This window comes from Typopeltis vanoorti, chromosome 2 (genome assembly GCF_054136105.1).
Source record: "Typopeltis vanoorti isolate ZY-2024b chromosome 2, IOZ_Tvanoo_1.0, whole genome shotgun sequence".
Taxonomy (NCBI): Eukaryota; Metazoa; Arthropoda; class Arachnida; order Uropygi; family Thelyphonidae; genus Typopeltis; species Typopeltis vanoorti.
In genome coordinates, this window is record NC_143550.1 from 6533381 (window position 1) to 7110096 (window position 576716).

General features: G+C 36.2%; 2 protein-coding genes across 5 annotated transcripts; both read left to right on the forward strand.

The window, feature by feature from the left end:
* Positions 1-32822: 32822 nt before the first annotated feature.
* On the forward strand, positions 32823-452178 carry Ent2 (Equilibrative nucleoside transporter 2). 4 transcript variants are annotated; one of them, XM_090410153.1, is made up of 15 exons: positions 32823-32970; positions 49767-50066; positions 76371-76524; positions 146768-146849; positions 208002-208144; positions 238950-239047; positions 270120-270170; positions 293349-293434; positions 316180-316228; positions 344782-344879; positions 363518-363610; positions 379449-379557; positions 405885-405970; positions 427647-427843; positions 448911-452178. In XM_090410153.1, exons 2-15 carry the CDS (start codon positions 49817-49819, stop codon positions 449035-449037), a joined length of 1623 nt encoding a protein of 540 aa, XP_090266279.1. In that variant the 5' UTR covers positions 32823-32970; positions 49767-49816; the 3' UTR covers positions 449038-452178. The 4 variants fall into 4 exon arrangements, with proteins under 4 accessions (XP_090266279.1, XP_090266288.1, XP_090266304.1 ...); XM_090410162.1 differs by having other exon boundaries at positions 49809-50066; XM_090410178.1 differs by lacking the exon at positions 49767-50066 and having other exon boundaries at positions 32824-32970.
* A 58606-nt stretch (positions 452179-510784) lies between these two features.
* On the forward strand, positions 510785-563063 carry LOC150108800 (myosin regulatory light chain RLC-A-like). The gene is made up of 8 exons (XM_090403312.1): positions 510785-510941; positions 516552-516860; positions 528052-528127; positions 532252-532353; positions 543927-544002; positions 548597-548645; positions 552687-552804; positions 562831-563063. The coding sequence occupies exons 1-7, from the start codon at positions 510939-510941 to the stop codon at positions 552792-552794; spliced, it is 723 nt and encodes a 240-aa protein (XP_090259438.1). The 5' UTR covers positions 510785-510938; the 3' UTR covers positions 552795-552804; positions 562831-563063.
* The last annotated feature ends 13653 nt before the right edge of the window (positions 563064-576716 follow it).

Here is a 576716-nt window from a genome sequence, read left to right on the forward strand (position 1 = left end):
TGAATGATATCTACTAGGCGGATATAGTTGCGATGTTAAATGAACATTTCATAAAGGTATTTCATCCTCGTGAAAATAGCATCCTACAGAACTTGAGGTCAGTGGGGAGGGAGGAGGAACACTGATGGTAAGTGAGTTGGAGGTATACATGAGGAATTCGTAAACTCGATATCAATCAGCATGTAGGACTTGTTGTTATATCAACCTGTGTCTTTGCGATATCTCAGAAGAGGAAGTCACTAGTGATGTGGTGAAAGGACCAGTTGAAAGTAACAAGCTATACGAGGGCGGGGACTGAAAAGTTCTGATAAATACCTAGAACAAATTGTCGCTAAATTGTCGTTCGATGAATTGTCTTTCGATTAACTGTTTTTCGATGAATTTTCCTGTAACCATATAGATTGGCAATAGCTTTAGTTCCTTCGGCTGTTATTCCAATCAACTCAGAAATGAACGCTGAGAGTTAGGACGAATGCCCCTTTTTTTTTAGTCTACTGTTCCCAGACAGTCGCCAACTGCACATTATCGCATTAGGAAAGTCTAATTTATGTCACCAGATAGTATTGTTGTCACCACTTTTATGTTCCCTGAGTATGAGGAGAAGGAGTAATAAAGAGGCCTCATATTTCTCAAAATTTATACCGGCTACAAACACGTGACTCGTTACTTGGCGCTACTCGTCTTGACCATCGGAGTGTCCGTTGACTTTTTTCCAAGCAGTGTATGCGACATACTAAATTTTGAAAAAATATTTCTTTACTAATATGGCATAACACATTAAAATATGCCATATGCCATTTTCTTGAAATTTAAACACCATTAATCAACATCCCCATTTCGTCATAAATGATCTGAGAGCTATACTCAAAGAACGACTTATTTCTGATCCTATTCTGAACATCAAAGTTATTTTAGCCAAAGTGCTTGAGTAATCTTCTTTCTCTGTTTCCTCAATGGAGAATCTCATTTTCTCGATGTGTTCTTGGACTCCAGGGAGCGGGATAATAATAATATCACGGACAGAGGAATTGGGTTGCTTTTAATGACGTTAACTATCTGTTGTCAGGCATTATATCTGTTAACACGGAGTTAACAGATAGTTAATCAGAAATTCAAGTAGTAAAATCTTGCAACTTCTGCATGAGACCGGTTATCTCGCCTCAATGCGGAAAACGCAGAGCCTTTCTCAAACATGGAAAAAGTTAAGAGACGTCAATAGAGAAGACGATTGATATTTGGCCAATTGTTAGCTTAACAATGGTGATGAAAGTCAACATCGAATACTGTTGGAGCTGAAAAACGACGATTCTAGTAGATCCCAGTTTTGGGATGGAATAGAATCCTTATCCTGCTGTGGGCATTGCTGAGAATGGCTACTCTGACTTTAGGTTGTAGGTGAATTTTGCCGTCCGGCACAAAATCATCAATATGCTTATTTTAGCCTAGGATGAACTGAAAGATATTTCATGTGTGAGCTTTAAATTATGGTTTCTGGATTGTTTAATCCTTAGCTCACTGCACTTCTTCATCCTATGACTCTGCAGCCGAAATAGAGCCGAAATTGGCTTCTTGGATTTGTTGCGTCCAACCCTGTCTGTCCAGGAATTTATTTCTCCAATTTGAACATTGCATTATTATTATTATTATTAAAGCTAACACCTTTTATTCCCTTATAGGGAGTAGGCTAGGCCTTTAAACCCTATCTAGCTTTTGGAGACTGAGTAGGCAGTTCAATCTCCACTGGTAACCAATCACAGATAGCTAGCACATGTCTATCACTAATTATAGGCGGCCACCGATGAAGAGACCGGCACAGTTTACGGTATGAAAAAACCCAAGTTTCCGGAAGAAAACAAAGCTCCCAGAACTCGACTAACTCAAGAACCAGTCGAAGAAACGCTTAGAAAAAGTTCCTCCAGTCAGCGACTAGACTTGAACAATAAGTCTATCTTCGTGCGGTCTAGCACAAAGGTTGCAAGTGCCACTTCCACTGAGCTACACAGGCATTATTATTGTTGTTGTTGTTGTTAACAACAGCGTTCACAGTCAAAACGTAACGAGAAACATTAAATAGAATAATGAAATATTGTTTAGCAAATAAGTTCAATTCTGCACTTATCCAAATCTGCCCTTATTCTGCTTAGGAATCGACTAGATATCTTCGCGAAATGTGAGATGCCCCTGAAAGTACAATTTTCTTCAGTTGAGATGGTGTTATATCTGAGAGATTCAACTTTTTCAGATGCTTCATAAATGTTCTTGGTATTGCTCCTAACTCTCCTATGACAATTGGAACTGTTATTGCTTTCTTGCTTCAAAGTCGTTGAATTTCAATCTCCAGATCCCTATATTTTTGATCAGTTTTTCATGCACTTTTTCTTTTACTCTACTATCCCCTAGTATTTTCACATCGATAAACCGAACATGCTGTTGTTCGACTACACTGATATCTGGCGTATTATTTTCAAGATGTCTAAATTTTAAAGTCCCACAATATCTCGACATCTTCATTTGCAAAAACTTTTTCAACTGTGTGTTCCCAAGAGATTTTGCAAGTTGTGAAATCATATTTCCTGTATACACTCCAGTGTACAGCTGTTGCTACCTGATCATGCCTTTGTCTATGGTTTGTATGGGCAATCTTGCTGCAAGAACTAATTAGATGGTCTAATGTCGTGTCTTTATTTCTGCACAGTCGAGATTCGATATCGTTACAGATCTTTTCAATCTTCACCTTTACTGCAATCGTTTGTAGCGCTTGTTCTTCAGCAGCATCAGTATCAGACCTTCTGTCTCATTCTTTCTTACTTTTATTGCCAAGTTAAGCGACTCTCAACTTTCCGTTCAATATCTTTCAAATATTGACCATGGAATGCTTTATTTTTCCAACCTTCTGATCATTTTGCCATTTCTTTCTCTTTGCACTACTTTTTTTGAATCTACTAAAACCATTACTTTTTCTTTGTGAACCTCAATTAATATATTTTCTGTGCTTTCATTGAAGAATCATTAAAAGCTCGTTTTCTTCTTCTATTTTTTGCACGTCCTCCACTTTTCCTGGCTATGTATAACCGATCCGCATCACTGCGTGAGTGCAAGGCATGATTCACTGTCATCAATTTTCGTGTTTACGAATAAGTGCATCGAAATCGACTTGTGTGCAGTCAATTATCGCTGATGTATATCTGATTACACGAATAGCCCATGTATTGATTGCTGTTACAGTGTTGCCTCCTTTCAGCTTGGACTTGAGAAGTTTTCTAACTCTTTTCAGATATTCGCTAGCAATTTTTTTTTCACTTCTGAACTTAAAATGTCCTCAGCCCAAGTATTCCTAGGTATTTATATGATTCTTGCTGGAACAAGTTTTTAATTTCCCTTCCATCTGCAAATGTGTGATTCCTTTGTTGCCTGTTATTTTCCCTCAAACTATGGAGAATGTTGCACTTTTCTCAAGTCCAAATTCGATAAAAAAAATGTCTTCACTGAAGATTCGGACTGTATTGAGCAGTGACTCTATTTCCCTGGACGATTTTCAGGTTATAGCTTGAAATCACCCATGCATAACAAATGAAATATTTTCCCTGCTTGTTTTGATGTTTGATATCCAAAGCTAGTTTTCTTTAGAATTAAAGTTGGAGGAATGAGTGCAAAGATAAACAATAGCGGTGTTAAGGAATCACTTTGCAAAAATCTTCTCTTGATATTCACTGTACCCAGATTATCTCCATTGATTATTAACTGAATTTTACAAGTGGGCATGATAGCTGTTAGGAATGTTTTGATGTTTTTATTCTCTTCAAAATTTTCTAAACATTTTTTAATCCAGCTATGTGGCAAAGAATCGAATGCTTTTTGGTAATCAATCCATGCCAGATAAGTTAGCTTTTTGTCTTTTCGAATTTTTTGAAATAATTTTGTCAATTAACAACTGATCTATTGTTCCTCTGGATTTTCTGCAACACTACTTTTGTTCAATAGGAAGAAGTTGGTGCCGTGATAAATATTGGCTAATCGAATTTGCTAGAAGTCCAGGAAGTATTATTATTATTATTATTATTATTATTATTATTATTATTATTATTATTATTATTATTTCGTGACACTTTCATGGACTCATCAAAGAATGGTATTATACCTTACAACACACACATGACACTCTCCATCTCCACTACTTAATCGAACAAGTATAAATATCGCCCTTTACTGCACAGTACCACCACCACCGCCACCAGTGTTTTTTGTCTGTAAATTGCATGTGTTCTCCTGGCCAATTTACCATTATGCTGGATGAAAACCGCGGGTTTCAAGGAGCAAAATCTCTGCTTCCTGTGTATGAGAAAGCAGGGTTTTATGTCCATGCTGAAAGGAGGCAACACTGTAACAGAAATCAATAGATGGGCTATCCCTGTAATCGACTAACTCACTTTCAGTTGAAAAAGTCCATACAAAGACTTCTCTCATTAAAACGAAAATCAAACTCAAGTCTTTTCCACCTTTCAAATGCAGAAATAATACACCCTACCCTCTCCTCATTTTAAATCCCGACGCATGTGTAACGGGACGAATTATCGATTTGTATATTTGTACTTTAGTTTACCAATAAATATCTTTGGACCCAAATACACTCGAAGGAATAAAAGTGCTAATTACCCCTCTTTATTTGATTCTGCACTTTTAAAATCCCATTTGGTTGGTTTGCAATCATAACTCCTAAATACTTGAATTATTCCACTTTTTTATATTTCAAGGCTGACAGTTTTCACATTTGTATTGATAACTGAATCTGCCTGGTAATAATCATTATTTTAGTTTTCTCTTGATTAATTTTTATCCCTATGTCATACGAGTATCTTGCTTTTTTCTAATTCCAAATAGAGTCTTCTCTCGACTTACGTCGCGGTTCCATTCCATCCGGCAGGACGTTACTCGGTTCGGAGTAAGTCGGACTTAACAGTAATAAGTATACTGTCATTTTAATTTTTAAACCTTATTATAAAACTGTACCGTGCGTTACTGCCACTATAAAACAGGAGGAGAATCACCCAAATCTTTCTCCACAATCACATCTTCATTACCTTCCCTATGTGAAGAACCAGGCTGCGGCTCTTCTGGTGTAACCTTTTTTTTTTTTTTTTTTGATGAATATTGTCAATGTGCTTTGCTTATTCCTCTTCTTATTTTCATCATACATTTGTTTATAGCAAGCAAACGTATCATGTACTTTTCTTTATACTAATAAGTAGCGTTCAACATTGGTGGTCCATGTCATCAACTATTTTGAGAACATCGCTAACTGCAGAGAACATTTCTGCAAGATCCTTCACTGTGAATAGTTTAACTACTTCTCCTCGGTTCTCTTTTTTCTCTTCCTTTTCTCGTTCTTCCTCTTCTGCAATACGTTGTTCCTCCCTCCAGTTCGATCAGTTCTTCGTTGATCAACTTCTCAAAGGCACTTCCTATGAGTGTTGTCATCACTTCACTTCGAGATTCAGGTTATTTGCTAGGCCCACTATTTCTTCACTCAATTTACAATGGTCTTCATTTTTTTCCCAAAACTTCCAAAATCGTGCACAAACATTCATTTTTAATGTCTTTTTCTCTCATACATTGAGAGATCGCTACGTCCCAAACTACAGTAATATTTTTAATCGCATGATAAATATTGAATGTTTTCTAGAATTGCATGAGAGTCTGGTCATTTCCTTCATTTACAGAAATGGCTTGTGAAAAAGTTCTCTGTAGATAATAAGCCTTAAACACTGAAAAAAAAACCAAAAAAAAAAAACCCTGATCCATCGGTTGGATCAGTGAAGTAGAGTTTGGAGGGAGAAACATGACTTTGAACTTGATGAAGATCACCGATATAAGACGGATGACCTGGAACATTATTTAGAATTGATAAAATTTTAAATTCTACATTTTCTTTCACACAATAGCTTTCATTGCACTCTCATAACATTGGCTAGGACATTTATTCAGAAACAAGGATTCATCCATATTAAATATTTGCTGTTGCAAATAATTTTTCTCCGTAATAAATTTATCCAATTTCTCCACAAACTCCTTGTCAGCCTTCTCACCAGAACTTGGAGATTAACATATATTTTCACATTATGCAGAGCAAAACGCTGCTTGAATCTTATGAACTAACCGGAAAAAGCGTTAAATTCGTAGTCGTAATTGGGTCCTGCTTTCTCCTTCAACATGATGATGAGACTTAGTGCCTTAGCGGTTATGGTCATAGAGTGCCAAGAGGTATGCACTTTTGGTTCAGGTCCACTATGCATGATATAAGTAGCTTTTCCAATCACTGATAGGACCTTGTTGTAGCTTGGTCACTATCGCTGAACGTGCATCTTTGTTTCAAGTTCAATTGCTCACCTCTTTTTCTGTGATTTTTCACTAATTGGGCATGTAAGGACCATGTTGCAAAAAATATCGCGAAATATTTAACGATAAATGCACAAATAACATATTTTTCAAACACAAAATCAACAGAGGAACTGTTCAAGCCAAGTGCCTACTGCCGAGGGAAGTTGCCGCTGAATGCGCTGTTGCCATTGCATTGTTGCATGATGCATTGCTGCAAAATAAAACCCTTTTACTTTACGCTCGATTGTCTTGTTCGAAAGTATAGTTGAAAATGTTATTTATTCCATTATGGGATCACGGACGTATCTTCGAAAGGACGTAACTCAAACGGACGTAAATCGAGGGATGACTGTATGTTTGTTGTGCTTTCTGTTTGGTTCTTAATATGACGCCAATATCATCTGCATAAGCCTGCACTGATTCCTTTATTACTTCTTTATTATGTACTGGCGACCAGTAGCACACTCAGAATTTAATTGGGGGAGGGGGGGATGAGGTGAGTAGACGATTTGAGAGTACACACTACGCATCACATACGACCTACGACTGACCATCTGCAATGACCCCTAATTCACAAGTAGTATAGAAATAGAAGACACGATACAACATAAATTGGAAAAAAAATGAATTTTGATTAGAAAAAGATTTTTGGAAAATTTTCTAGTGTTTTTTTTTTCCTTTTTCTTTGGGGACCAGGGCCCCTCTCCCCTTTGGGTGCGCCACTGCTGACGACCATCAGATAATGTCCCAGGGTTAAGTTTAAAAAGTACTGGAGCTAATTACCTCCTGTTTTAATTATTATGTTATTGGAAAGGGCGTTAAATCATTTAGTATTCATTTAATCAATTACTTTTATTTTATTGTTAATCTTGAAAGTTTTTCTAGCTTACTTGGTATTCGAAAGTGTATCATATCATATAACTTTTCTCTATTAATGATTTCTCTATTAACGATAAATACACAAATAACATTTTTCAAACACAAAATCAACAGAGGAACTGTTCAAGTCAAGTGCCTATTGCAGAGGGAGGTTGCCGCTGAATGCGCTATTGTCACTGCATTGTTGGAAATATGCTTGTTGGAAAGAACAAAATGTGATGAATATTTATGTCAAATTCCCAAAATGTGTCCAATAATTCTTTAACTATATGTATTTGATGAATTGTAGACTTGCCTTTCCTGAAACCTGCTTGGTAGACACCAGTTATCTTTTCTATAATTGGGTGTAATTTGGTCTTCAAATTAGAAGCAAATATTATATATGCTGTACATAACAGAGAAATACATCTTTCAGCAAAATCTTCTGTCGTTCCTTTTATATTTATTCAGATCAAACTCTTCTGGATCTTTTGGTATTCGCGCTTTGTATCATAGGGTTAACATATATTCGTATATTCTGTCTCTCCTGGTTTCTTTCCTCCTGCTTTCAGCATCTCTGCAGAAATTTCATCTATTCCTAGGGATCTGTTGTTCTGAATAAATATAGTACATCACTAAGCTCTTGTGTCAATGGTAGCTCTGCAGATTCATCTTCTACAGTAGTATCTGATATGTAATTTTGAGTTGTAGAAGTAATGTTCCTTTTAAGTAGAAATATTCTCACCATCTATTTTTTTTTTAATCTTCATTATTTCTTTGTCCATCTCTGCATATATTTGCTTCAGGTATATATCCTGCTTTTTTTTACGTAATTATGTTACGTGCTTGTCTAAGCTCACCCCCATTCTTCATTTCTTGTTCTCCTATGCATATTATTTCGTTATTGCCCACTGCACTAGTGCATTGTATGTTCATATCATTAGTGAGTAGGATTCACATAAAAACGTATCACTAGGTTTAGCGGATTATTTAGTCTTTTTTTACGGAAGAGAAGAAAAACATTCAGAAAGAATGAATAACTACTTCATAAGGACATAAATAGACATCATAATGCTTTCATTCGTCCATAATTAATTCCCAGATAATGACTTCAAATCTTGAAACATATTGAAGGTTTTCACGAGAACCTGAGGAATGGATTCGGCTCTTCTCAAAAATAACATTACAAATGCCTTCAAAGCTTCTAAAACTAGAAGAGCTCTAGGGATTGCCACTTAGACGTGAGTCATATCTGGCCATTTCTATTCAATTTTATGCATCTTCGTAAGTCTCTTTTCTTTCCACTGGAGTTTTTTTCTGGTACTTCTCATCAAGGTAGATAGTCTTTGCCCTCAAAAAAAGGTAGCAGTTGATCTCTAGTCGGGATTTAGAGATAGACATAGTTGCCTAACGGTGATTGCCCTCAATATTGACTGCGTTAGTTCCTTGACCATATTTAAACCCAATAAATATCATTGCTTTTCCCTCTTCTTTTACTCATTATTATTATTATCGTTGTTCATGTTGTCATTAACTACACATTCACTGATTTTGCCCATGTTAGCCATTCTTCTTACATGTACATGGCATTGTTCATGAATTTGCATTACAGCATTTTTAAATTTCTTCTATAGCTCATGCTTAATGATACTCATCGTCCATTTGCCTTCCATCTGATCTCAGTCGGTATCAGTAAAAGCCTTTGATTAGAAAGACCCCATTTTGAATTCCGTCTGGCATAGGAAGAACGTTTTGGGCTTTTAATGCGAGAGTTTAGACCGTCTGATATGGAAGTGGATGGACATAACATTTTTGTCCATCCACATCTGAGGAAAAGAAGAAACTTGTTAACACTATATTTAAATATTTGCATATTGTACTCTTTAGGAAATACACAAGAGAAATGCACTTTCTTTCAGAAAGCAGTAGACGAATGAATGAATAGGAAGAAAAATTTGTCTAGTGGGTTTGGAATCGAACTGTGAAGGGATACTGTATAGCTGCTACACGTGTTTTTAACAGATTTTGAAGGAAAATGGGGAATTATTGATGCCATTTCTGATGAAGATTGTCCTACGGAAATATTTTTGGAAAACACAAAAAAGTAGAAAATGAACGAATATATAAGAGTGCGGAGTGAATTGGTAAAATATAGTTCATTAATCAGCTTATTTTCTCTTTTTTTTTAAATATCAAACCACATTAGGACAGTTGCAAAACCTATAAAGCATCAATGTCGTGTGCAGGGGCAAGAGAGTAAGAAGAAAGAAGGAATTTACTGACATGTTCTTTATTGGCTCAAGTTTGTAGTCTTTGGGAATGCAGCAGGAGTAAGAGAAATTAGTTCAGTCACTCTGAAGCAGGGCAGTAAACAGATATTGATCACTAGGTGCTTGCGTTCTTATTGTTTTCGAAGAAAATGAAGAAACTGTCATTACCAGTTGAGCAGAATATTGCCAGTGGAAATACCTATTGAAGACATGAGACACATAAGGTAAAAACAGAAACAGGACGTCCATTAGAGAGTGAATAAAGTTAGTCCGTTAAAATCAATGTAACCAATTAATCAAATTGCTGTCTTAGGTGCAGCGAACCAATTAGCAAATGCATTAGCTATATTTAAAGGTGGAGTTGGTTTGGAATTATTTATATATAGTCTCAGAAGTTTTGCACGTTTATAGTATGCCTATAATGTACAGAAGAGAAAATTACAGCTTTTGCTTTGGTTTGGATGGCAAGGAGGATATAATGGCTGATATTTATTTATTTTTTCTTTTCTTCCAGGAAAGGCTACTAGAATAAGCCAATAAAAAAAAGGTGCTCCTGTTTGGCGATCTCAATATTATCAAAGGTAAGAGGCAGTGAACTTAAATCTTTCTTGCAAAACATAAGACAGGAGTGAGTGTTTTGGCAATACTGAAGAGCACCATGTTTTCCATACACCACACCGCTGAAGGTTAGCAAGCAGTTCAGAGTTGCATGGTATTGATTCTGGAAGAAAAAATTGTTTAGTGGGTTTGGAGTAGGACCGTGATGAGGTATTGTACGCTGCTGAATATTAAAGTACATGCAACAATGGTGGGAGAGTCCGAAGAGAGGAACCCTTGAACAATGACGTATAGTTAATAACCAGAAAGGACCACCTACGTAATTGCAGTGGGTAGAAGACAGACCTCTACAAAGGCCAAACGGATGTGCTGTAGAAATGTAAGAATATCAGGAGCGATCAAGATTCTTCATGACGCTCTACACACACCGTTTCATCGCTTCAATCCAAATGAGTGTGATAATAGCTACGAAATTAACCGTTGTTAGAGGGTGGCGAAATCCATCTTGTTGGTCATTGATTGGCGGGCAGTCTTCGCGGTGTTGAAGAATTGGCTATTGAAGCCCTTTTTAATAATTTTTGAGAAAACTGAAATAACTGCTATTGGAGAATGATTTGTTGGCTGACTTTTGTTACTTTATTTATTTATTTGAAAACGGCTGGATATAAACTTGTTTCCTTGCTGTAGGGTAGATGTCAGTCGAGTAGGAAAGACTGAAATGTAGGAACAGGACAGGTGTAAATTCTTAGCACAATAACAGTAGTACTGTCAATTCCGGGTGATGTGGTGATGTCTAAACTGTTCAAGAATCTTCTGATTTCTCTCTGACAAACAATTGGGCAGGCATGTAGTAAGCAGCTCTTTAAATTTGACTTACACTATATATGTTAAGCAGTTGCTAATTTCTAATACTTCGCATTGCTATAGCTTGATCATGGGAACTTCAGAAGAGATGCCAGGTTGAGTTGTTGACATTAACGTTTCAAAGAGAGATGGCCTAAATTATTGGATATTTTAACTGCAGGAAAGCAAACTATGAACATAGGTATTTAAAACAAGTCAGAGTAATAATCAGTATTTAGAGCAGTACTTCTCAAACTTTTTTCAGGCTGTGGCACATTTGACAGTGCAAATTTTTGTCGCGGCATACCTATGTTCTTAATGCTGGGCTCTCATGTAATTAACTGTAAATTTGTAGTATTCTACAACTTGCACAACATTGATTATATTCAAATTCTATTACAAAATATTTTTTATAGTAAGACAAGACTTAATTATTAAATAGACTTAAAGACTTAATATTAAAAAAAAATTGAGAGAGATTTTAAAGTTTATCATGCAAGTGAAATGTGAGCCAGTTTGGAGGCACAGATCTTTATTCGTGGAGGATTATTGGACAAACCCACCATGAATCCATGTTGCACTGACTGAAGTTCTAATCTGAATTTGATCTTAGTTCGAGTAAGGCTAGAAAAACCTGAGTCACTAAAAAAATCCTTCACTGTCTTAACCTTCTTTGCATCGAGCTCCTTTCTACTTGTATCAGAGGATGAAGCTTAACTTTGGTAAGCAGATATTTATCCATTGTAAAAAATCGAAGTAAAATCGGTAATAAAATTAATAAAAATACTTCTTGTTGTTGTTCTTCTCTTCAGATATTAGGCCTATGTCTGTAGATGCGCGTGTGTTCACGGGTCCAGTTTGCCTGCTTGGGGGAGGAAAACCCCGAAATAAACTGGGGAGTATTTGTTATTTCATTTATTTATTTTTAATATATAGTGAAACCTGTGGGATATAACACATATGTCACAGCAATAACTTTTTTATTATGTAAATATTTCGTATTAGGTATCATAAGACATCATCAGCACAACTAACGAACAAGAATTGGAATTGAATTCAGAAAAAAAAAAAGATACGTATAGGGATTCCAATGTAAGCATGCGCACTACCTTTTTTTTTTTTTTAAATTCATAAAGCAAAAATGCAAAATACGTAGAGGGATTCGAATTAAAGAATGCACGCTTATTTTGTTTTTTGAATTCATTTCCTATTTTTATTCGTTAGGCGTACCGGTGTGCCCTATGATGCATAAGACGAAATGTTTACATGAGAAAGTTATTACTATGCCAAGTTAGTGTTTGTTATTGATCTCAATGAGTATATACTTTTTGGCAATATTATATCGTTAGCGGATGAAAAGTATTAATATACACCGAAACTACCCTTGAAGATCTAGTAAATTGGAACACACACACACACATACATATATATACGAGAATGGTCTGATGAAAAGCTCTCGGCCTAACAACGAAAAAACGAATTTATAATTTCAAAATTATTTTTATTTTTCAACATAATCTCCCGGTAAGACTAATACATTTATTGCAGCGATGCTCCAGGGCCATTATCTCGTCCCTGTAGGGGTTCTCAGGGACGAGTATTTTGTATATTTAGGGGTATTAAATACCCCTAAACAGCTTGATTCGAAGGAAAACGCTGACCAGCGAAGAGGAGTTTTGGGAGGAGATAGACGTCAGAGATAATTAGAGCTACAAACATTACTGATTTCACATATTCAGCCAATGGCTTGTTTGTCATTACAGAAACTTTATCTTTATTGTTGTATATTATATGTAAGCAATCCTATCCTCTCCTTCTCATCCGTTCCTTAGGACGGGTTGAGTTCCCCCCCTAATGAGGGGGACTTACGACGAATTATGCAACTGATTTTTTAATCAGTTTTTGTCTTTCCATTCTTTGATTTATCGCTGTTTAGTTAAGGACTGATCTATGATTTTGCTTAATCTTTCTTTGTTCATAATATATAATATCTAGCTTATCTGTTGATATATAATCAATTTCATTTGGTTAGTTCCATTTAAGTATCTCCAGGGCCAATTTTTGAGGTTTCCTTTTGAGAAAATTATTCACTATTTTTAGATTTCTTCTTCTGTAAATTCCACTAATATTTCTTCCCTTTCATTTCTGGTACCAATACCGTTTATTCCCAGAGGCTTCAGATTTTGCTTTCTTTTTTTTTTCTACCTTTGCATTGAATTCTAAATGATAAAACAATGTTTCCCATTTTCTAGAAGATGATGTATGTTGTTATAACCGTTTAGCAACATACAAGTAAATAAACTTGCACTATTTTTGAGGCATATCTTGTATTTAGTCTTATTGTGATTTGGAAAATTCTTCCTGATATAAATTTTACATCGTTTAAGTTATTTTTTATTTTATTGTTAATCAAAAAACCAACACAATGTTTGCTTTCATCTTGTTTTCTACTTATTATTATTATTAGCGAATGTTTATTGTTTAGATCTTGGATCGTATTTCCTTTACATCTATGTTCACTTATTCTAATTATATCCCATTTAATACCTTCCATTCTTTATCTAGGTTTATTAACCTGTCATCACCGATATCTATATTATAAGAAGCTGTGTCTAGAATTCTTGCGGGTCGTTTCTTCTTGTTTAACAACTTATCCATTTCTAAAACTTGGTCAGATTTATTTCCATCCAAAACAGCACTCCTCTGTTGGGTTGGAACAGTTTTCTTCATATTTCTGGACAAAAGCAGTCTTATTAATGATTATATTACTCTGTCCATCAGGGCCTTAGACACCATAGCCTTCCTTTCTTCTCTTCATATTCATGGAGGTTTTTGGTCTAATCTCCCACTTTGACCATACGGATTGGGAGATACATTTTATAGCTTTCTGCTTGCTGTATAGTAGAATAAGAAGAAATGGAAGGAAAGGGGTAAAATAGAGACCCTTAACACCTCGAGTTACTCTAATAGCATAAGGTCTGAAGAATCAGAGAAGTTAAAAAGTAAGATGATGAAATTAAGTAGACGGGGAAGGGATCTAACAATCACATAAGAATGAAGTATGATAAAATCCAACTCAGGTACTTCAGGGTTATCAGTTCCTAGCTCACCAGATGTCAACCCTTGAACTCCAAGTGGTTTCATTATATTTGTAATCCATATAGTATTATTTCTATGTTCTATAATAATTTGTATTTCTGGCTTTAAAATAAATTTTCTCAGTTTTAAAATAAATTTCAAGTTCAGAATACACAGGAAAGTCACATGTCGATGTAAATCGATTTCGATATCATTCGGCATGGTATTTATGTTCAAAACAATTAGAACTGTAATTTCCTCTGGCTGGAAGAAATTTATTGAAATTTGGTATCCCTGTAAATATTTTTGAACATTTACAAATAAAGATTCTATCGGACAGTTTACTCTAGAAGAATAAGGCAAAGCGATATAGATTATGTCTCGAATAGATAAGCCCAAAACATCGCAGTTAAATTGAAACAAATTATAATTTTAGATTCGGATTTTGATAGAAGTACCACCACTCGATGGAATTCATTTAATGACGTAACCATATCGATCATCATGAGAATTCTTTGAAAACAATAGATTTTTTAAACTGTATTTATTTATTTGTCCTCATCATCCCTATCAAGGATTTAGGCCTAGAATGGCTGGTTCTGGCCTTAGAAGTCATCTCTGAATCTCTTACGAGGACGTCCTGGTTTTCTTTTTCCTAATGTTTGCAGTTTAAGGCTTGTTTTAGTGATCTTTCTGTTTTCATTCTTTCAACGTGTTCCATCCATTTTTTTTTTAAATTTTTTCTATTACTGATTCCTGGTTTAATTCTTTCATAATTTTCAAATCTTCTTTTCTTTTGTAATCGAATAGAGTATACTTTGCAGTATTTCTCATAAACTTTATTTTAGCTGTTATTAATCTTTTTGTTTTATTGTCCATATTTCACTTCCATACAATAGGACTGGTAGGGCTAATGTATTGTATACTTTTAGTCTAGTTTAGTTTAAATATAGAGTTAATTACCCCTGTTATTTCTAAATATTTTAAAATCTTTAGGTTTATACCTTTTTCATTTTCATATGTAATCATACATCCTACATAGTTAAATGAATTCACCTGTTCTAAAATCTTGTTGTCTATTACCTTTAGTTCTTGCTGGATCTTGTCCTTTAAAGGCCATCGTTTTTGATTTTTCTGTTGATATTATCATACCATAATCTTTGGCTATCTCATTTAAATTTAAACTATCTTTCAGTAAGTTATCTTTAGAATTTGTAATTATTATTTGGTCGTCGGCAAAAAGGAGAGTATTTAAGTTCACAGTAGGAGAAAGTTTAATACCGTCATGGAAATTTTTATTCCAATTTATTATTACTTCATTTAGATAAAAATTAAAAAGAGCTGATGAAAGGGGATATTCCTGTCGGACTACTTGGTTTATTGCTCTCATATATGATAGCTCATGATTTAATCTTATATGTATTTGATTATTTTCATATATACTTATGATATCTTTTGGAATATTATTTGGTATTTTCTTTCTTTTAATATGTTACATAAAATGTTAAATTTTAAAATGTTAAAAAAATAAAATAAATATTTTTTATTTATTTATTTGTGAGAACAATTTTTGCTTGCTTACTTGATATCGACGCAACTCCTTCAGAGCTGTCTGTAATTTAATGCTTCAAAGAGTTGCATGCAATTTTGCAAAAAAGATCAAGAACGAGGCTACCGTTTTAAATATTTGATTTAGTAATGTTATTTATATTTGCCTTTTGTAAAGATACAGTTATAAGCATTGTTTGTATCAGTTTAGTTCTATAAAGTTTGTCACTAATACTGAAAAATTCAAATTTATTTTATGACGTGGAGCTCAGTGGTTGTGGTGTTTGCATACCACAGCGCTTGACCGCACAAAGGAAGACTCGCTTTCAAATCTAGTCGGCGACTAGAAGAACTTTTTAACCTTTCTTCAAACGGTTCCCGAGTTAGTTGATCTCTGGCACTGTCAAGCGGATTTTTTCTCTCGGAAACTCTGGTTTTGCGTCCCGTAAACTCAAGAAAATCAACCGTAGAACCCACATTATTTCAAATATTAAATATATTGTGCTACGGATGGGTACCCTTGGACCGCCACGAGATGGCCGCACTTGTTGAGCAGTCTCTCTTCACTGCATGCCACTTACTCAGTGATAGCCTTGGGTCATCTATCTCTGATTGGCTACCAGTGGAGATTGAACTGCCCACTCAGTCTCCAAAAGTTAGATAGGGCATAAAAACGGCCTCGCCCACTCCCTATACAGCAGGGGTGTTCAACTCGTCGATCGCGGAGCGATTTTTGGGCGATCTCTTGTGTATTCCTCCTTACAAATTTAATTAAAACTGAAAACATAATATTTTATTTATTTTGTATTATTTTTAATTCGCTTTAAGTGTATTGCTATTGTTTATTTATTTTTCGTTAAAATTGTCAAATCAGTAATTTTCTTATAAGTCCAGGTAAATGAATTAATTTGGATCAGTGGATGTCAAACAGCGAACCGAGTGAATACGATTACAAGCAAAGTGTAAAAACTCGATTGTAGCTTACATATTAAATATTCCCTTTATTGAAATTTAAATTTTATTTAAATTTCAATAAAAATTATAAAGCACACTACATTGATTTTTTACTTATGTTAAGTCCCATGTGAATATTGTTAAAAAATAAACTTTATTTGCCTCGGTATAGTTTGTATTAGATGTTTTTGTAAATAACCCTTTTGAAGCTAACTGTATATACTGCTTTAATAAGAATATATTAGAGTGTTAAAAAAAAGGCAATGTTTTTGTCGCCAAAGATGTACATGGCGGCATTAGAAAGATTGTTATTGAAACTTATATGTATGAGAAAGGCTTGCAGGCTCTAAGTGTAAACATCTCCGAAGTCAGTCAGAAAGAGTTCAAATAACTTTCCGATGGCCGGCAACTTACAATCAAAAGAAGGCGGAGGAGAACAAATGGCGTGCCGAACTTGAAACTTGAGATAAAAGACTCATACCGATTCTTTGGGGATTGCCAAACTTCATGCGAGGTTTCAGAGGAGATCTAATAAAAAGGGACTGAAGCAAGCAGAAGGAGTGACCTCCCACATTATGGTGGGAGGTCACTACCCAGACCGGTTTCAGCCTTTATTGAGGCTTCATTATATCGCCGAAATGAAGCCTATTGGCTCTTTATATTTAAGTAACTTAATGGTTGCACCTTTTTGACAACTCGTATAGCAGAGTATATAAGTTCTTTTCGCTATACCCTTTGGTATTAATTTGGTCTAGCTACTCACTGATGAAGCCTCAATAAAGGCTGAAACCGGTCTGGGTAGTGACCTCCCACCATAATGTAATAACAGTATACATTTCCTAGGAAATGTGTTTTTACATTATGGAAAATACCAAGAATAGCGATCAGAAATTTACCACCTTTGCTGCGAGTTGCCGAGATTGTACTTCGTACTAGGACTACTTGCATTAGCTCACGCTAGTAATCGCCGATACGTTTATAGTTTATTATACTATATTCGGCATGAAACTCTCTGATTCCAATCTTTGAGTTTCTTATTCGGTTTTAAAGCAATGTGGGATTTAATATCCCCTTAATTTAAATAATTGAAAAATTTCTACTTACTTGCTAACAGAACACCATTATATGGACAATATGCATAGTTTCATTGTGCAATTTCTAGTTATGAAATTGCTGACATCGTTGTAATTCAAATTAAATTGGCTCCCATTCGAAATACTTATCTACATTTAGTCTGGTTTCATGTGAATGTGATAGCAATTTCCCCTAAAAATCAAAGTTTTCATTCCATATCTTGCAGGCTAGCAAGAAAATACCTGCATTTAATAGCGAGCAGGCCTTTGAAGTAAAATAAATGGATAATGAATTAACGCCTTTTATTCCCTTATACGGAGTAAGTGAGGCCTTTTAACCCAAACTAGCTTTTGGCGACTGAGTGGGCAGTTCAACCTCCACCGCTCGCCAGTGAGAGACAGCTGGCCCATGATTATCACTAATTATAAGCGTCAGCCAATGAAGAAATGGGCAAACAAGTGCCGTGTTCTCGGGGTCCCTAATCCTGACACTATGTTTTACTATCTGAAAAAAAAACAGTGTAGGTTCTATGGTCGATTTTCTTGAGGTTCTAAAAAAAAATAAAAAAAACCGCATGCCCTTGGCAGAGATCGACAACTCGGGAACCAGTCGAAAAAATGGCTTAGTAAACGTTCCTCTTATCGGCGACTTTTCCATCCGGCGGTCTAGCGCCATGGCGGGCACACACACACCACTTCCACTGAGCTACACAGGTATTGTATTGCCCAATTTCCAGTTATGAAATTTGCTGACATCATTGTAATTGAAATTAAATTAGCTCCCCTTCGAAGGACTTATCTTCATTTTGTCTGGTCTCATATGAAGATGATAGCATTTTTCCAGAAAACACAAATTTTTCATTCGCACAGCATGCTGGCAAGAATATACCTGCATTTAAAGTTGAGCACCTTTTAGTCTAAAGTAAGGTTATCTTTATTATTATTATTATTATTATTATTATTATTATTATTATTATTATTATTATTATTATTATTATTATTATTATATTCTTGATGAATTTCTCATGATTTAAGCAGATGGCTTTCTACAGTAGTAGGCACCTCAGAATAGCTGATAATAATAGACGACATAAATATAAACATTATGAACTTAAATAACACAGCACAATACTCAAAACTTCTCAGCATATAACATAAACCCTTCTATACCAACGTATAGACGAGAAGAGATTGTCGAAAACACAACCACCTCATCCTGTATGAACCACATAAATATACGAGCCTTCCAAACAGCTACACAGCAGCCATCATAACGTGCAAACTGGCAGACCATTATGTCACTGCACTACAGCTGCATAATGATCCAGAAGCCTTTAAACTCACTGAGATTACAAAACAGCATAATAGCATCGTAAACGAAACTACAGTAAATGATGCAGTCGAAAAAATACACTGGATGCAGACAGCATCTTCAGACACTGCTGATGCTGTATATACTGACGTTAAACTTTCATTTCATAAAATATATAACAGGAAATAACAAAAATTAAAATCCCAAACCATACTGAATCATGGATAACAGAAGGCATTAAGAGTTCCCATAACAATACAGTTTTACAAGCTGAATACAAAAGGTCAATGGCAGGTTTCCTGGCATCGATCTTTTGCCAGGAAACCAGGCATCGATCAGGTGCCAGGAAACCTGATACCTGATCGATGAAATAATAGACAATACACATAATACCACCTTCTCAGAAACGATAAAACGCATATTTCTTGTGAGCCCAATCCCTCAAATAGTCGGCAAACAACTTACCAGCACTTTGTGAACTCTGTCCAAAAACTGCGGGAAACATTCTGCCCCTCACACGAAGAAATATTCTTCACTAGGATCTCTGGCAATCCAGTCAATGCGAATTCCCACAGTAACAAAAGAACAATTGTCACCTTCAATTCATCAAATCAACCTTAACAAAGGACCAAGAATAGACGGAACATTGTGCGTGCGTGCGTGCGTATGTGTGTGGGTGTGGAAAAATTCCAAATTATCCCCAAAACACAATATCGTTTTCAAATAAATAAAGGAACGGAACCACTACTGGAAGATTTCAAAGACCTAATAAACGCTGCATTAGATAAATACGAAATAGTTGTTTTCGCATAGGAAAATGGTTTGACACACTAACACACAAAACCTTTTTGAACAAGTTAACACATATCGGAATCAGAGGATGTCTACTTCTATGGTTCAAAGCATACACAGAAAAAAGAAAGCACATCACACGTAAAGCATCAGCGCACAGCAAAAAGAGGTACCGGTAACCTGTGGAGTACCACAAGGAACTGTATTATCTAAAAAGAAAAATCTTCCAATACGCAGCCACACGGCCATAGTATCCAAATATCGCTTACACAAATCAACATCACATCAGTCAAATCACTAACCGGTTAACTGAAAACGGCATATATATATATATAAACTCTGAAAAAAAAAAAACAAAGCTAATGATATTCAAAAACCCCCAAACCCTTCCTATAGAAACTAAATATCTCAATATCTAATATTCATCCTCCTATAAACAAAGCGCTGATCCTAAAACCACAACATCACACAGGTGAAAACAACACGCTATCTCGGACTTCACTTCGATGCTAATCAAAGTTGGAATAGCCATACAAATTATACAAAACACAACAAACTCAGGATAATAGCAAGCAAATTATATCGATTAAATGACATTGCTCCGACACAGATAAATGTATAAATATATAAAGCATTATGCGAAAACATTTTAAGATACGTAATCTGCGCAGGCCACTAACTTAACAGATTACAATCGTTGCAAAATAAAATGGTAAACCTGATATTCTGGGAACAAAGAGAACAGCCCACACTAATATGGGCAGCAAGGACAGAACATAAAATATTTAAAGAGAAACACTTATGTAACCAAAAAGTAACCAGAACAACATATCAGATAACAAGACCGGCCAACAAACTACATAAGATATAACTATAATAATCATTATAATCATTAATCATTTGAGGTGGCACTAGTGAGCAAAGCGCTGTAGACATGTTTAAGAAGAGCTTCTGATTGAGATAAGTTATTCTAGGAATAATTAAGTATATATTACATAATATTGTTTCCTTTAGTGGTTTAACATGTCTGGGTGATTTTTGTGTGTTTTTTGAATATTTCTGAATTTCTGAATACAGTAAACTGATAGATCGATTATCTGTGATCATGGCTCCCATAAAGAGGAACATGAAGATGGCGTCCGGGTCGTCATATTTGTCTGAAAATCTTAATTTAAAAGACTTGATTCAATGTTCCGTTTGGGAAATGTATGCATCGAGGAGAGTGGTTGGAGACTGGTTAAACAACGATTGTGGAGTGAATGTGTGCAAAAAGTGTAAAGAATATGAGGATTTAAAGAATGTTTCAGGTCGCGTGAATGATATTGTCGAAAGTGAGAATCTGGATTGGATAACAGCGATATTCGAGGTATGAACGAGGATATTTGCGAGGTAGTACCTGAGAGTGGCGTTGATAGAGTGAATGAAGTTAAGCATACAGAACGATTAAATGAATCATCGGAAAATAAAAATGGCGACACTGACGCAATGAGTGAAATAGCTTTATTACGCGGAATGATACATAGTGTAAACCAGCAACTGGAACATTGGCAAAAATCTTTAACAAGCGTACCGTCTAATAATTGGCAAAAGTATGATAGAAAAAATAAGGGTATGATAGTAAGTGTAAACAAAATGAAAGAGCGTGTATTGTATGGAGATTCCCTAGTAAGAGGTGTGTTAGTTGAGAGTTTAACAAAATCGTGCCAACCCGGTGCGACCGTAAAGAATGTAAGCGAGTCAATTAGGAGGCAAAAACAGCGAGTGAAGGAACTGATAGTGGTAGTAGTGGGTACAAATGATTTGAAATGAAATAAAAAGGCTATGAGTGAGGACGTGAAGGAATTGCTTGAGGTAGCAAAAGAAAAGAGTGAGAGAGTTAGGATGATGAGTCTGTTTCCACGGCATGACACTGAAGAGTATAGAAGGAGGGCCATAATTGCTAATGGCTTTATGCGTGAATTATGTTTTATGAGTGGTGTGGAATGAGTTCGATGGACGAAAGGATTTATATAACATGGATGGATTACATCTGAATGGATTTGGTGTACGGAGACTTGAAAAGGTGTTGTCGAATGTGGTGGAAGTGAAGTTACAGAACCAGGGAAACTAGAGTTATTGAGGGGGGGGGGGAGTAGATTTGCAGATTTTAGAGAGACAGTAGAGTGTGTGAATGTGTGTCATATGCCCAAGCGAGTAGGAAAGACCACGAATCAGAATGGGACAGTTAGTATAAGGTATCAAAATAGGGATGGGACAAATCGGCTTCTTCAATTCATGTATACAAATGCCAGAAGTATTAGGAACAAGAGGGAAGAATTTTTGGTCTTGGTTGGCACTTCCAGACCACAGGTTATTGGCATTAGTGAAACATGGCTGATAGAAGATGACTCAGCAAATGGGATTGAATGTGATGGGTATGGTGTGTTCAGGAGTGACAGGGAGAATAAAATGGGGGAGGAGTGTTATTGATGAAAGCTGATGAGCTACAGCCAAGAAGAATAGAACTGGAACTGCAGGATAGAGAAAAGAGCACATTTGAGGCTATTTGGTGTGAGATTGAAATTAGCAGAACTAAATATACAGTTGGGTGGTGCTATAGACCAGGTGATGGAATAGATGGTGGAGATAGTATGCATAAGCAAATAGAAGAAATGAGAGGAAGGAGGATAATTATTATGGGAGATTTCAACATGGTAACATTGATTGGAAAGAAGAGAGGACACATGGGAAGAAGGAATTGGATTTTATGCGGTTATTAAGGGATAACTATCTGCAACAGCATGTAATGGAAAATACTAGGGGTCAGAGAGTGCTTGACCTGGTAATTGCATCTGAGATTGAACTGTAACGAATAAGACCACGTTGCCACCAATTGGTGAGAGTGATCATAGGGTCTTGGCTTGGGAGGTGGGTAAAGGTGTGAATTTTACAAGTAAGACGGGGTACATGTGGAATTATCGGGCTGGTAAGTATGACAAGCTTAGGAGATTGATTGGTTCAGTGCCATGGCATGTACAACTGCAAGGGCTAGAAGTTGATAGTGCATGGGAGGCGGTAAAGAAGTGTTTGCATGAAGCAATGGCTGACTGTATACCTAGAGTCCGAATAATAAATCAAGTAGGGGTTAAATGGATGAATAACACCATTTAGCTTGAGCTGCAATAAAAGAAACAACTATGGAGGGAATTTAAGGAGAAAGGTGACCAGCAGGCACATGAACGGTATAAAGCGCAGGCCAGAAGGGTAACGAGTGTGGTAAGAAAAGCAAAATAGGATTATGAAAGAACATTGGCCATGCAGGCAAAAGACAATCCTAAACAGTTTTTCCGATATGTTCCAAGTAAAAGAAAAAATGTATATGGCAGAATGATTTTAAAGAATGCCAATGGTATGGAGGTAACTGAATCAGCTGATATAGTTGAATTACTGAGCGAGCTCTTTGCAAGTATATATCTTCCAGGTGGTGACATTGCAGAAATGAATGAACCAATAGATTATACGTGAATTGTGGTGAATGAAGTGGAGGTTTATTGCAAAACCTCAATGTTAACACGTCTGTGGGATTGGATGGTATACCAGCTCTTGTCGTACGTGAAGCGGCTAATGAATTGTCAATACCCTTGACCATTTTGTTTAATTTGAGTCTCGGGTCAGGGTTAGTCCAGAGGGGGTGGAAAGAGGGGCAATAGTTCCACTGCATGAAGGAGGTTCCAAGACTGCTGTTCTAAATTACTGACCGATTAGCATATCAGGAATCATCAAGGTCTTGGAGAAATTAGTCAAGCGTAGAATACAGGAATTGGGATACTGTATGGAGGACAACATGGTTTTGTGAAGGGTAGGTCATTCCTCAGTAACTTGCTTACGTTTTATAACACAGTGACGGCTGAACTGGATAAGGGTAATAGGTTTACAGTGATTCTACTGGATCTTGCCAAGGCCTTTGACACATGTTACTCTAATCAGTAAACTGGAGCAGATGGGGATGGATAATGGGTTGGTGAGATGGATAGGAGCGTGGTTGATGGAGAGATACCAGAGAGTGGTTTATTCAGGAGTGGACTCTAAAAGACGGCTTGTGACTAGTGATGTGATGCAGGGTTCTGTTCTTGGACCACTACTTTTCAATTTGTTCATTAACGATATAGGAAAGGATCTGAGAGAGAGTGTTCACTTGTTTGCAGATGATGCAAAGTTGGGTAGAGGAATTGTGAGTGCACAGGATGTCAATAGGGCAGTAGATGGCGTTGATGTAGATGATGATGATTATTATTATTATTATTATTATTATTATTACCACGGGCTACTCCAGGAGTCCTTAGACTCATCGAGGGAGGCCCTAAACATCATGTTCACACAACTGTTCAACATTCTCACAGTATCTATCATACCTTGCCTTGAACTCGCTCACTGTCATAGCACCCACAACAGACTCTGGCAGCTTATTCCACTCATTTACCACTCTAAAAGTAAAGAACCCAGCTCTAATACCCTTGCTAACCACGCTCTTGCCCAGCTTCCATGGGTGTCCCCTAGTTCTCCCACCACCAGTCCTGATCTCAAAAATATCCTCTGAATTAATCCTATAGAATGCCTTTAGCAATTTGAATGTCTCAATCATATCTCCCCTCCTCCGCCTATCAACTAGTTTCTGCAACCCACAAATCTTCAACCTGTTCTCATATGGTTCATTCCATAGACCTGCTATTATCTTAGTCACTCGCCTCTGGATCCTCTCCACCTCCTCCCCATCAAGAAGGAACCGAGGTGACCAAATTTGGGCACAGTAGTCGAGATGAGGTCTTATCAGGGCTCGGTACAGAGGTACAATAACTTGTTTTTCTCTGCTCGTCAAGGTATTTTTCAACAACCAAGTGAGTTGATGAGCTGATTTAGCTACTTTCGCAATGTGCCCCCTAAACTTCATCTCCCTATCCACCAACACTCCCAAGTCCCTGGCCTCATCAATCTCTTGGAGTACAGTTCCACCAATGTGGTATACTGCTGCTAATCTTTTCACTCCGAAATGCATAACCTTATATTTTGTCACATTAAATTGACATCCATTCTCCTTAGTCCAGAACTCTATTCTATCTAAGTCATCTTGCAAGACTTTGACATCTTCTGCATTTACTATCGCCCTACCCAACTTTGCATCATCAGCGAACAAATGAACTGTCCCACTTAGACCCTTCCCTATATCGTTAATGAACAGATTAAACAGCAGTGGTCCAAGAACAGAACCCTGTGGCACACCACTAGTCACAGGCCGTTTTTTGGACTCTACTCCTGAATAAACTACTCTTTGATATCTCTCCATCAACCACCCAGCTATCCATCTCACCAACCCTATATCCATTCCCATATGTTGTAGTTTACGGATTAGAATTCCATGTGGTATCCTGTCAAACGCCTTTGCCAGGTCCAGCAGTATCACTGTAAACTCATTTCCCTTATCCTGTTCAGCCGTCACCTTGTTATAAATTGATTGGTAGTAGAGGTTTGGTATAGTAGAGGAGAAGGTGAGTTAAACAGTGGGTGTCGTCCCGCGATAAGTCTTCGGACTCCTTGGAGGTGTCATGAATAATAATAATGTAATCAACCCTTCTTACTGGATGATTTTGTTTATTATTACATGTCAGAAAATTAGCTTTACTTTTAAGAACACTCTAGATTTCAAAGTAGTAACTATTTTGCTTGTATGATAGTTATTATACAAGCGGCGCATAATAATAATAATAATAATAATAATAATAATAATAATAATAATAATAATAATAATAATAATGATAATAATAATAATAATAATCACTTGACGAATTCGTACATCCCTTACTGCTTTCTTCCTTTCAACATGAATTGACTTTTCTTGGCACTTTGTCAGATATGATTCTATCAACTGTGGGCAGACTATACGATGTACCAACAAAGAAACTTTGATATTGATATCTAATTATTATTACCATCATCATTATTAAAATGCATGTTGTAAAATATCTTTATTAAATACATAATATAAAAAAAATATTGAAATATAAATACAAATGACAAAATACAGAAGACATTATGTGTATTTATATAAAATCGCTCCATTATTATTATTATTTATTTATTTGTTATTATTATTATTATTATTATTATTATTATTATTATTATTATTATTATTATTATTATTATTAGCTAAAAAAAAATCAGCTAACGCCATTTTTATTCCCGTATATACGGGAGTAGGCGAGGCAATTTAGCCCTATCTAACTTTTGGAGACTGAGTGGGCAATTCAATCTCCACTGGTACCCAATCAGAGACAGATGGCCCAAGGCTATCACTAATTAAGCGGTACGCAGTGAAGAGAGACGGCTCAAATGTGCCGCCATCTCGTGGTCTCTAACCCTAACACAATATATTTTAATGTCTGAAATAATGTGGGTTCTACGGTCGATTTTCTTGAGTTTACAGGACGAAAAACCCGAGTTTCCGGGAGGAAAAACCTGCTTGCCCGTGCCAGAGATAGACTAACTCGGGAACCGGTCGAAAAAAGGCTTAGAAAAATTTCCTCTAGTCGCCGACTAGACTCGAAACCAAGACTTCCTTCGTGCGGCCTAGTGGGGTGGTGTGCAAACGCCACATCCACTGAGCTACACAGTTTTTTATCATCATCATCATCATCATCATCATCATCATCATCATCAAAAGAGAGCGCTGTGTAGGCATACGAACGGGCGGCTGGTGATATTGCTGCTCCCGTTTTTTTTATAGTTTTAAAGTGGTTCCATCTCCTGTTTTAATTTGAAAGTGTTCCCAAGTAACTCTACTTGTCATGCCCAAGATAGCTATAGAAAATTCACCGAAATCGGCTAAGAAGAAACCAAATTCTGAAGTGTTGAAAAGTGAACAGAGAGGACCGCAGTCAATAACGAGCGAAGAACAAAGGACGTCGCCATATTTATAATCACGACACAGTTGCTCTAGGGAAGAAACGTGAGTCATAAAGTGTATCAAATGCAGGGGGGATTTATCGTCCGACGGAAATCATATAACTTGTACGAAATGCAGTAGGATTCTACACTTAAAATGTGCGGGCTTTTCAGAAACAACCTGGCAACGTAAATCTAACGCAAACTCCAAGGAATGGAAGTGCCTACTCTGCAAGGAGAACAAAGAAACGCACCTAAGGCAGCCACCTACGACCCAGCCGAATATACCAGAGGCAAAATCAGACGACAAACTGAACAGACAAAAAAATGCAGGTGAGTCCTATAATTTAAACTCTTTAAATATACTAATAGAAAACGGTCTGGAGACTATAGAAGCCAGCTTAGTAGCTCTTGTGCAAAAACTCTTTGACGAACAGAACGAACAAATAACAAAAAAATCTAACGAATATGAATATTTGGTCAAACATAATAATTTAACAATGATAGAAGTGTTGCAAACGGTAAAAGACATTGAAATCAGCATTAACCCACTAAATGACAGGCAACACAATTTGATGAAAGAGACATCCAAACTGCGTACGGAACTTCATTCTCCAAAACTACAATACGAACGTTTAAATCAGCAACGACATAAAGAAGATCTTGTCATAAACCTTCTTCCTGAAACTGCACCCACAGAAAACCTCAGAGATGTAGTTTTAAAATTAGTCCATGCAATTGACATCCCCCCTACAGCTTGACGACCTTCAGACCGTAAATCGGATTTCTAGGAAGAGCAAAAAACAAGGCTTGCCACCACCTGCACCAGTCATAGTTTGTCTTACAAGCAAGTCCACAAGAGACAATCTCATAAAAGCCAGCAGTATTGCAAGACAATTGGTGTATTGTAAGACAATACACTAATCTTCCTATCTGAATATTTAACACCATTCAACCAGAATCTGTTGTACCAAGCAAGAAAAGCAAAAACAGAAAAAAAATTACCAATTTTTGTGGATCAGAGATGCCAAGATATTCCTGAGGAAGTCACAAACTTCAAAGCCGATACAAATTAAAAGCTCAGAAGACATAGAAAGGTTGCCACAATGAAAAAAAGTCTCCTAATTAGTTCAAAAAGAAGACAATAAAAATGAACCATCAAGACAGATGCAATAACAGCAGAATATACACTGGCAATTTCACTTTGATCAGACCTTTCAGATCATTCATTTGACCTCCCAAACATCAGCCTACTTCCAACACAGCAATCAAATCAATAAAAAATACATATCTAACCGGTGTCATCCTCAGATAAGCTTATTAAACAGCTTCGAGGATGCAAGCTGAGACATTACATCTCAACCGAGATCAACAGAAAGAAAAAAAATTACTTATTACATTACAGTGCTGTAGTTAAAGCAGTTAAATACATTAAAAGCAAAAATTGTCAAATATATATAACTTACTGTTATACTATAAATGCTGTTAAAAATGTAACCTTATCCAATTGCAAACTATAAAGTACCATCTATAGTAATTATTAACACATTATACAAAAAACGGAAAATTTTTATGAAATTCAATGAAAAAAAAAACTAGAACAACATGTTTTGTAAATGCATAATATGCAATCATAATTTTAATTTAAAAAAATCATTGAATTAAAAAAAATAATATGTATGTAATTTTTTAATTTTGTAATTTCTATAATTCTATAATGTAATTATTATATGTATGCAAGACATAATAAAGTGAAGAAACAAAATTATTATTGTATTGTGAAGCGAAGTTTGATTTCTATTAGTGTATTGTATAGCGAATGGTATGTACATTCATGCTCATGCATATGTAAATACTATGGATAAATATTCAGCTAGTTAAAAATGTATATAAAAAATCAGCAAATGTCTTTTTCTTTCCGTATAGGGAGCAGGCGACGCCGTTTTACCCCTATCTGACGTTTTGGAGACTGAGTGGATAGTTCAATCTCCACTGGTAGCCAATCAGAGATAGCTTGCCCAAGGTTATCACTAATTAATAGGTACATAGTGAAACAGACAGCTAACAAGTGCCGCCGTCTGTTGGTCCCTAACCCTAACAGATTATTTTTAATGTCTGAAAATAGTGTGGATTCGACGGTCGATTTTCTTGAGTTCACGGCAAGAAAAACCGGCTTGCCCGTGGCAGAGATCAATAAACTCGGGAGCCGGTCGAAAAATAGCTTAGAAAATGTTACCAATTTGAACCCGAATCTTTCGTCGTGCGATCAAGTGTGGTAGAGTGCAAACGGTACTTCTACTGAGCTACACAGGCTCAAAAATATATATTTATATTTATAAAAAATTAGTGTAGTCTGCATTTTGTACTGTACAGAAAATATAATAATATGTCTCATTGTTTATGTAAAAATACTGTGTATGATAATAAACCTTGTCATTGTCCTTGCCAAAATATTATTATTATTATTGCTGCACGGACACCTCCATGGACTCAATGTGGAAGGCATAAGCTATCCACATCTTCTGTCATATCTTTGCTTGAACGAATTAGCAGGCAGTTGCTCGCAAATGATTCTGGCAACCGATTTCACTATTCACAACTACTCACAATTCACAAGCCAAAAAAAAAAAAAAAAAAAAAAAAAAAAACGAGTCTTCACACTTCTACTCAGTGGCGCACTTAGGATTTAAACTTGGAGGGGACCGAGTACTCAAGATTTAATCCTGGGGGAGGGGGGAAAGCACTCATGATTTAATCTTGGGGGGGGGACGATTTAAGAATACACACAACGCATTGCATACTGCATACGACCTATGACGTTCACAACGGCCGTGAATCCCGAGAGCCAGAGGGTATTCCCATTATGTGACCGCTAATTCATAAGTAGTTTAGAAATAGAAGACAAGCCACAACATAAATAAAAAACAAAGAATTTTAATTAGGAAAAGATTTTTGGAAAATTTTCTAGTATTTTTTCCTTTTTCTATTGGGGGGAGCCAGGGCCCCTTGGCCCCCACTCCCTGGGTGCGCCAGTGCTTCTACTAATCACAAATTTATTCAACTTCCAGGGATGATCCATTGTTCTGGTCCATCACGCTAAGTGCTGAAACATTTTCCTTGCATCAATCCTATAAAACCCTTTAAGCAACTTAAATGTTTCCATCACTTCCCCTCTTTTTCTGCTATCAACCAATTTCCGAAATTCACACAATCTCAATCTATCCTTTTAAAGAACATTCCAGAGACTACTCACCATCTTGCTTACTCATCTCTGAATCTTCTGCACCGCTTCCTCATCCCCAAGAAACTCAGGAGACCAGACCTGAGCACAGTAATCCAGACGTGGACGTATAAAGGCCTTATAAAGAGGAATAGCAACTTCTTTATCTCTACATGTTAATGTGTTCTTCTATAGTCAAGTAATCTTATGGGCTTCCTTAGCAATATGTTCTCTGTACTTTAACTTTCTGTAAGCCACCACCTTTAAATTCCTATCTTCATCTTTTCCCTGGAGTATGCAGTTCCATAAAATGTACTACACTGCTTGTAATCGATTTATTCCAAAATGCATAATTTTACATTTCTCCACATGACTGATATCCATTATCTTTTGCCAATACTGATAGCCTATTTAAATCATTCTGCAGGCTCTCCACATCGCCGTAATTATTACTCATCATAGCCTACCATATTTTTATCCAGCGATTTATTAATTCTCTTTTTGATCAATTTTTCCACTACTTTTAGCACAACTACTGAGATATTGATGGGTTTATAGTTCATTTCGATCTTTAAACCTCCCTCATGAAAAGGAACTGCAGTAAGTTTATAAATAAGAAGCAGATTTCACTTTTTATGCCATAAGGAATTATTGAGCCTGCACGTGAACATGGATATTGAAGATCTCATCTATAATTACTCTACATTATATTAATTGTACTTATTTCTGATAGACTTACGTTTACATCGAATTGATCTCACCCTAAATTTAACATGGAAAGCTTCCATAGTGCAGTCCAGAGAATGTGGTGCCATTTGGCCTTTGGTCAGAAACTTGGTTCACACTCCTTCTGGAAATATTTAAAAGGTATTTTCAAGTGAAAGTGAATTTGCTAGCCATATATGGGGATGGCAATGTTTTCCTCTGGAAACGCCAGAGTTTTCTTGTTTTGTAGGTTTTTATTCCAAAGAACAGGAAAAGCAGCTATAGAACAAACATTGTGAACCGATATTAATAACTTGTATCGTAATTTCTTCTCTACAGTGGTAGCCAGTATTGCTTTGTTGATAGAAGTTTTTTAAAATTTTTATTTTGAATACACTGGAATTAAAACATAACAATAATAATAATGATAAACACTTTGGTTCAATAATTATAGGTGGCTACTGGTGAAGAAACCAGCAAACAAGTGCTGCCATCTCTTGGTGTCTAACCCTACTCCCTATTAGGGAATAAATAATTCAACTAACACCTTTTATTCACTAATAGGGAGTAGGCGAGGCCTTTATACCCTATCTAGTGTTTGGAGATTTGTTTGCTGATCTCTTCACTATTAACCCCTATAATTATTGGGCCAGCTATCTCTGATTGGCTACGGGTGAAGATTGAACTGTCCCAATAATTATAGGCTGCTACTGGTGAAGAGACCAACAAACAAGTGCTGCCATCTCTTGGTGTATAACCCTAACAGGATATGTTTCTGTCCGAAACAATATGGGTACTACGGTCGATTTTCTTCTACGGGACGAAAAACCCCAGTTTCCGGGAGAAAAAACTTGCCCGTTCCAGAGATCTACTACTCGGGAACTGGTCGAAGATAGGCTTAGAAAAAGTTCCTCCAGTCGGTGACTAGACTCGAACACTGGTCTAATTTCTAGCGGCCAAGTGCAGAGGATGCAAGCGTCACTTCCACTGAGCTACACAGGCCTTTTAGAAGATTTTTATTTTACAAATTATTTTATTATAATTCACCTATATCTCTTATAGTATGTAGCGACTAATCACGTTATATGCTCTTCAAACCAGTTATAACTGCCAGGAGAATGAGTTTAAAAGAATGAATACTTTCGACTGCTAAATGTGGTAATGGTGTTGGAATCTCTCTCTCTCTCTCTCTCTCTCTCTTGGAGTTGAAAGACAACTGGTGCCATGCGAAATTGAAATTGAAAATGCTAATTTTTGGGAGAAAAGCTCTATTTGCCATTGCCAGAAATAGATGAACTTGAAAACCAGTCGAAGGCAGGTTTTAGGAAGAAATCCCTGAAGTTAGGGATTGTGACTTCATCATAGCTAACAACACACTATTATGCAAATAAAAAGAAGCGGTAGTTCTATGTGGTAGATGAACAATAATGGATCACACACGTGTTGGTTTTTAGGCGAAGGCGATCTGCAAATATCACCAGTTCATTGCACCCTTCTATTGGAAAAGACCCGAGTTCGATTCTTTTCATGACGAGAGGAATCTTTATACGAACTTTTCAACCGAAGATGAGCTAGTCGATCTCATACAGAGAGAGAGGAGCAGCGTTTTTTCTCTCTCTGAAATCCCGGCTTTTCATCCAGCATATAGGCAAATTCGGCCAGGAGAGCATTTCAAACAAAACATACTATTGTTGCTCGTGGTGGGCGGTAGATGGCTTTCTGTGTTGATGGCAGTAGTGTGGTTGTGTAGTTGGAGGATTAAATAGAAGAAACAGTACGATGTGCGTAGTGCAGTAGAGAGTATTCCCACGATGAATCCTTAGACCCTTTGTAGGTGTCCCGTAACAATAGTAATAAATAAACAATTCAAAGTTTCACTTGCTTTTCTGAAAAGAAACTGATCGTACCTATTACTTCAAACTGCAATATCCGTTTTTACTTGATAATTTTGCAGAAATATCTTTTATCTAAGGTAACTGTTTGTTACAGATTGTAAAGATTTAGGAAAACGGGGAATTTTTCTATGTTGACGAAGTCGAAAAAAGATGTTCTTTACCTGGTGAGAAAGAACTCTCTCTGAAAAGAGTATTCTAACATTTTTTTTTTTTTTTTACTTATTATTTATTATTCTGACTATTCTATAACTTCATCCTTCTTCCTACTGACGATCGTGCAATATTATCTAACTTGTTTAATGGGTTCTTTATCTTGTATTTTTTTTACTTTACTTTATTTTTATCTTGGATATTTTTTGTAACCACAAGAGTACGCTCATGAATTCGTAAGAAATTACCATGGCAAAACACACAGGAAAAGAACTATAGTAATTGAGAAATTATACGGTCCGTTGTTAAAATTTTTAATTGCTAATGCGGATGAGCTCCGTATGATTTTTTTTTTTTTTATTTAAAAAAAAAAAAAGCTATATATGCTGTGCGCGCGCTTATTTTGGCGTTTAGATTACTTATGGTAAGTTTCAATATGGAAACTTTTACTAAATGTTAATAAAATCACGTGCTCCTTAAGAAGCATGTTTATTCGATTTGCGTTTTAGAGGTTTCGTTGACAGCTTTATCAGAGAAATAAGATAAACTGACTTATTTTTATCGAACTTAAAATAGACTTAAGTGTGATAAGCTGAAAACAAATAAAAGGGGTCAGTGAACTTTTTTCATGATTCATGTAAAACTCACTGCAATTTCTTGTATACAAATGTTTATTTGATAAATAAAAGTATAATATGAATAGAAGGTATGAAAATTTAATTTGTAAATTAATCCACATGGTGTAATTTAGTGTAAGCATTTTTAGAGATTCTTCAGATATTTATTTTATATTATGCTTAACAAATTGATATTTATCCAAAGCAAACAACCTACAGTTTCTTGAACTGTATCTCACGAGATAAATAGAGCATATCTAATTAAAAAAGTTGGTGAAATTTTGATCGAAGTGAAGAAAATTAAATGAAATTTAATACCGGAAAATTGATGGGAATTGATCCTAAATCCACCAATTTGTTATTTAATTGTGGCCTTTGACATTAGAGGCATGTGTGAAAAATTTTGAATTTACATTGACAATTACGTACATAACTAAATATGAAATGAGACATAGCATCAAAATTAAGGACTAGGTTTGGTCAACTAATAAACATACAGTATGTGGGGCTGGATTTCACTGTGTAGAAGTCATGATAAAACATTTTATCAGCATTTTTCACTAGAATAGAACTAGCATTTAAAAACTATTAAGTTGTATATGCTTTTTTGCACAGTATTTCACTATATAAGTTACACACACATATATATATATATTTAAAAAAATATAACACATTTCTCAAAATTCTGAAATTATAATTCTTGGTAACTGAGTATTTCCATAGAGGCCAGGACTCATTCCAGAAGGCTCACTTATTATTCGTAATAAAATTATCATACCTCTCATACCCCTCACAACACATCAAAAGACTTACCTGGAGAGACACATATTACTATTATTCATAAAGTACCTCTCATACCTCTCCATCAACTGATTCACTGATGACCATTTCATGCATCCTATTTAATTCATTCATCACTCTCATAGCAAAAATTGTAAATCATACATCACTGCTAACTATATTTTTACTCAACTTCTAATGATGACCTCTTGCTCTTGTGCCTCCTGCCACATATTGAAAAATTCCTGCTTTGTTAAAAGCATGTGAAATCCTTTTAGTAGCTTATATATTTCTACCATAGCCTCCCTCTTCCAACTACGAACTAAGTTTTGTAACTTGCATATGTTCAATCTGTCCTCATATGAAGCTTTCCGCAGACCTGAAACTATCTTGATCACCTGTCTCTGGAACCTCTCAAACACTTCCACATCCTAAAAATACCCAGGCAACCAAATCTGAGCACAGTAGTCAAGATATGAATATGGCCTCATAAAGCGGGATGTTGACTTCTTTGTATCTACTAGTTAACATTTTTTAATACTCGAGCGTTTCAGTGTCCTCTTTCTCTAATGTTTGCAGTATAGCCTCTAAACTTCAGTTTCCTATCAGCCATGATCCTCAAATTCCTGGCTTCATCGATTTCCAGAACTTAAACTCCATCAGTATGATATACCGATGGAGTCCAAGGACTCATCACAGGATGGCACCCTACTCTACAGTGCTCCCATCTCCACTAACCACCAATCACCATCACTAGTAGTATTTTTTGTTTGTAAATTTCATGTGTTTCTTCTGGTCAGTTTGTTTGTATGCATGATGAAAAACCCAAGTAGCTGGGAGAAAAAAATCCTGCTACCTCCAGATGAGATCAATCAAAGGGCTTGGTGTATTTGTTCTTCCAGTTACAAGTTATTTATTACTGTTATTTTGTGGGACCTCCAAGGAGGCCAAAGACATTGAGGGAGGGCACCTACTCTACAACTCTCCATCTGCCCCACTTCCATCCATCTCCATCATCTACACCAACACCATCTACTGCTCACCTGCCACATATGCAAGATGTGTGTTTCGTCCTGCATACATATACTGTATGCAGGATGAAATACCCAAGTTTCCAGGAGAAAAACCCCTGCTACTTCTGTATGAGATCGGCTAACTCACCTTCAATTGAAAAAAAAAAACCATATAGAGATTCCTCCTGTCGGGATGAGAATCGAACTTGGATCTTTTCCAATCGAAGGGTGCAACATGCCGTTGTTCTTCTAGTTGCATTTAGAACAACTACCATAAGCTACTTAGTCTGAATGATCTCCATGTCTCTTTTATTTACTATTGCCCTCCAACTTAGCATTATCAGCATATAACTGAATGTCAGTCATTAAACTACTTCCAATAACATAAACAGTAATGGACCAAGAACAGTCTTGTGCCACACCACCACTGGCCACCTGCTTAAGCTTTGATTCTACTCTTCCATGCACAACTGTTTTGTTATGTTCGTTTTTCCTGTCCATCTCACCAACCCCATATCCATCCCCATTTGCTGCAGTTTGATAGATTATCATATAATATCCTGTCAAGTGCTTTAGCAAAGTCTAAGAATATCACAGTGTAGTCATTGCCTTTATCCACTATCACTCTTATAGAATTAGTAAATAAATATTTATTTAAAGTACATACTTAAAATTTGTTAATTGATTTCTTTTCTCTATATATTAGCACACTAGCTTTTTATTTAGTCCATCTACAAACTTTATCATCATCATTGTGTTAACAGGGATTCCAGGCCAGGGAATATAAAGAGAAATGTGATGAGTAAATCCATGATTATTTCAGTTATAGGAAAGAATGGGAACTGGGTTAAGGAAGAGAAAATCTGATTATGACAGGAAATTAGCTGAATAGGCCAAAGCAAATTTCAAAGGATTCTTGGCAAATAAAAGTAAGAATGATTATGGAGGCATAAACTTAATGAATGCTAGAGGAAGGGGAAACAGAATCAGAATTAATAGTTAAATTGTTAAGTGATCACTTTGTGACAGTGTATCATCTGTGTAGAGATAATGCATAACTGATGTAATGAAGAGGTACATGAACTGGAGATGCTAGGATATTACATTTCAATGGGAATAAAGCATTTCAGTGGGTGGCCAGTATCCTATCAATTCCTGTGGCTGCATTATATGGAGATAATGCAGTAACTGATGCCGCAGGAAGCATTGTGAGAATGGAGGTAGATCAACTCGTGATTTTTAGGATATTGGATTGGATATTAGCCCATTTGTTACAAGAAAGTTACGAGGGAGGGCACCTACTCTACAACTCTCCATCTTCCCCACTTCCATTCATCTCCATCATCTACACCAACACCACTACTAGTATTCTTGGTTGTAAATTATGTGTGTGTTCTCCTGAAGGCCATTTTGTCTGTATGCAGGATGAAATACCCAAGTATTTCATCCTGCATACAGACTTATATTCCTACTTATACTCAGGAATACTGTATTCCTGACAGTATTCCTGAGTATAAGTATTCTTCTTATGATCTCAGCACTGGTAGGGTCTCAGGAAAGAAGACAGATGGTTCCATTGCACAGAGCTCTTTAAAATCTTCTTCTTATTGTGACATCTTCTATCGAAGGTCAGTGACCATCTTGGCATACAAACTACATTCTTGTGTGAGTAGTTGTACTCTGCTCTTTCTTGTCCGCGTCTTGATGTTCTCAAACCGAGATATTCTTTTTCTTTCTCTAGCTCCTTTGCTTCTACAAACCGTAGGAAGAACTGATAAGTTCTTCCTACGATTTGTAGTAAGAACTTATCAAAACGGTTTGTAGGAAGAACTTATCAAAATGGTTTGTAGAAGCTGATGTTTGCCGTTTCTCATGATGCTACCAAGATATGATGTTTTTCATTTCTTGATTGTTTGTATGAGATCTTTGACTTTGCCAATAGATTTTAAGACATATTCATTGGTTATTATTTCTGTCCATGATATCATTAACATTCATCTATATAGCCACATCTCAAAGGCTTCAATTTTCTTGATGGTTGTTGCCTTCAATGTCCATGTTTCAACTCCATAGAGTAGAATGGACCAGACTAACATTTAAGCATTTGGCATCTGACGTCTATGTTTAGATCTTTATTGCAGAATAATGTTCTCATTTTCATGAAAGACTGCTGTGCAACTTCAACCCTTGTCTTTATATCTTCAGGATCCCACCTTTCATTAAGCCAGAAACCAAGATATTTATACCTTGACACTTGATCGATAGTTTTCCCATTGAGTGTCAGTTTCATTTATGAGGTTGGATGTTTGCTGATTACCATATATTTTGTCTTGTTGATGTTTATATTTATTCCTATTCTTTGGCTTTCTATGTATATTCTATCAGTGAGTTTTTGGAGATCTGTGATGTTATCTGTAATGAGAACGGTGTCATCTGCATATCATAGGTTGTTAACAATCTTGCCATTTATTGCGATTCACTCTGGACATTCTTCCAATGCCTTTTTAAAGATTACCTCTGAGTACATGTTGAACAAGAGTGGTGAGAGCATACATCCTTGTCTCACTCCTCTTTTGATGTTAATATCACTGGTTGTAATGTTGTCTAATTGAATGGTAGCTGATTGATTCCAGTACAGATTTCTTAATAGTCATGTCTTTTTTGTCTATCCCTATATCTTGAAGGACTTCTATTACATTAGTGTGTCTGACCTTGTCGAATGCTTTTTCGAAATCTATGAAACACATAAAGACATTTTTTTTTTAATATGTATTTTTGTATCAATAATTGGGCACAGAAAAGGGCCTCTCTAGTATCAAAACCATTCCAAAAGCTAAACTACATTTTTCTCAGAGTTACTTCACTTTTTCTATAAATGCAATTCTGAATTACTTTCAAAAATATTTTTAATGCTTGGCTCGTTAGCATAATAAGTCGGAAGTCACTACAAGAATTCGCTTTGGATTTCTTTTGGATAGTGATAAATGTAGATTTGAGCCAATCTGATGGAAATTCACCACTTTCATATATTTTTCTAGTAGCAAGGCTTATACGTTGGTTAGACATAACTGGTAATTAGTTTACGGAATTAACAACGCATATAAAGTATATTAATTAAAGGTAACTTTAATGAATAACTTCTATATTTCGGCAAAGTCACATTGCCATCTTCAGGAACATAAAGATATGGTATGTGCATGCAGGCACTAACACAAAGCAAATGAGGAAGAAAGCAAGAAACTAATATTGTTCCTAAAGTCCTAATGGTGCCCTCTTGCGGGCTAATTTTGTCCTAATGGTGCCCTCTTGCGGGTAGTCTTGGCAGTTGGGCTGAAGTTCTCATAATGTAAGTCTCCCAAATTTGGGGTAGTTTCATGCACCCAAATTTGTTGAGGTTAGGAACGTTTTTTAGAGCTGCTGAAGATTCTTTGAATAATCTTTCGTATTTAAACTTGCTGCGATGAATTATTTTTGTTTTCTTCCAACGAATTTTATGGTGGGTATCTAAGGCATGGTCTGCCAGCCCAGAGCAGCTGTACTGGATGTAGTCTTTGTGTTCTGAAATCCTGATATTTGTTGTTCTGCCTGTTTGGCCAAAGTAGGACAATTTGCAGCTGCAAGGGACCTGGTATACACCAGGTAGGTCTAGGGGAAGTGGTTGGTCTTTGGTAGAGCGGATAAGGGATGCCAACTTTTTATATGGTTTGTAACAGGAAGTAAGGTCATATTTTTTGAGGATATTGGTTATTTTCTCAGAGGTGCCCTGGATGTAGGGGATGGTGATAGACTTGATGTAATCTTTATTGTGGAGGGGGTTGTGGTTTACTGGTTTTAGTATTTTTTGGATTTTTTTGGGGTTATAGCCATTGGCTAAGAAAGTGTTGAGGATGTGGTTTAGTTCAGTAGTCAGGGCCTTGTCATCTGAGCAGATTAATTTTGCCCTGTTATATAGTGTTTTTATAACCCCATATTGTTGTGAGGGGGGGGGATTGCTGGTGAATGTATCTGCCAGGATACATTCACCAGTAATCCCACCCCCTCACAACAATATGGGGTTATAAAAACACTATATAACAGGGCAAAATTAATCTGCTCAGATGACAAGGCCCTGACTACTGAACTAAACCGCATCCTCAACACTTTCTTAGCCAATGGCTATAACCCCAAAAAATCCAAAAAATACTAAAACCAGTAAACCACAACCCCCCTCCCCCCCTCCACAATAAAGATTACACCAAGTCTATCACCATCCCCTACATCCAGGGCACCTCTGAGAAAATAACCAATATCCTCAAAAAATATGACCTTACTTCCTGTTACAAACCATATAAAAAGTTGGCATCCCTTATCCGCTCTACCAAAGACCAACCACTTCCCTTAGACCTACCTGGTGTATACCAGGTCTCTTGCAGCTGCAAATTGTTCTACTTTGGCCAAACAGGCAGAACAACAAATATCAGGATTTCAGAACACAAAGACTACATCCAGTACAGCCACTCTGGGCTGGCAGACCATGCCTTAGATACCCACCATAAAATTCGTTGGAAGAAAACAAAAATAATTCATCGCAGCAAGTTTAAATACGAAAGATTATTCAAAGAATCTTCAGCAGCTCTAAAAACATTCCTAACCTCAAATTTGGGTGCATGAAACTACCCCAAATTTGGGAGACTTACATTATGAGAACTTCAGCCCAACTGCCAAGACTACCAAATTAGCCCGCAAGAGGGCACCATTAGGACTTTAGGAACAATATTAGTTTCTTGCTTTCTTCCTCATTTGCTTTGTGTTAGTGCCTGCGTGCACATACCATATCTTTATGTTACTGAAGATGGCAATGTGACTTTGCCAAAATATAGAAGTTATTCATTAAAGTTACCTTTAATTAATATACTTTATATGCTTCATATATTTTATTGAACAGTCTTTCAAGAAATTTGATGTTATCTGGTTCTGTTAATTTTAAAAATTTTGTTTGCACGCCATCTGGTTCTGTTAATTTTAAAAATTTTGTTTGCACGCCATCTGGTCCACATGACTTTTCTTGTTTTACTTGATATTATAACATTCTTTATTTCACATTTCAGAATTGCTGGTTCTTGAGTGTTATCTTTTATATTTATAGGCTTCTGTCTAGTATCATTGAAGAATTCTGTTATATATTTTATCCAAATCTGTGCTTTATTATTTTCTTCTAGAATTTTTTTTCCACTTTCATCTCTTGGAGGCACTACTTGCTTTTTTCTGAATTTTCTGGAAATTTCATTGATTTTCTTATACAGATTGAAATAGTCATGTTTCTTCTGAAGCAGTTCAATCTCAGTACATAAATTTTTCATCCAGTTTTCCTTTGCTTCTTTTATTTTCTTCTTGATGATATTATGTATTTCTGTATATCTGGCTAGGTCTTTGTTTTTGTATGTTCTTCATGTAACAGTAAGAGAAAAAGAATCTCATTTGTCATCCATAATATATGTTGTAATTGTAGGTTAAGTTTTGTCTTACTCTTTTATTTATTTTTGGGTCTTTTAGTTTTTCTACATCAGTTTTATTTTTTTATTTTTTGTGATATATTTTGTGATATAAAGAGATCAATGCAGCTTGGGGGATTTTCAAAAGCTATCTAGTAGATGTAATGTCTAAATGTATTCCAAGGGTGAGAAGGTTAAATAGGGTAGGTGTGAAATGGATGAATAAAGAGATTAAGCATGCAGTACAGAGAAAATGGGCATTATGGAGGCAGCATAAGAGAAGTGGAAATAACCAATTCCATAAGGACTACAAAGACCAGGCAAGGCAGGTGACTTGGTTGGTGAGGGTAGCTAAAGTGAGGTATGAACAGCAGTTAGCTAATGAAGCCAAAAGAATCCTAAGGAGTTCTTTCGATATGTAGCCAGCAGCAAAAGAAAGAGTGATTATGGAAGGATGACATTGATTGGAGAAAATGGTATAAAGACAGCTGTTGCAGAAAGTGTGGTGGAGATACTTAATGAGCAGTTCATAAAGGTCTTTCAATCTTGTGAATGTGACTTCATGGAGAGATTGAGAGCAGTTGATAATGGAGAAAAGAGACTGACTGTAAGTGAGCAAGAGGTGTATGGGGAGTTGAGCAAACTAGATGTAAATAAGACTGTGGGACTTGATAATATATCACCGCATATTTTGAAGGAATGTGCCAGGGAGTTGACACCGGCCTTGACATATTTTTTTAATATGAGTCTTGCACTGGGTCAAGTTCCTAAGGAGGGCAAGATTGTGCCACTTCATGAAGGAGGTGATAGAATTCAAGCATCAAACTATAGGCCTATTTGTGTGTCAAGTGTTTTCTAGTTAAGTTGTTGGAAAAGCTTATGAGAACTTGGATCCAGAATTGGGTTGACAACAATGGTATTATCTTTGATGGACAGCATGGATTTGCAAAAGGGAGGTCATGTTTTTGTAATCTACTTACTTATTACAATAAGGTGACTGCTTCTTTGGACAGAGGAGAGGGATATATAGTAATATACTTAGATTTCGCAAAGGCTTTTGATAGATTACTGCATAAGTTGATAGTCAAACTAGAGCGGATGGGGGTTGGATATTAGATTTGTGCATTGAATTGGAGACTGGCTATCTGATAGGTATCAACAAGTTGTGTATGGGGGGGGGGAATACAGCGATAACCAGGAAAATGAGTTTTTGGACCATTGCTGTTTAACTTGTATATTAATGATATTGGTGAAGATTTAGATGGAGATATTCAGTTGTTTGCAGATGATGCAAAGTACATTTATTTTATTTATTGTGTGAGTACAGAGTAGATTTAATTAAAATTAAAAACAATCTTAAAGAACAGAATATACAAAATATAAGAATAAACTATTATACAAAGTAAGTAATTTATATCGTAAATTGTATCATTGCCTGTATGGACATATATTTGGACATATATGTCCAAATTCATCAGCCACTCAGCTGCCTTTGTTGATCTCACTAGGTCTGATGGTCTGCTAGTAAAGGTTCATAAGCTACAATTGTACATAATGTTAGTCATTGTTTAGACTGATACAAGCATGCTGCAATCTTGCCTCATCTGATTTGAAGATGGTCAAGTGTTTTCTAGGTGTAATGAAGGATATCAAAGCCAGGCGATTGACTAGTTGAATCCTTTATAACTTCTTTGACAAACACAGTTGACATATTGTTCCACCCTTCTTTCCAGACATTGGAAATATTAAATCCCTTATCAGTCAGCTGTTCTGTAGTTTTCAAGGAGGGATGTCATGATCTGAGTCTGTCACATTCTGCCACTTTAGATCATTGTGGATCAGGAGTAGGGGATTGTTCGTAATTTTTGTATATTCTTGTTGGAGGTTTAATGGAATATTACAGCACTAGGAAAGGATTAAAAACAAATTTTAATGCTTCCAATATTTCATCTCAGTCACTAAGACATCTTCAGGGATTACAAGTAACTCTTGTAACAAACACTCAAATACGAGACAATACTAAATGAAACATGTGGATGACTCTAAAGTCCTATCTAGCTGGTGTGCTCTCTATGGGCATTTGTAGGTGGCCTAGGATGTAAAGTGGGATCTCTGATAATTATTGTTTCCCAAATTTTGGGAAGTTATGCAACCGTATTTATTTAAATTGTTGATCAAATACAACACAATATTTGGTTGATCACCGAATATTGTGTTGTATTTGAGTGTGTGTTACAAGAGTTATTTGTAATTTGTAATTTGAAGATGTCTGAAGAAATATTGGAAGCATTAAAATTAGTTTTTAATCCTTTCCTAGTGCTGTAAATATTCCATTAAACCTCTCATCACTTAAGCCTCAACACATGGGTTTTGTATATTCTCTTTGAAGGAGGTGCTTCCTGGGTAGGTGTGGTGGTACAATATTGCTCAAAACTGGTAGTCAGTGAAGTAGGCTCGGTTTGATTGATTTTGTCACAATTCTCATACTGGTGTTTTGTTGGATATCGATTTTAGAGAGTGTGCACATGCGTGCATGCTGTTCACCCACTCAAGAGCACAATATTTGGCAGGGGTGTAGACCAAGCTGATAGTTACAGTCTGGATCACCTCTGTCAGGGCTCCCCACAATGTGCTGGCAAGCTCCTGTATGATGATGTTGCAAGATGCCAGTTTAGCAGCGAGTGTTGCGAGATGCTGATGGAATGTCAGGATCCTATCCAGTGTGATCCCCCAGATGTCTAGTGTTTGGGTTTTATGTTAGCATTTGACTGTTCATCTTAATTTTGAGTTTTTCATGGACCTGTTTATGGCAGAGGTGAAAACAACACACCTCTGTTTTATTAGGTTTGACCATAATCTCAATTTCCTAAAATAGATACTTAGCATAGCTAGATCTCTTGTTAATATATTTTCTGTCACTTTTTTCTGTCTGCAGAGAATTTGAGTGTTTAAAGCATTGCATGATGAGCTGTGTATATGATAAAAGGACCTCCCAGATGAGTCTTTGACAACATGGGGTCTTGGGTAATAATAATCTTGAGTTGCTGTTATCAGGTCATCAGCATATTCAAACTTCCTGGAGATGATGGAGGACTAATCACTAATCTACACACTAAAGAAATGCTGGGCCAGAACAGAGCCTTTGGATAGGCCATCGTTCAATCTTCTGTGGGGCTGGCGTACAGCATCCTTTGGGAAAACCTGGAAAGTGCGAGTAGTGAGGCAGTTGCTAATATATAATTTATATATATATATATATATACTGGGGGGGGCTACACCACCCGTGTTCCGAACTGGTAGGCCGGTTCTCCTTGAATTCCGATGATTCCAATTTTGAAGACTTGACACTCAGGGTAGCCTCTGAGTTTCAAAAAACGTGACATACAAACGTGACCTAAAAAGGCTTATCACTTTATATATTATTATTCGTGACATCTCCAAGGAGTCCGAAGACTCATCGTGGGAGGACACCTACTATACAACTATTTCCACCACTACACCGAAGCTCTACTACCAATCATCTCCATCTACTGCCCACCACAACTAGTATTTTTTGTCTGTAAATTGTGTGTGTTCTGAAGGGCCGATTTGTCTGTATGCGGGATGAAAAATCTGAGTTTCCGGGAGAAAAAAGCCCTGCTACCTCCTTATGAGATCAGCTAACTCGCCTTCGATCGAAAAAGTCCACATAAAGATTCCTCCCGTCATGACGAGAATCGAACTTATGCCTATTCCAATCTAAGGGCGCAATGTACCATCGTTCTTCCAATTGCACTATGGAGGCGTTAATATATATATAGGGTAGATATAAATATATATATGCCGGCCTGGTTGGCCGAGTGGTTAGCATATCAGCTCTCCAGCCAAGAGGCTGCAGGTTCAAATCCCACGTAAGCATGGATTTTGTGATTGGATAGAAAAATAGGCTGTTCATCATTCATCATATATATATATATATATATATATATATATGTTAAAAATTCCAAGCAATTTTAAACCTGCCAAGAAATTATATACTTGGTTTTAATCCTTCACCCAAGGAAGCATAACAATGTTTTGTGTGTGAAATATATTCAAGTCTGAGCTACTTGTATATAGAGGCTAATGACTTCACATCACTTGCCTTGGTATGTATCACATAATGCAAAGCACACACCCTTTTGGACATGTAAAATGCTATGCAGTTTTGCATTATGAAATACATACTAAGGCAAGTGATATGAAGTCATTATCCTCTATATATAGGTATCTTAGACATGAATATATTTTATTATTATTATTACGTGACACCTCCAGGGAGTCCAAGGACTCATCGTGATAGGGCACACTACTCTACTTCGCTACATACATCACATCCTCTCCACTACTGCTTAATTCTCCAACTACAACATTGCTACCATCAACACCATCTATCACCCATCATCACCAACAACAGTATTTTTTGTCTGTAAATTGCATGTGTTCTGAAGACTGATTTGTCTGTACGCGGGATGAAAAACCTGAGTTTCTGGGAGATAAAACCCTGCTACCACCGTATGAGATTGGCTAACTCACCTTCAACTGAAAAACCTCATATAAGGATTCCCCTCATCATGGCAAGAATTGAATCCAGTTCTTTTCCAATCGAAGGGTGCAATGTTCTGCTATTCTTCCAATTTCACGCATAAAATTTTCTTCCTTGGGTAAAGGATTAAAACCAAGTATATAATTTCTTGGTATCTTTTATGTATAGTAGAACCAAGGTAAAAAACTTTCAAATATTTCTTTTTTTGTGTGTGTGTATATATATATATATATATATACAGAAAGAAAGAAATATATGTGAACAGATTTCTTATTATTATCCTTTTCTTATTAACTTTTTGCCCACATATGGTACTGATATGCTATAGGTCTTGCATCCTTTTGTGTGGGTCAGATTTAAAAAAAAATCCTCTGGCTGAGTATGTTTGCGTAATTTTTTTATGCTTAAACATTGAATTTACTATTTTCATATTTTTATGTATTACAGAATATCACAATTTGTACCTGTTTTTCAGTTATGTACTCCTTTTTCAAAGTTAAAATCTGATTTTAACTATTACTGATAATAAGTAATCCGTTAACTTCTTATTATGGCCTCTCTTCTCGCCCTCTTGAAATTTCCTTTTACAATTTTCAGGGATGGCCTCTTGTTCTCACTCCTTCCCCCTTGTTTTCCTGCATGAATGACTTCCTAGTCTCACCCTGTAACTATCTCTCAATCATTTCACCTCTCCTATTTACCAAACTTTGCAGTCCACATCTCCCCAGTCTATCCTCATAACTAACATTGTAGTTTGATCAAACTCTTTCCACAGTTCTTTATAAAATATATTTTTTTCTCTTCCTACTTCATGTGCATAAGCACTCAACAGTTATGTGCTCTCAATGTTTTGAGTCTAATTTCTAATATTTTTTCATTTCAAATTTGTTTTTTTTTATATAGTTTTATATATGTTAATAATTTCTGATGAAGATTTAATTATAAGATTAATCAGATATTTTAATTATATTGGATTTCTGTATAGTTATTCAGTTTCCATAGTACTTTTTTACTTTTTTTTTTGTTTGTTTTCTCTTTCTGTAGTATTTCTTACATTTCCTTAATCAGTTTTCATTATGTCCTTTTTTCTTTATACCTCCCTGATTTTTGGATTTCCAATGGCTGAGACTTGAAATTATTCTTATGTTCATAGGACCTCTGTGAAACTTCAGGTACCTTAAAGTCTATCATACCACTCTTCAAGTTCTCGTTGTCTGCACTTTTATCATTTGTATCTCTGAAATGCATTCTGTGCACTTACCACTCTTAATGAAAACAAAAAAAATGTTTTCTTACCCATTACTTCCTTGCGCATCTTCCAGGAATAGTTCCTTATCTTTTCCCATGTTTTCTTTCATTTCTCTCCAGAAGAGGGTGCTCTGCATTGTTAATTATTAAATCACTTGATGTGAATTCCAGAGATGAGTTAACAAGATAGTGACTAGTCTGCGGGATGCTCCCTGTAAAGATAGAATAAGATTTGTGGTTTGTAAACATTGGTGGAAGGCAGAAAAAAAGGAGATGATAGACTTATAAACTACTAAAGCAGTTTTATAGGATTGATGCAGAAGAAAATTTTCAATATATTGCGCCCTTCAATTGGAATAGGCCTAAGTTCGATTCTCGTCGCGACGGGAGGAATCTTTATCTGGTCGATTTCAATCGAAGGTGAGTTAGCCGATCTCATACGGAGGTAGCAGGGTTTTTTCTCCCGGAAACTCGGGTTTTTCATCCCGCATACATACAAATCGGCCCTTCAGAACACACGCAATTTACAGACAAAAATTACTAGTTGTGGTGGTGTTGGAGTTGGGCGGTAGATGGCGTAGATGGAGATGATTCGTAGTAGAGGTTAGGTGTAGATGTCCTCCCACGATGAGTCTTCGGACTCCTTGGAGGTATCAGGAATAATAATAATAATATATGACAAGAATGGAGGGAACAAGGGGATTATCCCTTGTAATTTTGTGTGCGATTATCTAAGGGTATGAGGATTAGATTTTTTTTTTGTTTGTTTGTTTAGAGAGTGTGAATGAGAAGGAGTTGTCATTGATCTGTATACTGTTCATGATGAGTTAAAGGATAGGTACTGTGTGAATAATGTTTAGTATGTCCTTCTACAGTGAATCTTTGGGCTCCATGGATATGCCTATATAATAATTTATTGTCAAACATAATTTACCTTCCTCCCCAATAGAATAACTTGGTACTAACCAATTACTGTGCTGGAATATTATTGTACCTTAATAGCAACTGAAGTGAGCAGTGCTTGTTTCTTCTGTGAGATTGAATTATTTTCTTTTTTAAGTTTTCTCCTGACAATCATGTTTAACTCTGTTTATTTTTATTTTGAAGAGCCTTACAGTGGAAATTTTTTCTGAACTAGAAATCCTAATCACTTTTATACTTTACTACCCTTCTTTAAAGTGCTTAAATTATTTGATAATAATTATATGGATTGAAATCATGTATGCTTCTTTTTTTTCAGTTTGTTTTCTTGGAATTTCTCAGATTTATCAATTTCAAAATTTGACACCTAGGTAAAATTTGATGTCTGTCATTGTAGCACTTGCCCTATCTAAGGAAAGGTTTTATAAAAGATTATAAAAGCTTTGAATGGCATCTGATGATTACTTGACTTTCCATTTCAAATGTTCAGGTAAAGAAAATATTAGTATAGTTCACCCACCGATTAGAGGTCCCTCGACACTTCTGCGCATGTCAGAAAAGGGAGAATCCATTCTGATAATAGGGTAATCAATCTGTCTTCTGGGATGTGTTTGTTTATTATTACAGGTCGGAAAATTTAGCTTTTCTTTTACGAACATTGTAGTTTTTAAAGTGTAACTATTTTGCTTGTATAACAGTTGGAAAAATGTATGTAGAGTATTAACAAAATTAAAAAAGGTATAGCATAAAACAAAAATTTAACTAAGTTTATTTTTAAGAAAGTTTTCTATAAAATAAAAATAATTATACAGAAAAACAAATTTTTTCAAATGAACTTAGATATTCTAAACTTACAGTTGAGAGAACTGAGACACTTTAATGTCCTAAACCAATTAATTATTTATGACTTGTTGTGACTCTTTTAACAAACCCATGCAAAAAAAAAGGTTGGAAAAAAATATCATTATCAAATCCTTTTAATTTTCATGGTCATCTGAATCGGTGTCCGAATCGCCATCACTTTCACTTAAACTGATCACCAAAGGTTCGCATAATTCTTCGATAATTCCATCTCTGTCCCAATACATATTTTCCAATGAGGTGACATGAAAGCAATATTTTCCCCAGTTTTGAACAATCGCCTGTTCTGAAAGCTTAAAAATGTTTTGACATGTCAATATCTCCAGTTACGTCGCGATGGCGAATGAAACTTTTCACTTCTGCCCAAACATACTCAATAGCATTAATATCACAATGATATGGTGGTAGCCTCAAAACTAGAAATCCATGCTATTTGAGCATCGTGTCGAATTTAAATAGTTTAGTTGTGGGCGAGTTTCTTTTGACCAAATTAAGCAATTCAATTTTTTGCATATCTGGGGAATGAGAAATGTTATTTGCAGAGAGACAATCCATAAGAACTTGCTTCTTATTAGACCAATTTGGAACTTTATTTAATCAAATAGAATGATATGAAGCGTTATCAATTATAACAACAGCATTTTTAGGAAGGTTTGGAATCATTTGTTCTTTTGCCCACTTTTTGAAGATTGTAGAATTCATTTGCCTATGGTAATAATTGGCTTTGTATAGCAAGCTTGAATTTGATGAAAAACCCATTTCTCCACTGCACACAAAATTATTATGCACCACAAGGCATTTCCAGTTTGTAGCACTCCACATTCTTCTTTAGACTGCCAACATTTTCCATAATTTAAATTACTATCAATCCAAATTTCATCTAGATACACAATCGGTTTTTTTCCCTCCCTGAAATGTCTTATTGCTCTCAAATGCTGCGTTCTAGATAAAACAATGTCACTTTGCTCCATGATAAGTTTCCTTTTATTCTGGGACTTTTATAAAACAAAATCCGATTTCATGAAGTATTTTCCTTAAAGTTTCTCTTTTCCAAGGAAAATTAATTTTTTCTTTAAGCACAGGAATCAATTTCGGAACAGTTGGCACTCTTTTCTCAACCACGTAAAATTTGTGAATAGTTCTTCTTATAACGTCTACATCACAATCATTCAAAGCTACGGTTTCAATGGTTTTCTTTACTCTGGAGCTCTTTTTTAGGAGATTTAAATTTTGGCTTACCTTCACCTTTTGATTCCCTACGAATTCTTTTCACAGTCGACCCCGATACGCCCGCAATTGCACTTGCACGTTTTATGAATTGAGAAAGGGGAACAAGGAGACATTCTTTTTTCACAGAATGTCAGCACATTATTCAATATTCTTTTGCAAGAGCTACAGAAACGTTTAACAACAGAACTTGTTGACTGTACTGGATCCATCATACAAATTAATAATAAAAAAAATGCAAAAAAGTGACAACAAAAATGAAGCTAGTACTAGTACAGCGACAGACAAGAAAGCACGTGATTTCGCATGTTGGCTACCAATTTGTACATCCTTCATTTCTTTCTCTCCTTCAGCATGAATCGACTATTCTTGGCAAAATGCCAAGGAGAGATCTACAAACGGTGGGCGAACTGTATGTGTGTGTGTGTTCATTCACTGCATGTGTGTGCACACAAACTCATGATGTGTGTATATATATATATATTATTTTCTTTTATAGTAAATTCTTTATTAAATAGATAATCACATGAGAACTGCATCTGGAGAAAATTATCATGCAGATTAGAAGATGGAAGATATCATAACAATGGCACAGTATAGGAGCCCTTATTATCAAGTGGGTGACACAGAGAGAGGAATAGACAGACAATGTTTGCTAAATTCTGGATCATCAACGTTTAGTCGCAATGGTTATACAGATCCTGTTTATCACAAAGGAGATACATTACCTCTTCATCATGTGCCAGCTCAAATGGATGTGCGATGGAATATGACAGAAAGTGGAAGTATACAGCCTAAAAAAAGAGTTGGGACATTAGGTATGTAAATTATAACTAGAGTTTATAGAAATGCTTTATAATATATTCTCTTAATTAGAACTATCATTTTCTGGAATGTACCCTCAACATAATTAAAAGCTCAGTCATCTTTTTTTTTTCTTTTTCTTCTGCAGCAATATGGTTGACAGTCAGATATCAGAAAGTGGTATACAGTGGGTGTGAATCTGTCAGATTTAAGGTAACCAGTGGTGTACCTCAGGGTTCAGTCCTTGGGCCATTATTGTTCAATCTATACATTAATGACATCAAGCGGGGTCTATCATCAGATGTGCAATTGTTTGCTGATGATGCAGGGCAAAGGGTAATTGTTGAATATCAGTAGGGATGCTACTGATATTCAACAATTACAAAATGATTTGAATAGACTGGAAATCTGGGCAAATGAAAATGGCTATCAGTTTAATGTTAGTAAGTGTAAAGTTATGCACTTTGGCATGATTAGAGTTCCAGCACCATATTATATTAACGGGGTTATGCCACATGAAGCTGAAGAGGCAAGGGATCTTGGTGTATTGGTGGATAAGAATTTAAAGTTCAAAGGTCACATAGCAAAAGTTGCAAATACAACTCAGAGGATAATTGCTATGTTGAAGCGAACCTTGACACGTAAGGATAAGGAAGTAATTTTGCCTCTTTATAAGGCTTTGATAAGACCACTGTTGAATTACTGTGCGCTGATTTGGTCTCCTGTGGAGGGCAAGTTAGTTCATCTCAGTGCCAGTCCCAAATCTGGATAAATGGGGAGAGTTGGCATTAGGAAGGGCATCCGGCCTTTAAAAAAAAAAAAAAAAAAAAAAAAAAAAAAAAAAAAAAAAACATGCCAAAACCAGGTACGGAATGTTGAATAATGGAGAAAGGAGACAATGGCTAGGGTGTCTCCCGTAAGCGATGCACAGTTCTGTTGCCCAAGGACTGTGAGAAATTGGCTTGGGCTACTGAACCAAGGACAGGTTCTGATAAAGAAGCGACTCCAACAGAGAGAGAGAGAGAGTGTGTAAAGTAAGAATCGGGTCGCTGAATGTGGGTACAATGAATGAGAAAAGTAGGGAGATAGTAGACATGATGAGAAGAAGGAAGCGGAAGATCTTGTGTGTGTGTGTGTGTGTGTGTGTGTGTGTGTGTGTGTGTGTGCAGGAGACTAGGTGGAAGGGCAATAAAGCAAAGGAGCTGGTGGAAGGATATATTTTTTTTTACAGTGGGGTGAATGAGAATGGCAGAAACGGAGTTGGAATCATCATCGACAAGGACCTGAAAGGTGGAGTCTGTGAGGTATGCCAGAAGAATGATCGGATTATGAGTGTTAAGCTTGAGATTGGAGGAAGCATGGCTGTGATAGTGTGTGGATACGCTCCACAAGTAGGTTGTGATGAGGAAGAGAAAGAGGCATTCTGGAAAGAACTAGACCAGGTAGTAATGGGAATCCCTGATGGTGAGAGAGTGATCGTTGGAGCAGACCTGAATGGGCATGTAGGAAGGCGACGAAGTGGTGAAGAAAGGGTGCATGGGGGTGGGAGTAGTGGTGAAAGAAATGAAGAAGGTAAAAGAATCATAAAGCATGCTGTGGCCTTCGACTTGGCTATAGCTAACACGTGGTTTAAGAAGAGAGTTGGACACCTGATAACTTATAAGAGCAGGGATAGGATGAGTCAGATTGACTATATTATGTGCAGAAGGAAACATCTGAAGGAGGTGAAAAACTGTAAAGTGATTAACGGAGAAAATGTAGCGGCACAGCACAGGTTGGTTGTGGTAGACTGTGATATAAAAGGGAAAAAGAAGAATAGACGGAAGTGGCAGAAAGATAGGAAAATAAATTGGTGGAAATTGGAAGAGGAAGGTCCAAGGAATGAGTTTAAAGAAAAGGTATTGGAGGGAATGAAGTTTCCAGAGGATGTGGAAGAATGGTGGGATGTAAATAGTCGGAATATTAGAAAAATTGGAGAAGAGGTGCTCGGTATAACATCAGGAAAGGGGCCGCCTGAGGATAAGGAGGCATGGTGGTGGAATGAGGAGGTATAGTTGGAGATCAGGGAAAAGAAAGAGGCAAAGAAAAAATGGGACATGTTTTTCGAAGGCAAGGGCAGTTGAAGAGGTTTATGAAGTACTGGAGAGAAATGGTGGTGAAACTAAGTTGTTGAGAATAGCGAAAGCTAGAAATAAGGCCTCAAAAAACATAACATCAGTTAAGCAGATAAAGGACGTCACAGAAGTAGTACTACAAGAGGAAGACAAAATCAGAGGAAGATGGGAAGAACATTTTCCTAATCTACTAAATGAGGAAAATCCAAGAGAGAGGTGTGAGGATGGAGAGGCAAACGAAGAATCGGTGCAGGACATAAGCAGAGAGGAAGTGTATTGGGCACTGAGAAAAATGAAGAATCTAAAGGCTGTGGGGGCTGATCAGATACCTGGAGAAGCTTAGGCAGCGAGGGCATAGACATGTTATGCGATCTGATGAGGAAAATAGCCTGACAGGAAAAGATACCAGAGGAATGGAGGAAAAGCATTCTCGTCCCAATCTACAAGGGAAAAGGAAATATTCAAGATTGTGGCAACTATAGAGGGATCAAGCTGATGTCACACATGTTGAAGATATGGGAAAGAGTAATTAAAGGAAGGATACGGCTGGAAACAAAAATTGGTGAGGAGCAGTTTGGATTTATGCCAGGAAGAGGGACAATGGATGCAATATTTGCACTAAGGCAATTGATGCAGAAATATAGGGAGATGCAGGCGGAGCTACATATGGTGTTTATAGACCTGTGTTGGAACGTCCTTCTTGACTCTATGGTTCGCCATCTTGTTGTAATGTTGTTCTTAATAAAAACAATTAATTGCTGGTTGATTACTAATCAAAATGTAGGGAAATTTATATTTATACTGCGCCACTCTATATTTAGATTAGTGTATGTAAAATAGTAGGATCAATCTTCAATTAATTTAGCAGTCTCCTTATTCATACAGGCCGAATTTAATATTTTTCACTTAGGGCTCCCGCAAGGCTCGAACTTTTTATGAACGGTGCAATGAAAAAGAATCAGACACACACAATACTGAAGTGAACAAAACAAAACATTTAATACAAGGTTATATGACAAATACATAAATTTAACTCCGAAAATAAGATAATACAATTAACTTAGTTCTTCAGGTCAAAACATTCATATTAAATTAGACTTCAAATCTTCAGATAAAAAATTCACAGTTCTATCAAATAACAAAGATTGTTCACGCTGATCAATACTACAGAATTTCTTGCTAAATAAATTTGCTGGTATCACTCAGTTACACTCTTTACTTAACACTTAGCAAGCACTTATAACATTATTAATCGCGGCAGTTATTGCTTCAAGGGGAATTACTTTCAACTCCTAACTTCGGCTAAATTCAGTGAAACGCCACAGTAAATGTTAGGATATTCGAGACGGAACTATCACTTAAACCTTCACACTGAAATAAAATAAAATAGGACTGTTCTTACCGGAATTAATCCTTAGCACATCAGATTCAATGTGAGCACATTTCAAACTTATATTCACTTATTACTCCGATGGAACACTATTCAAAAGAATTCTTCAAGGAGATAACTGAATTATTATTTATCGCGCTACATAATTCTTGACGGCTTACTATAGGGCAGAATAATTATTCCATGTTTACTACTGTATAACAAATTGAGCTTTGTACAATCTTTCTTTAAAGCGATATAGGAATACGTAGTAATTCTAAAACTTAGTGGATTTATTCAGAATCTTCTAATAATCTTCTGGTCTTTTAGTTATCTCATTACGGCACTAAATTCCTATTATTGCCACCATTGACTTTACTCTCAGCTGTCTATAAGTTTTCTCCTCGTCTCCGTACACTTCTGAATGCTACTCCCTTGAATTCCCTGCCCCTCAGTGTTCTTCTTTACTTTTACCTCTCGCTTATATGCCTTCCTTCTTCCCGCCTAAAACTTGTTCACTCCGTCCAACTCATTAATTTCTCTTCTCCCAATTATTGAAGCTCATGCCCTACGCTCGCGCGTTCTATTTTATTTCTATCTCCATGGCAGCGATAAAAACAGAACGTAAACATAAGCATTAGCGTTACATAAGGTTATACCTTTACACTGAGTAATGAAAAATAATAATAAAATATTATAGTTACTTAATTTCTCTTTCATTTCATTTACAAATAATAATAATAAAATATATGTTACAGTTTATATAAGGCACATAAAGGTTACATACATAGAATTCCTCATAATATTATTGAAGGAATAAAGTAATAAGATAAATGTTATTTACTACAGAGTCCTTTCAATAGTATAATATACATTAAAATTATATAATTAAATAATAGCTAATAAAATTCAAGGATAATACATGAATAATAAATCTTAAGCAAGGGACTAACAAATAATATTTAAACAAGTCTTGCTTAGTATGTATATGGTAGATTATGTTAAATGTGAATGAAGAATAAAAACATACAAAACAATTTCATTCACAGTTTAACACCTGGAAAAGCATACGACAGAGTGGCCAGACAGGAGGTATGGAGGTGTATGAGGAGGAAGGGGTGTCGGAAAAGTACGTGAGGTTGGCGAAGGAGATGTATGAGGGAGCGAAAACTTCAGGTCTAGTGTTGGCATGACAGAGGGGTTCCCCATTGTTGTACGGCTCCATCAGGGATCAGCTCTGAGCCCCTACCTCTTTGATCTGGTCATGGGTGTACTAGTGGAGGACGTCAAGAAGGAGGCGCCATGGAGCATGATGTTTGCCTCATGTTCTGTGCAAATCATCCCGAGAGAAACTTGAAAAGACCCTGGAAGAGTGGAGAAAGGTATTGGAGGAGAGAGGCATGAAAATTAACTGGGTAAAGACCGAATATATATCAACAGGGAGTGATGAGGATGTGATCATACGACTCCAGGGTGAAAGGTTAACTTCAGGGAAGAAATTCAAGTACCTCGGGTCGGTCGTCGAGGGGAATGGTGACCTGGATGAGGAAATACAGCACCGAATAACATGCGGCTGGATGAACTGGAGAAAGATGAGTGGGATCCTGTGCAACAAGAGAGGGAGTTGTAAGATGAAAGGAAAGCTGTATAAGATGGTGGTGAAGCTGGCGATGCTCCATGCAGCAGAGACGTGGCATATAACAAAGGCACAGGAGAGGAAGATGGAGGTGGCAGAGATGTGGATGTTGAGATGGATGAGTGGTGTGACAAAGAAGGACAGGATAAGGAATGACTACATCAGAGGGATGATCAAGGTGGGACCGATTGGTAAGAAGGTACAAGAAAGCAGGCTGAGGTGGTTTGGTCATGTAGAGAGAAGGAGTGAGGAGTATGTTGGTAAACGAGTGGACATTATGGAGGTGCAGGGAAGGAGGAAACGAGGCAGGCCCAAACTCAGATGGAGGGATAAGGTGGCAGAGGATCTTAGGGAGAAAGGATGGAGTCAGGAAGATGCCCTCGACTGGAGAATCTGGAAGAAGAAGATTAAAGATGGGAATGCCGACCCTGTTTAACATGGGATAAGGCATAACGAAAGAAGATTTGGTCTCCTAGGTTCCAAGGGGATAAAAAAGTTGTGGAAAGGGTGCAAAGAAGAGTTACAAAGATTATATCAGATTATGGGATTTAGATTATGAGGACAGATTGCGAGTATGTGGATTGCAGACTCTGGTTAACAGGAGAAAGAGGGGTGATATGATAGAGGTCTATAAACTTTTGAATGGGTGTTGTAGCATTTCAGATGATGAAATATTTCGTTATATGGAAGGCGGGGAGAGAACACAGGGGCATCCACTGAAGTTAAGGTTGTTCTCAGTCAAGAAAGGGGTAAGAGCTAGGTGTTTCTCCCAGAGAGCAGTGAGTGAGTGAGTGGAATAATTTGCCCTTAGGGGTTTTGAATATTCATTTACACTAGATGAACTAGTTCATCTAGTGTAAATGAATTTAAAGGAAGGTATGATAGCTGTGTTGGGTAATTTACAGCCTACCTTGATGAGTCCTTGACTCTACTCCCTGGAGGTCTCAGATAATAATAATAATGTTTTTTGTTAGGCTTTTAATTTGATCACCATTTACATTTCTGACTAAGCTGTTTCTTTCTATCATTTCATCCAGATTGTTTTCCTCTGAGTTGACACCATTCACTTGGAATTAATTGAGTTTAACATTATTTGTAATATTAGAGAGACATTTATAAGAGGCTTTCAGTTAGAGGTAAGCTAGTTGCTGTTATGCAGAAGAAGTAGCATTTTTTCCTCTAGGAACCTCTGGTCTTTTTATCTTGCATAATATGCAGACTGTCCAGTGAACACTTGCAATTTGCAGAATTGCAATACACTTGCTTCTTAGCTACAGTTCAATTAGCCAGTCTTCTCTGGGCTTTCCTCTCTTATTTTTGCTTCAAGTACGATTAATCTTCTACTAAAATAAAATAAAGATGCCAAAAATTATATTCTTGGTTTAAGCCTTTATCCAAGTATAAGCAAACAAAGTTTGCACATGAAGTATCTCCATGACTGAGCTACTTGTGTATAGAGGCCAGCGACTTCACATCAATTGCCTTAGTATCCCATAATGCAAAGCACACATCCTTTTGGGTGTAATGCTATGCATTATGGGAAGGGCTACTACCTTGACAAGTTTCGACCTTTATTGAAGTCTCATCAGTGGTGAGACCTCACTGATATGATGTGTAGTCAGCCTCTATATACAAGTAGCTCAGCCATGAAGATACTTCATCAGCAAACTTTGTTTGCTTAAAAGATTAAATTAAAGATTAATTTATAGTATAATCAAGTGAAAAAAATTTCAACTTCTGTTCAAATATCTATCACAGAGTAAAGTGTTCTGCTAGTCTATAGTTCTATAGAATAAGTCTATAGTTATAGTATGGAATAAGTCTATAGTTTTAGTTCTATAGAGACCAGCAGAATTTCTTAAAGATGGTCTTGTGTCTCACAAGCCCCCATATGATAGACCACCACTCAGGTGATCACTCCATGGTCACTCTCACCATGTGGAGGAAGATTTAACATCTCATTTATAAAAATATCCTCTGAAGAGATGATCAAATTTAAGACCCTTGATCCTTACATGCTCTCCATTATGTAGTAGTATTTCAAAAACTCAAGAAATTCATTCTCTTAGGCTGCTATGCTATGCATTTCATTGTTTTTCACATTACCAGGAATATTGCAACATCTAGCTAAATATTTCATCCTATCTGCCTCACACCACACTGGCTCAAACTACTACCATCGTTTGCCCATTGCATCTCCTTCAATTCTCTGCCATCATCAAAAGCACTCTTTTCTTCCCTTTCTGCCTCGTCTATCTTCGCCAAAACATCACACCACCCCATTTCTGTTGTCGTCAGGATGTTATTCCCATCTAATCCCATCTCACCTATTCTGACAATTTTTGGCTGAATAAGCCCTATCAATGCAACAGTTTTGTTCTCCTTATTTTGGATACTTCTGGTATCTGCAAACACATAATAGCTCATTTCTGGTTCTATAACTAGTCGCACTGGGGAATATACTGACAAGAATAGAAATGGAGATATATAGTATGTTCTAGGAGGATAGGAAGGAATACTGTCAATGATCAGAGAAGTGCATCTGCCAAAGATAGAGATTGAAAATGGCAGTATATGTAATGGCTTTGAGTTATATGAGATAACTTGGATTCATTCTCTTTGTCCCTAGTCCAATTTTTGTTACCATAAATCATATATAATGATCATCCTTTTCTTATTTGCTAGGCTACTTTGCCTATGCATTTCATTGTTTTTCACATTAACAGGAATATAGCAACATCTAGCTAAATATTTCATCCTATCTATCTGCCTCACACCACACTGCTCAAACAGATAGTATATATAATAGGACATTATAGGCCTGAGATGAGCCTCTGTAACTCAGTCAGTATAGACGAAGCTCTTTGGTCGGAAAGACCTGGCTTCAATTCCTGTCAGTGACGTGAGGAACCTTTATCTGGTCTCTTTCGACTAAAGGTGAGTTAACCTGTCTCATACAGAGGTGGAGGGTTTTCCCCTCCCGGTAACTTAGCTTTTTCATCCCTCAAAATAGGCAAACAGGTCCCATGAACACACACATGGCTGCAGTCATAAAATATACTGTGTCAAAGAAGGCAACAGGAAACCACCTTGCTCATAATCATCTCCCTAGAATGGTAGCATAGCTACTCCCACCAGCCATATGGGTGAGGGAATAGGATAGGCTTGAGCTAGCCAGTTGTTTTTGAGAAGTACATTATACTCGTCAAGAAAATTTGTGAATGATGTAAAGTATCTTCATGACTAGCCTACTTGCATGTAGAGGCTGTTAACTTCACATCACTTGCCTTAATATCCCATAATGCAAAAATATTAATGGAAGGATCGCATTACCCAGACTGGTTTTGACCTTTATTGAGTTCTCATCAGTGGAAGTCAGACCCAGGAAGATACTAAGGTTAAATCAGTGTAGAAGTCATATATTTTCCATATACAAGTAGTAAAATGTAGAACCTATAGAACAAGTAACACATTTCAACTATTTAGGCACAATTTTTAGTGAAGTAGGTTAGACATGGAAATATATAGCAGAATTAGAAAAGCTGATTTGGTGGGGAGTCAGTTGATAGCTGACATTATGGAACAATTGGGAAATTAGTTAAAACACTAAACCAGCTACATTATAAGACAGTTTTAGCTGGGTTAGAAATAAAACACTTGATGATCCTGAAACAACATGATGAAAAATACTTGATAAAAGACTAAAAGTCCTTAGATATGAGAATCCTGAGAAAAATTAGGAAGTGAACAAGGGGCATCAATGTTAGAATCATATTAAAAATGAAGATATTAGGAAAGAAGCTGACGTTATTAGCATTCAGGAATGGTGAATAGAGCTGATCGTAGCTGGTATGGTAACTCAAACAGAATGGAAAAGATAAGGTTAGCAAAACAGGTGTTTGAAAACAAATTAAGTAATACATAATAAAGATACAAAAGATCCATTATCTTTTTTACAACCAAATAAATTATACACATAACAAAACTTGGTTAAACACCTGTTTCCGCTAGGTATTGTTATAGGTATCAGTTAGAAGTAATTTATAAGATCAGAATATAAGATCTGACAGCATTGGATTCCTGACAGATAACATTTATTTGGAGGAAAATTTGATAGGAAGTTAGTAATAACAAACTTTTCATGTAATACTATCATAGTATCCTATACTCAATGAGGATATATGTGAGTTATGTGATGATAATGGGTTTCAATGATGTGGAATCCCAAGATGAGTGACCAGGTCAATATCAGGACTCTGGAATGTTGTTTATGGATAGAGGGGGGGGGGGAGGAAATTAGAAATGTATTCACTGGATAGTTGTAGAAAATGTTAGTAATAGAGACATTTAAGTTGATGTGATTTACAGGATTAGTTCAGATGTCATTACACACATAGCGTAGAGAATAAGAAGCAGGGAAGGAAGTATGAGAGGCTTTTTCTGAGAGTTGTATAAAGATGTGAAGATGGGCTGAGGGGACTGGATTGCTGGAATGTGTTATGAATGTTAATAGTGCCATGAATTTTAGATTTAATATGATAGACGTGTTGCTTGCTAAGCAAGACTGGTGTATAAATAAACATAACATACCCAAAGAAAAGAGCTGCCAGATTACTACAAGAGAGAAATTCATTAATAAAAACTATTACATCTGCTACCATCAAAGAATTCAATCAGGGTCTGAGTTCATGTCTTTTAAGTAGTGTAAGCCAGAGTAACTCCTATGCCAAAGATTGTATTCTTATAAACTCGATAGTGGAGTTAATATGTGCAGAAAGTGTAAGGAGAATGAGGATCTCGAGCGCGTTTCGGGTGGCAAGAGTGATATCATTAACGATAGTCAGAATGTAGAAAATGGCAGTGTGATAGAGAATTGTGTGGTAGTGCCAGATAAGTGTGAGAGTCGTTGAAAGTGTAAATGAAAGTAGAAATACAGAACAAATGGATGATTTGATTGATAATGAAAATGGTGAGATAAATGCGAGTAGCGAAATTGCGTGTTTGAATGGAGCAATACACAGAGCAAAAAGGCAACTGGAGCGTATGGAAAAATGTGTGCTGAACGTACCGACTAATAACCGGCGAAAGTCTGTGACAACAAATAATAGAATGTTCGTAAACGTCAATAAAATAAAGGAGCGAGTGCTGTATGGGGATTCGCTATTAAGAGGTGTGATAGTTGAGAGTTTGACGAAGGCGTACCAGCCGGGTGCGAACATAAAGGACGTCATCGAATCTATTCAAGTGCAAAAACAGAGGGTGAAAGAGATGATAATCGTGGCAGGAACAAATGATTTGAAAGAGGACAAAATGGAAATGATAGAGGATGTGAGGGAATTACTTGAGGTAGCAAAAGAGAAACGTAAGAGAGTTAGGATGGTGAGTATTTTACCGCGGTATGACAGTGAAGTGTTTAGAAGGAGGGCCATAATTATCAATGACTTTATGCGTGGGTTATGCATGGAGAGTGGTGTGGAATTTGTGGATGTGTGGAATGAGTTCGAAGGGTGAAAGGACTTATATAAGATGGATGGGTTACATTTGAATGGAGTTGGTGTACGGAGACTTGAAAAAGTGTTGATGAATGATGTGGAAGTGGATATACAGACTCAGGGAAACTAGATTTATTAAGAGGAGGGGGGGAGTAGATATGCAGACTTTAGGGAGGCAGTTGAGTATATGAATGAGTATATTATGTCCGAGCGAGTACGAAGGACAACAAATCAGAATGGGATAGTTAGTATAAGGCATCAAAGTAGGGATGGGACAAATGGGCTTCTGCAATTCATGTACACTAATGCCAGGAGTATTAGGAACAAGAAGGAAGAGTTTTTGGCCTTGGTTGGCACTTCCAGGCTACAGGTTGTTGGTATTAGTGAAACATGGCTGACAGAAGATGATAAAGCTAGTGGGATTGAATGCGACGGGTATAGCGTGTTCAGGAGTTACAGGGTGAATAAAAAGGGGGGAGGAGTGTTATTGATGATAGCTGATGAGTTGCAGCCAAGGAGTATAGAAGTTGAACTGCAGGATAGAAAAAAGAGCACATTTGAGGCTGTTTGGTGTGAGATAGAATCTAGCAGAACAAAATATACAATTGGGTGCTGCTATAGACCAGGTGATGGAATAGATGGTGGGGATAGTATGCATAGGCAAATAGAAGAAATGAGTGGAAGGAGGGTAATTATTATGGGTGATTTCAATTATGGTAATATTGACTGGAAAGGGGAGAGGGCACATGGGAGGAAGGAATTGGATTTTATGCGGTTATTAAGGGACAACTATCTGCGGCAGCATGTAGTGGAAAATACCAGGTGGCAGAGAGTGCTTGACCTAGTAATTGCAACTGAGAATGTGGCTGTAACGAACATGACCATGTTGCCACCAATTGGTGAGAGTGACCATAAGGTCATGACTTGGGAGGTGGCTAAAGGAGTGGAATTTACAATTAAGACAGGGTACATGTGGAATTACCGGGCTGGTAAGTATGACAAGCTTAGGTGTGTGCATGGCTCAGTGCCATGGCATGTAAAACTGCAAGGGCTGGATGTTGATAGTGCATGGGTTGTGGTTAAGAAGTGTTTGCAGGAGGCAATGGGTGACTGTATACCAAGAGTCCGAATAATAAATCAAGTAGGGGTTAAATGGATGAATAACACTATTAAGCTTGAGCTGCAAAAAAAGAAACAATTGTGGAGGGAATTTAAGGAGAAAGGTGACCAGCAGGCACAGGAACAGTATAAAGCTCAGGCCAGGATAGTAACAAGGGTGGTAAGAAAAGCAAAAGCGGATTACGAAAGAAAATTGGCCATGCAGGCTAAAGAGAATCCCAAACAGTTTTTTCAATATGTTGCAAGTAAAAGGAAAAATGTTCATGGTAGAATGATCTTAAAAAATGCTGAGGGTGGGGAGGTAACCGAATCAGTCGATTTAGTGGAATTACTGAGCGGGCACTTTGCAAGAGAGTATATCTTCCAGGTGGTGACATTGCAGGAATGGAAGAACCAACAGCTTATACTGGAATTGTGATGAATGAAGTAGAGATAACTAGTCTAGTAAAGAACCTCAATGTCAATACATCTGTGGGATTGGATGGTATACCAGCTCGTGTCGTACATGAAGCGGCTAAAGAATTATCAGTGCCCTTGACCATTTTGTTTAATTTGAGCCTTGGGTCTGGGTCAGTCCCAAGGGGGTGGAAAGAGGGGAAAATAGTTCTGCTGCATAAAGGTGGTTCCAAGGCTGCTGTTGAAAATTGCCGGCCAATCATCATAACAGGAATCATTATCAAGGTCTTGGAGAAAATAGTCAAGAGGAAAATGCAAGATTGGTTAGAAGAAAATGGGATACTGTATCGGGGACAGCATGGTTTTGTGAAGGGTAGGTCATGCCTCAGTAACTTGCTCACGTATTATAACACAGTGACGGCTGAACTGGATAAGGTTAATGGGTTTACAGTGATTCTACTGGACCTTGCTAAGGCCTTTGACAGGATACCACATGGAATTCTAATCAGCAAATTGCAGCATATGGGTATGGATATAGGGTTGGTGAGATGGATAGGAGGGTGGTTGACAGAGAGATATCAGAGAGTGGTTTATTCAGGTGTAGAGTCCACAAGACGGCCTTTGACTAGTGGTTTGCCACAAGGATCTGTTCTTGGACCACTGCTGTTTAATTTGTTCATTAATGATATAGGAAAGGATCTGAGAGGAACAGTTCATTTGTTTGCAGATGATGCAAAGTTGGGTAGGGCAAAAGTGAATGCAGATGATGTCAAAATTTTGCAAGATGCTTTGGATAGATTGGAGGTCTGGGCTAAGGAGAATGGATGTCAATTTAATGTGGCAAAATGTAAGGTGCATTTTGGGGTGAAAAGATTAGCAGCAGTTTACTACATTGGTGGAACTGTACTCCAGGAAATTGATGAGGCACGAGATTTAGGAGTGTTGGTGGATAAGGAGTTGAAGTTTAGGGGACACATTGCAAAAGTGGCCAAATCAGCTCATCAAATCACTTGGTTGCTGAAGAATACATTGACAAACAGGTTATTGTTCCTCTGTATCGAGCCTTGATAAGACCCCATCTCGACTACTGTGCCCAGATTTGGTCACCTAGGTTTCTTCTTGATGGGAAGGAGGTGGAGAGGATCCAGAGGCGAGTGACCAAGATGATAGCAGGTCTGTGGAATGAACCTTATGAGAACAGGTTGAGGATTTGTGGGTTGCAAAAATTGGTTGATAGGCGGAGGAGGGGAGATATGATTGAGACATTCAAATTACTGAAGGGTTTCTATAAAATTAATTCAGAAGATATTTCTGAGAACAGGGCTGGTTGTGGGAGGACTAGGGGGCATCCATGGAAACTGGGCGAAAGTGTGGTTAGTAAAGGTGTTAGAGCCGGGTTCTTTACTTTTAGAGTGGTGAATGAGTGGAATGCACTCCCAGAGTCTGTGGTGGATGCTGTGACAGTGAATGATTTTAAGGCGAGGTATGATAGATACTGTATGAATGTCGAATAGTTGTGATGAATATGATTTGGGACATCCCTCGATGAGTCTAATGACTCCCTGGAGTTGCCCGTAATAATAATAATATGTACAATAATAAGACATAATACAGTCATAAAAGAGACACTCAAGAATCAAGAATAGGCTACAACTGAATGTCTAGGTTGATTATCCAGTCAACTGCACTTGGTTAGTATGGATGAAGTCTGACAGGTTTCCACTGTATGCATGTTGGACACATTCTGCTGTAATATGATTAATTGTCTGGTGGGGTGATCCACAGTCGCACCTGGGTGAGGCAATCATGCCCTATTTGTAAAGGTGGTCTGCACATCTGCCATGGTTGGTGTGGATTCGGTTAAGGGCAGACCAATTTTTCCGAGGTAGGTCAAAACCCGAAGGTCTCTGTGTTGGGTCCACTAATTCATGGAAGATCCCTGTTGAAGTGTTACACCAGGACCCTCCCCACTTCTCCTTCATGTTGAAACTTGTCTCTGCAAGATTTTTTTGCTGTTAAGATTGGAGGATGCCTTGACTTTAGCCTGTTTATTTCTAGGGGTGGGATGTCTTCATGGATTGGAAGATTTTGGATTTCCATGATTTTGCTGTATTCATGTAGAAGAAAGTTGAATCTGCGGATGTGTGGAAGCAGGATGTTGCTTAGCACTGGGAGCCAGTAGATTGAGGTTGATTTTACAATTCCAGAAATAAGGTGCATAGTGGTGTTAAGCTGGGCATCAACCAAATACACATGGGTGCTGTTCAGCCATACGGGTGAGCAGTATTCAGCTGTAGAGTAAATGAGGCCAAGAGCAGTGCAGCGAAGCATTGTTGCTTAAGCACCCCAAGTTGTTCCACATAGTTTTTGCAGTATATTGTTTCTTGTTTTTAGCTTGGATGCCGTGTTAATGAGATGTGGTTTAAAATATAGTGTTCGATCTAGAGTGATGCCCAGATATTTCGGGAATCATTGTAGCATAGCAGTTTGTGGTTGAAGTAGACCACGAGTTCTTTGTTAGCCTGGTTATTGTTCAGGTGGAAGCATGAAACTTCTATTTTGCTAGGATTTGGGCGTAATCTCCATTTGCTGAAGTATTCATCTAGGGCTGCAAGGTCATTTGTTAGTGTATCTTCCACTGTTGTAAAATTGGTGTGTCTGGTGGCTAGAGCAATGTCATCAGCGTAGCAAAACTTCTTGGAGGCTGTATTAGGCAAATCTGCGATGTATAAGTTAAAAACAAAGGGAGCCAGAACTGACCCTTGTGGTAGTCCATTATCCAGTGTTCTTTGTTTACTTTTGTTCAACTAATCTGGAAACTCTGCTTTAGTACTGAATGTCAAGCTTTGTTAAGCCACTTAGGCCTCCTGTAAGTACAGAAAGGCTCACTCACACACCAGCCAACAAAAATCATCTACCACCACTACATTCACAAACATGGAATTCTACAGCAGGATTCAAAGGATAACCTGTAGGTTGAAGGAATCAGCTTGGCTAACTAGGCCAGCAGTTAGTAAAACTAGTTAGTAAAGTAGGTGAGAATAGAGATGATGAAATATAAAACCTAAGGATTGGAGAGAGAAAAAGGAGGGGGACAGGGGAGTACTGTTAATTAGAACAGAGAAATTATGCTTGTTCCAGGTGGAAATGAAAGTTGCAGTATAATGATTTTTCATGACTGAATGTTTTTTTTTTTTTTTTATTTCCAGCTCGGAAAAAAGTAACATGTACTATATTATCACTGGGATAAGGGTTATATAATCTGGATTCTCTTCTCAAGAAACCAAACATGGAAATTTATGAAGCCACTTCAGTGGTCACAACCTGTTGGTTGGAGAGTGAATATACTATCTCATCTTAAGACAAAAAATATATTGTTTTTATAGACCTAAAATACAGAGGAGAGTGGTCATGAAATGTTTAGACAAATTGGTTGGGCAGTAAAAATAGAGGATTATAATGGCAGATTATATTTACTGGAATGTAATATTGGTTAGTATTATGTAGAAGCAATTTGAATTTTTGAAATTCCTGTAGGATAATCACCTTATGCAGTATATTTGTGCAATTATAGTCTTTTTTTTTCTTTCTGTTGATATTTTAACTTTGCATAAACAAAAGTTTACATGCAAGCTGCTTTTATATAGAACACATTTAACTATTCACTTTTGGAGATACTGAGAACTGTATAAGTATTGAAATAGTATGTTGCCATATTATTACTATATACAATGTGTGGGGGCGTCCCTTTGAAAGTTGCTATATCTGAAACGTACTGCAGTTACTTCAACAGCATCTTTCACATAAAGATTTGGTATAGGATTTGTTGATATCCTCAGATTTGATGTAATTAGAAATGACATATTATTATTATTATTGTTATTACGTAACACCTCCAGGGAGTCCAAAGACTCATCGAGGGAGGGCACCTACTCTACAACTCTCTGACTCCACCAACCGCAACTACCTTTATCATCTACACCAATATCTACTGCCGACCACCACCACTAGTATTTTCACGGACAATCATAAACATCCTTGCCGACGGTGGGATTCGAACCCGCAGCCTTTTGGCTGGAGAGTGGATACGCTAACAACTTGGCCAACCAGGCCATATTGACAGTTTCACTTTAGTCATCAAGGAGTGTTAGCATTGGAAATCAGCAATTAGAGGAAGGTGTTAATCAAAAAAAGATATATAGTGCTATAAGGTGGATTATTATGGAAAATTCTGCTGTCAACTTATATTAATATCATGCGATGATTAGCTTTGAAGGAAAGAGATTAATTTTGGCAAGATTGGTTAAAGCAGTTAACAAAGATACTGTAAACTGTATACTAAGAGGTAAATTAATAAATAAGTTAGAATTAAATGAATGAATAGTAAAATTAGAAAATATATCTATGACCATATGTATGCGTAGCAAGATGCAGATTAGAAAACTAATAAACATTAGAGAATTAGCCAGAGAAAAGCCAAAGAAGATTTTCTGCTGTTTTAAACCAGGAAAAATTATTTAGTCATTCACATAGGCAAAATGGATATTATATCCAACGTTATTTCAAAGCTGAATGTTGTAGAAACTATGAAAGTTTTGTAAATTGACCTGCGAGCTTACAAGAATACAATCCTCGGTATCAGAGTTGCCTTAACTTGCACTAGAAAGACATGAGTGCTGCCTGAGCATCCATATATTTGCCTTTTGTTAGTGCATTTTTTTAAAGTTTCACTGGCCTGGCAGCTGTTTCAAACTGGTTGGTTCTTTTTAGAGACCAGGCAGAAACCCTAAGAGAGCAAACTCTTATTCAGTACTAAGGAAATCAAATATATTTTTCGTAAGGGAACTCTCGGTTGGTGTGTAAAAATAATTACTAAAGAAAGAGCCATATGGCTTCATTTCAGTGATATAAAATTACACAGGCAAAGTGGATATTAGATCCAACATTATTTCAAAACTAAATACTTATAGAAATGATGAAAGTTTCGTAAATTGACCTGAGAGCCTACAAGAATACAATCCTCGCCATTCGAGTTGCCTTAGCTTTCACTACTTAAGAGATATGAGTGCTGCCCAAGCATCCATATATTTGCTGAAATGAAGCCATATGGCTCTTTCTTTCTTTTAGTAATTATTTTTACTTATGTACCGATCAAGAGTTCTTACAGAAAATACATTTCCCTGACATTTGATTTCCTTAGTACTGAATGAGAGTTTTTGCTCTCTTAAGGTTTCTGCCTGATCTCTGAAGAGAACCAACTGTTTGAACCAACACTCTGCCTATGTAATTTTACATTGCTGAAATGAAGCCATATTGCTCTTTCTTTAGTAATTATTTAGTTATTCATTTTGCTAACAGTGGTGCTGGATAAAAAGCCCAGAAAGGAGATTAATATCAGAGGATGTGAAGTGATTGAAGCCACAGTTCTATCTTGAAGGTATGTACTGTGCATTACACATTACCTTCTATCACAGACTCAAAACCAATCAGTTTCTCAAAGATGTTCTCAGGTTTTTTAACATTTATCATTAAATTCCTGATATGTACCCTCAAGGTGTATACAGGATACTATGATAGTACAATATGAAAAGATTACATTACTAACTCGTGGATAGGCTTATATGTTCGTCACACATGTTGAATTGCATTTAAATGGTATTGATGCAAACACAGATTGATAAAAAAAAACTATTTATTAACTTAAAAGCTAATATTTCGGTGGTATTATATCCAGCATCTTCAGAGCACACAAACAAAGTTTGTTACAAATGCGAGACAACCACAATTCGGTGTAACAGTGGGGCTAGTATTTACTATTATTATTATTATTACCACCACCCCAAGACCTCATGGAGTCAGAGACTCATCTGGGAGGTCCTTTTATCACACACACACAGCTCATCATACCATGTTTTAAACACATTCAAACTCTTTGCAGACACCACATTCTCAGGCAAGGCATTCCAATCATTCACAACTCTGCATGAAAAAAACCTGCCTCTCACTCCTCTACTCACACACTCTTTATAGTTTCCAGGGATGACCTCTGGTTCTCCCCTGATCTCTCACTATTCTCTGTAGTGGGAGATCAGGGGAGAATCTATAAGAACTATCCTATAACAACCCTTTACCAACTTGTAGTTTTCTATCATATCTCCCCTCTTTCTCCTGTCCACCAGACTCTGCAAATTACATCTTCTCAATCTTTCTTCATACTTGATATTCCAGAGGTAGTATAAATAATTGTATAAGTTTATATACGTATAAGTATAATTGCATAGTATAAGTAATTGCAGCGTGTAACATAAGACTAAAGTCCTAATGTTTCACCTTCTAAGTTATATATATATAAAAAAAAAAAACAGTAGTCCAAAGTTTTGAAAAAAATATAATAGTCCAAATAGTAGTCCTTGAAACTTTTGAAAAATAGTAGTCCAAAGTTTGAAAAAAATAAAATTAAAATAAATATTAATTTGGTCTTAGGATGACTATCTCCCAAATCTTTGGTAGATTTATACAGCCATTCTTGTTAAGGTTTGGAGTATGTTTTAAGGCTTCTGTTGATTCCAGGAACAACCTCTCTGACTTGTAGAAGCTTCTGTGCAGTACTTTTGTTTTTTTCCAATTGATCCTGTGTGCTGGGGTATCCAAAGCGTGGTCTGCCAGACCCGACTTGCCATAACGAAAGTGCCTGTCAAGGCTTCACATCAGATCTTATATTTTGGACTTTTAAGGCACTTCTAACTGCATCAATCCACCAGGATTATGGTGACCTCCTCTGAGGCCTTTTCTTGACAATTTTGCATCAGACACCTACTTTGCTAATCTTTCCTCTTCCATTCTGTTTAAGTGACCATACTATCAGAAATATCAGCACTGCTCACATATTCCTGACTCAGCCCTATCATACCTGTGGTCTCTATTCTTTGATTGACTGTTTTACTTCTAGCTGCTTTTCATATCCTTAAATTAAAGTTTGAACATTTTCTCATATACAGCTAGCTCAGTGTGTTTACTAGTTTCTATCTTATTCCATATAAATTTATTTAGTTGACTCTGGAAAACATTAGCTTTGTTTATTCTGATGTCTATTTCCATCTTTAATATGTGATATTTGCTAAAAATTTTGTTATCAGGAGCCTGGAGAAATTATTTATTGATAAGAGATCTAACGTGGAGAACCAGGGAAACTAGTCATGATGGGAAAAATGGTGATTATCTATGCTTAATAGCAACTAAGTTATGCATCTGTTAATGATGAAAATATGCCTAATCATAGAGTTGATTATGATGAAGGGATAATTGTGTTCTTCTGGTTTGGACTTATGTACAAGAATCTCTGCATGCTCTACTGATCTGGGACGTGGCTAAATATATGGATGTTTCATTCAGAAAAAGTCACATGCTGAACTATAAAGCAGGAAATTATGACCAACTCATGAATATACTGAAATGGCAACAATGGATCTATACTTGGAAAAAACAGTATGGATTTACTAAGATAAATCCATGAACTTTTGACAGGATACAGCATGGAAGGCTGTTGCACAATTTGAAGAATATAGAATTGAAAAACGATGGCAACTGACTGATATCAGTTAGTGATGTATAGCTGTGTTTGCAAGATTTAAGGTGACCACTGGTGTAACACAAGGATCAGTTCTTCATTCATTGTTATTCAGTCTTTACATTAATGATATTGAAAAGGATTTGACAAGTGACAAAGGATAACATCAGCTGTTTACTGATGATGTAAAGATTTGCAAAGTGATCAGGATTGTGAATCCTGAATTCCTGAACATGCATTTGAATGATTTGAATAGGCTGAAATTGTAGTCATGTGAAAATGGCTCTCAACTCAAGGTTAGTAAATGTTAAGTTATGCACTTTGGTGTAATAAGATATCCAGTGCTGTGTTATTATATTGGTGGGATTTTTTTTTCAATTAAGCATAGAAAATGATCACTAACCTGATCAATTTCTATGCCACAAGAAATTGATCAGGTTAGTGATCTTGGAATTTTTATTAGATAGCAAGTTGAAATTCAAGGTCCACATTGTGAAGATTGCAAATACAACTTACAGATCTCGTCATGCGCCCCCCACAATATTTGCCAATAGTGTTATTGGCAAACATCAAAATCAGGAATTAGACAGTGAGACATTTGTGCCTATGGTATACCACAGAAGGTTCTACTACTAGGTTCCACTTTCTTTTACTAAGGAGGATGTAGAAGTTTTCAAGTCATTAGAGAAGATAGCTGACCTAAAAAATAAAACTATTAGTCCTTTTTGGAGATTTATACAGAAGAGTAGGAAGTTGATACCAAACCTAAAGAAATATGTTGAGAAAATTTGGAGAGAAAAGAGTAAATTCAACTAATAATAATGGTAAGTTCTTGCTGGAGTTTGGTTTAGGGAACAGACTAGTCATTACTGATACCATGTTCCACCATTATGATGTGCATAAATTCACTCCGAGAGAAGGTACAAGAAATAAAAAGTTTAACTATTTTATTGTTGATGCATTATCTTCATGCTAGTTTAGGACATAAGAGTATTCAGGGAATTTGAAATAAGAAGTGATCACCATTTAGTTTTAAGCAGGATAAAAATAAATATCCTATTTAAAAGAAAAATATAGAAAGTTTTAAAAAGAAAAGTATTTGTTGAGAACTATAGACTCAAATATATAAAATTATTCTAGAAAACATTGAAAGACCGAAATTGAAGATTGAACATTCTTAGAGAATTGTTGGCAGACTGTGAAGAAAAACATTGAGTCAGAGAGGTATTACATGGTGAAGTTGTCTGCAAAGATAGAAAATCCAAATTTCATGATGGGTGCAGGACATTAGAGAAGATGGGAATTTTTTATATTCTTTCTTCTTGCAAAGGAAGAAAGAATATTGAGAGTTACCTACAAGGAAGTCATCACGTGCTCCTGAGATAATACAGAAAAAATATGTAAAAAAAGTGAAGCAATTTATATATCTATAAATATATGTATATATCTACCCTATATATATAAAATGATAAGCCTTTTTATGTCACGTTTTTTTGAAACGAAACTCAGGGACTATCCTGAGTGTCGAGTCATCAGAATTCAAGAAAAACCTGGTCTACCAGTCCAGAACTGGGGGGGGGGCACTATAGGCGCCACAGGGCGGGGGAAGAATTCCCTTTCGAGTCTTCAAAATTCAACTCATCAGAATTCAAGGAGAACCAGCCTACCAGTCCAGAACTCGGTGGTGTTGGTCACTGTAGGTGCCAGGGGGGGGGGGCGTATCCCCTCCTAGTATAAATATACATAAAAAAGTCACTGAAAGACTTTGGTAAGAATATAAAAGATAAATATCAGAAAGGTGGCAATATATTCTGAATGCTATTGAAAGTTTAGAAATGGAGGAAAGTGTACTGCAAAGGAACCAGAGATGACAATAGTAATCATATTGGAGGCTTAATGGATTGTATACAGCACTCAGAAAGGATTAAAACTGAATTTAATACTTCCTATATATTTTGTCTCAGTAAATGAGACATCTTCAGGGATTACAAAAAAACTAATGTAACATCAAAAACAAATAACACACAATACTAAGTCCAACCACGTGGGATCTCTGGTGATAAGCATTTCCCAAATCTTAGGAAGCTTAATGCAACCATATTTGTTGAGATTTCGTTGGTTCCTGAGAGCTGCTGCTGATTCTTAGAATAGTCTTAGAATTAGAATCTGACATTCTAAGAATGTCAAAACAGCTGGCCAGCTCTCTGACCCTCCTCACTGGACTTTCCATATATCCTATATAAAAAACTCTACCCATTTTAAAACCCTCATAGAAAATCTAACCTTAAATAACACAGACATATTAGTAAGCTTTGACATCTCCTCGTTGTTTACCAATATTCCCTTAATTGATATGTTAACACTCTTAAAAAACTTTTTTCCTTCTGACATCCTAGATCTCTTTTCCTTCGCCATCAATTCTGGTTATTTTTCTTGGAAGAACAAAATCTACAAGCAGATAGAGGGAACTGCCATGGGTTCCCCCCCTCTCACCACCTCTTGCCAATTTTTATATGGCAGAATTTGAAAAATGAGCCATAGACTCAGCCCCTCTTAAACCTTCTATCTGGCTAAGATATGTAGACGATGTGTTCTCTATTTGGCCTCATGGCCCAGATGCATTAGACTCTTTCCTCAGTCTCCTCAACAGCCTACATCCAAGAATCCAGTTTACAATGGAAAAGGAAAAGAACGATTGTTTACCCTTCCTAGAAACCTTAGTTACATGCCTTCCCAATGGTACACTTTCCTTCACTGTATATAGAAAACTCTCACACACACACACACAGGCAGATACATTCACAAACTCTCCCACCACCACCCCTCTCAGCAATATGGCATTATTAAAACTCTTACCAAGAGAGCCCACAATATTTGTTTCAGTGGAACTGCCCTTACAACTGAGCTTGACCACATACATAACACTTTCCTCTCTAGTGGCTACAGTGATCACAGTATTAAAAAAATAATCAGGTCCTCCCCCTCTCCTCGGTATTCTCTTCAGAAAGGGTTTAGAAATGCCATCACCATACCCTACATCCGTGGCACATCAGAAAAAAAGCCAAGATTTTAAAAAAGTACAACCTACACACAGCATTTAAGCCCCACTGCAAACTTGCTACCCTTATCCACTCTACAAAAGATCAGCTCCCTTCTCTCTCAGTGCCTGGAGTCTATAAAGTACCCTGTTCATGTAAACTGACATACTTTGACAGACAGGCAGATCAACCACTATCTGCCTGGAGGAACATAAGTCATACATCTGCAAACACAACTATGGTCAGTCAGGCTTGGCTGGCCATGTCTTGGATACAATCCACAGGATCTCATGGAAAAAACCACCATGCTTCACCACAGCAAATTCAAAAAAGAGAGACTATTCTTAGAATCAGCAGCAGCTCTCAGGAACCAACCAAATCTCAACAAATATAGTTGCATTAAGCTTCCTAAGATTTGGGAAATGCTTATCACCAGAGTTCCCACTTTATATTCCGGGCCACCTACAACCGCCCTTAGAGGGCGCTCCACCTAGATAGGACTTTAGTGTCACCCACATGGTTGGGCTTAGTATTGTGTGTTATTTGTTTTTGATGTTACATTAGTTTTTTTGCAATCCCTGAAGATGTCTCATTTACTGAGACGAAATATATAGGAAGTATTAAATTCTGTTTTAATCCTTTCTGAGTGCTGTATACAATCCATTAAGCCTCCAATATGATGTCCTCACAGCACTTAAGCCTCTACACACGGATGACAATAGTAACATGAAAATTGAAGATAATCCATATGTTTGGGATAAATAATTTGAAAGATTGTTGAATGAAACAAGAAATGACAGAATAGTGTTAAAAATTATTGAAGAGGAATGCAGTAAGGAATATATATCACTACTTTGAGGTAGAAAAAAACATCGAAATCTGTAATGTGGAAAGGTATCTGAAGTAGATAATATTCAACTAGAAATGTTCACATATGGTGGTGTGAAAATTTTACATTGTTTGCACTTTGTATTTCAGAAAGTATTATCTCAGCAGATTGAATTCTGAATTATTGGAATAAAGCTCTCATAGTATCCATCTATATAAAGACAAATAAAAATGAATGTGATTAATTCAGCAATTTTCCTACAGATTATTATAATAAGAATTGCATAATCATATTCTTGAGAAGAGACTAATAAAAATTATGTTAGAGAAATGTGAAGGAGAATAAGTTTGGTTCATGCCAAATAGAAATTGTCAGGATTAGATTTTCACTTAAAGACAAATTGAGAAATCATGGGAATATAAGAAGGATCTGTATTTAAGTTTTGTAGATCCAGAAAGGACATGTGAACATATGGCAAGAGAAAAGCTGTTCATTTTATTATAATTATATAGTACCAATGGGATATTCTATTGAGCAATACAGTCACTGTATTTGAGTTGTAAATCAGCCGTAAGAATCAAGCCAGTGGTACAGAAAGATGGTTTGATGTAAAATGAGTGCACACTATAGTCACTGTTATTTATCATCTTTTTGGTCATGTTTGATCTTATTGAATAAGATCAAGCATGCAAAGGAGAACCGGCTGCTTTGTAAATTTGTAACTGCTGTAACAAATTTGGTATGAAAATCAACAATAAAAAAGACAGACTATGGAAGCTGGTTTGGTTGGACATCTCTTATTCATAGGAATGAGAGAAAAATTAATCAAAATGCTGAAGTAGCTATGCAAGTACTAATCGCTTTTAACTTATGGAACTGGATATTAAATAAAATATATTTATTTATAAAATATTTATATATATATATATAAAATTTATTTATAAATATATTTATTCACAAATTTATATACTGTAAAACCCCTTTTTTACACTTTTCAGGGGACTGATGGAAAAAAGTGTAAATAGCAGGAAATGTAAAAAATATTTAAAAAAAAGGCTAAAAGATGACTTACTGCTAGTATGTGACTCTACATACTAGATTACAAAATTTAATAACTGAAAATAAATGAATTTACAATTACTTACATTTATCTATTTAAAAAAATCTTTAATTGTTGATTGTTTTTGTCATAGCACCAGATTGCTTTGCATTGAGTTCAATGCTTGACCTGTTTTTTACTATCGTGTTCAAAGTGGACATGGAGAGTCCAAGATCTTTTGCTAAATGCACGTGTTCCAGCATGCCAATCTGCATGTCGCAGAATTGCCATCTTTTCTTCTACCGAAATACATTTTCTGTCTTTTTTCTCCATGTTACTAACATGGATAATCCACCACTACAATTTGAAAGCAACTTTCACATGCTAAATTACGTAGCAGAAATTCTGCAATATCAATTCATATTGTGATTGAAAAATCACTGTATCGCTCATCACTACATTACTGCTGCAAGCATGCAAGTCACTGTGATGGCAGAAATGAAACTACAGGTGAAAGCACATGTGATCTTGTCTTCGAGCAATATGCCCAGCCCATTGCCACTTCAGATGTTTCACTCTTCCTATGATGTCAAAGACTTTGGTTTGATTTCTTATCCATGTATTCCTTTTGTGATCCAATCTTGTGATACCAAGCATACTTCTTTCCATACTAAATTGTGTTGTCTAAATTGAATGCCTTTTCATTCGGTGTCAATGTTTCACAGCCATATATAATTTATTTATAAATATATTTATTCATAAAATACTTGATCAGACTGGAGATCATAGATATGAGAGGTCTGTAAATAAATTACTATAGTTGATGGATGTCATCAATGGCAGAATCATATTAAAAGTGAAGATATTATTATTAGAAGGATGTTATTAGCATTCAGGAATGTGTGTGAGCAGAACTAATCTCCGGTGCTGTGGTTGCTTAAGCTGAATAAAGAGGTAAGTTAAGCAAAACATGATTTTGATGCCAGGATGGCAGGACAAAAACACCGAAAAAGACCAAGATATGCATGAATTGCAATTTGAAGTGTCAGAATACATACCTGACAATATTGAAGTCCTGACAGTTAAGATCATTGTGGAACAAAAAATTGTCAGAAGTTGCTAACAATGTAAACTTTCATGTAGCATTATAAGTTTATAGTACTGTACCCTGTATTCCCCTTGAGTGTACATACAAAGAATTTGATGATTATGATGATATAGTCATTTACAGTGGCATTTCAATATACTACAAAGTAATAAATCTGCTTTGTCTGAGGGGAATGTAATGAAATTTGATATTTTGTATCTAATTAAATTTATTGAGGCATGATGAATCATGTGACTCAGCAAATTTAAAATTTTGAAAAACAATTTAAAATGAATGCTGAGTTATGTGTTACAGATGATAACTGTAAAGTTCATGCGGTTACCCTCGGTTCAAATGCTGTAATAACGAGTGACTTCTCTATACATCTGGATCACTGTGCTATGCCTCTTTTTTTTATGATTGTGTCAGATCATTTCCATACTTTTTACAGGCTTTAATGGAGGAATTTACTGTTTAAGTTAACTAGATATAATTCCAGTTTGCATGTTTAAGGATGAGGTAAGGTTGACCACTGATTCTACAGTGATTAATATATATATATATATATATATGTATATATTTTTTTTTTAACAATATATTCATTTGTATAATAATTGAATGATTTTTTTTAGATTTAAGAAATCCCATGGAACAAGAAACACTACTTGATCCTGGACCTGTTAAGTTAGCTCCGTGTTGGGAATCAAGAAATGTTCCAAATGATGAGTTAAATTTCAAGAATACATTATTGAAAGATGATTGTGAAGAAAAGCCACCTACAGACAGGTAATGTGTTAGCTGAAGAAACAAGTAATCTTGGCATATCAAAATATATTGGCATAAATTAGAATTTTTATTCATTTCTTTAAATGCCATCTAATTTGTCTTTAATAAATTATCAGTGTATAATGATCTGCAATCACTTATCTAATAAATATTATTCAACAGTGGATTTTTGAAAACTATAATTATGATGAACAGTCACAATTCAGTGAACAAAGATGTTTAATAGATATAGAGCAGTGCTTAAGAAATATGATAAGATCTTTTCACTGGAGGTGGTACTACAGATTTTCATGTCCCCCCCCTACCCCAATATATCAGTGCTCGTTTGTTTTTGCTAGTGGTTAAAGAGAGTAGAAGGATCCATTTCTTGAAGAGTTGAAGATTATAGTCCATCCCAAAAACAGTGTAGGAAGGCTGTTCCAGTGAACAGAGATACATTGGAATGAAAGAGGAGAGAATGATACTGATGTATGTTTGATCAGCTGCTGTTTGTATTTTACATGTGTGGAGGAACTATGGTGGTCAGCTTCGTTGAGTAGGACAAATGATACTATAGAACATGCATGTATCTAATTAGAGTAAATCTGTAAGAGAGAGAAGATGGAAGGAGGGAAAGGATCAGTTATTCAACAGACATTTTTCTTCTTGATAACATCAAGCATTTTTATGGAAACTTTTTAATGCACCATTTCAGATGTGAAAGCAATTTTCTGAAATTGGGCATATTTGTAATTTATATATTGTTAGGAGTTATACAGTTGAGAAGTAGCAAACAGATGTGAACATATTTTTGAGGCTGATTAGGAGATGGACTTAATGTTCTTGTTTCAAGAAAGGTTACAAGTACGAGTCAGCCCAAGAAAAGAAATCAATCAATCTTCTGGAGATCTGTGTATTATAAAAGGTAGGAAGAAGTGAAGTGAGATCTTTCTTGGAGAAATAAGATGGAACTGTGTTTCTGTTGCATTGAAATTCATTAGGTTATCCTCACTCAACTGGAAAATGGTAAGATGATCAGTATCTGATGGCTTTCTGGCAAAATATTAGAGGAAGAATGCAGTAAATTGTTCTTTGTATAGTGGGAGGTAGTTTGCTGTGGTTGTCTAGTTATGATAGATGTAATCCCTCTAGCTCAGTTATTAATAGTGGTTAATGGCATTGCCCTTTAGTTGGAAAGACCTGGTATTGAATGTCATCTAAGAGATGAAGAATCTTTATGAATCTTAAGAAATGAAAGACCTTTTCTACTAAAGGTGAGTTAGCCAGTCTCTTCTTTCACTGTTAAGCTTAGTTGCTTGTAGTACTGCTAATGTCAAAGATCATCCTGCCATCTTTGATTCAGTTTTAATGTGATTTATCTGCAAAGATAGAAAAATCAGAACTCCATGGTGGACTCAGGAAGTTAAAGAAGCATACTGAAAGTTTCTAGCAAATAAGTCAGCTTGTGCTCTTAGAGAATACAGAGACAAATAACATGAACACCACAGCAAAAATAAATTTATTATGTAAATAGTTCGTCTTATGTATCATGCAACTTCATATAAACTATAAACAATAATAAGGAATTGAATAAAGAAACAGTAGAGTGCATGTGTAATAATCTTGCTTTGCCTTCAATTATTTCTTTAAGTGTTTTAAATATTGACTGCCTTAATTGTTGGCTATATTCTACTATGTCTTTTTTTTGCTCATACTCTATAGTCCAGGGGTGGGCAAACTGCGGCTCCCAAATCTACTCTGTGCGGCTCCTGAGACAATATTGGTTTTCATTGCCATTTTTTCTAAACTTTTATATTAATAATCTATAGTAGTATAGTATGTACCAATATTAGAATATTTTATTTCATAAATACTTTAAAGATAAGTAAAAAAACAGATATTTTGAAACTTTACATTTTTAGCTTTTAAATGGTACCGGCCAAAAGGGTTGTTAATGTGGATTTTATTATCGTATTTGGTTGGTAAAACTGTTTTGACATTTTATGACCTGGTCGCTCCTGGCAAAATTAGTTCCAAAAGTGACTACTATGATCGCTGCATTACCCACCGCCTCTGTTGCCTGGACTCTGCATCATCACTCTTCATGCAATACGTACAATTTACATGCTTGTGGTGGTAGCGGAACATAACTAGTGAATTTTAGTGTAGATAAGTACTTTTCTGATTAATAAATAATTAAGATTGATTTTAGTGAAAGTTATAAAGCTCTTGTTTAAAATGACTGAGCAACAGAAGAGTATAAAACGGAAATACGAACAACTGAAACAATATGAAGGATTGTTTCTGTAAACTTAGAAACACATTATAATGATTTTGAGAATAGGTTTGAGAAACTAAAAAAGTTAAAGGCATGTTTTGAATTTCTGTGTAGCTCAGTGGATGTGGCGTTTGCACACCATGGCGCTTGGCCGCATGAAGGAAGACTTGATTTCGAGTCTGATTGGCGACTAGAGGAAATTTTTCTAAGCCTTTTTTCGACCGGTTCCCGAGTTAGTCGATCTCTGGCACGGACAAGCGGATTTTTTCTCCCAGAAACTCTGATTTTTCGTCCCGTAAACTCAAGAAAATCAACCGTAGAACCCACGTTATTTCAGACATTAAATACGAGTGTTAGGGTTAGGGACCACGAGATGGCGGCACTTGTTGAGCTGTCACTCTTCACTGCTTGCCGATTAATTAGTGATAGCCTTGGGCCAGCTATCTCTGATTAGGTACCAGTGGAGATTGAACTGCCCACTCAGTCTTGAAAAGTTAGATAGGGCTAAAAAAAACGGCCTCACGTACTCTATATATATACGGAAATAAAAAGGCGTTAGCTGATTTTTTTTTTTCCTTTTGTGATTGATGTCATCAATGATGGATGTCCTGTTGTTGCACCTTTTACTGTGGATGTTGCTTCAATAGAGACAGAGCTTATTGAGCTGCAGGAAGATGTGGGTTTGAAGCTAGTACATAAATGCTCATCTGTAACTGACTTTTGGAAACAAATCCCAGAAGCAAACTATCCCAATCTTCAAAAAATTGGCTTCTGACTGCTCTCTGTTTTTGGTACAACTTACTGCTGTGAATCCCTCTTCTCTGTAATGAAATTTGTCAAGTCAAAACATCATGCTATCCTCACTAACAGCCACCTCATCGAGCTTCTTGATACGGCTGGTAGGATGTCAAAGCTGTTCTAAGAAGCTCGGTGAGGTGACTGTTAGTGAGGATAGCACGATGTTTTGACTTGACAAATTTCATTGAAGAATCAATCAAAACCATCAGTGAGTAGAGATTGAACATATTCTTCTTTGGTGAGTAGGACTACTATATAGTTGTATTTTTTATTATTTATAAATACAATTTTAAAATAATATTTTCTGTGGCTCTTGAACATTCAAAAATGTATTATATGCGGCTCTTATTACCGAAGAAGTTGCCCACTCATGCTATAGTCTAACAAATTTGTTTTTCGACTGCGACAGTTAGACTGTTATATTTTCTGTTACGTATTCCTTAACCCTGCTTCATCTTTGTGTTCTTTATTTAAAACTTCGTGAATTGTCATGAATGGTCCACTCCTACCATTTATTTATTTCTACTAGATCCTATTTTCTCACACTGTATTCTAACAAATTTGTTTTACAACTGTGCCAGTTAGACTATGTATTGAGTGGGAGATTATAAGATTTTAAACTAAAGACAAAGCAGATATTGCTAGCATTCCACCCGCTTAGGTTAATCTTTACCTTTAATTATTTCTTTTAAGATTATTTTATTAATTACTAATAAAATAAAACTTGACGTTTCGACCCCTATATCGAGGTCATCATCAGAAGAATACAACTGTATAAGGAACCAAGCTACATGCTCATGCCCTGTATACCAGTAAACTAAATCTACGTAGTTAATAAATCCTTTTTCCTAGCCAAACCTCTAGTGATAAAAAAAAAATAAAAAAAAAATAAATAAAATAAAATAAATTAAAAAAAGAAAAAAATATATATATAAATAAATAAATAAATACAACTACAATAAACTGCTAAAGTCCTCGTGTATTAATATTCTTTTAGATAGTTCTGATTGTTATAAAATGATTTCTTTCAGTTGCTTGTTGAATGTTACAAACCCTTCACCAGGTTGTCTTCTTGTAGTGGGATTTTTCTAAGGCTAGTTTAGGTTGTTATACAGGTTGTAGATGGATCCTCCACATTCTTGAAATGTGGAGGATCCATCATTTTTGTTGAGATTTGGGTTGTGGTTGAGCATTTCACATGACTCTTGAAATTTTCTCTCAAACCAGGTTTTGGTGCAGTGTAGGGACTTGGTATTTTTCCAGTCAATTTTGTGATATGTTTGGAGTGCGTGGTCAGAAAGGCCGGTTTTACCAAAATGGAGGTATTTAATGTGTCATTTGTGTTCGTTTTGTCTGATTGGGATAGTTCGCCCTGTTTCCCCTATGTATGGTATGTTACGTGTGCATTGTGTTTTGTATACCCCTGGGTGTGGAAGAGGATCCTTAGAAGAACTGAGTAGGTGTCTTAACTTATTTGGGGGTTTAAAGGTGGTTTTAATGTTGTATTTGCGAAGTGTTCTGTCTATTTTTTCAGAAATGCCTCTAACATAAGGAATGGCAATAGCATTCTTGAAATCTTTTTTGTTCTTACTGGTATCTTTATGGAGGATCTTGTGAATAGTTTTTTTTCTGTATCCGTTTTTGATAAATGTTTGAAAAATAATCTGTTCAACACGTGTGTTTTTGTGTCCCTAAATTTACGAATATGAGTTTACCTTTAATTAGTCGTGGCTTGAATATTTATCACTTAAACTGTATCTTATGCAGGTTTGAAATTTTCAGGATAATGCATTGACAGAATCAGTTCACAAAACATTTAATTAAATCAAAATGGAATATTTACAGTCTGATCTCCACATTAACACACACACACACACACACACACACACACACACACACGCACACAAATTCCATTGCAAGTCTTTGTCAGTTTGAATTCATCCTGATTCAGACTTAGTTCTATGTTTCTTCCCTTAAAGTTAAATCACAATTTAGAATATTCTGCTAGTTAAATATGCACAAACTGACAATAAAGCATACCTTGAGTAAGCTTAATTCAATATCAGTTTACATTATCTTCTTGTATCCATAAACAGACACATTTGATATACATTCTTGTTTGAATTATCGCATGCATAAGTACTTACAATTCTTGTTCAGCACTGTCTTCTACATGAATCTTTAGCTTACACAAAAATGCTCCTTTTTGTTGTTCTTCCCTTCTGCTGTCTTGTTCTTGATTTCCTGCTAAATTTCTTCTTCGTCCAAGTCATCGATTATTCTATGCTCTTTAGGATCCTTAACATGGTGGCAACATGCAGCTCTTTCTTAGCTAGATGTCCTGACGATTGACACAATATTTTTCATGGTAGAAGACACCCAGGTAGAAGATGATTGAGAACCCTCTGACCTACTATGCTTCTCTTTGGATTACCAACAACAGACATCACGTGGTGTCAGACCCAGGTAAGAGAAGGTGGAAATCCTAAGACAAAGTCCTTCTCAATGTTTCACCTTATAAAGGCCTGGACCTCCAATGTATGCATGCACACATCTCTTGAAATTTCCATATATGGTTGTGGATCGAAATCTGAACATTACATCACACTTCTCATGCCTTTCGAAATTGCCATATATGGACATGCATTTACATATTTACATAACAACATCATATTTCATGGGCCACATTAGTTTAACAATCGCGATTAAGTTATTACATACAAAAGGATTCATAGTAATAATGGAAGCAATGACATTTCTTTATGTGTAATTTCTTAAAGCAAAACTTCTAAAAATGAACATGATAAACATGATTGGAATCCCACTTTGTAAACAGTCACATGTTCATGAATTAAAACTATCGAACTGAAAATAATTAAAATTAATGTGGCCTATAAAAAATATATATGAGATTATAAATTTATTTAATGCAATTGAGGATAACAATTTCCCATACTCTGGGAATAACGAGGCAGTCATTATGATTGAGGTTAGGCTCGTAAAGTAGGGCTTCAGCACTTTCTTTGTATAAACATTCCTGTTTATATATGGTTCTGTGCAGCAGCTTGATGTTTTCCCATTGAATCCTGTGGTTAATGTTTTCACTTCTACGTTGTGCCAGGCCATGAGGTTTGATTAGCCAGATGTCGTCTTGATGTTCAGAGATTTATTTATAGATCTTTCTGTTTTGCCCATAGAATGGTAAGTTGCATGAACATAATACTTAGTATATGCCAGGCAGGGGTACGCCGGCAATATGTGCAATGTGTGAGACGCACACAGCCTCCAAAGGTTTCTGACTGATAACTTTTTGTGGCTGGATGGATCTCAGTCCCCTGGATTATAATCCCTTCATCTCTAAGCAGTTGGGTTTATTTAATAAGAGATTATCCAGCACTTGGCTTGCCCAAATTAGGGCGGTGTGGGAGCGCTTGTACCAATGAGCAGAGCTGCTTTCGGGTGCTTGTGTTTCCACCTGTCATTTTCATCATAATTAGATGACTCTTGAATGATTTGATTGGGGTGAATAGCTGCTTTGGTGAAATATGCAGAGGCAATGACATGGAGAAATGTGGGAATATCTTGGATGTTAGCATCTCGATGACGGAGAGCATTCCTTACAAACCAGGAGCATCAAATATCATGCAGAGACATTTGGATTTCCATGGAATAACTGTGTTGAAAAGTTCAACTTCTCCATAGCGAGATGCTTCCTTCTTGTGAAAAGAAGCACTGCTTTTCTTAGCATTAACGGCTGTCCTCCATTTGCTGAACCATTTTTCCAGATTTGTTGCTGCGATTTGTAAGCACTGCGTAGCTAAGTGTGGTCTGAGAGGTCTGCTCAGAATTGCCATGTCGTCCACATCGCAAGCTATGATGGTTGAAGCTGTGCTTCGGACGTCTGCTACAAGGATGTTAAAAAGCAGTGGCGAAAGTAGCGAGCCTTGAGGAACATTTGCAGTGATTCTTTTCAGGAAGGATCTTAGTCTGTGCAGCTTTACTTGGAATTTCTGGTTTTTTAGGAAGGAATCTCTTTGGAGGGGGGGGGGGGTAAAGTTTTGCACACAGGCGCCGGACACTACTGGCGCGCCCCTGATGCCAGCTAGCATCATTGGTGAGAGTTTTTCTTTTGAAAATGGTAGCAAGTTATGAATTTGTGTGATGGGTTTATAGGTAATAATGAGTTGATATTTTTTCATAATTTTTGCCACATGTTCGGAGAATGACTTTAATATATGGTATAGGAGTCCTGTGGGGTTCTTCTTGTCTGGGTTGCTATATAGGAGAGTGGTTAATTATTTTTTGAGTTATTCTTGGATTATATCCATTTAGTAAGACTGTTTCTTTGACAATTTCGAGTTCTTTTTTTAGAGATTCTTCAGAAGAACAAATCTTGTGCTCTTGATATTGGGGATTTTATGATGCCTTATTTTTGAAATAGCCAGGGTGATTTATGATGCATAATCATCAGAACTGAATATCCCACAATCAGAATTAAAAGCCCCAAAATCCATAAAATAAAATAATAACATACTTATCACCAAAGCTGACAAAGGTAATACTACTGTAGTCTTAAATGTTTAAATGAAATTACTTCTTGATTGCGATACATACTCCCAGCTTAATAATGATCCCAGCAAAGTCAACTAAAAAAACTCAAGAAGTTATTGGATAAAATGACATCTTAGACCAAGAAACCATCAAAAGACTCAGAGAATACCATGCAAGACCCTCCTAGAATATATGGCTCACCAAAATTACATAAAAGCAACAGTCTACTTAGGCTTATTTTAAATTTTTTAGGAAGTCCTACATATCAAATATTAAGATTTTTATCTAACCTTCTCTGTTCCTTCAATTGGTCACTCAGCTTCTTCAGTAAAAAAATTCCATAGAATACAATAATAAAAGACATTAAACTGGCAGATACAGACATGTTGATAAACTTTGACATTGTCTCTATCTTTACAAATATATCTCACAAAGAGACAGTAGAATTTCTAGCCCAAAAATTTCCATTGGACATAATTGGGCGCTCGTGAGTCAAGCGCAGTGACATGTATAAGAAGAGCTCCTGATTGGGATAAGTTTTCTAGGAATAATTAAATTGTTTGAGTAAGAGATGCTGTAAACATTGTGCGCTACCGGTTTTATTAGTGTGGGGGATTTTTTTTTGCCAAAACTTAATTACGAAATCGTTATTATTAGACTTAAGTAACATGCAAAAAATGGCGGCAGCATTGTCATTTCATGACTTTAATTTAGATTTCAGTCTTTTCGTTAAATGTGAGGTCTGTTATATGTAACTGGTGATGCTACCTGACATATACCAAGTACTATGTTCATGCAACATTTCTTACTATGGGTAGGGTTCATATATTTTTGAAAAAAAAAAAAGACGGGACACTTTCTGTTTGAATAAACCAACAACATTTTTTTGCTTTTCTTACTTACGAACATCAGCAAAGGGAAAAGAATTTAATTAATTATAGCAATCTTAAAATTGAACTTTAAACAATACTAAATCATTGATCTTTGCCTGTGATATACTTCTCAGATGACTGTATTTTCTCAAGTAAAGAACGATTATGTTTTACCAAGTTATGAAATTCCACACAGTCCTCATTGAAAAACACTTACATTTACTTACATCTGCTGACAAGGCAACAACTTTCTTTTCAATGTTCCACTTTGTCACTAGTTGCCACCATACATATTCTGTAAGTTGGTCTGCAGTTTCACATGGTAAATCTAAAATCTCTAGAACCATAGTTTTGATGGCCTCTTCTGGTATGAAGTATCGAACTAGAACTGGAACTATTTTCAAAGCACCGTGGTTAGAACTGTCTATCATTATTGACACATAATTAGCTTTCCCAAGTTCGTTTCTGAAAACACCATTGCATAAGGTACTAATACACTCACACTTATAGCTTGAGTCTTCTTTTGACCGCAAGTGAACTTTTTGTCATATAGTTTCCGAATTATTTTCGACGTGCAGTCCATCGAACTGAAACTCTGGTTGTGCATGCATACATGATATGCAAATATAGCTTCATCAGTTGCAAGATTTCTTTTCATTTCACCCATTGTTTTTTTAGAAAAATAGTCTGACACTTTACTACTTACATTTGCATTTTCTGCTAATTTGTGTCTCTTTGTAGCGATCTGCTGTATGATGTCTGACCGACCGCCATGTTGTATGCTGAATATTGCATTACATTGTGTACATTTCACTTTCTCGTCGACTTTGCCATCACAGTTACATGGTATAATAAAAGGGTATTCAGTCCTTAGCTTTTCTATGAGAACACAGTTTCTCTTCGGCATTTTAAAGGCATATAAAATAATAAAACTAATTACGTTTCATAACAGATCTGTGTCATATCAAATAAGCCGTGCTTAGTTATTACAACATCCGCTAGTTGCACTATTCTCGCAACATGTCAGTATTGTCAATTGATAAGACAATTTTATGATCAATAACTAATATCCATTTCTTGGCAATTATATGTTTTATGTTTAAGAATGGGAATGTTAAACACAAATTCATAAATTACGGGACAATTCTGTGTCCCGAAGAGTTTTATCAGGACGCCAGGACACAAACTCGTAATAAGGGACAATCCCATAAAATACAGAACGTATACGAACCCTAACTATGGGCAAACAGGAATCTTTGCAGATTCCTGTTTGCCCATAGTATGGAATACTTTATATTTGCCTGTATACTATACTATATGTTTGTCCATAGTAAGGTATCTGCAAAGAAACAGCAAACAAGATCTGTAAATAAACTTATCTCTGAACATCAAGACCACATTTGGCTTATAAAACCTCATGGCCTGGCACAACATGGAATTGATATATAAACATGAACATTTATACAAAGAAAATGCTGAAGCCTTACTTCGTCGACCTAACCTCAGTTGCACTCTGACTACCTCACTATGCCAAAAGTGTGAGAAATTGTTATCCTTAATTTAATTGTGTTAAATACATTTTTAATTCCTATATTTTATTTTTTAACTAATTTTAATTATTTTCAGCGTAATAGTTTTAATGTAGGAGCCTGTGTAGCTCAGTGGATGTGGCGTTTACATACCACGCGCTTGGCCGCACGAAGGAAGACTTGGTTTCGAGTCTAGTCGATGACTAGAGGAAATTTTTCTAAGCCTTTTTTCGACTGGTTCCCGAGTTAGTCGATCTCTGGCACGGGCAAGCGGGTTTTTCCTCCCGGAAACTCGGGTTTTTCGTCCCGTAAACTCAAGAAAATCGACCGTAGAACCCACATTATTTCAAACATTAAATATATTGTGTTAGGGTTAGGGACCACGAGATGGCGGCACATTTGAGTCGTCTGTCTTCACTGTGTACCGCTTAATTAGTGATAGCCTTGGGCCATCTATCTCTGATTGGTACCAGTGGAGATTGAACTGCCCACTCAGTCTCCAAAATGTTAGATAGGGCTAAATGGCCTCGCCTACTCCCGTATACGGGAATAAAAAGGCGTTAGCTGATTTTTTTTTTTTTTTTTTTTTAGTTTTAATGTATGAACACTCAACCATATACATAGAGGGATTCCAATTTAATGCATTGATTCTACTGTTTCTTTATTCAATTCCTTATTGTTGTTTGCTGTTTGTACTGATGATAAGATACATAAGATGAAATATTTATGTAATAAATTTATTTTTACTATGGTATATGTGTTATCTGTAGTTAAGTTTTTGCATTGTAAAACTGTTACACATAATGGGAAGTTCTTTTTGGATTATTATTTCTAGCAGAGTGCCTGTAGTGAAGTTCACGGATGAATTATTTAACCAGTTTTCAAAATAGTTCTTCCATATTAAGTCTTCATTTCTGTGTTCAGGTATCGTGCTGTTTTTACTTTTTTTTTTCTTATCACTCCTTGTCTCAGTATCTCCCATAATGCAAAGTACATCTCCTTGCGGACATATATACTGCTATGCATTAAGGGAAGGGCTACTACCCAGACCGGTTTTGACCTTTATTGAGTTCTCATCAGTGGGAGGCAGACCCATCCATGGAGATACTAAGGCAGAAGCAATAGGAGAGGTCATATTTACCTATACGAGTTGCCAACAGGTGTACCACCTTATTATTGAATTACTCTGGATTTAGAGAAAGATGTTGGAAGTTTAATTTGCACTTGGTTAGACTATAATAAATTTAGTTTAATCCTCTATCCAAGTGTAAGCAAACAAAGTTTGCGCCTGAAAATATCTTCAGGACTAAGGTAAGGTGGTGCAACACCAGCCAAGGTAGTGGCCCTTCCCTTAATGAATAGCAGTATACATGTCTGCAAGGAGATGTGCTTTGCATTATGGGAGATACTGAGACAAGGAGTGATGAGAGCTTGGTCCACCTTTGCTCAGAGTTGCTTGGTATTGCACCACTTTACCACAGTCCTGAAGATATTTCATTGGCAGATTTATTTAGAAGTATAACATCGTCCGCATAAAGCAAAGAGCTGACATTAACATCTCCAATTTGATATCATGTTTAATACCACTTTCCTTCATAATGTGATCCATATAGATAATGAATAATAGAGGGGATAATGTACATCCTTGTTTCATACCAGATTTAACATTAAACCATCTTCCTGTACTTCAATTCTAACTGCTGACTTACAACTCAAATAAAGACTAAGTATTGCTTGATATAATGCCCTATTGACACCATATAACTGTAGCGTATTGAATAGCTTCTCTCTTGGCACATTGTCATATGCCCTTTTCAGATCAACAAAACTTAAATACAGATCTTTGTTATATTCCCATGATTTCTCAACTATTTGTCGTATAGTGAAGATCTGATCCTGACAGCCTCTATTTGGCCTGCATTCAACTTGTGCTTCACCAAGCTTTCCTTCCACAATTCTTCTTCTTAACCGTTTCTCAAGTATACTTACATAAATCAATTAAAAGGACCTCCCAGGTGAGTCTTTGACTCCCTATGTCCAGGCTTTCTGAACTATGCAGTGCAGCCACTGTAAGACTTTTATACCTTTGATAGCTTTTTCTACTTCAAGTATGGATATGTATTCCTGACTAATGCCTGTTGAGTGTTTTTTACCACTGTGCTATCACTGCTTGTTTCATTTAGCAATTTTTTGAAGTAATTACTCCATACTTCAAGGATATCTTTTTCTCCCGTTTTCATGTCACCTTTATCATCTCTAACTCCTTTTACAGCACTCCTTCCTCCATTTTCGGGTTTCGGCAGAGATTTTTTTTTTTTTAAGTGCCTCCGTAGCGCAATTGGAAGAACGACGGTACATTACGCCATTCGATTGGAAAAAGCCTATGGTCGATTCTCGTCATGACAGGAGGAATCTTTATATGGATTTTTTCAATCGAAGGTGAGTTAGCCGATCTCATATGGAGGTAGCAGGGTTTTTTATCCTGGAAACTCGGGTTTTTCATCCCGCATACAGACAAATCGGTCCTTCAGAACACACGCAATTTACAGACAAAAAATACTAGCTGTGGTGGTGAGCAGTAGATGCCGCTGATGTAGATGATTGGTAGTAGAAGATCGGTGTAGTGGTGGAGACGGAGAGTTGTACAACAGGTGTCCTCCTCCCACGATGCGTCTTCAGACTCCTTGGAGGTGTCACAAATAATAATAATAATTTCTAAGCTTCTTCAAAAACCTCCAGAATATTTGTCACCTTCTTGATATTTATTTTCTATGTTTTTGCCGAAGTTCTTCCATGACTTTTGTTTAGCTAGTTTTACAAAGTGTTTAGCTTTCTTACATTTGTCTCTGTATTCTCTAAGAGCACAAGCCGGCTTATTTGCCAGGAACTTTTGATATGCTTTCTTCTTTTCCTTCACTGCCTCTTTAACTTCCTGTGTCCACCATGGAGTTCTGATTTTTCTATCCTTGCAGAAAACCTCACCACATGCCTCTCTGGCTGAATCAATCAGGGTTTTCTTCAAGGCCTTGCCACTGAATCTCCAAGGTTTGGTTCCTGTTCTCAAACTCTTTCATTTTTTCTTCAATAATCTTTGTGTATTTTAGTCTACAGTTCCCATCGGAGAGCTGCTCAACTTTTATTCGCTTTAAAACTTTCTTACATGTTATTCTTTTCAATATGAAATTCAATTTTATCGTACTCAAGACTAAATTGTGATCACTTCCAATTTCAAATCCTCTGTACACTCTGGTATCCTGCACTAGGGAGAAAACATCACTATCAACGATAGCATAGTCAATGATAGGTATTATTTCTGGGAAAAACTCCCATGTTACTCCTCTTAAAAACTATTATTTTTACTGTTTTTGTTTAGGAGTGCCTCTTTTTTAATGTCATTGGCTTTTTACTCAAGAATTCTTAGGGAATTGCAGATGTATTTTGGAGAGACAAATATATGTATCTATTATAATTGAAGAAAATTCGCACCTACGTTTTCTTAGACGTTGTTGCCTGTCCTCTTTCTGCGGTGTGCATACTTTTGCTGTTATGGTGTTGAAAGGGGCATGGGAGGGGTTAGGCAATGTGGGAGAATTCATTTGAAAACCCCCATTTTTTTTTATATAATATATACATATATTATTTTTGAGGGTGAGCGGAGCACTTTTTTAGTAGGGTGGGGAAAAAGGGGGCTGAAAATAGAAAGTGTTTTTTAGGGGAAGGATTTATGGGAAAAGGGGGCTGCGGAGAGGGTTGATAGGGTGCAAGACGTTTCGACCGTGTGGGTCATCGCCTGAACTCATAGAGGAAGTGGATGCTATGTTGTGTCGGCTTGGTGTTACTGCCTTTGAAGTGTTTGTGTTATCGCCTATTGGTCAGAGTTGTGACCTCATTTTTATGTTGTGTAGCTTCCAACACTCAGAGATTATGTATCTCCGAGTCACATAAAATGTCATGAGAACTCAATCAACGTCCACCTACCCTACATAATCTCCGAGTGTTGGAAGCTCCACAACATAAAAATTAGGTCACAACTCCGACCAATAGGCAATAACACATAAACTTCAAAGGCAGTAACACCAAGCCGACACGACATAGCATCCACTTCCTCCATGAGTTCAGACAACAACCTACATGTTCAAAATGGCTCGCACCCTGTCAACTCTCTCCCCAGTCCCCTTTTCCCATAAATTCTTCCCCTTCCCCTAAAAAACAGTTTCTATTTTCAGCCCCCTTTTTCACCTTTTTTCCCCACCTACTAAAAAAGCACTCTGCCCGCCCTCAAAAATATATGTATATATTAATAAAAATAGAGCCAAAAGGCTTCACATCGGCGATGTAAAAATAACTCTTACTGTAGAGTATTCAAGCTATTATCACTGCAATCTTGGTATTATTTGGTCTACCTACTCACTGATGAGACCTCAATAAATGTTGAAACCGGTCTGGGTAGACCTATCTCCCTTAATGTAAAACAACATACATCTCCTAGGGGATGAGTTTTACATTAGTGCAAATACTAAGAATAGTGATCCTAGCTTTATCCACCTTTACTACGAGTTGCCCGGTATTGTACTACCCAGGTGTTTGCTCATGCTTGGACTCGCCGAACTTTTGTAGTTTGCTATATTCGGCATGAAACTCTTTGATTTCTATCTTAGAGTTTTCTTATTCAGCTTTGAAATAATGTGGGATAAAATATCCCCTTAATTTAAATATGTACTGTATATATCATATAAAAAAACCCAGGGTTCTTCAAATTAATTCTCCCACATTGCTAACCCCACCCCACCGCCCACGCTCCTTTCAACACCATAATAGCAGAAGTATGGACACCGCAGAAAGAAGACAGGCAATAACATCCAAGAAAAGGTATGTGCTAATTTTCTTCTATTATGCTACATATATTTGTCTCTAAAATACATCTGCAATGCCCTAAGAATTCTTGAGTAAAAAGCCAATGACATTATAAAAGGGGCAATCCTAAACAAAAACAGGCAAAATAGCCATAAAAATTATAGTCAGTGAGAGTTTTCTTATTCTTTGCCTCTTCTCTCCATGTGAATTTGTGCATATTTTTATGTTGGAACATGGTGTTAGTAATAACCAGCCCATGTCCTGTGCAGAAATCCAACAGGTATTTGCCATTATTATTAGCTTTGTTCTTTTCTCCAAATTTTCCCAAAATATTTTTGTATGTCTAACAATCATTTCCTATTCTGCTATTTAGATCCCCAACAAGGACCAACTTTTCCTTTTTCATTGTGTCAGTTGCTTTCTCTAAAGCCTCAAAAAATTCCTCCACTTCTACCTTAGTAGAACCTGTGGGACCATAGACACAAATAAGTCTCATTGTCCATTTCCCCATTCTCATATTTGGCCACATCACTCTACTTGAGACTTCCTGCCATTTAAGAAGATTAGCCTCATATTTAGTGTTGAATACCATGGCTACTCCTTTTCCTTGATTGTCATTGCCTGAATATAACATTTTGTATTTATTGCTTAGAAAGATCTCACCAGTTTTTGTCTTTTTTGTTTCAGTCACCGCTATTATGTCGGGCTGGTACTTATCTAATTCCTCAGCTAGCTCTATTTCTTTGCCATTCAAGCTTCTTATGTTGACAGTACCGATCTTCAATTCTGGTGATATTGAGTTGGGGTGTGTTTTAGGATTTGTTCCAGTAACTGACTTTTCGCTGTTTGCCCTGGTTCCCTGGTGAAAACAACGGGGCCTTGTTTAACCGGGCGACGCTCCAGCCGGCATGAAATTCTATCATGCTGTACCATCAGTTAATATTGTGGTTTAAGCCAATAAAAATACAATTTGGTTGGCTAAATCCCAAATTGCCAGCCCATCCTCGTTTGTTCAGTATCCAGGTAGATACCTAACAGGGTGCACCACAAGAAGGTGAGGATTGGACGTTTGGTCAGAAGCCCTGGTCGGTCCTCTGCATTCCTTTAAAGGCTATGTGGGGGAGGGGAGAACCCATGGATGTACATTCTATCTATTTATATAAGGCATTCCTCCGAGTGAAGTAATGCATCTCTCTCAGATCTCCTCATGTCTGAGGACTCGTGACCTTCCTGATGATGCTTTGCCATTTCTTTCTCCCCTGTGCTTCTCTTATTGCTTGTTCTAATTTAAGTCCAGTGATTCTTGATATTTGTTCACTTCACCTGTTGGGGGTGTATTCTTTTTCTTTTCCCACACGGTTTACCCTGCATGATTATTTTTTCCAGGCAGTTGCCTCCCCTTCTACATGTGTCCAAAATATTGTACTCTTCTCTTGTCAATTATGTTTATCAGTCTTCTGTGGATATTCAGTTCTTCTAGGATACTTTTGTTTGTTTATTTTTCTGTCCAAGACACTCTTAACAATCTTCTCCAACACCAGAGCTCGAATGCCTCAATTCTTCTTCTGTTATTTTTTGTCATTGTCCAAGACTCAGAAGCATAGAGGAAGATCGAAAAAACTAAGGTTTCTACAAGCTTAATTTTGGTCTTTTTGGAGATGTTCCTATTTTTCCAGATCTTAGTTAAACCAATCATCGCTTTCTTAGCTAGTGCTATTCTTCTTCTGATCTCTTTTTTACATCCATCTTTTTTTGTTATTATCGCTCCAAGGTAGTTGAAATTGTTGACGATTTCAATTCATTGTTTAAAACCATTATTTTGGCTTTGTCTTGATTTATTCGTAAACCATGGCTTAAGCTTTCCCATTCTAATTGATTTAGGATGGATTTTAATTTCTGTTCATTTGTTGCTATTACCACAGCAACAAATGTTGCTGTGGTAATAGCAACATTTGTTGCTATTATCTGCATTGTTGAATAGCTGGGACCTTGTAAAGCTTGGTGCAATACTCTTTCCATCTTCTGGCTGTGTCATTTAAGATCTTGCCATTTTCCTGTGCAAATTTTCTTTGCCATTATCATCTGTGTATCATAGGTTAGTGATTGTTTAGCCACCTAATTTAATGCCTCCATTCCACTTTTCTAGAGATCTTTTCATTATAGTTTCGCTGTAAAGGTTAAATAGTAATGGTGAGAGTATGCATCCTTGTCTTGATCCTTTTTCAAGTTGGAATGCAGGGGAATCTGAGTTTTCAATTCTTACTGTTGCTTGATTTCCTTGATATAAGTTCTTTATGAGGGTTACTGGATGGTTTGGTATTCCTGATTCTTGCATGATATCCCATAAAATATCCCAGCTCATACAGGCAGAGGCCTTGGAGTAATCTATAAAGCATAGATAAAGTTTAAGTTGGAATTCCCTTGCTTTTGCAATTATATGTCTGATGTTAGATATATGATCTCTAGTTCCTCAACCTTTTCTGAATCCTGCTTGTTCTTCTGATATCTAATGGTCTATAAAACTTTGTAATCTTTCCTTAATAATATTATTATTATATTACTAGGGTCCACTCCCTGGTGCCTATGGCACCCCCCCCCCCCCGAGTTCCATACTGGTAAGCCGGTTCTCCTTGAATTCTGATGACTAACTCGAATTTTGAAGACTCGACACTCAGGTTATCCCTTGAGTTTCAAAACGTTTCAAATAACTTGACAAAAAACATGACACAAAAATGTTACAGAAAAAGGCTTATCATTTTATATTATAGGGTAGATTATTATTTGTCACCTCCAGGGAGTCCAAAGACTCATTGGGGGTGGGCATCTAATCTACAGCTCTGCGTCCACCACTCACAATCCATCAATTGACCGCAACTACACCAACGCCATCTACCGCTGACTGCCACCACTAGTATTTCCACAGACAATCACAAACATCCATGCCCACGGCAAAATTCGAACCCGCAGCCTCTTGACTGGAGAGCGGACATGCTAACCACTCGGCCAGCCAGGCTGGGCATAATGTGTAGTAAAATCTTGCTGGCATGTGAGATAAGGGCAATGGTGTGGTAGTTTTCATGTTTGTTGTGATTGCCTTTTTTGTAGATTGGAATAATGGCGGAACTAGTCTAGTTCCACCATTCGAGATTTTGTTGCATCTACAATAGTTTTTCTACTCATTCGTTTTTAATTCACAGTCTGTATTTTCCAATGATTCCATTTAAGTGATCATGTGCATTGAATCCCACCTTAGCATTGAAGTCTCCTAGAATTATTCGAATATCCTTTCTTGGTATTGTATCCATAGTTTCATTTAGGTCTTTGTAGAATTTCTCACTTACTTCATCTTCTGCATTTGATGTAGGTGCATAAACTTGTATCAGCGTTGTTGGAATTAGATTGATGTTTAATCTTACTGTTATGATTCTGTCACTGACTGGGTTATATCCTTTTACTGCTCTACTTATGTTTTTTTTAACAATGATGGCAACTCCCTTTTCACTGTTATGGTCTGGACCAGAGAAAAACTCCTAGTTTCCCTTATGTATTGTAAAATGACCATGTTCTTTCCAGTGAGTTTCAACCAACCCTAAGATTAGTAACTTATTGTCTTCCATTTCATTCTGTATTACGTCTAGTTTCTCAGGTTGCAGGAGTCATTCTCTGATGTTCCATGTTCCTATCTTGAAGGTCTTTCTGAGAGTTATTTTATGATGTGATTGGTGATTTTGTGGGCTGGGATTGTCATCAGTCTTGTTGATGGCATTATTCCTCAGCCTAGTCAAATTTGGTGTTTTTTGCACATTCCCATATAGATGGCAAAATTAAAGCGCTCAATAATGTTGTGTGTGCGTGTGTTGGCGAGGGGGGGGGGTACATTTTGCACTAAATTTAAAGTGTTTAATAAAGTGCAGAAATTGAAACATTTTTAAATAAGGAAGAGACATCAAAGCTTATCAAGACATCATTATTCTTTGAAACTAAATATTGGATTAAAGATTTAAAATGAGTGCAATTTTTTATGTAGGATGAAGTGTGGCAAGTAAATGGATTTAATAATTTAGATAAATGTTTGGCTAATTTACCACTCGCATTAGGTAGTCAGTGTTCATGTATCATTGGGCAGAGAGGGTAATTAGGTTTATGAATTTTAAGCAATCTCTAAAGAGGGGATAATAAAAGATTTGTTTTGGTAGCAAAACAAATCTTTTTCATGTTCATGTATCACTGGGCAGAGAGGGTAATTAGGTTTATGAATTTTAGGCAATCTCTAAAGAGGGGAAATAAAAGATTTGTTTTTTCACATGTTCAGGAGGCCAAGATGTGACATTTTTCAGAAGCCTTTTTAATGTTTCTTTCTGACAATTGGTGGGATTATAATCACATGGTTTATAAGTAAAGTGATCTCTGAGCTGCACATTCATTTTGTGATTATGATCGTTGCTGTTGAGGACAATAGTAACATTACCTTGTAATGATTATGTTGTTATTTGTAAAATATTTATGAAGAGCAAAGAGTTTGCTGTTGGAGAGATTTCTTTTAGATAGCGATGTTTATGAAAGGATGTTAACTATGTTAAGTCTGATATATTGTTGGCAATATTCGGAGGCCAGTTGTTGTATGCAACACTGTATATACCACATGGTTTCTAAAGTGGAAACTTGATGAGATGTTACTACAAGGTTGTGACCAAGACTATGGATGCTAATGGCTGTTTCATTGGGTCTCTTTGAGAAAAGGTTAATGACTGTTTGAGAGGCTGACACTGCAGCAGGCCTTCCTATAGCTAACATCCTTTCGTAAGCATTACTGTCAAAAATAAATCTCTCCAACAGCTAGCACTGTGCTCTATGTAAATTCTACAAAGACAACAACATAAATCATTTCTTTACATTATGATCCTGCAAACTTCCAGATTACAATAGTAAAATGATTACTCAAAGGTGACTTCTTGGCTTCCCAACATTACTAAACTTAAACCTTTTAGTTCTAGTCCCCTTCATTTCCCTGAATATATAGTTTATCTATAAACAAAGCTATTAATCCTCTCAGAACCATAGTAGGTCCTTTTCTGGTTTGAGTTTTAGATATGTCTTGACTCCTCTCTCTCTTATTCTCACGATATTCCTTCCGCGTTATCTTCTCATGGATCTCATGTTCATTGAGATTTCACACCCATTCTATTTGTTCTTCAAACTCTATGGACACATTCAGATACTGCATCATTTAAGTATCTTTTCAAAGCTTCCCATGCACTTTTGATATCCTTCCCTTCAACATCTGATACCATGGAACCAAAATAGTATTCTTGTGAGTTTGTTATAGTTTCCAGATTTGTACTTCAACATATAACCTGTCCTGATTGGAATATCTATATAATTAGCTACTTCCCAGGTCATAGGCATGATCACTGTTACGAGCTTGTGGCACAACAGTCATATCCTAAAGTGAGACACCTTCTGATTCTGTGATCAAATCTAACACTCCTTGTCCTCAACTTGCTTCTCTTTCACATGGTGCTCAAGAAAGTTGTTGTTGCTCAAGAAAATTGTCAATAAAAAGTTGTGAATAAATTCTTTTTCATTCTTATTATAAGTTTTCTCTCCTACCCAATCAGTATCCTCATGTAGTACCCATCAAGGTAATTTGGTGATACATTTCTTCCCCAGTGAATTAACCACCATATCTGTAGCAACATCACCATAAATTTCATTGATGCCAATAATCTTTAGCCAAAACATATTCACCATGATAGTGAACTCTATCTGTTTTTTCATGATGCTTCTGGCATTTGTGTATAGATATACCAAGTTATCTGATGACTTTTTTTAATACTTTTAGCTGCTGTCTACTTGGCGTGGTTGGGCAGCTTTCTCTTTTCCTTCCCCCAGACACACTGAAAATGCACGAATCCATTGCAAAAATGCATAGTCCATCTCTTAACACGTTCATTGCCAAGCTGAAAATTGGAATTTCGTGTGGTGGCCAAAATTTTTTTACTTGATAGCGACGCCCACGCGATAACACGTGATCGGCCGCAAGGTGAGAACTTGCATCACGCGATATTGCGTGATTGGCAATGAACGTGTTAAGCAGATTCTTAACCATGCTTATTGTCATTTGTATCAGTATTATGTCTGCATACCATGTCTGAATTCACACTCACATCCTCAGTATTCCCCCAAGATGATCTAGTTCACCTGACTCTGCATTAGGTCTCATCCCAATAAATAATTTCTCTAGGCTCCTGATGCCAAATTCAAGTGCTGGTCATCCCTCTTATACAAATATTTTCAACTGTCAAACTCATTCGACACATCCAAAAACTCGCACCAATTTTTTCTACATACCTGCTCGTTGAAGAATTTGTAATGATATCCTGCCTTCTTAAAGCATTACTGTCGTATCTTGGTAATAAATTAACTATTTTTATTTTTTCACTTTTTTCTCTTGTTTTTTCCATCAAATATTTCATATCTTCTCTCATACTGTATTTATCACTTCTTAAATCATTAGTTCTGACAAACACTACCATCTCTATTACTTTTTTCTGTTTCTTTATATTCTTTTTCACGTCCTTCATTTTAGCTCCTGGGAAGCTTGATGTAGTGACTTTGAAAGTTTATTTTTCACTTGGTTAGAATATAATAAATTTAGTTTAATCCTTTATCCAAGTGTGAGCAAACAAAGTTTGCGCCTGAAAGTATCTTCAGGACTGGGGTAAGGTGGTACAACACCAGGACGACGCCTTGCAAAGGTGGAGCAAGCTACCCACACTCCTATCTCAGTATCTCTCATAATGCAAAACACATCTCCTTGCGGATATGTCTAATGTTATGCATTAAGGGAAGGGCCACTACCCAGACTAGTTTCGACCTTTATTGAGGTCTCTTCAGTGGGAGCCAGGCCCAAGTGGAGATACCGGCCAGAAGCATTAGCAGGTCATCTCTACCTATAGGAGTTGCCAATTGGTGTGCCACCTTTTTAATAAATTACTCTGGATTTAGAGAAAGATGTTGAAAGTTTATTTTTCACTTGGTTGTTGATTGACCAATTGGTCAAAGGTGGCACACCAATTGGCAACTCCTATAGGTAGAGATGACCTGCTAATGCTTCTGGCTGGTATCTCCACTTGGGCCTGGCTCCCACTGAAGAGACCTCAATAAAGGTCAAAACTAGTCTGGGTAATGGCCCTTCCCTTAATGCATAACATTAGACATATCTGCAAGGAGATGTGTTTTGCATTATGAGAGATACTGAGATAGGAGTGTGGGTAGCTTGCTCCACCTTTGCAAGGAGTCGTCCTGGTGTTGTACCACCTTACCCCAGTCCTGAAGATACTTTCAGGCGCAAACTTTGTTTGCTCACACTTGGATAAAGGATTAAACTAAATTTATTATGATGTAGTGACTGTCATCAAGTACAGATGTGCACACATCAATTACCATACCATATGGTTTCTTTTCTTATTATATTTTAATTGACTTTACCTTGTTATTATTATTATTATTCATTGGTAGCTTTTCCATTTTTAAAATTTTTTTTGTTTTTCTTATTTTTCATTTCCTATCTTACTTTTTATAAGCATTTTTAGGCTTTCTCTAACTCCCTGGTCAAGTTTCAAATAATTCATTTTAATCTGGAAATTTTATATGTTAATTTTCTTTATGTTACAACATAAAGGTTTTTGTGTGTGGGTTCCATGCTATCGTTATCCTCAGCTTTCGATACTGCTCTGTTTGTTTTTTTTTGTTCTAAATACAAGAAAATCAGTAAAAATCCCAGTAATGTTGTACAGATGCACTAACTAATCTTAAGAAATAATCATATTGCAAATATGTCAGTGGAGCATCAAATTACACATCTGCACATATATTTTGTATTTTGCATTTTGGGTTTATTCATTACTCTATTACTTTTATTATATTTACGGCTATTTTGCCTGCTTCTGTTTAGGTGTGCCCCTGTTTAAATGTCATTGGCTTTTTACTCACAGATTCTTAGGGCATTTAGATGTATATTTACCAATAAATATATGTAGCATAAAGGAAGAGAAATTTGCACATACCTTTTTCTGGGTGCTGTAGCTTCTCTTCTTTCAGCGATGTCCAAACTACCGTGTGTGTGTGGGGGGGGGGGTATATGTATATATTTACATATATACATATGTAAATATATGTAGCATAAAGGAAGAGAAATTTGCACATACCTTTTTCTGGGTGCTGTAGCATATTACATTACATATTACATATTACATATTACAATGTCCAAACTACCGTGTGTGTGTGTGGGGGGGGGGTATTAGGCAATGTGGGAGAATTAAAATAGAAATGAGAAAAAAAAAACAGGTTTTTTTGAATAATATATATATATACATATATATTATAAGGGATGGGCAGAGCATTTTTTTTATATTTATATAGGGTGGGAAAGGGTGAAAGAGGGTTGAAAACAGCAATCCCTTATAATATATATGTATATATATATGATTGTGTGTATATATATGATCTGATGATTGATAGAAACCTGAAGTTTAGGGGACATATTGCAAAGGTGGTGAAGGTAACACAGAGGATTGCTGCTATTATGAGAAGGACACTGACCTGCAGAGATAAGAGGGTTATCATTCCGTTGTATAAGTCTCTGATCAGACCACACTTGGACTATTGTTCTCAGATTTGGTCCCCAGGATTTGAAGGGGATAAATTAACTGTGGAAAGGATACAAAGACGGATGACAAAGATGGTTTCAGGACTGTACAAGGATAGTTATGAGGATTGGCTGAGAGAATGTGGACTGCAGAGTTTGGCGGATAGAAGAAGGAGAGGTAATATGATTGAGACTTTTAAACTGTTGAGAGGTGGTTACAGGGTTGACACTGGGGAGTTCTTTCGCTTGGTTGATCAGCGGGAAGGAGTGATGACAAGAGGCCATCCCTGGAAGTTACGAAAGGAAACTGTGAGCAAGAGGGTAAGGAGTGGTTTCTTTGTGTGGAGGGTGGTTGAGCCATGGAATGCATTGCCTGATGGAGTGGTGGGAGCGAGAACGGTCAGTGACTTTAAAGAGTGGTATGATAAACTTTGTGTTTCTCAGGGGGGGACCTCCCCTCGATGAGTCTTGACAGACTTTATGTCTTAGGAAGGACCTCCCTCGATGAGTCTTTTGACTCCTTGGAGGCCTGAATAATAATAATAATAATAATAATAATAATAATAATAATATATATATTATTCAAAAAACTGGGTTTTTTAACCCCCCACACACACACAGTAGTTTGGACATTGCTGAAAGAAGAGAAGCCACAGCACCCAGAAAAAGGTATGTGCAAATTTCTCTTCCTTTATGCTACATATATTTATTGGTAAATATACATCTACAATGCCCTAAGAATCTGTGAGTAAAAAGCCAATGACATTTAAACAGGGGCACTCCTAAACAGAAGCAGGCAAAATAGCCGTAAATATAATAGTTTGTTAAGAGGAGTAACATGGGAGTTTCCCAGAAATAATATCCATTATTACTTTTATATTTTCGGATATTTATTTATTGCTCTTTTCATCTTTTATTTACTAGGTTTTATTGATTACTTCATATCTAGAGTCTTATCTAGTACTTCTTAAATTATTTATGTTTAATTTTAATGATAATTTATATTACTTTGTTAGTCTACTTTTCATATGCTACCAGGGTAGTCATGATATCACCTTCATTAATGATTGAAATCGATGCCTTCTTTTCAGTGATATTGTTTCAGTTATACTTCATGTCATAATCACAAATCAACTGTGACCAAATATAATAGGTTAAAGTAGGATACCCCATAGAATAAAAAGCTTACTTATATATTTTTATGTTAAATTATTTCTGATATTTACATCAGATGAGGATTTCCCATAGAGAGAGAGAGAGACAGTCATTCTGACTGAATTTGCATGGTGTAATAGGGCTAATGAACTTTCTGTGAAAATATGTTTGTATTTAAAACTGCTTATATTGAGAAAATCAGCATCGTTCCAGGTTAATAGTGTGTTTGGTCTCAATACTGTGTTGGGCAAGACTTGACTGATGAGGTGTAAAATATTTGATGTAGCATTGATGTTCACTAGTTTTTTTTCTTCTTCTTTTTTTTCTCGCAGAATTACTTGTTTTCCAAAGTATATTAGATTACACTCACAAGGAGTTTGGTAAACTCTGCCTAGAGACAGGTGAAAGTTTGTCATGTGCAGTTGGCAAAAGATTAGAAATTTTGTTGATTGCAAGTATGTTGGTATTAGGTGTAACTTCAAGCCTCTGCTGATAAGTTTGGAAAGGTCAAAAATGTACGAGATTGGAATTTTCATTCTATTGCATTATCCTTGGGTGTAGAATTGGAAGAGTATTATCTGCTGAATGCTACTACGGTTGTAGCCAGTGGTGAGCTATGGAAATTTTAAGAAAGTGCTTGTATCGTCGAGCAAAAAAAAAAAGCCGTATTTCACACGAAAACTTTTATTGATACAGTTTGTGTACAAATTCCAATCATAAAGTATGAGAGGACAATCAACCTCTAAAGGCTATCATTTTTAAACAAATATTTCATGGTCTAAACATGAAATATTTGCACACAGTCAACTGTGTTAATTTATCTTACATAAGAAAAACATTTTTTGACTATCAAAATATAATAAGAATGAAATAGTTTATAATCTTTCATAAAACATTTGACTGGCTACTGGTTTTACCATACAGTTGGCTACCAGAAGGGAGAAGTAGTAAAGATAGCGCATGCACTTATTTTATTTTCAAACTTGGGCGCATTCGTTATAGAGGAATTGATAATTCTGAATAATCTATACACTGCCGAATAGACTAATTTTTGTTAGGTTACCGTATGAGTTTGTCGCTTAATATGTTTCAAAAAAATTTTTTTTTTTTGAAAAAATAAAAAAGTAAACAAGAAGAATAAGAGGCTTGCAAATTTGAGAAAAATTTAACAAAGGGTTCGTGCGAGCCTCTTATAGCTCACCACTGGTTGTAGCTATTTGATTCCATTAATGCTTTGATTGTGAAGCTTCAATTTGTTCTTCTCAGCTTGTTATGAGACTGAAGGAGAAGAACAAATGTTATGTGCTCTGTTAATTAAGGATTAGACTCTGATTTTATGGGAGTCATTATTTGCAAAACTTTAAATTTATCTGCCAGTGAAGTTAGGTTTCTGATATACTGATTGATAAGGTTTCAGAGGCTGTCTTGGCTATGAAATATGTCTGAGAAGGGTAAACTCCCAGAACTTTCCTTTTCCATATTGAACTGAATATGCAGATATAGATACTTGATTTAATATAGGATGGTGGTTAGTTCATTTTCAGAATGAGCCCAGATGTCAAATATATCATCTACAAACAGACCCAGGAGGAGGGTCAAGGATAAATGGCAAAAACAAAGTAAAGTATCCCCTAAATGGTTTAAATATTAATTAGCTAGCAGGGATATGGGACTTCCCATGGCTGTATGCCCAATCTGTTTGTAGATCTTATTTTTCCAGCTAAAACATTCTGATTATATTAGAAATTCAAATATCTTCACAACATCTGAAGGGAAATTTTCTTACAGACAAATAGTATTTGCTTTGATATCTTCTCTGTTAGCAAATAGAGAGGATGAACTATATTATTGATATATAGATTAAACAACATTGGTCTCAGAAAATAACTCTGTAGTATCCTACTTGTCACATCTTCTTTTTGAGACATTGCAGTTCCAGACACCACTCACTGGTTCCTTGGTAACTACATGATAGTCACTTGGTAACCATTCCTGTAACCAGGTGACTGTCCATCACTGTCTTTCTCTATTTCAACAGTAGCTTGTTGTGTGGTATTCTAATGAATGGTTTTGCAAAATCGAGAAAAACTGTCACCTTAAATGCATATCTTCCCTATTTGTGAGAAAATTCTAACGAGATAGACCTCTAGATGGTAGATGTCTTTTATTGCCTGACGAAACACCACCACCACCACCCTTTTTTTGGAGACTAAAGATATTAATCGAATCGAGTGGCCAGCACTCTCCCAAAATCTCAACCCTAGAACAGGTTTGGGATGCAGTAAGATGTATTGCTTCTCTAAATTCTCTTCCAGAAAACAAACAAGGCCTTATCCTCGTTCTGAAGGAGGAGGAGTGGGTTGGTTTGCCTCAATAACTTCTAGATCACTTAGTGCTAAGCATGATATGGCATTATGAGAGCTGCATTGTAGTTTGGGGTGGACATATTCCATACTGAAATGTCTCTCTGCATAGTTTTCTGTAATCACTGTACATTAACTCTTTAACTGCTTCCTTAGGAAATTTGTAACTTTTGCCAAAAATGTATTGCAATTTAATTTGTATGAAATTTATAACACATTTTTTGTGTAATGTAATTTATTAGTATGCTGGCAATAAATTTCTGTCCACATTTATTTGGCTGTAGTCATGAAAATTTTTTCATATACATGTAAAAATATAGTTCATTGTTAGCTTTTGGACACCAGTGTAGATCCAACCCACTGAAGTTAAAAAAAAAAAAAAAAAAAAAGCTTTGTCTTGGCCTAAAAAATTGTCAGAAACTGAAACCTTAACATGTTAAACTATTCTGGATATATAGGGTTGCAAAAATTCATAAATCCAATTCCTTCCTTTTACTTCTATAGCTGATAGCATAGACAGTGCACCTACAATCGACAAAATCACTTTCTCACAGTCAACTTTACCTTTTTTAAATATTCTATTTGCTTTAAAACTTTAATTTTAAAAAAAAATCTTAACCTAAATAATTCAGGCATCATTGATTATCTTTGATATGACTTCATTATTTATCTACGTACCACTGACAGAAACCACTGACCTTATTTCCTGCAAGACCTATTTTAATTCATTCACCATACACTGTCTTTCTTCCCACTCTGGTACATTTCTATAAGGAATTTCTAGAAATTTAAACATTTAACAATTTAATACAGACCACTGGTTTGTACACACAAACCAGTGGTCTGTATATGCTGATGTGTTTGCTATTTGTCATGGCCCAGACACATGTAGATAAATTTTTAATGCATTTCAACTGCCAACATCCAAAAATCCATTTGACTATAGAAAAAGAAACAATCTTCCTTTCCTAGCCACACCAGTTGCATGACTACCGAATGGTTCATTATCCTTTTCTCTTTATAGGAAGCCCACACATACACGAAGGTGCTTACACAACAGTCACCATCCATCTATCCCAACAGAAATCATCCTCACAAACATTCAGAGCCTCACACAGAACCAGAGCTTTTTGTTTAAATGAAACAGCTCTAGGCACAGAACTTGATTGTCTTCGAGACACTTTTTTAGCCTGCAACCTCTATAATGCCTTTCTGCACCTTACAAAATTACAACAAAACTATTCCTATCTCTCATATCCAGGCTGCATCTGATAAGATAGCTAAAATTCTTCATAAATATGATCTTTGCTACTTGCAAACCACACATCCTACTAGCAGTCACGATCATCCCTTCTCTCAAAGATCAGCATCATCGTCTTTCGTGTCCTTTAGTCTCTAAGGTTGCCTATGCCTACAGCTTGCATTACCTTGGACAGACTGTCAGATAACATTTGCCTTGAAGAACATGGGAACTGTATTCATGATCATCTGTATGTCAAGTAAGCACTGAAAAACCAGGTTCTGAATACTTCTTTACACAGGATTAAATGGAAGAAGATAACTGAACTGCTTAGAAGTGCTGTTGTGTCCTGTATAATCTAAATATAAGTGGGACATAACATTAAATTATTCAGGAACAACTGACCTTGATTGTAGGTAGAGAATGTTGTGTTTTGACAATGAACCCTGTGATATATAAATAACAGAAAGATAGAAGCGAAGAATTAATTAATATGAATAATATGTGAGACTTTACCTGTTTTGTAGGAAGTCTAATAGAGAAATTTATTTAAGGTATTAATTTATTTAAAGTATCCTATTTTATGTAGTATAAGAAAGCAAAGTGTATAAGCTAAGGTCCAAGGGTCACACTTTAGCCGTCCAGAATAACGTATGGCTGGACGGAAAGTGAAGTTATATGAAAAGGAAGCTAGAACGCTTTCTAGGAAAACACGCCACGCGCATGCGGAAGAGTCCTCGTAGCGCGATAAACAACATGGAAAAATGTGCTAATCACCGAGATTGAAGCTGGCAATATACCCCCCCCCCCAAGGCTTTTTGGTTCCTGTTTCCTGACCTCGTGAACGTTGGCTCTCGGTCTCCTCCAGCGGAGAAGATTCTAGGCTGGCCATGGAAGTTATGAGTCGTCTGCTGTAGCATGCGAGCTAGAGCTAGCTATTTCCTCAGATCAGGATAGCTATGCTATATCATGCAACGGTAATCCAGATGAGTGCCTGCGATACTGGTGAAAGTCCTGAGCAGCATATAGCCTTTCCAATTCGGAGAATCTGGCCATGCAGCTATCGTATGTAAACCGGAGAATCGTAGACCTTAGAGGAGCCTTGATGTCCAGACAAGGCTGAAAAAAGAACTGAAAGTCATTCCAGGTACGGTAATGTAGATTGTCATATTCTGATTTCCAGTTGAAGATTTGTGTGTGAATTCATTAGGATATTTTGTTTAATGGACATATTGTAAAGAACTTTAGGAACTATCCCTATTTTGGCATTGACCTGTCACTGTTTGAGAAATGTCTCCCTAGAAGGGATTTGTATAAGAGATGATTGTGATATGTTGTGAAATATAACTAGTGACCATGTGAGTGATAAAAGATAGGCTACATAAGCTAGAAGTTTGTTAAATTATATATAGAAGTGGTCCAAGTAATTTGTTCTTGCATTGTAATGTTAATATTGAATTTGAGATCTTGCTAGCAACGCGATATAGTTAACCATGCATTTATATTTTCTCATGTATAATTTCTTGATTTAATAAATATGTTTCATAGCATTTGCCTGAGTCCAGCTTGTTATATGAATTCAGATAGCCACTCATAAAATATTGTAAAGAACCTAGCGGGAGGGACCCACGAGTATAGTTTGATATGTAGAGCCACGTCTGCATGCAAAGATAAAGAGAACAGGAATTAGTTTATTTATTGTTGGAAGTTTATTACTGTATATCACTCTGAGAGAGCCACCTTGGATAAGAGTCCTGTCTATCCTCAGTATTGGCTGGTGCATTTAAAAATAAATTTGTCAATATTTATCAGGTGAACTCTCTCAGAGGATATGTTTAATGGCAGCGTCCCATACTTGGACAAAGCCCTAATCATAAGTTAAATTACATGTGACTAAACTTAAGAGCGGCCTAAATTTAGCTTGCTTAAAGAAAGGGAAATTTGTATGAGTGAGTAGGGTATACATAACTAACAAGAGTAGATAAAGATATAAAGGTAATATAGTTAAAGTATATACAACACATATAGAGGATAGGTACATAACAGTGCTATATATCTGTCTAGCTTTTTTAGAATCAATTTTTGATATGAAACACTGCACTGACCTCGGTAAGTATTGTCTATTAATTTGTGTAAGATCTAGAAGGCATTCATTCTATGATAAGATAAGATTTTAGTTGACTTTTCTGAATAAACATGGTGGTAGCTGCTTCACACTTCCACTAAGTAGGGTAGTGGTGCCTCAACAAGTATGAAAGTAATCTACTACTTAGAGGTATAGTTGGCATTTCGTTTAACTAAGGAAGTATGCTTTTATGGTGGAAATAATGGGCATATATTCAGGGTATGCAGTTCACACCCACGGAATAGCATTATCATCGAGATATTTTTGCATTTATTCCTGTTAAAGACTGACCTAATTGTTTTCTGGCTTTGCGTGGTTTTTAAAAATAAACACAATATATTAATGCTTCATGAAGAGGATACTTTTTGATTTTTGATGTGTTAACATTGCATCACATTCATTGCATCACAAGAGCCCTTTGAACAGATGCACAGATGGCACAGTGGGTGTCAATTCTTAGCATTCCAGTAATTTTAAACCACCCAGAAGGTGAAGCAGAGTGTGCGCTGAGCAAATAGCATCCAGAAATCAGTGGTTGTGATTGATTATTGTGTCAACCAATCCAGTTGAACGTTGTCATTTGTCATGAGTTGCTGTTTTTATTTTCTGAGTTTCATCTGTTTTGTGTGCATGAAGCATGAACTGACGTGTTTAGGACACTGATATAGACAAGTTTTTAATATGTAATTTTCTATAAATAATCTATATCTTTATAACTTTATTGTCCATATTTAAATTGGGAAACAGTATTGACAATCTACTGAATGTCCTGTTTTCTGCCAGAGCTCTTTCATGGATTGTACGATTATAGTCGAAGCAGGTGGGAACTTCTGTATAAATAAGTCGAATGAGTTATTTCAGTCTTTCTCTGGTTCAGTCCAGAAAAAAAATAATTTCCCAAGTGATCAGTTTTTCCAATTTCTGAGCATATTATATGGCTGTATTTAAAAATCATTAAAATTCAAATTATGTATACCTCACTCTAGTATTTGCCAGTGATAATCTAATCTAATCTCACTACAACTGTAAACCCTTTGTGCTTCTCACTTAAATGGTGCATGTGAAGCATAGCTGTTGTTCATTTGACTTTTATGCTTTCCATATTTAAAATTATATTCATTGATAAATTAAAGCATTCAAAGGTATCCTACAATTAATTGCATTAGACTAATTAAGATGAGTGCTGACGTGCTATGCACTCTTAAAACATTTCATACATCAATAAAATGTAATTATACAGTCAAATTGACATGAATTTTGTAGAGCTGGTTGCATAAGCCACACGGCAGCACACCTAACCTAAATGGGTATGCAATGCCACTGGTGGAAATACATAACATCGCCACATCCCTGTTCATGGAAATAAGCCATATCATTGAAAGGTGGGATTGATTTTGGCTGGGAGGGACTATATATTGCATACCACTAGCTCATTATTGGCCCAAATGGTTTAGTTCATCTCCTATAGCAGTGCGCAAAGAAATCTCATCTAGGTCCCTCCATCATGGACTGGTTGGTAGCATCTTTCACAGTTTCTCTCCATGGGAGTTCTTATATGTGGTGATTCATCTCCGAGTAGGATGCTGTTCTTATGTCTTTTAATTGCTGGATACATATTCTTCTTTGGTGTATTCATGGTCTTCTCTGCTTTAATTTTTCTCCAGTTTTCAAGAGCAGTCATGATGTATGTTATATCCCAACCATTTGAGTTTTCTCATCTGAATATCGTTGAGAATTTTTTTTTGTTCTATATCCTGGTTTTTCTGAAACTTCTCTTTGTTCGTTTCTCTATCTAGCTCATTTTTTTTTTTATTTCCCCCTGCACCACATATGTAAAGCTTCTAGTTTGTCTCCATCATGTATAGTCAGTGTTCAAATTTCTGAAGCATGAATGCTGTGCTCCATACCTAAAAGTTTAGTATTCTCTTCTTTAAGGATTTTTTTCATACTTGTTATAGTTATATGGCATGAGAGAGGAGGACATGGAAGAATTACTGGAAGTAGCAAAAGAAAAGAGTGAAAGAGTTAAGATAGTGAGTCTATTGCTGCAGAATGACAGTAGAGCTGAGGAGAAGGGCCATAATAGCTAATGACTTGATGCGTAGGTTAGGCAGGAGGAGTGGTGCGGAGTTTATGGAATGAGTTTGTTGGGCGAAAGGACTTATACAAGAAGGATGGGTTGCATCTGAATGGATTTGGTGTTCAGAGACCGGAAAAGGTGTTCAATGAAGTGAAAGTGGATGTGCAGAATCAGGGAAACTAGAGCTTTTTTGGGTGGGGGCTGTTGAGTGGATATGCACATATCAGTGGGGGAGGCAGTTGAGTGCAAGAATGTGTATAATATGCCTAATCAGTACCACTGGTAACAAAACAGAGTGGGATAGTTAATATAAAGTGTCAGGATAGGGGTGTGCCTAAGGGGATTTTTCACTTTATGAACACTAATGTCAGAAGCATTCAGAACGGACAGGAGGAATTTTTGGCATTGGTTAGTTCATTCTGGCCAAAGGTGATTGGCATTAGTGAGACATGGCTAACAGAAGATGACATAGTTAGTTGGTTAGAATGTGAAGGATATAGTGTGTTCAGAGAGGATACAGAGAAAAGAATGGGAGGAGGAGTGTTATTGACGATAGCTGATGAATTGCAACCAAAGAGAGCAGAAGTTCAACTGCAGGACAGTGAAAATAGCACATTTGAGGCTATCTGGTGTGAGATAGAGACCAGCAGAACAAAATATACAGTTGGATGCTGCAATAGACCAGGGGATGGAAAAGATTATGGAGATAGTATACATCAGCAAATAGACTCAATGGTGGAGGACAGGTAATTATTATGGGGGATTTCAATATGGAAACATAGATTAGAAGGAGAAGAGGACACTTGGGAGGAGGGAAATGGAATTTATGCAGTTACTAAGGTATAATTACCTGAGACAGCATGTGATGGAATATACTAGGGGTTCGAGAATATTCAACCTAATAATTGCATCTGAGAATTTGTCTATAATGAATATGACCACATTGTCACCAATTGGTGAGTGATCATATGGGGGAAGCATGGTTTTGTGAAAAGTATGTCATGGCTCAGTAACTTGCTCATGTTTTATAATACAGTAACCACTAAGTTGTTAGCAAATCAGCAAACTGCAATACATGGGGACGATGGATATAGGGTTCGTGAGATGGATAGGAGGATGATTGATGGAGAGATATCAGAGAGTAGTTTATTTAGGAATAAAGTCCAAAAGAAGGCCTGTGACTAGTGGTGTGCTGTGCTGCAGAGTTTTATTCTAGGACTGCTACTGTTTAATTTGTATATTAATAATATAGGAAAGAATCTGAGAGGAACTGTTCAGTTATTTGCCGATAATGCAATGTTGGGTAGAGGAAAAGTTAATACAGATGATGTCAAAATTTTGCAGGATGATTTGGATAGATTGGCAGATATGGCAAAGGAGAATATGACAAAGTGTAAGGTTGTGCATTTTGGGTTGAAAAGATTACCAGCTGTATACCACATTGGTGGAACTGTACTCCAGGAAATTAACGAAGTCTGACTTGGAAGTGTTAGTGGAGAGGGAGTTAAAGTTTAGGGGGCACATACCAAAAGTGGCTCAATTATCAGATGAGCAGAGACAAACAGGTTATTGTTCCTCTTTATCAAGCCTTGATAAAACCCCATCCTGACTACAGTGTGCAGATCTGGGTGCCAGGGTTTTCTCTTGGTGACGAGGAGAGAGTGTGGAGACGATCCAGAGGCAAGTGACCAAGATGGTAGCAGGTCTGTGGAATGAACCTTACAAGAATAGGTTGAAAATTTGTGGGTTACAGAAACTGGTTGATAGGTAGAGAAGGGGTGATATGATAGAGACATACAAATTACTGAACATTTTTTACGAGATTAATTCAGTGGAAATTTTTCAGTCATACTTCAGTGGGAAAACTAGGGCCATCCATAGAAACTTTCTGAGAGCCTAGTTAGCAAGGGTGTTAGAACTAGGTTTTTTGCTTGGAGAGTAGCGAATGAGCAGAATAAGTTGCCAGAGTCTGTTGTGGGTGCCATGACTATGAATGGGTTCAAAGCTGTATGATGGATACTGTGCAAATGTTGGATAGTTCTTGACATGATGTTTAGACTCCCTCGATGAGTCTAAGGACTTCTTGGAGTAACTCATAATAATAATAATAGTATATATGTATTTAGTCATGAGTATTGTCATCGGTTATTTGTGATTTTATTTCTTCTAAGCACTTGGAATTTTCTGTTTGGATGTTTCTCGAGGCATCCCTGGAAGTTACGAAAGGAAACTGTGAGCAAGAGGGTGAGGAGTGGTTTCCTTGCATGGAGGGTGGTTGAACCATGGAATGCATTGCCTGATGGAGTGGTGAGAGCGAGAACGGTCAATGAGTTTAAGGAGTGGTATGATAGACTTTGTGTTTCTTAGGAAGGACTTCCCACGATGAGACTTTTGACTCCATGGAGGCCTGAATAATAATAATAATTGATGGTATTTATCATTACTCCATATTCATTCACTATTGTATTTAAGCTATCATTATATGCAAGTCATTTTCACCTTTGAGATAGCCTTTTCATCTTATCATATAAACAAATCTTAATCGAGTTTATTCTTTGGCATTTGCTCCTTTTCTCCTCTTTCTCAGAGTAATTTCCATCATATCTTCTATAAAGGCCAATACCTCTATTGATGTTTATACACTCTGTAGTTCCAATGCCTAATGACACATATCCCCCCCCTCTCAATTTCCTTGCAGAAATTTTAATGAGATCTATTATAATTATAATTCTGTGTTCTGATATATATCGTCAAAATTAAACAACACTTCCTTACCTTAGGTATACAATTTAATATTGCTTCCTCTAGATGACCCTTAACTATCTCCTGTTCCTGACTGTCATCCTTACCCTGAAGTGTTTTATGCCATGAAACATATTTTAACTTCTTTCTAAGTTTGTCATAATCACGTGCCTTGTAGTTCCCCATATGCCCCTTCATGACAGAATATTCCTCATGTTGTACAATCTCCCAAACCAAGACTACATGATCACTTTCACCAATCGGAGGCAATGTGGTCACCTTGGTTATGGATAGCTCTTACTCCTGTGACCAGGTCTAATACTCTCACATCACTCAACCCCTCCATCACGTTCTGCCTCAAGTAATTATCTCTTACTAGGTTATAAATTCCATTTCCTTCCTGCCATATGATCTTTCTACCTTCCAGTCTATATCTCCATAGTTGAACTACTCCATAACAATAATCACTTGACTAGTTTGGCAGTGCATGTCTTCCAGATCATCTGTGTAACTCTTAACCTATACCAACAACCAACTGTATATTTTGTCTTATTGGTGTTAATCTCACACCAGATTGCTTCAAATGATAGTCACCCTCCTGTCTGTCTCCTATTCATTTTAGTTGCAATTCATCTGCTCTGTCTTCCCTGAAAGTACTGAACCCTTCACATTCAATTCCTGTAACTACATCATTTGCTGTTATCCAAGTCTCACTAATACCTATAACTTTTGATAAGGTTGCACTAAACCAGCATTTCCCAAACTTTTTCCTACGACGGAATACTTCAGAAATCCTGAAATTTTCACGGAACACCTTGGTTATGTTCTAATGTATTAATTAACTGTTAATTTGAATGATTTTTATTAATTAATAATTGATTATTAATTAATTAATTAAACATCAGTTAAACATTGAAAATCATTAAATTAATTTGTGCTGATTTTCATTGACATATCCCATTCTGATCACCAAAAATTTATAATATTATTATAAGTACTTACGAGTGAATGCAGACTTTTTCTCCTATGTGCTGGTAGTTTTCCCCTCCTTTTGTACATCCTGGAGATCGCTTTTGTTGACTCACTATCTTTTGCATCACAAACACTTTCAATAAGAGATTTCTTAATACCAGAATTAAACAAAGTCCCTTGTCTCTTATTCATATTAAAGTTTAAATCTTCAGGCCTATTTTAAAAAAAAATCGTGGCAGTACGGTTTTCGAAATTTTCACCCTACAATATGAACTTGCAAAGAAAGTATTTCGTATTACTAGATTTGAGAACCAGATACAGACTACCTTGGTCTTCAATTTTAGTGGAAAAATTTTCTTTATACTTCCTTGCTGATTGGTCACTAACATTTGCAACACAGATGGTATTTCTTTCAGCTTTGAGAACACAGGATACGCCTCCCATTGTTGTAATCGGCTTGCAGGCAATTTTTATGATCAGTCATAAACAGCAGTATTCTCTTTCCCGATTGTTGAAAGATTTCGATGTGTGAAAATTAATGATAATTCATGAATATTTCCATGTTCATGGCACTTGGTCACTGACATCTGCTACTCAGATGTCATTTCCTTCAGTTTTGAGAACAAAGGATACACCGCCTATTGTTATAATCCACTTGCAGGCAATTTTTATGACCAGTCATAAACATTTTGACAAATGCCAAAAACTCCTCCCTCGTGTTTCTGGCATTAGTATATAGAAACTGCCTCATCTCTTTAGGCCCCACCCATCTTTACTTTCTGAATTGACTATCCTATGCAATATTTTTGCTTGAGAGACTAGATTCTTCACTTGGTCATTCTCACACTCACTGACTTCATGGATGCCTTCACACAAACTCACTTGCTTCCACCCTAATTGCTTAAGTTTCCGTGAATTTGCACTTCAGCATGCTCAGTGAACAATGTTCTCTCCAGATATCTAACACCAAAACCATTTAGATGCAGTCCATCAGCATCATACAAATCCTTCTTTTCATCAAACATAGACCACAGATCTACAAATTCTTCATCATTCCTTTTGCACAGTTTACGTATAGAATCATTGAAAAGCTAAGCGATTCTCTAACTGATGCAACCATTATACTTGGTGACCTAAATGCAAAAAGCCCAACGTGGGGCTCCCCCAATTTAGACCATAAAGGTCAACAATTGGAAGACCTCTTTACAGATTTGGAACTCACAACAATTAACAATGGACAGAGCACCTATCTTTCTAAAACTACGGGAACTGAATCTGCTATTGACATCACAGCCATTAATTATAGTATTGCATCAAGTGCACAATGGAAAATTCTGGGAAATGCCATCAGTGACCACAGACCCATAATAACAACACTAAACTTCAAGATTGAACAAGAACAGCAAACCAAAAGGACGTGGAACTTCAGAAAAGCTGACTGGACAAGGTTTACTCAAACCTTGGAGAGCCTCTGTCAAGATGAACCTGTCTCTGGAAACCTCGACAGAAAATTACAAATCCTTACTTCACACATCAGCAAAACTGCCAAAGCAACAATACCAAGAGGCCAGCGGAAAAACACCTGGATACCATACTGGAAAGATCACAATATTGATTCAATGATTACAGAAAGAGACAATATCAATGAACAATTCAGAATTAATAAAACTGATGATTACAGAAAGAAATTAATGGACATAACACACAAAATAGAGCAGGAAATTTGGAAGTGCAAACAAGAGAAATGGGCGGAACTTTGCAGTAACCTGGATCCAAGAAAAGACAGCCAACACTGGAATATTATTAGAATCCTAGACAATATCAAAAAAGAGAACCAACAGAAAACAAACTTCATCATAAATGCTGGCAAACAAGCTATTACAGATCAAGAAATTGCAAACACACTGGCAAAAACCTATTCAAACAACTCCAAACTTCAGTATAACAGAGAGGACAAGCCCCTCAATAAACTCACAAGTCAAATGCTAAAACAAGCAAGAACATACCAAACTAATGACATCTTCTCCGAAGAATTTACACTAAGTGAACTAAATTCATCAATCGAGAAAACTGCACCTAATAAATCCCCTGGTAATGATCTTATCTTTGGTCATATGGTCAAACACCTTGGCAAAAATGCCAAAGAACAACTTCTGGACATTCTCAATACCTCTTGGCGAACGGGCAAACTTCCAAAAGAATGGAAAAAATCAGTTATTGTACCCATCCTGAAACCTGACAAAAATGCTGCAGAATGTCAAAGTTACAGACCTATCGCATTAACTAGCATACTTTGTAAAATTACTGAAAGAATCATACACTCCAGGCTTATGCACTGGCTGACAAAAAATAAGAAAATCAACTACTACCAAACTGCTTATAGAACTCGTCATTCGACAACAGATCAATTATTCCATTTCTGCCAAACAATAATAGACTCATTTCAGGAAAAACCAACAAAAAAGACAACTGCCATATTCCTTGATATGACTGCTGCTTTTGATCGTGTTTGGATCAAAAAATTAATACAAACAATACATGATATTGGAATTAGAGGAAACGCTTTAATCTGGATTGCTGATTTCATCAGAGGAAGAAAGATCAAAGTCAGAATCAATACAGCAATATCAAAAGAGCGGAGAACCTGGGCTGGTGTTCCCCAGGGCTCAGTACTCAGTCCCTTACTATTCCTTCTATATGTCAATAATATTCATCCCTACCTTACAGAAGACACAAAAGTAACTTGCTATGCAGATGATATAGCCATCTGGCACACTAGTGCTAAAATCAAAGAATCAGAGGAAATTCTAAACAAATCCATGAGAGGATTAGAAAAATGGTCAAACGAACTCAAACTTAAAATCAACCCAGACAAAACAAAACTAAGTACATTTAGTACAGACAGGAAAAATAGACATTCCTACAATCCCAAAGTCATGATCAATAACAAGCTAATTGAAAAAGTCACAAATCCAAAATACCTTGGTATTACGCTTGATCAGGAATTACGTTTTGCACAACACATCTCTAACACTTCCAACAGAGCTCTAAAAAAATTAAATATACTGAAAAGGCTTTGTGGAACAAATTGGGGTGCAAAGCCAAAAATCCTCAAAACTACTTACACTACACTAATAAGGCCAATAATGGAATATGCAGCACCTATCTGGTCACCTTCGGCTTCATCGGTAAAGAAAAACCTAGACAAAATACAAGCAAAAGCATCCAAGATTATCATTGGTGCAGTCTCATCCACTAACAACATCAGAGCCCAACAGGAATGTGGGCTTGACCTGCTGGAGGACAGACGAAAATTTGCCACCATAAAATTCATAAATAATATCAGAAGCTACCAAAGTGATCATGTCTCCCTAAAAACCTATGAACATTGGAACCAAATTTGCAGACTTCACAGATCATCGACTTTACAATATGATGACACTATCAGGAAAGAAATAGGTCTTGATCAGCTAAATGTCCACATAAACAAAGAACCTCTATTTTCCAGTCCTTTACCTTCAAATACCTTCATAAATCTAAACCTTACCAAACTCTGTACAAAAAAAGAACCAAAAGAAATGCTTAAAGAAAAAGGCCTAAATACCATCAACCTTCTTTCATCCTCCAAACAGGTTATTTGTTATACCGATGGATCATCAGACACCAATATGATTAATGGAGGCGCTGGTGTTCTCCTTCTACTCCCGAAAGGTGAAAAACTTTCAATAAAAGTTGGATCTGGGAGAATCGCTTCCAATTTTACCAGCGAACTCTACGCAATAATTAAAGCACTAGAAGCCTACTTAAATCTATCATCATCTCAACAATTTGAAGGAATTATAATTTACAGTGACTCAAGATCAGCTATGGAGGCAATCAAAAATGGCAATACCAAGCTCACACAAGACATCCATAAACTCTTAAATCATCTAAAGTGTTTAGGTAAAAGTTGCATTCTACAATGGATTCCTGCTCATGTAGGCATTGATCACAACGAAGCAGCTGATAAATTAGCAAAAGAGGCCAGAGAACTCAACCAAGAAACTCATATGATAACTCTTGCTGATGCCAATGCACTAGCAAAAGCTAAACTAATTCCATTGAAATCAGTGATACAACATCAAATTCCCGAGATCAATGCTGACAGAAGGACCTCCACTACGATAGCAAGACTACGAACAGGACATTATAGAGGAATGAAGATCAATACAGATGATACGAGAACATATAGAAACTGCAACAACTGCCCCAATACGGAACTGACACCCACTCACATCTTTACCTGTCCAGCAATTACAGCAGCCTTGCAAGAAATAGATCCTAATCCTGAACAACAGCTCTATACAAACAAAATCACAGACATAGCCAAAGCAGTACAAAGAGCGCACGGAAACATCTAAGACTCTTCAAAGGACAAGACAACAACAACAACAACGTATAGAATCATTTTGGCTATCAATGTCCTCCTCCTAAATTAGCCTCCATATTGTGGTAGGAGACTTAGTCTTCACCTTCTCACTCTTCAGTTTTGACTCTTCTAACAACTCCTTTACATCCTGATATTACTGGTAATAGGTCAAAGCAGAATATATTCTCCATGATGATGATGATGATGAGAAATTGTAGATAAATTGTAAGTTGTAAGATTACATTTAAAAATAAATGCTGGCCTGGTTGGTTGAATGGTTAACATATCCACTCTCCAACCAATAGGCCGCAGGTTAGAATCCCACCATGGACATGAATCTTTGTGATTGTCTTTAGGTGGGAGATGATTTCATTGCCTGGTGTGAGACCATTAACCCCACTTATTGGAGCCCTAAACTAGCAGAGATAGTCATAGGAATGGAGTAGCATTTGTACTGAAAAATAAGATTGCCCAATCCTTACTGGGATTTTGGCCCATAAGTGACAGAGCAATTGCATTAAAAATTGCAGTCCAACCTTTTAACATTTTTATCATCCATATATATGTACCTACTTTTGATTACCCAGATGAAGATGTAGAACACTTGTATGAAGATATTCAAAATGCACTTAACAATGCCAAATCAGATGACATAACTATTATTATGGTAGATATAAATGATAAAGTAGGCTCAGAAAACATTCTATCCTGCATGGGAAACCAAGGCCTAGAGAAATCCAAGAGAAGAAAAATTAATAATTCTGTGAAGAAAGCGATCTTTTAATAACAAATACTTTGTTTAGCCAACCTCCTAGAGGACTTTATGCATGGTTAAAGCCCTGGAGACAAATATAGGAACCAGATTGGGTATATAATGATGAAAAAAGATTCCAGAATATCTCACAAGCCAAATCATACCTGTGGACTGATATTGGATCAGACCACAACCATTAAAGTCATTAAAGGTCATTAAAGTAGCAATAAAATTAAAGAAAACAACGAAACCTATAAACATAGAAAAATAATTTGCACCCTTAAAAATCAAGAAATACAAGATAAATTTTTTAAGGAACTGGCTCAATCTACTGCTGTTCATGTTCCTGATTCCATCAAGTATCCTTACCCTAAAGATGAGATTGAGGATCGATAGCAGAAAGTAGTAAGAAGGGGATAGAATTTCTGGAATTCTTGAGGGACAAATGTCTTCGACAGCATGTAATAGAGGGAACAAGAGGTTCAAGAGTTGTGGATTTGGTCATAGCATCAGAAGAGCTGATAATAAGTGAGATGACATCTCTCCAACCAGTTGGAGCGAGTGACCATGTGGTTTTGACTTGGAAGATGAAAAAACATGCAGGTGTATCAAAGAAAAGGGAACATGTGTGGAATTATAAGGCGGGTGATTATAATAGTCTTAGGTATCAACTAGGGGCAGTTCCATGGAGGGCAGAATTGGAAAGCCAGGATATCATTAGTGCTTAGGAAATTGTGAAAGAATATTTGTTAGCAGCGATGGTAAGCTATATTCCACGGGTGAAGAAGCGGACACAACAAACAATATCAAACAGGAACTGCAGTTGAAAACGAGATTATGGAATCGATATAAGGAGAGGGGTGGAGGACAGATACACGAAGAATATAAGACGCAGGCCAGGAGAGTGACCAGAATGGTGAGGAAGGCAAAACTGGAATATGAGAAGAGATTGGTATGTGGCCAGTAGGTGGAGATACGATTGTGGAAGAATGACATTGCGGGATAAAAATGGGAATAGGGTGATTGATGCAGAGGACATAGTGGAGTTGTTCAATGAGCACTTTATTGGAGTATTTCATCCTGGAGGAGGTTTTAATACTAAAGGGATAGGGCAGGCTTAGAGGTGCAAGAGGAGAGTGTGTTCCAAATACTGAGTACTCTGGATACCAGTAAAGCTGTTGGACTGGATGGTATTTCACCATGAGTTTTGAGAGAATGTGCTAAAGAACTGACAGCTCCGTTGACCTGGCTTTTCAATAAAAGTCTGGCTGCGCGAAAGGTACCCAGGGAATGGAAGGAAGGCAAGAAAGTGCTGCTGCATAAGGGTGGTAGCAGACTTGAAGTGTCTAATTATAGGCCTGTTTGTGTGTCATCAGTAGTTGTTAAGGTCTTGGAGAAATTAGTGAGGGACTATATACAGCATTGGGCAGATGAGGGAAATATTATCAGTGGGAATCAACATGGATTTGTTAAGGGGTGCTCTTGCTTTAGTAATATGATTGCCTTTTATAATAAAGTGCCAAGAGCAGTTGATGAGGGAAAGGCATATACTGCCATTTTTTTGGATTTTGCAAAGGCGTTTTACAGGATGCCACATGATAAGCTGATATTTAAGTTGCAGCACATGGGTTTAAATGTCCAGTTAGTCAAATGGATTCAGGATTGGCTAACTGATAGGTATCAGAGAGTTGTGTATGATGGGGCAATATCAAGGAAGCAGAAGGTTACAAGTGGGGTTCCACAGGGCTCAGTACTGGAACCTGTATTGTTTAACCTTTATATCAATGACATTGTCAATGGATTGCAAGGGGACACTCAGTTGTTTGCGGATGATGTGAAGCTGGAAAGGGTTATCAGTAATAGTGCAGATATAGCAGCCCTGCAAGAGGATTTGAATAAACTAGACAGATAGGCAAATGAATGGGGGTGTCGGTTCAATGCAGAAAAATGTAAAGTCTTGAAGTTTGGGATCCATCGATGGGAGGAGGATGCATACTCGATTGGAGGAGCTGTACTGGGAAAAATACTGGGAGGAGGTAGGGGAGACAAGAGATCTGGGGGTGATGATTGACAGAAAACTGAAATTCAGGGAGCATATTGCAAAGGTGGTGAGGGTAACTCAGAGGATTGCTGCAATACTGAGAAAGACGCTGACCTGCAGAGATAAAAGAGTTATCATTCCGTTGTATAAGACTCTGATCAGACCACACTTAGACTGTTGTTCTCAGTTTGGTCCCCAGGATTTGAAGGGGATAAATTGACTGTGGAAAGAGTACAGAGGCGGATAACAAAGATGGTTTCAGGACTGTACAATATGAGTTATGAGGATCGACTGAGGGAATGTGAGAGAGGCAGTTACAGGGTAGACATTGGAGACTTCTTTCACTTGGTTGAACGGCTGGAAGGAGCGATGACAAGGGACCATCCCTGGAAGCTACGGAAGGAGGCTGTGCGCAAGAGGGTGGGGAGTGGTTTCTTTGCGTGGAGGGTGGTTGAACCTTGGAATGCATTGCCTGAGAGAGTGGTTGGAGTGGGAATGGTCAGTGAGTTCAAGGAGTGGTATGATAAACTTTGTGTTTCTTAAAAATGACCTCCCGCAAAAAGTCTTTTGACTCCATGGAGGCCTGGATAATAATAATAATAAAAAGGGCAGTAAAACAATTTCCAAATTTGAGAAAGAGATGAGTAAACCCTGGATGAATGACAAGATACTGAAAATGACGGAGGAAAGAAACAAACACAAAAATCATCCTGAATACAAGATCTTAAACAAGATCATAAAAGAATGCAGTATTGCAAAAGAACTATGGCTCAACAACAAATGTAAGGAAATTGAGCTTTTGGACAAAAAACACAAAACTGGAGACCTTCATGAAAAGTTAGTGAGCTAACTAGCAAATCTTGGATAAGAGCAGGCTCTCATTGTATTGAAGATGCCATTGGAAACATCCTAATGGAGAAAGACAAAATAAGGGATAGATGGGTAGAGTATTCAAGGGAACTCTACAATCATGATAGAATAGATAAGCTTTTGCAAGAAAAATTGGAGGGGCTTACTATTCTCTTACTTGAGAAGTAACAAATGCCATTAGTAAACTGAATCCAGGAAAAGCCAAGAATAGATGGAATTATGGCAGAATGCCTAAAGGCTTTAAATGATATGGCCATATGATCACTGACTGACATATGTAACATAATATATGAAACTGGACACCTGCCAAAAGATTTTAAGCACTTGACATTCCTACCAGTACCAAAAAATTCTAAGACAATCAAATGTAAAGAGTACAGAACAATCAATCTGATCAGTCAGACAGCACAAGTTATGTTATATATCGTCCTAGAGAGATATAACCAGAAAATGTTATTGGAAATTAAAGAGACACAATCTGGTTTTCAGGAATAAAAGCCCTAGAGAAGGACTCTTCGACATTAGAACTATTATAGAAAGATATCTGGAGAAGCAGAAAGATGTCTAGTTATGTTTTATTGACTATACAAAGGCATTTCACAATATAGAACATGAACAGTTGATAGAATGCATCAAAAAATTAAATTAGTAATAGATTGCAAAGATACCAGATTACTGATAAATCTGTGTTGGGAGCAAACTGCCTCAGAAAAATTGAAGAAGAAAATTCGGAGGAATTCCCAGTAAAGAACTTGACTTTAATAAATTTAGTTTAATCCTTTATCCAAGTGTGAGCAAACAAAGTTTACGCCTGAAAATATCTTCAGGACTGGGGTGAGGTAGTACAACACCGAGCAACTCATAGCAAAGGTGGACCAAGCTAACATCACTCCTATCTCAGTATCTCCCATAATGCAAAACACATCTCCTTGCGAATATGTATAATGTTATGCATTATGGGAAGGGTCACTACCTAGACTAGTTTTGACCTTTATTGAGGTCTCTTCAGTGGGAGCCAGGCCCAGAAGTGGAGATACCAGGCAGAAGCAATGGCGAGGTCATCTTTACCTATAGAAGTTGCCAAAAGGTGTGCCACCTTTTTTGCCAAATGAACTATTTTATAAAAAAGATATTTTATTAACTGCTTATATTTTGCTGAATTTCAAATCAGCATCATCCAAGCACAACACAGTATGTATACACAACAGTGAGTAAGTGAAACAATACAATTGTAACAGACAAAAGCTCTGAAGTCTTATTTTGGCACCCTCTAATGTTGTAAAAAAAAAAAAAAAAAATACAACTGTGTGGGAGTTACTTTTGAGATAAAAAGATAAGCAAAATATAAGCAGATAATGAAATATATTTTTTATAAAATAGTTCATTTGGTGTTGTTAATATCATTAAAAATAAGTCAAATTTTTTACTGGGAGTTCCATCGAATTTTCTTCTTCAATATTTTATTCGGTAATGAATGATTTGAAAGGAGATAAATTTGATATGAGAGAGGACTTAAAGGAATTATTAGAGGTAGTGAAAGAAAAGAATGATAGAGTTAGGATAATGAGTCTGTTGCCGCGGTACGACAGAGAGGAGTTTAGAAGGAGCGCCATAATTGCGAATGACTTTATGCGCAGGTTATGCAGACAGTGTGGTGTGGAGTTTGTGGACATTTGAAGTGAGTTTGATGGGCGAAAGGATTTGTACAAGATGGATGGCTTACATTTGAATGGATTTGGTGTGTGAAGACTGGAAAAAGTGTTGCTGAGTGAAGTGAGAGTGGATGTGCAAAATCAGGGAAACTAGAACTATTAAGGAGGAGAGGAAGTGAGGCAGTTGAGTGTAAGAATGTATACAATGAGCCCAAGCCAGTACTAAAGACAGGAAATCAGAATGGGATGGTTAGGGGTGGGACAAATGGACCACTGCATTTCATGTATACTAATGCCAGGAGTATTAGGGACAAATAGGAAGAATTTTTGGCCATGGTTGGCTCTTCCTGGCCACAGGTTATTGGCATTAGTGAAACATGGCTGACAGAAGATGATATAGTTAGGGGGATAGCATGTGTAGGGTAGAGTGCCTTCAGGAGGGACAGAGAGAATAAAATGGGGGAGGGGGGAGGTTTATTGATGATAGCTGATGAACTGCAGCTAAGAAGAATAGAAGTTGTATTGCAGGATAGTGAAAAGAGTTCATTTGAGGCTATTTGGTGTGAGATTGAGACTAACGGAACAAAATACACAGTTGGGTGCTGCTAGAGCAGGTGATGGAATAGATGGTGGAGATAGTATGCATAGACAAATTGATGAAATGAGTTGAAGGAGGGTAATTATTATGAGGGATTTCAACTATGGTAACATTGATTGGAAGGAGGAGAGGACACATGTGAGGAAGGAACTGGATTTTATGCAGTTACTAAGGGATAACTATCTGAGACAGCATGTAATGGAAAATACTAAGGGTTCGAGAGTGCTTGACCTAGTAATAGCATCTGAGAATTTGACTGTAATGAATATGACCATGTTGCCACCTATTGGTGAGAGTGATCACAGAGTCTTGACCTAGGAGATAGCTAAATGTGTGAAATTTTCGATTAAGACAGGGTACATGTGGAATTACCATGCTGGCAAGTATGACAAGCTTAGATGATTGCTTGGTTCAGTGCCATGGCATGTAAAACTGCAAGGGCTGGATGTTGATAGAGCATGGGAAGAGGTCAAGGAGTATTTGCAGGAGGATATGGCTGACTGTATACCTAGAGAGTCCAAATAGTAAATCAAGTAGGAGTTAAATGGATGAATAACACCATTAAACTTGAGTTGCAAAAAAAAAAAACAACTGTGGAAGGAATTTAAGGAGAAAGGTGACCTGCAGGCACATGACCAGTATAAAGCGCAGGCCAGAAGGGTAACAAGTGTGGAAAGAAAAACAAAAGCGGATTATGAAAGGAAATTAGCCATGCAAGCTAAAGAGAATCCCAAACAGTTCTTTCAATATGCTGCGAGTAAAAGAAAAACTGTACACATTAGAATGATTTTAAGGAATGACGATGGCAGGGAGGTCACTGAATCAGTCGATATAGTGGAATTACTGAGTGAGACTTTGCAAGCGTATATCATCCAGGTGGTGACATTGAAGGAATGAAGGAACCATTAGTTTATATGGGAATTGTGGTGAATAGTCTATTACAGAACCTTAATGTGAATACATCTGTGGGATCGGATACCAGCACAGGTCTTACGTGAAGTGGCTAAAGAATTGTCAGTGCCCTTGACCTTGTTTAATCTGAGTCTCGGGTCTGGTTTAGTCCCGAAGGGGTGGAAAGGGGGAAAATAGTTCCACTGCATAAAGGAGGATCCAAGACTACTGTTGCAAATTACTGACCGATCAGCATATCAGGAGTCATTATCAAGTTCTTGGAGAAAGTAGTCAAGGGAAAAATACAGGAATGGATTGATGAAAATGAGATACTGTATGATGGACAGCATGGTTTTGTGAAGGATCATGCCTCAGTAACTTGCTCAGGTTTTATAACACAGTGACGGCTGAACTGGATAAGGGTAAAGGGTTTACAGTGATACTGCTGGACCTTGCCAATGCCTTTGACAGGATACCACATGTTACTCTAATCAGTAAACTGGAGCAGATGGGGATGGATATAGGGTTGGTGAGATGGATAGGAGGGTGGTTGATGGAGAGAAACCAGAGAGTAGTTAACTCAGGAGTAGAGTCCAAAAGACGGCCTGTGACTAGTGGTGTGCTGCAGGGTTCTGTTCTTGGACCACTGCTGTTAAATTTATTCATTAATGATATAGGGAAGGAACTGAGAGGAACAGTTCATTTGTTCGCTGATGATGCAAAGTTGGGTAGGGCAATAGTGAATGCAGAAGATGTCAAAATTTTGGAGGATGATTTGGATAGATTGGAGATCTGGACTAAGAAGAATGGTTGTCAATTTAATGTGACAAAATGTAAGGTTATGCATTTTGGGGTGAAAAGATTACTAGCAGTATATCACATTGGTGGAACTGTACTCCAGGAGATTGATGAGGCTGGAGATTTGGAGTGTTGGTGGATAGGGAAGTGAAGTTTAGGGGGCACATTGCAAAAGTGGCTAAATCAACTCATCAAATCACTTAGATGCTGAAGAATACTTTGACGAGCAGAGATAAGCAAGTTATTGTTCCTCTGTATCGAGCCTTGATAAGATCCCATCTCGACTACTGTGCCCAGATCTGGTCACCTAGGTTTCTTCTTGATGGGGAGGAGATTGAGAGGATCCAGAGGCGAGTGACCAAGATGATATCAGGTCTAGGGAATGAACCTTATGAAAACAGGTTGAAGTTTTGTGGATTGCAGAAATTGGTTGATAGGTGGAAAAGGGGAGTATGATTGAGATATTCAAATTGCTGAAGGGTTTCTATAGGATTAATTCAGAGGATATTTTTGAGAACAGGACTGGTGGTGGGAGGACTAGGGGACATCCATGGAAGCTGGGCAAGAATGTGGTTAGTAAGGGTGTTAGAGCTGGGTTTTTTACTTTTAGAGTGGTGAATGAATGGAATAAGCTGCCAGAGTCTGTTGTGGGTGCTATGACAGTGAATGTCGAATAGTTGTGATGGTCATGATGTTTAGGGCCTCCCTCGATGAGTCTAAGACAGTCCTGACTTGCCATAATAATAATGGTAGTGAATGTATTTTTTATGTTCTTCCAGCTGGATATCTTCCTGTCTGCCCATAGTAGGCCAAGTCACAGGGAACTTCATACACTGCAGCGTGTGCTAGAGGGTGAAGCTTATCCTTAGGCAAGCAGATCAGAGTTACTAGTTTAACATGAGGTTTTAATGTGGTGCGAAGGCCATTTTTCATCAGTACTTTGGCTATCTTTTCTGATGTACCTCTGACATAAGGAATAGAAGTGGTAATGTTGTGTTCCCATGTATTAGGGGAGAGAGAGTAAATCCCTTACTTGTACATATCCACGTACCTGTGCTTGCATGGAGCCAAGTTGCAAGGATAATGTTTGGCTTTCATGTGGCTGCCCCTTCCAAAGAAATCATATGTGCTCTTGCTGACCTGAATGAATTCCTGTAAACACTGAACGTTTCGAAATGTAAACAAGAAGTTTACGTATCCGTACTAACCTTCAAGGCATCCCTGGTATGTTTCTTCACTTCCTGTGTGTTTTTTTGTGAGGTGGCACCCTGGCATTACTGACAACTGATAGTATTGTCTACAGTTGATGCACTTGTTTACCAGTGTCACAAATTGGTAGTAGGTGATTGCCTCACTATACAAGGCAGTATAGGCCACCTGTGATGAGAAGAATTTACATATCATTCTGATATAGTAGGCTATCCCACTACCTATGTCAACTTGGTATATGTTAAAAACAAGTATGATCTGTGTTAACAGATGATCCATCTAATAAATGATCAGTTTAAGTGAATCTCCTTAGAGATTCACTTAAACTGATTAGATATTTATGCAAACTGATTAGAAATTTAGATATGAAATTATAACAGTTTAACTGAAAACATAACAGTTGTTAAAATGACTCTTATATGTAGTGTTTTAGTAACTGTTATGCTCAACCATACAGACAGCTTGAGGGTTGAGGGAATAACATTGCTCCTAACTGACTGTGGGTTTAAATTTCCCAATATCATGAATATCTGTGAAAATGTTTAAGTTGCAGATGATTATGGAAGCATGAAGTGGCTTAAAAAACATATTTTCTTTACAATAAGATTCTTATTTCTTCATCTGCAGTTTTTTGTGGTAAAAGAATTTCATCCCCTGATGAGAATGTCATACCTTGCTTAGTGGAGTGCTGAAGTAGCTTGAAAAAGTTCTGTGTTTGGTTTATCTGTCAGCCTATTTTCTAAATTATCTATCCTGTAGCCAGTGTAGGTTTACAACTTCTGCAGATAGGATTTTTTAAATTTTTTTATGTTGGGCCCATATACGAGAGGTTGGCTGGTCAACCTATAGTACCGTACATGAGTAGTGGGATGGGAAAGGAGAAACTTGTTCACATTTGATTTAAAAGCTTGTATATTGTATTCCCTGGGAAATACATTGGGGAAAGACTTCCACAGTACAGCAGTAGCAGGGATGAAGGAGGAGGAAAAGAAACTTGTTCTGTGTGTTTCGAGTTGTACTGTGCAAGGATATTGGGTGGCAGCTGTATGTGTTCCAGTGGTCTTAGTACAGAGTGGGAGAATTATTGATGCTGTTATCATGGAAATATGAACATTTATCATGGAAATATTTATAGAATATACAAATTGTAGAGACTAAATGTCTGTGTGAAAGTGGAGGGAGTGAGTTGGTAAGAGATCATTTATCAATCTAATTGCTCTCCTCTGTATTGAGTCAAGCATTTTGAGGGAGCCTTTAGGAGCCTCACTCCAAATGTGAGAACAGTATTCGATTGTTGGGCAGATTTGTGATTTGTATAAGGTTAACAGCTGTTTTGAGGTGAAGTAACATCTTGAGCGAAAGAGAAATCCTAGTTTTTTGGAAGCTGAACATTCAATGGTTGTGATGTGTTTATGCCAGGAGAGACCTGATGTCAAGGTAATTCTGAGAAGAGAAATTTCATCTTGTCTGGGAATTTGAGTGTTATCAAAAATAATACTAGGGGAAGTGGTTCTTTTTTGTGGGAAATAAGACTGAGATGGGTTTTACTAGCATTGAAGTTGACGAGGTTATCTGAGCCCCATTGGAGGATGGCTTGGAGGTCCAAATTAAGGGAAGTTGTGGTTGATGTTCTGTGGGTTGAAGTGAGTTGTGTAGGGTAAGGTTTATCAAATGAAAGGGAGGAGTGCAGTGTGCTGTCATCTGCAAAACTGTGTATTGGGTTGGAGGTCAACTGAAGTAGGTCATTGATATACAGAAGAAGAGGGTTGGTGAGAGAACTGAACCTCATGGAACCCCAGCATTAGTTGGATGGTGAGAGGATAGGGAGCCGTCTACCAGACAGAAAGCTAGCAATCCCTCTGCAGAAGTCCTGAGACAGTCCAAATGATGAAAGTTTGTTTAGTAAGCCTTTGTGCCAGACCCGGTCAAAGGCTTTAGAGATATCAAGTGCAACTACTTGGGATTTGCCAGATATTTCTATTTGTCCAGAGATGGATGATATATGAGAGGACGTCACCTGTTGATTGGCATCGATGGAATCCATACTGGTGATCGCTTAATAGCTGGGTACCTTCGAGGTACAGTAGGAGTTGAGAATTGATGGTTTTCTCCATCACTTTAGATAGGGCAGTAGTTAGATGGCATCGATTTGTCACCTTTTTTAGGAATGGGTTGAATATAGGCCAAAGCCTGGAGTCTATTGTGAAAGTTTTTTTCACCTATGGGGTTGAAATTATACTCCCAATTATCAACATTAAGCCCATCAACTCCCTGTTAGAAAGCCTTGATTCTGCCAGATTAGACAATTGGTGGCTTATTGTATGTGCATAATATAAGGATAAGTAACTTTTTCATATTTTATTTGAGAATATTAGGTTAACTTATTGTAGTTTTTGTTTTAAACAGGTGTGGGATTGATTGAGCTAGTTAGTTTGTCAGCAAAGATACTTTTTTTTTGTTTAAATACGATATTGTCGGCATGGCACCAATGCGTGGATGAACAATGCCGACAAAGACCACATTGTCAAGCGATTTGAATTTGCAGGATTTTATTCAGTGCAGTATGTGTGAAATGTATTCGTGAAGAAAATTTAATGATATGTGGAAGGAAATTGAAGCTAGAGAGAGAGAGAGAGAGGGAAAGTGTGTATTGAGTGTTTCAGAAGTAAACGTCTCTTAGGCGACAAGAATGCAGCAAATATTAATAGCGGACTGTACTGATGGTAGGATGGAAAACAATGCTATTTATGTCAAACATGCAGCTGCAGAAATAGAGGAAAACAAAATGAACATCAATAAAAAAATTACATGCTTGAACGTTATCCTTCATAGGACAAAGTACGAAATCGAAAAATTGCAGTAGCAGCAAGAGAATTAGCAGGGCTGAAAAAAGAATGAAGCAGGTGGTCCGAAGGAATAATAAAGACTGACCAAACAAACAAACAAAAAACAAGTTAAGGAGAAAATTATCTATTGAGACTCAATGATCATTGCAGTACTTAATGAAAGAGTGACTAAATCATGTTCTCTGGGTGTAGAAATTCACAATATTAGCCTCTCGTGAATGTCTTGACTCTCCCACCTATAGAATTGCTAAATTTCTGTCACGTTTATTAACTCCCCACACTGGACAATCCAGATCATTCATCAAAAATTCAACACATTTTCTTGAGAAAATCAAGGATATTCAATATCCAAGAGTCAGATTTGTTAGTCAGCTTTGACATTGTTTCCCTCTTTACCAACATTCCATTATCTGACACGTTAATTTATTGTTTGATGATTATCCTCCTGATATTGCATTTTTTAATTTGTTATACAGTCAGGATATTTCAGCTGGAAAAACAAGATCTGTAGACAAGTTGAAGGTACTGCCATGGGTACCTTCTCTGTCTCCATCTTTGGCAAACTATTTTTTGAACCATCTAGAACAGTGGTCTCCAAACTTTTTGCCGTGAGGGCCACATTGGGTACTTTAGCACTGTAGCAGGCTGTAGTAAAAAAAAAAAATTCTAGAACTAGATATATCTGGGGTGAAAAGATTAGCAGCAGTATACCACATTGGTGGAACTGTACTCCAAGAGATTGATGAGGCCAGGGACTTGGGAGTGTTGGTGGATAAGGGATGAAGTTTAGGGGGCACACTGCAAAAGTAGCTAAATCAGCTCATCAACTCACTTGGTTGTTGAAAAATACCTTGACGAGCAGAGACAAGCAAGTTATTGTACCTCTGTACCGAGCCTTGATAAGACCTCATCTCGATTACTGTGCCCAGATTTGGTCACCTCGGTTCCTTCTTGATGGGGAGGAGGTGGAGAGGATCCAGAGGCGAGTGACTAGGATGATAACAGGTCTATGGAATGAACCATATGAGAACAGGTTGAAGATTTGTGGTTGCAGAAACTAGTTGATAGGCAGAGGAGGGGAGATATGATTGAGACATTCAAATTGCTAAAGGGATTCTATAGGATTAATTCAGAGGATATTTTTGAGATCAGGACTGGTGGTGGGAGAACTAGGGGACACCTATGGAAGCTGGGCAAGAGTGTGGTTATCAGGGGTGTTAGAGCTGGGTTCTTTACTTTTAGAGTGGTAAATGAGTGGAATAAGCTGCCAGAGTCTGTTGTGGGTGCTATGACGGTGAACAAGTTCAAGACAAGGTATGATAGATACTGTGAGAATGTAATCGCATAGTTGTGTGGACATGATGTTTAAGTCCTCCCTTAATGAGTCTAAGGACTCCTGGAGTCACCCGAAATAATAATAATAATAATATGAGTTTTATTGAAAGCAGATAAAAACTGATTACAGAGTATGTGAGATTAAATTATCGTATATTAATGACAACGAACACTATCATCAAATTCTCATATTTTTATCACAAATTAAACCATTAATGTGAATGATGTAACTGTGTTTGTGTTTTTAAAATCTTATTAAACTCAGGTTCAAATTTTGAAGTGCTAATTACAAGTAGCGATTTCAAATGTTCATCAGATAAATTTGACCTGTATTTTAACTTGATATATTTCATTCGGGGAAAAGTTTGTTCGCAAAGATATGTTGTCCCAAAAATAGAGATAAAATTACAAGCAAATTTCCATTAATTCCAATTCCATTAATGTTTTGCTTGTAAAATTCAAATTTTTTTCCTTCGTTAGTCCATTTTAACCGACCTTTTACAGTCAGAAAGACCGTAACTTGGATTACGGTTACTTTTTGCTATTCAGGAATATATTTTGAACACAATTTTAATTAATGCATTTGAAATCTATCAACACCCGGTGTTTATTTTTTGCGGATTCTTATTGAAAAATTAGTCCAATTGGCAGGCCAGATAAAATCATATTGCAGACTGCATCTGACCTGCAGGCTGTAGTTTGGAGACCCCTGATCTAGAAGATACCTTTTTCTCATCCATTCATCCCCAACCCTCTCATTGGTTTTATTATGGTGATGATGATGTCTTTGCTATTTGGCATCATTCTGAAAATGAACTTACCACTTTCCTACAACAGATTAATAGCCTTCTCCCATGCATTCAGTTCACCATGGAAAAAGAAAAGGCTGGTAGTTTACCATTCTTGGACATCCTCTGGTAATTTATCAACCAGTGTTTATCAAAAACCTACCTTTACTGGCAGATACATTCATCAAAAGTCTGCTCATCACACCTCTCAAAAATTGGTGTTATCAAGTCTTTAATTAATTGAACACATTAGGTGTGCTGCTCTCCCTCAAGTTTACAACAAGAACTTCTCACTAGCAAAACATTAATGGAATTTAATGGTTAAAAAACCCTGACCAAATCCAGCAGATAATTGACTCCTATGTTCCAACACCTCAGGATTCTTCAGCAGACCGCAGGGTTTCAATCCTGTATATTTCTGGCATCTCGGAACCGAAATTGGTAGAATTTTGAAGAAGTATCATCTCATTCCCACATATTTTCAGATCAACAATATTTCTCATCTGTTCCCATGTACAAAAGACAAACTGGCGCCTCTATCATTAGCTGGTATTTACCAGATAACGTGCAAATGTAATCTAACATACTTTGAACCAACAGGCCATTCTGTAGAAAAAAGAATTAATGAACATCAATATTATATCAAATACATGAAACCTCAAAAGTCTGGTCTGGCACAGCATAGTATTGACATTAAACACAGTATCCAGTGGGATAAAGCTCATCTTCTCCATAGATACAGGTTTAAATATGAATGCCTTTTCAAAGAAAGTTGCAAACCCCTTTTACATCAGCCAAATCTGAATCAGAACGATTCTCTCTCAAAAGTTTGGGAGATCCTTATCTTATGTAACCATCAAAAATAGTTTTTTTTTAAAATTATATTTTTAATAATATTATTTATTAATTCTAATTTCTAGCATGTGGCAACAATTTTTAATTGGTAAACCACCGACTGCTGTATGTACATATGGTTCCTTTGATTGCTTGTTTCTACACACTGATGATATACTATTATTTTCAATACGAACTATCTGTACTTTCATTTCATTAAAATCAATTACTGTGGTTATCGTGTAATTTAATTTATCACATTATTTATAGAGAGAGCTTTGTTTACTGAGTATGCTGAAGCACAAATTCAGAAGTAATTAAGGTGGAATTAAGTCAGTGTCTGTGAAGGCACCTACTAAGTGAGTGAATATGAGAATGACCAAGTGAGGAATCCAGTCTCTCAAGCAAAAATTTTGAATATGGTAGTCAATTCAGAAGTAAAAGTGGGTGAGGACCTAAAGGTATGTGCAATATCTATATACTGATGCCAGAAATAACAAGAGGGAGTTTTTAGCATTGGTTAGTGCAGTTTCGGCAAATGTTATATGCATTAATGAGATTTGTCTAGCAGCAGATGATATAGTTATGGGAATAGAATGTGAAGGGTTCAGTATTTTCAGGGAAGATATAGCAAATGGGGGAGGGGTACTGGTGATGATAGCAGATGATTGCAGCCAAAAAAAAAAAAAAAGGAGATAGGTGGAAAAACTTGCATTGCCAACAATTTGGGAGGGTGGCTGTTCATTTGAAACAGTCTGGTATGAGATTAAGGCCAGTAAGACAAAATATACAGTCAGTTGTTGCTATAGGCTCTGGAGCTCCACAGACGATCTAGAAGACATGCATTGGCAAATTAGTACAATGAGTAAAGGTCAAGTAATTATTATGGGATATTTCAACTATGGAGATAGACTGGAAGGAAGAAAGATCACATGGCAGGAAGGAAATGGAATTTATACACCTGCTTCGAGATAAGTACTTGAAGCAGAATGCAATGGGGGTTGAGCGGTGTGAGTATTAGACTTGGTCATAGGAGCAGAAGAGCTATCAATAACCAAGGTGACCACATTGCCTCCATTTGGTGATAGTGACCATGTAGTCTTGGTTTGGGAGATTGTACAATATGTGGAATATTCTGTCAGGAAAGGGCATATGTGGAACTACAAGGCATGTTAGAAAGAAGCTAAAATATGTGCCATGGCATAAAACACTTCAGGGTAAGGATGTTAGTCAGGAATGAGAGATAGTTAAGGGTCTTCTAGAGGAAGCAATATTAAATTGTATACCTAAGGTAAGGGCTAATGTATTGTATACTTTTAGTCTGGTTTGGTTTAAATATAGTGTATTACACCTGTTATTTTTAAATATTTTGCAATTTTTAGGTTTATATCTTTTTCATTTTCATGTGTAATCATACATCCTAGGTGGTTAAATGAATTCACCTGTTCTAAAATCTTGTTATCTATTAATATTTTAGTTCTTACTGATTCTTGTCCTTTAAATACATTAGCCTTACCAGCCCTATTGTATGGAAGTGAAATCTGGATAATAAAACAAAAAGACAAACAAAGATTAATAACAGCTGAAATGAAGTTTATGAGAAAAACTGCAAAGTATACTCTATCTGATCACAAAAAAAATAAAGAAATTATGAAAGAATTAAATGGAATCAGTAATAGAAAAATTTAAAAAAAAAACACAAATGGATGGAACCCATTGAAAGAATGGAAACAGAAAGATTACCAACACAAGCCTTAAATTACGAACCATATGGAAAAAGAAAGGACATCCTCTAAAGAAATTCAAAGATGACTTCTAAGGCCGGAACAGGCCACTCTAGGCCTAAATCATTGATAGGCATGATGATGACCTAAGTTAAGGAGGGTTAATCTGACAGGAGTTAGATGGATGAGTAATATCATTAAGCACAGGCTGTAGAAGAAGAAAATGCCATGGAAGATATATAAAGAGAAAGATGACCAGCAAACTCATGAACACTACAATGCAAAGGCAAGAAAAGTGAACAACTTGACAAAGATGGAAAAATCAGATTGAGAAGAATCTAACCAAGCAGGCCAAAGGAAATTCCAAAGAGTTCTTCCATTGTGTGGCAATTAAAGGAAGAATGACTATGTAAGATTAATTTTAATGAATGATGGTGGTCAGGAGGGACAGAAACTGATAAAATAGTTGAGTTACTGAGTGACCACTTTGCAAGGATATATCATCCTAGTGAAGTTACTGCTTTAACATATGTGACAGACACTAATGTGGGAACAGAAGTGGATGAATTGGAGGTTCTTAGGTTTTTCAGAAGCTCAATGTAAATACAGCTGTGGGATTAGATGGAATATCAGCTAGTGTTTCCATTGCGATAGGCAGATATCCTTTGCAAAAATGCGCAACGGAACTGGCAATGCCTCTGACTACACTCTTTAAGTCTCAGCTATGGTAGAGTTCCAAGGGAGTGGAAAGAGGGCAAAATAATTCCCTTGCATAAGAGAGATTCTAAGACTGCAGTAACAGATTATAGACTATTTAATACCAGACCTGAGATACTAATTAGTATCTCAGGTCTGGTGGTAAAAGTACTGGACAAATTGATCAAAAAGAGAATTCAAGAATTGGTGGATAAAACTATGATGCTGTATGAAGGGCAGCATTGCTTTGCGAAGAGTCGATCATGCCTTGGTAATTTACTAACTTTTTGTAATAGAGTCACAGCTGAGTTCAATAAAGGAAATAGCTACACAATGATTTTGCTGGATTTTGCAAAGGCATTTGACAGAATTCCACATGGAAATCTCTTATGCAAATTAGAACAAACGGGGATGGATATGACACTGGTTAAGTAGATAAGAGGATGACCACTGAACAGATATCAAAAAGTAGTATATGGAGGGGCAGAATCGAGGTCAAAACAGGTGATTAGTGGCATGCTGTGAGGACCATTGTTGTTTAATTTGTATTTAAATGATATAGGAAATAATCTGAAAGGAAATATTCAGTTGTTTGCCATGATGCCATTAACATTTTAACAGCTTAACAAATGTTATACAAAATAAAAATATAATAATAATAATAAACACTGCTTGATATTTATATTCCATTTCTCACCATAATTCTGCCCAGAAAAGATATATCATAAGCCACATGTAACATATTAAGTGATAGTGACAAAGAACAGAAATGGCTCCAGAGAGAAAGATCTGTGTAAAAAAAGGGTTAAACTCTTAATAACATCCTACAGAAACTAACTCTGCCAACAATCAAGAAAACAAAAACTGCAGATGTGTGGTCATTCCACTGCATGTCAAAAATATCACAGGTAAAATATTTGCGGTGCTGAAATAGCACAACCTTAAAGTTCTATTCACATGCATTAGGCTTAGATGCTGGTTTAAACTCATAATTAAATTTAATGGAATAAATACAACACAGAGAAATAAATAAGTTTAATTATTCCTATATTTTATTATTATTATTATTATTATTATTATTATTATTATTCAGGCCTCCATGGAGTCAAAAGACTCATTGTGGGAGGTCCTTTCAAGTCTTTCAAGATTCATCGAGGGAGGCCCCTCCTAGGAAACACAAAGTCTCTCATACCACTCCTTAAATGCATTGACCGTTCTTGCTCTCACCACTCCATCAGGCAATGCATTCCATGGTTCAGCCACCCTCCATGCAAATAAACCACTCCTCACCCTCTTTCTCACAGTTTCCTTTCGTAACTTTAAGGGATGGCCCCTTGTCATGACTCCTTCCTGCTGTTCAACCAAGCGAAAGAACTCCCCAGCATCAACCCTGTAACCTCCTCTCAACAGTTTTAAAGTCTCAATCATATCACCCCCTCCTTCTTCTATCCACCAAACTCTACAGTTCACACTCCCTCAGCCGATCCTCATAACTAACATTGTACAGTCCTGACACCATCATTTTTATCTGCCTTTGTACCCTTTCCACAGTTAATTTATCCCCTTCAAATCCTGGGGAGCAGATCTGAGAACAATAGTCTAAGTGTAGTCTGATCAGAGTCTTATACAATGGAATGATAACCGTTTTATCTCTGCAGGTCAGTGTCCTTCTCATGATTGCAGCAATCCTCTGCATTACCTTCACTACCTTTGCAATATGCCCCCTAAATTTCAGGTTTCTCTCAATCATCAAATCCAGATCTCTTGTCTCTCCTCCTTCCTCCAGTTTAACTCCTCCCATAGAGTATGCAGCGTCCCATTGATGTCTCCCAAACCTCAAGACCTTACATTTTGGTGCATTAAAACGACACCCCGATTCATTTGCCCATCTATCTAGCTTATTCAAATCCTCTTGCAGGGTTATCACATCTGCACTATTACTAATAACCCTTCCCAGCTTCGCATCATCCGCAAACAACCGAATATCGAACAGCCAATCCTGAATCCAGACCCATGTGCTGCAACTTGAATATCAGCTTATCATGTGGCACCCTGTCAAATGCCTTTGCTAAGTCTAAGAAAATGGCAGTATATGCCTTTCCCTCATCTAATGCACTTGTAACTTTATCATAAAAGGCTAGCATATTGCTAAAACAAGAGCCCCCCCTTCACAAATCCATGTTGACTCTCACTGATAACATTACCCTCATCTGCCCAATGCTGTATATGGTCCCTGACTACTTTCTCCAAGATCTTACTAACTACTGATGACACACAAACTTGCCTATAATTAGACACTTCCAGTCTGCTACTGCCCTTATGCAATGGCACTATCTTACCTTCCTTACATTCCATGGGCACCTTTCCCGCAGCCAGACTTTCATTGAAAAGCCAGGTCAAGGGCACTGTCAGTTCCTTAGCACATTCTCTCAAAACTCATGGTGAAATACCTTGCAGTCCCACAGCTTTACTAACATCCAGAGTACTCAGTATGTGGAACACACTCTCCTCCTGCACCTCTAAATCTCGAACCTGCTCTAACCCTCCAGTATTCATATTGACTCCTCCAGGATGAAATACTCCAATAAAGTGTTCATTGAACAATTCCACTATGTCCTCTGCATCAGTCACTCTATTCCCATTTTTATCCCACAATGCCATTCTTCCACAGTCATTTCTCCTCCTACTGGCCACATAGCTAAAAAATTCCCTAGGATTTTCCTTGGATCTAAGGGCCAATCTTTTCTCATATTCCGGTTTCACCTTCCTTACCATACTAGTCACTCTTCTGGCCTGTCTTATATTCTTCATGCATCTTCTCTTCACCTGTCTCCTTATATCTCTTCCATAGCCTTCCTCCATGAAACTTCCCCAAGTTGACGTGTAAGACTATTATAATCACCTGCTTTATAATTCCACATACGTTCCTGTCTCTTTGATACTCTTGCATGTCAATTCATTTTCCAAGTCAAAACCATATGGTCACTCTTTCCAACTGGTGGGAGAGATGTCATCTCAATTATTATCAGCTCTTCTGATGCTATAACCAAATCCAAAACTCTTGAACCTCTTGTTCCCTCTGTTACATGTTGCCTAAGACATTTGTCCTTCAAGAATTCTAGAAATTCCATTCCCTTATTGCTACAATCATCTTCCTTTCCCCAATCTATACTGATGTAGTTAAAATCTCCCATAACAATCATTATTCTTGCACTTGCCATGCTCAACTGTCTCAACATCTCCTGGTCCCCAAGCTCTGTGCTCCTTGGCCTCTAGCAACACCCCACTAAATATCCTGTTTTTCCCACCTCACACCATATGCTTTCAAAATCATTAGTGTCACAGCCTTCGAAAGCCTCCAATCTTAGAGGACATAGGTCGTCACTTATCATAAGAAGTACTCCACCATCATGCTTTCCCTTCCTATCCTGCCGAAAAATGCTGTACCCATCAATTTCTATTTCTGTTATTATATCCTCTTCTGTCCACCACGTCTTTGTGATCCCAATAATCTTTGGCCAGGCTGATGCTGTCAGTACCACCAATTCCTCTCCCTTATTCCGAATACTCCTGGCATTGGTATAAAGCATCAAAATGCCATTGTTTCTATACCCAGCATTATCCCCCCTAGACTCCACTGGGCTCAGCATTACCTGATGTCATCCCCCTTCTCCCAAGTACCCATTCCCACACGAGGCCACCCCCTGCTACCTCCTACACTGGGATACACTGACTCGTTCAGAACAGCAATCTCTCCAGACACCTACATCCTTCCTCATTCAAATGCAGGCGGTCTCTCGCATACATTCCTCTCTGCTCTCAAACGCACTCCAAGCATCCACATATTCATATCCTCTCTTCTGACACATTCTCATTATTATGCCATTCAATATCACTGCTCTTCTGCTCAGCTCGACATTATCATACCTAGGCAACATACACACTATCTTTCCTCTCTGTGTCTTCTTTTGTACAGCCTCAAGCAAGTATCTCATATCTCTCGCTGTCCTATTTACACCACCACTCATTTGTTCCCACCATCACAATCATCTCACCTACCCTTTCATCTCTCTTAATTGCCATAGCCACACTTTCTATCGTTCCTCCTGGTAAACACTCCTCACGCATCCTATCTTGAACACCACAGATCATAGAGTCCCCATACATTACACCTCTTACCACCATATTCCTCGATTGCTCACATGCATTCCTCACTCTCTCTCTCTTGTAACATTTCTCTCTGTGTTCCCCTACTTACCTGCCTTCACTCTATCTCTAGTCCCTGTTCTCCCTTGCATTCCTCTCATTCCTTCTCTCCTGCTGTTTCCATTCTTTCCTCTTCTATCATTCCTATATCTGGCACTCATTCCCTCTCTTCCACTTATCCTATTCTCACTCTTCTATCATTCCCTCTCTTCTACTGTTCCCATTCTCTCCTCTTCTATCACTCCCATAACTCTCTCTCATTCCCTCTCTTATACTGTTCCTATTCTCTCTTCTTCTGCCATTCCCATAACTTTCTCTCAATCCCTCTCCTCTACTATTGTTCCTCTTCTCTCATTCCCATAACTCTCTCTCACTCCTCTGATTTGCCTTGCATTTGTCTCTTCCATTCGCTTAATTTCATCTTTCACACTTCTCATCTCATTCTCAGACATTCCACCTACTCTTTCAGCTCATCTATCTCTCTCTGTAAGTCAGCCATTCTTGTTTGCCATTCATCCTCCCAATTGAGACTATCTCCTAAAACTTCAGAATCATTCAACCTTTTCATACTCCCCATTCTTATTATTTTATTCATACTTCTCTCGCCCTCTATCCATGTTTGCCAATGCCATGTTTGCCTTGGGTTTTGAACTCATTGTTGCTTAGAGTGGAAGTCATATATCTTCAGCCATTCAAGCCAACAGCAAACATAGAGAGACAGAGAAAGGTGGACTTCCCATCAAGTCTTCTGATGCATTAGCACACTGTATTTAAGGTATTTTTAATATGCATTATACTCTATTATAAAACAGTACTATGATTTCTTGTGAAGTATAATATTCTTTCCAAGTCAGCAAAAATTTTGTCTGTAGCTATCTACAATATTGTAATAATATGGTGATATACCATTTTTCTTTTTATATATAGAAAATATCACTTTTTCATTGAGATAGCTGCTACAGATGAAACTACAATAGAGATCAAAACATTCTGGATAATGATTCACTATAATGTATAGCATTATATATGCCCAAGAAGGGAATGTGCATTTTGGGATATGAAGAGCAACTTATGCTTAATTAAAATAAAAATGAAAACAGTGTAATTTCTTGTTAAGTTATATATTACAAATTATACTAATCTTAGTGATTAGTTTCATGTTGATTTTCTTTAAGTGTTTGATATTTTAAGGATTCCTGTGTAGTTGTCACTTCTAAATTATGTTGGACATATAGGAAGGTCCTTTTTTTTTGTACTGAGATATATACATTTATTCCAGTATTTTTAAACATAAAGTTGAAAGTATTGATTATTTATCTTATAAGTAGAAATGGTGGTTAAGCATTTTGAGGTTTTTCTGTTTATGAAAAAACTTATAATGGCTGCATCATTTCCCTAAAATATGTGATGTATCTCCTTCCAAGTATTTTGAGTATTGATAATTACATTGATGGAGAGTGATGTTCACCCTTGTGATAAATCATTTTGATGTCATGATGTACACCTCTTTCTATTATGTGAATAATTAACATTCTGTTTTTAATCATTTGGTATATTTTATAGTTTTTAACATTTTAGTGGCCTGTGTTTGATTACTTTTTTTTTTTTCAGCATATGTCTCATTCCATTTTCAAAGTTCATTATTTTAAAATGTATTAAAGTATGTCTTTAACTGGATTTTTTTTACTTAATTTAGCAGTTAATTAGCATTTCTCAATTTCTTAATTAGCAATTTACTTTTTTCAAATAGAGTAGTGATTAGTTATGTATAGCATAAAAGATGCATTTTGTAAATTAATTGAAATTAATTTATTTTCTTTCCAAATTTCAGTAAATATATATTATGATATGCTTTTCATATCTTTTAGTCAAATTGAAATGGGGGGATATGTGTGTATTTATATGTAAATATATATATATATATATATATTTTTTTTTTTTTTTCCCTTGTCTGAATTATCCTATGTAAAGAAAAATCATTCAAAGTATTTAGCATACAGTATTTCTGTTTAAACTCCATAGCTTTGGCACTGTGCTTAGTCAGGTTATTGATCCATCCCAGCATCCTCCGCTCTGATCTGTCAGCCATTCTACTTATCCACAGTCTACATTCAGGTTTCCTCTCTCTCTCTCTATCTTCCTCTCTCTCTCTCTCTCTCTCTTCCCCTCCTGTCTCTCAAAAGTTATTTCTGTTGAATAGTTTTCTAATTTATAATTTTTCATGTCAGATGAATAACTTTTTCAACTGTATTTGTTGCAGTAGTATTGGGAAATAATGTCAAATGAATGATTAAAGTGAAGGTCATCCATTAGGTTATGCTTTCTCTTGTTGAAATTTATTTTGAATCTGTGCCAAGGATGGAAGAAGCAACAGTGAATTACAGTATATGGATAAATTGGATAAACTGAACACGAAGTAAGTTATATGACTTCAAGGCAATCATGTGCAGAGCTGAAGAAAGTAAAATAATTTGTTAAAATGTTATAGTAGTATGTAAGAATCAAAAATTCAGAGGAAATGTGTAGAAGAATCACACAGTATGTCCTAATACTGTTTAGCTGTTGTGAAAATAATATGCTATAACATAATACTACAGAAGAAAGTGAGAAATGCATCTTGCTTTTTACCTTTAATGCTGTAGTTTTCATTAATCTCTGTCCATCATGGCACAAAATACTGACCGTATTCCATTGGCTTCCATGGAGGAACTTACAGTAGAAGGATCTCCCCAACCTCCACATAGAGTTTCTATTCCACAAACTTTGCTGGCTAATGAACAAAAATTGCAAAATCAAGGAGTATTGTCTGATGTTCTGGAATCTCCTCAAGAAACAAGACCACAGCTGGATAGTATACCAGATAGGTAGGCAGCAGGTGTCATTTTTATTTTGAGTAATTCATTTCTTTAATGGAATATGCAGATTATCAGAAGTATTGCACACCAGCTCAGTAGAATTATCATAACAAAGGTAAAGGTTATTTTTTTTTTCCTAGTGAATAGTGACTAATAGTTATAGTGATTACAGTTCTTAGTAAGTTTTTATACATTAATTGAATTTTTTTTTTAGATGGAAATAAATAATTCTGAATGTATATATTGATGTAATTTTAACAGTTTTCCTGTATTATTTTTGGTATAAGTGCCTATGTGGTAGGAGTGCTTCTCTACAGAATACAGTGCACCAAAAAGTGGACAAAATAATGAGTTATATATTGCTTAGTGAAAAAATCAGATAAATTTCTTAGGTTATGTAGTATTTACATAATAATAACTCAGTTTGTTATTCATTAAATTGCAGGATTTTTTTTTTTTTACTCCAGATTTATAATCTGTAATGGAGCAATTGAAATTAATAGTGATTAAGAACTGTTTATTTATATATTGCTCTGTTTGTAATACAAGAATATGTATAGAAAGGCTTATGTGCTATTGATTATTCATAATGGAGCTTCAACACCAAAAGAGAGAAAAAAAATTCATTTATTAAACTTACTAATAATTGGCAGGTTTTCTATTATGGACCAAGCAGATAACAACAGAAAAATGGGTCTTCTCCTTAAGACTCTACTAATTTATTGGATTATAGATTGGGATCCCAAAAGAAAAAAAAGTGTATAAATTCTTTAAAAAAAAAGTTACATATTGGCCCAAAGAGATTACAAAAAAGCTTAAACCATATCATGTCGAACCACACCAGATATACGGGATCCCTAAAATTCATAAACCTAATCCCTCCTCTCTCTCCCCCTTCTTTGTCCAATAGTAGTAGTAGACAGCATAAATAATCTCATCTACAAACTGGCTCAACATCTATCCAAATCATTCCCCTCTTACAGGAAACTTTTGTCTATCAAACAGTCTTTACACTTTAAAACACTAATAAAAAATTTAGGTTCGTGCGGTTAACCTAGTGGCTATGCGCTTTGCAACCATATGCCTGGGGAAGGAGTGTCCTAGGTTCGATTCCCATCGGTGACGTGAGGAGCTGAAGGATCTTCCTCAGCCATAGCCAAGTTAGCCAGTCTTGGGTGTGGACAGCAGGGTTTTTTCCCTAGTTTATTCTGGGGTTTTTCATCCTGCAAAGCAGGATGAAAAACTTAACACTACAGGCCATAGGATACACCGGGCACTTAACACTACAGGCCATAGGATACACCGGGGCATAAGGCTGACCACCTTATCCTGTAAACAGAGTGAGGTCCGATGATCAATGGACCCTCGACACCGCAAGGTAAAAGAGGGTATAAGGAAGATGATGATGATGATGATGAATAAAAAATTTAACCTTGACAGGTTTTGACATGGTTATTTTAATATTACTTGATTAATTAATTACCTTTGACAGAGATCTGATTAAGCCACCCCCCCCACCCCCCAACATAATCGAACTATTTTCAGATTCACCACGTATTCAGATTATTTCTTATGAGGAAAAAAAGATATACAAACAGCTAGATGGGACTGCAGTGGGTTCCCCCCCCCCTCCCACTCCATCAGCTAACTTTCATATAGAACATTTTGAAAGCCAAGCATCAGCACAGTCACACTTAAACCAATAGTTTGGCTGTGCTATGCTGATAATGTGTTTGCTGTTTAGCCCCATGGTCCAGGCACATTGGATCCATTTTTAGTGCATCTTAAATAGCCAACATCCTAAAATAAACTCCACCCATGAAAAGGAAAGTAACAATTGTCTCCCCTTTCTAGATACACTAGTGACATGACTTCCTAATGGCTCATTATTGTTTTCTATTTACAGAAAACCCATTCATGCAGGAAGGTACTTACATAAGCAATCACACTACCACCCTTCCCAATAGTACGGCATCCTAAAAACAATTACTCACTGAACCATGGCTATTTGCTCAAATGACACAAGGACCTTTGCAACAGTTTTTTAGCCAATGGCTACAGTCTATATAAAATAGATAAGATACTGCATGCATCCCAATCCCTCCTGCAACCAACACACAGAATCACAGCAAAATCATTCTTATCCCATATATTAAGGCTACATAGAGAAAAAATAGTTGAAGTTCTCTGCAAATATGATCCCCATGCCACTTTCCGAACCTTTCATTCAACTAGCTACCTTCATCCATTCTTCTCAAGATCAATTTCATCCTCATACACATCCTGGATTGTATAAAGTTCCTGTGCCTGTAGTTTAGCATACATTGGAAAAACTGGTAGATCAGTTAACGTCCATCTTGAAGAACACAAAAATTACATTTGTGATCATCTGTGTGGCAAGTCAGGATTGGTTGGCCATGCTCTGGATACTCCTTCACATAGGATTAAATGGAGGTAAACATCGATACTACATAGAAATCATTAAAGGTCTGAGACATTGTTTTTTGAATCAGCATCGGCTATGAAGCACTCTTTCAAATTCAACAAGTATAGTTGCATTAATTTGCCAGAGATCTGAGAAACCATCATGATGAGACCTGATAGCCTTCCCCAAATTAACTTATGGTTATCCAGCCCTTAGAGGGCACCATGTAAGGAATATTAATTTCAGGTACAATTGGAATTGTTTTCCATATTTATTTAGTTCAGTACTGTGTTCTTGTCACAGTTATATTGTGCTGTGAAGATGCTGGGTAGAAAACCAATGAAATTTTAGTAAGTTTAATAAATGTATTTTTTATAATAAGCTTATAGTTTATTATCCAAGTTATTTATGTGAAAGGTGTAAAGGTTGCTAACTCTCTGAACCTAGGCCATAAAACAAGCCTACTAGAGAGGTGTTTATGTCCCAAAGGCCAGAATTTTTCTGACCTCAACCACATTACCGAGATAGCTGGAAAAGTGGCCAGAGGAAGGGATACTCACTATAGCTTGTATTAATTGTATCTCTATGTGGCAAATGCTGAATTATTGCTTACTCGATGCATCTACCCTGTCTTCCTGGATTTTATTTTCTAAAAATAGACTGACTCTTAGTTATTGTTCTTGTGTTTACCATGTGAAAGTGAAAGTAATGTACTAGATTATTTAGTATTGTTTCAATACTGTTGTCATGCTGTGAAGCAAAATTCTAACCATTTAACTGAGACAGAAAGAAAGTAAAAAAACCAGACAACACTGATGCAGAATTTGAAAAAGACAGACTTGATGACTTTGAGGCAAACATAGTAATTTTGAGATTTCTGATAGCAAGTTACCTGTTCTGCTAATGTTCTTGATATTGTCACTTGACCATAAGGACAAAGACTTGCCAAAGTGTACTAAAACAGTTTACCAGAGTTAATCATGTGAAGCATTCCCATGTATTGGATCTGGCAGTGAGAGCTGCTGTGACACTTATTAGAGTTGAATTCTAGCAGTAATTCATTGAACTATAGCATCAGTGATGGTACACTATGAGAAACTTAATAAGTAAATTTAATTGTTTTTTATTATTGTCCAAAAATTTTGTGAAAACAATTTTGATTTCACAAAATGCTATAACATTTTGTGAAATCAATTAGTAAGATTTTTTAAGATTTCAAATTAAAATAAATTGTTTTTCATGGGTGAAAATTGTCAAGGAGCCAAGGATCATAGTGTTAAAAGATACTTAAAGGTATTGAACATTTCAATTTTACCTTAATTTGATTGGAGATTATTAATATTGTTAGATTTGATGGAGTAGAAGTGTCATTTTCCTTCTATTTAATGTTTTCTCTTTTATTTGTAATTTACATGCAACATAACAGTTTGCTAAGTATAACAATTCACTGTTTACCTAATAGAAATGAACACCATGTACAGTACCTGTAATGTATTGGATTGCCATGAGATTTCAGAACAATCTGCTGGGATGGGATGACATTCAAATTCTTTTGAAACTTAACACAATCTGTTCTGATACTCTAGGAACTTCTCATGCTCCAGATGCACATAATAAATTTGTAAAGTCTGTCAGATGTGATGGTAGCAGTTCCCCATCATAGAAATCTCGTTTCATCACATTCTGATGATTCTGAGACAAGGAAAGAGAGATTAACCATCAAGGTAAATCAAGGACTATCATATTCCTTTAAATATTCTTGGATGACATGTAGCTTGTGATATGGTGTGTTATCCTGTTGCAACATCGTCATATGCGGCGGTTGACCATCACCATGAGTGAGTGAGCAGTTTGCAGCGATGTTCATGTAGAAAGTACCACTCGACTCCTACTTTTCTGATTAGCTTATAAAGTTTTTTTTTTTGTTTACTTGGTTATAAGTTAAATTAAACGCACCAAGAAATTATGTTCTTGTCTATTCTTTTATCCAAGTGCATGCAAAAACAAGGTTTGTCCGTGATGTATCTTCACAACTTAGGCTACATATAGAGGCTAAATGACTCCTGTACTCAGACTGGTTTTGACATTTACTGAGATCTCATCTGTGGGAGCTAGATCCAGAAAAGATACTAATATTGAAGTAATGCAGAAGTCATGTATTTCTCTTATGCAAGCAGCAAAAATGTGTATCACCTTAAATTTGTAAACTTCTGTCAGATGTGATGGTAGCAGTTCCCCATCACAGAAATCTCGTTTCATCACATTCTGATGATTCTAAAATGATTCTAAGATGATTCTGATGAAAATAATCTGAATCAGAAATAGTTATAGAAAGTATTTTTCATATGGTTATAAGTTAAATTAATAAGTCATTCTTGGCAAGTTTAATTTAACCTATAACCAAGTGAAAAAAAAAAAAACTTTCTACAACTGTCTCACATTCAGGATATTTTAATAGTAAGGTGATACATGTTTTTGCTAATATTATATGGGAAATATATGACTTCTACATTACTTCAATCTTAGTGTCTTTTCTGGGGTCTGGCTCCCACTGATGAGATCTCAGTAAATGTCGAAACCAATCTGGGCAGTGGCCATAATGAATAGCATTATGCACTTCCATAAGAATGTGTGCTTTGCATTATGGAATACTAAGACAGTTAGTGGGAAATCATTTAGTCTCTATATACAAGTAGCCTAGTCATGAAGATACTTCATGTGCAAACTTTGTTGGTATACTTGGATAAAGGAATAAACAAGAAAATAATTTTTTGGCAAGTTTAATTTATTTTACTTTTCTGATATCAATAGAACTCAAATGCCAGGAAACATGTCCTAGACTTTAACTGCACTGGCTTGCATTGTCATGACCAAGAGGCACGCATCATGATGTGCTGCTTTTTTTCCAGAAGTCTAATGTTCAGTAGTGGTGTTACTTTACTGCCATAGCTGCTTGGTTTTAATGAATAGACATGGTTATCTTCACTGGTCATGCCTGTATATAACAAATATGCTTATGTGGCTGTGTACACACAAATGGTTACTTTTTAAAAGTGAATTTTCTACTTTGTTTGATACAGTTACATCCCCCTATCTATTAATGTAACCTTTATTATGTGTTGCAGATTGAATTTAGTATTCTTAATTCTGATGTTGCACGGAATTGGTACACTGATGCCATGGAATATGTTCATCACAGCAAATTCAGTAAGTAAATTAATTATGATGGAATTATTTTCCTTGTGTAGACAATATAAAGGTAATTATTATCTTTAACATTATTTCCGCTTAAGAAATTCAAAAAAGTGTTCAATAACTGATGGATTGTTTACTCTACAGTGCATTGGTTACTGATTTTATACCCTCATTTACCTTTTTAAAATGACCCAGTTCATTATGATATTTTTAATCTTGTTTCTATGTATATTAAAAAATGCCAGATCAATTTCAATCTTGAATTTCTCTTTCAACAAAGGTGTTTTTTTTTTTTCTGTAAATCTGTTTTTCATCATAGGTTCTTAACTCTACCTGGACAATTCTGAAGTTATTCCTCAGTCTTTGAGGATGGTCTCTTGATTTAGTCACAATTAGTTTAGTGCATTTTTTCTCTCCAGAATACTTTCTTTACTTCTCATGAAATACCTAAACCATTTTATATGATAGCTTTGATTTTGCATATGAATAAAATGGTTTAGGCATTTTTTTTCACATTCACATTAAAAAAAAAGTCTGAATTTCTCATCTTTAGAAAAAGCGAACGACAATTATAGTTATGTTATGATAGGTTTCACAGTATAAAAGAACACGGTTAAGCAAATAACTATTTATTAACTTAAGGCTAATATTTCGCTGGTCTTATATCCAGCATCTTCAGAGCACACAACACAAAGTTTGTTACAAAGGCAAGACAACCACAATCCGGTGTAACAGTGGGGACAGTATAAGTGATTGCAGCGTGCAACACAAGACTAAAGTCCTAATATGGCGCCATCTAGGTTAAAAAAAAAAAAATAAAAAATTCCAAGTTTTGAAATAGTAGACCAAATGATAAAAAATAAAAGTAATAAATATTAATTTGGTCTTAGGATGACTGTCTCCCAAATCTTTGGTAGATTTATACAGCCATACTTGTTAAGGTTTGGGGTATGTTTCAAGGCTTCTGTTGATTCCAGGAACAACCTCTCTGACTTGTAGAAGCTTCTGTGCATTACTTTTGTTTCTTTCCAATTGATCCTGTGTGCAGGGGTATCCAGAGCATGGTCTGCCAGACCCGACTTACCATAGCGAAAGTGTCGGATATATTTTTTGTGTTCACTGAGGCGGATGTCCACATTTCTTCCTGTCTGTCCGTAGTAGGCTTGATGGCAAGAACAGGGCACTTCATAGACACCAGGATGTGATAAAGGAGTGCATTTGTCCTTGGGTGAACGGATGAGAGTTGCTAATTTTTTATAAGGTTTAAATACTGTGCGTAATTGGTGTTTGTTAAGCACCCTAGATATCTTTTCGGATGTGCCTTTAATGTATGGGATGGTGATTGTTTTGTTGTAGTCTTCTGTGGTAGATAGAGGGGATTTATGGGTAGCATTTAGTATGTTATCTATTTTACGGGGATTATAACCATTGTTTAAGAAGGTTTGACGTAGATGAGAAAGTTCAGCAGTGAGAGCACTGTCATTGGAACAGATTGCTCTAGCTCTATGGGTTAGTGTTTTTAAGATACCATATTGTTGAGAAGGGTGATGGTGTGATTGTTTGTGTAAGTATCTCCCTGTATGTGTGGGTTTTCTGTAAGCAGAAAATGATAAGGTACCTTCTGGAAGACGTGTGATCATTGTGTCCAAGAAAGGCAGGCAGTCATTGGCTTCTAGTTCCATTGTAAAGTGGATTTTAGGATGCTGGCTATTTAGGTGTGCTAAAAATGTATTCAATGTGTCTGGGTTAACAAACACCAATTACGCACAGTATTTAAACCTTATAAAAAATTAGCAACTCTCATCCGTTCACCCAAGGACAAATGCACTCCTTTATCACATCCTGGTGTCTATGAAGTGCCCTGTTCTTGCCATCAAGCCTACTACGGACAGACAGGAAGAAATGTGGACATCCGCCTCAGTGAACACAAAAAATATATCCGACACTTTCGCTATGGTAAGTCGGGTCTGGCAGACCATGCTCTGGATACCCCTGCACACAGGATCAATTGGAAAGAAACAAAAGTAATGCACAGAAGCTTCTACAAGTCAGAGAGGTTGTTCCTGGAATCAACAGAAGCCTTGAAACATACCCCAAACCTTAACAAGTATGGCTGTATAAATCTACCAAAGATTTGGGAGACAGTCATCCTAAGACCAAATTAATATTTATTACTTTTATTTTTTATCATTTGGTCTACTATTTCAAAACTTGGAATTTTTTTTTTTTTTTTTTAACCTAGATGGCACCATATTAGGACTTTAGTCTTGTGTTGCACGCTGCAATCACTTATACTGTCCCCACTGTTACACCGGATTGTGGTTGTCTTGCCTTTGTAACAAACTTTGTGTTGTGTGCTCTGAAGATGCTGGATATAAGACCAGCGAAATATTAGCCTTAAGTTAATAAATAGTTATTTGCTTAACCGTGTTCTTTTATACCGTGAAACCTATCATAACATGTCTGATGAACACATAAGCCTATCCACACATAATTATAGTTATTTTTCTTAGTATATGAAGAAACATTTAAACAAATATCGCAATTCAGATATCTTGTGATGATGAATCTTGAATTCAAGGCAGAATAAAAGCAAATTGGAAGTGATCATATTTAAGATATACTCATTAATTCTCATTTTGCAATCTCTTGTTGTTTCATTCTTCTAGTCACATATTTTTCTCAGCATTTTGTTCTCAAAGCATTGATGTATCAACTCATGTTTTGGAATGTCTTCCATTCACTCCAAGAGGGTACTTTATTTATTATAGTTTTACAGATTTGCAGATCATTTTTCTGTGTGACAGCAGTCTGGATCATTTCAAGTGTTTTAAAATAAAATATGATCACTTCCAGTTTGCTTTTATTTCTGCCTTGACATCATCATTCATTATCATGTGTTGCCAAGATACATGAATTGGGATATTTGTTTAAATGTTTCTTCATCTACTAAGAAGAATAACTGTATCATTGTTTGCTTTTTCTGAAGATGAGGAATTCAGACTTTGTTTTGTTTGTGTATTAATGGCTGTTTATATTTCCTTATTCTCTGAAGATGCCTGTAATCTTATTGATGTTATATGTATAAATCCAAGAATAACACACATTTCCAATATCTCTCTCTCTCTCTCTTTGGTCTTTTAGAATGTTATATTAAATAGCAATCTTTTAGTCCATTCTTTCAGTTCCAGAAGTTATTCTTGTGTCTCCTATTATCATATACCTTTAAAGTTAATTTAAAATGTCAACCAAATATATATAGTGTTTTGAGTTATGATAAAAAAGAAAGCTGAGTATCAGATTTGGTGGTCCTGGTTCTTACTGTTTACAGAAAATTGGCAAGGATTACGTTTGGCCCTTCAGGTGTAGGAGGATCTACCAAGGCAACACTTTAAGTTATGGTATCTTAGGTGATAGATGATTTTTTTCTTTTAAGAAAAATCAGAATATTTATGTTAGAAATTTAATTACATAAAATTTATGCATATGTATCAAGGAAATTTTTTCGCTTAAAAATTGATACAGAATTTTTGAATTGTGTGTGTCTGTTTTAACCCTACCAGGAGGTAATTTATTCCTACATTCTCCATTGCATATATTACATGTAGCTTCCAAGTACTGATTAACATTTACATTTCCAATTTTCCAAAATATAAATATTTATATTTATATTTTAACATCTATATGTACATATTCTGACCTTTACATCCATATTTATATTTTTATATGGCATAGAGAGAGTGAATGTTGAAAGTGGCAGTGTTAGATCCTGAATGGACGAATTTTAAGAAATTATTCATTCAGAGTCTAACATAAGAATTTGGCTAACTCAGATAATACCTGGTTAACAGCACACAGTTCTGATTTTATGCTCTATAGGAAGTTGTGTAATAACATGTAAATCGCACTAGAAAAATCTTGTAGTTGAAAACTAAACTGAAGGATTATCGGATTAATGAATTTGTAATAAGGAAATAATAGTATAATCTTGTCCCATTAAGCTGTCCTAAACTTAATAAGTCGCCAAAGAAGTTAAGAGTACGAGTGCAAAGGTCGAGTTACATACGCACGTATCAGCCGTAATGCTGCAAGCTACAACGTACAAGGAAGATGACGCAAACTGGATTCCCTAGAATACAGCACCTAACGGCAGCTAGGACTTTGAGGATCATCTTGAGGGCATGAAAACTAAGGGCCGTGTGGAAAAGAAGGGACGAAATATAAGGCAATGCGCGCGATAATGCGAGGCTTTTTTCTGGTTGTTTCTGACTTCACCTCGAGGATTCCTGACTAGCAGACGGAGTAGGGACAAACGAGAGGGTCCCATAATGCCGGATAGCGGACAGGCATTCTGAGTAAGCCGAACAAGATTCCATGACGAGCAGCATGCGAATCATTGGCCTACGCAGAAATTGTGCCAGTCGCCAGATGGCCCACTCAAGTAGGAGCAGAGACAGCACTGTATCGGGGCAGTGAGAAGTTCGAGTCCGGAAGAATGTATAATGGACGGTGTAGTCATAAGCCTATTGCAGAAGCAACCGATAGAAGGAGGACCCGAACAATGCGTGACCGTTAACAGACCTTTGGAAAACAATTGGGTAATGTAAAGACCTTTACTATATGTTTGAATGAGACAGAATTTAATGTTAGGTTATATTAAGTGGACAATTCATAGTGGACTATAATAAGGATTTGTATTTTGAGATAGAGTAATTCTGCTGAACAAAGGAATGTCAGGAGTGAAATTTTAGCTGCATGTGACTGAGATTTTATGTGAATTTGTAATTTTGTAGATGATCTATACCAGAATAGTAACGGGTTGTAAAATGTTTTTAAATGTAGCATGCAATAGGAGTTTGATTTAGAATAACATAGTTAGCTAGTTTTAATGTTTTATAGTTTGTGTGTGATTAACAATTTGATCTGTGAGTGTTTTGTTAAATTAACATTGAGTAACTAACTTAGCAAGAGATTTTGAAAAGCTTAGTATCCTATTCCAATTATAGTTGTAAAGTGTAATTTGTTCCAATAAACATGTTTTGTTGTATATGCCTGACTCATGCCTGATTTCGAGAATTCAAATTACCACTTGTAAAAATTTAAAACCATAGCTGGAGGGAACTGCATGAAACTGTTTGAGTAATAGATTATTGGCCACGATTGCAATTAGTACCAGTATCTATTTAGTGTATATTAGAATGAATGCCAATTAACCTAGGAATATTCCCTGAATTTTGAATAAGCTCATATTATAGGACTCTGGCTGGCGCAGCAATAAAAAATAAATTTGCCAGTGTCCGAAAAGAAAGCATTCCTAGGTGGAGTTGAGTAAGGCACTCTTAAGGAAGTATATTAGTATATTATATCAGTGAAGAAAGTAAGGAAAAAAAAATATTATAACAATGGCACAGATAAGACAATATTTTAACAATAACGAAGGATAAAGAAGATATAACAGCAGTGAATGTGTGTATGAAGATGGAGTATATTGTAATGTGGGTGGAGAAGTGAAGACTGAGCAGGTATATGTGGTAAGCAGTGATAAAGGTGATTTGGCAGGTATAGTGGGGAAATCACAACCAACATGTGGCTTGGATAGGACTGGCTATAGACCTAAAAATGAACTGTTGTATTTGTTTACAAATGCCAGAAGTATCAGAAATAAAGGGATTGAAACGGTTTCAGTGATTGAGCTTATTCGCTCCCAAATCATTGGAATAATGAAACATGGTTGAATGAAGATGATATCGTAACAGGAATAGAAATGGAAGGGTACAGTATTTTTCGTGAGGATAGAAAGGGCAGGAAGGGAGGGGAGGGGAGGGCTGCTGATGATAGTAGGGGAATTAAGTCCACATAAGGTAGACATGAAAAGGATAAATAGTGGCAATGGTTATGAGGCAGTGTGGTGTAACTTGGAAGTTGAGAGGAAGACATTTAGTTGGACGTTGCTATAGGCCTGGGAATGTGAAAGGTGGTGATGAAGAAATGTATAAACAACTTGGATTAGTGAACAAAAGAACGATAGGATCATGTTAATGAAATTGGGTCTTGGAGAAGAGCTGGTGGTCGTATTATGTGTATATGCCCCGCAAGTTGGCTGTACAGCAGAGGAAAAAGATGAGTTCTGGAACGTGTTCTGGACTACATTTTGACTAGAAGAAAACATCTTAAGGTTATGACAAATTGTAAAGTAATTCCAACAGATCAAGTGGCACAGCAACACTGACTGCTGTGTGCAGACTTTAAAATAAGGTCATAGATAAGAACCTCTGGAAGCCATGGGACGAAGACAATTAAGTGGTTTCGCTTCAAAGAAGAGAGTGTGAGGAATTGTTTTAGGGAGAAGGTGTCAGAGAGGATTTCAGATGGACTGGAAAGTGTACAAGATTGGTGGAAACATAATTCAAAAGTAATCCTGAGCTGTGCAATCGAGGTGCTTGGTGAGACATCTGGAAAGATTAGAGAGCAGAAAGAGGGTTGGTGATGGAATAATAATATACAAGTGGCAGTGACAGCTAAGAGGAAGGCAAAGCAGAAGTGGGATGAGTCAAGAGTGGAAGAGGACAGAGAGGTGTACAAAGAGAGAAAGCAAGAAGCCAAGAGAGTTGTGGCACAGGCGAAGGCCATGGCATATCAAGACCTGTATGATCAATTAGAAACAAAGGAAGGACAGAGAAAAATTTACCAACTAGCGAAATGTAGGAATAAAGCAGCAAAGGACATCTTACATGTGAGGCATATCAAAAACACTGAAGGAAGAGTATTATGGAGGGATGTGGACATAAGAAACAGATGGAGAATATACTTTGAGCGATTTTAAATGAGGAAAATGCAAAGACTCACAGAGAAGATGGACAACCTTCTGAGGGGATGGTGCAGAACATCAGTAGAGTGGAAGTGACGGAGGCCATGGAGAGAATGAGGAATGGAAAATCAGTAGGCCTCGACAGGATTCTAGTGGAGGCATGGAAGGCACTGGGGAAAGAGGGAATTGACCTGCTGTGGGACCTGTTCATGAAAGTTTGCCAACAGGAAAATATACCCGAGGAATGGAGGGAGAGTACTCTTGTCCCCATCTACAAGGGTAAAGGGGATGCACAAGACTGTAAAAATTACAGAGGAATAAAGTTGATGTCCCACACAATGAAAATCCTAGAAAGGGTTCTTGATGGAAGATTGAAGAAGGAGGTGGAGATTGCAAAGGAACAATTTGGCTTCATGCCTGGTAGATCAACAACAGATGCTATCTTTGGGTTATTACGGCAGATGATGGAAAAGTTTTGAGAGAAACAACAGGAGCTACATCTGGCATTTATTGATCTGGAGAAAGCATACGATAGAGTGCCAAGGCAAGAAGTCTGGAGGTGTCTGAGGGAGAAGAAGGTTCCAGAGAAATATGTCAGGTTAGTGCGGGAGATGTACAGAAATGCGAAGACAAGTGTTCGGACCTGTCTGGGACAAATAGAAAGTTTTCAAGTAACAGTTGGCTTGCATCAAGTGTTAGCATTAAGTCCGTTTCTGTGTAATATTGTGATGGAGGTGGTGACAGAGGAGGTGAGAGAAGATGCACCTTGGACAATGTTGTATGCAGATGACATCTTGCTGTGTGCAGATTCAAGAGAAGAAGCGGGAACTAAACTGGAAAGATGGAGAAAAGTACTGGAAGAGAGAGGTATGAGACTGAGCAGAATATATGTGTTGCATATTGGGCGGTGGCCAGGAGACAGATCTGGAGCTGGAAGGAAATGTCATCAGGAAGGTGAGGGACTTTAGATACTTAGGTTCAACAGTGGAAGAAGATGGAGGAGCTGAGAAGGAAGTGGGATGCAGGATACAAGCGGGTTGGAGGAACTGGAGGGCGGATGCTGGAGTGTTATGTGATAAGAGGGTGCCGATCAATCTGAAAGGCAAAATCTATAGGACAGTAGTGAGACCAGCTGTGACGTATGCTATAGAAACTGTGGCCCTGAGGAAAAATAACATCAGCAGGATGGAAGTAGCAGAGATGAGAATGCTTAGGTGGATGTGCAGTGTGACCAGAAAGGATCGTCTGAGAAATGACTATGTGAGGGGAACAGTGAAAGTTACGAACTTAGGCAACGAAGATTCAGGAATCAAGGTTGAGATGGTTTGGTCATGTGATGAGGAGGGAGGACAAATATGCGGGAAGAAGGGTCATGCAGATGGATGTGCTAGGAAGGAGGAAGCGTGGGCGGCCAAAGAAGAAGAGATGGAGGGAGCTGGTAGAAGAGGACTTGAGGATGAAGAACTTGGATGTGATGAGAGCCCAAGACAGGAGGATGTGGAGGAGACTCATCAACAGTGACCCCACTTAAGTGGGAGAAGCTGCAGAAGAAGAAGAAGAATTAGTGAACAAAGGAAGGGTAATAACATACAAATTGAACATACAAATGTTCAATTTGTATGTTAATGATATTGGGTTGGGTTTAACTAGTGATATCCAGCTGTTTGCAGATGATGCAAAACTGGGGAGAGCAATGCACAGTCAGTTTGATGTTAATGCCTTACAAGAGGACTTGAATAGATTGTATGAATGGGCAGGTAAGTGGAACTGTCAGTTCCGTGTTGCCAAGTGTAAGGTTTTAAGATTTGGTAAGTAACAATGGGATGCAAAGTATACACTTGGTTGGGGAACTTTAACAGAAGTAGAGGAGATGAGAGAACTATGAGTGAAGGTGGACAAGGACCTGAAATTCAGGGGCCACATTGCACAAGTTGTGAAGACATCACATCGAATAATGGAAATGATGCAGAGAACCCTGACATGCAGAAATAGAGAGGTTATGATTCCATTGTATAAGGCCTTGATCAGGCCTCATGGATTATTGTGCACAGATTTGGTCACCAGGTTTTAATGGTGACGAGGATATGTTGGAAAGGGTACAGAGAAGATTCACAAAGGTAGTCAATGCTCTTTGGAATGTGGAGTACGAGGACAGATTGAGAGAATGTAAGTTGCAGAGCCTCATGAATAGGAGGAAGAGGGGGGATATGATTGAGACATATAAGCTGGTCAGGGGTTGTTATCAGGTAGACTTGGAAGAGATTTTTCATAGAATGGGAGAGGGGAGTAGAATAGAACAAGAGGTCATTGCTGGAAACTGTGTAAGGAGGGTGTGAGCAAAGGAGTGAGAAACAGGTTCTTTGCATGGAGGGTGGTTGGTGAGTAGAATGCATTGCCTGAGTGTGTTGTGGATGTGGACACATTGAATTAGTTTAAGACACAGTTGGATGAGCATTGTATGCAATAGTGAGTACCTCCCACGATGAGTCTCTGACTCCGTGAAGGTCAAATGTCGATAATAATGATAATAATATATACATATATTTACACTATATAATTCATACAATATCAATAATTTGTTGCTTTACAACGACTGGTAGTTGATCTTATTGGCAAATTTAATTAGTTCTGAATAATACTTTTCGATAAGTCTCTGTTTTGACACTGGCCACTTGTCTCCAGAAGTAATGATGTGTTGCATTAGGGGCATCTGGATGGAGCCCAGTAGCTGACAGTGTATGTGTGATCAACCTTTACTATATTCACCACTATAACTAACATACTTGCTCTAACAGACTAAATGCTGAATGAAAGAAACTTACTATGGCAAACTATTCACTCTAACAAACTGTTCTGTGGTCCTTATTGGGTTTGCTAAAATGAAACGTTGTATTTTTGTGTGTGTGTGTGTGTGTGTGTGTGTGTGTGTGTGTGTGTGTGTGTGTGTGTGTGTGTGTGTGTGTGTGTGTTATTATTATTACATATCCAGAGAGTCAAGGTCTCATTGAGAGAAGGCATACATCTTTCACACCAGCTATCATACCTTCTCTTAAACTCATTCACACTAGATACACTCACTACTCCAACAGGCAAACTGTTCCACTCACTCAAAGTATGAGAAAAAATCCAGCTCTTTCCCCTTTCTTAACTGCACACAAACTTAACTTCCACAGATGCCACCCTTGTCCTCTCCTCACCTTCCATATAATGAAAAATTTTATCATATGAAACCTATAACATCCTCTCAAAAATGAATAGACCTCTATTGAGTCATCCCTCTTTCTTCTGTCTACCAGGATCTAAAGTCCACATACTCTCAATCTATTCTCATAATCTACATTCTATAATCCAAATATCATTTTTTAAATTCTTCTTTGCAGCCTAATCACAGCTTCTTTATCCCTTAGAAACTCAGTAAACCAAATCTGCACACAGTAGTCAGGTGCACTCATATCAGTTCCTTGTAAAGAGAAAAAATGACTTAAATATCCTTATATGTCAGTGTTGGCTTCAACATTGCAGTTATTCTCTGAGTTGTATTTGCAGTTTTTGTTGTTATATGTATCCATTGAACTTCAACTTTCTAGCCACCATAATTTCAAGATCTAGAATATGAAAGGATTGTTGGAAGAAATAAGTGTGAAAAGTGAGAAAATGAAAATTGTAGATATATTACCTAGATATGATAGAAATGAATTAAGAAGTAGAGCTGTGATGTCCAATGATTCAATGCATAAACCATGTAGAAGGAATGGATGAAAGTTTTTGATGTGTGCAGTGAGTTTGAGGGAAGAATGGATTTATATAAGAAGGATGGCCTGCACTTGAATGAATTTGGTATCAAGAGTCCTGAAAAAACCATTAATTGGTGTGAAACTTAACACACAGAGAGTGAGTCCAGGAAACTAAATTATGACTGGAAGAATGGTGAGAATCTTGGTGGTATTATTATGGAAATGATTATGAGGAGAGAATGATTTTGTGTTCACTTGGTTTTGGAGTTTAACAAGAATGCACAATTTGCATAAGTAAAGCATTAGATAAGAACAGAAGGAGGTTATTCAGGAGAGTATAAGATAACAGTATAGCAGGAACGGTTGTCACAATGTGTTGCTGAGGTATGACAATGAGTTGAAACTGAGAATAGTCTAACCAAGTGAAAAATAAACTTTCAAGATAAGAACAGAGATCATTCAAGTCCAACTGTTAATTGGTATGAAACTTAACACACAGAGAGTCAAGGAAACTAAATTATGACTGGAGGAATGGTGAGAATCTTTGTATGAGAGCAACAAGATTATGTAGCTTTATTAATAATGGGAATGGGCATTATGATGGAAATGATTATGAGGAGAGAACAATTTTGTGTTCACTTGGTTTGGACTTTAACAAGAATGCACAATTTTCATATCATTTGATAAGAACAGAGATTGTTCAAGTCCAACTGCATCGCACAAACTACAAAGAAGAGTATACAAAAAATCAAAAAGTTTAAACAAAGGAATAGTTTGTTTTCTTGGGGGTATACACTGAGACATCAGATTATAGGCATTAATGAGACTTGGCTTTCAAAGGCAGACATTGCTAACTGGTGTCAAGTGTTAAGGGTATAGTATTTTTAGAAAGAATAAGAGAGGAGCAGGTGTGTTGCTAATGATATTGGATGATTTGATTCCAGTTAGAATTGAGACATGATGGCCATTACTAGTAACAGTTTTTCATGTGACAGTGAGTTTGAAGCCATCTGGCGTGAGGTGGAGTCTAACAAGATCAAATACACAGTGAGGTGTTGTTACAGACCTAGTGGACTGGTTACTAGTTCTCAAGAAATACCTTACCAGATAAGGATGATGGATGCAAAATGAGTAATCATAATGGGGGACTTGAATTAGCTGAATATTGATTGGGTAGCAGTCAAATATCATGAGAAGAATGAAGCTGAATTTATTGAACTCTTGTGAGACACCTTCCTCAAATAGCATGTGACAGAAGGAACTCGATGTAGAAAAGTGTTAGATCTGATTATAATGTCACAGGGAGGGGTGGGGTTTCAATTAAAGTAACTATTTTGCCTCTGGGTGGTGACGGTAATCTCTTGTTACTGACTTGGGAAGTGGCTAAGTTTAAGTTTATGAATGTTCCATTCAGAAAGGGTTACATGCTTAACAACAAAGTAGCAAATTATGACCAAATGAGGATTATGCTGAGTTCTACACCATGGTATTGGTGGTTGGATGGGAAGGATGTCGACAGTGCATGGGAAGAGTTTAAAACATATTTAAATGATGCAATATCAGAATGTGTCTCTAGAGTTTGAAGAATAAACAGGGTAGGAAAGAAATGGATGTGCAGTGTTATTAAGCAAGCATTTTACACAAATTGTGGACTCGACAACTGTGATGTAAATAATTATTTTAATTTCCCGATGTATCGACCTTCATATTAAGGTCATCATCTGGAGTATACACATGTATATACAGAGACAAGTTAAATTACATTTCGCATAGTATACTGAAGAGACAATGATTTGATTGATGGTTATTCTACTGGCCTGACCTCTAGTGAAAATAAAATAAAATTAAAATGAAATAAATTAACTACATCAAAACTATGTTCTATTTAAGACAACATCAGAAACATTCTTTCATACAAATAGTTTTGTTACAGTGAAAATGATGTCCTAATTATATTAGATTTAGGATCCTCAATTACCTGTGGTTCTATTTAGAATTAACTCTTAGGGAGAAAGATTAAGTGGGTAGAATATGTGCCTTCCTTATGTTTGGGATTTTTAGACCATCATTATTGTTAAGATTAGGGTGATTGATAAGGATCTCACAGGCCTCCTTAAATTTACGTTCATACCATGTTTTGGTGTGATGTGAACAACATGAGGACACCTACTATACAACTGTCTCCACCAACTATACCGAACCTCTATTATCACTCATCTCCATCAACAGCATTTACCGCTCATCACCACCACAATTAGTATTTTTTGTCTGTACATTGCGTGTTCTGAAGGGCCGATTTTTCTGTATGGGATGAAAAACCCAAGTTTCTGGGAGGAAAAACCCTGCTATGAAGGTCAAAACATCGGGAAATTAAAATAATTATTTATAACACGGTTGTAGAGTGCATAATTTGTTTAAAATGAATGCTGATCACTGTGTAACACTAAAGGAAAGGTTATGTATGAAGGCCAGAAGAGTTATAACTGTTGTATGGAAAGCAAAGTCTGAGTATGAAAAGAAACTGACTCTGCAAACTAAAGACAACCCAAAGAATTTTATTATTATGCTGCAAGTACAAGAAAGAAAGAATGAATATGAAAGAATAACTCTACTGAATGCAGATGGTATGCAGGTTGCAGAAGATTGTTCAACTAATAAATGCCCATTTTGATAAAAGCTATCAACTTGACATATGCAACATTGAGCTCATTGCTACCTCTTCACTGAATGAAGAAGCTCAGTTGTATACAAGGAGGAGGCAGTAATAAAGCTGTTGCACAAAGTGAATAAGAATTTGGTAACAGGGAATGATGGGATATCAGCATGGATGCTAAAAGAATATTCAGCTGAACTGGCTTATTCTTTTGACCAGGCTATATAGTTTAAGCCTCAGAACAGGGAAGATTTCACAGTAGTGGGAAAGAATGTATGGTAATCTCATTGCACAAAAGTGGTGCAAAGACTAATGTATCCAACTTGGAAACCTATCAATATTTCTGCAGTACTGGTGAAGATTTTGGAAAAGCTGGTTAGAGCTCACATACAAAAATAGGTTGACAGAGAATGTATACTTTGCAATGAACAGTTTAATGGGTTTACTAAGGGGATCCTGTTTGAGCAACTTGCATTCTATAATAAAGTTACCATTTAGATCAGGGGAATGGATATACCATGAGACTTTTGGACTTTGCTAAGACTTTTGACAGAATATAGCGTGGAAGACTGTGGAATATGGAATTGGATAATGAGATATTAGCATAGATAAGTATGGTATGGTATGAGAAAATAGCAAAAATAAGTAAGATAGAAAGGGCTTCCTGAAAGTAGCAAAAGAAAAGAGGGAGAGAGTTAAGATGGGTGAGTGTGTTGCTACAGTATGATAGAGTTAAGCTTACGAGGAGGGCCATAATAGCAAACAAGTCAATGCATAGGTTATGCAGGAGGGATGATGTGGAATTTGTGGATATGTGGAGTAAGTTTGAAAAATGAAAAGACTTAAACAAGGATGGTTTGCATCTGTATGGATTTAGTGTTTAGAGTCTGAAAAAAGTATTGTTGAATGAATGAAGTGAAAGTGAATGTGCATAATCAGGGAAACTAGAGCTTTGGAGGGGGGGGGAAAACTGTTTTGTGAGTACACAGATACCAGTGAAGTATCCCTAAGTTAGTACCACTAGTAACGAACAAGAATAGGATTGTTATGTACAGTATAAGGACAGCAGTGGGCTTCAGCGATTATGGCACTCTACACTAATGCCAGGAGCAAGGGGAGAGTAGTTTTTGGCATCCTAGCCAAAGGTCATTGGCATTAATGAGACATGGCTGACAGAAGGTGATTTACTAAATGGAATAGAATGTGAAGGTATGATAGAAAAGAATGGGGGAGGAGTATTATTGTTGATAGCCAACGAATTGCAACCAAAGAGAGGAGTTCAACTGCAGGCCAGTGAAAATAGCACATTTGAGGCCATCTGGTGTGAGATAGTGGCCATCAGGACAAAATATACAATTAGCTATTTCTCTAGACTATGGGGATGTAAAGGATGATGGGAATAGTATGCATCAGCAAATAAGCTCAATGAGTGAAGGGTGGATAATTTGAGTGATTATTATGGGAGACTTTCACTATAGGAACCTAGATAGGAAGGAGGAGAGAACACATGGGAAGAAGGAAATGGAATTTATGCAGTTACTTGTCTTGTCAGGTGTTCTTTCCCTCCAGGAGATTGACTACCACGTGCCTCCTCCATGTCCTGTGCTGCATCTCTCTGCTGCATTCCTCATAAGAGAGAGGTCCATTCTTCTATAATTTTCATCCACTCCGGTCTTTGTCTTCCTCTTCTCTTTCCCTCAACAGTTCCTTCAAGAAGTGTCCTTTGTAGGCAGTTGTGTCTAAGAATATGTCCAAAATAACTGACTTTTCTCTTTTTAATCTTTTATCAGGCTTCTGTTTTCACCGACCATTTCTAGTACCTCTTCATTTATCTTTTTGTCTTTCCATGATATCCTCAGAGTGCTTCACAGCATCCACATTTCAAATGCTTCCAGTTTTTCTCACTCAGATTGGAAAGTGTCCATGTCTCTACTCCATATAGTAATGTGGACCATATATAACATTTGGAGTTTCTTAGTTGTTTTTTCAAATTTAGTTCTCTAGATGTCAGTAGGTTTGTCATATTATTGAAGGTTGACTTTGCAATCTCAATTATTTTTCTAATTTCATGTTCTGTCCTTCCATTCTCTGTGATCAAGTGTCTGGGGTGTATACATATATATACAGGTATCCCTCGATTAACGCGGATATTTAATCTCTCTATGTTACCACGTATATCAAAATCGCGTTAATCAAATCTAATAACTAATGGTAAAAATTACAATTTGTCCATGATCTATTACTGTATTAATAATTCGTTTTATAAGGTACTCTTTTAGGAAAGATAAAAAATGAATGCAAAGTAAATGTTTAATAAATACTTGTATCTACATTATTTACTGCAATTTTTTTATCAAAAGAAGTTATCAAGAGTCGTTTGAACAGTTTTAGTTTTTTTCTTATTTGCATAAATTCTACAATAACAAGCAAAATGACTCTCCAGACCTCTGCAAACAAGCAATAAAACATAAAGAAAAAAACACTGTAAATATAATACATGACAGTACAAATTAAGTGGATATTGAATCCAACATTATTTCATAGCCGAATATAGAAACTACAAGAGTTTCTTGCCGAATACATAGAAACTAAAAGTTTCAGCGGATGCAAGCATAAGCAACCTTATGGGCAACTCGTAGTAAAGGTGGAGTAAGATTCAGATCACTTTCCTTAGTATTTTCCATAATGTAAAGCACATCTCCTAGAGGACATGTATGATAAATAAGCCTTTGGCTCTCTATTTCAGTATGGTTTCTTTATTTTCAGTTACAATCTAGAAATTATTGAACAAAGAATAAAAAAAGAAATAAAAAAAAACAAAAAAACTAAACCATACTGTACTGACATCGGAGGTCGTGGTATCTCTGAGATACAATTTACTGTCAAATATCACAAACCTTTACATAACATGTAACAAACCAAACTGACAGCAAAAAAACAGTGCAGAATATCACTCGTAACATATGCACAGCTGCTCATGATCTCCAAGCTATACACTGAATTGTGTAAGAATATTACAATTATATTACAAGCTCCGTAGGGTTAAAGATGCGTTAATCAAAACTCTTGCCGCATATATCAAGGGATTGCTGCAATTAATTTCGTCGCATTAAGCAAAACTGCGTTAAGCAAGGGATACCTGTATATGTTTACACTTGTTCTAGTTTATTTCCTTTTATATTGATGTATTTTTGGTATTTACTTTTCTCTTAAAATTGTCGTGATTTTTGTCTTTTTAAAGTTGAAACCGAGGCCATACTGTTTGCTGTACTTCAGGGTTTCATCCATAAGAATCTTGAAGTCATATTTGTTTTCATCTAGAATGACCATGTCATCTGCATATCTTAGGTTATTAATATTTCTGCCTCCTACACTGATTCCTTTGAGGTTACTAATTTTATTAAATATTTCTTCTGTTTATGGGTTAAAGAGAATTAGAGACAAGACAGTCTTGTCTCCCACCTTTCTGAACTGAGGAATTCTTCCGAGGTCTTTCCATTTATTCTCAATGCCTATTTTTGAAAAAATTTCAATTAATTCCTCATGTTGTGAACATTGTCGAATGCCTTTTTGAAATCTATGAAACATAGATACATATCTTCTTGTTTTTCTAAATATCTTTCTATGATGGTTCTGATGTTGAAAATATCTTCTCTTGTACCTGCATTTTCCTTAAAGCCACTTTGCATATCATTTATTTCTATATTTATTTTTCTTTTATTTCTTTCAAAAATAACATATAAGAGAACTTTGATACTTGACTGATGAGGCGAATAGTCCTGAACTCTTCTCATCTTGTAGCTTTTGGTTTTTGGGGGATTGGAACATAAATTGAATGGATAATATCTTTGGGTAGAAATCCACTCTCATATATCTTATGGAATAATTTTGTTAGGAATTTCAGTCCTCCTTCATCTAGAGCCCTCAACCATTCTGCCAAAGTATTATCTATTCCTGTGGTTTTAGTTTTCTGTTGGCATTTTCAGCTTCACAAAGTACAATGGATGGTCCTTCTAAATCTCTCTCTGTTCGAGAATATTATTTCCTTGTATATGGTCTCTTGAATCTCTAATGACACTTTTGCGTGATTTATTTTATTTGTCCTGTTTGTCATTTCTCTGATCTTTGCATTTCTCTGGTTCTGTGCTTTCTTTGGTTTTCTATGTCTCTACATTTATTCCTTATCCATTCCTCCTTGGCTTTCCTGCATTCTTTTGTATTTCTTTATTCATGCTTTTATGTTCGGATTTGTTTTTTAACTATTTTTTTCATCAACTTTAAGGATTTTTCATTTATCCAAGGTTTATTCTTTTTCCTTTTTAATTGTGGAAGCATATTTTTAGCTGCTTTGTTAATGCTCTTTTTGAATGGTTGCCAGTTCATGTTAATTTCATCAATTGTTCTATTTTCTGTGTGAGTTGTGGTGTCAGACTTGTTAAGGGACTTTGTAAATCTATATCTATATAAAGCAAAGTCTGTTTTCGATGTTTACTTATAACTCGAGAATGAATTGGCCAATTTTGATGATTTCTTCACCAATAGATCGAGGATATTCCAAAGATGGTGATGTGCATTTTCGTCCATGTACACCTCTAGATTATGGAGCAGTGATTAATTGTTTTTTATCTCCCTCCACAGCCTGTACTGCAGTTTAACAATATCTGGCCTTTATTTTGTGGCCAGATATTGTTAAATTCTATTCTTAGATATTGTGATATTAAGTTCTTTTGTTATTACCATTATTATGTTTATTAGTAGTTGTTATAATTATTAGTAGGTGTTTTATTTATTTATTTTATTTTTTATTTTTTGCAACATGCCACGATGAAGAGCAAGTTCTCTATGTCACTCTACTCCTGCAGCAGGGCATATGAGACTAAATAGACAGAGTGTTATTATTGAAGTTTCCTGGAATAATAAACAACAGTCTGCTTGATCTAACAATTGTAATATAAGATATTCCACTGATCCAATAGTTGTGATTGGTACTATGACTGTAGTATGTCAGCACTATAAAGCACTTAAATACAGACATGAATCTCCTGCAATGTGTTGTTTGAATGGAAAGGTAAAACTAAATGAAATTGTGTTTTACCTTTACAGCTTCTCCTGAACCATTATGAGACTTGAGTCAATTATTAAGTCAATAAGTGACAAAAGTATTAAAGATTTTGGTCTTCCAATACAGAACAATCCTTTGCCTGTAGATATGGGAGACCTCATACATAATCTGGGAAACCTCGTACAATTTCAATGAAACTTAGGGATTTATTAAGTCAGCATGAACAATCACTAACTTCAGATCAAGCTGAAGTTTTTCACAATGTTTTAACAAGCTGTGAAAATCAATCAGAGAAACTGTTTTACTTGTATGCTCCAAAGAGTACTGGGAAAACATTATGAAATTTGTTATTAGCTAAGTTGAGAAACTAAGGTAAAATAGCTCTGGCTGTGGCATCCTCAGGTGTACCAGCTACTCTATTGCAAGGTGGTTGAACTGCTCATTCTACTTTCAAAGTACTACTTACAAATTACATTTCATACCACTTATATTCTGCCAGGCAGCGTCGGTGATTAAGCTACTCTAAACTTGTGCTACTGCATTTCATCATTATTGTGAGTATTTTTCATTGAAATTAATCATTAAACAGAAATCTTAACAATGGGTACTAAGGAGCGGGTTACTTCTATATGTACTTCTGTAGTTGGATTGCCAGCTTTCTGTCTGGATGCACACTGTGTGTGTGATGGTGGGTGGTTCCTTATCCTCTCACCATTCAACTAATGTTGGGGTTCCACAAGCTATATATCAATGACTTACTTCAGTTGACCTCCACCCCAATACACGTTTTTGCAGATGATAGCATTGCACTCCTCCCTTTCATTTGATAAACCTTACTCTACACAACTCACCTCAACCTACAGAACATCAACAACCACTGCCCTCATTTCTGATCTCCGAGCCGTCCTCCAGTAGGGTTCAGATAACCTCATCCAATGCTAATACAACCCAGTTCTGTCCTATTTCTCACAAAAAAGAACCATTTTTTCCCAGTATTCTTTTTGACGATACCTAAATTTCCAGACAATTTGAGATTTCGCTTCTTGAAATTACTCTGCCATCAAACCTCTCCTGGCATAAACACATCACAACCATTGCATCCTCAGATTCAAAAAAACTAGGATTTCTCTTTTGATCAAGACATTACTTCACCCCTGAACAGCTGTTAACATTATACAAATCACAAATCTGCCCAACTATTGAATTCTGCTCTCACATATGGAGATGGTGCTCCTAAATGCTCCTTCAAAATGCTTGACTCAATACAGAGGAAAGCAGTTAGACTTATTAGTGACCCATCTCTTACCAACTCCCCCCCCCCTCCCACACACACCCACCTTTCGCACAGATGTTTTGTTTTTGCAATATGTACAGGAAAACCTAGTTTAATGTGATTAATTAATCTATCAATTAATGCATGCTAAGTGAAATCACGTTAAGTGAACGCAATAAACAATAGGAATAATTATAATTCATCCATCAGTTAGTGTAAATTTGAAAAAAAAAATTACAGTATAAGCTATATTAGAGGATAAAATCATCAAAGTTAATAAAAATCAATTGCTTAAAATTTTATTTAATGTCTAATTAAATAAAATTTTAACATTGAGCTACTTATTTTAAAAAAAAATTAAGTAAAGATATTAAAATCATGCTTGACTTTTTCATCTTGTCACGCAATTTGCGATAGCTGGCGATCACTTTATCAAGATTTCGGCCATACTTCGCAGTTTCGTTCCATATTAGGATCAGCATCAAACAAAATTTCCTTAGCATACCCAATGTGATTGAAAACTAGCTCAAGTTCTTTTGCAATTAGCTTCTTAGTCATAACATTCTTCTTGTTCGCACTCCTTATCTTCTTCTTCATATGCATACTGTTCTTCTAGTTCAGTGTTTCTCAAACTTCAGATATCTGCATACCACTTTTTAAATTTTCATTATTACCAAGGACCCCCTTATCAAATGATAAATAAATAAAGTATTTTTAAATTGTACATATTTGGTCTGATGTATTAAAATAAAGAACTTTTATTGTTAAAAGACCAGAAGATAAATGATAAAATATACAAAAAGCCAACAAGTTTCACTAGCCACTGTCTAGCATTTTCAAGGCTGAACTGGTGTGAAAACAAATGCATTAAGTTACATGTAAAACATACACTTTAGTAACTGTTAGGCCGTTACATTTGATCATTCGTGTTTGATGGCATGCATGTGTTCGAATGCTTCAGTCAGAATCCGGTACATGACCACGTGTTGTGTAGTTTTTTGAATATTGTAGTTCTGTTGAACTGAGAGAGATGATGAGATTTTTCCATATGTCTTTAAGAATAATACCTTGATTTCTATTTAAATTATTGCCTGTGCGTAGTACCACAGCTGCTTCTTTTAAAGTTCTGTGTCTGTAGTCATTCTCGATGTAAGGCACAGAACTGTTTTTCCAATCTATAACGCGATTTGATGTTGAGAAATGATGAGCTAAACCAGATGTGATGATTCTATTATGATTGACATTCCCCACATGTTCCTTCTGTCTTATTTTAAAACTTCTAGAAGTCTGACCAATGTAAGAAAGGCCACACGTGCATGGAATTTCATATACTCCAGGACATTTGAAGAAAGGTACCTCATCTTTGGGTGATCTTAAGATTTGTCTGATCATGGTAGTTGGTTTAAAAACCACTCTGATGTTATGAGCTTTTAACATTCTCGCCAATTTTGTGGAAACTGAATTAATATATGGAATGACAGCTGTGGACACATATTGGGGCACCGTAACACGTTGTTGGTGGTTGTCTTTAAATAGCAATTTGTTTAAAATGTTAGAAGGGTATCCATTCAGAGATAGTGTTAGCTATTAGTGACAGTTCTCTCTGTACATCTGCTTCTTTTGAAATAGACCTTAAGGCTCTATTATGGAGCATGTGAATGATGCTGTGTTTTTGTGATCGATGATGGTTGGACGAATAATGTAGATATCTACCTGTATCTGTGGGTTTCTTGTAAATGGAGAGTTGGAAATTGTTATCTTCTTTCTTCACGAGGATGTCAAGAAAAGAAAGTTCTTTGTTCTTCTCTAGTTCTATAGTGAATTTGATCTTATTGTGTAGTGAGTTGATTTTGTTCAGAAACACGAGAAGGTTTTCCATTGTATCCTTCCAGATGATGAACACGTCATTGACATATCTCCACCAAATTGATGGTTTTGGTAAAATGGTGGAAAGAATACCCTTTTCAAGTTTTTCCATAAAAAGGTCTGCACATGGTGGTGACAGGGGGCTACCCATGGCTAGACCTTCTGATTGTTTGTATACAGTGTTGTTAAATTTGAAAAAATAATTCAAAAAATTCCAGTCGCACCACAGTCTCCCTAACAACAAAGTGATTTTTAGCTTTTCAGATTACAAGCTTTCTAATCATGAATCAGAAATCCTAAAAAGGGTTTCAATTTTGCCATCTCCCCTAATTTTATTCCTAAAATGGATTTCATATGTGGGGTAGAAAAGTCTTTTTCCTCTTCCAGAGGCTACAGCAAATGCTATTAGGTTCAATAGTATGATTATTCTTGCATCAGCTAAACCACCAATACCTAATATTACTCCTTATGATAAGAAAGCTATCTGCAATTTACGTAACAACAAAGACATTATAATAACAAAAGCCAATAAAGGAAATGCAACGGTCATTCTCAACTCGAAAGATTACTTTGATAAGATTAACTTGTTACTAGCAGACAGTTCTACTTACCAAGTCTTAGATAAAAATCCCATCATGAGTAATCATCTGGAGACTACTGCTCTTATCCGCAATATAACCGGTTGGTCAGATGAACATAAAAAGCAACTTAAATCCTTACATCCTATTACTCCACTCCTTTATGGGGCTCCCAAGATTCACAAAGAAAATGTACCTCTTCGTCCAATAGTTGATGGAAGATCCTCACCTACGTACTTACTAGCAAAGCATCTGGCAAAATTAATGAAAGGAACAATTAGACACACAGAGACCTATATTAAAAACTCTCAGCATTTTTTAGAAAAAATCTAGTATTAAAATATCAGAAATGGACATTATGGCTAGTCTTGATGTAGTGTCCTTATTCACTAATGTACCGATCGTAGAGGTAGTCAACATTGAAAGATCTTTCTTGAGGGAAAAGATCTTTTCCCCTCAAGACATCACACAGTTGTTTCATCATTGCCTGAAATCAAATTTCTTCAAATTTAACAACACTGTATACAAACAATCAGAAGGTCTAGGGTAGCCCCCTGTCACCACCATGTGCAGACCTTTTTATGGAAAAACTTGAAAAGGATATTCTTTCCACCATTTTACCAAAACCATCAATTTGGTGGAGATATGTCGATGACGTGTTCATCATCCGGAAGGATACAATGGAAAACCTTCTCGTGTTTCTGAACAAAATCAACTCACTACACAATAAGATCAAAGTCACTATAGAACTAGAGAAGAACAGAGAACTTTCTTTTCTTGACATCCTCGTGAAGAAAGAAGATAACAATTTCCAACTCTCCATTTACAAGAAACCCACAGATACAGGTAGATATCATTATTCGTCCAACCATCATCGATCACAAAAACACAGCATCATTCACATGCTCCGTAATAGAGCCTTAAGGTCTATTTCAAAAGAAGCAGATGTACAGAGAGAACTGTCACTAATAGCTAACACTCTATCTCTGAATGGATACCCTTCTAACATTTTAAACAAATTGCTATTTAAAGACAACCACCAACAACGTGTTACGGTGCCCCAATATGTGTCCACAGCTGTCATTCCATATATTAATCCAGTTTCCACAAAATTGGCGAGAATGTTAAAAGCTCATAACATCAGAGTGGTTTTTAAACCAACTACCATGATCAGACAAATCTTAAGATCACCCAAAGATGAGGTACCTTTCTTCAAATGTCCTGGAGTATATGAAATTCCATGCATGTGTGGCCTTTCTTACATTGGTCAGACTTCTAGAAGTTTTAAAATAAGACAGAAGGAACATGTGGGGAATGTCAATCATAATAGAATCATCACATCTGGTTTAGCTCATCATTTCTCAACATCAAATCATGTTATAGATTGGAAAAACAGTTCTGTGCCTTACATCGAGAATGACTACAGACACAGAACTTTAAAAGAAGCAGCTGTGGTACTACGCACAGGCAATAATTTAAGTAGAAATCAAGGTATTATTCTTAAAGACATATGGAAAAATCTCATCATCTCTCTCAGTTCAACAGAACTACAATATTCAAAAAACTACACAACACGTGGTCATGTACCGGATTCTGACTGAAGCATTCGAACACGTGCATGCCATCAAACACGAATGATCAAATGTAACGGCCTAACAGTTACTAAAGTGTATGTTTTACATGTAACTTAATGCATTTGTTTTCACACCAGTTCAGCCTTGAAAATGCTAGACAGTGGCTAGTGAAACTTGTTGGCTTTTTGTATATTTTATCATTTATCTTCTGGTCTTTTAACAATAAAAGTTCTTTATTTAAATAAAGTATATTTCATTGTAAATGTCTATTTTCTTTGAAATGTTCATGTAAACAAAAAATATGATTTATTTTTAATGGAACAAAATTTGGAATAGGTTCCTCTTCATATCCCATCCATGAAAATCCACATTTCAAGTAATTCATATCACACTTACAAAGATTTTGTAAGTGTGATATGAATTACTTGAAATGTGGATTTTCATGGATGGGATATGAAGAGGAACCTATTGTTTGCTGATGATGCAAAGTTGTGTAGTGCAATAAAAAATCAAGCTGATGTTGAAAGTTTGCAGGAGGATTTAAATAAGCTGGTAAAATGGGCAAAAGAAAATGGATGTCAGTTCAATGTGGAAAAGTGTAAAGTCATGCATTTTGGGATTAAAAGATTACCAGCTGTGTACTACATCGATGGAAAGGTACTCCAAGAGATTGATGAGGCTAGGGACTTAGGGGTATTGGTAGATAGGGAGATGAAGTTCAGAGGACACATTGCTAAGGTGTCCAAGATTGCACATAGGATTACTTGGTTGTTGAGGAACACACTGACATCCAGAGATAAAGAGGTTATTATTCCCCTTTATAAAGCATTGATACTTCCACATTTGGATTACTGTGTTCAGGTCTGGTCACCTGGATTCCTTGGAGATGAGGAGGCTGTGGAGAGGGTTCAGAGAAGAGTGACCAAGTTGGTGAGTGATATAAAAAATGCTCCCTACATTGATGGATTGAGAGCTTGTGGATTGCAGAGATTGGTTGATAGGCGAAGAAGAGGGGATATGATAGAAACATTCAAATTACTAAAAGGTTTTTATAGGATTGATGCAGGGGAAATGTTTCAGCTGTGTGAAAGTGATGGAAGAACAAGAGGTCATCTCTGGAAATTAAAGAAGAGTGTGGTTAACAAAGGTGTCAGAACAAGGTTTTTTGCCTGGAGGGTGGTGAATGAGTGGAATTCATTGCCTGACTTAGTTGTGAGCTCTTCGTCTGTAAATGAATTCAAGAAGAGATATGACAGATATTGTTTTGCTAGTTTGGGTCTCCCACGATGAGTCTGCTGACTCCATGGAGATACCCGTAATAATAATAATAATAAGCAATTTTTCATCTTTTTCCTAGTCGGTTCTCTAGAGATGTCTGATGACACACCCTTATCAATTTCATTTGATCCTTATGCAATATCAACGTTTTCTTGTTGCTTACAGCTACTTGTATTTGTTATATTGTTCTCTTTTGTGGGTTTTATAAATCCAGTCTTTAACCAATGATCAATCATCATCAAATTCCTGACATGTACCCTCAAGGGGTGTACAGGATATGATAGTACTACATGAAAGATGTACATCATTACTCACTTCCTATCTACAATTTTCCTCCAAATCAGTCTGTTACTTGTCATGACTCCAACATTATCAGATTTTATATTTCTATCGTCTAAGGCACTTTGTACCGTATCAATCCACCTATATCTTGGTCTTACTCTGGGTCATTTTCCTGCCAGCCTGGCAGAGAACACTTGTTTTGCTAATCTTTCCTCGCCCATTCTGTTTAAGTGACCATACCCTGAGATTAGCTCTGCTAACACATTCCTGGATGCTGACAATGTTAGGTTCTTTCCTAATATCCTCGTTTTTAATATGATATTGCCATTGATGCCATCTGTTCACCCCTCTAATCTTTCTCAGGACTCTCATATCTGCAGTCTTTGGTCAAGTGTTTTATTTCTGACCTAACTCTCAGATCCATGAGTTAAAACTGGTTTGAACACTGTCTTGTATACAGCTAATTTAGTGTTCCGACTAATTTCTCTCTTATTCCATATGAATTTATTCAATTGACTTCCTACCATACCATACCAGCTTTGTTGATTCTGTTGTCTATTTTCATATTTAATTTACTCTCTTCACTAAAAATCTTGTCTAAGTAGCTGAAATGTTTTACTTGTTCCACAGGTTCTCCATTCACAACGCAGTTGACATTTTCAACGATTCTACCTATTTTCATTGTCTTTGTCTTTTTAATGCTGACCTTCATACCATATCTATTACAACAGTTATTCAATTTAGTCAGGGAATCTTGCAAACTTGTAGCGGATTTATTTAGAAGTATAACATCGTCTGCACAAAACAAAAAGCTGACATTAACATAACCAATGATCCATACTTAAGAATTTGAAAGCTAAAAAGAAATTACCGTATTTAGTAGAATATAACTCGCACTTATTTCCTAAAATTAAAGCTAAAAAATCGTGATGTGAGATATATGCATGGATTTTCAGAAAGTAAAGTTTTCAGAAAAAAACTGAAAATGGTGTGACTTTCCAAGAAGCTCATATTCGCTATCACTACTTTTGGCATGGAGAACAGTTTCATTGTATGCATCATCAAAGTCATTTACCCAAATAGTTTCATCTTCTTTCCCATTATTTCAAGCAAATATTACCGGTAATTTACAGGACTTGAGGTATGTAGAGCAGCTATGAAGATGTGCATATGATTGGTGCGATATTAACAAAAGATCGCGCAACCCAAAGATTAATTAGCATTTCAACAGTTGAGTTGAAATGCTACTGAATTCCATAATATCTGAAACACATTCACTATATATTTCTTAGTTTTAACATGCTCATGATGGGGTGGTGTCAAGCAAAACCATATGTTGTACTGCCATGTTTGCTTGAGTCTATACAGCAGTTTCTGTCGGAGGGGAGATGTGATTCATTAGTTACTGTTTATATTCACAGTTGTCTCTAATTGCACTATTTGTTTAGAAATATAATGATTCCATGCGTTAATGATGCATAGCCGAAAATTGCCATGTATCCCCTGAAGACCTTTTGCGTACCCTCTGGGGTACTCGTACCACACTTTGAGAAACACTGTTCTAGTTGAAGGAGATCATTCTTGCTTAACTGTTCTGAATGGGAATCGAGCAAGTTTCTCACATCTTTATTATCCAGTTCATAAATTTCAAATTCTTTTCCAATTGTGCTGATTTCTTCAAAAATGTTAGATCTTGGATTTTGCACACATAAACTAACATAGGCTTGAGTTCAAAGTTGCCTTCTGCATTGCCTTCTAATAAAAGCGTAGGAAAGTTTTTTTGGCATACGCTTCAAAACTGTTCGTTTCGCCAACGTTGAATATTTGTCAGTCATATTTCAAATTCTTTTCCAATTGTGCTGATTTCTTCAATAATGTTAGATCTTGGATTTTGCACACGATAAACTAACATAGGCTTGAGTTCAAAGTTGCCTTCTGCATTGCCTCCTAATAAAAGCATAAGACGACTGTTAGATACTTTGTATCCTGGTTGAGATGCTTCAATTTTAGCTAGGAAAGTTTTTGCTGGCATACTCTTCCAAAAGAAACCAATTTCATCGACATTGAATGTTTGTTAGTCGTCATAATTGGGAAACTTGGCTGCAGAATTTTTATTAGCACTGGCAGATTCCCCATTCTTACGTTATGCATTTCAGCTTGATTTTTAAAACAGTCAAACCATCCTAAAATCGTAGTAAAGCATTCACATTCCTCTTGAAATTTTGTCTCTTTCAATGAGGTAAAAATATTGAGAACCTTTGCCTGAATACTCCTTGTACTAAGAGGTATTTTTTTGGTTATAATCTTCAATCCAGAGTGACAGAAGACTCTCCATCTCGATCATTAAATGGCTTCTATTTTGGGTGATCGTTATGCTTAAAGTAGTGGTAGCAACTTTTCCTTGTTCTTTGTATTCTTTGCACTTATTTAATATAGTCTAAACTGTAGACTCACTGTATCTCAGGTCTTGCACAATCATTGTGTTACTAGCGCCACTTTCCTGTGGCTCTAGTAATACACTTTTCTGCTTTCTTCAGATCGGCGACAAAATATTTCGTATAATGTAAAAAAAGTTGCATTAACTGATTAATCACTCGCTTAAAGTGGGAAATAGGATCATTTCATTCAATCGTGCTAACTGATTATCGCATATATCGAATTTGCATTAAGTGAGGTTTTCCTGTATATTCTGCAAATATTTCCATGTGAAATGCTCGTCTGAAATAATGGCAATAATTCCCCCACTTAGTACTAAACATAAAAAAAAAAAAAAGTGACTGTGAATGATACACCTATCTGCTATATATCAAAAGAAGTAATTTGTCAAAATTATTACAAAAGATTTCTTTGATTGTTCGGGATGAATGTACAATGTCCCATAAAACATCTGTTGAAGCTATCAACAAAACACTGTTGTATTTTCTGGTGATTTTTGACAAACACTGTCCATCATATCCTGCAGAACTAGAGCAGACAAAGTTAATGCTTGCCTTAGAAATCGTCACTATGGCATGATATACAGGGTGTTCGGGATAAATTTGACATATTTATAATTAATTATATTTTTCCGTAAGTTACATGTATTAACACACACTTCTCTTCATTTAAAAGTTTGGACCCTTCTTCATTCATATACAAGATGTCAGAAAGGATGGATAGCTGGAACCCACCTGAATCATGGAAGAGAATAACTTGTATCATGATGATTCGTGCCCGCCATCAAAATAAGGATATTACGACTGCTGCCCAATGCTCCCTGAATACAGTAAAAACAATCAGGAATGAACTAGAGACTTGCAATGGTGACTACGAGGATGTAGCAAGAAGAAAGATCCCTAGCAGACGATCTGATTGCGTTCGTACAGCAGAATTCCTCGCAAATCTGCAGGAACAGGTGTTGAAGAACCCTGGCATTGGAATTCGGGCTTTGTTCGTGGAGTTGCTAACTGTAGTCAAGCCCTGGATAACAAGGGTAGCCAATGGTAGGCCGTATGTATGGCAGCAGGATTCGGCCCCTTGCCACACCTGTGGGAAAAGTCAAAAATGGTTGTCTGAAAATTTCTACGACTTCACCAGTCCAAATGTTTGGCCTCCAAACTCCCCAGACCTTAACCCCATGGATTATTTTGTATGGGGCGCAGTTGAAAAAGACACCAATCGCACTTCCAGTAATACAAAAGCCCAGTTAATGGATAAAATTAAAACAGTTTTTGCGGCCCTTCCCAGGGAGACTGTAGCATCAGCTTGTTCGAGGTTCCGAAGCAGAATTGAAGCTGTGATCGATGCTAATGGTGGTTATTTTGAGTAAATCTTGTTGATAGTATTGTAATTAACTCTGCCTGTAATGCTTTTTTGTCAATTCATTAAATTTAATAGATACAAAGAAGATTTTCTTTTTCCTTACGAAACTGTCAAATTTATCCCGAACACCCTGTATAGAGAAGTTTTCTCTCAAAACCAATATGCGATTTCACCTCCATGGAGACTCTAATGCACATTCCTTCTCCTCAGAAATGTTAAAAATTGGCAATGGTGAAATACAGCAAAGAGTCAGAAAATTTATATTAACACTCCTAAATATTGAAAAAATTGGTCCAACTGCATATGAACTGTTGTGCACTGTCTATCCATCTATTGAGAACATAACAGAAAAGTCACCTTCTTGCTTCAGGTAGAGAGCTATCCTCACACCTCGAAATGACGGTATGTCAATAATGAATGAGTTGGTTATTAATAGGGTTAATGGATTTGTTAGTGTTTACAAATCAGTAGATTGTCCAGTAGATGTAGATGATGCAGTTCATTTTCTCATGGAATTTTTAAATTCGTTTAATCCACCTGGATTGCCTGGTAATGAAATTACATTAAAAATACATGTTTCTGTTATGTTGCTCAGAAATCTCTACACCTTCCCCCAAATCTTTGCAATGGAACTAGGCTTCAAGTAAAATCATTGAAACTGAATATGATGGAAGCTTTGATATTTAGAAGTCCTGGTATTGCAGAAATTGACTTCATTCCTTGGATACCCCTAATTCCTTCAGACTATCCATCTGTATGCAAATGGTTACACTTTCCAATAAGAGTTTGCTTTGCAATGATGATTAATAAAGCCCAAGGAACAGACCCTTAGTTATGCAGGTATAGATTTTAGAGGTGAATGTTTCAGGCATGGGCAGTTATATGTAGTATGTTTTTGAGTTAGCAGTCCTGAGAATTTAATTATTTTTATTCAGGATGATGCACCTGCTAATGTTGATTATAAAGAAGTGTTATAATGCTCACAATTCTACACCATGACAAAAGCACCAGCACCAAATACTGGTGTGAAAGTAAATACCCTGAAGTGAACCTCTGGCAGTATAAGTTCACCTCAGCGGAGTGGGAGTGCTCATCTAGTTCTTTTATAAAGTAGTCTTTAATGTCTCGATTGTTAAGTAAGTCTGATAAATATTTCTCTTATGAATGGTTGGATTTGGTATTTTTGAGTTTTATTTTGATTTTTGCAATCACTGGATTATGGTCAGATCCTATGTCTGCTCCAGGATATGTTTTTGTTTGTGTAATTGCATTTCGGAATATCATGCTTATTATTATATAGTCAATTTGATTTTTATAGATGTCTTCAGGGATTTTCCATGTATATAGTCTTTTTTCACCTCTTTCATTTCTAATTCTAAGCCCTTGATTACCCATGCAGAATGAGATTTTTTCTGAACCCACTTTTGCATTTAGGTCACCCATCATTATTATAATAATATCATCTGACCTAGCACTAGAGATTGCAGTTTGCGTGTCTTCATAATACTGTTCTAACTTTTCGTCTGGCTGATCTTAAGTTGGTTCATATGCTTGAATAATATATGTTAAAATGGCTGTGCAGTTATTTTGGCTGTTATGATGCTGTCGTTTATGGGCCAATATCCTTGGAGAGATTTTGCGATTCTATTACTTAGTAATTAAGTACCCCATACATGCCCTCAGGGCTGTATGAGGTATTTAATTACCTTAACACTTTAATTAACAGAACTTAATTACCTGAGGTTGCATGTGATGGATTCTAATAAGGGTTTGAGAGTGCCAGATCTAGTAGTTACATCAGATTTTGTCTATAATGAATATGACCACATTGCTACTAATTGGTGAGAGTGATCATATGGCCTTGACCTGGGAGGTGGCTAAGTGTGTGGAATTTTCAATTAAAGGGGGGCTATATGTGGAATTACAAGGATAGTGCTGTTTGATTGGTACATTTTCTGTCCCGTATGAGAAACTTGGGATATTGCTCAGATCAGTGCCATTGCATGTGTAACTGTAAGGGCTGAATGTTGATAGTGCATGGTAAGTGGTAAAGGAGTGATTGAGGAAAGTAATAGCAGACTGTGTACCTAGAGTCAGAAGAATAAATAAAGTGGGAATTAAATGGATGAATGCCAGTATAAGCTAGAGAAGAAGAATTTGTGGATGGAATCAAGGAAAAAGATGACCATTAGGCACATGAGCAGCGCAAAGCACAGGCCAGAAGGCTAATTGTGTGGTAAAAAAAAAAAAGACAAAAGCAGAGTATGAAAGAAATTAGCAGTCTAGGCTAAAGATAATCCAAAAGGTTCTTTCAGCATGTTGCAAGTAAAAGGAAGAATGTTTATGGCAGAATGATTTTAATGAATACCGATGATAAGGAGGTAACCGAGTCAGGTGACATAGTTGAATTGCTAAGTGAACACTTTGTAAGAATATATCATCCAGGTGGCGATACTGCATTAATAAGAGAGGCAAAGGCTTACATGGAAACTGAAGTATATGAACTGGAGGTGCATATCATATTATAAAATCTTTTTTATGAATACAGCTTTGGGATTAGATGGTATACGAGGCTGAGTTTTACAAGAAGGTGCTAAGGAATTGGCGTTGCCTTTGACCATGTTGTTTAATCTAAGTATTCCCAAGGAGATGGAAAGAGGGGGAAATAGTTCCATTGCATAAAGCGGGCTCCAAGATTGATGTAACAAATTACCAACCAGTCGTAGGAGTCATAGTCAAGGTACTGTAGAAGTTGGTGAAGTGGATAAGAGGGTAGTTGGAGATACCAGAGTGTAGCTTATTCAGGAGTAGTCCAGTAGAAGGCCTGTGACTAGTTGCATGACGCAGGGCTCTGTTCTTGGGCTGCTGCTGTTTGATTGGTACATTAATGATATAGGAAAGGATCTGAGAGGAACTATTCAGTTATTTGTTGATGATGCAAAACTGGGTAGAGCAATAATTAATAAAGATAATGTTAAAATTTTGCAGGATGATTTGGATAGAATGGTAGTCTGTCAAAGGAGAATGGATGTCGGTTTAATGTGGCAAAGTGTAAGGTTATACATTTTGGGGTGAAAAGATTGCTAGCTGTGTACCACATTGATGGAACTCCAGGAAATTGATGAAGCCATGGATTTAGGGATGTTAGTGGATAGGTAGTTAAAGTTTAGAGGACATATTGCAAAAGTGGCTAAAACAGCTCATCAGATTACTTGGTTACTAAAGAATGCTTTGACGAACAGAAACAAGCAGGTTATTATGCCTCTTTATGGAGCCTTGGCAAGACTCCATCTTGACTACTGTGCACAAATCTGGTCATCTGGGTTTCTTGAGGATGAGGAGGAGAGGATCCAGAGGTGAGTGACCTAGATGATAGCAGTTCTATGGAATGAATCTTATGAGGACAGGTTGAAGATTTGTGGGTTACAGAAATTGGTTTGGCAGGTGGAAAAGGGATGATGTGATAAAGACATACAAATTACTGAAGGGATTTAAAACATTAATACAGAGAAAATTTTTCAGAACTGGTCTAGTGGTGGGAGAACTAGAGATAGGCTTGCCAGACATCCTGTATATATGGGACTGTCCCGTATTTTACGTTGAATTTTTCTGTCTCGTATTGTACTTGTAGGGACAGCCTAATGTCCCGTATTTTAATGAAAAGATAAAATTATAAATATTATGTTAAACAATTATAATATAATTTTCAATATTCTATTTGAATAATCCAACTTAAATTGATTTTTAATCGATAAAAACTGACAATTCAAGTAAATTAATTGTGTTTACAGTTTATGGTGATGACGGTCTCTTTCATTGGTCACTTTTTATTTAGTATGAGTCTTTTATTTATAATTCTGTACAGATATATTGTATTTGCTTATTTTTAAACAGTTTTTATTTGGACATTGTGTTGGTGCAGTATCGGTACAGTACTAGATGTTATTTCAATAATTATTAAAAAATAATATCTCGCCTTTTTCGAATGTGCGATGTTTGGTTAATACGTAAATTATATAATTAAAGGTAAATTAATTTTTGTTTCTTTCCTTAAGCCCTTAACAATGCCAAAACGAAGTGTGTTTTTTAACGATGGTTATTCGAAAGAATGGAATTTTATTGCAAAAGCAAAACATAACGACGAAGTTGAATGCAAAATCTGTAGAAGAACATTTAGTATTGCACATGGGAGATGATCGGATATTACACAACACATTAATACTCAGAAACACAAATTGAGCATTTGAAGTTCCAGTTCCAAAAGTATTGATACTTATTTTGTAAAACCAAATACCAGCAATGAAAGAAAAGTTATTCCTGCCAAAATAACTATAGCATTTCATGACATAAAGTATCATCATTCTTTTAATTCTAATGATTGCAACAGCAAACATATTCCTATAATATTTTTGGACTCCCAAATCGCCACAAAATTTTCGAGTGCTAAAACAAAATCAACTTCAATTTAAAAAAAAAAAAATTGTATTAGCTCCATCGGCAAGGAAGGCAACTGGAAGAAACCACCTTGCGTCACTATCTCCCTAGTAATCACCTGCAACCCTCTCGAGAGAGGAAGCCACAGGATCAGATCAGATTAGCTCCATACAGTGTAGAAAAAAATTAAAAGTGATTTAGAAGAAGTATGATATTATTGTATCATTCTACTGAGTGATGCAACTAATCTCAAAGCTGAAACATTTTTCCCTTAATATTTCAATATTTTACTGCAGATGATGGTTTACAAATAGAATTATTGCGTCTTACGTCTTTACAAAACGAAACATCAGATACAATATCAAATTTCTGTCTCGAAACTTTAAAACATCATTCAATAGATGTCGTAAAATATATTGCATTTTGTGGAGACAATGCAAATACGAATTTCAGAGGACTACTTCGTCAAGAGACAAATAATGTATTTGCAAAACTCAAATACTCCTGTAATGAAAATTTGGAAGCAATTGCAAGTCCAGCGCATATATTGCATAATTGCATGCAAACTGCAGCTGATGTTTTATCAGTTGACCTTGAGGTAGTTGTAAAACTCTGTAGATATTTTAGTATCTATACAATTCGGAGAAAACAACTTAAAGAGTTCTGTGAATTTGTTAACTCAGAATATCAGTCTCTGTTATCTTATTCTAAAACTTGCTAGCACTGATTAGGAAATGCAATAGAAAGAATTATACATTGATTTGAGGCACTTAAATTGTTCTTTAATTCAGAAGAAAAACTCAAAATTTTTGTAGACTTCTTTAATAATCCATTAAGTAAAGTGTATTTACACTTATTATATAGCATGCAATGTATTTTTAATACAACATTTTGATAATTGAAGGAAGAAAAATAAGTGTTATAGAAGTACTCAGTGTCTTATAAGAAACTTTAGAATTAACCAAAGTAAGAGCTGTTGAAAAATTTATTCCAACCAATTTGAAGACAGTTCTTACTGAAATTGAAATTTCAAAAACAATGAAAGATAATTTTTTAAATGAAGTAGAAAATTTATATGGCACATGTTACAATTATTTGCAAACATGGATAACCCTGCTTGAGCACTTTAATACGTTTATGTGGATGGCTTTAAAAGAAATTCCTTATTGAAAACAAATTGAGAGTACCTGTACATATTTAAAAACTAAGAACATTGACATCAATGACAACGAATTATTTGATCAAGTAATACTTCTGAGAAAAATTTTTGAAGAAGAAAACAAAAATGGGAAATGGTACAAGAAATCTTGCCATGAAAAATGGATGACTATATTAAAACAAATTAAATTTAAAGGACAGTATTCTGAGTTGCTCAAATTTTGTGAATACTTGTTCAGCATTCCTGCTCACAATGCTCATGTTGAAAGACTTTTTTTTGCTAATGTCAATTCAATGGACAGATGAGAGAAGTAAGATGGACTTGATAACAGTGGAAGCAATTTTAGTGTTTAGTTAACATCAGTATCTCTTGTGAAGATTTCTATAAACTTCTAATAGACAATCCAGTTTTGTTACAGAATGCTCAAAGTAGTGCTAAATATAAGGTCTGAACTGCACCTAATTATTATAATGTTCCTACATTATATCATTTAATAAAATAGTTTTAAGATTTGGAGCTGGTTTTTTTTAACACCCATGTCCTGTATTTGGTTTTCCAAAATCTGGCAACCCTAACTAGAGGCCATATTTGGAAATTGACCAAGAATATAGTTAGCAGGGCTGTCAGATCCTGTTATTCATGTTAATATCTTAAATTCCAATCACATATTCTCCAATTTATGCAACACATTTCCCTTATAATATAAGGGAAATGTTTTACTTGTAGAGTGATGAATGAGTCTGTTGTAGGTGCCAAGACTGTTAATGAGATAAAAGTAAAGTATGATAGATTCTGCACAAATGTTGAATAGTGCTTGGCATCTATTGATGACTCTAAGGACTCCATGGAGTTATCACCAATAATAATAATAACAACAGGATGGTTGTTATTATTATATTATATTTCCATTTGTGTGTCCATTTCCCTTATATTATAAGGGAAATGTGTTGCATAAATTGGAGAATATGTGATTGGAATTTAAGATATTAACATGAATAACAGGATGTTTGACTGACACATATCAATAAGTGTTATAATGAAGGATGCTGAGTCTGCAAGATTTAAGGTAACCTTTGGTGTTCCACAAGGATCAGTTCTTGGGTCATTGTTATTCGATCTATACATAAATGACATTGGGAAGGATTTGACAGGCAACATACAGCTATTTGCTATGATGCAAAGATTGGCAGAGTAATCAGGAATGTAGCTTATATGCAGTACTTGCAGAATGATTTGAATAGGCTGGAATTGTACACATGTGAAAATGGCTATCAGTTCAGTGTTAGTAAATGAAAAGTCATACACTTTGATGTTATCCATTGTCATATATATTGGTAGGATTATGCTATAAGAAATTGGTCAGATAAGGAATCCTCAAGATTTAGTAGATAGAAGTTGAAACTCAAGGGCTATATATCAATGAATGCAAATACAACTCAGGATAATTGCAATGCTGAAACGAACCTCGACATTTAAAGATGAGCAAGTTATTTTGCCTCTTTACAATTCTTTGATAAAACCTCACTTGGACTATTCTGTGTAGGTCTGGTTTCCTGGTTTCTGTGGTGATTCTGATCTTGTGCAGCGAGTGCAGTGGGGTTTGTTAAAAATGATATCAGGATTGTGGTATACTGATTATGAAGACAGATTGAGAATTTGTAGATGGCAGGCTTTAGCAACATGAGAAAGAGGGGTGATATGATTGAGACATAAACTTGAATAGGTCACACAGGATACCAATAGATGGAATTTTTCATTTTGTGGAGGGTGGTGAAAGGATGAGTGAATCCTTGGAAGTTAAGAATGAATGACATCAAGAAGAGGGTTAGAGCTAGATTTTTCTCTCATCCAGTGGTGCATGATTGGAATGGATTGCCATTGGAGATGGTGAGTGCAGTTTAACAGAGAACTGCTTTTTTTAACATGTTCAGGAGGTCAAGATGTGACATTTTTCTGAAGCCTTTTTAACGTTTCTTTTTGACAATTGGTGGGATGTAATAGCAGACTGTGTACCTAGAGTCAGAAGAATAAATAAAGTGGGAGTTAAATGGATGAATGCCAGTTTAAGCTGGAGAAGAAGAATTTGTGGGTGGAATTCAAGTAGAAAGATGATCATTAGGCACATGAGCAACGCAAAGCACAGGCCAGAAGGCTAATTGTGTGGTAAAAAAAAAAAAAGACAAAAGCAGAGTATGAAAGAAATTAGCAGTCTAGGCCAGAGATAATCCAAAAGGTTCTTTCAGTATGTTGCAAGTAAAAGGAAGAATGTTTATGTAATCACGTTGTTTATAAGTAAAGTGATCTCTGAGCTGCACATTCATTTTGTGATTATATCACTGCTGTTGAGGACAATAGTGCATTACCTTGTCAGCTCTTATAATTATTGTTATTTGTACAATATTTATGAAAAGCGAAGAGCTTGCTATTGGAGAGATTTCTTTTAGGTAGTGATGTTTGTGAAAGGATGTTAACTGTGTTGAGTCTGGTATTGTTGACAGTATGTGAAGGCCAGTTGTGTATGCAACACTGTATACCACATGATTTCTAAAGTAGAAACTTGATGAGGTGTTACTACAAAGTTATGACCAAGGCTAAGGAGCTAATGGCTGTTTCAGTGGGTGTTGACTGCTTGAGAGGCTGACACTGCAGCAGGCCTTCCTGTAGCTAACATCCTTTTGTGAGTATCACTGTCAAAAATAAATCTCTCCAACAGCTAGCACTATGCTCTACTTAAATTCTGCAAAGACAACAACATAATCATTTCTTTACGTTATGATCCTACGAACTTACTGATTAAAATAGTAAAATTGATTACTCAAAAGTGACTTCTTGGCTTCCCGACATTACTAAACTTTAGCCCTTTAGTTCTAGTCCTCCTCATCTTCCTCAATATATGGTTTACCTATAATCCACAAAGCTAATAATCCTCTCAGAACCATAGTAGGTGCTTTTTTCTGGTTTGAGTTTTAGATGTGTCTTGACTCCTATCACTCTTATTCTCACGATATTCTTTCCACACCATTATCTCATGGATCTCATGTTTATTGAGATTGCACATCCATTTCACACCCATTCTATTTGTTCTTCAAACCCTATGGACACATTCAGATGCTGCATCATTTAAACATCTTTTCAATGCTCCCATGCACTTCTTATATCCTTCCTATTTAACAACTGATACCATAGAACTTTAATAGTATTCTCCAGAGTTTGTCATAATTTCTAGATTTATCTTTCAACATATAACCTGTCCTGCTTGAAATATCTATATAATTGGATGCTTTCCAGATCAGTAAAGCATTATCACTGTCATCATATCCTTAACTGAGATATGCTCTAATATTACAAGCAAATCTCTCTCTCTCTCTCTCTCTCTTTGTCCTTGAGTTACTTCTTTGATGTGCTGCTTGAGAAAGATGTGACACAACAGCTCAATAAATTCTCCTTCATTCTTGTCATGTGTTTTCTCTGCTACATAATATTTGGATAATTTAAGTCAGCCATAATGTACTCATCAGAATAATTTAGCAATTAATTTCTTCATTCCCAGTAAATGAATTGCCAGTTCTGTAGCAATGCCATTACCATATATTTCATACTGTTAGCCTCTGCCCCAGATAGTCTCAAAACTTAGAGTTAAACGGGACATTATTACCATTATTGCTTTTGTTTATTTCTAACCTAACTTACTCAAGTCATCTGTTATCATTAATAGTACTCTCACTGCCCTCATATTTCTTTTGTTATTCCTAAAAATACTATATCCTTTCACTAATATAGGTTTTTCTAATAGATTCAATAATATAGCTTTCACTAATGCTAATAATTTTAGGTTATGACATATTCACCAAAGCAACAAACTCAATCACTTGTTTCTAATGCTCCTGGCTTTTGTGTATAGACATAAGTTACCTCCTTGCTTTTTCTTATACTTCTTTCTTTTATAAATTCATTATAAATATTATAAATCCTGAATCTGTGCATCCTTAGAATACTATACGCACGTTTAAGGATGCACAGATTCGGAATTTATAAAACCTCCTTAAAACTCTTGATGCTGTCCAGAGGAGAGCAATTTGGCCATAGATGACCCTTCCTTGACAGGCTCACTTCAAGCTCTATCTCACAGATGAAATGTTTCAGCTTTGTGTCTCTTCTACAGGTACTTCCATAGTCACTGCTCCAGTGAATTGGCAAACATCATTCCTCCACTTCTTTTAGGCCTGTTAAAAGCAGCTGCTGTCCAACATCCCTTTATAGTACAACTACAAACTCATTCAACTTGCTTCTCTTCTTCTTCATTTATTCCATCTGCCTCTGTCATTTGGAATAGTCTTTCTCATGATGTGTTTCCCAGCAATTTCAACCTACAGTTCTTTAAGAATAATGTCAGTAGGCTACTTCTTTGTTAATCATTATCTGTGCCTCACACACAGCACAAGTAAAATCAAGTATTTTAGGTTCTTGTATGGGATAAATATAAAAACAAAACAAAACTTAAATCTTCTTGGACCAGTTGGGCAAATTTCACTTTTCCCTCTTCCACCCACTCAAAATCTCCTAACCCAGAGTGTACGCCATTCATTCGGGAGATTCAAAATTCTGTCTATATTTGTATCACTATTACGTCTGTACATCTTAGCTTGAAAACTTACATATACATCTTCAGCATTCCTCCCAAAATGATCTAGTTTCCCTGACTCTGCATTTCTCATTCCATAAATCATTTCTTTCAGAATCTGATGCCAAATCCATTCAAGTGCAAGCCATTCCTCTTATACAAATCTTTTCTACCATCAAACTCGCTCTGCACATCCATTTCTTCAACTTAGCCTATGTATTGCAACATTATTTGCTATTATTTGTCATCCTTTGGAACTCATTACTCATCTCAGTAATAAACTAACCATTTTACTTGCTGACTTTCTTTTTCACTTCTTTCATAATGTATTTGTCACTACTTAAAAGTATTAGTTCTGACCAGTAGTACCATCTATTTTAGTTCTCGAGAAGCTCAATGAAGTGATTTGTTTGTTAAGCATGTATTTAACTATTAAATCACTGTACCATATGACATGTTTCTTATATTTTAATTGCTTATTATCATCATCATTAAGAGTCAGGAAAACTGAATTTTGATGGGAGGAATTGTAAGAATCTGTGTATAAGAGTGACAATGTTAGGTAACTGTACTAATGACAGGAATGGACATTGTCATGGAAATTATCATGAGGAGAGAACAATTTCGATTTTGTGTTCATCCAGTTTGGACTAATCAAATGTGTGCAAAGATGTTTGCATATATAAGACACCAGAGAAGAACAGAGATCTACTTGTTCAACTGTGTCATGCAGACTACAAACAAGACTACAAAAGAACATGCAGGTTACTTATGATGTCTGTACACAAATGTTAGGAGTATCAGAATAAAAGCAGTAAAGTTTGTAGCTTTGGTCAATATATTGGAATCTCTTATTGTGGGCATTAGTAAGACCTGGCTATCAGAATCAGACAAACAAACTAGTATTGAGAGTAAATGATACAGTATTTTTAGGAAGGACAGACAGAATAGAATAGGAGGGAGCATGCTTCTAATGATATCAGATTATTTGAATCCAGTTAGAGTCGAGACCTATAACTGCAATACCAGTAACAGTTTTTTATGTTGCAGTGAGTTTGAAGCCATCTGGTGTGAGGAAGAATCTAACAAGATCAAATACATAGTTGGGTGTTGTTACAGACCTGATGGATCGGTTGCTGATGATGAAGAATTGCATCACCAAATAAAGACAATGGGTGCAAAAAGAAAAATCATAATGGGGTACTTTAATTATCTAAACATTGATTGGGTAGCAGTAAAATCTCATGAGAAGAATGAAACTGAATTTATTGAGCTGTTGTGAGACATCTTCCTCACAACAGCATGTGACAGAAAGAACTAGAGGTCAAAGAGTGTAAGATTTGATTATAGTGTCAGTTTTTTGCCTCTGGTTGGTGACAGTGAATATGTGGTACTCACATAATCCTGAATAAATTAAAGATGCCAAGAAATTTTATTTTTGGTTTCATCCTTTATTCAAGTATAAGCAAACAAAGTTTGTGCATGAAGTAACTTCATAATAGGGCAACTCATAGAGGCTAATGTCTTCACTGCAATTGCCTTAGTATTCCATAATGCAAAGCATATATCCTTACAGAAATGTATAATGCTATGCATCATGGAAAGGGCCACTATCGAGACCAGTTTTGACCTTTATTGAGGTCTCATCAGTGGAAGCCAGATCCAGACGTGATACCAAAGTTGTAGTAACACAGAAATCATATTTTCATATACAAGTAGCCAAAAGGTGCCACACCTTATTATTAAAATACTCTGGATTAGAGATAGATGTTGCCCTGTCATGAAGTTACTTCATGTGCAAACAACTTTGTTTGCTTATACTTGGATAAAGGATAAAATCAAGAATATAATTTCTTGACATCTTTAATTTATAATATAACAAGTGTAAAACTTTCAACATCCTAATCCAGAGTATTTTAATAATAAGGTGTGACACCTTTTGGCTGCTTGTATATGGAAATATGACTTTTGCATTACTTCAACCTTGGTATTACTTCTGGTTCTGGCTCCCACTGATGACATCTTGGATTTTGGCAAGATAAGTACTTTGGTTTTCTTTTCTTTGTTTTTCACTTTGATTTTATTTGATTGGTGCTAGTTGTGGTTCTTCCCCCCCCCCCCCAACTCTCACTGTTTTTTTTGGGGGGGAAATACTTTTGGCGGTATCACGGTCGCCATTTTATAGTAGCTCAAATAGAACATTTGCTGGTGGTGTAGAATTATTTCTGTATCACAGGATTATTTAATTGTCAGTCTTACGACTGAAAGGTTTTTAATGCAGAAGTTTTAGTCTTTTACCCCACCTGAGATAATGGTATACCAATTCCTTCAAGGGTGCAAACTCTAGGAATTGAAATTCCAAGATCTGAAGAAGCAAGATGGGTGATTAAGGTTTTAAAAGAAATAGTTGGTGCTAGTAAGATTTATTCTTTCACCCCATACAGCAGAGGAAAATATTAAGATGTGGAAACAAGGGATAAACTATTACAGAGTTTTACTTTTGAAGGCAGCATAGTAATTCCTGTAATGGTTGGAAGACAGGTTAAAACAGTAAAAATCGAAAGATTTCCAATGGAATATATAGAGAACAGTAATGAAATTATTATACAGACGTTCTTGAAATGGGGTAAAATTGGTAACATACAAAAGGGTTTATCAGGTGAAGATCCAAACTGGTTTTCTGGTGAGGTCATCTTCACAGTGGATATGAAGACACCTGCACCAAATTTTGTCAACATTGGTACAACCTGAGTTATGGTAAACTATTCTGGAGTTTACCATAATTCCTTTCGTGTTTATCCATTATAAAGGGTTAAAAATATCTTTGTAAACAAAGTCTTTTATGTTTACACTGATAGCGGGAGTGATTCAACCAACACACATATTGAAGGCAGCATAATAATTCCTATAATGGTGGGAAGACAGGTTAAAACAGTAAAAATCGAAAGATTTCCAATGGAATATATAGAGAACAGTAATGAAATTATTATACAGACGTTCTTGAAATAGGGTAAAATTGGTATCATACAAAAGGGTTTATCAGGTGAAGATCCAAAGGGTTCTTACAACTTTTAGAAGTAGATGACGTCAACAACTCAAACTACTTATGATCAGTGGTCTCTTGTTCTTAATAGATACAAATAAAGCAGTTTACAATAATTTCTCTGAGGGCGCACTAAAAATTCACTGCGGACGCCATGACGCTCACAGGTGCTGCATTGCCGACTCCTGATCTAGAGATAGAACTTTACTGCGAGGCCTGGGATTTTATTCTTCCCCGTTCTAGTTATACTGTTTAATTCTTTTCTCTTGTCAGGACACATACCAAGTGAATTTGTAGCAAACCATACTGTCCCCATTCCAAAACCTAATAGAGATCACACCTTAATCAGCAGCTGGAGATCTATTTCTCTATCTAATAGAGGAATAGATCTCCAGCTTCAAGATATTTTTACTCATTATCAATAACAGACTCAAAGTAGGAATGAGATAAATAATTAAAAGCACACGGGTCTTTCCTGGCTGAAAAGCAGAATTTAATCTGTTTCTGCTACATGATTTGCTCCACTTAATTAATACGAAAAGCAGTCTATGGCAGTTCTATCAGTAGACCTTACTCAATCACTTGATAATGGCAAGCATACCTTTCTATTCCACACCCTCCAACAAATTGGTGTGGATAAAAAACTGCAATCTGTTATCAAAAGAGCCTATGCCAATTCAACTATCCATATCCTTGCAATGGGTCCTTGTCATCAAAATTCCAAAAGGAGTCAAGCAAGGTTGCCCTCTTAATCCATTGCTCTTTGCATTGGTTCTTGAACCTTTCTTACAGAAAATCGACAATACATATCCTCTGTGAGGAATAACAGTTGTTTCAACTATGAAGGAAAATAAGGTATTAGCATATGGCGATGATGTATTGTGCACTTTGAAGGATAATGATTCCATATCTTTTTTTTGATATTTTGGAAAAATTCAGCAAGATCGGTAGATTAACTTCTAATGCAAATTAAGACAAAAATTTTTGGAAAGTGGGATCTTGAAGGCATTCCTTTTAGATTAACTCTTAAGAGAGAACCCCACATCATACTTTGGAATTCCCTTCTCCATTTACCCAATATTACTATTTCAAGAACTTATATACAAGAACATTGAAACCTTAGAAGACTGGAAAATAGGGCCACTTTCCTTTTCTTCTAAAGCTATATAAAACAATAATCCTTCCTGCTCAGTTGTACATAATAAATATTATGGACATCACAGAAGCTGAAGAAAAGCAATCATATAATAAGCCTGTGCAATTTTTTTGGCCCAGCTGATACACCATGATACTTTTGGAATTTGACTTTTGACAGAATAGATTAGAACACAGCATGGAAGACTGTTGCATAAATTGGAGAATATGGGATTGAATTATAAACTATTGGCATGGATAAGAGAATGGCTGACTGACGGATATCAAAATGTTGTATATAGGAGGTATGAATCTGCCTCAAGGATCAGTCCTTGGTCCATTGTTGTTCATTCTGTACATTAATGATATTGGGAAGGATTTGACTTGCAGCATACAGCTATTTGCTGATGATGCAACGATATGTAGGGTAATCAGGAGTGCTACTGATATACAGAATGATTTGAATAGGTTGGAATTGTAGGCATGTGAAAATGGTTGTTGAGTTCAATGTTAATAAATGTAAGGTCTATAATAATATATTATAGACCTTACATTAATAATATGACACCGGATATCTAATCACACTTTATTATATGACACCGGATTAGATATCCGGTGTCATATTATATTGATGGGATTATGATAAAAGAAAGTGGTCAGGCTAGGGATCTTGCTATTTTAGTATACAGGAAGTTTAACTTCAAGGGTCATATAGCAAAAAACTCTAAATACAACTCAGAGAATAATTGAAATGCTGAAACAAACTTTGATATGTAAAGATAAGGAAGTCATTTTGTCTCTTAACAAGGCCTTGATAACACCTCACTTGGACTATTGTGTGCCAGTCTGGTTTCCTGGTTCCCGTGGTGATTCTTATACAGTGGCGACAGTGCAAGGAGAATGTTAAAAATGATATCAGGATTGTGGGATATTGATTATGAAGACAGATTGAGAATTTGTTGGCTGCAGACACCATGAAACAGGAGAAAGAGGGGTGATGTAATTGAGATTTACAAACTTCTGAAAGGGTTTTACAGAATTTCATTTTATGGAGGTAGGGAAAAAATGTGAGGACATCCTTGGAAGTTAAGAATGAATGCTGTCAAGAAGGGGGCGAGAGCTAGATTTTTCTCTTATAGAGTGGTGCGTGATTGGAATGGATTGCCATTGGATGTTGTGTGTGTGTGCACACGCACGCGCAAATATTATTATTTGACACCTCCAGGGTGTCCAAAGACTCATCGAGGGAGGGCACCTGCTCTACAGCTCTGTCTCCACCACTCAATCCTCCAACTGACCACTACTACACCAATGCCATCTACTGCTGAGCATCACAACCACCACTAGTAGTGTGAAGGAATTCAAGAACAGTTATGATAGCTGGTGCAAATAGTATGGCCTCACTTGATGAGTTCCTGACTCTCTTGGAGGTCTCTCTTAATAATAATAATAATTATTATTATTATTAATCATTGATAACTTATGACTTACCTTACTTTCATTCCTGCTATATTTCTCCTCACTTCTCTTTTCCTGTATTAGTTTGTGTAAACGTGTTTTTTTTTTTTCCTTTCTCCAATTCCCTGGTCGATTTTCGAATTGTTCCTTTTAATCTTGAAATTTCATATGTTAATTTTTCTTTATGTATGTCAGCAATGTAAAGGTTCTCTTTACTGGGTTCCACATTATCATTATGCTTAGCTTTCAATGCTACTCTCTTGTTCTGTCAGATGTTTGGTGCCATTTTTTAAAAAGCTATCTTAATTTAACAGTATACCTTAAAAGATATTAGATAATGTACTTAATATGATAAAAACCACAATAATATAATAAAAATACACTAACTAACCTAAAAAATACTCAGTAAATCACCTGTTTTATAGCAGCTTCAAAGTATCCACGTCCACACACAGAGCCTCAAACCAGACCAATACACACACACACACACACACACACACACACACATACAGGCAACAAGAGGGTTGTGTTCTTGAGAATCACCACATTAATTGAAAATGTGTAAAATGGGAGGCTTATAACATCGGATAATAGAGGTTGCATTTCTAAATGAGTGAAATTCAAATCTTTTAAAATTAACTTATGACTTGCAGTGCTTTCATTCCTGTTATATATCCTCAAATTCTCTTTTCCTGTCTTAGTTTTTGTAAACATTTTTCTACTTTCTTCAACTCCCTGGTTGATTTTCAGATTGGTTCTCTTGAAATTTCATATGTTCATTTTTGCAAATGCATCTATTTTTCATACGTATGAAGGCATAACAGTAGTAAATAAAATATTCAGTACATATAAAACAAATAACTATTAAAGTAAAACTTTATTTTCAAGATTAATACATCGTGCACCTCTCCCAAAAAATATTAACTGAAAATCTGTGATCTTCTCTACTCTTTTTTATTCTATCTCCCCCTCCAAACAACAGGCAATCTTGCCTTTACATATTCCTTCAGTGATCATCGGTTTTCTGAGTGATACATCATGAGAAATCTTATTTGTAGTCCATGAAAGCATTGCCTCCCAAAAGCAACATACAGTGGTCTGTGGCAGCTTAACGACCCAAACTATCACATGAATAAAATATATCAAAAATATACACTTCGTATCCTTATGAAGTGTATATTTTCTATAATATTTCTATATTATTATTTCTATATATATATATATATATATAGAAATAGTATTATAAAGATAGCATTTCTATAATATCCAAAGGTATTGACTTCAATGGGCACTTCACGTTCATGTAATTATTGGTATATATACATGTCAAGGCCGGTACAATGGTTAAACTTAGGTGCTATCTTCTCTTTGATGAATATATAAGTACGACTGGCACATACACCTCCAAAACAGGCGAGTTTCATCTAGGTTAAAAACTTGCTTCTGTGTGTAACCTCTTTCCGCTAACTTTGCTTTGAAGAGATCATGAAATTCTTCAGAGCCATCATGATTTGCAGCTTTGCCAATAAACCAATAAGGCAGTAAGGACACAAAATGAACACTGAGCACGGTGGATGGAGATAGGAAACACATTCAGAAACTTCCACGAATTTGGATTGGAAACAGCAATAGTCCTTATGTACTGAAATGAAACTGCATGTACAGCAATCCCTCGATTAACGCGCCCCCGATTGGTGTGTTTTCGCGTAGTGCGTAATTTTTTTCAATACCAAATTCGATTAGTCTGCCTATATAAAAATAAATTAAAATTATTTTTAAAAAAATTAAAATTTATTTTTAACATTTATTAAAAATAAATGTTACAGATTTTAAAAATTTTGATCCATACATTTTTTATGGCTAACTATTTTAAAAAATCACTCACCAGGATGAAATAATTTAGTTACCGATTTGAAACATTTTGCAAAGTTATTTTTTAATGGCATACTACGCTATTTCCATGTACACTATGTTCCAAATTTACCGCCAAAATTTATGTCATCTGCTTTACATAGCATTTTGCTGATCGTATCTCGTGCAATTTTTATTTTAAATTATTTTCCTAACCTTTAATCATGAGTAAAAGAATTAGTGAACAGAAAAGTGGAGTGTGAAAATGATTCAAAAAGTTATCTGATTGGAAGAAAAACTTGAAATAATAAAGAAAAATGAACAAGGCAAGTCCAGAGCAAAAATAGAACAAGAACACAAAAATGGGTGAATCAACTGCTGAATACAAAGAGAAAGGTATGGTTGCTTCAAGTTCATCATGCATGCACTCGAAATCAAGGTATCATAATGATTGAATTAGAGAGACTTCTTTTTACATGGATTGAAGATTGTAACCAAAAACGGATCCCGCTAAACACTGGCCTTATTAAATCAAAAGCATTGTCTCTTTGTAATCTGGAAAGAAAGGGCTATCAATGATGGAAAAGAAGAAGAATTCTACGTTAGTGCTGGGTGATTTGAGCATTTCAAAAAGAGAAATAGCCTACATAATGTTCTAATCATAGGCAAAGCTGCAAGTGCAGATAAGGAGATATCCAGAGATTTTGAAGAAAATTGTGTAAGAAGGGGGACTATTGTGATCAACAAATATTTAATGTCGATGAAACCAGCCATTTTTTGGAAGCAAATGCCTTCCAGGACTTTCCCATAGGTTATTATATTAGCCAAATCAGAGAAATTTCAGCCTGGTTATAAAGTCGCAAAGTCGAATGAAATTACTGCTAGCAATATGAGAGCCATTTGGAAGCACATTCTTACACATTGTGCAAATTATTTTAGAGGCTTTTCAAACAAATCTAAGTTAATTAAATCTTATTTTGATAAGTTGAGTGATTCCGACCTGCTAAATTTAGATACACAGTGGGAAGATCCTGAAGAATATGAAGAAAATTTAATCACTGACGAGCCCAAAAAGGTTTCAAAGAAACAATTTGAAAATAGTTTTCGTACAATCGAAGTTTTTAAGCAGCAATGCTTTGAGAATGACCCTGGTGAAGAGAGAACAGTAAAATTTGCAGAAGAGGCAATAGGGCCATACCTCAGTTGTATGAAAAAAAGAAACAGAAAGCCCACCAAACTACGTTAGCTCAATTCTTTGTTAAGAAGCAGAATAATAAATTTATATTCTGAATATGTTTTACACATTTTCCGAATTCATACATACGAATTATACATTTTCCCATAGGTTATTATATTCGATTAGTGTTCCTGTTTTAAAGAATGCATTAGGCGCATTAATCGAGGAATTGCAGTATACAAAATTGCGAATAACAAGAGTGCGTATAATGAGAGTTAATCTCTCTCTCTGTGCGTTATCAAATATATATCAAAAAGACACTTGGAATGGGGAATTTGATGGAAAGGAGATCAGTGCTCCTTGGGGTCTGTTTAGGAACTGTCTGACAGAAGCAATGTCTGAATGCATTCTCAAGGTGTTCAAATAAGGTAGGTGTAAAATGGATGAAGATGTGAAGCATGAAGTTTCGAAGAAGGCATTATGGAGGCAGAACATGATAAGCAGTAATAGTCTATTGCATAAGGAGTACAAAGAGAATGCAAGAAAGGTACCTTCCTTGGTAAGGGTAGCAAAAGTGTAGCATGAATAGTAGCTAGTTAATTAGGTCAAAAGAAATCCTAGGGAGTTTTTTTCGATATGTGGCCAGCAGAAGAAAGAGTGATTATGGAAGGATTATACTGGCTGGAGAAGATGGTGGAATGATAACCAGCAAGGAGGATATAGTAGAGATGTTAAATGAGCAATTCATAAAGGCATTTCATCCTCATGAAAGTAACATTGTGCAAAACTTGAGAGCAGTGGGAAGGGAGGAGCCACTGATGGTGTGAATGAGGAATTAGGAAACTTAATGCCTGTAGACTGTGTTGTGACTTGATAGTATATCGCCACTTATGTTGAGTGAATGTTCTAGAGATTTAATATCAACATTGACATACCTTCTTAATGTATGTCAGTGATTAGTCTTAAATTGGCACAAGTTCCAAGAGGATGGAAAGAGAACAAAACTGTTCCTCTTCATAAAGGGGGTGATAAGACTTAGGCTTTGAATTACAGCCAGTCTGTCTGGAGTTGTGTTCAAGGTGTTGGAGAAACTAGTGAGAACCAGGAATATGAATTGGGCTGGAAACAGCATTCTGTCTTTAATGGACAACATGGGTTTGCTAAAGGAAGATCGTGTTTTTGCAATCTACTTACTTATTATTAACAAGGTGTCCGAGGGAATGCATACACAGTGGTATATTTAGATTTTTCTGCTACCTTTGATGCATTGCCACATGACAAGCTGGTAATTAAATAGGAATAGATGGAGTCAGATAGTGGATTAGTGCACTGGATTAGAGATTGGCTAGACTCCTCTATACACAACTTGCTAATATCTGATAGATATTAGCAAGTTGTGTATGGAGGAGTTGATATCCCAGAAGAGGAAAGTTTCTGGTGGCGTGTACCAGAGATCTTGGTTTGGGATCATTGCTATTTAACTGGTATATAAGTAATATCAGGAAGAGCTTTAAATGGTGATATAAAGTTGTTTGAAGAAAAGTTGGAAAGAACTGTGTGGTAAATTGCCCTATATTGTAGCCTTGTAAGTGGACTTGAATAGACTGAGTGAATGGGCAAATTAGCAGGACTACCAGTTCAATGTATCAGAGTGTAAGGTTTTTAAAATTTGGAAATCACAGATGGGATGCAGAGTATAAGATTAATGGGGATAACTTGGAGATGATGGATCTGGGGTGTTGGCAAATAAGGACATGAAGTTTTGGGGACTGGCATGTAGAAATAAGAATGTTATGATTCCATTGTTTGAGTCTTTGATCAGACTGCATATGGATTACTGTGCACAGATCAGGTCATCTGGTTTTCAAAAGGATGAAGATGTGGGAAAGGATCCAGAGATGATTGACTAAGGTGGTCTTTGGATTGTTAAGTATGAAGACAGATTGAAGGAATGCAATTTGCAGAGTCTAGTGGGAAGAAGGAAGGGGGGGGGGGGCATGATAGAGACATTTGAAGTTCATAAAGAGTTGTTACCAGATTAATGTATATCATATTATTCACAGGTCTGCGTGGTTAGCCTAGTGGCTGTGGGCTTCGCATCCATATGCCTGGGGAAGGAGTGTCCTAGGTTTGATTCCCATCGGTTACGTGAGGAGCTGAAGGATCTTCCTCAGCCATAGCCAAGTTAGCCGGCCTTGGGCATGGACAGTAGGGTTTTTTCCCCAGTTTATCCTGGGACTTTTCATCCCGCAAAGCAGGCAAACTGGCATTGAGAACTACAGGACATAGGACACACCAGACATAGGGCTGACCACCTTATTATGTGAGCAGTTAAGGTATGAAGATTAATAAACCCTCAACACCACAAGATAAAAGAGAGTAAAAGGAAAATGAGATGAGATATTATTCACAGAATGGGAAGCTGTATAAGAAGGGGGTGAGAAGTAGGTTTTTTGTGTGGAGAGAGTGGTGGATGATTGAAATGCATTGCCTGAAAGTGTGGTGAGTATGAGAATAGTGAATGCATTCAGGTGAGCTGTGCATGTCATAGTAGACCTCCTGTGATGAGTCATTTGACTCTATGGCGGTCTGGTGAGAATGATGATGATAATAAAAATGTGTGATGTGTGTGTGTTCTCAACAGATACAGGGTACTACAATGGCACTACAAGAAAAGTTTATATTATTAATAACTTCCTATCAAATTTCCCTTCAGTTTAATCTGGTATCTGTCATACTTGGATATTGTCAGACCTAGATCATAGTCTTCCCGTGGTTTTTTTTTTTCCCCATCCATCCTGGCATTTAAGACGTGTTTTGCTAACCTATTTCTATTTTGTTTAAGTGACTGTCATAGTATCCTTCTTAATATCTTCGTTTTTATTATACTTCGACCATTGATTTGTTGAGGAACCCATGATAACAAAAATAATAAAAATTCCTGATGTGTGTGTCCTCAACAGATACAGGGTACTACAATGGCACTACAAGAAAAATTTATATTATTAATAACTTCCTGTCAAGTTTCCCTCCAGTTTAATCTGGTATCTGTCATACTTGGATATTGTCAGACCTAGATCGTAGTCTTCCCGTTGTTTTTTTTTCCCATCCATCCTGGCATTTAAGACGTGATTTGCTAACCTATTTCTATTTTGTTTAAGTGACTGTCATAGTCCTTAATATCTTCATTTTTATTATGCTTCCACCATTGATTTGTTGAGGAATCCATGATAACAAAAAGTGAAGTGATATTAGCAATGAAACAGCTTCCAAAAGGAAAGCTCCTGGAGTTGATGGATCATCAATGGAATTATTGAGAGCAACTGGAAATGAAGTAGTGAATATGTTAACTGTAATTTCGAAAGAAAATATGCTGGCCTTGGGATTGGAAAACATCAATATTCTTCCCAACTCAGGAAGAAAAAAAATCAAATCCCAGAGGCTATGCAAATGACAGAACCATTGCAAGTAAAGTTATGCAAAAAAAAAAAAAAATGGAACCATATGTGAATAGAGAAATGCCAGATGAACAGGCAGACTTTAGGAGAGATAGAGGAACTAGACCAAATGAAAAACATGAGATGGATTATGGAAAGAACAAGATAATTTCAGAAAGTATTCATCTGTTTTATTGATTATAAGAAAGCTTTTGATTGTGTGGATCACAACAGACTGTAGAATGTGATGAGATCAATGGGAATACCTGAGCATCTAATTCTCTTGATTAGAGAGCTGTATTACAAGCAAGAAGCTTCAGTAAAAACAGTCTTCTTTGGAGAAACAGGTAGTGTTTGAGATCACCCTATCTTTTTAATATTTATAGTTGAATATATTATGAAAATGGCCAACATAGACAAAGGCCCAGAAGGAATTAAGATTAATGGAAGAAAAATAAATCATATGCATATCTTAAGCAATTTAAGATATGCATATGATACAACCCTCTTAGCAAGACCTAAGGAAGATCTGGAGTGGTTGGTTAAGAGGGGAAAAAAAAAAAAAAAAAACTAGAGTTAATTTAAACATCAGAAAATAAAAGTGGTGATTCTGGCAATTTGGATGAATTTAAGATTGCGAGAGATCAAATAAAGGTAGTTGAAAGTTATGATTTTCTGGGGGTCCAGAATAAGAAATGATGATCAGTGGGAAGATGAAATTAAAAGGAGGATAGTCATGAGGGAATAAAGCTATGTTAAACCTGACAAAAATTATGAAAGATTATTGTTATTATTATTATTATTATTATTATTATGGGTATCTCCATGGAGTCAGTAGACTCATCGCAGGAGACCCAGACTATCAAAACAATATCTATCATATCTCTTCTTGAATTCATTTACTGATGAAGAACTCACAACTGAGTCAGGCAATGCATTCCATTCATTCACCATCCTTCAAGCAAAAAATCTAGTTCTCACACCCTTGTTAACTGCACTTTTCCTTAATTTCCAGGGATGACCTCTTGTTCTTCCATCACTATCACACAGCTGAAATATTTCCCCTGCATCAATCTTATAAAAACCTTTTAGTAATTTAAATGTTTCTATCATATCCCCTCTTCTTCGCCTATCAACCAACCTCTGCAATGTCAGTAAGGTTATAAAAGTTAAAATATTCAAAGCAATAGTATTTTTAGTAGTGATGTATGGATATGACAAGTGGATTATTAGGAAGAAAGACGGAAAGTGAATTGAGTCATTTGAATTATGGATGTGGGGGAGACTATTAAGAATCCTATGGACTGCAAGAATGACTAATAATAAAGATTCAGAGAGTATGAAGACAGAATGCTCCTTGTGGAGGCAGTGGTCACTAAACAGAAGTTAATGTACAACATATTAAGCAAGCAGATGGATTATTGGAAAAGGCAGTTATGTTGGGAAAGATTGAGGGCATGAAAATGAGAGGAAGACTGCAAAAAAGTTGGATGGAGAATAAAGGAATTTACCTACTTGAACGTACAATTGTTGAAAGAAAAGACGAGATGGAGAGAGCCCTTTTCACAAGATCACAAGAGTCACAAATGACTGGTTGGCGCATAACAACAACCATTGATGCCATGTATTCACTATCTTAATATTTCCCAGAACTCTTGTATCTGTGGTTTTGGTCAGCTACGTTATTTCTGATTCAGCTCTCAACCAGACCAGCTTTGCTTATTCTGTTATCGATTTCTATATTTAATTTACTATCTTCACTGAAAATTTCCTTAAATAGCTGAAATGTTTTACTTGTTCAGTAGGTTCACCCATTTTCAGGAGCTGATGTTCCTTTCTATTTGCGTAGTCTTTGTCTTTTTATTGCTAATTTTCATGCCAAATTCGTTACAGCAGTTATTTAGTTTAGTTAAAGAATCCTGTGGACTTTCTCTGAATTTATTAAAGATATATAATATCATCTCCATAAAATAATGAACTAAGATTAACATTTCCAATTTTGATGTGAGCTTTAATGCCACTTTGCTTCATAATGTGACCAAAAATGTGATGAATAACAGTGGTAATTGTGCACTCTCTCTCTCTTTTACACTGATTGTACATCAAACCATTTTCATGTACTGTTATCGTTGCATAGACTTCTGTGGAATGAAGACATTAGAATTGTTTTGCTGAGAGAAGAAAAGAAAACACAAATCAGGACTGGCAGCACATATAACTGAAACCAGACATCAAGTATTATGGCAACAAACTGAAATGCTCTACAGAGATTGCATATTTTTCTCAAGGGCATTCAAGGAATCAGCTGAAATGATTGATCAAACATCCTCAACTGTACAACAAAAAACAATGGATAATTTTACATTATGTCTGGTCTTCTCTAATTCAACACAGCACTCATGCGGTTACCAGTAGTTCACAGCAGACCACGAACCAGCAAACAACTTCATAGTAAATGCGTACTATCCATTGCTATTCCTGTTTTCAAATATTTTGTTATTTGTTATGTATATTAGTTGTGAAGATGTATTAGATATGTTTTTTTAATTTATTCACTTATTTCTGCTGATTATGTGAAACAAGAATTTTTATGAAACTAGTTGAGTAGTCAATAAATTAATCTATTTCATCTCTTTCTTTCATGTGGAAGAATACCAATAAAACATTTGATATTCTTCCACAGGAAAGAAACAGATAGAATAGATTAATTACTTCAATTCTAAACTGCTAATTTGTAACTTAAATATAGACTGCATTAATGGATATAATGTCTCATATCATATAATTGCAATGCTTTAAACAGCTCTGTTCTTGGCATCTTGTCATAAGCCTTATCCAGATCTACAAAACTTAAATGCTGATCTCTGTTATACAGTGAACTCTGTACTATCCAAATCTCAGTTAACCGAGTACCTTATATAACTGAATTACAAATTTCAGATTAGCCTAGTTCTGTGCATTGCCAATGGAGAGAACAATGTCCATCTCAGGAATCGGTTGTAATTCAACAGATTCCTGATAATTGTAGGGCCAATCTGATAATTGTAAGGTGTAAGGGCCAATCTGATAATTGCAGCTCTTTGCTTCTTTTAAACTTGATTTGTTTTTAATTTCCATCTGTATATTAGAAATATTCATATTAAACTATATTGCAATAAATTTAAAGAAGGCTGATGTGAATTTTTTTTTTTTTTTTTAATTTTGTTTATGCTTTTAATATTAAATGCTGTTCTGTTTTTAGTATGGTAAAGTTTTGGTTAGAAAATAAAATTTGCTCATGTTTCATTTTCAGAGATGCTACTTTGTAAATTATGCTATCCTAAAAAGCCTTTAAAAACAATCAGTGACACGTCTTATTTACATCTGCTGAAAATGTGTTTATGCCAACTGTAAAAGACAGTATGTTTATTTAATGTCAGAAAATAAGTTATGTGTGATGCCTTCTGTTCTCTTTTATTTTTAAGATATTGATATGATTTTAAACCTGTCATGACCAGGGCCATACTTATGCAGGCACACAAGGCTCTAGCAGGGACCCCCCAAAAAATTATGGCTAATTTAAGGGCCCCTAACAATGAGATTTAAAATTGAAGAATTAAAAGTTAAATAATTAACCCTTAATTAGTTTCACCTGTTTAGTTACTTAATTAGTTGCATGGGGCCTATTTGACCCCAAAATTAAAGTTATGGTATTTCTTTAATTTCTCAATATTTCACATGAAATGTTTTTATTTATTATAAGGTTGATTATGGTGAGTAAAATGAAATAAACAAATAATTAATATTGCTTTATTTTTATATTAATTATTAACATATCATTTTTATTCAGTCTTAATTTTCCATACAATTATTACATCTTATTGAAGAATCATTGCAACAAAAGCTCAGAAATTTTTTCACACTTTGATTTTATTTTATGATCCTTCAGTCTTTGACATATTACACAGCATTGTCAATAAATGTAATCATTGCATCATTAGAACAAGAAAATAGGCATAAATGTACAACATAAAAAAATATATCTCTCAAAAAATATATAAGTAATCACATGGGGTCAGAATGTCAGAAATCATTCCTTACTCCACAACTGATTGAGCTAACAGCTGGCATTCAAATCTGTCATTTGTTTTGTCAGAAATCGATCTTGAATGAAGGCTGGAGTCAAATAGACCCCATGTGACTAATTCAAAGTTAAAAAAAAATATGATCGTTTTCAGTTAAATTTCCTATATTCACTATAACATATATATAGCTTAGAAAAAAGGATGTTGTTGCTTCAAGTCAGTATCTAAATAGATCATATGCCCCTTTTTTTAAAAAAAAAAAATAAGAATGCAGATACTATTAATTTTCATGTATTTTTTTGAACTGTTTGTGGTCATGCTGCACACAGGTAGTGTTCATTTTCTGTTCTTAAAAGGATGAAAAATTATTTATGAAACTCTTTGCATCAGGATAAAATGTCAAATTAATCAGTATTATTTATTGAAAATGATGTTGTGAATAATTTGAATTATGATGCATTTGCAAAAGAGAATTCCAGGAAAAAACTTTTGTAGAGTCTTTACTTAGCATAAGTTTCTTTAATAAATGTAATAAATTTTTTTGTGTATATTGATTATTTTTCTTTGCTTTTATTCTTTTTTTAAGGGAGGCCCTGGTGCACTCTTGCATCCCCCCCCCACCCTGCACCTCAGGAAAAGTGTAATTACAGCCCTGCTCATGACAGTAAAAAAAACTGACAATGCAATGACATTGTGTATAACCTAGAGAACATGTATAAGAGAAATTATGGACTTTACAACCATGTTTACAACACGGTTGTAAAGTCCATAATTTCTAAAATGAATGCTGATCACCGTGTAACACTAAAAGAAAGGAAAAATGAATATATAAGAGGAGTAATATGTATCCATGTATAAACATCTACGGCATCATTAATCAATATAATTTTTGAAAGAAAACTTTTTGCACCAAACAAATTTAATTTCACTTTTTATTTATTTATTTTTTGGTGACTTTTCGATCTACATATTATCTGTCTACTTTTCAAATGTATCCCTTTCACTTTCAAGTATTATCAATACAACTGTGTTAGTATTAAATGAGACAATGCACACCATACTGCTTTTATTGACGGACATGGCAGGAAGAGTGTTATTTAATATCTGGTCACCATTGATGTTAATTATCATATGGCTTTCTTGTGAAATCACATCATTAGTTTGTGTTGCTGATAGCACAGCACCCACTACTTGAAAACGTGCATGTTGCATGTATGCTCAAATCATTTCCCTGTATCATAGCTTTTGCATTCGTGAAAATATATTTGTAATATACAATTAGATTACTTTTTAAATCAAATTTGAAAAAATAATTTCAGAGAATTTTATTACTGTTTAAAATAAAAAAAAATAAAAAATTTTATCCCATTGCAGTATTTTACATTAAAGTAAGATATAAATCTGTTCAGTGTTAGTATGTGGTATTTTTAATACAGTTACAATTTTTAAGCTGCAATGGTCCTAAACATCCTAAAAATAATACAGCTGAGATTATTACTCAAATTGAGTAATAATCTCAGTTGTATTTTCTTATTGATAATAGATAAAGGGAGGGACAAACAATTTATTGACTTACTGTTAGGGTTTCATAACGAAGTTAGTGCTACTGAAAGCAAGCAAGAAATTTGCATTTCTTTACAACATAGTTCTAATTTTAAAGGGAAGTGGCAACGTGATGGTATGATCCTGTTTATCTTGGTTTGGCCTCAGACCTCTGTTTGTACTGCCACAAATGTGAACTCCAAGAAGTATCTGAAAATTTTCGACAGTGCAATGCTTCCTACTTTATGGCATTTCAACAGAACTGACTATTGTCTCTTTCAGGAAGACAATGCACTGTGTCATTAGTCTGCTGTGTAACTTCGTAGTTTGTTGACATGAACGTTACAAATTTGACTGGCCTCCACAGATCCCTGATCTTAACCCTACTGAATATCTGTGTGATGAACTGAACAGCATCAGATGAAGTCAAAAGATGTCCACAGTCCAGGACCTCATTTCCCATTGATTGCTATCATACACTTGTGAAAAAAGTAATGTTGATAAATTCTGCCCCTTAGGATTTCTGCAGTCATCACAGCAAAAGGAGGTCCTACATCTTATTATTGTGGATGCTATGGCTGTTTGTTCTTCATACCATAGTGTGAGGAACAAACACTATGGTCCATTGACTTCTTTTCAAGCAATGTGTGTGCGTGTGCATGTTGTTTTTAGACAGAGCAAAATTTTCTGAGAATGAATTTTTTTTTTCTCTGAACCAGAATGATTTACCAGGGGTGGGGGGGGGATCACTTTTCTGGATTAGAACATCAAAACCAGTTTTTTCAGCAGGATAGAAATATATTTACAAAAAAGTTATCCGTCTGTGGATGAAAAAAGGATTCATTCTTTGGATATTTATTTCAACCCCTGTCCATACGTTGTACTTAGTTTAAATGTAAATTTAAGGAATTCTGTGAAATTTTGATTAACCATCCTAATCTTGAATAATCTAAAAATCCCAAGAACAAAGGTGTCACCAATTAGCCCACATAACTTCTGTTTCAATAGCTGTCTGGCAAACCCTCACTTTGGGACTCTAGGCAATAATTATAGCAACTGTTATCTCATATATTGGCCACCAACAATACTGCTTTTAATTTATCTGTTAGTAATCTCTATCTGAATAGATAACAGGACTCTAGTTTTGATGTAGTTTTTTTCACTATAGGTCAAGCCTTTACTCAATGTGGTGCGAGATATATGCAGGGATTTTCGGGATCTAAAGTTTTTCAGGAAAAAACTAAATTGATGTTTATAATTAAATCCTCAGTATTCATTAGCATTTATACTTGCTCATTTATTTATAAAATGAATGCATTTAAATTTTAATTATCAACGTTATTAGATGATTGGCTGCTCACCTTCATCAACAGATATATTTGAATCTTTTGCGACAATTCCTCTATAATTAAATTAATTATTTCTGGCAAAATCATGTCCCAATCTCTCAAAATCCAGTTGCAGAAAAGTTCTAATGATGGTCTCTTAATCAGTCCCCCCCCCCCCAAGATCAAGTAAAAGTCGGTGCTCTCTCACTCACACATTTCCTCTACTGGTTGCTTCCATCTCTATGCATATGATTGATGTGTGGTATTAACAAAAGATTGCACGACTCAATGACAAAGGCAAGCCTATGATTGTTGAGTTGAAATGCTGATTCTCTTCAACCGAATTCCATAATATCTGTAATGTTAGCTATCTATTATTCACTATCTATTTCTTAAATTCACTATCTATTTCTTTTAACTTATGGATCTGAGAGCTGGGTCAGAAGTAAAACGCTTGACCAAAGACCAGAGACCGCAGATATGAGAGTCCTGAGAAAGATTAGAGGCGTGAACAGATGGCATCAATGGCAATATCATATTAAAAATGAGGATATTAGGAAAGAACTTGACATTGTCAGCATCCAGGAATGCGTTAGCAGAGCTAATCTCAAGTGGTATGGTCACTTAAATAGAATGGGAGAGGAAAGATTAGCAAAACAAGTGTTCTCTGCCAGGTTGGCAGGAAAACGACCCAGAGGAAGACCAAGATATAGGTGGATTGATACAGTACAAAGTGCCTCAGACAATAGAAATATAAGATCTGATAATGAAGTTTTAAACTTTTTTCGTGTGAACTATATATGAAACATTTAAATCTCTTTCTCCGTAAATAAAATCAGGTATGCAAGATATACACTAGGAATACAGTAGTTTTAACAGTTGACCAAATGTATTACTTTTTCATACTGTGCATATTGTAATCTAGCTTGTCTCTGTGTATATTTATGTGTACTCCAAATAATGACCTTATTATGAAGGTCTGAAGGCTTGAAATGTGGAAAGGCAGCAGGACTAGATGATATTCGACCAGAAATGCTGAAGTATGGTGGTATAAAAGTCTTACAGTGGCTGGACTGCATGGTTCAGAAAGCCTGGACAGAGGGACGAATTCCCGATGATTGGAGTAGCGCTCTAATAGTATCCATATATAAAAAGGGAAATAAAACTAAATGTGAGAATTCAGAGGTATTTCCCTTCTGGCAAGATCTATGCAAGTATACTTGAGAAACGGTTGAGAAGAATTGTGGAAGAAAAGCTTGGTGAAGAACAAGCTGGATTCAGGCCAAATAGAGGCTGTCAGGATCAGATCTTCACTTTGCGACAAATAGTCGAGAAAGCATGGGAATATAATAAAGATCTGTATTTAAGTCTTGTCGATTTGGAAAAGGCATATGACAAGGTGCCAAGAGAGAAGCTATTCAATACGCTGCAGTTATATGGTGTCAATGGGGCATTATATCAAGCAATATTTAGTCTTTATTTGAGTTGTAAATCAGCAGTTAGAATTGAAGGAAGTACAGGAAGATGGTTTAATGTTAAATCTGGTGTGAGACAAGGATGTACATTATCCCCTCTGTTATTCATTATCTATATGGATCACATTATGAAGGAAAGTGGTATTAAACATGATATCAAAATTGGAGATGTTAATGTCAGCTCTTTGCTTTATGCAGATGATGTTATACTTCTAAATAAATCCACTACAAGTCTGCAAGATTCTCTGACTAATTTGAATAACTGTTGTAATAGATATGGTATGAAAGTCAGCATTAAAAAGACAAAGACAATGAAAATAGGTAGAATTGTTGAAAATGTTGAAAATGGGGAACATGTGGAACAAGTAAAACATTTCAGCTACTTAGGCACGATTTTTACTGAAGATGGTAAATTAAATATGGAAATAGACAGCAGAATCAACAAAGCTGGTATGGTAGGCAGTCAATTGAATAAAATCATATGGAATAAGAGAGAAATTAGTCATAACGCTAACTGGTTTGAACACAAGACAGTGTTCAAACCAGTTTTAACTTATGGATCTGAGAGCTGGGTCAGAAGTAAAACACTTGACCAAAGGTTAGAAACTGCAGATATGAGAGTCCTGAGAAAGATTAGAGGCATGAACAGATGGCATCAATGGCAATATCATATTAAAAATGACGATATTAGGAAAGAACTTGACATTGTCAGCATCCAGGGATGCGTTAGCAGAGCTAATCTCAGGTGGTCACTCAGGTTAATCTCAGGTGGCGAGGAAAGATTAGCAAAACAAGTGTTCTCTGCCAGGTTGACAGGAAAAGGACACAGAGGAAGACCAAGATATAGGTGGATTGATATGGTACAAAGTGCCTTAGACGATATAAATATAAGATCTGATAATGTTGGAGTTTTGACAAGTAACATATTGATATGGAGGAAAATTATAGATAGGAAGTTAATAATGATGTAAATTTTTCATGTAGTGCTATCATATCCTGTACACCCCTTGAGGGTACATGTCAGGAATTTGATGATGATGACTATGAAGGTCAGTAATAATTATGTTCAAATATAATATATCATATATATATATATATATATATATAATATACACCAAAATAATTACATTCAGTAATTATTTTGGTATATATTAAATTGAAGTTATTACTCTAACACAGTTGTTTCCATATTTTTATAATGAGTGTTTATCACGATGCAGCTATGAAACTATTAAAAACATTTTGGTTGCTTGAAGGTCATCATTCAAACTAAAAGTAGTAGCTATCCTTTGATATAAAAAATGTTTGGTATTGTTGTTTTAGATAATTTGTTATAGTGGATCAATGTCAGGATTGAAAAAAAAAAATTTTTTTTTGTGCTTGAATTTGCTTTAATTTTACAGTTGGAAAGAAACATTGCTTTGCATATTAATCCTTATAGATAACAATCCTTTATTTCATGCTGCTTAATTAAATGACATAAATGACAATAATTATAACTGCTTTTATTTACAATGAGATTTCATTTTCAGTATTTTGTAGATTACAAGTTAAAAGTTAATGACACTGATAGTACAACTCAGCTGTATCGCAAAAATTTTTTGTCATATTTGGGTGTTGCATCCCAAGTTCCAAACGTCATGTGTAATGCCTTTAACCTCTTTTTCCAATTTGGGTGAGTTTTATCTTATATTTATATTCTTATTAATACTGCATCATATTTCATAATATTTGCTTTGCATCTATTACTGGCCATCACTGTTGGGTTAAAACTGACTAAACATCAGCAATAGAGTGGCAGGACTCATAACAGTAGGCTGATATACACTATTTAGAATGTAAAAGATTTATAGTATTTATTCTTAATGATTACCTTTAGGTCTCTGTTGTCTTAATTTTGTGAAATGTATGTGCGTGTTTGTATATCCTTTCATATTCCTACTCTTAAAGTGGGCAGATAGGTGGAATATGATTGCCCAGCTTTCATGGTTTATACTGACTTGTATCAGTGGTGGTTTTGAAAGGATCATAAATCAAAATGTGATGTTCTGTAGCCCCCTTCTACCAAAATAAAGACAATAGTCCATTCAGGATGACAGCTGGTATGAACTTCATGAGTAATTCCTGCTGTGTACTGAAATAAACCTTATCCTACAAAAATTTGCCTAAAACGGTATTTCATGTTTTTTTTTTCTAGCAAACAATAAATAAAATCTTAGAAGTAAACAAGACTATTAGTGCTGGAAGGGGAGAGAATCAACAGAAGACCATGTACTGTGACCACTGTTAGACCACAGAAGCGTTATATGTATCTCAAGATTCCCCCCCCCCCCCTTTCCCATCTTGTATAAGTTCGAGAATCGATAAGCACAAGCCAAATTGTTCCTTTCACACTTGTACTTTATTTATATTTTGTTTCTCTTTGTTAATGCAGGCCATAACACTTAATTGCATATTAACATTTTTCAAAGTAAAATGTATGATGATCGTGACAGACATTACCAGATCATGGGTCAAGAGTTGCCATGGTACCAAAGATGCACTTGTTGGCACTATGAATGTATCTTCCAATTAGGAAGCTGACTTGTTTACATCAGCTATGCCAGTTATTGTCCCCTCCTTTTAAAATTACTAATACATACTAATGTTCATTATTTGGACCCTCCCATCTTTGTAATTGGATATGACATAATAAAATTGACTGACTGCTGAGGGTTTCTATGTTATTTTTGATTTTAATACAGACTGTACATGTTCAGTTTACTCTGAGGATTTCAAGCAAGTGACATTAATATAAGCTGACTTAACATTTCCTAATTTAAATATTCATTTTGGATTTTCATTGTTATAATTTCATATTCTTCCATTATTATTTGCATTTGTACTTCATGTAGTTGTTTTGTGTGCTTTAGGGTTCCTGGCAATCCTTTGATTCTGTTGTCATTGTACAATTACCTACATTTTGTTCTATTTCCTGCCATTTCTTCTATTCTTGTTCCCACCATTTCTTTTGTTTCATTGGAATGTGGTGGAGGGGGTGAGAATTGATCTCCCCCTCTAAATTCATAGCGAACCTTGTGCTATAACAGATTATTTTTATGCTTCCTAGAAATTTACTGTTATTTAGCAGAATTTCTCCTGTTTCAGTCTGCCTCAGTAATTCCAATTATTTTGATGGCATTTCTGTAGTTTTTCTGCTAGTTGTGAACTTTTACATTGATAATGCATATTTTGAATTCTGTTGATGTTGAATTTGAATATGTTCCAGTAGCTGAGTTTCATGTTCATGATTTTGTTTAACCACTCTACCGGCCAAGACTTCTATAGACGTCAAGGTTATCATGGATGCGAAGTGTATATTAAAATTGTAATACCATTGATATTACATTGAAATATATGATGGATACGAAGCATATGACGATGCGTATTTGATCCATAATTGCCGGTAAGGTGGTTAAACCAACGTGAAATGAAATTTTTTTTAGCTTACTCCAGAAGAGTGGACATTAGGGTAGAAGCACTGAATTGGTTCTCAGCATTCTTTAAAGATTATGTGGAGATCGCCTAGTTGTTTAGTTTTGCTTTTAATTTACATATGATTTAATTTAATTTACTTTCCTTTGAAGAAGAAAGGTAAGAAGGATATTAATAAAAAAAATTTCCAAGCTCTCAATCAAAAATAACCAAATTCACAAACAGAACTGTAAAACTATGATGGGAGAAAAATAAAAGGATTTCTTTTTTTTTTTTTTTTTTTTTTTTTAGTGCTTTTTTTTCAATGTATTGACTTATAAATATATGGATTTCACACACAAATAATAATAAGAAAAAAAAACTGTCAAAGAATTACAATAGTGGAAATGAGGTATATGTGCACAGCATCTGGGCATACGTTAATATAATGAAGAAATAGAATAGGGCTACAGTTGACTCTCACTATGGCAAACACCATTATTAAAAACTCGTTTATAGTAAACTAATGAAAACCTGATCACATTCCCATAGGCATAATACTACTCTAAAGAAAATTTACTTTAGCTAACTCTCTACTATAACAAATAATTCCTGAAGTCTCTACAAGTTTGCTATGGTGAGAGTTGTTTGTGGAAGTAAAATCAGTAATAACAGAGAAAGACATTACTGACCAACCTAAATTGAACATTTAAAGAGAATGAACAGGAAAGAAACAGAGGATGAAAAAAAAAAATTTTAAAAAGTGTGTAGATGAATGAAAGACAGAAACATTCGCCTGACTCCATTCCATAAAATCCTTAAATGCATTCCATTTAGTGTTTCTTATCACTATTTCTCCCTTTAATTTTAATTCCTCTATCAAGGTTAAATAATCATTATCACACAGCAAAATAAACTTCCCAAGTAGTTATATTTTTGTTTATTCTTTTATCCAAGTGTATGTATATTTCATGACTAGGCCGCTTGTATATAGGCCTAATGACTTCAATGTCTTAGTATCCTATAATGCAAAGCACATCCTTATGGACATGTATAATGCTATGCATTATAGGAAGGGCAACTGCCGACCAGTTTTGATCTTTATTGAGGTCTCATCAGTGGAGCCAAGAAGAGATAACAAGATCAAATTAATGCAGAAGTCATGTATATTCCATATACAAGTAGTGAAAAGATGTATCACCTTATTATTTAAAATACTCTGAATCAGAGATAGTTCTAGAAAGTTTTTCACTTGGTTATAAGTTTTGACCTTTATTGAGGTATATTGAAATGCAGAGATACCTCTCCAGAAACTCTGAGTGATCTACAAGATCAATCTAAATCTCATTGAGTGACCCTAAATGATCCAAACTCATCACTCCTGACAGGAAACTCAGTGGTGGCTCCAGCCAGTGACAGGCAAAAACCAGCCACCAAGCAGAACCACTCTACTTCCTGGGAAGCAAGCTACCATTAGTGGGAGCCAGACCCAAAAAGGATAAGGTTAAAGTGATGCAAAAATAATGTATATCCTATATACTAGTAGTGGCTACTAAAGGGCTGTCAATGTGCAATATATAGCCTCTCACAGTCAAGTCATCCCCACCTTCCAGCGGCATTACCTGTTTCTACAAACAGGGTTCCGACAAGCATTGTCCCACAAAATCATATCTTCTCTAGTTGGAGGAAATGCCAACTTAACCTCTAGGTTGTAGATGTCTTTCATCACCTGGTGAAATACCACCACCTTCACCTTGCTTATTAGACACCTGAAGTGGCTGTAGCCATGTTTGATCACTAGAACAAGAGTTCTGGTTTTTGTCTCCCCCCACACACTCTTTTCACATGCAGTGAGAGTGATATCCTCAAAGACTCCAATTTCACTGTAGGGGGCCCAGACCCTCCACCATTTGAGGATACAGCAGTAAAACGGTTCTGCAGGCCAGCTGGCGGTTAGTACATGGGACCAAACCAGATAGTAACGAACCTGGAGGCCTCCCGATCAGCTAGCAAAAAAGTCTCGCAACCATATATTTTACCAGTTTGTTACTGGAGGAAGACCAAATACTGTGGCTGCAAGGGAACTGTTGAGGCCATGTACGGACAGGAGACCAACTCCCCTCTGTGTGGGCAGTATGTTTGTGAGTCTGTCACCTCTTACAGCTTTCCCCACTTCCCTTTTATCTCTGCCTCACCAAACACAAAAAACTACAACCAAAAGAAATGCATTTTTACTGCAGATCTCAAAAATTCTTCCACACAAAATATTAAAAAAAAAAAAAAAAAAAAAGAAAAATCCAACCAAAAAAAATCATAAAAGACAACAAATCCAAACAACCCACCAACACTCTTACCAAGAAAAAAAAAAAGTTACCACATCCACCTAACCAACATTCGGGGAGTAAACAGCAATATAAACGACTTGCACCACCAGCTACAGTCCCCTAAACCAGAACTACTATTTCTTTCAGAATCCCAAATAACAACCTCAACAGCCACTATACACATCAACTGCCCAAACTACGCATTACACAGCTCTTTCCACCACAAGGGTGACACATGCATTTGTGAGAACCGACATACCAAGCCAGAAACTGCAAATCCTTGAATCTCCACTGTTTGATCTGCTTTGGCTCAAAATTTCTCTACCAAATCAACCTGCCCTTTTCATATGCTCCCTCTATTGCTCTCCAAACTCTGTTGACCACTCTGACCTCTTCAACTTTCTTTCTATAAAGCTCAACTTTCTGCAATCTAAGTACCTCAATAGTGAGATCATTCTTACTTCAGTGTTCACAACTCATTGGTTCCCCTTCTCCAGTTTCGCCAATCAAGCAGACAGAAATGCTGAGGTGTTTGCCATCATCAATGATGTTTCTTAGATCATCAATCTTTCTGCCAGAATACCAGACAATCCCTCCAATTTGCCAATTTGACCTCTTCCTAACAAACCCCACTTCCAGGTATACTATGGTTATTGGTTCTCCTCTTGGAAGCTCAGATCATAACTTCATACAAGTCTCTTTTGCTGCAGAACAACCTACACCCACCATTCACAGTCTCATGTCCTTTGGCACTACAAGGGTGCCAACTAGGAGGACCTCTGTGACTTCTATTTCTCCTTCACAGGGTGCGACTGCTGCTTCAGTTCTTCTGATCCAAACATCTGCTCAGACCGAATAACAGAAATCATCCTCACAGGAATGAAAGCTTTCATCCCCTATTCCAGTCCAAATTCTCAGCCACCATCTCAGCCTTGGTTCTCAAAAAAGTATGACAATGCTGTAGAAGAAAAAATCTCTTCTTACCACAACCCCAGCTGCCCTCTCTGCCTGTACTGCAGCCCACAAACAGCTGTAAAAGAATCATCACCAAGTCTAATCAGACTTCAAAAGGACCAAATGGTGCAAACTTGTCTCCTGCCCAAATGGCAGTCGCTCCTTCTGGTCCATTGCCAAGGCCATTGGATGCAACTTCTGACCACCCAGGTTTTCACCACTCTCGCATCCAGATGGTAGTGTAGTCACCTTATCAAAAGACAAGCTAATTTACTTGCGTAACTGTTCTCTTCCGATTCCTGCATTGATCACCTGTGCAAAGTTCCCTCCACTCCATAAAGAATGATTCCCTTCAAGTCTCCCATAGTTTTCTGACAAAAAGAAATCCGAAGAATCCTTAACAATCTGAACACAAACAAAGCATCTGGTCCTCATGGTATCCCTCCTGTTGTGTTAAAAAATTGTGCTTCTCTTCAATCTGCCCTATTCAACTAGCATTCACCCGACAACATAGAAACAGGCCTATATCCAGCCCATCCTAAAGAAAGGGAATAAAAGTCAATCAGCAAACTGTCATCCAATTGCTCTCACTTTTTTCCTCTCAGAAATTATGGAGAAGGTCATAATCAACCACCTCTTGAACTATCTAAAGACATACCAACTAATTAGTGACCAGCAGTATGGATTCCGCTACTCAGGATATACAGCTGATCTTGCTTTCACCACCAAGCTATGGACTCATGCTGTGGAGAAATTTGGAGAAACTCACATTGTTGCCTCAATATTTCAAAGACATTTGATCAGTTTTGGTACAGGGGCCTACTTAGCAAACTGGCATCCTATATTCTGCCTTCCACACTCTGTAACTGGATGGCCAATTTTCTCACTGATCACTCACTCACTACATGCCATGGTGGACAGTTTCCTCTTCTCAGATTTACCCACCAATGCAGGAGTAGCTCAACGTTCTGTTTTTTCAATCACTTACTTCCTCTTGTATATAAATGACCTGCTCTCACCGACTTCCAATCCTAACCATAGCTTTGCTAATGATGGTATACTCCATTCCTCCCTTTCATTTGACAAGCATGTTAGCATTCAAGCATTAGAATCAAGATCTACCATGACCAAGGACCTGAACTCAGATCTCCTAGCTATATGCCAGTGGGGCAAGAACCGAGTTTAAACGTGGCCATACCAGCCTTGAAGATGATCCACGTGAGGGACATCTAAAAAGTGTAACAACACCAGAAATCATTGATCTCAAGTGCACGATATAGTATTGGATGACTGGTGAGTCAAAGTGCATGAAATTGCTGAGACTATAGGCATTTCAAAAGAATGTGTAGGATATATTTTGCATGAAGAATTGCAAATGAAAAAGCTTTGCACAAGATGGGTACTGCACTTGCTCACAGCAGATCATAAATGCTCTTGCATGAAAATCCCTGGACAATTCTTGGAGCGTTTTAACAAGAATAAAACTGATTCTGTGCATCGATTTATTACTATGGATGAGACTTGAATTCACCATTACACACCTGAATCCAAACAACAGTCAAAACGGTGGACAGAAGCCGGTGATTCAGCGCCAAAGAAGACAAAGTCGGTTCCATCAGCAGGAAAGGTCATGGCATTGGTGTTTTGGGATGCTAAAGGCATTTTGTTTATTAATTATCTTGAAAAGGTAATTCATTGGTCAAGTAACCGGGGGACATTATTCCGATCTTTTAACCAGACTAGAAGAAAAAATTCATGAGAAAAGACCTGGTTTGCAGAAGAAAAAAATCATCTTTCATCAGGACAATGCACCTGCCCACAAAGGTTTTTTGGCGATGGGAAAATTAAGGGATCTACACTGAATTGTTCGAACATCCACCTTATTCCCCAGATTTGGCTCCCTCTGACGTCTATCTCTTCCCAAAACTAAAAATCTTCCTTGCTGGTCAGCATTTTTCTTCGAATCAAGAGATGATTGCAGATCTTACTGAGAACTACTACTGGGACAGAATAATGGTGCTGGAGCATCGCTGGAATAAATGTATTAGTCTTAAGGGAGATTATGTTGAAAAATAAAAAGAATTTTGAAATTTTAAATTCGTTTTTTCATTGTTAAGCCAAGAACTTTTCAGACCACCCTTGTAGCTTTTGCAGCTGCCAAAATCTTGGTGTAATTTTTCGCACAAGAACTACTATACAGCTTCCAACTCTATACAAAGCCCAAGTCTACCCTTTCATGGAGTTATTGCTCCCATGTTTGGGGTGGTGCACCAAAATCCTCTCTAAGATTGCTCGATTCTATCCAGAAGAGGACAGTCTGGCTAGTTAATGATTCCTCTCTCATAGACGCTGAGTTTCTGCTTTGTGCCTCTCCTACAGATAATTTCATGCACATTGAGTGCTCTGCTAAATTGTCACTGTTATTCTCCACTCTCCTCCAAAATCATTAAAACAAGAGCCATCACTGCTAACCGTTCAGTTAGCAGTGATGGCTAGGAATAAAACAAAATGAAGAAATAGAAATAGAATGGCTTAATATAAAAACAATAGTATGTAAACTGTTGACTATTACTTGCTTGCTATTTATAAGCCACAGTTATTAGTTATTTTTTTATATATTCCTTTCTTATTCTCACTATTCCTCCTTACTATTGTGTACTTAGTTTATCTACCTTTCGCACTACAAGTTTTATGCCTATGGATACTAGAAAATTTATTTGATAAGACTGCGGCACCAGTATCTTTTAATTGACATAAAACTCAGTAATACGGCTAGTTGATTTCTCTCTCTCTTTCTCCAACACAAATTTCTTTAGTAAAACTTTGTGGTCTATTTGCACTTAACTATACGCTTCGGCTATCTTACTTGGTTTCCTGCTCTTAAGTTCGCATTTATTTAGGAACAGTGCATTGTAAAATAAACAATCAGGCAGCACTCTATTGACATATAATTAAAACACATTTATTGACAATAGAAACAAAGTACATTAAATAAGCGATAGGGAGGTTACTCTCTCTTTACCTATCCTTATATACTTTTGATATAAAGAAACAAACTTTCCCTTTTCAATATTAAATGACTAGACAATGTAATTACTCTGTTACTTCTCTGCTAAAAAAATCAAATTGCCGAGACTAATTTACTCATAAAGAGATTAGCTAGCTATAGCAAGTTATCTTACAATTTATATCCCAGTTAACAACAAATCAGAAGACTCTTATAGATATTTCTTATTACTATTTCTTATCAGTCCATCTATGGCATATCTCCTAGATTACAAAAAGAATGTACTTAAAAGGATGTAACACACTTACAGAGGCTCATTATCACGACACCTTCCAAAAGTCCTGCATCAAAGTCACTATGGTTTTTCTTTCATCTCAAGCCTTAGGATTCCGTCCGGACAGTCTTGTTTCAGGGGGCGTTTCGTCAGAATATCAGCCGGTCTTGGATTGCAGTCTTCCTGGTACTCTCAAAAGATCAGGCAAGAAGTTTCAGCTTACAGGCTTAAAGATCACTCTGCGGCTTTTAGCTTCAGTTGACTTCCTGAAGCACTAGGACATCCGATCGGCACTTGGCATCAGCTGTTCTCCTAATTTTTTCTTCTGGCGTGGGTCTGCCATAAAGTCTAGTCCTCTGGGTCCGACTGCCTCTGGCTCTCTTCAGTAACAGTGCTTCGCCTCTCCTCTAAGTAACTGGGGCTTGCCTCCCTTCTTGATAACTGCGCCTCGCCTCTGCTATCTCGGCAACTGGACCTCGGCTCATCTGTCAGCAACTGGACCTCGCTTCTCCTCTCAGCAACTGGACCTGATCTCCTCTCACAATGTTCGGCTCAGTCCCCTTTTATTTTTGCCTTCTCAGGACCTTGCACCAAGGGTTGTAAACCATGAAGAAATCCGCAGTTCTCCTTGATCTTTTTGTTAAGGCCGGGCCGTTCTTTCTTCTCCTTTTCTTGTCGGGTGCGGAAACTTCTCTGAAACTAGCAGATTTCTTTGATACTAACTTTGAAGGTGTTCATGCGCAGAGCTCGCAAACAACTCTCACACACTTAATCGTAAACAATTTTCTTGTGCTCTTATACATAGCTACTATACAAAACTTCTGATGACAAAGCATTGCCTTTGTTTTTGACATTCTAGAAACTTTAGTTAAAACAGTAAATACAATCAATTTCCATAGGGTTATTTACATTAATATTTAACATAAAATACATAGAGACAAACAAAGTTATTTTTGTAACAGTTCTCATGAGACTTGACCTCTGTAAAAATCGATGTAAAGCGTTTTGGTATTTCTAAGCTACATCAAATTTTCCTTTCATGAAATAATTTTAATCCATGAACGTAGGTAAAAAAAAATTTTTTTTAATCTGTCTCTGGGTCGGACAATATTCAGATTTGTCTTTTAATTTTGAGCAGGGATGGCTGTCAGCTTGACCTGTGGGCTCTTCTTGGCACAATTGATGTTGTGATTCTTGTCTGTCATTACCCCTTGGGCATTTTACCCCCTTATGATACCCTGCTCTCCTTCTAATTCTCCTGTTGCCTGGGCAGTGATTTCTGTTACTTTTCTTTAATATGTTTACTTCTATCACATTCTTTGCATTTTTATTTGTAGCCTCTAATTCCTCTTTCTCATTTGCCATCACCTTGACACTGAAGATGTGTAAGGTTCTTTTACCTGTTCAGAATCTCTAACAGTTGGGGAATCAGACAAAGAATTTTCCCTGTCTTTCTTATCAAAATTTCTATTTTTCCTTGCTCCTCCCTTTTCTAACTGGAAAATGTCATTTCCTGTGTTGCTCTCATCAACATTTTCACCAGCGCAACGTCTTTGACTACCTCTCTGCCTGGCAACTTGGTTAAATCCCAAAATGGAAATCTCGCATTTAGGGAAATCACAAAAGAACTTATGTTTCTCTAAAAAATCAGTTCTGAGTATTACCTTTGCCATAGTTTGAGAGGATTCTGGGAGAATCAACGACTCTGGTGAAATATTTAACTTAAAATCCGGCAGCCACATGTTCACCTTCACTTTCTCCGAGACATAAATGGTGGGGTTTGTTATTCCCTTCAATATGACAGGTGTTCTTAGCTTAGTGATACCATCGTATATTTGGGATCACAACTTCCTGAACAGAGATCCGGTTATCACTGAAACTTGGGAACCAGTGTCTAGCAAAACTCTGCAGTTTAGCCCTCTTATTTTTCCCCTTATTAATGTCATGGAATTTTCATGCTGATTTCTAATGTTTCTTGGCCGCTGCTAAGTCCTCCGTGTGGGATGATGGTGAGTCATTACCACATTAGATTCCCAATGCATCCTTCTATTTGAGTCTCTTCTACTGCTATAGCAATTTTTGGCAGTGTGCTCAAATTTATTGCATCTATAACACTGAGGTACCTTCCTCCTGTTTTCCCTTTCGGTACACTCTTGTTGAGATCCCAGCTGTTCCTTGGAGGTTTTCTTGAACTCCCCTCATTGGTTTAGAATGAGTCAAGTTTACCATCAAGGGCTGCTGTAGTCTTTCTACCTCTTTTTTGATATAAGAGTGTATTTCTTCCATGTTAATAGACTCTGGAACTGTCAATCTGTTGTGGTCTATTTTATTTACTTCTGTGGCCTGATTTTCCTCTTTTTCTTCCTTCAGTTTACTTTTTTCTTTAGAATTCCCTGGATTTTTCTCTTTCTTAACCTCAGTTTTTGGATCTGACACCTCTAAATTTAGGATGAAGATCGCCTAGCCTTTCTTCTTTTTCTTTTATGGCCTGATAGCATTCTTCCAAGGTGTTTATTTTCCTTTTGTACGCTGTCTCTTTATATTCTTCTCTTACTCCTAACCTGAATTGGTTGAAGACAGCCCAATCAAAGTGGCTCTTTTCATCACTGGACACGCTCAGGCTGTTAGCTAAAGTGAGCAGCCTACTGTACAAATCAGTTATAGATTCCTTTTTTCTTGTCTACACTTTTGCAGCCTCCACAGGTTCGGACCCATGCTTTTAATTTTGGAAAACTGAGATATCAGGGTATCCTTGAATTTATTGTATTTCCCCAAGAAAATCTCTTGCCCTCTTAAATAGAGAAATTATGGATATAAAAAATGCTCTGAAATCTGTTTTAACGGTTGAAACTTTCAATACTGTAATGCGCATATCTCCGAGTTCTTAGTTAAAGGTCTTTAATGATTCTCATGACAAGCTAAAATGCAAATTTGAATCACTGGTCAGCATACCTAGATCCAGTAATAATACTATTGATATAGATAAAGTAGTTATAAAAGTTTCCGGACGTCCACTAACAGACTGTGAACGTTTCGTTTTATCAAAAGAATCTGATTTCGCTGTTACGCCGAATAAGGTGCCACTTATGGATTTTTTTCATAACATAGACAGGGGTATTTGATCCTTATTCCAAAAAACAGCCAACAGATTATGTTTTGATTGTGCACAAATTCTTTTTCATGCCAAGCCTCCTCATCCTAATCTTTCTTACTCTGAATTTAAAGCATTGAAATCACTGAAGAATAACAATAATTTAATTATTACGAAAGCTGATAGGAGGAAGGCTGTAGTGATTCAAGATAGGAAGGAATACGAGAGAAAAATGTCTCTTCTACTTTGCGACTATTCAACTTATAGGCCTCTTACATCGGATCTTACCTGGAGTCAATTGAAGAGACTTAATTCTCTTATAGATAATGTATCTACATGGAATGAAGATCAAAAGAAAAAACTTAAAACCTTCTTCGGTCGTCCACCTAGATTGTATGGTCTTCCAAAAGTTCATAAACCAGGCATTCCGTTAAGACCAGTTGTAGATTGTATAGGTTGCCCCACTTACAAAATCTCAAAATTTTTATCAAATTTACTCTCCTCTTCAACTAGAAGAACTGATACTTATATAAAAAATACTTTGGATTTCAAAAATAAAATTTCAGATCTTCCTTTGGACATTTCTGATATCGTGATCAGTTTAGATGTTGTTTCTTTATTTACAAATGTGCCTCTTTCGGAAAGCATTGAATTACTACAACAGGAATTTCCTTCAGACATTGTAAACGTATTTGATTTTGTAATAAATTCTGGTTATTTTTCCTTTAAAAATAAGTTGTATCAACAAATTGAAGGAACAGCAATAGGTAATCTTCTTTCTCCTGCTATCTCCAATTTCTTTATGGAACATTTTGAACAACATATCTTTGACAACATTTCTCCCAGACCTACTCATTGGTTCAGATATGTCGACATTTTTGCTGTATGGAATGGCTCTTTGGATGAACTTCAACAATTTCTCACTAAGTTAAACACATTTCATCCTAGGATCAAGTTTACCCTAGAAGTAGAATCAAATAAGCAGTTAGCCTTTTTAGATCTTCTAATTCTTTGCCAACCAGATGGCAACCTACATTTCTCAGTTTATAGAAAGAAAACTCATACAGGCCATTATATCCAGTGGAATCTCATCACCATCCCAGTCAAAAAGCAGGAACTATTAAAACACTGGTTCAACGGATCCACTCCTTTTGTTCTTCAGACGATCTTTTACAGAAAGAACTACAATATATAACTTTTTCCTATCTATCTAATGATTATAAGAATTGCTTCATTAAAATAACTTTGAGTAGTTTTAATATGTCTTCCTTTTCAAACACAGAAGAAATAACGCACATTACTATCCCTTATGTATAAGCCATCAGTGAACTTATAGCAAAAGTTTTAAAACCACTGAATATTTTTGTTGCATTTCAACCGTTTAGAAAAATTTCCACCTTTCTCACTTCTCCTAAGGACAAGCTTCCGCATCTTAATCATCCTGGTGTCTACCAGATTCTGTGCTCTTGTGGATTATCTTATTTCGGATAAACGGGAAGATCTTCCTCTATTCAGCTAGAAGAACACTAATCTTATATTGAATACTTTAAACCTGAAAAGGCTGGACTTGCAGAAAATGCCATCTTCACTAGACGCAGAGTTTATTGGAGAAAGACAAGAGTTCTTCACAAAAGTCAGTTTCTCATGGAACGCCTTTATAAAGAAACATGTGAAACTCTACTTCATTCTCCTAACTTAAACAGATCCTACGGCTTACATCTATCCCCTTTATGGGAGATAGTACTTTACAAATCAGCTAATCTTTCCTAACTTTTTATTGTATTGAATTTTTTTAATTTTTTTTTTAGGAAAGTTATTGATTTTTTTAGTTATCTTACAACAGCAACTTAGGTGGCGCTTTTTGGAATTGTCAGTTATTGTTTAATTTGAGCTTAATGTACTGAAGATGCCTGTGACACACAGGCGAAAATTATACTATTAAATAATCTTTGTATGTGAGTTCTTTCCGTTATTAATTTTGTATCGATAGTTTTAATCTTGTCGGGCTGTGCCATATGTAAGACTTCTGCTATCTAATAAGTCTCGTTTATTCTTGTTAATCCCTAGCCTTCTTTACTTTCTTTGTTTGCTAAGCCCTCCTGTCTTAACGTTTCATTCCCCCCTTCCTTTCTTATCCCTGCCCATTGCTCCTGCTGCTCACTAAGCCACCTGTTTTTCAACTATCACTGGCTAAACGATTGCAGTACACATTCTCTCAGACTCTTCTACTAGACAAATTTATTTTTTATTACTGACTGCGTCAGCCTGCAAGAAATAATAGGGTCTAAGAATAATAAGAGTATGAACAAAGTATGAACAATCCTCTTAACTATGCAGCAAGTTATGGCTATTCTAAATTAACACATGCACACAGGTACGAATTTTATTTGAGATTGTGCATTGGCAAATGATCAGATCCATTGTTGCTAAAAAAAAAAAAAAAAACATTTTATGTTAACTAGACAGTTTAGATTACAACACAGTGGGGAATAACTAACTCTCCCAACATAGCTATCTTCAGCAAAACTACAAAATCATTGAAATATATACATTTCATGTATATTCAACATTTACTCTTTACTTAACATTACAAGACACATACCTTACTATTAGTACAGAATAGCTACCATCAGGAATTTTCCTTACACCAGTATAACATATACATTTAATCTACCCTGTTATTGCCAGACACTCCTTGGAGATCTCCTGGAACATTCCAGAGCAGTGATTCTTAACCTTTTCGAAGTGACGAAACACCTTTGATTATAAGAAAAATTTGTGTTCCCCAAATTTTTCTTATAATCATTTCTTATAAAAAATTGTCATAAAACTAACAATAAAAATATGCATGGACTTGCCTTTTATAAAAATGGAACTGATTTTAATGCAATACTTGAGCTTGTCGGCTTTTACAGATTTCAGCAATCCTATCCTATCCCAATGGCTTTAACAGGCTTTTAAGGCCCACAACCTTCCAAGCATGCTTGGATTTCGTAACCGAAATACGAAGATAGAATGGTCACTCCTATGCCTCAAGGTATTCTTGGCTGTATCCCTGTGTGTTCACAGGGCCGGTTTGCCTGCTTGCGGGATGAAAAACACCAGATAAACTGGCGGGAAAAACCCTACTGCCCGCGCCCAAGACCGGCTAACTTGGCTATGGCTGAGGAAGATCCTTCAGCTTCTCACGTCTCCGACGGGAATCGAACCTAGGACACTCCTTCCCCAGGCATATGGTTGCGAAGCGCAAAGCCACTAGGCTAACCGCACGGACAGATTTCAGCAATATCAGGTCTATATTAGTAAGTCTTCCACGCTTTTTAGTTTTTATGTTGATTAATATTGAGAAACCGAGCTCTCACAAATATGTTGTTGAAAACTGTAACAAAATTTTCAGTGTCCTCGTGGAGAGAGCTGGGTATTCGGCTTGGACAAAAATCCAAAATTCCTCAAGAGTTATTTCTGAGAGATCCATTGACAAGGAAACTAATTGTTCTTCTTGTAACGAAAATTCACAACTCGATGTATTTACTGTGACAAATGGATTTCGTGTCTAGTCATAATTGTGTGTATTTAAGGAAGGAAAGTAACTTGAAATCTTTTCTTCCAATATTGTTAAATGTTCTATTATAACAGAAATAATCTCAACATTTTTTCTTATGGAGCGAAGGAAACATATCTAATGTATTGAAATTGTTATAATTCTTGACCACTGAGATTAATGAATAACTCTTATTTAGAAGTATTGGTCAAGTGTTAATAAACTATTTAATCACCAACTAGTTTTGCCTGCTATTGCTTTCAGCTTCTTCAGGGTGCAATAAGGTAGGCAAAGTAAATTACAAGCTAGACGTTAACTGACAATTCTAATTCAATAACAAAATAGTACTGAGCATGAAATAGTACACGTGTCGCAGATACATGATTTACTTGTTGAGAAACATTTTGTAGTTGGCACTGAAGTTATTTCATATGTGTTTAGTGATCTGATTAAGGTCTTCCATATATCAGGTTGGATTAAGCCTTGGTTCCTGTTGAGGTTTTTTGTGGAATGAGTGACTGTAGCTGCTTCTTTGAAGATTCTGGAATGGTAGTTTTCTTCTATATAAGGCATATAACTTTTATTCCATTCAATAATGTGGTTGGTTGTAGAGAAGGTGGGAAGAAAGGCCAGATACATCTTGTCTGTTGTTTCTTACATAACCGATGTGTTCCCTTTGTCTCATTTTCTTCTAGACGTCTGACCAATGTAACTAAGGTCACAGGAACAAGGGATGTTATAAACTCCTGCATACTTGTAGAAAGGATTGAATCTTTTGGTGATCTTAGAAATTTCTGAATAGTTTCAACTGGCTTGAAGGTCACTCTAATATTGTGTGGTTTTAGGAAGAGAGCCAATTTTTTGGCTCTCCTCTTAAATAGCCATTTAAGAGTAGATCTTTGGATATTGTAGTCAATTCTTCTTGTAGATCATTTTGGTCCGTAGTAAACTGTATAGCTCTTTTCTTTAGCATATAAATAATGCTGAGTTTTTGGGAGATGTGGGGTGATGAGCTGAAGTGTAGATAACTTCTACATTTGTAAGTTTTCTATAAACAGATAAGTTGACACTGTTATTTTCTTGTTTCTTTATTATGATGTCCAGGAATGGTAGTTGTTTTTCCTTTTCAAGATCTAGTGTGAATTTGATAGTATGGTGGAACAAATTGATTTTGTTTAGATAATCCAATAGCTCTTCCTTTTTTGTGGTTCCATATGTTAATAATGTCATCTATATATCTAAACTATGCTGTAGGTTTTGGGTTAATCTGAGGTAAGAATTTAGTTTCAAGAATTTAGTTTCGCTCCAGCCTATCCCGACACTTCTCACATACGTCAACATTTTCCTTCTTCTCATTTTGCCAGACCGACCACAGATCCTTCACATTTTTCGGTGCATACATATAGCAGTTTCCGCAACGCATCCATTGCGAAAAATCTAACGCTGAGCCAGCCTTTCGTGTAGTAGTAGAAGTCCTGCGCGCCGCTGACGTACGTTTCTTGTTGGACGCCATCTTTACACGTTGATATAGTGAAACAAACGGCAGTGAAAACACAATATATACAACACAGTTCTAAACAATAATACCACTGAAGGACACTTGTTTCTAACCGATGCACAATTGCAGCACAATTTGTGACAAAAAGCCACACTATATTTAACTTTAAAAACACGTTTTCTAGACTAGCTAAACTCGACCGCCACATTTACCAGGGACAATAGAAAGAGTGGCTTTAGCAATAAAGAGAGGGCATGAAACAGACAAGATGATAGTTATGGTGGGTACGAATGACCTGAGAGGTAGTATAAATCGGGTAGGAAAAGATTTAAGAACATTATTAGATATTGTGAAGAGGAAAAGTGTCAATGGGAGAATAGTGTGTGTGCTGCCTCGTTTTGACAATTACGAGTTAAGTAGACGAGCAATGATAATGAATGATATGATTGCAAGAATGTGCAGAAAAAGAGGTCTGGAGTTTGTTGATGTTTGGAGTGTGTTTGAAGGAAAAAGGCAGTTGTATGCTAGAGATGGACTGCATCTTAACATGGAAGGACATAAGCGATTGAAGAAGTTATTGTTTTCTGAACAGGTTGAAGTTATTGGGCAGGGAAACTAATATTGAAAAGGTTGAGTGTAAGAGAGAGAAACTTTAGCACTGATTGTGTATTTATTGATCCTTATAGGCAGAATAAATTGCAGAAGAGAGGGGATAAAAATCGACATAGGACTACGGTGGTTAGTGACTTATATATCAGTTCTAAAGCCGGTACAAGATCTAGAGGGAATCTGCAATTTTTGTATACCAATGCTAGAAGCATTCGAAATAAGAGAGAAGAATTTTTGGCATTAGTCAGTGAAATCTCACCAAAAGTTGTAGGCATTAGTGAAACTTGGCTGTCAGCAGAAGATGTGGTCACTGGAATTGAATGTGATGGGTACAGTATTTTCAGGGAGGATAGAGAAGATAGAACAGGAGGAGGAGTACTGTTGATGATAGCTGATGTGTTGCAGCCAAAGAAAGTAGTATATCATGATGATAGACATGTGAATGAGAGTTCATTTGAGGCAGTCTGGTGCGAAATAGTGACCAACGCAACCAAATATACAGTTGGATGCTGCTATAGGCCAGGGAGTACGGGGGGAGATATTGAATTCATGCATCAGCAACTTAGTGCAATGAGTGAAGGCTTAGTGATTATTATGGGGGATTTTAATTATGGTGATATCAATTGGAAGGAGGAAATATCACGTAGCAAAAAGGAAATGGAGTTCATACATCTTCTACGAGATAATTACTTGAAACAGCACGTAACTGAAGGGACACGTGGTGTGAGAGTGTTGGACCTGGTTATTGGTTCAGAGGTTATATGCATAAGTAAGGTGTTCTCGTTACCTCCAGTTGGTGAAAGCGATCATGTGGTATTGACTTGGGAGGTTGCAAAATCTGTGGATTTTGCTATTAAGAAGGGGTATGTACGGAACTACAGGTTAGGCAATTATAACAAGCTTCGGAGTGAGCTTGCAGCCATCCCATGGCAGAACATATTGCAAGGGAAAGATGTTAGCAGTGCTTGGGATAAAATCAGCGGGTATCTGAGGAAAGCAATATCAGATTGTGTCCCCATGGTCAGGAGGTCAAACAAGGCAGGCATTAGATGGATGAGCAGTAGTATCAAGCTTGAACTGCAAAAAAAGAAAATGTTATGGAGAATTTACAAGGAGAAGGGCGATCAGGACACCCATGAGCAGTACAAGGCTCAAGCTAGGAAGGTTACCAGCATAGTAAGAAAAGCTAAATCAGATTATGAGAAGACCTTAGCCAAAGAGATCAAGGGTAATCCCAAAGAGTTCTTCCGCTATGTGGCAAGTAAGAGGAAGAATGACTTCGGAAGGATAACCTTAGTGGGTGCCGATGGTATTGAAGTGACAAAATCAGATGTAATAGTCGAGTTACTGAGTGATCACTTCTCAAAAGTCTATCATCCAAGTGAGGCTATCTCTATACCTATAGCAATACCTAATGTGAGAATTGAAGCGAAAGAATCAGAGGTATTAAATATATTGCAAAACTTAAATGCAAACACTGCGGTAGGCTTAGATGGAATATCAGCTCGGGTGTTGCGTGAATGTGCAAATGAATTGTCAACCCCTCTTACCTGGATATTTAATTTAAGTTTGAACTCTGGTATGGTCCCTAGGGAGTGGAAGTTAGGCAAAGTGGTTCCTTTGCATAAGGGTGGCTCTAAAACTGCGGTATTGAATTACAGACCAATCACCATCTCAGGAGTAGTGGTAAAAGTATTGGAAAAGTTGGTTAAAGACAAAATTCAAGAATGGGTGGATCAGGATATGATACTCTATAGAGGCCAACATGGTTTTGTTAAAGGTAGATCCTGCCTTAGCAATCTATTAACTATTCATAATAGAATAACATCTGAGTTGGACAAAGGAACTGGCTACACAGTGGTACTTCTGGATTTTGCTAAGGCTTTTGACAGGATACCCCATAGAACACTGTTACGCAAATTGGAGCAGATGGGAATGGATATTAAATTGGTGATATGGATAGGAGAATGGCTCAGGGAGAGATACCATAAGGTGGTGTATGGGGGAGCCGAGTCCAGAATGAGGCAGGTGACCAGTGGTGTGCCTCAGGGCTCTGTGCTTGGGCCAATGTTGTTTAATTTGTATATAAATGATATAGGAAATGGCTTAAAGGGAGATATTCAGTTGTTTGCTGATGATGCAAAGTTGTGTAGTGCAATAAAAAATCAAGCTGATGTTGAAAGTTTGCAGGAGGATTTAAATAAGCTGGTAAAATGGGCAAAAGAAAATGGATGTCAGTTCAATGTGGAAAAGTGTAAAGTCATGCATTTTGGGATTAAAAGATTACCAGCTGTGTACTACATCGATGGAAAGGTACTCCAAGAGATTGATGAGGCTAGGGACTTAGGGGTATTGGTAGATAGGGAGATGAAGTTCAGAGGACATATTGCTAAGGTGTCCAAGATTGCACATAGGATTACTTGGTTGTTGAGGAACACACTGACATCCAGAGATAAAGAAGTTATTATTCCCCTTTATAAAGCATTGATACTTCCACATTTGGATTACTGTGCTCAGGTCTGGTCACCTGGATTCCTTGGAGATGAGGAGGCTGTGGAGAGGGTTCAGAGAAGAGTGACCAAGTTGGTGAGTGATATAAAAAATGCTCCCTACATTGATAGATTGAGAGCTTGTGGATTGCAGAGATTGGTTGATAGGCGAAGAAGAGGGGATATGATAGAAACATTCAAATTACTAAAAGGTTTTTATAGGATTGATGCAGGGGAAATGTTTCAGCTGTGTGATAGTGATGGAAGAACAAGAGGCCATCTCTGGAAATTAAAGAAGAGTGTGGTTAACAAAGGTGTCAGAACAAGGTTTTTTGCCTGGAGGGTGGTGAATGAGTGGAATTCATTGCCTGACTTAGTTGTGAGCTCTTTGTCTGTAAATGAATTCAAGAAGAGATATGACAGATATTGTTTTGCTAGTTTGGGTCTCCCGCGATGAGTCTACTGACTCCATGGAGATAACCGTAATAATAATAAGATCTTCCATAAATAAGTCAGCACAAGAGGTGAGAGGGGACTACCCATGGCTAATCCGGTTAATTGTTTGTAAATTGTTTTCTTCCATACGAAATAGTTAGAAGATAAACGGTGACTAAACAACGAAGTGATGTCTTGTGGGAACAAATTATCTAAGATGTTGATGACTTCAATTACTGGAATGTTGGTAAACAGAGAAGTAGCAAATATATCATCTTCAGAGATAGGGACATTTTTTAATTTTTCAATAAAATGTTGAGAGTTTTTAATTTAAGTATCTGAGTTATGGATGTGTTGTAAAATTTTGGCTAGACGTTTAGACAGTAAATAAGTTGGAGAGTTCATTCCATCTACTATGGAGCGTAATGGTGAGCCATCCTTGTGCACTTTTGGAATGCCATACAGTCTTGGAGTTAGAGGATGCATAGATTTTAACTTTTTAATTAAATCTGTAGGCCAGTTTGTCGTCTGACGTAATAATTTTATGATAAAGTTACAAGAGCATTAGATGAGGGGAAAGGCATATATTGCCATTTTCCTAGACTTAGCAAAGGCATTTGACAGGGTGCCTCATGATAAGCTGATATTCAAGTTGCAGCACATGGGTCTGGATTCAGAATTGGCTGTCCGATAGGTATCAGAGTTGTGTATGGTGGAGCAATATCAAAGAGGCAGAAGGTTACAAGTGGGGTTCCACAGGGCTCAGTACTGGGACCTATATTGTTTAGCCTTTATATCAATGACATTGTCCGTGGATTGCAAGGGGATATTCGGTTGTTTGCGGATGATGCGAAGCTGGGAAGGGTTATTAGTAATAGTGCAGATGTGGTAGCACTGCAAGAGGATTTGAATAAGCTAGATAGGTGGGCAAATGAATGGGGGCGTCAGTTTAATGCTGCAAAATGTTATAAGGTTTGGGACACATCGATGGGATGCTGCATACTCTCTGGGAGGAGTTAAACTGGAGGGGTAGGGGAGACAAGAGATCGATGATTGATAGAAACCTGAAAATATTGCAAAGGTAGTGAAGGTAACACAGAGTATTGCTGCAATAATGAGAAGGACACTGACCTGCAGAGATAAAATGGTTATCACTCTGTTGTATAAGACTCTGATCAGACCACACTTAGACTGTTGTTCTCAGATCTGGTCCCCAGGATTTGAAGGGGATAAATTAACTGTGGAAAGGGTACAAAGGCAGATAACAAAGATAGTGTCAGGACTGTACAATGTTAGTTATGAGGATGGCCTGAGAGAGTGTGGACTGCAGAGTTTGGTGGATAGAAGAAGGAGAGGTGATATGATTGAGACTTTTAAACTGTTGAGAGGTGGTTACATGGTTGACACTGGGGAGTTCTTTCGCTTGGGGCCATCCCTGGAAGTTATGAAAGGAAACTGTGAGAAAGAGGGTGAGGAGTGGTTTCTTTGCATTGCCTGATAGAGCGGTGAGAGCGAGAACAGTCAATGCATTTAAGGAGTGGTATGATAGACTTTGTGTTTCCTAGGAGGGACCTCCCTCGATGAGTCTTGATAGACTCGTGTTTCTTAGCAAGGACCTCCCACGATGAGTCTTTTGACTCCAAGGAGGCCTGAATAATAATAATAATAATAATAATAAAAATATTGGCCAAATATGCCATTTTAGCAGACCAAATATCATTTTGAAGAACATTTTAGAAAAGCATCCGTACCTTCATTTTGAAGAGGCCAATAATTCATTCTTAAGTTCTAAAATTCGGAATAGCACTTTACCCCTAGATAACCATCTTATTTCAGTTTGCAAAAGCAAAGATTTGTACTTGGCTTCCATAGATATGCAAAGTTTTTTTTAAAAGGCATGCTTTTAAAGGTCTTGACTTGATTGTCATATACCATATTTACAACTTGGTCCACTACAGGTTTTAATATTGCTGGTAATGTTTTTGAAACTAGGGATTCCCTGTAAACATATAATATAATATTTGATTATATTATAATATATAATCTTTGATATAATATTTGGATTTAGTTTCTTTACAAGGGTAACATATCCTTTAATAGACCCTACCAGCCTATTCAGTTGTTAGGATCAGAGTAGCCAATTACACTCAGAACTGTGTCATGTGACATCTTTCACCGGTGGAACGCTTGTAGCCAGTTCGCGGAACACAAGTGTTCCGGGGAACACCGGTTAAGAACCACTGTTCTAGAGGGATCACTGACAAAGTGGCTCCGACGGTGGGTGCCAAGTCTCCAGTTACGTCTTCTCTTCCACTTAGCCGATAAGGGAACCTGAACACCAGTGGTTGCATTGGCAGTAGTCATCATAATCCTTCTTCTTTCTTCAGCCCCCTCCTTCCTTTTTTTTTTTTTTCTTTTCAGTCCCCTTTTATACACTCCCTGTTCTTTGTTCTGAATCTTCAAATGTCCATAATTAGCCATCAGCACGGTGATGTCACTCTGACTTTCTCACTGAAGGTCCTTGCCTTAGGTCATCAGTTTCCAACCGGTGGTACGTGTACCCCCAGGGGGTACATGCTGGGCCGTTTAGGAGTACACTAAAAATAATCAGTAATGGCAATAAAACAAGTAAAGTAAACAAAATGCAAAACGTTAGTTATGGAACAATATATGTTAAGTTTGAATCACTGCTATTTTAAAAGCAAAGAGTACAATTTATAGAAATGAATTTAAAAGGGGTGCACAAGTGGAAACAACCTTAGGTGGTCAATTTGTTCGCAAGTTGATACAAACTTTTCTGATACTATTCTTATAGTTTACTTACATTGTTAATATCACTTAATTTTAATTACAATATTTTAACAGGAATTATTTAGCACAAATTTCAATACAGTAAATTTCTTATCAGACAAAAGGAATCTTACATTATTTATTTATTTTTTACATTATTTAGGTCTAAAACACCAGTAAAATCGAGATCACTAAATTATTTTAATTTATCGCACAAAATTTTACAATGGATCTGTCACTGAGTGCAATGATCCTTTGGGTCGCTTGCACTTTCTGCGTTTAGAGTAGTCTGGAAGATCACCTGAGTTTTTGGAGATTTCCCTTCACTTATATAGTGAAACCAGTCTGGGTAGCTCTTCCGATAATGCATGTACGTAAGGATATGTGCATTGCATTATGGGATACCAAGATTAAATTTATATGAAGTCATTAGCCTCTATATACAAGTAGCCCAGTTGTGAAGTGAATTCACACAGAAACTTTTGATAAAAGATGTGTCACACCTTATTATTAAAATACTCTGGATTAGAGATAGATGTTGAAGGTAGATGTTGCCCTGTCATGAAGTTACTTCAAGTGCAAACTTTGTTTTCTTAACTTGGATAAAGGATGAAACCAAGAATAAAATTTCTTGGCACTTTTAATTTATAGTACAGTATAACTAAGTGAAAAAACTTTCAACATGGGTTAACAGTATTATTATTATTATGTGATACCTCCACAGAGTCCAAAGACTCCTCATCAACTCTCTGTCTTCACTACTCAATCTGCCAGCTACAGCGAACCTCATCATCTACATCAACATGACATCTACTGCCCACAACCATCACCACTAGGATATTCACAGGCAAACAGCCATGTCCACAGCAGGATTCGAACCTGCAACCTTTTGCCTGGAGAGTGGATACGTAGCCACTCAGCCAACCAGGCTGGCTAATTCAGTAAATTTCCTTCCCCATGGTCTGGGACCAGTACACCAGGTAAGCTGGTATAGTCCAGGGTAGCCCTGGCATTCCACTCCCAAGCAAAATCATTGTTTTCCAAAGAGTGGGCATTCACGTGTGGCTCCATGGTGGGTGGGGAGCTCGGGCACTGAATTTAATTCCCATTGAGTATGAGTTCATATATCTGCATTATTAAATTATTATTATTAATTTTTTGTGTGTATGGTTTCTATTGACTGTTTACTATATATCACAGGTGTAGAAGGCAGCAGGATTATATGCCAGCTGGTCAGATGCTTTCTAAATGCATTGCCATCAGTTTGGTCCCATATGCTATTTAGCAGTCAGTCTATGGAAGTGCTTTACTATTTCCTCAAAGATGGAAGATGCTGTGGATCTCTACATTATGTTTGAATTGCCCTTAAAAGTTATCACTCACACTTCATGTTTGAAGATTGGGAGGCAGAATCAGTATCAAGGTGATAGCTTCATGAGATGCAGTGTTACTGGTGCATTATATATCCATTACCCTAAACTGGAGAGAAAAGGACAGAGTTTGGAACATAATCATGCGATGTCTCCTGTCAAGAAGAAAGTTCAGTTCACAACTTTTAGTGGCAGAAGTGATGGTTACACTTCTCTGTTAGTCACAATCCGGAATATTATCATTAAAGGGATAGAGTGGGGGGTGATGCTTAAGGGTCAAAGCTGTATAACTGAGAGGAGACCTCCACATAGCCTTAAAGGAATGTGGAGAACGGACCAGAGCTTCTGACCTAATGTCCAATCCTCACTTTCTCGTAGTGCACCCTGTTAGGTATCTACCTGGATACTGAACAAACGAGGATGGGCTGACAATTTGGGATTTAGCCGACCAAATTGTATTTTTATTGGCTTAAACCACAATATTAATTGATGGTACAACATGATAGAATTTCATGCCGGCTGGAGCGTCGCCCAGTTAAACAAGGCCCCGTTGTTTTCACCAGGGAACCAGGGCAAACAGCGAAAAGTCAGTTACTGGAACAAATCCTAAAACACACCCCAACTCAATATCACCAGAATTGAAGATCGGTACTGTCAACATAAGAAGCTTGAATGGCAAAGAAATGGAGCTAGCTGAGGAATTAGATAAGTACCAGCACGACATAATAGTGGTGACTGAAACAAAAAAGACAAAAACTGGTGAGATCTTTCTAAGCAATAAATACAAAATGTTATATTCAGGCAATGACAATCAAGGAAAAGGAGTAGCCATAGTATTCAACACTAAATATGAGGCTAATCTTCTTAAATGGCAGGAAGTCTCAAGTAGAGTGATGTGGCCAAATATGAGAATGGGGAACTGGACAATGAGACATTTGTGTCTATGGTCCCACAGACAGTTCTCCTAAGGTAGCAGTGGAGGAATTTTTTGAGGCTTTAGAGAAAGCAACTGACATAAGGAAAAACGAAAAGTTGGTCCTTGTTGGGGATCTAAATATGTCTGACAATCATACAAAAATATTTTGGGAAAATTTGGAGAAAAGAGCAAAGCTAATAATAATCGCAAATACCTGTTGGATTTCTGCTCAGGACATGAACCGGTTATTACTAACACAAAGTTCAAACATAAAAATGTGCACAAATTCACATGGAGAGAAGAGGCAAGGAATAAGAAAAGTCTCATTGACTATATTATTGTTGATAGTGATGTTTTCTCTCTGGTGCAGGACACTAGAGTGTACAGAGGATTACAAATTGGAAATTATCACCATTTAGTCTTAAGCAGGATAAAATTGAATTTCATATTGAAAAGAAGAACATGTAAGAAAGTTTTAAAACGAATAAAAGTTGAGCAGCTCTCAGATGTGAACTGTAGACTAAAATATACAAACATTATTCAAGAAAAAAAGAAAGAGTTTGAGATCAGGAATCAAACCTTCGAGATTCGGTTGCAAGCTCTGAAGAAAACATTGACTGATTCTGCCAGAGAGGCATGTGGTGAGGTTCTCTGCAAGGATAGAAAAATCAGAACTCCTTGGTGGACACAGGAAGTTAAAGAGGCAGTGAAGGAAAAAAAGAAAGCATATCAAAAGTTCCTGGCAAATAAGTCGGCTTGTGCTTTTAGAGAATACAGAGACAAATGTAAGAAAGCTAAACACTGTGTAAAACTAGCTAAACATAAGTCATGGGAAGACTTTGGGTAAGAACATAAAAAATAAATATCAAGAAGGTGGCAATATATTCTGGAGGTTGTTGAAGAAGCTCATAATTGGAGGAAAGAGTTCTGTAAAAGGAATTAGAGATGATAAAGGTGATATGAAAACTGGAGAAAAAGATATCCTTGAACTTTAGAGTAATTACTTCGAAAAATTGCTAAATGAAACTAGCAGTGATGAGATCACAGTGATAAAAAAACACTGACCAGGCATGCAATCAGGTATACATATCCATGCTTTAAGTAGAAAAAAACCATCAAAAGTCTGAAATGTGGAAAGGCAGTCGGAGTAGATGATATTAGACCAGAAATGCTCAAGTATGGAGGTATAAAAGTTTACAGTGGCTACGCTGCATAGTTCAGAGGGTCTGGACAGAAGGACAAATTACAGATGATTGAAGTAGAGCTCTCATAGTACCCATATATAAAAAAGGGAAATAAAACTGATTGTGAGAATTACAGAGGTATTTCTCTATCAGTGTTCCTGGTAAGATTTATGCCAGTATACTTGAGAAACGGTTGAGAGGGATTGTGGAAGAGAAGCTTGGTGAGGAACAAGCTGGATTCAGGCCAAATAGAGGCTGACAGAATCAGATCTTCACTTTACGACAAATAGTCAAGAAGTCATGGGATGGGAATATAACAAAGATCTGTATTTAAGTTTTGTCGATTCTGGAAAAGGCATATAACAAGGTGCCAAGAGAGAAGCTATTCAATACGCTACTGATGGATTCTGATTATATAGAGATTGGAGTAATTATTATTTGTTTCAGAATCCAACATGATCTTCCATCACATAGGCTAGACTTGTAAATATTATTTAATGTAATTCACTTGTTTATAATTTAATATTCATATAACTACCTTTAACCTTATTTAATATTTAATTATTTAATCAAAGATATATGTATTAATAATGAAAAGACTGTATTAAATATTATTAAGCTATTTTATTTATTACTATGTTAATATTATAAGAATTTGTATTTGATATTTTAACTGCGCATTAATTGAAATGTAAATATTCTTTATTTATTCCTATTTGTAGAAGTTGAACGTTATGCAATAGCTCAATTTTATTATTTTTTGTTTTGTTGTCATGGAGACGCATGTAAGTAAGCAAGTGCGAGTTTTGGAACACCATGTGAGGAGAAGGTTTATTGAAAAGAGTTTTAGAAAAGAAATCACGAGATTAATTTAGGCAGGAAGAATGCTGAAAATATACAGAGAGAGAGATAGATTAAGAGAGAGAAAATACAGAGAGGACTGGCATTAGGTTGGAATCGGAGCATTTGGCATTCGGGAATCACAGTGCGATAATAGCGAGTCAGCAAGTCACTCAAGCAGCTAATAAAGTGTACTAGTCAAGAAGCGGTTAGCTAATAAATTGTAGAATAACAATTATAGCTACGGAAGACAGCTGAGTGACTACTAAATAGACTAGCGATATTTGAGTTGAGATTCAATTTCAGGGCCGACCTTTCAAGGACATACATAACCTTGAAGCAAAGCACAGAGTTATTAGCGAATAGTAGAGGCTGTAAAATTGAGGTTTACTGTTAGCTGTGCTTAGAAATATATTGCCTAAAGAATTAAATGAATGCAGGAAGAATGAACAACTGTGCATATAAAACCTCAAGTTAAGGAATTATTGTGTGTTGCCTTATTTCATAAGTGATCAGTAGTACTTATGCAACAACGTTTGTTTATGTGTATTGTGACCGATGATTAATTCAGTTATTGCTTAGAAGAATTATTTTAATGAGTGCTGTATACTGTTTAAGTGTTTACAGTTATAAAAAGTGTTTACGAATAAGTAGGTGAAAAAAAAAGATTATTGGCAAGATTATTCCAACCGTTAATATTCCTATACAGAGAAGTGTGAGAGTTTCATCCTAGAATTTCCTTATGCTAACAGTAACTATTGCGGAAATTAGCAAAAGTGTAAATTTATAAGTGTTTGCTTGTGAAGAGGTATTACTGCAATTTTTATTGTATTTAAAACTTAAAGAACTATGAGATATTGATGTGAATGATCATTAAAGAACATTATTAAGTAGTTAAAAGGAACTGTGAGAAGACTGTATTACAGATAACAGCTGCACCATTCATAAAATATTCGAACCAAAGCAGGTAAATTAAGTAAGATAAATATTCTTGGCCAGTATATATATTAACAACATATAAGGGAAAGGTGGTTAAGAGTTGGTTTATCTTCAATTCTTGAACTAATTCAGATATAGAGTGGCACAGTCTATAAATATAAATTTTCTCCATATTTGAATTAGAAATCAACTTACAACTTATCAATTAGTTAAGAACATTGTAATAGTAACCATGTCGGATCCAAAGTATAGATTGAGAAGGAGTAGGATCCAACACTACAGTTATATGGCGTCAATGGAGCATTATATCAAGCAATACTTTGAGTTGTAAGTCAGCAGTTAGAATTGAAGGAAGTACAGGAAGATGGTTTAATGTTAAATCTGGTGTGAGACAAGGATGTACATTATCCTCTCTGTTATTCATTATCTATATGGATCACGTTATGAAGGAAAGTGGTATTAAACATGATATCAGAATTGGAGATGTTAACATCATCTCTTTGCTTTATGCAGACAATGTTATACTGCTAAATAAATCTGCTACAAGTCTGCAAGATTCCCTGGGTAAATTGAATAACTGTTGTAATAGATATGGTAAGAAGGGCAGCAATAAAAATACAAAGAAAATGAAAATAGGCAGAATTGTTAAAAATGTAAAATAGCGTTGTGAATGGAGAACTTGTGTAACAAGTAAAACGTTTCAGCTACTTAGGGATGATTTTTAGTGAAGATGTTAAATTAAATATGGAAATAGACACAGAATCAACAGAGCTGGTATGATAGGAAGTCAATTGAATAAATTCATATGGAATAAGAGAGAAATTCATTGAAACACTAAATTTGCTGTATACAAGACAGTGTTCAAACCAGTTTTAACTTATGGATCTGAGAGCTGGGTCAGAAGTAAAACACTTGACCAAAGACTAGAAACAGCAGATATGAGAGTTCTTAGAAAGATTAGAGGCATGAACAGATTGCATCAATTGCAATATCATATTAAAAATGAGGATATTAGGAAAGAACTTGTCATTGTCAGCATCCAGGAATGTATTAGCAGAGCTAATCTCAGGTGGTATGGTCACTTGAACAGAATGGGAGAGGAAAGATTAGCAAAACAAGCATTCTCTGCCAGGTTGGCAGGAAAATGACACAGAGGAAGACCAAGATATAGGTGGATTGATATGGTACAAAGTGCCTTAGACGATAGAAATATAAGATCTGATAATGTTGGAATCTTGACAAGTGACAGACTGATTTGGAGGAAAATTGTAGATATGAAGTTAGTAATGATGTAAATTTTTCATGTAGTACTGTCATATCCTGTACACCCCTTGAGGATACATGGCAAGAATTTGATGATGATGATGATGAGTGATACAGTGATTGAAATCTGTGTGGACAATAAAAGGTGATATCTTAGTAATTTGGAGTTGTGGTCCTAAAGTATCCTACCCAATTCCATACTTGATTGCATTGGACTGTCACCTATTTGGGTCACTCTTTATGTTATCATTATACCAGTGCTTGAATAGTTGATTAGGCTACATATACATCATTTTTCATTATTATAATATTTTAGCTAGGTATATGAAAGCTTTTACACTGGATTACATTTATTAAAAACAAGGAGAGAGAGAAAGCTGTGTTCATGATTGGATGAAATATATGAGCTTAAAGTTTTAAAAAAAAAACTATTTTACTTATTAAGACCACTGATTTGTAACTTAGTCTGATTTTTGGTAAATGTTATAGTGGTCCTCTCTCCACCTTTTTAAGGGTAGAACCTTTCATTAATCCTATTTTCAACTTTTTATATATATAAAGTCATACCCCGACTTATGCGAATCCCGAGTTATGCGGTTTCTTATATGTACGTATTCCCGTCCCGATTCACCCCCCTCACAACTAGTCGTATCTATCCTGCGCCGGTTGCATTCACCACTGCCACACATGCTCTGAGCATGCACTGACGTGTTTCACGTGGTTTTCATTCATACACGATTTTTATAGTCTTCAAACCTTGCGATTGTTTAATGTTATGTTCTTGATAAAAATTTTATCACATAAAAAATAATAATGTTGTCCAAAGGAAGCAAGTTCGATTCTTCTACAGCTAGCAAGAAAAGAAAAACATTGACTTTGGAAACAAAACTCAACATTATTAAGGATTTTGAAGGTAGAATGAAAATTCATGAGCTAGCAAAGAAGTTCGATCTACAGGAATCCACAGTAAGAACAATCATAAAAGAAAGGTTTACAGATTTTGGAGGACATAGATTTACTGAGGAAAGAATTGTAGCACAAGGTAAGGAATAAAAAAATCATTAACTTGCTATGAAGAAATTTTGCGTGACAAGAAAAAGACATTATGCTGTCAGACGAATCTATTAGATTTTATGAAACCATTGACATCGAAATAACTTTCTTTATTTTATGTACGAAAAACTACAATTATGATTATATTTCTTAAAAAACATAGGTGTTTTTGTAAACCTTTGGTCCCAATTAACTAATATTTTGTATGTTTGTATATATAAATTACATGCCAAAATTATACCCCAAGTTACGCGAATTCGACTTACGCGCCTTTTGTTGGTCCTACCTACCGCATAACTTCTGGGTATGACTATATATATATTAAGAATAGACCCTTTCATTAATCCTATTCACCTTTGTTTTACACACACTCACACAGTAATTTTTATTGTATTCATTTTAAATAATGTTATCACTCATTTCTATGTTATGCATTTTTCTGTGCTTTAGTTCTGGAAGCTTAACTGTTCGCATTGTTGGTAGCATTTTGATTGAAGTAATTATGTTTATACTGACTGTAGTACTGGCCATGTTGGATTCCTCCAGTTGTAAGTATATAGCATTCTACATATTTTGCATTAATTATAAAAAGTCACATTCATTATAAATTATAAAAATTATAAACGAATCACAGTAGTGAAGAAAAAGCTAAGCTATTTTAGTGATGAAGCAGACTCTTTGTAAAGATTAGGCTAAAAAGTTAAATTTAATAGTATTTTAATTGAATGCTACAAATGAAGTATTTTAATTAAGCCATAAAAGTAATAGTTTCAAGAGGAGTAACATAGGAATTTTCCCCGAAATAATACCTATATTTTAATTGAAGGATATTAATTAACATACCTGTGTAAAAGTCTTGAAGGTTTAAAGATGGTGAAAATTTGACAAAAGAATATATTAGAGCTGAGATGGTATGTGAGCACAAGACAGTGACCAATTACAAAAAAGTTCACACTGAAAAGATGAATTACTAAATTTTGAATTTTAAAGAACTGAGAATAAGAATGAAAAAACCTGTTATATATGCTACCTTACCATGTATATAACAGGTTTTTTTTACTGAGACCCATTTTGTCCTTTATTGATGTCTCATCGGTGGAAGTCAGACCCATCTTTTCACTACTTATATATCGGGAATATGACTTCTATAAACCTTGGTATCTCTTCTGGGTCTGTCTCCCAGACTAGTTCTGACCTCAATAAAGGTCAAACCAGTCTGCATAGTGGCCCTTCTCATTATGCATAACATTATATACACCAGAAAGGAGCTGTGCTTTGCATTGTGGGATACTAAACAGTTAATGTGAAGTCATTAGCCTCTATATACAAGTAGCATAATCCTGAAGATACTTCATGTGTAAACTTTGTTTGCTTACACTTGGATAAAGAATTAAACAAGAATATAATTTCATCGCATCCTTAATTTAAGGCGTAACTAAAGTTTATGACATGTAATTTATTACACCACCCAATAATATCACAGTTATAAATTGGATATTTATTTGTCTTTAGCAAATCTATTGGTATTCGTGCCTATTCTTTTCGTTAAATGTGCCATTCATAGCTAAGTGGTTCATATCTGATTAACGTATGTTGAATTTTAAACTTACCAACTGATTATAGAAATTCTCTCAATTATCAGTTCGTTATATATCCTGAAAGCAACAAATCTTATCCCTTCTACATAACTCTGATATTTTACAAAGTACATATAATGATTTGCTGCATGTCTGCCAGATGGCAAACTGGAAGTATGAAACTATGTCGCATCCTGTCCCATTGTTGAGTACACTGTAATATAATTTGTACGCAATGAAGGATAGGATGTCATTGTTGTTTTGTGTTAATGAAATCGTCACTCACAAAGTTAAACTGTTAGGAGAATAGCGAATGTTTTCTGGTATTTCTGTTAACTATGTAGATGGACAGTTTATGTTAAGTCATCCTTCCATTTATTCTTGCATGCAGTCTTGATACAGTGCCTTGTTGCACATGCTTATCATGCAATTATTAATAAATTAGGGAGTCAGCATCACCTTCATTTGAGGATACATCAGTAAAGTAGTTTGTGCAGGCCAGCTAGTTAATTCATATGACTGAAAGTGATGGTAGTTTTTCTGAAGGCTTTTCGGTCAAGTGACAAATAATCCTACTCTTCTGGTGTGTGCAGAGAGTCAGAGTATAGCAGCATGCAGTAGTGCTGAGACAACACTTGGATTGGAGTCTGAAGACTCTAGAACTCCCTGTATGGAGTCATGTGCACAGGATCCTCACCCCAGCTGTATTTCCCTGCTCTTTAAGTTTCCTGTACCAGCTCTGCCATGAAAGATAACCATACGAATGTAACTATATGCATCACTGTGGTTCTAAAAAAAAATCTGCCATAAAAATCACAAAAGCATGAAAAATTCAGCAAAAAAAAAATAACAAAAATATATCCCCCAAAATCCAAAATAATATTAAAATTTCAACTAATCAGAGCACTTCCACATCCATTTCACCAGTTTCCTGAGCAGTACACATATGTTTCTCCACTTAAGAGATCAAAACTTGACCTTTTATTCCTATCTGAGCTCCAATTGACATACCCATGACTACAGTCTTCCTCAACTATTCCTCAACAATTACATCTTTCATGATGTATTCTGCACAAAAGAGAATGAATGCTTTTCTGAAATCAGGCATTTCTTGCCAAAGGCAGTCCAGAGTTGTCATCAGAATTTAACAACCACTAAAGATTATGTAAAAAATATGTATATAATTTTAAAAAGAATAGAAGAATTTTTAAGAAGGGTAGATCATGCCTCAGTAACTTGCTCAAGTTTTATAACAAGGTGACGGCTGAACTGGATAAGGGTAATGGGTTAACAGTGATACTGCTGGACCTGGTAAAGGTGTTTGAAAGGATACCACATGGAATTCTAATCCGTAAACTACAACATATGGGAATGGATATAGGGTTGGTGAGATGGATGGGTGGGTGGTTGATGGAGTGATATCAAAGAGTAGTTTATTCAGGAGTAGAGTCCAAAAGACGGCCTGTGACTAGTGGTGTGCTACAGGGTTCTGTTCTTGGACCACTGCTGTTTAATTTGTTCATTAACGATATAGGGAAGGATCTAAGAGGAACAGTTCGTTTGTTCGCTGATGATGCAAAGTTGGGTAGGGCAATAGTGAATGCAAAAGATGTCAAAATCTTGCAGGAAGACTTGGATAGATTGGAGTTCTGGGCTAAGGAGAATGGATGTCAATTTAATGTGACACAAAATGTAAGGTTATGCATTTTGGGGTGAAAAGATTAGCAGCAGTATACCACATTGGTGGAACTGTACTCCAGGAGATTGATGAGGCCAGGGACTTGGGAGTATTGGTGGATAGGGAGATGAAGTTTACAAGCAAGTTATTGTACCTCTGTACCAAGCCATGATAAGACCTCATCTCGATTTGGTCACCTAGGTTCCTTCTTGATGGGGAGGAGGTGGAGAGGATTTAGAGGCGAGTGACTAAGATGATAGCGGGTCTATGGAATGAACCATATGAGAACAGGTTGAAGATTTGTGGGTTGCAGAAATTAGTTGATAGGCGGAAAAGGGAAGATATGATTGAGACATTCAAATTGCTAAAGGGTTTCTATAGGATTAATTCAGAGGATATTTTTAAGATCAGGACTGGTGGTGGGAGAACTAGGGGACAGCTATGGAAGCTGGGCAAGAGTGTGGTTAGCAGGGGTGTTAGAGCTGGGTTTTTTACTTTTAGAGTGGTAAATGAGTGGAATAAGCTGCCAGAGTCTGTTGTGGGTGCTATGTCACATAAAAGCGGTTATTCCTTCTTTCGATGTTATTTGAAATTATTAGAGCTGTTGTTATTGTTACATCATCTCTTACTCTATTATTATTAATCCCTATATCAGTTCCAGAATTTTATAATTCTGTTACTCATTCACCAAAGTGCTGCCTTAGAGGAAATTAGCCAAAGCCAATCCCAAAGAGTTCTTTGCTATGTGGTAAATAAACAGAATGATGACTATTGAAGGATAATTTTAATGAATGCTGGTTACAGAAGCTGAAGAAGTGATTACAAACTTTGAAGGTCAGTTTGTAAGGGGGGGGGGGCATTCTCCAGATGGAGACTGATATGTGAATAGAAGTAGTTAAACGGGGATGTTTAGAATTTTTTGAAATCTCTATGTAAATATGGTAGCAGGATTGGAACTGGAATTAGATGTATCAACCTCATAGTTAGAGAAAGCATAAAAGAAAATTACAGTGCATCCTACCAAGCTATTTAATTTATATCAGAATTGGCAAAGGGAGTAGAAGAAAGGCAAGATAGTTCTGTTACATAAAGGAAGCTTCAAAACAGAGTTTTAGAAAAGTATACACCATTCAATATCTCATGGGTTATGGTATTGAAAACGTTCAGGAATGGATGGATAGGAATATAGTACTATAATTGGTATAGTATGACTTTGTGAAGAATAGGTCTTAGTAATTCACTTATATTCTAATTAAGTCATGTGCACAAGTCCCTCACCTCAGCTGCATTCTCCTGCTCTTTTGCTGTGTTACACATGTGATTCTATAGTTGTATCCTCGTTTAATGACATTTACACAGGTCGTTTAATAACTAATTTGATGACTCCATCATCAAGTACAAATTTTATTAAATCACTATACCATATTACATTTTTCTTACATTTTAATTGACTTATCATTTAATAATAATAATTATAACATGCTAATTTACAAATTTCTGCACTTCCATGCTTCTCTTCCCTGTTATTGTTCTCTTCATTTTTCTATAAATGTGTCTCTGCTTTCTCTAATTTCCTGGTTGATTTTCTAGTAATTCCTTTTAGTCTGGAAATTTCATGTTACATTTTCTTCATTTATGTCATTAATATAAAAGTTCTCATTCCTGGACTCCGTTACTGTTATCCTTATCTTTCGATGTTGCTATATTCTTCTCCCAGGTTTTCATTGCCATTTATAAAAACTATCTTAATTTAACAATCTCTTAAAATATAGTAGCAGATGTACTAAAGGCAGTAAAATTAATAAAAACTTTAGTAGTATTGTGAAAATATGCTAAAGGAAAAAAAAAAAAGACTCCTTACAGATCATCAGATTACTCACATCCACCACTCCAAAATGTACACAAAAAATAATCCAGCTAAATCCAGAAAAATATGACTACAGATATGTTCAAGTTACTTTTAGCTTCATTATACTGACATTTTTTTAATTTGAAATAAGATTTCAGATCTATGAGCTGCTCCCAAAATATAAACTGAAATAGGTATTAATATTCAAAGAAATAGAGTTACATAAATTTAGGTTTAGCCCTAAATAATTTTCAGTGTTATTTTGACAACACATATGATTTCTTTTCTCCAGTCTTTCTTTGATTAAACATATCCTATATGTTATATATATATATAGAACGAGAGAGAGAGAAAGGTGGGAGAGGACAAAGACAGCTTCAGATTACACACATTTGCCACTCCAAAATGTACATCAAAAATAGTCCAGCTAAACCCAGGGAAATAGGACTCTAAAGATATATTCAAATTACTTTTAGATTATACTGACACATACACACACATGATTTGGGGTAGTTCTCATATGAGTTTACCAAAAAATTATTGACAGAAGAGAGCAATTAGGTTGATTTAAATACTCCGAGCTCTGATCAGAATTTGTTGATATTTTATAATTGTTACTTAATAATTTTACCCATTATTATTATTATTAAGAGAGACTTCCAGGGAGTCATGAACTCATAGAGGGAGGCATCATACTACATACACCAGCTATCATTAGTTGTTCTTGAATTTATTCACACTATTTGCACACACAGCATCCACTGACAATCTATTCCAGTCACACACCACTTTGTGAGAGAAAAATCTAGATCTTATCCCCTTCTTGGCTGCATTAATTCTCAGCTTCCAAGGATGCCTTCTTATCATTTCACCAACCCTGTATAAAATGAAAAATTCCATCAATTGAAATCCTATATAACCCTTTCAGAAGTTTGTTTCAATCATATCATCTCCTCTTTCTGCTGTTTGCTAGTGTCTGCAGTCTAATTCTCAATCTCTCTTCATAATCAGTATTCAACAATCCTCATATCATTTTTAACACCCTCCTTTGCATTCTCTCCACTGTATCAGAATCAGAGCTGAAAACAGGAGACCAGACCTGTGCACAGTAGTCCAAGTGAGGTCTTGTCAAGACCTCCTAAAGAGGCAAAATGGCAACCTTATCTTTACATGTAAAAGTTTCTTTCAGGATTGCAATTATCTATTGAGTTGTATTTGAAATCTTTTCTACATGGCCCCTGAACTTCAACTTCCCATTCTATAACACTCCAAGAACATCAGTCTGATCAGTTTCTTCCAGCATAATCCCACCAATGTAATATGATATTGGTATCTAATCACACCGAAGTGCATGACCTTACATTTATTAACATTGAACTGATATCCATTTTCCCATGCCCATAATTCCAGACTATTCAAATCATTCTGCAAGTACTGCATATCAGCTCCATTCAATTACCCTACCTGTCTTTGCATCATCAGCAAATAGCTGTATGTCGCATGTCAAATCCTTCCCAATGTCATTAATGTACAGATTCAATAACAGTGGACTAAGGACTGATCCTTGTGGTACACTACTGGTTAGCTTAAATCTTGCAGACTCACATCCCCCACATACCACTTTTTGACATCTGTCCATAGCCATCCTCTTATTCATGCTGTATTCTATTCTATCAGAAGCCTTAGCAAAATCCAAAAGTATCATGGTGTATCCATTTCCCTCGTCTAGCTTAATGGTAACATTATTATAGAATGTGAGCAAGTTGCTAAAATATGACCTTGCCTTAGTAAACCCATGCTGTTCATTGCAAAGTAGCTATTCTCTGTCAACCCATTTCTGAATGCAAGACGTAACCAACTTTTACAAAATCTTCACCACCACCACTCTTGTGATACTGATTGGTGGATAGTTAAATACATCAGTCTTTGCACCACCTTTGTGCAATAGGATTACCATGCATTCTTTCCACTCCTGTGGAATCTTCTCTGTTCTGAGACTCAAATTATATAGCTCGGTGAAAGAAATAGCCAGTTCATCCAAACACTCTTTTAGCATCTGTGTTGATATCCCATCATTCCATGTTACAGAATTCCTATTCACTTTGTGCAGCAACTCTAGTTCTGTCTCCTCTTTGTATACATCTGAGCTTTTTCATCCAGTGAACAGGTAGCAATGAGCTGAATGTTGCATACACCAAGTTGATAGTTTTTAGCAAAATTGGCACTCATTAGTTGAACAACCTCTTCTGTATCTGTCACCCTCACACCATTTGCATTTTCCCATGCCCACATGGGAAAGTTAATTCACATCAATAGAATTCTTTAGGGGTTATCTTTAGCTTTCAGAACCAGTATCTTTTCATACTCAGACTTTGCTTTCTATACAACAGTTGTGACTCTTCTGGCCTGCTGCTTATAATTTTCATAACAGACATAATCCTCATCCACACAGTATTCCTTCCACATCATCCTTTTCTTATATTCTTTATTGCTTGATAAGATTACACATCAATTTTACTGCTACCTTATTTATTCTTCAAACTCTTGGGGCACATTCTGATATTGTGCCATTTAAGTTTTTTTTTTTAAATGATTCCCATGCACTGTTGATATTCTTCCCATCAATCAACCGATTCCATTCCACTGAACTTAGTATACTGGAAATTTATTTTGCGCTTGGTTAGACTATAATAAATTTAGTTTAATCCTTTATCCAAGTGTAAGCAAACAAAGTTTACACCTGAAATTATCTTCAGGACTGAGGTAAGGTGGTACATCCCTTGGCAACTTGCAGCAAAGGTGGGCCAAGCTCTCATCACTCCTTGTTTCAGTATCTCCCATAATGCAAAGCACATCTCCTTGCAGACATGTATACTGCTATGCATTAAGGGAAGGGCCAATACCCAGACCGGTTTCGACTTTTATTGAGGTCTCGTCAGTGGGAGGCAGACCCAGAGTGGTGATGCAATGGAGAGGTCATATTTACCTATATGAGTTGCCAACCGGTGTACCACCTTATTATTAAATTACTCTGGATTTAGAGAAAGATGTTGGAAGTTTATTTTACACTTGGTTAGACTATAATAAATTTAGTTTAATCCTTTATCCAAGTGTAAGCAAACAAAGTTTGCGCCTGAAATTATCTTCAGGACTGAGGTAAGGTGGTACATCCCTTGGCAACTTGCAGCAAAGGTTGATCGAGCTCTCATCACTCCTTGTCTCAGTATCTCCCATAATGCAAAGCACATGGTGATACTAACGTAGTTAGTATCACCACTCTGGGTCTGCCTCCCACTGATGAGACCTCAATAAAGGTTGAAACCAGTCTGGGTAGTGGCCCTTCCTTTAATGCATTGCAGTATACATGTTTGCAAAGACAAGGAGTGATGAGAGCTTCCTCCACCTTTGCTGTGAGTTGCCAAGGGATGCACCACCTTACCTCAGTCCTGAAGATAATTTCAGGCACAAACTTTGTTTGCTTACACTTGGATAAAGGATTAAACTAAATTTATTATCGTCTAATCAAGTGCAAAATAAACTTCCAATATCTTTCTCTAAATCCAGAGTAATTTAATAATGAGGTGGTACACCAGTTGGCAATTCGTATAGGTAAATATGACCTCTCCATTGCTTCTGCCTTAGTATCATCACGACTGTAGGTTTGCCTCCCACTGACGAGACCTCAATAAAGGTCAAAACCGGTCTGGGTAGTGGCCCTTCCCTTAATGCATAACAGTATACATGTCCACAAGGAGATGTGCTTTGCATTATGGGAGATACTGAGACAAGGAATGATGAGCGCTTGGTCCACCTTTGCTGCGAGTTGTCAAGGGATGTACCACCTTACCTCAGTCCTGAAGATAATTTCAGGCGCAAACTTTGTTTGCTGACACTTGGATAAAGGATTAAACTAAATTTATTATAAACTTAGTATACTCCTTAGTTGGTCATAATTTCCTATTTGTATTTCAGCACGTAACGTTTTCTGAACGGAACATTCATAAACTTAGCCACTTCCCAAGTACCACATGATCGCTGTCACCAACTGGATGCAAAATAGTTAATCTTTAACTGAAATATCCTCTGACACTCTAATCAAATCTTACACTCTTTGACTTCGAGTTCTGTCTGTCACATGCTGCTTGAGGAAGTTGTCTCACAACAGCTCATTAAATTCATTTTCATTCTTCTCATGAGATTTTACTGCTACCCAATCAATGTTTGGATAATTAAAGTCCCCCATTATGATTATTCTATTTGTGCTCATCGTCTTTATTTGGTGATGCAATTCTTCATCACTAGCAACTGATCCATCAGGTCTGTAACAATACTCAACTATGTATTTGATCTTGTTAGATTCTTCCTCACACCAGATGGCTTCAGACTCACTGCCACATAAAAAACTGTTACTGGTATTGCAGTCATAGGTCTCGACTCTAACTTGATTAAAAATAATCTGATATCATTAGAAGCATGCTCCCTCCTCTCCTATCTTGTCTGTCCTTCCTAAAAATACTGTATCATTTACTCTCGATACTAGTTTGTTTGTCTGATTCTGATAGCCAGGTCTTATTAATGCCCTCAATAAGAGTTTCCAATATATTGACCAAAGCTACAAACTTTACTGCTTTTATTCTGATACTCCTAACATTCATGGACAGACATAATAAGCTACCTGCATGTTCTTTTGTATACTCTTGTTTGTAGTGTGCATGACACAGTTGAACCACTTGTAGATTTCTCTTCTTCTCTAGTGTTTTATATATATGCAGACATCTTTGCACACATTTGATGAGTCCATACTGGATGAACACAAAATCGAAATCATTCTCTCCTCACGATTATTTCAATGATAATATCCATTCCCATCATTAACACAATTATATTGTCACTCTTATACAGAGATTCTCACCATTCCTCCCATTATAATATAGTTTCCCTGACTCTGTGTTAGGTCTCATACCAATTATTGATTTTTTAAGACTCCTGATACCAAATGTATCCAAGTGTAGGCTGTTCCTCTTATACAAATCCAATTCATTTTTTTCCTCAAACTCACTTCACACATCCAAAAACTCACATCCATTCCTTCTACAGAGCCTGTGCATCAAATCATTTACCATCACAGCCCTTCTTCTTAATTCGTTTTTATCATATAAACAACCATTTCATATTCTCTCAGTCATACTGAACTAATTGCTGGTTAAGTCATAAGTATCAGCTACAATTGCAATCGCGTTTACTTTTCTGTTTTTGAATTGCATGTGCCATTTTTTTAATTTTGCTCCAGAAAAACTTGAAGTTATAATCCACTCATCAACAGCATGTTTTATGATAACGTTACCACACCAAATAATATCTTTCTTTTTACAATCAACGTTACCTGAATTTCATTACGTTACTTAATTCTGTGCTTTCTTGTTTCTTATTTTGCTGCTTCATTTTCTTATTCTCCTCATATTCGTGCAAATGCCTCTTGACTTTCTGTAATTCCCATGTTGTCTCTCTAATAATTTGCTTTAACTTCTCTAATTTGGAAGTTAATTCATTTTCAATATCTTCAATATCCTCCTTAGCTGGACAAGCCTTCTTGCTCTCGACTTCACTGCTTTTCTTAGTGTTACATTTCTTGTGTGTTTTTGGCACCATTTTAAATTATATTTAATATGTAATATCTTAACAAAAATATATTATAAAACACTAAATACACTAAAAACATGAAAATGTACACTAATATACTATAAAACTAATTTTCTGTGGGAGAAACACAATAAAACAGATAAAAATTTCCAATCCATCCTTGCCATCCAAATGGATTCCATAGAAGGTGAAGATAATTTTAAAAAAATGTATAAAAATAAATGATTGGCTTTATAATGTGGCTATTCCAGATAGACTTCCTTCCATTTGTCACAATGCCCATGCTTTCCTGAACCTTCTTTCTTTTCTCCCCCTGTGAGTACAATACCATGTTCAGCTTCTAAAAAAAAACAAAAAAGTTTTGTCAGTCTCACACATATTAAGTATGCTTTAAGCTCACTCCTGTCCAAGAACATTCTACTGCAGTGAAATAACTGAACCCAGCAACATAAACGGGAAGTTTGTACTCAAAAGTAAGCATAAGATGCCAGTAAAGGTTCCAGTAATTGGGAGAATGCTGATTACCGTAAACCACATCATGGAATCTTTACGTTTAAGTCAAAGCATCTTTAGTCATTCATAACTTACTCTACCACTAAAACATTAAATTGTAAAAGGATATTTATTGACTAGCTTATATTTCACTGGATTTCAAATCGGCATCATCGGGGCTCAACAGTATGTTAGAGTTTATGCGACAGTGAGTGAAACAGTTCAAATTATAATGGATAAAAGATCTAAAGTCCTAATTTGGCATCCTATAATGCTGTATAAAAGAAGATATTGCAGTTGTGTAGAAGATGATCCTAAGATAGATCAACTTCATGGACTGGAAGACCATGCTTTGAACACTTCTTTTCATAAGATTAGATGGAAGAAAACCATGGTAATGAAGTATTTTCCTAACCTTAATAAGTATGTCTGCATTAGTCCCAAATTTTTTGTAGACTAATGCAGCCATACTTATTAAGGTTAGGAAAATACTTCATAGGCCATGGTTTTCTTCCATCTAATCCTATGAAAAGAAGTGTTCAAAGCATGGTCTTCCAGTCCTAACTTGTCATAATAATGATTGTAGTGAATGTGTTTTCTTATGTTCTCCAAGGCAGATGTTAATGGATTTTCCTGTCTTTCTATAGTAGGCCAAGTCACAGGACACTTCATACATTCCAGGATGTGTGGATCAGGGTTAGTTTGACATATGGTTTGAAGGTGGTGTGAAGGTTATATATTCTTAATGCTTTGGATATTTTTGGTGTTGAATTACTGTTAAAATACGTTATAATGCCCAACACTTATGCTTGTCAGCATCTTAAGTCAAATGTGAGTGTGAGTCTGCAAGATTTAAGGTAACCATTGGTGTACCACAAAGATGATCAGTGCTTGGTCCACTGTTAGTCAGTCTATACATTAATGATATTGGGAAGGATTTGGCAAGCGACATACATCTATTTGCTGATGATGATGCAAAGATAGGTAGGGTAATCAGGAATGCTGCTGATATGCAGTACTTGCAGAATGATTTGAATAGGCTGGAATTGTGGGCATGGGAAAATGGATGTCAGTTCAATGTCAGTAAATGTAAAGTCATGCACTTCGGCGTGATTAGATATCCAGTGTCATATTATATTGGTGGGATTATGCTTGAAGAAACTGATGAGGCTAGGGATCTTGGAGTGTTAGTAGATAGGAAGTTGAAGTTCAGGGGTTATGTAGCAAAGATTACAAATACAACTCAAAAGATAATTGCAATGTTGAAACGAACGTTCACATGTTATTATTATTCATGACACCTCCAAGGAGTCCGAAGATTCATCGCAGGAGGACACCTACTATATAACTGTCTCCAGTTGTATAGTAGGTGTCCACTATACCGAAGTGTGGTGGATACTACAAAGTTTAGTGTAGTGGAGACACTACACCGAACCTCTACATGTAAAGATAAGGATGTTATTTTGCCTCTTTACAAGGCCTTGATAAGACTTGACTTGCACTATTGTGCTCAGGTCTGGTTTCCTGGTTTTCATTGTGATTCTGATATATTGGAGAGAGAGAGAGAGAGAGTACAAAGGAGAGTGTTAAAAATGATATCAGGATTATGGAATACCGATTATGAAGACAGATTGAGAATTTGTAGACTGCAGACACTAGCAAACAGGAGAAAGAGGGATGATATGATTGAGACTTACAAACTTCTGAAAGGTTATACAGGATTTCAGTTGATGAAATTTTTCAATTTATGGATGGTTGGGAAAGGATAAGAGGGCATCTTTGGAAGCTGAGAATGAATGCTGCTAAGAACGGCTGAGGGCCTAGATTTTTCTCTCATAGGGTGGTGCATGATTGGAATAAATTGCCATTGGATGTTGTGAGTGCAAGCAATGTGAATGAATTCAAGGATAAGTATGATATCTGGTGTGTGTAATATGTGGCCTCGCTTGATGAGTCCCTGACTCTCTGGAGGTCTCTCTTAATAATAAATGACTAAAATATCCAAGCATTGTTGATAGCATGTTGGGTATGCTTGGAGTCTGGACACTCCCTGTGTGAGAGTTGTATCCACAAGTCCTTCACTTATGCTGCATGCTAACCTCTATAAATTTTAAAAATATTCCAACATGAAAGATGGCATAATGAAGTGTTTATGCCTACCAGAATTCCAGAGTAATCCTCATCGTTTTCCCAGTACCTTGTAGCTTATCTTAACCAGTTCTCCTTCCAAATATATGGCCAGCCTTGCTGGCCGAGTGGTTAGCGTATCCGCTCCCCAGCCAAAAGGCTGCGGGTTCGAATCCCACCGTGGGCATGGATGTTTGTGATTGTCTGTGGAAATTCTAGTAGTGGTGGTCAGTGATAGCTGCCATTGGTTACTTGCGGTCAGTTGGTGGATTGTGAGTGGTGGAGACAGAGTTGGTAGATGCCCTCCTTCGATGAGTCTTTTGACTCCTGGGAGATGACAAATAATAATAATAATAATATACTGCTTAAGTTAGCTAGTTTAGCAATGACCATAATCTTGTCTTTTTCTTTTTCTACTGGTCATCACTCTCCCAGTCAGTGGGATAACTTTCGGGATTTCTTTGCCTCTTTTCCATGGTCTGGTTATTGCTTCTTTTCTCCGATTGTAATTGCTCTGATCTAACAACTGAAATTATTCTTATTGGGATGAATGCCTTTATTCCCCATTCCACTCAAAATCATCAATTCTTATCTGAACCTTCTTTCTTTTATAAATAAAGGAAAGAAAGAGTTTTTTCCCCTCTCTTTGTTATCTGTATATTAGTATACTGATGTATGATATGTATAAAAATTTATTTTATTTTGTCAATTTATATTTTTGTATATATTTTATTTATTATTTTTTTTCCATCAGAGGTCAAGCTAGGGTAAATGATTAACAAAGCATTTAGATTTGTCTTACTTTTGTGTAGTGTCATGTAGATTATGTTCTGTGCATATGTATGTTTTCCTGATGATAGCCTCGATAGAGATCAAAACATCAAGTATTATTTTCTTAACCACCTTACGGCCTTATGGATCAAATACACATCCTCATACGCTTCGTATCCATCATATATTTCAATGTAATATCAATGGTATTACAATTTTAATATGCACTTTGCATCCATGATAACCTTGACGTCTATAGACATCTTGGCTGGTAGCGTGGTTAATTGTAAATAAAGCATTTGCTTAAACATGTGTGTTTGTCTCCGTAAATTTTTCACTATGAACTTATCTGAACTTTGGTTTTCCAACAAATGTGCAGAGCATCCAAGCTAAAATGCAGAATATGATCATTGACTTAAGTTAAACTCTACAGGCTGTAATAACTACAAAAATTTCATCTGTAAATGTAAAGCATACTTTATAATTGTCCAAATGCATTAAGCTAACATACTATTCCAGTGGTAGTTGAGTTTCTAGTCTCTTGCCAAGGCCGTTTGGCAAAACTTCTTCCTTACCGTGTTTCCATCTCTCTCTCCCTCTCTCATCTTGATGGAATGAACAATGGCAGTATGTCTTAATGATAATAAAGATCTCTTGGCATCAGTCTCACCTTTCAATTTTTGTTCAGACAGCCAAGGCAAATCTCCCCTACAGTTCTACAAATCACCCTCATTATGTCTCCTTCTGTGATCTTTTATCAGGATATAAGGAAACTACTCAAAAGCCTTAATATGTCCTCTGGCCAAGATAATATCCCTCCTCCAGTTGTACTAAGAGCTTGTGTCCAGAAGTAATACTGATTCTGTATTGCCATTACAAACTGTCCTAAGTAATACCGATTCTGTATTGCCATTAAAAACACTGTCCTACTTACCTTACTTCCAACAGCCTGTTCCTAAAAAGGAAAATATGAGTCAGCCACCAAATTGTTGGTGGCTGACTCATATTTTTACTTTACTCTGACCTCATTACTTTCAAAAGTGATGGAGAAGGTCATAAATATGAGCTTCTTTATTACCTAGATATCTTTTGTTAAATTAATGATCAACAAAATGAATTCTGCTATTCTTGTTTTACAGATAGCTGATTTTCTAACTAGTCTTATCCACCTACTGAGCACAGTCCATGGAAAAATGAAGAATCTTGTGGTAGCGTGGCTAATTAAATAAAATGAGAGGACCTATCTGTCATAAAATGCAATGAATAACCAGAGAAGTCCTCTCATTTTATTTTTCTGTCACAGACAAAGTCCTAGGCTCTGTGCATTTACCTATATTTTTTCTCTTATACATCAGTAATCTTCTCTCACTAACATTCAATCCTTTTTATGTCTGTGTTAACAAATACACTCCATTCCTTTTTGTCATTCGCTAAACCTTATATAGATGACAAAAGCTTCAAGATCTATGGTCAGTGTCTTAAATTAGCACCAATCTTGTAGTCATTCTTAAAGTGGGATGAAGATAATTCAGTAAATTTTAATGGTATAAAAAACACAATCTTGCTTTATTTCCCAGAAGAAAGAATATTCCCCACTCTTACTCACTTTTGATAATGTTCTGCTCACCAACCAAGAACAGTATTCTCTTTTTTGGCTGAGTTTTGCATCTAGCCTATCCTGCTTAAACACGTCAAATCCATTACAACTTCATTCCTCCAAAAAGCTTGGTATTCTTTTTGTTCTAAATGTTACTTCTGCTCAACTCTTGACATTTTATAAATCTTAAATCTGTCCAACCTTGGAATATTATTCTCACATCTGGGAGTGGTGTATGAAAATCTTCTTCAGAATGCTAGATTGAATCCAGATGAGAGCTATTCACTTAATAGATGACTGTTTTCTCACTGACTCCCACTTTTTTTTCTTTTTTTTTTATTTGACCCACACACAAAAGGGCACAAGACCTCTAGCAGATTAGTGCCATGTGTGGGCAAGATGATCATAAAGAAGGAATCTGTTCACATTTTGTTTGAATAGCTGAAGATTGTATTATTTGGGGAAGATAGAGCAGAAAGGCTGTTCCAAAGAACAGAAGTAAATTGAATGAAAGACGAGGCAGTGAAGTTGGTTCATTGAGTTTCAAAATGGACTGTAAAATGGTGTTGGTTAGCAGTGGCTCTTGCTTTAATGATTTTTGGAGGAAAGTGGAGGTATAATAGTGACCAATTCAGTAGAGAATTGGTCCATGAAAGTATCTGTAGAATAGGCACAAGACAGAAATTTAATGTCTGTGAGAGAGAAAGGAATGATTAATTAACTGGATGGTCCTCCTCTGGATAGAATCAAATATGGAAGCAATATTACATGGTTGGGTGAATTTGTATGGAGTTAGCAGCTGCAAAAGTATGAAATACTGTCTTGTGCAAAGGCACAAGTTTTTTGGTGGCTGCAGAAGCTATAGTTAAATTGTGTTTGTGCCAGGAAAAGTCAGTCCAAGAAGGATAATCTGGTCATGTTTGGATATCTGGGTATTATTGAAGGTGAGGGAGGAGATATGCCTGCTCTTTCTTGCAAGAGATCAGACAGGACTGAGTTTTGGTAGCATTAAAGTCTGCTAAGTTTTCCTTGCCCCTATTAGGATATAGCTAGGAGATCAGAGTTCAGATAATTGCTTGGTAGATCTTGAGGATTCTAATACTTGTGCATTACACAGTTTGTTAAATGAAAATGATTAATGGAGTGTATCATCATTGGTAAAGCTATGGTTATGATTAGAAGTCTATGAGAGCAGGTCATTTATATACATGAGGAAGTGAATGCTTGAAAGAACAGAACGTTGGGGTATTCTTTTAAAAGCATATACTCCTGCATTGGTGGGTAAATCTGAGAAGAGGAAACTGTCCACTATGACACATAGTGAGCGACCAGTGAGAAAATTGACAATCCAGTTGTAGAGTGGAGAAGGCAGACCATAGGATGGCAGTTTGCTAAGTAGGCTCCATGCCAAACCTGATCAAATGCGTTTGAAATGTTCAGGGCAACCATGTGAGTTTCTCTGAATTTTTCCATGCCTTGAGTCCAGAGATGGGTGATGAAAGCTAGAAAATTCTCTGTAGATCACAAGAGGTGGAATCCATACTGCTGGTCACTAATTAGTTGGTATGTCTCTTGATAGTTCAAGAGTTGGTTGTTGTTGATGACCTTCTCCATAATTTTTGAGAGAACAGAAATGAGAGCATTTGGATAGTAGTTCATTGGTAGACATTTATCACCATTCTTTGGGATGGGTTAGATGTGGACCTTTTTCCATGTTGTAAGGTAGATGCTAACTTGCTTTGTTATAGGTGATTACCTGTAGTTTTTGTGGTTCATCCACTGAAGTGGCCACTCCCATTCCTCAACTTCTCTATAAACACAAGAAGCTGCTGGTCAACATCCATACCATTCTGCTCCAAATTCTTTGAACCAACTTCACATTCATTTCATATACCTCTGGAGAGGGAGTGGAGGATTTAGGTTGAAAGCATGTACTCGCACATAAATGCTTATTATATTTGCACAGATTCATCCAGTCTATGGATGAGTGTGTGTGTGTGTGAGAGAGAGAGAGGAAAGTTTGAAATGACAGATATATCGATGATAACATATATATCATTATGTTCCTTTATTATATTTCTTTGGGTTTTCTTTTAGATGGATATAAGTGATTTGAGGTTGGATATCCTGAGATGGTCCTGTAGTCTTAACATGATCTATCCAACCTAATTCCAATGCATTATAGGTGGTATAATTGCTGACTGATATACCATTATACAGTGTTGTATTGAAAAACCTGTACCATTCCTACTTTTTCATTATTTTGCTTTTTAAAAATGATTCCTAGCATGTTGTTATAATACTAATATACTTTTTTCTCTTAGGTGAGGAAAAAAAAAAAAATTGCGTGAAACTATTTTCAGTGAATTCAAGTTGGGGCTTATAAATTTCACACTAAATAAATAAATAAATAAAATGAAATAAATCAGGATTTATTAACATTTCAACTTAATATATATTCTGTACTTAAAATATCATATGTAATTGTGTGGTTATTCTGCTTACTCATAAATGCTCATTGTCCTGTGATTTAGTTCATGCTTTCTGGAAAATTATTTCGCTGCACAGAGATGTTGGCATGCATTGTACTAAAAAGTATATACTTTTTTATTTGTACTTTCAGTATATTAAGCATTACACTTAATTGCACTAATTTTTAAGTATAATTGTAGTTATGCTCTGACACATGAAGTAATTTCCCAAGTATCTCACAATGCATATCAAACTTTCTTTCATATGTGTATATTGCTACACAGTATGCAGAATTACTATCCTCACATGTTTCAACCTTTAATGAGGTCTCATCAGTGGTAGCTAGATCCATGGAGACACTGAACAGAAGTCATATTTTTCATATACAAGTAGGAAAATGGTGTATTATTATGTTGTTAAAATACTCTAGATCAGTGATATTTAAAGCCTGGTTGCTGGACTCTCACGGCGCATCTGGGCATCCCCTCGGTGGTGGATGACGGGGATGGTCGATGGCACTACTTTGTAGGCCTCCCGACTAGGTCCATGGGACCGTTTAACCATCGCTGCAATCCTCTATTCATATTGGAGGTTGGATGGTTCAGGCAGCCCCTTCCATAAAAAATGCTGCTATGTAAAGTATCATATCTAAACAGAAAAGAAATAAAGCCCCGGTAGTCTCAATATGCCCGGAACGGTGGTGTCAGGTATCGTCAGTCCGTGACTGCTATAAAGAAACTCAATGCAGAAATTGCTTGAATATTGCTACTTGGAATGTAAGAGGATTGAATAAATGTCGGAAATTGGCTAATGTGATGAGAGAGATGGAGAGATTGAATGTTAGTATACTAGGAATGAGTGAAGCCTTTTGGAAAGGATCATCAGATTTTTAAGTCAAAACTTCTAAATGGCAAGATATTATTATTATTATGTGTCACCTCCAGGGAGTCGAAAGACTCATCGAGGGAGAGTGTGCCAACAGCATCGAACAATTGAACCCCTTCCAATTACTAACCATGCTCAAACTTGCTTAGCTTTTTGCATGAGCCATTAGTGGCAGAGGTTCTACCAATTGACCAACCCACATCAGGTGGTGAAATATCAAAGAGAGGTGTAGCATTCATTGTAGAGAAGAAAACTAATAAAAACATTATCCATGTCATTAAAAAATCAGATAGAGTAATGGCAATTCTGTGAAGTCTAAACCTAGAGATATGCTGATCATTCAAATATATGCTCCTACAGAACAGAATGAGGAAGCAGAAATAGATAATGTGTATGATGAAACAGAATAGAATGGTGTATATGGAGGCAAGAAAGATCGAGTTATTTATGCTATGGGTGACTGGAATGCAAAAGTTGGATCAGAGAGAGAACATCTACACACACGGGTCCATTTGGACTTAGAATTTGGAATGAGAGAGGACAACAACTGATTGATTTCTGTAACAAGCACTGTCTCATCATAACTAACACTTATTTTGAGCAAAAACCAACAGCAAGATACACATGGGAAAGTCCGGATGGAAGATACAAAAATCAATTAGACTAGATTATGGTCAGTAAATATTACTTCAATGGAATACCGAACTCAAAGGTGATAAGTGCTGACTGTAGATCTGATCATAGATTGGTCTTAATGAAGATGAAAATTTGCCTGAAAACAATAAAAATTAAAAGAAGTCAACCCCTAAAATGGGATCTGCAAATGGTACAGAATCCAATAGTAATATCAAAGTTTAATGAAAATGTTTCAGAACTGCTGTTTGCACAGTTGCAAAACGAAAATGAAATCTCTCAGTGGAATAGACTACAAGTAGCTATCATAACATCTGCTAAAAATCACATCGATAAACAAGAAGAAAGAAAGAAAAAACCATGAATAACACAAGAAGTAATCAACTTTATCGATGAAAGAAGAAATGGAAAAGAGGAGCAAATGAAGACGAAAAATTAAGATATAAAATATTGGATAAAAGAATCAAACAGTTATGCAGAAGATTGAAAGAAAACTGGATAAATAGGCACCAAGATAGAAGAATTACAAAATAGGAACAAAACCAGAGAAGCATTCCTGAAAATGAAAGAACTTAATGGAAAAGTAAAATGTACACAGTCTAATAACATCAAAGACAAAGATGGAAATATAATCATTGATAAGCAAAAGATAAATGGAAAATAGGTGGAGTACTTATCAGATCTATATGATGATGATAATGGTAACATGTTAGAGGATTCATGACACCTTAAGTTAAACGTAACAACAGATACCATTCTACCGACAAGAAAGGAGATAGAACATGTAATTAAGAATCTTCCTAATAATAAATCCTCTGGGTATGATAATGTCCCGGCTGAGCTGCTGAAAGCTTTGACTGGCAATAATAACAACTATTTAGTGGAATCCATTCAGGACATTTATAAAACAATAGAATTACCTGAAGTTTTTACAACATCTATCTGCATACCAATTCCAGAGAAAAATAATGCACAAAATTGCAAGGATTACAGAACTGTGAGCCTGATATCATGCATCTAAAATTATTTTAACCATTGTCAAATTGTTAACAAACAAATGGAAAGAGCCTTAATCGGTGAATTGAGTGAACTACAGAAAGGCTTCAGAAGAGGAATGGGAACCATTAATACTTCCTGGAACTAAAAATACTAATAAAAAGATCACTTGAAAGAAATAGTAACATTTACAAATGCTTCGTAGACTTTCAGAAGGCTTTTGACTGGGTAAAACATAATAAAATGTTCAATATATTAGATTAATTAGACATAGAAGATCATGTACTTAAGATTATAAAAATGATTTACACCAAACAGAAAATGCAGCTGTTTAACTCTGAGGCTTCTGTAGTGAAAATAAAAAGAGGAATTAGACAAGGTTGTATCCTTTTACCAAATCTATTTAATATCTGTAGTGAGACAGTGATGAAAAAGATTGAAAAACAAAAAATAGGAATTAATTTTAGACAAATTATGAATTCTACAACTGTGTTTATAAATAACTATTTTTATTTCCTGACATTTCGACCTTCATATTAAGGTCATCATCTGGAGTATATACATATATACAGAGACAAACTGAATTACATTTCACACAGTATGCTAAATAAACAATGATTTGATCAACTGTTATTCTACTGCATGACCTCTAGTGAAATTAGAATATCAAAAAAATATATATATAAAAAAAAATAATAAATAAAATAATTACAAATAAAAATAAATTAATTAATTACTTAATTAAAAACTACATCAAAGCTATATTCTATTTAAGACAACATCAGAGAAACATTCTTTCATATAGATAGTTTTGTTACAGTGAAAATGATGTCCTAATTTAACATGACAATTGTTATATTAGATTTAGGATCCTGGATTAACTATGGTTCTATTTAAAATTAACTCTTAGGGAGAAAGGTTAAGTTGGTAGAATATGTGCCTTCCATATGTTTGGGATTTTTAGACCATCATTATTGTTAAGATTAGTGTGATTGATAAGAATCTCACTGGCCTCCTTAAATTTGCATTCATACCATGTTTTGGTAAATAACAGATACTTTTCCAGTCAATTCTATGTAAAGTGTTCAGAGCATGATCAGAAAGACTAGCTTGACCATAGTTATTATATTTAATGTGTCGTTTATGTTCCTTTTTTCTGATAGGAATTGTGCTTCCTGTTTCCCCTATATAGAGCAAATTACGTATGTAATGAATACGGTATGTCCCAGGGTGGGCCAGTGGAGGGAGTGGATCCTTGGATGTGTTGAGTAAGCTCTTTAATTTTGCAGTAGGTTTAAAGGTGGCTTTAAGGTTGTATTTTTGTAGTATTCTGTTTATTTTGTCTGATATCCCTTTAATATATGGGATGGTTACAGTATTATTATAGTCTTGTTTACTTTTGTTTTTAAGTGAGGTCTTGTACAGAATTTTGTTGATAGTATTTTGGCTGTAACCATTTTTAGGAAGGTATTGTTGATAACTTTTAATTCATCTTTAAGTGCTTGTTCATTGGAGCAAATCTTCAAAGCCCTGTTTTTAAGTTATTAATTACCCCTAGCTTTTGTCTTGGGTGGTAGTAGGAGTTTTTGTTCTATATATTGGCCAGCATGTATCGGTTTCCAGTAAACAGTGAAGGAAAGACTGCCAGAAGGAACATGTGTTCCTTCTGGCAGTTATCAGGTGTTATCAGAGTCCTGCTTGTGGATACATACCATGCTGCATGAAGCTGAGTTTAGATTGGTGGAAGAGACACAAATTTGACATCACCAATCCATTATTCACTCTATAAATGTAGCTATAGGGATGGTTAATGGAATTTTATGGCTTGTATTGGTTCAATATGGCTAAATTCAGTAATATTGTTGGCATTTAAATTAATTTCTTTAATTTAAGAATCGGTAATGAAGTTGATCATTGACATCAACTATATGGAGAATAACAACACTAAAGTATAGTGATATTACACTGAAGAAGCAGGTTTTAGACATAAAATTTTACTTTGGATTATTGGTTCAAGTTACTTTGACAATGTTCAGCGATTGCTCAGTTATCTGGTCATACTGGGGAATCATTTTGCTGAGGCTATGATTAAATGAATTTATAGGTTTTGAGATGAGGAAGTCAGTTTGATATTCTGGCTAGTTTGGGTCTATTGACAAAATCTTCTCATATAGAAGATTTTGTTTCCACTACACATCTCAGAATTTTTTATATACTAAGAACTAATATTATGTACTGATACTGCCTTTGCATTTCTTACTTCAAATCAAGATGAGATTTATTACCAACAATATGGATTAGATGTGGGTTCTCAATATCAAGACGTGTCTGCAATCAGACTAGGTGTAGAGTGAAGCCAGAACTTCACTTTACACCTATAGCTTTTGTACTAAAAATTGTAGGACATTAGTTTTCTTCTTCTTCTTTTCAGCCATTTTCTGTCCACCGCTGGACAAAGGCCTCCTCCAGTTCTTTCCACCTTTCTCTGTTCTTGGCAATGGTTGACCAATTTACCCCAAAAAATTTGACAATTCATCACTCCACCTTCTTTTAGGATGTCTTGGCCTCATTTTCAGTTCATTAGTATGGTGGTCCATCGCTCATCTTCTCTTCTAGATAGATGTCCGGCCCATTTCCATGTTAGTCGCTTGTGGTGAAAAATGATCAGTGATGCGAGTCTGGCTTCTTATCTTTTAATGTGATGCTTAGCATCAACCTCTCCATTTTTCTTTGAGTTGTTAGTTTATTTGCCAGTGCTTTCGTAAACGACCAAGTTTCACAACCATATGTGATGACTGGAAGTATACACTGGTTAAATGTCTTTCTTTTTAAACAGAGTGGGACATCATTGTTTTGAAAAATACTTTTCAATTTTCTGAATGCACTCCAGGCAAGTTGAACTCTCCTATTTATTTCCTTTTGGAGTCTGCAGTTTGGATCAATGAGATGACCTAAGTATGTATATAAAGAGACTCTTTCCAAGAAATTGTTTTCTATTATTATGTTTTTTGGTATTACAAAATGATTAAACATGATTTTAGTTTTTTTCTCTGTTTATTTTTAAACCAACTTTTCTGCTTTCATGATATAGGTCTTCTATTATTATATTAAGGTCTTCTGGAGTGTTTGCAAAAATTATATCATCTGCATATCTTAGCTCAGTGCTTCCCAAACTTCTGGATGTCAAGGCCCCCTTTGGAAAAAATAAAATATTTCACCCCCCCTCAAAAAAAAATCATAATATAGACTATATTATTATAATATTTATTGTATTTATATTCAGTACAAAACATATGCAGCGAATATTGCAAAAATCAAATGCAAATATTACATTTTTAGCATCTTACATACGCATTTGACATGGCACATCATCTCATATTTTATATAGATAGATATATTGTTATTGTACATTTGCAGTACAAGCACATGAAACGTAAACGATTAGTAATAAAGAAAGAATTAAAAACAAAAGAAGTTTAATAACAATTTAATGTGATGGATGTGTTTCAATACTGCTATACAAAAATCAATATCAGGTGAAATATTTGAAACTGCAATTCTTAGATTTCTGCTTTGAAATGAAACTTATATGAATAAGGATATATTTACAAATATTCATTACACATCGAAATAAGCAAGAAGCAAAATTTGTGAACCTGCACCAATGTGTGATTTTTTTTTTCCATTAAAATATAAAAAAGAACAAAAAAGAAATAATAAAAATTAAATACGTTTCTTTTAAGATAAAAAAAATCTACTTAGTCTTATTCATTTTCAATTTGTTTTCATTATTTCACGGCCCCCCCTCAACAAAACCTACGGCCCACAGATTGGGAAGTGTGCTGTCTTAGGTGTGTTAAGTTTCTGTTATTAATTTTTATACCAAGGTTTGTCCAGTTTATATTATTAAATATTTCTTGAAGGACTGCTGTAAAGATTTTGGGTGATAGAGAGTCTCCTTGTCGGACACCTTTTTCAATTGATATTTTATTGCTATTTTGTGAAGTTGGATTGTTGCTGTTGCAGTGTGGTATATTTTCTGGATGAGGTACATATATTCTCCAGGAACTCCCTGATTCTGGAGTGCTTTGATTATTGCATTCATTTTGATGGAATCGAATGCTTTTTTTTTTTCATAATCAGTAAAGGCTAAACAGAGAGGCAATTGGATTTCTTCTGCCTTTTCTATTATTTGTTTTACTGCATGAATATGATCAATTGTATTAAAGCCTTTACAGAATCCTGCTTGTTCTACTGGTTGATTTGAGTCTAGAAGAGGGGTTAACGTGCTTGTTATTACTTTTGTGAGAATTTTGTACAGATTGGAGAGAATACTAATTTGTCTATAGTTCTTTACTTCTTCTTTGTTCCCTTTTTTAAATAACAGTATCAGAATAGTATTTTTCCAGTTTTCTGGTATCTTCCTCTCTTCTAGGCATAGATTTAGCAAGTTTGTGAGATGGTGAAGGATATTATTTCCTCCCCATTTAATTAATTCTGTGTGAATTAGGTCTTCACGAGGACATTTTTCATTTGTTTTGATGCTTGTTTTATTTCATCTGAAGTGAATGGGGGATGAATTTTATATGCGATGGAGAAGAGTTATTTATATTTGATTTATCTCTTGAAGGATCACTATAGAATTCTTTATAAAATTCTTCTAGCCTGCTTAGGATTTGTTCTTGGTTTTCCTTATTATAGTTCCATTCTTGTCTTTTATTGCAGTTATTTAACTTTTGCCAACTGATAAATATTTTCTTAGTATTTTCATATTTTTATTGTTTTCAATTGTTTCTTTTATTTTTTTATAACACTAAAATGCCTTTCTTTTTAAAGAAAGACATTTTAGTGTTATAAAAAATCTTATTTCTTTTATAAATCTTTTATAAAAAATCTTATAAAAGATCTTATTTCATTTCTTATCTTTTCCCTTATTGTTTTGCATATTCTATTTTAGAAATTAAGTTTTTGTCTTATTTCATATGTCGTCTTTTTTATTAATAGTTGTAAGGTTCCCTCTGAAAGTTTATGGTCTTTCTGCTGTTTGTTGCTTTTGAATTCGTTGGCTGCTGAGATTATTACTTCCGTTAGGTTTCTGCTTATTTTATTTATGTCTTCTTCTTCAAATATATTTATTAAGTCTAGTTTTTGATTGAGATTTTCTTTGTAATCCTTCTTGTATGCAATAGGTTTTAAGTCAAAACTTCTTGATTTTTTGTTGTTTAGCCATTTTATTCTTTCCAATTTGGGGTTTATTTTAATTTTGGTTCTCACCAGTCAGTGGTCACTTCCTGTTTTTCCTTGATTTAGTACTGACGTATCTTGAACTATTTCTTTATTGTTACACACTATATAATCTATTTCATTTTTTATTTCCTCGTTTGGACTTCTCCATTTCTATTTTCTTTTGATGGCTTTCTTAAAAAATGTATTAATAATGTAAAGCTTGTTACTGATAGAGAATTCTGTATGAGCCATTCCTGAGTTTCTGCTTGTACCATATACATATGGTCCTATTGTGTCTATTAGGTGAATGGGATGACCTACGTTAAAATCGCCCATTACTATAGTAAAGTTTTGATTGCTATTTCTTTTTTTGTCTAGAGTGTGCTGCAGTGAGTCATAAAATGCTTCTATCTCTTCATCAGTGTGGGATGAGGTGGGAGCATATATTTGGATGATCCTGATTTTAAGTTTGGAGTTTAAGTGTGATTTCTATTATTCTTTCATCTATATAATTAAATTCTTCTATAAGGTGTGCAATTGTTTTCTTAATTAGAAATCCAACTCTGTATTGCCCTTTAGTTTTCCCATAATAGTATAAGTAGTCTCCTTTTAGTTTTATTAAATGTTCATCTTGCCTGCGAACTTCACTTAAACCTATGATGTCCCATTTAATATGTTTTAGTTCTTGCTGTAAGATGGTAAGGTCTTCCTCTTCTTTAAATGTTCGACAATTAAATGTTCCTATATAGAGTAAAAGAGGATTATATTGATTACTGCTATGTTTATGAATTCTTTGGGCTATTCCAATATTGCTTATTATTTGGGAAAGCTTCCCCACTGCATCATGCTCTGGTCTTCATAAATGGTTTCAAACAAAGTAGTCATATAGTTGGGGAAATTTAGTCATATCCAGTGTTTGCCCATTCTGGCCATAGGTTTTTACGGCCTTTCTTTTTTCTTCTTGGCATTGTAGTGGAGGGGTTGTGGCCTAATCTCCCACGCTGGCCACAGTCTGCTATTAGTCTACTACAATCTTATTCAGACACATCAAATCCTTTTATTTCTTGATTTCTTGAATGAAACTTATTATGCCATTCAAGAAATATCTTGCTCTCTATAAAATCCACTGTTCCTATGGAAAGGAACTTAAACAAGTCAGACTGGAAGAATTTGCAAAATTCAGGAAGGTGACACTGTAACATTCTGCACACAAACGAAGGGTTTATTCAGGCCTTACTGCTCACATCTTTGCAGAATATCATAAAATAGATTAGAATGTTTGGGTTTTATTATATATTATATACAGCTAGATCATGCACCAACTAATTATGTGCACTAAGTACCAGTTTCTTTTTCGAGGCACTACATTAAGAATCATCATCAAATACTTGATATATACCGTATACATGTCTATGATCAATGCAAATTCTTTGGTTCAACATGATAGGTAGTTCTCTACATAGGACTTAGTGACTATATCTGTTGATGGTATGATTTGTTGTAGGTGAATAATGAAAGATTTCCATATCACTGAGATGTTCCTTTTTTTTATTTCAAAATTTCAGTTTGTCTGACCTGTGTATGGTAGATCACAATAACTCGGAATTCTATAAACACTCAGATGTTTGTAGAGGTGGGGCCTATCTTTTGGAGACTGATGGAAGCTGTGGACAGTTTGGATAGATTTATAAGATACCATGGTATTGTGATTCTTGAGTATGTGACTTCTGCATTAGTTCAACCTTAGTGTTTTTCTGGGTCTCCCTCACACTGATCAGAGCTCAATAAAGATCAGAAGAGATGGATAGTGACCTTCTATTAATGCAGCACTATACATATCCTAAGGGAAATGTGCTTTGCATTATGGGCTAAGGAGGCAAAAGGCAACAGCCTCTATGTACAAGTTGCCTAGTCATGAAGATATTTCACAAAGGATTAAACAAGAGAGTAATATCTTGGATATTACTCTCTTGTAATATCCAAGATATTACAGGAGAATTTAATAATGACTAATAAAACCAAAACATTACTAAATTGTAATCATAAAGTTTAATTTCAATTAAACTTTAAGATTACATAAAGTGCCTTATCTTGAAAAGAGCCTACTATCTCATGTTTTCAATTTTTGTATGCTTACATAGCAAGCTAAACAGTAACTAAGGTTTATGTTCTACACAGCATTTGAAAACTGCTCATCCATTCTTGCAGTACATCACACCTTTCCTGCAACCACATTTAGACAGCTGACGACAATTTGTTATGAGATTTAGGAGTAATTTTTTTTTATTCTAAATCTCATCCACAATAAGTTGCACATGATTTTTAAATTAGTATTAGTATCGTGAGTTGGCTATAAGGGTTAGATAATCGGGAAACGCTAGAGACAAACATTTAACTTTTGCAAGCCACTTCTGATAGCCAGTAAGCAGAGTGGTGGTTTCACACTGGGCAACAACGTTTATCTAATGCCTACAGTGGGATTTGAACCCATATTTTCTTTGTTGGTTGGACAACAAGCATGCTGTTCAGTCATGCTGGGGAAAAAAAATGTTACAAACATTAAACAAAAATAAAAAAACTATGAATCTAGAATGGCAAGCAGTATCAAGTAGAGTGATGTGGACAAACATCAGAATTAGGAACTGGACAATGAGACATGTTTGTGCCCATGGACCCACAGAAGGTTCTACTGAGGTAGAAGTGGAGGAATTTTTTGAGGCTTTAGAGAGAAAGCAACTGACAAAATGAAAAATAAAAAGTTGGTTTTTGTTGAGGATCTAAATAGCAGAGTAGGAAATGATTGTCAGACATACAAAAATATTTTGGGAAATTTGGAGAAAAGAGCAGAGCTAATAAAAATGGCAAATACCTGTTGGATTTCTGCTCAGGACATGAACCGGTTATTACTAACACAAAATTCAAACATAAAAATGTGCACAAATTCACATGGAGAGAAGAGGCAAGGAATAAGAAAAGTCTCATTGACTATGTTATTGTTGATAGTGATGTTTCCTCACTGGTGCAGGACACTAGAGTATACAGAGGATATGAAATTGGAAGTGATCACCTTTTAGTCTTGAGCAGGATAAAATTGAATTTCATATTGAGAAGAACAATATGTAAGAAAGTTTTAAAGCAAATTAAAGTTGAGCAGCTCTCAGATGTGAACTGTAGACTAAAATACACAAAGATTATTCAAGAAACAATGAAAGAGTATGAGAACAGGAACCAAACCGTGGAGATCCAGTGGCAGATCCTGAAGAAAAAATTGATTGATTCAGCCAGAGAGGCATGTGGTGAGGTCTGCAAGCATAGAAACATCAGAACTCCTTGGTGGGCACAGAAAGATAAATAGGCAGTGAAGGAAAAGAAGAAAGCATATCAAAAAGTCAGCTTGTGCTCTTAGAGAATATAGAGACAAATGTAAGAAAGCTAAATACTGTGTAAAACTAGCTTAGCAAAAGTCATGGGAAGACTGGTACAAATATAGAAAGTAAATATCAGGAATGTGGCAAAAGATTCTGGAGACTGTTAAAGAAGCTCAGAAATGGAGGAAACAGTGATGTAAAAGGAATTAGCCATAATGATCCTTGAAGTATGGAGTAATTACTTTGAAAAATTGCTAAATGAAACTAGCAGTGATGACAGCACAGTGATAAAAAAAAAAAAACACTGACCAGGCATGCAATCAGGAATACATATCCATACTTGAAGTAGAAAAAGCCATCAAAGGTCTGAAATGTGGAAAGGCAGCTGGAGTAGATGATATTCAACCAGAAATGCTCAAGTATTTAGGTATAAAAGTCCCTGTAAAGTCTTACAGTGGCTGCACTGTAAGACTTTACAGGGACAAATTCCAGATGATTGGAGTAGAGCTCTCATAGTACCCATATATAAAAAGGGAAATAAAACTGAATGTGAGAATTACAGAGGTGTTTCCCTTCTGAGTGTTCCTGGTAAGATTTATGCAAGTATACTTGAGAAGGATTGTGGAAGGGAAGCTTGGTGAAGAACAAGCTGGAATTCATGCCAAATAGAGGCTGTCAGGATTAGATCTTCCCTTTACGACAAATAGTTAAAAAATCAAGGGGGAATATAACAAAGAGCTATATTTAAGTTCTGTAGATCTGGAAAAGACATATGTCAAGGTGCCAAGAGAAAAGCTATTCAAAATGCTACAGTTGTATGATGTCAATGAAGCATTATATCAAGCAGTACTTTCTCTTTATTTGAGTTGTATGTCAACAGTTAAAACTGAAGGAAGTACAGGAAGAAGATGGTTTTATGTTAAATCTGGTCATACAAGGATGTACATTATCCCATCTGTTATTTATTATCATGGATCCATATAATATAATAATATCCATATAATATTATTATATTATATGGATCACATTATGAAGGAAAGTGCTATCAAACCTGATATGAAAATTGGAGATGTTAATCTCGGCTCTTTACTTTGTGTGGATGTGGATGATGTTATACTTCTATATAAATTTGGTACAAGTCTGCAAAATTCCCTGACTAAATCGAATAACTGTTGTAAGATTTGGTATGAAGGTCAGCAATAACAAGATGAAGAATGAAAATTGGCAAAAGCATTGACAATATCAACTGCATTGTGAATGTTCCTATAGAACAAGTAAAATATTTCAGCTACTTAGGCACAATTTTTAGTGAAAATGGTAAATTAAATATGGAAAATAGACAACAGAATCAATGAAGCTGGTATGGTAGGAATTCAACTGAATAAATTTATATGGAATAAGAGAGAAATTAGTCAAAACATTAAGTTAGCTGTGTACAAGATGGTGTTCAAACCAATTTTAACTTATGGATCTGAGAACTGGGTTAGAAATAAAACACTTTACCAAAGGCTAGAGACCACAAATATGAGAGTCCTGAGAAAGATTAGAGGCATGAACAGATGGCATCAATATCGGTATCATATTAAAAACAATATTAGGCCATTAGGAAAGAACTTGACATTGTTAGCATCCAGGAAAGTGTTAGCAGGGCTAATCTCAGGTGGTACTGTCACTTAAACAGAATGGGAGAGGAAAGATTAGCAAAACAAGTGTTCTCTATCAGGTTGGCAAGAAAAAAACCCAGAGGAAGACCAAGATGTATGTGAATTAATACAGTAAAAAGTGCCAGATCTGATAATGTTGAAGTCTTTACATTTAACATATTGATTTGGAGGACATTGTAGATAGGAGTTATTAATGATGTAAGTTTTTCATGTAGTATTATCATATCCTGTATACCTCTTGAGGGTACATATCAGGAATTTGATGATGATGATAAAAAAAAATCTATAACTGTTTTCTGTGAATTTATGATTTATTTAAATAAATATTTACTTATTTAAATAAAACTGTTCCATACTGCAATATTTCCAGTGGTGTTTTATGCCATAGTCAAACATAATGGGTGTGAAGGATGGCCCATACTTTTTTTTTTCTTCTATAATTATGGCAAGGTAATTGTGTTCTATTTTTGTTTTTTCATTTTTTGTTTAAGTATTATAAAATAAAATTGAAAGTGCATATTTAGTTTATTATTATTATTTTAAAGAAACAAATATAACTAGTAACTTTTGTAAAAATATATATATCATAGATATTTCTGTTTAAAAAAAATTATTCTGATATTTTTCTATTTTGTATATAAACAGGGCCTGGTGCATTTTTTTATATCACAATGGCTACAGTTGTTGTGTTAAATAGTAAGTAAACTTTGCAAACCAGAAAAGTACTAACTGGTTCCCAGTTTTCTTTCTTTCTTTCATTATGCCTTGTTATCATTTATAATATCTAAGAGATGCATAATTTATAGGTTTTTTTTTTTTTTTCTTTAAAGGATTCAGTTGTGCAATTTTTAAATAATTATGAAATTTCTTATTGAAAAGTTGAAGAAATCAAGTTGTGAAGTTTTGTAAAATTGATAAATTCACATTTATTTTCACACTTCATAAATATCACTGTTTATGCTATTTCAGAATAGTGAATAAGCACAGACTTGTTGATTAGATAATTTACAACTTAATCGCTTAATTTCTGATTCTCCTTAACATGATGATTTGCAATATATTCATCTGCTAAAGTTTTTAAGTAATAGTTTGCATTTTCATTATGTAATCTTGAATATGACAACATTGAGAATTTATCAATTAGGAAGGTAATCACTTTCCACCTGATTGATGAGAGTGATTATGCAGTCTTGACCTTAGAGGTGATGGCTGAGCATTTGTTGTTGTCAGAATAGATGGAGTATATGTGGAACCATAAAGTTGGCATCTATGACAATCTCAGAAGACTGCTTGGAGTGCCATCGCTTAAGAACTACAAGGGATGGATATTAGTAATGAGAAATGGTCAAGAGATATTAAGCAAAGCAGTATCAGATTGTATACCTAGGGTTATTAGGATAAATTAGATGGGATCAGTAGCATCAATAAGCAAGAGCTGCAAAGGGAGAAAATATGGGAAGTACGTAAAGAGAACAGTGATCGGCGGTCTCATAACAAATATAAAGTACAAGCATGAAGGATGACGAGCGTTATGAGAAAGCACAATTAGATTACAAGAAAAAATTAGATAAGCAAGCCAAGGGAAATTCCAAAGAAATCTTTTTCTGTGTGGTGAACAAAAGGAACAATGATTATAGAAGGATAACTTTAATGGACACCAATAGTAAGGAGATAACAGAAGCCTAAAAACATAGTTGAATTATTGAGTGATCACTTTGCATGTGCTTATCATCCAGGTGGAGATAATACAGTGACCATTGTTAACATAGATAGAAATGTAAATGCAGCCATGAGGATAAATAAGTTCTCACTCCATAGTTATGAGAAAGTGCAAGAAAAATGGCAGTGTACCATTACTAGACTGTTTTAGTCTTAGCAGGTAATGTACCATGGTAGTGGAAAGAGAGGAAAAAATAATTTCATTATGCAAAGCAGGCTTGAAGATGGAAGTTTCAAATTATAGAGTAGCTAATCTCAGGAATGGTGGGTGGTGGGGTTTAATGTATTGAAAAAGTTGGTTAAGGGGCAGAATTCAGGAATGGTGGATAGAAATATAATGTTGTATGGAGGACTGCATGACTTTGTGAAAGGGAGATCTTGTCTTAGTAATTTGCTTGCTTTGTACAATAAAGTGACAGTTAAATTAGATAAAGGAAATGGCCACTCTGTGATATTGCTGCATGGAATCCTTACACAATCCTGTTGTGTAAGCTGGAGCAAACTGGGGTTGGTTGGATGTGAATCTGGTGTCACTGGATACGAGGGTGGCTGATTGAACGACATCAAAGAGAAGACAGATGACTCGCATTGTGTTAGAGCTCTGCTGCTATTTGATTTGTACATCATATTGGAAATAATTTTAGGAAAGTATTCATTGTTGTTTGCTGATGCGGAGATCCTGCAGAATGATTTAAATACTGTTAGTCTGGGCAAAAAATAATGCCTACCAGTTCATTTTGTCAATATAAAGTTATGCTCTTTAGGATATAAAAACTATATGTTGATTATTATTATTATTATTCAGGCCTCCATGGAGTCAAAAGACTCATCGTGGGAGGTCGTTCCTAAGACCATAAAGTCTGTCAAGACTCATGGAGGGGAGGTTCCCCCCCCTAAGAAACACAAAGTCTATCATACCACTCCTTAAACTCAGTGACCGTTCTCGCCCTCACCACTCTATCAGGTAATGCATTCCACGGCTCAACCACCCTCCATGCAAAGAAACCACTCCTCACTCTCTTGCTCACAGTTTCCTTTCATAACTTCCAGGGATGGCCTCTTGTCATCACTCCTTCCCGCTGTTCAACCAAGTGAAAGAACTCCCCAATGTCGACCCTGTAACCACCTCTCAACAGTTTAAAAGTCTCAATCATATCACCTCTCCTTCTTCTATCCTCCAAACTCTGCAGTCCACATTCCCTCAGCTGATTCTCATAACTATCCTTGTACAGTCCTGAGACCATCTTTGTCATCCATCTTTGTATCTTTTCCACAGTTAATTTATCCCCTTCAAATCCTGGGGACCAAATCTGAGAACAATAATCCAAGAGTGGTCTGATCAGAGACTTATACAATGGAATAATAACCCTCTTATCTCTGCAGGTCAGCATCCTTCTCATAATTGCAGCAATCCTCTGTGTTACCTTCACCACCTTTGCAATATGTCCCCTAAACTTCAGGTTTCTATCAATCATCAACCCCAGATCTCTTGTCTCCCCAACTTCCTCCAGTATAACTCCTCCCATAGAGTATGCAGCATCCCATCGATGTTTCCCAAACCTCAAGACCTTACATTTTGCTGCATTAAACTGACACCCCCATTCATTTTCCCATCTATCTAGCTTATTCAAATCCTCCTGCAGGGCTACCACATCTGCACTATTACTAATAATCCTCCCCAGCTTCGCATCATCTGCAAACAACTGAATATCCCCTTGCAATCCACTGGCAATGTCATTGATATAAAGGTTTAAACAATATAGGTCCTAGTACTGAGCCCTGTGGGACCCCACTTGTAACCTTCTGTCCCCCTTGAAACTGCTCCACCATACACAACTCTCTGATACCTATCAGACAGCCAATCCTGAATCCAGTTGACCAATCTGACATCCAGACCCATGTGTTGCAACTTAAATATCAGCTTATCATGTGGCACCCTGTCAAATGCCTTTGCTAAGTCTAAGAAAATTGCAGTATATGCCTTTCCCCCATCTAATGTTCTTGTAACTTTATTATAAAAGGCTAGCATATTGCTAAAACAAGAGCGCCCTTTCACAAATCCATGTTGACTCTCACAGATAACATTACCCTCATCTGCCCAGTGCTGTATACGGTCCCTCACTACTTTCTCCAAGATCTTAACAACTACTGATGACACACAGACTGGTCTATAATTAGACACTTCCAGTCTGTTACCACCCTTATGCAATGGCACTATCTTACCTTCCTTCCATTCCCTGGGCACCTTTGCTGAAGCCAGACTTTCATTGAAAAGCCAGGTTAAAGGCACTGTTAGTTAGTTCCCTAGCACATTCTCTCAAAACTCGTGGTGAAATACCATCCAGTCCAAAAGTTTTATTGACATCCAGAGTTCTCAGTATCTGAAACACACTCTCCTCCTGTACCTCTAAACCTTGAACCTGCCCTATCCCTCTAGCATTAAAACTGACTCCTCCAGGATGAAATACTCCAATAAAGTGGTCATTGAACAATTCCACTATGTCCTCTGCATCAGTCACTCTATTCCCATTTTTATCCCACAATATCATTCTTCCACAGTCATTTCTCCTCCTACTGGCCACATTGCTAAAAAATTCCCTAGGATTTTCTTTGGATCTTAGGGCCAATCTCCTCTCATATTCCAGTTTTGCTTTCCTTACCACACTAGTCACTCTTCTGACCTGTGTCTTATATTCTTCACGCATCCTCTCTTCACCTGTCTCCTTATATTTCTTCCATAGCCTCTTTTTCACATGTAATTCCTGTTTAATATTGTTTGTCATCCACTTTACTCCACATTGTGTCCCCTTCTTCACTCGTTTTATACAACTTACCATTGCTGCTAACAAATATTCTTTCACAATTTCCTACGCACTAACGATATCCCGGCCTTCCAATTCCTCCCTCCATGAAACTTCTCGAACTTGACGTCTAAGACTATTATAATCACCTGCATTATAATTCCACATAAGTTCCCGTCTCTTTGATACTCCTGCATGTCTATTCATTTTCCAAGTCAAAACCATATGGTCACTCTGTCCAACTGGTGGGAGAGATGTCATCTCAGTTATTATCAACTCTTCTGATGCTATAACCAAATCTAAAACTCTTAAACCTCTTGTTCCCTCTGTTATATGTTACCTAAGACATTTGTCCCTCAAGAATTCTAGAAATTCCATTCCACTATTGCTACATGCATCTTCTCTCTCCAATTTATACTACTGTAGTTAAAATCTCCCATAGCAATCATTCTTCTTGCACTTGGCAAACTTAGCTGTCTAAACATCTCCTGGTCCCCATTCTCCGTGCTCCTGGGTCTGTAGCAACACCCCACTAAATATCCTGTCTTGCCTACCTCTACCTCACACCATATGCTCTCAAAATCATTTGTCTCACTTCCTTCCAAAGCCTCCACTCTTAGAGGACATAGGTCATCACTTATCATAAGCAGTACCCCACCACCACGCTTTCCCCTCCTATCCTGACGAAAAATGCTATACCCAGCGATTTCTATTCCTGTTATTATATCCCCTTCTGTCAACCACGTCTCAGTGATCCCAATAATTTTTGGCCAGGCTGATGCTATCTGCACCACCAATTCCTCTCCCTTATTCTGGATACTCCTGGCATTAGTATAAAGCATATAAATGCCATTGTTTCTATATCCAGCATTATCCCTTCTAGACTCCACTGGGCTCAGCATTACCTGACATCGTCTCCCTTCTCCCAAGTATCTATTCCCACAAGAGGCCACCCCTGCTATCATCCTCCCTGGGACACACTGACTCTTTCAGAACAGCAATCTCTCCAGATGCCTACGTCCTTCCTCATTCAAATGTAAATGGTCTCTCGCATACAATTCCTCTCTTTCCTCAAACGCACTCCAAGCATCCACATATACCAGTCCTCTCTTGTCACACATTCTTGCTATTATGCCATTCAATATCACCACTCTTCTGCTCAGCTCATCATTATCATACCTAGGCAACACACACACTATTTTTCCTCTCTCTGTCTTCTTCCGTATAGTCTCAAGCAAAAACCTCATATCTCTCGCTTCCCGACTTACATTACCACTCAAGTCATTCGTTCCTACCATCACAATCATCTCATCCACCCTTTCACCTCTCTTAATTGCCATAGCCACCCTTTCTATTGTTCCTCCTGGCAAACACTCCTCACGCATCCTATCTTGAACACCACGGATTATTGAGTCGCCATACATTATACCTCTTACCATTCCCTCTCTCCTATTGTTTCCATTCTCTCCTCTTCTTTCATTCCCATAGGTCTTTCTCATTCCCTCTCCTCTACTGCTATTCTCTCTTCTAGCATTCCCATACCTCTCTCTCCTACTGTTTCCATTCTCTCCTCTTCTAGCACTCCCATACATCTCTCTCATTCCCTCTCTCCTACTGTTTCCATTTTCTCCACTTCTAGAACTTCCATATCCCTCTCTCATTCTGTCACTCCTACTGTTTCCCTCCTCTCGTCTTCTAGCATTCCCATACCTCTCTCTCATTCCATCTCTCCTACCATTTCCATTCTCTCCTCTTCTAGCACTTTCATATCTCTCTCTCATTCCATCTCTCCTACTGTTTCCATCCTCTCGTCTGCTAGCATTCCCATACCTCTCTCTCATTCCCTCTCTTCTACTGTTTCCATTCTCTCCTCTTCTAGCACCCTTATACCTCTCACTCATACTCCCTAAATTCTCTCTCTCTCCTACTCTGATTCTCCTTGCATTTATCTCTTCCATTCTCCTAATCTTATCTTTCATACTTCTGCTCTCATTCACAAGACATTCCACCTCCTCTTTCAACTCATCTATCTCCCTCTGCAGGTCAGTCACTCTCCCAAACAAAGCCATCTCCTAAACTTTCACAGTCACTCACATCTTCCACACTATCAACTATTATTTTCTCATTCATATATATCTTTTTTTCATTCTCTCCTATTACACTACTTGTCTTCCTACATTCATTCCCCGTTCCTGGATCAACAAAGTCAGATATCGATATTTCTAATGCACTTATTTCCTCCAACTGCCTGCATTTTGCGCATATACGCTCTTCGCTCTCTTTCACAAGCCACATATCTAATTCCCGAGACACATACATGCCGCAATTACTGCATGCCACAAAGTCCCTTATGATATTGCTAATAATTGAGTTCTTAAATGGTGGAGGACTTGGCGATACGCCACTTGCGACTGCTGCTGAATCCGTCATTATTCCTTACTGCCGAGTAGCGTAATCATTAATTATTCAATTAATAAATTCGATTAAATAAATAGAAAAAAAAGTACAAACAATTACAAGCAAAACAAAATATTTAAGTACACTAAATAAAATGAAATATAACTAAATACAGTAATGAAAACTTAGCTTCGTTTTGTCTTCCACCGTTATGCATTCGATTCCGAAGGTAACCAAAATATATTATATCGCGACAGCAACTAACTTCCAAAAAACAATCACTGAAGTACGCTCGTATTCAGAGAAACGATTTAGCACTCAAAAACGTAGAAAAACGGGAAAAAAAACGGACTAATCACCAATTAAAAATCACTTTCTTCTACACAGCTCAAATTCACCACCACATGCTATTGTGTAGATAGAACTGCCCTTCAAGAAATTGACGATATTAAGGATTTAGAGGTAATGGTGGAATAAAGGTTTTTTCATGTAACTTTCATTCATGAAACATGTAATCATTAGTACCATGGGTGCACTAAGGCTTTTGTTTTTTTTATTTTTAATCATTTTTATATATTATTTATTTATTTTATTATTATTATTATTGTTTTGTATTTCTGTTTGTTTTTATGGTCTGGAAATTGTTTTCTAGAGACCAAACATGGAACTTTTTCAAGCCATTTCATACCTTTAATAAGCAGAGTGGTGGTCTCAATAGGTGATGAAATTTGTCTCCCACTTACAGACAATCCCAAATATCCATGCTCTTAGCAGTGAAGCTGCAGCCTGTTGGAGAGTAGATACACCAGCCACTCAGCCAACCATGCTAGCAATTGAAGATGAGCGGACATATTATAAAATTGGGCAAAATAGCTCCAAGGATCACATGTACATTAAGACACACACACACACACACACACACACACACACACACACACACACACACACACACACACACAGGGATAAGGAAGTTATTATCTCTCTTTATATCCTGCTACAGAGTTTATAAAAATATAAACTCTGTAGCAGACTACAAATTAAGAGGCAGTCCTGAAAAAGATACCATATTGAAAATTCCTGGCAAGTAAGTGATTCTCTGAATGAAAACTGAGAAAATGTAAGAAAGTCATGTTAGGTGTAAAAGTCACTATATAAAAGTCTTGGGAAGACCTCACTAAGAATCATCATCATCTTCCTTATACCCTCTTTTACCTTGCGGTGTCGAGGGTTCATTGATCATCGGACCTCACTCCGTTTACAGGATAAGGTGGTCAGCTTTATGCCCTGGTGTATCCTATGGCCTGTAGTGTTGAGTTCTCAAGGCCAGTTTGCCTGCTTTGCAGGATGAAAAACCCCAGAATAAACTGGAAGGAAAACCCTGCTGTCCACACTCAAGACTGGCTAACTTGGCTATGCCTGAGGAAGATCCTTCAGCTCCTCACGTCTTAAATATTATGGTATTTTTGAATTAATTTTAAATATTATGGTATTTTTGCATTAATTTTATCTCCACCTAAAGACAGCCACAAATATCCTTACCGAGATTCAAACCCGAAGCCTGTTGGTTAAAGAACGGATATACTTCCCACCTAGCCAACCAGGTCACTCTCACTAAGAATAATGAAGATAATTCTAGTAGGCAGGAACAACTTAACTAGCACTAAATTCAGTATGAGAGAGGTTATGAAAAGATTGTTGGAAGAATCAAGAGTGAAAAATGATAGGTATATTACATAGAGATATAAGAGAAATAAATTAAGATGGCAAACAATTCAGTGCATTAGCTATGTAGAAGAAATGGATATGAGATTTTGTATGCATGCATGGAGTGAAATTGAGGGAAGAATGGATTTGTATAAGAGGGACTGTTTACACTTGAATGTATTTAGTATGAGGAGTCTTGAGAAATTAATTGGTATGAGACTTAACAAAGAGAGACAGGGAAACAATTATGATGGGAGAAATGGTGAGTATCTGGATGTAAGAGTAACAATGTTATGTAGCTATGTTAATGATGGGAGTGGGCATTGTAATGGAAATCATTATGAGGAGAGAACAATTTTATGTTCACTTGGTTTGGACTTAACAAGAATGTGCAAGGATGTTTGTATAAGTAACAATACAAAATTAATAATGGAAAAAACTCATGTACAAAGATTATTTAATAGTATAATTTTCGCCTGTGTGTCACAGGCATCTTCAGTACATATTCAGTTCAAATTAAACAATAACTGACAATTCCAAAAAGCACCACCTAAGTAGCTGGTGTAAGATAACTAAAAAGGTCAATAAATTTTCTAAAAAAAAATCAATACAATAAAAAGTTAGGAAAGATTAGCTGATTTGTAAAGTACTATCTCCCATAAAGGGGATAGACGTAAGCCGTCGGATATGTTTAAGTTAGGAGAATGAAGTAGAGTTTCACATGTTTCTTTATAAAGGCATTCCATGAGGAACTGACTTTTGTGAAGAACTCTTGTCTTTCTCCAATGAACTCTATGTCTAGTGAAGATGGCATGTTCTGCAAGTCCAGACTTTTCAGGTTTAAAGTATTCAATATAAGAATGGTGTTCTTCTATTGTTTTTTGTTGATACAACTTATTTTTAAAGGAAAAATAACCAGAATTTATTACGAAATCAAATACGTTTACAATGTCTGAAGGAAATTCCTGTTGTAGTAATTCAATGCTTTCAGAAAGAGGCATATTTGTAAATAAAGAAACAACATCTAAACCAATCATGATATCAGAAACGTCCAAATGAAGATCTGAAATTTTATTTTTGAAATCCAAAGTATTTTTTATATAAGTATCAGTTCTTCTAGTTGAAGAGGAGAGTAAATTTGATAAAAATTTTGAGATTTTGTAAGTGGGGCAACCTATACAATCTACGACTGGTCTTAACGGAATGCCTGGTTTATGAACTTTTGGAAGACATATAATCTAGGTGGATGACCAAAGAAGGTTTTAAGTTTTTTCTTTTGATCTTCATTCCATGTAGATACATTATCTATAAGAGAATTAAGTCTCTTCAATTGACTCCGGGTAGAATCTGATGTAAGAGGCCTATAAGTTGAACAGTTGCGAAGTACAAGAGACATTTTTTTCTCATATTGCTTCCTATCTTCATCGGGCCCACTCCTTTTGTTCTTTAGATGATCTTTTACAGAAAGAACTACAATATATAACTTCTTCCTTTCTATCTAATAATTATAAGAATTGCTTCATTAAAAGAACTTTGAGTAGTGTTAATATGTCTTCCTCTTCAAACACAGAAGAAATAATGCTCATTCCTATCCCTTATGTACAAGGCATCAGTGAACGTATAGCAAAAGTTTTAAAACCACTGAATATTTTTGTTGCCTTTTGACCATTTAGAAAAATATCCACCTTTCTCGTTGAAAATTTATTTATCACTAGGTTAGACTATAATAGATTTAGTTTAATCCTTTATCCCAGTGAGAGCAAACAAAGTTTGCACCTGAAAATATCTTCAGGACTAAATATAGTGTTGTACTATCTTATCCAGTAAGTAGTGCAACACCAAGGCAACTCGTGGCAAAGGTGGAGCAAGCTACCAGGCACTTCTAACCCAGTATCTCCCATAATGCAAAACACATTTCCTATGTGGATATGTATACTGTTATGCATTAAAGGGATTGGCCATCTACCCAGACTAGTTTCGACCTTTATTGAGGTCTCTTCAGTGGGAGCCAGGCCCAGAGCTGGAGATACCAGGCAGAAGCAGTAGCAAGTCATCTGTGCCTATGGGAGTTGCCAAAAGGTTTATCACCTTTTTTAAAAATTACTCTGGATTTAGAGAAAGATGTTGAAAATTTATTTATCACTAGGTTAGACTATAATAGATTTAGTTTAATCCTTTATCCCAGTGAGAGCAAACAAAGTTTGCACCTGAAAATATCTTCAGGACTAAATATAGTGTTGTACTATCTTATCCAGTAAGTAGTGCAACACCAAGGCAACTCGTGGCAAAGGTGGAGCAAGCTACCAGGCACTTCTAACCCAGTATCTCCCATAATGCAAAACACATTTCCTATGTGGATATGTATACTGTTATGCATTAAAGGGATTGGCCATCTACCCAGACTAGTTTCGACCTTTATTGAGGTCTCTTCAGTGGGAGCCAGGCCCAGAGCTGGAGATACCAGGCAGAAGCAGTAGCAAGTCATCTGTGCCTATGGGAGTTGCCAAAAGGTTTATCACCTTTTTTAAAAATTACTCTGGATTTAGAGAAAGATGTTGAAAATTTATTTATCACTAGGTTAGACTATAATAGATTTAGTTTAATCCTTTATCCCAGTGAGAGCAAACAAAGTTTGCACCTGAAAATATCTTCAGGACTAAATATAGTGTTGTACTATCTTATCCAGTAAGTAGTGCAACACCAAGGCAACTCGTGGCAAAGGTGGAGCAAGCTACCAGGCACTTCTAACCCAGTATCTCCCATAATGCAAAACACATTTCCTATGTGGATATGTATACTGTTATGCATTAAAGGGATTGGCCATCTACCCAGACTAGTTTCGACCTTTATTGAGGTCTCTTCAGTGGGAGCCAGGCCCAGAGCTGGAGATACCAGGCAGAAGCAGTAGCAAGTCATCTGTGCCTATGGGAGTTGCCAAAAGGTTTATCACCTTTTTTAAAAATTACTCTGGATTTAGAGAAAGATGTTGAAAATTTATTTATCACTAGGTTAGACTATAATAGATTTAGTTTAATCCTTTATCCCAGTGAGAGCAAACAAAGTTTGCACCTGAAAATATCTTCAGGACTAAATATAGTGTTGTACTATCTTATCCAGTAAGTAGTGCAACTTAAAGTCCAGTAAGTAGTAGGGCCAGGCTCCCACTGAAGAGACCTCAATAAAGGTCGAAACTAGTCTGGGTAGATGGCCAATCCCTTTAATGCATAACAGTATACATATCCACATAGGAAATGTGTTTTGCATTATGGGAGATACTGGGTTAGAAGTGCCTGGTAGCTTGCTCCACCTTTGCCACGAGTTGCCTTGGTGTTGCACTACTTACTGGATAAGATAGTACAACACTATATTTAGTCCTGAAGATATTTTCAGGTGCAAACTTTGTTTGCTCTCACTGGGATAAAGGATTAAACTAAATCTATTATATCCACCTTTCTCACTTCTCCTAAGGACAAGCTTCCACATCTTAATCATCTTGGTGTCTACCAGATTCTGTGCTCTTGTGGATTATCTTATTTCGGACAAACGGGAAGATCTGCCTCTATTTGGCTAGAAGAACACCAATCTTATATTGAATACTTTAAACCTGAAAAGTCTGGATTTGCAGAACATGCCATCTTCACTAGACATAGAGTTCATTTGAGAAAGAAGAGTTCTTCACAAAAGTCAGTTCCTCATGGAATGCCTTTATAAAGAAACATGTGAAACTCTACTTCATTCTCCTAAATTAAACAGATCCGACGGCTTATGTCTATCCCCTTTATGGGAGATAGTACTTTACAAATCAGCTAATCTTTCCTTTTTTTTTTCTCTTTTTTTTTTTATGAAATTTATTGACCTTTTCAGTTATCTTACACCAGCTACTTAGGTGGCACTTTTTAGAATTGTCAGTTATTGTTTAATTTGAACTTAATATGTACTGAAGATGCCTGTGACACACAGGCGAAAATTATACTATTAAATAATCTTTGTATGTGAGTTTTTTCCGTTATTAATTTTGTATCGATATGTCTACTCACGTTATACCTCTTTTAAAACTTATTGCTAGACTTCACAGAGAGTCTATTTCCAAACAGTCTGCTTGATACGGTAAAGTATTGGTAAAGAAGGCCAAATACATTAACAGATTAATATTCCTTAAACGATGTAAGATGGCCCAGGTTATTCCAACCTGTTGTAAAATAAAAGAAGTTTTTAGGTCCCCAAAAGCTCATCGGATCTACTTAAAAGCTAGTAAGTCTCTTTTAAATAATCAGCTACAGGAATCTAAAAAATCTCTTGCCCTCTTAAATGGAGAAATTATGGACATAAAAAACGCTCTGGAATCTGTTTTAACGGTTGAAACATTTAATACTATAATGCGCATATCTTCGAGTTCTTACCTAAAGGTCTATAATGATTCTCCTGACAAGCCAAAACGCAAATTTGAATCACTGGTCAGCCTACCTAGATCCAGTAATAATACTATTGATATATATTGATATAGATAAAGTAGTTTATCTATATATTGATATAGATAAATGTTTCCGGACGTCCACTAACAGACTGTGAATGTTTTGTTTTATCAAAAGGACATTATTTCGCCGTTACGCCGAACGAGGTGCCACTTATGGATTTTTTTCATAACATAGACAGGGGTATTCAATCCTTATTCCAAAAAACAGCCAACAGATTACGTTTTGAATGTGCAAAAATTCTTTTCAACTTATCAACTTGGCAAAAGAATTTTTGAAAAATTCTTTTACCAAGCCTCCTCTTCCTAATCTTTCTTACTCTGAGTTTAAAGCATTGAAATCATGAAGAATAACAATAATTTAATTATTACGAAAGCTGATAAGGGGAAGGCTGTAGTGATTCAAGATAGGAAGGAATATGAGAGAAAAATGTCTCTTTTACTTTGCGACTGTTCAACTAATAGGCCTCTTACATCAGATCCTACCCGGAGTCAATTGAAGAGACTTAATTCTCTTATAGATAATGTATCTACATGGAATGAAGATCAAAAGAAAAAACTTAAAACTTTCTTCGATTGTCCACCTAGATTGTATGGTCTTCCAAAAGTTCATAAACCAGGCATTCCGTTAAGACCAGTCGTAGATTGTATAGGTTGCCCCACTCACAAAATCTCAAAATTTTTATCAAATTTACTCTCCTCTTCAACTAGAAGAACTGATACTTATATAAAAAATACTTTGGATTTCAAAAATAAAATTTCAGATCTTCATTTGGACGTTTCTCATATCATGATCAGTTTAGATGTTTCTTTATTTACAAATGTGCCTCTTTCTGAAAGCATTGAATTACTACAACAGGAATTTCCTTCAGACTTTGTAAACGTATTTGATTTTGTAATGCATTATGGTTATTTTTCCTTTAAAAATGAGTTGTATCAACAAATTTAAGGAACAGCAATGGGCAATCCTCTTTATCCTGCTATCTCCAATTTCTTTATGTAACATTTTGAACAACGTATCTTTGACAACATTTCTCCCAGACCTACTCATTGGTTCAGATATGTCGACATTTTTGCTGTATGGAATGGCTCTTTGGATGAACTTCAACAATTTCTCACTAAGTTAAATGCACTTCATCCTAGGATCAAGTTTACCCTAGAAGTAGAATCAAATAAGCAGTTAGCCTTTTTAGATCTTCTAATTCTTTGCCAACCAGATGGCAACCTACATTTCTCAGTTTATAGAAAGAAGACTCAAACAGGCCATTATATCCATGCAGAATCTCATCACCATCCCAGTCAAAAGGCAGGAACTATTAAAACACTGGTTCATCAGGCCCAATCCTTTTGTTCTTCAGACGATCTTTTACAGAAAGAACTACAATATATAACTTCTTCCTTTCTATCTAATGGTTATAAGAATTGCTTCATTAAAAGAACTTTGAGTAATTTTGATATGTCTTCCTCTTCAAACACGGAAGAAATAACGTCTATTCCTATCCCTTATGTACAAGGCATCAGTGAACGTATAGCAAAAGTTTTAAAGCCACTGAATAATTTTGTTGCCTTTCGACCGTTTAGAAAAATCTCCGCCTTTCTCACTTCTCCTAAGGACAAGCTTCCACATCTTAATCATCTAGGTGTCTACCAGATTCCGTGCTCTTGTGGATTATCTTATTTTGGACAAATGGGAAGATCTACCTCTATTTGGCTAGAAGAACACCAATCTTATATTGAATACTTTAAACTTGAAAAGTCTGGACTTGCAGAACATGCCATCTTCACTAGACATAGAGTTCATTGGAGAAAGACAAGAGTTCTTCACAAAAGTCAGTTCCTCATGGAATGCATTTATAAAGAAACATGTGAAACTCTATTTCATTCTCTTAAATTAAACAGATCCGACGGCTTACGTCTATCCCCTTTATGGGAGATAATACTTTACAAATCAGCTAATCTTTCCTTCTTTTTTTTTTTTTTTAGGAAATTTATTGACCTTTTCAGTTATCTTACACCAGCTACTTAGGTGGCGCTTTTTGGAATTGTCAGTTATTGTTTAATTTGAGCTTAATATGTACTGAAGATGCCTGTGACACACAGGCGAAAATTATACTATTAAATAATCTTTGTACGTAAGTTTTTTTCCGTTATTAATTTTGTATCGATATGTCTACTCACGGTATACCTCTTTTAAAACTTTGTATAAGTAAAGCACTAGATAAGAACAGAGATCTTCAAGTTGTCCAACTGTGTTGCACAGATTGCAGAGCAGGGTATATAAAAAACATGCTGGTTAGCTCAATATGTCTGTACACAAATGCTAGAAGTATAAGAGACAAAGAGGCAGAGTTTGTTGCTTGGTGAATATGTTGGGACTTCAGATTGTAGGTATTAGTGTGACCTAGTTATGAGAGCCACACATACTAACTAGTATCGGATGTAAAAGGTACAGTATTTTTTGGAAATAATAGAAGTGTGTGTGTGTGGGGGGGGTGCTGTTAATGATATGGAATGATTTGAATCCAGTTAGAGCTGAGACATATAGCTACAATATTAGTATCAGTTTTTCATGTGGTAGTAAGTTTGAAGCCATCTGGTTTAAGATCGAATCTAACAAGATCAAATACATAGTGGATCAGTTGTTAGTGATGAAGAAATGCATTACAAATAAAGATAATGGGTGCAAAACGATTAATCATAATGGGGTACTTTAATTATCTAAACGTTGATTGTGTAGTGGTGAAATCTCATGAGAAGAATGAAACTTTTGAATTTATCTCAACAGCTCAATGTTCTATACTTAATTGAGCTGTTGAGAGACAACTTTCTCAAGCAGCATATAACGGAAACAACTCCAGGTAATAGGGTGTTAGATCCAGTCGTGAGCTATAAGGGGCTCGCGTGAGCCCTTTGTTAAATTTTTCTCAAATTTGTGAGCCCCTTGTTCTTGTTTAATAATCTTGTAGAACTAGAAAATACCGCCATGGAATGTATACATGCTACTATAATTGCTACTTTAAATTCATATGGATTTTCTGATAACTATATAAAAAATCATTTCATTGCACTTTGTTCTGATGGAACTAGTGTAATGTTAGGAAACAAATCAGGTGTTGCAATCAAACTTCTACAAAAATTTCCCAACGTTGTGATTTGGCATTGCGCTCATCGTTCACACTTTGCATTAGACGATTCGATAAAAAACATTAAAGAAATAAATGATTTTGAAATATTTATGGATAAATTATATGCTTTTTATCATCAATCACCAAAAAATCAACGAGAATTGAATACGATTGCAAAAGACCTTGGTATCGAAATTTTAAAGATCGGCCTTGTATTTGGCCCACGATGGACAGGTTGCAGTTTACAAACGGCTCTTGCTTTGTGGAGAAATTTCCCAGCTTTATGTAAGCATTTTGCATCGAACAATAAATATAAAGGCTTTTTAAACCGACTTCTCAATTTGGAATTTTTAAAAGATATCTAACATTAATGATTGATATCCTACAGAAATTATCATATCAGTAGCTCTACAAAGTCGCAATATAAGCATTATAAGGGCTAAGTTAGATCTCTCTCTTTTTTTTTTTTTTTTTTTTTTTTTTTCAGCTCGACGATGTGAGCCCTTTGTTAAAATTTCCATAACTCACCACTGATTAGATCTGATTATAATGTTGGGGGGGGGAGTTTCAGTTTAATACGTAATGATTCAGCCTCCAGTTATTGTCAGTAATGAAACAGTACTCATTCTGGAAATGGAAAAGTTTATGAATTTTCTGTTCCGAAAAAGATTACATGGTGAACTACAAAGCAGGAAATTATAACCACCTGAGGAGTATGCTGGGTTCTGCATTGTGGTATAAGTTGTTCAATGGGAAGGATTTTTATTGAAAATGCATGAAAAATGTTTAAATTATATAATGCAGTATTGTTCCAAGAGATTGAAGAATAAATAAAGAAATGGATGTGTAATCTTATTAAATGAGATTCGTGAGAAAAAGATGATGTGGATGGAATACTGTGCATAAGGATGATGTCAGTTATTAATATAAAATATGTAATTGATATGAAAATTATAAAAAGCAGACCAGAAGAGTTATTACAGCTGTTGTATGGAAAGTTAAGTCTGAGTGTTAAAAGAAACTGGCTCTGCAATCTAAAGACAATCCAAATTTTATCGTTATGCAGCAAGTAAAAGAATGAAAGAATTCTCTGCTGAATGAAATTGATGTACATATGACAGATGCAGAAGAGGTTTTTCAAATAATGGGTGCCTGTCTTGGTAAAAATTATCAAGCTGAAATTTGTAAAATTGAGCCCATTGCTACCTCTTTATTGGATGAAGAAGGTCAGGTGTATGTGGAGGAAGAAGTATTAGAACTACTGCACAAAATAAATAAGAAATTGGCAATACAGGATGGGTTGACAGCACAGATGCTAAAAGAGTGTTCAGCTGTACTAGTTATTCCTTTGACCAGGCTATATAATTTGAGTCTCATAACCTGGAAGATTCCCCAGTAGTGGGAAAGAATGTGTAGTAATGTCATTGAACAAAAGGGGGTGCAAAGACTAATGCATCCAAATGGCAACCTATCATTATCTCCTGCAGTGGTGGTGAAGATTTTGGAAAAGTTGGTTATGGTTCACATACATAAATGGTTTAACAGAGAATCTATACTTTGCAATGAACTGCATGGGTTCAGTAAAGCAAGATCATGTTTAAGATCATCACATTCTGTAATAAAGTTACCATTTAGTTAGATAAGGGAAATAGATGCACCATAATACTTTTGGACTTGGTGTATCACAAGGATCAGGTCTTAGTCCATTGTTATTCATTCTATACATAAATGATATTGGGAAGGATTTGATAGGCAGCATACTGCTGTTCGTTTGATGCAAAGAGTAATCAAGAGCGCAGCAGATGTGCAGTACTTTCAGAATGATTTGAATTGACTGGAATTGTGTGGCATGCAGAAATGGCTATTAGTTCCTTGTTAGTAAATGTAAGGTCAAGCACTTTGGTATGATGAGATATCCAGTGTCATAATATATTGATGAGATTATGTTAGAAAAAACGGATCAGGCTAGGGATCTTGGAGTTTTAGTAGATTGAAGTTCAAGAGTCATATAGCAAAGATTGCAAATATAACTCAGAAGATAAGTGCAATGCTGAAACAAACACTTATGTGTAAATATAAGGAAGTCATTTTGCCTCTTTACAAGGCTTTGACAGGACCTCACTTGCATTATTGTGCACAGTTCTGGTCTCCTGGTTTCCATAATGATTCTGATACAGTGGGCCAGCCTGGTTGGCCGAGTTTAGCGTATCTCCTCTCCAGCCAAGAGGCTGTGGGTTTGAATCCTGCCAAGGACATGGATGCCCTTGGCAGGATTATGATTGTCCTACTAACCAATTACCATATGTACTGCTGTTGACCTGAGCCTGTGGCGTTTGCACACCACAGCACTTGACTGCACGAAGGAAGACTTGGTTTCAAATCTAGTTGGCGACTAGAGGAAATTTTTCTAAGCCTTTTTTCAACTGGTCCCCAAATTAGTTGATCTCTGGCATGGGTAAGCAGGTTTTTTCTCCTGGAAACTCTGGTTTTTCATTACAGTATTTCAGACATTAAATATTGTGTCAGGGACCACGACATGGTGGCACTTGTTGAACCATCTCTTCACTGTGTGCTGCGTAATTTGTGATAGCCTTGGGCCAGCTATCTCTGATTGAGTACCAGTGGAGATTGAACTGCCCACTTAGTCTCCAAAAGTTAGATAGGACTAAAAAATGGCTTCGGCTACTTCCTATACAGGAATAAAAGGTGTCGTACATATGATTTTTTTTTTTTTTTTAATTTAAACTGCTGTGATCTCTGTCCTGGCACAGTATGGCCCTTGATGTCTTTGTGCTATAAAAATCAAATCATATGATACAGTAGAGAGAGTGCAAAGGAGACTGTTAAAAATTATATCAGGATTGTGGAATGCTGATGAAACAAGTTAAGAATATGTAGTCTGCAGATACCAGCAAACAGAAGAAAGCGGTGATATGATTGAGACTTACAAACTTCTGAAAGAGTTATACAGAATAACAGTGGTTGGAATTTTTCATTTTATTGATGGTGAGGAGAGAATGAGCGGGCATCCTTGGAAATTGAGAATGAATGCCATCATGAAGGGTTTGAGAGATAGATTTTTCTATCATGGAATGGATTGCCATCAGATGTGTCCCTGCAGGTCTCTCTTAATACTACTAATAAAAGCAAATATCACAAAAATGGCAAAATGTATTAGAAGCTATAAGAAAAATTCAGACCTTTAGTAAATATTATAAAAGGAATCAGAAATAATAAGTGACAAAAACTAGAAATAAAAATATTTGGATATCCATCATAATTTGTTTGAAGGACTGTTAAATAACAGTTTACCACTCTTCTATCACTGGCAGTGATAGAAGAATAGTAAAAAAAAAATTGATGTGTCCCTGCAGGTCTCTCTTAATACTACTAATAAAAGCAAATATCACAAAAATGGCAAAATGTATTAGAAGCTATAAGAAAAATTCAGACCTTTAGTAAATATTATAAAAGGAATCAGAAATAATAAGTGACAAAAACTAGAAATAAAAATATTTGGATATCCATCATAATTTGTTTGAAGGACTGTTAAATAACAGTTTACCACTCTTCTATCACTGGCAGTGATAGAAGAATAGTAAAAAAAAAATTGATGTGTCCCTGCAGGTCTCTCTTAATACTACTAATAAAAGCAAATATCACAAAAATGGCAAAATGTATTAGAAGCTATAAGAAAAATTCAGACCTTTAGTAAATATTATAAAAGGAATCAGAAATAATAAGTGACAAAAACTAGAAATAAAAATATTTGGATATCCATCATAATTTGTTTGAAGGACTGTTAAATAACAGTTTACCACTCTTCTATCACTGGCAGTGATAGAAGAATAGTAAAAAAAAAATTGATGAGGAATACATATGAATACTTGAGATAGAAATAGTTATTGAAAACTTGAAATGTTGAAAGCAACAGGGGTGGATGATATTTGACTAGAATTCCCAAAGATGGAGTCATAAAGTTTACATAGTGGTCCCACAACATAGTCCTGAACATCTGGTTGAATGGTTAAATTCTGGATGATGCATCCATCTTCAAGGCCCACTTTTCCTAATTGGGTTGTGGGTACAGCAGCTGCAGGAGGGACATTCAATGGTCATGATCTTCCTCCACCAAGCTCGGGTGTTTTGGTGGTACTCCCAGATGTGTCTACTCAAGGTTTTGGATATAATCTATCCAGCGAGTCCTTGGCCTACCACGTGGCCTCCCACCCTTTAGCTTGGCAAAGAGGGCTTGCTTGTGGGAGCCTCTCGTGGCATTCTGACCAGGTGCCTGTACCATCGTAACTGTGATCTCTTAACACGGAGAAGCAGTGGTTGAATATAGAGTGTTTCCCGAATTGCAGAGCTTCTGACTCTGTTGAGTCTTGTCAGCCCCGTAACCCATCGAAGGAACCTCATTTCAGCCGCTTGGATTCGTGTCCACATCTTTCGGTCATTACCCAGCTCTCATGACCATAGGTGATGATGGGTACATAAACCATATTGAAGACAGCCAGCTTTGACTTCTGGTTTAACTCCCGCTTCAATACTACCAAATGGCCAAGCTCCTGCAATATTGTGCTTGCTGAGCCGATTTGAACATCTAGCTCTGCGTCCCACTTTCCATCACTCGTGAATATGGCCCCGAGGTATTTAAACTTCTCCACCTGCCTCAGTGGGACTCCACTCATGTGTAGAGTGCACTGGGATGGTTGTCTTGAGACTACAAATGTTTCTGTTTTGGCCACACTGATCTTCATCCTGGCTTCTGCACTGACAGCTACAAATTCATCCATGGTCTGCTGGAGGTCATTTGTGGAAGATCTAAGCAGAACTAGCTGCAAAAAGCAGACATCCAATGCTATATCTTCCAATTCTGACACTCACAGCTTCGGCTATGCCTATCAATTCAGTCCATAAATATTATGAAAAAGAGGGGTGACAGAACACACCCTTGGCTAAAGAAGACCGTGAAAGGTTCAGACGTTGTGCTGTTTATCCTGACACGAAACCCTGAGCATTCATACAGGGACTTGATGGCAACTAATAGTTGGCTGTCCACTCCATACTCCTGTACTTCTTGCCAAAGCTTATCCCGAAGAACCTTCTCCAAGAATATGCCTTCTCCAAGTCCACAAAATGTGTAGACATTCTTGGCATATTCCCAAGATTTCTCAAAGACTTGTCTTAAAGTGAAGATTTGGTCAGTTGTGCTTCTACCAGGACGAAAGCCACGTTGTTCTTCTTAGGACTTTGACCCAACTATGCTCCTGCACCTTCTTTCCAAGCACCTAGCATATACTTTTCTCTCCTGTGGAAGTATCAGTTCTTCAACTAAAAGAACTGATACTTATATAAAAAATACTTTGGATTTCAAAAATAAAATTTCAGATCTTCATTTGGACGTTTCTGATATCATGATCAGTTTAGATGTTGTTTCTTTATTTACAAATGTGCCTCTTTCTGAAAGCATTGAATTACTACAACAGGAATTTCCTGCAGACATTGTAAACGTATTTGATTTTTATAGCCCTGCCCGATTTTAGCGATTTTATTGCTAAATAAACCTTTTCTGCTGTGAGACTAGTCATTGCTCTGATCTGCACCTCTTGGATGTCCACAGCTGCCAGGCCATCTAGGTTAAGAAGGCTCTCAAAGTATTCCATCTATCTGTGGGGGATATCCTTCTCAGTTGTTAAAAGTGCATCATCAGAGGCCTTAATTGCCCTTGCTGTGCTGATTTCCTTTCTCGAAGGCAGTGGATGGTCTCCCAGAATACCTTGTTCGCATTTGCATAAGATGAGTCTAATCTTTCTCCAAAGGATTCCCAAGCCTTTTGCTTTGCTGTCTTTACTGCCCTAGCAGCAGCTTTTTGCACCTCAATGTACTGGAAATACATCTCAGGTGACCTGACCCTAAACCATGTAGGCCTCCTATTTTGCCTGGACAGCTTTTTGGACCTCTGGGTTCCACCAAGGTGTCCTTTTCTCACTGCCCATCGCCATGCCGGGCCGCTTTCTTCCACAGCATGAGAGTGCAGAGGCAGTGACACCTGTTCTGAACAGCTCACACTTCTCAACATCTGCAGTATGTCTGGGAATCTTTTTGATCCTATTGGAGATGTTATCTGTAAATTTCATCCTCACAGCCACATTTTTCAATGCCTCCCATTTCATGCGGTATAGCTGCTTAGGTTTACCAGCATTGATGGTAGCAATTAGTTACTGTAGCTGTAGAGTGCAGACAACAAGGTAGTGGTCTGTTGACAGTTCTGCCCCTCTCCTCACACGAACGTCCAGCACTGAGGAAAATAGGTCTGTTGAGACTATAAAGAAGTCAATCAGAGACCTTTGTCCAAGTGTATCCCTGTACCAGGTATACTTATGTACTTCTCGGTGCTGGAAGAAGATATTCATTATGGACACGCTGTTAGTACAGCAGAAGTCCAATAATTTCAACCCATTCGTGTTAAGATCAGGGTCTCCATTCCTCCCAACCACACCCCTCCATGTCTGGCCATCTGTTCCAGTATGTGCATTGAAGTCACCCATTAGCAGGACTGATTCAATGTCAAAAGCAGCATCCACTTCCTCTAAGAAGGCAGAGTATTCTGACTGCAGATTAGGTGCATAGGCTTGCATCACAGCCAAATTGTGGTTTTTCATCTGGAGCCTTAATACATATCCGCCCCCAATGGGATCCACTCATCAACACAGTCTGACAGCCGGGGGCTTGTGAGTATCTCCACACCCGCCTGAGCAGACATTGTCGGGCTCACACCAGAGTAGTAGAGCTTCCACCCCATTATCCAGGTCGACAGTTTCAGAGCCTCTCCTCTGGGTCGAAGAAAGCCTGACTAAATCTAGTTGGTAGTGATTGGCTTCATTGAGCAGTTCCTTTTCCTTCCCTGTCAGAGGAAAGATGTTCCATTTGCCTAAAGCCATAGTATGGTGCCATTGTCATTGCCATTTCCATCCTTTTGCAGAACCGTTTCTTTGCGCTGCCCCTAAACACCTTCCCAACCAGGTAGCAGGCCCATTGGTAAAGTTTCCTCTAGCAGAGTGCTGAGGAATGGTGTCTAAGGGAGTTGGAACATATTTTTCGAACGGGTCCCTCTGCCTAAAACCCGAACGTGTCCCTTGGTAATCTGCATGACAGACGATGCAGTATGACCATTGTATGATGACCTAACCATGTTACAGTGTTTAGTAATGTCCTATTAGCACCACCGCCTCAGTTCAGGGCTGCTCAGGTTCCCCTCATTGCAGCCAGCTTACATATCTGCAAGCCATTCTGCTATCCGCCACCTCCAGACCTACCCAGTAGCTGAGGCTCGCCCTGGGATTCTGGATGACTTATTATTATTATTATACAGGCACCTCCATGGATTCTGACAACTCATCGCAAGAGACTTAATCTGTCCACACAATCATGATTTCATTTAATCTTGATTTCATTTTTAATTTTTCTCATTCCCAGTAATAGTCATTTTTACAACGTAGAATTAAAGAGATTCCAGTGTTTTGTGCAGTTTGGATAATTTTCCCACTGTTTCTTTACTGTGTTTTATATTGTATGTTCAGTTAATTACTGCTCCATAAGTTCTTCAAAACTGTTGTGAAAAGCACTTTTATTTATTCTACTGTTTTTCTTTCAGTGGCTAATGGAGTTTATCAAAACAGTGTTTTTGGAGTTGCAGCAAAACTTCCAATGAAGTATTCAAACTCAGTTGTTTTAGGATCAGTGAGTGAGATTTTCCTTTGTTAATTTTTCTTTCTTTTTCTTTTTTTTTTAAATATTTCTATGCTTATTAAAATGGATTCTCACACTGATCACAATATTTTCTTTATTGAAATGTTTAATTGCACAGGCCTGCAGATCAAAACTTTCAAACGGGGTTTGTATTCAAACAGCTTGCTTGGTATCTAAGCTTGTATACTGATTTAAAAAGGAAATTTTCTTTTTTCATTTAATCATGTAAAAAATGTTTACAAGTTGGCAACATATGTTTATGGTGTTTATTTTATAAAATTATAAATAAAATGAAGTGAAAACAGAAGAAAATGAAGTATTATTATATAACAGTAAATGTTTATGCAGAATTCGTTTTTTTTTTTCAAATAAAATCTTGTTTCTGTGTCTTTAAATCGACATTTTGTAATCTTTATCTTACATTTCATTATGCTCTTAGACGGTGCACATTTTAAGAACATATCCAAGGAAGTATTCTAAATTTTAAAAAAATTAAAATTTCTTTCATTGAACTTCCATGCTTATTTCAATGTAATTTTTTAAATTTCAACATTTCTGATTATTAATAATGAACCTCCATGGCATCACCATACTCATTGCAGAATGTCTCACTCCACTATGCATTGAGAACTGGGGTCATTTCTCAATCCGTGATTTACACTTCTATAACCATTGCATTAAATACTGATCTGCTCACCACTCTCTCTCATGGGCTGATTTTCACTTTTAGCCTATCATGGCACAAACACATCACATCCATAGTCTCATCATTCTTCAAAAAACTTGTTGCTATATTCTGTTTTGTTGAAGACACTACTTCTCACCTGTTCAACTCCTAACACTTAAATCCCAAATCTGCCTGATCTTATAGAATAATGTTCTCACATTTAGGATGGTGGAACAAAAATCTCCCATAAGAATGCTTGATGCTATTCAGAAAAGGACAGTCTGCTTTCTTTCCTCACACACTTCCTCCAGCCACTTTCCTTTATATGCTTCTAGTTTTAAGAGAAACTTGTGCCATGGTTCTAAATATATACACGAAAACACAAGTTAAAAGTATTGTTTATTAAATATATTGCCATATATTTCAGTCTGAAATTAACAGACTATTGTCAGTAGCTTAAAAACAGTTTTTACAAGGTAGAATGCAAACTATCGATTTATTCAAAATAGAATGAACTGTGTGATGTTAAATTGCCATTAGCATTATTCTTTCGCTGAAGAAAAGGTTAATCATAAAAGTATAAAATAAATTGCATACATATGTATATATAATTTACAATTATGATTTTTTTATGATTATATTTATAATTATAATTATGTGCTGGTTTGGTTGGCCCGAGGGGTTAGCATATCTGCTCTCCAGCCAAAAGGCTGCTGGTTCAAATCCTGCTGTGGGCATGGATGTTTGTGATTGTCTGTGGAAATACTAGTGGTGGTGGGCGGTAGATGGCATTGGTGTAGTTGCAGTTAGTTGTTGGTGGAATGGCTGTAGAGTAGACAATTATAGAGTAAGTGCCCTCCCTCGACAAGTCTTTGGACTCCCTGGAGGTGTCATATAATAATATTATACTAAACAGATCATCAGATTGATGTAGTATCTAGGTGGTTTCTTAAGACCTTATGTATCGTATTTATAAAATATCATTATTGGTCTTAATTAGTAAAAAAAAAAAAAAACTTTAATGATGCGTTTCAAATCAAACTTTCCCATATTTTTGATATGGATAGGCAGTCATTCTGATTCAAGTTAGGGCAGTGAAGTAAGGCCTCAGCACACTCTCCTTAAATAGGCATTTAATTTGTATTGGCATGTATGTAGAAGGCGTGTTTCAGATCAAAGAATGTTGTGGTCTGCCTTTATTCCGTGTTGTGCTAATCCTGACTTATTGGATTTTTTTGCGAAAAATATATGATCGATGTTCTTGTATTCTTTTTTCTATTGAACGTCCAGTTTTTTCAAAGTAGGAAAGATGGCAGTCACATGGAACTTGGTATACACCTGGAAGAGACATAGATGAGCATTTATCTTTAGAAGGGGGGGGGTAAATACATTGAGAGTTTATTAATAGGAATATAAGTCGATATGGCAGGTTCCAATCCCATATATCTCTGGCATTTCAGAACCGATTTCGAGAACTCTGAAGAGTAGCAACTTATATTCCTATTAATAAACTCAACAAGAAGGATTGCTATAGAAATATTAGTTTAATCTCTCATGCAAGCAAGATTTTATAAAGGATCATTCCAAATAAGATTGAGTCCAAAGTTAAGGCAGAGATGCCTGAGGAACAAGCAGGTTTTAGGAAAGAGAAAGATACCAGAGATCAGATCCTTTCCCTTAGACATTGAAAAGTATAAAGAATTTTGAAAACATCATTGAAAAGTATAAAGAATTTAGACTCCCTGTGGTAATGTGTTACATAGACTACTCCAAAGCTTTTGACTGTATTCAGCACATGAAGCTGTTGGAGGTTTCCTCAACACATTATCAGGTTAATAACTAACTTGCACAGTGAGCAAGAAGCCACGGTAGGAACAGGTGTTGGATTAACTTATTGCCTTCAGGTCAGCAAGGATGCCTACTTTCTTCACATTTGTTTAATATCTGTGTTGAGGACATCATACATGAAATATCGGATGAGCTTAACAGAGGAATTAGGATAGGTGGCAAGTTGACAGTAATCTGAGGTACTCTGATGATACAGTACTCCTTTGTAATGACAAGAACTGGGATGAATCCTTGGTAAAGTTAATGAGATCAGTAAGAATAGAGGACCTCAACTCAATCCTAGTAAGACAAAGATTATGGTTCTCAGAGGAAATGTAGATAAGGAACCTCCTGAGAAACATGTACCTTAATGCAGAAGGAATTGAGGAAATCAGCAAGTTCAAATACTTGGGATCTAGCAATTCTTCACATTAATTATTAATGTGAAGAATTGCTATTCAAAAGACATTGGAAGGAGACTAGGAATGGCTAAAACACTTTTCTAAAATCTGAAAGGATGGATCTATACACACACAAAGTGGAGAATTCTAGGTCAGCTCTTTATTCCAACAGCAAGTTATGAATGTGAGACTTGGAACCCAAAGAAGTCTGATAGGAAAAGGGTAGTTGCTTTTGAGATATGGTGTTACAGAAGACTGTTGAGGATATCATATACTGAAAAACAGTCAAATAGATTAGTGCTAGAAAAGATCAACAGTTTAAGATATTGACAGAAGAAAGCTGAAATACTTTGGACACATTGAAAAGGATGACTTCTCAAAACAGTAATAGAAAGGTAAAGTTTCTGGAAAAGAAGAGGAAGAGGTAGACCTTCAATGAGATGGATGGTGTGTCTTGAGTAACTGATGTTCAGAGAGTTGAAGCCTCCAGAAAAGCTTATGACAGGACCACTGGTGAGGACTGGTGTGAAATGTTACAATGGAAAGGAGTGACCATACAGCATCTAATGATGTCCAGTGAGTAGATGGATCGATAAACAGGGTGATTATAATTTGAGTTCACATTTAGAAAGGTTTTAACTGGGTAACTACTCAGCCAGTAGAACAGTTTAATATTTAGGATGTGCAACAGTTGAATTTTATTTTACGCTAAAACCAATGCTAGTTTTAAAAGTTGCCACTAGGGCAGTACCAAAGTGGGTGATTCAAAGCATTACAAAACATAGGATACACATGGCATACTATGTGGTTACTTAACATGTTCAATGTGCTGAAATCTCAAATTCGCATGATCAAAATCGCATGAAACTGCAGGAAAGATGTTGTCTATTGTGTCCACAATAGACAACATCTTTCAGATGTCTTCACAGCCAAACGTCCCAGGGCTTCAGATTCGGTGAATGCGCTGGCCACGATGTATGAAAAATGGGTGATGAAGATTCTGTCCTTGGTAAAATGCATCTGTCTATTGCTGGCCATTAACAGTGCATGTAACGAGACCAGCAGGACTGAGCTGCTTGTAAAAGAAATTCAGATAATAAATTCTGCTGTAAAACCACACCAAACAGTGATCTTTAGGGAATGAAGCAGAATCTGTCACATGACATGCAGGTTTGCAGTTTGTCAAAATTCTGTAGCTGTGCATATTCACAGCACCATCCAGATGGAATTGAGTTTCATCAGTCCAGAAAATGTTCTATGGTCAATCGTTGTCCAATTCACTCCAAGCAAGAAACTGCAGGACAAATGTTTCTCATGCACCCCAGTCAGGATTACCTGGAAATCTTGTAAGGATAATAGCATAGAATTTGCCTCACAACTTTGTGAAGTGTGCTTATGGGTTTGTCTAAAGACTGTGCAATATCCACCTACTTTTATAGAAACTTCTTTCAAAGCATGCGTCATTGGAACATTTTTCATTTGCATAAATGGTACAGTCACAGCATTTTACTGTATACCAAGAGTATCATACGTAATTTACTTGTATTGCAGTGCCATGTATCACACTAGTGACAACTTTTAGAACTACGAGGGTGATCTGAAAAGTTCTCTGCCTAACAATGAAAAAAAAAAGGATTCATTTCAAAATTATTTTTATGCTTCAAAATAATTTCCTTTAAGACTAATACATTTATTCCAGCAATGCTCCAGCAGAAATTTTCCACAACAGGGACATTTTCCTGTCCCTGTCATGGTTCTCAGTAATATCTGCAAAATATCCCTCTACAGCTGCAATCACCTCTTGATTCAAAGAAAAATGCTGACCAGCAAGGAAGAGCTTCAGTTTTGGGAAGAGATAGAAGTCAGAGGGAACCAAATCTGGGGAATAGGGTGGATGTTCCAACAATTCATAGTGTAGATCCCTTAATTTTCTCATTGCCAAAACACATTTGTGGTCAGGTGCATTGTCCTTATGAAAGATGATTTTTTTCTTCTGCAACCCAGGTCTTTTCTCACAAGTTTTTTCATCTAGTATGGTTAAAAGATCAGAATAATATCTTTTCGAGATAATTAATAAACAAAATGCCTTCAGCATCCTAAAACACCGATGCCATGACCCTTCCTGCTGATGGAACCGAATTGGCTTTGGCGCTGAACAGCTGGCTTCTGTCCACTTCTTTGACTGCTGTTTGGATTCTGGTGTGTATGGTGAATCCAAGTCTCATCCATAGTAATAAATCAATGCACAAAATCAATTTTATTCTTGTTAAAATGCTCCAAGCACTGTTCAGAGATTTTCATGCGAGTGCGTTTTTGATCTGCTGTGAGCAAGCGCGGTGCCCATCTTGCCCAAAGCTTTTTCATTTGCAATTCTTCATGCAAAATATATCCTATATTTTGAAATGCCTATAGTCTCAGCAATTTCACGCAATTTGACTCTCCGGTCATCCAATACCATATCGTGCACATGATCAATGATTTCTGGTGTTGTTACACTTTTTGGATGTCCTTCACGTGGATCATCTTCAAGGCTGGTACAACCATGTTTAAACTCGGCAGTTCATTTCTTAATTGTCAAAAACGAAGGAGAAGTCAACTCCACTAAGTTTCTTGCCCTGTTCTTCATAGTATTCATAGAGTAACTCTAGTCCTTTGAAATATTTTTCGAGGGACCCGTACAGTTCACACACAGTTCCTATATCAATGTTTACACTTTGTAATTTCTTGCTTGTGGCATTCATTCTTGCAAGAATATCACCCAATAGGCAGATCATGATCTCAACCTCCAGTGACTGAAGTTGCCGTAGAATCCCACTTGCTTCACATCGTATAACTTTCTTCTGAGTGGTATCATTTTCATTTTCGGACAAAGTGGAAATTATTTCCTTCCATCCCTCACGAAGACTCCGACAGGCATCATCACGAGCTGACCAACGAGTAGGCAAAGGACGTTTGATTACTTTTGCAGAAGTTTCCAGGTGCTTTCTTAGAACACTCCACCGATGTGTTGAAGATGTGAAAAATACGTACAGTTGCTGAAGGACATCAAAAAATGTGGAAGAGTACCAACAGAACAGGATTCGGCAGTGTAAGTACCAATTGGAGACAAAGAATGTCCAGTGCAAGGTGTGAATTCTGCCAGTGGATTTATTTCAAGAATTCTTGCTTGCAGTCCTGTGTACTTGCCTGACATGCTACTAGCATTATCATATGCCTGCCCTCTGCAATTTGCTACATCAATTCGAAGCTCGTTTAGTGAAGTCAAAACTGCCTCTTGTAACTCTTCAGATTTGTGACTTACATTAGGAATGAAACGCTCCACAGGAGTTCCATGTTCTTTCACATATCGTACCATGAAGGACAGCTGATCAACATGAGACAAGTCTGGTGTTGAGTCAACACTTATGGAATAGTACTTAGCTATTTTAAGTTCTTCCACAATAAATTTGATTACTTTCTGGCCCATTATTTTAATAAATTCCTCATACATGGCAAAAGAAAGATAGGAAACGAAACCTTTTCCTTTTTTCCCGCTTTTGATAACGTGCTCAGCAAGAAAGGGATAAAATTCACTAATTAATTCTAGACACATCATTACATTTACATTATGCACAGAACCGAAAATGTCATCCTTTCCTTTCAAAACAAGTCCTCTACTGGCCAGTGTTTTTACAACTGCAACTACTCATTTTAACACTGCCTTCCAGTACTTAATTTCTTTTTCCAGTTGCTGAGTTATGTGTAAGTCAATTCTCCCTGCAAGATTTGCTCTTTGTTTCAGAGCTATCATATGACTAATTTCTTTCTCATGATGACTCACTCATGTTTCTGCATTTTTTCAGTCATTAAATCCAATGGCAAAATGACTATTGTCAGCTCCCCCTCCACCAAAAAAGGCGACAAGGACAGAAGATCTTTCCGGTACTAGGAGAGTAAACAAGACAATCTCTTATTATTTTTTTGCCATTAATCAGATTCCTCTCAATGAGTTTCTTAGAAACATGTCTTACTCTGTCGGGATAAGCTCTTTGTGATTTTGAAAGATCACTGTCTAAATTTTGTGGAAACCTGTTAACTGCGATATACTTTCGTGTTACATCATTTAGAATCCACTCAGCTGGTTCATTACTCACTATCACCTGTGCTGCCAAATTGTTGGGATTTGTTGTAAGCACATCATTTGAAACAGATTCAATTTCCGTCTTCTCAACCACTTGTTCTTTTTCCAAATCACAATTACTATTAGCAGATACTAACATAAAAAATCTGTCCAGTTTTCTTGTTTTTGATACTGCTTCATTAATTTTCGCTTCCTTTTCTTTTCTCCTCTTCTTATGTTCACTACCACTAAGTCGCTTTCTACCGTCACTCATGTTTTAAAATTTAAATAGTAATTTAAAACACACAGGAAGTATTGGAATGATTTACACAATTTATAACTTTTTAAAAGCAAAACAATAAAACAGTATTACCTCCACTCTGATGACAACATATGACAAGGGCACTGAAAATTCTAAAAATAATTTCAGATTTAGCATGTCTTAACTGTCACAAAGATATCAGCATACTGAACTAAAGAGTTGAAGGAAGGGCAACAATTAACAATCCTAATTTGAATTCGAAATAATAAAGAAGGAAAAGTTGTTACAGTTTGTAAGAATAATACCGACACAAAATTAATTAGCATCAATCTCTCCCGACCACTATCCCTATTGCCATTGTGTCAAGTTACCGACAACAATACAGTAGCTTTCCGTGCATGTGTCTCGGTCTGTATAGTTATGCAGAATCTGATTACATGCCAATATACTTCCAGACTAAAGTTAAAATGAGGAAAAGAAAAATATTTCTCTATTTGTGAGTAGATGCGGCATATAAGGAACATGTTATAATTACAAAAATGAGAGCCTGGAAATTTCTGCCACACCTCAAAATTTGCCACTCTAGGCCTGAGCCTATACCTAAACTTGACTTGTTTGTCTGTTTGCTTACTTGGGAAATGGAGTAAAACCAGGTTTAAAATAGCTTGGTATCTTTAACTTTTATTATACCCAAGGTAAAATACTTTCTACAATTATATTATTGTTTTATCCATTATCCAAGTGTAAGTAAACAAAGTTTACATGTGAATTATCTTCCCAACATGACTACTTGTATATAAAGGCTAATGATTTCACATTAAAATAATATATATTTTGAATACTTTATTATCTCTCAAATTAATTACATACATATACTATAGAATTTAGGTAATAATACTACAAATTCTTACATGTAGTTCAGTTTCTAGTAGCAAGGCTTATACGTTGGTCAGACATAACTGGTAATTAGTTTACGGAATTAACAATGCATATAAAGTATATTAATTAAAGGTAACTTTAATGAATAACTTCTATATTTCGGCAACGTCACATTGCCATCTTCAGGAACATAAAGATATGGTATATGCACGCAGGCACTAACACAAAGCAAATGAGAAAGAAAGCAAGAAACTAATATTGTTCCAAAAGTCCTAATGGTGCCCTCTGGCAGGCTAATTTGGTAGTCTTGGCAGTTGGGCTGAAGTTCTCATAATGTAAGTCTCCCAAATTTGGGGTAGTTTCATGCACCCAAATTTGTTGAGGTTAGGAACGTTTTTTAGCGCTGCTGAAGATTCTTTGAATAATCTTTCGTATTTAAACTTGCTGCGATGAATTATTTTTGTTTTCTTACAACGAATTTTATGGTGGGTATCTAAGGCATGGTCTGCCAGCCCAGAGCGGCTGTACTGGTGAAACCGGATGTAGTCTTGGTGTTCTGAAATCCTGATATTTGTTGTTCTGCCTGTTTGGCCAAAGTAGGACAATTTGCAGCTGCAAGGGACCTGGTATACACCAGGTAGGTCTAGGGGAAGTGGTTGGTCTTTGGTAGAGCGGATAAGGGATGCCAACTTTTTATATGGTCTGTAACAGGAAGTAAGGTCATATTTTTTGAGGATATTGGTTATTTTCTCAGAGGTGCCCTGGATGTAGGGGATGGTGATAGACTTGGTGTAATCTTTATTGTGGGGGGGTTCTGGTTTTAGTATTTTTTTGGATTTTTTTTGGGGTTATAGCCATTGGCTAAGAAAGTGTTGAGGATGTGGTTTAGTTCAGTAGTTAGGGCCTTGTCATCTGAGCAGATTAATTTTGCCCTGTTATATAGTGTTTTTATAACATGAACAGAGAAAACCAGAGATCCATCAAGCTGGCGGGTGATTAAAGTGTCTAGGAAGGGGAGGGTGTTGTTTTCCTCTTTTTCTAAGGTGAACTGGACTCTGGGGTGTTGGTTGTTTAAGTGTGTTAGGAAGGAATGGAGTGTGTCTGAGCCATGTGGCCAAATAGCAAAAACATCATCCACATAACGAAGCCAAATAGTGGGTTTTTGTGGGGCGGAGTTTAAGGCTTTCTCTTCAAATGTCTCCATAAAGAAATTGGCCAAGGGTGGGGAAAGTGGTGAACCCATGGCTGTCCCCTCTATCTGTTTGTAGAACTTTCCTTGCCAAACGAAATAGCCTGAGTTCATTGTGAACTGAAATAGGGCTGAGATATCGGGAGGAAACTTGGCTTGGATGAGCTCTACGGTTTCTTTGAGTGGGACATTAGTGAATAGGGAGGAGACATCAAAACTGACCATTATGTCAGTGTGTTGGAGTGTGAGGTTTTCTATACTGGCTTTAAAGTGGGCTGAGTTTTTTTATGTGTGATGGTGTGTTGCCAGTGTAGTGTGTGAGCATTTTGGCTAAATGTTTGGCTAATTTATATGTGGGGGAATCAATGCCATCCACTATGGGACGCAATGGCACATTTTGTTTATGTATTTTTGGGAGTCCATATAATCGGGGGGGTCTAGAGTTATAAGGTTTTAGTTTGTTGGTCACTTCCACAGGTCAAGAAGTGACCTTCTTAAGGAGTCTGTGGAGAGTTCTAATCTGAGAGCTGGTCGGATTATATTCAATGGGGAGGTAAGTCGTATGGTCTAGTACTAAAGCAGTTAGCTTACCTTTGTAGTCTTTTTGATTGAGCACCACAGTGGCGTTTCCCTTATCCGCCTTGGTGATTACTATTTTTTTGTTGTTTTTCAATTCTTGTAGGGCTGCATATTCGTTTTTGGATAAGTTGGTTTTTGGAGGTTTGGCTTTAGTGAGAACACTGACTACATCCAGTCTAACATTGTTGGCGATATGGTTAGGCAGTTTGCAAATCCCACGTTCTATCTGGATCATGATTTCTTCGGCAGGTATTCTTTTTGGAGCTAGGGCGAAGTTTCTTGCTTTCTTCCTCATTTGCCTTGTGTTAGTGCCTGCGTGCACATACCACAGAAGAAAACAAAAATAATTCATCGCAGCAAGTTTAAATACGAAAGATTATTCAAAGAATCTTCAGCAGCTCTAAAAAAACGTTCCTAACCCCAACAAATTTGGGTGCATGAAACTACCCCAAATTTGGGAGACTTACATTATGAGAACTTCAGCCCAACTGCCAAGACTACCAAATTATCCCGCCAGAGGGCACCATTTGGACTTTAGGAACAATATTAGTTTCTTGCTTTCTTCCTCATTTGCTTTGTGTTAGTGCCTGCATGCACATACCATATCTTTATGTTCCTGAAGATGGTAATGTGACGTTGCCGAAATACAGAAGTTATTCATTAAAGTTACCTTTAATTAATATACTTTATATGCATTGTTAATTCCGTAAACTAATTACCAGTAGTTCAGTTTGGATTCTGATTAATATACTTTTCACAGTGTGCATTTCATATGGTAGAATAGTTTGTGTATTTTTATTAGTAACAACAATCGCGGTAACAGTTAACAATTATAGTTCTTGTTACACAGGGTAAATTATATGTTTACCTGTTTCAGTTTCTGTGTACATACAGGACTCCAGAAATCTACTTGCCATAGACGAGTGATATATTAATGATGAAAAAAACTGAATGTAAGAATTCTAAAAGAATTACCTACTGCATTGTCCAAGAAAGATTTGGGCAAGTATACTTGAGAAAAATTATGAGAAAAAGCTTACCTTTGATAAGATAGATACCAAGGAAACACTGTTCAAAATACTAAAATTGTGTGGTGTAAGTGAAATCTAACCTTACAGCAATTCATAGTTAACGTTTGTTGCAATTCTGCGTTTAGAATTTGTGGATAGACAGAAAAATAGATGGTATGTTTTAAAATCAGATGTAAGGGAAGAAATATATGTTAGCTCTGATTTATCCATGATGTTATTTATAATATATGTAGACTTCATATTAACTCTTGCTATTTCATTACTCTTGATATTTCACTTGATTACTTCACTTTCAACTGAAAATAAATTCCTAACTCACTGTCAGTTGAAAAGTATTTATGTATATCAGTTTTATTTTATTACATTTGAACTACTCATCTTTGGTTCTGAATTGAAATTTTTATTTGTGTTTAGTAGAAATTTTTTCATATTGAATGCATCGATCCAAATTTGAAGAGACACCTGACAGATGCCAATTTGCTTATCTTTTTCTTTAAGTATCTTTGTCCAAGTTTGTCTTTGACCTCCTCACATCTTGCCTAAGATTTTGATAAAATCCATTCTCATTAATATAATTCATTAATACCATATTACTAATATGCTCACATCAGAGCAATTGGAACTCTCTTGCCTCCACCGTAATCTTCTGGTGGGCAAGAAGGGAAATTCCACTGCAGTTTCGTGTTTGTGTGTTGGCAGATATGCCACATATAGTGACAGATTCTTCAATTCTAACCAAATCTGTGGAGGGAGGGGTCAGGGCGAGTGTGTTTGTTTTAGTAGTATATTACAAAAGAATAATTAAGAAGAATACTATACTTTTTTGATATATTTGAATTACTAAATGGTGTAAATATGTAAACCATTAATGAACCATGAGAGAATAGTAATTATAAGGGAGATAAAGAACAGGTGTGAATAGAAGTACAGGCAGCCCTCGGTTTACTTACTACCGTTCGGTTTACACCGATTCACAATAACGCCCGGTGCCTGCGCGTGTTTTCTTACTGTAGTGTTTTCTGACTGAGAAATGACTCTATCAAGCACTCTACTCTGTTTGAGTGTTTACTGAGCTACTATGGCATATATGTATCAAACCTAGTTTTACTATTGAATCTACCTAATTGTTCTATTTAATTTTTTTTTACATACATACGTATTTAAATTGATAATGTTATCAGACATGGTATGTAATTACATACCATGTGTGATAAAAGAAGTTCAGAAAAGTTAGCGGAACTTGGTGTTAAGAAGGCACGGAAATCAATGACACTTGATTTCCATGCTGTAGAAGTATGAACTTAACCTCCATCGACTGTTACTATAATTATGAAAAATGCAGATAGAATAAAACAGTCTGCGCAACAATGTATGGCAGTACTAAATGCAAAACATGTAAGTTATAGTAGGGGTAAACTTCATGAGAAAATGGAAAAATTATTATCATTATGGGTGGATGACTGGAATAAGAAAAACATTCCTCTAATGAAGGCTGTTATAACTGAGAAAGCAAAAACAATTTTTGAGGATCATAAAAAGACAGATGGAGGCGAAGAAACATTTTTAGGAAGCAAAGGTTTGGTTCATGAGATTTAAGTCTTGATGTAAGTGCCATAGTATCAAATTATGTGGTGAGGCAGCAAGTGCAGATGTGGCAGCAGCTGCTTTTTCTAAAGAATTTCAAGACTGTGTAGAACAAGGAAGTTATCCTCCTGATCTCATTTTTAATGTTGACGAGACTGGGCTCTACTGGAAAAAATTGCCATCATGCACCTTCATTTCCTGTGAAGAACGTTCCACTCTAGGTTTTAAAGCTACAAAAGATAGACACGCTTTTGTTGGGTGCAAATATCTCGTGGACTTGGAAGCTTAAACCAATGTTGGTGTACCATTCACAGACACCACGCTCCTTCAAGGGTCTAAAAGCCATGCTGCCAGTCTATTGGAAATGGAACAAGAAAGCTTGGGTTACACAAGATGTTTTTATAGATTGGTACACAAATTATTTTTGTCCTACTGTGCTTTGCTTCTGTAAAGAAAACGATTTGCCAGCCAAGGCATTGCTTCTCTTGGATAATGCCCCTGGACATCCACAACACCTTGCTGAAATAAGAACACCATTAGATTTCAAGGTTGTTTACATGCCCCCAAACACAATATTGCTTTTGCAAATGATGGATCAGGGAATTATATCAATCTTCAAAGCCTGTTACCTCCGTATAACATTTATGGAAATGGTAAGAGTCTTGGACTCTTCAGGAAAAACAATTAAAGACTATTGCCAGTCATTCGATATTTTGAAGGGCATTAACAACATCAAGGCAGCTTGGAGCAAAGTGTTTAAAAGGAGCATGGCGAAAACTTCTTCCACATTTATGCACGACTTCGAACAAGAGGATAATGTTATTGAAGATGTTGCCAAGCTTGCGCGAGAGGTGGGATTGGAAATATTACAGCTGAAGATGTGACAGAAGTCTTAGAGAGCCATGATAAACTGCTTTCCAATGAAGACTTAAAAGAATTAGCTGAACAATTAAGTCAACATCCAAAGGAGGAGAAAGAAAATGAAGAAGGTTCTCTGAGAGATATAAAAACGGCCGATTAACAGCGTATCCTTGCAAGCATAGAGACATTGACTGATGAACTCTGCGAAATGGATCATGATTGGGAACGGAGTGCGAACGTAAAAAAGTGTGTAATTGCATCTATTCGACCTTACACTGAACTCCTTAAAGGAAGAAAAAGGAAATCTAGGCAATTAACACTGGATACTTTTTTTTTTTGCAGTGATTCGAAACTAGGAACTTCAACATAGAAATATGTAATATCTTTCGAAGTTTCAAATTTTTTGTATATAATTTTTTGTTTTCGTTATTAATAATTTTATTTTAACAAAGCTTTAAATATTATGTTACACATACTTCATGTGCATATTTTTTTTACTGTGCGGAACATAAATTTATACCTCCCATTAAAATTTCATTCGTTTTATGCCTATTCGGTTTATGCCCGTTCCGTTTACTTCAGGAACGGAAGTGAGGTGTCAACCGATGGATTCCTGTACTTTCAGTACTGCAAACCAATTATTAATAATTTACATTTGCAATATTATGTGTGTCCTTTAAGTTGCTAGGTGGAGCAAATAATGTGATCTATTACTATAGACATGCATATGTGCATTTTTAATGGCCATAATTAAAATAAATAAACTTCTTTTTTTTTTAGTAGTGGGAATCAGTAAATAACTACAGGGAGGGACTAATCCAATAAACTAAAAATGTTGATCAGGTGATTCATTTAGACAGAGCAGGAATACATATGACTTGATGGAGCAGCAAATCATTTTGTACAATCTGTCATGCTTATTGTGGGTACTTATTTTTTTAAGACTTTTATTCATTAATCAGTATACACTTTCTTCATAGTAATATATACATAAATAATTTCCAGTCAACCTCGAAATTATCCACCTGTTTGTGAATCCTACTTTCATTACATAACTTTTTAATTTGTTTGTCAATATCCCTTCTATCTATCAATAATAAATATCTTACATATTGAGTATTTTCTTGGAAATCAATGGACACAGTCCACTGTAAAATAATGTTCATTATTTATAATTTAGGGTTTTGTTGTTATTTATTCTAATTATTTTCTGCTGTATCTATGTCATGCCTTTTGTATTATTTCTTTCTCTTTTGTCTTTATCCTTCCTATGTCTGCTTTACTTCTACTCTGCTAAATCTTTCTGATAAGTGCTCTTTACCTTGTTCTAATTTAAGCCGATTAATTTAGTCCCCGCTTGTAATCCTTTATACTTCCTACAAGTGTTAGCGCTGTTAGTGAAAGGCCTCTGAAATAGGAAATTCACAGTTAACTATCTCCCACACTATGTAATTCAAGGAAAATTTATATTGTTTTTCGACTGCACCACCCTGAATTAATTTATAGCAAGAGAAGATTTAGTTATAACATTTATAGAAAATATCAGTTTCTAAAATAATTCCTTAAATAGTCGGTCGTGGCAATTCCTCTAACTTTAACACAAAGGTTCGGTTGTTTTTATGAGACATTGCATTGGTCAAAGATCAGGCGATAATTTTAAGCAAACAAAACATGTTTATTTTACCTTAGGCAACTTTACAATATGATACACAATTAAACAATTTCTCTCTAATGCCTAATTTTAAACTCAAATCATAACCTTACAATTTAGACCAGCTATTCACAATGCTTGATTAACTTGCTCTACAAAATCTAGGCAATTACTGGCTGTTACAATCCATATCTTTGGCTAACATTCTTCTCAATATATATACTAACTAATTTTCAGCCTCAATTATTTCTTATAGCGACTTATACAACTATTTCAACAAAGTTACGTTCAGCAGATTTACAATTCTTAATCACTACCACAGTGTTAATACAATACAATCTACCCACAAATTCATACAAACATATAGAGTCCTACCAGCTTTGAAGAATTGTGGCGGTCCTGTTGACTGCTGTCCTATGTACTATCCTTCGCTGAACAGCTTTTCTTCGGTCATCCTGGTGTAGTCCTCTTCCGGGAATTGTGGCATAGCTCACCGTCGGTTCTGAATCTACCAAAGATTCTGTGTATCTGGTCATATGTGACACTTTCCGTTACTGAAAATACATCTCCGTAGAATGACCTGCCTCTCCTGGTTTTCCCCATGCCTCGTGGTCACGATCCAATGAAATACGGAAGTCCGAGCGGGGACAACGAACTGCAGCAAGACGAAAAATTCCCCCTCCCCTCACAAGGTTCTCAAGATCTCTTTTATACGATTCCGAGGTTCCTTGGTTTAAGGTCAGAGACCCTCGAATCTTCTGTAAATAACTGATGTCACTGTTGTCTTGACCTTCAGTTTTGGTGACAAAATCTCCACATCTGAATGACCTTCAATACTTTCGTTCACTTTCAAGTAGCCAACATAATCTTGTCTAATCCTCTTAACTTGGGACAGAAATACTTTTACATTCTGTCACCCTGACAACTTCACTTCAGAACTTAGTATTAGATCAACTTAATGTATAATTCTAACCATTACAATATTGTACAATTTATGGACAATTTTATTTCATTCTTTAGTCAGTTACCTTTACAAGTTTACAATCAGTATTTCACCATTAATATACAGTAATGTACAATCTTGTTTCTTTAACATGTTTTGTGACCTCTGTAAAATCGATGTCAGAAATTTTTAATAAAATTTCACCTCATCGAATCTTACACCACCTCTTAAAATTCATAAAATGATTTTATTCAGGAATAGATGAATTTTTACTTACTTACTATGTCTATTCTTTTTGAAGACTGGAATGAAAATTTTCCTAATAATGTGAAAAACATTCTATCCCAAACAGGCACTATGCTGCAGAAGCAAGAAAAACAAGTTGTTTTGTATCACTAAATAGAGTCCTATTCTGTAATTAGAGGCTACCATAATGAAAAACACATCCACTCCCACATATCCCATGCTATATGCATGAGGACAAAACAGTTTTATTAAAGCACCAAAAATATCTAACTAAACACATTTGTCTTGAAATCCTCTTTCAGATTTTCAGTTGTAGAAAACACATGTAACAATTGTCTATAATGGAGTCATTGGGTATAGAAAGCAAACAATTTATGTGAAGCAAATAAAGATGTATGTGTGTGTGTGTAAAAACTTCCTAGAACAAAATTCACTGGTCTGCATTCTTGAACTTCCATTCTCTCTCTATTTTTTATTTATCTCCATAACCCAGATACTGAACACGTTCTCTGTATCACCTGTAAATCACCCATCAGTCTCCTCAGTGAGCATGCACACTTCAACTAAATGGCAATCGAGAAGTTAGGAAGTAACAAAAAGAGATCATTGTTGGTGAAAAGAGAATGTCTTTACAATGAATGACAGATATCACAATATTTAACAATTGTGAATTACAATAAAGAACATTGAAATTATTACAACTATCAGATCTAGAAAGTACAATTCATCTGAAAATACTTTACAATTCATTTTAACATTAATATCAATATCGGCCACATCACAAGTGCTGATTATTTTTAGTCACAAAACCAAAAGTAATAAAATACGTGCAGAGAAACAGCTGCAAAAAGATTCATACTTATAAATTATGACTGTTTTTAATAAAACGTTGTGCTCATTGCTATCTCTTCACTGAATGAAGAAACTGGATATATTTATTAGGGCTATTAGACAAATTGAATAAGAATTGAGCAATAGGGACTTCAGGGATATCAGCACAGATGGTAAAAGTCTTCAGCTGGACTAGTGGTTCCTCTAACAGGCCATGAAATTTGAGTCTCAGAGCAGGAAATACTCCACAGTAGTGGAAAGAATGTATGGTAATCACATTTTGCAAAGATGAGTGCAAAGACTGATGTATCAAACATCAACCTGTCATTATCTCAGGAGTGGTGGTTGAAGATTTTGGAAAAGTTGGTCAGGGTCCGCATTCAGAAATGGGTTGACCGAAAATCTCAACTTCGCAATGAACAGTACGGATTTATTAAGGGAAGATTATGTTTTAACAACTTGCTCACATTGTATAAAATGTTACCACTGGATTAGACAAGGGGAATGGATATACCATGATACATTTGAATTTGCTAAGACTTTTGACAGAATGTAGCATGGAATACTGTTGCATAAATTGGAGATTATGGAATTAAATTATAAAATACTTTGTGTATATAACAGGATAGCTGATTGAAAGATATCAAAAAAGTGGCATATGGTAGATATGTGTATCTGTAAGATTTAAGGGAACTTGTGATGTACCACAAGGATAAGTCCTTGGTCCATTATTATTCACTTTATACATTTTGTTGTCGTTATGTTCCTTCGAGTCGTTTTCGACTCCTGGTGATCCTATAAACATACATTCCCCATTCAGATCAGTTCCTGACCATGTCTTTCAGAATTTCCAAGTGCACTCCAGTTGCTTCTTTAACTTCATCCACCCCACCTAATTCTTGGTCTTCCTCTTCTCCTGTTTCCATCAACTTTAGCAAGCATCATCATCTTCTCCAGACTGTCATTTGCTCGCATAATATGTCCGAAGTATGACAATTTTTGCTTGATGATCATAGCTTTGAGGGAACAAACTGACTTTATTCTGTCTATCACTTATTTATTGATTTGCTTTGCAGTCCCTAGTAAACATAAGTAAGCTTAGTAAGCATCTTCAAACCCATAATTCAAATGCATCTTATCTTTTCTTTCGCTCTTTCTCAGGGTCCAACTTTCACATCCATACAGTACCACAGGGAATATCATTGCTTTCACGATTCTGATTTTTGTTGTAAGGCTAATATCTTTATCTTTAAAGATCTTGCTTAAATTTCTCATTGCTTTCTTTCGAGTAATAATTTTCTAACTTCTTCAGTGCAATAACCATCTTTATCAAATCGGGATCCTATAGGAGCACAAAATTTTCAACTGCTTCCATTTTCTCCCTATCTACTTCAAAATCATTAAGTTCATATATTGTCATAACTTTTGTCTCTTTGAGGTTAAGTTCAAGACCTAGCACTTTCTTCTTTAACTTTCATAATAAGTTCCTCCAAATCTTCTTTGCATTCTGCTATCAAGGTGGTATCATCTGCATACCTCAAATTATTAATATTTTTTCCACCAATTTTAATTCCAACTGAAGACTCCTCCAGCCCTGCCATTCTTAAAATGTATTTGCTGTACAAGTTAAACAGGTACAGAGATAAAATACATCCTTGTCGCACCCCTTTACCTATTGTGAAATACTCAGTTTCTCCAAAATCTGTTTGGACAGTTGCTTCTTGTTCATAATACAGATTCCTCAGAAGGATAATGAAATGCTCTGGTACTCCCATTGTTCTTAACACATTCCACAGTTTCACATAATCTACAGACTCAAAAGCCTTGCTATAGTCAAGGAAACAAAGGTAGACATTCTTTTGATATTCCTGTGTTCTTTCTATTATCCATTTCACACTGGTGATTTGATCTCTTGTTCCTCTGCCTTTTCGAAATCCTGCCTGTTGATCTGGCATTTCTCTCTTCATGAATGGTTGCAGTCTTTTCTGAACGATATTAAGTAAGATTTTACTTGCATGAGAAATCAGTGCTATAGTTCTGTAATTTTCACACTCTCTTGCATTGCCTTTCTTCAATAAAGGTATATAAACTGATTTTTTTCATTCCTTAGGCCATGTAGTTGTGATCCAAATTCGCTGACATAGAGCTGTTAAAATTTCAACTGCCTCTTCTCCGAGGGCTTTGAGCAGCTCAATGGGTATTCCATCTCCTCCTGGTGCTTTCTTACTAGATAGCTTTTGCATTGCTCACCTCACTTCACTCTCCAGTACTTGCTCCTGTGTATAATCCTGCTCTTCAGATTTCTCAGTAATTTTGGAGTCCTTTCTGTAAAGGGCTTCTGTATACGTGTTCCATCTTTCTTTGATGTCTACAGCTTCTGTAAGATATCTTTTGTGTTTACTTTTCAATATTGTCACCTTGGCACTAAACTTCCTTGTTAGTTCTCTGATCGTTTTGAAAAGATCTCTTGTTTTGGTCTTCTATTTGACAGCATCTTCTGATAGCCGTTTGGGCTTCTTCTTACAAACTGTTGGAATGTTATTCTTTGCTTCTGTTTTAATTATATCTTTAATCTTTACCTATAGTTCATCTGGTTCTCTTTCACACAAATTTATGTTATTAGATTATGTTATAAACAACTTTTACTTTAAAATTATTAATAGAAAAGAGAAGAGAATTTCAAAAAGAAACACGTGGCGTTTATTAATTATGAAAAAGCTTTTGACAAAATTAGTCGACAAAAATTGTTTAAAATATTAACCAATTTAAACATACCAAACCAACTTTTACAATCTATTCAAGAAATATATACAGGAAATAAAATAGCAGTTAAATTAGAACACACCTCAGAATGGAAAGATATATCTAGAGGAGTACGACAAAGATGTACCCTCATACCTCTGCTTTTCAGTATATATATAAATGAAATATTAACAATCTGGAAACAGCATAACCCATTTGGTATACAAATGACCCCGCAAATGAAGATAGATACACTACTATTTGCAGATGATCAAATAGTATTAGCTACATCAGAAGATGACTTACAAAGATCATTAAAATCATTAAATGATATCTCAAAGCAATATAATATGACAATATCCAAAGAAAAAACAAAAATAATGGCATTCAAAGGAGAAAACCCAATAAGAAGTAAAATAGTGATAGATAATAAAATACTAGAACAAGTAAACACTTTCAGATACTTGGGATGTGATCTATCATACGAAGAAGAAAAAGACATAGACACTAAAATATCAAACTTTGTCAAAGTAAATGGCATAATAAACAGTATATTTAAGCCATCCCTGGTACAAAAACGCACTAGAATCAGACTATATAACGTCTTGTCAAAACCAACTCTACTATACGGAAGCGAAACATGGACCATGAAAAGGAAAGATGAAAAACGAATTCAAACAGCATAAATGAAGTTCCTCAGAAAAACAGCTGGATATACCAAGTGGGACCACAAAACAAATGAAGAAATCTTACAATCCCTAAAAATCAAACCAATTAATTACTACATAAGACAGTATAAACAAAAATGGCTAGAACATTTAAATCGAATGGACAACAGAAGACTACCAAAAATATTATACAGATACAAAATAAGTGGAAAAAGAAGAATCGGAAGACCAAGAAATAGATGGCATGAGACCGGAACAGGCCACATGGCCTATATTCCATGTTAGGAAGAAGAAGATTATGTTATAAGAAATAGAAGAAACTTGATTAGGCTAGGGATCGTGGTGTTTTAATAGATTGAAGTTGAAGTTCAAAGACCATATAGCAAAGATTACAGAAACAACTCAGAATAATTGCAATGTTAAAACAAACCTTGATGTGTAAAGATAAGGAAGTCATTTTGCTTCTTTACAAGACCTTGCTTGGGTGCACAGGTTTAGTCTATTGGTTTCCACCTTGATTCTGATACATTGGAGAGAGAGTGCAATGGAGTTTGTTAAAAATGATATCAGAATTGTGGAATACTGGATAAAACAGACTAAGAAATATATAGTCTGCAGATATTAGCTAACAGGAGAAAGAGGGGTGATATGATTGAGATTTACAAACTTCTGAAATGGTTATTTTCAGAAGTTTGTAAATTTTTCATTTTATCGAGGATGAGGAAAGGACAAGAGGACGTCCTTGGGAGTTGAGAATGAATGCCATCAAGCAGTGAGAGTGATAGCTACAGTTTTCTCTTATAGAGTTGTACCTGATTGGAAGGGATGAATACTGAATGTTGTATGTGTAAGTAGTGAATGACTTCAAGAACAGGTATGACTGCTGGTATAGATAATACACTGTTTGGAATGAAGTTAATGGACACCATAGTCTGAGGAACAAACAGCCATGGCTTACACCTTAATAAGATGTAAGACCTCCTTTCTCTGAGATGACTGCAGCAGTTCTTTGGAGCATATTTTCCACATGTGCATGATGGTGATCAATGGGAATTTTGGACTGTTCTTCCTGTAGGTATGTAATGAGGCCCTGGACTGTTGTGGGGCAGACATCCCTTGACCTCACCTGATGGTTCCATTCATCCCACAGATGTTCATTCGGGTTGAGATTAGGGCTCTGTCAATTGTGGTGATGTTCATACACCATGCAATTACAGCAGTAGCTTTATGACACAGTCTTGCTGAAAGAGACAATAGTCATTTCTGTAGAAACACTACAAAGTAGGAACCATTGCATTGACCAAAAGGTTCAAATACCTCTCGGAGTTCAATGTTTGTCACACCAACAAACAGAGATCCAAATCTAAATCAGGAAAAACAAGACCATAACATCACACCGCCACCTCCAAATTTGATAGTTGGGTTTTTGCACTCCGGTAAGAGATGTTTACTGAGCATCCACCACCCCCACATCCATCCATCTGCTCGGTAAAGGGTGTAGCGTGATACATCACTCCATAACACTGTTTCCACATTCCACTGTACATTCTCTTTACACCACTGAAGATGACGCTGCATATTGGTTTGAGAAATATGAAGCTTGAATATTGCAATCCTATCATTGTAACCCATGTTGTGAGTCTTGGTTCGGAATGTTTTTGTACAGATTTATGCTGCTGCCCAGCCTAGTCAATGTCTGAAACTCTGCACTCAGTGTGTCAGCCAGTTTTTACATATTATCCTTCGTAGCACCCTACAGTCATGTTCAGTGAGTGCTGTGACTTGTTCATTACAGGTAGCACTTGCAGTTCACTCTCTGCTCTTCCATATCAGTATGGTTGTTGACCTTGGATGGCCCACTTTGTCAACACTTGGCCAAATTCATATCACAACACGTCTTTCAAACTCCGTCAGTTCCCTTCACTCAGACATTTCACCCAGACAGAGTTTCACTGACTTGGGAGCATCATATTCCTTCAATTTATAATACTGGCTATAAGCACATGACTTGTTACTTGGCATAATGCACCTTACCCATGTGGTGTCCATTGATTTCTTTCCAAACAGTGTATGTGACCTCCTTTCGATAAGTCCCTGACTCCCTTAAGGGTTTCTCTTAATAATAATAATTTCTGATTGAAAATGATAGTTTTGGTATTGCTGTAAACTATAAATAATAAATTAATCTATTGAAATTGATCCTTGCATTGTGAACTATTAGAAGTTTACAAAATAATCATTTTATAAAATGAAAGCAATTTTCCATTAATTTACAGAATATTAGTGGAACAGTAGCTTCTTTAATAAGCATCCTAGCAATAGCAGGTAAGTTCCCTTGAATTTGATGCTAAAAGTTTCTCAAATTAGTATTATTTAACTTAAATTTCAGTAGTAATATATTGGATGAGTTATATTTTTAAACTGAAGCTTGTAGAAACTGCAAATTTATTATTGTAATTTTGTTATCTATAATTATATGAAAGTCGAATGTCAAATTCAAACCATTTGGCAGATCACATTCCTTGTTCTTGATGTTATTTTCATTGCAAATATCATCTTCATTTTTTCTTGCCTTTTAAGCGTTCAGATACATCATATTTAAGTATCTTACATATCAGTAGAGTTATCTTGTAAAGTGACCTTTTGAAAATAGGATAATTTTCCACCAAATACTTGGCGGAAAATTGCCAAGTACCCCTGAAGACCTTTCGCGTACCACACTTTGAGAAACAGTGGACTAAGCCGATTATAATGTTTTTCCTTTTCTTTTGCAGCACTGCAGTTCCAGTCATACAAATATAACAAATTATCCTATTTTCAAGAGGTCACTTTACAAGATAACTCTACTGATATGTAAGATACTTAAATATGATGTATCTGAACGCTTAAAAGGCAAGAACAATTAGAGACAACTGGGATAAAAACAGCACTAACTAATTTCAACTCAACTGTTGAAATTTGGTTCGCACGATCTTTTGTTAATACCGCACCAATCATATGCACTTCTTCATAGCTGCTCTTCGTATCTCAAGTCTTGTAAATTACTGGTAATTTTTGCTTGAAATAATGGGAAAGAAGATGAAGCTATTTGGGTAGATGACTTTAACGATGCACACAAGGAAACTGTTCTCGATGCCTAGAGTAGCGATTGCAAGCAGGAGCTTCTTGGTTAAGTTACGCCATTTGCAGTTTTTTTTTCTGAAAACTTTAGTTTCCGAAACTCGATTTTTTAGCTTTAATTTTGGGAAAAAAGTGAGAGTTATATTCGAGTACATATGGTAATTTTTTTAGCTTTCAAATTCTTAAGTATGAATCATTGGTTAAAGATTGGATTTTATAAAACCCACAGAAGAGAGCAATGTAGTAAATGCAAGTAGCTGTAAGCAACAAGAAAACGTTGATATTGCATCTGGATCAAATGAAATTGATAAGGGTGTGTTGTCTGACATCTCTAGAGAACCAACTAGGAAGAAGATGAAAAATCTTCGTTAAGTATCATATGAATTACTTGAAATGTGGGTTTTCATGGATGGGAAATGAAGAGGAACCTATTCCAAATTTTGTTCTATTAAAAATAAATCATATTTTTTGTTTACATGAATTTATAAATTCAAATAAAATAGACATTTACAATGAAATATACTTTATTTTATTATTTGATGAGGGGGTACTTGGTAATAATGAAAATTTAAGAAGTGGTACACGGATATCTGAAGTTTGAGAAACACTGGCTGAGTCTCTAGCATGCTGGCTGTGACTTCATTACAATAGAAGAATTGGCCATTTAATCAGTAGCCCTAGTGAGTTCTCTCCATTTTTGTGCAGTTTCTTTCTTGTTATCTTGCTTTAACTGTTGTATAAATCCCATACATTTATATACATACTTTGGGAAAATTCAAAGAAAAGGGCAAAAACTAATAATAATGATTAAAAAAAAAGTGGTAAAAAAATACATAAAATTAGCAAAAATTAAAAAAGGGAAATTTTAAAAAAAATTCATAGCCCACTCCTAATATACTGTAGGATTGCAACAACTTTCTGTAGATTAGTCTCATGTTAAAAAAAAAAAAAACACTTAGTAAACATGAACTAGCATCATTTTTAATACAATGTGCATTTATATATACAAACATACATACATTTGTTATGAAAGTTTGTGCAAAAAATAGAAATAGTCATGATAATATCATCAAACTAATACAGAACATGGAAATGTATGCTCTGAGTAAGATAACAATGTGCATCTCACTAAAAGAAAAATGTATGATAGTTTTAAAAAAAAGGTTCCTGATGATATTACCAAGCACAGAAGCATAAAATAAAATAACTATCTCTGTAACTTAAACAGCAGAATATTGAATATTCGCTAAGTCTAGCATTAATATTATACTACAGTTACCTCTGCTTATAGTAGATGCTACTATAACACACTACTGAAAAGTCTTGCTGTTCACTATAACAAATTGTTCTTGTGAATTTGATATAATGAGAGTCAACTGTACTTAAGAGACATGCATTCATCTTTTTATTAGTACATTTATTAAATTCCTTCTACAGACTTTCACGAACATCTTCTGCATAAAGACCAGATTTTTGCTATTAGAACTGAACGTTCATCTACCACTTAGACATTCACAAAAATCCTTGCACTCAACAGCAGACATGGATGGATATTTGTGAATGATAAATGAATTTCATTTGAAGTAGCTTGACAAAGTTTCATGTTTAGTCACTATAGCTGGTTTTCTAGATTATCTAACTCTTAACCCATCCATTTATGGCACAAATGTATAAATTTATGGCCATTTGTGGGTAGGATTTAAAAATGATAATAATAAAATGACATTTAATAATAATAAACAAAAAGAGCACCTTTTCAAATTTTTGCATTTCATTCATTGTAGATAAGAATCTGTTCATACTTTAACCATAGCTTCTCTTTAGTTTAAAATTATCATGGTGAGAACTTTGCTTACGTACAATACTTGTTCTCTTATAACTATATTCCAATATGTAATCATTAAGTATTGACTTTTTATTAGAATTATCTACTCTGCTCATCAAAAATTTGAGTGCATTTTTGCAGTTCAAGTATCCCTTGCTTAACACAGATTTGATTATTGCGGCAATCCCTTGATATACGTGGCAATAGTTTTGATTAACGCGCCTTTAAATTTACCACACAAAATCATGCTCACGCCACGAGGCTGCTAGCCTTGTGGTCATCCAAATTCTCTTAATGATTTGTGTGGGAATGTGAAAGTTTTATTTTTCCCACCAAATACAATATCATTGTTACAACCTATGGACATGGAAGTCATTACAACTTTCAAAGCCTATTTTCTTAAAAAGACATTCTCAAAGGCAGTTGAAACAACAATGGATGAAAATCATGAAAATCATGCCACGAGGCTGAGTGCCAGCCAGTTACTTCGCTGCTAGCATTAAGAGTGGGTGCATTACAAACTCCAGTTGTTCTGTTGTACATATTTACAAATTACGTTCTTCATAAATTTTACAGCCCATTGATCATGTCGAAGAATAAGAGCAATCCCACAACCAGGTCATTAAGTGAAAAAAAAAGAAGAGGAAGGTACCTTAGATACCAAACTTGATATAATTAAAAGATTTAAACATGGTGAAAGTAAAAGTAAGATCGGATGCGAATTTGGTTTTAACGAGTCTACAACACGGACTATTTTATCCAAAGCTGATGAGCATTGTGAGCAAGGTAAAATGGCATCTACATCTGCAAGTATGCAATGCACACGTATCTGGAGTGCTATAATGGTTGAAATGGAAGATCTGTTGATTATTTGGCTGGAAGACTGCAATCAAAAGAGAATTCCAATTAGTGCCTATAATATCACGGCCAAAGCTCTAAGCCTGTTTTCAAGAAACTAAAAAAATCTTTCAAAAAACTTAAAGAGACTATATATAAAGAAGACAATTCAAAATTTGCAGATAGCAAAGGCCGGCTTGAAAATTTTTAGGGCTGGAATAAAGAATGTGAAAATAGCAGGTGAAGCTGCAGGTGTTGATGAAGATGCTGCATCCACATTTCCTGCTGAGCTGCAGAAAATTATCGAAGAAAATGATTTCGATTACCACCAAATTTTCAATGTAGATGAAACTGGACTCTATTGGGAAAAAAATGCCATCTAGAACTTTTATATCAAAAAAAAGAAGCAGCGCAGCCTGGCTATAAAGTATCAAAAGATCGCTTATCTGTTATGCTTGGAGGGAATGCTAATGGAGATTTTAAATTGAAGCCACTGCTTGTCTATCGAACTCAGAACCCAAGGGCTTTAAAAGGATGTAACAGGAACTCTTTACCTGTAATTTGGCGGGTGAATCAGAAGACTTGGGTTAACCAAAGTCTATTCGAAGATTGGTTTAAGTCTTATTTTTGCCCGGCAATTGAAACTTATTGCAAGAGAGATAGCTTTCAAAGCTCTTTTGCTTTTAGACAACGCACCTGGTCATCCAAATTCTCTTAATGATCTGTGTGAGAATGTGAAAGTTTTATTTTTCCCACCAAGTACAACATCATTGCTACAACCCATGGACATAGGCGTCGTTGCAACTTTCGAAAATTGCAAGTTGCAACTTGCAATTTTCTTAAAAAGACATTCTCAAAGGCAGTAGAAACAACAACAGGAGAAAACGCGATTATGCTCCACGAATTTTGGAAAAAATTTAGCATTAAACATGCAATTCAGAACATTTATGACTTGTGGAAGCAAGTGTCTTCTAGTTGCGTGAAAGCTGTTTGGAAAAACCTTCTGCCAGAATGCCCTAATGACTTAGGTTGTTTTCAAAATCCTGTGAACAACGTGGTCAAAGAATCATTGCAATTGGTGAAGACCTCGGTTTTGATGGTGTTGATGCAGAAGATGTTATTGGATTCAAATTCAAAAGATTTCAGTGACAGTGATCTTCTTGAAATTGAAAAACGCACATATGAAGACAACGAACAAATGGAATGTGAAGATAAGGTTCCAAAGCAAATAACAGTCAAAGAACTGGGTGGAATATTTCACAGTTTAGAATTGCTTAAGCAGCAAGTAAATGATATGGATCCAGATGTTAAACGAAGAATGCTTGTTTGCCAAGGTCTGGAGAGTCATTTTGCTTGTTATTGTAGAATTTATGGCGATAAGAAAAAAACTAAAACTGTTCAAACGAATCTTTATAACTTCTTTTTTTCTTTTTTTTTTTTTGATTAAAAAAAAATTACAGTAACTAATGTAGGTACAAGTATTTATTAAACATTTACTTTGCATTCATTTTTTATCTTTCCTAAAAGAGTACCATATAAAACGAACTATTAGTACAGTAATCGATCAGGGACGAATTGTACTTTTTGCCATTGATTATTAGATTTGATTAACGCAATTTCGATATATGTGATGACATCGAGGGATTAATTAGCCACGTTAATCGAGGGATACCTGTACAGCTTTCTAGTGACTTTTTATACTTGCACTGCTGAAATTTATTCTTGAATGTAGTCCTTGTTGATTTTTCAGTGCAATTCTGTTGTTGTATAGTTAATGGGATAACTTTTTAAACTAATTATTTGCATTCCCGTAATATGCCTAACTTCCAGTTTTCTGTCATCTACACCATTTTTATAATATTTATTTTACTCTTTTTTTCAGAAGCATGTCTTAGTGCAGCATTCATGACAAATGTTCTCTGTTTGGAAAGACCTGGATTTGAATTCCATTTAAGTCACAAATATCCTTTATAAGAGTTTTTGTAATTGTAAGTGAGAAAACAGTCCCTTTTATTTAAGATTATGGTATTGTTATTGAAGGTGAGTTGGCCGGTGTACTAAGAGATCACGGGAAAATCATCTATGACCTCTTAAAAGACTAGAAAAGACTCCTCCCCTCCCCCTCGCTCTGGGTGCCTTGTCTCTCTCAATAATGATATGCTGGAAGCCGCTATTGCAAGAAATGCAATGCAACTGTTGAAGATTTAGCAAAAGATCTTAATTCATCATCATCGACCATCCATAGCCATTTGCAAGAACTTGGAATAGTGTCTGAGCTTGTCAAGTTGGTTTCATGAACTTGTCGTTAAACTTGTGCTCCCGAGTTTTATCGCAATTGCAAGTATCTCTTGTGTGCAAAACAACCAGTAAACGGAATACAGAGGGTACCAAGGAGCCAGCTACTTCTACACAACTCGTAAGTACCCATAGTACTTCATATTATTTATTATTCAATCAAAAAAACAGCTACGTGAAAGCGCCCAATATGCCAACCATGCGAAATAAAGATGGTGCCAGCAACGAAAGATTACTTCGAGTCCCATCAGCATAGTGCAGCCGATAGCCAACAAACTGAAAAACAATATGAAGTGCTGCAATTACGAAACCGAAATTACCGAAAGGAAAAAAAGGATATCGTGCGACTTCTGCCGCAACTGGCTACATACTTCCTGCGTGAAAGTAGAGGCTTCAGTGCTCAAGTTACTTATCGAACTGAACCAGCCTTTTTTCTGTTCGATATGCCTCCCCTCCGTTAAACAGCTGCTAAACATAGGCAAACGAGCCGAAGATCTCGAACAACACCTCAGTAACATGATCAATACTTTCTCGTCCAAAATCTGAAAGTTGGAAACAAAGCTCGAGATATTCGATGATCAGCGGCCGATCACAAGTGCATCTGTACCTGCTAACGAACTCCGTGATTTAATCGTATCAATGGTACACTCGTCGCTTGAGGCCGAAAACAGGAGACTCGATGCCGTTATTTTGAACTTCCCGGAGGTAAACGGTAAATCTCTAAATGAAGAAGTTAGCAAACTAGCAGACGAATGCAACTTCGATCCTGGAAACATCATCAAATGTTATTGATTTGGTCCCGTAAACAGAAGAAAGGACGGAACGAACTACCCACGTCTCGTCAAAGTGATCTGTGATACACCGACAAACACTTCCAAATTAATACCGCCGATAAAATAGCAAGCTATAGGACAGTAGCCCCCAATCGCGTGTACGTGCTCGACCTGACTTAACCTTTCAACAAAGGGAACAAAGACGCTAACTGATCAAACAGCTAGAAGAAAAACGCCAGAATGGAGACAACAACTGGACCATAGACCCTAAACAAACCAAACTAGTGCAAAAACCACGTGATGCCACTAGCAGCCACCAAGGAGACCAGTATGCAGGTACTGCATAGGACACATGCAAGACCCCAGCGGTCAAAGCCATTCCCCACAGACCCTTGCATATCCACTACACCAACATCCATGGGCTCAACTCCAACCTTAATAGTGTTCACTATCATCTGCAGTCAACCAAACCCCACCTACTCTTCTTAACAGAAACACAAATTTCACCTTCCCCCCCTGCACCATCCATCTCAACCATCCAAACTATTCACTATTTAATTCCTTTCGACCCAAGGGTGGTGTGTGTGCATATATCTGCTCTGACATACCCTGCCAGAGAGCACCTAACCTTGAATCGCCCAACTTTGACCTTCTTTGGCTAAAAATATCTCTCCCCCACTCAGTCATATTCAGCTGCTGTCTCTATCGCTCTCCCAATGCCACCAACCACTCCGAGCTCTTTAACTTCCTCTCCTCCAAAGTTGATTTCCTCCAGTCCCACTATCCTAATAGTAAAATCATCCTCCTAGGTGATTTTGATGTCATAACACCAACTGGCTTTCCTCTTCCAGTTGTACAGATCTTGCAGGCAGAGATGCCGAAATCTTTGCCATCACCAATGACCTTACACAAATTGTTCACAAGCCGACCAGATAACCCAAATCACTCCCTAAATACCCTAGACCTCTTCCTTACAAACAATCCTTCCAAATATACAGTGAATGCACTGAGCCCCCTGGGTAATTCTGACCACAACCTAGTGCTCATCTCCTGCCCAATGCAACAACGCTCGCACAGTCACACCTGCACAAGGGTAGTCTGGCATTACAACAGTGCTAAACGGGACAGCCTCCGAGATTACTATACTTCATTCCCATGGTTGGACTACTGTTTGCAGTCTTCCAATCCTAACATATGCACCAAACACATCACCAAAATAATCCTCACTGGCATGATAACATACATTCCCCACACCACTCTGAACTGCCGTCCCCTATCCAAACACTGGTTCTCCAAAAAATGTGCCAACGCTGTGCAAACGAAAAATCAGGCATACCACAACTGGTTCAAATTAAGAACACCAACCTCCTTCAGTACCTATACTGAAGCTCGAAACACATGCAAAAAAAGTATCAATGATTCCTAAACAGAATTTGAACGGGCAAAAAGCAGGAAGCTTGCAGCCTGTCCTAGCGGCAGCCTTGCCTTTTGGTCTCTCGCCAAAGCAATTGGTTGCAACTTTTGACCTACACTACCCCCCCCCCTCGCTATCATACCCCAAATGGCTCAATTACAACATCACCCACAAAAAAAAGCTAATCTCCTGGCTTCACACTTTGCCTCCAATGCACGCATAACCTACAATGGCAAATGTCCCCCAGTCATTCCAACTGCCCAACACACAATGCCCCCCTGTATCCTTTTGCCAGAAAGAGATCATAAGCCTGTTGTCAAAATTAGACACAAAAAATGCCCCTGGCCCTGATGGCATTCCTCCAATTGTCCTGAAAGTCTTGCAGCAGAACTGACTCCTATCCTATGCCATCTATACACACTCTCCTACTCCACCGGTATATATCCCAAAGCTTGGAAATTGGTCTATATTCAACCCATTCCCAAAAGGGTGACAAATCGCTGCCATCTAACTACCACCCTATCTCACTCACCTTAATCCTATCTAAAGTGAGATGGAGAAAACCATTAATTCTCAACTCCTACTCTACCTTGAAGGCACCCAGCTATTAAACGACCACCAGTATGGATTCCATCGATGCCGATCAAAAGGTGACCTGCTGTCATATATCACCCATCTCTGGACATATGCCATGGAAAAATTTGGCAAATCCCAAGTAGTCGCACTTGATATCTCTAAAGCCTTTGACCGGGTCTGGCATAAAGGCTTATTAAGCAAACTCCCATCATTTGGACTGTCTCAGGACTTCTGCAGATGATTGCCAACTTCCTGTCTGGACGCACACTATGTGTGATGGTAGATGGCTCCCTATCCTCCCACTATCCAACAAATGCCGGGGGTCCCACAAGGTTCAGTTCTCTCACCGACCCTCTTCCTTCTTTACATCAATGACCTACTTCAGTTGACCTCCAACTCAGTACACAGTTTTGCAGATGACAGCACATTACACTCCTCCCTTACATTTGATAAACCTCACCCTCTACAACTCACTTCAACCCACAGAACATCAACCACAACTTCCCTTAAATCAGACCTCCAAAACATCCTCTGATGGGGTTCAGATAACCTCGTCAACTTCAATGCTAGTAAAACCCAGTTCTGTCTTATTTCACGCAAAAAAAGAACCTTTTTCTCCTAGTATTATTTTCGATAACACTCAAATTTCCAGACAAGATGAAATCTCTCTTCTCAGAATTACTATGTCATCAGGCCTCTCCTGGCATAAACACATCACAACCATTGCATCCTCAACTTCCAAAAACTAGGCTTTCTATTTCACTCAAGATGCTACTTAATTTCAAAACAACTGTTAATCCTATACAATATCGCAAATCTGCCCAGCTATCGAATACTGTTCTCACATTTGCAGTGGGGTTCCTAAAAGCTTCCTCAAAATGCTCGACTCAATACAGAGGAGAGCAATTAGACTGATAATTGATCCATCTCTTACTAACTCACTCCCCCACTCTCAAATAGACGCTTAGTCTCTGCCATTTGTATATTCTACAAATATTTTCATGGAAAATGCTCATCTGAAACAACATCAATAATTCCCCCACTCTCTACTAAACCCATTGGAACACGTGCAGCCACCTCCCAACACCCCTTCACAGTACACCTCGAAACCCACAGAACAAGTTTCTTTTCCTCCTCCTTCATACCTGCTACTGCTGTACTGTGGAACAATCATCCCACTGATGTATTTCCCAAGGAATACCATATACAGGCTTTTAAATCTAATGTTAGCAAGTTCCTCCTCTCCCATCCCGCTACCCATATATGGTACTAAAGTACTATAGGTTGAACAGCCAACCTTTCGTATATGGGCCCAACATAAAAAAAAAAAGAAAAAAAAACTGACGAACAACGATCAAAGAGAGCTTGTCGACATCTGCACTGCTCTTCATTCTTCAAGAGATTCAGTCTCCATTTTTGAGTCATGTAGTCACCGGTGATGAATAGTGGATACTTTATAAGCACTAAAGACAGTAGATTCATTCAGAGGAACAGGCTAAACCTTTTATACTCGCACCAAACCAAAACCTTCACCATCAGAAGGTTTTGTTAAGCTTTTGGTAGGACAGGGCTGGTATTATACACTTTGACCTCTTGCCACAAAACCAAACAATTACAGCTAAAGTATACTGTGAACAACTCGATTGAATGAAAAAAACTGAAAGAAAAGAGGTGTTCTCTGGTCATTCGAAAGGATATTGTTTTTCACCATGATAACACATTCCCTCATAGTGCAAGTATCACCTGTACCAGGATAGAGGAACTCGGTATTCTCCATATTCTCCTAATCTTACACCTTCAGATTGCCACTTATTTAAAAGTTAGCAAAATTTTATTAATGAAAAACAATACGATACATTAGAGGCACTGAAATTGAGCATTTGCGACTTCTTTACTCAAGACCTCCTGAATTCTATAGAAATGCCATTATGAAGCTTTCACGATGTTGGAAGAGCATTATTGATTCAAATGGAGACTATCATCATCATCAAATTCCTGCCATGTACCCTCAAGGGATGTACAGGATATGACAGTACTACATGAAAAAATTACATCATTACTAACTTCCTATCTCCAATTTTCCTCCAAATCAGTCTGTTACTTGTCAAGACTCCAACATTATCAGATCTTATATTTCTATCGTCTAAGGCACTTTGTACCGTATCAATCCACCTAAATCTTGATCTTCCTCTGGGTCATTTTCCTGCCAATCTGGCAGAGAACACTTGTTTTGCTAATCTTTCCTCTCCCATTCTATTTAAGTGACCATACCACCTGAGATTAGCTCTGCTAACGCATTCCTGGATGCTGACAATGTCAAGTTCTTTCCTAATATCCTCATTTTTAATATGATATTGCCATTGATGCCATCTGTTCACGCCTCTAATCTTTCTCAGGACTCTCATATCTGCGGTGTCTAGTCTTTGATCAAGTGTTTTATTTCTGACCCAACTCTCAGATCCATAAGTTAAAACTGGTTTGAACACTGTCTTGTATACAGCTAATTTAGTGTTCCGACTAATTTCTCTCTTATTCCATATGAATTTATTCAATTGACTTCCCACGATACCAGCTTTGCTGATTCTGTTGTCTATTTCTATATTTAATTTACCATCTTCAGTAAAAATCGTGCCTAAGTAGCTGAAATGTTTTACTTGTTCCACAGGTTCTCCATTCACAACACAGTTGACATTTTCAATGATTCTGCCTATTTTCATTGTTTTTGTCTTTTTATTGCTGACCTTCATACCATATCTATTACAACAGTTATTCAATTTAGTCAGAGAATCTTGAAGACTTGTAGCGGATTTATTTAGAAGTATAACATCATCCGCATAAAGCAAAGAGCTGACATTAACATCTCCAATTTTGATATCAGGTTTAATACCACTTTCCTTCATAATGTGATCCATATAGATAATGAATAACAGAGGGGATAATGTACATCCTTGTCTCACACCAGATTTAACATTAAACCATCTTCCTGTACTTCCTTCAATTCTAACTGCTGACTTACAACTCAAATAAAGACTAAGTATTGCTTGATATAATGCCCCATTGACACCATATAACTGCAGTGTATTGAATAGCTTCTCTCTTGGCACCTTGTCATATGCCTTTTCCAAATCGACAAAACTTAAATACAGATCTTTGTTATATTCCCATGCTTTCTCGACTATTTGTCGTAAAGTGAAGATCTGGTCCTGACAGCCTCTATTTGGCCTGAATCCAGCTTGTTCTTCACCAAGCTTTTCTTCCACAATTCTTCTCAACCGTTTCTCAAGTATACTTGCATAGATCTTGCCAGGAACACTCAGTAGGGAAATACCTCTGTAATTCTCACATTCAGTTTTATTTCCATTTTTATATATGGGTTCTATGAGAGCTCTACTCCAATCATCGGGAATTCGTCCCTCTGTCCAGGCTTTCTGAACTATGCAGTGCACCCACTGTAAGACTTTTATACCACCATACTTCAGCATTTCTGGTCGAATATCATCTACTCCTGCTGCCTTTCCACATTTCAAGCCTATGATGGCTTTTTCTACTTCAAATATGGATATGTATTCCTGACTGCATGCCTGGTCAGTGTTTTTTATCACTGTGCTGTCATCACTGCTTGTTTCATTTAGCAGTTTTTCAAAGTAATTACTCCATACTTCAAGGATATCTTTTTCTCCTGTTTTCATGTCACCTTTATCATCTCTAACTCCTTTTACAGCACTCTTTCCTCCATTCTTAAGCTTCTTCAACAACCTCCAGAATATTTTGCCACCTTCTTGATATTTATTTTCTATATTCTTGCCAAAGTCCTCCCATGACTTTTGTTTAGCTAGTTTTACACAGTGTTTAGCTTTCTTACATTTGTCTCTGTATTCTGTAAGAGTAAAAGCTGACTTATTTGCCAGGAACTTTTGATATGCTTTCTTCTTTTTCTTCACTGCCTCTTTAACTTCCTGTGTCCACCAAGGAGTTCTGATTTTTTTATCCTTGCACCCAACCTCACCACATGCCTCTCTGGCAGAATCAATCAATGTTTTCTTCAGAGTTTGCCACTGAATCTCCAAGGTTTGATTCCTGTTCTCAAACTCTTTCATTTTCTTTTCAATAATCTTTCTGTATTTTAGTCTACAGTTCACATCTGAGAGCTGCTCAACTTTTATTCGCTTTAAAACTTTCTTGCATGTTATTCTTTTCAATATGAAATTCAATTTTATCCTGCTCAAGACTAAATAGTGATCACTTCCAATTTCAAATCCTCTGTACACTCTGGTGTCCTGCACCAGGGAGAAAACATCACTATCAACAATAGCATAGTCAATGAGACTTTTCTTATTCCTAGCCTCTTCTCTCCATGTGAATTTGTGCACATTTTTATGTTGGAACATGGTGTTAGTAATAACCAGTCCATGTCCTGAGCAGAAATGCAACAGATATTTGCCATTATTATTAGTTTTACTCTTTTCTCCAAATTTTCCCAAAATATTTTTGTATGTCTCACAATCATTTCCTGCTCTGCTATTTAGATCCCCAACAAGGACCAACTTTTCCTTTTTCATTGTGTCAGTTACTTTTTCTAAAGTGTTAAAAAATTCCTCCACTTCTACCATAGTAGAACCTTCTGTGGGACCATAGGCACAAATAAGTCTCATTGTCCAGTTCCCCATTCTCATATTTGCCCACATTACTCTACTTGAGACTGACTGCCATTCAAGAAGATTAGCCTCGTATTTTGTGTTGAATACTATGGCTACTCCTTCTTTTCCATGATTGTCATTGCCTGAATATAACATTTTGTATTTATTGCTCAGAAAGATCTCACCAGTTTTGGTCTTTTTTGTTTCAGTCACCCCTATTATGTCGATCTGGTACTTATCTAATTCTTCAGCTAGCTCCATTTCTTTGCCATTCAGGCTTCTTACGTTGATAGTACCGATCTTTAACTCTGGTGATGTTGAGTTGGGGTTTGTTTTCAGATTTGTTCCAGTAGCTGACTTTTCGCTGTTCGCCCTGGTTCCCTGGCAAAAACAACGGGGGCCTTGTTTAACCGGGCGACACCTCAGCCGGCATGAAATTTTGTCATGTTGTACCATCATTTTTTATTTTGGTTTAACCAATAAGAATACAATTTGGTCGGCTAAATCCCAAATTGCCAGCCCATCCTCGTTCGTTCAGTATTAAAGTAGATACCCAACAGGGTGCACCACGAGAAGGTGAGGATTGGACATTAGGTCAGAAGGCCTGGTCGGTTCTCCGCATTCCTTTAAAGGCTATGTGGAGGTCTCCTCTCAGTTATACAGCTTTGACCCTTAAACACCCCCACACCAATGGAGACTATATACTTCATTAAATTAGCAAGTGATTTATCTTTTATATCCTTTCAAAACTTAATGCTAAAAACGACATTACTTTTGGGATGACCTGATAGATTATACGGACAGAGAGAGTATGTGGACTGCAGACACTGTTTTTTTTAACTTATTATCTAGAACAAAACGAAAGGGTGCCTTGTAGAAAAATCTTATCTTCAAAAATGAGGGGCACTCTAATGAACAAGTAAGATCTGTTAACATTCACCTTGGAGAACATGAATACATTCGCTACCATCATTATGGCAAGTTGGAACTAGCAGACCATGCATTGGACACATCTTCATACAGGGTTGGATGAAAGAAAACCAGTATGCTATATAGAAATTGTTACAGATAAGAATGAGAGAGAGAGAGATTTTTAATCACAGTGGCTATGAAGCACTCTCCTAACTTCTACAAATATAGCTGCATTATTGCTTGATTGTGGGTGTCTTGCATTTGTAACAAACTTTGTTTGTGTGCTCGGAAGATGCTAGATATAATACCAGCAAAATATTAGCTTTTAAATTAATAAATAGTTATTTTCTTATCAATCTGTGTTCGCATCAATACCGTTTAAATCCAATTCAACATGTGTGACAAACACATAAGCCTATCCACTCGTTTAAATAGCTGCATTAATCTGCCAAAAGTTTTGGAGGCAGTTTTCTTAAGATCAACTTCAACAAACTATAATATTAGATTGTACCAAATTAGGACTAGAATTTGTTATAATTTCAACTGTTTCACTTGTTGCTGTGTGTAGTAGTTATGCTCTGAGGATACTAGTTTGAAATATAGTGAAACATAAGCTGGTTAATAAATATCTTTTTATGATTTATTGTTTTTGTGTTGTAATACTGTAAAAAAAGAAATGAATGATGTCAATATCTAAGCCTGTTTACAAGACCTCTGGAATTATTATTATTGTTAACACTAGATCTCCATGGAGCCATCTTTAAACCTCCTGCAAAATTAAAAAGTTTACTCAACTCATCCAAAGACCCACTCCCTGTGCTGGCCCACCCTGGAGTATACCATACATATATAGAGGAAACAGGATGCACAATTCCTATCAGACAAAAGGAACATAAACGACACATTAAATATATAATAACTGTGGTGAAGCTGGCCTTTCTGATCATGCCCTAAACACTTTACATAGAATTGACTGGAAAAGCACCAGTTGTTTACATCACACCAAAACATGGTATGAACGCAAATTTAAGGAAGCCTGTGAGATTCTTATCAACTATCCCGGTCTGAACAATAATGATGGTCTAAAAATCCCAAGCATATGAAAGGCACATAATCCTATCCACGGAACCTTTCTCTCTAAGAGTTAACTATAAACAGGACTGTAGATAATCCTGAATCTAAAATAGCAATTGTAATGTTAAAAAATAGGACATCATTGTTACTGAGAGAACACTATAAGAAAGAATATTTTTCTCATGTTATCTTACTTAGAATTTAGCTTTGATGTAGTTTCTAAATAATTAATTAATTAGTTTTGTTTTTTTTTCCCACTATAGGTCATGCCAGTAGAATAACCGGTGATTAAATCATTTCTTTAGCTTACTGTGTGTAATGTAACTGAGCTTGTCCTTGTATATTTGTATATACTCCAGATGATGATCTTAATATGAAGATCGAAACGTCGGGAAATTAAAAGAATTATACGGTTGTAAAGTCCATAATTTCTAAAATGAATGCTGATCACCGTGCAACACTGAAAGAAAGAAGTATGCTGATCACCTTTTTCTTTATATTCCCTCCACAGTGTTTTTTAGCTTTATATCTCTTTATATCTCAACTTTCTTGAACAAGACTGAACGTGGAATTCTCTGTCAAGAAAGGGTTTATGTTGAACTATAAATCCAATAATGATGACATACTTAGGAGGCACATGGGTGCCGTGCCATAGCTTGAGATGCTACAAGCAAAGAATGTCAGTAGTGCATGGGAAGTGGTTGTTTGAGGGAAGCAGTATCTGATTGCATACCCAGGGTTAGGAGGATAAACCAAGTAGTGGATAAGTAGAGATATAAAGCTAAAAAACACTGTGGAGGGAATATTAAGAAAAAGGTGATCAGCGTACTCATGAGCAGTGTAAAATGCAATCAAGAAGGGTGACTAGTTTCGTAAGAAAGGCCAAATCAGATTATGAGAGAAGATTAGCTAAGTAGGTCGAAGTAAACTCAAGAGTTTTTCATTATGCAGTATGGTGCATTATTTTTCATTACACAGTATAACCTTAGTTATGGATATATCTTCTGATACTTTCCCTAATTGGAGGTAGTTTATCAGAAGATATATCCATAACCAAGGTTATGGATATATCTTCCCCCCCTCCCTATTCTATAGCAGCACCCAACAATGTCTGGTGTGTTGGTCCAGGGAATATAAAGAAAAAGGTGATCACCATACTCATGAGCAGTATAAAATGCAATCAAGAAAGGTGACTAGTTTCGTAAGAAAGGCCAAATCAGATTATGAGAGATTATCTAAGCAGGTCAAAGTAAATCAAGAGTTTTTTCATTATGCAGTATAACCTTGGTTATGGATATATCTTCTGATACTTTCCCTAATTGGAGGTGGTGTATCAGAAGATATATCCATAACCAAGGTTATGAATATATTCCCCCCCCCTCCCTATTCTATAGCAGCACCCAACAATGTCTGGTGTGTTGGTCCAGTTGGCCTCTATTTCATCCCTCAAATGAACCATCTTCCCCAGTCTTAAAATCCTCTTTAACTTCTAATTTTGTTGGTGTAATTCTTCAGCCATCAGCAATATCTCACTTCCTGTCCTATTTCTAGTATCCTTCCTGAAAATACAGTACCTCATTCTATCCCTGTAACTATATCATTTTCTGTTGATCAGATCTCACTTATGCCTGTAATTTGTGTACATTCATTTCATCGTACCCTCAATTACTCTTGTGCAGTGTCATTACCAACCCATTCAAATTGAAAACCTGTGAATTCATATTCAGCATTGCATAATCGTTTCTATATACAAACACACTCATTTATCATAGGGGTGGCCAGCAGAAATGAATATTCTGGGTGCACATTCATGGAATATCAATATCACTAATATTATATTTTTGCATTTATTCCTATTAAAGACTCTCTTTTAATTGTTTCCTGGCTTTGTGTGATTCCTAAAATTAAACACACTATACTAATACTTCATCATGAAGAGGACACTTTTCAGCACACAAGCAGGTGCATCACAGTCACATTCTTAGTGTTCCAGTGGTTTTAAACCACCCAGAAGGTGAGGTAGGGCAAGTGCTGAGACAATAGCACCTAGAAATAAGTGGCTGTTGATTGGTTATTGTGTCAACCAATCCAAATGAATGTTGTCATTTGTCATGAGTTGCTGTTTTTTTTTTTCTGAGTTTCATCTGTTTAGCATGCCTGAAGTGTGAACTGACGTGGTAGAGACATTTAAACATTTTTAAAAAGATTAATTGATGCTGTATGCTATTTGGCTAAGCAAGAGCTTCACTCGAGCAGTCGTGATGAGAGTCTGAAGATTCAGCTAATCGAAGAAATCATATAGAATTTTTCAATGCACTCCATAATTATGATTTCTTTTAGACAGTCATTTAAAGGATTCGACTGTACTTCAAGACCCTTCTTCCACACATTTCAGAATGATATCATTAGCACTATATCTGATGTGATTAAAGATGTTAGTTGCACCTCTTTCACTAGAATTTTATTTCTAAAATTACCAATTGTTAAGTGTCTGGATGATATCGAATATCTCAAATGCAATTCAAACTGATTTCAAGTTATATATATTCATTTTGCTTTTCATAAATTGAGCGCTTTCTGTATCCAATGACTGTATTATGAACAGCTATTACACATATTTTCTGGAACTGAAAATTTGAAAGCTGATGTTAGGACAAATGTCTTTAGTTAGCTGCTATGTTTACTGATACAATAAATCTGTTCTGTTTGCATGCGTGCAGCATAGTCTACGAGAGTGGAGTGTTTTCCATTAAGTATATTGTTCAAGTTCTCTAATATCACTGATTGTTCCTAAATATAGTACACAGATGTTAAATGTCTATTTAGTGATAAACAAAGCTACTTTGTTTTTCTTTCTTGTGCAGTATAGCATTTGTTGAGGTTGGAAAGTGTTTTAACGGTATAGGGACATTTTTATTCTGGGCTTCGGAAACAACAGATGTAGTAAAAATTTATCTATTCCTGAATTAAAATGAATTCTTCTGTGTGTTATACAAAATACTAGCATGTGTGAGATATCTGTTATTGATAAGACAGAAGAGCTGTTGACACTAAATAAAAAAATAATAAAAAATATAAAAATAAATTAATAAAACTAATGAATATAGGATTGCCGAAAGTATGGATAATTCCAATAATGATTGGATTTAGGTATCCTGTTATTGCTTAAAATGTATACTGAGTCTCAGTAAACAAAAAAAAATTCTTAGGAAATGAAGCAATATATACATAAACCAGAGAAATACTCATAACGTGCACAACAGATTTTATGAGATGATTTGTTGCTCCATCAAACCACATGTATTCCTGCCATGCCTAAATGAATCACCTGATCAACATTATTAGTTCATTGGACTAGCCTCTCCCTATAGTTTTTAACTGAACTACTAGATGTATATTGTGGGTTTTTATTATTGGTTAGTTATTTACACTTTGCAAACAAATCTCTCCCTCTCGTAAGTCTTTTTTTTTTTTTTTTAAATTATACCATCATTCTTTCTTCTTTCTCTCTCTCTCTTCCATCTGCGGATGATGATAAGACCGAATGAACTCTTTTCACTTCTTTCTGTTCCTAGAGAGTGAACAACTCTGTCCAGTTTGGTGTCTCTTGTTGTGATTTGTTTTCAGGTCCTCTTTTATTTTGTCTATCCATCTAATTCTGGGCCGCCCTTTGGATCTTTTACTTTTCATCATTGCATACAGGGCTTTAGTTGGTCACCTTTCTGTTTCCATTCTGCTCACATGGCCAAACCATCGCAGTCTTCTTTCTTGGATATTTTGTCTATTATTGTTATTTCTCGTTTAAGTCATTTCCTTATGTCTTCGTTTCTTAGTCTATCCAACAAAGATCCTCCAGGTAATCTTCTTACCCAACCCATTTCAGTAGTTAATAATTTTTTCTCTTCGGCTTTTTTTGAGCTTCCAGCATTCGTTTCCATGGAGAAGTACTGGGAAGACCATTGTCTCATAGATTCTTACTTTCATTACTTGTTTGATGCCACTTGACTTCCATATTTTATTTAGTCACCCAAAAGTTTGGGACACTTGGCTGATTCGTCTTTATATTTTTTTGTAATTTCGGCATTGTACTCAATTACTCCTCTGAGGTAGGCGAAGTTTTCTACCTGTCCTAGATTCTTACTATCACTTTTCAGATTGGTGTTTCTTTTTCCTATTTGAATAATTTTTGTTTTGTCTATATTTAGGTTTAATCCAAATTTTATACATTCTTCCTGTATTTTATCTGAAATTCATTGTAGATCTTCTTCCATGCATGCAAGTAATGCAATGTCATCTACACATTTTAAATTTGTTATATTTTTTCCATATATTTTTATTCCGGAGTCTTTTTTTAAGGCCTTACTGGTTGCTTCTTCCAGTGTAAGACTGAACAGGTTTGGTGACAGATTGCATTCATGTCTTACTCCATTCTCTTGTGGAACCAGTTGGTTAAGGTATCATCCACTCGTACTACACTTTGAGATTTCTCGTATAGATTCTTTATTATTCTTATATTTTGGTTGAGGATTCCAAATTTTTTCATGGTTTCCATAGTTCTCTTCTATGGGTTGAATCAAATGCCTGGCAAAAGTCTATGAAATTTATATAGCAACTTTGGTTGTAATCTAGCATCTTTTCGATTAGCTGTCTTAAGATGAATAATGGTCAGTTGCGCTTCGTCCTGGTCTGAAACCTGCTTATTCTTCTCTTAATGCTAGTTCAAAAAGGCTTTTGTTTTTGGAGTACTTTAGTAAAGACCTTACTCGGAATACTGAGGAGGCTAATGCCTCTGTAATTATTGTCTCCTTTTTTGTATATATAGGATTTATAACTGATTAGGTCCAATCAGTAGATATTGCTTCATTTTTGTAGATTCTTTCAAATAATGTTTTTAATGGTTCCAAAAGTTATTCCTTTCCTGCTTTTAAGAATTCTACATGCATTTGATCAATACCAGTTGCTTTCCTAGTTTAAGTTTATCTATGCTGTGGGCTATTATTTCTTTGGTAAAGATATTTGTTTCCTCTTCCATTTCAGTGGCTGGAATAATATCATGAGAGCTGTTTTTATTATGTAAATCTGTAAATTATTCTTCCCATCTGGCCATCCTTTTTGTTTTACTTTCACTTAGTTGTTCCTCTTTGTTTTTGATCGTTATCATTTTTGTTGTCTGTGTCTTACTAATTTGATCTGTTTGTTTATATAATCCATGTAGGTTATTTTCTTTTAATAGCTTCTCTGCCATTTTGTATATTTTCTTCTAACCAGCTATTTTTGTCTCAGATTTTAGGAAAGACTAAAATGACTCTCATCTGTAAAGAATACATTTGCCAATTTACCAGCAAAGGTTGGTCGATTGGTAGAGCCTCTGCTACTAATGGCTCATGCAAAAAGTTAAGCAAGCTTGAGCGCAGTTAGTAGTTGGAAGGGCCCAATCATTCAATGCTGTTGGCACACTCTCCCTCAGTGAGTCTTTGGACTCCCTGGAGGTGTCAAATAATAATAATAATAATCCATGGGGGTTATTTTCTTTTAATAGCTTCTCTGCCATTTTGCATTTTTTTCTTCTAACCAGCTATTTTTGTCTCAGATTTTAGGAAAGACTAAAATGACTCTCATCTGTAAAGAGTACATTTGCCAATTGGTATCTTGTGCAATGTTTATCATCATCATCATCAAATTCCTGCCATGTACCCTCAAGGGGTGTACAGGATATGACAGTACTACATGAAAAAATTACATCATTACTAACTTCCTATCTACAATTTTCCTCCAAATCAGTCTGTTACTTGTCAAGACTCCAACATTATCAGATCTTATATTTCTATCATCTAAGGCACTTTGTACCGTATCAATCCATCTATATCTTGGTCTTCCTCTGGGTCGTTTTCCTGCCAACCTGGCAGAGAACACTTGTTTTGCTAATCTTTCCTCTCCCATTCTATTTAAGTGACCATACCATCTGAGATTAGCTCTGCTAACGCATTCCTGGATGCTGACAATGTCAAGTTCTTTCCTAATATCCTCATTTTTAATATGATATTGCCATTGATGCCATCTGTTCACGCCTCTAATCTTTCTCAGGACTCTCATATCTGCGGTCTCTAGTCTTTGGTCAAGTGTTTTACTTCTAACCCAGCTCTCAGATCCATAAGTTAAAATTGGTTTGAACACAGTCTTGTATACAGCTAATTTAGTGTTCCGACTAATTTCTTTCTTATTCCATATGAATTTATTCAATTGACTTCCCACCATACCAGCTTTGCTGATTCTGTTGTCTATTTCTATATTTAGTTTACCATCTTCAGTAAAAATTGTGCCTAAGTAGCTGAAATGTTTTACTTGTTCCACAGGTTCTCCATTCACAACACAGTTGACATTTTCAATGATTCTGCCTATTTTCATTGTCTTTGTCTTTTTATTGCTGACCTTCATACCATATCTATTACAACAGCTATTCAATTTAGTCAGAGAATCTTGCAGACTTGTAGCGGATTTATTTAGAAGTATAACATCATCCGCATAAAGCAAAGAGCTGACATTAACATCTCCAATTTTGATATCAGGTTTAATACCACATTCCTTCATAATGTGATCCATATAGATAATGAATAACAGAGGGGATAATGTACATCCTTGTCTCACACCAGAATTAACATTAAACCATCTTCCTGTACTTCCTTCAATTCTAACTGCTGACTCACAACTCAAATAAAGACTAAGTATTGCTTGATATAATGCCCCATTGACACCATATAACTGCAGCGTATTGAATAGCTTCTCTCTTGGCACCTTGTCATATGCCTTTTCCAAATCGACAAAACTTAAATACAGATCTTTGTTATATTCCCATGCTTTCTCGACTATTTGTCGTAAAGTGAAGATCTGATCCTGACAGCCTCTATTTGGCCTGAATCCAGCTTGTTCTTCACCAAGCTTTTCTTCCACAATTCTTCTCAACCGTTTCTCAAGTATACTTGCATAGATCTTGCCAGGAACACTCAGTAGGGAAATACCTCTGTAATTCTCACATTCAGTTTTATTTCCCTTTTTATATATAGGTACTATGAGAGCTCTACTCCAATCATCGGGAATTCGTCCCTCTGTCCAGGCTTTCTGAACTATGCAGTGCAGCCACTGTAAGACTCTTATACCACCATACTTCAGCATTTCTGGTCGAATATCATCTACTCCTGCTGCCTTTCCACATTTCAAGCCTTTGATGGCTTTTTCTACTTCAAGTATGGATATGTATTCCTGACTGCATACCTGGTCAGTGTTTTTTATCACTGTGCTGTCATCACTGCTTGTTTCATTTAGCAGTTTTTCAAAGTAATTACTCCATACTTCAAGGATATCTTTTTCTCCTGTTTTCATTTCACCTTTATCATCTCTAATTCCTTTTACAGCACTCTTTCCTCCATTCCTAAGCTTCTTCAACAACCTCCAGAATATTTTGCCACCTTCTTGATATTTATTTTCTATATTCTTGCCAAAGTCCTCCCATGACTTTTGTTTAGCTAGTTTTACACACTGTTTAGCTTTCTTACATTTGTCTCTGTATTCTGTAAGAGTAAAAGCTGACTTATTTGCCAGGAACTTTTGATATGCTTTCTTCTTTTCCTTCACTACCTCTTTAACTTCCTGTGTCCACCAGGGAGTTCTGATTTTTTTATCCTTGCACACAACCTCACCACATGCCTCTCTGGCAGAATCAATCAATGTTTCCTTCAGAGTTTGCCACTGAATCTCCAAGGTTTGATTCCTGTTCTCAAACTCTTTCATTTTCTTTTCAATAATATTTCTGTATTTTAGTCTACAGTTCACATCTGAGAGCTGCTCAACTTTTATTCGCTTTAAAACTTTCTTACATGTTATTCTTTTCAATATGAAATTCAATTTAATCCTGCTCAAGACTAAATAGTGATCACTTCCAATTTCAAATCCTCTGTACACTCTGGTGTCCTGCACCAGGGAGAAAACATCACTATCAACAATAACATAGTCAATGAGACTTTTCTTATTCCTAGCCTCTTCTCTCCATGTGAATTTGTGCACATTTTTATGTTGGAACATGGTGTTAGTAATAACCAGTCCATGTCCTGAGCAGAAATCCAACAGATATTTGCCATTATTATTAGCTTTGCTCTTTTCTCCAAATTTTCCCAAAATATTTTTGTATGTCTCACAATCATTTCCTACTCTACTATTTAGATCCCCAACAAGGACCAACTTTTCATTTTTCATTGTGTCAGTTGCTTTTTCTAAAGCCTCAAAAAATTCCTCCACTTCTACCTTAGTAGAACCTTCTGTGGGACCATAGGCACAAATAAGTCTCATTGTCCAGTTCCCCATTCTCATATTTGCCCACATTACTCTACTTGAGACTGACTGCCATTCAAGAAGATTAGCCTCGTATTTTGTGTTGAATACTATGGCTACTCCTTCTTTTCCTTGATTGTCATTGCCTGAATATAACATTTTGTATTTATTGCTCAGAAAGATCTCACCAGTTTTGATCTTTTTTGTTTCAGTCACCCCTATTATGTCGATCTGGTACTTATCTAATTCCTCAGCTAGCTCCATTTCTTTGCCATTCAGGCTTCTTACGTTGATAGTACCGATCTTTAACTCTGGTGATGTTGAGTTGGGGTTTGTTTTCAGATTTGTTCCAGTAGCTGACTTTTCGCTGTTCGCCCTGGTTCCCTGGCGAAAACAACGGGGGCCTTGTTTAACCGGGCGACGCCCCAGCCGGCATGAAATTTTGTCATGTTGTACCATCATTTTTTATTTTGGTTTAACCAATAAGAATACAATTTGGTCGGCTAAATCCCAAATTGCCAGCCCATCCTCGTTCGTTCAGTATCAAAGTAGATACCCAACAGGGTGCACCACGAGAAGGTGAGGATTGGACATTAGGTCAGAAGCCCTGGTCGGTTCTCCGCATTCCTCTAAAGGCTATGTGGAGGTCTCCTCTCAGTTATACAGCTTTGACCCTTAAGCACCCCCTGCAATGTTTATGGATAATGAAAATATACTCTGTGATGAGCTATGGATAAAGGGATGCAGACGGGTCTTTGCACATATACACCTGCTTGTTGCAGATGTCTTCCCAGAGTTTGTTGAGATATTGTGTTTGATTGGCGCTGACCTGCCATGGTGCGTCTGTTACGTTTTGCTGTTATAACTAAAATTCTATCTTCATCATGGTAGAGTGAGGATGACCTCCCAGCAAACATCTTGGACAAATTCCATTGGTTTGAAACACTTTCAGTGGCTGGATACAATGCTATGTGATATCGTAAATTCTCTGACAATATCAGTAATTCTGCAGTCATCTTCAAGCTTTCCAATAATTCTTCCCCATGTGAAATCATATAGATGATGTCCTTGAGGACATTTTAAGACATCCAAGTTTTTAACTTTATTCCTTCACGAAAAGAGCTTCTTTCAGACACAATTTGCTTAGTGCAGTCTTTTATCCTGTTGAGTGCTGCTGCATGATCCATTTGCACACGATTCAAAAATTTGAATGTGTAACCGCTTTCTACTTTAAATCACCAGTTATACAAATTGCCAGAAGCTGATTTGTTTGAATTTGCAGTTGTAATCTTCAATATTGTGTTCGTTCTTATGTTTTGGACACCAGTGTATAATCACAGATAACATTAACAAGAAAAGCAAATCTAATTGGAGATAAGGAGACTATAAGGGCAAATAGCAGGAGGTTATTAAGGGGAGTGAAGGATAACAGTATAGTTGGAAAGGATGTCAGTGTGTTGCCAAAGTATGACAATGATGGGTTGAGACGGAAAACCATGAATGCAGCCTGGCAGAGCTGTGTAAGGAGAAGGGAGTGCAGTTTGTGGATGTATGGCAAGTGTTTGAGGGAAGAATGGAATCATGCAGACATGACGATTGCATTTGAATGGCTTTGCAGTGAGTGAACTAGAGAAACTTGCTAGATGGAAGTGCAATGTGTGATGCAAGCAAGAGATTAGAAGTAAGAGGTGAAGTGGAAGATTAGGAGTGTGGTACAGAAGAAACTGAAGTGCTTGGCAATGGAAACAGTAGTAGTGTGAGAGATGAAGAGGGAATGGAAGAAGGAAATGGGGTTGGCCATGGGGGATAAAGAGATATGGCATAGGGAGAGTGGGTGTTGGGAATAGTAATGAATGTATATATGGGGATGATCAGTATAGAAATGGAATAGACTTGATGTGAGTGGCATAGTTGAATCTGAGCAGATATATGTGGTAAGTGGCAATAAATGTGACTGGGCAAGAGCAGATGTGGTGGGAAAATCACAACCAACAAGTGGCTTGGGTAGACTGGTTGTAGACTTAAAAGTGAACTGCGCTGTTTATTTACAAATGCCAGGAGTATCAGAAATAAGGGAGATAAAATTGTTTTACTGATTGAGTGTATATGTCCCCATAATCATTGGAATAAGTGAAACAGTTGAATGAAGATGATATCCTAACAGAATAGAAATGGAAGGGTATGGTGTTTTTTACAAGGATAATAAAAACACTAAGGGAGGAGGAGGAGGAGTGCTTCTGATAAGCAGGTGGATCGTGGTAGACGTGAAAGAAGGAAATAGTGGCAGTGGCTTTAAGGCAGTGAGGTGGAGGTCGATTGGAAGAGATATCTAGTGGGATGTTGCTATAGACCAGGAAATGTGGAGAGTGGTGATGAAGAAATATATATAAGTAACTTAGGATAGTGAACAAGGGGAAGGGCGATTATTATGGATGACTTTAATTATGACAGCATAGATTGGAATGAAGAGATAGCATTTGGGAATAAGGAAAATGAATTTCTCAAGTTCTTGAGAGATATATCTTGGAAGATATATATATATACAGGGTGTTCGGGATAAATTTGACAGTTTCGTAAGGAAAAAGAAAATCTTTGTATCTATTAAATTTAATGAATTGACAAAAAAACATTACAGGCAGAGTTAATTACAATACTATCAACAAGATTTACTCAAAATAACCACCATTAGCATCGATCACAGCTTCAATTCTGCTTCGGAACCTCGAACAAGCTGATGCTACAGTCTCCCTGGGAAGGGCCGCAAAAACTGTTTTAATTTTATCCATTAACTGGGCTTTTGTATTACTGGAAGTGCGATTGGTGTCTTTTTCAACTGCGCCCCATACAAAATAATCCATGGGGTTAAGGTCTGGGGAGTTTGGAGGCCAAACATTTGGACTGGTGAAGTCGTAGAAATTTTCAGACAACCATTTTTGACTTTTCCCAGAGGTGTGGCAAGGGGCCGAATCCTGCTGCCATACATACGGCCTACCATTGGCTACCCTTGTTATCCAGGGCTTGACTACAGTTAGCAACTCCACGAACAAAGCCCGAATTCCAATGCCAGGGTTCTTCAACACCTGTTCCTGCAGATTTGCGAGGAATTCTGCTGTACGAACGCAATCAGATCGTCTGCTAGGGATCTTTCTTCTTGCTACATCCTCGTAGTCACCATTGCAAGTCTCTAGTTCATTCCTGATTGTTTTTACTGTATTCAGGGAGCATTGGGCAGCAGTCGTAATATCCTTATTTTGATGGCGGGCACGAATCATCATGATACAAGTTATTCTCTTCCATGATTCAGGTGGGTTCCAGCTATCCATCCTTTCTGACATCTTGTATATGAATGAAGAAGGGTCCAAACTTTTAAATGAAGAGAAGTGTGTGTTAATACATGTAACTTACGGAAAAATATAATTAATTATAAATATGTCAAATTTATCCCGAACACCCTGTATATATATATAAGTCCGCGCAGTTAGCCTAGTGGCTTTGCGCTTCGCAACCATATGCCTAGGGAAGGAGTGTCCTAGGTTCAATTCCCGTCTACGACGTGAGGAGCTTAAGGATCTTCCTCAGCCATAGCCAAGTTAGCCGGTCTTGGGCGTGGGCAGCAGGGTTTTTTCCGCCAGTTTATCTGGGGTTTTTCATCGCGCAAGCAGGCAAACCGGCCCCGTGAACACACAGGTTACAGTCATAAATACTTACGGCAAGGAAGGCAATGGGAAACCACCTTGCTCATAATCATCTCTCCCTAGAATGGTAGCATATAGCTACCCTCCCACAGCCGTATGGCAGATGGGAACCAGAAGAAGAAGATATACAGTATATATATAAAAAACGTTTATTAACAATGGTTTCTCTCCAAAGAAAATTGACAAATTTCTTTCCCCCAGGCACTCAACTACTTCTGAAGATCCCTCTTCCCCAAGAGCCTTCATCTCCTTGCCTTACATCAGCTCTCTTTCACCAAAACTAGCCAATATTCTAAAAACAATCCCTTATTGTTTTTCAGCCAGTAGTTTCGCTTACTGGCTGAAAAACAATAAGGGATTTTTATCCCCTTAACTTATATCAACCTCGCCAGAAAAAAAATAGCTGTTTGGCTTTTCATCTTATGTATAAGCTATATTAGAGGATAAAATCATCAAAGTTAATAAAAATCAATTGCATAATTTTTTATTTAATGTCTAAACATTTGATTGAGCTACTTTTTTTTTACAAAAAAAAAATAAGTAAAGATGTTTGAATAATGCTCTACTTTTTCATCTTGTCATGCAATTTACAATAGCTGGCGATTGCTTTGTCAAGAATTTAGCGAACTTCGAAGCTTCATTCCATGTCAGGATCAGCCTCAAACAAAATTTCCTTTGTATGCTCAAAGTGATTGAAAACTAGCTCAAGGTCTATTGCAGTTAGCTTCTTAGTCGTAACATTCTTTTCTTGTTCACACACTCCTTATCTTCTTCTTCTTCATATGTAACATTTACATTGCTGCTCTCATTGTCGTTTTGTCTGGAATTTTTAAGAATTGCAAGTAGGATTAATTATCAGCTGGGTTATTAAAGCCAATGAAATCATTTGCATAGTGAAGTAGGACCTTCTGCCACACGGTTCCTTTATTACTGCAGCTTTCTTTATCAGTCTTTCACTTTTTCATATGAGGGGTTGAATATAATAAAGCTTTATAGGTATCTAAATTAAAACAAAATGAAGGAAAAGTGATTGAGCAAGAGAACAGAGATTGCACATGCACTTGCGATGATAGCTTTGAATCAACTGCCGAGTGTTGCTGCTGCCACTGCCCACTGGCTGCTACATTGAAAAATGGGCCGCTCGCTGCAGATTAGCAACAAAAAATTTCACATAACATAAAAAATCACGTTAACTGATTGATCACTCACTTAAAGCAGGATGAAGAATGATATCATTTCACTCACTCGCACTAACTGATTATCGCACATATCGAATTTGCGTTAAGTGAGGTTTACCTGTATATGCTAATACTTATAGAATATGCAGAAATAGTAGTGAATATAGAATTATTTCCTTATGTTGATTCTATAGGTAAATTAAATATCTTGATTTTTCAGCTTCTCCAAACTTGAGGACTGCTGCCATATATTATTTCATCACTGCCCTTTTTGTACTTCTTGCCTGTTTTGACACTTATTTTGCCTTGCCTTTAATAGTAAGTTTTGTTTCATTTTTTATTTTTTTCAAAATTAAATATTTTGGTTAATGAAAAATGACATGACCAAATGATTTACATTTTTGTATTTGTTCTTTAAGTAGAATTCAGAGTTAAAGTAATATAATTTTGCATATTCTTTTATATAAGCAAAAGTATAGAGTCTATTATAGCAATTGGAAGATTCCCATGTTACTCCTCTAAGTAAATATTACTTTTATGGCTATTTAGTCTGTTTTTGTTTAGGAGTGCTCCTTTTGTAATGTCATCAGCTTTTTACTCAAATCTTAGGGCATTACTAATGTTTTATATAGACAGATGTATGAAGAATACATAGGAGGTAGAATTTGGACATACCTTTGTAGGATGTAGCTGGCTGTCTTCTTATTCCGTTGCATCCCAGTGTATGATGATATGTATTCATCTGCTGTTAAAGGAAGGGGGGTTGGAAATGTGGGGGAATTATTGGTGAGGCATGAGGTATGTGAACTTTTTGAAAAATCCGTTTTTTTTTTATTATTATTAAAGGTGGGCAGAGAATACTTTGGACAGGGGTGAAAAATAGAAATTTTTGGGAAGGTGAAGGATATGATGGGATAAGATTAGGGGTGGGAGTAACAGAGTGTGAGCCATTTTGACAGTTCATCGTCTTTGGAGCTCGTGGGGGAAAGTGGAGACTTTAATGATCTCTATGATACTGTTTTGGAATTTCTTAATTCACATGATGAGAACGTGTAATGTTGTAAAAGGGAAAAAGGCTGACATCGCATATTTATTTATTATTATTTGACACTTCCAGGGAGTCCAAAAACTCATCGAGGGAGAGTGTGCCAACAGCATCGAATGATTGTCTCTTCCAACTACTAACCGTGCTCAAACTGGCTTAACTTTTTACGTGAGCCATTAGTAGCAGAGGCTCTACTAATCGACCAACTTTTCTTTCTGATATTTTCACCAAATTAAATGAGGTTAACATCAAATTGCTGGGAAGCAACATCAATCTTATTAAAGCAAAGGGAATTATAAATGCTTTTATCAGCAAAGCAGAGCATTGCAAGACGAGATTTTCTGCAGTTCCCAAGTCTACAAATAATAGATGATGATTTAATATTAGATAAGATTTGGATTGCTATTGTTCCCATCTTCTGATACTGAAAGAAGACTTGATGATCAGATTCAGAGACTTTGATGAGCTTAAAATACCCAATTGGGTCATAAATCCATTTCTTTCTGATGCCACTTTTGTTTATCCAAATTTATGTGAAGAATTTGACTTAAAAATGATTTTGAAGCTCAAGTGCAATTTCAACAGTGTAGGTATGAAAGATTCTGGCCAAACATGCAGTGCAAGTATCCTCAGCTTTGGGAAGAAATAAAATTACTGCTGATTGCTTTTCCTTCTTCATACTTGTTCGAGGAATCATTCAGCATCATGTTGCAATTGTTAGCTAAACAGCGAAATAAATTGCAAATAAGTGAAAGAGGAGACTTGAGACTTCATTTGTCAAACATTGAATCTGATATTGAAAAATTATCAGGATCTCATCAGACTCAGGGTAGCCATTAATGATTGGCTTATTAAATACAGTGAGTTTACATCTTTTTTTTAGTAAAAATTAATTTGCATCCAAGTCATTAATTTTTAATTAACCATCGGTTCAAATTTGTTGATGGTAATTTAGGTTTGCTTAATAGTATGTTATAATTATCTTATTGAGTCATTAACCTAGTGTAAAATTGAACAGGGGGGTGGCAGGCCATACAAATACTTGAAAGGGGGATGCTAGGCAAAAAAAGGTTAAGAACCACTGAGGTAAATGAAAATTTAAATAAAAAAAAATGATGCTTAATGTTACTTTATAGCCAGATTATACTGATACTGTCTTAATTCAGAATATGATTTCTCTACATATGAGGTGTGGAAGCTCCTGAAAACAATGCTACAGAACTTGAGGTTCAGAATTTAAAAAAAAAACAAAAAACGTTTTCCTGAGTATTATTGGAATTATCACGGATTGCGACAAAACATCAACAACAAGGCTCTCCTGGAGAAGTACAAACCGATTTGCTTCTTCCTGCAGAAAACGTACCTGAAGCCAAGTGATGATCTGGCTCTCTGTAATGTTACCAACATTCATAAAGACAGGACAAGGGATGAACCTGTCCAGAAATGAGTAGCCATCACTGTTGGCAACCATACCCCTTCCAGCAAATCCAACCATGAACACCAACGTAGAAGCAGGTACTGTTCGACTCTCACTCGGAAATATAATATGCTGCATGTACCTTCCTCCTGCCACAAATATTTCTTAAAATGACCTTTGATGATGTCATATTGCAGTTTCCATCTCCCTTACATTTAATGGATGATTTAAATGGACACCACACTGTGGGATACTGCCTGCACAAACATCAGAGTAAGAGTTGTTGAGCATACTCAACAATGACAATCTCTCCCTCTTAAACACAGTAAGCAATACCTTCTTCATTATGCCTGCCTGAACATTAACTGCCATCAACTTAACTGTGTTCATCCTCCCTTTCTCACTGTAATATGATATGTAATATCATATTATCCTAATGTAATATTTCCCACTTTAAATGGGAAACTAATGACAACATATTTGATCACTTTTCTGTATAATTGCAACTGTGTACCAACATCTCAGATATCCCAGTGGAAAATTGAGCAAGCTGACTGGTCCACCTTTTCATCATTAGCAGAATTTGATTTTTCAATAATTCAACATAACAGAGTGTGTTATACAAGCTTCCACAACTGCAATTCCTAAAACACCAGCTGCAAGAGTGCAAGAGTGAACATCGAGTTGGTTTCCACATTTTCCTAAGCCATGGTGGAATTGCAATTTCATAACAGCAGCACCAACAGTGTGCTTGGGCTCAGGCACATTGCTTTCCAGTGTCCGAGCACTATACGAGATCCGACACAAAAAAAATGAGACTGACCCTATAACTTGGGAATGGAGAGTGGGAGGAGAGAGACAAACAGATGGTTATAGAGCATGTTCTAACCTGTCACCATGAGACAAATCTCAACTCCATCGCTTTACTCAGTACAAGTGGATGCATGTTTAGATATAGACATTTTCTTATCCTCGGTCCGAAAATGTTGGAGTGCAAGAGCGAACAGCGAGTTAACATCAAGTTTCTTGTGAAACTGAAGAAATCCGCAACAGACACTTTTCAGTTATTATTGACTGAGCTTACGGTGAAGAGTGCATGTCTCGTGCATGCATTTTTGAATGGCACAAACGAGTTTCGGAAGGCAGAGAAATCGTGAAAGATGTTGATCGCCCAGGCCGGCCACACACAGCAGTTACCGATGACAACATTAAAAAAAGTTGCTGTTGCTGTTTAACTTGTATATTAATGACATTAGAAAAGGTCTAAAAATGGACACATGCAGTTGTTTGCAGATGTTGCAGCTTTAAAAAAGGAGTAGACCGAGTAAGTGGGATACAAGTTCAGTGTTGTAAAGTGTAATATTTAAATTTGGGATGCAGAGTTGGTTGGTGTGATATCTTAGATACATGAGATGCAGGAGATAAGGACCTAAAATTAAGAGGACACCTTGCTAAAATTGTGAGTTGCAGGGGGGGGGGGATTATGGCAGTGATTTATTGACGGGTGTGTAGAAGTAAGGAGATTATGGTTACATTGTACAAGGTTATAATCAATCCACATGTGGATTAGTCTACACAAATTTGGTCACTTAGTTTTCAAAGGGATGCTGTAATATTGGAAAGGGTCTAAATGTTGTGATTGACTAAGATGGTCTCTGGAATGTTGAGTATGAAGAAAAATTGAGGAAATTAAGTTTATAGAGTTTAGTGGATAGGAGAATGGGGGATATGATTGAGACATATAAGTTGGTAAGAGGTTATTACAAGTTGAATCTGGAAGAAATTTTCCATAGAGAAAAACTTGGAAGCTATTTAAGTGTAGGAGGGGGAGGTTTTTTCATGGTGAATAGTAGGTGATTGGAATGTGTTACTTGAAAAGTGTGACGAATGCACTGATAGTGGATGTATTTAACGTGGTCTGATGAGATGCGTGTGACATGAGAGTGAGACCTTCCATGATTAGCTGTTTGACTCTGTGGATGTCTAATTTACAATAATAATTTAAAATACTGGTGATTAACATTATAACACAATGAAATTTCAACCTCTTTTGTAGCCACTTCCCTTTAACGCACCCACAAAATACCGGCTATGACGTCTATAGATGTCCAGCAAAATCTGGATGCAATTCTGTAACACCTATTGAATAACATGGATGAGAAGTGCAATTTGGTCTCACTATTTCATCCGCCACAACCGGTCGAGAGGTTGAACTGAAAATTGTGCCTGAATAGCTGAAACGTTTATTTGTTCTACAGATTTTTCATTCAGAATGCAGTTGAAGTTTTCTATGTGCTATCTATTTTCATATTTTTGGTGGACAGCATGGAAATCTTTTTATCACTGATTTTCATACTATATTTGTTACAGCAGTTATTCAATTTAGTTAAGAAATCCTGTAAACTTGTACTGGATTAATTATATAAGAGTATGACATCATCTGCATAAATTAAATAAGTGATATTAACATTTCCAGTTTTGATATCAGGTTTCGTGCCACTTTCCTTCATAGTGTGCATCCTTGTCTTAGACCTGATTTAATATCAAACTATTTTCCTGTCCATCTTCAGTTTTAAATGCTGACTTACAACTTAAATATAGATTATGCTCAGTATAGTGTGCCATATGCACTTATAATAATTGTAGTGTTTTGAACTGCTTTTCTCTTGGATCCTTGTCAAATGCCTTTTTCAGATCTCCAAAATTTAAATGCAGATCCTTATATTTCTATGATTTCTCAACTATTTGTTTTAAAACAAAAATCTGCTCCTGACAATCTCTACTTGACCTGAACCCAGCATGTACTTCTCCAAGTTTCTCTTTGACAATTATTCTTAGCCTCTTAAGTATGCTTGCATAAATTGTATATGAAACACTCTGTAATTCCCTGTGAGGCACCTGGTCATCATGGAAGGGGACCTCCCTGTGATGGTACTGGCCCTTTTCAGTCTTCCTCTTTTTTTTTTTCTTTGCTCTACTTCTGAATCTTTTTTATACCCTTCCTTCCAGGCGACCATCCCTGGGATCCATTGTCATGCGCAACCTGTGGGCATCCAGAAAGAGGGATCTTATTAGTCTTGCACTACTTTGGCTTCTGCTTTAGCAGGACAGGGATGTCCTGGATGGCCCAGCCAGGATCATTTGGCTAGTGCACTACTTACAAAAGGTCAATGGTGTTGCAGTAAGTCTCCCACACCATTGTCCCAGGTTGGGACCTGAGGCTTGCTGTGGTGCTGCTATAGTGTCCTGGGTAGCTGCTATAGTGTCCAGACAGAAAACCCTTGAGCATGAATTCTTCATCCTCAAATATTGTGTAGGTCCTAATACTAATACCATAGATCAGCGATTTTCAACCAGTGTGGCGTGAGAGGTCTTCAGGTGGACCGCGAGATTTATGAAAACAAATTAATTGAAAAAAAAAGTCGTAATTTGAGCATTTATTTATTAATGTCTGGTCTTCCCTCTTCTTGTGTGTGTAAATCAATCAAAATGATGCTTATTTGCCAGATCATCAAAAAAAATTAAAAGAATATATTTTTAGTTTGCTGCAGAATTTTAATAATTAGTCTAGGTGTGCCGTATTATGGAAAAGGTTGAAAATCACTGCCATAGATCATCATTTGATTAATAAAATGCTATATCTGGTCAAGTCTTCTCTACAACAGTGAAACATGTACTCTAAATAAAGAAGCAGAGAAAAAATTAGAAGCTTTCGAAATGTGGATTATCAGAAGAATGTTGAAATATCATGGACAGAGAAAATGAAGATGTTTTAAAGAAAGCAAAAATGAAAAGAACATTAATGAAAATAATTAAAGAATGAAAACTTAAATATTTTGGACATCTAACTAGACAAGAAGGCATTCAGAACTTAATATTAGAAGGGAAACTGGATGGGAAAAGAGGAGAGGTAGACCCAGGAGAATGTGGTTTGAAGACATTGAGGATTGGACTGGCCTGAATTACCATAAATGTTACAGAGCAGCAAAAGAAAGAAAAAGTTCTGTACATTGTTGCCAACCTCCTTCTAGCGAATGACACTTGAAGAGGAAGCTTCCAACATCTGTAAAAGCAGGGCATCTCAACTGCTAAACTTTACATACCTGATCCACTAAGATGCTTTAAATGTCAGAAATGTGGACATGCCTGAACTGTTTGTCTCGACTCTATTACCTATGCTCATTGTGGTAATAAAGAGCAAAATAACAAATCTTGCTCTGCAAAGAAAGCTAAATGTGTCAACTGTTAGGGAGATCATCTTATGCGTGTCAGAAGTGGAAATAGATGAAAAAGAAATACAAAAGGTTAAAACAAAATATATCATATCAAGATGCAAAAGGGAAGTTAACCACCACCTCACCTGTCCTGCGATCCTCTGATGCTAAGATGATGCCAATTAATAAAATATCAACAGCATCTCAAACTTGTATGTCTATTCCACCATCTGATAATTTCATCATACCTCAGCTTTTTGATCATGAGTGCATCTCTGTTCAGTGCATCAGTCTCATGATTTAAGGTCTTTGTCTAGAAACAGCACCAAAAATGGTTCCATTCAATTAAAACCCACTTGCCAAAAAAATTATGGCAAGGATATCACTTAAAGATATACCACCAGACACTTCCACAGAAGAAATGGATACTTTGGTATCCACTGAAAGTAAATTAAACTTACCAACTGATCCTGACATCCGATGATATGTTGAATATTTTTCCAGAGGAAGAGATAAACACCTGGCTATCCATTCTTCTCAAAATCAATTAATAAATATATATACCTGACAAAGGTAAGCCCTTAACCTCTTGGAAATCAGACAAGTCTGTGAAGCCAAAACAATAAGAACATTTTTTTTATTAAAACAATTAGAACATTTGCTGCAGAAATGCAACCCTTTCTGTTTCTGTCTGCAGGAAATATATTTAAAACCCAGTGAGGATCCTACCTTAAGGAATTTCACTGTTGTACCAAGGACAGAAATGGAGATAATCCTGCTCATAGTGGAGTAGCTATCTTAGTGGGCAGTCATGCTCCTTTCCATCATGTCCAACTTAATATTGCTCTGGAATCAGTAGCTGTTTTCCTATCCATAGGATTTCTTATTACAGTACATTTAATTTATTTACCACCAGGTGCTGAGTTAAATGATATAGATCTTGATAATCTCATCTTGCAACAGCCTGAACCCCTACTTCTTCTGGATGACTTTAATAGGCATGACACTCCCATTTATAGTGCCAACACAAATGGACAAGGGCATACATTGAATGAATCCTTGACAATAATGACAAATCACTTTCTTTCATGTGCTTACTAGCTCATATTCTGCAGTTGACTGCAAGATCAACTGCAGAATATAAGCAGTCTTACAGTAGTGATTGCACTATTATACGGAAGTGATTTGTACTATGCCTTCACAGGAACTATGTTCTCCTATACATATGCCCATCTGGAAAATTGACTAGGCTGACTAAAATATTTTTTTTCATCTTGTAAAATTTAATGCAGAAACTGCAAAGTATGCAACAGACTGTATTATCCAGGCAGCAACAGCTTCAATTCCAAAAACATCATCTCAATATCCACTCTCCAAAAAAGATCAAGACAGATCATTTGATATATACCACATGGAACTCTAATCAGTAAACTGGAGCAGATGGGGATGGTATAGGGTTGGTGAGATAGATAGGAGTGTGGTTGATGGAGAGATACCAGAGAGTGGTTTATTCAGGAGTTGAGTACAAAAGATGGCTTGTGACTAGCGGTGTGCTGCAGGGTTCTGTTCTTGGACCACTACTTTTTAATTTGTTCATTAACGATATAGGAAAGGATCTGAGAGGAAGTGTTCACTTCTTTGCTGATGATGCAAAGTTGGGTAGAGCAATTGTGAGTGCACAGGATGTCAAAATTTTGCAAGATGATTTGGATAGTTTGGAGGACTGGGCTAAGGAAAATGGATGTCAATTTAATGTGGCAAAGTGTAAGGTTATGCATTTTGGGGTAAAAAGATTAGCAGCAGTATATCACATTGGTGGAACCATACTCCAGGAGATTGATGAGGCCAGGGATTTGGGAGTGTTGGTGGATAGGGAGTTGAAGTTTAGGGGACACATCGCAAAAGTGGCTAAATCAGCTCAACAAATCACTTGGCTTCTGAAAAATACTTTAACAAGCAGAGACAAACAAGTTATTGTTCCTCTGTATTGAGCCTTGATAAGCCCCATCTAGACTACTGTGCCCAGATATGGGCGCCAGGATTTCTTCTTGATGGAGAGGAGGTGGAGAGGATCCAGAGACGAGTGACCCAGATGATAGCAGGTCTGTGGAATGAACCTTATGAGAACAGGTTGAAGATTTGTGGGTTGCAAAAATTGATTGATAGGCAGAAAAGGGGTGATATGATTGAGACATTCAAATTACTGAAGGGTTTCTATAAGATTAATCCAGGAGATATTTTTGAGAATAGGACTGGTGGTGGGAGAACTAGGGGCCGTACATGGAAGCTGGGCAAGAATGTGGTTAGCAGGGGTGTTAGAGCTAGGTTTTTTGCTTGGAGAGTGGTGAATGAGTGGAATAAGTTGCCACAGTCTGTTGTGGGTGTTATGACCGTGAATGAGTTCAAGGCGAGGTATGATAGATACTGTGTGAATGTCGATTAGTTGTTCTTGACATGATGTTAGGGCCTCCCTCGATGAGTCTGTCGACTCCTTGGAGTTGCCCGAAATAATAATAAAATAATATTTTGAAGATACTCCACCACATCATACTCAATTGCTTTTAAATGTGCTCGTGCAAAAGCACATTGCATGAAACATCAGAGTCAAAAACAATCTTGAATCCAATTTACATCACCGATTAATCAAACAACCAGCGCTAAAATTGTATGGAATAAAATCCAGAAAATGAAAGGCAGATACAGAACACATAATTTGTCTACCTTAGAGCATAACAGATGTGCTGTGGCTGATCTTAAAGCTGTTACTGTACACTTTGAGAGAAAGTTATTTCAGAATCTCAGCAACAGTTTCATATTGTCCTGAATTTTTAATAATGAAAGAACAACTAGAGAAACAACTGATAAATTTTTCTATTAATGGGTTTGAGTCGTACAATCGACCATTTGTTGAGGAGGAACTAAAAACATCTCTTTGATTGTCTCATCTCAGCACAGTACAGTATGTCATTATGACATCCATTATGAAATGATAAAACATCTTCATCATCTTCTATGGATCTCCATGGTTTAATATACAACAGAATACTTACAGAGGAGCCATTCCCGGATTCTTGGCATAAGTCAGTTGTCATTGCTATTTTAAAACCAAGGATCATTCAGGAAAAGATCCAGCACAAGCAAACAGTTCGCAACATATTTCTATGGCCAGCTGTCTTTGTAAGATATTAGAGTAAATGGTTAATGCCAGACTTCTCTGATATTTAGAAAGCAATGATTTTCTTTCCAATGCACAGTATAGCTTTCATAGATATCATTCAACTTTGCACCATTTAATCCATTTAGAAACTTGTATAAGCGATGCATTTCTGAAATAAGGACATCTGGTTTCAGTGTTCTTTGATATGGCATAAGACCTCTATAACCTGTGTCTCAGAGGACACCTTCCTGTATTTAAGAAAAATTTTCTTTCTAGCTGAGAGAATACTGTATCTCAGTCATATCATCAAGAACAGGGTGTTCCCCAAAGCTCTATCTTAAATGTGACACTTTTTGCTATCAAAATTAATTGAGTCACTGAACAGCTTCCTCTCACTATAGGCAGTGCTCTATATGTTGATGACTTCACAATTTACTGTCACTTTTGCAACATGAGCGTAATTGAAAGACTTCAGCAAGCAATTGATCATGGACTCATAAAATGGATTCAGGTTTTCAGCAGGAAAAAAGTGTCTGTATACACTTCTGTTAAAAACCCACTTTTCATCCAGATCCTGAATTAAGAATGCAATGAACTGATATTCCAGTAGCAGAAGCCAAGTTGTTGGGATTCAACTTTGGCAAAAGTTTTCATTACTTGCACATATTCATCAACTAAGAAAAAAGTTCAAGTGCATTGAATCTCCTTTGCACTCTGTTCTCCACTGAATGGGGGAGATTGGAATGATCATTGTTCCATCTTTGTTGTGCACTTGTATGTTCAAAGCTAGATTATGGGTCTGAAGTCTATGGTTCTGCAAGGCAGAATAGCCTGCGATGATGGTTGAATCCCATCCATCATCAGGGTATACCGATAGCTATGCCTTTTGCACATTGCCTACTCAATTTTTATGTCAAAATAAAGGAACTGGATCTATCACTTAAACAAAAACAGTTATCTCTTGACTATACTCTAAAAATAGTTTTTTCCAGAGCATCCTACCTGTACTGATGTCTTTTCTCTACATTATGAGGCTGAGTATCACACATCAGAGTGCCACACGTCCTTTTGGTATGTCTGTTGATAACATTGTTAAAGTAAGTTCATTTCACAATAAACTTACCTTCCTCCCTCACTTAAGGCAGCTGTGAGATGAGTACTGTAAAGCAATGAACATCCTTTGCATCCTATCTTACACCCTTTGGGGTACTCACAGATGTTCTCTGCTTTGTTGGTTTATGACACTGATATGATCAAAACTTGATTATGGGTCCTAAGTCTATGCTTGCTTCTACCTGGTAGAGCAGTGTTTCTCAAACTTCAGATATCCGCGTACCCCTTCTTAAATTTTCATTATTACCAAGTACCCCTTATCAAAATAATAATAAATAAATAAATAAAGTATATTTTGGTGTAAATGTCTATTTTATTTGAATTTATATGTTCATGCAAACAAAAAATATCATTTATTTTTAAAAGAACAAAATTTGGAATAGGTTCCTCTTCATTTCCCGTCCATGAAAATCCACATTTCAAGTAATTCATATCACACTTACGAAGATTTTAATCTTTCCTAGTTGGTTCTCTAAAGATGTCAGATGACACCCTTATCAGTTTCATTTGATCCAGATACAATAACAACGTTTTCTTGTTGCTTACAGCTACTTATATTTGCTATATTGCTCTCTTTTGTGCGTTTTATAAATCCAGTCTTTAACCAATGATCCATACTTCAGAATTTGAAAGCTAAAAAAATTCCCGTGTTTACTCGAATATAACACTTTTTTTCCAAAAATTAAAGCTAAAATTTCGTGGTGAGAGATATGTGCGGGGATTTTTGGAAACTAAAGTTTTAAAACAGAAAATGGTGTGACTTACCAAGAAGCTCCTATTTGCTATCGCTACTTTTGGCATCGCGAACAGTTTCCTTGTGCGCATCATCAAAGTCATCTACCCAAATAGCTTCATCCTCTTTCCCATTATTTCAAGCAAAAATTACCAGTAATTTACAATACTTGAGATACGTAATGAACAATCCTTCACAAATGACTAATGAGATAAAAGCAGAGCGCAAAATAGACAGCAGTGGTAGTTCAAGCACTATGAAGAAGTGCATATGATTGGTGCAGTATTAACAAAAGATCGTACAAACCAAAGACAAGCCAACAGTTGAGTTGAAATGCTAATTCTCTTCAACTGAATTCCATAATATCTGAAACACATTCACTATATATTTCTTAGTTTTAACACATTCACGGCAGGGTGGTGTCAAGCAAAACCATATGTTGCACTGGCAACATATGGTTTTGCTTGAGTCTATACAGCACTTTCTGTGAGGGAAGATGTGATTCATTAGTTAGTCCTGTTTTTATCCCATTTGACTCTAATTGCACTATTTATTAACAGAATGCAAATGTCTCTGTACCTTATTCAGTGATACAATAAAACTACTTGTTTTTCTTGCATCTTCAGTATAGTGACGCTGTTGTGGAGGGCATGTTGTTTACCGTAGGGAGCAATTTACTATCCCCAGGACGTGAGCGTCATGACGATAGTAACTCTCAGTTTGAGTAGGAGAATTCATACATAATATATAATTTATTGAGAAATATATATGTTTAAAATAATTCTTTTTTTTAATTAATAATGATTCCATGCATTGATGATGCATAGCTGAAAATTGCACGTACCCCTGAGGGTGCACGTACCACACTTTGAGAAACACTGAGGTAGAGTGTCCTGCAATGGATAGACTTTACTTGGCAGAAGTATAGATATATCTGCACAAATTTCACTAGTGAAATAACTTTGCTGCTGAGCTGTATGCAATAGAACTTGCATTAAAACACATCAGACTAGATCACTACCAATGATGCATAATATATTCAGACTCACAGAAACATCCTGGGATCTCTTGAATTCAACACCTTCTCTCTCAGTTAGACATCATTCAACTTTACACCATTTTGTCCATTTAGAAACTTGTATAAGAGATGCATTTCTGAAGCAAGAACCTCTGTTTTCAGTTTTCTTTGACATGGGAAGAGCTTATGACACAGTCTGGAGATATAGCATATTAAAAGAACTCTATAACAGGAAGATGTCTCAGAGGACATCTTCCTGTATTTATTAAAACATTCTGTCATGTTGAGCTTTCCAACTCAGAGTGGGAAATAAGCTATCTCAGCCATGTCATCAAGAAGCCTTGATGATATGGCTTAAGACGGAGCCTTGGGGAACACTGTGTTCCCAAGGCTCTGTCTTAAGTGGGACCCTTTTTGCTATCAAAGTTAACTCAATTACTAATTGAAAGACAACTTCAGCAAGCAATTGATCATGTTTCTCTGTGGGCTCTTAGTTATGGGTTCAGGTTTTCAGCAGAAAAAAGTCTGCACACACTTCTGTCGAAAACTCACTCTTCACCTACATCCTGAATTAAGAATGAGATGAACTGTTATTCTGTAACAAGAGAAGCCAAGTTCTTGGGACTCATATTTGAGAAAGCTTACATTCCTTGCACGCATTCGTCAACTAAGAGAAAATTGCAAGAGAGCATTGAATCTCCTTCGCACTCTGTCCTCTACTGAATGGGGTGCAGATCAATCCTCATTGCTTTGTGTTTATTGTGCACTTATATGTTCAAAGTTGGATTATGGATCTCAAGTTTATGGTTCAGCAAGGCAGAATAACTTGCAATAGTTGGATCCCATCCATCATCAGAGTATACAGATAGCTACTGGTACCTTTGACACATTACCCACTCAAAGTCTTTATGTTGAAGCAAATGAAGCAGCTCTATCACTTAGACAGAAACAATTGTCTCTTAATTATGCCCTTAAGATAAAGTCTCTTCCAGATCATCCTGCATTTACTCTCTTTTCTCTGCATTGAGAAGTTCAGTATTACACATATCAGACTGCCATATGTCCTTTTAGTATGCATTTAACTATGCAATATACATTTAGTATACTTTTTAGTATACATTTTACTATGCAAGCTGTTGGCATGATTGTTGTCAACATTGCTTACACCAAACATAACAGCATCCCTCCATGGCAGGTTTGCACTCCATCCTACAACCTCTCACTTTTGTCAACTGCAGAAGTTTCATACTGTAGATGTAGATTTCGTACAAGAAGTGTATTAGCAGATTACCTATATCTAGGAACTAATGATAATAAATCTAGGGATAACCATTTGAATCAAGATGAAGAGAAATAATATGAAAAGAGAACTATGGTGATGGCAGCATGTTGCACATGGCATTCCCATTCTTATTAGTGTAATAAAGATCTTGATGAAGATGCAGATGAAATTTTTTATAAAATCAGAAATAAGAAGTGTTTCTTGTAAGAACCTTATTTCTCCTAAACAAATTCGCCATTCATAGTTTTGGGAGATACATCATTTCATGATAACAATCAAGAAGGAAAGTATCTTTGAAGTGATGGGGGGGGGATTATATATTTTTTTTTTTTATTTATTTCTATATGTTATTAACATCATTTTCTTCTGTTATTGCCAACTGAAATTATTGCAGTGTTTATTGAACTATGAATGTGTGTCGGTTATGTTTCAGTAACATACTCTACTGTCACCAGAAAACCTTTATTAGCTTTTGTGAACTGAGTATCCACTTCCATGGTAGCTTCATATCTCCCCCCCCCCTCATACACACACACTTTCACAAACTGCCACAGCACATGTTATTGTGGTTATAGCCTTTCGGCTGTTTAGGGACAGCTATATATACACCACCATCTAGGGAAATTGCTATGAGCACGGCAGTTGCCTTCCTTGCCGTACTGTATCTTATGGCTGTATTCTGTGTGTTCACAAGGGCCAGTTTGCCTGCTTGCGGGATGAAAACCCCCAAATAAACTGGTGGAAAAGAACCTGTCCATGCCCAAGACTGGCTAACTTAGCTATGGCTGAGGAAGATCCATAAGCTCCTCACCGTTGTTGATGGGAATCGAACCTAGGACACTCCTTCCCCAGGCATATGGTTGCGAAGCGCATAGCCACTAGGCTAACCGCGTGGACCCACAGCACATAGGGACAATTCCATTATATTGGCCCTATGTGCTGTGGGTCCATGATCATGATCTTGTAAACTGAGTTAAGAGAGTATTGTGAACATATTAGTTTGTATGTTCTTAATACTCTGATTCACTCATAGCATCAAATTCACTCATCTGATTCACTAATCTACTCACATATTATGATATGTGAGTAGATTAGAAACTAAAATAAATTTCACTAAAAAGGAAGTTGAATAAGCCAGCCAGCCAGCCACGTTGTTTGAACATATAATATAATTGAATATAATAAACGTATAAATGTTACCTTATGCTGAAAGAAAGAAAAAAGTAACCTGCAGAACATCAGTATTTTGTTCAGAATATATCAAAGGCAATTGGTTTTGATTTGAATAAAGTTTTTTTAGAAATACACCACTAAAAGACAATAAAAAAATTTAGATTCACTCAGGCTTTGTTGTAATGAGCATGGAAATACTGAGAACAGAACAGTTGAAAGTTTTTGAAAGTTTATTTTTCACTTGGTTAGACTATAATAAATTTAGTTTAATCCTTTATCCAAATGTCATCTTTACCTGACCTTGCTATTGCTTCTGCCTGGTATCTCCACGTCTGGGCCTGGCTCCCACTGAAGAGACCTCAATAAAGGTCGAAACTAGTCTGGGTAGTGGCCCTTCCCTTAATGCATAACATTATACATATCCGCAAGGAGATGTGTTTTGCATTATGGGGGATACTGGGATAGGAGTGATGTTAGCCTGGTCCACCTTTGCTACGAGTTTTCCAGTGTTGTACTACCTGACCCCAGTCCTGAAGATACTTTCAGTTGCTCACACTTGGATAAAGGATTAAACTAAATTAAACTAAATGCCATAATGATTTTAATTTATGCATATTCCCATACAATTGCTCACTTTTATTACATGCACACTATACGAATATACTGTATAAATTTTAGTAATGATGGAAACATTCTTAATTGCTAAGGTAGTTCTTGGAATTCTGAATTCTTGGAATATACAAAAATGAAAGGAGTGACTTAGCTATTATGACACCCAGCATCAGATTACAGTGCAGTTTAAACCTAATCTTGTCCTTGGGGACCATCCACTCATTACCTGCCTTTCCAGTGTTTAGCCTTGGCCCTCCTTCCTTGCTTTACCTAAACACTACCACTCTGGTAAAATTGGTTAAAAATGAACCTTTCCATCAGAAACGGGTCTACTAAAAAAAAAAAGTGTCTCTTGGTTTTCAAACAAATTCGAAATTATTCATGAGTTGGAATATGGTGTGAATAATGTTGAAATGTGTAAAAAGTTTCCTTTTCCTCTTCAACAGCATCGACATTGTGGAAGAATGAAGATGCTTACGTATCAGCACCGGAAAACAACATAACCAAAACCAAAAAAAAAAAAAAAAAAAAATTAGAAAGCTGAGCTTACAAACCATTTTCATTCTTCATCAATGTCTGATCTGAAGGCTCAAGCAGAAAAATTTGCTGAACAATAATTTGAATTTGACAATTGTGTATGTTACAACAGCTGTCTAGATCAATTTAAAAATCATCATAACATTGTTATGTTGGTTTTAAAAAAGACTAATTGAAATTATATTTATTATTAATTAGCATTGTTTTTAAATACAGAGGATGATCGGCTAACGAACATAATCCGTTCAAAGACTATGTTCGCTACCCGAATTGTTTGTTAACCAATCATCAATTTACCATAGATTTTTATGGGAATTTGATTAATTCGTTCTGGAGACCCAAAAAAATAAATAAAAAATTATATAATTTTGTACTATGTTTATTTATAATAACAATAATACATACATACACAGTTTTGCATTTTCATCAGTCATGTTTTTTTTTCTGTTTATGGGGCGTTAAAGAATCTGTCCAATGTCAATTGCTTTTCTCTCTTCTTCAGGATTTTTCGGAAGTGATTAATAGCATTGTCGTTGTAGAGATCCCCAAGCCTATTGACCTCAACCTGGTTTGGGTGCCATTCTAAGACCGTTTTTCTGACATCCTACCACTTCTTCAAAAGATCTTTAATAGCAGATGTTGGCATTGGTCCTCTTTCGTCTTCCTCTTTTTCAGAAGAAAACACATCTCGCTGAGTTTCTTGGTGTTCTTCATTCAAGAGTTCTTGGAGTTCTGTCGTCAGATCATTTTCATGTTCCATTATGAACTCTTCAATGTCATCTTCATTCACCTCCAATTCCAGATCTCTAGCAGTTGTCACAATTTCATCCATAATTTCAGGGACATCATCTCCGTCTCCCTGAATACAGGATGGACACAGCTTTCGCCAAGCAGAATTCAACTGTCATTGAGTGACTTCTGGCCATGCCTTTCGAATGAGCCGGATAGCTTCAAGAATATCAAATTTTTCTTTCCAAAATGTTTTTAATGTTGTCGTTGAGGAGAACTGGCATGGTTCAAAACACCAGACGAGTGTACTTTGTGGTCATTGTGGGTTTCAAGAAACCCACAATGACCTCCTGATCGATTGGCTGAATCAACGAAGTGGTATTTGGAGGCAGAAACTGAACTGTGAGCCAGGGAAAGTCTTCCAGCAAATTATCTTCAAGGTCTTTTGGGTGTCCTGGTGCATTGTCCAATAGCAACAGTGCTTTCAATGGCAATTCATTGGTCTGAAGGTAATCCTTGATGCTTGGGACACAAACTTTAAACAGCCATTCTTTGAAAAGAGCCCGCGTGACCCATGCCCTTTCATTCGATCTCCACATCACTGGCAATCTTTCCTTAATTATGGAATTTTTGTTGAATGTTCTAGGGTTCTCAGAGTGATAGACAAGAAGTGGTTTAAACTTAATATCACCACTAGTGTTAGCTCCCAAAAGTAACGTCAGTCAGTCTTTCATGGGTTTATGCCCAGGAATATTTTTCTCATCTTTCGTGATGTAGGTACGGTTCGGCATGCGCTTCCAAAATAAGCCAGTTTCATAACAATTGAAAATTTGTTGTTGACAATATCCTTCTTTTTTTAATGAATTCTTGAAATTTGAGACAGAACTTCTCAACTTCTTTATCTGCACTAGTAGACTCATTACCACATGTTTAATGCCAGATCTCCTTCTAAACTTTGCAAACCATCCAGTGGTAGCCTTGAATTCTATCTCCTCATGTGACGAATGTGGAGTTTGTTTCTTCAGTTCTTCAAAAATTTCTCTAGCCTTCTGTTGAATGATAGTCATACTGGTTACATCTCTTTTCATTTCCCTTTCTTTTATCCAAATTAAAAGCAATCTCTCCATTTTTTCATGGATGGCACATCTTTGTTTATTAGATGTGATTTTTGTTGCTCCTTTAGTTGCTTGAGTCTTCTTGATTATATCTTTCTTAGCTAAGATTGTGCCTACTGTAGACCTGCTCAAGCCATACTGCCTAGCAACATCAGACATCTTCTGCCCACTCTCTACCTTGGTACTTTCCGTTACTGGAAAACAGGACAATTTCTTCTCATATTAGGTGGAAGGATTTCCCTCTTGTAAACTCACATTTGTCATCAAACAAAATAGCAGAATGGACCAGAACGTGCACACACATGCTTGCACGCACGCACGCACACACACACACACACACACAGTTGGTTGTGGATCGCCATGCAGGCAAGATTAAATCACCCTATCAGAGCATTAATTAGGTTTTTTGAAGAAGCCAAATTACTTGGCTCTGATAGGCCATTGATCCCATCATGCGAGCGAAAATGGTATTATGATCATCTATGCTGCTGAGTGGTTCCAAAAGTTACATGGGGAGGGGAAGCTTTATTAATATAATAATTGCAAAGATAATACATTCCATTCTAATTTAGCATAATGTAGTATTGCAAAAATCACAGATTTTGTATTTACAGCATGCATGCTTTCAGTGAATGTTTGCAGGAAGAGAAATTTCTGTTAACCTGCTGGAATTTTATCCAAATATGAATGCCATGGCTTAAAATTGTTAAAATTAGTTCATAACTCTTTTAGTTAGTTATAAAGATTTGTTGTATGTGATATTAAGACACTTGAAGTGAATAGTGTAACACGTTCTATGCATTTTTATCAGCGTTTTTACAGGTATCATGAAAAACAAGCTTTGAAGATTGCTGCTAATGCAAAAGGCTCAGGCAAACCACCATTCTGGAAAATTTTTAAAAGAGTAAGTCTTAGAACTTGAATATGTGTTCTAACAAAAAGTTAAATAGTTACTTAGTTTAATTAAATAAAGCATAGCAGATGATATAGATATAGAATACATTCAAATTAAAATTACTGGCACTAAAATTTGAGATTAGAGAGATTTTTATTTTTAAAAAAAATATATTTGAAACAAATATATATTTGAATTGTATACATAAAAACAACAACAAAAAAAAAAAATCTAAATCAGAGCAACTTACCTGAGAGCAATGATGGAACATCAGTGTAGTTATGTTTCTGCATATATACTTAAAATAACATTTTAAAAATGTCAAAGATTTATTAAAGCGAAATAAAACTTGAGATTAACTATTATACTACACATAGAGAAGTTCATTACAGAAAAGAATTTCAGAATTTCACAGTAGATCTAAGGATTTAAAGAGGTAATCCTGGAAAAGAAGAAATTGTTCATAACGTCAAGGAAAGTTAGTCTGTAGATGCCTTAAGAGACTACAGATAAGATGGTGACAAGAAGAGAAATTTAGTTACTTTTCAGTTACTACCAGAAGGTTCTGGTAGTAACTGAAAAGCATAGAAATGGAGGAAAGGGTAAAAGGAATGAAATTATAGTCACATAAAAACTGGATAGCTACTCTTTGAAAGACTTAATTTAGATAAGCAGTGACAGAACAGCGGTAGAAAATATCATAATTTTAATATGTTATTCTTCAACATATAAATTTTAAAATATTTTATTGGTTGTTATGTTCCATCGAGTCATTTTCAACTCCTGGTGATTCTATGAACATACATTCTCCATTCAGATCTGTCCCTGGCCATATCTTTCAGAATTTCCAAGTGCATTCCAGTTGTTTCTTTAACACGTTTGCTGCCACGCTTCTCGGACATAGTTTGTTCCCGCATGTCAAGCGCTTTCGCGTCTTCAAGGTCACTATGAGTAATCTCATAGCCGGCTTATCAGACAGAATTTTGTTTCATACGTCAACTACGAGTAATCTCATATCACCCCCACCCATATATTACATGCGCTAACGAATGTGCTTATTGCATCTAGTCTCTAAAAAACCTTCAGTTTCGCCATGACCAGTAAAAGAAAACTTACTGATAAAGAATTAGAAGTTTACGCTAATATGAGCGATGATGAATTTAATGAATTCATCATTGCAAATGGATAAGAGGGAAGTTCTTTCCATTTCAAATATGCACAAATTTTAAATGGTTGAAGCAAAAAATCGGAATGGTAAAATTCAATTAAAACCAAATATCGTTAGGAACTATAATTTGGGTATGTCAGGCATCGATCTTTCTGATCAAATGCTTTCTTACTATTCCCCCTTACGAAAGAAATTGGCAATACGCATTCTTGATATATACATTCAAAATGCAGATAAATTTTATAATATAATTACCAGAAACGCAATGACTGCATTAAAATTTAGAGATCAATTTATCTCAGTTTTTGTTGGAATGGATAAGCTTACAGCATCACAGATTATCAGCAGGATTCGGGATCTTCATTATTTGGAAATTTTACCACATCAGTTTTAAATTGATTTACAAATTATGTGTTATACTACGGATTAGCTCGCGCTTGGCATAGGAAGTTGGTAATCGACATACTCATATTCATAGTTGGCTTCTGAGGCACATACATAATATACTATATTTTAGTTGAAATTATTTCTCTTCTATCAAGCCCCCAGATGTGCTCTCCACTTTATTCAGAATCCAAGGGTCCAAATTAAGGTAATTATACTAAGGGTTGACTTGTGTTTGGCATAGGAGGTCGGTAAATCGACATACGAGTATACTCGTAGTTGGCAGCGAACGTGTTAACTCCATTCATCCGTCTAATTCTTGGTCTTCCTCTTCTCCTGCTTCCATCAACTTTAGCAAGCATCATCATCTTTTCCAGACTGTCATTTGCTTGCATAATATGTCCTAAGTATGACAATTTTTGCTTCATGATCATAGCTTTGAGGGAGCACTCTGAGTTTATTTTGTCTATCGCTGATTTATTGGTTTGCTTTGCAGTGCATGGTATTCTTACTAAGCCTCTCCAAACCCATATTTCAAATGCATCTATCTTCCTTCTTTCACTCTTTCTCAGGGTCCAACTTTCACATCCATACAGTACCACAGGGAATACCATTGCTTTCACGATTCTGATTTTTGTTGCGATTCTAATATCTTTATCTTTAAAGACCTTGCTTAAATTTCTCATTGCTTTCTTTCCAAGTAATAATCTTCTAACTTCTTCAGTACAATAACCATCTTGATCAATTCGGGATCCTAGGAGCCCAAATTGTTAACTGCTTACATTTTCTTCCCATCCACTTCAAAATCATTAAGTTCACAAGTTGCCATAACTTTTGTCTTTTTGAGGTTAAGTTTATGACCATATTTAGCACTTTCTTCTTTAACTTTCATAATAAGTTCTTCCAACTCTTCTTTGCATTCTGCTAGCAAGGTGGTATCATCTACATACCTCAAATTATTAATATTTCTTCCACCAATTTTAATTCCAACTGAAGACTCCTCCAGCCCTGCCATTCTTAAAATGTATTCGCTGTACAAGTTAAACAGGTACGGAGATAAAATACATCCTTGTCACACCCCTTTACCTATTGTAAAATACTCAGTTTCTCCAAGATCTGTTCAGACAGTAGCTTCTTGTTCATAATACAGATTCCTCAGAAGGATAATGAAATGCTCTGGTACTCCCATTGTTCTTAACACATTCCACAGTTTCACGTGATCTACAGCAGGCATGGCCAACTTCATTCTATACGAGGGCCAATATATGATGAGCGTCACGGGCCGCACACTTTTAGACAGAACTTATGTACAATTTTAGTACGTACTTGTCCAACATATTCTTGGAATTTAGCAGCATGGTGCTGTATGTAGTGGCGTTCGAGGTTATATTCCTTGTGCACAGACAATACTTGCAAACACACAAGGCACTGTGGTTTGTTGTCGCTATTCCTTATAAACAGAAATTCATTTTGCCATTTCTCCTGAAATGACCTCTTTTCTCCAAAGATCTTACGTTTCTTACTCATGGTATACAAAGGCTGGAGTAACTGACCAGGGGACACAAACTGCAATAATAACACTGTTAACTGTGAAATTGAGTCTCTGAAACTGATCACTGTAACCAGAGCAGAGCAAAGGACTTTCAATGATGCTTTACTATGGAGCGCATAGAAATCTACCAGTCTCACTACTACAACTTGCACAGAGAAGCAGTACATTTTATAAATTGAGTAATCTTTTTAAAGCAATTTTGATTCCTTGTTTAGAATAAAAAATTGTTTCCGTCATCAGAAATAATGAATATAATCATCATCATCATCATCATCAAATTCCTGCCATGTACCCTCAAGGGGTGTACAGGATATGATAGTACTACATGAAAAAAATTACATTATTATTAATTTCCTATCTACAATTTTCTTCCAAATCAGTCTGTTACTTGTCAAGACTCCAACATTATCAGATCTTATATTTCTATCGTCTAAAGCACTTTGTACCGTATCAATCCACTTATATCTTGGTCTTCCTCTGGGTCGTTTTGCTGCCAACCTGCCAGAGAACACTTGTTTTCAGAAAATCTGCGGTCATGATAATACATATAATTTAATATAGTTTTTATCCTGCCACAGGCCGCATGCAGCTCATGGGCCTGCTGTTGGCCACCTATGATCTACAGAATCAAAAGCCTTCCTATAGTCAAAGAAACAAAGGTAGACATTCTTTTGATATTCCTGTGCTCTATCTATTATCCATCTCACATTGGTGATTTGATCTCTTGTTCCTCTGCCTTTTCGAAATCCTGTCTGTTCATCTGGCATTTCTCTCTTCATGAATGGTTCCAGTCTCTTCTGAATGATCTTAAGTAAGACTTTACTTGCATGAGAAATCAGTGCTATGGTTCTGTAATCTTCACACTCTCTTGCATTGCCTTTTTTCAATAAAGGTATATAAACTGATTTTTTCCATTCCCTAGGCTATTTAGTTGTGATCCAAATTCGCTGACATAGAGCTGTTAAAATTTCAACTGCCTCTTCTCCGAGGGCTTTGAGCAGCTCAATGGGTATTCCATCTCCTCCTGGTGCCTTTTTACTGGATAGCTGTTGCAGTGCCCACCTCACTTCACTCTCCAGTGGTTCTTGCTCCTGTGTGTAATCCTGCTCTTCAAATTTCTCAGTAATTTTGGAGTCCTTTCTGTAAAGGGCTTCTGTATACTCGTTCCATCTTTCTTTGATGTCTGCAGCTTCTGTAAGATATCCTTTGTGTTTACTTTTCAATATTGTCACCTTGGCATTAAACTTCCCTGTTAGTTCTCTGATCTTTTTGAAAAGATCTCTTGTTTTGGTCTGCTATTTGTTGGCATTCCTAGTTAAAGTATTTTTCCATATCTCTTCTGGCTTGTCATTGAAACTCTGCATTCTAATGCTGCACTTCCTGCAAATTTCCTGTGGCCTTCATTTTCCTCCTTTCCTGAGCTGTTTTGATGGCATCTTCTGACAGCCATTTGGACTTCTTCTTACAAACTGTTGGAATATTCTTCTTTGCTTCTGTTTTAATTATATCTTTAATCTTTTCCTATAATTCATCTGGTTCTCTTTCACACAAATCGAGTGTGTTGAATCTGTTCTGTATGCTAATATTGTATTTAGCTGGTATGTTTCCAAGATCATATCTGATCAACATTTATGTGTTTTTCATCATCATCATCAAATTCCTGCCATGTACCCTCAAGGGGTGTACAGGATATGATAGTACTACATGAAAAAAATTACATCATTATTAATTTCCTATCTACAATTTTCCTCCAAGTCAGTCTGTTACTTGTCAAGACTCCAACATTATCAGATCTTATATTTCTATCGTCAAAGGCATTTTGTACCGTATCCATCCACCTATATGCATTCTGTTTAAGTGACCATACCACCTGAGATTAGCTCTGCTAACACATTCCTGGATGCTGACAATGTCAAGTTCTTTCCTAATATCCTCATTTTTAATATGATATTGCCATTGATGCCATATGTTCATGCCTGTAATCTTTCTCAGAACTCTCATATCTGTGGTCTCTAGTCTTTGATCAAGTGTTTTACTTCTGACCCAGCTCTCAGATCCATAAGTTAAAACTGGTTTGAACACTGTCTTGTATACAGCTAATTTAGTGTTCCGACTAATTTCTCTCTTATTCCATATGAATTTATTCAATTGACTTCCCACCATACCAGCTTTGCTGATTCTGTTGTCTATTTCTGTATTTAATTTACCATCTTCAGTAAAAATCGTGCCTAAATAGCTGAAATGTTTTACTTGTTCCACAGGTTCTTCATTTACAACACAGTTGACATTTTCAATGATTCTGCCTATTTTCATTGTTTTTGTCTTTTTATTGCTGACCTTCATACCATATCTATTACAACAGTTATTCAATTTAGTCAGAGAATCTTGCAGACTTGTAGTGGATTTATTTAGAAGTATAACATCATCTGCATAAAGCAAAGAGCTGACATTAACATCTCCAATTTTGATATCATGTTTAATACCACTTTCCTTCATAATGTGATCCATATAGATAATGAATAACAGAGGGGATAATGTACATCCTTGTCTCACACCAGATTTAACATTAAACCATCTTCCTGTACTTCCTTCAATTCTAACTGCTGATTTACAACTCAAATAAAGACTAAATATTGCTTGATATAATGCCCCATTGACACCATATAACTGCAGCGTATTGAATAGCTTCTCTCTTGGCACCTTGTCATATGCCTTTTCCAAATCGACAAGACTTAAATACAGATCTTTATTATATTCCCATGCTTTCTCGACTATTTGTCGCAAAGTGAAGATCTGATCCTGACAGCCTCTATTTGGCCTCAATCCAGCTTGTTCTTCACCAAGCTTTTCTTCCACAATTCTTCTCAACCGTTTCTCAAGTATATTTGCATATATCTTACCAGGAACACTCAATAGGGATATACCTCTGTAATTCTCTCATGCCATTTTATTTCCCTTTTTATATATGGGTACTACGAGAGCTCTACTCCAATCATCGGGAATTCGTCCCTCTGTCCATGCTTTCTGAACTATGCAGTGTAGCCACTATGAGACTCTTATACCACCATACTTCAGCATTTCTGGTCGAATATCATCTAATCCTGCTGCCTTTCCACATTTCAAGCCTTTGATGGCTTTTTCTACTTCAAGTATGGATATGTATTCCTGACTGCATGCCTGGTCAGTGTTTTTTACCACTATGCCGTCATCACTGCTTGTTTCATTTAGCAGTTTTTCAAAGTAATTACTCCATACTTCAAGGATATCTTTTTCTCCTGTTTTCATGTCACCTTTATCATCTCTAACTCCTTTTACAGCACTCTTTCCTCCATTCCTAAGCTTCTTCAACAACCTCCAGAATATTTTGCCACCTTCTTGATATTTATTTTCTATATTCTTACCAAAGTCCTCCCATGACTTTTGTTTAGCTAGTTTTACACGGTGTTTAGCATTCTTGCATTTGTCTCTATATTCTCTAAGAGCACAAGCTGACTTATTTGACAGGAACTTTTGATATGCTTTCTTCTTTTCCTTCACTGCCTCTTGTGTCCACCAGGGAGTTCTGATTTTTTTATCCTTACAGACAACCTCACCACATGCCTCTCTGTCAGAATCAATCAATGTTTTCTTCAGAGTTTGCCACTGAATCTCCAAGGTTTGATTCCTGTTCTCAAACTCTTTCATTTTTTCTTCAATAATCTTTGTGTATTTTAGTCTACAGTTCACATCTGAGAGCTGCTCAACTTTTATTCGCTTTAAAACTTTCTTACATGTTATTCTTTTCAATATGAAATTCAATTTTATCCTGCTCAAGACTAAATAGTGATCACTTCCAATTTCAAATCCTCTGTACACTCTGGTGTCCTGCACCAGGGAGAAAACATCACTATCAACAATAACATAGTCAATGAGACTTTTCTTATTCCTAGCCTCTTCTCTCCATGTGAATTTGTGCACATTTTTATTTTGGAACATGGTGTTAGTAATAACCAGTCCATGTCCTGAGCAGAAATCCAACAGATATTTGCCATTATTATTAGCTTTGCTCTTTTCTCCAAATTTTCCCAAAATATTTTTGTATGTCTCACAATCATTTCCTACTCTGCTATTTAGATCCCCAACAAGGACCAACTTTTCCTTTTTCATTGTGTCAGTTGCTTTTTCTAGAGCGTCAAAAAATTCCTCCACTTCTACCTTAGTAGAACCTTCTGTGGGACCATAGGCACAAATAAGTCTCATTGTCCAGTTCCCCATTCCATATTTGCCTACATTACTCTACTTGAGACTGACTGCCATTCAAGAAGATTAGCCTCGTATTTTGTGTTGAATACTATGGCTACTCCTTCTTTTCCTTGATTGTCATTGCCTGAATATAACATTTTGTATTTATTGCTCAGAAATATCTCACCAGTTTTGGTCTTTTTTGTTTCAGTCACCCCTATTATGTCGATCTGGTACTTATCTAATTCCTTAGCTAGCTCCATTTCTTTGCCATTCAGGCTTCTTATATTGATAGTACCGATCTTTAACTCTGGTGATGTTGAGTTGGGGTTTGTTTTCAGATTTGTTCCAGTAGCTGACTTTTCGCTGTTCGCCCTGGTTCCCTGGCGAAAACAACGGGGGCCTTGTTTAACCGGGCGACGCCCCAGCCAGCATGAAATTTTGTCATGTCGTACCATCGTTTTTAATTTTGGTTTAACCAATAAGAATACAATTTGGTCGGCTAAATCCCAAATTGCCAGCCCATCCTCGTTCGTTCAGTATCCAAGTAGATACCCAACAGGGTGCACCACGAGAAGGTGAGGATTGGACATTAGGTCAGAAGCCCTGGTCGGTTCTCCGCATTCCTTTTAAGGCTATGTGGAAGTCTCCTCTCAGTTATACAGCTTTGACCCTTAAGCACCCCAGTTTGTGAAATAAATCATTAATATAGTTGGTTCCTGTTTTAACAGTGACAAAATATTATTTGATATGATGAGAAACTGTAATAATAATGGTATAGTATACATTGTATTAAGAAACAAGATGCAATGGTCTTGTGTGCTTTACAGCTCATTCAGAAATCTAAGTCCATTGAAAAAGTCAAAAGTGATCCTGCTTCAAATAAAAAGGGATAAGTGAAAAAAGAAATTACTGACAATTTGCAAAAGTGGTGGATTAAATAAGTTTATTAATAATAACATTTTTGCAGAAAATTAATCAAAGCTCCTAGTATTTAATTTTAAAAATATATACTAGAGTTTGGTTCTCCAGATCTACCACTTCTATCAGAAGGTGCTCCATCTTCTGCTTTCATTATTATCACATGTGACTGCCTTTCTTCTCTATCAAACACTTTAAGCGTAAAGATTTCTCCTGTTTCTCTATTAATCTGAAATTTATCTCCATCACCTCTTGACTCAATAGAATAATAAACCTTATTATATGTGTTTTTCAGTTTCCGTAATTTCACATGTATCGTGGCCACTAATAACTCATGGTGTGTTCCACAGTCTACCTGGAAAAGTCTTGACAGACTGAATTGCACTTCTCCATCTTCTTTGTCCAAGTATAGTCAATTTGATTTCTGTATTGTCCATCAGGTGATATCCATGTGTACAATCTTCTGTTGTGCTGTTTAAACCAGGTGTTAGCAACAAACAAAGAATTCTCTGCACAAAACTCTACTAATCTCTTCCCTGCAGTGTTATGAATACCTAAACCAAAACGACCTGTTATTCCTTGTTCCTCAGTCTCTCCCAATTTTGCATTCCAATCTCTGATAAGTAGCCATAAATCTCGCTTTGGTGTTGCATCTATCACTTCTTGTAACTTGCCATAAAATTCTTCAATGTCTTCTTCTGGTGCTGTGTAGTGGGTGCATAAACCTGAATGATGGTCATATTCATTGGATGTCTACTCACTCTGAGAGAAATGATTCTGTCTCTCACTGGATGATAACCTAATATATACCTAGCCATCTTTTTCCTTAGTAACAAAGACTTTCCATTTTTACGACTTATCTCATGTCCTGAGTAATACACCATATAGTCCACTGACTGAAAATGGCCCATCCCTGTCCATCGAAGTTCACTTATTCCCAATATAGCCAGCTTCTTGCACTCCATTTCCAGCTTACCTTGGTTCATACATTCCCAAGTTCCAATCGTGTGACTTATTGTGAAACAGGGAGCCTCCCTTTTCCAACCAGCAACATCCGTGACCAAGTTCCTTTCCGGGTTTGACCTGGACACATCATAAAAACTAGTTCTGTTTGTGGAAGCCCTCTGTTCTTCCCCGGTTGCATATTGGATGCCTTCAGGCCCGGGGTCTTACCATCCAGCACCATATCGTACTTTCTCATTTTTGGCATGTCCATAGAATGTTCTTGGCAAGGTACAGAAGTGGTTTGCCATTACTTTCCTCTGGAATATTTTTCGACTTTCCAGTCTAGATCCGCACTGTTCTGTGAAAACGGGGACACCTCTGGAAGGATGTGACTCTTCGCCACACAGTACGGTCTTGGTAAAGAAGAGGCTAAGTCTCTGTATTAGATATGTATTGTGCATATCTTTACCCTGGAATAATTCCCAGTAAAGAAATTATCCCTTACCCCCATTTTATTGGTTATTCTACATATATTTCTTTAAATCATTAGTTAATCAAATTTGTATTTATGTTTGTCTCCACAATTATACTACATTACACTGATTTTATATCCTGGTGCATCAGTCCATATATTCACTTTCAAATCATCAAACTCTTGGAACTTTTCTTTTTTTCTTTCTTTTTTTTTCTTTTTTTTTTAAGTAAAGGAAGACTTAAATGCCCTCAACCACACTCACAAACATTTGTGTACACTGATGATTATCAGAAGTTGGAGAGAGAGAGAAAGAGAGAAAAAAAATTAATGAAGGCAACAAAATTTAGCAATAATGTTTTACATTAGAGACGACCTCATGTTGGAAGCTTAATGAATTTTTTACAATACTTAGAAAGGATTAAAACAGAATTTAATACTTCCTTTATTTCGTCTGTCACTTAGACATCTTCAGGGATTACAAAAAACTAATGTAACATAAATACAAATAACAAACAATACTAAGCCCAACCACGTGGGTGACGCTAAAGTCCTAACTAGGTGGAGCACCCTCTAAGGGCGGTTGTAGGTAGCCTGGGATGTAGGGTGGGACCTCTGGTGATAAGTGTTTCCCAAATCTTAGGAAGCTTAATGCAGCCGTATTTATTAAGATTTATTTGATTTCTGAGAGCTGCTGCTGATTCTAAGAATAGTCTCTCTTTTTTGAATTTGCTGTGGTGGAGCATGGTGGTTTTTTCCGAGATCCTATGGGTTGTATCCAAGACAATGTCAGCAAGGCCTGACTGACCATAGTCATGGTTGCAGATGTATGACTTGTGTTCCTCCAGGCAGATGGTTGCTGATCTGCCTGTCTGTCCAAAGTATGCCAGCTTACAGGACCAGGGTACTTTATAAACTCGGCACTGAGAGAGGAGGGACTGATCTTTTGTAGAACGGTAAGGGTAGCAAGTTTGCTGTGGGGCTTAAATGCTGTGTGTAGGTTATACTTTTTTAAAATCTTGGCTATTTTTTCGGATGTGCCAGGGATGTAGATCCATTAAGCCTCCAACATGATGTCCTCACAGCACTTAAGCCTCTACACATGGATTAGAGAAGACCAAAAATAAACAATTCCAGAATGGACAATCTCTGGCACGGGATGTCAGATCTGTCACATATCCAAGTACTCCTCTCACAGAAGAATTCAGCTAATATTCTAATAGTTAGGTTAAAGAGTGGTGTTTCGTTATTGGTGATAAGGAAGATTAATTAAAAATAGAGGCATGTAGTAGTTTAAGGATGAAAGATTTGCAGACTCTCTCTCTCTCTGTGAGTGCAACCCAGTCTCCTATCCATTGTTTGACCTCTGAATACTATTTACTCTGGCTTCCTTAAGTGTGACCCAGCAGAGTAAATGGCAACAGAATTATTTGCTAGCTGGGTTTGGATGCCTCATGGTGTTGCCATCAGATTTGGTCCTGTGTACTGTTTAGCAGCCAGCTTCGACCAAGACCATTTTCCCCACAATCTATTTAGCATAACCTTGATGGTGTCACCAGCACTGTAGCTAATGAGAGGGGTGAGACAAACTAGAGACCTCATTCTGGAGAACAAACATGACAATTGCCACTGCAAGTCTCCAGTATGCAAGATAGTGGTTTCACTGAGCCTTCAATGAAAGTCATATACTACTTAGGAAAATGTGCATTTTAAGTCATAGTTACTTGAGTGCATTTGTCGAAAGGCCACCATGGAGAATGTGGGACTAACTTCACTGGTTAAAGCTGTCACTTTTGTTGCCTCAAAATAAGTGTTGTATCTAATATTCTTCAGCAGACTGCTTCATGTAAAAGTATATTTCACTATGAATAATTAATAAATTATTCACAATCTTAGGTAAAGTGTTCATATTTCACTACTCATAAATTTATGATTATGGTAATATGCACTACATAACAGAAATAGTTAACAACCTTGGTGAAGATGCATTTCAAATAACCAGACTCGATAGAATTTTTCACAATAAAAACAAGTGTTTTCTGTGGAAGACTGTCCAACTATGTTGCTTGCAACAGATGAGAATACAACTTATGGATAAGGAGTGAGTAGGGGGACCAACTTTTGAACATGAAAATAAGGGAGATTCGGTCACAACAAATTTTAGCAAAATTTTTGGGACATGAATCCTACATTAATTGATAGGATGGTTTATATTTAAAATATATATATAGCAATTTAAATTATAGTACATCAAAATGTTTAATATAATTTTAAACATTTATACATTTTTACTTAGATTAAACTTATTTATATTTATCAACAGATGCTGAAGCAGCTTTGATTTTATTGTCTTCTTGTGTAAACTGCAAAAACTCTTTACAATCATAATCAAAATTGATCACTACCATTAGTTCTAATTTAATTAATTCTAAGCTACTTTGATTTCTCTGATCTGTCTATTTATTGTTCATCATTGAGAACATTCTCTCAGTGTGGCATTTAAGCCTGGAATACTTAACAGAAAGCCTAAAATTTTACCAAGATTTGGAACATTGATTTTCTTGTTATTTAATTCAGTAAATAAATTCACAACATTCACTGCACTACAAAATTCTTCATACAGATTGTCTTCATTTACAATATCAGTATGAAATTGTTGAACAATGGCATGCAAATGCCTGAAAGAAAGTTCACTGTCCAAATTTAGGGGCATAAGACAATGGATGGGATTTGCATCAGATAAATCAAAATTCTTGGAAATGTACTTGTACAATGAACAGTAAAAAGTAACAAAATTATCTTTATTTTTTTTTTTTTTTTTGTAGGGTTGGGTTCATATAGTTTAAAATCTTTTCAGTAGCATTACCAAAAAAATTGTTCTTTATCCTCTGTTGAATTTTACTACCTAAACATTGCATTATACTGCAGCATTCAATGATACTAAGATCTTAAATTTCAAGGGATTTGGCAGCTTGAACAAGTATACCACCAATGTTGGAAAAAAAATTAAGGTATACTTCAACAACACACTCCTTTTCTGGATCCTCATCACTGAATTGTTTTTTCAAGATTTTTGGACAGTCGTTGACACTTTTAAAATAACTCTTAATGGATAACCAGTTCTTTATTAACCTATCTACAGCTGATGTGAAAAAAAGCCACTGAGTAGGAACATGATGAAGAATTTCAGACTATTCTGCTTCAAGAAAATCAAAGAATGATTTTAATTCTTCTCTTCTTTTTGCAGATACTGCAAAGTGTCCATAAATTTTTAAAACTATCATTTCAATATCAATATCCAATCCATCAGAGGCATGTTTCATTGCATTATACAAAATATGATTGCAGCTTCATTATAGAATTATGTTTCACGTAATTCACATGTGCATTATCTGCACAATATGAAGTAACATTTTTTTCATCTAAATTGTGCTCATCAAGTGAAGACTTTATCATGCTATGAATGGAGTTAGCTGTCTTATCAACTTGCTCAATGAAGTTTAGAAGTTTGCTTTTTATGCCACTTAGAGGGTCAAAATATCTCACAACTAGTGGAAACGTCTTTCTATTTTTATGGTTCGAGGCATCAGTTGCGATTGAAAAAAAGTTGCTGGTTTTTGAAGGATCTTTTAAAACGTCGCTAAAGTCCTGCACACTTCTTGGAACCGGAACATTTTTCACAATTGTTTCTGCCTTTGTTCGACCACATGAAATCTTCTTGGCCAAATTCGAGTTTTGTCATAGAAAATGTCCCTTGATAGCTCGTGCAGTCCATGCTTCTATAACTGATGTTGTGTTTTACAATGTGAAAAACTAACTCTTCCTCTGCTTCTTCCTTTAATGCTATGGCCTTTGCGGACGAACTTATTCTCGTAGCCTCTACTAAGAAGCTGGGATCGCTTCTTTGAGGAAAGCTCCTCCCAAGCCCCAGCAAAGACTGTTTCTCCTTTCCTACTATCTCCTACCTTGCTTTTATCACAGGTTGGTGCTTAGTAGGACATATATCTCGGTACTGTCCCAAATGGACAGGGCCATCCGTTCAGCTGTGAGATCATGGCTCCGACTGCCGCCTGACACTCCTACTGCATATTGCAAGTCTGGACTTGATGTAAGGGTAGTACTGCCCATAACCAGTACAAAGATTAATAATAATAATAACCAGTGGTGTACCACAAGGATCGGTGCTTGGTCCACTATTATTCAGTCTATACATTAATGATATTGGGAAGGATTTGATAATCGACATACAGCTATTTGCTGATGTTGCAAAAATAGGTAGGTTAATCTGGAATGCTGCTATGCAGTACTTGCAGAATGATTTGAATAGGCTGGAATTGTGGGCATGAGAAAATTGATGCCAGTTCAATGTCAGTAAATGTAAAGTCATTCACTTCGGCGTGATTAAGTATCCAGTGTCCTATTATATTGGTGGGATTATACTTGAAGAAACTAATGAGGTTAGAGATCTTGGAGTGTTAGTAGATAGGAAGTTGAAGTTCAGGGGCCATGTATCAAAGATTGCAAATATAACTCAAAAGATAATTGCAATGCTGAAACGAATGTTCACATACAAAGATAAGGATGTCATTTTGCCTCTTTACAAGGCTTTGATAAGACCTCACTTGGACTATTGTGCACTGGTCTGGTTTCCGTTGTGATTCTGATATATTGGAGAGAGTGAAAAGGAGAGTGTTAAAAATTATATCAGGGTTATGGAATACTTATTATGAAGATAGATTGAGAATTTGTAGCCTGCAGACACTAGCATGATGTGAGAAACCTTTATCTGGTCTCTTTCGACTAAAGATGAGTTAGTCGTCTCATACGGAGGTAGGGAGTTTTTCCACCCAGAAACTCTGGTTTTTCGTCCCCCAGATCAGGAAAAACCAGTCCTGTGAACACACATGATTACAGTCATGAATATGTCCCAGCCACATGCCAGTCCCAAGCCCAGATAAAATTGGGAAGTTTGGGGAAAGCAATGGTGAACTACCCTGTAAAAATCTCACCAGGATTACTTTGTGGGCAGTCACGTATGATTGGAAACGACTGAAAGGGAAAATCAGTCAGTCAGACACTAGCAAACAGGAGAATGAATGGTGATATGATTGAGACTTACCAACTTTTGAAAGGTTCGTACAGGATTTCAGTTGATGGAATTTTTCAATTTATGGAGGGTGGGGAAAGGACGAGAGGGCATCCTTGGAAGCTGAGAATGAATGCTGCTAAGGTGGTGATTGCTAGATTTTTCTCTCATAGGGTGGTGTGTGACTGGAATGGATTACCATTGGATGTTGTGAGTGCAAGCAGTGTGAATGAATTCAAGAATAAACATGATAGCTGGTGCGTGTAGTATGTGGCTTCCCTCGATGAGCCCTAACTCCCTGGAGATCTCTCTTAAAGTCAAGAAATCTTATTAAATTACCTATAAAATTTTTTTGAATGCTTTGACAGATTTGTTTATTATTATTAATTGTGTGTGTGTGTGATTACTGAACCTCTTATGACAATAATAATTTTCATTCTCAAAGTTTAGTTTTTTGATAATAAAAAAAGTTTATCATCATTACTATTGCACATACATTGCTAGTGTTTGCCTTCTTAGCCTAGTTTCCCTTTTCAGTCATTTCCGACTGTAGGTAACTTTGTAGGCATTGCCCACAAAGTATTCCTGGTGAGATTTTTACAGGGTAGTTCATCATTGCTCCCCCCCCCCCAATTTTGATCCCAAAAGAGATCAGATAAAGGTTTCTCACATTACTGACGGGAATTGAACCCACGTCTTTCTAACCAAAGGACTTAGTCTATACTGACTGAGCTATGGAGGCTCCCCTTCTTTACCTGAAGAAAGAAATTTGTTCAGATGTGGTATTAAATGAGTTCTTACATTCAAAGACTGTTTCCATTTTTATACAGTTTAATATAATGGGATTGTGATCTCTAGCAAAAAACTTATTTTTTAAGCACTTGCATCTGGTAGAACAAGGGCTTACACAGAGGGAGTAACTTTAAAGTGAATTTGTCTCCAGACATATTTTGGACTTAGTAGTTTATCTTGATCCACTTTAATCATACCTCAAGTACTTATTAATATATTTGTATATAATTAATAAATACATAGCTTTAATATATATAATCAATAGAATATCAAATGTTTTTTTTTTCTCTCTCTCTCACTCTGTAGGTATGGCCACAGTGTTTTAATGTGTTCTTTGTATTCTTTGTAACTCTTACAATATTCCCCGCAGTTCAAGCAAACATTCAGCCAGTTGATCCCAATTTTATAATCCCACGTAAGTGTCTTGTTTTATTTCATCAATGTGTGTAGTAAAAATTGAGTTAATTAAAAAATTCATTTAATCCATTTCCGTTCTAATGAACAGAGATTCATGAAATGAATGAGGGTGAGATGTTGGTTTTTGTAAGTTTGAAAATGATATATAGATATTGACTGACATCTGCTCCTGTTTTTTACATGCTTTTAAAGGACAATAGAGAAATATTGGTGGCTAGTTCAGTGGAACAGTGTCTCTGAAAACATGCATAAAAAAGACATAGGGACAGATTTTCTGTGAAAAATAAATGATCAGAATGAAACTGAGAGACGAAGTCATCTGTTAACTTGCCTCTTCTGAAGTATCCCATGAATGATTCTTATTTGAGGTTTTTGGTGCACAATGCCAAACGTGAAGCAGCTTATTAGTTTTTTTTTTTTTTTTTTTTTTAAATAACGAAACCTGTGGTGCATAATTAAAAGAAATACACGTATTAACCACAGTGAAAATTATTTAATTGTAAATATTTCATCCTAAGTATCTTAGAACGTCATCAGTACAGTAGTTTAAAACAATAATAGGAATAACATACCGTTAGGGTGCATGATTACAATAGAGTCTCATGAAGTAAAAATAAAATAAATAAATAAATAAATATAAAAAAAATATGCTTTTATTTATTTATTTAATATTTATTTCTGTAACATTACGCACGTTTCATGAGATTCTATTGTAATCATGCGCCCTAACGGTATGTTATTCCTATTATTGTTTTAAACTACTGTACTGATGATGTCCTAAGATACTTAGGATGAAATATTTACAATTAAATAATTTTCACTGTGGTTAATATGTGTATTTCTTTTAATTTTAATTAACTGACATCTGCTCCTGTTTTTTACATGCTTTTAAAGGACAATAGAGAAATATTGGTGGCTAGTTCAGTGGAACAGTGTCTCTGAAAACATGCATAAAAAAGACATAGGGACAGATTTTCTGTGAAAAATAAATGATCAGAATGAAACTGAGAGACGAAATCATCTGTTAACTTGCCTCTTCTGAAGTATCCCATGAATGATTCTTATTTGAGGTTTTTGGTGCACAATGCCAAACGTGAAGCAGCTTATTAGTTTTTTTTTTTTTTTTTTTTTTTTTAAATAACGAAACCTGTGGTGCATAATTAAAAGAAATACACGTATTAACCACAGTGAAAATTATTTAATTGTAAATATTTCATCCTAAGTATCTTAGAACGTCATCAGTACAGTAGTTTAAAACAATAATAGGAATAACATACCGTTAGGGTGCATGATTACAATAGAGTCTCATGAAACGTGCGTAACGTGTTACAGAAGTAAAAATAAAATAAATAAATAAATAAATATAAAAAAAATATGCTTTTATTTATTTATTTAATATTTATTTCTGTAACATTACGCACGTTTCATGAGATTCTATTGTAATCATGCGCCCTAACGGTATGTTATTCCTATTATTGTTTTAAACTACTGTACTAATGATGTCCTAAGATACTTAGGATGAAATATTTACAATTAAATAATTTTCACTGTGGTTAATATGTGTATTTCTTTTAATTATTTAGTATTAGTAGTTGTACAGATAAGCAGCTTATTGAATGGAAAAGCACACAAGCTTGTTTTTTTTTTTTTTTTTTTTTTCCAAGGTTTGTGTGGCTGTTGTTAGGATGTGTTTGCCAGACAAGGCTACAGGTGTAAGTCATCATATTAAGAGAAATCTAATCTTGACTGGAGATCTAAGATTTAATAAAGGTAAGGGTCAAGTGAAATGAGATCTCTCATGCAAGAAATATACAAGACTGTGTTTCAGTAGGATTGAAGTTCATTAGGTTGTCCTTACTTTACTGGAGAATAGCATGCAGATCTTGGTGTTTGATATGAAAGATAATTTAATTTAACAAAATTTAATTTTGTGTTGGTTGTAAGCTGCTAGTATTTTGCCAACTACTTTGATTTTTTTATTTTATTTATTTTATTTTTTGAGCACTGTTTACACACACCTATACTTACTGCACTCTGAATGATTAATCAGAACACAGAATCACTGAATATACTTTACACATTTGCAATGGGCAGGGATAAGTGCTTCCATTGAAACCAAATATGTGTGTGTGTACAGGAGGAACAGTTTAGTTCAGGATATATTAGAAACAAATGATTAAGGGAAATTCTATATTTGATTGGTATTTTTATGCCAACTGTCATCCGCAAAACTGTGAATAAGATTTGAAGTCAGAGAGAGAGAGAGAGGGGTCATTGATGTAAAGGCAGAAGAACATGGGTGAGAGTACAGAATCCTGGGATCCCCAGAATCGATAAAGAAATCTGATGAGAGGATGCCATTGACCATGACATGAAACAATCAACCAATGAAAAAGCTGGCAATCCAATCACAAAGTGCAGATGGAAGACCATAAGACAGTACCTTATTAAAGAGGCCTCAGTGCCAGACACAATCAAATGCCTTTGAAATACCAATAGCGGCCATGTGGATTTCTCCAAATCTTTACATGACCTGTGTCCAAAGGTAGGTGAGATCAGCTATAGAATGAAAATGGCTGAGTCCTTATTGTTTTTAAATTTTCAACAAGAACCAGCTTTTTCTTTTTCTTTCTCCACTACTCTTTCTATTGACTCAAAAGAAGTTTCTCTATTTCTTCCTTTCTAAAAATGTCAGTGGAGCAATTGTTTCATTGTGTCAGAAGAATGATCAGTTCTCTGAATTCCATTTATTTATTCGTATGGGGTTTCTCCCCTTCCTCTGCCATCCCTTAGGACAGGCTGAGCCCTCTAATGAGTTAAGTACGTATTTTATGAGTGTAGATCAGTGGTAACGTGTGTCTGTTCACTGGCTGGTTTGCCTGTTCTGAGGGATGACCTCATATGTAGGTAGAGGGTGATAAAACCCCTCTACCTCCATATGAGACCAGCTAACTCACCTTTAATCGAAAGAGAGACCAGATAAATGTTCCTCACATCATGGATGGGAATCGAACCCAGGTCTTTTCGACCAAAGGGAGGCTCTTCTGAATTCCAAGAAGTGGGAATTCTCCTCCCAGTTACTAGTTTTGACTCTTAAGTTATCCATGAAGTACTTGATGACTCTGAAAATATTTTTGCATTGAATCCTGTGTATATTTTTTTCATAACTATCTTGCTAACATATTATAAATGCTGATTTTACAGCATATCTATCCTGTAGACATGCTGTTAAAACAGCATGTCTACATGTCTATAGTGGTTTGCTTCACTGTGATTTTTTTGTTGTTGTTTTTGTTTTAGGATTTGCACTTTGCGAAGATTAGTTTATAATCAGTTTCTTGAGAAGTATTAAGAATGCTGTTGCAATTTTATGATGAACAGATAGGAAATTATTTTGTTGTAGGTCTAGGTGTTAATTTAGGGTAGTTCTGATGGTGGTTTTAAGTATTATGGCTTTAGAAGAAAAGGAAAGTGGCCCAATTTTCTAGTCTTCTAAGGCTTCAATGTTTTTGCGTAGGACTAGAGAATTTTTTTTTTTTTTTCCCCACTTGGGAAATAAGCAGGGCAAGAGGGCAAATGTAAAACTGCATTTTCTACTCTTTCCAATCTGTAACAGATATCACAGATTGGATAGCAATAGTGTACCTTAATTTGATGGCATTTACTGAAAATGCGATTCTCCAAGCAAGATACCTCCTCTTAGGGTATCCTTGGAACTTCAGTAAGATATTAAACAGAGAGTTGTTGTTAGTATCCAACTGTGTGAAGATTCAGGCAGAATATGTTAAAGATTTCCTTATACTAGGTTTTGCTGTTATTAATAGAAAGAACATCAATAAAAAAGGAAATTATACTTAAGAAATCATATTCTTGTTTAATCCTTTATCCAAACATAAGTAAAAAAGCTTGTACATGAACTATCTTCAATCTCCAGCTGCTATGATGTAGTGGGCACAATATAAGTATGGCTGCAATTTCAGGAAGAATCTTCATCTAACTGTTCCAGTGGATGGAGCATACATATTTATAAACTTTATTGCACATCCACAGTATTTTGATCGATTGTTTAGATTCATCCTTCTGCATCCCATCCCTTTTGGATATTACAGAAAAACCCAAGGAGGAAGGAGCAAGTATAACAACCCTTGCTCCAGCCCTGATAGATATTCCAAAGCTCCGATAAGACAGAAGCAGTTATCTGTTAAAGAGAAAGATACAATTACAGAAAAAATAATAGAATTCATTGATGTAAAGTTCTCTGAGGATGATTACCATCTACGTAAGGTTTTTGTATCTTTATCTCTGCAGAAGTTTCTTGAAGAAACAACCACCTGATATTATAGGGTACCATAAGTTTACACACAGCTTATTATTTAAATGGACTGTAGAATCCTCATGCATTTAATAAGCCAATGCAGAAGGAAGATGATATGATTAGAGAAGTGTAACTAGTAAGTCTTCAGATTTTGGATGAATCTGAAGAAGTCTTAAGATTCATCCTACTTCTTGTAAATTATTTTCCAGCTTTTTGCAATTGCTTATCATTATTTCAATTTCATAGCTATTATTTTCTTTTCAAGTAGATGGTAATCGTCCTCAGAGAACTTTGCATCAATGAATTCTGTTATTTTTTCTGTAACTTTCTCTTTATCAGCATGAAATACTCCTTATAGTCCATAAATTCTTCTGGACCTATGGAGCCTTCATTTGACGATCTGTAACCTTCTCCGTCTTTACATTTTTTATTTCTTCTCCTTTTAGTTTTTTTTTTTTTTTTTTTTTTGTTAGTTTGTCTTTTAATTTCATCTGTTTATCCTCAGTTTTTTGATTAATCATTTTTCCTTTTCAGTGATCATGTCTGGATACTAAGTTTTTTCAGATGTTTTATTTGTATTTCTATTTCCTCTTCTCTAACTTCTCATGTGAGTGTTTTGTTTGCTTGCATTTAGTCTTCTATCTGCTCAGCTGGTCTAAATTCATTATTATTAATTTTAACTAATGATGTCCATCTGTATTTGACAGGGAAAATGGCTCCTACTATTCCAGAATTTTTGAGCTAATTTCTGGTTGATACTGTTGTGCACTTTTTATGATTTTACCAAATACAGTCTGACTGAAAGTGCCCTCTTTACCAGACTGAACTGGAAGCTCCAAGAACTCTTCTTTATTCCCCTCCAGTGCATATGCTGCCCTAACAACTTTACCAGTGCCCCCATTCTTTTGGAAAAAGTTCTAAGGGGACAATGTAATGTGATGTTCAGAACCTTTGCATTCTTCGCAACGCTTTGGATGTTGATTGGTGATATGTCCTATCTCTACACAGCTAAAACATTTAGCATGTAAGGTGTTGCCACCCAAGTGATTGTATGAACTGCAATGCAAGCACTGTCTCTGCACCCTTTCGATAGTTCACCATAACTCAAATTGCACAGATATTAATGAAATTTGTTACGAGCATCTTCAATTGCATTTTGAAGGCGATCTCACCAGAAAGCCAGTTTGGATCTTTGCTTGAAATACTTTTTTTTTATGTTACTGATTTTACCAATTTCAAAAAAATGTCTGGATAAGGATTTCATTGCTGCTCTATAAATTCCATTTATAGAGCGGCGAATCTCTCAATTTTTACTGTTCTAAGCAGGCTTCCTAATATTACAGGAATTATTGTGCCACTTTGAAATATCAACCACTGTAATAGTTCATCTCTAGTTTCTACATCTTTATCTACAACTAAATATTTCCTACTGCCAGACACAAAGGAGTAAATTTTACTAGCCCCTGCTATCTCTTAAAAACCTTACTTGCTTGTCTAGCTTCTTTGCATCTTAGAATTTCAAGCCAGTCCTAGAGTTTGCACCATTGGAGGAATTGGTACAAAAAATTCTACATTTAATTATAAAGAAAACCTTTCAGCTGTAAGACTGAAAGTAAAATAAATAATTCTATCACACCAGCAAATGTTGTAGCCAAGCTACTAAATAATATGCCCCTGATGCTGTCAAAGGAAATCCCATAGTACAGATATTAGCTGCACTACCAGCAATCATATTAATCATCATCAAATTCCTGATATGTACTCTCAAGGAATGTACAGAATATGATAGTACTTCATAAAAAATTTACATCTTTACTAACTTCCTATCTACACTTTTCCTACAAATCAATCTCTTACCTGTCAAGACTCCAACATTATCAGATGTTATATTTCTATCTTCTAAGACACTTTTCACTATATCAATTCACCTATATCTTGGTCTTCCTCTAGATCTTGTTCTTGCCAACCTGGCAGAGAATACTTGTTTTGCTAATCTTTCCTCTCTGACCATACCACCTGAGATTAGCTCTGCTGACACATTCCTGGATGCTAACAATGTCGAGTTTTTCCTAATATCCTTATTTTTAATATGATATTGCCATTCATGCCATCTGTTCATGCCCCTAATCATTCTCAGGACTCTCATATCTGCAGTCTTTGGTCAAGTGTTTTACTTTTGACCCAGCTCTCATATTCGTAAGTTAAAACTCGTTTGAACACTATTTCCCTATCTAATTTACCATCATCACTAAAAATCGTACATAAGTAGCTGAAATGTTTTACTTGTTCTATAGGGTCTCCATTCACAATGCAGTTGATATTTTCAATACTTCTGCCTATTTTCATTGTCTTTGTCTATTGCTGACCTTCATACCATATCTAGTACAACAGTTATTCAATTTAGTCAGGGAATCTTGCAGACTTGTAGCAGATTTATTTAGAAGTATAACATCATCTAATGCTTACTTAAATAATCCTGTGTTAATGGGAAGGGGAGAGTTGTCACCACCAGCACAAACAAAATAAATAAATAAATAAAAACTCAAGGGCGAGGGGGGTGACTCTTTCCTCCTTTCCTCTCAAACTGTAGTTTCCACTATCTACTAAAAACAGCTGAATTCAGGTCAAGGAGTGGTGTTTGACACGACGAAAACTTAACCATCGAAACCGAATGAACTCTAACCAACCTAAAGATACATGCCGGCTCGACCGTCGCCTGGTCAAACAAGGGTCGCACCTACTATTAGGTAACCAAGATAGTGAAGGCAAAAAATATGCTATTGGAACAAAACATAACAAGCATAGGAACATGGAATGTAAGAACTCTTCACCAGGAAGGAGCATTGGAAATTCTGCTGCATGAATTAGACAACTACCGATGGGAAGTGATTGGACTCTGCGAAACCAGATGGACTGGAAAAGGAGAATTCCACCATGGACAGTACAAAATCTTAACTTCAGGCAGAGAGGACAACAAACACCAAGAAGGAGTAGCACTTAGATTAAAACCAAAGGCTCAAAACTCTCTATTGTCCTACAATCCTATCTCACCTAGGATAATTAAAGCAAGATTTAAAACATCAATCGGATCACTAACTATTATTCAAGTATACTTACCAACTTTGACATCATCAGAAGAAGACATTGAGGAGTTCTATATAGATTTGCAAAAAGCAGTACAGCAGACATCAAGTCAAGTCAAGATCTCCTAATTGTAATGGGGGACTTAAACTCAAAAGTAGACAAAGAGTGGGATACCTGGCCCAGAGTAATTGGAAAGTTCGGGTATGGAGAAAGCAATGAACGTAGTGAAAGACTGCTAAACTTCTGCTCAAATAATAGACTAACAATAACCAACACTCTCTTTAAACATCCAAAAACCCCAAAGAAAATGGACATGGATATCACCAGACAGACAAACCAAGAATATGATAGACTATATTATTGTAAACCAAAGATGGAAATCAAGTATCTTAAACTGCAGATCCTTCTCTGCAGATTGTGGATCAGACCATAAGCTAGTATTAGCAAACCTAAGAATAAAGTTAAAATATGGAAGCACTTTTAGAGTCAAAAGGAGACTGAATGTAAAAAAACTACAAGACAACAATATTCTAAGAAAATATCAACTAGAACTAGATAAAAACTTGAAGGAACTACCAAAACAGAATATAAACTTCGAAGAACATTGGTGCAAATTAAAGGAAATAATATTAAATTCGGCAGTAAAAACAATGGATTACACAGAAAGAGAAAGTAAAAAGGATTGGATCTCGAATGAAGTAAAATGGTTAAGCGATCAAAGGAAAAGCATGAAACTAAAACAGAATTATAACAGAAATGAATATAATAAATTAACCAGAGAAATTAGAAAACTAGTTAAAAGAGACAAGAATAGCTGGCTAGAAGAAAAATGCAAAATGGCAGAAAAGCTATCAAAAGAAAATAACCTTCATGGATTATATAAACAAATAGACCAAATTAGTAAAACACAGACAACAAAAATTATAATGATCAAAAATAAAGAGGGACAACTAATTGAAAAAAAAACAAAAAGAATGGCCAGATGGGAAGAATACTTCAAAGATTTATATAATAAAAACAGCTCCCAGGATATTACGATTTTAGCCACTGAAATGGAAGAGGAAACAAATATCTTTACCAAAGAAATAATAGCACACAGCATAGAAAAACTCAAAACTAGGAAAGCACCTGCATTGATCAAATACATGCAGAATTTTTAAAAGCAGGAAAGGAACAACTTTTGGAACCATTAAAAACATTATTTGAAAGGATCTACAAAAACGAAGCAGTGCCTACTGATTGGACCAAATCAGTCATAACTCCTATATATAAAAAAGGAGATAAAACAGAATACAATAATTACAGAGGTATTAGCCTCCTCAGTATTCCACGTAAGGTTTTTACGAAAGTATTCCAAAAACAAATTAAACCATATATGGAACTGGCACTAGGAGAAGAACAAGCTGGTTTCAGACCAGGGTGAAGCACATTTCATTTATTTCCTTAAGACAGCTAATAGAAAAGACACTAGAGTACAACCAAAGTTACTACATAAATTTTGTAGACTTTTGTCAGGCATTTGATTCAATCCATAGAAGAAAACTATGGAAGAATTTGGAATTCCCAACAAAACCATAAGAATAATAAAGAATCTATATGAAAAATCTGAAAGTGCAGTATGAATGGAGAACACCTTAACCAACTGTTTCCACACAGAGAGCAGAGTAAGACAGGGATGCAATCTGTCACCAGACCTGTTCAGTCTTACACTGGAAGAAGCAACCAGTAAGGCCTTAAACAATGAAGACTCTGGAATCAAAATATATGGGAAAAATTTAATATTTGCAGATGGCATTGCATTACTTGCAAGCACAGAAGAAAATCTACAGCGAATTTCTGATAAAATAAAGGGGGAGTATATAAAATCTGGATTCAACATAAATATAGACAAAACAAAAATTATGCAAATAGGAAAAAGAAGTACCAATCTGAAAATTGAAATTGATAGTAAGAATCTAGAGCAGGTAGAAAACTTCACCTACTTTAGAGGAGTTATTGAGTATAATTGTTAAATTATAAAAGATGTAAGCAGACAAATCAGTCAAGCATCCCAAACTTTTGGACGACTTAATAAAATAAGGAAGTCAAGAGACATCAAACAAGTAACAAAACTAAGAATCTATGAAACAGTTGTCCTCCCAATACTCCTCTATGGAAGTGAATGCTGGAATCTCAAAAAGGCTGAAGAGAAAAAATTATTAGTTACTGAAATGGGTTGGCTAAGAAGATTACGTGGAGTATCTCTGCTGGATCGACTAAGAAACGAAGAGATAAGGAAACGACTAAAACAAGAAATAACAATAATAGACAAAACCCAAGAAAGAAGACTACGATGGTTTGGCCATGAGAACAGAAAGACTACCATCTAAAGTCCTGAATACAATGATGGAAGGTAAAAGATCCAAAGGACGGCGCAGAATTAGATGGATAGACAAATTAAAGAGGACCTGAAAACCAAATTACAACAAGCGACACCAAACTGGACGGAATTGTTCGGACTCTCCCGGGACAGACAGAAGTGGAAAGAGTTCATTCAGCCTCATCATCATCCACATAGATGATGGAAGAGAGAAGAAGAAGGATCAGAGATAGCTGTAGAGAAATATTTTTAACTTGGTTACCAAACAAATTATACTTGACAAACAGTTATATTCTTGATTAATCCTTTATCCTTACTTAATCCTTATATTTGGATGTGTTATTCAACATGGTTTTATGAAATATTTTTCAAGATGTTGAAATCTAAATATCATTTCTGTATTTCGAATGAAAATGTGGCAGCAGAACAACAATGCATGATGAATTTCAATCTTTTGATTTCAAGAAAATATTGTCATTTATCAGATTTATCACAATATGTGTTTTAAAAAAGAGAACGTAAAACACTGCAAATAAAAATATGTAGTTTTTAAATTTATGCAGACAAATATAATTTTATTGAAACAGTTACTATCTTATTTGCACAAATAAAAAACTTAAAAGTCTCTTTCAAAAAAAAAAAAATTAGTTAATAACATGTCAAATACATTTTATGTTAGAAACTATTGTGGTAAATATGAAAGGTTGGATACCACTGTTTAAAAAAAAAAAAAAAAACTAGTGCATTCATGTGCTCCCTTAATTGCTTTCTAAATTCTGATAACTGTTTTTGAAAATTTAACTTTGAAACTTGATTTCTCTGAAGTTTAAATACCCAAACAGGATTATCTTAATCCTTTCCTTTAGTGTTACATGGTGATCAGCATTCATTTTACACAAATTATAGAGTCTACAACCATTTTATAAATAATTATTTTAATTTCCTGACATTTCGACCTTCATATTAAGGTCATCATCTGGAGTATACACACACACACACACACACACACTAACAGAGACAAACTAAATTACATTTCACATAGCATGCTGTAATAAATTTAGTTTAATCCTTTATTCAAGTGTAAGCAAACAAAGTTTGCACCTGAAAATATCTTCAGGACTGAGGTAAGGTGGTACATCCCTTGACAACTCGTAGCAAAGGTGGTCCAAGCTCTCATCACTCCTTGTCTCAGTATCTCCCATAATGCAAAGCACATCTCCTTGTGGACATGTATACTGCTATGCATTAAGGGAAGGGCCACTACCCAGACCGGTTTCGACCTTTATTCAGGTCTCGTCAGTGGGAGGCAGACCCAGAGTGGTTTGCTTCCCACTGACTGAGTCACCACTCTGGGTCTGCCTCGCACTGACAAGACCTCCCACTGACGAGACCTCAATAAAGGTCAAAACCAGTCTGGGTAGTGGCCCTTCTCTTAATGCATAGCAGTATACATGTCTGCATAGGAGATGTGCTTTGCATTATGGGAGATACTGAGATAAGGAGTGATGAGAGCTTGGTCCACCTTTCCTGCGAGTTGCCAAGGGATGTACCACCTTACCTCAGTCCTGAAGATATTTTCAGGTGCAAACTTTGTTTGCTTACACTTGGATAAAGAATTAAACTAAATTTATTATAGTCTAACCAAGTGCAAAATAAACTACCAACATAGCATGCTGAAGAGATAGGGATTTCATCAACGGTTATTCTACTGGCCTGACCTATAGTGAAAACTTTAAAAAAAATTTTTTAATTATAATAAATTATTATTATTATTCAGGGCTCCATGGAGTCAAAAGACTCATCGTGGGAGGTCCTTCATAAGAAACACGAAGTCTATCAAGACTCATCGAGGGGAGGTCCCCCCCCCCCCCAAGAAACACAAAGTCTATTATACCACTCTTTAAACTCATTGACTATTCTCACTCTCACCACTCCATCAGGCAATGCATTCCATGGTTCAACCACCCACGCAAAGAAACCACTCCCCACCCTCTTGCTCACAGTTTCCTTTCATAACTTCCAGGGATGGCCTTTTGTCATCACTCCTTCCCGCTGTTCAACCAAGCGAAAGAACTCCCCAGCGTCAACCCTGTAACCACCTCTCAACAGTTTAAAAGTCTCAATCAATATCACCTCTCCTTCTTCTATCCACTGAACTCTGCAGTCAACATTCCCTCAGCCGATCCTCATAATTATCATTGTACAGTTCTGAAACCATCTTCTTATCTGCCTTTGTACCCTTTCCACAGTTAATTTATCCCCTTCAAATCCTGGGGACCAAATCTGAGAACAATAGTCCAAGCGTGGTCTGATCAGGGTCTTATACAACGGAATGATAACTGTTTTATCTCTGCAGGTCAGCGTCCATCTCATAATTGCAGCAATCCTCTGTGTTATCTTCACCACCTTTGCAATATTTCCCCTAAATTTAAGGTTTCTATCAATCATCAACCCTAGATCTCGTCTCCCCTACTTCCTACAGTATAACTCCTCCCATAGCGTATGCAGTGTCCCATCGATGTTTCCCCAAACTTCAAGACCTTACATTTTGCTGCATTAAACCGACACCGCCACTCATTTGCCCATCTATCTAGCTTATTCAAATCCTCTTGCAGGGCTGCTACATCTGCACTATTACTAATAATCCTTCCCAGCTTTGCATCATCTACAAATAACTTAATATCCCCTTGCAATCCACTGACAATGTCATTGATATAAAGGTTAAACAATATAGGTCCTAGTACTGAGCCCTGTGGTATGAACGTAAATTTAAGGAGACCTGTGAGATTCTTATCAATCACCCTAATCTTAAGAATAATGATTGTCTAAAAATCCCAAGCATATAGAAAGGATATATTCTATCCCCACTTGACCTTTCTCCCTAAGAGTTAATTATAAATAGGACCATAGGTAATCCAGGATCCTAAATCTAATATAACAATTGTCATGTTAAATTAGGACGTCATTTTTACTGCAACAAAACTATCTGTATGAAAGAATGTTTCTCTGATGTTGTCTTAAATAGAATATAGCTGTGATGTAGTTAATTTATTTTATTTCATTTATTTATTGCAATTTTTTAAAAAAAAATTTTATTTTTATTTTCACTAGAGGTCAGGCCAGTAGAATAGCCGTTGATCAAATCATTGTCTCTGTATATATATGTGTGTGTATATGTAACCTTAATATGAAGGTTGAAACATCAGGAAATTAAAATAATTATTTATAACACGGTTTTAGAGTCCATAATTTGTGTAAAGTGAAGTATTATCTTACTTGGATAATTCAGTGTTTTCTAACCTACCTACTCTTCCATCTAAAAGAATAAGGTATTTGTAAAAATCTAACACAAATTGTCCAGCTACCCCACCACAGTAAAATATAATCCTCACCATCATTGTAACATTCTTTATCTTTTCTTAATCAGAACTCCTTTTAAATATTTCAAAGCTTCTCTTGGTTATCCAGATCATAACTCTGATTTTCCTTTGCTACATAATCTCTTTCACTTAACCGGTCTTTAGTCTGTTGTTGGTGTGTGTGTGTGGTTTCTCTTTTGTATAGTGTAATTACTGTTTCTGCTCTGCTAATTAGAACATCTGGCTCTAATTGAAATAAAATAATCCATGCTCAAACAGAGGTGTTCAACTCCTCCCAACTACTACTATCCAAACTTTGTTTCTACAACAAATGTGCAAAGGAAGTCATTGAAAATAGCATGATGTATCACAAGTGATTTGGACTTTCATTCTCACACTCTACCTTCAGATTGTAAAGCAGAGTTGAGTGTGCGATCTAAATATGATGACTGAAAGGGCAAAATGGAAAAAAAAAAAAAAAGCTCCTTCAAACGAAATCAAACCTTTGGCTCACTTGCTAAAGCTACTGGGTGCAATGTTTGTATTTCTTTTCATTTGTCTCTCATCCAGATGGCAACATCCAAAGGGTTCCAGTGATGTAGTCTGCTAATGCAGTATGGATAAGTCTATACCTCTCTCTGACTTCAAATCTTATTCACAGTTTTGCTGATGACGGTGCTCTTCATTCCTCTTCCTCATTTGAGAAACCTTGTAGTATTCAAATGATAGAAGTCTCAAGATCTTCCATAATGGATAGCTTAAATACTGATCTGCTCAACATCCTCAGTGGGGTGAAGACAACTTAGTAAACTTCAATGCCATAAAAACAGGCCTGCCTTATTACCCACAAGATAGATCCTGCTTCACTTCCATTTACTTTTAATTATGTTCCAGTTTCCTTTCAATATATGCTTTTTGGGTGACTGTCACATTCATTTTATCCTGGGATAAACATATTACATACATACCTCCTCAGCCTCTGAAGAGCTAGGTGTTCTTTTTCATTCAAAAAAATTACTTCTCTTTTGCTCATCTCTTAACACTTTATAAGTCTCATTTAGACCTACTTGGAATATTGTTCCTGCATTTGGTGGGGCACACCCAAAACCTCCCTAAGAATTCCTGATGATATACAGAAGAGGGCCATCTTCTTGATAGGTGACCCTTCTCTCACAGACTCCCTTCAATTACTTTCCCTGCACTGTGCCTTTTCTATGGCACTTTCATGGGCATTGCTCCTCTGAATTGGCCACTGCAATTTCTCAACTTTCTTATCTAAGAACTAGAGTAGCTACTGGCCAACATCCATACTGAACAAACTTCTCATCGTCCTTCACCTCTATGCTTTGAAACAATCTACCCTGTACTGTTCTTCCTACTGAGTAATGGGTGGGGACTTGTGTTACAGGTCCAGTGACCTTTCATGTGTGCAATGATTATTAAAAAAAAAGAAAGAGTGAGCAGAAAATTGTCAGATCCTCCACTTTCCCTCTGTATTTGAATTGTAAGTCAGCAGTTACAATTGAAGGAGATACAGGAAGGTGTTTTGATGTTAAATCAGGTGCTAGACAAGGGTACAATTATTAATGGGTAATTCCTCAAAGATATGCAGTATGAGTTGACACAATTCCAGAAATCACTGAATCATTAATCAGCTTACAAAAGAAAAAAAAAAAAAAAAAAAACCTATCACTATATCATAATTGTATTCTGGATTTAAGATAGTTTTAAAAAATTCCTGCACTAGATGATTAGTGCTTATATTTTAACTCCACACATGAGGTTATAAAACCTATAACTGCCATTAGGCAAGTAGTTAAGAGAAAGAAGAAAAAAAAACAGTATAGAGAAGGTAATAATAAATTTAATTTAATCCTTTATCCAAGTGTGAGTAAACAAAGTTTCCACCTGAAAATATCTTCAGGCCTGGAGTAAGGTAGAGGTTCAACTAGTTAAAGTTCTTGCACAACAATAAGCCTCTTAGTTCAGGTTGGTGTGGGTGTCTGTAACTTACACTATAGTTGGTTGCACTTGCTCAAAACAAAAACACTGAATGTATAAGTTAAAACATGTTTTAAATATTTTATTTTTGCTTACTGATGTCACACAATGGAAGGAGAGAACTCTTAGAGAACAAGTCATTGTTATCAAGAACCAAGTAAGCTTTCATCAAATGAAATGGCAAAGAAGAATGGGAATCAGTGGCAGCAGGTGAAAATTTTAAGTGGACGTGCTGCATATGCAAAATAAGAAAAATAATTCATTTTTTCCTAATCAGTAATCAATTTATTAATAAGTAAATTTACATATTAAAAAATTTGCTTTATTAAAAATATTATTATTATTATTATTATGGGCGACTCCAGGGAGTCCTTAGACTCATCAAGGGAGGCCTACACACAACTATATGACATTCTTACAGTATCTATCATACCTTGCCTTGAACTCACCGTCATAGCACCCACAACAGACTCTGGCAGCTTATTCCACTCGTTTACCACTTTAAAAGTAAAGAACCCAGCTCTAACATCCCTGCTAACCACACTCTTGCCCAGCTTCCATAGGTGTCCTCTAGTTCTCCCACCACCAGTCCTGATCTCAAAATATCCTCTGAATTAATCCTATAGAAACCCTTTAGCAATTTGAATGTCTCAATCATATCTCCCCTTTTCCGCCTATCAACTAATTTCTGCAACCCACAAATCTTCAACCTGTTCTCATATGGTTCATTCCTTAGACCCACTATCATCTTAGTCACTCGCCTCTGGATCCTCTCCACCTCCTCCCCATCAAGAAGGAACCTAGGTGACCAAATCTGGACACAGTAGTCGAGATGAAGTCTTATTAAGGCTCGGTACAGAGGTACAATAACTTGCCTGTCTTTGCTCGTCAAGGTATTTTTCAACAACTAAGTGAATTGATGAGCTGATTTTGCTACTTTTGCAATGTGCCTCCTAAACTTCATCTCCCTATCCACCAAAACTCCCAAGTCACTGGCCTCATCAATCTCCTGGAGTACAGTTCCACCAATGTGGTATACTGCTGCTAATCTTTTCACCCCAAAATGCATAACCTTACATTTTGTCACATTAAGTTGACATCCATTCTCCTTAGCCCAGAACTCCAATCGAGTCAAGTCGTCCTGCAAGATTTTGACATCTGCATTCACTATTACTCTACTCAACTTTGCATCATCAGCGAACAAATGAACTGTTCCTCTTAGATCCTTCCCTATATCGTTAATGAACAAATTAAACAGCAGTGGTCCAAGAACAGAACCCTCCAGCACACCACTAGTCACAGGCCGTCTTTTGGACTCTACTTCTGAATAAACTACTCTTTGATATCTCTCCATCAACCACCCACCTATCCATCTCACCAATCCTATATCCATTCCCATATGTCGAAGTTTACGGATTAGAATTCCATGTGGTATCCTGTCAAAGGCCTTAGCCAGGTCCAGCTGTATCACTGTAAACCAATTACCCTTATCCAGTTCAGCCATCACCGTGTTATAAAACTTGAGCAAGTTACTGAGGCATGATCTACCTTTCACAAAGCCATGCTGTTCCCCGTACAGTATCTCATTTTCATCAATCCATTCCTGTATTTTTCCCTTGACTACTTTCTCCAAGACCTTGACAACGATTCCTGATATGCTGATTGGTCGGTAATTTGTAACCATAGTCTTGATCCTCCTTTATGCAGTGAAACTATTTTCCCCTCTTTCCACATCTTCGGGACTAAACCAAACCCGAGAATCAGATTAAACAACATGATCAAGGGCACTGGTGATTTTTTAGCCACTTCACGCAAGACCCGTGCCGGTATGCCATCCGATCCCACAGATGTATTCACATTAAGGTTCTGTAATAAGCTATTCACCTCCACTTTATTCATCACAATTCCTGTATAAACTAATGGATCCTTCATTTTTTCAATGTCACCACCTGGGTGATATACTTTTGCAAAGTGCTCGCTCAGTAACTCCACTATATCGACTGATTCAGTGACCTCCTTACCATCGTCATTCCTTAAAATCATTTTGCCGTGTACAGTTTTTTTCTTGTTTGCAGCATATTGAAAGAACTGTTTGGGATTCTCTTTAGCTTGCATAGCTAGTTTCCTTTCATAATCCTCTTTTGCTTTTTTTACCACACTCGTTACCCTTCTGGCCTGCACTTTATATCGTTTGTGTGCCTGCAGGTCACCTCTTTCTCTAAATTCTCTCCACAGTTGTTTCTTTTTTTGCAGCTCAAGCTTAATGGTGTTATTCATTCATCCATTTAACCCCTACTTGCTTTGCTATTTGGACCCTAGGTATACAGTCAGCCATAACCTCCTGTAAATGCTCCTTGTCCAGCCCTTGCAGTTGTACATGCCTTGGCACTGATCCAAGCAATCTCCTAGGCTTGTCATACTTGCCAGCATGGGAAGTGGTCAAGGAGCATTTACAGGAGGCTATGGCTGACTGTATACCTAGGGTCCGAACAGTAAAATAAGTAGGGGTTAATTGGATGAATTTAACCCCTACATGGTCATATTCATTACAGTCAAATTGTGAGATGCTATTACCAGGTCAAGCACTCTCACACCCCTAGTATTTTCAATTACTTGCTCTCTCAGATAGTTATCCCATAATAATTGAATAAAATCAATGTTATCATAGTTGAAATCCCCCATAATAATTACCCTCCTTCCACTCATTTCATCAATTTGTTTATGCATACTATCTCAACCATCTATTCCATTACCTGGTCTATAGCAGCACTCAACTGTATATTTTATTCTGCCAGTCTCAATCTCACACCAAATAGCCTCAAATGAGCTCTGTTCACTATCCTGCGATACAACTTCAATTCTCCTTGGCTGCAGTTCATCAGCTATCATCAATAACACCCTTCCCTCCCCATTTTATTCTCTCTGTCCCTCCTAAATACACTATAACCTACACATTCTATCCCACTAACTATATCATTTTCCTTCAGCCATGTTTCACTAATGCCAATAACCTGTGGCCAGGAAGAGCAAATCAAGGACAAAAATTCTTCCTTTTTGTTCCTAATACTCCTAGCATTAGTATACATGAAATGCAGTGATCCCTTTGTCCCACCCCTATCTTGATGCGATATTTTAACTATCCCATTCCAAGTTTTTGTCCTTAGTATTGGCTCGAGTACATTATATACATTCTTTCACTCCGCTGTCTCACTGATGTCCACATATTCACTCACCCCCCCCCCCTCCTTGGTAGTTTTAGTTTCCCTGGTTCTGCACATCCATTTTCACTTAATTCAGAAACAATTTTTCCAGTCTCTGCACACCAAATCCATTCAAATGCAGGCCATCCATCTTGTATAAATCCTTTCACCCATCAAACTCATTCCACACCACACCGTCTGCATAACCTGCGCATAAAGTCATTTGCGATTATGGCCCTCCTCCTAAACTCCTCTCTGTCATACCACGGCAACAGACTCACCATTCTAACTCTGTCACTCTTTTCTTTCGCTACTTTTAACAATACTTCTAAGTCCTCTCTCATAAAAAATTTATCTCCTTTCAATTCATTCGTGCCCGCCACAACTATAAATTCTTTCACTCTCTGTTTTTGAGCTCTAATACTCTCACTTACATCCTTAAATTTCGCACCCAGTAAGTACGATTTAGTTAAACTCCCATCTATCACTCCTCTTAATAACCAGTCACCATACAACACTCTTTCCTTCATTTCAGAAACTCTCCCACTCTAATGCTTATTTTTCCTTTCAAACACTTGTTTATTTACGTTAGCCGAATCACTCTGAGAGAGTTTTGCAGGTGCTCTAATTGCCACTGCGCATTTTGTATCACTGCATGCAACCTAGCGATCTCACTTCCTACAAATAATTCCTCATTTTTTTATCATTTAAACCATTTTCTTTCTCTGTATAGTTGCTTTCACTCTTTCTTTGATCACCACTCTCATTGCCATCTTGTACATCGTAATTCCCTATCAATCCACTATTTTCACTCACATTCTGGCTTTCTTCAGCCATAACTGTCTCACAACCTGACACATACTTCAACTCCTCACTTTGCTTACACTTTCTGCACATTCTCCCATCACTATCACTTTCAATTCAAACTCCAGTCTCATTCGGGAATGCATACATCCATACATACATCCATACACACACACATCACATTGGACAAACTCTCTGACATTACAGTTTTTGAACAAAGCCGTCGTATTTTTGGACGCCATTATCTTACGTCGCATTGGTGCCATGTGCTAATCTTTGAAATGTATCGTTGAAATACTAAATTAAATAAAACGGAATTCACATCAAAATCACACAGACACAACAAGCTATCAAAATTAGACAATATTACATTATGATTTAAACCTATATTCTAATTTTCACTCAAAATTATACTTAGCTTTCGGGAGCTCTATGAAAACACTACAGACCGTGTAGCTCTCCAATCAAATCTTCTATTTTTGCCTTGACAAAATTTATCAATAACCTTTTCATTGAAATTTGTAATTTGCGAAATCATGTTTTTTTCAATTGAAAATTCAGCCTTGTATCTATAATAAATAAATAAATATATGTTATTTTAACAGAATACAATGAGATTTATCAACAATATTGCACTCTCACCAGAAACATACACCAATAATAAGTTTCGTATCTTACAGAAATAATGTGTACAAGCATACAATTTATGTGTAGTGACACTGCTTAACGAGCAGTGTTGGATTCACTTGTTATGTGCAGTGATAAGTGCAAACGAATGTCGGCGAGTCTAGCCGCAACCGAACATAATAATTCTGACACTGCATCAGATCGCAGTACATTTGTTTCATAATCTAAAGCGTTAGTTAAACAATTCCAATTATTAACTATTCGATCAGTGTCGAAACATAATCTGTAACCTTTAACATGTATTGCATTTATTTAATGTTGTAAGCATTGTTATTATTTATAAACACAAACAAAATTTAATTTTTCATTTTTTCTTTGGGGGGTGCTGCAGTGTCGCAATGTTTATCTACAAGCCACCACTGATGGGAATATCACAATCTGTTACTGTAACATATTTGTGTGTGTGTTTTCATGATATGAAAAATTTCTTTATTTATGCTGTACATTTATTAATATTTGTTACCTAAAGAAATTGCTGTGTACATTCATATAGAAGATATACTGCCAACACGTTCATCTTTGGTGGCTTGGCAAACTGAATTTCATGAGATGAGGTGGTAGAAAGGATTCAGAGTTGAGTAATGACAATAGTGTCTAGTCTGTGGAATGCTTTGCATGACAAGTTTTGTGGGTTACCAAATTTAGTTGATAGGTAGAAAAAAGCACAGATATAATAGAAAGATAAAGTTACTAAAGGGACTTTGTAGAGTTAATGAACAGTAAAGAAATTGTAAAGAAATTTTTCAGTAGATGACACGATGGTCTTGATTTTGTATATTTGATGTATACAGGCACCTGTAAACAATAATTGAAGTTACTTTTTTGTACACCAAGAGAGCAACTGACCTTGCATGAATTGCCTTGCAATGTAGTTATGAGGAAGTAATGCTTTTTAAATATATATATATATATATATATATATATATATATATATATATATAGATGTACAAAAGCTTGGAATGTAATACACCCGATATTACAGCGGTTGAAAAAAGTGAAAACAAGGGTGTTACGTTTATCGAAATATCAGTACCAGGAAATAGTCGGATTGACAACAAAGAAAATGAAAAAATTACAAAATATCGCGATTTGCAAATCGAAGTTGAACGAATCTGGCAAACGAAAACGAAAGTTGTTCCCATAATAATAGGTGCTTTAGGCGCCATCCCTAAAACATTGAAAAAACATCTAGAAGCGCTCGAGTTAGATGGATTAAAAATTGGGCAGCTGCAAAAGGCTGCTTTGTTTGGCACAGCTTTCATTTTCAGAAAGTATTTCCACAACTCATAGGCCCTTGGGTAGGGCTCGAATTAGTGGAATATAACCAGCCTTTTCTTAAGACTGAAGAAGCAAATCAAGCTTTGATGAATATTATATATTTATGCTGCCCACTTCTGCAAAAGGTTATGTTGTGCCAGGTGGAGACAAAATATTGCATGCTTTTGTAAAGGTACCATAATAGGCTGCAATGAGTATATGCTATTACATACCATGACTACATTGTCTGCATACTCTTAATCATCACATAATCAAACATATAATTTCTCCTCTAATATAATATGCTATTCAGGCCGATAATGATAGAGGGCGCTAGTGGGTCAGGCGCTACGAACGTGCTTTGAAGAGCTCCTGATTCAGATAAGTTTTACTAGGAATAATTAAGTATATATGCGTAATTGTTTAAGTAAGAGCGGCTGTAAACGTTGTACGCTACCGATAGTATTAGTGTGGTTTTTTTTTTCTTGCTTAAACTAAATACGAAAACGTTAATATTAGACCTAGTAACCTGCAGAGGAAAAAAAATGGCGGCTGCATTGTCATTCCATGATTTTAATTTGGATTTCAGTAGGTTCGTTAAGTGTGAGGTCTGTTATATGTATTCCTTCGATTACATAAATGATTTGTGGATGTTTAGTGCGGATGGAAGAAGGGTGTGTGCGAAATGTGACCTGAACGAGGAATTGATGAATGCGAATATGAAGTTGATGACAGAAAGTGCTAGTACCGATTGTGTCGTGAGTGCACGTTTAAAAGAGAATGGCGAGAAAGACAGGCGAAAAAATGTTAAAAAATCAGGAAAAAAGAAAAAGAGCGATTTGACAACCGTAACGGATGTTAAAAGGGACGAAAGTGAGGCGGAAAGAAACGAAATTGAGAGAACGAATGAAAGTAGAAATGGCGTGGTGCAGAAACCGCAAGTAAAAAAAATCGAAAGAATGAATGATAGCGAAAAAAGAATGACTGATGGCGAAAGTTGGACGCATGTTGGAACGAAAGTACTAAACCAAAGAAAGATGAATGACAGTAAAAGTGAAAAGAATGATAGCGAAAGTTGGACGCATGTTAGTCCGAAAGTACGGAAACAAAGAAAGATATGTGAGAGTGAAAGTGAGAAGAAAGACAGTGAAAGTTGGACGTATGTTGGACCGAAAGTACGGAAACAAAGAAGGATGAATGAGAGGGAAAGTGAGAAGAGAGGGTCGAGAGTTAGAAAGTTAGAAAGATTTAATGATAGAGTGAATGTGTCGCGAGGTTCAGAAGGTGAATTGGATTGGATGAAGCAAGAAATGAAATGGATGCGGAATGAAATTAAGAGAATGCAGGTCAAAACTATTAAAATAAATCATGATGGCATGAAAGAGTTAACAAAAGATGAGCGAGTGGCGTTGTATGGCGACTCCATTATTAAAGGTGTGCTAGAGGATAAAATGCACAAGGTATGTTTTCCAGGCGGTAAAATGAGTAGAGTGATTGAGGCATTGAACATGAGGCGGGAACGAGCAAAAGAGTTAATTGTATTAATTGGAACAAATGATTTGAGAGAGAACAAAGAGCATGTCAAAATGAATGTCAGGAGACTGCTTGGAAAGATAAAGGAGAATAGTGTGACAGGAAGGGTGGTCAGTGTGTTGCCTAGGTATGATTGTGGTGAAATGAGGCGGAGAGCAAGGATTATGAATGATATTCTGGCTGAAATGTGTGAGGAGATGGGAGTACAGTTTGTTAATGTGTGGAATGAGTTTGAGGGACGAAGTGAGCTGTATGGGAGCGATGGACTGCATTTGAGTGGTTATGGTGTGAGTCGCTTGGAGAGACTGCTGCTGGAAGGTAGAGAAGTGAATAGAGAGAATGAATCAGATCAAGAGGGGAGTGATGTGGAAGAGCAGGAGAGTAAGACAGGAGAGATTGAAGGAGTGGAAATGAATGTGGAAGTGAGTGGTATGAGTATAGATAATGAGAGAATGGGTGTGCAAGAGGAGCAGGGAAACGGGGAGGCTCAGGGTGGACAGGGATACACAGCGTGAGAAAGGTGGATGCTCCAAGAGGAGGTGAGAGAATGTGTAGGCAGGAAAGTAATGGGATGATCAAGGATCAAAAGGAAACAGATGGAATTGCAAAGGGTTCTAAAATGAAGAAGCAGAAAGGGAAATGGCCCCAGTCCAGCATGGAGAGATCACATCGAGTGAGTGGTATCAGTGGAACTAGCTGTAGATCCAGAAATGAGTTGTTGTGTTTGTATACCAATGCTAGAAGTATAAGAAACAAGGCGGATGAAATGGTTGCACTAATTGCGTCTGTGCACCCAGAGATTGTCGGAATAAGTGAGACATGGTTAGATGAGGATGACATCCTGACAGGAATAGAGATGGAAAGGTATGATGTGTTTCGTGAGGATAGAAGGGGTAAAAAGGGAGGGGGAGTGCTATTGATGATAGAGAAAGAGTTATGTCCATACAAGGTAGAGATGCAAGGGGGAAATGGGGCCAGTGGTTTTGAGGCAGTATGGTGTGAGATAGAGGTGAATAGAATCAAATACTTGGTGGGATGTTGTTATAGACCTGGTAATGTGGATGGTGGTGATAGTGAAATGTATAGTCAAATAAGCCAAGCAAATAAGAAAAGGGTGATCATTATGGGTGATTTTAATTATGGCAATATAGACTGGAATGAAGAGATAGCAACTGGAAGTAAAGAAAATGAGTTTCTTGAGTTTTTGAGGGATAACTACCTCAGACAGTATGTAACAGAGGGCACAAGAGGATTAAGGGTCTTGGATTTGGTCATCTCATCGGAGGATGTAATTATCAATGAGGTATCAAATCATCCACCAATTGGTGAAAGTGACCATGAGGTGATTACTTGGGTGGTTGCCAGCAGTGCAAGGACCCCTGTGAAAAAAGGGTATATGTGGAACTACAAGGGGGGTGATTATGAAGAGCTCAGGAGACAGCTTGCAGGTGTAGCATGGAATGAGGAGTTAGCTGGAAAAGAGATCAATGCAGCTTGGGGGATTTTCAAAAAATATTTAGTGGATGCAATGTCTAAATGTATACCACGGGTGAGAAGGTTAAATAAGTTAGGTGTGAGATGGATGAATAAAGAGATTAAGCATGCAATACAGAGAAAAAGGGCATTGTGGAGGCAGCATAAGAGAAGTGGAAGTAACCAATTTCATGAGTTCTACAAAGACCAGGCAAGGAGAGTGACTTGGTTGGTGAGAGTAGCTAAAGAGAGGTATGAACAGCAGTTAGCTAATGAAGCTAAAAAGAATCCTAGGGAGTTCTTTCGATATGTAGCCAGCAAAAGAAAGAATGATTATGGAAGGATGACATTGATTGGAGGAAATGGTATAAAGACAGCTGTTGCAGAATGTGTGGTGGAGATACTTAATGAGCAGTTCATAAAGATCTTTCAATCTTGTGAATGTGACTTCATGGAGAGATTAAGAGCAGTTGATGATGGGGAGGAGAGACTGACTGTAAGTGAGCAAGAGGTGTTTGGGGAGTTGAGTAAACTAGATGTAAATAAGGCTGTGGGACTTGATAATATATCACCACGTATTCTGAAGGAATGTGCCAGAGAGTTGACACCTGCCTTGACATATTTTTTTAATACGAGTCTTGCACTTGGTCAAGTCCCTAAAGAGTGGAAGGAGGGCAAGATTGTGCCACTTCATAAAGGAGGTGATCGAACTCAAGCATCAAACTATAGGCCTATCTGTGTGTCGGGTGTTGTGGTTAAGTTGTTGGAGAAGCTTGTGAGAGCTAGAATCCAGAGTTGGGTTGACAACAATGGTATAATCTTTGATGGACAGCATGGATTTGCTAAAGGGAGGTCGTGTTTTAGTAATCTACTTACTTATTACAATAAAGTGACTGCTTCCTTGGACAGAGGAGAAGGATACACAGTAATATACTTGGATTTCGCAAAAGCTTTTGATAGAGTGCCTCATGATAAGTTGACAGTCAAACTAGAGCAGATGGGGTTGGATATTAGATTAGTGCATTGGATTGGAGACTGGCTATCTGATAGGTATCAACAAGTTGTGTATGGGGGTGCAATATCCAGGAAAAGGAAAGTCACTAGTGGAGTGCCTCAGGGATCTGTTTTAGGGCCATTACTATTTAACTTGTATATTAATGATATTGGCGAAGATTTGGATGGAGATATTCAGTTGTTTGCAGATGATGCAAAGTTGGGAAGAACCATAAAGAGTAGTGAAGATGTTGTGGCCTTGCAAGAAGACTTGAATAAATTGAGTGATTGGGCAAGCAAATGGGGGTGTGAGTTCAATGTTGCAAAATGTAAGGTTTTAAAATTTGGAAAACAAAGATGGGATGCAGAATTTATGCTTGGTAAGAATATATTGTTGGAAGTAGAGGAAATAAGAGATCTGGGAGTGATAGTGGATAAGGATCTAAAATTTAGGGGTCACATCGCCAAAATTGTGAAGACAACACAAAGACTTCTGGGAATGATGAGGAGGACACTGACGTGTAGAAGTAGGGAGATTCTTGTTCCATTGTATAAGGCTTTGATTAGGCCACACATGGACTATTGTGCCCAGATTTGGTCACCTGGTTTTCAGAAGGATGAGGAGATGTTGGAAAGGGTCCAAAGGCGACTGACTAAGGTAGTTTCTGACCTCTGGAATGTCGAGTATGAGGAAAGATTGAAAAGATGTAATTTGCAGAGACTAGTGGAGAGAAGGAAGAGGGGAGATATGATAGAGACCTACAAGTTGGTAAGGGGTTGCTATAGGATCAATGGTGGAGAAGTTCTACAGCGAATAGTGGGAGATCAGGGGAGAACCAGAGGTCATCCCTGGAAACTGTATAAAGAGGGTGTGAGTAGGGGAGTGAGAGGCAGGTTTTTTTCGTGCAGAGTTGTGAATGATTGGAATGCCTTGCCTGAGAGTGTGGTGTCTGCAAGGAGTTTGAATGTGTTTAAGACCCGGTATGATGAGATGTGTGTGAGATAAAAGGACCTCCTAGATGAGTCTTTGACTCCATGAGGTCTTGTTTAATAATAATAATAATAATAATAATAATAATAAATAAAACTTTCACTTACATTTAATAGGTTTCATACAAAATTCATAATTTTAAATTTCATAATTATTGCAGTTTCCTTTGCTATAACCAAAATATATTACTTTGTTTGATTGATCAAAAACTGAATTATGAGAATATGGCTATAACTTGTTTTCATCCAAAACATTGTTTCTCCTAATAGCAAAGTATTTTACTCCTGTCACTTGTTTCCTAACTTTCAACTTTTTTGCCATGGTGGGAAACATATTTCCAAACTGGATAACCAGAGTAAGTCAGAGATCTTTTTGTCATTTGCATAATATCTATGTATATTTGCTATATACAATATTGTTCAAGTATACACTTTATTCTTAGTGTGGTTTTTTTGCATGTGATAATAAACAAATCAATTAAAGATATTAAATGAAACATTAATACAGAGCAATGCATGATCTATATTTAAGTTGTAAGTCAGCAGTTAGAATTGAAGGAAATATCAAGAAGATTGTATAGTGTAAAATCAGGGGTAAGACAAGAATGCACATTATTTATCTCCATTCATATTCATCATCTATATAGATTCCATTATGAAAGAAAGTGGCATTAGGCCTGATATCGGAATTGGAGATGTCAAACTTATCTCTTTGCTTTATGCAGATGATGTACTCCTAAACACATCTAGTGCAAGTTTCCAGGATTCTCTAACTAAATTGAATAACAGCTCTAACAAATTTGGCATGAAAATCAGCAATAAAAAGACCAAAACTATAAAAATAGGCAGAAATTGAACACATCAACTGCATTCTGAATGGATCCTATAGAACAAATAAAATATTTCAGCTATTTCGGCACAGATTTTAGTGATGGCAAGTTAAATCTACAAAGCTGGTATGACGGGTAGCCAGCTGAATAAATTTATACGAATAAGAGAGAAATTAGCCAAAATATCAAACTAACAGTATACGAGGGTTGTTTGGTAAAAAAAAAATAAATTAAATCCTTTTTTTTTGGAAAAAAATTCACCTTTATTTCTCAACATAGTCTCCATCAAGGTCTACACATTTGGTCCACCGAGTTTCCAATTTTTTCATCCCCATCTAAAAAGTAGGATTTGTCAAATTGGGCAAAATAGTCATTGACAGCCTTGATATGACATCCTTGTTTGAAGAAAATTTTTTTCCCACCCAACCAAATTTTTAAGTTTGGGAACAAGAAGAAATCAGACAGGGCCAAGTCCGGATAATACGGTGGATATGGAACCAATTCGAACCTCGGTTCTTGCAATTTTGTCATTGCAACAGTGAAACGGTGCATTGTCTTGATGAAAGAGCACTTTTTCATGCACCAATCTTGGCCGTTTTTTCTTCAGTTCTTCTTTTAAATGGTCCAACAATAATGCATAATAGACTCCTGTTATTGTCTTACCATTTTCCAAATAGTCTATCATGATAATTCCTTGAGAATCCCAAAAAACAGTGGCCATCTTCTTCCCAGCTGAGAAAATGGTCTTCGCTTTTTTCAGTGCTCTTTCACCGGGCATTGTCCACTATTTTGATTGCTGCTTGGACTCAGATGTGTAGTGGTGGTGGATCCAAGTTTCATATACAGTCATGAATTGACTCAAAAAATCCTGCGAATTGCGATTAAACATCGCCATACGGCATGTTGAAACATCGATCAAAAACGAGTTTTTGACCAACAGTCAACAATCGCGGCACCCATCATGCACACAGCTTTTTCTTGTGCAATTTTTCGTGCAGGATATTATACACCCATTCAGTTGAGATGCCAAGAATCTCAGCAATCTCACGCACTTTCACTCAGCGGTCTTCCATATCGATATCATGGATTTTGTCAGTCATTTCCTTCATAGTGACCTTAGTTGGTCTGGAGTGTGCTTCATCTTCGCTGGACTTACAACCGCATTTAAATTCATTTATTCAAAAATAAATAGTCTTTAATGCTGGTACAGAGTCCCCATGAACTGCATCTAACTCAGCTTTGATTTGCACGGCTGTCCACTTCTTCAAATAAAATGTTTTATCACTGCACAAAACTCGTTTTTCTCCATGTTTATGAAAAATGCAAACATAGTCATTCTAAATGTTTGCCAAACAAGAACTGCGCATTGCACATGGCTAAAATTTTGCCAGGGGTCATGAGAAAGATGATACGTGCCAACACTGGTATGAATGAATGAATTGTGTCACCATTTATTGGAAATTTACCAAACTTTTCAAACAACCCTCGTACAATACAGTGTTATAAAATAAAGATGTGAAGAAATTATATTCTTGGTTTAATCCTTTATCCAGGTGTAAGCAAACAATGCTTGCATGTGAAGTAGCTTCACGCAATTCGTATACCTTAGTATCCCATGATGCAAAACACATATCCTTATAGACATGTATAATGCTATGAATTATGGGAAGAATCACTACCCAGACCAGTTTACTATAATGCATGTCCGTATGGATATGTGCTTTGCATTATGAGATACTAAGGCACGTGATGTGAAGTCATTAGCCTCTATATATGAGTTGCCCAGTTGTGAAGTTACTTCATGCGCAAACTTTGTTTGCTTACACTTGGATAAAGGATGAAACTTTATCTGCAGAGCTGACTCTGCAGATAAAGAAGCAGCAGAGAAATTGAAACCCCAATTTTTGAAATTCATTGAAGAGAGGGGTTATGTTCCGCAACAAGTTTTCAATGCGGATGAGACAGGCCTATTTTATATGCGAATGTGACAACGAACCTACATAACAAAGACACAAAAGTTGCCCCAGGTTTTAAAGCTTTTTAAGGATAGACTCACTTTGCTTTTTTGTGGAAATGTATCAGGCGACTTCAAGTGCAAGCCTCTGCTCATTTATCGATCTAAAACGCCTCGTGCATTTTGAGCAATTGCCCGTTGTGTGGAAGTGGAATAGAAAAGCTTGGGTAACAAAAGCCCTCTTTAATAACTGATTTGAAAATTCATTCGTTAAAGAAGTCAGACATTACTTAGAACAGCAAAACCTGTGCTTTAAAGTTCTCCTAATTCTTGATAATGCTCCAGGACACGATGCTGAAGCCCTCACAACTTGCATCCAAATGTAGAGGTTTTATTCCTCCCACCTAACACGACTTCCTTAATCCAATCAAGGGATCATAAAAACATTCGAAGCCTGTTATGTCAGGCATGTTTACACCTCTGACAATAAAGCACTAGACGAAGGAAAGCATGACACGCTAATGGCATTTTGGAAGCGATTCAACATAAGCCACTGCATAGAAATGATTAAACTCGCATGGGAACAAGTGAATTCATCAACATCGAATGCTTGCTGGCATCAGCTCTGGCCAGAAGTTGTCAACAATTTTAAAGGATTTCCATCGATTGAAAATGAAGCCAAAGAAATCGTACAAATTGCAAAAGCAATTGGCGGCGAAGGATTTTCAGATATAGAAGAAAGAGAAGTCAAAGAATTAATCGAGAATGACGAATGAAGAATTTGATGATCTTGTAACACCAGCCCACAGTGAAAACAGCGATAGTGAAGAAGAAGATAAAGCACCTTTAACTTACACGGAGTTAAATGAATTGTTAAAAAAGCCAGAGAAACTGTCTGATTTTGCAATGGAGATTGACCCAAATGAAGAAAGAAGAGGACACTTTATGAAAGGCATTGAAAAACTGCGCTCCTTACCGCGAAACTTCTAAAGAGTTGCATCAGTCATTGTCCCAAGCAAAAATTATTAGCTTTTTAAAAAAATAATTGTATCATGTACCTACTTATTAAGCAGTAATAAAAATCCTTTCAATTAACATTTGTTTCATTTTTCCCTTTTAATTACAACAATATTTAGGTTAGTTTAAATTATACATACATACTTTCTTGATTTGAACTATACCTAACACATTTTTTTCCATAGAAAGTTAACTTTGCGGAACATGATTTTGCCGTGCACGCAATGTATTAATGACGTAACCCCCACGTTCGGCAAGGGTTTACTGTATTATTTTGATAAGGTACTTGGTAATAATGAAAATTAAAGAAGGAGTACACAGATACATGAAGTTTCAGAAACCCTCATCTATCCAAATATTTAGTCTGAAACATAGGATTTAAGAAACGTTCGTTTTCTTAAACTCTGCTTCAAATTTGGATAGACGAAACAGCGTGATATGCAATTACATTTTTTTCAGTGTCATTTCAGTTTTGAATGTGGAACATTGAGTGTATTGTGTATTCTGTGTTTAAGTGACTTTGGACAATTTTTGACTTTGTTTTTAATCATGTACTTATTTTTGATTTTTGATGGACAAATAAAATTTTAAAGATAATAGTTTACAAAAATTATAAACATATTAATCAGAGGCACATTTTGCTAAAATGCCAAAATCGCTCGTGGCAGCATACTTTACATCTTACATTGCCCTCAATAATTATAGTTTACCTTTAATTATCAAATTTTCAAATTATTGTATAAATTAATTATTTATAGTAAAATCCGTAGAAGGCAACTGTTTTAAATCGATTTTTTAAGTAAGATTTAATTGTTTTAAACCTATTAAAATTAATAAATTAACTCAAAATTAATAAGTAATAGAAAAAAAATAATATATCAATATGAAATTTATTACCATTTAGATCAGAAATTTGAAAGAGAAAAAGTTATCGGGAGCTACTTTTCTCAAAAGGAAAAGAGAAAAGGAAGAACAAGTAAAGAAAGCAACAAGCAATATAAGGAGATTTGGAATTTGTGTGAGCAAGGTGTTCTCACCTTGCTCACACAAATGGAGTCAGGAGCAGGTTTTTTGCGTGGAAAGTGGTGAGTGATTGGAATGCATTGCCCGAGAGTGTGGTGAGCGCAGAGAACAGTAAATATATTTAAGGCATGGTATGATAAGCTGTGTGTATAATAGTGGACCTCCCACAATGAGTCTGATTCTATGAAGGTTTTTATAATAATTATTATAATTATAAATCATTCACATATCCACAAAATTTTCTTACATGCCAGTTCGCTGTCCCTGTATTAACGTGTATTATATTATTAGCTTGCTAAATGAATTTTGCTGCTTCGTATTTATGACGGTACTTGTCCAATTGAATAATCGATATATTAGTAAAACGAGTTCCTCCTGCTAAATCAAAAGAGACTTTTTTTTTTCCACGCAATGAACATAATAGACGTTTTCATGTATCGCATTATAATAGGATTTTGAGTAACAGAGAAACCATTAAAAGATCTTGGTTAATTTACTCAAGTTCAAAAAATGTAGTATTTTGTTTCTGCTGCAAATTAATTTCTAATATTCGAACTATGAACTTAATTTCGGAAGGAAATAACGATGGGTGAATAGTCCGTTTTTTCCCCCCGTTTTTCTACATTTTTGAGTGCTGAATTGTTTCTCTGAATACGAGTGTACTTCAGTGGTTGTTTTTCGGAAGTTAGTTGCTGTCGCGATATAATATATGTTGGTACCGTCAGAATCGAACGCGTAACGGTGGAAGACAAAACGAAGCGAAGTTACTGTATTTAGTCATATTTCATTTTATTTAATTATATTAGTACTTAAATGTTCTGATGTTTGTACTTTTTTCCCCTCTTATTTATTAATTGAATAATTATTAAGGATTACGCTACTCGGCAGTAAGGAATGATGGTGGATTCAGCAGCAGTCGCAAGTGGCGTAACGCCAAGTCCTCCGCCATTTAAGAACTCAATTATTAGCAATATCATAAGGGACTTTGTGGCATGCAGTACTTGCGGCATGTATGCTTCTAGGGAATTACATATGTGGCTTGTTAAAGAGAGTGGAGAGCGTATGTGCGCAAAATACAGGCAGTTGGAGGAAATAAGTACATTAGATATATCGATATCCGACTTTGTTGCTCCAGGAACGGAGAATGAATGTAGGAAGACAAGTAGTATGATAGGAGAGAATGAGAAAATAATGGTTGATAGTGTGGAAGTTTAGGAGATGGTTTTGTTTGGGAGAGTGAATTTAGATTAAGAGTGACTGACCTGCAGAGGGAGATAGATGAGTTGAAAGAGGAGGTGGAATGTCTAGTGAATGAGAGCAGAAGTATGAAAGATAAGATTAGGAGAATGGAAGAGATGAATGAAAGGCGAATCAGAGTAGGAGAGAGAGAGAATTTAAGGAGTATGAGTGAGAGGTATGGGGGTGCTAGAAGAGGAGAGATTGGAAACAGTAGAAGAGAGGGAATGAGAGAGAGGTATGGGAATGCTAGCAGACGAGAGGATGGAAACAGTAGGAGAGACGGAATGAGAGAGAGATATGGAAGTGCTAGAAGAGGAGAGAATGGAAACGGTAGGAGAGATGGAATGAGAGAGAGGTATGGGAATGCTAGAAGATGAGCGGATGGAAACAGTAGTAGGAGAGACAGAATGAGAGAGGGATATGGAAGTGCTAGAAGTGGAGAAAATGGAAACAGTAGGAGAGAGGGAATGAGAGAGATGTATGGGAGTGCTAGAAGAGGAGAGAATGGAAACAGTAGAAGAGAGAGGTATGGGAATGAAAGAAGAGGAGAGAATGGAAACAATAGGAGCGATGGAATGGTAAGAGGTATAATGTATGGTGACTCAATGATCCGTGGTGTTCAAGATAGGATGCGTGAGGAGTGTTTGCCAGGAGGAACAATAGAAAGGGTGGCTATGGCAATTAAGAGAAGTGAAAGGGTGGATGAGATGATTGTGATGGTAGGAATGAATGACTTGAGTGGTAATGTAAGTCGGGCAGCGAGAGATATGAGATTTTTGCTTGAGACTGTACGGAAGAAGACAGAGAGAGGAAAAATAGTGTGCGTGTTGCCTAGGTATGATAATGATGAGCTGAGCAGAAGAGCGGTGATATTGAATGGCATAATAGCGAGAATGTGTGACAAGACAGGACTGGTATATGTGGATGCTTGGAGTGCGTTTGAGGAAAGAGAGGAGTTGTTTGCGAGAGACCGTTTACATTTGAATGAGGAAGGACGTAGGCATCTGGAGAGATTGCTGTTCTGAACGAGTCAGTGTGTCCCAGGGAGGATGATAGCAGGGGTGGCCTCTTGAGGGAATGGATACTTGGGAGAAGGGAGACAATGTCAGGTAAGACTGAGCCCAGTGGAGTCTAGAAGTGATAATGCTGGGTATAGAAACAATGGCATTTATATGGTGTATACTAATGCCAAGAGTATCCGGAATAAGGGAGAGGAATTGGTGGCGCAGATAGCATCAGCCTGGCCAAAAATTATTGCGATCACTGAGACGTGGTTGGCAGAAGGGGATATAAAAACAGGAATAGAAATCGCTGGGTATAGCAATTTTCGCCAGGATAGGAGGGGAAAGCGTGGTGGTGGGGTGCTGCTTATGATAAGTGATGACCTATGTCCTCTAAGAGTGGAGAATTTGGAAGGAAGTGAGACAAATGATTTTGAGAGCGTATGGTGTGAGGTAGAGGTAGGCAAGACAGGATATTTAGTGGGGTGTTGCTACAGACCCAGGAGCACAGAGGATGGGGACCAGGAGATGTTTAGACAGCTAAGTTTGGCAAGTGCAAGAAGAATGATTGTTATGGGAGATTTTAACTTCAGTAGTATAAATTGGAGAGAGGAAGATGCATGTAACAATAGGGGAATGGAATTTCTAGAATTCTTGAGGGACAAATGTCTTAGGCAACATGTAACAGAGGGAACAAGAGGTTCAAAAATTTTGGATTTGGTTATAGCATCAGAAGAGTTGATAATAACTGAGTTGACGTCTCTCCCACCAGTTGGAGAGAGTGACCATATGGTTTTGACTTGGAAAATGAATAGACATGCAGGAGTATCAAAGAGACGGGAACTTATGTGGAATTATAAGGCAGGTGATTATAATAGTCTTAGACGTCAACTTCGGGAAGTTTCATGGAGGGAGGAATTGGAAGGCCGGGATATCACCAGTGCGTGGGAAATTGTGAAAGAATATTTGTTATCAGCAATGGTAAGTTGTATACCACGAGTGAAGAAGAGGGCGCAATTTGGAGTAAAGTGGATGACAAACAATATTAAACAGGAATTGCATGCGAAAAAGAGGCTATGGAAGAGATATAAGGAGACAGGTGAAGAGATGCATGAGGAATATAAGACACAGGCCAGAAGAGTGACTCGTGTGGTAAGGAAAGCGAAACTGGAATATGAGAGGAGATTGGCCCTAAGATCCAAAGAAAATCCTAGGGAATTTTTTAGCTATGTGGCCAGTAGGAGGAGAAATGACTGTGGAAGAATGATATTGTGGGATAAAAATGGTAATAGAGTGACTGATGCAGAGGACATAGTGGAATTGTTCAATGAACACTTTATTGGAGTATTTCATCCTAGAGGAGTCAGTTTTAATGCTAGAGGGATAGGACTGGTACGAGGTCTGGAGGTACAGGAGGAGAGTGTGTTTCAGATACTGAGTACTCTGGATGTCAGTAAAGCTGTGGGACTGGATGGTATTTCGCCACGAGTTTTGAGAGAATGTGCTAGTGAATTGACAATACCTTTAACGTGGCTTTTCAATGAAAGTCTGGCTTTGGCAAAGGTGCCCAGGGAATGGAAGGAAGGTAAGATAGTGCCATTGCATAAGGGTGGTAACAGACTGGAAGTGTCTAATTATAGGCCAGTCTGTGTATCATCAGTAGTTGTTAAGATCTTGGAGAAAGTAGTGAGGGACCGTGTACAGCATTGGGCAGATGAGGGTAATGTTATCTGTGAGAATCAACATGGATTTGTGAAAGGACGCTCTTGTTTTAGCAATATGCTAGCCTTTTATAATAAAGTTACAAGAGCATTAGATGAGGGAAAGGCATATACTGCAATTTTCTTAGACTTGGCGAAGGCATTTGACAGGGTGCCACATGATAAGCTGATATTTAAGTTGCAGCACATGGGTCTGGATGTCAGATTGGTCAACTGGATTCAGGATTGGCTGTCTGATAGGTATCAGAGAGTTGTGTATGGTGGAGCAGTTTCCAGGAGGGAGAGGGTTACAAGTGGGGTCCCACAGGGCTCAGTACTAGGACCTATATTGTTTAACCTTTATATCAATGACATAGCCAGTGGATTGCAGGGGAATATTCAGTTGTTTGCGGATGATGCGAAGCTTGGAAGGATTATTAGTAATAGTGCAGATGTGGTAGCCCTGCAAGAGGATTTAAATAAGCTAGATAGATGGGCAAATGAATGGGGGTGTCAGTTTAATGCAGCAAAATGTAAGGTCTTGAGGTTTGGGAAACATCGATGGGATGCTGCATACTCTATGGGAGGAGTTATACTGGAGGAAGTAGGGGAGACAAGAGATCTGGGGTTGATGATTGATAGAAACCTGAAGTTTAGGGGACATATTGCAAAGGTGGTGAAGGTAACACAGAGGATTGCTGCTATTATGAGAAGGACACTGACCTGCAGAGATAAGAGGGTTATCATTCCGTTGTATAAGTCTCTGATCAGACCACACTTGGACTATTGTTCTCAGATTTGGTCCCCAGGATTTGAAGGGGATAAATTAACTGTGAAAAGGATACAAAGACGGATGACAAAGATGGTTTCAGGACTGTACAAGGATAGTTATGAGGATCGGCTGAGAGAATGTGGACTGCAGAGTTTGGTGGATAGAAGAAGGAGAGGTGATATGATTGAGACTTTTAAACTGTTGAGAGGTGGTTACAGGGTTGGCACTGGGGAGTTCTTTCGCTTGGTTGATCAGCGGGAAGGAGTGATGACAAGAGGCCATCCCTGGAAGTTACGAAAGGAAACTGTGAGCAAGAGGGTAAGGAGTGGTTTCTTTGTGTGGAGGGTGGTTGAGCCGTGGAATGCATTGCCTGATGGAGTGGTGGGAGCGAGAACGGTCAGTGGGTTTAAGGAGTGGTATGATAAACTTTGTGTTTCTCAGGGGGGGACCTCCCCTCGATGAGTCTTGACAGACTTTATGTCTTAGAAAGGACCTCCCTCGATGAGTCTTTTGACACCTTGGAGGCCTGAATAATAATAATAATAATAACATATGTCCCAAGTTCTTCAGTACCACAAAAAATCTCAAGAACATTTTAATAATTTTGAAAAATGGATTGATTTGGAAAAGAATTTAAAAAATGAAACTACAATTGATCAACATCAGCTAAAATTACTCAAAAAAGAACAAGAGCATTGGATGCAGGTTTTAAAACATATATTATTGGTTATTAAATTTCTTGCAAAAGAAAACATAGCTTTCAGAGGAAGTTCAGATACTCTATATACAAATAATAATGGAAAATGTTTGAAACTGATTGAATTATTCGCCGAATTTGACAGCGTATTACAAAAACATGTAGAATGCATAAAAAACAATGAAATTCACGTTCATTATTTAGGGAAATGTATACAAAACAAAATCATTAATATATTGAGTAATGAAATTTTAAAAAAAAATTGTATCTAAAATAATCAATGCTAAGTATTTTTCAATAATTGTTGATTGCACCACTGATATTTCGTGGCAGGAGCAAATGTCCTTATTTGTAAGATATGTTTCTATAAAAGAAAAAAGATGAAGAAACCCAAGATATTATGCAAAGAGAGGAAAGATTTCTAGATTTTATTAAAATTAATAATATAACAGGAAGTGGTATGGCTGAAGTAATTTTAAAATTATTAGAAGAAAAAAACATATATTCAAAATATCCGTTCAGGGATATGACAACGGATCAAATATGAAGGGGAAGAATACAAGCATTTTTGAAGAACAAAAATCATACAGCATTTTTTTATTCTGTGTTGTACATATCCCTTGAACTTGGTATTGAGCGATGCAGCAAAAGCTGCAATGTAGATATGGTTTTAGTTTTTGACATTATTCAGTCAATCTATAATTTCTTTTCTTCATCAAGTCATCCATGGGAAGTTCTTCTAAACCACAGCGAAAATTTTACTTTAAAACCTTTATGCACGAAGAAATGGGAAAGTCGCGTTAAAGCTTTAATTTTCCTCACAGAAGATGACAGCTTAATTAGGCAACAAGGCATTAAAACAAAATTGGAAGCTAGTTCATTAGCAAAAAAGATCAATTCTTTCAAGTTTATATTTGGTATGACATTCTAAGCGAAGTCAATGCATCTAGCAAACAATTGCAAAATATCTCTTGCAATATTATGGAAGCCTTGAAATCCTTAGATGTCACGAAAAAATTCTTGAAGTCATACAGAAGCGAAAATAATTTTTTGAAAGTTAAGCACCAAGCCCATGACTTTGCTCTAAACATTGGGTTGAATGCTGATTTCCGAACTAACGACAGCACATGAACTCGACATGTAAAAACTCAATTCGATTATGAATGTCCTGACGAATCAATTACTAATTTTGAGCGACAGTTTCAAATTAATTTTTTAATGTAATTCTTGATTCAGCAATAACACCAATTACTGAGAGATTTGAACAGCTAAATAATCATCATCATCATCAAATTCCTGCCATGTACCCTCAAGGGGTGTACAGGATATGATAGTACTACATGAAAAAAATTACATCATTATTAATTTCCTATCTACAATTTTCCTCCAAATCAGTCTGTTACTTGTCAAGACTCCAACCTTATCAGATCTTATATTTCTATCGTCTAAGGCACTTTGTACCGTATCAATCCACCTATATCTTGGTCTTCCTCTGGGTCGTTTTGCTGCCAACCTGGCAGAGAACATTTGTTTTGCTAATCTTTCCTCGCCCATTCTGTTTAAGTGACCATACCACCTCAGATTAGCTCTGCTAATGCATTCCTGGATGCTGACAATGTCAAGTTCTTTCCTAATATCCTCGTTTTTAATATGATATTGCCATTGATGCCATCTGTTTACGCCTATAATTTTTCTCAGGACTCTCATATCTGTGGTCTCTAGTTTTTGGTCAAGTGTTTTACTTCTGACCCAGCTCTCAGATCCATAAGTTAAAACTGGTTTGAACACTCTCTTGTATACAGCTAATTTAGTGTTCCGACTAATTTCTCTCTTATTCCATATGAATTTATTCAATTGACTTCCCACCATACCAGCTTTGCTGATTCTGTTGTCTATTTCTATATTTAATTTACCATCTTCAGTAAAAATTGTGCCTAAATAGCTGAAATGTTTTACTTGTTCCACAGGTTCTCCATTCACAACACAGTTGACATTTTCAATGATTCTGCCTATTTTCATTGTCTTTGTCTTTTTATTGCTGACCTTCATACTATATCTATTACAACAGCTATTCAATTTAGTCAGAGAATCTTGCAGACTTGTAACGGATTTATTTAGAAGTATAACATCATCTGCATAAAGCAAAGAGCTAACATTAACATCTCCAATTTTGCTATCATGTTTAATACCACTTTCCTTCATAATATGATCCATATAGATAATGAATAACAGAGGGGATAATGTACATCCTTGTCTCACACCAGATTTAACATTAAACCATCTTCCTGTACTTCCTTCAATTCTAACTGCTGACTTACAACTCAAATAAAGACTACGTATTGCTTGATATAATGCCCCATTGACCCCATATAACTGCAGTGTATTGAATAGCTTCTCTCTTGGCACCTTGTCATATGCCTTTTCCAGATCGACAAAACTTAAATACAGATCTTTGTATATTCCCATGCTTTCTCGACTATTTGTCGTAAAGTGAAGATCTGATCCTGACAGCCTCTATTTGGCCTGAATCCAGCTTGTTCTTCACCAAGCTTTTCTTCCACAATTCTTCTCAACCGTTTCTCAAGTATACTTGCATAGATCTTGCCAGGAACACTCAGTAGGGAAATACCTCTGTAATTCTCACATGCAGTTTTATTTCCCTTTTTATATATGGGTACTATGAGAGCTCTACTCCAATCATCGGGAATTCGTCCCTCTGTCGAGGCTTTCTGAACTATGCAGTGCAGCCACTGTAAGACTCTTATACCACCATACTTCATCATTTCTGGTCGAATATCATCTACTCCTGATGCCTTTCCACATTTCAAGCCTTTGATGGCTTTTTCTACTTCAAGTATGGATATGTATTCCTGACTGCATGCCTGGTCAGTGTTTTTTACCACTGTGCTGTCATCACTGCTTGTTTCATTTAGCAGTTTTTCAAAGTAATTACTCCATACTTTAAGGATATCTTTTTCTCCCGTTTTCATGTCACCTTTATCATCTCTAATTCCTTTTACAGCACTCTTTCCTCCATTCTTAAGCTTCTTCAACAACCTCCAGAATATTTTGCCACCTTCTTGATATTTATTTTCTATATTCTTGCCAAAGTCCTCCCATGACTTTTGTTTAGCTAGTTTTACACAGTGTTTAGCATTCTTGCATTTGTCTCTATATTCTCTAAGAGCACAAGCTGACTTATTTGACAGGAACTTTTGGTATGCTTTCTTCTTTTCCTTCACTGCCTCTTTAACTTCCTGTGTCCACCAGGGAGTTCTGATTTTTTTATCCTTACAGACAACCTCACCACATGCCTCTCTGGCAGAATAAATAAATATGAATAAATTTTTGTGTTTCTCTTTAACATTGGTAACTTAAAATTCGATAATAATACAGTAAAAAAAGCTTGTTTCGACTTAGAAACTGTTCTGTTTGATGATGATCAAAAAGATATTTCAGCAATAGATTTATTAGATGAATTAAAGATATTCTCTCGGAGGATATCAAATAGTTATTCTCTCAAAGAAGTATTAAATTATATTTGTGCAAATAACTGCATAAGTCTTTTTCCTAATGTGTACACATCACTATGAATTCTTTTAACAATCCAAACACATTTGCAATTGCAGAGCGCAGTTTTTCTAAATTAAGACTTATTACAAATTATTTGAGGTCCATATTGTCCCAAGAGAGATTAGATGGCTTAGCCACTTTATCTATTGAAAGTGATATAGCTGAGACATTAGATCTAGAAGAAATAGTAAAGTCTTTTGCCAAAATTAAGGCTAGAAAGGTTTCTTTTTTTAAATAATTTTATCTGTTAATTCTTAATTTAGATTTTTTCATATTTGTTTTGTCATAGATTTTTGATATTTGTATTTGTCATGTGATTTATGTAATATTTATAAATTGTGTTAAAATTATGTACTCATTATATAATAAACAAAAATATTTTATTTATTTATTCACTATATATAATTTTTATATATACATATACAATTTCAGTCGAAGGGTGGAAAAAAAAAAATCTTGCCCACGCAAAAATTTGCTCAGGCCGGCGCTAGGAATGATGTCATGTCTTTGCAACTTATTATGCACAGATTTAGTTCCCTTATTTTCATGGTGATGAGGATATATTGGAAAAGATCAAGAGAAGATTGACTAAGGTCATAACTGGTCTTTGTAATGTGAGATATGAGGACAGATTGAAGAAATGCAGTTTGCAAAGCCTTGTAAATAGGAGGAAGAGAAGGGATATGGTTGAGACATTTAAGTTGATAAAAGGTTGTTACCAGGTTAATGTGGAAGAAATTTTTTTTGTAAAAAGAGAAAGGAGGGTAGAACAAGAGGACATCCCTTGAAGCTGTATAGCCTTCTCTCTGTGTACAGGGATGCAAACGCACCCTAGACTAATAAAAACATAAATAAATAGCTGCCAAATGGAAAATTTCCAAAGTTTTCCTAGGAATGATATCTGTGATATGTTTCACACACAATTTGAAAAAAAAAATTTCATTGAAATTGGTGAATTTGAATGTAGTAGTAAGGCTTCAAAGGCACCTGAGCGCTAACCATGTACAGGGGTGCATATGCACCCTGATATTCTCCGTACAAAAACCGGTTTTTGTAAGCAGCTGCGTTGGCATTTTTCCATAGTTTGTTTTGTATTTACATTCCTGTTGCCTGAAATATATATTTTTTGCTTTGCTATCATATTTGCTTTGGAACTATATGATTCTTGTATGAGCATGTATATTTTTCTTTGTTTTTAGTCATTTTTTGTTCAGCTTACTAGTGTACACTGAAGCTTAATTTCATTATCTCTAAAATGATTTGATGCAGTTTCAGTTCAGTCTTTGCTTGCGTTTCAAAGAAGTAAGATATGTTTTTTATTGAATTAGTGGTAAGTGTTTGGTATATTCTAGTGGGTTTTTTTTTTTATTGTAAAGATGATGCTAATTATAACATATGATAACATATGTTCAGAGAGTGATTTTATTTATTTTCTTTCGTTTTTAGCTTATCATTTTACAGTTTTCATATTTGATATTGTCTTGCGAATTACGACCTATTATCAGCTGTGTTGTTTATTGCTGTTTTTCTTCATTACTGCTTATTTTACTACTACTTATTACTACTTAGTTTGTTTTGTGATATGTTTATTTTTTTGTTGTAGTTTTTATAGAATTTTTTTTTTCTGTGGATATTTTTGATAATTATGACAAGAAGAAAAAGATGTCATACCAGTTCTGAGTTGAGAGATCTTTTAGAGGAATTGTCGTCAGTGGCTTCATCAGATATGCCAAGCGATGATAATGATGATTCAGATGTGGAATTAGACAACGATATTTTTGTTGGCTATTTCTCAGCTTTTGACGATGTTGCTGAAGAATATATTATTATTATTATTATTATTCCATGCCTCCATGGAGTTAAAACACTCATCGTGGGAGGTCGTTTTTAGGAAATACAAAGTCTATCATACCACTCCTTGAACCCATTAACCGTTCCCACTCCAACAACTCTCTCAGGCAATGCATGCCAAGGTTCAACCATCCTCCACACGAAGAAACCACTCCTCACCATGTTGCGCACAGCCTCCTTTCATAACTTCCAGGGATTGCCCCTTGTCATCACTACTTCCCGTCGTTCCACCAAGTGAAAGAACTCTCCAATGTCTACCCTGTAACTGCCTCTCAACAGTTTAAAAGTCTCGATCATATCACCTCTCCTTCTATCCACCAAACTCTGCAGTCCATATTCCCTCAGTCGATCCTCATAATTATCATTGTACAGTCCTGAAACAATCTTTGTTAAATGCCTTTGTACCCTTTCCACAGTCAATTTCTCCCCTTCAAATCCTGGGGACCAAATCTGAGAACAATAGTCTAAGTTGGTCTGATTAGGGCCTTATACAACGGAATGATAACTCTTTTATCTCTGCAGGTCAGCGTCCTCAGTATTGCAGCAATCCTCTGAGTTACCCTCACCACCTTTGCAATATGCTCCCTGAATTTCAGTTTTCTATCAATCATCACCCCAGATCTCTTGTCTCCCCACCTCCTCCAGTACAGCCCCTCCAATCGAGTATGCATCCTCCCATCGATGGATCCCAAACCTCATGACTTTCCATTTTGCTGCATTGAACCGAGAACCTTATTTATTTGCCCATCTGTCTAGTTTATTCAAATCCTCTTGCAGGGCTGCCACATCTGTACTATTACTGATAACCCTTCCCAACTTCACATCATCTGCAAACAACTGAATGTCCCCTTGCAATCCATTGACAATATCATTGATATAAAGATCGAACAATATAGATCCCAGTACTGAGCCCTGTGGAACCCCACTTGTAACCTTCTCCTTCCTTGATATTGCCCTATCATACACAACTCTCTGATACCTATCAATCAGCCAGCCAATCCTGAATCCATTTAACTAACCCAACATTTAAACCCATGTGCTGCAACTTAATTTTCAGCTTATCATGTGGCATCCTGTCAAACGGCTTTGCAAAATCCAAAAAAATGGCAGTATATGCCTTTTTCTCATCAACTGCTTTTGTCACTTTATTATAAAAGACAATCATATTACTAAAGCAAGAGCACCCCTTAACAAATCCATGTTGATTCTAACAGATAACATTACCCTCATCTACCCAATGCTGTATATAGTCCCTCACTAATTTCTCCAAGACCTTAACAACTACCGATGACACACAAACAGGCCTATAATTAGACACTTCCAGTCTGTTACCACCCTTATGCAGCGGCACTATCTTCCATTCCCTCGGTACCTTTCCTTCAGCCAGACTTTTATTGATAAGCCAGGTCAACAGAGCTGTCAGTTCTTTAGCACATTCTCTCAAAACCCATGGTGAAATACCATCCAGTCCAACAGCTTTATTGGTATCCAGAGTACTCAGTATTTGGAACACACTCTCCTCTTGCACCTCTAAACCCTGATCCTGCCCTATCCTTCTAATATTAAAACCTCCTCCAGGATGAAATGCTCCAATAAAGTGCTCATTGAACAACTCCACTATGTCCTCTGCATCAGTCACTCTATTCCCATTTTTATCCTGCAGTGTCATTCTTCCACAATCGTTTCTCCGCCTACTGGCCACATAGCTAAAAAATTCCATAGGATTTTCTTTGGATCTTAGTGCCAATCTTTCTCATATTCCAGTTTTGCCTTCCTCACCATTCTGGCCACTCTCCTCGCCTGCATCTTATATTCTTCTCGTATCTCTCCTTCACCCCTCTCCCTGTATATCTTCCATAATCTCTTTTTCAACTGCAGTTCCTGTTTGATATTGTTTGTCATCCACTTTACACCAAATTGTGTCCGCTTCTTCACCTGTGGAATACAGCTTACTATTGCTGCTAACAAATATTCTTTCACAATTTCCCAAGCACTAATGATATCCTGGCCTTCCAATTCTGCCCTCCATGGAACTGCCCCTAGTTGATACCTAAGACTACTATAATCACCCGCCTTATAATTCCACATACGTTCCCTTTTCTCTGATAGACCTGCATGTCTGTTCATCTTCCAAGTCAAAACCACATGGTCACTCTCTCCAACTGGTGGGAGCGATGTCATCTCACTTATTATCAGCTCTTCCGATGCTATGACCAAATCCAAAACCCTTGAACCTCTTGTCCCCTCCATCACATGCTGCCGAAGACATTTGTCCCTCAAGAATTCCAGAAATTCTATCCCCTTCTTACTACTTGCATTTTCCTCTTTCCAGCTTATACTGCTGTAGTTAAAATCTCCAATAACAATCATTCTTCTTGCACTTGCCAAGCTCAACTGCCTAAACATCTCCTGGTCCCCACCCTCTGTGCTCCCTGGTTTTTAGCAACACCCCAATAAATATCCTGTCTTGGCCACTTCTACCTCACACCATATGCTTTCAAAACCATTTGTGTCACTGCCTTCCAAAGCCTCTACTCTAAGAGGACATAAATCATCACTTATCATAAGCAGTACTTCACCAGCATGTTTTCCTTTCCTTTCCTATCCTGCCGAAAAATGCTGTACCCTGCCACTTCAATTCCAGTGATTATATCATCCTCCGTCAACAACATTTCAGAGATCCCAATAATCTTTGGCCAGGTTGATGCTATTAGAAGCAAATGCAGAATCTATAGCTACTGTGGACACTTTAGCTGCTGGTTCTTCTGCTGAGAATATCCTGGAAAATGTTGTTGTGTATCCGAATAGATGCTTAAAAATAAACAGAAGATGGATCAATGTTCCTCCTGATGTACATAAAGTTCCTGATTTTCAGGTATTTCGAGAAAGAGAGAAGGAATTGCCAAAGCAATACTAACTTAAAATCTATGCTTTGCAATGGACTGTTTGAAACAAATAATTCCTGAAACAATTATAAATGTGATTGTGTGTGAAACTAATAGAAAAGCCAGAGATCATTATGATGCATCCAGAAATCGACAGCAATACAAATGACCTTGTATTTGGTATGATGCTGATGAAATCTATACGATGATTAACATTCTAATATATGATGGAATGCGGAAGAATTGGGATGAATGGCTGGACGAGCTTTGGAAGAAAGATGAATGATGAAGAAATTATTCACACCGATTCTGACGATCCATCTTAAATTTACTTTTTTTTATATCTGTCTTCTTAAAAATCAATAAAATTTCACAAATACTTATAGCCAAATTTTTTTCTTTCCATTTTGCACTGAAAATGCATGGGGTGTAATTACAGCAACTGATGAAGCGACTGGCACATGAGTGCTGCCATCTCTTAGTACCTAACCCTAACAAGGATATGTTCTTATCTGAAATAGCGTAGGTTCCACAGTCAATTTTCTTGAGTTTACTGGATGAGAAACCTGAGTTTCCAAGAGAAAAAAACCCACTTGCCCATGCTAGAGATCAACTAACTCAGTAACTGGTCAAAGAAAGCATTAGAAAAGTTCCTTCAGTCAGCGACTAGCCTTAAACTTAAGTCTATGTTTGTTGGCTTAGCACAGAGGATGCAAACACTGCTTTCACTGAGCTACACAGTTTTATTTTCATAAGGACCCCTGTGAAAAAAGGGTATATGTGGAACTACAAGGGGGGTGATTATGAAGAGCTCAGGAGACAGCTTGCAGGTGTAGCATGGAATGAGGAGTTAGCTGGAAAAGAGATCAATGCAGCTTGGGGGATTTTCAAAAAATATTTAGTGGATGCAATGTCTAAATGTATACCACGGGTGAGAAGGTTAAATAAGTTAGGTGTGAGATGGATGAATAAAGAGATTAAGCATGCAATACAGAGAAAAAGGGCATTGTGGAGGCAGCATAAGAGAAGTGGAAGTAACCAATTTCATGAGTTCTACAAAGACCAGGCAAGGAGAGTGACTTGGTTGGTGAGAGTAGCTAAAGAGAGGTATGAACAGCAGTTAGCTAATGAAGCTAAAAAGAATCCTAGGGAGTTCTTTCGATATGTAGCCAGCAAAAGAAAGAATGATTATGGAAGGATGACATTGATTGGAGGAAATGGTATAAAGACAGCTGTTGCAGAATGTGTGGTGGGGATACTTAATGAGCAGTTCATAAAGATCTTTCAATCTTGTGAATGTGACTTCATGGAGAGATTAAGAGCAGTTGATGATGGGGAGGAGAGACTGACTGTAAGTGAGCAAGAGGTGTTTGGGGAGTTGAGTAAACTAGATGTAAATAAGGCTGTGGGACTTGATAATATATCACCGCGTATTCTGAAGGAATGTGCCAGAGAGTTGACACCTGCCTTGACATATTTTTTTAATACGAGTCTTGCACTTGGTCAAGTCCCTAAAGAGTGGAAGGAGGGCAAGATTGTGCCACTTCATAAAGGAGGTGATCGAACTCAAGCATCAAACTATAGGCCTATCTGTGTGTCAGGCGTTGTGGTTAAGTTGTTGGAGAAGCTTGTGAGAACTAGGATCCAGAGTTGGGTTGACAACAATGGTATAATCTTTGATGGACAGCATGGATTTGCTAAAGGGAGGTCGTGTTTTAGTAATCTACTTACTTATTACAATAAAGTGACTGCTTCCTTGGACAGAGGAGAAGGATACACAGTAATATACTTGGATTTTGCAAAAGCTTTTGATAGAGTGCCTCATGATAAGTTGACAGTCAAACTAGAGCAGATGGGGTTGGATATTAGATTAGTGCATTGGATTGGAGACTGGCTATCTGATAGGTATCAACAAGTTGTGTATGGGGGTGCAATATCCAGGAAAAGGAAAGTCACTAGTGGAGTGCCTCAGGGATCTGTTTTAGGGCCATTACTATTTAACTTGTATATTAATGATATTGGCGAAGATTTGGATGGAGATATTCAGTTGTTTGCAGATGATGCAAAGTTGGGACGAACCATAAAGAGTAGTGAAGATGTTGTGGCCTTGCAAGAAGACTTGAATAAATTGAGTGATTGGGCAAGCAAATGGGGATGTGAGTTCAATGTTGCAAAATGTAAGGTTTTAAAATTTGGAAAACAAAGATGGGATGCAGAATTTATGCTTGGTGAAAATATATTGTTGGAAGTAGAGGAAATAAGAGATCTGGGAGTGATAGTGGATAAGGATCTAAAATTTAGGGGTCACATCGCCAAAATTGTGAAGACAACACAAAGACTTCTGGGAATGATGAGGAGGACACTGACATGTAGAAGTAGGGAGATTCTTGTTCCATTGTATAAGGCTTTGATTAGGCCACACATGGACTATTGTGCCCAGATTTGGTCACCTGGTTTTCAGAAGGATGAAGAGATGTTGGAAAGGGTCCAAAGGCGACTGACTAAGGTAGTTTCTGACCTCTGGAATGTCGAGTATGAGGAAAGATTGAAAAGATGTAATTTGCAGAGACTAGTGGAGAGAAGGAAGAGGGGAGATATGATAGAGACCTACAAGTTGGTAAGGGGTTGCTATAGGATCAATGGTGGAGAAGTTCTACAGCGAATAGTGGGAGATCAGGGGAGAACCAGAGGTCATCCCTGGAAACTGTATAAAGAGGGTGTGAGTAAGGGAGTGAGAGGCAGGTTTTTTTCGTGCAGAGTTGTGAATGATTGGAATGCCTTGCCTGAGAGTGTGGTGTCTGCAAGGAGTTTGAATGTGTTTAAGACCCGGTATGATGAGATGTGTGTGAGATAAAAGGACCTCCTAGATGAGTCTTTGACTCCATGAGGTCTTGTTTAATAATAATAATAATAAATAATAGAATAGAATTCTTTGCTATATGATGAAATTATTTAAAATACTTGATTGTGATCAGTATTATGCTACACAAAGAAGTCATTTTGGGCACACTTGAATGTTTCATCATGAAAAGCATAACTTTTAACATTACTTTTGACAGTAAGTATGAAGATATAATTCATTGATATCTACAAAAATAATAATGGGCTGTAGGAATGAATATCTCTAGCTAGCTATGAAAGTGGTGAATATACTGAAAACACCTCATTCCACAATTAAATTGTGTGCATTAATAGACAGTAATTAATTGTGATTATTAATTTAAGGTATACTTTCCATTCTTTATCCTACATCATAATTCTCAGATTTAATAATTACTTTGTTTCACAGGTATATTAAATATTTGAATAATTTCACAGTAAATGAAGTAATTCTACAGGGGCTTCTCATTAAAACAAAGTGTAACTCTTATTCATAAATCATAATAACTATGTATGAGATAGCAGAATCACTTAATAACTTCACATATTGATATTTAATTAATAACAAGAATCAACTTCAGAACTCTTAAGCTTATCACATATATTTCAGCCTGGACCTAGATTTCTATGGATACCTGTAGTATCAAGAGCATTAATGATTCCCTATTTCATGTTCTGTAACTATAAACCAGCTGAGAGAAAACTGATGGTTCTTATTAACAATGACTGGGCATACTTTGCAATGGCTATTGTTCTGGGACTTAGTAGTGGATATTTAAGCAGTCTTGCTATGATGTATGCTCCAAGGTAAGTTTCATTTTATAATAAATAGTTATATTTTTCTTCCATTACATTATGGTTACTATTTGAAGTTATGCAACCGTTGGTCGTCTTAGCAGCATATGCCTTCAAAAATTTCCTCAAAGTTAAGCATGTATGATTCAGTAACGACTAGTTCAGTACTGTGATTAAACGTTTGCTGTGGTCAATTATGATGTAATGTATGTAATATGATACGGTGTAGCCCTTTTGTATTTGGCATATACAGTTGACTCTCAGTATAGCAATCTCATAGGTACTGCAGAAATAGTTTACTATGGTGGATTTCTTTAAGCAAATATCCATGGGATTGGAACTTTATCAGTTGTTTGTTATAGTAATGTTTGCTGTTACTACAGCAAAAGAGTTGACTGTAGCATGAAACTGATCTCAGGATTGAAAGTGAAATGCATCTTGAAACAAACTCTAAATGGTGGTACAGAATTAAATCAAATCAGTGGAAGTCAAAAGAATGTGAATGCTGTTAGTTTTATGAATATTATCATTCCTTTTTAAAGAAAAATTCCTGTTTTACAACTCTTCCTGCTGTAAAATAGGACAGCCAGTTTTGATAAATAAAGATGCTTCTTATCTAATCTACATCCTTACTACTTGTGAAAAATCGAAATAGCTAAACGTTTGTGTTCTGTTTTTTTTCTCTTTTGGCATCCTCTTCATGTTATTTTAACTGTGAACTTCTATTCCCGACCCCATATACATACACTCTGATTTTGAATCGCTGTCTGCTTAATGCTTTCATTTAACATTTGGGAATTTATATATATATATATATATATATTTTTTTTTTAAATATACTCTTTAAATGTTCATTATCATCAAATTCCTGCCATGTACCCTCAAGACGTGTACAGGATATGATAGTACTACATGAAAAATTTACATCATTTCTAACTTCCTATCTACAGTTTTCCTCCAAATCAGTCTGTTACTTGTCAAGACTCCAACATTATCAGATCTTATATTTCTATCGTCTAAGGCACTTTTACCATATCAATCCACCTATATCTTGGTCTTCCTCTGGGTCGTTTTCTTGCCAACCTGGCAGAGAATACTTGTTTTGCTAATCTTTCCTTGCCCATTCTGTTTAAGTGACCATACCAGCTGAGTTTAGCTCTGCTAACACAGTGCTGGATGCTGACAATGTCAAGTTCTTTCCTAATATCCTCGTTTTTAATATGATATTGTCATTGATGCCATGCCTCTAATCTTTCTCAGGACTCTCATATCTGCAGTCTCTAGTCTTTGGTCAAGTGTTTTACTTCTGACCCAGCTCTCAGATCCATAAGTTAAAACTGGTTTGAACACTGTCTTGTATACAGCTAATTTACTGTTCCGACTAATTTCTCTCTTATTCCATATGAATTTATTCAATTAACTTCCTACCATACTAGCTTTGTTGATTCTGTTGTCTATTTCCATATTTAATTTACCATTTTCAATAAAAATCATGCCTAAGTAGCTGAAATGTTTTACTTGTTCCTCAGGTTCTCCTTTCACAACGCAGTTCACATTTTCAACGATTCTGCCTATTTTCATTGTCTTTGTCTTTTTATTGCTGACCTTCATACCATATCTAGTACAACAGTTATTCAGTTTAGTCAGGGAATCTTGCAGACTTGTAGCAGATTTATTTAGAAATATAACATCGTCCGCATAAAGCAAAGAGCTGACATTAACATCTCCAATTTTGATATCATGTTTAATACCACTTTCCTTCATAATGTGATCCATATAGATAATGAATAACAGAGGGGATAATGTACATCCTTGTCTCACACCGATTTAACATTAAACCATCTTCCTGTACTTCCTTCAATTCTTACCGCTGACTTATAACTCAGATAAAGACTAAGTATTGCTTGGTATTATGCCCCATTGACACCATGTAACTGTTGCGTATTAAATAGCTTCTCTCTTGGCACCTTGTCATATGCCTTTTCCAGATGGACAAAACTTAAATACAGATCTTTGTTATATTCCCATGATTTCTCAACTATTTGTCATAGAGTGAAGATCTGATCCTGACAGCCTCTATTTGAAAACAGCGGGGGCCTTGTTTAACCGGTCGGCGCCCCAGCCCTCTTGAAATTTTATCATGTTACCATCATTTTGTATTTTGGTTTAAGCCAATAAGAACACAATTTGGTCAACTAAATCCCAAATTGCCAGCCCATCCTCATTTGTTCAGTATCTAGGTAGATACCCAACAGGGTGTATCACAAGAAGGTGAGGATTGGACATTAGGTCAGAAGCTGTGGTCTGTTCTCTGCATTCCTTTAAAGGCTATGTGGAGGTCTCCTCTCAGTTATTCAGCTTTGACCCTTAAGTACCCCTGACCCTTAGGTTAAATTTAGCTCTTGCTACCATTTCATTTTTATAATTATTATGTGGGCTTCTCCAGGGAGTTTAAGGACTCATCTAGTAAGGGTCATTTCAGTGTTAGATAATGCCTATCATGTCTTAAAAACATTCACTAAAGCTGCATTCATAACATCCACTAGACCATTGCATTGAGAGAAGAACCTGTGCCTTGCTTCCTAACCATCTTGAACACTTTCCTGGAATGACCCAAGCTCTCCTTCCACCTGCCATGAAATTTAAAATTTCACTTTGTATCTTCTCTTCTGTAAGATTCCCTTACCAACATATATGTTTCTATCAATCTTTGTAGACCACATCCCTCAACCTCTTTTCATATGCACAATTCCATAGGCCATATATCATCTTGGTTACCATCTTCTGGATCTTTACAATTTTTTTCTCATTTCTTTTGAATCTAGGTGACATATCTGAGCTCAGTACAGTAGTCAAAATATGATCTTATAAAACCCTTTGTACACTGGAAGAATAACTTCCTTTTATCCTATAATTGGACATTCTCTTCAACATTGCAGCAGTGTGATGAGTTAATTACTTGAGCAATGTGGTTCTAAACTTTAACTCTCCATCTACCATCATTTCCAGATCTGTAGCTTCGTTGACCACATGTATTCAAAGTACCATTAATATATGCAATATGCATCATCTCATGTCATCTTCTCTTTTGTGCTATCCACAATGACCTGTCATCACCAAGTAACTTGGCATCTTAGAAACCTGATACTGCTAATGACAGGGTGTCCTATCTTCGTTGTACTCTGTAGTCTATGAATTGTCTATTCTTCTGGCCTGTTTTGTGGGATGGAAAATTTGAGTTTTTGGGAGAAAAGACCCTGCTACCTCCATGTGAGACCAACAACTTTTTTCATTTGATGGTCAGTCACTTAAATCACATCTAAGATACAAAAATACCTTTTCAAATAAAAGGTTCTTCAGGTCCTAAATGAGATCTGAATCCAGGTATTTCCAACAATAGGGCTTTGTTTATTAACAACTGAGCTAGAAGCTCTTATTCAAAGAATGTATTGTTTCCTATCTTTCTGCCTGTTTTCATAGTTGCCAACAAAATGAAAATCAACAAATAAAAATTGCCAATTTTCAGACTAAATTTGTTATTGCAGTTATTAATTTTAATTCACTTTAGGAATATGACATCGTCTGCATAAAGAACTGAGTTTAATATATGTCATTTTGATATCAGGTTTCAGGCACTGATATCGCACTTTCTGGTGCATTAAATTGGTGTGGTCTGGATTAATCATTGTTTTGAAAATTGCACTATGCAATTTCCAAAACTTTTTATGCACCATTAAAAGCAGAAAAGACTACTTTTGAATGAATGTCTTTACATGTTAACAAAATATATTTACTTATATTTACAAATTTAGGGACACAAAACACACGTGTTGAAATGATTATTTTACTAATTATTAATAAAATAACACTTGATGTTTCAATCCCTGTATTGATGTCATCATCAGAAAGATACATGTGTATAGGGAACCAAGCTACATGCTCTTGCACTCTATACTGGTAAATTAAATTTACCTGTTAATTAATCTTTTTCTTAGTCTGACCTCTAGCGATAATTAAATAAAATAAAATAAAATAAAAATTGAAAAAATAAATAATAGATAAAAAATTAAATAAATAATAAATATCGTCGACAAAAATCCATCACAAACAGTGCAGAAGATTGTTGCAGTACTGAACATATCCCATACAAGCGTTGAAAACCATTTGCACAAGCTGGGATATGTTTCAAAACTCATTGTTTGGGTGCTGCATGAATTGACTGAGGCCAATATGACTGCTCGCATATTCATCTGTGATTCATCGCCAAGAAAACAACCCATTTTTGAAGCGGATGATTATGGCAGATGAAAAATGGGTCATGTATGATAACGTGGTACATAAAAGATCATGGGGACACGAGCAAACCGCCGCAATCAACCTCGAAAGCAGGATCGCACCCAAAGAAGATCGTGCTCTCTGTGTGGTGGGATTATAAAGGTGTTGTCTACTACGAGGTGTTACTGTCAGGCAGAATGATTGATTCAACTGTCTATTGCTCACAGTTAACGCAACTGGTCTGTGCAGTTAGCACGAAACGTCCTGAATTGGCAAATCGGAAAGGAGTTGTCTTTCACCACGACAATGCCAGACACCACACATTGTTAACAGCCCGGAGTAAATTGTTACTTCTTGGCTGGGATGCTTTACCGCATCCTCCATATTCACCGGACCTGGCACCTTCCGATTACCACTTATTCTGATCATTGCAGAATTCTCTGAACGGGAAAACTTTCGCCAGTGAGGAGGCTGTCAAAAGACACCTGGATCAGTTTTTTGCAGTAAACCGCAGGAGTTTTAATAACGTGGCATAATGAAGTTGGTGGACAGATGGCAAGAGGTCATTGATAAAGAGGGTCAATATATAACTGACTAGTATGTATTATATATATTAAATAAAATGTTTCATTACACGCTGAAAAACCGAACGAACTTATTTGCCAACCCAATAGAGTGGATGATTTTTTTTTGTTGAAACGATTATACTGTCAAGTTTGTATGCTTTGCTAAGGGTGGTGCTTTTAGATGTAGTGAATCAATGCCAGAATCAGCATGGTTAGGATTAACTGCAAAATAATAGTATCTTAAAATACAAACCAAAAAGTATTATGTTGTTTAAGCAGCCTGTATAGCCACTTCCATAGTAATGTTTTTAATATATTTATAGTATTGGCACAGAATTGAAATTCACTCTCTACGCTAATTCAGGAAGAACTGTATTGTCAGTGGTTGACATGCTGGTCTTTCAAGTCACTTTAAGAAAAATGTTGCATGGACTTATGTCTATAGGTCTAAGTGATCAAGGAGTTCCTTCTTATCTAATTCATTAGAAAACAGCTGGAACTCCATTCTGCTGGATTTGTTCCAGTTAAAAGTTGAGAACATAATTATAATCATTGTTACATTTAACCTGTCTAATATTATATCATTGTTATCCTCAAGTGTGAAGTACAGTGAACTAGCAATGGAGGAGGAGAGAAAATAGCTAAAGCTTTGATTAAATTAATATGCATTTAGCCTGTAACTAGTTAAAAAAAAAAAAAAAAAAAAAAACAGTAATGCCTTTTATTCCCAAAGGGAGTAGGCATGGCCACATAGTTTTACAGACATTACCTGCTGAAAGTTTTATCTTTTTGGCAACTAGTAGGCAGCCAATCTCAATTCTTAACCAGTCACCAACAGCTGACCCAAGATCATCATTGACTTTAATTGGCATCCCTGGAGGAAAGCACGGCAGACAGTTGCCACCATCTCATGTTCCGTAACACTATATATTATTGTCTGATATAGAGTGAGAACAGCCACATAAATGAAAGACATTTCATTTATGTGGCTGTTCCTTATTTCTGAGGAATTATATCTTTGATAGTTGACCTTAAATTTCAAGACGCAATCCATCCTTTCTCTAACTTTCTTCCATATGAAAGTTCCATACAAGGAAACTTTTTTCCTTGTATGGAACAAAAGATAAATTACTTCTACTGACATTCCTTGTTGTTTAACTCATTTTGCACATGTGGCTTGTCTTATTTTTGTTAATCATGAGAATCTTGAACCAGAACAACCTACATTACAAAGCAGTCCATCACTTCCACATACAATAACTGGTTGAAAGAAGACTTACTTTCTACATAAGAGCAGATTTCATGTGGTTGGTAGCTTGGTTGGAATTATGGCCAAGATTGAGGTCATGCAGTTCTTCATCCTCATTCTGTTTTACAAATGACCCAGTTTCTTGCATGTAGGATGCAATAAACAAGTCTTTCGTGTTAAATCCTGTGAGAACCCAGCCCCTTCCCATCCAAGCTGCAAGACAGATGTTTCAACATTTTCATGGCTGCATTCCAGAGTAAAAAAAAAATTACTGAAATTTTTCGGTGTTTTACCTATTCTTTTTGTGACAATATGGTATTCTATTGTGGCTATTAATGATTTATAATAGAGCACGTTGCGGCCACTGCCAGTGAAGTTTTTATTGTATGAATATTAGTAATACAGTATATAATTATAAAGAATAAATATACCTAATATTTTACTACATGCAATAATGAATATATATACAAAGATAATGAAATAAAAATAAATGAAAAGTTGTCTGAAAGACAATCTATAAACCAAGGAGTAAGACAGGGATGCCCTCTATCTCCAACACTTTTCGATATTTACATTAATGAAATATTAATACAATGGAACACCTTAAACAATCAAGGTATAGAAATTTCCCAGAATAACAAAATAAATACACTATTATTTGCAGATGATCAGGTAATAATATCAGATAAGGAAGACAATTTACAAAGAGCAATATATAATTTAAATGTTATACTTAGAACAGTTTGGAATGAAAATTTCCATAGATAAAACTAAAACAATGGCATTTTGTGGATAAACTCCAGTTAGAAGCAATATAGTTATTAATAATAAAATAATAGAACAGATAAATACTTTCAGTTATCTTGGATGTGAAATATCATATGAAGGAGAAAAAGACAAAATTAAAAACTTCAAAATTTTTACAGATTATAGGCCTGAACACACTTGAAAATATACAATACTTTAGCAGTGCCCACATTATTATATGGCAGTGAAATTTGGGCAATAAACAAACAAGATAAACAAAGAATAAAAACAAATGAAATGAGAACTGCAAAATACACATTATTAGATCAAAAAAGGAATGAAGACATTTTAAAAGAACTAAAAACAAAATCAATAGAAGAAAAACTAAACAATTATAAACAAAAAAATGATTGAACATGTAAACCGAATGGCCAACACCCGAGATCCTAAAAAAATACTAAAATATAAGCCAATTCAGTGGCGCACCCAGGATTTAATCTTGGGGAGGCCGAGTTGAATGGATAAAAATATTTTTAATGCAATGAATTTGAATTAAAATTATTTTTATCCGTTCAACTAAAATTCATTATGTGATTATAAAAATTTATTTAAAGAATAAAATCCAGCTTTCTTTTCTTTTTACAAAGCTCTTGAATTATTTCAGTCGTGGTTACATTAATCTCTCTGTGTATATACAGCAAAGCCAGTCCGTTCAATCATGATTGTGTCATGGTAGATCTTAGATAGGTTTTTAAAAGACGTAAGTTAGAAAATGACATTTCACTGACGGATGTTGTTACCGGAAGCATTGCAAATATTTTTAATAAGTTATATCGTTTTGTCACACTTTGAAACTGCATCAACGGCATTTTTGCATGGAGCTATTGCAAACGGTTTTTCAAATTATACCACAACTTGAATTCTGCATTCAAAATTGCTGGATTTGCATAAGGCAAATCACTGGCATAAAATTCACACAATGACGAAAATCTTCCATCGCACTTGCTGTTGGAGCATCTTTTCCATTTGGTTGAAGAGAAAAAATTTTTTTTAAAATGTTGCAGTGCTGAGAGAAACGATCCTGAAGTTGAGTTAATATTTGATCAATAAATGGAATGAAAATAGTTCTCCTGAAATACTCTTCTACAGAATCTGTTGGAACATTAGACCTTAATGTTTGTTTTGAAGTAGTTCTTGGCTTTTTAATGTCAATATTAAAATTATTGGCCTTTATACATGCTTCATCGTAAATATCTTTAAACGAAGACTTGTGTTTCACGAATGGTATTTAATTGAGCCACAACATCAACAAAATCTAGGGCAATTAAGAGGTCACTGTCAGATTTTTGCATTATTTTAGACAATGGTAAGGTGTACGCAAATATTTTTTGCAAGCTAAATAAAAATATTTTAAAACCAAATTCACATAATGAATTATTCAAAAGTTTTGCGTTAAAGGACGAGTCTCTATCTTCTCAAGAAATGATTGTTTCAAGACTATGAATCAATGCATCATATAATTCCACCATGGTCATGATGGCTTCATGGCGTTCCAGCCACTAGTCAGGCAAACTTGGCGTAGTTTCTGTCTCTTAGTATCCGGTGTATATTTATCAATGTTGTCAACAAGGACATCCTGTCTCTTAGGGGTATTGAAGAAATTGTGTACCTTTTCAATTATGCCAATGCAATTTCTTATTTCAATCACAGATACAGCATTTCCAATTGCCAAATTCAAACTATGTGATGCACAATGAACATATAAAGCTTGTGGATATATAGCTGATATGTGAGATTGGACACCATTAAACTTTCCGCTCATTGATGCGACACCATCGTAACCTTGCCCACGTAAATATGACAAATCGATGCCATAATTATTTAAGCTTTCTAATATTTTGTCGGATACGTTTTTTCCTGTAGTGCTTGTTACAGGAACAAATTGTAAAAATTGTTCACAAACTTTGGTGTCATTTTCTTCGTCTATATACCTGGCACACAAGGAAAGATGTTCAGTGGTAGAAATGTCACAAGGTTCATCAGCAAGAATTGAAAAACATTTTGCCGAATTAATTTTTTCTACCAAACAGTTCAAAATTATTTCATTATATGCATTTATAATTTGATTTATGTGTTCCAGCTAATGTAGGTAGCGTTTTTGGCAGAATGTTTAAAATGTTCAGCCAAGTTTTTGTTGCTCACATCGATTCTCATTTTTAACAAAGCTCGAAAATTGCCTTCATTGGCGATTGGCTCTGTTCAAATGAAAATTCTCCATAATCATGATGTCCTCTCAAGGGTATATTTTGCCGACCACATAAAATTAGTTTTAATAATCGGCTCTAATCGTTTCTGATTAACTGCAGCTTGTGATGCACTATCTACATCAATTTGTCGATTGATTAGAATACATTTTCCATCACGAATATTGTTTAGCCTTTCATAAGTCATAACAGCCGTTATATGATATTTTGTTTTTTGATGATTATTAAATTTTTCAATGGCTTTCTTCTAATTATTATAACCTTGCGGAACTAACTGCCCAGGTACTTTGGATTTAGGTTTTCCAACATTAGCAGGTGCAAAAAACACAATATTTACAGTACGCACTATTTTCAACTTTAGAGTATACAAGTCATGTAAATTTTTCAAACTATGCATATTGAAAACTTCAGTTGTGAATTGCAGCGCAGGTTGCAGGAAAATTAAAATTTGGTTCTGGTTTCCACAACTTTTTCACAATATCTAAATTATCGGCAGAATTAAATGCTTTTGTGTGAGTATGGCAAAATATATAGAGAGAGACAAAGTATAGGGGCGCCGAAATTTTCTTTGCCTAGGGGCATCAGATACTCTTGGACTGACCCTGCTTAGTCCACATTGTATTTAGTAAAGCAATGAACTCAACCCCTTTGTTTCTGATGCTCCTGGCATTTGTGTATTGACATAAATATTACAAGACAGGATGTGCTGTGCTGCTATATTTACCAATTTTCGGATTGATGCACCAAAAAAGAAGAAGATAAATATTACCACCTAGCCCAGTGGTGGCGAACCTTTTTATGTGCGCGTGCCAAAAATTTACAAATCAAGTTGCTGACGTACCACCATGTGCCAAACATTTACCAATCGATTTGCTGACGTACCAGGCAGTTTTTAATAGGGGAAAAATTAATAGAAAATAAATCTAACTTAATTTATTTATTTAGTTAGCTATAAATGTATAATATATATATATATAAATTTATAATGTTATTCAGTGTAAAATTGATTATTATATTATTAAATTGATTTTCATTATGTTGGTTTTTTAAAAAAAAAAAAAAAAAAAAACAGTAGTGAGAAAAATCACCATCAAAGTTAGCTGAGCAAGGGAAGCAGCAGAAGGATGTCAACTTGTCAGCGAAACGCTTACCATAATTACTCGAAAATAACTCTCCCTCACGTATAACTGGCACCCTGATTTTACTTTATGAAAAAAAGACATTAAAAAGTGTTGCATATGCCTCGCACACGAAAAATGTTTAAACATGTTCACGTCGAGGCAATAATAATTCACTCCCTGCAGTTAACAACACGCCCTCCCCAACAGCCATTATACTGCAGATGCAAGAAAAACAAGTAATGTTATTGTATCTCTGATTAAGGTACGGAGGCATTTGTAGTCTGTGTAAAAGCCTTCTTACTTTTATATATTGCAATCAGTAATATATTTCTCAACACATAGTGCAATTAGAGACTGGAATAAAAACAGTACTAACTAATGAATCACATGCAGGGACGAATGCTGGTCTTGAAATTCACGCTTGCTCTTGTTATCATTCCGGGAGTGAGAGGTGTGATTGAAGTCTAATTAGCAGAATAATGAATTACTGACCATTTAAAACTATATATTTAGAAATTTATGTACATTTAATCATACAAATGTAACATTTATTTTACAAATGATATTCTATCTTTTTCAACTTAGCTACTTGAATACAAATTCTACCCTACAGTTCTGCTTTATGAACTGGTTAATAACATCTTCAAAAAAAGTTGTTTGTAATTTAATTTTCTCAAGCAATACGCACATTTGTAAAGGCGGGCTGAAGCTCACTGGCTAGCTACTTTCACTGCATATGGCCTGTGTCTAAGCAACAGAGTGAAACAATGTGAAATGGCTATGCGAACACATGAAATCACAGTGCTGCTGTGAGGACCTGTAAGCTTCTACAACCAAGCAAGCCGAGGTAGCTTTGAGTAGATGAGCAAGCATCGGCCTTCAATACACGACGCAAAGCTTAATTATTGCTGCGCAAGCTTAAGACATCTTCCGTCTACAAAAATAAAAGCCTAAATGGAATGCTTATAAATGCATGCATTTATTAACAAATATATATTAATTCTTTCTCAATTAATGAGCTTGCACAGCAAGCATGGAGAATTCACCACTGATCGCATGTCTCCTCTCATATGTTGCATTGGAAACGCAGTATCTAACTAAAAACTCTTGTTCAATTACATTATGTAAGTGTTTGTTTGATTGCATTTGAAATTCTCGATGTCGTTATGACAGATCACAAAGGCTAACTTCAAATAAAATTCTACCACGAATTGAAATATGCCATATAATGCATGTATGATTCTCTGTGCCAGCTCAAACGCAAACAATAAAATTCAACCAAAGGTTGAAGCTTTGTATGAGTTGAGCCCACCGATAAACGACACCCCATCATTTATGTTCTAAAAATATATAGTGAATGTTGTTGTTATAACATTTTCACATGTTATGGAATTCAGTTGAAGAGAATTAGCATTTCAACTCAACAATTTTAGGGGTTGCCTTTGTCTTTGGGTCACGTGACCTTTTTTTAATACCTCACAATCATATGCACATCTTCATGCCGCTCTCTGGTGTAAAACAAAATTTAACTTGTACGTATTGTAACAATTTTTTTAAAAAAAGGTTGAATAATTTATAAGCGTATAAAAGGAAATCACCTGTAAATCGTTGACGTGCCACCTCTGGCAGGCATGCCATAGGTTTGTCATCTATGACCTAGCCTATTCTTATAATTAGATATGCAATATATTTGGCCTTGTAGAACTTCCTCTTTTCTCTCCCCAGATATACTCAAAAGGTCCAAACCCAAAGTGTATATTTCCACCCCTTTGCCAGATGCATAACCATGTTTTGCAGCCATTCATATGTTTATCACATTTGCATACCGTAGCTGAATTTTCACGCACATTTTTTATCCATTCCTGACTAGTTTCATTAACTTTGCATTGCGCCTCATCCAAATAAGCAATTTTCCTATTCTCTCTTATACAAGTCTTTTCTGCTATCACGCTTTGCACACATCTAAAAGCTCGCATCCATTTCTTCTACTAGACAGCATGTGCTATCAGTGATCCCCCACCCCTTAATGTATCTGGGTAGCAAACCTACAATTTTTACTCTCTCACATATCTTTCTCACTTCTTCCAACAGACCTTTCATACCCTCTCTAATGCTTAAATCACTACTTAAATTATTAGTTCCTACAAGAAATACCATCTCTTTTACTTTTGTTTTTTGTTTTTCAATTGCGTTTGTCATATCTTTAATTTTCACCCACTGGGAAACTAGAAGTAGTGACTCCTTTGGCAAGTGTAAATTTTATTATTGAATCGCCATACCATATCACCTTTTTTTCTTAGATTTTCATTGACTTACCTTGTTATTATGATTATCAAGTTCAGTGTAAGTTTTGTTAAATATTTTTCCACTTTTTATAATTCTCTGCTCAGTGTCCTAATAATTTCCTTTAATTGGGATATTTCCAATGTCAGATTATTCTTAGATATATTATTACTATTATTACGGGCAACTCCAGGGAGTCATTAGACTCATCGAGGGAGGCCCCAAATCATATTCATCACAACTATTCGACATTCATACAGTATCTATCATACCTCGCCTTAAACTCATTCACTGTCACAGCATCCACCATAGACTCAGGGAGCGCATTCCACTCATTCACTACTCTAAAAGTAAAGAACCCAGCTCTAACACCTTTACTAACCACACTTTTGCCCAGTTTCCATGGATGTCCCTTAGTCCTCCCACAACCAGCCCTGTTCTCAAAAATATCTTCTGAATTAATTTTATAGAAACCCTTCAGTAATTTGAATGTCTCAATCATATCTCCCCTCCTCCGCCTATCAACCAATTTTTGCAACCCACAAATCCTCAACCTGTTCTCATACGGTTCATTCTACAGACCTGCTATCATCTTGGTCACTCGCCTCTGGATCCTCTCCACCTCCTCCCCATCAAGAAGAAACCTAGGTGACTAATCTGAGTACAGTAGTCGAGATGTTATCAAGGCTCGATACAGAAGAACAATAACCTGCTTGTCTCTGCTTGTCAACGTATTCTTCAGCAACCAAGTGATTTGATGAGCTGATTTGGCCACTTTTGCAATGTGTCCCCTAAATTTCAATTCCTTATCCACCAACACTCCTAAATCTCGTGCCTCATCGATTTCCTGGAGCACGGTTCCACCAATACAGTAAACTGCCGCCAATCTTTTCACCCCTCATATATTATCATCATGATGATATAATATCATCATATTAAGTGCCTCTAATAAGAAATTTTTATAGGTAGATTCATACATTAATTTGAAGCTGTACAGCTTTTGCTGATCAAGCTAATTTGTTACTGTATTAACTACAAATTTTCATATGATTGCTTAGCATCCATATATAATATTAGCATTATATAACATTATATTATGCATAAAATAGGAATAGATAAAAATATTATGAGAATTTTGTTCAGAATATACAAAACTCAAGAAGTCAAGGTCAGATTTGAAGGAGAGGATACTGAATGGATCCCCATAAGAAAGGATGTGAGACAAGGGTGTGGGATATCCCCACTCCTTTTTAATGTCTATAGTGAATGGATGATGAGGGAGGCCTTGGAAGATCTGAAAGATGGAATAAAGATAAACGGACACCTGATAAATAATATAAGATATGCAGATGACATTGTACTTATGAGCGTAAAAGAGAAAGGCTTGCAAAGAATTTTGAACAGACTGAACAGGGTTGGAAATGAGATATATAAAATGAAAATAAACATTCAGAAGACAAAAGTGATGAAGATTTCAAGGAAAGGAAATGATAGGATGGAAATCACTTTAAACAGACAAAGAATAGAAAATGTAAAAAGATTTGAATACCTTGGGAGTTATATAACAGAAGACTATAGATCTAATTATGAAATTAAGAACAGAATTAAAAAAAAAGCAAAAGTAGCATTTATCCAAATATACCACATATTAGGAAACAGAAATCTGAACAAACAGTTGAAAGTAAGAATCCTCAAGACAATGATCTGGAGTGTGGGAACGTATGGATGTGAGTCCTGGACAATCAATAAGGAGATGAGTGACCGATTGAATTCATTTGAAATGTGGTGCTTGAGAAAAATAGATCGTATCAGTTGGACTGAAAGATTGAGCAATGAAGAGGTACTTAAAAGATTCAAAATGAAAATAGACTATATGGTTAGTATCCAAAGGAGAAAAATAGCGTTTGCAGGACATTTGATGAGGGGTTCTTCTAGAGAGCTTCCCAGAATAGTATTTCACGGGATGGTGGAGGGAAAGAGAGGAAGACTCCAACTGCAATGGAAAGACAACATCAAAGATTGGACAGGCAAGAATCTTACAGAAGCAGGAGATAGAGAGGCATGGAAGCGGACTGTTCATCAGCTGCAACCCTCTTAAAGAGGAGGCCACAGGATTAGATTAGATCTTCTTCTCCCATAGTCCTAAATGAACCGTTGGGTCATTCATGGCTGGTAGGTGATACTCTTTGCTAACCTCCTTCAGTGTTCTCGGTCTCTTGTTCTTGATGTCAGTTGAGAAAGGGAGGAATTTGTCCATTTTTTGATGTCATCAGTCCATTTTAATCGAGGTTGGCCCCTAACCCTTGATCCCAGAACGATTCCTTCGAGGGTTTGCTTTGGAATGCCATTAGCTCTCTCCACATGTCCGAACCATTTCATCTGTCTTCTTCTGATGACTGTCAGATAACATTATAATATTAACATCCATATTATAATAATAATAAAAAAATAAAATAATAGTAATTTAAACTTTTGGATAAAGTGATTGAGGTTTAACTTGATTACTTTTAGAATCTGCCCATATGCATTTCATGATAAATGCTTTTTATATGACTCCTACCCACAAAAGTTTTTATAAACCTATAGCACATTAGTACCATATGGGTGGGCTTATGGATTTTTTCCCTATTTTTCTTAATTTTATATATATATATATATATATATATATATATATATTTTTTTTTTTTTTTTTTTTCTCATAGTCTGGATACCCTGATCTAGAGACCAAAACACATCATGCCTCCAATAAATCTTCAAAGTAATATTATAATTCTGTATATTTCTGAAGTTTCAGTAAATCTTGTTAAAAATATATATATACAGCAATACCACGCATAGTCTGGATTCACTATAGTCTGATTTTAAATCCTAAAAAATTAGTACACAAAATTATTTTTTTTATACATAAATGTTTGGTTTTTTCCCTTTATACAGTCAAGTATCTTTTTGTGCGGTTTTAAAGTTATGCGATACGATATTTCGATTTTTTCCGGGGTTCCCTGTTGTATATGTATGTACCTAGACTCGGCAAGAATGTAAACGCGGCATTATATTCAACGTCTTAATGTGTAAGCTATGTATAGTACGAGTAAGCAGTGGACGTTTGTGAACTTTAATGTTGAATTAACTTCTGTGTCTATCAGTTTTCGATACGCAAATCTACACTAAAGTTGATTTGTGATAATTAAATTTTAATCCGATTTAAAAAGAACTACATAATGAGGGCAAAAAGAAAACGTGAAAGTGATTCTGTCACCAAGAAACGTAAATGGCTCGCTTTAGAACAAAAGCTCGATATAATCAAGCTTCACGAAGAAGGTGCATCCTTTGCTAAAATAGGCCGTGAAAAAGGAATGGACGAGTCATCAGTTTGAAACTTATAAAAAATATAAAAAAAATCAATACAAATCGCAAGGTATGACTACAGCTTCTTATTTATCAAAAATAGTGACTAAAACCAGAAGCACTCGAATGGTAAATATGGAGTGGCTATTATCTATATGGATCGAAGACAACTCAAAAGCGAGTTCCGCTTAGTCAAATGGAAATTCAAGCCAAAGCATTAAGTCTTTACAATGACTTGATGACTATTGATGATATAGAAAACGAAGGTGAGGGAACTAGTGAAAATTTTGCGGCAAGTCGTGGGTGGTTTTTTTCGTTTTAAGCAATGAACTGATATTCACAATGTTCGTATTGTTGGCGAATTTGCCAGTGCAGATAAAGAGGCTGCTTTAAGATATCCGAAGGAATTGAGTGAAATTATACAAAGAGGCTACAAAGATTAACAAATATTTAACGTTTTGATGAAATGGGATTATTCTGGAAAAAGTTGCTGTCACGCACTTTTATAGCACCCAATGAAAAGTCATGCTCTGAATATAAAATTTTAAAAGACCGTCTCACACTGTTATTAGGTGGAAATGCAGCAGGGGATTTCAAATTAAAACTGATGCTTGTGTACCGTGCAGAAAATCCTAGAGCTCTTAAAAATGTATTAAAAAATAATCTCCCAGTGTTGTGGCATTCAAATAAGAAAGCATGGGTCACAAGAGTTTTATTTGAAGATTGGTTCACCAACTATTTTTGCCCTACAACAGAATGTTATAGGGCAAAGGTTTGTGATTTAAATGAAAATGTACCAATAACTTTTCTTCTACCAAATATGATGTCGGTGATCCAACCAATGGATCACGGTGTCATTGCAACATTTAAGGTCTATTATTTGCGGCGCACTTTTTCGCAGGCCATAAAAGCTACAACAGGAAAAAATGCGCCTACTTTAACGGAATTTTGGAATAGCTACATCAGAAACATTATCGAAAATATACGAGCATGGCATGAATTAATGGCAAGCAATATGAGAGCAGTATGGAAACATATCATACGACATTGCGCAAATGATTTCATTGGTTTTGAAACTCATTTTGCTGAAGTCACTAATAACATAGTGGAAATTGGACAGCAACTTGGTTTCAAAGAGTTAGATTCCGCCAATGTAATTGAGTACATTGAATCGAACACTAATGAACTGGATAATGAAACACTTATCAATATGGATGGACAATGAGCTTATGAAGAGCGGGAGGATAACTTAGACAACGACCACTGTGTTGAAGTGCCTGCACAAGAATTAACAGCTGAACAACTATCAAAAATTATTGAAATGGTTTAAACCTTCTCAGAGCATATTATGGAAGTTGATCCCAATAATGAACGTAGCCTTTCAATTCGCCGAACAATAAACAATGCAATTGGTTGCTACAAAAAAATGTATCAAGAGAAAAAACTAGAGAAGAAAGATGTGCAGACATCGATATTGCAATTTTTAGAGAATAAAAAATTAATTACGAAAAATATGTATTTTTTGTCTAATTATTTTTGATAAAGACATTTGAATTTATTAATCTTATTTTATTTATTGATAAACAATAAATAAAATAAATTAGTTCCTTGATTAGTCCGGTTTCAAACAGTCCGGGATATCGGTGGAACCGATTACCTGGACTATGCAAGGTATTGCTGCATATATTAATGTACTTAACCAACAAGCTGTGAATGAAAGGTTATATGCAAACCTATAGTACATTTTTTGCCATGGGCTGGCAAAGAATTTTTTTATCGGATATATATATATATATACACACACACACACACACACACACACACACACACACACACACACACAGTGAAACCACTCTTCATTGTTTCCTGTTACTTTAATTTTCCCACATATTTCATCTTCCTTTTTTTGGTCCTGGAACTAGCCCTATATAAATATTTTTTTTCTCAGCTCCATTGATCCTCGAATTCTCGTTTTATTGCATTGATTGTTTACAAATCATAGTCCTGGCACAACATTTTCCCACATGGATGTTTTTTTGTTTTTTTTTGTAAATTTGAAACGATGCACTCTACTCTCCATCCTTTTCTTTAGACTAAGTGAAGACAGTACTTGTTGAGCATAATGCTCAATCATGGACGATTACGAGCACATCACTTTTGAGCTTTCATTCATTGCAAGTGGTCTGTGCCTTCTCATCTGCTTCATAGTTTCATCTAAGAATTATAAACACGATAACACAAGAATATTTTTATGTGTGCCAAATATTTCAGTCTGAAACTAATAGAACTATCCTCACTGGCTTGATAGGAACAGTTTTTACAAGGTGGAATACAAACAATAGATCATTCAAAAGTAGAACGAGCCACATGATGTTACATTGCTAAGCATTAAAGAGAGGTGAATTTCATCAGAGTGATGAATAAATTATAGGTATTAATTCACAATTTCATATAACAATCTTAATTTATAAATTCAATTAAAGATAACATTAGACTAATGTAAGAATTAAAGGTCTCAATTAAAAAAAAAAAAAATTTAGTGTGTTATCCGGATTAAACTTTCCCATATTTTTGACAAGGATACACAATCATTTCAATTAAAGTTAGGGCATTGAAGTAAGGCCTAAGCACTCTCTTTGAATAGGTGTTCAAATTTATAGCAACATCTGTGTAGAAGGCGAGTCTTGGACCAGAGAATGTTGTGGCTTGTCTCTGTTCCGTGCTGCGCTAATCCAGACTTATCGGTCTGGATTATCTCTGGTCCAAGACTCGCCTTCTACACAGATGTCACTATAAATTCGAATGTCTATTCAAAGAGAGTGCTGAGGCCGTACTTCACCGCCCTAACTTGAATCGAAATGATTGTATATCCTTGTCAAAAATACAGGAAAGTTTAATCCAGGTAGCACACTAAAAAAAATATTTTTTTTTAAATTGAGACCTTTAATTCTTACATTAGTCTGATGTTATCTTTAATTGAATTTATAAATTTAGATTTCTATATGAAATTGTTAATTAATACCTATAATTTATTCATCACTCTGATGAAATTTACCTCTCTTTAATGCTTAGCAATGTAACATCACACGGCTTGTTCTACTTTTGAATGATCAGTTGTTTGTATTCCACCTTGTAAAAACTGTTCCTATCAAGCCACTGAGGATAGTCTGTTAGGTATTCTTCTTGTGTTAGCGTGTTTATAATTCTTAATTTAATGTCACAAGTGTCTCTTAAGAATATAGTTTCATCTGTTACCCACGTTTAACCATTTACATTAATTCATTCCTGTTTATATTACAGTATTTTATTATCCTTGGACCATATCACAATCTAAAAAATTAAGCGTGTAAACTCTTCACTAGCAGTTGAAAATAAAGAGTGGGTTACAGAAGAATCCTGGAGAGAAACGTATTGACATTGTCAAACATCTTGGGTTGGCTCCAAGCATGCTGAACTACATTTGCAAAGAAGGAAAAAATCTGAAAGCAGCTAGAAAATGTGGTAGACCCAGTAAGAAGAGGAAAACAGATAAGGAGTCGACATTCACCAAGTTGGAACGTGTATTCTTCACATAGTATTTGCAGGCACAGGCATCGAATATTTCAGTTGATGGAACCATTTTTTGTGAAAAGGTGAAGATGATTTGCAGCACAGCCAAACATAGAAAATTTCACTGTATCTAATGGCTGCATTTCCATGCTGCAGTGGACAGCATGGAGATGCATAAAAACATGGCTGGAAAGAATGCCATCTTTGTTAGTGCTACAAACCACGTGATATTTACAATGCAGGTGAAACCATGATTCCTGATAGAACCTTGGCTATCAAAAAAGAGTCTTGCCATGGCATGAAAGACTGACTTACTGTTTTACTTTGTGTTACAGTGATGGAAGCGACAATGACAAACAAGTGCCTGTTGTTATCAGAAAATCTCCAAAATTGCGATGTTTCAAGAATATAAAAAAAAAAAAAATTACCCACCAAATGCCACACAAACAATAAAGCGTGGATAACTGCAGACATTTTTCTTCATTTCCCCATTCATTTGATGCAAGTATGGGAGTGCAAAACAGGAATCCTCCTCTTTGTGGACAGTTCTGCAGCACATCAAAAGATACATGTTTCTAAGAAATGTAAAAGTCATGCGGTACCCAGCCCCTTGATTACAAGTGTGCTCCAGCCCCTTGATTTCGGGATAATAAAGAGTTATAAGCAGCTTTATAGGAAACATCTCATGCAAGCAGCTGTTTGCTTAATGGATGCAGATAAAGATACAAATAAGAAGATTAACGTGTTGGAAGCAATGCACTACACTGTGGCAGCCTGACAAGTAATCCAGCAGACAATCAAACTTTTCAGAAAGCAGGTTACATTTAGGGACAATCTTCAGGCATATCGATAATGACAACAATTTCAGTGGCATGAACAAAGATCAATTCAAGGACTACGTCTTTGTGGACTGCCATTTGGCAACCAGTGGTGTAGGAAAAGTGCAGGAACTGTGCGAGATCCTTGTGGCATCTGGAGGTGTGGAAGGGGAAGAAGATAAGAAGATGGTGAACCCAAAGTTGTGCTGAATTTCGGGTTTGCCAAGACACATGAAGTGCTGATGAAAGTGTTCTAGGCCTTAAAAGATCGCACTTTGAATTGAGGTGTAAAGTTTGCACAAAAAGTTTCATCAGAGATTTTTTTTTTTTCAACAAGAAGTAGTTTTAAATATACTGTAATGTATCATACACAGCATTTCACTGAACATTGATCATTAAATAGTTCTTATCTATAATTTTTAATGGCTTCCTTATACTTTTGTTTTCCTGTATATGTTTCGTTTTTGTTCTTCATTCCCCTAAAAAAACCAATGAATCAAGGTTGCACTGTATATGTGTAAATATGTGTATATATATATATATATATTTTTTTTTTTTTTTTTTTTTTTACATGATCTTGGAAGCCTTCTGTAGAGACCAAACATGGAAAAATTTTTCCAGCCACTTTAGGCCTTCAATAAGCAGGGCAGTGGTCTCACACCAGGTGATGAAACCCCCTCTCCTACCTGCATATTGGAACCTGAGATCCCCAAAGTACAAAATCTATAATAGGTTTAAAATTGTTTGTGGATGAGATTCTTATGTTAAAAATTACTTGTGTAAAAAATGCTACTTAACAATTAAATGTCTTATATCTTTTATGTTATTTTTTGTGTTGTTTATTTGCTTTTTTTTTTACTAGGTGTGTTGAACCAGAACATGCTGCTACAGCAGGAATGATGGCAGCTTTTTTTCTCATCTTTGGTATTTTTTTGGGAATTAATTTTTCAATTTTTGTGTCATGGCTGGTTGAAACTTCTATTTTCTAAGTCTATGTGATATAATCTTGTAGAAAAAACTGCATTTATATTTGTTAATACATCTGCCTCTAATTTTTGTAAAACCAGTGTTTTGTATTTAATTGACTTGCAAAGGTTTTTTCTAAAAAAAAAAAATAGTAATAATTTTAACTTTTTTCACAGTATCTGACCTGTTTGATATCTGAAGATAAATTTAAGAAACTCTTTGTATTCTTTATACATGAACAATTATAGTGTTTAAAAAAAACAGTAGATGCTTTTATACTTGTGTGTTTTACACTTTTTTTCTTTAAAAGCAATTTATAAGAATTGTTATATTAATGCACTTGAAGAGAAATCAGCTGCTGTACTTATTTTCTGTATGAGCTCTACCATAATGGTTTTAGAAAGAATTGTATTTATATTTCCTTTTTTTAAAAAAAAACAAACAAACAAACATAGACATCATAATCAGGAATTTTGTATTCATTCATTCATTCTTTATAACGAGTTTTGAGTATACCTGTGAGTGCATTCTCCAGCAGATGCATAGGAATGTAGTCATAAATAAGAGCCGTCCTTTCAAAAATATTCACGTACTGCAAGCTGAATTTCTTCAGGTGGATGTTGGAATCTCACTTTTCACTGCAATCAAAATAACAATGTAGATACCATGATTCATTAAAAACAAATGAGAAATATGTGATATGTTGAATTAAATAAGGAATCAAAGCATACAGTGAAGTGATGGAGATAAGAGTTAAAAATTAAAATCACTGCCTAATAGCTTTGATAATTATGCATTGCAAGATGGCATTTATGTAAAATAGAGTACAATAAGTCAGATAATATAACATTGTTGATTTAGTGTTACAGAGTTTACCCTTTTTCTTTATTTTTGTGTGTATATCTGTGATTGTGTTTAGAGCAGAAACATATCCACTAAAATTTACAAATTATTTGATATTAACACATTTCATTAACATAATATTTTCTTTGTAGTTTTAATGTTTTTGTGATATCTCAGGAAATAGTACTTGTGCATTGTAAGTTATTATACATCACTTCCAAAGATAAGCAGAGTTCCTTTAAAAGTGATCAGACTATTTATATTATTCTAGTGTAAAACTGTTGTATTCAGATTCTTATCATTGTTAGTAAGGTTCCTTTAAAATCAGATCTACGGTATTTCATGTCATGTCATTGTTTAGTTATGCATTGTAAACCTATTTATTAAAATTCAAAATATGGATTATTACATACAATCATATTCTGTAATTGTGTTATTTAATATCTGCCATTATTATTCATAGGATTTTTATTATATGTTGATAAACTGTTACTTCTTTCTCTTATTTAAATTAAATAACTAATTCAGATCATTTTTAAGAAAATGTTATTTTTAAATGTAGTGTTATCTAAGTTTAAACATGATCTTTTCTTTATTTACATGGGACATTATATGATTTTTATATTTTATATAATATGATTTTTTTTTTTTTTTTTAAACAACACATGATATTCGAAAATGCAGCATTTCTATCCAGTAACAGCTGCTTAATAATTAATGTTGGTTCTTGGGAATTGAACTTTATGTTAAAACATCTGAGTAAATTCATATTTTTTTAAATTCTTCCTAAAGTATATTATAAAATTTGCATTGTAATCATCAAGTTGAAAATTGACATTTCTTCCATGAGTTGGAACAATTATTTTCTTGAGTGAGCATTGTGCAGAAGAAAATGAAGAGGTATATCTAATGACATCTCAGATTTCCACTCATATTATGAAACCAATTTGCTAGCAAGTTAACTGAATGTACAAAGTGCTGCTCTAGGAATCAGATGATATGCTAATATTCAAGGACTAGCAAACTGAAGTTTCAGTTGTTTTGAGGTAGATAACTGTACCCATTCATTGTTGATGATTGAAAAACAGAATAATAAATAAATATTTTAAAATACTATTTCAGTTTCCATTGTTTGGATATTAAAATTAGATTTGGCTTTAGTAAGCAAAATTATGCATATTTGTGTTTTTGTTTATACAGTGTCAGCATACTGTACCATCACACACAGCAAATAGTTCTTTTGCTACAAAAATGCCTATTTTGAATTATGCTCTTTTTCTAGAGTGGTGATATAATATCAATAGAAATAATACAATGAATCAGTTTTAACATTTAGAGAGATCAACTGTGACTTTTGATTTAATCAAAAATAAAAGTATGTAAGAATTACCCATAACGAGAAAATATTTATAGTTTAAATGTTATTAAATAAATTAACAAGATTTATTTGAACAGTTAGAATGTGGGGGGGAGGCAGTTGGAAGTTTGATTTTGGTTATCACATCTTTTAAACTGTCCATCAAGCTCTGCATGCTAAGCTCATTATCTTTCTTTCAGTGCTTGAAAGCTGTCAAATTTGTCTTAATTGATGAATGATGATTTATTTCTTTCACACACCAGGTGCAACGGGCTTTCCACTATGATTCATTCACTCCAGCTTCTTCCAGGAGTTATAGCTACATTTGAATTTTTGGATTTAAGCCATCAATGGCAGAGAAGAACATATACATAAATTTCAGTTACTAAGCAAATTACCTATTTTTGAATATATAATGATATAGTGGACTTCATTTCATTATTGTTTCTCTCTGTGTGTGTGTGTGTGTGCGTGTGCGCGCGCACAAGAAAATCATAGTATTGATTGATCGTCTTATCACAGGAATTCAAAAGAATGGCATTATTGGAAAACTTTAAGCATTATCCAAAGCAGTATTGTGTGTAATGGGTATAATTAATGATTTGATAGTATCACTTACACATCGTTTAACTCTTTGTTATCAAAAAACAATTACAAAATAATCATTAATTTATGTGATGAAATTTTTATGTTCAAAAAAATTAGAATTTGTCATCAAACGTGATTTGTTTATTTTGTTATATATATATATATATACATACCTATGAAAGATAATGGATGCAGTTCTTGAAAAATAATAGAATTAGTGGTAAGAACTGTTGTTTCATATTTTTTAATTAATAAAACTTCTTAACCACTATTTATAAAACAGATTTATTTGGTGTTGGTATAATTAACTGTTTTAGTTTAGCAGTTTTTTTCTCTGTAATTTCTCTGTGAATAATAATAAAATTTATTGTTGATATTCTTGGATCATTTGAACACTGAGTTGATCAAATGTTGCAGTATGTTAAATTTGTACTTTCAGATGCTGAAGTACTTCATTATTTAATAACTGTAATATCCTGCAAAACAATGTGCAGATTTTGCATATGCATAAAATCTTGTTTCTCATTTCAACAGCAAAATATGCAAGTTTGCATTGTGCAAAATACACAGTATCTATTTAATTCATTTTGTATGTTTCTCTAGCAAGTTATTCCAGGAGTCTGGCTCAAACATAGACACAAATCACTCATAGAACACAAAGTTTTTTGGAGGCTGAAGTGATATGGTTGTGCCATTGAAGGTCACGGGAGGAAATCATCTAAGCAGAGAAGTCTGATCTTGACTGGAAATTAGTATTGTTACAGGTAAGAAATAGTGAAGTTAGATCTCTCTTTCTCATGAGAAATGATTTTCTTGTATACTAATGAATTAAATGCTTCCAAAATAGGACTGTTTTGAAAGCACTTAAGTTCACTAGGTTTTCCTGACTCTCTTCTCCCTGCCCCATCCCTCTGGAAGATCAGTGCCTAAGACATTAGTTATGGAACATCTTAAAGCTGGGATCATTTGAATGCTGTAATGTTTTTCAAATGAAGAAGAGGAATGGAATTCACTGTGTCAGCTTGATCAAATGTCCTGCAAAATCAAGAGCAATCTCATCAATATCCCCTCCCCCACCCAAAAAAAAAAAACTTTCCTTGGCTTACGACCAAAAGTGGATACAGCAGGATAGGAGAGATGCAACAAACCATTAATTGATTCATTGCACATATCACAAATTAATTAATTGGCCCACTTCCAAATTGTGAAGAAGGTTGTCTTTCATGTCTTCATTGATTGTTTTTTAGAGGTTTGAGATGAGACAATAGTCCACTGACTTTTAGTCCATCTCCCTTTTAGGGAATGGGGGGGGGGGGATTATGAATTATAGACTTGCTTTAATGTTCTCAGGTAAATGTCAGGTGAGTAATAGCTTGTACAGGTGATGTAGAATAGGTGTTAATTCTGGAGCAGAAATTTTGATACCACTACAACCAGGAATCATGTTGATATCCTAGCTATTAATGATTTCTTTCTAATGAAAAACAGGAGATATACAAAAATGTATATCTCCTGATGACTAATGCCTGGAGTTCGACCTCTGTTTGCTACAATGATATATCAGTGAGAATGTATGTGAGAGAGAGAAATTTAACAGCAATCTTGCTCCATTAGCTTGGAGGGGACTAGAAGGCTTGACTGTTTTTAAGCAAGAGACAAGCTTCCTGCATTTGGGCTGGAGACAGACAAGCTTGCAAAGTCTGATATCTATTTATTGATGATTTTCACAGGTTGTAGGCTGAGTGTGAAGTTGTAATAGTGGAGCACATCATTTATACTGGTGTTAAGGCCACAAAAAATGTTAGCTAAGCAGTGATGGCTCGTGGCTTGAAATTGTGGGGGTGCTGCAACTTTCGAAAAATACATACACAATGTAAGTACAGTGTATACATGTTTGGATAAAATATCAAAATTATGGTAAAAATTAAACATGAAAAAATATTGTTTATTATCGATAAAATTATACAGTTTGGTATAATTCAAAATTACTTAAAAATAAAATCCATTATCATAACCCCAATAATGTTCTAAAATAAAAACTATAACAAATGTTATGTCTTTAATTTTAATGTTCAAATATTTAAAGAGACGGAGTAAACACGATAAGCACTACAAACACTCTACTACTGGCGCAAACTGCATATAAACAACAGTGGAACTGTGCAACGGACAGTGCTGCATTATGCTAATAGCTCACATCTCACTATGACGTGCATATGCTTGTACGTATAGCAATATGACACTGTGGTAAACACAGTGCTCCTAGTGTCCTTCGCCCTCCTAAGTGCTACAAGATGGATTTTTATTATTTTTGATACAAAATAAGAGAATTGTATAGGATTGTTGATGATAAAATTAAATATTACAAGCAAATATAAATAAATTAATAAATATATTTATATATCAAGAAAAATTGGGGGTGCTGCAGTTCCGCAGTGTCGATGCATGAGCTGCCCCTGTAGCTAAGTAGATTTGGAAATCTTTTCTTTTATATGACTTTTTTGTGGGAAAGTTCTCTGATCTGTAGTGCTGATATATTTTTTAATTGTGTACTTCATAGTTGGTGATTTCAGAGCAGTGGTTAAAAAAAAGCATGAATGTGTCTTTCACACTAGGAGTAGGTTTTCCTGTCCATGCTTAGCTCCACATTGTATGCCACTATACTTTGACACACTCTCTCTCTCTCCAGGCATGATTGGTGGAGTAAGTGGCAAGCAGGCTTCTTTGCTAGCTGTGTTACCATCAGGCTTACTGCTGGATGTTATATCCCACAAAGTTCAGCTTTACGTTTCACAGTTTTTGCAATCAGGATCAACATGGTAATAGAAAAACTTCCTCCAATGGTAAGTAATGGCACTCTGTGATGACTTCACCGTCTTCTGTTGTTCATGTAATGTGAGGGTCATAGAAAGACAGCTGCAGCAAGCCATCAATCATCTTGATCAATGGCTAGTGATAAATTGGGTGCTTGCAAATGGGTTCTGATTTTAACAGCAGAAAACAGTGTGTGTGTGTGTGTGTGTGTGTGTGTGTGTGTGTGTGTGTGTGTGTGTGTGTGTGTGTGTGTGTGTTTTTGTCATAGTTGTGATCTTCATCCTGACCCAGACTAGGACAAAAATTAATCGCAGTTGCACCAGATGTCAAGTTCTTGGGACTCATATTTAACAACAAACTCAGTTTCCTCACTCGCATACATCAGTTATAAGACAAGTGCTGTAAAGCAGTGAACATCCTTCACACCCTATCTTCCATCTCTTCAAGTGCAGACAGATGTTCTTTGCTCCATCTATATGGCACACTCATGATTGAAACTTGATTATTGTTCCCAAGTCGAAGCTTTATCCAGAGAGTTCTCTATAATGGCTAGACCCTGTCCACCATCAAGCTATAAGTCACCTGGAGCATTTTGAACTTCATCCATCCCTAGTCTGTATGTCGAGGGAAATGAATCACTTTTGTCATTTTGATGTCAACAGCTGTTTCTGTTATATGCTACAAAAATAAAATCCCTACCAGACCATCCCACATGGGAAAGTATTTTTTGTCCACAATAGGAGAATCCTTATAACACCCATTACACTACCATACAATCCTTTGGTTTGTGAATAAAAACTCTCTTACAATCACTAGATATTGGGATAGACAACATACTTCCACTGTCGCAGACATACATACCACCTTGTAGCTTTTCCTTTTGTAGACTACCCAAATTTTCCACCCCTCCTGTTGTCTGTCAGCAGCTCTTTCAAGTTCATAGAGTTGAATGCTCTGATTTTATACCTTTTCTACAAAATTCAAAATCTGAGGCACTAGTCAGATCTTCTGCTGTCTTCCCAGACAACACAGTATCTGCTCAGATCCCACAAGAATGTAACACCTTTACAGCTGAGCTATATGGTATAGAGCTTGCACTAAATTACATGACTACATCACTATCAAAGGTGTTATATACTTGAAGATAAAAAGAGGCTGCAGCTAGGTCAGCTTGTTTCTCAATCCTCCATCTGCTTCTCCCATACACTGATTACCAGCAGACTATCAGATGCAAACTTTTATCCCAGTGCAGACATCATGGAATAAAAAGACCAGTAATAAGTTCTACTGAACCAAGCCCAAAATTATATTGTATCATACTGCTACAATTTAATTTCAGGCTTGATTTTCAGGTCTGTGCAGGGATCCTTAAAGAGGAAGTAGTTCTTGCTCGGCTCTACATAAGTCAGTCATTCAACACACTACTTCCTATTGAGGGGTGATGACAGGCTTCTGTGTGAGTTCTGCAGTACTAGACTAACCGTTAGTCATATTTTAATCAACTGTCCTTGTTTCACCAACGAGCACAGTCATTATTTAGCCATATTTATAATCTGTCTGAGCTGTATATACTTGGGCAGATTTTATGACTCACGAAATGTTTCTTTGGTTTTTAAATTTTTACAGGAAATATTTTTTACTGTATATAGATCCTATACATGTTATGCATATTATTTTTATTCAACAAATGCTTTTTTGTATATAGCCTTTTAATCTTTTTTTTTTTTGTAATTATAGTTTTTATCTGTTTTTGTCTGATAATTGTTTTCATCTGTTTTTGTCTGAAAATTGTTTTTATCTGCTTTATACAGTTTCTTACACCGTTAAAAATATTCCTTTTTTTTTCACTTGCTTCATAAACTTCTGCCTAACGTGCTTTTGTAACCTTTAAAATTGTTTCTTTTATCTGCACCTTTTTACACTTGTTTATTCATCCGTTTATTACTTTCACCATGGATACTGCTAAGACCACCCCTGTGCACCATTATCTGTGTAGGCCTTGTGCCATTAAACACTAAATCAGTCAGTCACAGCTGTATGTTATCTGGCGAGCAAACTTTACTGTTATACCCAAAAACAGATATGAGATACTGGCTGTACAGTTAATTACAGTGTATTAATCATGTTCCTGATACATTATATTAGTATCCTCATGTGCTGCATATAAGGAGGAAAACAAACCATAGAACTGGAGACTTATCATGGCATCACTTGCTTGAAATTTCCAGCAAATCATTTGTGTTTCACTGAGCTCCCAACCTAGAAGTCCAGATGGCATTTTTCAACTAGGTAAAGTATGCTTTTAAGGTGACAGTGCTTGCCTCATACATCATACCTGTTTGTGAAAACAGGCTTAACCACAGGGGTGTAGGGTGCCTTTTGTCTTGGCGACACTATATCTTGCACATCAGAAGTGTTCTAATATTGATTTTCTGATGTTTTAAATTTGTGATTTTTATGAAGTTTTTTTTAAACATATAATTGAATTCTCAATATTATTTTTTTTAAACAAACATTTCATTTGTACATACCTAATTTACAAAAGGTGGATTTTTAGGCAACACAACTAGGTGCATTAATTAACAGGAGTTCGAATATATTTATGAAGAATGCACATATGTATGTAAGATCTTCAATAATAGTAGGATCTGGAAGGTGAAATAAAATAATAATAAAAAAAATCAGGTATGAAAGATTACCTTAATAATTCATTCCAATTAATATATTTTGAATAATAATTTTTATCATCTGTCATTTACAACATAAATATATATATTTTTAGTGAAGCACGATTTTTAGTGAAGATGGTAAATTAAATATGGAAATAGACAACAGAATCAACAAAGCTGGTATGGTAGGAAGTCAACTGAATAAATTCATATGGAATAAGAGAGAAATTAGTCAGATCACTAAATTAGCTGTATACAAGACAGTGTTCAAACCAGTTTTAACTTATGGATCTGAGAGCTGGGCCAGAAGCAAAACACTTGACCAAAGACTAGAGACCACAGATATGAGAGTCCCGAGAAAGATTAGAGGCGTGAACAGATGGCATCAATGGCAATATCATATTAAAAACGAGGATATTAGGAAAGAACTTGACATTGTCAGCATCCAGGAATTCATTAGCAGAGCTAATCTCAGGTGGTATGGTCACTAAAAGAGAATGGGCGAGGAAAGATTAGCAAAACAAGTATTCTCTTCCAGGTTGGCAGGAAAACAACCCAGAGGAAGACCAAGATATAGGTGGATTGATACGGTACAAGGTGCGTGCCTTAGATGATAGAAATATAAGATCTGATAATGTTGGAGTCTTGACAAGTAACAGACTGATTTGGAGGAAAATTCTAGATAGGAAGTTAGTAATGATGTAAATTTTTCATGTAGTATTATCATATCCTGTACACCCCTTGAGGGTATATGGCAGGAATTTGATGATGATGATATATTTTCAGTGCAGTTTCTCACATTGCAGAATCTCAACTTACAAATTCACACAAACAGATTGTTAGGGATTAATGTGCATAACTAACACAGACTGTCGATTATTAGTAAAATTTTGTTATATAAAAACTCAGAGAGAGTAATTTACAGCACTTAATTGACGTAGCGCTTGCTCAATTTTCAAGAACTAATCCCAGGTGCCGGTCCATAGAAGCAATTTCCATAATTTTTGGAATGCTAAAGAGAAGTATTATGTCATGTTGCATTTAAAAAAACAATTTTTTTATGCGACTCCCAGAAACAAAAAGTTTTTGGCAATCTATACAGTACTTTTATACTGTGGTTGGTCTGAATATTTTTTCTTAATTTTATATATTTTTTACATAATCCAGAAACCCTGCTCTAGAGAGCAAACGTGAAACATTTTTCATTTCATCAGGCTTTTAAATTAGTAGAGCTGTGATGAAATTCATCCCTACCTAAAGATAATTAACCAACATTCATGCCCATAGCAGGATTCGAACCTACAGGTTGGTGGTTGTTGTTGTTTTGTCCTTTGAAGAATCTTAGATGTTTCCATGTGCTCCTTGAACTGCTTTGGCTATGTCAATGATTTTGTTTGTATAGAGCTGTTGTTCAGGATTAGGATCCATTTCTTGCAAGGCTGCTGTAATTGCTGGACAGGTAAAGATGTGGGTGGGTGTCAGTTCAGTATTGGAGCAGTTGTTGCAGTTTCTATATGTTCTCGTATTATTTGTATTGATCTTCATTCCTCTATAATGTCCAGTTTGTAGTCTTACTATCGCGATGGAGGTCTTTCTGTCAGCATTGATTTTGGGAATTTGATGCTGTATCACTGATTTCAGTGGAATTAGTTTAGCTTTTGCTAGTGCGTTAACATCAGCAAGAGTTATCATGTGAGTTTCTTGGATGAGTTCTCTGGCCTCTTTTGCTAATTTATCAGCTGCTTCATTGTAATCAATGCCTACATGAGCAGGAATCCATTGTAAAATGCAACTTTTTCCTAAACACTTTAGTTGATTTAAGAGTTTATGGGTGTCTTGTGTGAGCTTGGTATTGCCATTTTTGATTGCCTCCATAGCTGATCTTGAGTCACTGTAAATTATAATCTCCTCAGATCGTTGAGATGATGATAATTTTAAGTAGGCTTCGAGTTCTTTATTTATTGTATAATGTTCGCTGGTAAAATCGGAAGCAAATTCTCCCAGATCCAACTTTTATTGAAAGTTTTCACCTTTCGGGAGTAGAAGGAGAACACCAGCACCTCCATTAATCATACTGGTGTCTGACGATCCATCGGTATAGCAAATAACCTGTTTGGAGGATGAAAGAAGATTGATAGTATTTAGGCCTTTTTCTTTGAGCATTTCTTTTGATTCTTTTTTTTGTACAGAGTTTGGAAAGGTTTAGATTTATGGAGCTAAAGGATTGGAAAATAGAGGTTCTTTGTTTATGTGGGCATTTAGCTGATCAAGACCTATTTTCTTCCTGATAGTGTCATCATATTGTAAAGTTGCTGATCTGTGAAGTCTGCATTTTTGATTCCAATGTTCATAAGTTTTTAGGGAGATATGATCGCTTTGGTAGCTTCTGATATTATTTATGGATTTTATGGTGGCAAATTTTCATCTGTCCTCCAGCAGGTCGAGCCCACATTCCTGTTGGGCTCTGATGTTTTAGTGGATGAGACTGCACCAATGATAATCTTGGATGCTTTTGCTTGTATTTTGTCTAATTTTTCCTTTACCGATGAGGCCGAAGGTGACCAGATAGGTGCTACATATTCCATTATTGGCCTTATTAATGTAGTGTAAGTAGTTTTAAGGATTTTTAGCTTTGCGCCCCAATTTGTTCTACAAAGCCTTTTCAATATATTTAATTTTAATTTTTTTTAGAGCTCTGTCCCCCCCCCCCCTTGTCCTGCTATGCTGCCTCACCATGGTGGGGGGGGGGGGGATGGGCGAAGCACGTCGGGAGTATCATTACTCCTGGCAGGGCCTTCCAAGGCATGAAGGCCATCCCACTATGCCTAGCTAATTGCTAGCGGGCAAAGACAGAAGAGGTGGCAATGCGAAGTTAGTGACTGGTGCTACCACTATCACTGACAAAAATAATGGAAAAACTGGATTCAGATTCAGACTCTGCAACCATTTAATGACCGAAACTTGGAATATTAGGACTCTACTTCAATCAGGTCAACTCAAATTACTACAACACGAACTAAAAAGATATGAATGGACTGTTATGGGACTTTGTGAAATTCGATGGCCCAAAACAGGAGAGCTAACAACAGATGAAGGACGTTTGCTTTTTTACTCTGGATGTGACTGCAGTGGTAAGGAAGGTGTCGGGTTTTTGATACACAAATCATCACGAAATTCTGTCATGGAATTCAACCCTATCAATAGCATAATTTCTCTAGTCCGCCTGAGAGGAAAACCCTCAATATCACCATCATACAGGTCTATGCCCCAACTACAGATCACGAGGAAAATAATTTAAAAATGGTATTTCCAAAAGCAAAAGGAAAATAGTCACTGAAGTCATCATCAAATTCTATCATAATATCCTAAACACCCTTAGGGGGTGTGGTGTTTAGGATATTATGATAGTACTGCATGAAAAAGATACACTATCACTAATTTCCAATCAACAATTTTCTTCCAAATTAATCTCTTATCTGTCAAGACTCCAATATTAACAAATCTTATTTTTCTGTCTTCTAAGGAGTTTTTTACTGTATCAATCAATTTACATATTGTCTTCCTGTGAGTCTTTTTCCTGCCAACCTGGCAAAGAACACTTGTTTTGCTAATCTTTCCTCTCCCATTCCATTTAAGTTACCATTCCACTGTGATTAGCTCTACTAATACATTCCTGAATGCTAACAATTGCAAGTTCTTTCCGAATATCCTCATTTTTTGTGATACTGCCATTGGTGCCATCTGTTCACTCCACTAATCTTTTCTCAGAACTCTCATATCAGTAGCCTCCAGTCTTTGATCCACTGTTTTATTTAATGCAACTCTCTGATCCATAAGTTAAAATTGGTTTGAACAAACACTGTGTTGTATATAGATAATTTAGTGGTTTCACTGACTTCTTTCTTATTCCATATAAATTTATTCATCTGACTTTCTGCTGTACACTTTATGAATTCTGCTGTTTATTTCCTTATTTAATTTGCCATATTGGCTAAAAATTATGTACCTAAATAGCTGAAATGTTTTACTTGTTCTGTAGGTTTTTCATTCAGGATATACAGTTGATGTTTTCAGCGTTAAAGCCTATTTTCAGTCTTTGTCTTTTTATTTCTGATTTTCATACTAAACTTATTACAGCAGTTATTCAATTTAATCAGATAATCTTGCAGACTTGTACTGGATTTATTAATAAGTATAACATCATCTTCATAAAGTAAAGAACTAAGATCGACATCGCCAATTTTGATATCAGATTTAATACCACTTTTCTTCATGATCCATATACATACAGTATGGTACAAACAAAATAAAGCTGGAAATGGGCACATTGTCTTTCAAGACAGGTTTCGTAGTCTATGCGGAAGTTCTCTATCATCTTGGAGAACAAGGGTTAGGACATCTGCTGGACATATTGTGTAATTTTGTTGCTTAGTTCATCTAGGTTTGAGGGTAGGTCATGATGGGATGCCCATTTCTTCAATATATCCCAAAAGAAGGCATCAAGTGATGTGAGATCAGAAGAACATGGGTATGGGAATTCTGTGAGCCTCAAAATGAGCCTGCTGGCAGAGGAAACAGTGTGCAGTAATAAGGGAACTGAATTTTAGGGTTTCTTGAGGGACAACTGTGGAGTGAACGCAAGGATTGAGAGTTCTGGATTTAGTCATATCAGAGGAGGATCTGATGATATGCAACTAAATTTAAGGTTTTAAAATGTGGGATCCACAGATAGGATGCTTCATCCTGACTTGGGGGAATTATACTGGATGAAGTGGAGGAAGCAAGGTTGTTTGGGATGATTGTGGATAGAGATTTAAAGTTCCAAGGCCATGTTGTAAAGGTTGTGAAGACATTTCAGAGAATTGTAGGAATGTCGAGGAGAACATTGACCACAACTGATAAAAGTGTGCTGGTCCCATTATATAAAGCTTTGATCAGACCACATCTGGATTTCTGTGCTCAGATCTGGTCACTGGGATTTGAAAGGGATGAAGTAACCTTGGAGAGGGTTCAGAGACAGATAACGAAAATAATGTCATAACTGCACAACGTTCATAATGAGGATAGAGTGAAGGCATGCAGATTGCAGAGTTTAGTGGATAGAAGGGAATATGATTGAGACATTTAAGCTGTAGAGGGGTAATTATTGTATTAACACTGAGAAGGTTTTTATATGGTAGAATGAAGGAAAGGAACAATGACAAGAGGCCATCGCTGGAAGTTGCAAAAGAAAGGGGTGAGTAAAAGGATAAGAAGTATGCTTGTTGCATGGAGAGTGGTAGGAGCATGGAGTGCATTGCCTGAGAGGGTGTAAAACGTGCAGACTGTGGATGATTTTATGAAATGGTATGATAAACTTTGTGTTCACTAGTGTTGCGTCTTGTGACTTCATGGGGGTCAGGAAAATAATAATAAACAGGTCGCAGGTTGGAATCCCGTCGTGAGCATGGATGTTTGTGATTCTAGTTGGGAGATGAATTTCATTGCATGGTGTGAGACCACTGCCCTGCTTATTTGGAGGCTGAAGTGGCTTGAAAAGTCCCATGTTTCATCTCTAGAGCGGAGACTATGTAAAAAATAAATAAAAATTACAAAAAAAAATTATAAAAATCCTTAGCTCCACTCACGGTACTAATGTACTGTAGGCTTCCAAGTAGGAACCACATAAAAAATAAATTTTAAAAAAAGATGCCATTCTAGTAAGACATACAAAAGAGACATTCAGTAAGCTGTACATTTGTCTTAAACTTGGTGCTCATAGTATTCTTAACAAATGCATGTCTACTTCCTTCCTTCTTCTTCTCTCCCATAGTCCTAAATGGACCATTGGGTCATTCATGGCTGGTAAGTGATATTCTTTGTTGGCCTCCTCCAATCATCTTGGTCTCTTGTTCTTGATGTCAATTGAGAAAGGGAGGAATTTGTCCATTTTTTGATGTTATCAGTCCATTTTAATTGAGGTCAGCCCCTAATCCTTGGTCCCGGAATGATTCCTTCTAGTGCTTGCTTTGGAATGCCATTAGCCCTCTCCACATGTCCAAACCATTTCATCTGTCTTCTGATGACTGTCAGAATATTTTCCCTTTTTCTCCCGTCTATTGAATCGATCAGTTTTTGGACATCTTCATTGGCTTCGTGAGTGGTATAGGGAATTCTCAAAAGTAAGTTTTCATTTCAAAAGACAGGAGTCTCCTCTCATCTTCCCTCAATAAATTCCAGGCCTCATAATCATACAAGAGAATAGAATTCACCAAGGTGTCAATTAGTCTTAGTCTGGTTGTGATTGCTATTCTGTTATCTCCCCACAATGGTTTTAACTTCTGTAGGGCCACGGTTGCCTTAGCAATTTGGTATTTAATGTCGGTTTTTGAACGACCATCTTGACTCAACATGCTTCCTAGATAAGTGAATTTGTTTATTGCCGATTTGTATCTAAGAATTCAATGTCTGATTTTGAGGTTATCATTGTTTTTGTTTTTTGTAGGTTTATATATAATCCATATTTTTTTAATGTTCCGAAAATGCGGCTGTTATCTCATGCAATTCTTCTTCACTTTCTGCCAGAAGACCGATATCGTCTGCAAAATGTAAGTTATTTATTCTTAGTCCACCAACTACTTTTCCAGTGTCATATTCATGAAGAGCTTCATCTATGACATATTCTAAAAAACAATTAAAAAGAAGAGGGGACAAGATGCATCCCTGTCTTACTCCCCGTTCTGCCCAGAATGGTTCACTGCTGTAATTTTCAATTTCAATTCTCATATCAGCTGAGGAATAAAGAGATTTAATAATCCTAATGATTTTGTTGTCAGTACCATAATGTTCTAAAATTTTCCATAATGCCTCGTGCCATATTGAGTCAAAAGCTTTTTGAAGGTCTAAAAATTTGTGACAGATTATTTTGTTATGTTCTATGTATTTTTCGCCTAGTATGTGTATTGTAAAAATATGGTCAATTGTACTTCTGGACTTCCGCAAACCCACTTGTTCATCTGATAATCTGCTTTCTGTTTTCTTTTCGATTCTTGACAATAGTATTTTTAACAGGATTTTGCTTGAATGACCAATAAGACTCATTGTTCTATAGTTGCCACATTTATTGCTGTTTCCCTTTCTAGGAATAGGTACAAGGACAGAAGTCTGCCAATCAGAAGGCCAAGTCTCTGTGTTCCATACGTCCTGGAATAAATTTAGCAAGGTGTCTATGATGATGTTACCTCCTTCGTGTATCAGTTCCATTGTAACACCATCAATTCTCGGTGATTTTTCTATTTTTTGGGAGCTAACTGCTGCAATGACTTCTTCTTTTAATATCAGGTAATCTCCTTCCTCCGAAACTCCTGGCAAAATTCCATCCAAAATATCATCAGTCAGTTATTATTATTATTTCGGGCTACTCCAGGAAGTCCTTAGACTCATTGAGGGAGACCCTAAACATTGTGTCCACACAACTATTCCACATTCTCACAGTATCTATCATACCTTGCCTTGAACTCATTCACTGTCATAGCACCCACAACAGACTCTGGCAGCGTATTCCACTCATTTACCACTCTAAAAGTAAAGAACCCAGCTCTAACACCCCTGCTAACCACAGCTTCCTTGCCCAGCTTCCATAGGTGTCCACTAGTTCTCCCACCACCAGTCCTGATCTCAAAAATATCCTCTGAATTAATCCTATAGAATCCTTTTAGCAATTTGAATGTCTCAATCATATCTCCCCTTTTCCGCCTATCAACTTGTTTCTGCAATCCACAAATCTTCAACCTGTTCTCATATGGTTCATTCCATAGACCTGCTATCATCTTAGTCACTCGCCTCTGGATCCTCTCCACCTCTTCCCCATCAAGAAGGAACCGAGATGACCAAATCTGGGCAGTAGTTGAGATGAGGTCTTATCACGGCTCGGTATCTCTGCTCGTCAAGGTATTTTTCAACAACTAAGTGAGTTGATGAGCTAATTTAGCTACTTTTGCAGTGTGCCCCCTAAACTTCATCTCCCTATCCACCAACACTCCCAAGTCCCTGGCCTCATCAATCTCTTGGAGTACAGTTCCACCAATGTGGTATACTGCTGCTAATCTTTTCACCCCAAAATGCATAACCTTACATTTTGTCACATTAAATTGACATCGATTCTCCTTAGCTCAGAACTCCAATCTATCTAAGTCATCCTGCAAGACTTTGACATCTTCTGCATTCACTATCGCCCTACCCAACTTTGCATCATCAGCGAACAAATGAACTGTTCCACTTAGATCCTTCCCTATATTGTTAATGAACAGATTAAACAGCAGTGGTCCAAGAACAGAACCCTGTGGCACACCACTAGTCACAGGCCGTCTTTTGGACTCTACTCCTGAATAAACTACTCTTTGATATCTCTCCATCAACCACCCACCTATCCATCTCCCCAACCCTATATCCATTCCCATATGTTGTAGTTTACGGATGAGAATTCCATGTGGTATCCTGTCAAGCGCCTTTGCCAGGTCCAGCAGTATCACTGTAAACCCGTTTCCCTTATCCAGTTCAGCCATCACCTTGTTATAAAACTTGAGCAAGTTACTGAGGCATGATCTACCCTTCACAAAGCCATGCTGTCCCCTGTACAGTATCTCATTTTCATCAATCCATTCCTGTATTTTTCCCTTGACTATTTTATCCAAGACCTTGAGAACGACTCCTGATATGCTGATCGGTCGGTAATTTGCCACCATAGTCTTGGATCCTCCTTTATGCAGTGAAACTATTTTCCCCTCTTTCCACGCCTTCGGGACTAAACCACACTCGAGACTCAGATTAAACAACATGGTCAAGGGCACTGATAATTCCTTAGCCGCTTCACGCAAGACCCGTGCCGGTATACCATCCAATCCCACAGGTGTAATTCACATTAAGGTTCTGTAATAGACTATTCACCTCCACTTCATTCATCACAATTCCCGCATAAACTAATGGTTCCTTCATTTTTTCAATGTCACCACCTGGATGATATACTTTTGCAAAGTGCGTGCTCAGTAACTCCACTATATCGACTGGTTCAGTGACCTCCTTACCATCGTCTTTCCTTAAAATCATTTTGCCATGTACAGTTTTTTTTCTTGCTTGCAGCATATTGAAAGAACTGTTTGGGATTCTCTTTTGCTTGCATAGCTAGTTTCCTTTCATAATCGGCTTTTGCTGTTTTTACCACACTCGTTACCCTTCTGGCCTGCACTTTATACCGTTTGTGTGCCTGCAGGTCACCCCTTTCTTTAAATTCCCTCCACAGTTGTTTCTTTTTTTGCAGCTCAAGCTTAATGGTGTTATTCATCCATTTAACCCCTACTTGTTTTACTATTCGGACCCTAGGTATACAATCAGCCATAACCTCCTGTAAATGCTCTTTGACCACTTCCCATGGTCTATCGACATCCAGCCCTTGCAGTTGTACATGCCATGGCACTGATCCAAGCAATCTCCTAAGCTTGTCAAACTTGCCAGCACGGTAATTCCACATATACCCTGTCTTAATCAAAAATTCCACACCTTTAGCCACCTCCCAGGTCAAGACCTTATGATCACTCTCACCAATAGGTGGCAACATGGTCATATTCATTACAGTCAAATTGTGAGATGCTATTACCAGGTCAAGCACTCTCACACCCCTAGTATTTTCAATTACATGCTGTCTCAGATAGTTATCCCTTAATAATGGAATAAAATCCATTTCCTTCCTCATATGTGTCCTCTCCTCCTTCCAATCAGTCTTACCATAGTTGAAATCCCCCATAATAATTACCCTCCTTCCACTCATTTCATCAATTTGTTTATGCATACTATCTCCACCATCTATTCCATCACCTGGTCTATAGCAGCACCCAACTGTATATTTTATTCTGCCAGTCTCAATCTCACACCAAATAGCCTCAAATAAGCTCCTTTCACTATCCTGCAATACAACTTCAATTCTCCTTGGCTGCAGTTCATCAGCTATCATCACTAACACCCCTCCCCCCATTTTATTCTCTCTGTCCCTCCTAAACACACTATAACGTACACATTCTATCCCACTAACTATATCATCTTCCGTCAGCCATGTTTCACTAATGCCAATAACCTGTGGCCAGGAAGAGCCAATCAAGGCCAAAAATTCTTCCTTCTTGTTCCTAATACTCCTGGCATTAGTATACATGAAATGCAGTGATCCCTTTGTCCCACCCCTATCTTGATGTGTTATTCTAAATGTCCCATTCCCATTTTTTGTCCTTGGTGCTGGCTCGGGTAATTTATATACATTTTTACACTCAACTTTCTCACTGATGTTTGCATATACACCCCCCCCCTCCTCCTTGGTAGTTCTAGTTTCCCTGGTTCTGCACATCCATTTTCACTTCATTCAGCAACACTTTTTCCAGTCTCCACACACCAAGTCCATTCAAATGCAGGCCATCCATCTTGTTTTAAGTCCTTTCGCCCATCAAATTCATTCCATACGTCCACGAATTCCACACCACACCATCTGCATAACCTGTTCATTTTGTCATTTGCGATTATGTCCCTCCTTCTAAACTCCTCTCTGTCATACCGCGGTAACAGACTCACCATTCTAACTCTGTCACTCTTTTCTTTCGCTACTTTTAACAATACTTTCAAGTCCTCTCTCATAAAAAATTTATCACCTTTCAATTCATTCGTACCAGCCACAATTGTTATTTCTTTCACCCTCTGTTTTTGCACTCTAATGCTCTCACTTACATCCTTAAATTTCGCACCCGGCAAGTACGATTTAGTTACACTCCCATCTATCACTCCTCTTAATAACGAGTCACCATACAATACTCTCTCCTTCATTTCGGAAACTCGCCCACGCTGTTTATTTCCGTTAGCCGAATCACTCTGGAAAGAGTTTTGCAGGTGCTCTAATTGCCGCTGCGCATCTTGTATCACTGCGCGCAGCCTAGCGATCTCACTTCCTACAAATAATTCCTCATTTTTTTTATCATTCAAACCATTTTCTCTTTCTGTATAATTGCTCTCACTCTTTCTTAGATCACCGCTTACATTGCCATCTTGTACACCGCAATTCCCTATCGAGCCACTATTTTCACTCGCATTCTGGCTTTCTTCGACCATAACTGTCTCACAACCTGACACATACTTCAACTCCTCACTTTGCTTACACTTTCTGCACATTCTCCCACCACTATCACTTTCAATCCAAACTCCAGCCTCATTCGAGAATGCATACATTCCACACGCATTACATTGGACAAATTCTCTCACATTATAGTTTTTGAACAATCGCGTCGTATTTTTGGATGCCATTATTTTACGTTGCATTGCCACCATATTCAAATTTATGAAACGTATCGTTAAATACTAAATTAATAACGGAATTCACACCAAAATCACAGAGATACAACAAGCCACCAAAATTAGACAATATTACGTTATGATTTTAACCTATATTCTAATTTTCATTCAAAATTATACTTAGCTTTCGAGAGCGCCCTGAAAATACGACCGACCGTCTGGCCCTCTAGCGGCACAGTTGAATGTCCTTTTGAAAAAGCTTGGTTGCATAACATTTCCATCTATCAACTATTTTCTGGTTGTCACTGATAGGAGTTCCATCTTCATCTTCTGTGCTCCAATTAATTGCAGTAAAGGGTTTGGTTAACTTATTGATAATTTGAAAAGCACTTTTAGAATTATTGTTATTTAAGTCCTCTTCTATATTTTTGCATTCATCTAATATCCATAAGTTTCTAGCATGTTTGATTTCTTTTTTAATAATCTTAGTAATATTTTTATACTATTCTCTATTATCACCACTATTAATATGAGATTTCAAATATCTTCTTTCGTCGCATAGGTCCAAAATATTTTTGGTTATCCATGGTTGATTTATTTTCATTTTGTATTCAAGGATTTCTTCAGCTGTGTCAGTTATCTTTTGTGAGATAACTGATACAGCTGTATCAGTTATCTTTTGAGAAGTATTTGGTTTTAGATTCGATATTATTATATTTCTTGAAGCTTGTGTCAAAAATTTGTTTTAATTTGTATTTATAATAGTATATTTATTTGGGCATCTTTTAATTTTTCTATATTATATCTTTTACGAGTTGATTTTGTAGGTAATCTTTCCCTCATTTTCATATTCATAGTTGCGATGATCATATTGTGGTCGCTGCCAATGATCTGGTTCTTGTGAGGCTGATAGAGTTTTTAAATCTTGTGCTTACAAGGATAGTCAATTTGGTTGTGTGTTTTACCATCAGGGGAAGTCCATGTCCATCTTCTTTTTATGGAGTTTATGTTTATGGAGAAATAGAGTGTTAGTAATGGTGAGTTTATTTTGTGAGGCAAAATTGATCAATTCAAAACCTCTTTTGTTTGTCTCCCCATAGCCACGACCTGACAAATGGGAGATGATCCTTGCCTATGTCTATTTTGGCATTCCAATCGCCCTGTACACAATCAAAAGGTCTTTTCTATTTGCTCCAGTGATTTTTGCATTTAGTTGAACATTAAACTCCTCTACTTCGGAGTCCTGTGGTTGGGGCATAGACCTGTATTATGGCGATATTGAGTGGTTTTCCTCTTAGGCAGACTAGAGCTATTCTGCTATTGATAGGATGGAATTCCATGACAGAATTTTGTGATGATTTGTGTATCATAAACCCGACACCTTCTTTATTGCTGCAGTCACATCCAGAGTAAAGAAGCAAATGTCCTTCATTTATTGTTAGCTCTCCTGTTTTGGGCCATCGAACACTCCATTCATATATTTTCTTCCTCTGCGAGCTAAATACCTTGATGTTTTCTGATGTTATACTCACTGGTTGGTGGACATTATTTATTCTCCCACTAAGGCTACATTGCTTATGTGTGTAAATGGTGTACGTTCTTCTGTTTTACACAGATGAATGCAAAAGGTTGCAAGTACTGCTGAGGGTATCCACAAGAATTTTATTTTGTTTATTAAGCCCCTCTGTAGCACAATTTGAAAAACAAAGGAAAATTGTGCCTTTCGATTGGAAAAGAATTGAGTTTGATTCTTGGGATGAGAGGAATCTTTGTATGGGCTTTTTCAAAAAAAAATCAGCTGAATTCCATGACAGAATTTTGTGATGATTTGTGTATCAAAAATCCGACACTTTCTTTATCGCTGTAGTGACATCCAGAGTAAAAATGCAAATATTCTTCATTTATTGTTAACTCTCCTGTTTTGGGCCATCGAATTTCACAAAGTTGCATGCAAACAAATCATATAAGTGAACACAAGCAATTTATAGACAAAAACACTGTTGGTGGTGGACAGTACATGCCATTGTGTAGTTACAGGATTAAATATAGGAGATGGTGAGCTGTGTATTGTAGTAGTGTTCTCTCCCACGATGAGTCTTTGGAGGTATATCCTGTAATGATAACAGTAATCATTTAATTTAATTATTTTTTATCCACTTCATAGAACACGATTACTTGCTGGTGAAAAAATCACTTGACTTTTTTCTCCTCTTTGTTTGGAATTATCACTTAACATTTATGCCATTTGCTCTCAAGGTTTTTAATTTTATTTTTCCTTTTTAAAGTTTCTTTTTTGCTTGCATACAATTTAATGATTAACACTAGTTATGAACACATTCATACCTGTTAAATGTATCATTAAAAACACCCTCTCTTTCAAAGGACAAAAGTCATTTGGAATTGTGCAAGGTGACTACTAATTCTGTGACACAGTATTCAGCTTAAATTTTTCCTGCTCATATGCACGTGAAAAAAACATTTTGAGTAAAGTTTCCACTCTGAGTCAATGCGTGTGCTAATGTAATATTTTTCATATTAATGTTGCATTTTTTTAATCTCTAACTGTAAATTGCAATCACCAAATTCGCTTAAATCTTGAGTAGCTATAAAAATCCACAAAGACAGTATACACTAAACAAATATGCCTCTGCAAGTTGCTGATGTTAGTTCTCCACATGGCTCAGACTAAAAGTAACAAGAGTGTATTGAGTTTTAATGGGTGGAGACATTGGAGAAATTGAATAAAATAAATGACCAGTGTGGTTTATGATATAATTCCTTTTTATAGTACATTCTGTGTAACTCAGTGGAAGCAGCATGTGCCGTCAATATGTTAGACCACCCAAAGAAAGAGTGTCGTCAGTTCAATTCTAGTTGCTACCTTGAGAAACTTTCACTAAACCTTTTTTTCAACCGTTCCTGAATTATTTGATCTTTGGCATGGCTGAGCAGGTTTTTTGTCCCATAAACTGAAGCAAATCCAGCTGTAAAACCCATAGTATTTTCAGACAGTAAACATAGTGTTAGGATTAGGGACCACAAGATGTAGCACTTGTCTGCCGTGTATAATTAGGGATATTCTTGGGCCAGCTATCTCTGATTGACTATTGGTGGAGATTGAACTGGCCCTCACTGCTCTTTATCTTCTAGTTCAATTAACAGATAATAAGATAATACAGATAAAAGCTTTAATTGTTGCTGTTACAGTGTATCTTAGTATATTTTGCATAGTGCTTTGTATATTAGGGTTTTCAGGCATGTAGAAACTGTCTTTTAACTTGTAGAGTTGCCCTATAGGGAAATAAAAGGTGAGCTGATTTTTTTTTTTTTTTTAATACTACATTTAAAAATTATTGACTATAAATTAGAAATTGTGAAAGCAAAAATTTTGTGCATGCACACAGTTTAGAGGGTGCATTGCTGTGAGGCCAGAGTATTATGTTTGTTTTTTGCATGTGTTCCTCTGGCTGGCTTAGCCTGATTTGCAGAATAATCAGAAAAATGTTTGAAGTAGTTATAGTTCAACCACAGGAGAACCCTCAACACTTATGCACATGGCAGAAGGTGAATCTATTCCAGTAATTGGGTAATCAGTCTGTTTCATGGATGAGTTTTTATTATTGCACGTTGAAAAATTAACTTTTCTGTTATCAAAATTCTAGTTTTTAAAGTGGTAACTATTTTGCTTGTTGGAAAATTTTATGCATAAAGCACATGATTTTGTGTTATGGTGATGAATTCATACATCCCTTATTCTTTTCTTCCCTTCAACATGGATTGATTCTTTTTGGCGCTCTGCCAGCTAGAGTTCTCAATTATAGGCAGACTATGCACGAGAGGATATCTGCCAAGAGCCATAGTACCCAGGGCTACCTGTATTTCACAGTGCCTTGTAGTTCTCATAAGACTCAGGCTTCAAAAGCTATGGACATTGCCTTAAACACCAATCTTCTAGATCTTTATCAAGCAGGATGAAGTTATTTTAAACATTAGTGATACTCAAACACAATCTTGCCTTGTTTCTTTGAGGAAAGACCATACCTTTTATAACATTCTACTCAACAAACAACCAAGATCCGTTTTCTCTTGTTGGTCTTACTTTCACATCTAGCATATGTATAATATGTTTCATTAGCACATCACATCCATAACCTCTTCAACCTCAAAAAAAATCTCTCACAGATTTTCTTTTCCATAGATGCTCTGGTTCTTCATTATTATTATTACGTGACACCTCCAGAGTGTCCAAGGACTCATCATGGGAGGGCACACTACTCTGCTTTGCTAAATACATCTCTTCCTCTCCACTACTACTTAATTCTCCAACTAGGACACTACTACCATCATCACCAACAACAGTATTTTTTTGTCTCTTAATTGTGTGTGTTCTGAAGGTTGATTTGTCTGTACGCAGGATGAAAAACCCAAGTTTCCAGGAGAAAAAACCCTGCTACCACCATATGAGATCCGCTAACTCAACTGAAAAAGCCCATATAAGGATTCCCCTCGTCCCAGACGAGAATCGAACCCAGGTCTTTGCCAATCAAAGAGTGCAATGTTCCGCTATTCTTCCAGTTGTGCTACGGCAGCTATGTTATGTCTTGTTTATAGGTATTTCCATGATTCTACTCCACTGAGTTGGTTACCACTAGTCCTCCACCTCTCTCTAATTATGCATGGACATTTTCTTGTTAACACCTATCTACTGTTTATCTCCAAACTCAATGAACCAACTTCCCATCCTTTCTTCATTCCTTATACCTCTTTCCTTTGGAACAATTTTCCTAAAAGAATTATTTGCTTAAACATGGCATTATTTGTTACAGAACTGGAGATATCTCGCGTAGGAAGTTGATTTAAAAATAAATCATTAGGACAGCCATCGGCAAGATCATAACCAAATTCAAGTAGCATTGGACAGTCCAGCAACATCCAAGAAATGGAAACTCAATTGCTACTCAGGAAGTGTATAAGCTTCCAGTTATGAGTTATAAAAGAAATCAGCATAAGTGCATCCACTATTATCCTTTCCAATATAAGAGGCTTTTCCTCAGAGTGGAGAGCTGAAACAAAAATGCAATGTACAACAGAGAGCCACTAGTCAAGGGAGATGTGCATCTTTTCAAGTCAATATCCAATCATTATTCAGGGGTTAGGTGTTCATAGATTACTTATGAAGCCTTGAATTCATTTTCAATGCATGAAGGGAGAAAGGCATTAGTAGAAGGATGTTGCCATTGATATACGGCATACTAAACATACAACTGGGTTCATTAATATTTCCCCTCCATGCAGGGTCTTCCCAGTGATAGTACTGGCAATTTTTTCATCTTTTACTATTCATCCCAACGTTTTCTCACTACTTCTGACTCTTAACACACCATTTAGTACTACTCATCTTGCAGAAGTAGAGCAATGTAAGAGTAATAGGATAATTTGTTGGGTTTAACTGCATGGCAGCAAGACATTGAATCTCGATGATGGTAGTTTTATAAGCAGTGTATAGGGGACTTGTCTACAAGGGCCAACAGTGGTGCCAGTATAGCATTTGGGTGTAATCCTGGCATTCTAGTTCTGAACTCATTCATTGCTTGCTGTATAGTTAGATGCTCATAAGTGGTTCCCTGGGAAGAGGTGGGAGCTTTGAGTATTAGTCTTTGGACCTCAAGTATATCAACTGATTGGATATGGTCTCAACCTTATCCAATCAGTTGATAGCAAGAAAAAGCAGAAAACATCTGATGCTAATAAAGCAGCTTTCCTTATTATGCACTCGCACTCGAGAGACTGTCCTTTGGGAAAATGTTACCCTTCTCTATCATTTCAGGACAGAGAAAGGTAACATTTTATGACCCCAAAAATCCACCAAGAACCTCTGAGGATATTTTAGTCAAAGCATCTTACCAGAAACAGTCAAAGAAACTGCACCATCAATCTGGAAAATGCCATCATACTACTAACAACACTGAACTTTGACTGAAAAGTGTTTTCAGAAATGACCCTTTTATATGTTTCTAACAAAGAGATTTGCTTCGAATCAAGGAATGTTAGCCATTGACAAATTCTCTCATAGGAATAATGTCCTGGCACCAACCAGGACCATCATCCCAACACGAGAGAACATTTAACACCCCAAAACCAACATCTCTGAAAGCAGAGCATTTCAAATGTCCTGCAGGACTCTACCTGGACCCTTTGCACTATTTCAAATGCCAACATGAAAGCTTAGCAGATTTAATTTTTACATTCCCAGACTGCTGGTGTGACAATGCCATCGATACCCAGCAAGTAGAAAAAATGAAAATCAGTGCAAAAAGCAAAACACGTAATGCACTGACTTAAGAATATCATCTGGCCTACTGTAGAAAATACTGATGAGAGGTTCAAAAGATCAAGATAGAGAAGATAGTATCAGGAGGCAATGGTAATGTATACTACAACATCTAGTGGAAAATCCTCTTATCCTGAGAAGTTAACAGTAAAAGAAATATCTAAAGAGACATTAACATGCGTGACTGTCCGGCTTTCTCAACATTACATCATCTCTGAATTGTTTCCTCGTAATCTCAAAAAACGAATCATAGATACAAATAAATATATCCTCATTCCTGGAAACACCGAAAATTATTCCACTACATCAAAACCCGTTGGTTGCCTCAAAACAAACTACTGCATAAGAAAAAAAAAAAGAAAATCTTCTATTGCCTTTCGTTTCCCAAAGGAGTAAGTAGGTGAGGTCTTTAGCCATAACTTGTTAAGACCAGTGGACAGCTGACTTCCACCCTTAGCCAATCATGGACTGTCACATTAGTGACATTGGCACTGAGAAGAATTGTACAGTGGGTAACTGTCATCGCCTTGTCTCCCAAACAACATGCACCATAGTTTTCAAGGTGCAGAAAGCAGGTACAATGAACATGGAAGCTTGGAAAGCTGTTAAGGAGTGACGAATCACGCTACACACTCTACCAATCATATGGATGGGTGTGAGTGGTGAGTGTCTCTTACCAGAGTGTGTAACCCAAGCTATGAAATTTGGAATTATTTCGTGGTTTGACCTTGGGCCTTTGTTTGTGGTGCCATGAGCACAACTCCAAGAGGTATCTGAATATTGTGAACATTCCACTTCCTACTTTGTGGCATTTCTACAGAACTGACCGTTGTCTTTTTCATCAAGACAATTCACTGTGTTATAAGGCTGCTGCTGTAACTGCATGGTTTCTGGACACCACACTTGCCTGTCCTTCACAGAGTACTGATCTCAACTGATTGAACATCTGTGGGATGAATTGGAGCGTCACATGAGATCAAATGACGTCCACCCTACAACAGTCCAGGACCTCATTACACATGATGTATACAGGAAAAACAGTCCAAAATTTCCACTGATTGCTATCATGCTCTTGTAGAAAATATGCCCCATAGGATGGATTGCTGCAGCCATCACAGCAAAAGGTTGTCCTATGCCTTATTTAAGAGGGTGCCATTGCAGTGCGTTATTGTCTGAAATAAATCTATGGTCTAGTTCTTGAGTTTCTGGAAGACAAACGTGCTTGATCTTGCCGGCGATCGACTAACTGGCTTTCTGAAAGAAGGCCCAGAAAAAGTCCCTCTAGTAGTCGACTAGAATTGACCTCAGAACGGTCTTCATTTTATTAGCCTAGTGCTATGGATGCAAAAATAAACGACTATACAAGCTGCTCATATCATAAAAATCATAAAAATACGATTTTTTAACGATACTTGTGACAATGATTAGAAATATATACACGTTAGCACAAGAGTAATGTTTAATTTGCCAAATATTTCGGTCTGAATATTACAGACCATCTTCACTAGCTACATAGGAATAGTTTTAAAAAACAAAGTAGAATACGAACAATTGATCATTCATACATAGAACGCACCGCGTAATGTCATATCGCTAAGTATTAGAAGAGTAAACATTTTGTAAAAAACAATTAAAAATATTAATTCAGAAATTCATATAATCTTAAATAACATTATACTGATAAAAAAAAAATTAATGTGTTATCCTGATTAAACTTACCCATATTTTTGATATAGATATGCAGTCATTACGATTTAAGTTAGAACGTTGAAGTAAGGCCTCTACACTTTCTTTAAATAAATGTTCTAATTTGTAGCGATATCTGTGTAGGAGGAGAGTCTTGGACCAAAAGATGTTGTGGTTTGTTTCTAATCCATGCTGAGCGAATCCAGATTTCTCAGGCTTGTTGTGTTTAATTGATGACTGATGCTCTTGAATTCTTTTTTTATGGAACGTCCAGTTTGTCCAAAGTAGAAATATTATAATTACAAGGAACGATACACACCAGGTAGAGACAAGGTTGAGCTTAGATGAAAGAAAATGGGTGGATAATTTGTTAAAAGGTGTATAAGTGGCTGTTAGATCATATTTCTTTAGAATTCTCGAAATTAGTTCTGAAATGTAAGGGACTGGAACTCGACGTATTGAATCTTTGTTGTTCTGTGTTGGTTTGTAAGAATCGAAAAGATGTTGTATACTCTTTTCGGAGAAGCCATTTAGTTTCATGTGATGTTTGATGTTTGCAAGTTCCTTCTGTAATAAATGAGAAGTTGAACAGTTAGTTTTTTCTCTTCGGATTAAACATTTTGTGACTCCTGTTTTTTTTGACAAGGGTGATGAGCAGATTCTTTATGAATATAACGACCTGTGAAAGTTGTTTTTCTGTAAACTGTTGTAGTAAGAATACCAGAAGGTGAACGGATGAGAAGGGTGTCTAAAAAGGGTAACTTGTCTTTTTCAATTTCCATGGTAAACCTTATACGAGGATATAACAAATTGATACTGCTAAAAAGGAAGGTAAGGAGTCTCTGTCGTGAGGACATATAGCAAAGATGTCGTCTAAATATCTAACCCAAAAGGATGGTTGAGAGAATATAGATGAGAACAGGACTTATTCTAGATGTTCTAAATAAAAGTTTGCAAGAGCAGGAGAGAGTGTACTTCCCATGGCTGTTCCTTCAACTTGGTTGTAAAAATTATTTTGACATAAGAAATATCCAGAGTGCATTACGAAATAAAATAGTTTTGTATATTATTTCTGGGAAAACTCCCATGTTACTCCTCATTATAAACTATTATAATTACAGCTATTTTGCCTGCTTCAATTTAAGAGTACCCCTGTTTAAATGTCATTGGCTATTTACTCATGGGTTCTTAGGGCATTATGAGTGTAGATGTACTAAAAAGTATATGTAGCTTAAGGAATAGAAAATTGCACATACCTTTTTCTGGGTGTTGTGGCTTTTCCTCTGTCTGCGATGTCGAGAACTGCAGAGTGTGTGTGGGGGGGTAGGCAGTTTGGTAGAATAAGTTAGAAAAACCCGGGTTTTTCTAACTTATTCTACCAAACTGCCTACCCCCCCCACACACACACACCACACACACACACTCTGCAGTTCTCGACATCGCAGACAGAGGAAAAGCCACAACACCCAGAAAAAGGTATGTGCAATTTTCTATTCCTTAAGCTACATATACGTTTTAGTACATCTACACTCATAATGCCCTAAGAACCCATGAGTAAATAACCAATGACATTTAAACAGGGGTACTCCTAAACTGAAGCAGGCAAAATAGCTGTAATTATAATAATAAAATAGTTTTATAATATCTTGTGGGTACATGTCAGCTAGTAATTCCAGAGTCTCTTTGAGAGGTACATTCGTATATAAAAATTCTATATCAAAGGCAACCATAAGATCTGTAGGTTGTAAAGAGAAGTTTTTTAATTTATTTAAGAAATCAGAAGAGTTTTTCAAAAAAGAGCGTGAGTTACCAATGTGTGACTTCAATAATTTAGATAGATTGGTATGATAACATTTGGTTTACAGATCAAGTGTTGATAAAATTTATTAACTCAACCAACTAGTTTCGCCATGCTTTAACTGTTGGCATCTTCAGGGCACAGACATATAGGCTTAAAACAATCTCACAATTATGAATAACTGTAAAACTGACAAGAATAATTACAAATAAAATGGCAGCGAACGTGAGGGAAACACGTATTGCGTATACAAGAGATTATTATTATTGTTCCGGGAAACTCTAAGGAGTCGACAGACTCATCGAGGGAGGCCCTAACATCATGTCTGGAACAACTATTCAACATTCACACAGTATCTATCATATCTTGCCTTGAACTCATTCACGGTCGTAGCACCCACAACAGACTCTGGAAGCTTATTCCACTCATTCACCACTCTCCAAGTAAAAAACCTAGCTCTAACACCCTTGTCAACCACGCTCTTGCCCAGCTTCCATGCATGTCCCCTAGTCCTCCCACCACCAGTCATATTTTCAAAAATATCTTCTGGATCAATCTTATAAAAACCCTTCAGTAATTTGAATGTCTCAATCATATCACCCCTCCTTCGCCTATCGTCCAATTACTGCAACCCACAAATTCTCAACCTATTTTCATAAGGTTCATTCCACAGTCCTGCTATCATCTTGGTCAGTCGTCTCTGGACCCTCTCCACTTCCTCCCCATCACGAAGAAACCCTGGTGCCCATAACTGGGAACAGAAGTCCAGATGGGGTCTTATCAAGGCTCGATACAGAGGAACAACAACTTGTTTGTCTCTGCATGTTAAAGTATTTTTCATAAGCCAAGTGATTTCGTGAGCTGTTTTAGTCACTTTTGCAATGTGCCCCCTAAACTTCAATTCCCTATCCACCAGCACTCCCAAATCCCTGGCCTCATCAATCTCCTGGGGTACGGTTCCACCAATGCGATATACTGCTGCTGTTCTTTTCACCTTGCACTTTGCCACATTAAACTGACATCCGTTTTTCCTAGCCCAGTCCTCCAAACTATCCAAATCATCCTGCAAAATTTTGACATCCTGTGCACTCACAATTGCTCTACCCAACTTTGCATCATCAGCAAACAAGTGAACTCTTCCTCTCAAATCCTTTCCAATATCATTGATGAACAAATTGAAAAGCAGTGGTCCAAGAACAGAGCCCTGCGGCACTCCACTAGTCACAAGACATCTTTTTGACTCCACTCCTGAATAAACCACTCTCTGGTATCTCTCCTTCAACCACCCTCCTATCCATCTTACCAACCCTATATCTATCCCCATCTGCTCCAGTTTACTGATTAGGGTTCCATGTGGTATCCTGTCAAAGGCCTTGGGAAGGTCCAGTAGTATCTCTGTAAACCCATTACCCCTATCCAATTCAGCCATCACTGTGTTATAAAACGTGAGCAAGTTACTGAGGCATGATCTACCCTTCACAAAACCATGTTGTCCCCCATACAATATCCCATTTTCATCTATCCAATCCTGTATTCTTTTCTTGACTAATTTCTCTAAGACCTTGACAATGATTCCTGATATGCTAATCGGTCGGTAATTTACAACAGCAGTCTTGGTACCACCTTTATGCAGTGGAACTATTTTTCCCTCCTTCCACCCGCTCGTGACTAACCCGGACCCGAGACTCAAATTAAACAAAATGGTCAAGGGTACTGACAATTCTTTAGCTGCTTCTCGTACTACACGAGCTGGTATACCATCCAATCCCACAGATGTATTGACATTGAGGTTATGCAATAGACTACTCAACTCCACTTCATTCACCACAATTCCCGTATAATCTACTGGTTTATTCGTTTCTGCAATGTCACCACCTGAATGATATATTCTTGCAAAGTGCTCACTCAGCTATCTCAACTGATTCAGTTACCTCCCTACCATCGGCATTCTTTAAAATCATTCTGCCATGTACATTTTTCCTTTTACTTGCTACATATCGAAAAAACTGTTTAGGATTCTCTTTAGCTTGCATGGCCAATGTTCTTTCGTAATCCTTTTTTTGCTTTTCTTACCACACTCGTCACCCTTCTGGCCTGCGCTTTATACCGTTCATGTGCCTGCCGGTCACCTTTCTCTTTAAATTCCCTCCATAGTTGTTTCTTTTTTTACAGCTCAAGCTTAATGGTGTTATTCATCCATTTAACCCCTACTTGTTTTACTATTCGGACCCTAGGTATACAGTCAGCCATTGCTTCATGCAAGCACTTCCTAACTACCTCCCATGCGCTATCAACTTCTAGTCCTTGCAGTTGTACATGCTATGGCACTGAGCCAATCAAACTCCTAAGCTTGTCATACTTTCCCGCCCGATAATTCCACATGTACCCTGTGTTAATTGAAAATTCTACACCTTTAGCCACCTCCCAAGTCAAGACCCTTTGATCACTCTCACCAACTGGTGGCAATGTGGTCATATTTGTTACAGCCAAATCCTCAGATGTAATTACTAGGTCAAGCACTCTCTGACCCCTAGTATTTTCCATTACATGCTGTCGCAGATAGTTATCCCTTAATAACCGCATAAAATCCAATTCCTTCCTCCCGTGTGTCCTCTCCTCACTCCAATCAATGCGACCATAGTTGAAATCTCCCATAATAATCACCCTCCTTCCACTCATTTTTTCTATATGCTTATGCATACTGTCACCACCATCTTTTCCATCACCTGGTCTATATAGCAGCACCCAATTGTATATTTAGTTCTGCTAGCCACAATCTCACACCAAATGGCCTCAAATGTGCTCTTTTCTCTATCCTGCAATTCAACTTCTATTCTCCTTGGCTGTAGCTCATCAGCTATCATCAACAATACTCCTCCCCCATTTTATTCTCTCTGTCATTCCTGAACACACTATACACATCACATTCAATCCCACTAGCTATATCATCTACAGTCAGCCATGTTTCACTAATACCAATAACCTGTGATCTGGAAGTGCCAACCATAGCCAAAAACTCTTCCTTCTTGTTCCTAATACTCCTAGTATTAGTGTACATGAATTTAAGACCCCCATTAGCCCCAACCCTACCTTGATGCCTTATATTAACTATCCCACTCTGGTTTGTTGCCCTTATTTGCTCTAGCATATTATATTCATTCTTACATTCAACTGCCTTCCTAAGGACTGTATATCTACTCCCACCCCTTAACAAATCTAGTTTCCCTGAATTTGCACATCCACTACATTCAGCAACTCTCTCTCAAGTCTTCTTATACCATAACCATTCAAATGCAGGCCATCCATCTTATATAGATCCTTTCGCCCATCAAACTCACTCCACACGTCCACAAATTCCACACCACTCGTCATACATAACCCACGCATAAAGTCATTCGCAATTATGGCACTCCTTTTAAACATTTCACTGTCATACCGTGGCAAAAGACTAATCATTCTAACTCTCTCACTCTTTTCTTTTGCTACCTCAAACAATTCATTCAGGTCTTCTATCATTTCCATTTTATCTCCTTTCAAATCATTCGTACCTGCCACAACAATCATTTCTTTCACCCTTTCCTTTTGCTCTCTAATAGACTCAGTTACATTCTTTATGGTCGCACCAGGTTGGTACGATTTTGTCAAATCCTCTACTAACACACCTCGTACTAACGAGTCTCCATACAGCACTCTATCCTTCATTTTGTTCATGTTCACATTCACATTCATACGCCTATTTTTCCTGTCATACCTTTTATTACTGGTTGGTTCATTCAGTCGACTTTTGTTCATGCACTCTAGCTGCTGTTTTGCCCTTTCTATCGCACCATTCAACAACGCGATCTCACTCAATGCATCTATCTCATCATTTTTATTCTCTGAGAAACCATTAATACTATCATTCACACTTTCTACATTCACACTCTCAAAATTCTCATGTACAACCTTGCTGTTTCTTGTCATATCGCTATTTTCTTCATTCTGAAGTTTGACAAAATTATCACACTCACGATCCGAAATACACTTCAATTCCTCATTCTCCCTACATTTTCCACACACATTCAATCCTTTATTATCATCTATCCACACTCCGACCGCACTTCGCAAAGCGTACATTTCACAGCTAGTGCATACTGTCAAATGGCCGTAATACATCATGTAGTACACTGACTCATTTCTTTTATACTACCGTTCTTTGATAAAGATGGCGAGCTATCATTACTGGCCGCCATTTTCCTTCGTATAGGTGCCATAATTATTGCAACGTGTTTTATCAAATAATTTATACCACACCAAAAACACACAAATAGACGCACTAGAATACGCAAGGCAAACAAAACCACGCAATATTAAGTAATTTTATCAACGATAACTGAAAATAATACTTATCTTATCAGGAGCTTGCACGAACACTACACACTACGATATAACCTCGAATCCAGTTATACTGACTCTAGCTGTTGCTAGAGTCAGTATCTAGTTGTTGTTTAGTATTAGCTAGCTGTTGCTAAGGAACTTTCTGTAGTTTGTATTGAGGTTCATTTCTTGTATATTTAGGGACTTAAGGTTTTCCATGTCTCTGGGAATATTACACCTTGATTTCTGTTAAGGTTAACTGTAGTACGAGCGACTGTGGCTGCTGCTTTGAAAATTCTTGAATGGTAGTTTTCCTCTATGTAAGGGGAACAGCTTTTGTTCCACTCGATGAGAAATGAGACGATAAGCCAGAAATGTCCTGCCTGTTGTTTTTGACGTTGCCGATGTGTTCCTTTTGCCTGATTTCGAGGCTTCAAGAAGTCTGTCCGATGTAACTTGAGCCACATGAGCATGGAATATTATAAACTCCAGCATATTTATAGAAAGGATGGTTGTCTTTTGGAGATCTTAGTAGTTTACGAATAGTTTCTATTGGTTTGAATGTTACGCTTATTTTGTGTGGTTTGAGGAGGCTAGCGAGCTTGTTGGAGATGCCACTTACATACGGAATTGCAATAGTTTTTATATATTGAATAGCTTCTTGTTCTCTTTGTGGTGGTTCAGAGAAAAGGATTTTATTGACTAGTCTTCTTGGATAGCCGTTCAAGTATAAATTGTTAGAAATTAATGTTAACTCATCTTGAAGGGTCTTGTCTGTTGTGATGCAAATAGCTCTTTTCTTTATCATGTGTACAATGCTGAGTTTATGTGAGATATGGTGAGAGGAGCTGAAATGTAGGTAGCGTCCTGTATTGGTCGGTTTCCTGTAAACCGATAGATTTATGCTGCCATCATTTTTTTATTTATTTATTTATTATTAATATGTCTAAAAACGGTAGTTGTTTGTCTCTTTCAAGTTCCAGAGTAAATTTAATAGAATGATGGAAAGAGTTGATCTTTTGAAGAAAGTCATATAGGTCATCTTTGTTGTTGTTCCAAACGATGGGAAGCCCACTCTCACTTTCATGTGCCGACCTCTTTATGGAAGATTTCGAAAATAAAATCCTATCCCAAATTATGCCTAAACCTAAAATTTGGTTCAGGTACATGAACGATATCTTCATCGTTTGGAACAACAACAAAGATGACCTATATGACTTTCTCCAAAAGATCAACTCTTTCCGTCATTCTATTAAATTTACTCTGGAACTTGAAAGAGACAAAGAACTACCGTTTTTAGACATCTTAATCAAAAAAATAAATTGATGGCAGCATAAATCTATCGGTTTACAGGAAACCGACCAATACAGGACGCTACCTACATTTCAGCTCCTCTCACCATATCTCATATAAACTCAGCATTGTAAATATGTTAAAGAAAAGAGCTATTCGCATCACAACAGATAACAAGACCCTTCAAGATGAGCTAACATTAATTTCTAACAATCTGTACTTGAACGGCTATCCAAGAAGACTAGTCAATAAAATCCTTTTCTCTGAACCACCACAAAGAGAACAAGAAGCTATTCAATATATAAAAACTATTGCAATTTCGTATGTAAGTGGCATCTCCAACAAGCTCACCAGCCTCCGCAAACCACACAAAATAAGAGTAACATTCAAACCAATAGAAACTATTTGTAAACTACTAAGATCTCCAAAAGACAACCATCCTTTCTATAAATATGCTGGAGTTTATAATATTCCATGCCCATGTGGCTCAAGTTACATCGGACAGACTTCTTGAAGCCTCGAAATCAGGCAAAAGGAACACATTGGCTACGTCAAAAACGACAGGCATGACATTTCTGGCCTATCGTCTCTCTACAACTAACCATGTCATAGAGTGGAACAAAAGCTGTTCCCCTTACATAGAGGAAAACTACCATTAATAAATTTTGTCAACAGTTGATCTGTAAATCAAATATTATCATACTAATTCATAGGATCAAGAAAATAAGCCTTCATTAATTTAGGTAGATATTTATCTATGCGATAGATAGGAGAATCAGTACAATCCACTATATAGGGCGAAGAGGAATTTCTGTATTATGTATTTTTTGTAGGCCATGAAACCTGGGAGGCCTTGCAAAATGAGTTTTTTGTCTTTCAATAGTGTCTACATCTAAACTTATGAGATCATATAGAAGGGAATTTAATTTCTTCAGTTGTTTGGATCGTAATTGAGTTCCTGACATGTTGAGTGATCTCGAAGTAAAAGGGAAAGTTTTCTTCTATAGTTTGAAGAGTCTATAATTACTGTCGCTTTTCCCTTGTCAGCTTTGGTAATGATGAGGTGACTGCTGTTTCCTAAGGAACATATAGCTTTCTTTTCAGAAGGAGATATGTTCGAAGGAGGAAGCTTGGCTTTAAGTAGCGAAGAAGCAACTTCTGGACGGAGAGCATTAGCTTTTTCACTTGACAGATGAATGAGGTTTCGTTCGATATTAACTAGAAAATCTAGATATGGAATCTTTTTTGGGACAATAAAAAACTATAGAAGAAAACTTTCCCTTTTACTTCGAGATCACTCAACATACCAGGAACTGAATTATGATCCACCCAACAGACAACTGAAGAAATTAAATTCCCTTCTAGATGAGGTCATAAGTTTAGATAGATGTAGACACTATTGAAAGACAAAAAAACTCATTTTGCAAGGCCTCCCAGGTTTTATGGTCTACCAAAAATACATAAGACAGATATTCCTCGTCGCCCTATAGTGGATTGTATTGATTCTCCTACCTATCGCATAGACAAATATCTATCTAAATTATTGAAGTCACACATTAGCAACTCACGCACTTTTTTTGAAAAACTCTTCTGATTTCTTAAATAAATTAAAAAACTTCTCTTTACAACCTACAGATCTTATGCTTGCCTTTGATATAGAATCTTTATATACGAATGTACCTCTCAAAGAGACTGGAATTACTAGCTGACATCTACCCACAAGATATAAAACTATTTTATTTCGTAATGCGCTCTGGATATTTCTTATGTCAAAATAAATGTTACAACCAAGTGGAAGGAACAGCCATGGGAAGTCCACTCTCTCCTGCTCCTGCAAACTTTTATTTAGAACATCTAGAAGAAGTCCTGTTCTCATCTATATTCCCTCAACCATCCTTTTGGGTTAGATATTTAGACGACATCTTTGCTATATGGCCTCACGACAGAGACTCCTCACCTTCCTTTTTAAGCAGTATCAATTCGTTACATCCTCGTATAAAGTTTACCATGGAAATTGAAAAAGACAACAAGTTATCCTTTTTAGACATCCTTCTCATCCGTTCACCTGGTATTCTTACAACAACAGTTTACGGAAAACCAACTTTCACAGGTCGTTATATTCTCAAAGAATCTGCTCATCACCCTTCTCAAAAAACAGGAGTCACAAAATATTCAATCCGACGAGCAAAAACTAACTGTTCAACTTCTCATTTATTACAGAAGGAACTTTCAACTATCGAACATCACATGAAACTAAATGGCTTCTCCAAAAAGAGTATACAACATCTTTTCGATTCTTACAAACCAACACAGAACAACCAAGATTCAATACGTCGAGTTCCAATTCCTTACATTTTCAGGATTTCAGAACCAATTTCGAGAATTCTAAAGAAATATGATCTAACAGCCACTTATACACCTATTAACAAATTATCCACCCAGTTTCCTTCATCTAAAGATAAACGCTCTACCTGCTGTGTATCAAGTTCCTTGTATTTGTAATCTTTCTTCTTTGGACAAACTGGACGTTCCATAGAAAAAAGAATTCAAGAGCATCAGTCATCAATTAAACACAACAAACCTGAGAAATCTGGATTAGCTCAGCATGGATTAGAAACAAACCACAACATCCTTTGGTCCAAGTCGCTACAAATTAGAACATTTATTTAAAGAAAGTGTAGAGGCCTTAACTTCAACGTCCTAACTTAAATCGTAATGACTATATCTATATCAAAAATTTGGGTAAGTTTAATCAGGATAACACATTATTTTTTTTATCAGTATAATGTTATTTAAGATCATTATATGAATTTCTGAATTAATATCTTTAATTATGTTTTTTACAAAATGTTTACTCTTCTGATGCTTAGCGATATGACATCACGCGGTGCGTTCTATGTATGAATGATCAATTGTTCATATTCTACTTTGTTTTTTAAAACTATTCGTATGTAGCCACAGAAGATGGTCTGTAATATTCAGACCGAAATATTTGGCAAATTAAACATTATTCTTGTGCTAACGTGTATATATTTCTAATCATAAAAATACATTCTCAGAAGGAGTTGAATTTGACTTCTTGGATATTGTTTCCCGATGAAGAAATGGATACTGGCTGTCCACAATTCCAGGGGTGGGGGGAATTCAGGAGTTAGAATTCCATCAAACATAAACAGTTTCCTACAGGGGAATTGTGGATTCCACCAAAACATGGAATCCTCTTGCAGAAACATGGGATAGTATGCCTCTGTCAGCAAGAGACTTATTTTAAACCTAGAGAAACCAACGTTGATATATTAGTATCATCCACACGGACAGGCATCTATTCTTTCATACAAGTCCCGCTTAATACTGGCACAGATGCAGTACCATTTATCTCTCAGTAGGATCTCATTCTAATGTATGTTGTAACCATCTACCACACAGTGCAGATATATTCAAGGATGGTCTTGACTTCATGTTGCAGTTGCCACTCTGTATGCTCTTAATATCAGTGGCGGCTCGTCCATAAAGGATGCAGCCCCTCCAGTGTTTTATTATCGCCGTTCTTAAATTTTTATATATTCATCTAAAAACTTATTTTCTTGTTTGTAATGTAATACGAGGGTGGTCGGAAAAGTTATCGCCCTCGACTATAGATGGCAACTCTATCGGCAACATTTTTTCTAAGTTGGTACATATGTCATAAGCATCCGTGTGAAATTGCAAGTCATTCTATCAAGTAGTTTGTTTTATACAGCTGTCTGAAGCAAAAGTGTTGTCTGTATCCCTTGAAATGGATAAAATTGAGTATGGTGCGGTTATAAAATTCTTTGTAAAAGTAGGTTTAACGCCAAAAGAAATTCGTTCGAAGTTCACAAAAGTTTATGGGCACTGTTCTACTTCGTTTTCGACAATGAAGAAATGGCTGCCTTTAAGATGACCCACATGAAGGAAGTCCAAAAAGCGCAACAACACCACAAATCATTGATCAAGTGCACGATGTGGTATTGAATGACCGGCGAGTCAAAGTGCGTGAAATTGCTGAGACTATAGGCATTTTAAAAGAATGTGTGTTATATATTTTGCATGAAAAATTGCAAATGAAAAAGCTTTGTGCAAGATTGGTGCCGCACTTGCGCACAGCAGATCAAAAACGCACTCGCATGAAAATCTCTTGGAGCGTTTTAACAAGAATAAAACTGATTTTGTGCGTCGATTTATTACTATGGATGAGACTTACAATCACCATTAAATAGCAGTCAGAACAGTGGACAGAAGCCGGTTGTTCAGCGCCAAAGAAGACAAAGTCGGTTCCATCAGCATGGCATCAGTGTTTTGGGATGCTAAAGCATTTTGTTTATTATCTTGAAAAGGGTAAAACAATAACCGGAGAATATTTTTCTGATCTTTTAACCAGACTAGACGAAAAAATTCGTGAGAAAAGACCCTGTTTGCAGAAGAAAAAAATCATCTTTCATCAGGACAATGCGCCTGCCCACAAAGGTGTTTTGGCAATGGGAAGATTAAGGGATATGCACCATGAATTGTTGGAACATCCACCCTGTTCCCCAGATTTGGCTCCCTCTGATTTCTCTCTTCCCAAAACCAAAACTGTTCCTCTCTAGTCAGCGTTTTATTTCGAATGAAGAGCTGATTGCAGCCGTAGAGGAGTGTTTTGCATATCTTACTGAGAACCACTATAGGGACGGGATAATGGCACTGTAGCATCGCTGGAATAAATGTGTTAGTTTTAAGGGAGATTATGTTGAAAAATAAATATAATTTTGAAATTATAAATTCGTTTTTTTCATTGTTAGGTCGAGAACTTTTCAGAAAACCTTCATACAATACGCTCGATATTTTATATAATTCATTTTATAGCAATAATTGTACAGGTATATCCCTTGATATATACGGTTAATTAATCCTCGATGACACCGCATTATTCAATGTTAAGAATTAATGGGAATTATTATAATGAATCCTGCAAAATATAAAAATTTAAACATGATTTATTTTTGAAGGTGACATGTATTTATATATTTTATTTATACATATTTGTTACATAAAAACTTATCTAACGTAAATTGAAGTGGTAGGTTTTTTTCTCCTCCATGATTTTGCGATAACAATCAATTTGTTTATCTAAACCGTGACTAATGTTCGTGCTTCTCTCTACATTTAGATCTATCTCTAGTATAAGTTCTTTTGCCTTCTCAATTTTCCTAAACAATTCTTCAAGTTCGTTGATAGTGATTTCTTTAGATACATATTCCATTTCTTCACTTTCATTTTCTTCTTCCTCTTCGTATGCCTGTTGATGTTCGATTCCAAGAAGATCTTCGTTACTTAGGTCTTTCGAATGTGATTCCAATAATTTCCGAATATTTTCTGAATCGACATTCTCAAAACAATATTATCGATAACTTCGTTGACTGGATTAATAGAACTACCAAAATTATTTGCAGATTCAGGCAAAATATTCAAAGATGCAGATGCCACTTTGCTTTGTTCGCGGTACTCAGTTGCTTTATTTAAAATGGCTTGTATAGTTGATTCACCAAAGCCTAGAGCTCTTCCGATGTTTGCTTTGCTTTCTCCGTTATCAAACCTTTTAATAATGTCAATTTTAGTATCCAAAGTAATATGGTTTCGTTTATTACTCTTTTTGGAGGCCATGGTTACGAAGAGTAATGCTTTACATAATTTGAAAATTGCGTGATATGCGGATAGACCGTAAGCATACAAGTAAACACTGTAATACACACATATACGTCAATACGCGCCACTATCTGCTGATAAATTGAAGCACTGAGACTGAGGCCGAGAGTGAGTTACTAATGTTGGAGCACGACTCGTAACACGTGATCTGATCGGTTTCATTGATCAAGTCTAACGTTTTGCTTATTTTCTAACTTTTTGGGCCGCACTAATCAAATTTGATACCGCATATATCAAGTTTATGGTCACAATAATTTTTTGTGCACTAATCAAAATCGCATATATCAAGGGATACCTGTATTTTGCAATAGTCAATGTGTTGGCTGGGCTAGGACTAGTAAATTCCACGCTGGAGCTATATTCAATGCAGACTGCTGCCTAGTGGGGGTAGCGTGTGATTTACGTGCAGTTTGGGCTGGTAGCATAGCAGCCCAAGATACGTTGATACTGCACGCGCATAAACAACGCTTAAAATGTGTTGTTTATGCGCGTGTATTAAAATGTGTTGTTTATGTTGTTGAATCACCTCCAAATTAAAATTTGCTAATTAAAATTTTTACTTATGATGAATCACTTCCAAATTAAAATTTGGAGGTGATTCATCATAAGTAAAACAGGTTATTTCAGCCTTTTATTGATTGAATCCGGAAAAATAGTAATTTCCGAAGTGATTACTTTTTCCAATGGCTGTGCACTCACGCTAGTATCTACTAATGATAATCTAAGATCACTACGAACCCTTTATGCTTCTGACATAAACGGAGCGCGTGAAGCATAGGTAAAAAGTGTGTCTTCGGTAAATATTGTGCATTTACTAGCATTGAATTTATATCTTTGTAGAAATGAACGAAGAGAAGAATTCTGTTAAATAATTGCTAAGTATAAAATTTACACGCCTGGAACTGCAGGAAAAACTTGAAATTAAAGCTTTGGGGCGTCTTATACCTGATTTAAACATTTCTCAGGCCTCTAAAAGTAGAGCACAGAGTTTTGTTTACGAACATCTAACTCTGATATTTATAACAAGCATAATTGGCTAACAAGTTGTACAGAGAAAAAAAAAAAAAGCTTTCTTTTGTTTGGAGGTGATTCATCATGGTTAAAAACAGGAGTAACAGATTTCAAACATCGAAACGAAAGCTCTGGCAGAAAACGGGACATTTTCTGCCAGAGCTTTCGCAGGTTAGAACTTGTGTATAAATAAATAAGTAAAACAGGTTATTTCATCCTTTCATTGGTTGAATCCGGAAAAATAGTAATTTCCGAAGTGATTACTTTTTCCAATTTCTGTGCATTCACGCTAGTTACTAACGATAATCGAAGATCACTACGAAGCGTAAACCCTTTATGCTTCTGACATAAACGGAGCGCGTGAAGCATAGCTATTGTTCATTTGACCTTCATGCTTTCCATATTTAAAATTATATTAATTGATAAATAAAAGTATTCAAAGTTATCCTACAATTAATTGCATTGAACAAATTAAGATGAGTGCTAATGCGCTATGCACTCTTAAAACTTTCATATACATCGATAAAAATGCAATCATACTGTCAAATCGACGTGAATTTTGTAACACAGGTTGCATAAGCTACACGACAGCACACTCAACCTAAATGGACGCGCCGCCACTGATAGGCACCCATGCATTCTATTACGGATATCACATTGGAAAATAGATCAAGTTGCTAGAATATCTTCTCATCCTTGACAGTATTTGATTTTGCAGCAGTCAACTCCTCTCCTGTTCATGAAACAGTGAATCGTTCTGTAATATATAATAGGTGTAATACAAGCAGCCACAACTCTGGTACCCAGAAAACACATTTTCTACCTCATCAACAGACCAGTGGAATTTAGAATGCATTGCAGCCACAAAAAGCCTTAAACAAAGCTTGGAATATCTTCAGATCCCCCCACAACGTGAAACTCCATTGCTTTACGCGCGAGCACGCATCTTCTGCAGTCGGATCCAAAAGGGACTACTAGATCCAACCGGCAACTTCTATAACCATAGCAACCAACACGAAAGTGATGGTCTGGGATAAAATCAAGAAGGAAAAAAAAAAATGGGTACTGTAACATACCCGCTTTCGTTCCTGTCACAGTGTACGTGTAGTTGTTGACCTAAAAAAGCAACTGCAATTATTCTTGGGGATACCTTTGTCAATACATTGGCAATATTTCATTACTACCCTGAGTTCTTGGCCATAAAAAAAGCAAAGCAAAAGCGCATTCAATTTTTACTGTTCTAACATCTTGTAACCTTACAAGAGGCCATTCAAGAAACATGAACTGAATTATGTTTTGCTTCAATGTGGGACCAGACTACTCCATCTATCACCATCTCTCTTTCATGGATCAACTGCTCTATCCTTTTAAATGAATTTTCTGTGAACCCAGATTTCCGGATTGGAATAAGGATTGAAAAGTTCCAATAAACTATTCTCCAGTAGCTCTGATTAGCTGTTTGTGCAAGATCCCTAAAAAATAAACACTCGTCTTTTATGTATAAAATAATGACTTTGTTTTTTCCAAAGATGCTTTCCTTAAAAACAATTACCTCGTATCAGTTTTCTTTGACATCTTAGAGAGAGCATCATAGCTTAGAGATCTGGCACACTAAAGACCTATACAACTTTGATGTTAGAGGAATCTCCCTCTTTTTTAGCAAAAACTTCTTGTGCAACCGAATCTTTTATTCCAGGTAAGAACCACCTCCAGATCCTTTCTCCAAGGAAAGATCTGGAGAGTGGTTGCTGAGAGTATGTTTTAAATGTCACTATTTGCTATCAAAATTCATGACAGAACGACTTTCTACTACCGCAAACGCATATTCTTTATGTAGATGACCTACCCATAGAAAGACAGTAGCAGCAATCCATTCATTACCTTTCCTACTTGGATTTGCAAATAGGTTTAGCTTTTTCACCACAGAAGATAGTTTCTTGCACTTCTGTCACAAATGCCATCTCCATCCTGATCCAGAGCTAAGTAAGGCTAACAATAATCCCAATTGCGAACAGAGGCAAAGTTTTTCGTACTCGCATTCGATTTAAAAAATCGAGTTTGGGGTTGGGGAACATTTCTGCTTCACATACGCCGGCTACTGGATATGCGCTGGAGAGGAATGAACATGCTTCACACTTCACTTTATCTGACGTGAAGAAGCAACTTTTGCGCGTGTTGAAAACATTTAAAAACCACATAAAATAAAACCGCTATGGCTTTTGAAGAAGGACTTAAAGGCAATGCCGTTAGCCCTAAGTTTTGAAGACAGGGAGGAGGAAGTCGGTTTTGGACTGCATTTAAAAGAATACAAACTCTAGACAATATTGGACATATGCTTCGTAACACAGTACCGCTTTGACATAGGTGCATTCCGTCATGCAAGCTACCAAGATGTGTTATTTTAACTGACTCCTTAAGTTCTCTACAGGCTTTCTGACGTGATAAATCACTCAGATCCGTGATATCTTGGATCCTACAGCCAGGGCCGGCATAACACTTTAAACAGATGATGCGTCGCATCAGGGCATTGGAGTGAGTAGAAAAAATAAAGTAAAAATACGTTTTAATATCAGCGTTTATTAAATGTAGATATGCACTAAATATATAGTAAGAAATACTGCAAGTTTTAATAACATTTAGCAAAAACTGCAAGGTTTTTTTTCGCTATGTAGTATAAAGCTGGCGGAAGCACTAGACAAGCTGGACGCTCGCCCGGGTCGCGTGTTACAGGGGGAACCTTACACTACCGACTTTTTTTTAAATGCAGTGCGCATTCTTCAGTTAGGACTTGAGGCGCGTACGTGTATCCGGCTTAACCTGTATTGCGAAGTGACATTTGGACATTTTTTGTGGAACAGGCCTCACGCGTTGTTTGTAAATCATCGAACTATTGATTGCTAAAAGCAGTGAATGAGTAGTAAGTAGATTCAAAATTTAACCCTAAGCGTTTACAAATCGGTGAAAAATGTATGCATTTCTTTAATGATTTTCATTCTCTTATTTACATTTATTTTTTGTCTTACCGAATTTTTTATTGAATAGATTTTTTACTTCAGAATGGAGACGAAAAAATTTATCCGGAAATAAAAAAGAAAAACGGCAAAAGAAATTGAAAAACAGAAAGAACCGCTAACCAAATTTCTCAAAAAGTCTGAAGGTTTATCCATGTACCTCTTAGATAAATTAAAAGATTTAAATTTAGATATAAAAAATTTCGGAGACAAGGATGCGATAACGGGACGGAGATGCGAGGAAAACACAGCGGCGTTCAGAGACTCATATTGAATATTAACCCCCGAGCACTTTGTTCCGTGCGCAGCACACATATTAAATTTGGTGATTGCTGATGCTCTGGTATGAAATTTTGTGGAGGATCAAAGCTGTGAGTATTCAGAATCCAAACACAAATTTAAGTGAATCTATAAACGCGTTAAATAACGTAATCGAATCTACTGAAGAATTTAGATCGGATGAAAATTTATACTTGAATTGGCAAAAGAGTTAGCATTAGATTTAGAAATTTCTCCTGAGTTCAAAAGCAGTACATTACGCAGACGTAAGAAAAGATTGTTCTGTTTTGAATGTTCGGACGAAGCGCCAGTTGATTCGCAATGTAACTTTAAAGTTAGATTTTTTTTTCTTCCAATTGTGGACACTATTATTAATTCTTTGGCTGAAAGGTTTGATCTCTTGACATGTCGCCTTAACATATTTCGGTTTTTATCCAGTTTCTAATATGGGGGAGGACACTTCAAGAAAACACTATGAGGATTTACAAGTTGCGCTGACTGATGGTAAAGAAAGGGATATTTGTGCCACCGAATTATATAATGAAATACAAATTCTGAATGACATCATATCGAATAGTGACAGCTTTAGACGATCTACTGAAAATATTGCAATGAATATACGCAAATAATTTAGAAAGCGTCTTTATTGATTTAACATTTTTTGACACTTCCAGCTTCAGTGGCAAGTGGCGAACGATCATTTTCAAGACTGAAACAAAACATATCTAAGATCTAGTATTTCGCTGGAAAGACGACTGGTTGGACTGTCAATGATATCGCAACAGAAGGTGATATGTGCGAGAAACAAGAACAAGTGAAATTTTGGATGAATTTGCTTCCATAACATCAATAAAAGTAAACTTTTAAATCATTTAATTTTTTATACATTTCTTTTTCTATTAAAAATTAAATTATTCTTATCATTGTGCAATTTTTCTAGGTTGTACATCTCTAGTTATAAGAGCTCATAACTAGTATTCGGCAACTTATGTGTTTGTAATTCTAGTCTGTGTGCATTCTTGTATGTTTTGCGATTTTTGCTGTATTGTTAATATACGTATTTTTCAAAATACATAAAATATAAGTGTTTTGAGTGTTTAACCTTTAAATTTTAACTGCATTTGAAAAAAAAGAAAAAAAGTATTGCCTACAGCTCTTGGATCAAATCTGGAGATAGGGATGTTCGATTGGTTCTATTGATCCTATTGTCCCTTTGATCCCATGGCTTGCGATCAAAGGACCCCCCCCACACACACACACACCAAGCCATATTTGCAATAGATTTAGAGCTACAACACTTTAAACAAAGAAAAAAAAAATTGGATTGTATCCGGCATGAGTTCTTTCACAATCTTCATCTCGCGCTTGTTTGTGTGTGAGAGAGAGAAGGAGACAAGAAACATGAATTTTTCATCCTGGAAAACAGACAAAGCAGCCTGTAGAAACACAGTTAACAGGCATAATACACTGTACTCGTATCCTTATGGTTACAAATATAGTGTATTATGCTTGGAGTTTTGTTCTCTACCACTGGAGCGGTGGTAGAGTTTGTGTTGGTCAGTTAGAGGGGTTTGTACACAAATACAGCTGCTGCTACCCGCCTAATAATGATCGCATCTCCTCCCATTTTATTGAAGAATCGATGCTCATCAGGTTTATCTCCTACTCTCCTTCATAACATATAGCCTTTCTTTCATTAATCTAATTGATAGATTAATATCAGAATGATAAAGGGATGTCGAGGATATCCCGCTGTCCTCGCCATCAAAAGAATGCAAAGCCATATCTATCCAGATGTCATTAATCTGCACATTCTAGGATAATGACTCCAAGGCCTCCTGTAATTTAGATTAGAGGACATAACGCAAACTTTGACAAAATACAGTTGCTGGTCATCGGATAATGAAACATCGACGTTTTTCGGATTGGAATCTACAAATAACTTCATAAGCATATTTGGAGCGGCTTTCTTGAACGGTCCAAAGCTGATAACATACGAATTAATCAAACAAAAGACAAAAAAAAAAGTGCATCTGGCCTATCCAAGTAAGTGATGATCTCAGCTCAAATATTTCTCAGGCTACTTATCCTTCATGTTAGGTGGCTACTATAAAGTGCTTTCTTCAGGGACAATCCCAGTTTACTACGTGGACACATGTTACTTAATCAAAGCCCTCGATTTTTGATTAACAAGGTCTGCACAAACGCTCACGATCGCCCATTGCAACCATCAGGCTTCAAATCTGAGAACAGACTTCAGTGCATTCTTAGCCAATCTTAACACACTTCGTTACTGCTTTTCAGGATAGGACCCGTCTTGGAGGGCTTTTCATCAGCCAGAAAACATGCTCAGGCTGTAAGACTAGTGTACTGTGTCGGTTAAATTTGCGGCGTGTTCTTCTGGCGTTTTCAGGAGTGAAAAATCGGAGTTTCCTGTAGGGAAAACTTTCCACCCACCCTATGAGACAGGATAATTCAGCAAACACATGCAATTGACAGGCTTGATATTCTTTTATAGTTGCTTCAGTCGTAACTCCAGACAACCGCACCGACAGATGACTTCTGTTTATCACGTCTTCAGAATCTGAAGCAACTACTGCTCATTCTTGCTCTTGTACATGGCTGTGTTTCGGGAAAATGTTTAGAACACATTTATTTTTGTGTATTGATGAACTTTTGCTCAGAAGTTCACCGGTGGCATTTTAACAGTTACTGACTTGCATAACAAACGATTGCAGGTCAAGTATCAAGGTATTTAAAAATATTCTTGGACAAAACGTCGATCGTGGTTCCAGAGCACGAACCTGTTTTAGATGGGCTCATGGGAGAAAAAAAAAAAAAAAAAAAAAAGAAAAAAAAAAAAAAAGTACGTGCTTGCAAAATTTTGCACGTGCTCCGTTAATTATACATTTTTGTCAAATATGCAGAAACGCTGTCGCTTGACGTGTAACAGCGCTGTGCAAATTTTATCACAAATTCAATGTCTATGTATCAGGTCCGACAGGTTCTTTGTTTGTTGGTTTGTTTAAATACCTGTAGGAGAAAAAAATAAAGCTTTAATTACATGTGGGCTAAATTTTTTCATTCACTGTTACACACTAGCTAAAATTGCGTTTGGTTGAATGGCGAAGTTCTGAGAAAAAATTTGCCCAATCCTGTTTCAAAATGTATCGTTTCAAGTTATTTTTAATCTTCCAATTGAGATTAATGGGTTTTTTTATTATTATTGCTTAAAATATATGTGAAATAAAGGGTTTTTTAAACTTTCAGTATTTCAAATTTTTACTTTCATTGTTTTCGTTTTCTTCCAATTTCTTACTTTTTTTTTTTTTGTAACATATCCCTACACTAATTATGAAGACTGAAGAGTCCGAAAAGAGAGTAGATTCGTTGTTCTACCATTTAGTCATGCACAACAGCAATGTAAAACGTCATACTTTGTAAAGAGAAATTTTAAAACCATACGGCAGTCTCTTTCATCATAGCATGTTGCTATATATCAGTCATTTCTGGCCGTGGGCCAAAGAATTTCATGCGGGAAGAGTCCTTCCTTCAGCAGCTTAATATTCTGAACCTTGTGGAGCCACATAGTTTTGATGTTTCTGGGGAAATTTTAGCTCTGCAGTGACACGTGCAATTTATTACTTCTCCGCTGTCAAAGTAACATGTGATTAAAATTAGAGGGATAAGAAGTTTGAATTTCTTACTTGGTGCCAGGTGGGGTAGTTTTATTCAAGGAATGACCTCGCCGTAAGCAGGTGACAAATATAGCTTCACTGTAGTTGAAAGGTGGGGAAAGAAAAGTAACCATTTTATATTTCTTCGTGTTTGGCATTTTATATCTTACCGTTAAGTATATCCTTTGAATATTTTTTTCATTACATATTTACCTTTTTTCGGAATTCAGCGACGAAAACTCATTATCGTAGCAGTCAGGACAAATAGTTTGCAAAACTGACGTAAACCGCCTGCCTTTAATCAATATACCTTGACAATGACTTCCTTTAAAGCAAATATAGACACTGCATTTGAAAATTGGCGGATCTACTTACAGACCGACAATTTTTTAGCCTCTGAACATCTTTTTTTTTTCGTATTGTTACTTCCGTTATATAATCATATAATAGAATGTTTCAATGGTGAAACGCGCCGCGAGAAGAACGCGATTGATATCTGGGTAAAGAGAAATAATAATTACTTAGCGAACTTTGCGTGAGTTAAAAATTTCCTTTTCTGAGTAAATGACTAAATATTATGATGTGCTGTAGAAAATTTCCTGACAGATCGAATTCAAATATTTTTCCAGATATTGAGGAACAACAACTGCATGTGATGCACGTCTCGTCCACTCCGTGCAACTTTTGACTTCTTCCTCGCTCCGTTTCTTTCTTTCTTTTTTTTTTTTTTTTTTTTTTTTTTCTGTTCTAAAATATGCACTGCCTTCTTGTTTACAAACAAGCACGATGTATTCTGTTATCTGGGGATTTTCTACCTTTCTTCGCTTCTTGTCGACAAAATTCATCCCCACGTTACTGGGAGATACGGTTTCATTTATTATCATTTCAGCTCGATTTTGAAAGGACCGTGAAAAACTGGAAGTTAAAAAATTACAAAGGCAGGAATTGTGGAACAAACAGAACAAAATCACGAAAAACATCGCGATTGATATTTATTGCTCGCTTTCACAAGTTTAGTGATTGGTAATGACGAACAGTCTTGATATGGATATACGAGGGGGGGATGAAACGTTGTGATAAACACCTAGAGCAAAAATGATATGAAAGCAACTGATATAACCACAAGAAAGAACGTTCTAGTATCAGAGTTATGAAGGTAACTTATGTTCTTATATCCTCGTATGTTCTTTCTTGTGGTAAATCAGTTGTTTTAATATCATTTTTGTTCTAGGTGTTTATGAAAACTTTCCAGTCCCCTTCGTATGTATTAGCAGCTGACAACATGAAGCTTGAAGTACCAAAACGTCACCAATCATTGTGAACTTTTCAAGAAAAAATACAAAGTTGAGACTGGCAGGAACCATATTCACCAGTTGCAGTTCCATTAATATTTAGTTTCCATGAATTCCGTTGTCCATCCACTAAAACTACCGTCACCCCTACTTTATTGGTCTCCTAACGTAGCCTGTGAAAACGTTCAGCCCTAGAGCAGACTTTCCGGATTGTCTTATCCTTAGGCAATCCCACAGTTCGAAAAGACGAGATGTTTGCAAAATTCTGTGTGTAAGATTGACATAAAGCAGCCGATTATGATTAAATTGTAATTGGCTACTTTATAAGATGCTAATTTTTATGCATTTAACTTTAATCGTTAAGTATATTTACATTTATAATGAAACTTTTTTAATTACATTAAAATTAAAAATCCTGTAGCTGATCTTTCATTTAAATTAAATTTAATAAATTGTCAATCATAATCTTCAAATTCCTGAACACGTACCTTCAGGCTGTGTATAGGATATTGTGAGAGTACTACATGAAAAATTGACATAATTGCTAGCTTCACATCTACAATTTCCTCCAAATCGATCTGTTATCAGTCAAGATTTCAGTAATATCAGATATATTTTGTCGTCTATGGCGCATCTCACTCTTTCAATTCACATTGATGTTGGTCTTCCTCTGAGTATTTTTCCTTATCATCCTTTCTTCTTTCCTCTCCCATTCTGTTTAAGTGACAATACCACCTGGGATTAGCGCTGCCAACACATTGCTGAATGCTAACAATGTCAAGTTATTTCCTGTTATCCTCATTTTTAATGTGATACTTCCATTGATGCAATCTGTTCACTCCTCTAATCTTTTTCAGAACTCCATCAGAAGTCTCTGGCCTTTGGTCAAGTGTATTATTTCTAACCCAGCTCTGAGATCCATAAGTTAAATTGGTTTGAACACTGTCTTGTATACAGCCGATTTGGTGTTTTGACTAATTTTTTCTCTCTTATTCCATATAAATTTATTTATTTCACTTTCTGCCATACCAGCTTTGCTAATTTCTGCTGTCTATTTCCATATTCAATTTGTCATCTTCACTAAAAATCGTGCCTAAATAGCCGAAATGTTTTACTTGTTCTGTAGGTTCTTCATTCAGGATGCAGTTGATGCTTTCAATGTTCCAGCCTATTTTCACTGTCTTTCTTTTATTGCTGATTTTCATAGCAAATTTATTACAACAATAGTTCTGCCTAAAGTAGAGCTGAGATTAACATCTCCAATAAATTATTCTATTTTATAGTAATGCAATTTTAATCGCCAATAATTCTTGTAATTAATACTATTTACGAGCAGTTTGTTTGTTATTTTGGAATTAATTAAAAAAAAAAAATCGAGACAACCGCCTGAAGTAGCTTGGATAAGCTCTACGTGTACAGCAGAATTATCTAAAATTTAAAAAAAAAATAAACTGAGTTTCCGAAAAGCCAACTAAAAAAGTTTCGAAACTTCTAATACAGAAGAATTATAACAATACAGCGTCGTCCGTATCTCACTTAACTCTTTGCGACGGGGGGGGGATAACAGTACTTTGCGTGATAGAAACATTTCCCTCTATATATTTGCAGTGTTTAGTTTAATTCCACCGCGATGCTTCTCTTTTAGTTTGAAAAAAAAAAATTAAAAAAATCCAAACACCAACAAAGTAAGCGCAAGTTTGGGACAGCACATTTAATAAAGCGCATTCCATCAATGCACGAAACACAGTAATCATTTAATAATTGAGGTGGAAGATGGATGACATTGCCCAGTGTGAGACTACCAGTCTACTTACTGGAGGCCTGATGCGGCTTGAAAAGTTCCATTTGGTCTCTATAGCAGGGTTTCCGGAGTATGTAAAAAATAAATGAACAATTAAAACAAAAATGATATATATATCATTTTTGTTATATCGTTTCTGTTTTGATATATATATATATATATATATATATAATGAAACAATCAAATAGCCTACCAAATAAAATTGAATGCACAGAAATGTGCAAAGCAATCAGAAAATGTATCACGGAAAAAATGAGAAAATTCAATTGTAAATTCATACAACAAACAATTGAAAACAACCATTGTCTCAAAAAAAGCCAAACGGCAATTGATGATCAGCTGTTAACATATGGTTGCAGTCAAACTACAAAAAGGGACCATAACCAGAGATAGGTAAGCTATAGCAAAAATAATTGAAGAATTTTACTCAGTATTATATCAGGGTGACGAATTAAATGAAGAAGAAGAAAACTACGAAATAAAAGCAGGTGGAGAAATGATCTACAAAATCTTAGCAAAACTATTTATCTTATGTAGACTTGACGAACTATCGACCCATCAGTCTACTATCGGTGGTTTACAAAGTGTTTACAAAAGTTGGCTTTTGTGAACCTAGTGCAACCAAAAGAACAGACAGGCTTTCGAAGTGGCTTTAGTACAATGGACCATATTCAAGTTGTACAACAGATTGTCATACGATGTAATGAATATCAGTTATGTGTTGGTTTTGTTGATTATGAGAAAGTCTTTGATTCAGTAAAAAACTTGTGCAATACTTGAAGCATTACGAAACCAACATGTTTAGGATCCATACATCAGGATCATCAAATCAGCATATACCGATCCAACACCAGTAATTCATTTCAATAGAAACATCTCTACTGTGGAAAGAAAGAGAGGTATAAGACAGGGTGACACAATATCTCCAAAATTATTCACAGCGTTCTTAGAAGAAATATTCAAACTTCTTGATTGGGAAGGGAAAGGTCTGAAGATAAATGGAAGCTATTTAAGCCATTTACGCTTTGCAGATGACATAGTTATCTTTACTTAAGCTGCATATGAATTACAGACTCGTATCTATCCATGAACTCCAAATTGCTAGCAAAACAGCTGGTCTAAAGAAGACTAAGTTATGTTCAATAGCTATGTCCAACCAGAAATAATAAAAATTAATAATGATGAAATTAAACAAGTGGATCATTACATATACTTAGGACAACAGATATCAATGGAACATAATATCATCAATGAAATTAAAAGAGGTACAATGCTTGGGTGGAAAGCATTTGGAAAATTACATTCAATATTCAAAAGGCAACTGCCATTATGTCTGTAGAGAAAAGGTTTTAACCAATGTATTCTCCCTATATTGACATATGGCTGTGAAACATGGACATTGAAGACAAAGGAAATTCAAAAAATTAAAAGCAACACAATTTAGTATGGAAAGAAGCATGCATGTTATCACAAGATGGAATAACAATCTTGTGATAACATGTCATAGGAAGAGTGAAACATATGAAGTGCCAATGGGCTGGACATATTGCTCAAAGACAAGATCAACGATGGACAAAATAAGTACTGGATTGGATTCCACGAGAGGAAAAACGACCACGACGCCGATCTAAATCACGGTGGATTGGTGATATCATCAAACTTTAAGGCGAGCCATGGGCAGACAGTTTTGGAGTAATCTTGGAAAGGCCTTCATGCAGCAGTGGATTGATAATGGCTGATGATGATATCGATATATCATCATATTCCAGACATGTACCCTCAAGGAATGAATGTACAGGATATTATGATAGTAATGCATGATCTATATATATATATATATATATATATATATATATATATATATATATATATATATATATATATATATATATATATATATATATATATATATATATATATATATATATAGTTGAGTTAGCCTCTCTCATTCGGAGGTAGGTGATTTTTTCACCCCGAAACTCGGGTTTTTCGTTCCCCAGAACAGGCAAACTGGCCCCATGAATACACCATGAATACACCAGGAGGCATACGGCTAACCACCCTTATCCTCGAGGAAGTCGCGGTTTCGAATCGTAACAGGCCATGTCTAATACGAACGTAACGGGTAACTAGGCCTACGGGAAAAGGATATATTACATATATATATATAGAGAGAGAGAGAGAGAGACTGAAAAGGCAGTTCAATATCCACGGGTAGCCAGAGATAGCTGGAGTATGGCTATCACGAATAAGCCGCAACTGATGAAGAGGCAGGCAAACAAGTGCTGCCGTCTCTTGATACCTAACCCTGACAGGATGTGTTACTGTCTGAAATAATGTGGGTTCTACGGTCGATTTTCTTGAGTTTACGGGACGAAAAACCCGCTCGTTCGTGCCACAGATCGACTAACAAGCTTCTCTTCGGCCGGGGTTCCCCGGTCAAAGAAAGGTTTAGAAAAAGTTCCACCAGTCGGCGATTAGACATGAACAACTAAAGTGTATACTCGGGTGCGTAACGCAGAGGATGCTACTTCTTCTGGGCTACATAGGCTTTATATATATATATATATATATATATATATATATATATATATATATATATATATATATATATATATATATATATATATATATATATATATATATATATATATATAGCCCAGCAGAAGTAGCATCCTCTGCGTTACGCACCCGAGTATACACTTTAGTTGTTCATGTCTAATCGCCGACTGGTGGAACTTTAAAGAGATTACAGAATAACAGGAACTCAAAACCACACATCAATATTGACAAAGTCGTTATCAACAAATCCTCCTATATACTTTCAGATGTAGAACAAAGCATCCTTAGTAAAGGTCTAAACTTCATTCCTTCACCAAAATTAATACCAAAGGAAACACTACTTACAAAAATAGAAAGAGCTGCTTCTTTTCTCCCTCAACAAGATGCAAACCTTCTACGTATTGAATCAATCTTTATTATCAATAACGCAAAACCACCTGCAGACAACATTACTTCAACTGAACGCAAAGCTATTAAAAGTTTAAAAAACAACAGAGATATAATCATCCTCCCTGCAGATAAAGGAAATGCAACAGTCATCATGAACTCCGAAGATTACAAGAATAAAATGATTGATTTACTACATAATGATACCTACTCAATACTTGAGAGAGATCCAACTCGTGAACTTCAAAATCGTACAAACAACTTATTAAAAACAACAACTGAATTATCCCGAAACGTCCGTTTATCTCTTCGCTCTCTCCATCCGTTAATTCCTCGCATATATGGTGTTCCTAAAATCCATAAAGAGAACACCCCATTACGCCCAATAGTAGAAGGTATCGATTCACCTACATACAATCTTTCAAAATACCTTGCCAAATACCTCAAAAGTTTTTCAGGGAAATCACCTTCCTTTATCAAGAACACTACAGAATTTGTTACATACATCAAGGATATTACAGTTGATGAAAATGACATCATGGCTAGCTTGGACATAACTTCTTTGTTCACTAATGTCCCAACAGATGAAGTCCTAACATTACTCAAGGACAAGTTATCCAAAAAAATGTTAGCTTTGCTTACACATTGCATCAGGTCCGGTTACTTCAAATTTCAAGATAATATTTACAAACAAAATCATGGACTGGCTATGGGTAATCCTTTATCTCCTGTTCTTGCAAATATTTACTTAGAAGATTTTGAAACCAAAGCTATCTCTTCCTTTATTTTAACACCTAAAGTTTGGAAACGTTATGTGGATGATGTCTTCATTGTTTGGAGCCATGGACATGAATCCCTTATGGTTTTCCTCGAACATCTCAATAGCCGACATCAAAGTATTAAGTTTACTGCTGAGCTTGAAACGGATAATTCCTTGCCTTTTCTTGATGTCAAACTGACTCGCTCTTCTGCTGATAAACTAAAAATATCGATATATAGAAAACCCACACATACCAACAGATATCTGCACAGTCAATCCCATCATTTCCCTCCTCATAAGCTTGGAATAATTTCCACCTTGGGACATAGAGCCCGTTCTCTTCTTGATGATCCAAATGAATTGCTTACAGAAATAAACCATCTGAAAACTTCTTTCGAAGTTAATGGATATTCCAAGAAAATCATTAACAAATTCCTTCTTAATCCTCCCAGACATCACTCAGAAGAAACAAATAGATTCAAAGGCAATATATCTATTCCTTACATAAGTACTGTTTCACATAAATTAGCAAAAGTTCTAAAAAAATACAATATCAGAACCTTGTTCACTCCACTTCCAAAGATCCGTTCCTTAATTAGCTACCCAAAACCTTGTCATCATCAACTCAAATACCCTGGCGTATATAAAATATTATGTGACTGCGATATTCCTTATTTCGGGCAGACAGACAAATCTGTCGAAATGCGTATGGAAGAACACATGAGAGACATTACTTACAAGAGACAGCGAGCAAGTGCATTATCAAGTCATATCCTCTTCTCGGCTGGTCCTAATGATGATAACCAAAGTCACAAAGTCTGCTGGGAAAAATCTACAAACATCTTCCGTTGCAGTGACGAAATAGAGAGAAAAATTGTGGAATCGAGAGAAATCATCTTCAATCCTGTTCATCTAAATAACAACTTGAGCTACAACCTCCCTGATAGTCATTCAGCTGTAATCATGTACTGGCGTTCACGTGATGCAGCAAGCACGCACTCTCCCAACAATGCAACAAATGAAAGAACAGCTTCAAATACAACTACAACGTTTTAATGCTAATTATGTATAAAGACTGTCTATGATGTTCATAGTCTTTTAACCCCCAATGTTTAGTGTTTTTTCTTTTATAATGTCACCTGAAGAAGGCTGTTACAGGCCGAAACTAGTAGTGTGTTTATATTAAAACCTTTTTAATCAAATCTCGGTTCTAGTCATTCAATTTTTTTCATATAACTATGTATGTTAACCGAGTCAATGATCATTCTGTCATATATATATATATATATATATATATATATATATATATATATATATATATATATATATATATATATATATATATATATATATATATATATATATATATATGGGAATAAATTTTTAACTTGGGTATATTGTATATTAGGATAACCAAGCAATTTTATATGCTTGGTTATTTTAGCTCCTAATCCCAAGTATGCAAACAATTAAGTTTGCGCCTGAAACAAAGTTCAAGTCTAAAGATGGTACAACACCAGGGCAACTCATTGTAAAGGTGGTTAAAGCTTTGATCACTATTCTTAGTATTTTCTACATCTTATTTTAAAGCACATCTTCTAGTGAGATGTGCTTTACATTATGGGAAAATACTAAGAATAGTGATCAAAGCTTTAACCACCTTTACAATGAGTTGCCCTGGTGTTGTACCATCTTTAGACTTGAACTTTGTTTCAGGCGCAAACTTAATTGTTTGCATACTTGGGATTAGGAGCTAAAATAACCAAGCATATAAAATTGCTTGGTTATCCTAATATATATATATATATATATATATTTGGATCACACTGCACATGTATGCAGTGTGATCCAAAGTAAAGTATTCCTATTTAAGGCCTGTGGAGCGCCATCCAGTGATCCAAATACTGCAAAACTTTCCACGAATGCATTGTGCCTCATACAAAAGCAATATTTGAGAGAAAAGTTCCAAAATTCACCACCAGGGGTGTTGTAAATACCAAATGCATGGAATTTGCAAATCATGCAACTCGGCAGGTTCCGGGAAAAAATGGACACGGGATTTTTCCCTTCATTCTGGTTGTTAATACCGTTCACAGTGATGGCACTAACCTTTCCCCAACATGCTTTGCTCGTGAAGCTCTTGTACTACTTAAACAACTGCAATGCTGTTGCTGCACTCATCGAATTTCTTCACCTGAACAAATGTCGACGAGGTAAACTATCTCCATGTGTACTGTGTGGCGAATGATTAGTCGTTTTGAAGAAACGGGATCGTTGAGAGTTAGACCTGGCAGAGGTCGTAAACCAATCAGTTCACAACAAGTGAATGAAGTTGCTACTGCCTTTGTGGTGTAGTCATGAATAACAGCGCGTTAGTTCCTTCAGTGCACGTACTGTATCAATATACACATGGATGTGTCTTACACAACTGTCTGGAAAATGCTATGGAAGGTTCTATATTTCTACTTTCAAGATAACACAGACACAGGAGTTACGCCCGCAGGACTTTGAAAGTCAACTTACACTTGTGTCAGTGTTATCTTGAGCACTGGTTGCTTGAGTGGAGCAATCATCCGCAGCTGCGTAGCTGTGGATGATTTTGTGGGGAAGATGAGGTTGACTTTCGCCTGAACCGAGCTGTAAATACCCACAGCTGCCGGGTATGAGCTACACAAAACCCGCATGCAATCCAACAAATTCCTTTGCATTCTCCTAAGTTACTGTCTGGTGCAAGTTCACAGATTCGTTTATCATTGGACCATCCTTCTATGAGGACATTCGACAGTCGGATCATGTGACCTGCTCAGTTATTGCTAAGAGGTATCGCGAAATGATAAACACTTTTGTTGAGTCAAAACCGCAGCAGCTCCTGTGCATCGCTTCAGTTATTTTCATGCAGGATGGGACCCCTCCACACATACGTCAGTCTGCACAGGAGGTCCTTCGAGAACATTTCACCGAAGCCAGAGTGATCAGCCATGCGTTTCCCACTGCATGGCCGCCTCATTCACCTGATCTGACGTCTGTGACGTCTGGCTCTGGATATTCTCAAAGACGGGGTTTATCGGGATCATACGGATAACTTGTCAGCGCTGAAAGATAGCAAAACGCAGCATGTTTGTAACCTTAGTTCTGACTAGCTGCTTTCTGCAGTTGAATACACTGTGCAACGGATGCAGTTTGTGGCGTACCGGGAAGGGCAGCACATTGAACACAGCTCGTGAATGCATAATGAAACTGAATAGAAACGTGTTATTTATGCTTGTGTCACTTTTCGCCGCCTTACACACACACACACACACACACACACACACACACACACACACGCACACACAAACTGAAAAAATTACATCTACATTCTATACATTACACAGCGCCGTCTGGTGGTGAAATTTCGAACTACCTCTTTCCCTCTCCCCTCAGATATCGCTTCTGCATGACGCACAACGTATTCTTGCAAAGTTTCGCAGCATTTAGATCACCGGGTAGCGCTGCACAAGATCTTAAACAGGAATACTTTAATTTTTAACACCCTATATATCTCTCGCCTACCCACAGCATAATATGTGCTATAGATTTTCAAATAATGTTTCGTGGGTGGTAGCAAAAATAAATAAATAAAATGAATAAAAATATGAACAAAAGTCAGCGACTATGAAAGAAAACATAAAAAAACAGAGGAACTCCATGGGGCATAAAAATTGCTATAAACGACAATCCAAAAAAATAGCAAAATACAATAAAAAAATCATGAATTAAACATTGCACAAAAACAACTAAACTACAACTACAAAAAGTATAATCAATATTCGTGATATATTAATTTTAATGCTAAAATTAATGTAATCTGCTGTACCCTCTTCCCCGGATGCAAATTAAAATCACTGATGGTCGTGGGTTAGCTGTTGTGTGATTGGATAAGGATGAAGGCCACTGCCCGCTAGTCTTCAAAAGGTAGTTAGGACTTAACGGCCTCACCCTTTGGGGAATAAAAGGCGTTAGCAGATTTAGCGAATAAAAGAAGTATGGTACTACCAAAACGAACTACTTAGTGGCATCTAAACGGTGAAAAAATCAACTAGTAGGTTCAACTATTTCTTGAGATATTTTCTCTCCGCAATGAAAAACCGGGTTCAAATCCCATCAAGAACGCGATCCCTTTACAGGAACTTGACTAGTGATAGACAGCCGATCTCATACAGAAGTGAGATCCTGTCTTCATATGCATAGTAGCCAAACTTGCTGGATAACCCATGTAACTAATGCACCTGCCTCATAATCTTAGTGGCTTCGGCCGTAATTCCAACTCAAACCAGACTTCGGTTATGAGTGCATATGCCCCAGCTGCGCTCCCAATTTGAGCTCTATATACATATTGTCTATCGTCTTTACAATTATTAATATTCGTCTACCTATCCTTACAGCATATCTATCTACTCTATAGCATGAGAGGAAGCACATGTTTAGGCTATTAAAAAAAAAGGAAATAAAAGTCAGTAATACCATTGTTCTCACTTTCAACTCTCTCAAAAAAATAATGAAAATCTCACCAACAGCCAACGTTGTGAAACTGGAGGCTCATCGACTAATTAGATATCGAGAATATTGATTCCACCACTTTCTATACACATAAGGCTTATTACAATCATTATTACCCTCCATTCAACCAGCATCGGAAAGGTTTAGAGAAGCTCACGTGGTTAACGACATTTTCAGGGCATCTGATCAGGTCTAACGCAGAGGCTTGCTTACGAAACTGTTAGAGAATGTCATCAGTTTCCATTATGGTCGTTTACTACTTGTTGTGTTGGATGACTTTCTCTCATAGGATGTCTCTACCAATACCGGAATATGTTCATAACGCACCTTCAGGTGCGTTATGAACATATTCGAACGTTATTGTATTGAAATTCTGAAAAGTTTGTTTGTTGTCTATGATATGAAGATTTTTAACCACCCCTTGAGTATCAACATAATAATACACCGCGTCTTTCTTCGAGGACTCTGGTAGCATGCTTTGAGTAAATGAAGCTGCAAAGGATAGACTGTCCACCGCAAAGTCCTGATCTGAATCCCAGTGGGCATCTTTAATTGGAATTATAATTTTGGTTGAAACCAAGATTCAACTTTATTAGGAGAAGGAACTGAGTACAATTTTGGAATGGAGGAATGGGCCAAAATAAACGTGCTCATTTACAACGGTTAGTGGAGAGTCTGTCTAGACATCTGTAATTGCATCCAAACGTATACTAAATCTTGAAGCAGATTTCCCAAGGATTAATTATGGAGAATTTGTACATCTCACAGCATATTTTCAATATTATGTACACAGCTTGATTTTTCCAAGAGTACAGAGCTCTGGATTGGAAAACAGAGTATTTAAAAATGCGGATATTTTTAATGCATTGTATTTCATTTTGTCTGTAACTCTTTATTAGACTATTTTATTACTACGAAAATGTATTCTTTAGGTTTAAAAGTCAATAAGAAGGAGGAATACTATTCGTTTAGGAGTTTTTGCTACTCAGCACAAATTGATTTAAAATGAAAAAGAAAGTTTTAAATAACACAGAATTAAGAGATTGCGAAGTTAAATTTAAAAATGGATTTAACTGAGGAAGCAAGCAAAAGTGAAGCAATCTGAGATTATTCACGTCTCTTTAAATTTCGCCATTCATAATAAAATGTGGTTATTTAAGTAGAAAATAATACCGTTTATATGGCTTCACTTTGATGTACACGGTTCTAATAAATATTAACAACAAAGCAAGGTAAGCAACGCGAAACACCACTGCAGATCCAACTAGTGCCCCCCCCCCCTCTCCCAACCTCGAATTGCACATCGTATTTTGCATTAAAGATGACAAATTAAAGAAATAGTCTACTTTATTTCCCCCGTCAAATGAAGTGATATTTTTAATTTCCTTTACGATTTCAACGAATATTTGTCATGAGAACTTAATTAATTATCACCAACTCTTCGAATCAACTAAAAATATGTTTAAAACATTATTTACGAAATAGGGTTCAATTTCAATTCCTATTCGGTCAACACTTCCTAAAAACTACTCATCATATTCATATGATGCAAAGTGAGTAATCGGGCTAGAATTATTAGCGTCAGGTAACTTCACAACTAGGTCAGAGGGTGTAGGTGTTAGAGATTCCATATTTAGACTTGGCTTAACTTATCTAAGGAAATTTTTAAAACGTTGCACTATGAGCTTCTTGTGGAAAACGTACTCGTTTCTACTGCGGGTCTCTCGATTTAAGTTTTCCATATTCCACAAATTTTAGCAGCCGATGACGTCAGATAGCCTCGCTATATGAAGATGTGAAGTCCCTGAAGAAATCTTCCATTCCGAATTTTAACATCTGCCTAAATTGCACGAGAACTTCAGAAGCATGGTGAGTATAATTTCTTCGTCCTGTTTAATGTACGAAATCAGCGAAGAAAATAATTTCGTTCAAGATTGAACTAGTGCCCCCCCCTCTCCCAACCTCGAATTGCAACATCGTATTTTGCATTAAAGATGACAAATTAAAGAAATAGTCTACTTTATTTCCTGCGCCTCAGTAATCTAAATAGGATTAAATAAGTTAAGACCAACGGAATCTGTGAAGCTTTCTTTAATACTAAACCAGCTGCTGAATTCAGTGATACTTAATGGATCGCATAATGTTACTATCATTACTATTACAAATAATATCCCTATTGGAGAGAAGCTCTTATATTTTGCCTAAGGCAACGGTTCTCAAATTTGATCTTAGATATTATATTATTCGCTATCTAAGAGAGCGCCTCCATAGCTGAACGACAATGCGAATGCATCCTTTCTTTGGGGGAAAAAGATTTTCGTTCGATTGTCGACTAGGATGCGAGAAACCTTATATAGGCGTTTAAACTGAAGGTTAGATGGTCTTATGCAGAAACGGTGAAGTTTCCTCCTCTAGTAAGGCAAGCTGGTCTGAGATCAGCCCTAGTCAGCAGACAAAAGACATTTAATGGGCGGAATGCATCTGGGTGGATTATGCAGGAAAATGGAGTCGACAGTTTCATGTAATGAGTCTTTGAATGACATCAGATACGAATGGTGTCGCTCACTTTCAGTTAGAGGAGATATTTGTAGCAAATCATGTTGAAGTATGGATGTGTTGTCATTGGTGTTATTCAGGTGGCGTAAAATGTGCTTACGGAAAAAAACAGACTTCTTTGTATGTGATTGGCCTGGAAAAGCTACAAAGATATGATTATTGTGTATTTCAAACTTTTTTGTTATTGCTATAATTTTACAACGGACTTGCCCATTCGGAACCATCTTCTCAGATACGCTGATTAAAGGGTATTTATAAAAAAGAATTTATTTATAATTTCTTATGATCCGCTACTTTTGTGATTAACATTAAAGCAGTTTCGTCACCCCATCTTTTTCATCCAAAGAACTTGAGTCCTAGTGGTCTTTCTAATCGGAGAATTCTTTTCTGTACTATGAATCTTTATAAGATCAATTTACGATATGAATATTTAGGAAATAATAATGAACTGTGGAAAGAAAATCATAAGAAACGGATCACTAATTTCTGGTTAACTTTTGCAGGCCATTTCAGATATCCAGCCATTAAATTGCGAAGCGCTCTATACACAAACACGACTTTGGTGTGAGGCTTTTCACCAGGAACAAACATCTAGCTTTATAATCGGTAACATTAATATTACTGACACAAATTGAGCACAAATAACAACTCTGAGTTGAGGTGAATAGAATGTACAGCAATCCCTCAATTAATGCGCCTAATCGAATATAATAACCTATGGGAAAAAGTATAATTCGTTCCTCAAATTTCTTTTTTGAACCCTTAATTTTTTTTTTTTTTTTATAAAAGAATTAAGGTATGTCTCAGCGCCTAGTTAAAGGAAAACCATGAAGCTGAAAGACAACAAAACATATTCAGAATATAAATTTATTATTCTGCTTCTTAACAAAGAACTGAGTTAACGTAGTTTGGCGGGCATTCTGTTTCTTTTTATCATACAACCGAGGGTATGGCCCTATTGCCTCTTCTGCAAATTTTACTGGTTCTCTCTTCACCAGGGTCAGCCTCTAAGTATTGCTGCTTAAAAACTTCGATTGTACGAAGACTATTTTCAAATTGTTTCTGTGAAACCTCTTTGGGCTTGTCAGTGATTAAATTTTCTTCATATTCTTCAGGATCTTCCAGCTATGCATCTAAATTTAGCAGGTCGGAATCGCTCAACTTCTCAGAATGAGATTTACTTAACTTAGATTCATTTGAAAAGCTTCTAAAATCATTTGCACAACGTGGAAGAATGTGCTTCCCAACAACTCGCATATTGCTAGCAGTAATTTCATTCGACTTTGCGACTTTATAGCCAGGCTGAGATTATTCTGATTTAGCTAGAAAAGTCTTGGAAGACATTCCTTCCAAAAAAAAAAAGGCCCGTTTCATCAATATTAAATATTTGTTAATCGCAATAGTTCCCTTCTTACACAATTTTCTTCAAAATCTCTGGATATCTATCTCCTGATCTGCACTTGCAGCTTCGCCTGTGATTAGAACATTATGTAGGCTATTTCTCTTTTTGAAACGCTCAAATCAACCACCACTAACGTGGAATTCTTCTTTTCCATCATTTGATAGCCCTTTCTTTCCAGGTTACAAAGATACTTTTGATTTAATAAGCCAGTGTTTAGGGATCCGTGTTTGGTTACAATCTTCGATCCATGTAAAAAGACTGCCGCCCACCTGAAAGAGAATTAAGTGCATTCATCTCTAGTTGGATCACGAATTAATAACTTGATGAGTCAGGTGAGAGTTTCACATTAAAACTTCATTACAGTTATTATTAAAAGTATATGTTTATTTGCAGTATAATAAAAGTTTGAGTTTTTATCTAAAATTTATTTAATATATGTATAATAATTTATAATTATATATTAATTTTATAAATTTTAAATATTTTATAGATAAAATAGTTATACTGATTACATCGTTACTTTTTCTCCAATTCAATCATTATAATACTTTGATTTCGAGTGCATGCAGGAACTTGAAGCTTCCTTACCTCTCTCTCTTTGTATTCAGCAGTTGATTCACCTATTTTTGTGTTCTTGTCCTATCTTTGCTCTGAACTGGCCTTGTTCATTTTTCTTTATTATTTCAAGTTTTTCTTCCAATCGGATTACTTTTCGAATCATTTTCACACTTCTATTTTTTACTCACTAATTCTTTTACTCATGATTAAAGGTTAGGCAAATAATTTAAAAAAGTAAGGAAAACAATTGCACGAGATACGATCAGCAAAATGCTATGTAAAGCAGACGACATAAATGTTGGCGGTAAATTCGGAATATAGTGTACTTGGAAATAGTGTAGTATGCCATTAAAAAATGACTTTGTAAAATGTTTCAAATCGGTAACTAAATTATTTCATCCTGGTGAGTGATTTTTTGAAATAGTTAGCCATAAAAAATGTATAGATCGAAAATTTTTTAAATCTGTAACATTTATTTTTAAGATGTATATAGGCGCGCTAATCGAATTTGGGTATCGGAAAAAAATGATGCACTAATCGGGGGCGCATTAAGCGAGGGATTGCTGTATTTAATTATGGTATCAATGAATTTCTTAATGACAAAAAATAAACAGCTCTCATTAGAGATTTTATTTTTCATCAGTTCATACTTCAGTTTATAACCTTTAATTAAACAAGTTATTAGAGAGGAAGGGAAGATATCCATTTGATAGTTGCAGTCTATTTCAGTGGGTTGCCCACTTCGAGTGTCTCTCGAACCACTTTATAAAAAATGTTACCACATCCGTCCTTTTTTCTCTTGTTAATTATTATATGTTCAAAGAAGAAAAGTAACAATGTAATCAGTATAACTATTTTATCTATAAAATATTTAAAATTTATAAAATTAATATATAATTATAAATTATTATACATATATTAAATAAATTTTAGATAAAAACTCAAACTTTTATTATACTGCAAATAAACATATACTTTTAATAATAACTGTAATGAAGTTTTAATGTGAAACTCTCACCTGACTCATCAAGTTATTAATTCGTGATCCAACTAGAGATGAATGCACTTAATTCTCTTTCAGGTGGGCGGCAGTCTTTCCCTCATCTTTTTTTCAATATTTGTTAATGCTGAAAACTTCACTCACAGAGGCAATTAGTGGAAATTTGAAGCAATATGTCATATCATGGCGATCTTTCCAATATTAAGAAATAGTTTGGCAACATATACTGAAAAGCTTATTTGCAAACGTCTATCATTTCTTAAATTAATAAACTCTTTATCATCTTGCAGAGTGAAATTACCTTTTATCCTATATTCTTTTCCTAAAATATTCAGATATATCTGTATTTGATATTCATAAAAAATCTAGCGGCACCGTGATTGGGAACCACTCCTCTGTTTAGTATTATTTTTTCTGAACTAAACATAAGAAGCTCTTGCAGCTCAACTGGATGCTACTCTATAAAAATGAAGCTGGAAAATTTTCCCTATCGGCAGAGGTTTTCCTCCTATGAAAAAAAAACAGGCTGTAGAAAGAACACTCTCTCCCGAAATGCGCGCACGCACACACACACAGAGAGAGAGAGAGAGAGAGAGAGAGAGAGAGAGAGAGAGAGAGAGCTCATGCTAGCATTTCCTCCATCCATCCATCCAGGGATATATTTCTTCCCTGCATAGAGGTTTGCAGGCATTTTTAATGTATCCACTTGCCATTGCTGCTCTACATTCCCTAAGAATGTGTGTGTGTGTGTGTGTGTGTGTGTGTGTGTGTGTGTGTGTGTGTGTGTGTGTGTGTGTGTGTGTGTGTGTGTGTGTGTGTGTGTGTGTGTGTGTGTGTGTGTTTACGTAGTAGTCGGTTTTCTTTTGGAAGGAAAAAAACACCTAAACACAGGAGAAAAGCCCCGTCATCGTATGAGAAGAGCTAATACATCTTCCCTTGCAAAGAAAAGTTCCTTACGTCTTAACTTCTGACTGAGGTACAGAGGTTCTCATCATAACATTAGTTACATTTACATGTAGCGAGCTAACTGGACGTAAACAAGTTGTTCATCCTCCTAACACGTAAAAGGGAAATGGGATGAGGTGATCGATTAAAGCAATAATTAGTGTAAGGTGCTTTTTTTTTAATATATATATTGATGTGAGTGTTGATTGTTTTCTAATGATGTCAATGACTGAGTTTCCTTATAAAAGTTTCGCTAGATTCGGGGTCTAAATTTAACTCTATTCCTGTATGTGTTATACATCACTCATGGTGATAATCTTTTTTTTTTCTTAATTTAATCTCGGTTTTTAGGGATTTGGCATGATATAATTTATAATTCTGCGTGAAGAATATGTTACCCCTTAATATAGCAGATGGAGATTTACTATAATTAGTAATAATGCAATTATTCAAAAACAAATGTGTAATTTTGGATTTAAAATTACGTGCACTGAATTCTGAACCCGCTTTGAGCACTTGTAGCATTTGTGCGAAGACCTTGAAGACCATAACCACAGGCATAGATGAGTGCAACCATTTAGGAATGACTGACTCCCCTAAGAAAAATATAAAAAATCTGAATTTCCAGTTGAATAACGAAAAATCTATTTATAATTTACAATATATAAGGAAATAAATAAATATTCTAAAGCGAACGTGTTAAGACTTCACATCTCACATAACGTCAGAAAATTCACAGAAGCACCCAACATGATTGATCACACTCCTTGCTATGCACAAAGAACAAAGACACCTTATTTTAGTATTACTGGAATTGCATAGAGATTTTCTTTCTGAGAGTTCAATGTTGTCTCTTTTAATGTCGATGTCCAATCAAAAGGTGTGAAATACTTTTCTCTTAAACCACAGGCTGGTCTTTGTGGCCTTCATAGCGGGTTTTATCAGTAATTCACAAAGTTTGCATGAATGAGTTAAAAATAATATGATCAGATGATTTATTATTTTTAATTAACTACAGGGAGACGAAGAAAAGAAAGAAAAGAAAAAGAAAAGTAAAAAGAAGGCTGAAGAACCTGCTGCAGCTCCACCAGCAGAAGCAGCACCTGCACCAGCCGCAGAAGTAGCACCTGCAGAAGCACCACCACCAGCAGCACCAGCAACAGAAGCAGCACCTGCAGCCGACGAGGCTCCAAAGGAGCCTGCACAATCTGAAGAAGCGCCTCCCGTTGTACGCTTGCCGCCACCTCCAAAGAAGAAACGAGCCGAAAGAACAGGTTCTGCCATTTATGCCATGTTTTCAAATCGGAAAGTGCAAGAATTCAATGAGGTATTTCATGCGTTTCTTGGAAGTAAATAGCTTTTTTATATCTGTAGTATTCCAACCAATTATTCATATCAATTCATATAAATGAATTGATATGAAATGCACACAATGCAACATTTTGCTCCAAAGATCAAACAGAAACGTACAAATCCTTTTGAATTTTGTCTTTTTTTTTCTCTTTGTAATGGATCCACTGACCATAGTCGTATTTCCAATTTATCGTACGTTATGTTTCGTACTCCAAATAGCACAGTGTTTTTACTCACCTTCATAGGCACTTCTGCATTCCGAATTTCAGACAAAGGCTTAAAAAATTGCCTGATATACTTAAGATAGTCCTGTTTTCTAACTCTCTCAAAAGTCATCTCCAGACAAAGACAAAAACATCCTTCTTACTTCACTCCTCCATCAATATCAAAAGAAAAGGAAAATGTCTCCTTCCATACCAAATACTTCACGCATATTCCTTCTCTTGATCTTTTACGAGAGAGAGAGAGAGCAATCTTGAGCAAGTTGATCCACCCTTATGGTATTTTCCCTGTTCACACCTGTCTATAGCCGACTCCTATGATCTGTCGCATTTTTCTAAATTTCCATTCGAACTGGGATTAATTCTATAACCCTGTAAGTTATTCCATGTCCATCCAATCTCACATAAGGTACCAAGATTAACACGATTTACATCCACCATCTATCATCAACAGCTTTCTTCAGCCCACTGCTGGACTAATTCCTCTCCATGCTTCTAGTTTAGCCGGTCTTGCGTATCTCTCCATCACAAATGTGCATAACATCTTGTTATCTCGTTGTCCCATTTCACCACTGGTCTATGTGGTTTCCGGAAACCAATCTTTGGCATGGTGTCCATTCTGTTGTTCTCGTCCATCTGTTGTCAGAAATTCTTGTCACATGTCCTGCCGAGTGCCATTTGTTGTCTTTTATTACTAATGCAATGTCCTTTTTGTTTATTTCCTTATCCAAGTATTTTCTTTTTATCTAACAGGGTTATTCTCAAAATGGCTCTTTTCATGTTTCTTTGTGGTATTTTCAGTTTCTCTGTTTTATTTGTGTGTGTGTGTGTCAGACTCCAGGTTACATTACCACCATAGTTGTTGGGAGGTACACACTGGTTGTAGATCTTTCTATTTAGGCAGTTTGTTAAATTGCCTTTAAATATCTCTATAATGGTTAAAAACTTTCCATCCTGCTGTTATTCTGGCTGAAATTGCATTATCAATTTTATGGTTGTTTGAAATGTTTGTCCTAAATATTTGTATGAACTCACTGTTTCAATCTGTCTTTGATTTATTTCAATTTGTTTTCGTTCTCGAGTATTTCCACTATTCATTATTTTTGATTTATCCATATTTATTTGTAGTCCTATCTTACTGCATTTAATTCAAGAATGGTGTTCTAGTTCTTTTGGTGATGTTGAATGATATCATCAGCGAATCGTGGATTGCTCATGAATTCTCCGTCAATATTCAGTCCTTTTCCCCAGTTCAATTTTCTCATAGCATATTTAAGGACTGTAGCGAATAATTTTAGTGAGATAGAATCTCCCTGTCTGACTTTTCTTTTTATTTCTATTTCTCTTTCTTTTCCATTTAAATTTATTATGTGAACCTCTCCTCGTACGAGTTAATACTGTATGTTAATATAAATATCATCTATTCTTATGTTTTAAAGATTCAAGGCCTATTGAGTCGAAGGTTAACCTATGAAAGCCAAAGAAATTGGTGTATTACATTCTTCTGTTTTTTCCATTACTTGATTTAAGGCCTGTAAATGATCTAAATTTGAGAAGGATGTTTCTGGAACGCCTTCTTTTGGTTGATGAAAATTGAATATTCTGCCATCTATAATTTTTGTAAACAGCTTATGAAGAACTGGAAGAAGAGTTCTAGTCTATAATTTCTTATGTCAGTTTTATTACCTTTCTTATATAGAATGATTGTTTCTTCCGTATTACAACTTTTAAGGGGGTCTTCAGCACTCGGTACAGAATTCTGCTAGTTTTATATGCAAGAGATCTCCATCCTTTGATGTTTCTATTAATATTACATCAAATCCAGGTGCCTCTCTATTTTTAATTTTTGCAAGTGCATGTTTTACATCCCTATCTTTGACTGTATTCATTATAATTTTCAGGATTATTTACTGTCTTTTTTTATCACCTTAAGTTGAATTAGCAACTGGCGCTAATCTAATTGATTTCAACCATCTTCCCCTAATACTACGAGACGATGCACATCTCACTAACTGGAAGGTGAAATCAAAGAAAATTGTGTACACACAGATCAGTGGTCATGAATATTACGAGAGATCTCCCAACGTGAAATCTTTCTCTTCGTGTGTAGAGAGAAGAAAAAGATGTCTTAAGCCGTTCCGTTATTGAAAACATTAGTATGAAATTCTGTTCTGTGTAACTTAGAAGATACTTTTGTCTGCGACTTTTGCCCTTATGAGGGAAATACTGTATACGATAATCTGTTGTAGGGTTATCATCTTCATATATATTTATAGCTGATATTTCCAATTACTGGATTATTTATTATTAATATTATTACCAAGTTCAAACGATAATCGTGGTTATACATCCAAGTACATGTGAACATGTTCAATAGAAGCGAAAAATAATACTAGTTAGTACTCTCATGTCGATTGTATTAAACTATATGCAAAAAAATAATAATAATAAATAAATAAATACAAAATATCAATGACATTAAATATATGTTACATTAATGACTTCAACACGATAAGACAAATGTACATTATGGTCTGAAAACTTTGCTTACAAATATCAAACAAGACCTCTTCGTTATAACTGGGATTGCTTACAGTGTGATGGCAAGCTATACATAGTCGCTAACTATTGCGTGAGCATAGTGTGACTATAGCGTTTCTCGAGCATCAGCACATGAGACTTACGCCAAACTTCATGAACACGAGCCTCGTTGCTTAAAGCCACTTACGTCATGGCTCAGTGCAATCTTGTGGAAACGATCGGTGGCCATTTCTATAGCGAAATTTTCTATTTCTATTATCTACTCTATACTATAAAATGATAAGCTGAAATTGGAAACGGATTTGACGTCGGCTTGAAAAACGGATGTAGGCTGTAACGTTTTTGTAACTTTTTTTGTAACGTTTTTGTCAAGTTATTTGAAACGTTTTGAAACTCAGGGGCTACCCTGAGTGTCGAGTCTTCAAAATTCGAGTCATAGGAATTTAAGGAGAACCGGCCTACTAGTCCGGAACACGGGGGGTTGGGCGCCGTAGGCGTCAGGGGGGGAGGATCCCCCTAGTATTTCTATAATGAAATATTTTTATAAAGAAACGCATTTCATAATGTCCATTTCCACTGTTTCAAGGAGCACTGCACATTCAAATTTTTCAATCGTTGCGTGCAGTGAGTAGGAGATACCCTGGACTTAATGAAACACTACGAGGCTATATCCTGGCTTATAGCAACTACTTTCTGACAGTTGCTATCCCTCGTGCAAATGCAGTCCCCGTTGTCTCGATAGGCTTCTCTGTGGTCACCGCAAGGATAACCGTGGGATTTATTACTACGTGCGTATTACTATTTGTCAGTTGATGACTTTATTTAAAAGTGGTCTATTACGCTTGCGATACTTCATAACATTAGAGGAAATTTGAGTAATAAGGGATAAGAAGGAATAACATGGTTTCTCACGAATAACGCGTCGCAGACTACAGTGGAACAATTAACATCTTTACCCCTGCCATGCCTGCGAAGAATTAGTCGTGTTAAAGCTTCCGTTTGAGTAGACATTCCTTTCTCGTTTTCCATATTTTGAAACTTATTTTACACGTAAGTTTTTCAACTTTGATATCCATGACTGCATTCCACATATTCTTAATCGCTCCAGGCTGTCTATAAAAAACAGATTGAATTTCATTTTAGCTTAATTTTTACGTTTCTTTTTGGTTCTCATTTGTGACACGCGAAATTTCAAAATGGGGATGATGGGTATTATGGAACAGTTGATATTTCATATGGAACAGCTGGTATCGAAAATCCCAGAACCTAAAAAACTGTAGAACAGACTATTTCAAACAATAAAAGGTAGACGTTAAGGTTTAGGACCACGAGATGATGACAGTTGTCTGTGATATCCAAAATTACGACGCCTATAAAATCATTGGTAACTGTGCTCAGTTATCTGAGACTAACTGCAGCAGTGGTGTATAATTTCATCCAGACCAGGTTGCCGTCATTAGAGCTTCCCTTCGTCTAATCTGTTCACTCGCTTTCTGTGAGTTAATCAGAACGAAGAGTTATGTTCGGAGATCTGGAAGTCTTATGACTCATCTCGCTCGCATATTTTCCCATTACACTGGCATAAGACGCTTTGGTGAAATAGCGTCAAAGTTAACGATGTGAAGCTTTTCTTCCCCCCCCCCAAAAAAAAACGAATGTCATCAAAACAGTTCTTTAATAGTCAATAAAATAAAGAGAATTAGTTCTGTCCGATCTCACTTTTAATGACGTCCCGAAATTTATCAGACTAGAAGCGATGTTTTCTCTGGTAACGTAAGATATTTTTGGTATCCAAGGAATTACGAAAACAAGATTCTGGAAGCGGGAGTGCTTAAAATTTGAAATGATGCCGTGTGTGTGTAAAAGAAATCAGTCCGGTTAACTAATGATCATTTTTATTGACTCACTCCGTTCTTATCTTGCCGTATTTCATTTGATGTTACTAGCTGTACAGTCGTTGTTCAGTAGCATCTGTATCGTGCAGCATCACGTTCTCATCATTGATTCAAATTCTGCTCAATGCCATTTCCTGTTTTGTTTTCCATAAGGTATTGTTTATCTGAACTTGAATTCATAATTCTGCAACTTGCGCTGCTCTCTCTCTCTCTCTCTGTGTGTGTGTATATATTTGGGTTACCAAGTAATTTTATAAACTTGGTTATTTTACTCCTAATCCCAAGTAAGCAAACAGTTAAGTTTGTGCCTGAACGTAGTTCAAGTCTAAAGGCCTCCTCAGTGAGTAGCTAGACCCTAAATAAATGCCAAGGTTTTAGTAATACAGAGCCTTATCAACTTTACCTAAAAACTAGACCTCAAAAAAAAAAGGTTGAAACCGCTCTGGATAGTGATCCCCCCCCCCCCCACTCATAATGTATTGGAGTATACATCTCTTAGTTGGATGTGCTTTACATTATGGAAAATACTAAGAATAGTGATCAGAGCTTTACCCACCTGTACAATGAGTTGCCCTGGTGTTGCACTACCTTTAGACTTGAACTACGTTCAGGCACAAACTTAACTGTTTGCTTACTTGGAGTAAAATAACCAAGTTTATAAAATTACTTGGTAACCCTAATATACAATATTCCCAAGGTAAAAAAACTTATTTACACACACACACACACATATATATATATTCCCTTTTTAAGATGAAGCATTTTCTTTGACACATTAACTACTTCCATTTTCTTTTCATATCATTGCGATCCTTTCCTAATATGAAATTAACTTTCCATGCTTCGATCCCGTCTGTTGATTTTTTTCCCCTAAAGATGTCCATACTGATGTCAGTTGTAACCCATTTAAAGAAGACTCATTCATTCTATTTCAAACCATAACTATCAAAGTAATCTCGTAGTGAATTTTTGTACTACGATAGAGTTTTAGCCTTCCATTCTACTTATGTCATGCTACGGAGAGGTAGCAAACCAGCTGTTCTGTTAACCTCCAAACCTCGATAAAAATCGGTATAAGATCTGTCTACTAAATAAAAGTTAACAGCGGAAGCTACAAATATTTCAGTTCCCAAAAAGTGGAAACTAAACTATATCTAAGTGTACTTACAGTATAGAAAAACTGTCTTTCACTTTGGTGACATATTCGCAACGCTGAGCACGTCTTTGTAATTCATACAGAATAACGAAGAAAAAACTCATGAAAGCAAAGAAAATCACGCCACATGTTTAAATTCCTTAGAATCTCTTTCTCTTTCTGTCCATCTGAGTTCTCGAACATACTTAAGGTGCTTGTTGTATGATTAACATGTAAAGAAATTCTCAATTAAGTCCCTGCACAAATAAGAGTGCATTTGAACTTTATTTAGATATTTTTGGAACAGTGCCAAAGTATTCGAATTCCATCCGACTGAGGTAAAGTATCTGAGATATGATTAGAATGCGCGTCTCGTTGAAAGTAGTAAAGCAAATAAGGCCAAATGACACATTACCGATGACGGAAGTATGTATGTGGATATATATATCATTGAGCCCCGTAGCTCTGTCAGTATAGACAGAGTCTTTGGTCGGAAAGACCTGGATTCGATTCTCGTCCGTGAGGTGAGGAACCCCTTATCTAGTCTCTTTCGACGAAAGGTCAGATATTCGGTCTCATACGGAGGGGGAGGGTTTTTTCACTCGGAAACTCGGGTTTTTCGTCCGCCAGAACAGGCTAACAGGCCCATGAACACATGCATCTACAGACATAGGACACTCTGGGAGGCTTATAGCTAACCACCTCATCCTTGAATTACGATAAGAAATCCAAGAATAGTTGGAAGGTCGTGGGCGCTTAAATGCCTGTTAGAACCACTGATTGTGATGATATATATCATTGCATAAACTCGCTCGACTGATGAAATGCAGAACAAATATTTGAAATAGAAACATGCAAACGTCTTCAAAATTTAATTCTGCATCACTTTACAATCCAGTTTTAAAAATTCTTGTTGATAACTCTCCTTTTATAGACTGTATTGTTGAATGATCTAATGATTTTTTTTTTTCATTTTTCTTTCTTTCTTTTTCCAAGGGTAAGCATTTAGAGGTAAATGCAACTAGAAAGCGTGCAATTAGCTCCATATTCTTTTTCAACAGAATATGAGTAGAAATTTAGAAGTAATTCTAACTTTTAAATTTTAATTCTAAAAGTCGACATCAACATACAGTTTAATTCCAAACGCATCGAACGAATTTCTCTTCGTCTTCTTCCTTCATTATGTGTACCTCTGTTTTTTTTTTCCATTCCATTTTCTACAATGAATACAGTCCGTATTATATATTATTCTGATATATAAAGATTAGAAAAAAATGAGCAGTATTCTAAAAAAAAGGTATGATTTATATTTTTATGAAAAGTTAATTGATTATTCAAGTTAAGTTTAAATAATTTAACGAAATTCTTAAATTATATAAACTGGCAACCTATCATGATTATTCATTATCAGATCAGTTATCAGATTATTCATTACGATGTCATCAACAATCAAGATATGCAGCTAATACCGATGCGAATTTTATTAAGATTCCTTCATTACTCTTCAATTATATATATATATATATATATATATATATATATATAATTAAAGAGTAATGAAGTAATAAAAAATAATCTTATATATATAATTCCATTATATAATTTAAAATATATAATTTAAATAAAATTTACTCAACTGGTATCCCCCCCCCCAATAGAATGGAAAAAAGCAATTGTGATTCCTATCTGTAAGAAAGGTAATAGAGATGACCCTAAAAACTATAGAGGTATCAGTATACTAAATTCCTGTTACAAAATATATAGCAGAATCTTAAATAGCAAACTAATGAAATATTCCGAAAACTTTATTCTAGAAATACAGAATGGATTTAGAAAAGGACGATCATGTATAGACCCAGCCTTTTGCCTAAAATTAATAATAGAGAAAAGAAGAGAATATAATTTGGAAACACATATTGCATTTATTGACTTTGAAAAAGCATTTGACAAAGTTAAAAGAAACATATTATTTAACATATTAAAAGAAAGACAAATACCAAATAATATCCTAAAAGCTATCACAAGTATATATGAAAATAATCAAATACAAATAAGATTAAATCATGAGCTATCATATACAAGAGAGATAAACCAAGGAGTCCCACAGGGATGTCCCCTCTCAGCAACTCTTTTTAATATCTACTTAAATGAAATAATAATAAAATGGAGTAAAAATTTACATCAAGGAATTAAACTTTCACCTACAGTTAACTTAAACACTCTCCTCTTTGCAGACGACCAAATAATAATTACAAATTCTGAAGTTAACTTACAGAAAGCTATTTTAAATCTAAATGAGATATCCAAAGATTATGGTATGATAATATCAACGGAAAAATCAAAAACAATGGCCTTTAAAGGACAAGATCCAGCAAGAACTAAAATAGTAATAGATAACAAGATCTTAGAACAGGCGAATTCATTTAACTACCTAGGATGTATGATCACATATGAAAATGAAAAAGATATAAACGTAAAAATTGCAAAATATTTTAAAATAACAGGTGTAATTAACTCTATATTTAAACCAAACCTAGTTCAAAAACAAACCAGGCTACAATACATTAGCCCTACCGGTCTTAATGTATGGAAGCGAAATCTGGACAATTAAACAAAAAGACAAAGATTAACAACAGCAGAAATGAAGTTTATGAGAAAAAGCAAAGTACCCTATTTGATCACAAAAGAAACGAAGATATTATGAAAGAATTAAACCAAGAACCAGTAATAGAAAAAATTAAAAAATATAAACATAAATGGATGGAACACGTTCAAAGAATGAAAACGGAAAGATTACCAAAACAAGCCTTAAAGTACAAGCCATTAGGAAAAAGAAAACCAGGACGTCCTCTTAAACGATTCAACGATGACTTCTAAGGCTGGAACAGGCCATGCTAGGCCTAAATCCTTGATACGTATGATGATGATGCTATATATAAGATTATTTTTACTAATGTACAACTAATGGGGACCCACTTCCTCCCTGCCACATCTGAATGATTCAAATTTACCATACTGCAGTTATTTTACAGGAAAATGAAAAGTTTTCAAACTAGCTTTAACTGCTTCCCCGCTTTCGTTTTGGCAAATTTCTATGCAGAGACAACCAAGCACTCAACGCATCTACACTCGAACCATTAGTCTGACTGCGCTGCGTAAATGATGGGTTTGCTATTTGGCGCGATGGCCCACATACATTAGATTTATTTTTGATGCATTTAAGCAGCCAACATCCTAAAATACATTTCGCGATAGTAAAATAATCAGTTAACGGTCTGCCCTTTCTAGGCACATTACGGGTCTTTGGAATAGTTCGTTATCTTTTTCTATTGACAGAAAACTAACACGAACACACAGTGAAAGATATTTACATAAGCAATCGTACCATCATCCAGTCCAGAAATATGGTATATTCTTAAAACATACACACACACCTTTGTCTTACCCATCTAATTAATGAATGGTTTATTTATTTTTTTAAACCTGCAGCAATGGAAATATGAAACTTGCTTTTCATGTATTTCTATCACTTAAATTCGAATATGTAAATTCAACGATATGCAACAGAAATCCATGAATTTACTTATATAAGTACTGCAATCTAGCAATAAGATCTCATACTTTAAGCTGTTTAAAGGATTACAGCCACTAATGAAAAGTACCTTTATAGCCAGCGGCTGTAATCTCTGTAAAATACATAAAATACTAGATGCTCATCCCCCCCTTTCCTAATGTACATGAATACGAAAAGACTATTCTTATCTCTTATATATATATATATATATATATATATATATATATATATATATATATATATATATATATATATATATCCTTTTCCAAGTCTCAAAATTTCTCCTTGAGATTCTTGATGATGATCTTTTAATAGCTTGCACGTTAGATGATTTGATACACAGTCAACAGTCATCCAGAAGCCAGGTGAACGCGTTCACCTGAATTGAAATGTTAATCTTTCGCTTAGGCTGACGGATGGAGAACAATCAATCCTGGATGGATAGAATTCTCCATGAAGGAATAATCCTGGATGGAGAATTCTATCGAATACTGCTCTAACATATGGAGTGGGGCTCCTAAAAGCTCCCTCAAAATGCTTGACTCAGTACAGAGGAGAGCAATTAGACTGATAAATGACCGATCTCTCGCCAACTCGTTCCCCTCACTTTCACATAGACGCTTTGTCTCTGCAATTTGTATATTCTATAAATATTTCCATTAGAAATGTTCATCTGAAACAGCATCAATAATTCCCCCACTCTGTACTAAGCCCATTGGAACACGTACAGCTGCCGCCCAACATCCCTTCACAGTACACCTTGAAACCCACAGAACAAGTTTCTCTTCCTCCAATCCCTGCTACTGCTATACTGTGGAACAGTCTTCCCCATGATGTGTTTCCCAAGAAATACAACATGCAGGCTTTTAAATCAAATGTAAATAGTTTCTCCTTTCCCAATCCACTACCCATATACGGTACTAACGTACTATAGGTTGACCAGCCAACCTCTCGTATATGGACCGAACATAAATAAATAAATTAATAATAATAATAAAATCACTTAAGTGATAAAAATGAAACTTCACTACATCCTCTATCTCTTGCGAAGTGGCACTGTGGATTAGGGATATGGTTATTGATAATGTTGCTGCTGAGTTTCCCTTATTCTGACTGTTCATAACCTCCTAAAAGAAGAGACAAGATTAACAATGTGCATCCATTTTCAACACCCACATGCATGATTATTAAACAAATATGTTTCTTGCAACAGCTGAACGCCCTCAGCTATTGCTAAAGATAAATTTGAGATGTTCGTGTAATGACCTTTTTATATTCATATGCTAAACGTTGTGCAGTTTAAAATAAATAATGTGTTCGATGAATTTCTGTAAAGATCAAAACTATAAAACAGTAGAGCATCGCCATTAATTATAATAATAATAATAATAATAATAATAGGTATATGGCAGGGACAGTACGTCTCTGCGATAATGACCAGAATATTAGAGAGATTTTGATGCACCCATTCAAAAACGATATTCCGAGAAAAATATTATACTTCTCACCTGTAATGTCTTCTGCTGTGATGTAATGTGCTTATTCCAGGAAATGCTAAATATGTAAGCCATCCCAAGAGGAGGTTTGATCTTGCCTGAAAATTGAAATATTATCAAAGGTGACCGTAGCTTACTGATGTCGGACACCTGATATTTCTATATACAGAAATTAAATAATAATAACAATAAACTACCACTCTTTGTCACCCTTGCTTTGTTAAAAATTGAGTGAGTGAGTTATTAAAAAGTATCTCATGTGACCTGATATTAACATTCCAAATTACTTTCCCTGTCATGTAGGCGTTCCAACTTATTGACCAAGACAAAGACGGTTTCATCTCCATGGATGATTTACGTTTTACATTTGAAAGCTTGGGTAAGTTGTATATTACTTTCAGAAATATTACATCTTTATAAAAATTCTTAGCTTTAAAAGTAATTCTTAGCACAAACAGAAACTATGATAAACCATTTTTTTATGGTTTTAGCTTACAGATGTAACTATAGCTTTTTTAAACTATTCTTTAAAATATATATTGAAGAATAGTTTTTATTAAATGATTTTATTAAATAACTTTACAAATGATTGCTAGTTGAATCTCCAACCGATGTAACAAGCTGCATTTGTTCTACGGTGGCAATTCCGCATCTATCCTGATGCAGGAAAAAATGGAGAGAACAAAATGTGCTCCACCTCTCGACGGCGAGAGGTGGAGCACATTTTGTTTGGGGACATCTAATGCTCGGCAGTCATATCGGTATTTTTTTTTGTTTTGTTTTTGTTCGTATTACAGCTAAAGCAACTGAGGGCATGAAGCAGTTCATGTCAATAAATTGTGTGGGTTCTGAGCGATTTGTTTGTTTTGTGGAATGAATAATCCGAGTTACCAGGAGAAAGAAAGAAAAAGAAAACGCTGCCACTTCCAAATAATCTCACTGTTTAATATCACCATTAGTTCAAGAAATTCTTATTAAGGCCTTTTGTGTCTTAAATGGGATTCTGTTAAATTGTGAATGAAGCTATGTTATGTAATTTATTATTTTTCATTCACATTTAACATTGCTTATTAAATATTAATCATGGCTTATATAAAATTGTTTATTATTCCTTAAATAAGAATTACTAATTAAAAATTTATTCAAAACCTGACCTATTATTAGTTTATAAAATAATAATATGTTTAGAATTTTGTATAACTAAATATATATGGTGTAACGTAAAGTGTTATTTTATATTTAACTGTATACGTAATCAAAAAGTTAAAGAAGTAGCTTAAATATTCTGTTGTTTTTATTTGTGAAATATTTAATGTTATGTAATCACTCATGAGTAATAGACCATACATTGCATTAGAGAAATGTTTACGTTTAGTCTGTTGTCATGGAGACGCACGGGTAAACAACCACGAGTGGAGTAGAGCGTGGCGTTCGAACGTAAGGTGGGAGTGAAAGTCATAGAGGGATAAAGAGAAAGAGAAGGAAGGTCATAGATAAGACAGAAAGGAAGAGAAGAATTATTATTAAGCGAGTGAGGAGAGAGTTTTGCGGAACCAAGATTATAAAATCCTCAGGGCAGAAATTTATGAGTATAGTGTTCGGAAGTGAACCTATAAGTAGTGAAACATAAAGTTTACTATTATAAGCGAAATCAGCTGTTGTTATGAAGAAAGGTTGATGCCGTAATCAGATAAAAGGAAACTGGACAGTCAATGCGAAAATTCTGATTAGTTCCAATTAATCTGGATTACGATTAAATTCTATGTTGCCCTAGGAAAAGGTTATATTGATTACTTGGAGAAAAGTGAACAGGAAAAGATATCAGTACCTAATTACTGTTGTTTAGAATAGTGAAGTACGACTAACACTAGTACAGTTTAAACTTGGAGAATTTTTATTATGTGTGTTCCGCTAATGTTAATTAAGTTAATTCATAGGTGCTCTCTCAATAATTTGATGTATTGAAGAATTTGTCTGGTAAGAGTAGTTGTATAAGTTTCTCTATTCTAGCATTAACTGTAATATATCTCCGATACTCAAGGTCCGGGAATATATTTGCTTGGAATAATGCTTACGTAGTTTATTGCCTGCTGTGAATATAAACATTGAGCTGATAGATTTGTGAAGACTGATTAAATGTGAAATTGTTATGTTAACTTGAGATAAGAAGATTTGTGTTTTTGAGACTGTGAATAGTATATGAAAGTTAGAACATTGAATTAGAATCAGTGACCTAAGAAGATGTGTTAAGTTAATTGTATAGTTCCATTTTAAAATAGAGTTCTTGTATTTGTTAACCATATCATATATTAAATGTTTTATTTTGTTGATCTAAATATTGTGTTTGCCTGAATTCCTTATTATTGCACCGTTCATAAATATTCGAATCTTGCGGGAACCCCAAGTAAAAATGATAATAGATGATTCGGCCTAATGAGATGACTGCTAACTTAATTTAGAACTGATCCTACTATTTATATAGACTAATCTAAGAATAGGGTGGCGCAGTATAAATATAAATTTCCCTACTTTTGGATCGGTGATCATTTCGTAATTAGTTATATTATTCATAAAAGTGACTTGAAACTAGATAGATTTAGAACACGACAAGGAAAAGAGTCGTCACGACAATTCAAACCCACCTTTTTCCATCTAGTAGACATCGACTAAGCTAGAAGTTCCAGACATCCAGTCAGATATTTGTTACATCGCCACAAAAGAGCTCAGCAAACAGATGAAAAGAAAGACTATTAGGGAGGGGGTGGAGCAGAAAAATTAAAATGATGAAAAATCATTTTCCCGTCAGTTCAGGTTTAGACATGCTTCAGTTGTGTGACGATGATCAAATGGTTGGCCTGGATAAAGAATTCACTACAAGCATGTCGGATTTAAATGAAATCAGGAACGAAAAAAAAAAGTAGTTTAGTAAAGTGGATTCATTGTGGCGAGTGCTGACGGAGAACCTATGATTCCAAGAATATGTATTTTGGTAATTGTTAAAGAAAGAGCCAAAAAGCTTCATTAGATTAAACCGAACATTATTTTAAAGCCGAATGTGTGTAGAAACTATGAAAGGTTCGTAAGTTGACCTGAGAGCTTATGAGAATACAATCCGCAACCCCGAGTTGCCTAGCTTGGACTACTTAAAAGACATGAGTGGTGCCTGAGCGTCCATATTTTCGCCTTTTATTAGTCCATTTGATAAAGGTTTCACTAGTCTGACAGCTATTTCGCACTGGTTGATTCTCTTCCGAGACCAGGCAGAAACCTACTAATTTGAAACAGCTGTCAGACCAGTGAAACCTTTATCAACTGGACTAATAAAAGGCGAAAATATGGACACTGGGCAGTACTTATGTCTTTGAAGTAGTCTAAGTTGGACAACTCGGGGATGCTGAGGATTGTATTCTCGTAAGCGCTCAGGTAGAAACCATGAAAGTTTCTACAAACATTCGGCTTCGAAATAATGTTGGATTTAATATCCACTTTGCCTATGGTATTTTGATACTTTTAGTATATTTATATGAAAATAGTAACACAGTTAAAATCCGACAAAATACGTTATCGCGTACAGATAATCAAATATTAATTGGTTATCCATAAGATGAACTACAAGTAGCACTTTCAACATTGACAAGACTGTTATCAAATATAGTAGGAGAATATCGTTCGATGAAACAAAAGTAATGACACTGAAAGGAAGAGAGACAAAATGAAACAAAACACCTCAAGATAATAAACGATAGAAAAGTAAATACATTTAATTATCTCGGCTGTAATATAAGTTACATTAAAGAAAGGAATCAGAAAACGTAAAATTGATGACTTTACTAAAATTACAGGCATGACTGATGATATTTTAAGCTAAATGAATACAAAGAAAAACAATAAGAACATTCAGTGCTTATCCAAATTTGTTATTTTTCTTATTTTATAAAACATGGACAATGAAAAAAAGAAAAGCAACAAAACATAGATCACCGAAAAATAAGATAGCGGAAATGAAAATTGCGACGAACGGCAAATACCTGAAATTTGAATATAAATAAGGCAGGAATTTTATAAGATCTGTAATGAGAACCAAATATACAAATAATTATAGAGGAAAATGAATTCAACGTTTGAAGAGAATGTCATCGAACAAATTGACAAAAAAAAAAAAAAGACCAGATTAAAAGACCTGAGAACAGAAGAGATCGCTAGGCGTAATTTAGTACGAGGAAGACGGTTTCATAATATATTTTATTAATAAAGTAACTCGGTTTACTGTAATAAGCAAATAGAATTGCATAAGAGAGAGAGAGAGAGAGAGAAAGAGAATGAACATAAAAATGTTCATGGACTCCTGAAAAGTATATTATTCTTCAACTGCGTATCATTCCCCAGATATTGCAAACAGTAATTTTAAACAAAATGTGATGTGGCATATAACAAGCATTAATCAGAGCAAAATTTTTAGCGTGTAATAAGCAAATTTATTGATGATAACCTTCTTTTGACCAGGAAAAGAAGTCGACGATGCTGATTTAGAACTGATGGTTAAGGAAGCTCCAGGGCCAATCAACTTTACGATGTTCTTGACAATATTTGGAGACAGGATATCTGGTAAATAATTGAAAACAACCAATATAATAAAGAACCTAAAGAACTTACAGTACTAAACCTTTCAAATATATTTCAGTAGTTTCTTATTTGTATTGATTGTAACCTTTTCGTTTCTTTTCCCTGCCCTAAGTTCCTTACAGTGTTATGATTAGAACTTCTGGTGGCTGCATTTTAAAAGATAACCATTTCCTGCAGTGTGCAGTGATTGTAATCAATCAGATTTCGCTTTCCTTCTCATTGTTCTCTTAGCTTACGGTGTTATTTGCGATATATCGCAAATAACACCGTAAGCATCTAACTTATGGATATTTGAATGAAATATCCATTAGCTAGATTAATTAAAAATGCTACCTTTTGAAGGTAGTTCTGTGTTTAAGTATCACAGTTAAAATATATTAGTTAACTAAAAAAAAAGCAGCTAACGCCTTTTTATTCCCGTATAGGGAGTAGGCGAGGCCGTTTTAGCTCTGTCTAACTTTTGAAGACTGAGTAGGCAGTTCAATCTCCACTGGCGGCCAATCAGAGATAGCTGTCCCAAGGCTGTCATTAAAATTAAGTGGCATGCAGTGAAGAGAATGGCTCAATAAGTGCCACCATCTTGTGGTCCCTAGCCCTAACACAATATGTTTAATGTCTGAAATAGTGAGAGTTCTCCTGTCGATTTTCTTGAGTTTACGAGACGAAAACCCGAGTTTCCGGGAGAAAAAACCCGATTTCCCGTGCCAGAGATCGACTAATTCGATAACTAGTAGAAAAAAAGGCTTAGAAAATGTTCCTCTGGTTGGCCGACTAGACTCGAAACCAAGTTTTCCTTTGCAGTCAAGTGCTATGGTGTGCAAACGTCACATCCACTGAGCTACAGGGGCTCTTTACAGTTAGGTATATCAGTTAAATATCCTCTAACGCATTTATTTTCTAAAGGGAGAGGACTGGACTCCTTTAGTTCCAATTAACCTTTTTAAAGACAGCAGGCATTCAGATTCCATCCTTCAAGCTATCAATGAACTGAAGAGCTTTTCAGGGAACAGGAGAGAGAGTACAGAGATAACTCGCGTTTCTTTGCTCTAAACCATAACATTCGTATGATCTATTATAGTGCGAGTTATGCGGCAGATTTTCTTGAGTTGTTGGATTACAAATCCGAGTTTCAGGGAGAAAAAGGACTTTTCCGATTTAGAAACGAACTACTCATTAACCGGTCAAAGAAATGCTTAGAAAAGGTTCCTCTAGTCGATAACTGAAATGGAACATATACTGGTCTTTTTTAGGATTGCCTGTGGATGCAAATGTCATTTCCACAGGGATACACAGGCTGCCTGTGTTCTTTCTTCACTAATGGAACCCACAAGCTTTCTACACCATAGAAGTTTTTCTTTGTTGCTCATTTTTGGTGTTTTCATGTATAATGAATTTTGCAGAATTATTTTTTTTTAATCTCATTTTGAATTATCTGTATCAGCGCACTCACTTCCCACTCTGGTTATGTTCACATAACTCTCATACAGGGTGGATGCAGACCCCATCCCAAGCGTGAAATCGGCCTCTGCAAGCTGCTCTACTCAGAATAATCAAAAACAGGATTGTTCTCTAGGTGATCTGGATACGTTTTCATCAGATTCAATCCCATGTATTATCTAGCAGTCATCCTGAAAAGACTGTTTTATTGCTTTACCTCAAGTTAATTAATTGCAATATGTTAAACATACCCAGGACACCTGCACTGTATGTAAGAAGAAAGAGGAGAGGAGACAGAAAAAACTGGAGTCCGTACTCTAGAAATGAAACATGGCAGTAGCCACTTCACTCCTCCTATAAAGAGGATGGTGTTTCACTAAGTGTGGAAGTCATTTACAACATCTTCCTACAAAGGAAGATATGATTATAAGCCGGTAATACTTGCCTCCCTAAGGGTCCTGTTTGTGATAAGAGGCCATACCACGAGATGATAGTGTTGACTAAGAGTGACTATAAGTTATGTATATTGCATACCATCACTCCATTAATGGTTGATTTAATTGCGAAATTAAATTTAATTGCCTTTGCAACTGCGGTAGCCGCCCGAACAAAGAATGCTATAAGTTGATTCTAGTCGCCTACCAGAGGCTCTTTTTTTTCAGTCTTTTTTCGACTGGTTTTCGAGTCAGTCGCTCTGTGGCATGAACAAACAAGAGTTTCATCTCGGAATTTTCATCCCGTACTGAAGAAAATCTCCATAATACTCAAATATTCAAGACGAAAATATCAGAGTTTAGAGCAAGAAGTGGCAGCAAGTTGTCTTCCTGAGAACAGGCACAATTTACATCGAGAACATATGTTTAGGTGTACGATTAACCACTTTATCTAAAAAAATGTTAGGATTGCGGAAGCCAGTCGCGGGTCTTAAGACCCTGCACAATGGATTATTATTATTTTATTAGTACTGTGTTCAGCTCCAAATGATATCTTAAGATTTTTCAACACTCTCTCTCTCTCTCTCTCTCTCTCTCTCTCTCTCTCTCTCCCTCTTGAACTTCCAGCTCTTGGAACAGTCAAGAGACAACTATTAACTGGTTGTTATTTTCAGCAACACGAACAAAAATGACGCCGTAGTTGAAGTTTATCGCATGTTATGAGATTGTCACGTTGCTTATTATCAGAAGCCTTATTCCTAATCCTACGCCTAAATCGAAACGCAAAAATCACGTGACTCTACCATGCGGTCTAATTAATCAGTCGCTATTAATAAGACTAATTAGTCGCTATTAATCAAAATTTGCATTAACTGCAGTCAACTGTTTCGAACTTTCAGTTAGATGGCATAATAATGTATGCTGAGAGAGTGTTCTCTTTAATCAACTGCTGTAACATCCGCTTGCTACGTAATCACTAAACCTTTCCGAAACACCATAGCGATAGCTTTGTAACATCTACTTAGGGAAAAAAAAAAAAAAAAAGACGACTAAACTTTCCATTGTGGGCAATCGTAATGGATGGATGGTCACTTCACAGGAGTATCATTTCAAAGTTATGTGAAATACATACAGTAATAAGAATATCATATACATAATACCCCGGCCTAGTTGGCCGAGTGGTTAGCAAATCCGCTCTCGAGGAGGCTACGGGTTCGAATCCCGCCTAGGGCATGGATATTTGGGATTGTCTTCCACCTTCATACATTCATCCAGACAAGTATGAATACACTCTCCCAAATGGAGTTGGTCACCATTGGAGAAGTTGACCCAACCCTCCCGCAAAGTTATGTGAAATACATACAGTAATAAGAATATCATATACATAATGCCCCGGCCTAGTTGGCCGAGTGGGGGATTACAGTCGGAAAATAAATCCATTCATTCATACATGATGCATTCACTGTAATAAGCATAGGAAACAATGACGAACAATTGCAAGTTAATTCTTGATGTTCATTTTGCTTAAATCATCAAAGCCGAGTTTGAACAACCCCTCTTATTCACGTAAGTGTCACTTCAAATGTAGAAAAAAGTTAAATGAAATACAGTATAAACCAGGGGTGGCCAACTATGGCGCATGCGCCAAAAGAGGCGCAATGCATGATTCGAAGTGGCGCACTGAACCCCAGAGGAAAATTTAAAAAAAAATTTGTATACGATTTATGTATATATGTATATATATATATATATTGTGTGTTTTTATATATATATATATATATAAACACACAATTAACCTACCACTGAATTCTAGAGCGCGCACTTATTATACTTGTTTGATCTTGAAGTAACAGGCACCGGCAAATGCTGACATGCAAAACCGGCGCTAGGGTCTTTGTCGTCCGCATGCAATTTCTATCGAAGCGCCCCTGAAACGATTCGGGTGTGTGGTTCTTTTACGATAATAAACATTTAAATTATTTGAAATTTCTTAAATAAATTTTGAGAGAACAGCCACACGTTGGTTCTCTAAATGTAACGAACTGGGGGGTGTTGACTAGGCAGGATAATCGTTAAAAACCCGAATATTCAAAAAATTCTCAAAATTTTTGATACAGGGATTATAACCTTCTCACCGACCAGAATCTAAAAAAAATTAAAATAAATTTTAATTAAAGTTAAAATTTATTTGAATGCATTTTACAAGTTACTAAATTCTTAGTAACGTGTAAAATTTTTTTAATAATTTTTATAAGTGGAACTATCTTTTAGGAAAATAAAAGAAACTCAAGATAGATGAGAAAATAAGAAAAGAATTCAGAAATAATTAGAACATTTAATATAAGTATTCAAAAAATAACATCTTTACAACAAAAAAAAAATCAGCTAACGCCTTTTTATTCCCGTATACGGGGAGTAGGAGAGGCTATTTAGCCCTATCTAACTTTTGGAGACTGAGTGGGCAGTTCAATCTCCACTGGTACCAATCAGAGATAGATGGCCCAAGGTTATCACTAATTAAGCGATACACAGAGAAGAGAGACGGCTCAAATGTGCCGCCATCTCGTGGTCCCTAACCCTAACACAATATATTTAATGTCTGAAATAATGTGGGTTCTATGGTCGATTTTCTTGAGTTTACAGGACGAAAAACCCGCTTGCCCGTGCCAGAGATCGACTAACTCGGGAACCGGTCGAAAAAAGGCTTAGAAAAATTTCCTCTAGTCGCCGACTAGACTCGAAACCAAGTCTTCCTTCGTGCGACCAAACGCCGTGGTGTGCAAACGCCACATCCACTGAGCTACGCAGGCTCCCAGAATAACAGAAAATAAATTAAATTTCATAAATATACTTGAAATTTTTTTTATTAAAATTTTAGGGGTTTTTATTTCATATTCACGAAATTAGAAATAATGGTCTTAACGTCTAATTCCGCACATATATCATTTTCAATAGCTATTAACGCCAAACTAAGAAGCCTTTTTTTGTGACATACTTGTTCTTAAGTAGGTTTTAATCAATTTCAACTTGGAAAACGAACGTTCACCGCTCGCTACACTAACAGGAAAGGTTAATAGTATTCTTAAAGCAATTGAAAAGTTAAGGAAAGATAAATTACTGGACACAATAAAATTTAGAATATCGAAAGGGTTTTGAATGTTTAAATTATTCTTCCGAAAAATATCCCGGAAAGCACATAACTCGTCATATACAGTAGTTCTATTGCATTTACATCTTTATTGTCGCCGTCCTTCAAGAGAATCTCTAAATCGTCACAATGTTTTCGTAAATCTTCGTTATTAATTTGTAGAAATCTATACAAGAAATTGAAATTATCATAATATGTTTTTAGTTGTTCAAAACGTTCTATTAACGAACACATTGCAACGTCTAGAAGTGTATAAAACACATTCACTCTAAATTTTAAATTCTTGTTCTTTTTGGTGGAGAACAAGAATTTAAAAACAGTTTTAAATTCTTGTTCTCCATCCACCTCTTCACTCAGTTCTTTTACCGTTTTTAGAACTTCTTTAAAATTTGTATCTGATCGATACTCTTGTAAGAATATTTTTAAGTTTTAGATAGATTCTAAAGCAAGTGTAATATTCATATTTTTGTCTTGAAGCATTTTACTCACAGGGTTTATTCTGTTAAGTAAATCACACCAAGTTATAAGAGAGCAAATAAATTTGTAGTCCTTTATTTTAGCACATAATGTAATTTGCTTTATGCTGAGGATTTGCCAACGTTTGTAAGAGAATGAAAAGAAATTGTATATTTCTTGAATAATTGCAAAGAAACTAATTGCACCTGCATCCACTTTGACTGCATCATTAATGATTAAATTTAAAGTATGAGCAGCACACATGGCACGTACAAAGCTCGAGGATTTTTGTTCAAAAGCAAATTTTGGAGCCCATATTTTTTCCCTTTCATATTTGCCCCATTGTCATACCCTTGACCTCGCATGTCTTCGATGGGAATGTTCCATTTTTCCAGTTGTTCCATTATTGTTGCACATAAACGACGTCCTGTGGAATCTGATATATCTATAAAACCTAAAAAGTTTTCCCTGATCTTGACAATTCCATTGTCACAGGAAACAAAGCGAATAATAATGGTCATTTATTCTGTTTTACTTGCATCAGGTGTGCAGTACTAAAATTATGGAATAATATTTAGATTTTCGAATTGATAATAAAATTGTATCCCTGATTGCGTTACTTAAAGTTTCCAATATTTCATTTTGACTGTCTTTACTCAAATAGTGTACTCTATTGTTTCGTTGTAGGGCCCTTTCAACGTGATTTTCCATAACGGGATCAAACTTCGCAAACAGTTCGACTAATTTTAAAAAATTTGCCGTTATTCCTTTCATATAATTTATCAGATGATCCGCGAAAGGCTAAATTTTGGCTACCAAGGAATTTTATAATTTCAATCAAGCGTTCTAAAACACTCGTCCAATGTTTCTTTTCCATTTCATACATGCTTTGAGTCTGGTAATCAATAGTAGTTTTGTTTTATAAATTTTTATCAAGTTCCTTCCATTTTAAGAAAATTTTCATGTGAGTTAAACTAGTCTCATGTCAATGCAAAGTTGTGCTTACATTTCTCCAATTGTTATGACCTTCTACAAGACTATCTGATTCAGTAAGTGCGAAAAGTTTGCAACAAAAGCAAGAAAAAAAAACAGAATTTAAAGTTTCGGAATAAATGAGCCATGTTCTTGGCACGAACTCCCCGTTTTCCATTTTTTTATTATAATACGTGTCTCCAAATTTACGACCATATGTATCTCTGGAATATATTATATTTTTCTTTTGAACAGGCCCCATTTCAATTAAAACAACTCGTAATTTTTCATCAATATTTCCCCATTCACTTGGATCTAAATTTACAGACACTAACAATGTGTTAGTTTCGTGGTCAACTACAACTAAATCTTCTAACTGTTTTTCACTTAAATCATGCGTCTTGTTATCTTGTTCAATAGTCGCAATAGTACTTTCACGAAAACTGGTTGATGTGCACGGTTCCTCAACTCTGATTTCTGATGTATCGAGTTGGTTACAATGTGCATCAGAATATTTTAATATTTTAACAAATTTATTAAGAGCCGCAGTTTGTTTTTTAATATCTGCTTCTTTCGCAGCATGACGCTTATGATTTTGTGCACCGGATAACTTCCTTTTAAAATTTTTGATTCCATTTCTATTTTATACCCACAAGAAATTATTACACAACACGACACAGAGAAATAATAGTTCGCGCTGCGCTACTGTCAGTAGCCTACTGAGATGAATACCATATGACTAGTTAACTAGTAACAAATGTTTTGCACGAAAATTCGTTTCTGCGCATAAAAACCGTTCGCCATTTCACTTTAGATAGACTGCAGTAGACACAACATTCTGCAAAATGCTGCAGGCAAGCATTTAGCCTGCTCTCGCTGCAAAATTGTAAACAGCCGGCTGATCAAAGAGGCGGCAATATACATTTTTTTTTATTCAATGTATCCGGCCTTATTTATTTTAATATTGAACAAAATAAAAATTTTGTTTCTTAAAAATGAACTTATGAACCGTTCCCCGAAGTCCGCATGTCTGCTTCCGCCGGCCCTGCTGACATGCGTCACCAGTTACTCAATCAGTTTGCAGCTGACTCTCGTGTCATAACGTTCGATGAACTTCTGATTCGATGTGGGTGAACAATTCTGTGTTTTCGAACTTATATGTTTTTATTAACAGTTCTTTAAGTTTAAGATAAGATTTATGTTTTCATGAAGGTTAATATAGTTCTGTAAATTTAAAAATGAATTTTTTCATTTTGAACGCGTATGTCAAGTTCTTGTCCGCTCCCCAATTTACTGATTACCGAAACCTGCAATTATTCGGTGTATTTGCATGTGTGTGTTTTTATGTTTTTTTAATACAATATCTTTCCTTTTTATTTACGTATAGTAGGTTTATTCCTAAAATTTAACTGATCATCAGCAAAGCTTTCGTATTATGAGAATGTTTGGGTTATGTGTGGGATTGCCAGCTGATCGATTGTTTTATGGCAGGAAGCTATCTCGTATTTCATTGGACATAATATTATTACTAGAGAGACGAAAACTCTCTACGAAAAAAAAAATAATAAAAATAAATAAATATATATATATATTTATATGTATTTATTTATATGTATTTATTTATTTATTATTAAATAAATTATTTAATAATAAGCTTTACTTTTTGAAGAAAACAATTTTTTATAATCAGTTACCCATTACTTTGCAAAAGAAAATGAGCAGAAGGTGATAGCAAGCGCCAGTTTAATGAATTGTGGGGAAATGAGTTCTTATTTATTGCGGGTCCTTCAGGAAAACTGTTGTGCATTGTTCGTGAAAGCACTCTCTCAGATAATAGAAGACATGATCTTAACAGACACTATAGAAAACATCAAGCTGAATTAGAAGAAAAACTGAAGTTAGTTCCTGGGTCTGATTTGCGGAAAGAATATGTGGTTAAGAAAAAGGAAGAAATAAAAAAAGAGACAAAATATATTTGTGAAACGAATATATTTTGTGAAAGTGTGGCAATGCTGGAGGCGTCTTATGAAATTGCCTTTGTGTTGGCTAAAAAACACAATCCTTTCTCTGATGGAGAGGAAGTTGTTAAGCCCTGTCTCGAAAAATTTGCAAAATGTCTTGGTAATAAGAATGTTGAAAGAAAAGTAAACTAAATTGCTCTGTCCAAGCAAACAATTACAAGACGCATCGAAGAACTTTCCCATGATGTTACTGAGCAATTGAAAGACCATATTCATGCTTGTTCTTTCTTTTCTTTAACCTTGGACGAATCCGTTGACATATGTGATGTAGCCCAATTAAGCATTTTTATAAGAGGAATTGATGGTAATTTTAACATCTTTGAAGAACGTATCGGTCTTGAGTCACTTCATGGAAAAACCAGAGGGTCTGACATATTTGACAAAGTAAAGTCATGTCTAGAAAATCAACAACTAGATTCTAGTAAGCTCATCAGTGTTTGCACTGATGGAGCACCGTCAATGGTAAGTAGAGTTTCTGGGACTGTAACTTTACTTGAAAGGTTTTTAGGTCGTTCTCTACTTAAGTATCACTGTATTATACATGAAGAATCTCTGTGTGTAAAAACTCTAAATTTGAAGCATGTTATGATACCAGTTGTAAAGTGTGTGAATAAAATTAGAGCAAGAGGGTTAAACAGAAGAGAATTCAGAAAATATTGTGAACTGCTATATATGGAATATGGTGATCGCATCCTTCATTGTGAGGTGCGCTGGCTTTCTAAAGGATAAGTTCTCAGTAGATTTTGGAAGCTGAAAGAAAGTGTTCGTAATTTTCTGGAAGAGAAGGATGAGCTGCATGAGGAAAAAACTTTGTGTAATGAGAAATGGCTATTTGATTTAGCATTTTTAGTTGATGTTACCAGCCACCTCAATGATCTAAATTTGAAACTGCAGGGCAAGAACAAATTGTTTCCTAGCTTAGTAAATGACATCAGTGCATTCAAAATGAAATTAAAACTGTTCATCTCCCAGTTAGAAAATGGGTATTTAAGTCAATTTCCATATTTAAAAGAACATAGTGAGTCTGTTGAAGATAATGGCAACTTTACAGAATATACCGAGAAACTCAGATTATTGCAAGAGTTCTTTAACAGTCGTTTTAGCGATTTTGCCGAAAAAGAAGACTGCATTCTTGCATTTATAAATCCCTTTTCACTTACTGTACCAAAAACTTAACGATGCCTAGTAACATACAAATATAACTTATTGATCTCAAAACCAATTCTTTACTGAAAATAAAATTTAATGAACTTCCGTCACTCTCAGATGCTTCTGATATAATTAATTTCTGCCAATCGTTGTCTTGTGAACATTTTCCAGACCTGAGAAAATTTGCTCAGAGTTATATCTGTCATTTTGGAACTACATGCAGATGCGAACAAGCATTTTCATCGATGAAAATGATTAAGAACAAACTATTTCTAAATTTCAAATTTGAATCAGTCGTGACTGACTGATTCAAATTTGAAAAACTGTTTGATGCTTTATGTAACTGATTTAACTCCAAACATTACAAGCTTAGCAAAAGTAAAGCAATTTCAAAAGTCTCATTAAAATAATTAATGTTTATCTTGTCTTTATATGAAATCCTTTTATTTAAAACTGCTAAAAGTTTCTATATTACCATATATATATGGTAATATATATATATATATATATATATATATATATATATTATTACCATATATATGGTAATATATATGGTAATAATATATATATATATATTACCATATATATATATTTATGCATATATTATATATATGCATAAATCATTTTATGCATAACTTAAATATATCCATATTACCATATTTTAAATTTTAAAAGGGCAGAAAAGTGGTATAAGTTTGTATGGCGCATCTTAGCTAAAAAATGAAAAAAATTGACGCATGAACTATAAAAGGTTGGCCACCCCTGGTATAAACAATACGTACCGTAAATTCTCACCTGGCCTAGTCAGAAATCCGTGGTAGTAACACTGTTGAAATTATGCGATAGCTTTTTTTTCTTTAAAGAAACTGTAGATAAGAAACAAAAGCTTTAGATAGATGTATAACAGTTGATTTTTTCTTGTATATACTCTCATACAAGCATGAAACTGTAAAAATATGATAACGTGGGGTAATTTTTTTGCAGCAAATGGAAGAAAAGCCAAGAAGCACTTGAACCTGAAAAATATTAAAAAAAAGAAAAAAAAAAAACCTGAATAAATGAACTCTCCGTTTCGACACTAATACACCTTTGACTTCCAAGTTCATGAAATACTTTCGCGGGGATTTATGAAAAGCACCGTAAACAAACTAATACAAACCGCAAAAAATAACTCGACGGCAAAATTCCAGTCATTCATCAAGCACATGTTATGATGTATATTTGATTATTATTATTCGAGCCTCCGTAGTTCAGGAAATACCGACAATTCCCTTGGGTTCGAAAAACCTCGGTTCAAATCCAGTATAGGACGCGAATCTGTATGAGGGCTTTTCCACCGAAGTTGAGTTAGCTGGTCTCATAATAAAGTTTGCTTGCTGGGGGGTGGTAGAGTCACCAGTAGGACAGACGCAACAGATTGGTTAGCCGTCCTGTCATAGCAATAACGAAGTTTTTTATGAAACCATGTTACGTGGCCCTGACAGGTCATTTGCGACAAAGGGGTTGCTGCAAAACCATTCGTGTTCATGACATCATTGTTATCACGTATACCCCGCAAAAAATTGACATGAAAGTGTCTCTGATAATAATATGGAACTCCATTACTTACCACTTCGTAAATAAATTACAACCCTGCATATATTTGAAATCCTTGAAAATTTGAGTTTAAAAATTGGAAATGTGTGCAGTCAGTTTGATTTGGTTTGGCATGTGTTCGTACTTAACGACTGAAATGCTTAAATTCTGTCATTCGAGAAAATAGCATTTTATATCTATTGAAAAAAGATTATTAAATAAAAATGAAAGATTATTGTAAAATATTTTAATGCAGTATTTCTCTTGGTTTGTGCTGTCTACTTAAAAAAAAGCAAAAAAAAAACTTTATCTTCTCCACTCCCTCCTGTTTTCGGTATTAACGTTATACTGGATTCTTCGTAGGTACTGACGATCCTGGAGTTATACTGAATGCCTTCAGCATTTTTGACGATGGATGTGGAAGGATGAAAGAAAAACTGTAAGTAGAGAGATTCATGTATTAAAATTAATATTCCTATAATACGATTGTTAATATTATTTAGTTCATAATATTAATATAAGTATATTATAATAAAAATGTTACAACGAATACGAAAAGTCCTATCATTAAATTAATATTAAAACATTAAATAGCATCACATTTGTTAATTTTAATTGAAACGGTTATCGCCTACATAACATAAATAGCGTTTTCACTCAAACATTCTAAGAACTAACTTCCGTAGCTCGGTCGGTATAGACGAAGCCAGTTGGTTGGAAAGACTTGTGTTCGATTCACCTCAGGAACCTTTATGTAGTCTCTTTTGATGAAAGGTGAGTTAGCTGGTCTAATGCGGTGGTGGCTTTTTATTTTTCTTCTCACCCGGAAACCTCGGGTTTTTATTCCCCCAGAACAGGAAAAGGGCCGGTTTTTTGTTCTAAGGGACGAAAAATGGTTTGATTGTTCATAGGACACACCGGGAAGCATAGGGCCAACCACCTTATCCTCAAGTACGGTTGCGTTTGTAAGAATACTTACCTCGACACCGTAAAAGGTAAAGGGGATGATTAAAAAAGAAAGAAAGAAAGAAGAATTTTAAAAACATCCGATTTCAAAAGTGAAGGGCGGTGGGTAATCCAAGAAGCTAATAAAAAAATCTCAGCACTGCAAGCGAAAGAGAAATTTCTTCTGATTGTTATTTTCTATAACACACACACACACCAACACACACACACATACACACACAAAACCAAAACATCACTCTTAATGTAAAATTCGGTATCCCCATTCATTTACCTACCTTTCCACGTTATTCAGTTTCCTAAATAGCAGTAACATCAATATCACACGTAATAACCTTCCTCGTGCTCACGTCCTCCACAAACAATTGAATATCGCCTTGCAGTCCAGTGGCAATATTGTTGACATAAAGCTTGAAGAGTAATGGTCTCATTACAAAGTCTATTTTAATTCCACTGGTAACTGTCCTTACCGATACTGTTCGGCTAAGACAACTCGTCGATATCGATTAGACAATCTACTGAACTTACCTAATATCTCAAGCTATACTTTCCAGCTTAAATGTGTTGCATTAATAACACCCGTTAACATTTCTGCAAAGCCCAAGTAATGCATTAAATGCGTTAAATTTAATGCATTAAAAGTTTTAGAGTTTAATCATTCACATTACCTACTTTTATTTTTGACTGTAAGAAGAGCAATTTATATTGCATTCATCATTTGCATGCTTGCATTATACAGCGGCTCCGTCGTGCAATAGGAAAGATCACATAAAAAATGGTATTTGCCTGAAGACAAATGCCACTTGAGACGAAAATATCTGCGTTCGATGATTCTGTTTATGACGTGAGGAACCTTGATACGTCAAAATTCCTGACGTCAGCTGAAGAACGCTTGGCCTGCATTGCAAAGTTGGAAGCGTATTTTTCTCGGATGCTTCGATTTTTACTACAAATACTGGCCATTGAATTAGGAACTTCACAGAAATCAGTGGTTTCGGAATAGGCATGCGACTCCCGATACCGATCCTCTTCAATTCCCTGCCCACAGTTCGGTGAAATATGGGTCGAGAAAGCCTTCATTAAATACTGCAGTCAACTGCAGCACGCAGGAAGTTCTGTTTGTCCGTACAAGCCTTCTCAGATGACGGGGATCTCGTTCCTGACAGACTGCCTTAGGACCTCAGTTACACCTTATAGACAAGCAAAGTGGGTTATTTTTCCACTGATTAAACACTTGGGATATCTGACCTATTGAGAAACCAGCCAGCTCTGATGTTTTCAAAATCGTGGCTCCAGCCAGACGGGGCACCCACAATAAGCCCTTTATTGAACTCCGAAAGATCCTTCGTTTTTTCCATTGCGATCAACACTACTAACGATTACTGACAGCAACATTTTTAAATAGTTGCGTGGAACACGTGACCAAGTATTTTGCACATATACTGCGTAAGTGACGTTTCGTACATCTGCATAAAGGTTTCTAATTCAGTGGCCTGAATCCATTGTGGAAATGACCTTTCCGCAATGGATTCCGCCGTATGATAGTAATTACATTAATTACATATTTACATTACACTCTGGCATAATTATTTGTATTTATCGAACTTGGTAGTGAATGTATGCGTATCCACTGAGCTTTTATATAGCCTAACAACATCTCTTCGGATTAGTGTGATGATGGGCATTTAGGTCGGTATAAGAACAGGTTAGTATCACATCATAAATATATAATATTCGATCAGTAAATTGTGGTCGTTGCAGATGATTTTGTTTTATGGTACAAGGATAGAGAAGCCAACATCGCCTGTATTTATTGTTTGTCAATGTAAATTGCTTTGGACATTTTGTGGGAGGAAAAGAGTTCCAGAGAAGAAAAAAAAAACCGTCTATATGTCTGAGACGGGTAAACTAATCTTTCAGTTTAGTTAAGATTAGTGAACTGTAATATTTATTACTAATCGTGGTGCCTGGGTCCCTGTGGAAATGGTGTGTCCTCTCATAGCACTAGATTGTCCGCAGAATGACCCTTAGAGGTTTGATTTTAGTCGCAGACTAGAGGAACACGTTTTTCTTGATCTTTCTTACGCCACTTATCAAGTTAGCTGAAAAAGTTGACTGGAACTCACACTGTTATAGGCAGTAATACAAGTCTTAGGGTTAAAGGCAAGCAATCGGCAGTGGTCTGTAGTACTCTCTCTTTCTCTCTCTCTCTCTCTCTCTCTCTCTCTTGCATGCCTTCATTCATTAATAGTTTGAGTTCACTCCCAATGAAGGCTGAGAAATGGAGACTTGCTGATCACTGTCTTCGGAAAGTTAGAGTTAAAGGAGGTCTGCATACCCCCTTTCGGAAATAAAAGACGTTTGGGAATTTATTTTATTTTATTAATGGACGGAATTGAGGTAGAACCATATAACTTACATATTGTTCTACATATTCCCCACGAAGTGTTATACACTTTTGCAATTCTCTGAGAAAAGTCTCATCAGAAAATATCATTTTTGTTCTAGGTGTTTATACGAACTTCTCACCCCCCCCCCGTACGTTTTGGACGTCGCTTGAGTTCTGTGTTTATTTCCACTGGAAGAGTAACTGACCGATGCAGAGGTTTAATCTTCTGCTGAGAAATTCCGCGTATGTTGAAAAATTCAAGTCATTTCAGTGACTTGAATTTTTCAACATACGCGACTTGACTTGAATTTCAGTCAATGATAGAGTTGTTTTAAATGCATTTAAATCCGGATCAGATTAGTGCATAATCCTCATCATTCGCTCAACATCCACAACTTTTTCTTAATCAATTTCGGTCCAAATACATTCTAGATATTACGAGTAGCTCTTCTGATCACGCTTCCTTCTCTGCGAACTAGCGGCTGCCTCACCACTCTTCAAAAGTTATTTGGGGCTAAATTACCTCAGTTACCCCCTTTTGGGAATATAGGCGTGAAAGGACTTATTTTGTTTTATTTATTTATTATTTTTAAATGCGCCACGCACGGGATTTAGTCACCTTATCCAAATACTCCATTTCTCGCTCTTCCTTTTGGAAGTCTACTTTGATGTTATTAATACTTTCATTGATTTCAAGATGTTTTGTTATGAAAAAGATGGGCTTTTTTAATCAAGAAAACCATAGAAGAATATGTAGTTCAACCTTCATAATTTTTGCAGTGACTGTAATCTCTTTGCTCCATTTTATTGTATACTGGTTTGAGAATTTGTACGATGGAATCATCTTTTTTCATTACGAGCGGTGCGAAAAATAAAATTTTATTTTAATTATTGCAAGAACATTTTATTTTTATGGTAGAAAGGTAAAGGCCAATAAAATGATTATTCTTGAATATGAGTAGAACTTTCTGTTATCTAATTCAGTCATTCTGTTTCGTATGAGCCGGTATGATGCGGAAGTTAGACGATTTTCTCATGGAAAGCGTGTTTTTCATCCTTTAGCTGCTGCGATAAAACGTTTTCTCCTTATACGAGACTTATCTAAGTCGCTTGCAGTTGAAAAGAGCTTAAAAACGTTCCTCACAGCTTAATTGGAAATTAGACTTTCCAAAGAGTAAATGCCGCGTGGCCTCGCAAGTACACTACGGAGTTTTTTCAGCAAATGTCTGAATGTTGCAAGATTGAAAGCAACACACTCTGCACTTGTATATGAGAAGGTAGAAAGAAGCATACAAAATGCATACTATCAAAACTTACTTTTTAAAAAAAATATTCTTTCATACTCAAAGGTAAAAAAGTGTTTTAGAGGTAACCTTACCTATTTTAAATTGATTTTGACTGCCTATTTAACCTGTGCAAGACAAAGTAATTGCTGATTCGGCCATATTGACAGAGCACTTTGCTGTTAATCTATTCTCGAATATATTGATATTTGAGATATTAAAAACCATTCCAATTACGTTATTACGCAATGTTCATAAAAATTGAAACCAGCATATTTTGCACACGTAGAATGAATTTCTTATATATTGTAAGTTTTTTAACCAAAATATGGAATTATTGCTTATAGCAAACATTAAAAACATGAATTCTTTGCTTATAGTAAACATTTCCTTTTCAGACTGAGAAATTCTTTGACAAGGAAAGGCGAAAAACTTACCCCTGAGGAGGTGAGTTTCTCTTTCTGATTTTGCATTTCGATACCTTTATGAGATTTAATGCAAGATATTTTAACTGGTTGGCCAAGTCTCCCTTGACAGAGTGTGACGAATTTCATCGTTTTCTGCTTATGATCTCCTGGATTTTCTAACCGTCAGCCTATCAGAGGAACTCTGTGCTATTAATTTATAGATTTTCTTGAGTGAGAGTGTCATTTATAGCGATAATGGCTTATTTATATTAGTAGTGCCATAATGCCGAACAAGACGTACAGGTTGTCCGTTCCCATATACTCTGCTGCTCTTTTTAATGTACAGAGTAAGACCTCCAAAGAGAGACTGTTCAAGGCGGTTTAGAAAGGCTGCTTGCTAAAAATAAAAAAGCAAGAATATTATACAATTAGACACACACTGTATTTTATCGTTAATTTTGGTGGATAAAGATTCAGCATGACTTTTCATAATTTTCACCTTTCTACAGTGAAAGTTATGAAACTATAGGATGGAGTAAATCAGTTTATAGTATGAGAAAAATATCTTCGAGATCGTATTGAACTAAAGATGTCAGTTGCATGTCAGATAACGAACACTGAATAAATAATCAAATGAGTTTGAAAATCAGAGAAAACTGCTTAGTTTTCCAATCAGTGTGAAATAAAGCGTAACAAATTAATTTTCACTTTGGATATATAAAATTGTCACCTCACGTGACTGTTGTTTATGAATGTAGTAAATCCATAGTATCCCCGCTATACCATATTAACATACGGAATGGTTGCGTGTGCGAGGGTTTTCATTTCTCCCAACTTCTTTGACTGATATCATGTAACGTATCATTTCATTCCAGAAATAACCGAGCATATTCATTTTAACCTGCTATAAGTGACATCCTTCCTACCCTCTATGAGCATGAGCTAAAAAGAATCCCTTACTAGCTTATATATTTCCATCCTATTTCCTCTCTTCTCCTCCTGCTGTTTCTCAAACCTTTGAGGGCCACGCTCTTTCAGTTCTGTCTGAAAATTTTCATGAGCCAGATATGACTAAGATACAAGAGATAAACCAGTTAGCCGGGCTGAATCTCTGGACCTTTTAGACTATTTCGTCATCTCCAGAAAATCCCAGGTGACCATTTGAGCAGTGTAGCTCAGATATAATATTAATAAGGCAGAAGAATAGTTTCCTTATTCCTATAAGTTAGTGTTCTTTTTAACATTAGAGTATCCGATGTGATATCTTAACCACTTTGGCAATGTCGCCTCTAATCTTAAACCCACCGTACACTATTATCCCAGATCACTTTCATTTCATTTCACTTTCATGCAATTCTCAGTCTGGGCTTTCAGTCCAATATGAATAATAACCTGAACTCAGACATTAAACTGATACTCATTAGTATTTGTCCTTAAAATCAGTCTCCTCAAGTCAGTCTGCAAGAATTCTGCATCAGAAATATCCGTTATCACCAGACTTTGCCTTATCTGCATATAATTGAATGTTTTCCTCCAGACCATCCGTAATGTCATTCATACAAAAGTTAAAGAGAAAGGGTTCAGGGGCGGAATGCTGTGGTAACCCATTAGTCGCTCTCAGATTCAGCTTCTCTATATCTCACTCTTTTGTACTCAGTGAAGGGCCCAATCCATGTCACATGATTATTTTCCCTGCCCTTTTAGCTCATATAATAACCTCGCGTGTGTGGAATTCTATCAGAAAGCCTGGAAAAAATCTAAGAGAATTATCGTGTATCCATTTCCCTTGAACTCTGCTACCACTTTATTGTAATACGTGCGTAGTTAGTAAAATAACACCTATATCGTTAAGAAAGCCATGATGTACCCTATAAAAGATAAAAATGTTATTTTAATTTCCTTAATCTGTTCTGTCCGTTTCGTTTGCTAATCGTATACTTCTGTAACTCAATAAATCCTGAAAAACTGTTTAAATTTTCTTCCCAAAAATCTAACATCTTCAGTGCAACTTCTCGATCACCTAAAATCACTTATCACGTAAGTAAAAATTCTCAAAATAACTTTAACGAGGTTATCTCCAACTCATTTTCCCGATCGACCCACTTTTCCCACATTTCACTTTCTCATCAACCTACTGAAAGAGATGCTTTACAGTTGCTACTATCAACAGTACTCTTTCTATGTGCTGTTGATAGTAGTGGAGAATGTTATAGATAATACACTCCTCTTCTGATATTCTCGATCTTTCCTTAATCAATAACCCTATCAATCATATCACAGATGTCACTTCAATCTGTTACGATGAAGTATTGTTGCACGCTAACAAAATAAGAAGGCTACCCGTCATCTCCTCCTCCCCAAGACCATTATATAAGTTATTGACGATTCCTTACCATTTTATGATCAATGTGAAGTTGCAGTCCTGTAGTAGAAACCTATACTATGGAAGTTATTATTGCTCCCGGAAGGGCTAACGATCAATTTTGTAGATTGATGCAAGTTCCAGCATGTGCATACAGAGGCTGTTTTTTTAAAGCTACAACGAACTTCTTTTCTTCTCCTTTCTTTGTCTATCGAATCATTTCTTACCCACTGAACATAAGAAATGCAGTCGAAAGAATGATGATGCTTCGACTGAGGTGAAAATCTATGGTAAGACGCAAGGAATATTTATAAAGGCTTGTAAACTGAAGTTGCAAATGAGTTAGTCACACTGTGAAATGACATGGTTTTTTCCCCTTCTGGAAACTTCAGTTCCTGAAGCGAACTCAAGTTTCCAAAAGGATAAACCATATCATTTCAGACATGGAGGAGCTTGCGTGTTCTTACGATGTTAAGGAATATGTTGGATGTAGCGTAGAAACCAGTAAGGCGTCCCAAGAGGCTTAGCAGAGGAACCAGAATAAATGTGCCATGAAGATAATCCATACTGTCTCGGTGGTAGCCGTGGTCAACAAGGAACGTGTTTGGGTCTATAGCTCCTGGGCTTCAGGTGGCTACAGGGCTCAGAATCTTTTGCTTAGCAACCAGAGCAAGGAACTGAAAGTCGACTGTACGAACAATCAAAACGGGGGGGGGGGGGGGGACTTTGCCTGAAAACAAGATATTATGCAAACTTATTTTGAAACGAATAAGACAAAGATATTAAGAGTCAGTGTGTGAAATTTGGAAGCAAAACTTTCTTGATACTGCACTTTCTGAGCAGTGATAGATGAACCAGCAGAGATTTATTGAAAGAAACAAAGTTTTCAGTGACTTTGAACGTGAAGAATTGTAAAGACAGATTGTGATCGAATCGCGATAAAAACTTCAAGTAACTAAAAGTCCCATAGAAGAAACAATTTAGATTTCCCGAAAACAGATAATCCAGAAAAACATCATCAAAATCACTTAAATGCTAGACAAAGAGAACTGAGACGTATGATGTAGAATAAATGCAGAATGTCAAACAAAATTACGACTAGCAACAAAACAAAGACGAAATTTAGCAATGCTGAACAAAGCAAAGCAATTCTAACTTGGCAGTAGAAACAGTTTACAAAAACAGTTGGAAAAACAAATCGTTTAATATACAGTGCTATAGTTATTAAAAAATGAAATTTGTTATGCAGTAAAAAAAATGACTGAACCAAAAAGAGACACAGCATTGTGGACATTACGTTTTGAATACGAAATAAACAGATGTTAGTAATTTAAAGAATTTTAAACAAGAAAAACTTAAGCAGGAAATGATCGAAGTATTAGATCATTTTATTAGAAAAAATAAAAGTAAGAACTTTTGCATTAACGTAGCTAAATAACAAAAAAAAAATCATTCGCGTTGAGAGCAGAATACGTCGATGCAGACAAAACATAATAAGGATAAATATAAGGACCTAACTGGACACGTCAGCCAGTCAAAGATGTGATTGTGTTCTTACATCTTTCTTGTACTCTTCGTTACATCTTTGTTACGGCTTTCTTGTACTACTCTATTAACTGAATATAATAATAATCATAATGGCATATGGTAGGAGGATTACTCTTTAAGAATAAACAAACGGTTTGCTACATAAATAAAATTTAGCAATATTTTTTACAGGCGGATAACGTCCTTAGCGCAGCACCAATAGATCGCGAAGGTTATATCAATATAAGGAGATTTACAAGAATTTTAACAACAGGTGACGATGATGAAGAAGGTGGATAAATTTCTGACGGTAAGTGTGTGGGTGTGTATTAAAGCGTGTGTGTGTGTGTGTGTGTGTGTATATATATATATTTATTTATTTATGGGTATGTATGTATGAAATTATATTGAAATGAATAAATAAATGCATGCATATTTATTATATATTTTAATTGAAATAACAGATTGACTGTATTCCTTGATTAATAATAATTGAAGTAAGCACTCGGCCACTCAGGCAGGCATATACAGTATATTTCTCATCGCGGGAGGGCACTCTACTCTACTCCACACACACACACACACCTACTACTTAATTTTCCAACTGCTGTAGTCAGTAGAAATGTCAGTAAAAGCGTCACCAGAAAAATAGGCATTGCTTAAGTGAGAAAAATTACTTGAATTCATTTAAGTTTATCAGAAATGATGTACTCAGTATGTTGTACTGAGCAGTAAATGTAACAATGATGTTTTAATTGTGCTTTCTAATGAACAGTCAAATAATTATTGTTCTGTTTTGTGGACTTTTATTTAATAGGTAGGCGATAATTTTAATATTGTTTTAATGTATTTTCATTTATGTTTCTTAAATTCCAGTGAATTTAATGTTAGATTATATATTTTTACTATTTCTCAAAAAAAAAAAAAAAAAAAGTGGAAGGAAGCTGCACTCGTGACATTGTAACGAATGTCACGATGTATTTTTTGTCAATTATTCTAAATTTTCATAGATTCTTCCATTTATGCATTTTTGCAAACTTTTAGGCATATCAATTGAATACAGTTAGTTTACAGAGTAATTGACTGTTCCAGATTAGTATCAATTATATCCTTTACTAAATTCACGTTCAAGGCTATGTTTTTTATTATTTTTTATCTCACAATTTGAATCATTTTCAGACATTTGAATCAATCGGTTTTTTGAACTAAAGTGACTCACAAAAGCTACTTCGAACTGCTAACATCGTTATTATCTGAATAAAAATATTCTTAGTTATGTGACGATGTGTGTAATCATCATCATATGCAGAATCGAGTCATCCCTAATAGCATTCAGTCTTCAGTTTCTGTTACATATTGTGTGGCTTGAAGGTACGCGCAGCTTTGTGTTGCGCAGAATTTATAAGTCGCTCATTAATGATCGAAAAAAAAATGTATTATTATAAATATATTATTTCTGGGAAAACTCCCATGTTACTCTTCTTAATAAACTATTATAATTACGACTATTTTGCCTGCTTCAGTTTAGGAGTGCCCCTGTTTAAATGTCATTGGCTATTTACTCAGGGATTCTTAGGGCATTGTAGATGTAAATGCATAAGGAAGAGAAATTTACACATACCTTTTTCTGGGTGTTGTGGCTTTTCTTCTTTCTGCGATGTCCAAAAACTACCGAGTGTGTGAATGGGGGGGGGGGTAGGTAATTTGGGAGAATTAAATTAGAAAAACCCGGGTTTTTTTTTCCAGTAATATATATAAACATATATATTATATTATTATATTATATAGGGTGGGGGAAAATGTGAAAGGGTTGATATTTTATATAGGGGGGGAAGGGGAAAAGGGGGTTCAGCAACCCCCTTTTTCTCCTTTCCCCAAGCAGAAAATATTGTTTACTGCAGGGAGCGAGTTATCGCTCCCTGCCTGCATCAAACAATACGCCCTCCACAACAGCAGCTATACGGCAGAAACATGAAAATTAATTAGTTTTATCATGTCATTGGATAAGGTTCACAGACATCATTTGCAGATTGTAATATATTTCTCAACAAATAGTGCAATTAGAGACAACTGGGAATATAAACACTAACTAATGAATAACATCTTCCCTCCAACAGAAACTGCTATATACAGCAGGTGCAACATATGGTTTTGCTTGACACTACCCCCCCCCGTCATGAACGTGTTAAAACTAAGAAATATATAGTGAATGCATTTCAGATATTATGGAAATCGGTTTAAGAGAATTAGCATTTCAATTCAATTGTCAGCTTGTTTTGTTTCGGTCGCGCGATCTTTTGTTAATACCGCACCAATCATATGCACTTCTCAATAGTGGCTTTTTCTCTATTATAAATAGAGAAAAAGCCACTAAATCGCGCACATCTTTCACTTCTCATTAGTAATTTGTCAAGGATTGTTCATTACGTGTCTCAAGTCTTAAATTACTGGTAATTTTTGCTTAATATAATGGGAAAGAAGATGACTCCATTTGGGTAGATAACAGAAGAAGTGATGGAGAATAGAAGATTCTTGGTAAGTCACACCCATTTTCAGTTTTTTTCCCTGAAAACTTTAGTTTCCGAAAATACTCACATATATCTCGCAGCACGATTTTTTAGCTTTAATTCTGGGAAAAAAGTGCGAGTTATAGTCGAGTAAATACGGTAATTTTTTTAGCTTTCAAATTGTTAAGTGTGGATCATTGGTTAAAGACTGGATTTATAAAACGCACAAAAGAAAGCAACATAGCAGATATAGAAATAGGCAATTTCACTCCTCTCATTGATGATAAATTATTTATATTAAGTAAAAATGATTAGTATCTTTATATATTTTGTTGTATTAAAAATAAATGTATTTTTTTGTTTGTTTAAATGTACATCTAAATTCAAATAAAACAGACATTTACAATGAAATATATATATATATTTATTTATTATTATTATTTTGATAAGGGTATTTTGAAAAAGTACTTGGTAATAATGAAAATTAAAGAAGGGTACACGGATATCTGAAGTTTCAGAAACACTGATCTATCCAAAAATATTTAGTCTGAAACACAGATGTACATTACGATGTTCGTTTTCTTAAATTCCGGTTCGAATTTGGATAGACGAAATAGCGTCTATCCAAACACGCACTTACGTTATTTTCAGCGTCATTTCAATTTTGAATGTGAAACATATTGAGTGTATTGTGTATTCTCTGTTTAAGTTACTTTGGACAATTTTTGACTTTGATTTTAATTGTGTACTTATTTTTGGATTTTTGTTACACAAATAAAATTTTAAAGATAATAGTTTATAAATTATAAACATATTAATCAGCTGAGGGACCTTAGCTAAAAATCCCGTATATATGCGTGGAAGACTATCGGCGCGTCAGGCTGGCGCGGCTCAAATTAAATGAATAAACATAGGTTATTTATGAACTCTTTAGATGATTTAGTTTGTTTACACATACTGCAATTGACCCTTTCTTGATACTTTTTTGGTGTATTTTTGCATCATTTCATTTTGTGCGTTACAGTGTTACTGTGCAGTTGCCTTTTGTTTCATAAAATATATTTATTGTTGTTTAGTAAATTTTTTGTGAATTTGGATTATTATTCACTTAAAGTAAGTGCATCTATTATATTTTTGCTAAGTTTGAAAATCAGTTAAATTGTTTCATTTTAGTTAATTATTATTTTGAAAACAAAAGATTTTTATCTTATGTTGGGTAGACGTCTAGAAAATAAATAATTTTCAATAAGAGATTTATTTATATATTTGTTCTTGTTCTCGTTGGAAGACATAGGGGTTGGGGTCCTTTTACTAATTTCTTTAATAACTAATTTTAATATTCGTTTAAATTTATTGGCTCTGTTCATGTTTCGTACGAAATCTTAAGTCTCGTAAATGTTGCATGGAAAATAATGCAGAATCCGACATTTAATATAGGAAAAATTACAGAAAATCTTGATTATGTTATACAAGAATTAAAAACTCGCCGAACAGATAAATATTTTGAAAATATTATTAGAACTGCAAAAGAAGTACCAAACGATCTTAATTAAGCGCCTCCGTAGCGCAATTGGAAGAACGACGGTACATTGCGCCCTTCGATTGGAATAGGCCTAAATTCGATTCTCGTCGCGACAGGAGGAATCTTTATGTGGACGATTTCAATCGAAGGTGAGTTAGCCGATCTCATACGGAGGTAGCAGGGTTTTTTCTCCAGGAAACTCGGATTTTTCATCCGCATACAGACAAATCGGCCCTTCAGAACACACGCAATTTACAGACAAAAAGTACTAGTTTTGGTGGAGATGGGCGGTATATGGCGTTGATTGAGATGATTCGTAGTAGAGGTTCGGTGTAGTGGTTGAGACAGTTGTAGGTGTCCTCCCGCGATGAGTCTTCGGACTCCTTGGAGGTATCAGGAATAATAATAATAACAATTGATCCTAAATATATGAAGAGCCAAAGGCTTCAATTCGGCGACATATAATTTATTTAAGTTAAGGGATATTGCATCCCATATTGTTTCTTAGCGGAATAAGAAACTCAACGAGTTTCATGCCGAATATAGTAGAAACTATATAAAGTTCGGCGATTCCAAGCGTAAGCAAATACCTGGATAGCGGCAACTGACCCTTAAGGTAGTGCAAGCTGAGGCAACTCATAGCAAAGGTGGAGCAAGTTCCGATCACTATTCTTGATATTTACCCATAATGTGAACTTAGCTCCTAGGAGCTGTATTATTGTTCAACATTATGAGAGAAGGTCACTACCCAGACCGGTTTCAACCTTTATTGAGGTCTCATCAGTGAGTAGGTAGACCTAATTAAATTAGACCTAAAGTTTAATTTAATTAGGTCTACCTACTATATATATATATATATATATATATATATATATATATATATATATATATATATATATATATATATATATATATATATATATATATATATATATATATATATATATATTCTATTGTATTTATATATTAACGAATAAACATTTTTGAAAATTTTTATTATTAAAATTTCCTTATTAATGAATTTCAGTGATTACAATCTATACTATTGTTAAACAAAATTTATTTTTATGTATGCATATAAACTGTTTGTACTTTTAACAAAGTAAAATTTTTCATGGAAACGTATTTTATGGGGCCGCTGAAAAAGGTTTTGCACAAGGGCGCCTCTACCCACGGCGCGGCACTGCGCACACACACACATACACACTACGCCATTATCTACATACCTCACCATCTACCGCTCACTAAGAGTATTTTTGCCTTAATCTGCGTTTGTACTCTGGCTGATTTATATGCCGGAGAAAAAGCTCAGCTACGTCCGTATGAGATCAGGTAACTCACCTTCAACTTTAAAAATGTCTATAAAGATTCCTTTCATCACGAGGAGAATCAATCTCGGTATTCCAGTCGAAGGGCACACAGTTCAACCGTTATTTCAGTTGCGCCAGAAACATTTGAAGCACTGCTTATAATATAGTAGTTTACTATTCAAATGCACTGTATTCAGATGATTTGATTGATATATGGTGAGTTCAGGAGAAAATGTGAGGATAGCACAATACATATGGTAAACATAAATCCTCTAAGAAAGTAGGAGGCACTCTTTTATTTCAACTCTTTTATTTTTAATTAATTAATTATTTTATTTATTTATTTTTACTTTTTTATTTATTATTTATTTTATTTTATTTTTGTGAAATCACTCACCACCCTTCACCCGTCATGACAACTGAATGCATCTTTGACTTTCATTTAGTTCATTGAATGTGCTAAATGAAAGATGAAACAAATACGGCAGACAGTGCGTAATCCTAATCATAACTAGTTTGTGTGTGTGTGTGTGTGTGTGTGTGTGTGTGTGTGTGTGTGTGTGTGTGTGTGTGTGTGTGTGTGTGTGTGTGTGTGTGTGTGTGTGTGTGTGTGTGTGTGTGTGTGTGTGTGTGTGTGTGTGTGTGTGTGTTACATTTCTGAACTGTTGGATGTTATTAACTCGAGTTTCCAAAAATCGACTTATAGGCAAGGCCAGCTATAGGCCCATCCGCACGTCGGCCGTGGAAATTCCCCGTCTCTCACCGAACCAGTCAGCCCCTGCCTGAGTAGATAGAAAGGCTGTTCATTAACTACTGTTTATGATTATTATAAAATTATTTGCAACTATAAAATAAAATATAAATAATAAATCCTTTTATTCCTCAAAGGGAGCAGGCGAAGTCAGTGGAGTAATTATATAATTAAGAATAAAATAATAAATCAAATTATGTAAGTTATAAATTAAAAAACTCAAGTGGTTTTGTGTTCCGAATATCACAGTTTAAAATTTAGGGAAATATTAACTATTTAATAAATTATCGTATTCACTGTGTGTGTGTGTGTGTGTGTGTGTGTGTGTGTGTGTGTGTGTGTGTGTGTGTGTGTGTGTGTGTGTGTGTGTGTGTGTGTGTGTGTGCGTGCGTGCGTACTTGTACTCCTTTTTGGAAATAAAGGTGTTAGCGGATGCTTCTTCCTCTTTATAGCGCTTTTATCCCGCTTGGTGCAGGGTCCGTTATGATTATGCAACTGTAGGAAACCTCATCCGGCTTGTCGCAGAGCTATGGGGGAGGAGGGGGTTATGGATGTAGATGCGTGTGTTCACGGAGCCGATTTGCCTGTTCTAGGGAACGAAAACTCAGAGTTTCCGGGTGAAAAAAAACCCTACTCCCGTATGAGACCTGCTAACTCACCTTTAGTCGTAACAGACCAGATAAAGGTTCCTTACGCGAATCGAACCCAGGTCTTTCCGACCAAAGGGTTTCGTTTATACTGACTGAGCAACGGAGGCGCTTGTTAGCGGATTGTATATACCAGGGTTTCTCAAACTTTTCCTACGACGGAACACTTCACAAATCCTGAAATTTTAACTAACACCTTGGTTAGAGTCGAGCATCATCAGCTCATATTCAATGTAAAGCTAAGCGCACACTATCGCCGCAGCAGGCTGTATCGCATCGCAAAAATGCGACAGCACACACACACTACAGGCGTGTCGGGCCGCATCGCATCACATTGACCTTCCTTGTGACCGCACGTTTCCTAGAATAGATACCTCCGTACTTCATTTGCGCTTGGAGATGTCGCCAACCGCGGGCGGCAGCCAGCGGCTAAGTCGAGGAGAGCGCGCACTGGCCTTTACTAGCACGATCCGCACGCAAAGAGAGGAGAGTCCTATTTTCAAACATGTTTGAACTTGTCGCAGAATTTAAAACCATTCCAGGCTCATATTAATTTTGATAATTTTTCACGGAACACTTATTCATTTTTGCAGAACATAGTTTGAGAAACGCTGGTATATACTGTGTACAATCCACTAACGCCTTATTTCTCAAAGGGAATATCACATATATGTATATATATTAAATTATAATTGTAATACTTTGTGTGTGTGTGCGTGCGTGTATATATATATATATATATATATATATGAAAAAACTTTAATGACTGATACCGAGAGATAAAAAGATGACATGATATATTTGAAAAGATGCTACTAGTTTACTAGTTTCGTTGAATTGATCAACATCTTCAGGTATCACAATCAAAGAAGTATATAAAGAATTACAGAGACTTAAAATTGTAATAACAGAACAAGTACAAAAAGACAATAGCGTGTTTGAAAACAAAAGGCGAGCTTGAGTTCCAAACAAACGTATACTACGCGCTGTCGCGAGTGCTGAACAGAGGCAACGTGTGCGTCAGAGAGATTGAAACTTAGGCTGTTGTTGATATGGGAAGAATCTAGAGAAATTTCTCTAGATTCGACAATCTTTCTCTCGAGCTCATCATAGCACACATGGATGTTAGAAGTTTGAGTCCAGTTCACAATGTATTGGCTGCCTTCGTCTGAGTTAACTGAAAAGAGAACGTGGCTAGAGAGAGCGCTGGCTCTAGTCCTGTTATAGGAGATATCTCTACGGTGTTCTTCCAAACGTAGAAGGATGGATTTAGCAGTCTGGCCATAGTATGGCTTTCCACAATCACATAAAATCTTGTACCCTCCTGGAAACTGAGTTGGAAGATGTTTCTCTTTAGGTTTACTAAGTATTGAACGACGTTTTGGGAGTGTAGTGAAGCAAGTTCTGAAGTTAAACTTCTTGAGAATTTTTGCCACTTTTGGTGAAAGAGAGCTGATTCCAGGCAAAGAGATGAAGGCTCTGGAGGAAGAGGGATCTTCAGAAGCAGTTGAGTGACTGGGGGAAAGAAATATGTCAATTTTCTTAGGAGAGAAATCATTATTAATAAACTTTTTTTTTTTTTAAAAAAAAGGAGTTCATTTTCAATTTCTGCTTCTTCTGTAATCAAAGATTTGGCTCGGTGAGCTAAGGTGGAAATAATACCAAATGTTTGTGGGGGGATAGTGATGGGAGGAAGCATGAAGGTATCTTGATGTAAGGCAAAGGTATCAGTATGAGTAGGTTTCTAAAAATTGAGATTTTATTACTCTCAGCACATCTGGTAAGTTTCAGGTCTAAAAAGGGAAGGCAGTCATCGGATTCCAGTTCGAAGGTAAAAGAGATTTTGTCATGACACTTGTTTAGGTGGTCTAAAAATAAATTGAGGTTGTTGACACCATCTTCCCAGATGAGGAACATATCATCAATATAGCGATACCAGAATTTTGGTTTAAGGTGAAAGGAGTTAATAGCTTTTTCTTCAAAATCGTTGAGAAATATATGTGCGAGAATCAGAGAGAGCGGGCTGCCCATGGCCAGACCTGAGTTTTGTAAGTAGATCTTATTGTCATATTTGAAGTATCCTGACTTTATGCAATGGGAGAGAAGAGCAAAGAGTTTTTTTGATAATTTGTTCTTAAGAAGATCGAGGACTTCTTGAGCAGGTACATTTGTAAAGAGAGAAACAATATCGAAACTGGTCATTAAATCTGTTTTTTGAAGTTTGATATCCTTGATTTTAGAAACAAAATCTGCAGTGTTTTTAATATGTGAAGAGGAAATTCCAGAAAGATTTCTTAGAAAACTCGCGAGATATTTGGAGAGGCTATAGGTAGGAGAGTATATGCCCTCAACTATAGGTCTGAGTGGGCAGTTGGTTTTGTGTATCTTGGGGAGATCATACAGTCGAGGGATGATGAAGTGACCTAAGATAAAGACTTTGTAACTCCAAGGTGGTTTTTAATAAATTATTAGTTCTATTGCGTTTATTTTTATTTCATACTGATAGATACCTTCTTGCTTCCTCCCATCACTATCCCCCAAAAAAATTTGGTATTATTTCCACCTTAGCTCACCGAGCCAAATCTTTACTTACAGAAGAAACAGAAATTGAAAATGAACTCCTTTTTCTTAAAAAAACTTTTATTAATAATGGTTTCTCTCCTAAGAAAATTGGCAAATTTCTTTCCCCCAGTCATGCAAATACTTCTGAAGAACCCTCATCCCTCATATCCTTCATCTCTTTGCCTTACATCAGCTCTCTTTCACCAAAACTGGCAAAAATTCTCCAAAAGTTTGACTTCAAAACTTGCTTCACTACACTCCCAAAACTTCGTTCAATACTTGGTAAACCTAAACAGAAACATCTTCCAACTCAGTTTCCAGGAGTGTACAAGATTTTATGTGATTGTGGAAAGCCAGACTGCTAAATCCATCCTTCTACGTTTGGAAGAACACAATAGAGATATCTCCTATAACAGGACTAGAGCCAGCGCGCTCTCTCTAGCCACGTCCTCTTTCAGTTAACTCAGACGAAGGCAGCCAATACATTGTGAACTGGACTCAAACTTCTAACATCCATGTGTGCTATGATGAGCTCGAGAGAAAGATTGTCGAATCTAGAGAAATTTCTCTAGATTCTTCCCATATCGACAACAGCCTAAGTTTCAATCTCTCTGACGCACACGTTGCCTCTGTTCAGCACTCGCGACAGCGCGTAGTATACGCTTGTTTGGAACTCAAGCTCGCCTTTTGTTTTCAAACACGCTATTGTCTTTTTGTACTTGTTCTGTTATTACAATTTTAAGTCTCTGTAATTCTTTATATACTTCTTTGATTGTGATACCTGAATATGTTGATCAATTCAACGAAACTAGGGTACTAGTAGTATCTTTTCAAACACATCATGTCATCTTTTTATCTCTCGGTATCAGTCATTTAAGCTTTTTCATAATATTCCAACCGATTCAAAATGAATTCTGAAAAAAAAAAAAAATAAATAAATAAATAAATAAAAAAAATATATATATATAATTCTAATTGTAATACTTATGAAATCAAAGTAGTTATTCTTTTCCATTATAGAATTTTATCTTTTGTAGGAGAGAAAATTGCCACCAGTGAAATCTGGGAGGAAATAAATCATTCAACAGTCTGTATTTAGAATGTAGAAGAGATATTCAAGTGTTCAGCTCATTTCCACCGACAATTTTAATTACCCGTGTGTATGTGTATCTACCTGTGTATATGTATCTGTTATATTTACTTTTCAAGGAATTTTCAATTATTCAGAAGCTTTTAACAATATTTAGTAATAAAATTTTACTTCATCATACTAATTTCTCATGTTTTCAAATTACTGTAAATCTTTCGACATTTTACGCTTTGAAAAGCAAATTATAATTCCACATTCACCACAGTCTTGTATTGAATGTGGAATATGCTTTCGGCATTCTCAGAAATTAAGAATTAAGAGAAAATGTAGTGAAGTATATAATATACTCACGATGCACACTGGCAGCTTATTCCATTTCTTCACCAAATATCATGAAAAAAAGAGTGGAGACCCGATATGTTTCCTAAACGCAAATTCACTTAGTATCTAGCGATGACACAAGTTTCTCCACTTGCCAAGCAGCAAAATTTCTCCTATACTGTTATGATCTCTTTACTACCTGGATGTTTCTATCATATCTCATATCCTTTCAAAAAACTTTTAAGTCCAAAGCTTCTTTCAGTCTGTCTTCATGTTCAAAGCTCCGCAGGCCAGATATTATCTTGGGTACAGTACTGAATCTTTTCGACTGTTTCCTCATCTCCATGGAACCCAGCTGACCATATCTGGGCACAGTAATCCAGCATTCTCTTTAATACTGCAATGATCTGAATCAATGTCTTCGCAATGTTACTTCTAAACTTAAATCCACCGTCCACCATCACCTCTAGGTTTCCAGCATCAACCGCCTGCAGGAAATTCCCATTAATATAATACTCAGGTAGCAATGGGTTCGATCCAAAATGCATAACTTCCATTCAGCAATATTACACATTCATTGTCATTTTCCCACAGTATTTGATATTGACACATGTGTATATATATACAGGGTGTTCGGGATAAATTTGACAGTTTCGTAAGGAAAAAGAAAATCTTCTTTGTATCTATTAAATTTAATGAATTGACAAAAAAACATTACAGGCAGAGTTAATTACAATACTATCAACAAGATTTACTCAAAATAACCACCATTAGCATCGATCACAGCTTCAATTCTGCTTCGGAACCTCGAACAAGCTGATGCTACAGTCTCCCTGGGAAGGGCCGCAAAAACTGTTTTAATTTTATCCATTAACTGGGCTTTTGTATTACTGGAAGTGCGATTGGTGTCTTTTTCAACTGCGCCCCATACAAAATAATCCATGGGGTTAAGGTCTGGGGAGTTTGGAGGCCAAACATTTGGACTGGTGAAGTCGTAGAAATTTTCAGACAACCATTTTTGACTTTTCCCAGAGGTGTGGCAAGGGGTCGAATCCTGCTGCCATACATACGGCCTACCATTGGCTACCCTTGTTATCCAGGGCTTGACCACAGTTAGCAACTCCACGAACAAAGCCCGAATTCCAATGCCAGGGTTCTTCAACACCTGTTCCTGCAGATTTGCGAGGAATTCTGCTGTACGAACGCAATCAGATCGTCTGCTAGGGATCTTTCTTCTTGCTACATCCTCGTAGTCACCATTGCAAGTCTCTAGTTCATGCCTGATTGTTTTTACTGTATTCAGGGAGCATTGGGCAGCAGTCGTAATATCCTTATTTTGATGACGGGCACGAATCATCATGATACAAGTTATTCTCTTCCATGATTCAGGTGGGTTCCAGCTATCCATCCTTTCTGACATCTTGTATATGAATGAAGAAGGGTCCAAACTTTTAAATGAAGAGAAGTGTGTGTTAATACATGTAACTTACGGAAAAATATAATTAATTATAAATATGTCAAATTTATCCCGAACACCCTGTATATATTCAGCTTCTCCATACATGACTTGTCAGATAGCACTCTTTAGTCCATGTTACAAGCATGTTTATATAACCATTCCTCTTAGTTTGTATATAACAACCTTCTAGAGTCCTATAAAATGCTTTAAAAAATAAAGTATTCGTTCTTTTAATCATAATGTTAAGTTTGAAATATAACCTGCGAACAAATAACATGCAAAGCTATTTCAAAGAATGCCCAGTAGAAAATATAATCAGCGAACACCTTTTATTCCCTTATAGGGCATAGGTGAGACATTTGAACACTATCTAGCTTTTGGAGACTGACTGGACAGTTCAGTCTCCACCGGTAGCCAATCAGAGATAGCTGCCCTTCGAATATCACTAATTATTAGCGGTATTAGATGAAAAGACATGTAAACAAGTGCTGCCATATCTTGGTTCCTAACTCTGACACAATATGTGTTTGTTTATCTGAAATAATGTAGGGTATACGGTCGATTTTCTTGAGTTGACGGGATGAAAAACGCGAGTATCCTCGAGAAAATATCCACTTTCCAGTGCTAGAGATCAACTAAATCGGAAACCGGTCGAGGAAAGGCTTAGAAAAAGTTCCTCCAGTCTGAGTCTAGACTTCAACTTAAGTCTATTTTCGTGCTGCATAGCGCAGAGGATGCAAGCGTCACTTCCACTGAGCTACACAGGCCTCTACAAATAAATATATGTTATTGTTCTTACTGCGAACAGTATAGCGAGCAGAATTGTACAATTCTGCTCGAAAAATCTTTGACTCATCGAGCAAAAAGATTTTGATTATAATAATGCACATACCAGCCACTAAATTAGAAACTTTTATTAAATTCGATCATGTTAGATCGAATTACAGCACATATGAAGTTTGGCATAGATTCCACAAGGTGTTGGATTGTATCTACGTGTACAACATCTTAGGATCCATCAGACAGTCATTTATCTGAATCAAATTTGACAGAAGAGGACTTTTCTCCCGAATGTTATTATAACAAGTCCCATACATTCTCAATGGCATTCAGATCTGGGCTTTGTGGTGGCCGGGGAAAATGGCGGAAATATGCTGTCATGCTCACTGAACCACTGCTGAACAATTCTTGAGTGATGGACAGTAGCATTGTCGTCCATGAAACAACCGTCCCCTGCTGGATAAAAACCAACATTGCAAGATGGACTTGATTGGCGACAATGTTCTATGGAGGATGCCTGGCCTTCCAGCAATATCAGGGGACCCGTTTGTTACCAAGAGAACATGCTCCTCACCATGACCCTACCTCCAGAACATTGAGTTCTGTTTACATGGCAAACTGGGTTCATTGCTTCATTGGGCTCCTGCTGAACTCTCAGCCTTCATTAAATGCATTGGTCAATTGCTGCACACAAAAGTTCTATTTGTCCATACAAGCCTTCTCAGACAAACGTGATCTCGTTCCTGGGAGACTGTCATAGGAGACAAGTTAGTTAGACAAGCAAAATGAGTTATTTTTCCACTGACTGAATATTTCACCTTTTAAGCAACTAGGCAGCTCTGCTGTTTAAAAATTGTGGCTCCAGCCAGATGGGAACCCACAATAATTCTTTTATATCGAATGTCCAAAGATAATTTGTTTTTTCCATTGTGATCAACAGTATTGTCGATTAAGGACCAGAAGCATTCTTAAATATTTGCCTAAATCTTCGGATTTTAATTCTGCAACTCAAGGAAATTGACCATGGAACTTACTCTACGGTTAGGCACCATCAAAGGGCGTCAGTTGTTTGCTATGCTCTCCTCTCTTGATATGTTATGAAATCATAACATATCCAGATTACCAGCCACTAAATATATCTATAAAATGGATAAGGATGGAAATTGCATGTCCACAGTCTTTAAAAATTCATGACTAAGACAGTCTTCTGACTCTACCACTTTTTATTCATATTCTCAACCTATTCATGATCAGTGCTGTTTATTCTGCCGTCGTTATTAATTTGGATTCTTGTATTAAATATGAAATTATGAAGTATTTGAATAAAGTAAGTTTAATTTTCAAATTACATAAATACTAAAGGAAGCACAAATAAAAAGGAACACGAAATTCGAAGTTAAAATATAATGCATGCATCACAGAATAACAGGTAATATAAAATATTGTAAAATTTTAAGATTAAAAGTTAAAATTCCTTTAGGGATCTATTATGGATATCCCTCCTTTCATTTGGGTTTTCAGATATTAAAAGTAAACAAAAAGCAGGAGGATGTCGAAAGAGAGCATTCCAATCAACGATATGTACCAAGGATATGCAATTTTGTTTAAATTGCATTCATTGGGAAATTATTTAACCAATTCACATTCATTGCAATTAGTTTATTCTAATTGCCATTGTTTTTGCTAGGAGTAATTTTATTTTATTGTTTTTTCGTTATTCTGTTATTACCATTATCAGTGGCATTGTTTTAAACAAATTACTATTGAGGATCACGCACAAACACTTATATATATCCAATGAAGGAGTAATAACACTAGTGGGAAAAAAATAACTTTTCAAGAAAGTCATGGGACTCTTTTCATACATACTGTATATAAACTGATATTACTGTATACAAAGATGTTATAATTTATTTTTATTATTATTAACTGTGTGGTCTTTCTTGATCAAGGACTCATCAAGGGAGACTAGACATCACCCACACCTTCTATTAAACTCATTCACATTCGATGCATCCACCAATTCAACAACCCATCTGCTCCACCCACTCGCTCACTGCTCCGCGATTGAAATATCTGGCTAACTCCTTCTTAAACCTGACCCCATCTCATGGTCCACGAATGCTCCCACCTTCACATAACGACAAATTTCATCAACCTGTATTGCATAACACCCTTTCAGAAGTTTATAGGTTTCATTCATATCATTCTTCCTTCTCCTACTTGCCCTTGCCTACAGTACAGAATCTTTGCTGATAATCTGTATTCCATGAACCATGAATATTGTTTTTGTACCTCTTCTTGGCGCCGTATTGTTTTTGTACCTCTTTGTACCTCTCTACAGCTTCTTCCTCTCCCTCCGTAATCTATGGAACAAATCTGTGTATTATTAGTAGTTCAAGGTGCGGTTGTATCAAGGCCTTGTAAAGACGTACAAATGATATATTTATCCTTACATGTCTGTGTTCGTTTCGGTATCGCAGAAATCGCCTGAGTTGTGTAACAATCTCTGTTATGTAACATTTGAACTTTAACTACCATAACTACGAGATCCCTAACCTCATTAGTTTCTTCAGGCATATCACACTGGAAATCTTATCATACCAGGATGTATACGAGTAACTTTACATTTGATACCATTCTCCAAAATAGGCTCTAAACAATACTGGTTAATTTCAACTCGGGTTTTCCGTCCCTTAAACTCAAGAAATTGGACCGTAGAACCCACACTATTTCAGCCATTTCATCCAACAGAGTTTCGTTTAATCATATCACTTCCTCATATCCACCTGCCAATGTTTTCGCTCTTATTGGTACAATTTTCTACTCTCATTGAAGACGGTGGCCCGAAATAAATTATTCCAAATAGGCTTACCAAATATTGGGAGAATATGCAAATGGATATTTCAGCACCAGAATGAAAATAACTACATTGTTTGAAGTGTTATACGCAGCTTTATCAAACCTGCGATATTATTTCTCTTATCGATCACTAATTATTTCTTGATTAAAGTTATTATTTCAAAATAATCAAAAGATAATTCAGATTGATATTTTGCTTTCATTCATTTCATTTCGTATGGTGATTCAACGGCCATGAGCCCCTTTTATGGGGAGGTATGGCACCACTTCATTCCCCCCTTATTTTTATCCGGGCTCGGGATTGGCAAAGCTGACAATTCAGACCTATGGCTGGAGGGATTGTCTTAAGTATTCCTGACTGTATCCGTGTGCGTTTGCGGGGACGGTTTGCCTGCTTGCGGGGAAAAAAAACCCTGCTGTCCACGCCCAAGACTGGCAAACTTGACTATAGCTTAAGCTCATCACGTTGTCGACGGGAATCGAATCTAGGACATTCCCTCCCCAGGCATATAGTTGCGAAGCGCAGAGCCACAAGGCTAACCGCGTGGACAATATTTCACAAAGAGCTTGTGTAGCTGAGTGCAAGTGGTGTTTGCATTCCTCAGTGTTAAACTGCTGGAAGAAAGTTTAAGTTCGAGTCTGGTCGCTGACTAGAGAAACTTCTACTAAACCTTTTTTCGACTGCTTCCCGAATTATTCAATCTCTGACACGGGCAAGCAGATTTTTTTTCTCTCCTGAAAACTCGGCTTTTTCGTCACGTAAACTCAAGAAAATCCACCGTAGAATCCACACTATTTCAGCTATTAAAATATTGTGTTAGGGTTAAGGACAACGAGATGGTGGCACTTGTTGAGCCGTGTCTTCACTGCGGGCTGCTTAATTAGTGATAGCCTTGGGCCAGCTGTCTCTGATTGGATACCAGGCGAGATTGAATTGCCGCCGACTCAGTCTTCAAAAGTTAGATAGGGATAAAACGGCCTCACCTTCTCGCTATACGGGAATAAAAAGACGTTAGCTGTTTATATATATATATATATATATATATATATATATATATATATATATATATATATATATATATATATATATATATATATATATATATATATATATATACTAGGGGGCTCCTCCCCTGACGCCTACGGCGCCCCCCCACCCCGTATTCCGGACTAGTAGGCTGGTTCTCCTTGAATTCCGATGACTCGAATTTTGAAGACTCGACACTCAGAGTAGTCCCTGAGTTTCAAAACGTTTCAAATAACTTGACAAAAACGTTACACAAAAACATTACAGCCTACATCCGTTTCAAGCCGACGTCACATCCGTTTCAATTTCAGCTTATCATTTTATAGTATAGAGTAGATATATTGCTTTTTTGCATTTATTAGTATTATTATTTATTTATTTATTTATTTTTATTGTTTTTGAAGTGCTTTTCAGAGATATAGATCTCAGAACTATCCACAGTCAATCTGTTAAAAATTGCATTACCTTCATTATTTTTGGTCATTAAACAGCGGAATGGGAGCAGTAAGGTTAGCAAACAGATGCTTAATTCCAAGATGAGACAAGAGAAAGGCCAACAGGAAGACCAAGATCTATAGATTGAATGCAGTCAGAAATGCATTAGCAGACTGAAAATATGAGTTCTGGCAATATTGGAGTCCTGACAAATAATAAACTAATTTCGAGGCAAAATGTTCATAAGAAATTAGTAATAAAGAAAACGTAGCACCATCCTGTAGTACTATCTTAAACACCTTTTTTCAGGAATTTGATGATAATGACGATCATCCTCATCATGACATCAATCCACATCTTACTCTTTAATTGTTATATTTTTCTGGGGAGAAGTGAGATCGTAGATTTGCGATTGTACAATATTTTATTTTATTTATTTATTTATTTAAAAAAAAAACATATCTTGCTAAGGAAAATTGCTCATATAAATGGGTGCCACGTTACCTTAGCAAACTTTAAAATGGGATAGGAATATCTTTTGCGTTTAAAAGGTAAATGATTGCCATGTCTAGGACTAAACCTAAAAGCTGATTGAATTGATGTTCAGACTCCGGGATGTTCAGGAAAGATCTACACAGCGTGCTGCTCAACCAAGAGTAGTAGTTGTGCACGTGCTCGCTCTGATAAATATTAAAGCGTTTCCATCTTAAAATATCCTACGTTTGATCATTTTTACTAAAACTCTTCCTGATCCGTGTCTTCAATTAAATTGCTGTTTCTGTCGGTCTGTCCTAATTCCGTCAGTCATTCTGAACATTATTTAAATACTGCTTTTTCTCCATTCCAACTTTCCTGACAATGAAGTTGTTTTTCCATGAAACTGTTACTATTCACAACTGCGGCCGATTTCCATTTTCCAATTTACTTATGATCCAACAGGTGGGAATAGTGAGGAATTTGGTTAAGTGTATTTGGTTGTCATATGAAAATTTTGTGTCATATCACTGGTGATAAGAAATGCTGTTACCAGTGATATCACACTTCAGATCATAAATTAGTGTTTATTTTTTCCCTTCCCTGGCACAACATTCACACATCTATTGTCATCTACGTGTTATAACAATACGAAATGAGAAGATATTTTGATTTCTATACCTCATATCCTTGTTCATATCATTGTTTTCAGTGTTCTAACTCAAATATTTGCAATGAACATATCAATGAAGCACCTTCTGGTATGGAAACATTCGTTTCTATTCTACTTTACATTCTCTTGCCTTAACTAAGACATAATTCTCCAAGAAGTGTGCAAAAGAAGTTTAAAGTGAAGATGAAACATATCGCAATGGACTTTCATAGAAACACGTCTTCATCTTCTGTTTATACTAATGTTCGAAATAGTGCAAGCAAATTATCAACATATCCAATATTACATTTAAATAGGCCGAAAGAAGAGATTACATTATCTCCAAATGACAATCTTGCTTTTTGGTCCGAAAACACTGGACGTAGCTTTTGTTCAACCCTACTTCTATTACTGTTTTCCACTCAGATAGTTCCGCTTCATTATTACCTAAGGATAAAGCTAATTTTCTTTCTTCTCACTTTTACTCCAATTCTTGCACTGATCATCTTGCTAAACATATTACCATTCCAAACTTGCAACATTCAACGCCCCGTTTGCAAGAGAATAATCAGAAGAATCGTCTTTCGAAACTGAATACCGGAAGAGTCTCCTTGTTCTGGTAGCATTGCTCGATTCTTCAGACGTTTTTCTCCTCTAAAGTAACTTCTGCTGCATGTCGCCTTTTCATTCCCTTCTATATTGTGTCTGCAAGGTAACGTTGACGCTTCAACCCATTCCTAAGAAGAAAGACGAATGCATATCATGAAATTACTGTTCGGTTTCTCTCAATTCCTTCGAAATAATGGAGAGAACAATCAAAAGCCAATTTCTATACCTGAAAATCTTTTAAAAGGTTTCGATCAACAAGTGGATCTTCTTACTTATGACAATCACTTTTAGAAAAATTTCATGAAAAGATGGGGAATCTCAAGTGGTTGCTCATGACATCTGAGCTAGAGCTATTGGTCAAATTATGCTATTCTTTAAAAAAAAAAATAATTGCTATACGTTGTAAATTGTTTCCCTGATAATAGATATATTTCTGAACAACAAAAAAAGTTTATCAATCCCTACAATAACAAAAGCTAATAACAAGCAAGCTAATAGGGAGCAAACAGATTACCTCAAAATATCACATTAAAAAGTTTTATGAATCCTTTCTAATGTAATACAGATTTGAAGAATTACATTTGAGAAGTTTATTAAAAAAAATTAAAGACACTCAATAAATGTCACTTGCAAACTGATAAACCAATGAGCTAACTAGCGTCCCTTATCCAGTAGACACGAGATCTAACTATTATCAGTGCCTGTGTAGCTCAGTGGAAGTGACTCTTGTGTCCTCTGTACTTGTCGCTGAACTGGAAGAACTTTTTCTAAGCTTATCTTCGACCGGTTCCCGAGTTAGTGGATCTCTGGCACGAGTAAGCAGGTTTTTTATCCCTGAAACTCTGGTTTTTCGTCCCCATAAACTCAAGCAGATCGACCATAGTAACCACATCATTTTTAGACAGTAACATATCTTTTTAGCGTTAGGTACCAAGAGATAGCAGAATTTGTTTGCTGGTCTCTTCATCAGAGACCGCCTATAATTAGTGATAGACATGGGCCAGCTATCTCTGATTTTCTACCAGTGGAGATTGACCTCCCCACTCAGTCTCCAAAAACCTAAATAGAGTATAAAGGCCTCGCCTACTCCCTATAAGGGATTAAAAGGCGTTAGCTGACAGCTGTATATCCTGTACACTCTGGGATTACACTTATGTTCTACAGTACACTCCTAATCTTAACAAATTTGAATGTAATAATAAAACAACAATAAGGTTACTTCTGACTGTGTGTGTGTGCACGCGCGTGTAAGTCGGTCATAAAACGTTTTTGAGGTAAAGAGAGTTTCTCTGGTGCAAGTGGTTGGTTACAAGTGTTTACTTATTGCAAAATACTATCGATACCTATTATACATTAAAAAACGTTTAACACGTTCATTGCCAATCATGCGATATCGCGCGATGCGAGTTCTCACCAAACGGCCGATCACGCGTTATCGCGTTGACGTCGCTAACTAAATAAAAAAATTAAAAAAATTTGGCCACCACACGGAATTCCAATTTTCAGCTTGGCAATGAAAGTGTTAAGTGGAATATGGTCAAGTTATTAATTTGACTGCAAATAATTAAAAGTTGGGAATTTTTGTGGAGTACCAGGGAAAAAAAAGAGAAATGACAAAAGAAAATACTATTAGGGCAAGTATATCTATTGGAGTAAAACAATTGCTCATAAGAATCCTTAATGCTGCAGCAACTGCAATTAATAAACTCTTCTTTGCAAGTCATATGTAGGTGCACAGAAAACTGTTGCACTGAGGAGAGTTTGCTCCAGTAAAACTTCTCGAGTTCCGTTTCTGTGGACACAGAACACACACACGCCTCACTCCGTGCATACACACATTATATTTCTTACCCAGAAAAAGAACAGCTACCTAACAATTTCAGAGAAATTTACATTGTGATTTACGTAAAAGAGTTTTAACAAAGGTACATTTATGCGCCTTTGGTGTTAAGATTTTTCTCAAAAAAAAAAAAATATTAATATGCCTCGATTTTTTTCTAAATGTTTTAATGTTACTGCTATTCTTACTGAATTGATAAAAAAAGATTAACAAGAGGATAAAAACAATGCCGTACTTCAATCGAAAATCAAAATTTCACCTAGAAATATGTATATTAATTTTTTACTAATATCAAAGTCCTTTACTTAAAGACGTGTAAGAACGAGCACGAGAAATGGAGTGAGATACATAGTTATATGCGTCAAGGTGATGTATTTTTAGTTAACGTCGTCCAGGCTTCTAGATACTAGGAATCACTGTTATAGATTGCATACGTACACATACCGGACGCTGAATTAAAAACGTTGCAGAAATCAGTGGTTTCCGTATAGGCATGCGACTGCCGATACCGATCCTCTTCAATTCCCTGTTCATAGTTCAGTGAGATATCAAATGGGAACAGCCTTCACTAAATGCTTCGGTCAACTGCTGAAGGTCAATAACATAGAAAGTTCTGTTTGTATGTATAAACCTTCTCAGATGATGGCAGTAGTAGTTCAGCCACTTCTGACAAGATCAAGATAAGATAAAAAATCGTGATGTGATTGGTTGTTCCGATGATGACGTCATTCCGTGAGTGACGTCATGAGATTGGAATGTTTGGAATTTTTCTGGGGACCATCAGTGTGTGTGTGTGTGTGTGTGTGTGTGATGTCACTTTGTTACTTTTGTTCGCATATGGAATTGTGGGTGTTGGTTCGAGATAAGGATTCGTGTCGTGATTGGTGGGGCATTTTGAACAAATCAAGATAAGATAAGGAATCGTGTCGTGGATGTGTATTATTATCAGATGAAGATAAGTGATGTAATTTGTTAGTTGTAAATAAGTGACGTTATTGTTTTGAATGGAAAAGGAAGATATATTAGTGAATAAGGATTCGTGGTGTGATTGGTGGGACACTTTTAACAAAATAGGCATGGGGTGAATGGGGGAAGTGACGTCAGTGTCATGAATGTGTGCTGTTGTGAGATGTAGATAAGTAAATGGTTTGCGTATGGCATTATGGGTGATGGATAGTGATAAGATTTGAAACGTTTGGAATTTCACTAGGGGACCCCCTTTCTGTCAGGGATATCACGGTGTGTTCGGTTCACGTATAGCATTGGGATGATGTTTAGAGATAAGGAGTCGGCACGTTCTGTGTTTAGAAATTTCTGGGGAACATATGTCTCTGTGACATCACGTGGTGTTTTGGTTTGCATATGGAATTGTGGGAGATGTTTCGAGATAAGATATCTTGGAATTTCCCAGGGTGACAAACGTCCGTCATTGTCATTAAGTTTTGTGTTTGGCTGTCTATAGATGGCAGTACTAATTTTCCAATATAGTTTGGAAAATTTCCTGTTAAAGACTATGGGAATTCTTAGACTAGAGTAGAGTCGAGATGGCGGCGGCGTTTAGTCCTTTTCAAAATAAGTAATTATATGCTTGCATCCCCTTACTTTTCTAATTAATGTTATCTTTTTTACCAAATGTTTGGCTATTGGTATTTTTTAGTTTAGTCAAGAGAAAAACCAAACATCATTTAAAAAAATTAATTAAATAAACAGAGACTTCAATGGATTACAACTTTTGTATGTAGTCTAGAAATGCTAATGATAATTTAAATTACTCACAGTCTTTCCAGAATGGAGCAACTTGGTACTAGCGAGGGTTTGTTTCTGAAAACAATAGATATTCCAAATTGTTGATTTTTAACCATATATTCACAGCGCAAAACACAAACTCTTTAAAAATGCAGTTGACTCTTTTTTCCTTATAGTTACTGTATGTGTTTCGTTAATTTCTTTCGCATTTTGTCTCATACTATGTTTTCCCATGGGTTCTGTCCAAAATGACATCATAGAGTTGAAGTCTAAGCGCCGTTTCGTTGAGGCTACGTGTTACTTCCAGTCGTAATATCCGCCAGCGACCGGTAACTTCGCATCTGTCGATTTGGAGTTTTTGATATGTCTCTCTCTCTCTATTATATATATATTTTTCAAATTGATTGGTTATTTTTCTCTATTTTACTTTTAAAATTCAGTTAACTGCATATTCTAACAGAATAATTGAGCATGTAAATAAATAAATAAACTTTAGTTTAATTTCCATGTTACAAGTTCCAACGTGTTGTCTTTTCATGACTCATATCTTCCCTTTTGACGTTTTTCACGGTCCTTCTGTGCTCTTATGACACCAACATTCTATTAGAGATTATCACTTCGGGGTTTTCGAGTATGTGAACTAAATGTTTACAGATAACTCGAACAATGTCAATAGGTAGCATTAGACAATTTTCTAAATTAATTAATCACAGGATATCAGTTTCCCCACTTTTTTTTCTATTCTGGTGGAGGTATCTACAGATATAGTAACAAAATTGTCACTTTTCAGGTGAAATATTTTCCACTTCCTGGCTATTAATTTAATACCCGATTCCTTTTGCTTCTAATAGTTGACACAGTTTCTTGAAATATTGAAGGTTTTCATGAACAAATAAGACTTTTAATTCACTGAGTGGATTTTCAAAAAAAAAAAAAGTCTCTGGTTAGTTTCTGGCAAGAAATTTCACAAGAAAAAAAAAATTCATTTGTACTTTATTCATTTCAAAAGACACAATTACATTCTCAGGTATAACATCTGTTTTATTTTTTTTTCGTTCTCTAATGGAATAGCATGTGTTGTCAAGTTTTGAAAAAAAAAAACCTTTCCACTGCCAGTCATGTGTTTTTAAACGTTTATCGTGTACAAATGTTTGAAAAGAAAAGAAAAATATATCTTCTTTTATGCACCAAACTTTTTAAGAGTTTGGTAATGTGATAAGTTAAAATATTTACAATCTCTCTAAAATAGCGAAATTCTAACAGTTATACGTTAACCACGACTGTTTTTTTTTTTTTTTTCTAGTCTGGTGGAGGAATCTACAGATATAATAACAAAATTGTCACTTTTCAGTGAAATCTTCTCCACTAAAATTCTGGCTATTAATTTAATACCCGATTTCTTTTGCTTCCAAGAGTTGAAAAAGTTTCTTGAAATATTTGAGGGGTTCCATGGACAAATGACTTTTAATTCACTGAGTGGATTTTTCAAAAAAAAAAAAGTCTCTAGTTAGTTTGTGGCAAGATATTTCACAAGAAAAAAAAAAATAATTTGAGATCACTTACAGATACATATATACTTACACACATATATATATATATATATATATGTGTGTGTGTGTGTGTGTGTG

Bases quoted from the DNA above. Each gene is read 5' to 3' on its own strand.
- Ent2 (XM_090410153.1), top strand. From the start codon at position 49,817: ATGGAAGATATCATAACAATGGCACAGTATAGGAGCCCTTATTATCAA. The intron at 76,525-146,767 runs GTAATGTGTTAG...TATGTGTTGCAG, and splicing joins GAAAAGCCACCTACAGACAG to ATTGAATTTAGTATTCTTAA. The intron at 363,611-379,448 runs GTAAGTCTTAGA...CTCACTCTGTAG, and splicing joins TCTGGAAAATTTTTAAAAGA to GTATGGCCACAGTGTTTTAA.
- LOC150108800 (XM_090403312.1), top strand. The intron at 528,128-532,251 runs GTAAGTTGTATA...TCTTTTGACCAG, and splicing joins TTTTACATTTGAAAGCTTGG to GAAAAGAAGTCGACGATGCT. The intron at 532,354-543,926 runs GTAAATAATTGA...GATTCTTCGTAG, and splicing joins ATTTGGAGACAGGATATCTG to GTACTGACGATCCTGGAGTT.